General features: G+C 43.8%; 4 protein-coding genes and 1 non-coding gene across 8 annotated transcripts; 2 read left to right on the top strand and 3 right to left on the bottom strand.

Moving 5' to 3' along the window:
• Positions 1–45,153: 45,153 nt before the first annotated feature.
• On the bottom strand, positions 45,154–45,457 carry LOC117974776 (ragulator complex protein LAMTOR5-like). Its single transcript, XM_034931752.2, has one exon. It carries the CDS (start codon positions 45,439–45,441, stop codon positions 45,169–45,171), a length of 273 nt encoding a protein of 90 aa, XP_034787643.1. The 5' UTR covers positions 45,442–45,457; the 3' UTR covers positions 45,154–45,168.
• Positions 45,458–77,113: 31,656 nt separating this feature from the next.
• Positions 77,114–341,762, top strand: MICU1 (mitochondrial calcium uptake 1). Of its 2 annotated transcripts, XM_055092954.1 has the most exons (13): positions 77,123–77,280; positions 136,802–136,963; positions 140,511–140,679; positions 152,283–152,445; positions 172,860–172,903; positions 173,487–173,654; positions 198,374–198,488; positions 229,547–229,629; positions 231,504–231,701; positions 285,372–285,509; positions 301,045–301,153; positions 333,239–333,328; positions 340,746–341,762. In XM_055092954.1, the coding sequence occupies exons 2-13, from the start codon at positions 136,803–136,805 to the stop codon at positions 340,904–340,906; spliced, it is 1,599 nt and encodes a 532-aa protein (XP_054948929.1). In that variant the 5' UTR covers positions 77,123–77,280; position 136,802; the 3' UTR covers positions 340,907–341,762. The 2 variants fall into 2 exon arrangements, with proteins under 2 accessions (XP_003816021.1, XP_054948929.1); XM_003815973.5 differs by lacking the exon at positions 173,487–173,654 and having other exon boundaries at positions 77,114–77,280.
• Positions 317,045–317,150, bottom strand: LOC112441139 (U6 spliceosomal RNA). Its single transcript, XR_003029100.1, has one exon. It is a non-coding gene; the product is annotated as a U6 spliceosomal RNA (small nuclear RNA).
• An 11,124-nt stretch (positions 341,763–352,886) lies between the features above and the next one.
• DNAJB12 (DnaJ heat shock protein family (Hsp40) member B12) lies at positions 352,887–376,216 on the top strand. Of its 3 annotated transcripts, none has more exons than XM_003815976.5 (9): positions 352,887–354,284; positions 363,920–364,097; positions 365,539–365,684; positions 367,861–368,046; positions 368,163–368,242; positions 370,739–370,848; positions 372,360–372,532; positions 373,125–373,222; positions 374,439–376,216. In XM_003815976.5, the coding sequence occupies exons 1-9, from the start codon at positions 354,050–354,052 to the stop codon at positions 374,466–374,468; spliced, it is 1,236 nt and encodes a 411-aa protein (XP_003816024.1). In that variant the 5' UTR covers positions 352,887–354,049; the 3' UTR covers positions 374,469–376,216. The 3 variants fall into 3 exon arrangements, with proteins under 3 accessions (XP_003816024.1, XP_063463794.1, XP_003816023.3); XM_063607724.1 differs by having other exon boundaries at positions 373,125–373,270; XM_003815975.5 differs by having other exon boundaries at positions 373,125–373,276.
• Positions 376,217–430,260: 54,044 nt separating this feature from the next.
• DDIT4 (DNA damage inducible transcript 4) lies at positions 430,261–433,684 on the bottom strand. Its single transcript, XM_003815972.6, has 3 exons — positions 432,233–433,684; positions 431,877–432,141; positions 430,261–431,603 (listed from the first exon to the last, which is right to left on the bottom strand). Exons 2-3 carry the CDS (start codon positions 432,079–432,081, stop codon positions 431,110–431,112), a joined length of 699 nt encoding a protein of 232 aa, XP_003816020.1. The 5' UTR covers positions 432,082–432,141; positions 432,233–433,684; the 3' UTR covers positions 430,261–431,109.
• Between the last annotated feature and the right edge of the window lie 38,232 nt (positions 433,685–471,916).

Below are 471,916 nucleotides of genomic sequence, written 5' to 3'. Positions count from 1 at the left end.
CCTTGGTTTAACCCACCACCAGTATGACCACTGTTACTCACTGATTCACCAAAAATAGGTAAATCTTACTTGCTTTTATTAATTTCTTTTTTTTTTTTTTTTTGAGGGAGGTCTTGGTCTGTCTCCCAGATTGGAGCACAGTGGCATGATCTCAGCTCATTGCAACCTCCACCTCCCAGGTTCAAGCGATCCTTCCACCTCAGCCTCCTAAGTAGCTGGGACCACAGGTGCACACCACCATGCTCAGCTAATTTTTGTATTTTTTTGTAGAAACGGGGGTTTCACCATGTCACCCAGGCTGGTCTTGAACTTTTAGACTCAAGTTATCTCCACACCTTGGCTTCCCAAAATGCTGGGATTATAGGCATGAGCTACCTCACCTGGCCTAATCTTTCCTAAATGCATGTATAGCTCACATTTATTTCAATATTTAATACTGGAAATGTTTTGAGTCTTTTTTTTTTTTTTTTTTTTTTTTTTTTTTTTTTTGAGACTGCATCTTGCTCTGTTGCCCAGGCTGGAGTGCAGTGGTGTGATCTCGGCTCACCACAACCTCCCCCTCCTGGGTTCAAGTGATTCTCCTGCCTCAGCCTCCTGAGCAGCTGGGATTACAAGCACATGCCACCATGCCTAGCTAATTTTTGTGTTTTTAGCAGAGACAGGGTTTCACCATGTTGGCCAGGCTGATCTTGAACTCCTGACCTCAGGTAATCTGCCCACCTTGGTCTCCCCAAGTGTTGGGATTACAGGCGTGAGACACTACGGCCGGCCTGAGTCTTTATTAACAAGTTTGATGATGTTTTTGTGACCAGGAATATGCCATAGGAACTTAACTGTTGTTTATATCAATTAGGCCGTGATAATTTTTTTTTATAGTCAGTTCACCTAAAGTCACGGTTTCCAAGAATCTATCAACAGCATTAAGTGAAAACTTACTATGCACTGAACAATTTGTGACTGACTTGTATCAAGCACATACATCATAACGTTGCTTAGGGACTGCTCTGCCTGCACTCCCGCTGTTGTTACTCTTTTCCCAAAATAGCCATAGAAAATGAAAAGGGAGGCTGGGCGCGGTGGCTCACGCCTGTAATCCCAGCACTTTGGGAGGCCGAGGCGGGCGGATCATGAGTTCAGGAGATCGAGACCATCCTGGCTAACACGGTGAAACCCCATCTCTACTAAAAATACAAAAAAATTAGCCAGGCATGGTGGTGGGCGCCTTGTAGTCCCAGCTACTCGGGAGGCTAAGGAAGGAGAATGGCGTGAACCCGGGAGGCGGAGCTTGCAGTGAGCCCAGATCGCGCCACTGAACTCCAGCCTGGGCGACAGAGCGAGACTCTGTCTCAAAAAAAAAAAAAAAAAAAAAGAAAATGAGAAGGGAACTAATATTCACACTGCCTAGCTGCAGCCCTCACTGAATCTACTGAGCCCCTACTCTGTGCAGTCACCGTGATCACAAAAAAACTCCATGAATTGTATATTCTCATCCCAGTTTTACAGATGAGAAAAATAATGATCCAAAGAGCTTAAGTAGTTTCCCTAAGGCACATAACTAAGAAATCATTCAAAGAGGTTAAGTATTATGTGCTGAGCTGAGTCAAATTGAGGTCTTCTGACTCATGCTTTTCTTGTCTCACTCTACCACGCCCTGTCACCGAAAATTGCTTCCTTGAGTTTGTGCAGTTGCACATTCTCAGTTATGCGAACCCAGTTTACTTCACTGCATTGACCTTCAATGGGCTGATTTATCACAGGTGAGCTGTTGGCTTCTCATTTGTAAGTGGGCCATCTGGCAAGCAGCATATGGAAGCAGACCCTTTAACAAGGTCATAAGAAGGTTAATTAACTCTAGATTTTAAACTATTTTTCTAAAATCTGAAAGAAAGAAATACTGTTTGATATTGAGTACCAGCTGTTAGTAAGGTGTTGTGTTGGGTGCTGTATAGATATTACATTATAACTTCTTGTTTAATCCTCACAATATCCCCGTGAGAAAAATACTACACTAGCCTCCATTTTTCCAGTGAAAAACAAATGTGACATTGAGAAGTAACTTGCCAAAGATCTCCTGAGCCCAGGAATTTGAGGCCAGCCTAGGTAACATGGTGAGACCTCGTTTCTACAAAAAATTATTTTCAAAAAAATTAGTCAGGTGTGGTGGTAGCTCCCCTCTAGTCTCAGCTACTTGGGAGGCTGAAGTGGAAGGATTGCTTGAGCCCAAGAGATTCTCGGCTGCAGTGACCCGAGAATCACACCACTGCACGCCAGCCTAGATGACAGAACAAGAACCTGTCTCAAAAAAAAAAAAAAAAAAAGTTTGTAGCTCAGTGAATTCACTAGTGTCCTTCTCCAGCTTGTTTAGAAAGCATAGGAAATTGTTTATAGCAAGTCAACTCCCAGTTCTAACTTTAGGATTCTACCTGCAACTATCATTTTCAACTTATAGTACCCTTGGTGAATGCCAAACAAATAGGCATATAGTACCCAGACACATTTGAAGAAATGCATTTCTACCTTATTGCAAAAAAAAAAAAAAAAAGACTCACAATCTGATGTCTAATGGTCTAATGTCTATACATTGCTTGGCCATACTGCCCAAGGTAATTTATAGATTCAATGCCATCCCCATTAAGCTACCAATGACTTTCTTCACAGAATTGGAAAAAACCACTTTAAAGTTCATATGGAACCAAAAAAGAGCCCGCATTGCCAAGACAATCCTAAGCCAAAAGAACAAAGCTGGAGGCATCATGCTACCTGACTTCAAACTATACTACAAGGCTACAGTAACCAAAACAGCAAAGTACTGGTACCAAAACAGAAAAGTACTGGTACCAAAACAGAGATATAGACCAATGGAACAGAACAGAGCCCTCAGAAATAATACCACACATCTACAACCATCTGATCTTTGACAAACCTGACAAAAACAAGAAATGGGGAAAGGATTCCCTATTTAATAAATGGTGCTGGGTAAACTGGCTAGCCATATGTAGAAAACTGAAACTGGATCCCTTCCTTGTACCTTATACAAAAATTAATTCAAGATGGATTAAAGACTTAAATGTTAGACCTAAAACCATAAAACCTTAGAAGAAAACCTAGGCAATACCATTCAGGACATAGGCACGGGTAAGGACTTCATGTCTAAAACACCAAAAACAATGGCAACAAAAGCCAAAATTGACAAATGGGATCTAATTAAAGTAAAGAGCTTCTGCACAGCAAAAGAAACTACCATCAGAGTGAGCAGGCAACCTACAGAATGGGAGAAAATCTTTGCAATCTACTCATCTGACAAAGGGCTAATACCCAGAATCTACAAAGAACTCAAATTTACAAGAAAAAAACAAACAACCCCATCAAAAAGTGGGCGAAGGATATGAACAGACACTTCTTAAAAGAAAACATTTATGCAGCCAACAGACACTTAAAAAAATGCTCATCATCACTGGCCATCAGAGAAATGCAAATCAAAACCACAATGAGATACCATCTCACACCAGTTAGAATGGCAATCATTAAAAAGTCAGGAAACAACAGGTACTGGAGAGGATGTGGAGAAATAGGAACACTTTTACACTGTTGGTGGGACTGTAAACTAGTTCAGCCATTGCGGAAGACAGTGTGGCGATTCCTCAAGGATCTAGAACTAGAAATACCATTTGACCCAGCAATCCCATTACTGGGTATATACCCAAAAGATTATAAGTCATGCTACTATAAAAACACATGCACACGTATGTTTATTGTGGCACTATTCACAGTAGCAAAGACTTGGAACCAACCCAAATGGCCATCAATGATAGACTGGATTAAGAAAATGGGGCACATATACACCATGGAATACTATGCAGCCATAAAAAATGATGAGTTCATGTCCTTTGTAGGGACATGGATGAAGCTGGAAACCGTCATTCTCAGCAAACTATTGCAAGGACAAAAAACCAAACACCACATGTTCTCACTCATAGGTGGGAATTGAATGATGAGAACACTTGGACACAGGAAGGGGAATATCACACACCGGAGCCTGTCGTGGGGTGGGGGGAAGGGGGAGGGATAGCATTAGGAGATATACCTAATGTAAATGACGAGTTAATGGGTGCAGCACACCATCATGGCACATGCATACTTATGTAACAAACCTGCACGTTGTGCACACGTACTCTAGAACTTAAAGTGTAATTTAAAAGAAAGAAAGAAAGAAAAAGATGTAAAATAAATATTCTTGCATCCGTTTCTCAAAAACCATCAAGTAGCTTAAAGTTTATCTAGAAATTGCCTCAGGCAGAGTGCAGTGGCTCATGCCTTTAGTCACAGCACTTTGAGAGGCTGAGGCAGGAGGATGTCTTAAGCCCAGAAGTTGGAAACCAACTTGGGCAACGTGGCAAAACCCTGTCTCTCCAAAAAGTACAAAAATTAGCTGGGCATGGTGGCATTCTTTCTCCCATGGTCCCAGCTCCTCGGGAGGCTGAGCTGGGAGGATCACTTGGGCCCAGGAGGTCAAAGTTGCCATGAACCATGATCGTGATACTACACCCCAGCCTGGATGACAGAGCAAGACCCTGTCTCAAAAAAAAAAAAAAAAAGAAAGAAAAATAAATTTCCTCAAAGGTAAAAATAAAAATATTGCCAAAGCCTTCTAAGAAAAGATAGTAGAAAGAATATTGAAAGTGGTTTTGGAGACATAGATTGTAAATCTAGATCTACTACCACGCAATCTCTGTGACCTTTGAAACTGCTACTCAACTTCTGCTTCCCAACCTGTAAAATGAGAATACTCAATTCTCTAGGCTGTTGTAAAGATGTAAAAGAGAAAAAAGAAAAAGATAATGTACATAAAGCTATATGACACCCTAAAAAATGTCAGTTTAATTAAAACAAGAATGTTACACTAAAGATGTTTCTGCATCTTCTAATTTATTGTAAAAAACTAAGAAAGAATTATGAAGAAATGAGATCTTTGTTCATTTGGCTCCTACCTTTCTGGAATTCTGATTTATATGAAAAGTTTCACTGTTGAAGAAGTCTATATGAGTTTTATATCCCTTTAAGCAGTGCAAATGCCTGTGCCCTTGCAAATACCTGTATGCCTGAGGAGGGGACCAAGTGTCAGCTTATATAATGAGAACTCATCTCACTGGCCAGACATAGTGGCTTATTCCTGTAATCCCAGCACTTTGGAAGGCCAATGTGGGAGGTATTGCTTATAGCCAGGAGTTAGAGACTGGCCTGGGCAACAAAGCAAGACCCCCATGTCTACCAAAAAATTTTTTTTAAATTTAAAAAAAAGAACTCATCTCACTGTATTGTATCTCTTAGAATCTTTTTCAAATTAGGTGAAAAGCCTCATGATTTCTGACTGGTCTCTTTTATTCATATTTGTAAGGTTAAGCAACAGATGTTTTAAATGTAGGACAAAAGATGGCCCCCCTCCTTCTCTTCTATTTTCTCCTCTTCTTCCCTGCTCTATTCTCAGAGCTTGAAATGGACCACATTACCTTTCAGACTGACAATAGACTAACCAACACACTGAAAAACTGAGCTTTCCAGCTTGCTGATTCACACCTTCTTTAAGCAAAGAGATGATTGTTTTTAACTCGTAATGTCTTTATTATTTCCTGACTCCTAACAAGCTTCAGTCAACCGAGATCCTTTTGTATCACACAAGTAAATACTGAAATAGAAAAAACAACAATGTCCAAAAAGAATTTCCATTGGAGATTTTTTTTCCCTCAGGTAGGCTAAAAAAATGAATTATTCTGCTCATATATAATGAAAAGTACTAATGCTGGTTAGCCTCTCATAGCATTAGGGTAACACTTTTTGATGAAATTCAGTAATTTAGTCTTGCAGCTTAATGGCAGGATCAATGAGCAAGGAGTTAAAAGCCTTGGACTCTATTTTCAGTTCTATCTCTGGCTCATTATCATCACTCTGCCCTCACCATCTCCTATTATTACTGGGGATCTCAATTATGTTAGCAATGAAATTCAGAAAAAACACTCTGTTAGCTAACAAATAAGAGGATGCAGCAATGTTATTTCTGCAATTGATGTACCATTATGGTCTCAGACAAGAAATTGGCCAATTTGGTACCCCAGTTTATTTATCTATGAAAGAAATGATAAAGCATTTGCTCATCTTCCTTCCTCCTCCCCCACAAAAATGTAGTAATGATCAGGGAATTGGCATCAATGCTATAAAAGATCTTGGATCTCTCTAGAACATCTCTATATAAAGAGGAATGTCCTTTCAATTATTTCTACTGGCACTTTTAGGTACTTAGTACTCTGTGAGTTTGAGCCAGATCAATTCTATTTGGAAAATATTACTATTTATACTGTCATTCTTTGCAGAACATTTGCAGAAATAGAATAAGCTACAGAGAACAGGCTTTAAGAAAACAAAATTATTCCACAAGATTGTTGGCAATTAAAAATTCTTCTGATTCATATTATTATCCCTAACCAAGAAGCAGCTTATTAATTCAGAGCTGTCTATAGCCATGTTGTCTAGGTAACAAACACCAGCTATCAAATAAGGATACTACTCAGTTGATCCTAGCTATTCCAGGATTTTTGCAAAGTGCTTCAGAAAGGTGTGTTGGTAGTGAGGGATCTTAGAATCCAACAACAGTTGATACAGAGCTTAAAATCTGTTTAGTTTTGTGTGTGTGTGTTAAACCTAGGAAATGTAAAGGGGTATTCACCAGTCTCATGTAAATACCAGAAGGGTGGAAGATAATAAGTAATATCCTACCAGTAAAAGGATTATTATCCTTACAATATCCATTATAATTTTTGAAGATTGTGATTATTATGTATTTTGTTATACAATCACATGGTCACATTAACGGGTACTACTAAATGCAAAGCTCAAATGGCGAAGGGAAATATTCTCGGATCAAGATGTGAAGCGCTGTTAATTCAAAGATGAGTCTGAAACAGAAAGATCAATTTATGGGCCAAAAAGAATAGGCCGGGCGCGGTGGCTCACGCTTGTAATTCCAGCACTTTGGGAGGCCGAGGCGGGCGGATCACGAGGTCAGGAGATCGAGACCCTGGTGAAACCCTGTCTCTACTAAAAATACAAAAAATTGGCCGGCCGTGGTAGCGGGCGCCTGTAGTCCCAGCTACTCGGAGAGGCTGAGGCAGGAGAATGGCGTGAACCCGGGAGGCGGAGCTTGCAGTGAGCCCAGATCGCGCCACTGCACTCCAGCCTGGGCGACAGAGCCGCTGTCTCAAAAAAAAAAAAAAAAAAAAAAAAAGAATAGAGGAATATAAGTTCCAAAAAATCCCAACCAAATGAGACCCAAGATATAGGGTTAGGCTGGTAACTGACAGAGCTCCCTGTAGGCAGATCAGAACTGTAGATGCCTGGCAACTAGTATCGGAAATTAGTCACTAGGAAACTGGAGTTAAAAGGTAGAAAATCCAGTGACTTTGGTTACAACGGGTACCCATAGAAAACCTAGAAACTGGCCTGGCGCAGTGGCTCATGCCTGTAACCCCAGCGCTTTGGGAGGTCAAGGAGGGTGGATCACCTGAGGCCAGGAGTTCATGACCAGCCTGGCCAACATGGTGAAACCCTGTCTCTACTAAAAATACAAAAATTAGCTGGGCATGGTGGCACACATCTGTAATCCAAGCTACTCGGGAGGCTGAGGCAGGAGAATCTCTTGGACCCAAGAGGCGGAGGGTGCAGTGAGACGAGATCATGCCACTGCACTCCAGCCTGGGTGACAGAGCAAGACTCTGTCTGAAAACATAAATAAATAAATAACATTAAAAAAAAATAAAACCTATAAACTGCTTGAGAACAGATCTTCATTCATTCATTTAATGTTAGTTTGTTTGTTTTTGAGACAGAGTTTCACTCTTATTGCCCAGACTGGAGCGCAATGGCACCATTTCAGCTCACCACAACCTTTGCCTCCCAGGTTCAAGTGATTCTCCTGCCTCAGCCTCCTGAGTAGCTGGGATTACAGGCATGAGCCACCACACCTGGCTAATTTTGTATTTTTGGTAGAGATGGGATTTCACCATGTTGGTCAGGCTGGTGTCGAACTCCCGACCTCAGGTGATCCTCCCACCTCAGCCTCCCAAAGTGCTGGGATTACAGATGTGAGCCACCATGCCTGGCCTCTTTTTTTTTTTTTTTTGTCTGAAATGGAGCCTCAGTCTGTCGCCCAGGCTGGAGTTCAGTAGCGTGATCTCGGCTCACTGCAACTTCTGCCTCCTGGGTTCAACCGATTCTCCTGTCTCAGCCTCCCAAGTAGCTGGGATTACAGGCACCTGCCACCATACCTAACTAATTTTTTTTGTATTTTTAGAAGAGATGGGGTTTCACCATGTTGGCCAGGAACTCCTGACCTCAGGTGACCCATCTGCCTTGGCCTCCCAAAGTGCTGGGATTGCAGGCGTGAGCCACCGTGCCAGCCCATGCTGTTGAGTTCTCTAGTATTGTCTGAAATATTTCCAATGTCTCAGAGTCTGATGGAAAAATATTTTTTAAGATTTAAAAGTGACAAAAACATCCATGCAAAGTTCTTCTTGGGAAGATATTTTATGAATTGAAAGAAGAAATATTTCTCTTTGAAGCAAATAAATGCAAAGAATATAAAACATAAAGTGATTGAAAATATACATGTACATGCCCTTGAGTATATTATATATTTTGCAATAAACCTTTCATAATGCTCCTGAGACTTAAAGCATTGCGAACAATTGAACAATAGAGCCATGTGTACTTATTGTCTTAATTCACTTTTCATATATATTAATTTGCCTAAGAATCACTTAGAGCCTTTCTTTTTTTCTTTTTGAGACAGAGTCTTGCTCTGTCACCCATGCTGGAGTGCAGTGGAGCAAACTTGGCTCACTGCAACCTCCACCTCCCAGGTTCAAGCAATTCTCCTGTCTCAGCCTCTCGAGTAGCTGGGATTACAGGCTCCCACCACCACGCCTGGCTAATTTTTTGTATTTTTAGTAGAGACAGGGTTTCCCCATGTTGGCCAGGCTGGTCTCAAACTCCTGACCTCAGGTGATCCACCTGCCTCAGCCTCCCAGAGTGCTAGGATTACAGGTGTGAGCCACTGCGCCTGACCTTTTTTTTTTTTTTTGAGATGGAGTCTCACTCTGTCGGCTAGGCTGGAGTGCAGTGGCACAATCTTGGCTCACTGCAACTTCTGCTTCCCAGGTTCAAGCTATTCTCCCGCCTCAGCCTCCTGAGTAGCTGGGATTATAGGTGCCAGCCATGATGCCTGGCTAATTTTTGTGTTTTTGTAGAGACGGAATTTCACCATGTTGGCCAGGCTAGTCTTGAACTCCTGACCTCAGACGATCCACCTGCTTCAGCCTCCCGGAGTGCTGGGATTATGGGCATGAGCTACTGTGCCTGGCCTAGAGCCTCTTAAAGGTTAAAAAAAAAGTTTTTGTTTCTCAAATTTATTTTTTCTTCAAAAATGATCAAATTCTTAGAGAACATATAGAAATTGAGAGCTTCTATAGTCTATGGCAAATATTTCTTGAACTTAAAAAAGTGAAAATAGACCAGGCACAGTGGCTCACACCTGTCATCCCAGTGCTTTGGGAGGCCAAGGTGAGGATTGCTTGAGGTCAGGAGTTTGAGACCAGCCTGGGTAACATAGCCAGATCCCATCTCTAACAACAAAAAAATTAGCTGGATGTGGTGGTGTACATTTGTAGTCCTAGCTACTCAGGAGGCTGAGGTGAGAGGATCATTTGAGCCCAGAAGTTTGAGGTTACAGTGAGCTATGATCATGCTACTGCACTCCAGCCTAGGTGTCAGAGCAAGACCCTATTTCAAAAAAGTAAGAGGAAGGAGAAGAAGAAGGAGGAGGAGAAGAGGAAGAAGAGACAATTAAGAAGAAGGAGAGAAAAAGAAAGAAGGAGGAGGAGGAGAAGGAGGAAATTAAATTCCATTGTCACAGCACAAATTACTAACTTTTTGGCCAGGCTCGGTGGCTTACGCCTGTAATCCCAGCACTTTGGGAGGCCGAAGTGAGTGGATCACCTGAGGTCAGGAGTTCGAGACCAGCCATAGCCAATATGGTGAAACCTCATTTCTACTAAAAATACAAAAATTATCTGGTTGTGGTGGCGGGTGCCTGTAATCCCAGCTACTCTGGAGGCTGAGGCAGGAGAATAGCTTGAACCTGGGAGGCAGACGTTGCAGTGACCTGAGACCATGCCATTGGACTCCAGCCTGGGTGATACAGCAAATCCCATCTCAAAAAAAAAAAAAAAAAGGAAAAAAAATTACTAATCTTTCACACTTTTAGATGGGGCTCTACAGGGCTTCATTGCCATTTTCTCTTTAATAACTCAGATAAAAGGTCAGCAGAAATGTTCAATTTGAAGTAGTTTCCTGGAATTCTATGGCAATGATTTAGAGTCTCATCCACAGTTGTTCCTAACAATGTCTTTACTCCTAACAAGTTTCTTTATTATGGGACAAAGTGTTAGCTCTCCTAAAATAACCAGGAAACAGGACAATAAAAACAGAGCTGTTGTTTGTAAATGGGAAGCATAAAGGGTGAGTGGCAACTCACAGAGAGCAGCTTCATGCTCCCTACATCTCTTTTTGAAAATGATTCTGTCAAAGGTATTTCATTATAGTAATGTAATGGTTTCTATTATAATTGGCTCCCATTTCTTTTTTTTGGATTACAGGCGTGAGCCAGCATGCCAGGCAATTGGCTCCCATTTCAAAAGAAGCCTATCATGTTGGAAAAGAATGTCAAGAGTATCCAAAAGTTATTCATTTACATGTTCTTGTTTGTAATTTATAAAGTCTTTCAAGATATGATTTCATTTTACCATCTTGCTTTTATAACCTGTACTATAGTTTGAGTATTTTTCCCCTTAAAAACTCCTGTTGAAATTTAATCTTTGGGCCAGGCGTGGTGGCTCACGCCTGTAATCCCAGAACTTTAGGAGGTCAAGGTGGGTGGACCACCTGAGTTCGAGACCAGCCTGGCCAACATGGTGAAACCCCTGTCTCTACTAAAAATACAAAAAATTAACTGGGCATGGTGGCGGGCGCCTGTAATCCCAGCTAATTGGGAGGCTGAGGCAGGAGGATCACTTGAACCCAGGAGGCAGAGGTTGCAGTGAGCTGAGATCGCACCATTGTACTCCAGCCTGGGCGACAAGAGAGAAACTCTGTCTCAAAAAAAAAAAAAAGGAATTTAATCTTCAATGTGGCAATATTGAGAGGTGGAGCCTTTTAGAGGTGAGTGGGCCATGAAAATTCTGCTCTCATGAATGGATTAATACATTCATATATTGATAAACTAATGAGTTAATGGATTAATGGGTTATCGGGGGATGCAACTGGTAGCTTTGAAGAAGAGGAGAGGAAACCTGAGCTAGCATTCTCAAGCCCTTGCCAATTTATGCTTGCACTGCCTATGGACTCTGTTAGAGAGTCCCCACCAGCAGGAAGGCTCTCACCAGATGTAACCCCTTGACTTTGGACTTGTCGGCCTCTATAACTACAAGAAGTAAATTCCTTTACTTTATAAAATATCCAATTTCAGGTATTCTGTTATAAGCAACAGAAAATGGACAACCTCCCTCTTACAGATAAAATGTCTATCTTCTGCTTTTGATTATTTTTCTTTAAACTAAATATTTATACATTTTCTTTTTTTTTTTTTTTTTTTTTTTTTGAGACAGGGTCTCACTGTGTCACCCAGGCTGGAGTGCAGTGGTGTGATCTGGGCTCACTATAACCTCCACCTTCCGGGTTCAAGCTATTCTCTTGCCTCAGCCTCCTAAGTAGCTGGAATTACAGATGCCCACCACCATGCCCAGCTAGTTTCTGTATTTTTAGTACAGATAGGGTTTCACCATGTTGGCCAGGCTGGTCTAAATTCCTGACCTCAAATGATCTGCCCCCCTCGACCTCCCAAAGTGCTGGAATTAAAGGTGTGAGCCACCACACCCAGCAATTTATACAATTTCTAGATGTCTGTTATTACTTAATTTCCTGTTGCTGAGCCTTGCTTTGTTATCTTAATAAAGCATAAATAATACCTCCAGTGGAACTGGGTTTACTCTTGTGACTGATTAACCCCACCTTCCTAATTAGAGATTTATTAGTCATTCAGAGAGTAGTACAGTCAGCATCAAAATATTGTGCCACAGGCATATATATAAACACTTTTTAAAATAAATCACTTTAGGAGGCCAAGGCGGGCGGATCATGAGGTTAGGAGTTCGAGACTAGCCTGGCCAACATGGTGAAACCCCGTCTCTACTAAAAATACAAAAAATTAGCCAGGCATGGTGGCACACACCTGTAGTCCCAGCTACTCTGGAGGCAGAGGCAGAAGAATGGCTTGAACCTGGGAGGCGGAGGTTGCAGTGAGCCGAGATTGTGCCACTGTACTGTAGCCTGCGTGACACAGTGACACTCGGTCTCAAAAAAAAAAAAATCTGAAAAAATAGCCAAGAAATTTACCAATCACGATGTCTACTCTTCATCTATATGAGATTAATACACTTAATATTTAGTAAGAAAGTCCTCATAGTTACAAAAGTACTATTTTCTATGTTTTCACCAGCTCACAAAAGTCCTCCTCCTCCTCCCCTACCCAACCAGTAAGCTTCAAATGTTCAAATTATGCAAGGAAAATTTAGAATGAGGGGATTCTCAGGGGAAAGATTTATTGTTTTTCAGAAAACATTTAAGAGCTTTTAAGAGCTATCTGCAACAACAGGGATGGTTAAGTAAACTATAGTGAATATACCCAATGGAATACTATATAGTTTTTGTTTTATATTTTTTCTAGAATACTATATCGTTTTTTAAAATAATGACATAGGGTGGGTGCGGTGGCTCATACCTGTAATCCCAGCACTTTGGGAGGCCAAGGCGGGTGGATCACCTGAGGTCAGGAGTTTGAGACCAGTCTGGCCAATATGGTGAAACCCCGTCTCCCTACAAAAAATACAAAAATTAGCTGGGCGTGGTGGCACTCACATGTAATCTCAGCTACTTGGGAGGCTGAGGCCAGGGAATCACTTGAACCCAGGAGGCGGAGGTTGCAGTAAGCTCAGATTGCACCACTGCACTCTAGCCTGGGCAACAGAACAAGACTCCGTCTCAAAAAAAAAAAAAAAAAAAGACATAAATCTATCTTCATTAATGTGAAAAGATATTTATGATACATAAACTGATAAAAAGGTTATAAAAACATGTTTTGTTGAACATAAAAAAAAAAAAAAGGCCAGGTGCAGTGGCTTACGTCTATAATCCCAGCACTTTGGGAGGCCGAGGCAGGTGGATCACAAGGTCAGGAGCTCAAGAACAGCCTGGCCAACATGGTGAAACCCCATCTCTATTCAAAACACAAAAATGAGCCAGGTGTGGTGGCGTGTGCCTGTAATCCCAGCTGTTCAGGTGGCTGAGGGAGGAGAATGGCTTGAACAAGGGAGGTGGAGGTTGCGGTGAGCCGAGATCCTGCCACTGCACTCCAGCCTGGGTGATAGAGCGAGACTCCGTCTCAAAAAATAATAATAAAATAAAAATATAAAATAAAATAAGAAAGATAGTGTCTTGGTGTTGAACTCAAAATAACTTTAATTTTCTTCATTTTAAAAAATGTTGATATTTTAACAATTAGCATTTTTTATTTTCATAGACAAAACAAAAAATATATTCCTACTTTTAAAAAGGAATAAATATGAGTTGTTTGGTGATGAGAAAACAGTCTCTCTCTCTCTTTCTCTCCCTCCTTCCCTCTCTACCTTTCAATTCTTCTTGCTTCTGATTGGCTTGCTACTACATACAGGTTCTAACCCTAAGGTGGGAAAGATGGCTGCCCCCAGCTCCAGACTCCAAAGTATACCCACAATTAACTCCAGCAGATAGAGATGATCTTCTTTATTAGTTGTAGCAGAAAAGTCACAGGGCAGCTTGACTTGCATCAGGAACTAACAATGTGGTGGGAAGTGAGCGGGGGTAGCTAAGGAATGTAATTTTCTGATGGGATAAGTCTTGCTCACAAGATATCTCCTATAGCCAGGGAGGAGAGGGAGTGAGTCCACACTGAGTTCATTCCCAGTAGGACAGACTAGTTTTGTCATCTTGAAGGAAAGAGGAAGGGTTGCTGAAAAGACTGAAATAATAGATATATATTACAATATTTATTCTAGACTCAATAATAAATTTTAAAAGGAATTTCACACTGGGTTTTTCAGTGTTTGGGAAGTGGAAGGCACTATTCAATATCAAAACCCAATACTTATTCATTCAATAAATATTCATCGATTATCTATTATGTGCCCAGTAGCCTATACACTACTGGGATGGGAAGTAAACAAAAAGCAAACAAGCAAAATATCCCTACTCTCATGGATCATACATGTTCAGACATCAGCAACAACTCTGAAAAATGAGTCTGGAATTGTCCTCTTGCTGGAAATTTTATTGCAGTGGTTGAGATGAAAGAAAATGCACTTTGGCTTTTATGTAATTATTTTTTCACTTGTCTGTGAACACCATAATAAGATCCTATTCTTGAAAGAAACTAAGCTAAGTCATGAGATTTACAGGCAAGTGAGAGGAGTACTGGCTTTTATGCCTTGATATTAATGGAAAATTGCATTATCTAGACACACTCCAAGGTGTTCAGCAGCATCCTTGAGCTTTAAACTTTGTTACTTAACCTGCCCTTACAGTGACACTAGGCAAACCAATCTTGGGTTGCATATTTAATTTCTTTTCTTTTTTTTTTTTTTTTTTTTTTTTTTTTGAGACGGAGTCTCACTCTTTCGCCCAGGCTGGACTGCAGTGGCGCTATCTCGGCTCACTGCCAGCTCCGCCTCCCGGGTTCACGCCATTCTCCTGCCTCAGCCTCCCAAGTAGCTGGGACTACAGGCGCCCGCTACCATGCCCGGCTAATTTTTTGTATTTTTAGTAGGGACGGGATTTCACCATGTTAGCCAGGATGGTCTCGATCTCCTGACCTCGTGATCTGCCCACCTCAGCCTCCCAAAGTGCTGGGATTACAGGCGTGAGCCACGCGCCTGGCCTGCATATTTAATTTCAGGCAAAAATTCTTTTTACAGTTGACTCAGCAAAGAACAAACTTCTTTTTACAAGCCAGTAGGTTAAGGTACATGGATCAGAACAAGATACTCATTTTGTTTCTTGTTAGTGTTTATTCTTGACATAGCAAACACCTAACACTGAATTCAAAAAGCTTTGGAAGGAGAATCTAAAGCAAGTTTTAGCTAACGTATTTTTATGCTTTTTAAAAAAAACTGTTAAGAATGGCCAGGTACAGTGGCACATGCCTGTAATCCCAGCACTTTGGGAGGCCGAGGCAGGTGGATCACAAGGTCAGGAGATCGAGACCATCTTGGCCAACATGGTGAAACCCTGTCTCTACTAAAATACAAATAATTAGCCAGGCGTGGTGGCATGTGCCTGTAATCCCAGCTACTTGGGAGGCTGAGGGTGGGGAATAGCTTGAACCAGGGAGGTGGAGGTTGCAGTGAGCTGAGATCGTACCACTGCACTACAGCCTGGCGACAGAGCAAGAATTCCATCTCAAAAAAAAAAAAAAAAACAAAACCTGTTAAGAACATAGCAATTGTAATTCCCTACCATAGTGAATCTCAACTTCAGCTACACATAAGAATCATCTTTTAAAAACTACTGGAATGGGGGTGGGGCCAGGCACAGTGGCTCACTCCTGTAATCCCAACACTTTGGGAGGGGGAGGTGAGTGGATCACCTGAGGTCAGGAGTTCGAGACAAGCCTGGCCAAAATGGAGAAACCCCCGACTCTACTAAAAATACAAAAAATTAGCTGGATGTGGTGGTGTATGCCTGTAATCTCAGCTACTCTGGAGACTGAGACAGGGGAATCACTTGAACCCGGGAGGCGGAGGCTGCAGTGAGCCAAGATCGCACCACTGCACTCCATCCTGGGCAACAGAGCGATACTCTGTCTCAAAACAAACAAACAAACAAATAAATAGACTACTGGGATGGGGTTGAAGGGTGGGGATTAGACATTGATATCCTTTAAAAAGAGCAGTGTAGGCCAGGTGCGGTGACTCACGCCTGTAATCCCAGCACTTCGGAAAGCCAAGGTGGGTGGAGGTTAGGAGTTCAAGACCAGCCTGACCAACACGGTGACCCCATCTCTACTAAAAATACAAAAAATTAGACGGGGGTGATGGTGCACGCCTGTAATCCCAACTACTCAGGAACCTGAGGCAGAAGAATCACTTGAACCTGGGAGGTGGAGGTTGCAGTGAGCCAAGATCGTGCCATTACGCTCCAGCCGGGGCGACAGAGTGAGACTCCGTCTCAGAAAAAAAAAAAAAGAAAGAAAAGAAAAAGAAAGAGCAGTGTAGGTGATTTTAATTTGCAGCTATGGTTGAGAACTGCCTAAAGAATAAGACAGACCCAATAGAGGACAGAAAATGGTGGACATTTTGAGTCTAGACACACCTTGGTTTCTTTCAAGAATAGGCTCTTACTGTGGTGTTCACAGACAAGTGGAAAAATAATTACATGAAGGCCAAAGTGCATTTTCTTTTATCTCCACTACTGCAATAAAATTTCTAGACAGAGAACAATTCCAGGCTCACTTTTTAGAGTTGTTTCTGATGTCTGAATATGTATGAGCCATGAGGATAGGGATATTTTGCTTGTTTGCTTTTTTTTTTTTTTTTTTTTTTTTGAGGCAGAGTCTTGCCCTATTGCCCATACTGGAGTGCAGTCGCACAATCTCGGCTCACTGCAACCTCTGCCTCCCTGGTTCAAGTGATTCTTGTGCCTCAGCCTCCCTAGTAGCTGGGACTACAGGCGCACACCACCACGCCAAGTTAACTTTTATATTTTTAGTAAAGACAGGGTTTCGCCATGTTGGCCAGGCTGGTCTCGAACTCCTGGCCTCAAGCGATCTGCGCACCTTGGCCTCCCAAAGTGCTAGGATTACAGGTATGAGCCCCTGCACCCAGCCTGTTTTTTGATTACTGCCCACCCCAGATAATACATGGGATAATCGTTCCTTTGCTGGCCTGACACCCTTACCATGTATAAACTTTTATTTTATTATTTATTAATTTTTTTGAGACAGAGTCTCACTCTGTCATCCAGGCTGGAGTGCAGTGGTGGGATCTCGGCTCACTGCAACCTCTGCCTCCCGGGTTCAAGTGATTCTCCCGCCTCAGCCTCCCGAGTAGCTGGGACTACAGGCGACCACCACCACGCCCAGCTAATTTTTTGTATTTTTATTAGAGACGGGATTTCACCATGTTAGCCAGGATGGTCTCAGTCTCCTGACCTTGTGATCCACCCGCCTCAGCCTCCCAAAGTGCTGGGATTACAGGCGTGAGCCACCGCGCCCAGCCGCCTACTTTTAAAAGGTAAATAATTCTTTATTCATTCATCCATCTTCTCTCCTTTCATTCTTTTTCTTTCTCCCTCTTTTCTTTCTAATCCATTCATTCAATCACTCATTCATTAAACAAGCATTTAATGAAGGCAAGTACTATGCTAAGTAATAAGGATACAGACATATAATTCATAACTTCATTCAAGTATTACAGCATTAATAAGGTAGCACATATAAATTAGTCAACTGGAGATTTTCAAGTAAAGTTCAATTTTTAAAAAAATAGCTGCAAAAAATATACACCAATTTTCCCTCTTTTTGTAAAAAATTGTGTTGAAGTTTGAGTTGTTGTGTTAGGTAAACATCAACATTCCTGACCTATTGTGCTATTAATGAATCACATAGTAAGTATCCATCTGTCACAGTAATTTTCAATTTCTCATATATTGAATGCAAGAATGTAAACACCTATAATTCATTAGGTCTCACATAAGAAGAGATTAAAAGATACTACCAACTTTAATTAGGAGTTATCCAAATTTAAGAATCTTTAGATGTCTTTGAGTATTTTGTCAAGTTCTGTTACTTCTGATATACTAAATCTCGCCCAGGGAGGCTAGCAGTATAGATTGATCTTTAGCTATTATAAAATTCCCAAATCAGGTTACTTTGTAGGTAAAGGCAGAACAGAAGATTGCTTGAAAACAAGCAGACACTTTCCTCTTTTTTTTTTTTTTTTTTTTTAATGAGACTGGGTCTCGCTCTGCTACTCAGGCAATGGATTGCATTGGTGTGATCATGACTCACAGCAACCTTGACCTCCTGGGCTCAAGCGATCCTCCCACCTCAACCTCCTGAGCAGCTGGGTTTTTTTTTTTTCTTCTTTTTTGATATAGATGGAGTTTCGCTATATTGCCTGGGCTGGTCTCAAATTCCTGGGCTCAAGCGATCCTCACACCTTGGTCTCCCAAAGTGCTGAGTCACCACGCCTGGCCGACATGTTCATGCTATTTTCTCCCCTTTTTACGCTTCAGGTTGCAGCTTAGCAGCTGGTCAAAAACCTACTTCAATGGCGAACTCCAAGGCTATGGCCGTTAAATCCTCCTGGGGAGCTGGGCATTATCATAGCACAGAAGTAGTTATTGATAATTTTTTTTTTTTTTTTTTTTTTGAGACGAAGTCTTGCTCTGTCGCCCAGGCTGGAGTGCAGTGGCGCAATCTCGGCTCGCTGCAACCTCTGCCTCCCGGGTTCAAGTGATTCTTCTGCTTCAGCCTCCCAAGTAGCTGGGACTACAGGCACGTGCCACCATGCCCAGCTAATTTTTTGTATTTTTAGTAGAGACGAGGTTTCACCATGTTAGCCAGGATGGTCTCTATCTCCTGACCTCATGATCCGCCCACCTTGGCCTCCCAAAGTGCTGGGATTACAGGCGTGAGCCACTGCGCCCGGCCCTTATTGACAAATTTAAAGCTAAGAACAAACACAGGCTCACCTCACCCTCAGAAGTACCACAGTCATTTTTATGCAGTAGTGTATCCACCTAAAACCAGAGAACAAAAGAGAAATATTTTGAAGTAAAATCAACAACAGAAGGAAAACAGCAGGAGGGTAGGAAGAGAGAATAATCTTTCTGTTAAGAACAGATTCAAAGCTAACAGGTTCCAAGAGAGCAAGCCATTTCCATAGCATAAAGCTCCTTGCAACCAAGAATTTTTATATTGCTATCACCACCTAATTGTGTTTATAATGAAGAGTGAATTTGCTCACAGAAAGAAAATATACATTCAGAGGAGAATCAACATGAAGAGAATAAAGTATAGCAGGTTCTCAAATAATGTCATTTTGTTCAGTGTTGTTTCCTTAGAATGAGGAGAAAAAAAAAATTGATTCCCAGCCAGGGCCCCTGACTGTGGAGTTTGCACATTCTCCGCATGTCTGCATGGGTTTTTTCCAGGTATTTCAGTTTCTTCCCATGTCCCAAAGATGTGCACATTAGGTTCAGTGGTGTGTCTACATCGGCTCAGTCTGATTGTGGGTATGTGTTTGTGAGTGCACCCTGATGGAATGGCATATTGTCCAGGGCTAGTTCCTGCCTTGCACCAGAGCTGCCCAGATAGATTCTGGCCACTATAATTGGGTAAATAGTTATCTTACTTGGGTAAGTGTAGTGGCATGCACCTGTGGTCCCAGCTACTTGGGAGGCTGAGGCAGGAGGATCACTTGGGCCTGGGAGTTTGAGGCTGCAGTGAGCTGAGATCACACCACTGCACTCCCACCTGGGCAACAGAGCAAGACCTTGTCTCAAAAAAACAAAACAAAACACAACAAAAAAAACAAAACTTACTTGTTTTTATCAGTCTTTCTTAAATGTATGTGTAGCTCACATTTATTTCAATGTTTAACATTAAAAGTGTTTTAGTCTTTATAAGTTTGGTTGATATTTTTGTGACATCAATTAGCTTATCGTAAAATTGGTTTCATTGTATGTTGAAGTTTTCAAGAACCTGTTGATGATAAGTAAGGACTTACTGTACTTCTAGGTCTAGGGATGCTTACGGTCTAAATGTTTGTGTCCTCCCCAAATTCTTATGTTACCCCTATATCTTCCCATTGTGATGGTATTAGGAGGTGGTGCATTTGGGAGGTAATTAAGATAGATGAAGTTATGAGGATAGAGCCCTCATGAATGGGATTAGAGCCCTTATAAGAGTCCTGGGAGGCCGGGTGAGGTGGCTCACACCTGTAATCCCAGCACTTTGGGAGGCCAAGGCGGGCGGATCACTTGAGGTTGGGAGTTTGAGACCAGCCTGACCAACTTGGAGAAACCCCATCTCTACTAAAAATACAAAATTAGCTGGGCGTGGTGGCACATGCCTGTAATCTAAGCTACTCAGGAGGCTGAGGCAGGAGAATTGCTTGAACCCGGAAGGCAGAGGTTTTAGTGAGCCGAGATTGTGCCATTGCACTCCAGCCTGGGCAACAAGCATGAAAATCCTTCTATAAACAAACAAACAAACAAAAAATTCACCACCCATAACCATAACCTTGGGTTGAACATATTTCAATGATATTTAATTTCCATGCATATAGTGAAAGGTTAAAAAAAATCACTGAATCAGAAAGGAGGAAAATAAGTTTTGGTAATAAGCTTTAGGAGATATAAATATGCAGGTATATAATTTGCTCTGGTAACCTCCAGAAGTTTATGTACACAGGCATTTCTAACAAATATAGATAATTTTTTACACATAGTTATGGGCTGCATACCCTGTAGTGGCCATGATGTCAGAAAATCCATGGTCATATCCCCAAAGTCGATATTGCTGCCTGGTTTCCTAGTTGTAGTTGCAGCATGGTGATGCAGTGATGTTACATCTTAACAGAGGCCTCTAGCAATAGCAAGTGATCTGGTGCAGAGTTTCTCACACTTTGTGGTGCATAAGAACCATCTTATGCACAAGAACACCACAAAGTGTGCATAAGATGGCTTTGGTGTGGTGGGTCATGCCTGTAATCCCAGCACTTTGGGAGGCTGAGGAGGGTGGATTGCTTGAGCCCAGGAGTTTAAGACCAGCCTGGACAACATAGTGAGACTCCCCCCATCTCTACTAAAAATAACAAATTAGCTGGGCATGGTGGTGCACATTTGTAGTCCTAGCTATTCGGGAGGCTGAGGTGGGAGGATCACTTGAGCTTGGGAAGTTGAGGCTATAGTGAGCCATGATCAAGCCAAGACCACACTTTTTTTTTTTTTTTTCCGAGACAGAGCTCTGTCAGCCAGGCTGGAGTGCCGTGGCACTACCTCAGCTCACTGCAACCTCTGCCTCCTGGGTTCAAGCAATTCTCCTACCCCAGCCTCACGAGTAGCTGGGATTACAGGCATGTGCCACCACGCCTGGCTAATTTTTGTATTTTTGGTAGAGACAGGGTTTCACCATGTTGGCCAGGCTGGTCTGGAACTCCTGACCTCATGATCTGCCCTCCTTGACCTCCCAAAGTGCTGGGATTACAGGCATGAGCCACTGCGCCTGGCTTTTTTTTTTTTTTTGACTGAGTTTCCCTCTTTCACTCAGGCTGGAGTGAAGTGGCGCAATCTCGGCTCACTGAAACCTCCGCCCCCCCCCCAGGTTCAAGTGATTCTCCTGCCTCAGCCTCTCGAGTAGCTGGGGTTATAGGTGCCTGCTACCACACCTGGCTAATTTTTGTATGTTTGGCAGAGATGGGGTTTCGCCAGTTGGCCAGGCTGGTCTCGAACTCCTGACCTCAGGTGATCCACCCTCCTTGGCCTCCCAAAGTGCTAGGATTACAGGTGTGAGCCACCGCGCCCAGCCCCAAGACCATATTTGTTTTTTGTTTTTTGTTTTTTTAGACAGAGTCTCACTCTGTCACCCAAGCTGGAGTACAGTGGTGTGATCTCGGCTCACTGGAAACTTTGCCTCCTGGGTTCCAGCAGTTCTCCTGCCTCAGCTTCCTAAGTAGCTGGGATTACAGGCATGCGCCACCACATCTAGCTAATTTTTGTATTTTTAGTAGACACGCGGTTTCACCGTGTTGGTCAGACTGGTCTCGAACTCCTGACCTCGTGATCCGCCCGCCTCGCCCTCCCAAAGTGCTGGGATTACAGGCGTGAGACACTGCGCCCAGCTAAACCACACTTTGAGTAGCCCTGATCTAAAAGTATTTGTAAATTTAAAGTTTCACAAATTCTGAACTTTTATCACATTCCTGTCTGAGCCCATCTGATGGTTGCAGAAGATAAACTCTGCAGAAAATAGAAACTGGCAAAAGGTACATATCCTGTGGCTAGATAGACCCATGATTCTTAGAATAGTGAAAATCGATAAATGTTCAATAGAGTTCCTCTTTGAAACAACTAAGGCTCATTCACTCTATGACGATACTGGGACAATGTATACAGAAATTAATGGGAGTGTTTGATGAATGGGTTTACAGAAATTGGAAAAATAATTCAGCTTGAAGCAAATATCCTAATTCTACGTCCTTCACAGTAGTAATTTGATGTCTCTAGACCAGTGGTTGCTAGACCAGCAGCATCAGCATCACCTAGCATCTGTTAGAACTGAAATCCTTGGGCCCTATCCCAGACCAACTGAATTAGAAATTGGGGTGAAGCCCAGCAACCTGTGTTTTAACAAGCCTTCCAGGTGATTATAATGCATGCTAATGTCTGAGGTCACTGCCAGACTAGTGGTTCTCAAATTTAGTATGCATCAAAATCAGAATTACCTGGGAGAATTAGTTTAGTTTAGTTCGTTTTTTGAGATAGTTTCACTCTGTTGCCCAGGCTGGAGTGCAGTGGTGTGATCTTGGCTCACTGCAAACTCCGCCTCCCGGGTCTAAGCAATTCTTGTGCCTCAGCCTCCAGAGCAGCTGGGATTACAGGCATGCACCACCACACCCAGCTAATTTTTGTATTATTAGTAGAGACGGGGTTCCATCATGTTGTCCAGGCTGGTCTCAAACTCCTGACCTCATGTGATCTGCCTGCCTTGGCCTCCCAAAGTGCTGGGATTACTGGCATGAGCCATTGCACCGGCCGATAATTAGTTTAAAATACAAACTCCTGTTCCTTCCTCACCATAGGACAAACTTTTAAATACTTTTGGGAATTCCAATGTAGGCAACATTTTGAGAAACACTACCTGAAATTAGAGGCTTTCAAACTTTTTTGACCAGGACCAACATTTTACATCAAGACTCACAAAATATAAACATATTTATAATTAAAACAAGAGTTTCACAAAACAATTGTTATTCCTATACATGCAATGCACTCTGTTGTTTTCTGATCTATTTCATTTAAACAATGCTGGTGTCAGAACCACTAGATTGATTTCATGACCCACTAATGGGTTGCAACTGCAACTTGAAAAACACACCCTGGATCAGTGCTTCTCAAATTTTTCAGTAAACTTGAATGACCTGGAGATCTTGTTATAATACAAATTCTAATTCAGTAAGACTGGGGTGGGGCTTGACATTCTGCATTTCTAACGAGCTTCCAAGTGTTACTAATGCCATGTAGTACATATATTACACTTCTAATATTAATAGCAAGGCCTGGACCATAAAGAACGCAAAGAGATGGCAGCAAATTTGATGTCTCTCTCTGTCATGAAACTACCTCCCTTTATGATAGTGAGCTTTAGAAGAAATTGCAACTAGACTAGTGGCATTATTCTGTCCAGATGTGGTAGACCGTGAGCTGTCCTTTAAGATCATTGCCACAGCCTGGCAAGGTGGCTCACGCCTGTTATCCCAGCACTTTGGGAGGCTTAAGGGGACAGATTGCTTGAGCTCAGGAGTTCAAGACCAGCCTGGCCAACATGGCGAAACCCTGTCTCTACCAAAAATACAAAAATTAGCCAGGTGTGGTGGTTTGTGCCTGTAGTCCCACCTACTTGGGAGGCTAATGGCTTGAGCCCAGGAGGCGAAGTTTGCAGTGTGCTGAGATCATGCCACTGCACTCTAGCCTGGATGACAAAGCCAGACCCTGTCTCAAAAAATAAATAAATAAATAAAAATGAAAAAAGGTCATGGCTTCTATTTATGCAATTCTAACTCTCAGTCTACATGGGTGTAAGTAGATGGTGATTCTCAACAGATCATGTCAGATTAGTGCATTCAGGAGAACCCAAAAGATTTTTGTCTTTATCATCTACCTAATTTAATCCCAGAGTAGGATTGCCTTACTTCCACTTGGTGAAATACTAGAATTGAAAAAATAAAACTCTAGGATCATGTGGTTCTAGGACAATAATATGTGTGTCTTATGTCATGTTTTTAAAATATTCCTTCATATGTAGGTGAGGAAGGTCAAAGAAGATAGAGAGGTCAGAGTATTGCCAAATCAAAGTTGGCTGACTGACCTTGCAGGTGGGAACTACTTGGGTGAATTCACAGGCTAAGATCTGGCCCTCAGTCTTGCAGGCTTGGAGGCTTGATATGTCACCCACAGAATGGTGCCAAGTCTCTCAGAGGGCTGACTGACATTAACCTAGCTCACAGACACTAATCTATAAAATATGAATGCTGCATTGTTTACTTTACAATGAGAAATATAACTGCCAAGAGGACTGACACTTGTGTCCTTATATTTGTGTCCTTTCTCTTCTTGTAGGAGGTTTGACATGCAAAGGCAAATTAAATGACAAGGTTGCTGGATGAGCATGGAATCAGGGAAAGAGAAGTTTGTTTAATATTTCAAAGGTTTATTCATCATCTCCATAATAGAGAATTTACCTGCTAAAGGGCATCTTTTCGCTTTACATAGGCCCCACCAGTGTCTGTCTCTGAGAGAATATTTTCTAGACTTCTGCAGCTGAGTGATCCACATTCTGATTGAATCTTTCTTTAACCATATGAGTACATTTAGTCAGTACATTAAGGATTTTAGGCCAGGGGAGGTGACTCATGCCTGTAATCATAGCAGTGTGGGAGGCTGAAGTGGGAGGATTGTTTGACTCCAGGAGTTCGAGGCCAGCCTAGGCAAAAATAGGGAGACCCTACCCCACTCCCCTACTTGTCTCTACAAAAAATAAAAAAATTAGCTGAGGGTGGTAGCAGTACCTGTAGTCCCAGCTACTAGGAAGCTGAGGCTGGAGGATCACTTGAGCCCAGGAGGTGGAGGCTACAGTGTGCAGTGAGCAGTGATGGTGCCACTGCACTCCAGCCTAGGTGACAGAGTGAGACTCTTGTCTCAAAACAAAAACAAACAAACAAAAAAAGGATTTTGAGTTTTTGCATATCTCTGATCTAATTCCTAATTATGTGCTACCTGTGTGGTTTCTCAGAGGGCAATTTATTTATTTTTATTTTTGAGATTGTCTCACTCTGTCACCCAGGCTGGAGTGCAGTGGCACCATCACTGCTCACTGCACACTGCAGTCTCGATCTCCCAGGCTCAAGTGATCCTCCGGCCGCAGCCTCCTGAGTAGTTGGGACCACAGGCACACGCCACAATGCCTAGCTTAATTTTTAATTATTTTTGTAGAGACAGGGTCTCCCTATGTTGCCCAGGCTGGTCTCAAACTCGTAGGCTCAAGGGATCCACCTGCCATGGCCTCCCAAAGTGCTGGGATTATAGGCATGAGCCACTGCACCCGGCTGGCAATTTTTTTTTCTTTTTTTTTGAGACAGAGTCTCGCTCTGTTACCCAGGCTGTAGGGCAATGGTGCGATCTCAGCTCACTGCAGCCTCCACCTCCCAGGTTCAAGTGATTATCCTGCCTCAGCCTCCCAAGTAGCTGGGATTACAGGCGTCTGCCACCATGCTCAGCTAATTTTTGAATTTTTAGTAGAGACAGAGTTTCACCATTTTGGTCAGGCTGGTCTCGAACTCCTGACCTCAAGTGATCTGCCCACCTCGGCCTCTCATAGTGTTGGGATTACAGACGTGAGACACTGTGCCCGGCCTAATTTTATTTTATTTTATTTTACTTATTTTTATTTTTAGATGGAGTCTCACTCTGTCACCCAGGCTGGAGTTCAGTGGCGTGATCTCAGCTCACTTCAACCTCCGCCTCCCAGGTTCAAGGAATTCTCCAGCCTCAGCCCCCCAAGTAGTTGGGATTACAGGCACCCACCACCACACCTGGCTAATTTTTGTATTTTTAGTAGAGACGGGGTTTCTCCATATTAGCCAGGCTGGTCTCAAACTTCTGACCTCAGGTGATCTGCCTGCCTTGGCCTCCCAAAGTGTTGTGATTACAGGGGCACCGCACCCAGCCAATTATTGTTATTTTTTTAAGAACATCTTATTTGCCCCCTTTTATGGTATGAACTACCTAAGTTTAACTATGGGTTATTAGGGTTAAGGAAATATAATTACCTCCCTATTTCAGTCTAAATATTTTCAATCTTTTTAAAAATGTAATTTCTATTAAAGATATACATTAAATAGATTTTTTTTTGAGACGGAGTCTCACCCTGTTGCCCAAGCTGGAGTACAGTGGCGCGATCTTGGCTCACTGCAACCTCCGCCTCCCGGGTTCAAGTGATTCTCCTGCTTCAGCCTCCTGAGTAGCTGGGATTACAGGCGCATGCCACCATGCCTGGCTAATTTTTGTATTTTTAGGAGTTTGAGACCAGCCTCACCATGTTGGTCAGGTGTGACCAACAGCCTCACCATGTTGGTCAGGTGTGACCAACAGCCTCACCATGTTGGTCAGGTGTGACCAACAGCCTCACCATGTTGGTCAGGCGTGAGCCACTGTGCCCGGCCAATGCTAAAACATTATAATAAAAAATATGCAACGCTGCTCCTCCTCTCCCAAACCTATCCCTGCAACCAGCTACCCAGAGGCAGCCATTTTCAACATTTAAAAACTGTTTCTATTGGTGCTAACCTCTATCTGTGTTTCTAAAGAATATCTTTATGCTGTTATTTCTTTAGTTTTCCATTTTAGACATTATTTACTGACTTCCTTCTACGGAAAATAAAGAATTAGAAATCCTATCGTTTCATCGACACATTTACTTGTCCTTCTAAACTGCCTATTTAATTGTAGCACAGTGTTTTATTAGGTCAATAATTAGTGTTTACAGCATTATGATTATATAAATATTATTCATTGCTTAGCCATAAGGTATACTATGAAAGCATTCTTTTTTTTTTTTGTACAATTTCTTGGCTTTCCTGGAGTTTATGATTGCCTTCCCCCACCCCAAACCCTAGTTAGCTCTTTTTTTTTGAGATGGAGTCTCACTCTGTCGCCCAGGCTGGAGTGCAGTGGCACAATCTCAGCTCACTGCAACCTCCGCCTCCCAGGTTCAAGCGATTCTCCTGCCTCAGCCTCCCAAGTAGCTGGGATTACAGGCATGCACCACTGGGTCCGGCTAATTTTTGTATTTTTAGTAGAGACGGGGTTTCACCATGTTAGCCAGGCTTGTCCCGAACTCCTGACCTCAGGTGATCCACCCACCTTGGCCTCCCAAAGTGCTGGGATTACAGGTGTGAGCCACCATGCCCAGCCAGCTCTTTTTAAAACACACACACACACACTATAACTTAAAACAGTTTTAGATTTACAGAAAAATTGTGAAAATAGTACAGAGTTCTCATATACGCCATGCCCAGTTTCTTCTATTATTAACATCTTGCACTGGTATGATACATTTGTTGTAATTAATGAACCAATACTGGTATGTTATTATTCACAAAAGTTCATACTTTATTCAGATTTCCTTAGTTTTTACCTATTCTTCTTCTTCTTTTTTTTTTTTTTTTTTTTGAGACCGAATCTCACTCTGTCACCCAGCACCTAGGCTGGAGTGTAGTGTCACGATCTCGGCTCACTGTAACCTCCACCTCCCAGGTTCAAGCAATTCTCCTGCTTCAGCCTCCTGACTAGCTGGGACACAGGCTTTGCCACCAAGCACATCCAGTTTTTGTAATTTTAGTAGAAATGGGGTTTCACCATGTTGGTGAGACTGGTCTCCAACTCCTGACCTCAGGTGATCCACTCATCTCGGCCTCTCAAAGTGCTGGGATTACAGGCATGAGTCACCTCGCCTGGCCCTAGTCTTCTTTTTTTATTCCAATATCCTCATCCACATTTTTTTTTTTAAAGTTTCCTCAAATTTAATGTTTTAAAGAAGTACAACTGTCATTATTAATACTGCTATAGTTATATATATGTTAAAGTTCCTAGGCTATATATGACTATCAAGTAATATCAGTAAGCATTCCTATCATAATATTCAAGCAAATGAAGTAATGTTGCCTTTTTGAGGGAAAACATATTTTGAAACTTTTACAAGCAGACATAAAGACAGTTGACATTTCCAACCAGGCACACACAATTTATGAAAATCTATTATGTTCCCAATTTAGTACCACATTCTATTTAGTAGCTACATCTTCTTAGTTTCCTCTTTGCTGTAAGACTTCCTCAGCCTTCCCTATACGTTGATATTTTGAAGAGTATGAGTTGGGTATTTTGTAGGATATCCCTCAATTGAAATTTGTCTGATATTCTTCTGATGATAGATTGGGGTTATATGTTTTTTGGGGAAAGACCATGGAGGTAAAGTGCCATTTTCATTGCCTTTCTATATGGTCACTGTATCAGTTTTTTTAAAATTTCCCTCCTGGAGGCATTTCTTCTGGAGCCCTCTGCACTGCTCCAATTTGGATGTGATTTTCTCTCCAGCCCTGCCAACTGTCCTTCTGAGATTTGCCTTCACAATTTTCCTTGAGATTCTCTTTACCTACCTTCTATATTAGATTTCCTATTTCCTGGATCTCTTTTCTTCTTTTTCAGTTTAGTTTTTCATTTGGGTGGAATATATCCTCCAGTAGACGTCTGAGAAAGGGTATTTAGGAGATAAATTTTTTGAGTCCTTGTAGTCTGAAATGACATTATTCTGTTACATTTGATTGATAGTTTTGATTATTTTGTTATCTTATTTGATAATTTCTTCCACTCCAGTTTTTCTGTTCTCTCAGTCATACGTTAGGCCTTCTGTATTGGTACTTTAATTTTCTTATCTTATCTGTGTTACCTTTTAGGAAATTCCCTTAAATCTTTAATTTTATCATATGTTTAATTTACCAGAGTTATTATTCTTTATATGTTCTTTTAAAAAATGATCTTATTTCTAGTTCATGAATGAAATATCTTCTTTTCTCTAAAGACACAAATTTTTAAAGGGTGTGAAGCTGGGCATGGTAGCTTGCACCTGTAATGTAGCTTGCACCTGTAATGTAGCTTGCACATGTAGCCACCATGCCCAGCTTCACACCCTTTAAAAATTAGTGTCTTTAGAGAAAAGACTACATGTACAAATAGTCCTAGCTACTTGGGAGGCTGAGGCAGGAGGATTGCTTGAGCCCAGAAGTCCAAGGCTGCAGTGAACTACGATCATGCCACTGCACCCTAGCCTAGATGAGAGAGCAAGACCTTGTCTCTAAAAAAAAATTTTTTTTTTTTTTAAACAGAGTTTCACTCTTGCTGCCCAGGCTGGAGTGCAATGGCATGATCTCGGCTCACTACAACCTCCACCTCCAGGTTCAAGCAATTCTCCTGCCTCTGCCTCCCAAGTAGTTGGAATTACAGGCATGCGCCACCACGGCTGGCTAATTTTTTGTATTTAATAGAGGCAGAATTTCAACATGTTGGTCAGGCTGGTCTCGAACTCCTGACCTCAGGTGATCCACCCACTTTGGCCTCCCGAAGTGCTGGGATTACAGGCATGAGCCACGGTGCCCGGTCTTTTCTGGTGATTCTTTATTGTCCTTTCATAGTTACGAGTAAGGGCTGAAAAACCTGAATGCAAGTTTATCGTGTATGGGTGAGGCTTGTTGCCTGGTGGGAATTCCTATAAAGGGAGAAGCTGGTGACAGTCTTCTGCCTGGGGCCCATTTGATTGGCTGCCAACATTCTAGGAGCTAAATAAGAAACCATCAATGAGGGTGTCTTACTCCTTTTGTGTTGCTATAAAGGAATACCTGAGGCTGGGTAATTTGTAAAGAAAAGAGGTATCTTTGGCTCATGGTTCTATAGGCTGTACAAGGAGCATGGCACCAACATCTGCTTTTGATGAGGGCCTCAAGCTGCTCCCACTCATGGAGGAAGGCAAAGAGGAGCCAGTGTGTGCAGAGATCACACGGTGAGAGAGGAAATGGCAGGGATGGGGGTTGGGGGTTAGGGGGTGCCAGGCTATTTTTAACTATCAACTCTCATGGGAACGGCCGTGTGGGGTGGCTCATGCTTGTAATCCCAGCACTTTGGGAGGCCAAGGTGGGTAGATTGCTTGAGGCCAGGACTTCAAGACCAGCCTGGCCAACATAGTGAAACCCTGTCTCTACTAAAAATCCAACAATTAGCTAGGCATGGTGGTGTGTACCTGTAGTCCCAGCTACCGGGGAGGCTGAGGCACGAGAATCCCTTGAACCCAGGAGGCAGAGGTTGCAGTGAGCCAAGATTGCACCACTGCACCCCAGTCTGGACGACAGAGTAAAACTCTGTCTCAGAAAACAGAGGAAAACAACAACAACAACGACAAAAAACTCTCATGGGAACCAGAAGAGCAAGAACTCACTCATTGCTGCAAGGACAGCACCAAGCCATTCATGAGGGAACTGCCCCATGACCCAAACACCTACCATTAGTCCCCGTCGCTGACATTTGGATCAAATTTCAACATGAAATTCAGGGGGAAAAAATCCAATCCTATAGCAAGGGTCAGTTTCAGGATTGAGGAAACTTTCAGCTAATGCCCTTTTGACGTTTTAAGCCTCATCCTTGCCCTCTACCTTGCCTAGCTTGAGTAGGAGAGACTCAGCCAGCAGGGTAGAGGGGATCTGTGGTTCTGACACTTTTTGTACATATAAACGATTAACCTACTCACCTGTTTTCAGCTCACTCCACAGCTTCAGATGTACCTAATATCTCCAATTACCGAAATGTTTTGGCTTCTGCAGCATTATCATCTTGCTTCTTGTGCTTCTCCTTTGGCAAGACAGATTTCAATTGCTCTAACTCTCTTTCACCAAGTTGACTACTCTTCCATCCATCTATTTGCATCAACTTCATCTCCTCCCTTTCCATATTTATTCATATCTAATAGAGTGTCAGAACCTTTTTTATTCCACCTCCTAAATATCAATGAAATTCACTCCCCTTTGGCCGGGCGCGGTGGCTCACACCTGTAATCCCAGCACTTTGGGAGGCCGAGGCAGGTGAATCACCTAAGGTCAGGAGTTTGAGACCAGACTGGCCAACATGGTGAAACCCTGTCTCTACTAAAAATACGAAACTTAGCCGGGCATGGTGGCGTGTGTCTGTAATCCCATCTACTCAATAGGCTGAGGCAGGAGAATCGCTTGAACCTGAGAACTGGGGGTTGCAGTGAGCTGAGATCATGCCATTGCACTCCAACCTGGGTGACAAGGGTGAGATTCTGTCTTAAAAAAAAAAAAAAAGAAGAAGGCCAGGCGCACTGGCTCACACCTGTAATCCCAATAGTTCGGGAGGCTGAGGCGGGAGGATCACCTGAGATAAGTAGTTTGAGACCATCCCGGCCAACATGGTGAAACCTTGTCTCTACTGAAGATACAAAAATTAGCTGGGCATGGTGGTGCCTGCCTGTAATCCCAGCTACTCAGGAGGCTGAGGCAGGAGAATCACTTGAACCCAGGAGGTGGAGGTTGCAGTGGGCCAAGATTGCTCCACTGTACTCCAGCCTGGCAACAGAGGGAGACTCTGTCTCCAAAAAAAAAAAAAAAATTCACTCCCCCTGCCCCATCTCTCCATTTCTCCATTCCCATTGTCATTTCTTTAGTTTAGGCTCTTATCATTTCTCCCCTACACATTTGCAACAAAAACCTACTACTTTCCTGTTTTAAATCTTTATCCATTTCCACTGTTTTACCCCCTCCATCTCCCAAAATTTTCTTTCTAAAACATAGTTCTCATTTTTTTCACTTCTGCTTAAAATTCTTTGAAGGGTTTCTTACTATTTACTAGAATAAATTCCAAACTCTTCATACGTGACCCCCCTTCAAAATCTGAGTCCTGCATGCCCTTTCCAGTCTCATTCCTTGCTACCATCTGCAATGCGGTACTCTAGTTACAAAGAAAATTAAACCACTTGTCATTTTCTGACATACTTTTTGGATATTTCATAACTCCTTTCCTCTTCCTAAATGTCCTTCCCTTTTCCACTTTCTGGCAAAGTGTTACTCATCCGTCCAAGCTCAGGTCAAACGTTACCTCCAATAAGCCTTTCCCAATTCCCGAAATGAGTTAGTCATTCCCTCCTCTGTACTCCCATAACCTTCTCACAAACATCTATCATAAACATTTTATATTTGTGCAGTGATTGTTTATGAGTTTATTTCTCACAGAACTTATTCTACTCATCATTGAACCCGCCCTTTCTCTACCCACCTCTTACCCCTCAGCATATAGTAGGATACCTGGAACACAATAACAGGCAGCTAACATCTATCGAGCACTCAGGCACTTAATAAATATTTGTTGAATAAATGAAGGCAACACATGAGAGATTTGAGAAAGTCTAAGGGTTCCTACCCTTAGAATTTCCTGAAATCCTAATTATAGGGGTTTATATAAAACATACTTGCAAGCACGGGTGTGTATCTCCTTTATTGTGTTTAATGACAAGAAAGGCACATAAACTTCAAACAGGCAAGGATATAACCTACACAGACATGACTACAAGGCATTCTGAAACTGGCTACAACGTAGTTACCAGAAAGTGGGAACTTTTATGTCTTTGGGTTTTGTTTGTTTATTTGTTTGTTTGTTTTTGAGATGGAGTTTCCCTATTGTTGCCCAGGCTGGAGTGCAATGGCATGATCTCGGCTCACCGCAATCTCCGCTTCCCGGGTTGAAGTGATTCTCCTGCCTCAGTCTCCTGAGTAGCTGGGACTACAGGCATGCACCACCATGCCCAGCTAATTGTGTATTTTTAGTTGAGATGGGGTTTCTCCATGTTGGTCAGGCTGGTCTCAAACTCCCGACCTCAGGTGATCTGCCGGCCTTGGCCTCCCAAAGTGCTGGGATTATAGGCATGAGCCACGGTGCCCGGCCTGTCTTTGTTTACTATTGTATCCTCAGTACCTGGTACATAGTAAGTGCTTTCATTAGTTAGGGTACCAATAGGAAACAGATGACACACTCAAAATAGGATAATTTGAGGAGAGACCATTCAGAAAGCTATAGGTGGGGTGGAGAGGAACCACAAATTATAGCAAAGTAACTTGGGACTTGTAACAGTGAAAAGCTGTTACCACCACCCTAGGTCTAAAGGGAGAGGTTATGTAGAGTGGGGCTGCCCTGCCTTGAGAAGAACAATGACCATCAGTCAAACACTTGAGTGCCAGGATAGACACCCCCATGAGGGTAACCTCAGTTCAGATTACAGTGATCAAAAAGATGTAGGAAAACTCAGGCTTAAGTGACTGACATTAATGTGTAAGGAATCTAATCTAGCATGGGGATCAAGCAGCAGTAGTCTCTGAGCCAAGGCTGGCAAATGTGTAGCATAAATGCCTCCATTTTTCCCTTCCACATTCCCCAACCTGGCTTCCAAGGCAGATTTTTTTTTTTTTTTTTGAGACAGGGTCTTGCTCTGCTGCCCAGGATGGAGTGCAGTGGCACAGTTATGGCTCACTGTAGACCTGAACTCCTGGGCTCAAGCAATCCTCCTGCCTCAGCCTCCTGAGTAGCTGGGACTAAAGGTGTGCGCCACCATGCCTGGCTAATCTTTAATTTTCTTGAAGAAATGGGGTCTTGCTAGGCATAGGAATCATGTCTTTTTTACTATTCAGCTGATGGTATGGGTGAGCAGATGCTAATACAGCTCAGGCTGGTCTTGAACTCTTGGGCTCAAGTAATACACCTGCCTTGGCCTCCCAAAGTGCTGGGATCACAGGTGTGAGCCACCACACTGCACCTCCCCAAGGCAGACTTAAAAAATATATATATCAAATAGGGTCCTCTTTTCTGGTTCACCCAGAAAAGTCCTTACAATACTTCTCAAAACAGTGCTTCAACCAGTGACTACAAGTAAACGACTGTTACCTGGTATAAAATCTATTTGCCAAACTGATTCTAATCAAATAAGGATACTAATAGGGTTGGTAGGATCCTTCTAGTTTGAAGTAGACCCCTAGGATCAGCTGGGGATACAGACGCTGGGTCAGGTCCCATGGAGAAGGAACTGCCAAGTGCTGGATCAAGTGGATTTTTTTAGCCCCAGACAGCCAGTTTGGGTTCAAGTTAGGATTTTGGCCCCAAGAAAGAAAATAAAAATGCAAATTAGCAAAGTAAAAATACTACAGAATTTACCAGTAAATTCTACAGTAATTTACCAGTAAAAATTCTGGTTAAAAAAATGAGAATTGAAGGAAAGGCATATAGGAGGCATATTGGATATGTTTAACAGAGCAAGATTGACTTCAGGCTCGTGCTGATGGAAATGATGTTTCTAATATACTATTAGACATGGTGTGGATTGCCTCAGAAATTTGGTGACTGAATTCACAAGTCAGATCTTAAGTAGCTGCAGCTAAGCAGAGCAAGACAGGAAAAGGAGTCATAAGCTGCTTTTCTTTTTTTCTTCTCCCATTTATTTTGACTTTCTAAATTAAGCCAAAAGGTTTTGCCGTGCATACTTAGATAATCACACGTGATCATAATAACTACATTTACTCAGTGTCTACTGTGTATTATATTTTAGGTTTGTTCTCATTAATCTACATAATATCTCCATAAGGTAGTAATAATTATACTTTACAGATGAGGAAATAGAAGTTTAAAGTTGTAGCTCTAGGGTTTCAAACCAAGCTTATTCGGCTCTAAAATCTGTATTATATCTTTCTTTTTTTTTTTTTTTTTTTTTTTTGAGACTGAGTCTCACTCTGTCACCCAGGCTGGGGTGCAGTAGTGCGATATGGGCTCACTGCAACCTCTGCCTTCTGGGTTCAAGCGATTCTCCTGCCTCAGCCTCCCAAATAGCTGGGACTACAGGCGCATGCCACCATACCCAGCTAATTTTTGTTTTTTGTTTTTGATACAGAGTCTCACTCTGTTGCCTAGGCTGGAGTGCAATGGCATGATCTCGGCTCACCGCAATCTCTGCCTCCTGGGTTCAAGCAGTTCTCCTGCCTCAGCCTCCTGAGTAAGCTGGGATTACAGGCATGCACCACCATGCCCAGCTAACTTTTGTATTTTTAGTAGAGAGGGGATTTCACCATGTTGGTCAGGCTGGTCTTGAACTCCTGACCTTGTGATCCACCTGCCTCAGCCTCCCACAGTGCTGGGATTACAGGCGTGAGCCACTGCATCAGGCCTAGTTTTTGTATTTTTAGTAGAGATGGAGTTTTGCCATGTTGGCCAGGCTGGTCTCAAACTGCTGACCTCAAGTGATCTGCCTGCCTTGGCCTCCCGAAGTGCTGGGATTACAGGTGTGAACCACTAAAATCTGTATTATTTCTGAAACGTTAACTGCCTATGCTATCCTGTTGAGATCATGATTTCATCCAAACTCAAGTTTTGGATTCTTCAGAGTCCTCATACACGATGAAAAGCAACCTTAAGCAGTACTACCTTACTGCCTTAAATAGTAAGCCCATAGGAGGATACACATTAGTATATTACCAAATATTAGCATGGTTAAGAATAACCAGGCCAGGCCCAGTGGCTCATGCCTGTAGCTCCAGCTACTTGGGAGGCTGAGGGGAGAGAATCACTTGAGGAGTTCGAGGCTGCAGTGAGCTATGATCATGTCACTGTACTCTAGCCTGGGTGACAGAGCAAGAGAGTCTCAAAAAAAAAAAAAGAAGAAGAAGAAGAAGAACTGCTGGAACCTGTTATTCATCTTTAAATTTTTTCATTTAAATTGTTTTTGTTGTTGTTGTTGTTGTTTTGAAACAGAGTTTCACTCTTTTTGCCCAGGCTGGAGTGCAATGGTGCGATCTCGGCTCACTGCAACCTCCGCCTCCTGGGTTCAAGTGATTCTCCTGCCTCAGCCTCCCAAGTAGCTGGGATTACAGGTGCCTGCCACCATGCCTGGCTAATTTTTTGTATATTTAGTAGAGACAGGGTTTCACCATGTTGGCCAGGATGGTCTCGATCTCTTGACCTCTTGATCTGTCCGCCTCGGCCTTCCAAAGTGCTGGGATTACAGGCGTGAGCCACCGCGCCTGGCCTTAAAGATTTTTCTTTTTCCTTTTTTTTTTTTTGAGACTGAGTCTTGCTCTGTTGCCAGGCCGGAGTGCAATGGCACGATCTCGGCTCACTGCAACCTCTGCTTCCCAGGTTCAAGTGGTTCTCGTGCCTCAGCCTCTCGAGTAGCTGGGACTACAGGCACACATCACCATGCCAAGTTAAGTTTTGCTTTTTTGTTTATTTGTTTTTGTTTTTGGTAGACACAGGGTTTCACCATGTTGCCCAGGTGGTCTTGAACTCCTGGGCTCAAGCAATCCACCTGCCTAGGCCTCCAAAGTGCTGGGATTACAGGCATGAGCCACCATGCCTAGCAAGCTGTGAGATTAAAAAAAAAAAAAAAAGAAAAAAGATTAAAAACATATACCTGGGAATGGTGTCACACACCTGTAGTCCCAGCTACTCAGGCGGCTGAGGCGGGAGGATCTTGAGCCCCATGAGTTCAAGGCTGTAGTGCACTGTGGCCGTGCCTGAGAATAGCCTGAGCTGGTACTCCAGCCTGAGCAACATAGTGAGATCTTGTCTCTTTAAAAAAAGGGGGATGGGGCTGGGCACGGTGGCTCACGTCTGTAATCCCAGCACTTTGGGAGGCCAAGGTGGGTGGATCCCCTGAGGTCAGGAGTTCCAGACCAGCCTGGCCAACATGTAGAAACCCTGCCTCTAGTAAAAATACAAAAATTAGCTGGGTGTGGTGGCGGGTGCCTGTAATCCCAGCTACTCAGGAGGCTGAGGCAGGAGAATCGCTCGAACCCGGGAGGCAGAGGTTGCAGTGAGTCTAGATTGTGCCATTGCTCTCCAGCCTAGGCAACAAGAGCAAAACCCCGTCTCAAAAAAAAAAGAGTTGGTCCAAAGGTAGTGAGTTATCTCAACTGATTGTTCATGTCAGTTACAGTTCAAACTCCTTGTTCCGCTCTTTCCTCTCTTCTCACTACTGCCCTTGACTAGTCCCAAAAAAAAGGATATAACTCAGCGTCCTAACAAGAAAAAAATGGCACATGCAAACTAGGATAAATTGAGGAGGGTTTATCTTCAAAGGAACTAATTAAGAATGTGTGGGCAGGGTGTAGGAAAACCACAAAGATAGTGGAGGAACGTGGTCTAGGCATTCCTGGACTTGTAGGGACGAGGCAAGGGAGAGGTTGGAAGGGGAACCCTGTGTAGAGTGAGTTATCTTGAGAGGAGCAATGGCCTTCGGTTGAAGGGTACAGCTGCTTAACATGACCTTCCAGGGAGGGAGCCAGGAGAATAAATATACTGACCTCATTCCGTTAATATAATTCATACAGACCAGGCTTCCAGGAAAGCAAGCACTGTAGAAAAGGGCAAAGAGTGGATCCGTAGGGGTAGACTGAAGATATTCTGGGCATAGCAAAATAACAAGAAATAAAACAATGAATAGAAGGAGGACAACAGAGTAGACATGTGGAGAGGAAAAAGATGCTTTGCAAGAGAAAGAGAACATGCTGCCTGTAACAGAGATTGAAAGAGTAGCTCATTTCTAGAGTTGCCTCAGATCCTGATGACTTTCCAGTCTGAGATCTTGTTCCAGTTATAGTCTCAGTGTAGCTTTACAATAGACCCTCTGCTTTTAAAATAGTCTCTGAGTAATTCTGTTTCTTGCAACTCTAAAAGCCTAATAAAATGCTGGGTACAATGGGAATAATTTATTCCTCTTAAAAATCCTGCAAACAAGGCTGCATGCGGTGGCTGACACCTGTAGTCCCACACTTTGGGAGGCCAAGACGGGTGGATCACCTTAGGTCAGGAGTTCGAGACCAGCCTGGCCAACATGGTGAAACCTCATCTCTATTTAAAAAAAAAAAATCTGCAAACAAAGACATTTGAGACAGGTAGGCCTCTTACTGAGAAAGAATTGTAACACTCTCCTCAGCTTTTTGTAAAGTGTCCAAATTTAAAAATAAAGGTGCCACTGTCATGAAAACCACCTACTGCCAAAATTTCAAAATTATAAAACTGACCTAATTAAATGAGGTCTCTTGGATTATGGAAAACACAGGTCACTCTTTGAACAAATCACAGACTATTCTACAGGAAATTAAGGCAATAGTGCATTTTTTCTTTAATTGCCTTCTCTCACCCCCAGCTTTATTGATTTATTGACACACATATTTAATGTATGTGTACATTTTGATCAGTTTTGACATATGTATCCATCATCACAATCAAAATAACATTTCCATCTGCTCTAAAAGTTTATTCTTACTCCTTGGTAATCCCTGCCTCTGTCTACTTACATCCCCAGGCAACCACTAATCCACTTTTATCACTATAGATTAGTTTAAATTTTCTAGAATTTTATATAAATGGATCAAACAGTATATATTCTTTTTTTTTTTTTTTTTTTTTTTTTTTTTTAGAGGAGTCTGGCTCTGTCACCCAGGCTGGAGGAGTGCAGTGGCATGATCTGGGCTCACTGCAACCTCCGCTTTCTGGGTTCAAGCAATTCTCTTGCCTCAGCCTCCCAAGTATCTGGGATTACAGACATGCACCACCATGCCTAGCTAATTTTTGTATTTTTAGTAGAGACGGGGTTTCTCCATGTTGGCCAGGCTGGTCTCACACCCCTGACCTCAGGTGATCTGTCCGCCTTGGCCTCCCAAAGCACTGGGATTACAAGCGTGAGCCACCACACCTAGCCACAGTATATATTCTTTTTTGCCTGTTTTTCACTCAGCATAATTGTTCTGAGATTAATCTATGATGTTGTGTATATACATAGTTCTCTTTTTTATTGTTGAGTACTATTCCTTGAATGAATTATCTCAATTTGTTTGTTCATTCATATTTAATGGACTTTTGGGTTGTTTCTAGTTTTGGCTATTACTCAACTGTCAGTTTTAAGGTAGGAAAAATATTTTTCTGGATGGCCAAAAGATGTTAGGAGTTGCTTTAGTACATAGAAATTCAAAGCACTACAGCTGGACTCAGAAGATCTGCATTGGTGTCATTTAATTGCTTTGGGGCTTGGGGCCAAAAACTGTAAATTTGCTGAGCCTAGACTCCTCATCTGTAAAAGAAGATTAATAATACTTGCCTCCTAAAATTGTTGTGATGATTAAATAAGACAATTCATACATTTAACCTTTTATTCAAATATTAGCTATTACTACTATGGAAGTAGAGGGGATAGAATAGAGAAGTTAGGGAAGAGCCTGTCTTAGTCAACTTGGGCTGCGATAACAAAATACCATTGCCTGGGTGGCTTAAACAACAGAAAAGTGTTTCTCACAGCTTTGGAGGCAAGTTCAAGAACAGTACAAACATGGTCAGGTTTTAGTGAGGGCTGTCTTCCTGGTTTGCAGATGGATGCCTTCTCACTGTATCCTCACGTGGCAGGAAGAAGGGATTTGCAACCTTGCTTTCTGGTGTTTCTCCTCCTCCTCCTCCTCCCCCTTCCTCTCCCTTCCCTCCCCCAATTCTCCTGCCCTCCTCCTCTTCCTCCTCCTCCTCCTCCTCCTCCTTCTTCTATTCTTTTTTTTTTTTTTTTTTTTTTTGAGATGGAGTCTCACTCTGTTGCTCAGCCTGGAGTGCAGTGGCACAATCTCGGCTCACTGCAACCTCTGCCTCCCCAGTTCAAGCGATTCTCCTGCCTCAGCCTCCCGAGTAGCTGGGATTACAGGTGTGCACCACCATGCCTGGCTAATTTTTGTATTTTTACTTGAGAGAGGGTTTCACCATGTTGGCTAGTCTGGTCTTGAACTCCTGACCTTAGGTGATCCGCCTACCTCTGCCTCCCAAAGTGCTGGGATTACAGGCGTGAGCCACTGCGCCTGGCCCTTCTTCTTTTTCTTTTTTTGAGACAGGGTCTCACTCTGTAACCAAGGATGGAGTGCAGTGCTGCCATCACAGCTCACTGCAACCTTGACCTCTTGGGCTCAAGCAATCCTGCCTCAGCCTCCCAGGTAGGTGGGACTACACGAATGTACCACCATGCCAGGCTAAGTTTTGTATTTTTTATAGAGACAGGGTCTCGCCATCTTGCCCAGGCTGGTCTCAAACTCCCGTACTCAAGTAATCATCTTGCCTTGGCCTCCCAAAATGCTGGGATTACTGGCATATGCCACCATACCAGGCCTGGTGTCTATTCTAATTTTTTTTATATATATCATTTTCTTTGTTGTTTTTTTTTTAGACCGAAACTCGCTCTGTTGCCCAGGCTGGAGTGCAGTGGCGAGATCTCAGCTTGCTACAACCTCCGCCTCGCAGGTTCAAGTGATTCTCCTGCTTCAGCCTCCCGAGTGGCTGGAACTATAGGGGTGTGCCACCACACCAGCTAATTTTTTTTGTATTTTTAGTGGAGATGGGGTTTCACCATGTTAGTCAGGATGCTCTTGACCTCGTGATCTGCCTGCCTCGGCCTCCCAAAGTGCTGGGATTACAGGGGTGAGCCACCGTGCCCAGCCATTTTTTTTTTTAAGATGGAGTCTCACTCTTGCCCAGGCTGGAGTGCAGTGGTGTGATCTCAGCTCACTGTAATCTCTGCCTCATGGGTTCGAGTGATTTTCATGCCTCAGCCTCCCGAGTAGCTGGGACTACAGGCACGTGCCACCGTGCCTTGCTAATTTTTGTATTTTTAGTAGAGATGGGATTTCACCGTGTTGGCCAGGCTCGTCTCGGACTCCTGATCTCATGATCTGCCCACCTCGGCCTCCCAAAGTGCTGGGATTACAGGCATGACCCACCGCACCTGGCTCTGGTGTCTCTTCTTATAAGGGCACAAACCCCTTCGTGAGGGCCCCACCCTCAAGTCCTCACCTAAATCTCATTACTTCCCAAAAGCCTTACCTCCAAATACCATCTCATTGGGGGTTAGGGCTTCAACATATGGATGGTGGGTGGGGGGAAGGATCCAATCCATAGCTGAACCCTTTTAATTTGTCTAGGTTTCCTTATGGGCCTCTATAATGAGGCCCAAAAGACATTGTCAAATATCATGGCTCTGAACAAAAAGATAAAAATATGTTAGTCAATGTCTCTTTCTTTTTGAGGGCAAGCTCCATTTCTTTTTCTCTCCTTTCACATTGTTTAATGTTATTCTTGTATCAGGAACCCTATGAATATTTATTAAGGTAATAGGAAGTACTTGTATAGTACTCTATAGATTACAATGTATTTTCGGATACCTTATCTCATTCTGATCCACAAAGTTCCCCAAGGATAGCAGATAATATTAGCCTCATTATCAAATGGGGGAAACTAAGGCTCAGAGAGGTTAAAAACTGAGAGAATAACCCAGCTCTTCAAATGCCAGCTCAGTCTTCTACTTTGGCACCCTGCCTACCATTATTGTTGACAGGATTCAGGTGTGTGCTTTAGCCTCCAGTTAATACTAATACACAGCATCTTTGCAGGATAAAAGACCAAATTTTATTCTCAGAAAACTAACAGTTGGTGGCACTTTGATACTTACACTGCAATATGTGCTTTTATTTTTAATTACTTTTTTTTGGGGAGCGGGGGGACAGGGTCTTGTTCTGTTGCCCAGGCTGGAATACAGTGACATAATCATAGCTTACTGCAGCCTGAAACTCCCGTCCTCGAATGATCCTCTTGCCTCAGCCTCCCAGAGTGCTGGGACTACAAGCATGAGCCGCCATGCCTGGCCAATATATGCTTTTACAGAAAACCACAAGAAATCTGAATTTTTCAGGATATAGTATTAGGATAGTAATTATTTGCAAAAATGAAATAGAATAGATGCTGGGTGTGGTGACTCATGCCTATAATCCCAGCACTTTGGGAGGCCAAAGTGGGCAGATCCCGAGGTCAGGAGTTCAAGACCAGCCTGGCCAACATAGTGAAACCCCGTCTCTACTAAAAATACAAAAATTAACTGGCTGTGGTGACATGTGCCTGTAATCCCAGCTACTCAGGAGGCTGAGGCAGAAGAATTGCTTGAACCTTGGAGGCAGAGGTTGCAGTGAGCCAAGACTGTGCCATTGCACTCCAGCCTGGGCAACAGAGTGAGACTCCTTCTCAAAAAAAAAAAAAAAGTAAAAAAGAAATAGATACAACTTTTACTTTCCTTCCTCCAAAATGCAATTCTGAGAAAAAAAAATTAAATGTACTACAAATACTCCATACTAGTTACAAGTAATTTCTTTCTTTATTACATATTGTTTCCGATTTAATCAGCACACTAAATATCACCAATGGATTAATTATTTCCCACTTTTCTCTTTTTCTAATCTTACTTAGAACAGTTTTTGGACCTACTGTAAATGTGTAATAATAAACAGTACATAGTACACCTATTTTGCATTTTTATTGGTGTAGAAAGCTCTGTTTTTTTTTCATTTTCTTTTGGGGTAATCTTCCCTTCCTTTGCTCCCTCCTGGAAGAGAAGACTTTTTTTCTGTAGATAAAAGAATAAGAAATAGCTGGTGACTCTTCTTGGATAATCACTCTCATTACAATCGCTTGGTCTTAACTTAGATGTTATCTCATAGGATCTAAATTGGTACTTTTTATGGCTAGCACATGACAAAGGGCTTAGCAAATGCTCCTGGATATGGGATAAGCTGGACTGTGTACTCTTCATAATTAAAGCTCTGGATATTATACGTTCTGATTTTGAAAATACAAGAGCTATTTATTTATAAAGAGGGACTTAATGTATCTGCATTATAATAATTCCAGCTCCTTCTCTAAAAAAATGAATTGTTAAAGAAATAATTATAAGGCCACAAAGATTTTGTTATTGTTCTATTTATTTTCATATAAATGAGATTTCATATTTCATGGAGTCTCATGAAATGAGACTTTGTAACAAGATTTGTAATATTTTAGGTTTTTCTGAAAATCTAGAAATGTTATAAACCTAATGTTAATTTTTGAGTAGTTCAATACTAAATGCTTCATTAATTAAAGAATGCTAGGCCAGGCGCAGTGACTCACGCCTGTAATCCCAGCACTTTGGGAGGCCGAGGCAGATGGATCACCTGAGGTCAGGAGTTCGAGATCAGCCTGGCCAACATGGCTAAATCCCGTTTCTAATAAAAATACAAAAATTAGCCAGGCATGGTGGCGTGTGTCTGTAATCCCAGCTACTAGGGGAGCTGAGGCAGGAGGATCGCTTGAACCTGGGAGACGGAAGTTGCAGTGAGCCGAGATCCTGCCACTGCACTCCAGCTTGGGCAACAGAACATGACTCTGTCTCAAAAAAAAAAAAAAAAAGAATGCTAATAGTATTCAACTCCATAGAATTACTGGTAGTATTTTAAATGCATTAAATAATGCACCTGTCCTGTTCTACAGATTGATAACATTCCTGCAATAGTGTAGCCTGGTGACATTTAAAATGTATCAAACTATAATTGGTAGATTAAGAGAGACCCAAGTATATAATTGAGATGGGGTCTTGCTCTGTTGTCCAAGCTATAGTGCAGTGGCGTGATCATGGCTCACTGCTGCCTTAAACTTCCAGGCCCAAGTGATCTCACCTCAGCCTCTGAAGCAGCTTGGACCACAGGCAAGCATCACCACACTGGCTAATTTATTTTATTTATTTATTTTGAGACAGAGTTTTGCTCTTGTTGCCCAGGCTGGAGTGCAATGGCACGATCTCAGCTCACTACAACCTCCACCTCCCAGGTTCAAGTGATTCTCCTGTCCTCGGCCTCCCAAGTATCTGGGATTACTGCCTCAGCCCTCCTAGTAGCTGGGATTACACGCACCCGCCATCATGCCAGGCTAATTTTTGTATTTTTAGTAGAGACCTAGTTTCACCATGTTGGCCAGGTTGGTCTCGAACTCCTGACCTTAGGTGATCCACCCGCCTCGGCCTCCCAAAGTGCTGGGATTACAGGCATGAGCCACTGTGCCCGGTCCTATTTTTATTTTTTGTAGAAACAGGCTAAGTATATAATTTAAAGTTAACAAAGGTAGCCACTAGAAGAACAAAACAAGAAAAACTGAAGGGAAGAGGTGATAAGAAAAAGTGAGAAGTAATTTAAGAGTACTAAGTGTCATATCTTTCACAAGTAGCTATCAATAGATATTGTTTAAAGTCGATAAATTAAGAAATACAGATACTTTATTTTATACCTTGTAATATTATTTTGAAATGTTAGCCATATGCGTATATTATTTTTATATTAAAATAAAAAAATTAAAACGTATCATAGTACTATGACACCTTAGTCTTATTGTTTTAAAATGAGACTTAGAATTAGCAGGAGCAAGCGTTTTGAGCTCCAATTCTCCATCCTTTAACTGATTCAGGAGGCAGGAAGGCAGCTTCCCAGGGGATATGGCTGTACTTTAATTGCTGCTGAGAATAAAGCATTATCCAGGCTGTGGAGTTATATTCATTACTCCTCACTGGGAAACTAGAGCAAGTGGACTCATCATATCTTATGCTGGTAAGCGGAGGAACAAATGGAGGTGATTTGCCAGCCCCTGGCTAAGTAGTCCTATTCTATTGGAAAATAAATATTTAATGCTCTTGTGAAGAAATAGGGCATGCAAGGGTTGGAGCCTCTATGTGTGTATAGTTAGTATTGTAACTAAATCCTTTAGTATAGAAATAAACCAAGTTTTGAAGAGGCTAGAGCCCTAGGAAAATATTTGGCACATAATGAGCATTTAGTAATTTTCTATTAAATTGAGAGGAATGCATAATGATACACAGTGATACTGATACTAACCCAAAGAATCCAAAATCATGTGGATTGAGAAGCCCGAAAATAAAAGGAGCAGAGGAGAAGCTACAAAACTAGCACCTAATGCTTGTGATTTCTTTTATTTATTTATTTATTTTATTATTTTTTTCCTCCAAACAGATTTATTGAATATAGCAAAATTCTATATACAAAGTGACCTGGACCTGCTGCTTCAAAACATGATCCTTTCTTACTAATATCTAAAGAGTCGGTCCATAGAGTGTTAAAAAGCAATTTAAATAAATAGAAAAGTGCCCAATGCACATTAAATGAATGGCCTAACTACTGGAACTTTAGTAGTTCTGTAAGGTAATTAACATAGGTAGGATCGAGTTCCTGTGACAGGCTGCTGAGGAACAGATACAAGATGTCAAGAGGCCATTTTGTGCACTGCCACTATGCCATCATGTTTCTGGATCATAATGTTCCCATTATCTGATTCTAGACATACCACAGGAATATCAGTGGGGTCAGAGGTTAGCTTAGCTGCTTGCTGGGGTGGAACACATGTCACTCCAGCATGCTCATCTGACAGGGTCCCACGCCAACCCAGATTAAGTCCTTGTGAATCTGTGCACAGGACTCCAACAATGGAGGGATTCTTCATTGTGTCTTCCAAGTGCTGCTCCAAGGTTGCCTCCATCCCACCCACCGTCCACCCCGGCCCTATTTCTTTTATTTTTAATAAAACTTCATTCTGATATGATCTGACCAGCATCCCGGCTATCCTGTAAAGATATTTCCCAAACATCTGAATGAGAGCTCAAGACTCAAGACTAGTGAAGTATGACACATCCATAAGTTGAATCATAATACCATGTCCACCTTTGATCCTAGAGTTATTAATGTAACATCTTGTTGGTGTGTGTTCTTATATGTAAACCTGAGGAGCCCATCATGATTAAACATCTCGTATTTATGAATAAAGGGGTTGAGTTGAGGTGAGGATGCCCTACTACTTAATTGTCATCATTTGGGTTCCCCTATAAGCAAACCTGGAGAAGATGAGAGTGCAAGCAGGTTAACTGGGAGATTCGGGAAATGGAGAAAGTAAGACAGGGAAAGGAAGGTAGTTAATAAAGGAGGCATCATCAACGCAGCTTCTGAGGTAATATGGGAGGGGCACCAACGACAACAGGACTAAATTGCCTACCAGCTTTCAGAATGGGGCTGACTTTAATTTTTTTTTCATACTGAATCTCATTCTTTATGATTTTAATTTTATTTTAAAAACTAATGTATCGTTTCTTGTTTATCCAAGTTCATTGAGTGAGATGCACAACCATTCAGTTTACCATCCTATATTTGATACTTGTTACTATTCTAGACCATTTATGATCCTGGATCATCTTTCAGGGTCATCATCCTACCACGTCAAACAGATTTATGGGAAAATATTTGCATGTGTGTTCTTTTTTTCGCTTTTGCTTTGGGCATTCCTTACTATTATTATTTTTTGCATGATTAAATATATCAAGTATACAGAAAATAATATAACTGACATCTAGATATTCACCATGCAGATTTTATTTGCTTTGGTATTTTTTAATAAATAAAAAGTTCTAGATAAGTTAAAGCCCTGTCCCTTCATCCTTTTTCCTCTTTCTCTTTCTTTCTCATGATAATTTCTAACTTCAAGGTGGTATGTATTCTTTCCACATTTGTTTTTCTACTTCTACTTTATGTATATCCATTAATAAAATAGTATATATTTTTTGTTTTTAAAGTTTATTTAACTGGCATATTACACATTTTGAAATTTACTTTTTAAAACACATATTTTAGTAGAGACTTCTCTATATTGTTACATTTAGTGCTTTATAGATTTCTGTTGTATGAATAAATCACAGTCACTGTTTTCTTCTACTGGTGTATCATTTGTTCCTAATTTTTTTTTCTTTTTTTTTTTGAGACAAGATCTCACTCTGTCACCCAGGCTACAGGGCAGTGGCATGATCTCTATAGCCTCAACTTCCTGGGCTCAGGCAATCCTCCTACCTCAGCCTCCCAAGTTCAGGTACACATCATGCTCAGTGAATTTTAAAATTTTTTTGTAGAGATGGAGCCTTGATTGTTGCCCAGGCTAGCCTCAAACTCCTGGCCTCAAATGGTCCTCCTGCCTCAGCCTCCCAAAGCACTGGAATTACAGGCATGAGCCATCATGTCTGGCCTCCAATTTGTGATATTATAAAAAGTGCTGCAATGAACATATGCTAAATTTTCTCTAGGGTATTGTTTTAGTCCATTTTGTGTTGCATAACAAAATATCACAGGCTAGGCAATTTTTTTTTTTTTTGAGACAAAGTCTCACTCTGTCACCCAGGCTGAAGTGCAGTGGTGCCATTTCAGCTCACTGCAACCTCCACTTCCTGGGCTCAAGAGATTCTTGTGCCTCAGCCTCCTATCTGGGACTACAGGCGTGTGCCACCATGCCCAGCTAATTTTTTGTATTTTTAGTAGAGAAGGGATTTCGCCATGTTGGCCAGGCTGGTCTCAAACTCTTGGCTTCAAGTGATTCACCTGCCTCAGCCTGTCAATTTATAAAATATATATATATATATATATATATATATATATATTTCTCACAGTTCTGGAGGCTGGAAAGTTCAATATCAAGGCACCCACATCTGGCAAGGGCCTTTTCACTGAGTGAATGCTGAGGTTCCACAAGCACCTCTCTAGAAACCTTGCCCTTAAGGTCCTAGGATGCCTCCAAGGTCTCTGAAATACCTTTGGGATCATTCTCCCATTGTATTGATGAATAGAAGTTTGTTTCCTTCTATCCATATTAATCTCTTTAGCAAAAGGTCACACCCTTAGCATTCTCTCCCTAACACTTTTCCATGCCAGGATGAAATTTTTTAACTATTTATTCCCCTTTTAATTATAGATTTCATCTTTAAATCATTTTTCTCTTCTCTCATTTTACTAGAAGCAGCCAAAAGAAGCTATGTGACACTTTGACCACTTTGCTGCTTAGATATGTCTTCTGTCAGATGTCCTAATTCATTGCTCATAAGTTCTGCTTTCCACAAAGTCCCAGAACATGGACACTATTCTGCTAAGTTCTTTGCAATTGTATATCAAAAATAGCCTTTACTCCAGTTTTCAATACTTTGTTCTTCATTTCCATCTGAGACATCATCAAAATGGTCTTTATTGTCCATATTTCTACAAATATTTTGATCGTGATCACTTAAGTAATCTCTAAAAAGTTTCACAGTTTGTCTACATTTCTTATTGTTCCTGGACCAAACTAAGGGTTGGGCTGCTATTTTTTGCAGCCCAGTAACAAGATGCAAATGAACGGGGAGGAAGAGAGTTTTTATTTCTATAACTGAGTACAGGGAGAAGGCCTGGGAATGATCACCAGACCAACTCAAAATTACAAACTTTTTTTTTTTTTTGAGATGGAGTTTCACTCTTATCACCCAGGCTGGAGTGCAACGGCGTGATCCCTGCTCACTGCAACCTCCACCTCCCAGGTTCAAGTGATTCTCCTGCCTCAGCCTCCCAAATAGCTGGGATTACAGTCGCCCGCCACCACGCCCGGCCAATTTTTTTTGTATTTTTAGTGGAGATGGGGTTTCGCCAAGTTGGCAGGCTGGTCTCGAACTCCTGGCCTCAAGTGATCCACCCTCCTCAGCCTGCCAAAGTGCTGGGATTACAAGTGTGAGCCACTGCGCCTGGCCAAAATTACAAAGTTTTTTTAGAGCTTATATACCTTCTAAGCTATATGTCTATGCATAAGGGTGCATTCATCTAAAAAGATAAGTAACTTTTTTTTTTTTTTGAGGCAGAGTTTCGCTCTTGTTGTCCAGACTGGAGTGCAATGGCACAATTTCGGCTCACGGCAACCTCCCACTCCCGGGTTCAACTGATTCTCCTGTCTCAGCCTCCTGAGTAGCTGGGATTATAGGCGCATGCCACCATACCAGGCTAATTTTGTATTTTTAGTAGTGACGGGGTTTCGCCCTGTTGGTCAGGCTGATTTCGAATTCCTGACCTTAGGCGATTCATCCGCCTCAGCCTCTCAAAGTGCTGGGATTACAGATGTGAGCCACCGCGCCTGGCCAAATTACTTCCTTTAATCTATAACTAAGGTCTGAGTCCTGAAGACCTTCTGGAGCCTCAGTAAATTTACTTAATCTAAATGGGTCTAGGTGCTGGGGTGATTACCCTTGTCTTCTGCTAAATCATGGAGGTTTGGGGAGTTCCTTCAGACCTCCAAAAAACTTGTTTGTGGCCGGGCGTCGTGGCTCACGCCTGTAATCTCAGCACTTTGGGAGGTCTAGGCGGGCGGATCACTTGAGGCCAGAAGCTGGAGACCATCCTGGCTAACACGGTAAAACCCCGTCTCTACTAAAAATACAAAAAATTAGCCGGCCATGGTAGCACGTGCCTGTAACCCCAGCTACTCAGGAGGCTGAGGCAGGAGAATCGCTTGGACCCGGGAGGCAGAGATTGCAGTGAGCCCGAGATCGTGCCACTGCACTCCAGCCTGGGTGACAGAGTGAGACTCCGTCTCAAAAAAAGAACCACAAACAAACAAACAAACAAAAAACTTCTTTGTGGAGGCCTGGGGAGTTTCTTCAGACTCCCAGTAAAACTTGTTTAATCCTAAATGGGTCCTGTTAAAAACTCCTTCATTATTTTGTCATGCTTTAAGGCCCAGAAAAAGCCTAGGCAAAACTCTTGGTGGGCTTTTGCTACATTCCAGCCTTTGTATGAGGGCACTGGCTTTTTTTAGCTTTTAATATTTAACTTAACCACTCAGTTATTACTGAAAAGATTGTTATGGAGGCCTGCGTTAGTGAGACCTGGCCTGCCACATTATTTTCTTGTGAGCCTTCACTAGAATTGTCCTTAACACTCTATTCACAGCATTCCAGGCTTTTTCTATTCTGGTCCTCCACATTCTTCCAGCTTCTACCCATTATCTAGTTCCAAAGTCACTTCTTTTTTTTTTTTTTTTCTGAGACTGAGTCTTGCTCTGTTGCCCAGGCTGGAGTGCAGCAGCGTGATCTCGGCTCACTGCAAGCTCCACCTCCCGGGTTCACGCCATTTTCCTGCCTCAGCCTCCCGAGTAGCTGGGACTACAGACGCCCGCCACCACGCCCGGCTAAGTTTTTGTATTTTTAGTAGAGACGGGGTTTCACCGTGTTAGCCAGGATGGTCTTGATCTCCTGACCTCGTGATCCGCCTGCCTCCGCCTCCCAAATTGCTGGGATTACAGACGTGAGCCACCGCTCCCAGCCCCAAGGGCACTTCTATATTTTCAGGTATTTGTTACAGCCACAACTCCACTCTCAGTACCAATTTTCTAGTCCATTTCACGTTGCTATAACAGAATATCACAGACTGGGTAATTTATAAAGAAATTTATTTCTCATAGCTCTGGAGACTGGGAAGTCCAATAACAAGGTGCCTATATCTGGTGAGGGCCTTCTCACTGAGCTATCCCATGGTGGAAGGCAGAAGGGCAAGAGAGCATGCCCATGAGACAGAGCACAAGAGATCAAATTCAAAGCCTCAAGCCTGTCTATTATTGGTATTAATCCATCTATGAGAGTGGAGCCCTTATGACATAAACTCTTCCCATTAAGCCCCACCGCCCAACACTGTTGCATCAGGATTAAATTTCCAACATATGCTTTTTAGTAAACACACTCAAACCATAGCAGGTGTCTACATAGAAATGGTTTGTCCATTCGTGTAGTTTATTTATTTTATTATATTACTTTATTTATTTATTTTTTTGAGATAGAGTCTCACTCTGTCACCTAGGCTGGAGTGCAATGGCACAATCTTGGCTCACTGCAGCCTCCACCTCCTGGGTTCAAGCGATTCTCCTGACTCAGCCTCCCGAGTAGCTGGGATTACAGATGTGCACCACTACGCCCAGCTAATTTTTAAAAAAATTTTTAATAGAGACAGGGTTTCACCATGTTGGCCAGGGTAGTCTCGAACTCCTGACCTCAACAGATCCACCCGCCTTGGCCTCCCAAAGTGCTGGGATTACAGGTATGAGTCACTGTGCCCAGCTCATTCATGTAGTTTATAATAACTTCTTCAGGGTAAAAGTTTTTATTTTATGTCTTTAATATAGTTGGGATTTATTGTTGTGTATACTATGAGACAGGGTCTAATTTTTCTCTTTTTACATATGGAAAAAAATGAACAATTTCTTTTCTACTTTCAATACTTCAGATATATGTCTAACCAATAAAGTCTGTGTAAACCATAACCACAGCCAGGCGCAGTGGCTCATGCCTGTAATCCCAGCACTTTGGGAGCCCGAAGCAGGTGGATTACCTGAGGTCAGGAGTTCGAGACCAGCCTGGCCAACATGGTGAAACCTGTCTCTACTAAAACTACAAAAATTGGCTGGGCGTGGTGGCATGCACCTGTAATCCCAGTTACTCAGGAGGCTGAGGCAGGAGAATCGCTTGAACCTGGGAGGCAGAGGTTGCAGTGAGCCAAGATCACACTACTGCACTCCAGGCTGGGCGACAGTGAGACCCTGTCTCAAAACAAAACAAAACAAAACAAAACAAAAGAAAACACCACAATGGCATTATCACACCTAAAAATTAACATGGATTAATATTATTATTGTTTTTAGAGGGTGTCACTCTGTTGTCCAGGCTAAAGTGCAGTGGCATAATCATAGCTCACTATGACTTTGCATTCCTGGTCTCAAGTGATCCTCCTGCTTCAGCCTCCCAAAGCATTGGAATTACAGGTGTGAGCCACCATGCCTGGCTCAATTCTTTTATATTATTTAATCCCTTATCTGCGTTCAAACTTTCCCAGGTATCTTTTTGCAGTTTATTTCTTTCTTCTTTAAAAACTATTAATTTATTTCATAGAGACAAGGTCTTGCTATGTTGTCCAGGCTAGTCTTGAACTCCTGGGCTCAAGTGATCCTCCCACTTGGCTTCCCAAAGTGCTTGGATTATAGGCATGAACCACTGCACTCAGCCCTGGTTGATTTCTTTAAATCAGGATTCAGGCAAGGTTAACACATTGCATTAGGTTGATATATCTCTTAAGCTCTTACAGTGCCTCCCCTCCTAATTTTTTCATGCCATTTATTTATTTAGGAGACTGGGTCATTTGTAAAAATCCTGCATTCTGGATTCGCTTAATTGCATTCTTGAGGTATTGTTGAAAATAGTCATCTATCCACCACATTTCCTTTATTTATTTATTTATTTATTTATTTTATTTTGAGGCTGAGTTTCACTTTTGTCACCCAGACTGGAGTGCAATGGCTTGATCTCGGCTCACTGCAACCTCTGCCTCCTGGGTTCAAGGGATTCTCCTGATTTGGCCTCTCGAGTAGCTGGGATTACAGGCGCCCCCCACCACACCCAAATTATTGTACTTTTAGTAGAGATGGGGTTTCTCCATGTTGGCCAGGCTGGTCTCAAAGTCCTGACCTCAGGTGATCCACCCTCCTTGGCCTCCCAAAGTGCTGGGATTACAGGTGTGAGCCACTTCGCCCAGCCCACATTTCCTTTAAACTAGTCATTTGATCTAGATGCTTGATTAGATTAAGGGTCAATCTTTTTGACAGGAATATTTCCTATGTGATTCTATGCGCTTCCTATTTCATTAGGAACATAATGTCTAGTTTTCTAACTTTTTAAAATTGATATTTAATTTTTAGAATAATTTTAGATTTACAGGAAAACTGAGTGGATAATACAGAATTCCTGTATTACCCTCCACCCCTACTCGATTATTAACATTTTGCATTAGTGTGGCACATTTGTTATAATTAATGAACCAACAGTGATACATTATACTTAATTAAAGTCCATCATTTATTCAGATTTCCTTCAATTTTACCCAATGTCCTTTTTCTGTTCCAGGGTCTCAACTGGGATACCAGGGCTGTCTTATTTCTGATGATGTTAGTTTTCAGTAATGGGTTCAAGTCTTTTTCAGGTGGATAGGTCCATTATAAAGTTCCCCATTCAGGGGCACAGCAGCATGTGCCTATAATCACAGCTACCCGGGAGGCTGAGCCAGAAGGATTGCTTGAGTCTAGGAGTTCGAGGCCAGCCTGGACAATATAATGAGACCCCTGTCTCTAAAAAAAAAAAAAATCCATTCAAACTTTATCTTAATGGTTTCAGCATTTATTGATAATCACTGTCTAGATCCATTATTTCATTAGGAGTTGCAAAATCATGATTTTAAAAATTCTATTATTTATTCAGCAATTATTAGCTAGAATTATCCTATAAAGAAGAACTTCTCCTTTTCAGCTATTTGGTTACTTTGATATATTGTACAATTTATCTTGCATATATTTTAATGGTTCTAATTGTTAATGATTCTAAAATACTTATGTAGTGTCTGTGAGAAATTCTAATTACTTTTAGGTTTTGAAATTATTTTCACAATAGTATAAAGAAAATTAAGGCCAGGTGCGGTGGCTTATGCCTGTAATCCCAACACTTCGGGAGGCCGAAGCAGGTGGATCACTTGAGATCAGGAGTTCGAACTTAACTCTCTACTAAAAATACAAAAATTAGCTGGGAATGGTGGCGCATGCCTGTAGTCCGAGCTACTTGGGAGGCTGAGACAGGAGAATCACTTGAAGCTGGGAGGCAGAGTTTACAGTGAGCTGAGATTCTGCCATTGCACTCCAGCCTGGGTGACAAAGCGTGACTTCGTCTCAAAAAAAAAAAAAAAAAAAGAAGGAGAAAGAAAATTAAAAAAAAAATATTATCCAGTCTGTTCTGATTAAAACAATGTTTTATGTTGCTAGTCAAAAGTTGTGGCTTTCAGGCATGGTGGCATGTGCCTGCAGTCCCAGCTACTCAGGACCTGAGACATGAGAATCGCTTGAACTCGGGAGGCAGAGGTTGCAGTGAACCAAAATTGCACCACTGCACTCCAGCCTGGGTGACAGAGCAAGACTTTGTTCCCACACCGCCCCCCCCCCGCTAAAAAAAAAAGTTGTGGCTTTCATTTCCCTCTAAGTGATTTCAGCCATTTATGCAGACTGCCCAAAGACATGTTGAAAGGCTAATTTTTTTTTCTTTTTTTTGAGACAGGGTCTTGCTTTGTCACCCAGGCTAGAGTGCAGTGGTGCAAACAGTTCACTGTAGCCTCAACCTTCTGGGCTCAAGGAATCCCCTGGCCTCAGCCTCTTGAGTAGCTGGGTCTACAGGTGCATGCCACCATGCCTGGCTAATTTTTAAATTCTTTGTAGAGACAGAGTCTTGCCATGTTACCCAGGCTGGTCTCGAACTTCTGGGTTCAAGGGTCCTACTGCACCATCCCAAAGTGCTGGGATTACAGGGGTGAGCCATGACACCTGGCCAAAGCTAACTGTTACATGCTTTTTTTTTTTGGAGACAGAGTCTCCCTCTGTCGCCCAGGCCGGAGTGCAGTGGCATGATCTCAGCTCACTCTCACCTCCACCTCCTGGGTTCAAGCGATTCTCCTGCCTCAGCCTCCCAAGCTGGTATTACAGGCACCAGCCACCACGCCCGGCTAATTTTTGTATTTTTAGTAGAGGCGGGGGTGGTTTCTCCATGTTGTCCAGGCTGGTCTCAAACTCCTGACCTCAAGTGCTCCTCCTGCCTCAGCCTCCCAAAGTGCTGGGATTACAGGGACTACACCACACCCGGCCTTAAGTGTTACATTCTTTACCAAAAAAAGCCTATCCAGATGCAGTGGCATGTGCCTACAGAAAACAGAAAAACAAACAAAAAAGAAAGATATTACACCATGTTTGTGTGAGCCAAAAAATTCCAAGCACTCAACTGACATTAACAGTTAGTCCTTTCTGGACACGGTGGCTCATGCCTATAATCCCAGCACTTTGGGAGAACCAGGTGGGCAGATCACTTCAGTCCAGGAGTTCAAAACCAGCCTGGACAACATGGTGAAAGACCTGGTCTCTATAAATTAAACAAACAAACAAATTAACAAAAAACCAGTTTGTCCTCATAGATTTTAAAAACTTAGTTACAATAAATAATATTTCTGTTTAATTTATGACATAATAGTTTATAATTGTGTAATTAAGGAACTGAAATCCAGACAGTTGAAGTAAGTGGCCTGAGGGAACTCAGTAATTTAAATACACAGGCCTATTAAAGAAAATTAGTAATAAGAATATAAGAACCCCTTTTACAAAAGTATGGCAAGTCAGTTGTTTCCCTTCTGAATACAATCTTCTTGTGCAAAGCAGCTTAATTTTCTCTTTTTTAAATGTTATTTTATTTTTTATTTTTTGAGACAGCATCTCGCTCTGTTGCCCAGGCTGGAGTGCAATGGCTTGATCTTGGCTCCTTGCAACCTCTGCCTCCCGGGTTCAAGTGATTCTCCTGCCTCAGCCTCCCAAGTAGCTGGGATTACAGGTGCATGCCACCATGCCTGGCTAATTTTTTTTTTGTATCTTTAGTAGAGACGGGGTTTCACCATGTTGGCCAGGCTGGTCTCGAACTCCTGACCTCAGGTGATCTGCCCACCTTGGCCTCCCAAAGTGCTGGGATTACAGGCATGAGCCACTGTGCCCAGCCAGCAGCTTAATTTTCTAATAGTGAAAAAAAATTACATAATGTTAGAACCATAGAAAAAAGCAAATATCTAGTAATCAGTCAAAAATTCTTTCCAATACAGTGGCCTCTTAGGATCTAGTCAACAAAATATTCCCAGATTCACTATAGTCATTTTGCTCAAAAATATTAAAACCACAATTGTCTAGAAATTAAGAGAGTATGATCCAAATTTGTTTTTCATATATCATTGTATGATATATAATGGGATATATATATAATTATATGATATGTAATGGGATATATATATATCCTTTTTAAAATTTTATTATTATTACACTTTAAGTTTTAGGGTAGATGTGCACAATGACAAACCTGAGAAAAACAAGCAATGGGGAAAGGGTTCCCTATTTAATAAATGTTGCTGGGAAAACTGGCTAGCCATATGTAGAAAGCTGAAACTGGATCCCTTCCTTACACCTTATACAAAAAATTAATTCAAGATGGATTAAAGACTTAAATGTTAGACCTAAAACCATAAAAACCCTAGAAGAAAACCTAGGCATTACCATTCAGGACATAGGCATGGGCAAGGACTTCATGTCTAAAACACAAAAAGCAATGGCAACAAAAGCCAAAATTGACAAATGGGATCTAATTAAACTAAAGAGCTTCTGCACAGCAAAAGAAACTACCATCAGAGTGAACAGGCAACCTACAAAATGGGAGAAGATTTTCGCAACCTACTAATCTGACAAAGGGCTAATATCCAGAATCTACAATGAACTCAAACAAATTTACAAGAAAAAAACAAACAACCCCATCAAAAAGTGGGCGAAGGACATGAACAGACACTTCTCAAATTTTTTAAATAGACATGTAAGATAGGGTCCTTGTCTAGTCCTAGCCCTGGAAGGAACATTTCACATTGTCTTCCTCATGGACATATTATTAGAAAGTATGTCCCTAATATTGGGGCATATACTCAGTTGAACATGCTAGACTTATCTGATTCATGATAATGACCTGCAGAGGTAATAGCTGAGGGTGAGAGAAACTTGGAATGGATAGTGAAGGAGGGAAATGGTGAGTACCAGTTGTTGCCTGAGACAAACTGCAGTATTGGAAAGCTATAGTTCATCCCACTCTTCTCCAAGTTTCCCCTTAGGAAAAGGAGCCCACAAGAGCCATGAAAAAAATCTGCTTCCAGAACATATGTGGGGACATTGATCAGTGCACAAACAAGAGGTGGATTGTGGAAGCCATCGAGGTGCCCCACTCAGATCTCCCTTTAGGATAGCCTGCTACTGGGATCATAGCTTATTGACAATAGTTTCTGGTTTATTAGTATTTTGCTTCTTATGAGCAGTAATACTATAACTTTAGTGTGCTTTCTTTCTGGTGCAAAGCAAAGATAAATGGAAACATCAAACCTTGGGTCTTGCTGAAGCCAACTGATACTAGACCTAATTCACCTACCTCATGTCTCAAATATCATTCTATACCAAGCTGAGAAGGCTCTGGATTCCTTGAGTGGTTTTGTTTTGATTTGCTTTTTTTCTTTTCTTTTTTTTTTTTTTTGAGGCGGGTTCTCACTCTGTCGCGCAGGATGGAGTGCAGTGGGGCGATCTCGGCTCACTGCAACCCCCGCCTCCCGGGTTCAAACAATTCTCTGCCTCAGCCTCCCGAGTAGCTGGGATTACAGGCACCTGCCACCACACCCAGCTAATTTTTGTATTTTTAGTAGAGATGGGGTTTCACCATCTTCGCCAGGCTGGTCTTGAACTTCTGACCTCGTGATCCACCCGCCTCGGCCTCCCAAAGTGCTGGGATTACAGGCATGAGCCACCATGCCCATCCTGTTTTGATTTTCTAAAGGGAAAAAAGAGTCATTTTCACTTGGCTTTAAACAAAGAAAGTGGGATTTGGGAAAAAAGGAACAGTATCATATTTTTCGGGGCATATTTTATCAAAAATAAAATCAGATCAAATTAAAAATTTAGGTTTACTGTGCATAAAAAAGATAGTTTATGAACTTCAAACCAAAAGTGGTAAGAAGCTTGGCTCACAACAATTACAGTACAGCTTATAAGGCATAAACGAGGGAGTGTGTTGAACTTTACTGTGAATGGTTATTGACAGACTCTCTCCTTTGACCAAAACTTCAGTCAGGCTTCTGTGAGTCCTGTGCTTAATTCGGCCAGATTTTGGGTTTACCTCTCTGTCCTCGTAAAATCCAGTTTGAGCAAAAATCCTGCTAAGTCAGTTTAGGGAAAATTCTCCATGCTTGGTATCTGACTACCCTTGATATCTTATCACCCTGGCCTGCCTTCAGCAACAATCCTATCAAGTCAGGTTAGCCAGAAACCCCTTATCCTTGATGTTTCCTCTGAATAATTTTCCATGCACTGATTCCCACCCTGCTCCTTTATTTATTTATTTACATATTGATTTAGTAGAAACAGGTTCTCTTTATGTTGCTCAGGCTGTGCTCAAGTGATCCTCCTCCCATCTCAGCCTCCCAGAGTGCTGGTATTACAGGCATGGGCCACTGTGCCCAGCCAGCTCCATGGTTTTAAATCTCCACTTGTCATTGTTGGAGTTGGAGTTGAGTCCAATCCCTCCTCCCCCACTGTGAGACTCCATTGCAGTGGTCCCTATACCTATCACCATGGCTCTCCTTGAATAAAGTCTGTCTTACCATCTTCAACATGTGTTTAGGTAATTTTTCAGACATTATTATAAATGTTCATTCTTTTTATGGCAAGAAAAGCTGTATAAACTTGTTTGCCTGTAGCTGATTGGTTCTATTTTATTAAAGCATGCTGACAAGAAAGAATGGCTTAAATTTGCTTTATGTTTAGAGCTGGCATTTTGAAGGAAATTAGGATAGCTTAAATTTCTGTTATGTGGCTATGGGCAATTGGCTTAGGGGTATATCCAAACTGTAGCCTCCATTTGAATTTTCTTTAGTAATTCCCCCCTTTTGGTCATTCTTTCAGTTGGATTCAGAGTGAGGCCAGCTATTTAGGATTACTCTCGGTCACCCCATGTTGTTTTTCCTTCCATAGACCTGTGTAGGTTGCAAACTAGAATCTCAGTGGGTTCTTCTGATGATTCTTTTTCATGTAGTTTTTGATGTTCAGTCTTCATGAAGATCATCTGTTGAGTCAGTGGCTGCTAACAAGCGTTTAAGACTCTTAGGAGAATATAAGGTTCAAGGAATATTATGAATATGACTAATAGGAGGGTAACACCTCCTATTTGAGGTTTGAAAAATATCCCAAAGCCAAACTCCCCAAGAGCCAAGATTTAACCAATTAAATACATCAACTGATTGTGCCTCTCCAAAGTGTTGTAATATTTGGGTCTGATCTAAAAGATCAAAATCTCTAAGATTTTGGGCTATAATTCCTGACTTATTAACAGAAAAACAGCATTTTTTTTCTTCGATAAGAGCACAAGCTCCTCCTTGAGCAGTTTGGGTATCACAAACTCTCCTATTCTAGAGTACAGCTAAAGCTAAACTACTCATGGATTCTATTACTTGAAAGTAAATTAAGATATCATTAAAACTTTTTGAGAGTTATAGAAATATTGATAAGTGATTTTTCTAGTTCAGAGACTCGTAGTTGAAGGAAGAGTACTCTAACAAAAGGATGAAATCCAGAGCTCATGTGTATAACTGGATTTCAAAGCTCATAAAAATTTTTTTAGTGGGAGGTTACTTTATGTACAAATGATCCCAAGTTAGTAACTTGACTAGTATTTAAAAAGTCAGCCAGGCGCGGTGGCTCACGCCTGTAATCCCAGCACTTTGGGAGGCTGAGGTGGGTGGATCACGAGGTCAGGAGTTCGAGACCACCCTGGCCAATATGGTGAAACTCCGTCTCTATCAAAAATACAAAAATTAGCTGGGTGTGGTGGGGCAGGCCTGTAGTCCCAGCTGCGTGGGAGGCTGAGGCAGGAGAATCACTTGAACCAGGCAGGTGGAGGTTGCAGTGAGCCAAGACTGCACCACTGTACTCTGGCCTGGGCAACAGAGCAAGACCCTGTCTCAAAAATAAATAAATAAAATAAAATAAAATAAAAAAGTCATATTTGGTTATTTGGGGTGAGAGATATCCTGTACCATAGCATCTAGACCATTTGGGTAGGAAACCTTTGTCCATGTATCTTATTACAACAAAGAACAAATAACGCAGTGTCACTGATGTAAAGTTATGGTGGATCCCATTACCAAAAAACCAGATGTGATACAAAGATCATGATTACTTTTAATCATGTTGGCATCTTTGCATTCCTAGTTTGAATGACCGTGGTTTAAACTAGGATAGGAGAAAAAGACATTTCTATGGCTTGATAAAGTAATCCATGTGTACCATTACCAATTAGGTAAGACTGGTTCTCTTTCTGGATGCGACCTGAATTTTGATCTATCAGTATATAAAACTGTTGGTAACCTTATATAATGGTATTAGAGAGGCATTTAACTTGCCTTTAGAGTTTCTATTAAACCAATGTATAGTTTCAGTGACCTCTTTAATGGTGTGAATGAGGGTGTCATTGCCATTTTCTGTTTTTATATCTGTCTCATTATATATGAGTCCAGCCTCTACCATCTGAATCAAACCGGAGGGTTTGATTACAGGAGTCTGCGAGCTCACCTAAGTCAGGCCCAGCATCATTAAGGATTTCTATGTGTAGAGAGAAGTTACCAGTAACAAATTTTTTAGTACTTATGGGCCATACTTTGGCTTCTAATGTTTCTTTCCAATGCCAAAACAGTTGGCAATTAAGTATTAGTTTAATGATTTGATTTGCTAGCAGAAGGATGCCAAACCTTTTTGCAAAGGCATTTTCCCAAGTTTATCACCCAAGTGTGTATGGGGGCTAGTTCTAGTATTAGCTGAGATTCTTCCCAAGCATTTAAATGGCGATATAACCACCATCACTCTGGTTAGTAAGGAAGGCTATATGCGTAATAGTAGACTTTAGTGAGTGTTCAGCCTGTGCGATGAAGGCCTCTAACAAGGAGTAGGAATATGAGTTTAACCATTTTGTCTTAGTTTGCAAAGTAGCAGGATTACAATAATTATAATGGAAATAGAAAATCTTGACAAAATAAAATAAAATCCAATGGGTTCTTGACCCACGTTCTTTAGTGGAAGCTGTCAACCTCATGTTGACATCTGCTTCTGGGGAAAACATTTCCCTAGATATCCTTAATTTTAAGTCAGCTGTACGTTAACAGGTCCAAGACTTTGTGAGAGTTTTGTTTTTTTTTTTTTCAGATGGTGTTGAGCCAGGCGGGAGTGCAGTGGTACGATCTTGGCTCACTGCAACCTCCACCTCCCAGGTTCAAGAGATTCTCCTGTCTCAACCTCCCGAGTAGCTGGGATTACAGGCACACACCACCATGTGCAGCTAATTGGGAGCTCTTTTTCATCAAGAAACATGAACCCAAGGTTCAATGAATTGCAACTTGCTGTGTGTGAGGCTAAAAGAACCTGATAAGGTCCCTTCCAGGAAGTTTCAAGTGTAGTTTTCTGTTGACTTTTTTTCCCCGAATATCCAGTCACCCGGTTCCAATGTGTGGGGTACAATGTCCTTGAGGGGAAGAATGCCTCTGAAGGCTCCTTGTACCTGGTGGCAATAAGCTTTTGAATACTGCATTAGTGCTTTACAATATTGGATCATATCAGAGTTTACAAGAGTTGATGAACATGGGGTTCTATCATTAAGGGCATAAGTTATCCATTAAGGGCATAAATTATCCAGTGACAATCTCATAAAGGGTTCATTTATGTTTTCCAAAAGGTATAGATCTTATTGTTATAAGAGCTAAGAGAAGTATTTTAGGCCAGGGTAGTCCTGTTTCAGTTAGTTTTGCTAATTTTAAAGCACCATTGGTTCTTTCTTTCTACCTTTCCAGAAGATTGGATGTAATGGGGCAATGGTAATGCTATAATGCTTGAATGGCCTTAAGATTTTGACTTGTTTTATGACTTGTTTAGTGAAGTGTGTTCCTCCATCACTTAAAATTTTGCTGGAAATTCTCCAAAGTGGAAAAATGTTCTCTAGTAACTTTTTGGCTATAGTAATTGCACCAGTGCTTTCAGCAGGGAAAAGCTTCTACTCACGCTGAGGAGATACAGATTATGATAAGTATATACTGGATAACCCATAGAGGTGAGCAACTTACTGAAGTCCATCTGTGGGTATTCAAATGGCCCTGATGGTGGGGCAGTTATTCCAGGGGCCACTTTAATGGTTTTTCCAGGGTTATGGGTTTCATAAGTCAGACATTGATCATAGACTTGTTTGGCTGATTTCGAAAAGTTTCCTCCTCAATGTTTTGTTAGAATCTGAATAATTTTATCCACCTCTTGGTAAGTAAAAAAATTAAATGCTCAGAGGAATGGCACTTTTGAAGGATTTGGGAAGTAATAAGCAGCCATCTGGGCCCTCCCAGAATCTCTTAATTATCTTGCATCCTTTATTTCCCTAATTTTGTTTTTCAGTTTCTGGGGCATTATTCTGTCATTCATATAAATGTTGGATTTCTTTAATGTCTTTTGAATGAATCTCATTCAGAGCATATAACTTACTTTCACTGGGTGGCAGGTTTAGTATGAAAATCAGCCATGGTGGCTGGGTATGGTGGCTCACGCCTGTAATCCCAGCACTTTGGGAGGCCGAGACAGGTGGATCACTTGAGCCCAGTTGTTCAAGACCAGCATGGGCAACATGGCAAAACCTCATCTCTACCAAAAAAAAAAAAAAAAAATTATCTGGATGTGGGGTGTGCACCTGTAGTCTCAGCTACTCAGGAGGCTAAGGTGGAAGGATCACCTGAGTCTGGGATATCAAGGCTGCAGTGAGCCATGATCATGCCACTGCACTGCAGACTGGGTGACAGAGTGAGACCCCGTCTCAAAAAGAAAAGAAAAGAAAATCAACTATGGCATTTCCTTGATATTTAGGGTTGGTTTTAAGAGTATGAGCTTCAATTTTTTTTTTTTTTTTTTTGAGACAGAATCTTATCTGTCTCCCAGCCTGGAGTGCAGTGGCAATCTCATCTCACTGCAACCTCTACCTCCTGGGTTTAAGCGATTCTCATGCCTCAGTCTCTTGAGTAGCTGGGATTACAGGCATGTGCCACCACACCCAGCTAATATTTTGTATTTTTAATAGAGATTGGGTTTCACTATGTTGGCTAGGCTGGTCTTGAACTCCTGGCCTCAAGTGATCTGCCTGGCTCAGCCTCCCAAAGTGCTGGGATTACAGGCGTGAGCCACTATGCCTGACCAATTTTTTTTTTTAAATATAGAGATGGGGTCTCGCCATCTTGCCTATGCTGGTCTTGAACTCCTGGGCTCAAGCGATCCTCCTGCCTTGGCTTCCCAAAGTGCTGGGATTACAAGTGTGAGCCACCACACCTGGCCGAGCTTCAATTTTTATAATAATTGTTGTAATCATAAGGCCATTATAATTGTCAGTTATAATTGTAAGGCCATTAATTTGCCTGATGATTCCTTTTTTGGCCATGCACCAGGGGAGAAAAGAGAGAAGACCCTAAGAACTTTCAGAGAAAAAACATTTAAAAGCTCAAGAAACAAAATTACATTGTACTTCTTGAAACCAACACTGGAAGCTAGAAGACAGTGCTGCAATATCTTGAAAATCTTCAAGGAAAAGTATTTCTAATCTAGAGTTCTATTCCTAGTCATACTATCAGCTAAGCACACAGCTGGACTAAAGACATTTTCAGACATATAAGATCTCAGTCGCCCTGTTGCCCAGGCTGGAGTGCAGTGGCATGATCTCAGTTCACCACAACCTCCGTCTCCCGGGTTCAAACGATTCTCCTGCCTCAGCCTCCCAAGCAGCTGGGACTACAGGCATGCACCACCATGCCCAGCTAATTTTTGTATTTTTAGTAGAGATGGGGTTTCACTACATTGACCAGGCTGGTCTCCAACTCCTGACCTCGTGATCCGCCTGCCTCGGCCTCCCAAAGTGCTGGGATTATAGGCGTAAGCCACCAAGCCCGGGCTATTTATTTGTTTATTTATTTATTTTTTTGAGATGGGGTCTCACTATATTGCCCAAGCTGGTCTCAAACTCCTGGACTCAAGCCATTCTCCTACCTCGGCCTCCCAGAGTGCTGGGATTACAGGCATGAACAACCACGCCTGGCCGAAAGGGGTAGCTTTTCTGATGAGTTTGAACATTTTATAAGAAAATACATTCATTCACAATGAGTACCCACTTTGAGTCACAAACATGGAGCCACTTTCAGGGAGCATTCATTCTAGAAGGGGAAGTGAGATAATAAATAAGCAAACTGTGTAACATATTAGAAGGTGATAAAGGCTGTAAAAAAAAGACAAAGTAAAGCAGGGGAAGGAGGATTAAAACTGCTGTAGATGGGGAGGTGGTAGAGTGTGTATTACAACTTTAAATAGGATAGTCAAGATAGACCTCATTGTGAAGTAACATTTAAGCCAAGACCTGAGGGAAGTTAGGCAATTAGATGTGTGGATATGTGGCAGAACTTTCTAGGAAGACGGAACTGCCAGTAAGGGTGAAGAAGTGTAAGAGGTAGAGATGCAGGAGCAAGAGAAATGAGGTCAGAGAGGTACAGGGTAGGGGGGATATGTCAGATCCTGTGGGCCTTATGGATGACTGTAATAACTTGCTTTGCTTCTGAGGAAAATGGAGAGCTGTTATAGAAGTGAAACAATTGGCATACATTTTTACAAGGTTCACTCTTGCTTCCATTTGAGAATAGTCTATTGGCAGACAAGGGTGGAAACAGAGATAATAAAGAAGCAACTGGATTGCCTAATAAGGAAGCAATTATCCCAATAATTCAGGCGAAAGATGTTGGTAGCACAGACTGCAGTGATACATCTGTTAAAGAGTTGAAGGAAGAATTAGTGATAGACACAGAGAAAACTAAGCAAAGTAAATAAAGGAATCAATTATTAACTGTAGATAAACCAGGAAATGGCATAAAGAAAGGTAATTATAGCAGTCCACATGAATCAGTTGTGAATAACATTTACCTAGTGCTATGGTTTCAATATGCTTTGTTTGTCCCCAGAAAACTCATGTTGAAATTTGATCCCCAACTTGACAGTGCTGGGTGGTGGGGCCTAGTGGGAGGCATGTGCATTATGGGAGCAGATCCTTCATGAAAGACTTGGTGCTATTTGGTCAGGCAGTTAATTTTTGCTCTTGAGAAACTGTATTAATTTTCTCAGGAATGGATTAATTCCTGAGAGAACAGGTTGTTATAAAGTCAGGATGCCCTCAGGTTTCCCCCTCTTCACATGCATCTACTTCCCCTTTAACCGTCTCCACCATGTTGTGAGAAAACCCTCGATAAGGCAGGGAGTGGTGGCTCATGCCTGTAATCCCAGCACTGTGGGAGGCCGAGGTGGGCGGATCACCTGAGGTGAGGAGTTCAAGGCCAGCCTGACCAACATGGTGAAACCCCGTCTCTACTAAAAATACAAAAATTAGCCAAGCGTGGTAGCACCCACTTGTAGTCCCAGCTACTTGGGAGGCTGAGGCAGGAGAATCGCTTGAACCTGGGAGGCAGAGGTTGCAGTGAGCTGAGACCACATCATTGTACTCTAACCTGGGCAACAAGAGTAAAACTCCATCTCAAAAAAAAAAAAAAAAAAGAAAAATTAATACCTCATGGAGATGTCACATTTTTACCTAACCAGATTGGCAAATATACAGAATTTTTATAATACATTATGTTGGGGAGGATAATGGGTAAACAGACATTCTCATACATTGCTTGTGGAGTATAACTTGTCATGTCGTCAACCAGCGTGGTGGCTCACGCCTGTAATCCCAGCACTTTGGGAGGCCGAGGCGGGCGGATCACAAGGTTAGGAGTTTGAGACCAGACTGGCCAATATGGTGAAATCCGATCTCTACTAAAAAAATACAAAAATTAGCCGTGCGTGGTGTGGGCACCTGTAGTCCCAGTTACTCGGGAGGCTGAGGCAGGAGAATTGTTTGAACCCAGGAGGTGGAGGTTGCAGTGAGCCGAGATGGCCTCACTGTACTCCAGCCTGGGGGACAGAGCGAGACTCTGTCTCAAAAAACAAATAAATAAATAAAAATAAATAAAAAATAACTTGTCATGTCAATTTGGTAAAATTATAAAAATTACAAAATGTAGACACCCCTTTCCAGGAAGATCTTTTTGCCCCAGCTGCTAGGAGTTCTGTCAGCGACAGTCTTCATTTGTCAGCCCCTTCAAGTTTTGCCTCAGCAGCAAAGAGCTGTCTCACCCAAGGATATGCTTTTTTGTGGCAACCCACATCCAATGACTGATATAAAGGACTTGCCATTTCCCCCCAGTGCAGGACAACTCTGCTGAGTCATTTCAGCTCCACAGCTTTCCGACGGGGTTATCTTAGGCTGCATGAGTGCATCACAGGCCAGCTTCCGCTTCTGCCAAATTCCGTCTTCCTTCTCCCTTTCATAGCTGTTGAACCCAAGAATACCTCCCAATAAATGTCTGGAACTCTAAATTTCTGTCCCAAAGTCTGCTTCCAAGAGAAATCAGTCTGTGAAACTCACGGCTCCACAGCTTCATTTCCAGGAGTTTACATAGACTCACACATAGACAAAAATGGTGTATATTTAAGGTTATTTATTGCAAAAAAATTTTTTGATGTAGGATCTTACTCTGTAGCCCAGGCAGAATGTGGTGGCATGATCATAACTCACTGCAGCCTCCAATTCTTGACTCCAGTGATCCTGCCGCCTCAGTGTCCCAAGTAGCTGGGACCAAAGGTGCGTGCCATTATGCCTGGCTAATTTATTTTTATTTTTTGTAGAAATGGGGGTCTCTCTGTTGCCCAGGATGGTCTTGAACTCCTGGCCTCAAGCAATCCTCCTGCCTCAGCCTCCCAAAGTGCTGAGATTACAGGTGTGAGTCATGCACATGACTTATTGCAGATTATTTGTAAGAGCAAAAATTGGAAATAAATGTTTGATTACATAAATCAGGTGACTGATTAAATAAAGGCATATGTATACAATGAAATATCATGTCACAATATAAAAAGCAGATAGCTGTTTATATAATGATAGCAAAAGATCTTCAAAATGGAGCAGTGTGAAGAAGAGGCAAGAACGACCCCCAATTGACCAAAGCCTATGCGCCCTGCATCTCTGCAATCAGTGCCTATGTTCCGCCACCATGGTTACCAAGCCCAAGAGAAGGGTTGAAGGGGATGTTAAAGGAGATAAAGCCATGGTGAAGGACAAACCTCAGAGAAGATCTGAAAGGTTGTCTGCTAAACCTGCTCCTCCAAAGCCAGAGCCCAAGACTAAAAGTGCCCTGTAAAGAAGGGAGAGAAGGTACCCAAAGAGAAAAAGGGAAAGGCTGTTGCTGGCAAGGAGGGGAATAAACCTGCGGAAAATAGAGATGCCCAAACAGACCAGGCACAGAAAGCTGAAGGCACTGGAGATGCCAAGTGAAGTGTCTGCAGTTTTGTTTGTTTGTTTGTTTGTTTGTTTTAGGCAAAGTCTCACTCTGTTGCCCAGTCTGGAGTGCATAGGTGTGATCTCGGCTCACTGCAACCTCCGTCTCCTGGGTTCAAACGATTCTCCTGCCTCAGCCTCCCAGGCAGCTGGGACTACAGGCGTGCATCACCATGCCCAGCTAATTTTTGTATTTTTAGTACAGATGGGGTTTCACTATGTTGACCAGGCTGGTCTCCAAATCCTGACTTCGTGATCCACCTGCCTTGGCCTCCCAAAGTGCTGAGATTATAGGTGTAAGCCACCAAGCCCGGCCTATTTATTTATTTGTCTGGAGTGCAGTGGTATGATCTCGGCTCACTGCAACTTCCGCCTCCCAGGTTCAAGCGATTCTCCTGCTTCAGCCTCCTGAGTGGCTGGGACTCCAGGCACCTGCCACCACACCCAGCTAATTTTTTTATTTTTAGTAGAGAAGGGGTTTCACCATGTTGGCCAGGCTGGTCTTGAACTCCTGACCTCAGGTGATCCACCCACCTCGGTCTCCCAAAGTGCTAGGATTACAGGTGTGAGCCTCTGCGTCTGGCCTGCATTTTTTTTTTTTTTTTTTTTTTGAGATGGAGTCTTGCTCTGTCGCCTGGGCTGGAGTGCAGTGGTGCGATCTCGGCTCACTGCAAGCTCTGCCTCCCAGGTTCACGCCATTCTCTTGCCTCTGCCTCCAGAGTAGCTGGGACCACAGGCGCGTGCCACCACGCCCGGCTAAATTTTTTTGTATTTTTTTTAGTAAAGATGGGGTTTCATCGTGTTAGCCAGGATGGTCTCAATCTCCTGACCTTGTGATCCGCCCGCCTCGGCCTCCCCAAGTGCTGGGATTACAGGCATAAGCCACCATGCCCGGCATGGCCTGCATTTTTTATAACTGTGTACTTCTGGTGACTATACAGTTTGAAATACTATTTTTAAGTCCAGGTGCGGTGGCTCACGTCTATAATTCCAACACTTTGGGAGGCTGAGGTGGGAGAATCGCTTGAGCCCTGGAGTTCAAGACCAGCCTGGGCAACATGGTAAAACCCCTGTCTCTCCAAAAAAAAAAAAAAAAATTAGCTGTGTGTGTGTGTGTGTGTGTGTGTGTGTATGGTGGCACATCTCTGTAGTCCCAGCTACTCAGAAGGCTGAGGCAGGAGGATTGCCTGAGCCCAGGAGTTTGAGGGTGCAGTGACCTGTGATTGCACAACTATACTTCAGCTTGGGCAACAGGGTGAGACCCCATCTCTTTAAAAAAAATGTGTGTGTGTGTGTTTGTGTATGAATGAAGGATGCATTAAAACTGTAATTGGTTGCCTATGAGTAGATTTGGGTGTCTCAGGAACAAAGGTGGAAGGGAGGCTTTTCTTTTCTTTTCTTTTCTTTCTTTCTTTTTTTTTTTCTGAGACCAAGTCTCTCTTTGTTGCCCAGGCTGGAGTGCAATGGTGTGATCTTTGGCTCACTGTAACCTCCGCCTCCCAGGTTCAAGTGATTCTTCCTGCCTCAGCCTCCCAAGCAGCTGGGATTACAGGCGCCTGCCACCATGCCCAGCTAATTTGTGTATTTTTAGTAGAGACAGGGTTTCGCCATGTTGGCCAGGCTGGTCTCAAACTCCTGACCTCAGGTGATCTGTCTGCCTTGGCCACCCAAAGTGCTAGGATTACAGGCATGAGCCCCGTGCCCAGCCGAGACTTTTCATAGTATATATATTTGCAGTTTTTGGATTCTACACCATCTGAATGTGTTACATAATCATTAGAAAAAATTTTTGCTTGAATTATCTGAATTTTAAGACTACATATAAAAATTACATATGCACAGCTTTGATAAAATAAAAATTAAGTAAACAAAGACTTATCTGTTAAAAATTAAACACAAGAGCATATTGTAGGCCAGGTGTGGTGGCTCACACCTGTAATCCCAGCACTTTGGTCAGGAGTTCGAGACCAGCCTGGCCAACATGGCGAAACCCCGTCTCTACCAAAAATACAAAAATTAGCCAGGCATGGTGGTGGGCGCCTCTAATCCCAGCTACTCAGGAGGCTGAGACAGGAGAATCTCTTGAACCTGGGAGGTGGAGGTTGCAGTGAGGCAAGAGTATAGAGCCATTGCACTCCAGCCTGGGCAACAACAGTGAGACTCCATCTCAAAAAAAAAAAAAAAAAAAGAACATATTGTATAGAATGAGGGCCAGGCATGGTAGCTCACGCCTGTAATCTCAGCACTTTGGGAGGCTGAGGCAGGAGGATTGCTTGAGGCCAGGAATTTGAGACTAGCAACATAGTGAGACCCTATTTGTATGTATATATATATATATATATATATATATATATATATATATATAATAGCCAGCCAGGTGTTGTGCCACGTGCTACTTGGCAGGAGAATCATTTGAGCCCAGGAGTTCAAGGCTGAAGTGAGCTATGATCTCACCACTGCAATCTAGCCTGGGCAACACAGTGAGACTCTATCTCTAAAATAAAAATAAAAATAATGAAAAAGAACCTATTGTACAGAACTATTCCCATTTAAAAAAATTGTGTAAATAAACAGATACGTACATTGATATAAGCACAAAGAGTTTAGAAGGATACAAAAACTTAATAGTAGTTATCTCTGTGGGTAACATTAGAGTGGAGAGGAGGGCTTACTTTTTATTTCTAATGCTCCTTAATTGTTTGAATTTAAGCGTCTGCATACCTTTGTAATAAAGAAAGTTTAAATTTATAAGAGACAAAATTTAAAAATAGGGAAAAAACCAATTTAGGAATTCTTTTAGAGGAAACTTTAGATGATGCTTACAGGAAGCCAAAAACTAATTGCCTGAAATAAGAAAACTGGAACAAGTATACTAACTTTGCTTTTTCTCCCTTGTTTAACCTTAATTATTCTGGGTAATTGGCTCAACTAATCAATTTCTTAAAACATCTAGAATTAAATTTTAGTTGCAAATGAGAAAAGTTCCTGTAAGAGGGATTGGGAAATGTTTTGGTCTTTTTTAAATTCAGCAGGTTTTCTTCTTATTGGAAGTATATAATCAACTAAAATCATAAAAGATAACTACCACATGACTTTACTAATAAAAGTGGAAATAAAATAATTAAAATCAATTAAAGAGTTGATGATGAATGTTCTGTCCCACTCTGGAATGATGTCTAAGAGAGCAATTATTTTAGAGGAAAGTTTAGATGATGCTTACAGGAAGCTGGGGAGCCGTTAACTTTTTTTTTTTTTTTTTCCTTCTGAGATGGAGTTTCGCTCTTGTTGCCCAGGCTGGAGTGCAGTGATGCAATCTCGGTTCACTGCAACCTCCGCCTCCCGGGTTCAAGTGATTCTCCTGCCTCAGCCTCCCAAGTAGCTGGGATTACAGGCATGCGCCACCATGTGCAGCTAATTTTGCATTTTTATTAGAGACAGGGTTTCTCCATGTTGGTCAGGCTGGTCTCGACCTCCTGACCTCAGGTGATCCACCTACCTAGGCCTCCCAAAGTGCTGGGATTACAGGTGTGAGACACCGCACCTGGCCTAACTTTTTTCTTTACAAAAACTATTTAAATTTATAGAAAAAAGTGCAATAGTAGAGAAATCCTGAATATCATTTCTTTGTATTCACCAATTTCAAACATTTTTTTCCATTTGCTTTATCATTTTCTCCCTTTAGATATTTTGATTTATTTTTTCTGACCCATTTGAGAATCGGTTGCTTACGTCATGCCCCTTTCCTCTTCATACTTTAGTGTATACTTACTAAGAAAAAAGATATTCCTTTTAATAATCACCACAGTTGTCAAATGTAGGAGCTACTTTTATCTAATCTGCGGTCCACATTCCAATTTTGTCAATTGTTCCAATGGATATTTTATAGCATTTGCCCCCTCTGGTATAAGTTCCAATTTAGGATCATGTACTGACTTTTTTTGGTCAAGTCTCCTTAGTCTCTTTTAATATGGAATAGTTAGTTCCTCTGCCATTTTTTTCCTTTCATGATGGTTATTTCACAGAATGCTCCTCAATATGAGTTTGGTTGATATTTCCTCATGATCAGATTCAAGTGATATTGTGTTCTTCTCAGAGTACTATATCATAGGGATCAAAGTGTTGCATAGTTTCTGTTATATAGTTACCATTTCCTTTTGTAAAAAATATAAAATCTGTGGGGAGATGCTTTGAAACATAAAAATATCCTGCTTCTCATAAAACTCCCTGCCCAACCCCTGCCGGATTTAATTGATAATGTTTGCCCCAACCAATCTTTACCACGATAGTTGCAAAATGGTGGTTTTCCCAACTCCACCACTCTCTTTGGATTTATCAGCAAGAAGTCTACTTTAAGGAAAGCCACTGTCTGATTTCCCCATTTCTCTTTCTCTCCTTAATATAGATTGTTGGATTCTTATTTTATTCAGTGGCTGTAACTTACTACTGTTCTTTTTTTTTTTTCTTTTGAGACAGTCTGGCTCTGTTGCCAGCCTGGAGTGTAGTGGTGCGATCTTGGCTCACTGCAACCTCTGCCTCCCGGGTTCAAACGATTCTCCTGCCTCAGCCTCCCGAGTAGCTGGGACTACAGGCACGCACCACCACACTCAGCTAACTTTTGTATTTTTTTAGTAGAGACACGGTTTCACCATGTTGGCCAGGATGGTCTCAATCTCTTAACCTTGTGATATGCCCGCCTCGGCCTCCCAAAGTGCTGGGATTACAGGCATGAGCCATCCCGCCCAGCCACTTATTACTGTTCTTATGCTGGTACTCCAATTATCCCAGATTTGGCCAGTGATGGGCCTTCAAGCTGGCTCCCTTTGACATGTCCTCATTTTATTTTCTGATTGCTTCCTTACTTTTGGACACAACAAGATGTTCCAGGTCATCTTGTACATTCCTGCTGTAGACTTGAAACCAGCCCTGTTTTCAAGAAGACTTAGTTCCTTTTTGTGGAGAAAGGTAGTTCAGAAATCAAGATCTGGGCAGAGATTCTTTAATTTTGAAGTTAGTTTCAATCATAAAATCAAGGAGAATATGTCAATTTTTATAAATCATCATATTTATGCCATCCTCCCACCTCCTAGTGGTAAAAAGCCAGGAAACATTTAAGCTTTTTAAAAATTTTTTTCATATGTATTTGAACATAATTAATTCTGGCTATAAGTATTAGAGAAGAATACTCACTGCAAGAACAACTATGGGGCATAAGTCTCTAGATAGCTACTCAAGTACAATATAACTTCAAAAAGGTTGGGTGTGGTGGCTCACACCTGTAATCTCAGCACTTTGGGAGGCCAAGGTGGGTGGATCTCTTGAGCCAAGGAGTTCGAGACCAGCCCGGGCAACATAGTGACATGTTGTCTCTACAAAAATGACAAAAAATTAGCCAGGGCTGGTGGTTTGCACCTGTAGTCTCAGCTACTCAGGAGGCTGAGGTGGGAGGATCACTTGAGCCTGGGAGGTTGAGGCTGCAGTGAGCTGAGATGGTGCACTGCATTCCAGCCTGGGCGACTGAGTAAGACTCTAAGACTCTCTGTCTCTTTGTTTCTCTGTCTCTGTCTCTGATATATATATTCAAAAGGAGTTTGTGATGGACGACTGCATAGGTTTTGAGATACCATAATCTATGGAACCCTGAAGATAAGTGTAATAAAACAAAGACCATCTCATTGAATTCATTTTAAAGAAACTGAATGAAAGCTTTAGAAAATAAACTTTTTGTAGTCTGATACTTGTTGCAAAAGATGTTTTTGTTTTTTACAGTGGTGTGATATGTTGGAGACTGCTGTGGTAACACATATTATTTTAATGTGATAAAAATAGATGAACTATAAAATGTTTGACATAAGGACACCAATTTCTATTTTTAGTGAATGACATTAAATACTGTCCCTTGATAACACAGATCTTTCAACACAACACACTTTTGAAATACTGAAGATGAAATAAATAAACATTATATTTTGCATATGATAGTATGATAGTCCTGGGGGCAAAGATCGAATCTATTTGTCAAGTATACAGGACTTAGTATTCATTCCCAATCCTATCATTGCAGGGGAATCACCTGGGACTTTTAAAATCCAGATTCCAGAGCATCACCCTGGTTCACTGAAGCAGTGTGTCTCATGATCCAAGAATCTGTATTTTAAAAATGTCCTCAGATAATTCCCAGGCATTTGATCACCAGACTGGTTTGGGAACTACTGAACTTGTTAAAAAATACATTTTTACGGTGGTGCAAGTCTCATTATAGATACAAGTTGCCCAAGGGCAGGAATCGAGCTTATAAATTTTTACAAGCCCAGCACTAGTTGTGAGCATTACATATATTAATATGTAGGTATTCAATATATGTCTGTGAAAGAATTTTCACTTCAAATTTTATTGGTCACCAGAGGAGTCTTATTATTAGTTTCTACAGGAGATATAAACCTTCATTAGTAATATCATACATTTATATGACTCAGAACACATTGCATAGCATCCTGAAAAACAATATTGAATTGATGGACAGATTTCTAATGTAGAATATAGCTGTGTTTGGTTACGACCTTGAATTCTGCTAACTTACCCTATACTCTTGGAAATGAAGAAGGAGCTAGATGCGGTGGCTCACGCCTGTAATCCAAGCATTATGGGAGGCTGAGGCGGGTGGATCACGAGGTCAGGAGTTCGAGACCAGCCTGGCCAAAATGGTGAAACCCTGTCTCTAATAAAAATACAAAAATTAGCTGGGAGCAGTAGCGGGCACCTGTAATCCCAGCTACTCAGGAGGCTGAGGCAGGAGAATCACTTGAACCTGGGAGGTGGAGGTTGCAGTGAGCCAAGATTGTGCCACTGCACTCTAGCCTGGGTGACACAGCAAGACTCCGTCTCAAAAAAAAAAAAAAAAAAGAAATGAAGAAAGAATACTCACATCTCATATTTATTTGTATAAGATTGGCCTAGTCTGTAAATTGTCTCTGTCTTGTTCTCCTTTCCATTAAATGTTCTACTTGATGCCAAAATGACTAGACAAAATATACAATAGCATTTAACATTTGTATGGTTTAAAACAGTGGTTCTCAAAGTGTGGTCAAAGACCACTGGAGGTTTCCTGAAACCCTTTCTAGTAATCTGTAAGGTCAAGACTGTTTTCTTACTAATACACTGTTATTTGCCTTATCGCTCTAATTCTTTCTTGAGTATATAGTAGAGTTTGCCAGAGGCTATATGAAGTGTAAGAGTGCAAACATTTAATGCAGAAAAGATACAAGAATCTGTCTTCTATTAAGCCAGACATTAAAGAAATTTGCAGCCGGGCACAGTGGCTCATGCCTGTAATCCCAGTACTTTGGGAGGACGATGTGGGCGGATCACGAGGTCAGGGGTTTGAGGCCGGCCTGATCAACATGGTGAAACCCCGTCTCTACTAAAAATACAAAAAAATTAGCCGGGCGTGGTGGCATGCGCCTGTAATCCCAGCTACTCAGGACGCTGAGGCAGGAGAATCACTTGAAACCGGGAAGCAGAGGTTGCAGTGAGCCGAGATCGTGCCACTGCACTCCAGCCTGGGCGACACAGTGAGACTCTGTCTCAAAAAAAAAGAAAAGAAATTTGCAATAATGTAAAACCATGCTACTCTGTTTTTTTGAAGTTGTTTTTCTTAAGAATACATTATTTATGTCAACATATAATGGATCTATTATTTTTAAATGACTAAGTACACATTAAAATAATTTCAATTTTAATTTTCTTTCTTTTCTCTTTTTTGTTTTTTGAGACCGAGTCTTGCTCTGTCACTGAGGCCTAGGCTGGAGTGCAGTGGCATGATCCTGGCTCACTGCAACCTCTGTCTCCTGGATTCAGGCGATTCTCCTACCTCAGCCTCCTGAGTAGCTGGGATTACAGGCGTGTGCCACCATGCCTGGCTAATTTTTGTATTTTTAGTAGAGATAGGGTTTCACCATGTTGGCCAAGACGGTCTCGAGCTCATGACCTCAGGTGATCTGCCGCCTCTGCCTCCCAAAGTGCTGGGTGCCATTGTACCCGGCCTCAATTTTAAGTCCTCATATGCTAAATTAAAAAAAGTTTATAGAGACAGGTTCTTGCGCTGTTGCGCAGGCTGGAGTGCAGTGGCATGATCATAGCTCACTGTAGCCTCAAAGTCCTAGCCTCACGTGATCATCCCATCTCAGCCTCTCAAAATGCTGAGATTATAGGTATTAGCCTCTGCCTGGCCGAATATGGTAAATATCGATAGGTATAACACACATAAATAAAAGTTATTTTGAGTCCTCAATAATTTTTAAGTGTATAGGGGTCCTAAGACCAAAACGTTTGAGAAACAATGATTTATGTTTTTAAATGTTATTTAACAGTTAGTTTGACTGATTAGTTTTATATAGACAAATGTTGCCTAAAATTAGAATTGAATTTGAGCAAATCTTTCTTTCTTTTTTTGAGACGGAGTCTCGCTCTGTCGCCCAGGCTGGAGTGCAGTGGCACGATCTTGGCTTACTGCAAGCTCTGCCTCCCGGGTTCCTGCCATTCTCCTGTCTCAGCCTCCCGAGTAGCTGGGACTACTGGCGCCCGCCACCACGCCTGGCTAATTTTTTGTATTTTTAGTAGAGACGGGGTTTCACCGTGTTAGCCAGGATGGTCTGGATCTCCTGACCCGCCCGCCTCAGCCTCCCAAAGTGCTGGGATTACAGGCGTGAGCCACCGCGCCCGGCCTGAATTACATCATTTAAGAGTGGAAGCCTCAGAGGCCTTCAGGTCAGGTCTATGTCCCGCTACTGCATGTACTGCATTACCTAGGGGTGTCAGCCTGCTTCCCTATCTGCAAATGAATAAAACAGTATCCATCCTAGAGTGGTTGTAGACAAGCACTGGGTTGTATGTAAAGCGCTAGCACAGAGCCATGAACACAATCATTTATTGTACTTAGGGTAGTTGGGTCTGAGAAGAAATGGAGAAAACAGAGTTGATTCTGCTTACTTCACAATTTACCCCAGGGATGGTTTTGTTGGCTTTGTTTCCATGGTTGTTGCCTTTTCCACAGCTCTGCTACGTAAATTCTTGAAAAAAAAAAATTATTTGAAAGTTCTCTGGGACCAGCGAGGTGGCTCGCACTTGTTAATCCCAGCACTTTGGGAAGCCGAGACGGGAGGATCGCCCGAGGTCAGGAGTTTGAGACCAGCCTGCCCAACATGGCGAAACCCCGTCTGTACTAAAAATACAAAAATTAGCCGGGCGTGGTGGGGCATGCCTGTAATCTCAGCTACTCGGGAGGCTGAGGCAGAAGAATCACTTGAACCTGGGAGGAGGAGGTTGCAGTGAGCATCACTGCACTCCAACCTGGGCGACAGTGCAAGACTCCGTCTCAAAACAAACGAACAAACAACCAACCAACACCCCCCTGCCCCCCCCCCAAAAAAAAATTCTCTGGTATTATAGTCATATTTCCATCCTATTTCCACAGCAGGGGTGAGGATCCTTTGCCATCCCATTTTTCTGATAAAAACACCTTCTTCAGCCGGGCGCAGTGGCTCACGCCTGTAATCCTCGCACTTTGGGAGGCCGAGGTGGGCGGATCACCTGAGGTCGGGCGTTCCAGACCAGCCTGACCAACATGGAAAAACCCCGTCTCTACCAAAAATACAAATTAGTAGGGCGTGGTGGCGCATGCCTGTAATCCCAGCTACTTGGGAGGCTGAGGCAGGAGAATCGCTTGAACCCAGGAGGCAGAGATTGCAGAGAGCCGAGATCGCTCCATTGCACTCCAGCCTGGGCATCAAGAGTGAAACTCTATCTCAAAACAAACAAACAAACAAACAAACAAACGAAAAACACATTCTTCAAGGGAAAACATGTTTTTTAAGTGGCTTCTAGAGATTATAAACTCTGCAATAATATTAGTCTGCAAATAAAACACCTGACAAACCCATCCAGCAGAGGAAGTGGTGAGGGTTTCTAAATCCAAAAAAGGCTCAAGGTTATGAAACAGGAACATTTAATCTCTGATAAAACCTAAACGGAGTTGGAAAGAAACAATTTCCAACTCACTGTGGTCCAGTTTTCTTTTCACGACCTCCTTTTTGCTATGACCCTTGTGGAGGGGAAAAAAACCAGAAGAAATGCCCGAGAGCTTCTGGGAGCTCTCCAGCTTTCCCGCCTAAACGCTGAGGGGAGTAAGGGGGAGTGACGGGGCTAGGGCGGGGCCCGAGGCTGGGGCGTGGCGCGTTGATTTCCCCGCCCCTCCCCGTTCCTTTTCCTCTGTGCCCCGCCCACACGCCTGTCTCCACGATCCCGACAGGCCCAGCGGCTAGGAGAGTCACGTGAGAGTGGGCGGAGGGGGTGGAGGTTTGTCTCCGCTGTTTCATCTCTATGGCTGTCAGAGGTGGGCGGCTTTGACCGAGAAGCTGCTGGAGCTCGTGTTTGGACGCGTGAGTCTTGGACTCTGGAGGGTATAAGGAGACAGCAATTTAGGGAAGGCGAAGGGGAAGGGGGTTGGCGAGACAGCCTTAGGGAACTGGGCTTCGTGGCTGGCCGTTTGTCCGCCCCGGGCATCCGGCTACTTCTCGGGTCTGGCGGGATACCTGTCTCTCCCTGATGCGCTCAGCTTTTGGAGAGGAGTCCGTAGTCTTGTTGCCTCCCGTCCTCCACTTTCCTTCACCCCAACCCGTCCCTTCTCCCGTCCCGGGAGAACTTCTCCCAGTGCCGGGTTCGCAACTTGGCGCCGACGCCCCCCTCCTCACAGGCGACTGGGACACTCTGGTAGCCTTGACTGGCTCTCCTGGAATTTGTGGATGTGGTTAGAAGTGGGTGCGGGAGTTCACAGATGGATTTCTAATACGGAGAAATATTAACCACTGAATCGAAATAAGTGGAAAATCAGTGAGGACTCAAAGGAGAAATACAAAGTGCAGGCTACTCGGACTGTTCAGTTTTTATCTTTTCCAGCGCCTTCCCGTTTTCATTACGTTCTCCCTGTTTTGTTTTCACCGTCCCATTCTGGCCGGCCATAGGCTGTTTTGAGAAAGAGCTAGATGTTATTGACTCTATGTGAATGTTGGGAGAACAGTTTAAAACAAACTGTTCTTCAAGTTGCCTTCTCTGTAATCTTATGGTTGATGGTTTCTTTACCTTCCAATTTTCCATGTCTTAAAAAATACGGTGGCCATTAGTAAATATAAGTAGAATAACTATCTTATAGCTAAGGGACTAGAGTAAAATATTTTATTTTTCCTGTGGTACCTTAGAAACGCCCATTTTCTTCCTATTTATCAATAAATGTTTCTATCTCACTTGTTTGGGTGGCTTCTTTGATATGCCTTTGTTTATATTAGAACATCCCTTTGGGGCACGTAGGGAAGTGATCGAGCAGTATAAGAAAGGAGTTTGCATTTCATTAGGTGAAACAAGTTCGGTGTGGATAGCTGTAGGAGAGTTTAGGTTTCATTGGACCATATGACAAATAATAAACGTCAGTATCTTGAGACAAAGGTGTTGGCCAGAATGACCCACCTACTGTGTTTCTGGTGTGGACCAGGTAATGAGCTTTTTGAATATTGCCTTATCCTAAAAACTTTAGAACCCATTGCCACTTGTCTGTAGGAAGGTGGCTTTTGCCTCCAGCTACTCTTTGTCCCAATCCTTGGTTTGTCCCTGATTGTCTCTTCCACTTAAGAACATCACTCTGGCTACCTAATATATCAAGCAAGTGTCTCTGACATCTTCTGAGTGTCCTTACTGAGAGCCATAAAACATAATCTTAACAAAAAGTGAATATTCTGGAGTGGCTTGTGTGCCTGAGGAGAAAGGGAAAGAATGATAGAAACTAATAAAAGCTAATAAATGCAAGAGAACAAAAGTGTTTATTGCTGTCTTCCTTTATATTTACTATATTCAGTAGATTGTTTACATTCCTAAGAAGTGCATCTTGAGACTAACTTTCCTGTGTTTAAGAATAAAACAGGCTGGGTGTGGTGTCTCAGGCCCATAATCCCAGCAATTTGGGAGGCCGGGTGGATCCCTTGAATCTAGGAGTTTGAGACCAGCCTGGGCAATATGGCAAGACCATCTCTACAAAACACAAAAATTAGCTGGGCGCATGCCTGTAGTCCTGGCTACTTGGGAGGCTGAGACAGGAGGATGGCTTGAGCCCTCGAGGTTGAGGCTGCAGTGAGCTGTGATCGTACCATTGCACTCCAGCTTGGGCGACAGAGCGATACCCTGTCTCTTAAAACAACAACAAAAGAATAAAACGATATGAAATTTCTCCATAATGCAATATTATGCAAAATAATTATAATTGAAATATTTAACTGACCAACTCCTTCAGATCTTATGCTATTCAGAGTTATAGGACTAATATAATTGATAAAGCTTTTTTAAACCCAATTTTGCCACCTTCAATCTTTAAAGTTAGCTTTATCTCTTGAGCCATTTTTACAATGGCTGCAGCACTTGCTGAACATTAACCATTTTTTCCATATGCAGTTGTTTAGTGTATCCCTTTTAAAATAAGAACCAGTTTTTAATTAATTAATTAAATGGAGATGGGGTTCAGCCATTTTGCCGAGGCTGGTCCTTTTGTTGAGGGGTGGGGACGGAGTCTCATTCTGTTGCCCAGGCTGGAGTGCAGTGGTGTGATCTTGGCTCACTGCAACCTCCGCCTCCCGGGTTCAAGCAATTCTCCTGCTTCAGCCTCCGAAGTAGCTGGAACTACAGGCGTGGCACCACATCTGGCTAATTTTTGTATTTTTAGTAGAGATGGGGTTTTACATGTTGGCCAGGCTAGTCTTGAACTCCTGACGACCTCAGGTGATCCACCTGCCTCGGCCTCCCAAAATGCTGGGATTACAGGCCTGAGCCACCACACCTGGCCTGCCCAGGCTAGTCTTGGAACTCCCAGACTCAAGCGATCCTCCCGCCTTGGCCTCCCAAAGTTGTGGGATTGCAGGTACAAGCCACCATGCCTAGCCACTAGAACCAGTTTTTTTAAAAAGGTTTACTCAACTGTTTTTTCCACACATATTTTCTTTTTCTTTCTTTTCTTTTTTTTCTTTCTTCTCCCTTTCTTTCTCCCTCCCCTCCCCTTCCCTTTTCTTTTCTTGTCTTTTTTTTTTTTTTTTTTTTGAGGCGGAGTCTTGCTCTGTCTTGTCTTTTTGACAGAGTTTCACTCTCGTTGCCAAGGCTACAGTGCAATGGCGCGATTTTGGCTCACTGCAACCTCTGCCTCCGGGGTTCAAGTGATTCTTCTGCCTCATCCTCCTAAGTAGCTGGGATTACAGGAGCGCGCGCCACCACGCCCGGCTAATTTTTGTATTGTTAGTAGAGATGGGGTTTTACTGTGTTGGCCAGGCTGGTCTCGAACCCCTGACCTCAAGTGATCCGCCCGCCTCAGCCTCCCAAATTGCTGGGATTAGAGGTGTGAGCCACTGTACCTGGCCTCCCACTCATAATTTAAAAATGAAAATATTGTAATAGCTTTATTTTGTGTCAGGAGAAGAAGGTGATTGTTTTTAGATGGATATTCTATGTGCTTTGGTAAATTATGAGAAAATTGTTAATACTTTTAAGATATTGAAATATGAATAAGCATGTTTGAGAAGAAAACACGGGCAATATTTTTTTTTTTTTTTTTTTTTTTGAGACGGAGTCTCGCTCTGTCACCCAGGCTGGAGTGCAGTGGCGCGATCTCGGCTCACTGCAAGCTCCGCCTCCCGGGTTCACGCCATTCTCCTGCCTCAGCCTCCCGAGTAGCTGGGACTACAGGCGCCTGCCACCACGCCCGGCTAATTTTTTGTATTTTTAGTAGAGACGGGGTTTCACCGTGTTAGCCAGGATGGTCTCGATCTCCTGACCTCGTGATCCGCCCGCCTCGGCCTCCCAAAGTGCTGGGATGGGCAATATTTTTAAACATTTTAAATTTCCTATTATAAAAGTAATATGCTTATTTTTGGAAAATGGAAACATTATCGAAAATACAATATTGAAAGTCAAAGTCCTAATTTATCTTTTCTCTTACTACCAGGTAACCACTAGTTCCCTTTGCACATTTGGGATTCAGTGTGGAAAAGTAAGGCTTTGGAGTCAGATTCCCTGGGAAAGATTGTAATACCAGCACTAGCCTTACTTCCTTCAACCTCAGAAACCCAAGAAGAAAGAGAATTTCCCTTTCTCTACAGTTCCAGCGCACCACTGTATGGTAGTTTCATTGACCTGACTTGGGTCTTTGCCCATCCTAGAGGCAGTCCCTGTGGCCAGAGTGATGGAATGCTTTGTGTGGCTAGGCTTGGAATTTGTCCCTATCCTGGAGTGGGAAGGAGAGGAATATAGTTTGAAACCATTTGAGTTAAGGGTGGGTGACAGTTCCTAAAGAAAAATTGAGGTGATGCTTTCTGGAGAAGAGCAATTGGTTGCTGGACAGGCAAAAACAACAGATGTTCACTAAAATAATTTTCATGTTTTTTTTTTTTTTTAATTAAGAGAACTTGGGGCCGGGCGCGGTGGCTCACGCTTGTAATCCCAGCACTTTGGGAGGCTGAGGCCGGCAGATCACGAGGTCAGGAGATCGAGACCATCCTGGCTAACATGGTGAAACCCCGTTTCTACTAAAAAAACAAACATACAAAAAATTAGCCAAGTGTGGTGGCAGGCGCCTGTAGTCGCAGCTACTCCGGGGAGGCTGAGGCAGGAGAATGGCGTGAACCTGGGAGGCAGAGCTTGCAGTGAGCTGAGATCGTGCCACTGCACTCCAGCCTGGGCGACAGAGCAAGATTCTGGCTCAATAAATAAATAAATAAATAAATAAGAGAACTTGGTTTCCTTTTGCAATATAAAAAATTGTATTTACAGTTTATGTGTTGATTTTTTTCTATTTTTAATGCCTATTATAATAACTTAACTTGAAAAAATTTACACTCTTCCAGTGTGTGTATCTGTACTGTTATTACATGTTTAGTACCCCTGCTCTGGAATATTCAGGTTTTATAACTTTAAATATATTATGTATTAGCCAGCTTGTTAAAATAAATTCTTGATATTTTTATTGCTTTGGGTGAACTTGATTAGTAACTGCAGTTAATAAATAGTAAATAAAAATGTTTTAAATATTTAAATACATGTTGTGGATATGATTAAATACTTGGTTCTTTTCATTGTTTTATGTTTAAAAATCTGTTAGTATAGAAACCACTTTTTTTTTTTTATTATTATTATTTTTTGAGACGGAGTTTTACACTTGTCGCCCAGGCTGGAGTGCAATGGCGCGTTCTTGGCTCACTGCAACCTCCGCCTCTTGGGTTCAAGCAATTCTCCTGCCTCAGCCTCCCGAGTAGCTGGGATTACAGGCATCTACCACCACGGCTGGCTATTTTTTTTTTGTATTTTAAGTAGAGATGGGGTTTCACCATGTTGGTCAGGCTGGTCTCGAACTCCTGACCTCAGGTGATCTGCCAGCCAAAGTGCTGGGATTATAGGCGTGAGCCACTGCGCCCATCCAAAACCACTTTATTTTGAACGTGGTATGTAAAATAAATTACCATAATTATAACTAATTGCTATTACTGGGTGTTAACTTTAAAATTATAATTAACACTAGTTTTGTATCTTTATGCCTTATTCTGGTGGTTCATCATTAAAACAATTTTTTTTCTGTAGAAACGGGGTCTCACTATGTTGCTCAGGGTGGTCTCAATCTCCTGGGTTCAAGCATTCCGCCTGCCTTGGCCTCCCAAAATATGGGGATTACAGGCATGAGCCACCATGCCTGGCCAGTCGTGCTTTAAGAGCACGATAGAGTGGATACCTGTAGATAAGATACCTGTGGGTAAAACAGGTAACAGAATGTCAGTTGAAAAAGCAAAAAAAGGTAGCTGTGGAATTGGACAACTGTGGGAAGTGATTGACATTAAATATAATTAATAACCTGTCGTTGAAAAGTTAAATATTGCCACATCGTGGGAGAGGTGTTTTAGTTCTGTTTATGAGGCAAGAAATGGCTAGAAGTAGACTCATTTTTTTCCCCCAAACTAACAGGGTGATCAATTTTTTGCAGATCATAAATGTTTCCTAGACTAATATTAAGTTCAAGATGGGTTTTACTATAAGAAAATTGAAACTTTAGTGTAATATTTGAAAAAGATATCCTCAACAGTTAAGGATACAAATAATGCTTGCATTTCTCTTCAAAGTGATTTAATGTTGCTTATTTAAAACTTGAAGTGCTTGGCCAGGTGCAGTGGCTCATGCCTGTAATCCCAGTACTTTGGGAGGCTGAGGCAGGAGAATCACTTGAGGTCAGGAGTTTGAAACCAGCCTGGGCAACGTGGTGAAACCCTGTCTCTACTAAAAATACAAAAAATTAGCCAGGCATGGTAGCACACTCCTGTAATCCCAGCTGCTTGGGAGGCTGAGGCATGAGAATTGCCTGAACCCGGGAGGCGGAGGTTGCAGTGAGCCAAAATGGCACTACTGTACACCAGCCTGGGTGACAGAGTGAGACTCCATCTCAAAAACAACAAAAACTTCAAGTGCCTATTCTAATAACCTTGCTTGGACAGTTAATTTGGATTTGGTGTCTGTTATAAGCAAAAATTTATAATTTAGATTTTGCTTTTTAAAGTTTGTTCTTTGAGTATGGGAATTAGCAAGCTGTTTTTTTCCTTTTTTTAAAAAAAAAGTAAACATGAATACTTTGCCTACCATCCTAATAAGATTGAGTCAGCACTGTAATATAGCACAAAAGGGTATTAGAATCTAGCTCTAATGTATCCTCCTCCCCTTTTTATTCGTTTTCACATGTTCTAGTCAGAATGAGACACTTTTTCCTCCCCATGTTCACCATGTCTTTTTGTGTCTTTATGCCTTTACATGGCTATTTGTTGTACCTGGAATGCCTCTCCACCATTCTGCCATCTCCCAACTGGTGAGCTGCTGTTCATCGTTAAACTAGATTAATGAATTATTGTTCAGTATGTAGAACCTCCCTCTACCCTCAGGTGGTTATTTTCCTTCTTGGTTCTCGTAATTTACTTTCCTTGTTGGTTCTCATAATTTATCTGTTTAAAGTAGTCTTCTCACTTTGTGGAGCAATTGTATGTATTGTCTTAGATTGAGTGATTCTTGATGCCAGAAACTGGGTCTTATTCATCATCATATCCTGAGTACATAACAGAGTCTGTCACAAATATGTAAGCTCAGAGCATGTTTGGTGAATAAATGAGTAAATAAGATATTTTATCTGTTTTATTTATTTATTTATTTTTTTGAGACGGAGTCTTGACCTGTTGCCCAGGCTGGAGTGCAGTGGCACAATCTCGGCTCGCTGCAAACCCCGCCTCCTGGGTTCACACCGTTCTCCTGCCTCAGCCTCCCGAGTAGCTGGGACTACAGGTGCCTGCCACCACGCCTGGCTAATTTTTTTGTATTTTTAGTAGAGACAGGGTTTCACTGTGTTAGCCAGGATGGTCTCAATCTCCTGACCTTGTGATCCACCTGCCTCAGCCTCCCAAAGTGCTGGGATTACAGGTGTGAGCCACCAGGCCTGGCTAATATTTCATTTGTTTTAAAAGTCAGAATAGAAAAAAGATATAATCCAACAAAGTAAGTCTGTACTTTGTAACCTTTATCAGTCTGATATATTTAGAGAATTTATCTGGACACATCTAGAAAATTCCATCCACATATTCTACCACATAGCAACAAACAGGTTTCTAATATGTATCAAGACATTGAAAGGAGAGATGAAAATACATTCTGTTCTTCAAGGACCTTACAGCCTAGTGGGGAAAACAGACAGATGAACTGATAATTACAATTTAAATTTAAGCTCATTAAAAATAAAGAAAACAAAAAATTCAGTTTCTCTTAGTTTTATTAGACATATTTCAGATGCCCAGTACTCACATATGGGTAGTGGCTATTGTATTGAACAGCACAGATACAAAATATTTCTGTCATCACAACATGTTCTACTTGACAAGAGCTGTGATAGAACATTATAATTAAATGAATCTGCATTCTCTAGTTTGAGATGATAGTTTCATTTCAACCAAGTTTCTTGTGCTTTTTCTATTAAAATTCTCTTTTAGATTCGAAAGTTGTATTTCTTAAAATTTTAAGCAGATTTTATTGTAATATATTTCAAATAAAGTAGCATTATTATTTTTTTCAGGTCTTTGACCTGTAATAGCATTTAAATTAAGCAATCTTCGAATTTGATTTTCAATTTAAGCATTGATATTATCTGATATTTTATGCTAATAAGTCGTGAGATGGTATTGAAGCATAATGGTTAAGTGCAATGCCATTGGGAGCTAGGGGCAGTGGCACACACCTGTCATGTCAGCTATTCTGGAGGCTGAGGTGGGAGGATTGCTTGACCCCAGGAATTCAAGACCAGCCTGGGCCACATAGTGAGACCTCATTTCAAAAAAATAATAAAGGTATGCAATTATTTTTAGAAAACAATGTGTTTGTGATCAGAGAAACCTGCCTCTGCCATGCTATAACCTTAGGCAAACTGGTAGTTTTTTTTTTTTTTTTTTGAGACAGAGTCTGGCTCTGTTGACCAGGCTGGAGTGCAGTGGCATGATCTCGGCTCACTGCAGCCTCCACCTCCCAGGCTCAAGTGAATCTCCTGCCTCAGCCTCCCTAGTAGCTGGGATTTACAGGCATGCGCCACCACTCCTGGCTAATTTTTATATTTTTAGTAGAGATGGGGTTTTACCATGTTGGCCAGGCTGGTCTCTCACTCCTGACCTCAAGTAATCTGCCCACCTTGGCCTCCCAAAGTGCAAGGATTACAGGCGTAAGCCACTGCGGCCAGCCTAGGCAAACATTTTAACAGATTCTAGCTTTGCTGGTTTTTTGTTGTTGTTTTGAGTTGGGGTCTCGTGCTGTCACCCAGGCTGGAGTGCAGTAGTGTGACCACAGCTTACTGCACCTTCAAACTCCTGGGCTCAAGCAATCCTTCCATCTCAACCTCCTGAGCAGCTAGGACTATAGGTGTGTGCCACCACACTTGGCTAATTTTTAACTTTTTTGTAGAGACATGGTCTTGATATGTTGCACAGGCTGGTTTCAAACTCCTGGCCTTAAGTGACCCTGCCGCCTTGGCCTCCCAAAGTTCTGGGATTGTATTTTTAGTAGAGACAGGGTTTCTACATTACAGGTGTCAGCCCCCATGCCCAGCAAGCTTTGGTGTTCTTATCAGTGAAATGGGAGTAATAATAATATTTACCCCAAAGGATTACTGAGGACTAAATAAGGTAATGGATATCAGGTACTTAGCATAGTACCCCTCACAGAGTAGTGTTTATTAAATGCTAGCATTAAAAAGAGTTTAAACTATCAGTTCAATTTTTTTTAAACTGAGGAAATTGGAGTATGGACTGGTGTTAGATCATACTAAGGGATGGTTAAATTTGTTGAGTACAACTGACATGATTATGTGGGAAAAAAGTCCATATTTTTGGAGAGACATACCAAAATATATAGCAGTGAAATGATATAATATTTGAGTTGCCTTAAAATAATTCAGAGAAAGAGATGAATAAAAGGGACAAAAAAAACTGGTCTTCCATTTCTGGTGAAGAAGTAGTAACAGGGTTACCTTCTTGCCTGAAACAGCTAAAAAAGCAGACAAAAATGTGTAAAACAGTGGTTGTCTAGATTTTGAACATTGTGCAGCAAAGGAGAGTAATCCCTGAAAGATAGGAAAGAAATGAGATGAGGTCTATGATTGCTCTGGCTTGCTGCCTAGACAGTTTTCCAGCTGCAGAACAGGGACAGGGAACCCAGACAGAGCACAATAGTTTCCCTTAATTGAGGGAGTCTGGGGAGGCCAAAGCATCTGGAGTTTGCAGGGCAGAAAACTGGAAATAGCTGCAGAGAGGGAGAACTTCAGAGAACTACAGAGGATCCCTCTCAAGTATTCTGCTGAGAACTGATCAGTGGATGTATGTGAGGAAACTTTCTGAGGCTAGGAAGATAATCACTTGAAAAGATCAGATAAAACAATACTTGCCGAATTAGGAATAGTGTTTTTTTTTTTTTTCTTCCTACCAACCAGAGTGGAAACCATTATAGGTCATTATGTAGAGTCTTTTTTTTTTTTAAATGGAGTTTTGCTCTTGTTGCCCAGGCTGGAGTGCAATGGTGTGACCTCGGCTCACCACAACCTCTGCCTCCCAGGTTCAAGTGATTCTCCTGCCTCAGCCTCCCAAGTAGCTGGGATTACAGGCATGCACCACCATGCCTGGCTAATTTTGTATTTTTAGTAGAGACAGAGTTTCTGTGTAGAGTCTCTTAAGGGTTTTGCCCTAACAGTGGGTAAATTAGCCTTGAACTAAATGCTTCTCCAGCCCAGGCTGACAAAGCTTAAAAGCAAGACCTGAAAGGGCCAAAACTGTTCCCTACTAATTTAATCATGGCCCAGAAGAAAGCTCAAAAATAATTATAGGAATACAAGAAAGCACACAAGGTAAAATTCACAATGTCTGGCATCCAATCAGAAATTACTAGGCATGCAAAGAAGTAGGAAAACGTGACTCATACTGATGAGAAGAAAATTAGAAACCAAAACAGAAGTGACACAGATGATAGAATTAGTAAAGAGGGATTTAAAACAGTTTTCATAAGCATATTCTATATGCTCAAGAAACTAGCAGAAAGATTGAACATGTTTTTTTTTGTTTTTTTGTTTTTTTGAGACAGAGTCTCGCTCTGTCGCCCAGGCTGGAGTGCAGTGGCACAATCTCGGCTCACTGCAAGCTCCGCCTCCCGGGTTCACGCCATTCTCCTGCCCCAGCCTTCCAAGTAGCTGGGACTACAGGTGCATGCCGCACGCCCGGCTAATTTTTTGTATTTTTAGTAGAGACAGGGTTTCACTGTGTTAGCCAGGATGGTCTCGATCTCCTGACCTTGTGATCCACCCTCCTCGGCCTCCCAAAGTGCTGGGATTACAGGTGTGATGAGCCACCGCGCCTGGCCAAGACTGAACATGTTAAATAGAGACATGGAAGGTATAAAAAAACTCAAACTGAACTTTCGGAGATGGAAACTATAATGTCTGAGATGAAAAATACATTTAATGGGATTAATGGCAGATTAGACATCAGAGAAAAAAGCCTAAGACAAGACTCATGAAATATAGAAAATAATCTATGCAGAATTCTTGCCAAAAATACTTAATTTGACTGTGATCTAACCTTTAGATGTAACTTCCAGTTTACAGGAAAAAAAAAAAAGGAATAGAGAAAGATTTAATACCACAGCACAGTGTGCTGTGGTGCTGTTGCTCACACCTGTAATCCCAGCACTTTGGGAGGCCAAGGCGGGAAGATTGCTTGAGGTCAGGAGTTCAAGACTAGCCTGGCCAAAGTGGTGAAACCCTGTCTGTAGTAAAAATACAAAAATTAGCTGGGCATGGTGGCACATGCCTGTAATTCCAATTACTGGGGAGGCTGACGCACAAGTATCACTTGAGCCCAGGAGGCAGAGGTTGCGGTGAGCCAAGATCATGCCACTGCACTCTAGCCTAGGCAACAGAGTGAGACTGAGACTCCATCTCAAAACAAACAAACAAACACAAAACCACACCACAAGGAAGCAATCAGACAAATCCGCAGTATGAAAAATGCTGCAATATATTTGCCCTTTTCAGAAATTAAGGTTGTGCTGTGATTGTACAACATGGTGAATGTATATGCCACTGAATTGTATGCTTAAAAGTGGTCAAAATCATCAATTTTCTGTTATGTATATTTTAGCACAGCTTAAATATTTACCATTTTAATAATTTTTAATGTACAGTGGCATTAAGTACATTCACATTGTTATGCAACCATCACTAGCATTCATTTCCAAAACTACTTCCCAAACTGAAACCCCATACTCATTAAATGCTCATTCCTCATTTCCCTCTCCCTGAAACCTCTGGCATCCATCATTCTACTTTCTGTCTCTATGATTTGACTATGCTAGGTGCCTCATGTAAGTGAAATCACAAAGTATTTGTCTTTTTTGGATTGGCTTGTTTCCCTTAGCATAGTATCCTTCAGGTTCATCCATGTTGTAGCATATGCTAGAATTTCCTTCCTTTTGAAGGTGAAATGACATGATGAAATTTTGCCATGATTAAGAAAAAATAAAGGCTGAATAATATTCCTTGTATGTATGTGTCACATTTTATCCATTCATCCATCAATGGACACTTGGGTTGCTTCCACCATTTGGCTGTTGTGCACAATGCTGCTTTGAGCATGGCTGTACAAATATCTATTCAGGTTCCTCCTTTAAATTCCTTTGGAAATACACCTAGAAGTGGAATTGCTGGATCATATGGTAATTCTATGTTTAATTTTTTGAGGAGCTGCCATAGTTTTTCTGTAGTGCCTGCACTATTTTATATTCCTATCAGCAGTGTACAAGGGTTTCATTTTCTACACATCCTTGTCAACACCTGTTTTTTTTTTTTAATTTAAGTAATAGCCATTTGAATGAGTATGGGTACATTTTATATTATGTGTTTTTGTTTTATTTTTGGGGACGGAGTTTTGTTCTTGTTGCCCAGGCTGGAGTGCAATGGTGTAATCTCAGCTCACTGCAACCTCTGCCTCCTGGTTCAAGCAATTCTTCTGCCTCAGCCTCCTAAATAGCTGGGACAGGCGCCCGCCACCACGCCCAGCTAATTTTTTTGTATTTTTAATTGAGACGGGGTTTCGCCACATTGGCCAGGCTGGTCTTGAACTCGTGACCTCAGATGATCCCCCCACCTCAGCCTCCCAAAGTGCTGGGATTACAGGTGTGAGCCACTGCACCCAGCTTATTATGTATATTGTAACACAACAAAAACTAGAGTTGTAAGGGGAGAAAAAGGTTATGTATGAGGAACTCTTCTAGATTAAGAGAGACTGTTTAGAGAAAACCAAAGATAGTCTTATTTGTAGGGATCCTGGTTTGAAAAATCAGCTGTAAATTTTGGGGGAGTTTGTATGTGTTCTAGTATTAGAAGATACTAGGTAATTATTAATTTGAATAAATTTGATAATGTAGTTATGTAGGAGAAAATATTGTAGTTGTGTAGGAGAATATTAAAATATGTAGGGGTATAGCCAGGTGTGGTGACTCATGCTCATAATCCCAGAGCTTTAGGAAGCTGAGGTGGGAGGATTGCTTGAGGCCAGGAGTTGGAGACCAGCCTGAACAACATAATGGGACCTGGGCTCTACAAAAAATAAAAAAAAATTAGCCAGGCGTGGTGGCACATCCCTGTAGTTCCTAGCCACTCAGGAGGCTGAGGCAGGAGGACTACTTAAACCTAGGCGTTTGAGGCTGCAGAGTGCTATGCTCATGCCACTGCACTGCAGCCTGGGTGACAGAGCAAAACCCTGTCTCTAAAAAAAAAAAAAAAAAAAAAAAAAAAAAAATTAGGGGTAAAGTGTTTCTCCTAATAATGTCTGTAATTTACTTTGAAATGATTCAACATAAAAAATAGTTTGATGAGTAGCCATATAGATAAATAGATGAAGCAAGTATATCAAAATGTTAATTGTTGAATTTAAGTAATGCACATATGGTGTTGATAATAGTAGTCTTTGAAATTTCCTGCATGTTTGAAAGTTTTAAAATAAGCTATAAAGGTTTGATGTTAATTTTTTTTCTGAAAAAGAGGCCATTTAAACAACTTGCTTTTATTTTTATAAATAATTACTTTTAATCTTTAATATTTCTAGTTTTTCTTTATATTATGGATTTTGTCTTACAGATACTGCATCTTTTCTCTCTCTTTTTTATTCTTTGTATGTCATTTGTATGCATTTTAGGAAGTGAATTTTGTGTTGTCTTTACCAGTGGAGTATGCATTCTTCCTATATATCCCAACTTTTTTTTTTTTGAGACAGGGTCTCACTCTGTCACCCAGGCTAGAGTACAATGGTGCAATCATAGTTCACTGCAGCTTCAAACTCCTAGGCTCAAAGGGTCCTCCTGCCTCAGCCGCCTGAATAGCTATGACTACATGCATGTGCCACCTTGCCTGGCTAATTTTTTAAAATTGTTTTTTGTGAGACAGGGTCTTGCTATCTTGCCCAGAGTGGTTAGGAACTTCTGGCCTCAAGTGATCCTCCTGCTTCAGCCACCCAAAGCTCTGGGATTATAGGCAGGAGCCACTAAGCCTGGCTATATTCCAACCTTTTGAAGGAGCAATTTGACTGTCAAAGCCTTGGCATGACTCCCATTACTCTTTTAGCCTAGAGGTTTTAATTTCATGCTCTATAGGAAAATGGCTCCTAAGTCATTAATAACTTCCTTTTCGACTGCATGTTTTCTTTAGGCTCAGATTAAAGTCTGGTCAGCTCCTGAAATACTTTGTGTACTGTGTTAAGGTTCACAAAGTGTCATTTTTTTTTTGGTTAAGAAAATAGATGGCAGACTCTAGTGTTATTGTGGGAAATCTGGAGTTCTACTGTAAGAAATTAAACATTTTAGCCTAATGAGTCTGGGATTTTATTTATTTCTTTAAGCCTGTTTACTAGTTGATTTTCCCAATATTAAGCACATACACAGATTTCTTTCCGTAGCGTAGTTTGATAGGAAGACAATTAGGAAAGGAGTTACCAAATCTGGTTTCAGTTTCCAATTTCACTATTATCTAGCTTTGTGATTTTTTTTTTTTTTTTTTTTTTTTTTGGTTGGTTGGTTTTTAAGAGATAAGGTCTCACTGTGTTGCTCAGGCAGGAGTGCAGTGGCTATTCACAGTCACTGTGTAGCACTGTAGCTTCAAACTCTTGGCCTCAAGCGATCCATCTGCCTCATTTTCCCAAGCAGCCGAGACTATAGGGACACACCGCAGTGCCCAGATAGCGTTGTGACAGTGATGGAGTTGCTTATCACCTCCCTGGCCTGTTCCCTCTCATACTGAAATTTTGAAAAATGTTAGGGTCTCTTTCAGCTCTAATATTCTAGTATATTACTCCTTTAGTCTGTTATTCTCAGTGTTTGAGAGTATTGGGGCAGACCACGTACCTCTCGTCAAAACTGGGTTTTTTTCTTTCTTTTCACTTTTATCTTAATTCTTAACACAGGGCTTTCTTTTTAGGGTTTTTTCTTTTTCTTTTTTTTGAAATGGAGTCACTGCAATCTCTGCCGCCCGGGTTCAAGCAATTCTCCTGCCTCAGCCTTTCGAGTAGCTGGGATTACAGGCACGCACCACCACACCCAGCTAATTTTTGTAATTTTTGTATTTTTAGTAGAGACAGGGTTTCGCCATGTTGGCCAGGCTGGTCTCCAAGTCCTGACCTCAGGTGATCCGCCCGCCTCGGCCTCCCAAAGTGCTGGGATTACAGATGTGAGCAACTGCTCCCGGCCTTTTTTCTTTTCTTTTCTTTTCTTTTTTTTAAAGGGAGTCTCGCTGTGTCTCCCAGGCTGGAGTGCAGTGGCGCGATCTCTGCTCACTGCAAACTCCGCCTCTCGGGTTCCCGCCATTCTCCTCCCTCAGCCTCCCGAGTAGCTGGGACTACAGGCGCCCGCTACAGCGCCCGGCTAATTTTTTTGTATTTAGTAGACACGGGGTTTCACCGTGTTAGCCAGGATAGTCTCCATCGCCTGACCTCGTGATCCGCCCGCCTCGGCCTCCCAAAGTGCTGGGATTACAGGCGTGAGCCACCGCGCCTGGCCTTGTTTTTTTTTAAACAACAAAAATCTTAGAATTTTAATCCAGTTACTTGCCTACTTTTTTGTGGCAGCAGGAAGTTTTTCTTTGTACTGATAAATATATTTATTACAGTTTTTCCTTTGGCTAGTAAAATAGAAATACAAGGTAAAGTAATGTATCATGTTGTTGTACTACATAGTGTCCATTTGCCCCTCTGTATTCACCTTCTAACCTCCTCCACTCAGCTTTATGCTCCAAGAGGCTGCCTTTTGTAAGCTACATCCATAAGCTCTTTTCCTTTTGTTATCCAATAGGGTTTGGCAAAGAGAGAAGGTGGGAGGACAGTGATGTCTGTGTGTTTATTTCCCTGGCTCCCTCCTTGTCAGTTGGTAATAGTTGTATTCCTCTGCTGAAGGCCACACAACTTCTGTCAGCTGTTTCCCAAAGCTGTAGCTACAGTTGACTGAGTTCTGGTAATTCCAGTACTACCTTCCCTGGCCCACTAAGGCCTACTGTCTTCCCACTGTTTCTTATGTTCAGAGTGCTTTACTATCTCTTGTTCGTTTTTGTTAACTCTGCTTGTGTCTTTGCAAACAGTCTTTTTAGTAAATTCTCTCTAATTAACCATCCTTGGCAGTTTTTGTCTCTTAAAATTTTAAATCTCAGATAAATGATGAATCAGTTGCCATATTCCACATAATTTGGACTAGATATATTTTTTCTTTAAAAAAAGTGTCGTAAAATATATATAACATAAAATTTACTTTTTTACTATTTTTTTTTTTGGAGAGTATGTCACTCTGTCACTTATGCTGGAGTACAGTGGTGTGATCATAGCTCACTGTAGCCTCAAACTCCTGGACTCAAGTGATCCCCCTGCCTCAGCTTCCCGAGTAGCTGGGACTACAGGTGTGTACCACCATGCCAAACCAATTTTTAAAAAATTTTTGTAGGGATGGGGTCTTGCTGTGTTGCCCAAGCTGGTCTTTTTTCTTTTTCTTTTTTTTTTAGACGGAGTCTCGCTCTGTCGCTCAGGCTTGGAGTGCAGTGGTGCGATCTCGGCTCACTGCAACCTCCGCCCCTCCAGGTTTAAGCAACTCTCTGCCTCAGCTTCCGGACTAGCTAGGATTACAGGCGCGCACCACCACACCCAGCTAATTTTTTGTATTTTTAGTAGAGATGGGGTTTCACCATCTTAGCCAGGCTGGTCTTGAACTCCTGACCTCGTGATCCACCCGCCTAGGTCTCCCAAAGTGCTGGAATTACAGACGTGAGCCACCACGCCCGGCCACCATTTTTTTTTTTTTTTTTTTTTGAGACGGGGTCTGGCTCTGTTGCCCAGGCTGGAGTGCAGTGGCGCGATCTCGGCTCACTACAAGCTCCGCCTTCCGGGTTCACACCATTCTCCTGCCTCAGCCTCCCGAGTAGCTGGGACTACAGGTGCCTGCCACCACGCCCGACTAATTTTTTGTATTTTTAGTAGAGACGGGGTTTCACCGTGTTAGCCAGGATGGTCTCGATCTCCTGACCTCGTGATCTGCCCGCCTCAGCCTCCCAAAGTGTTGAGATTGCAGGCGTGAGTCACCGCGCCTGGCCTTCAAGCTGGTCTTAAACTCCTGGCCTCAAGTGATCCTTCCCACCTTGGCCTCCCAAAGCGTGGGGATTATAGATGTGCACCATCATGCCTGGCATGACCACTTTTTAATGTATACTTCATTGTCATTAAGTACATTCAACATGTCATGCAGCTATTGCCACTATTCATTTTCAGAACTTTGTCATCTTCTCAAACAGAAACCCTGAACCCATTAAACAATAAATTCCCATTTTCCCTCTTCCAATCTCTTGATAACCATTAGTCTACTTTCTGTCTCTGAACTTTTACTATTTTAGGTACCTCATATAAGTGGAATCATATGGTATTTGTTGTTTTGAATCTATCCATATTGTAGCATATGCCAGAATTTCCTTCCTTTTAAGTGGCTGAATAATATTCCATTGTGTATATATACTGTTAAAACACTTTACACAAATTAAATTTAACAGAGCTTAATTGAGCAAAGAATGATTTGTAAATTGGCCAGCCCTCAGAACCAGCATGGATTCAGAGCAACTCTAGGGCTGCTTCATGGTCAGATGACATTGATAGAAAACAGGAGTGAGGTCCAGAAATGGCTGGATTGGTTACAGCCAGGAGTTTGCCTTATTTGAACTTGGTTTGAACAGTTGGGTGTCTGTGGTTGGATAAGACTTGGGTACTTGTTACAAGAGTAGGTGTATTTATACATCGTTAGGTTACAGTTAAGTATGGAGAAACATTTAGGCCGATCTTAAAATATGTACGGAGGCAGTTTTAGGCCAAACTTAATTCGACTAACAATAGCTGCATTATTTTACATTCCCACCAACAGTGCACAAAGGTCCCAATTTCTCCACATTTTCTCTGGAAAATATTCTAGTTTTTTATAATAGATACTCTGTTTTGTGTGTGAATAGTACCTCGTTATGGTTTTAATTGGTTTTAATATGCTTTTACCTAATGATTGATGATGTTGAGCATCTTTTCATGTGCTTATTGGCCATTTGTACATCTTTGGAGAAATGTCTATTCAAGTCCTTTCCTCATTTTTTGAAAAGGATTCAAATGGTATTTAGGTTAGACAAAAAGAAGCATTTCGGCCAGGAGAGGTGGCTCACACCTGTAATCCCAGCACTTCGGGCTACCGAGGTGGGTGGATCACTTGAGGCTAGGAGTTTGAGACCAGCCTGGCCAATATGGCAAAACTTTGTCTCTACTAAAAAAAATACAAAAATTAGCGGGGCTTGGTGGCACATGCCTGTAATCCCAGCTACTCAGGAGGCTGAAGCAGGAGAATCGCTTGAATCCAGGAGGTTGAGGTTGCAGTGAGCTGAGATCACACCACTGCACTCCAGCTTGGGTGACACAGTGAGACACCCTGTCTCAAAAAAAAAAAAATTATTTGATTAGAACAGTATAAAGGAAAAAACAATCTGTGTAAGAAAAACAAAATTTTCTTCCTCTCTTTACTCTCACTCATAACACGCAGTAACTCAGCACTTCACTGCCTACACCAGATGTGTGGATTGTTTCCCACCCTAACCAATGTCTGATACTAGTTGAATGTCCTACAATTCAGTTCAATTCTGGTACTAACTAGAGTTAGTGTAGACCCCCCCCACAGGTTAATGGTTGGGTCTCAGTAAACTGTTCCCCCTTAGATGCTAATCACATGCAGTAGGCTCCCAAGTTACCCAGTTCTGTCCAACCTCACTGCGAATTGGAGGTTCCCACAACCTCCTTCTTGGGTTTGGTCATTTGCTACAGCAGCTCACAGGACTCAAGAAAGCACTTTATACTTACTATAACTTGCTTATCTTTTTTTTTTTTTTTTTTTTTTGAGATGGAGTTTCGCTCTTGTTGCCCAGGTTGGAGTGAAATGGTGTGATCTTGGCTCACCTCAACCTCTGCCTCCCAGGTTCAAGCGATTCCCCTGCCTCAGCCTCCTGAGGAGCTGAGACTACAGGCGCACCACCACGCCCACATAATTTTTTGTATTTTAGTAGAGACAGGGTTTCACCATGTTGGCCAGGAAGGTCTCGATCTCCTGGCCTCATGATCCACCTGCCTCAGCCTCCCAAAGTGGTGGGATTACAGGCGTGAGCCACTGCGCCCAGCTCCCTTTTTTTTTTTTTTTTGAAACAGAGTTTCACTCTTGTTGCCCAGGCTGGAGTGTAATGGCGCGATCTCGGCTCACTCCAACCTCCGCCTACCGGGTTCAAGCTATTCTCATGACTCAGCCTCCCGAGTAGCTGGGATTACAGGTTTGCGTCATGACGCCCGGCTAATTTTTGTATTTTTAGAAGAGACAGGGTTTCACCATGTTGGCCAGGCTGGTCTTGAACTCCTGACCTCCTGTGAGCCACCCACCTTGGCCTCCCAAACTATTGGGATTACAGGCGTGAGCCACCGTGACTGGCCTATAACTTGCGTATCTTAAAAGGATAAAACTAAGAAACAGCCAGATGTAAGAGTTGCGTAGGGCAAGGTATAGGGGAAAGGACCTGCCAGGCTCCTTATGCCTTCATGAGTTCACCAGCCTGGAAGCTGTTGGAATGGTCCTTTTAGGTTTTTATGGAGACTTCATTATGTAGGCATGATTGATTAAGTCGTTGGCAAGGATAATGTGCTCAATCTTCAGTCTCCCTCCTTTCCCTGGAGGCCAGGGCTGAAATCCCACCCAGACTGAAAGTACCAACTTTCTAATCACATGGTTGGTTGCACAGGAAACCAGCCCTCTCATTCTGGGACTATTTAGAAGCCCCCAACCCTACCATGAGTCATCTCATTAGGATAGAAAAAGTCACATCACTTCAGAGGTTTCAAAGTTCTTAGGTGCTGCCAGGAAATGGGATGAAGACCAACATATATATATATATATTTCTTATTATAAATCACAGTATTACAAATAGCAAGGATAGATAAGTTCATGATTAAGTCTTACTTAAAAAAAATTTTTTTTTTTTGAGACATCATTTCGCTCTTGTTGCCCAGGCTGGAGTATAATGGCGGGATCTCAGCTCACTGCAACCTCTGCCTCCTGGGTTCAAGAGATTCTCCTGCCTCAGTTCCCGAGTAGCTGGAATTACAGACGTCCACCACCATGCCCGGCTAATTTTTTTGTATTTTCAGTAGAGACAGGGTTTCACTGTGTTGGCCAGGCTGGTCTCGAACTCCGGACCTCAGGTGATCCACCCACCTCAGCCTCCCAGAGTGCTGGGATTACAGGCATGAGCCACCGTGCCCAGCCTTACTTTTTAATTTTAATTAAATATTTGCATTGAAGGGAAGAGATTTAGGTTTACATAGTTATGTAACATTTTAGTGAAATTTCTTTTTTTTTTTTTTTTTTTGAGATGGAGTCTCACTCTGTCATCTAGGCTGGAGTGCAGTGGTGCAATCTTGGCTCACTGCAACCTCCACCTCCCAGGTTCAAGTGATTCTCCTGTCTCAGCCTCCTGAGTAGCTGGGACTACAGGCATGCGCCACCACGCCCAGCCAATTTTTTTATTTTTAGTAGAGATAGGGTTTCACCATGTTGACCAGGCTGGTCTTGAACTCCTGACCTCAGGTGATCCACCCACCTTGGCCTCCTAAAGTTCTGGGATTATAGGCGTGAGTCACCACGCCCAGCCAGTGAAAATTATATTACTTAAATTATACAGTAGTTCCATGATATCTGTGAGGATTGGTTCCAGGGCCCCCTCGGATACCAAAATCCACAGATGCTCAAGTCATTTAGATAAAATTGTGTACTATTTGCGTATAACCTATGCACATCCTCCTGTATACTTTAAATCATCTCTAAACTACTCATATCTACTACAGTGTAACTGTTAGGTAAATAATTTAAATTATTATCACCATCAGCAGCATTCTCTTATATTACCTTTCAAACTATCACAGGGCAAACCCCACAGTTGGGATGCAACCCAGGAGGCCATGTGGATTCTTGGCTTTGCCCAAGAAAGAATTCAAGAGCAAGCATAGAGTAAAGTGAGCAAGTTTATTAAGAAAGTAAAGGGATAAATGGGTGACTACTTCATAGGCAGAGCAGCCCTCATGGGCTGCTGGCTGGCTTTATTCATGATTATTTCTTGATTATATGCTAAATATGGAGTGGATTATTTATGAGTTTTCTAGGGAACTGGGTGGGAAATTCCTGGAATTGAGAATTCTTCCCCATTTCTGACCATATAGGGTAACTTCCAGACATTGTTGTGGCATTCTTAAACTGTCCTGGCGCTGGTGGGAGTTCCTTTTAGCATGCTAATGCATTATAATTAGCGTATAATAAGCAGTGAGGATGGCAGTAGGTTGTTTTCGTTGTCATCTTGGTTTTGGTGGGGTTTGGCTGGCTTCTTTACTGCACCCTGTTTTATTAGCGGGGTCTTTGAGATCTGTATCTTATGAAACCAGTCCTGCCAAACTTCTCAAAACAAGTATTTATTCATAATTTGCTGCATGTTAGGCATTGTACTCAGCATTTTACAAGTGTTATTACATTTAATTCTCATTATGGTCATTGGTAATAGTGTTTTCATCTGTTTATGGAAGCACGGAGTTGCCATGTCAGGAATAAAACACACTTCTGATTGACTGCAAAATTGATGGCCAATAAGATCAAGCTGGTTACGATCTGGTATCTAGAAATGATTAGCTAGGTTACCTAGAGTAAGACACTTAACTTTCTGAGCCTCAGCTTATTGAAACAGAACAAAACAAAATCTAACAACAGCAACACATATTTACCTATATGTTCAGTAGCACTTTCATTTGTGATCTTCTAATTTTGCTTTAAGTCCCAAAGTTTAAGACAACATCTTCAAGTAAGAAAGGGAGATTCTTTTTAAAAAGTACTTGAGCAATTAGAAATTGGAGTAAGGGTTAAAAAAAAAAAAAAGGCACAAGGCCGGGCACGCTGGCTCACGCCTGTAATCCCAGCACTTTGGGAGGCCAAGGTGGGCGGATTGCCTGAGGTCGGGAGTTTGAGACCAGCCTGACCAACGTGGAGAAACCCCATCTCTACTAAAAATACAAAATTAGCTGGGCATGGTGGTGCATACCTGTAATCCCAGCTACTCAGAAGGCTGAGGCAGGAGAATTGCTTGAACCCAGGAGGGGGAGGTTGCAGTGAGCTGAGATCACAACATTGCGCTGCAGCCTGGACAATAAGAGCAAAACTCCGTCTCAAAAAAAAAAAAAAAAAAGGGCAGGAAAGTATCCTGTGAAATACCTAATATTGTTATCAAGCCATGAACCTAGGTTTGTTTCTAGAGAGAATATAAATATAGAGAGATTGTTATAAAAGAGTATCTATAAAGATGTCTGTTGCTTTGAATGCTAAAAAAGTTCCATGGAATTTTTATGTATATAGGAAGAGACTTCCTTTAGCAGATGTGTGTGTGTGTGTGTGTGTGTGTGTGTGTGTGTAAAATCCTTACAGATTGGCCCATACTACTAATTAGTTATTTGCTGTTAAATGAGACTATAACATGTCATCAACTCAGAGTGTTGAATTTCTGCCACAGAACTTAACTCTTTCAACCAATTTCCAATCAGAAAAATTTTAAATCTACCTATAACCTGGAAGCCCCTGCTTTGAGTTGTCCTGCCTTTCCAGATCAAACCAGTGTACACCTTACAGGTGTTTTTTTGTTTGTTTGTTTTGTTTTGTTTTTGAGACAGAGTTTCATTCTTGTTGCCCAGACTGGAGTGCAATGGCATGATTTCAGCTCACCACAACCTCTGCCTCCCAGGTTCAAGTGATTCTTCTGCCTCAGCCTCCCGAGTAGTTGGAATTACAGGCATGTGCCACCACACGCGGCTAATTTTGTATTTTTGGTAGAGACGGGGTTTCTCTATGTTGGTCAGGCTGGTGTCGAACTCCCGACATCAGGTGATCCATCCAAAGTGCTGGGATTATAGGTGTGAGCTACCGTGCCTGGGCGACTTACATGTATTGACTGATGTATTATGTCTCCCTAAAAAGTATAAAAGTGAGCTGTACCCTGATTACCTTGGGCACATATTGTCCAGGCCGCATCCTTAACTTTGGCAAAATAAACTTATTTATTTATGTATTATTTTTTTTTTGAGACAGAGTCTTGCTCTGTTGCCCAGGCTGGATTACAGTGGCGTGATCTCAGCTCACTGCAACCTCCATCTCCCAGGTTCAAGCTATTCTTGTGTCTCAGCCTCCCAAGTAGCTGGGATTACAGGTGTGCAACACCATGCCTGGCTAATTTTTGTGTTTTTAGTAGAGATGGGGTTTTGCCATGTTGACCAGGCTGGTCTCGAACTCCTGACCTCAGGTGATCACCCGCCTTGGCCTTCCAAAGTGCTGGGGATTACAGGCGTGAGCCACTGTTCCCAGCCGGGAACAGAGTCAGTGGCATGATCTCGGCTCACTGCAAGACAGGATCTCATTTGCTCTGACTCCTGGGTTCACGCCATTCTCCTGCCTCAGCCTCCCGAGTAGCTGGGACTACAGGCACCCGCCACCACGCCCGGCTAATTTTTTGTATTTTTTGTATTTTTAGCAGAGGCGGTGTTTCACCATGTTAGCCAGGATGGTCTCAATCTCCTGACCTCGTGATCCGCCTGCCTCGGCCTCCCAAATTGCTGGGATTACAGGTGTGAGCCCCTGTGCCTGGCTGCAAAGTGGCATTCTTAAGTATTGATTCTTTCATTCTGTCTTCATATTTTTATTTCTAAATTACAGTAGGATTTAGAGCTCTTATTTAAAAAAGGAAGTCCATAAGATATGCTGCATGTTCAATGGTATTTATAATGTATTATTGTTGATTACTATTTTATATTTACCTTATTTCTTTAAAATTTTCTCTTAGAGTCAATCTCAGTCTTTGAAGAGCTTGGCTTAGTCGAAACTTTTATTTCCTGTACATTCTTAGGTTAAAGCTTTACAGACAAAGCGTATTGTATCCTAAACAGACATGATTAGCAAATCATAAATGAAGATATTTACATAGGCCATTTAGGTTTATTCGGTTATATGAATTTTTTTTTTTTGAGACAGAATCTCGCTTTGTTGCCCAGGCTGGAGTACAGTGGTATGATGTTGTCTCACTGCAACCTCCCCATCCTGGGTTCAAGCGATTCTTCTGCCTCAGCCTCCCGAGTAGCTGGGATTACAGGCGTGTGCCACCACACTCGGCTAATTTTTGTATTTTTAGTAGAGATGGGGTTTCACCATATTGGCCAGGCTGGTCTTGAACTCCTGACCTGAAGTGATCCACCCACCTCAGCCTCCCAAATTGCTAGGATTTGGGAGAGAGCCACTGTGCCTGGCCTGTTGTATGATTAACTCATCCTAATAACAGCTTTTGTATGGTGGTGTGTCATTAAAGAAATTTAAAATATTACTCCAGGCACGGTGGCTCATGTCTGTAATCCCAGCACTTTGGGAGGCCAAGGTGGGTTGATCACGAGGTCAGGAGTTCGAGACCAGCCTGGCCAATATGGTGAAACCTCATCTCTACCAAAAATACAAAAATTAGCCAGGCATGGTGGCACTCTCCTGTAGTCCCATCTACTCAGGAGGCTGAGGCAGAAGAATCGCTTGAACCTGGGAGGCGGAGGTTGCAGTGAGCTGAGATCATGCTACTGCACTCCACCCTGGGTGACAGAGCAAGACTCTGCCTCAAAAAAAAAAAAAGAAAAAGAAAAAAAGAAATTTAAAATATTTTATATATTGTATACAATTATATTCCTCCACAACTGTCCACTCTTCATCAAATTTGAGCATATTAATACACACGCTTTCTTGTTTCTTCAGCTCCTCATTTCCTTATGAGGACTCCTGTATCACAGAAGAATTACATTAAATAAATTTATATGCTCTTTTGTTGTTAATCTGTCTTTTGTTGTAGGGGCCTCAGCCATGAACCTGGGGTAGACGGGGAAAAGATAATTTCTTTTCCTACACATGCAGAGGGAAGACTACATCAAACATATATATACACTTTTTACTTTTTTCTTTCTTTTTTCATTAATTCTTTTCTTTTTTTTTTTTTTTTTTTTTTTTTAAAGACAGGGTCTCATTTGCTCTGACTCTTAGGCTGGAGAGTAGTGGCGCAAGCATGGTTCACTGAAACCTTGACCTCCTGGACTCAAGGGATCGTCCCACCTCAGCCTCTTGAGTAGCTGAGACCACAAATGCACACCACTGCACCTGGCTAATTTATTTTTAGTTTTTGTAGATACAGGGTCTCCTTATTTTGCCCAGGCTGGTCTTGAATGCATGGGCTCAAGCAAGGTACCCAACCTGGCCTCTCAAAATGTTGGGATTACAGGTCTGAACCACTGCACTCAGCCTGTATGTACACTTAAGGAATAATTATAAAAGTGAACTTTATAGATACCCATCATCCAGGTCCAAAAAGAACATTTTCTTCACACCAGAAGTCCCCTGTGTACCCTTTCCTGATCACAACTTCTTCTTCCCCTGAGGAGATAAATTACCATCCTGACTTTTGGTAATAATCATTATCTGTTATCACCAAACATAATTTAGTTTTGTGTGTTTTTGAACTTGAATAGATGAAATTATGCTGTTTACAGTAGTTCCCCCTTATCTACGGGGGGATATGTTCTAAGACCCTCAGTGGATGCCTGAAACAGCAGATAGTACTGAACCTGATTGCTGTCAATGGAAACATGTTTCTGTTTATGTCTTCTACTCACAAATTTAATGCTTTTCACATTTTAACTAAGCACTTATCATGCATAGTGGCCATAACGTTTGCAGTTTAAGGTGTGACAGCAAAACTAGCATGAATTTCTTTTTCTTTTTTTTTTTTTTTGAGACGGAGTCTCTCTCTGTCACCTAGGCTGGAGTGCAATGGCATGATCTTGGCTCACTGAAACCTCCACCTCCTGGGTTCAAGCAATTCTCCTGCCTCAGCCTCCTGAGTAGCTGGGATTACAGATGTGCATCACCGTGCCCAGCTAATTTTTATATTTTCAGTAGAGATGGGGTTTCATCATGTTGGCCAGGCTGGTCTCGAACTCCCAACCTCAGGTGATCCACTCACCTCGGCCTCCCAAAGTGCTGGGATTGCAGGTGTGAGGCACTGTGCCTGGCCATAAATTTTTCTTTCCTCACAATTCCACAGAAAGAAGACTCATTTTTATTGTAGATCTTTTTTTTTTTTTTGAGATGGAGTTTCACTCTTGTCACCCAGGCTGGAGTGCAATGGCACAATCTTGGCCCACTGCAACCTCCCCATCCCGGATTCAAGCAGTTCTCCTGCCTCAACCCCCAGAGTAGCTGGGACTACAGACGCCCACCATCATGCCCCGCTAATTTTTATATTTTTGGTAGAGACGGGGTTTCACCATGTTGGCCAGACTGGTCTTGAACTCCTGACCTCAGGTGATCCACCGGCCTCAGCCTCCCAAAGTGGTGGGATTACAGGCGTGAGCCACCATGCCTGGCCATGACTTTCTTTTTCTTTCCTCACAATTCCAGAGGGAGAAGATTCATTTTATTGTAGATCTTAGCAGCCTCGGCATATGATTCTTTTTTTCTTATGAAGTCAAAAACTTTTATCTTTCCACTTAAAAGAAGCACTTTAATAAAGTCTAATGAAGTCTACCAGGGCATTGTCACTTTGTTTGAGAGTGTGTGTTTGTGTGCATAGGCGGGTGATAAACTTGGAGAATGAATTTCATACATTGGTATTGTGGTACATAATAGAAGTTGCCAGTGTAAGTAAGAAAGAGGAAGGACGGAAGAAAGAAGGCAGGAAGTAAGGAAGGAAGAAAGAAGGGAGGGAAGGATGGAGGCAGGTTTTGGGTGATGCTGGCTTTACTGTTTCTCTTTAACAAATCTGAATTGCTAGCATCACTACTCTTGGGCTTTAGGGCCTTTATTAAGTAAAATAACATAAGCACTTTGATGCTGAACAGTTGATCTGATAAGCCAGAGGGCTCCTAAGTGACTCTAAGGGGTGTGTAGTGTGTAGAGCATGGATATGCTGGGTAAAGGGATGATTCATGTTCCAGGTGGGATGGAGTTGCATGGTTCAGGGTTTCATCTTGCTACTCAGAACAGCGTCTGATGTAAAACTTATCAATTGTTTATTTCTAGGAATTTACATTTAATATTTTAAATATTAATATTTAAATGTTTGCATTTAATACTTTTTAAATTCTGCATTTAATAATTTGAATTTAAGACTTGTAAGTCTATTGTACTTCATTGTTATACACATTATTGTTCTCTTCTCTCTTTTGGTGTTTAGGAATGCTTTGTGTTAACACAAAGGCCAGGGTGAGAGCTGCAAGCCAGGGAAAGATGAACCGAGGCATTTAGATTACCACCTACATTGGCTTGCCAGACAGAAGCTCTGCCTGGGGATAAAGATGAGGATAAACATAAGGCATTTGGTGTTTCCTTTGTGTCCTGACTTAGAAATCTGACCATGGACAATGGAACGGGAAACTCACATTTTAGGGTGTATTAATAGCTCTCTTTAGTCTTGAGAAATATCAGTGAGGCTGAAAGTGCCTTGGAATGACTTTGCAGGTTTAAGATATGAATGGGAAAAAAAAGAAAAAGGGACGAAAAGGAGTAAGGAGAAAAGAAAAGGAGGGATTAGGGTTACATTTCATGGGGCTGGTAGAATGCTCTGAAATAGTTTTTTCCAGACCCTAATATTTAGGAATAAATTTTAAGGTAGTATTATTTTAATATTTCATTTTTGGGGGTTATTCTTCATTTAGGATCTAGTAAAAATAATCCGGACCTTTTCACATAACCCTTGTCAGGATTTCCTCTTGTAAGTGATTATATGCATCTCAGGAAAACATTAATGGTTATTCTCTTTTTATGGGTATATTTGATTGAGCTAATCTGTAGGGGTTAGCAGAGACAGCTTAAGAATATATTTTGAGGCCCGGCACGGTGGCTGACACCTGTAATCCTAGCACTTTGGAAGGCTGAGGCGGGTGGATCACTTGAGGTCAGGAGTTCAAGACCAGCCTGGCCAACATGGTGAAACCCTGTTTCTACTAAAAATACAAAAATCAGCCAGACGTGGTGGTGGGCGCCTGTAGTCTCAGCTACTTGGGAGGCTGAGGCAAGGGAATTGCTTGAATCCAGGAGGCAGAGGTTGCAGTGAGCCGAGATCATGCCACTGCAATCCAACCTGGGCGACAGGGCAAGGGTCCCATCTCAAAAAAAAAAAAGAATATATTTTAAAAGATGAAGTTTAAGTAGCTCCTCTACCTCTCTTACCTCAGTGATAGATATATTATTTTTGTTTTGTTAATTCCTCTATTCTCTACACAAAATAGGGATGTGATGACTAATAGCATTAGCTACTTTTAATGCTTTTAGTTCTGGTTAGTTTTTCATATCTCTAATACTAATTCTCAACTGGGGTTTCATGTCTGAACCACAGAATGCAGAGAATGATTTCAGTGGTTATTTTCACATTTCTCCTCAGATTGGTACATAACTACAGATTGAGCATCCTTAATCCAAAAATTTGAAATCTGAAATGCTCCCAAATCTGAAACTTTTTGACCACTGACATGATGCTACAAGTGGAAAATGCCACACCTAACCTCATGTGACTGGCTGCAGTCATAACACAGGCGCACAACACACAGTTTATTCAGTGGCCCCAAGGGAAAGGAGACCAATCCAGCCTCCTTCAGCTGCAATATATCTTTTGTGCACAATGTACGCAAACTTTGTTTCATGCAAAAATTACAAAAAATGTTGTATAAAATAACCTTCAGGCTATATGTATAAGGTATATATGAAGCATAAATGAATTTCATGTTTAGATGTGAAATTTTATCTGACTGTACACTTCTGAACCATACACTTAAAAATTATTAACACAATAAATTTAATGATACACATTTCATGTTCTATTCCTAAGATATCTCATTATGTATTTACATATATTCCAAAATGCAAAAAAACCCTAAAAGTCCAAAACACTTATGATCTCAAGCATTTCAGATGAGGGATACTCAGCCTGTAGTACCGTTCTAGATGCATAAGCCCAAGAATGTCTTAAATCTCTCATGGAACTCCTGTTGAGAAAGGCTACAAGATGTCAGTAGCCATTCTTTGCGGCTGACTCTCCACCATAGCTACATAGGGATGACATATACTGAAACAGATGAAAGATTTCAAGTAGGAAGGATTATGGGAATTTTTACCTATTTCGTACTGTTTTGGAGAATAGTGTGAGCAATTGTGGGTGTAATTGAGTATTCCTCAAGGAATATGAAATATGTATATTCATTGTGATAGAATCTGGGTAAATGATGTTTATAAACGGAAAATGCCATATAGTGTGAAATAAAATTTTTTTAAATTAATAGACTTTTGGGGGAGCAGTTCTAGGTTTACAGAAAAAACTGAGCAAAAAGTACAGAGTTCCCACATATGCCTTCATCTCGCCCCCCAATTTCCCCTATTTTTATCTTGCATTAGTGTGATACATTTATTAAAATTGATGAGCCAATATTGAAACATTATTATTAACTAAAGTCCATAGTTTACATCAGGGTTTACTCTTTTTGTTGTTTGTTCTTCATGTTGGTTTTTTTTTTTTTTTTTTTGAGACGGGGTCTTCCTCTGTCACCCAGGCTGGAGTGCAGTGGCGCCATCTCGGCTCATTGCAACCTCTGCCTCCTGGGTTCAAGCAATTCTCCTGCCTCAGCCTCCCGAGTAGCTGGGATTACAGGTGCCCGCCACCATGCCTGGCTAATTTTTGTATTTTTAGTAGAGATAGGGTTTCACCATGTTGGCCAGGGTGGTCCCGAACTCCTGACCTCAAGTTGGTCCACCCACCTTGGCCTCCCAAAGTGCTGGGGATTACAGGTGTGAGCCACTGTACCTGGCCCTGTGTTGGATTTTTGTTTGTTTTTGAATTCTTATTGTGATAAACATATAATATCAAATTTGTTGTCTTAATCATTTTTAAGTGTATGGTTCAGAAGTGTTAAGTATAGCCACATCTTACAGCAGATTTCTAGAACTTAAAAAATCTTTTTTTGAGACAGGGTCTCTCTGTCACTCAGGCTGGAGCACAGTGGCATGATCAGGAGTCCCTGTAGCCTTGACCTCCCGGGCTCAAGCAATCCTCCTGTCTCAGTCTCTTGAGTAGCTGGGATTACAGGTATGTACTACCATGCCTGGCTAATTAAAAAATGTTTCAGCTGGGCAAAGTGGCTCACGCCTGTAATCCCAGCACTTTGGGAGGCTGAGGCGGGCAGACCATGAGGTCAGGAGTTGAAGACCAACACAGTGAAACCCCATCTCTACTAAAAATACAAAAATTAGCTGGGCGTGGTGGTGGGCGCCTGTAATCCCAGCTACTTGGGAGGCTGAGGCGGGAGAATCACTTGAACCTGGAAGGCAGAGGTTGCAGTGAGCCAAGATTGTGCCACTGCACTCCGGCCTGGGCAGCAGAGCAAGACTCTGTCTCAAAAAAAAAAAAAAAAGAAAAAAAATTTTTTATTGTGGAGACAGTCTCCTCACTGTGTTGCCCAGACTAGTTTTGAACAACTGGGCTTAAGCCATCCTTCCTCCTCAGCTTCCCCAAGTGTTGGGATTATAGGTGAGAGCCACTGCACCTGGCCTAGAATGTTTTCATCCAAAAATTTTTAAAAAGCCTCTATGGGAAAGGGAGCTAACCAGTGGTAGCGTGTGAGAAGATAAATCTTTTCTAGAAATTGAGATATCTTCCTTTAGCTTGTCCAGACCTTTGTGGCATGCTTCACAGGTTTACTTAAAGATAGCAAAAAGTTACTGCCTACAATTAGCAGGACCAAGAGCTTTGTTTTTGTGAGGAAAGTAGTCAGAAGTGTGGAAGAAGTGGTTGTTTAGATTGGCATGAATGAAATAGCTATGTTAGCCATTTTTCCAGATTCTCCCTGTATTTCTGCTTATCATTTTGGCATTATTCCTCCAAATACTGCTCTTATCTTTGATGTATATGGTCTTTTTTTTTTTTTCTTTTTTTCTTTTTTTTTTTTTTTTTTGAGACAGAGTCTCTGTCACCCAGGTTGGAGTGCAGTGATGCGATCTTGGCTCACTGCAACCTCCGTCTCCTGAGTTCAAGCGATTCTCCTGGTTCGGTCTCCAGAGTAGCTGGGACTTCGGGCATGTGCCACCCTGCCCGGCTAATTTTTGTATTTGTAGTAGAGACGGGGTTTCTCCATGTTGGCCAGGCTGGTCTCAAACTCCTAACCTTAAGTGATCTGCCTGCCTTGGCCTCCCCAAAGTGCTAAGATTACAGATGTGAGCCACCGCACCCAGCCTGATATATGGTCTTATGACAGGCATGATCATTTCTCCCACTAGGTCTCTATTCTTGGATTTACACGTGGAAAAATACAGAATTTCAGCTCGTTTCTTTATAAGGACAGTGTTCATAAATTTATATGGATCTTCTTGTTGATACTTCAATATGCTTATATAAATGTATCATACCTAAGTCTTGTATTCTATTTTCTTTTTGATGTTTTCTCATTTTTCATTGGTTCATCTTTTTTTTTTTTTTTGATTGTACTTTTTTTGAGACAGGGTCTCACTTTGTCACCCAGGCTGGAATGCAGTAGCACAGTCTTGGCTTACTGCAGCCTCAACCTCCTGGGCTCAAGTGATCGTCCTTCCTTAGCCTCCCCAGTAGCTGGGACTACAGGTGCACCATCATGTCCAGCTAATTAAAGAAAACATTCTAAACATTTTTTGTAGAGACAGGGTCTTGCTATGTTGACCAGGCTGGACTTGAACTCTGGGCCTCAAGCAGTCCTCCTACCTCAGTCCCTGAAAGTGCTGGGATTGCAGATGTGAGCCACCACGCCTGGCTATCTTTTTACTCCATTGATAGTGTCTTTTGATGGATAAATTTTTAAATTTTCATGAAGTCTAATTTGTCTATTTTTTTCTTTTGTTGCCTTTGCCTTTGGAATCATATCCAAAGAAATCATTGCCAAATCTAGTGTCATGAAGCTTTTTCCCTATCTAGGTTTTCTAGGAGTTTTATGATTTTAGGTGTTACATTTAGGCCTTTCATCTATTTTGAGTTAATTTTTGTATGTGGTGTTAAGTAAGGGTTCAACTTTCTCTTTTGCATCTAGATATCCAGTTTGTCCAGCACCATTTATAGTGCTTTCTTTTTATGTGGATCTTCTTGTTGATACTTCAGTATGCTTATATTTGTCCTTTCCCTCATTGAATGATCTTGACACTCTTGTCAGAAATCATGTGACCACGTATGTGAGGGCTTGTTTCTGGACTTTATTCCATTGGTCTATATGTTTGCCCTTCTGCTAGTACTACACTGTTTTGGATTGCTCAAGCTTTGTAATAAGTTCTGAAATCAGGAAGTGTGAGATCCCCTTATTGTTTCTCTTTTTCAAGCTTATTTTGGCTATTCAGTCTCTTGAGATTCTGTATGAATTTTAACATGGGTTTTTCTATTTCTTCAAACAATGTCATTGGGATTTTGATGGGATTGCATTGAATCTGTAGATCACTTTGACTAGTATTGTATCTTAACAGTATTAAGTCTTCCAATCCACGAGCTTGGGGTATGTTTCTACTTATTCCTATCTTTAATTTCTTTCAACAGTGTTTTGTAGTTTTCATTGTACAAGTTTTTTACTTCCTTGGTTAATACCTAAAGATTTTATTATTTTTGGTGCCATTGTAAATGGAATTGTTTTTGTAATTTCCTTTTCCAATTGTTTATTACTAGTGTATAGAAATGCAGTTCAGTTTTGCATATTGACTTTGTATCCTGCAAAACATCTTGCTGAATTCATTTATTAGTTCTAACAGTTTTTTGGTGCAATCTTTAGGATTTTCTACATATAAGATCATGTCGTCTGTGAAGAGATAATTTGATAATTTTACTTCTTCCTTTCCAATTTAGATGCTTTTTGGTTTTTTTTTTTTTTTTGGAGACAGAGTCCGACTGTCACCCAGACTGTAGTACAGTAGCACGATCTTGGCTCACTACAACTTCCATCTCCCAGGTTCAAGCGATTAGAGCCAGGGTTTCGCCATGTTGGCCAGGCTGGTCTTGAACTCCTGACCTCAAGTGATCCGCCTGCGTAAGCCTCCCAAAGTGCTGGGATTACAGGTGTGTGCCACCACGCCTGGCCGCTTTTTGTTTCTTTATTGCCTCCCTAATTGGTCTTGCTAGAACTTAGTACTATGTTGAATAAAAGCAGTGAAAGTAGACATCCTTGCCTTGTTCTTGATCTTAGAGGAAAAGCTTTCAGTTTTTTACCATTGAGTGCGATGTGTGCTCTGGGTTTTCCATATATGGATTATTTTGAGATAGTTTCCTTCTCTTCCTAGTTAAGTGTTTTTATTATGAAAGAGTATGGAATTGTGTGGGCATGGTGTCTCATGCCTGTAATCTCAGCACTTTGGGAGGGTGAAGTGGGTGGATCACCTGAGGTCAGGAGTTCAAGACCAGCCTGGCCAACATGGTGAAACCCCGTCTCTACTAAAAATACAAAAAGAATTAGCCAGGCATGGTGTCAGGTGCCTGTAATTTCAGGTACTTGGGAGGCTGAGGCAGGAGAATCGCTTGAACCCGGGAGGCAGAGGTTGCAGTGAGCTGAGATTGCGCCATTGCTCTCCAGCCTGGGCAACAAGAGTGGAACTCCATCTCAAAAAAAAAAAAAAAAAAGAAAGAAAAGAAAGTGTGTGGAATTTTGGGAAATGCTCTTTCTGCATGAATTGAGATGACCATGTAGATTTTTCTTCATTCTGTTAGTGTTGTATATTGCATTAATTAGTTTTCATCTGTTGAACCATCCTTGGATTCTAGGAATAAATCCCACTCTGTCATGGTGTCTAAGTGTTTTTTTATGCTGCTGCATTTGGTTTGCTGGTATTTTGTTTAGGATTTTTACACCAGTATTCATAAGGGATATTGGTCTATAGTTTTCTTGTAGTGTCTTTGTCTGGCTTTGATATTAGTGTAATGTTGGCCTCAAAGAATGAGTTAGGAAGTGTTTCCTCTTCTTCAATCTTGTGGAAATGTTTTAGTAGGATTGGTGTTAGTTTTTCTTTAAATGTTTAGTAGAATTCACCAGTGAAACCATCTGGACTAGGAATTTTCTTTGTTGGGAGAATTCTTTTTTTTTTCCTTGAAACAGGGTCTCAGGCTGGGCATGGTGGCTCCACACCTGTAATCCCAGCACTTTGGGAGGGTGTGGCAGGCAGATCACAAGGTCAGGAGTTCGAGACCAGCCTGACCAACATGTGAAACCCCGTTTCCACTAAAAATACAAAAATTAGCCAGGCATGATGGCAGGTGCCTGTAATCCCAGCTACTCAGGAGGCTGAGGCAGGAGAATCGCTTGAACCTGGGAGGTGGAGGTTGCAGTGAGCCAGGATCGGGCCACTGCATTCCGGCCTGGATGACAGAGCGAGGCTCTGTCTCAAAAAAAACAAAAAAACAAAAAAACAGGGCCTCACTTTGTCGCCCAGGCTGGAGTCCAGTGTTGAATGTTGGCTCACTGCAACCTCTGCCTCTTGGGTTCAAGCAATCCTCCTGCCTCAGCCTCTCGAGTAGCTGAGATTCCAGGCGCACACACCACACCTGGCTAATGTTTGTATTTTTGGTAGAGATTGGGTTTAGCCACGTTGCTCAGTCTGGTGTGCTCAAGTGATCTGCCTGCCTTGACCTCCCAAAGTGCTGGGATTACAAGCGTGAGCCACCGCACCTGGCCTTTACTGGGAGAATTCTGACTACTGATTTAATCTACTAATTAGAGACCCTTTCATTCTAATTTGGGGTGATTTAATCATGGTAGTTTCTGTGTTTCTAGGAATTGGTCCATCTTATCTAGGTTTCCCAATTTGTTGGTATACAGTTGTTCATAGTACTGTCTTATAATCCCTTTTATTTCTGTAAAATCTGTAGTAATATCCCCACTTTCATTTCTGATTTTGGTCAGCCAAGGCTTCTCTCTTTCTTCTTAGTACATCTAGCTAAAGGTGTGTTGATTTTTTTTATTTTTTTCAAATAACCAGCTTTTGGTTTTATTGATTTTTCTCTATTTTTTTCTCTTTTTCATTCATTTCTGCTCTAATCATTATTATTATCTTCCTTATGCTAACTTTAGATTTAGTTTGTTCTTCTTTTTCTAGTTCCATGAGTTGTAAAGTTAGGTTGTTCAGCTGTGATCTTTCTTGTGCTTTTAATGTACTCATTTTGTACCTTTAAATTTCCCCCTTAGCACTGCTTTTGCTGCATCCCACATGTTTTGTTTTTGTTTCATTCATCTCTAAGTATGTTCTAATTTCTTTTGTGAGTGCTTCTTTGATTCATTGGTTAAGAGTGTATTGTTAATTTTCACAAATTTATGAATTTTCCAGTTTTACTTTTGTTACTGATTTCTAACTTTATCGTGTTGTGGTCAGAGAAGATAATTTATAAGTAATCTATGTTTCAAAATCTATTGAGACTTAATTTGTGGCCTAACTTTTAGCTCATTCTGGTAAATGTTCCACGTACCCTCGAGAAGAATGTGTATGCTGTTGTTGGGTAGAGTGTTCTGTAGGTGTCCATTGTATCTGGTTGGTTTACTGTGTTGTTTGTCTTCTGTTTGTTTTTTTTTTTAATTTTTATTTATTTATTTATTTATTTATTTATTTATTTATTTATTTTATTTTTTGAGACCGTGTCTCACTCTGTCTCCCAGGCTGGAGTGCAGTGGCGTGATCTCAGCTCACTGCAACCTCCGCCTCCCGGGTTCAAGCAATTCTTCTGCCTCAGCCTCCTGAGTAGCTGGGATTACAGGCACACCCCACCATGCATAGCTAATTTTTTGTATTTTTAGTAGAGACGGGGTTTCACCACACTGGCCAGGAGGCTGGTCTCGAACTCCTGACCTCGTGATCCGCCCACCTCGGCCTCCCAAAGTGCTGGGATTACAGGCGTGAGCCACTGCACCCGACCTGTCTTCTGTTTTCTTACTTATTTTCTACGTGGTTGTTCTATCCATTATCGAGAGCAAGGTTTGCAGTCTCTACCTATTATTCTAGAACTGTCTATTTCTACCTTCATTTTTGTCAGTTTTGCTTCATATTTTGATGCCCTGTCATTAAGTGTATAAATGTTTATAATTATTATATCTTTTTGCTGTTTTGAACCTTTTATTGATATATAATGTGCTTTTTTGTCTCTTGTAAACTTTTTTGATTTAAAGTCTATTTGTTTGATATTAGTATAGCCACGCCTGCTCTCTTTTGGTTACCATTTGCATGGAATATCTTTTTCCATCTTTTTATGTTCAGCTTCCTTGTGTCTTTGGATCTAAAGTGAGGCTGTTGTAGACAGTACGTAGTTAAGTCATGTTTAAAAAAAAATCTGTTTTGCCAGTATGTCTTTTGATTGGAGAGCTTGATCCATTTATATTTAAAGTAATTACTGATAAGGAGAGACTTATATGCTGGTAGATTTTTTTTTTCTTTCCAACAGTATCTCACTATGTTGCACAGGCTTGAATGAGGGGCTGTTCACAGGCGTTATAGTGTATTGCAGCCTGAAACCCAAATACAGTGTGATAAACTAATAATTTTTTGGAATGCATTAGTCTTTTAAATTGTGTAGGAAACAAAATATGGCATTAATAAACCAAAATTACAAAAGCACTAGCTTTTAGTCTAATGATCGTTTAAAAATATTAGTTATTAAAAAATCTATCTTTGCTCCTATGGTTTTATCATTTATCAAATTTCTTTATGTATTTCAGTCTATTTCTGGTCTTTCTATTCAGTTCCATTGACCTATTTTTGTATTCATTAATACCATAGTTCCCTACTCTTAATTAGAAGGGCTTTATTATATGTTTTAATGTCTTATAGGGCTATTCCCCACCCCCATTCTCTAAGGGTTTTTTTTTCCTTCAGTATTTTTCTGGCTATTTTTCCATGTTTGTTTTTCGTATGAACTTGTTTAACTCCATAACAAATAAAGCATATTGGTATCTTTACTGAGACTACATTAAATCTATACATTTGCTTAGCAAAAAAGGTTTATGATGTTGAGTTACCTTGTCTAAGTAAAATGTACCCTCCATTTGAGTCTTCAGAAGAAGCATTTCCTCAGTTAGAATTGTTTATTCCTATTTGGTCTAATGTGTTGCTGTTGTAACTGAGATTTCCACTACCATTATGTCCTTTTTTTTTTTTCCCTGAGACGGAGTTTCAGTCAGTCGCCCAGGCTGGAGTGCAGTGACGCAATCTCGGCCCACTGCAACCTCCGCCTCCTGTGTTCAAGCAATTCTCCTGCCTTGGCCTCCTGAGTAGCTGGGATTACAGGCGCCTGCCACCACGCCCAGCTAATTTTTTGTATTTTTAGTAGAGACGGGGTTTTACCATGTTGGCCAGGGTGGTCTCAAACTCCTGACCTCAGGTGATCCACCCACCTCGGCCTCCCAAAGTGCTGGGATTACAGGCGTGAGTCACCGTGCCCAGCCCATTATGTCCTGTAACAGGTTATTGTTTTTATACATGAAGGCTATTGATTTCTCTATGTTAATTTCATTACTTGCCACCTTAGTGGGATTTTTTGTTGTTTGAGTTAGTTTTACAATGAATTCTTTAAGGCATTGGCTCAACCTGGACTGATTTTTCCCCCAAGGGGAGCTTGTTAATGTCTAAAGACATTTTTGGTTGTCATAACTGGGTGGAGATGGTGCTGCTGGCATCTAGCATGTGAAAGCCAGAGGTGGTGCTAAACATCCTACGATGCATAGGACAGCCCTCCACAGCCAAGCATTATCTCGTCAAAATGCCAATAGTGCCATGGTTTGGGAAACTGTGTTTTCCAGGTTTACTATCGTATCATTTTCGAATAGAAATAGTTTTACTTCCTCTTTACCAATTTTTATGTCTAATTGAGTTTTGTTGTCTAATTACACTAACCAATTCCTATTATACTGTGTTGAACAGTGGTGGAAATAGTGACCATACTTGCATTGTTCCTATTCTTAGTGGAAATGCCTTTGGTATTTCTTCATTCAAGAAGGTACTGGCTTTAGAGCTAAAGTATGTGTAATTGGGCAGAAAATGTAAGTTGTTTTTTTCCTTTCCCTCATAGATTCTTAGTTGAGACACTCTCTCTATTAGTCCATTCTTGCACTGCTATAAAAAAAAAAAAACCTCAGACTGGGTAATTTATGAAGAAAAGAGGTTTAATTGACTCACGGTTCTGCAGGCTGTACAGGTAGCATGGCTGGGGAGTTCTCAGGAAACTTTCAATTATGGCAGAAGGTAAAGGGGAAGCAGGCTCGTCTTCACATGGCCAGAGCAGGAGAGAGAGAGGAGGGGGAAGTACTACACAGTTTTAAACAGCCAGATCTCATGAGAACTCACTCACTGTCACAGAACAGCGAGGGGAAAATCTGCCCCCCGTGATCCAGTCACCTCCCATGAGGCAACTCCTCCAACACTGGCAATTACAATTAAACATGAGATTTAGGTGGGGACATAAATCCAAACCATGTCACTCTCCAAAACAAAAATCAGATTAACAAGAAAAAGACAGAAGTTTATTGACCCACGCTCTACCCATCACACAGGAGAAGCCTCAGTTTAAAAGTGTTTTTCTCTCAAAGAAGTGGCTTAGAAACCTTGCTTAAATAGTATTTTATTAAATTAAAATTTTATTTATTTATTTATTTGTTTTATTTATTTATTTATTTATTTATGATAGAGTCTCACTCTGTCACCTAGGCTGGAGTGCAGTGGTGCGATCTCAGCTCACTGCAACCTCCGCCTCCCAGGCTCAAGCCATTCTCATGCCTCAGACACCCAGGTAGCTAGGATTACAGACGTGCACCACCATGTCCAGCTAATTTTGTTGTTGTTGTCGTTGTATATTTAGTAGAGACAGGGTTTCACCATGTTGCTCAGGCTGATCTCGAACTCCTGGCTTCAAGTGATCTGTGTGCTTTGGCCTTCCAAAGTGCTGTGATTACAGGTGTGAGCCACTGCGCCTGGCCTATTTTTTTTTTTTTTTGAGACATGCTGCCACTCTTGTTGTCCAGGCTGGGGTGTAGTGGCATGATTCCTCACTGTAACCTCAAACTCCTGGGCTCAAGAAATCCTCTCACCTTAGCCTCCTGAGTAGCTAGGACTACAGGCACACACCACCATGCCTGGCTAATTTTTTATTTTTTGTAGATGTGGGGTCTTGCTGTATTGGCTAGTCTTATACTCCTGGACTCAAGCAATCCTCTTACCTCAGTCTCCCAAGGCACTGGGATTATAGACACTTTTGATAAAAAGTATTTTCAGAGTTAATGTAGACTTACTTTTACTTGTGATACTTTTCTATTAACCTTAGGCTCTATTGCTAGTTCTCTTCTTTATTCTTCATGACATTTTTCTCAGTCTGCCTTTGCTCACTGCCTTTGCTCAAAGAGCCTTTAGGTGAAAGGTGTAGGGGAGGAGCATGAGAGGTCATGCCCTGAGATTTGGTGCTTTTTCTCTTTCTGCTTAGTATTATTTTGAAGTTTAGGCATCCTGTCTTCAAAACATGCTAGGGATGTGGTTTTCACACAGTGTTATTTTCCCCTTATGGTTTTTGCATTGTTTTTGGAGAAAATAATGGAAGAGAGAGATATAGGCATGTGCCATAGTCTTCAACTACACCTGTTGTCTTTAAAACACACAAATTTCATAGAAAAACCTCAACCAAACAAACTGATTTCATATTTTGGTTTGATGATTAAGATTTAAATTAATATTCCAGGAGCCTTTAGGTCTAGGAAATCCCAAGTGAATAATCAAATACAGTCAGCTATTCATATCTATGGGTTTTTTTTTTTGAGATGGAGTCTCGCTCTGTTGCCCAGGCCGGAGTACAGTGGCACGATCTTGGCTCCCTGCAACCTCCATCTCCTGAGTTCAAGTGATTCTCCTGCCTCAGCCTCCCGAGTAGCTGGGATTACAGGCATGCACCACCATGCCCGGCTAAATTTTTGTATTTTTAGTAGAGATGGGGTTTCACCATGTTGGTCAGGGTGGTCTTGAACTCCTGACCTGAGGTGATCCACCCGCCTTGGCCTCCCAAAGTGCTGGGATTACAGGTGTGAGCCACAGTGCCTGGCCTTTATCCATGGGATCTTCATTCATGGATTCAACCAACCATGGATTAAAAATATTTGATGCTGGGCATGGTGGCTCACAACCGTAATTCCAGAACTTTGGGAGGCTAAGGTGGGAGTGTGGCTTGAGCTCAGGAGTTCGAGACTAGCTTAAGCAACATAGCAAGACCTCATCTCTACTAAAAATAAAAATTAGCTGGGTGTGGTGGTGTGCACCTGTAGTCCAAGCTACTTGGAGGCTGAGTCAGGAGAACTGCTTGAGCCTGGAAGAGAGAGGCTGCAGTGAGCTATGACCATGCCACTGCACTCCAGCCCAGGCAACAGAGCGATACCCTGTCTCAAAAAAAAAAAAAAAAAAAAAGAAAAAGAAAAAGAAAAAAGAAAAACAATACAATGAAAAGTTATACAAATTAAAAATACAATGTATAATAACTATTTACATAGTATTTACATTGTATTAAGTATTATAAGTTATCTAGGGATGGTTTAGAGTATATGACAGGATGTGCATAGTTTGAATGCAAATATTATACCATTTTACATAAGATACTTGAGCATCTGGGATTTTGGTGTCTATGAGGGTCCTGGAACCTATCCCTTGCAGATACTGAGGGATTACTGTATTGGTTAACTGGTTAACAGCACCCTATTGGATTAACCCTATAGTAAGAATTGTTTAAACAGAAACATTTAAAATGAATTTTTTTTTTTTTTTTGAGAAAGAGTCTTGCTCTGTCGCCCAGGCTGGAGTGCACTGGTTCAAGTGATTCTCCTGCCTCAGTCTCCCAAGTAGCTGGGATTACAGGCACACGCCACCATGGCTGGCTAATTTTTGTATTTTTAGTAGAGACAGGGTTTCACCATGTTGGCTAGGCTGGTGTCGAGCTCCTGACCTCAGGTGATCTGCCTGCCTCGGCCTCCCAAAGTGCTGGGATTACAGGTGTGAGCCACCGCGCCTGGCCTAAAATGAAATTTTATGTTATATACTAAGATTCTGTCACTGCTGATGTTGCTACAAGGTATACAAAGTGAGGATAAAATGTTTGAACTCTAAAACAGGGTTTGAAGTTGAAATGTATCTTAGCTTTAGATAAAAAATGAACTTACTAAAAATACAAAAATTAGCTGGGCATGGTGGTGGGCACCTGTAATCCCAGCTGCTCGGGAGGCTGAGGGGTGAGAATCGCTTGAACTGGGAGGTGGAGGTTGCAGTGAGTGAAGATTGCACCACTGCACGCCAGCCTGGGGGACAGAGGGAAACTCTGTCTCAAAAAAAAAAAGAACCTAAAACCAAAGATGTTTGAGAGAGGTGGAGAGTAAAAAATGGTTTTCCACAAATGCTTTCTTCCAGACTATTCCTCTGTCCTTTTGCTTCTACCCACCCTGACCTTTTCCTTGTGCAAGTCAATACTTTCTTGGCTGTAATTTCCTTTGGAGCAGTGTTTAAACTTTCCTTATTGATAGCTCATTTTTTCATCCTGTAGTTTTTTAATGGCTCTTAGGTACATTAAAAAGTATTTATTAGGTCCAGAGTGGTGGCTCACACGTATAATCCCAGCACTTTGGGAGGCTGAGGTAGGCAGATCACTTGAGCTCAGCAGTTCAAGACCACCCTGGGCAACATAGTGAAACCCCAGCGCTTCAAAAAATGGCCAGGTGTGTGGCATGTGCCTGTAGTCCCAGCTTCTCAGAGGCTGAAGTGGGAACATTGCTTGAGCCCAGGAGGTGGAGGCTGCAGTGAGCCATCATTGCACCACTGCACTCCAGCTTGGGCAACAGAGCGAGACACTGTCTCCAAAAAAAAAAAAGTATGTATTAACTATTAAAGCTCTATAGCTACTTAATTTCCGAGACTTGAATTGAAAATCAAATTGGAGATGATATTTTATGGAAATTTTACATATTGAAACCTTATTTATGATCTGAACACAGTAATACATTATAGAGGTTTTAGACATCATTGTTTCTGTAATTACCTGAATGGTTGGTTTTTGCTTTAAATAAGTGTATCTTTGGTTATTTTTTCTTTTTCTTTTCCATATTTTGTTTTTCTGTGCAGTTATTTGGAAGGGCAGATTTTCACCCTTTACTACTACTCCTTCACCAGACGTTAAGTTTCAGGTTTTATTGTTGCAGTAAAAAGGCTGTATGGTGTTTTAAGAAGGTGAACCATGGAGGTTCTTGGTGGATAAAGGACTGTTTCAGAGAGTATCAGAAGGTGAAGTACTGTGGAATGTTGACTTGCTTTTTGATAGCATCTTTCCTTAACAGAACATGTGCAAAGCTTCTGTCTCAAATCTAACATTTCTGTGAGATGATACTTGTTTCTACAATTATCATTTTATACTGTAGAGACTTGTGTAACTTAAATTAACTTTACATTCTCATCCAGATCATTTAAAATAGCTTTCTCTGCTATTGGAAGATACTCACTTCTCAGAACAGGCTTAGCTGAAGTGTGAGCTTTTCTCATTTATTGTGTCACTAATGTCACTTTAAGCTATGAAATGTATCTTTTCTGGACATGAACATTAATCTCTACTGTATTTTGGCAGTCATTCTAGTGTCTTCAATGAAGAACTTGAAATATTCATTTCATCTAAAAAAGCTATAGAGATGTTTAAAAAATGATTTGGCATAATTAAAATCTAATATAGTGTTATGTTTTGAGCAGTCTCTTAGTTGTACAGTACACATTGTATTTCTAGTAGCTTATCCCATTCCTCGAATAATTTCATGTATGTATTATCATCTAGCAATAAAATGTTAGAGGGCTCTAAGATAATGCATTCAGGCCAGGCGAGGTGGCTCACACCTGTAATCATGCCTTGGGAGGCCAAGGCAGGCGGATCACCTGAGGTCAGGAGTTCAAGACCAGCCTGGCCAACATGGTGAAACCCCATCTCTACTAAAAATACAAAAATTAGCCAGGTGTGGTGGTACACAGTTGTAGTCCCAGCTACTTGGGAGACTGAGGCAGGAGAATCGCTTGAACCTGCGAGGCGGAAGTTGCAGTGAGGTAAGATGGCACCACTGCACTCCAGCCTGGGCAACAGAGGAAGACTCTGTCTCAAAAAAAAAAAAAAAAAAAAAAATGCATTCAGCCAAACTATTTTGTGAAGAATAGTTAGCGCTTTCCTATCCTAAGTAAATCTTCCTTGAAGCCTATGTTGAGCCCTTTCCACTTCCCAACCTAATGTAATTGAATCCCTGTTAATATGTTCTTGTAGCCCTTGCTTTTTTTTTTTTTCTGCCTTGTATTATGGCTATTTTTGTTTTTTCTTTTTTGTTAACAGGCAGGGTCTCGCTACATTGCCCAGCCTGGACTGCAGTGCTGTTCACAGGCCCAGTCCCACTACTGGTCAGCATGGGAGTTTTGGCCTGCTCTGTTTCTAACCTGACCTGGTTCACCCCTCCTTAGGCAACCTGTTGGTGTTACCATATTGATATTGAACTTATTGTGGACACTCGATGGTCATGTAGCACACTATAGCCCAGAACTCCTGGGCTCAGATGATCCTCCTGCCTCAGCTTCCTGAGTAGCTGGGACTACAGGCACGTGCCACAATGCCCAGTGGTTCTTTTTTTTTTTTTTTTTTTGAGACAAGGTCTTGCTCTATCACCTAGGCTGGTGTGCAGTGGCATGATCATGGCTCGCTCACTGTAGCTTTGACCTCCTGGGCACAAGTGATCTTCCCACCTCAGACTCCTGACTAGTGGAGAATACAGGCTTGTGCCACCATGCCCAAGTAATTTTTTTAAATTTAATTTTAAAAAACTAAATTTTTTGTAGAGACAAAATTTTGCCATATTGTCCAGGTTGGTCTTGAACCTGACAAGGTTCAAGATTGCTTGAGCTCAAGCAATTCACCCACCTTGGCCTCCCAAAATGCTGGGATTTCAGGCATGAGCCATTGCTCCCAGCCACATTATGGTTATTTGAATAGTTGTTTTATCTTCATTACTAAATTATAAGGTGTTAGTGGGCAAAGACTATGTCTTGTTCATCTTTGTGCCTCTTGCTGTGTCCTCGCAAAATACTTTGCTCAATAAATAATGGTCTGAATGAAATAATGACAACTGGACATTTTAGATTATGATTTGCTTAAATGAATGAGACTAATATAGGATACTGTCTCATTAAAAACCACTCAGGGCTGGGCATGGTGGCTCACACCTGTAATCTCAGCACTTTGGGAGGCTGAGGCAGGCGGGTCATCTGACGTCAGTAGTTCAAGACCAGCCTGACCAACATGGTGAAATCCCATCTCTACTGAAAGTACAAAATTACCCAGGCGTGGTGGCACATGCCTGTAATCCCAGCTACTAGGGAGGCTGAGGCAGGAGAATCACTTGAACCTGCGAGGCAGAGGTTGCAGTGAGCTGAGATCGCGCCATTGCTCTCCAGCCTGGGTAACAAGAGTGAAAACTCCATCTGAAAAACAAAAACCAAAAAACAAAAACACTCAGGATGACCTTGTTTCTCCAAAATGTACAAAGTACCTTTATATTTTATTTTTCTGAAATGAACTCTTAGAACCGGAAAAGGACTTAGAAAGTCTTTTTCTAAGACAAAATAAAAAGATGCACCAGTGCCCTGCATCTTCCAGAATATAGTCTCAGTGAAGAAGGCTTTTACTGGTCAATGGGTGGCTGGTAGTAGAACTAGAATGATAAGCTAAGTTTTTTGTATTTACTCTAGTGTAATTGAGCAGTAACTCTTGTTAGTTCTGTTGGTAGTAACTTCAAATGCATTAATTGACAGAATCTTGCTCTGTCACCCAGGCTGGAGTGCAGTGGTGTGATCTCGGCTCACTGCAACCTCCGCCTTCCAAGTTCAAGCGATTCTCCTGCCTCAGCCCCCTGAGTAGCTGGGATTACCGGCAGGCACCACCATGCCCAGCTAATTTTTGTACTTTAGTAGAGACAGGGTTTCACCATGTTGGCCAGACTGGTCTCAAACTTCTGACCTCAAGTGATCTGCCTGCCTTGGTCTTTCAAAGTGCTGGGATTACAGGTGTGAGCCATTGTGCCTGGCCTCATTAAGTCTTAAATACAGGCATAACAGATGCTAACTTTTTTCATTTTTCTCCTAGGTTCATGGCAGCTATTGTTATCATAGATGGCAAATGTTTTGTGATAATATACGCCCTTTGCAAAAAAGCAGCATTGCACATATCAGTGAAATAAATGCATTTGTTTATGTTTGCACTATTGCCTAGTGTGTATTTAATAAGTTGTTCTAGGTTGCAGTTTTAATAAAATAGATTAAGAAAAAGTGCATCCATCTGTGTTGTGGAGCACTAAGGTAATTATGTCACTACTCCTCAGTTGAATTGGGCATACTGTAATTTTTAGTGTGGAGTTTGGCATCTTGTTTGCTATTATAATTCATTCAGATTTTCTGTTGTCTTTTTTTTTCTGTTTTCAAAGGTAAATGTGGCAGAATAATAATTATGTTTTCCAGTAATTTGTGAAGATGAAACTTCTGGAATATTTTTGAGAACCTTGTTGCTGTTTAGATTAAATCATTGTTTTCCATAAGGAAATTAATGGATAATTTATTCAAGTATTTTGAAAGTATAATCAGCCATTAGAAAGCAAAAGCTTGGCCGGGCACAGTGGTTCACGCCTGTAATCCCAGCACTTTGGGAGGCTGAGGTGGGTGGATCACCTGAGGTCAGGAGTTCAAGACCAACCTGGCCAACATGGTGAAACCCCATCTCTACAAAAAATACAAAAGTTAGCCAGGTGTGGTGGTGCATGCCTGTAGTCCCAGCTACTCAGGAGGCTGAGGCAGGAGAATCACTTGAACCCAGGAGGTGGAGGTTGTGGTGAGCCGAGATCATGCCTTTGCACTCCAGCCTGGGTGACGATGTGAGACTCTGTCTCAAAAAAAAAAAAATTTAAAAAAATAAATAAATAAATAAATTAGCAAAAGCTTGGATGAAAATCTTTCCAGTCAGTAGTGGTACAGCTGAGATTGAATTGGAAAAGTATTGAAATGGTTTAAGTTGAGAATGTTTTAACCTTTTTTGGGTGAGTAGAGTGGGGTGGGGTTGTTTAATAAAAATAACATTCCACTAAAAAATAACATTGGATGGAATAGTGGGTATTAATTACATCATACCTAGACATATTATTTTACATTGAAAACAATGTCCCACTTTTTACAATGAAGAAAAGATGATGCCTCAGGGCTGGGAATAGACTGGAATTAAGTAAAATAAATATAACTTAATATTCCAGTAGCTCTCACAACAACAGTGATAAACTCTTGAAAAATAAAGATTATAAAATTCTCTTACTAAAGCAAATATACAAATTAATTTAGATGGCATTTTTTAAATCTATCATATAAATGAAAAAGATTGATGACACAGGTTGATTATCTTTTATTTGAAATGCTTGGGACCAGAAACATTTAGTTTTTTTTTTTTTTTGATTTTTGAATATTTGGATATACATAATGAGATGTCTTGGGGATAGGACCCAAGTCTAAACACAAAATTCATTTATGTTTCATATGCACCTTATACATATAGCCTGCAGGTAATTTTATACCATATTTTTAATAATTTTTTTGCATGAGACAAAGTTTAAATACACTGAGCCATCAGAAGCATAGGTGTCACCTTGTTATCATGAGATTGCATCCACCTATGTGGACATTCTGTGGTTGTTTGGCATAACCATTGTTGCTGACTCTGAATTTATATGCTACCAATTAGCAATCATCTTATGCCTATTCACACATATGTACTTAATGGTAAAAAAAACATACTATTAATAAAATGAAAAAAATGTGTCAGGTATGAAATTTTCTGCTTGTAACACCATGGCAGCACTCAAAAAGTTTTGGATTTTAGGGCATTTCAGATTTGTGGATTAGGGTTGCTTAACTTGTATCTAATACAGGAACAGGAGTTCACTGATACACTGGTGGAAAGGGTAAATTGTAATGTTGGTATTGAAGGAGATTAGTGCTCTTTAAGAGGTCAAAGGGCGCTGCCTTACCTCTCCCACCAAGTGAGGAAGCCATGAGAAGCCTGTGTCTATGCGGAACAGGCCCTTACTAGACACAGAATCTGCTGGTGCCTTGATCTTGGACTCCTCGGCCTCCAGAACTATAAGCAATAATTTTTTGTTGTTTATGAATTACCCAGTATAAGGTGTATTGTTACAGCAGCCAGAACAGACTAAGACAATGTACAATATTATTTATATGTAAATACATAGAAAAATTTCAGGAAAGATGTTTACTAAACTGCTTTCTGAGGTTACTTCTAGGGAGAGTGATGGTATTTTAGGTATAGGTGTGCCTCATGGCAGGTTTGGTTCCAGACCACTGCCATAAAGCTAATGTCGCAAAATAGCAAGTCATATGAATTTTTTGGTTTCCCAGTGCATATAAAAGTTATGTTTATACTATAGTGTAGTCTATGAAGTGTGCAGTAACATTATATCTAAAAAATAGGCTGGGCGCGGTGACTCACACCTGTAATCCCAGCACTTTGGGAGGCCAAGGCGGACGGATCACAAGGTCAGGAGTTCAAGACCAGCCTGGCCAATATGGTGAAACCCCGTCTCCACTAAAAATGCAAAAATTAGCCGAGTGTGGTGGCAGGTGCCTGTAGTCCCAGCTACTCGGGAGACTGAGGCAGGAGAGTCGCTTGAACCTGGGAGGTGGAGGTTGTAGTGAGCCAAGATTGCACCACTGTACTCCAGCCTGGGTGACAAAGCGAGACTCTGTCTCAAAACAACAACAACAACAGCAAAAAAAATGTGTACATGCCTTAATTAAAAATACTTTATTGGGCCAGCCATGGTGGCTCACACCTGTAATCTCAGTACTTTGGGAAGCTGAGGCAGGCAGATCAACTGAGGTCAGGAATTCGAGGCCAGCCTGGCCAACATGGTGAAACCCCGCCTCTACTAAAAATACAAAAAAAAAAAAAAAAAGCCAGGCATGGTGGCACATGCCTGTAATCCCTGCTACTCTGGAGGCTGAGGCAGCAGAATCACTTGAACCCCAGAGGCAGAGTTTGCTGTGAGCCAAGATCATGCCACTGCACTCCAACTTGGGCGATAGAGTGAGACTCCATCTCAAAAAAAAAATCTTTATTGCTAAAAAATGGTAACAATCATCTGAGCCTTTAGCAAGTGACAATCCTTTTGCTGATAGAGGGTCTTGCCTCCATGTTGATGGCTGCTGACTAATCAGGGGTAGTGGTTGCTGAAGACTGGGGTGGCTGTGGCAATTTCTTAAAAAAAGACAATGACGTTTGCAGCATCAATAGACTTTTTCTTTCACAAAAGATTTCTCTGTAACATAGGACGCCGATTGATAGTGTTTTACCCAGGTAATTTCTTTCAAAATTTTTTCAAAACTTGAGTCAGTTCTCCCAAACCCTGCTGCTGCCTTATCAACAAAGTTTATGGAATATTGTAAATCCTTTATGGTCATTTCAGCAATGTTCACAGCATCTTCACTGGGAGTAGGTTTCATCTCAAGAAACCACTTTATTTGTTCATCCAGAAGAACAAAGTTCATCCATGTTGATGGCTGCTGTATGAACATGGATGAACTCTTCATCCATTCAAGTTTTGCCATGAGATCATAGCAATCCAGTCACATTTTCAGGCTCTACTTTAAAAAAATTTTTTTTAATTGAAATTTACAAAAACAATTTTTTTGACGCTAGCAGGACTGAAACTTGCAACTTTTGAATTAGAATTCCAGTGTGCTATTCAGGCTCCACTTCTAATTCTAGTTCTCTTGCTGTTTCCTCCACATATGCAATGACTTCTTCTACTGATCAGATGAGATTGGGTGCTTTCAGGGTGGTATGGCCGTATACTTTTTTTTTTTTTTTTGAGACGGAGTTTAGCTCTTGTCGCCCAGGCTGGAGTGCAATGATGCAATCTCAGCTCATCACAACTTCCGCCTCCCGGGTTCAAGCAATTCTCCTGCCTCAGCCTTCCTAGTAGCTGGGATTACAGGCATGTGCCACCATGCCTGGCTAATTTTGTATTTTTAGTAGAGACGGAGTTTCTCCATGTTGGTCAGGCTGGTCTCGAACTTCCGACCTCAGGTGATCTGCCCGCCTCGGCCTCCCAAAGTGCTGGGATTACAGACATGAGCCACCATGCCCAGGCTTCAATATGTAGTCTTTTATCCCTCACTCCCCTCCCACCTGTCCCCCCAGAGCCCCCAGAGTCCATTATATCATTATTATGCCTTTGTGCCCTCATAGCTTAGCTCCCACTTATTAGTGAGAACATACAATATTTGGTTTTCCATTCCAGAGATACTTCACTTAGAAGAATGGCCTCCAGCTCCATCCAAGTTGCTGCAAAAGCCATTATTTCATTTTGTTTTATGGCTAAGTAATATTCCATGGTGTATATACGCCACATTTTCTTTATCCACTTGTTGGTTGATGGGCATTTAGGTCAGTTCCATATTTTTTTTGCAATTGCAAATTGTGAGATATAGCATAATTCTTATGGATCCTAAGGATTTTCAGAATGATGAATGAGCGTTGCCTTCAACTTAAAGTCACTAGGTACATTAGCCCCTAACAAGAGAGTCAGCCTGTCCTTTGAAGCTTTGAAGTCAGGCATTGACTTCTCTCTAGCTGTGAAAGTCCTAGATGGCATCTTCTTCCTAGTAAGGCTGTTTTGTCTACACTGAAAATCTCTTGTTTAGTGTAGCCACCTTCATCAAATGATCTTAGCTAGATCTGGATAACTTGCTGCTTCACCTTGCACCTTTTATGTTATGAGGACAACTTCTTTCCTTATACCTCATAAACCTGTGCTAGCTTCAAACTTTTCTTCTGCAGCTTCCTCACTGCTCAGCTTTCATATAATTGAAGAGAGTTAAGGTCTTTCTCTGGATTAGGCCTTGGCTTAAGGGAATGTTGTGGCTGATTTGATCTTCTGTCTAGACCACTAAAATCTGCCTCACATCAGCAGTAAGCCTGATTCACTCTTTTATTCTTATGTTCATTGGAGTAGCACTTTTAATTTTTTTCAAGAACTTTTCCTCTGCATTTGCAGCTTGGCTAACTTTTGACCTATCTTGGCCTTTGGCTTTTGACATGCCTTCCTCATAAGCTTAATCATTCCTAGCTTTTTTTTTTTTTTTTTTTTGGTGTTTTTTTTGAGACGGAGTTTCACTTGTGTTGCCCAGGCTGGAGTGCAGTGGCACGATCTCAGCTCACTGCAACCTCTGCCTCCCAAGTTCAAGAGATTCTCCTGTTTCAGCCTCCCGAATAGCTGGGATTACAGGCTCCCACCACCATGCCCAGCTAATTTTTGTATTTTTAGTAGAGATGGGGTTTTGCCATGTTGGTCAGGCTGATCTGGAACTCCTGACTTCAGGTGATCCACCCGCCTCAGCCTCCCAAAGTGCTGGGATTACAGGCGTGAGCCACCGCGCCCGGCCCACTTCTAGCTTTTGATTGGAAGTGAGATGTGTGAAATTTGTCCTTTCACTTGAACGTTCATTTAGAGGCCCTTGTAAGGTTGGTTGTTAACTGGTCTAATTTTAATATTACTGTGTCTCAGGGAATGAGAAGGCTTGAGGAAAGGGAGAGAGACGGGGAAATGACGGGTGAGTGAAGCAGAACACACACAACAGTTACCAATTACATTTGCCATCTTTGGGCGTGGTTTTTGGTGCCTCAGAACAATTAAAATAGTAACACCAAAGGTCACTGATCCTAGATCATGATAACAAATATAGTAATAATGAAAAAGTTGGAAATATTGCAAGAATTACCAAGATGTGACACAGAAACACAAAGTATGTGTATGCTGTTGGGAAAATGGCACCAATGGACTTGTTTGAAACAGGGTTGCCACAAACCTTCAATTTGTGAAAAATGCAATCTCCATGAAGTGTATCATAAAGTGAGGCACAATAGAATGAGGTATGCCTTTATTTGAAGAAGACTTACTCTTTTTTTGTGCTTCTGTGTAACATTTTAGACAATGAAAATTTATTTTTATATTATTTGTACAATTAAAGCTATTAAAAATGTAAAAAAATACAAATATTTGTGAAAGTTACAGATATTAGGATGAATCACTTTTGTTAGATCCAAACAAAATAGGGCCAGGAAGGCCACAGACAGAGGAGACTGCTGCTTACATGTGTGAGATGAGTGTTTCCAAAAAGTTGGGCATGGTGGCTCACACCTGTAATCCCATGGACTTGGAATGCTGAGGCAGGATGATTGCTTGAGACAAGGAGTTCAAAACTAGCCTTAGCAATACAGCAAGACCCCATCTCCGTAAAAATTGAGAGAGAGAGAAAAGAGAGAACCATTTTCAGGAACTTTCTAAAAATCCCACAAGAAACTCTTTGACATCATCCAGGCATCTCCTATTTTGAGAAGGTTTATTACTAGACATTCTTTACAACTAGTAATAAACCTAGTCCTTTTTTTGAGCGCACTTGTCCAGTGCTCTCAAAAGAACACTTGCCCAGTAATGGCATCTCCACCAGTGAACTAACAACAGCAATGGCTTTGGGCCTCTGGAACAAGTGAACTCTGTTTCTAAGCAGCTTAAGTGAATCTCTGCCTTTTTCCTAATAAAGCTTCCCTTTATCCTTTCCTCACTGGATACGCTGGTGACTTGCCATCCCATGCATTCTAGATTATAATTCTCATTTCTCATTCCCGAATAAATTCAACATATTTGGGGATAATTTTCCTTAGTATCTTTTTTTTAGACTGACATACTCTTCTTGCTTGTGCCACACAAAAACCTGCATAATGTCCAATAAATCATTATTATTATCTCATTATTTCCCCATCTTTATTTTTTATTTTATTTTATTTTTTTGAGATGGAGTTTCACTCTTGCTGCCCAGGCTGGAGTGCAATGGTGCAATCTCAGCTCACTGCAACCTCCGCCTCCTGGGTTCAAGCGATTCTCCTGCCTCAGCCTCCCGAGTAGCTGGGATTACAGGCATGTGCTACCATGTTTGTATTTTTAGTAGAGATGGGATTTCACCATGTTGGTCAGGCTGGTCTTGAACTCCTGAATTCAGGTGATCCACCTACCTCAGCCTCCCAAAGTACTTGAGATTACAGGCGTGAGCCACCACGCCCGGCTGACATTTTATTTAACTGAGTTCTCACTTTAATTGGTGGCCAGATTTGGGTAGATCTCAGATATGTTTCTTGGCCACAGAGTTAGCAGGTGCTGCTTTCAACAACAGTGTCGGGTAATAGTTGGTTAATAGTACAGGAGAGGTTTATTTAGGCCAGTGCAAGGATTGGAAAAGCCAAGCAGTCCTTCTCTAAATGTGCAGTTGTCAGGGGTCAGAAATATAAGGGGGTAAATCAAATATAAAAAGGCAAGCAGAAATTTTAAGTCAGGATAAGGATATGGTCTGGAATTGTAATAGTTTGCTAATTTGTGTAAGAATGTGCCAGTACTCAAAATAAAAGGATATGAGCTTGATTTACATAAAGTTTATCTCACTAGGGAAGCTTGCCATAATGTGCCTTGATTGTTGAGACATTATTGGGCCTGAGCTCAGTGGTGGGGCTGGTAAGTGACAGTTCCTGGCTGAGGGGAATGCAACAACTGCCTTCTGGGCCTGCCTTTATTTTTACTTAAATGAAAAAGTTTAAATAAAATCCCTAGGGGAGCATTAAATTTTATTTGCCTAATTTAAATTTTATTTATAAATAAAAAATTAACCATGTGATTATATATTTTACAAAGTTTAATTGGCATGTGCATATTACCTTATATTCTTCCTTTAAACTTAAATGAAAATGCTAATATGAAATACTGTACATTTGTTTGCATGGATAAATACATAAATTTTGTTTCAAATGAAATAGCATATCATAAAAATCTCTCTGTATGTTATCTTATTTCCAACTCCCACCAGCACCACTACTATTACTTTTTGTGAGTGTGTTGTTACTTAATAAGTACATATGCGTTCTTATTTTCTCCTCTTTTTATGGGAAAGGTGGCATACTGTATGTGGTATTCCATATGTTGCCTTAGTTTTTTTTTTTTTTTTTTTTTTTTGTAGTGATGGGGGTCTCATTATGTTTCCCAGGCTGGTCTCAAACTCCTGGACTCAAGTGACCCTCCCATATTGGCCTTCCAAACTGCTGGGATTACAGGCATGAGCTACTGCGGCAGGCCTATTGCTTTTAAAAAGATAACACTATGAACTTTTTTCATGTTTTTACATAAAGTTTTCTCATTCTCTTTATTGCTATGTGGTATTGCTTTATATAGATTTATCATACTTTAACCAATCTCTCTTGGTGAACATTGGGGTAGTTCTTAGTGTTTTGCTATTATAAACTATGATATAATAATTATGCACCACATACATGTGCATAATTTCACAAGTGTGCAAGTACATCACTAGGGTATATTATTAGAAGTGGAATTTCTAGGCCAGTATATGCAGATTATATGAGTAATTTTAATGCAAATTACCAAATTGCCCTCCATAAATTGTACAGATTTGCATGTTCATCAGTAGTGCCATTCTGCAACATTGTCAACAAATGTGTTTTCAAACTTTTTGATTTTTGCCCGTTTGATGGGTGAAAAGAAGTATCTGAGTATAGGTTTAATTTGCATTATTTTATTATGAGTGAGATTAAGTATCTTTTCACAGTTTTCAGAGCCATTTTTATTTCTTTTCCAACTGTCTTTTTATATCTTTACCCAACTTTCTGTTGGTTTGTGAAGTAATATTTTAATAATATTTAATTATTATCATTTTTAATATTTACATTCCATTCCATTATGTTATTATAGCATCATTTATTTTTCTGTAGTTGGGCATTTGATCTACTTTTAGAGTGTGGCTGTTATATTTTTTCTGCTGAGAACAGTTATTAAACAGGTTTTTCTCATTAAGTTTATTTGGGAGTCAAAAATGCAAGGATCTGTTATAGGTTTTTGTACTAATTAGCTATGAGGAAATCACATAACTTATCTGGGTCTGAGTTGGTGAAACTCAGAACTTTCAAAGTTTAAAATCCCCTAGAGCCATAGCATATAGAAATGGATTGCCCAAACTAATAAATCTTGAATACTTTATATGATCTTAGTCTTTTCTCCTAAATGAAATTAATTAAATTTTGTTATAGTGTTTTCTACCAAAGATATGAGAGTGCTAAAGAGATAAAAGGAACCCTAAGCTCACCTACGCAATTCTTTCATTTTACCAGTGAGTGAGCTTTTTTCCCAAGGAGGAGGGATGAGCTTCTTTAGTATATACAGCTAGCTGTTGAGTAGTACAGTTGAGACCAGATCTTGGATCATTGGATTTCTGCCATACTACTTAGTGTTTGTTTGTTTGTTTTTTTTACCATAGTACTTAGTGTTGTTGTTATTGTTTTATTTCTCCTTTTTATCTTCCATATCTCCTGTGCAATTAGATATTAATATGTGTTTGATACCGATGTCTTTATCATTATTTTTTTTTTAGAGGTGGGGTTTTACCATGTTGCCCATGTTGGACTTAAACTCCTGGGCTCAAGCTATCCTCCCACCTCAGCCTCTTTAAGTAGCTGACGTGTGCCACCATGCCCAACTACATTTTGTTTTTCTTTGGAAATTTTTTGTTTGATTCTGTTTTTTATTTCTACACTTATAATCTAGGCACTTATCACCCAATACCTAGGTTATTAATGCCTTCTGGCTGTACTCATCACTTTCCTGTCAGCTCTCTCTGCCTTTGCTTCTTTGCAGTTTATTCCATGCACTGCTAATAGATAAACTGATAATGCTTTAACCCATGTTTTTACCATGATCTCTTCCTATTAAAGAACTTGAGTGGCTTCCTATTTTACATATGCTCTAAATTCTTGGTCTGGCATTCAAAGGTCCTTCTCAAGTGATTGTGGCTTACTTAGTTGATCATATGTCTAGCTGTTCTCTACATCTGATCAGATGTTGTAAATTTATCTTCCAGGCTTATATACCCCTTGCCTGTTAGAACTTTTGGTTTTTAGAGGTAGGGTCTTACTCTGTCAACCAAGCTGGAGTGCAGTGGTACAATCTCGGCTCACTGCAACCTCCGCCTCCTCGGTTCAAGTGATTCTTTTCCCTCAGCCTCCTGAATAGCTGGAATAACAGGCGCCTGCCACCACGCCCAGCTAATTTTTGTATTTTTAGTAGAGACAGGGTTTCACCATGTTGGCCAGGCTGGTCTCGAACTCCTGACCTCAAGTGATTTGCCCGCCGTGGCCTCCCAAAGTGCTGGGATTACAGGTGTGAGCCACTGCACTCATCCTGTTCCAACTTTTGAATTGGCTGTTATTTATTTTAAACATTGAAAACTTCCAAGTGTCTGTTCTTTCTGTTGTCAGTGATGAATAATGTTTCCTCCAGATATGCATGTTTTAGTTTAGTGCTCATTTTTGCTGTAGCGAAGAGCAGTGCTATTTATGTGAGTGTACATGTGGATTTGAGAAATGTTAATTTTGAAATGAACCAAAAAAAAAAAATCAGAAGTTGCCAGACAGGAAGAAAATATAATGGACAGCCTCCTGGGTGCTGGATTTTGCTAGAGTATGTGCAATAAAATGAGATGATTTCTGGGATTGGGGAAGGATATAAGAATTGTGTTATTAAAGCTTAGGTCATGGAAAATAGGAGAAAAGATTAACAGTTTTTCCATTTTGTCTATATGAGGGCAAGATTTAGGTCCAGTTTCAAAATTGGACCTAGATTGGATGAAGGGAGCTAGGAGCAAAGTTTACATAAGAGATTATAGGTATAGGTCCCAGGGAAGAGTTAATAGTAACCAGCTCATTGATTTTAGGAGATGCCTAAGTAGTCTAACCTGACTTGAATCCAAATAATAGAAGACAGTTTTCTAAGTAAATTAGGAACTTAGAGTATACCTAAATGTTAGGAGCAAGTACCTGTATAGTTTGTACACAGACATGTGAAAGTAAAATGGTTAAGTATTTTAAGCACTAATAATGTAACAAGTCCTGTGCTAGACTATGTGTTTACAACTTGAAAAAAAATAATAATTTGGGCCTTGAGGCAAGGGGAGAAAAAATTACGTATGCCATAGGAAGATATGTACAAAGTGCAAGGTAGTTTAAATTAGGAATCAGTGGGCTGGGCATGGTGGCTCACACCTGTAATCCCAGCACTTTGGGAGGCCAAGGCGGGCAGATCACTTGAGGTCAGGAGTTCGAGACCAGCCTGGCCAATATGGTAAGACCCCGTCTTTACTAAAAATATAAAATTAGCTGGGCATGGTAGCACACTTCTGTAATCCCAGCAACTTGGGAGGCTGACGCAGGAGAATTGGTTGAATCCAGGAGGTAGAGGTTGCAGTGAGCCAAGATCATGCCACTGTACTCCAGCCTTGGTGACAGAGCAAGACTCCATCTCAAAACACACACACACAAATTTAGGAATCAGTGAACTGTGCTTTGAGAAAAATCAAAGGGGGCATGGATTCTTTGTATAATTTGAATGAATTACCTCTACAAAAAAGTGGAACCGTAAAGAAATGCCTCTTCTTCCATCAGCCCATCTGGTGTATTAAAACAGTGAGGTACTATACTGAGCCCTGAAGGTCATAATCTAGAGGGAAAAAAATCATTTACATTAATTCTCTGGATGGAGGTGCCCGAAATGATCTTATGGTTTTGGGGGTGTCTCAACATTTCTCTGACTTAATCAAAATTTTACACCATTCTGAGGCTTAAGACTAAGCAAAAGCTTTTGCTGACTAACCCATTCTCAACTTTATCTTTTTTATTTGTAGTTTTCTGTCATTTCTATCATAATATTTCTATACTTCAAGATATAATTTTAGGCCGGGTGCGGTGGCTCACGCCTGTAATCTCAGCACTTTGGGAAGCCGAGGCAGGTAGATCACCTGAGGTCAGGAGTTTGGGACCAGCCTGACCAACATGATGAAACCCCATCTGTATTAAAAATGCAAAAATTAGCCAGGCATCATGGTATGCGCCTGTAGTCCCAGCTACTCAAGAGGCTGAGACAGGAGAATTGCTTGAATCCGAGAGGCAGAGGTTGCAGTGAACTGAGATCATGCCACCACACTCCAGCTTGGGCAACAGAGTGAGACTCCATCTCAAAAAAAAAAAAAAAAAAATATATATATATATATATATATATATATATATGCATATATATGATTTTAGAAATGTATTGTTTTAAAAGTGTTTTGTATTTATCTTGTTTAATTAGAATGTAGATAGTTTTTGGCTTTCTGGGTCTCACATAGGGATGTATATACAGTATGAATTTAATAAATTTTTGTTGAATAAGAACTTCCCAGCCAGGCACGGTGGCTCATGCCTGTAATCCCGGCACTTTGGGAGGCCGAGGCGGATGGATCACTTGAGGTCAAGAGTTCGAGACCAGCCTGGCCAACATGGTGAAACCCTGTCTCTACTAAAAAACAAAAATTAGCCAGGTGTGGTGTCGTGTGCCTGTAATCCCAGCTACCCAGGAGGCTGAGACAGGAGAATCGCTTGAACCCGGGAGGTGGAGGTTGCAGTGAGCCGAGATTGCGCCACTGTACTCCAGCCTGGGTGATAGGGCAAGACTCAGTCTCAAAAAAAAAAAAAAAAAAAAGAATAAGAACTTCCCAGTAATTATCTTGGATGCTGAATTAGTTGGCTTTTGATGGGGCAACAAACAACACCCAAATCTTTGCGGCTTACAGTTACACACATTTATTTCTCACCAGCATTCTACAGGTCAGCTGTGCTCAGCTGGCTCAGCTGGGCTTGACAGTGGTTTATTCCAGGCTGAAGTCTGTTCATTATGGATGCCAGTTTGAAGGATCAGTGTCTCTTTGGGACATGGTCTTCCCTCGATGGAGTGCAGGAACACAAGAGAACTAACAGCAGCACCTCCTAAAAGCACTTCATGGAACTGGTCCACGTTCCATTGGTTAGAGCAAGACATATGGCAAGACATACGCCAAAAACTTAAAGAGAAGGAAATTTATGACCTGGCATTCATATGCAGAAGGGGAAGAAAAAAGTAGAAAAGTAATTTTGCCTAAGGGATGGGGGATGGAAGAGTAAGTATTTATTGAACAGTAATATGCACTAATACAGATGTTTCAGATTTAAAACAAAACATTAAAAGAATTTTTTTTTAAGTGAAGTTTGAACTATAGAGAATCTGGTAGGGAGGAGGGCTTCCAAGGACCTGGGTGTGAAAAAGATTTAATAAAAACTTCAAAGCAGTGTCAGCATTATAAGGTAGGGGGCAGCAAAGTCTCCCCTCCTAGGTTGAAGTCTCCCTACCTAACTCCGAGACATTGAAGTATGGAGTTAGTCCTCCCTAGGTTCAAATTCTAGATCTATCACTTCCTACCTTTGTACTCTTGAGCAAGTTATATTTTAGATCTGTAAAATATGGGTACCAGTTATCTTTTTTCATTTCAGCTCTAAACACATCTTTCATTGTCCCGTTTGTGATACTGGAAGTTTTTCCCTTGCCAGTTACTGTTAAACTTTGTCAGTAGAGAGACTAGAAGGACCCTGGAGGAGGGGTGTTTCTTGCTGAGTCTAGTGTGCCCTTTGTGGCTTGCTTCTATAGCATGCAGGAACTAGTGGGACACTCAATGGCACCCAACTCCTAAGGAGTTTTAGCAGCAACTCTCATATGCAATTTCCTAGTGAAACTGCCTCCCCATGGGTGGCTTCCCCTGGCATCGCGAAGGTCAGCTTCCCAACAAATTCCGCTGGCATGAGTTGTCCAGTAGATGACTTGTTCTGGCATCACAGAGAGTGGCTTTCTAGTGCATTTTGCTGGCATGGCACCTTAGTAAGTTTCTCTGACATACATAGCTGTGCCCTCTCCACACAGTCTGATCTCTGCCCTGTGAGTGAGAGTAGACCTTTTATAGACTGGTCTTTTCTTGGTGCTCTGTGTCAGATCTAGAATAGTAACTGCTCCCTATATCTGCTATTTCTTTAACTTCTGAGTAGTAAATTTCCTGTTGTAACTAATAATTTTTTATTTTTTATTTATTTTATTCATTTTTTTGAGACAGCATCTTGCTCTGTTGACCATAGCTCACTGTCACCTCAACATCCTGGGCTTAAGTAGTGCTCTCACCTCAGCCCCCTGAATAGCTGGGACTACAAGTGCATGTCACCATGCTTGGCTGATTTTTTTTTGGTAGAGATGGGGTCCTACTATGTTGTCCAGGCCGTTCTTCAACTCCTGGGCTCAAATGATCCTCTCTCTTTGGCCTCCAAAAGTGCTAAGATTACAGGCATGAGCCACATACCTGGCCTTAATAATGTTTTATATTAAAAGTTTCATACTCAAATTATCATGTGGTTTCTGTCTTCTAATTGTACTTTGACTAATATGTCAGGTTTATAAGTAGTACTTTGCTCATAAGATTATTCTGAGGATTAAATGGGATAATATAAGCAAATTGTTTAGAATAGTGCCTGTCATAGAGCAATTACTTTAGTGTTTATTAGAAATGTTGGTAGGATCATCATCATCGTCATCATAACTACCACTAGCTAAGAGTGACATTTCTACTTATTGTCCACAGGATGTTTCGTCTGAACTCACTTTCTGCTTTGGCAGAACTGGCTGTGGGTTCTCGATGGTACCATGGAGGATCACAGCCCATCCAGATCCGGCGAAGACTAATGATGGTGGCTTTCCTGGGAGCATCTGCAGTAACTGCAAGTACTGGTCTTTTGTGGAAGAGGTGAGTGTTATCCAACCATCTTGTTCTTGCGTATACTTTTATTCTTCCAGTCATCTCTGTTGTCAGAAAGGAGTTGATTTCTGGCTTAACTCTGTATCAGAATTTCTTGCTCGGATCATTTGGTATTGTTAATATTCGTCTATGAAATAAGATGTTTCAAAGAATTCAACATGCCAAGGCAATACTTAGGAAACACTGTGCTTCAAGGTCTGCCTGTCTCCTCTGCTGAACATTTTAAATAATGGGATAGGGATAGCAATAGCAGCTTTAGAAAATGAAGGCTTTCTGGCCAGGCGCGGTGGCTTACACCTGTAATCCCAGCACTTTGGGAGCCCAGGGTGGTCGGATCACTTGAAGTCAGGAGTTCGAGACCAGCTTGGCCAACATGGCAAAAACCCATCTCTACAAAAATACAAAAAATAGCCAGACACAGGGCGTGAGCCTATAGTCCCTGCTACTTGGGAGGCTGAGGCAGGAGAATTGTTTGAACCTGAGAGGCAGGTGGAGGTTGCAGTGAGCCAAGATTGTGCCACTGTACTCCAGCCTGGGTGACAGAGAAAAACTGTCTCCAAAAAAAAAAAAAAAAAAAAAGAAAATGAATGCTTTCTGAGACTTCACAATTTGGTGACCCTGTGAAATTAACAAAGGAACCTTGGTACTTTAGTGTCCCTGATAATTTTTTTCACTAGTTATGGAAACTTCCTTGGAAAGAAGAGAAAATGTAGTGAGCCACAGTCTTCTCTTTCTTAAAATACATAGTTACTGTTTTTCTGACTCTGTCACTCTCTGTTTTTTATTTTTGTTTGTTTGTTTTTTTGAGATGGAGTCTTGCTCTGTCGCCCAGGCTGGAGTGTAGTGGCATGATCTCAGCTTACTGCAACCTCTGCCTCTGGGTTCAAGCAATTCTCAAGTAGCTGGGATTACAGGTGTGCACCACCATGCCCGGCTGGGATTACAGGTGTGCACCACCATGCCTGGCTAATTTTTTTTTTTATTATACTTTAAGTTTTAGGGTACATGTGCACAACGTGCAGGTTAGTTACATATGTATACATGTGCCATGTTGGTGTGCTGCACCTAGTAACTCATCATTTAACATTAGGTATATCTCCTAATGCTATCCCTCCCCCCTCCCCCCACCCCACAACAGGCCCCGGCGTGTGATGTTCCCCTTCCTGTGTCCATGTGTTCTCATTGTTTAATTCCCACCTGTGAGTGAGAACATGCAGTGTTTGGTTTTTTGTCCTTGCGATAGTTTGCTGAGAATGATGGTTTCCAGCTTCATCCATGTCCCTACAAAAGACATGAACTCATCATGTTTTATGGCTGCATAGTATTCCATGGTGTATATGTGCCTCATTTTCTTAATCCAGTCTGTCATTGTTGGACATTTGGGTTGGTTCCAAGTCTTTGCTATTGTGAATAGTGCCGCAATAAACATACGTGTGCGTGTGTCTTTATAGCAGCATGACGTATGATCCTTTGGGTAATTTTTTTTTTTTTTTTGTATTTTTAGTAGAGATAGGGTTTCACCATGTTGGTCAGGCTGGTCTCGAACTCCTGGGGTCAAGTGACTTGCCCACCTCAGCCTCCTAAAGTGTTGGGATTACAGGCATGAGCCACCATGCCCAGCCTCTAGAGCTATCTTAGCCCTATTAATATAGCATGATCTTTCTGGGATGTTACTAAATGCCTTGGGTGTTCAGCTTGATTGTTTCCTGCTTGTGAGCTCTGGAAATTGACTGGCCTGTGGCTCCTTGGCAACTACTTTGTGTAGTTTCATCCTAAGAATGCACTGCTGAGTGTTGACTCAATACTCGAGAGTGTTCTGTGTACATTTTTGGAGCTCTTTCTCTGTGTGACTTTTTCCTTTTGAGTCCTCTGCCTCACCAATTCCAGGCACCTCAGGTTTTCCAAACTTTGATCTCTGTCACTTTAATTTAGCAAGATCACTGTATTTGGCTTGGGATCCTCTTTGTGGTCTAGAAAATGTTTCCAGACAGAAATTCTGGGCAATTATAGGCCTCCATTTTTCTTTTCTTTTCTTTTTTTTTTTTTTTTTTTTTCTTTTTGAGATGGAGTCTCACTCTGTCACCCGGGCTGGAGTACATTGGTACAATCTCGGCTCACTGCAACCTCTGCCTCCTGGGTTCAAGACCTTCTCCTGCCTCAGCTTCTCAAGTAGCTGGGACCAGGCAAGCACCACCACACCCGGCTAACTTTTGTATTTTTAGTAGAGATGGTTTTTTGCCATGTTGACCAGGCAGGTCTCGAACTCCTGACCTCAAGTGATCCACCCACCTCGGCCTCCCGAAGTGCTGGGATTACAGGTGTGAGCCACCACGCCTGGCCAGGCCTCCATTTTCTTAGAGAGTTGCATACTGTGCAGTGTCTGAAAGCAGTCATTTGATATATTTTGTTCAATTTTCTGTATTTTTGCCCTGGTAGGAAGTCAGATCTATTATCGTTTGCTCCATTACGGCTGTAAGCAAAAGTCTTCTTTTTGTATTTCATCAGTTCTGTAATATTTAATTAATTTTAGTATTATATCATTGCAGCAATGGCTTCAACTACCAGAAATACTTATATTATTTTTTAAAAAAGAAATACTTATATTATTTTGGTCCCCTATTTCTTCTTTATTTATGTTCCTTTTTATTGTAGTGAAAGGTGCATAACATAAAACTTACATCTTAACCATTTTTTTCTAAAGACCTTGATATTCCACCCTTTCAGTTACAGTTGGGACAAGGGGAGAATGAGAATGGGAAGAGTTGGAGTGAGATGAAGAACAAGGAGGTGCTCTATGGCTGGAAGTCTAGTCCATTTAGTTTTTGTACTGGAAGGGCTCATCGTCTCTGGTTTCAATGGGAAGATGTGTGGATGAGGGCTTCTGTCACATGTCTTCACCATTTTAAAATATGCAGTTCAGTAGTTTAAAGGGTATTCACATCATTGTGAAACAGATCTCCAGAACGTTTTCATCTTGCAAAACTGAAACTCTACTTATTCAAGAGCAACTTCCTTGCTTCCCCTTCCCTCAGCCCCTGGTAACCCCCATTCTACTTTCTGTTTCTGTAAATCTAAATATTCCAGGTAACTCATGTAAGTGAAGTCATACAATATTTGTGGTTTTGTGACTGGTTTATTTCACTTAGCATAACGCCCTCAAGATTCATCCATGTTGTAGCTTGTGACAGGATTTCCTTTCCTTTTAAAGCTGAAAAATATTCCATTATCTGTATATACCACATTTTGTTTATTCATCTGCCAATGGACTTTTGAGTTGTTTCCACCTTTCAGCTATTGTGCATAGTGCTGCTGTGAACATGGATGTGCAAATATTTATTTGAGACCCTTTCATTTCTTTGGGATATATAGCCAGAGATCATGTGGAAGTTCTATTTTATATTTTTTGAGGAACTTCTTCATGTAGAATATTTGACAAATTTCATTGCTGTTGCTCTGCTAAGCTGTATCTGTTTGCTTATTTGTCTAGTATGATGGACGTTCAGGATTAATCTAGATTTCTTTTTTGCATATCCAGGGCCCATGCAGAATCTCCACCATGTGTAGACAACCTAAAAAGTGACATCGGTGATAAAGGGAAGAATAAAGATGAAGGGGATGTTTGTAACCATGAGAAAAAGACTGCAGATCTTGCGCCTCACCCAGAAGAGAAAAAGAAGAAGCGTTCTGGATTCAGAGACAGAAAAGTATGAAACATAGTCTTATAAGTTGATCAGAAGTATATCTTAAAGTAGAATAATGCAGTTCAATCTTTTTAATCATATGTTTCAGATGGTTCATCTTCACTTTCAAGTTATCACTTCTTTGCTATTTTCTATCATGTTCTAAGCCAAAAGTACTCTTGGAATGTGAGGTTAAAGGAGGTAGTTAAAAGGATCTAGGACCAATAACCATGATTAGCATATTTTTTCTTAGTTCTTTCAGTTCAACTGCCTAAGGTGATTCTTTTTTTCTGGATCTTCCTGATGCTAAATGTTATCATATATGTTAAGTTGAGTCTTTGTGGTATTTCTGATATCAGGTTGTAGAGACAGAATAAAATCTCTTTGGAAACATAACTTCTAGAAGACCAAGTAACTTTGAGGACAGCACAAACTTCAAATGACTATCAAGATTTTATGTAATTAGGCCCCGTGTGGTGGCTCATGCCTATAATCCCAGCACTCTGGGAGGCGGAGGTGGGTGGATCACCTGAGGTCAGAAGTTCAAGACCAACCTGGCCAATGTGATGAAACCCTGTCTCTACTAAAAATACAAAAACTAGCCTGGCATGGTGGCATGCACCTGTAGTCCCAGCTACTTAGGAGGCTGAGTCAGGAGAATTGCTTGAACCCGGGAGGTGGAGGTTGCAGTGTTGCAGTGAGCTGAGATTGTGCCACTGCACTTCAGCCTGGGCGGCAAAGCAAGACTGAGTCTCAAAAAAAAAAAAAAAAAAAAAAGATTTTATGTAATTAACACAACCTGCTGTTATGTAGCTTTGCCTCAGCGAAGTTTCAGTTCCACTACAGCAGTTCCTATGATATCAGGTATTTGAGTTCAGCAAACATGAGTGATGAACAATGAAAAGGATGGATTTCTTAGACATTTTGCATGTCAAGGTTAAAATTCAGGGAGTTGCCTTCAATTGCTAAACTATAGCTAATAATGCAACAAGATAATTTGAGTTATTTCTGCGTTTTGTGTGTTTGTGGTTCGTGTTTGCAAGAAGAGTTCTTTGTAAAATCTGGATCTTCTGTCTGGTTTCATATGTTAGATGAAGTTTTTTTTTATTTTTGGAGACAGAGTCTCCCTCTGTTGCCCAGGCTAGAGTGCAATGGCACGATCTTGGCTCACTGTAACCTCCGCCTCCTGGGTTCAAGCGATTCTCCTGCCTCAGCTTCCCAATAGCTGGGATTACAGGCATGCACCACCATGCCCCGCTAATTTTTGTATTTGTAGGAGAGATGGAGTTTCACCATATTGGCTAGGCTGGCCTCGAACTCCTGACTTCAGGTGATCCGTCTGCCTCGGCCTGCCAAAGTGCTGGGTTTATAGGCATGAGCCACCATGCCCAGCCTAGATGAAATTATTAAATGTGTTTTCTCTATACCCAAATCCATTTCTGATAGAGGTGAATTGAACAAAAGTCATGCATCACAAGTCAATTATCAAGTGTCCTTGTTTTTCTGTCAGGATACATGTATTTATTGTTTTGCCCTGAGTGAATTCAAAGAAAGCACAACTTTACTCTGTGCCAGCAGTTTCATCTACAGGCCAGTCACACTTTCCATTTCGTAAAATACAGCTAAAATGTCCCAAATAAACATTTATTTTGAACCTACTTCCATTTTCTACTCCTGCCTTCTGCTCAGCAGATGAGCATGTCTCATACTTCATAGAAAAAATTAAAGCTATCTGTGTGATTTACTCAAATTCCAACCCTTATAGTTACAAAATCTATCTAATCTGTATTTGAAATAATTCTTATTTCTTTCACTGAAGTTTCAGAGGAAGAGCTATCTTTTCCCTGTTCAAGGATAATTGTTTTAATGTCTTTCTGTATCTCTAATAATCTATTTCAACACTTATTCTGTCTTCATTCTGTTTTTTTCAGTCATTCTTTGTATATTCATTCTTTTACATAATCTATATAGACATGTTAAGAATTTATCTATAATTTAAGAAATAATAAACCACATTTTTATGCCATAAGTTTTGTGTTTTGTTTGTTTGTTTTGAGATGGAGTCTCGGTCTGTCACCCAGGCTGGAGTGTAGTGGTGTGATCTAGGCTCACTGCAACCTCTGCCTCCTGGATTCAAACGATTCTCATGCCTCAGCCTCCTGAGTAGTAGCTGGGATTACAGATGCCTGCCACCATGTCTGGCTAACTTTTGCATTTTCAGTAGAAACGGGGTTTCACCATGTTAGCCAGACTGGTCTCGAACTCCTGAGCTCAGGTGATCCGCCCACCTTGGCCTCCCAAAGTGTTGGGATTATAGGCATGAGCCACTGTGCCTGGCTTATGTCATAAGTTTATTTAAAACATATCTATTATCCTATGTAAATTCAAGGGTTTGATTTATTTTTCAGAGACTGCACCTCTTAAAATGCTCTTCATATCTGTTTCATGAATGAATTAAACATCCTTGTTTCTTAAGCAGTTGGTGTCTTACTATAAAGAAATGTGCATAAAATCCAGATCCAAAGTGCAAAGTCATTATAATTAGTAAGCACCACTTATTTTCTACTGAAAATAGCATGTTCTTCCCTTAGCCCTCTTTATAGTGCCTCATGCCTCCTGTAGACCACAGAGGTTGTGAACCTCTGGATGCCCTGTTCCAACGTGGTGCTATTGGAAGTTCAGTGAGAGGTGCATAGACTGAAGGCAGGAGAGATGGCAGCACCACACCAAGTCCTCCTTAAACTGCATTTTTTAATCCCCTTTTTCTTCTCCATTTTGATCATGTATTTTTCTCTTGCTACTTTCCCATTCATTTTTTTCCCTCTGGTCTGGTCCTGTGATGTCTACATCAGCAGTCCCCAACCTTTTTGGCACCAGGGACTGGTTTTGTGGAAGACAGTTTTCCTGCAGACCAGAGTGGGAGGGGATGGTTTGAGGAGAAACTGTTCCACCGCAGATCATCAGGCATTAGATTCTCGTAACGCACACAACCTAAATCCCTTGCATGTGCAGTTCACAATCGGGTTCATGCTCCTATGGGAATCTAATGTTGCCGCAGATCTGACAGGAGGCAGAGCTTAGTCAGTCATGTTCCACTGCTGCTTACCTCCTGCTACGCAGCCTGGTTCCTAACAGGCCCCGGACCAGTACCAGTCCACGGCCCAGGGCTGGGGACCCTTGCTCTACATGTTGTCCTTCACATTCTCACTTTTCTTTTTCCTTTAACTTTTTTCTTTTTAAAAATTTTATTTAAAAAAAAGTTTATTCATTGTAGAGGTCTCAATATTTGCCCAGGATGGTTTCAAATTTGTGAGCTCAAGCAATCCTCCCACCTTGGCCTCCCAAAGTGCTAGGATTACAGGCATGAGCCACTGTGCCCGGCCCTCTCATTTTTCATTTATATTTTTGTTTTTTTATGTTCTCTTAATTTTTATGTAATATTTCAAATATTCAGAGAAAAAATAGAGAATAATATGTTTTTATATTTTATAAAATTATATAGTCTGTAGTTTATAAAATTATATAAATTTTGTAATTTTATAAACACCCAACACTCAGTTTTGTCAAGTTTTAATATTGCATTTACTTCAGATTGTTTTTTAAAAAAGAAATGAGTATTAAAAATATATTGCTTTTATACTCCCCTTCAGTCCCTTTCCTCCCCCATCTTCCATCTTCTTCAGAGGTAAACTGGTATCCTAAATTTGCTTTTTTGTTTTTTATGGGTTTTTTCTTTTTTTTGGAGAGAGAGTCTCGCTCTGTCACAGAGGCTGGAGTGCAGTGGTGCAATCATAGCTCACTGCAGCCTCGCACTCACAGATTTAAGCAATTCTGCTGTCTCAGCCTCCGGAATAGAGAGGACTACAGGTGTGTGCCACCATGCCCAGCTCATTTGAAAAAATAAAATTTGTAGAGTCAGAGTCTTGCTCTGTCACCCAGGCTGGAATGCAATGGCATGATGAAAGCTCACCACAGTCTCGAACTTCTGGGCTCAGGTAGTTCTCCTGCCTCAGCCCTATTAGCCAGGACTACAGGCATGCATCTCCATAACCAGCTAATTTTTTAAAATATTTTTTATAGAATGTGGTTTTGCCCAGGCTAGTCTCAAACTCCTGGCTTCAAGAGATCTTCCTGCCGCTGCCCCTTTTTGTTTTAATATGTTTGTTTTGCTTACTTTTTCCTATTTAGTGCTTGAGTGGCTACTTTCTCTCACTTGCTAGGTTTTTTTGTTCAGAAGTAGGCCTTATATTCATAGCTCTGTGCTTCATTGTATTGAAGATCCAGTCACTGAACCCAACAACAGTTTGGCAAAGGTTCTGGGGCAAAGCTGCGGAAAATGCTCTAAATGAGCATTTTCTCTAGGTAGCAGCTTACTAAAACTTTACCCTCCTTTCATGGTCAAGAGAAGCCCTGCCGTAGCTTCTTCTGGTTTTATTCAATGAATTTAGCTCTGGTTCATGCCTCCTTTTCTGCACACTTACTGCCCTTCATATCCCATATACTATGAGCCCCTAATTGCTTTGCCTGTTTTCAGACTGAAGCCCAGAAGCCTACAACTTCATTTCTTCCTACCACAGTATGTTTCTATGCAGTCTCTGATCCACAGAGATGGTGTCTTGTTTTTTGAACTGGTTATGCCTTTTACATTTTTCTCAGCTTTAGGTTTATCAATGATTTCTGTATTTTTAGAGCACAGGCTCAAAAACCAGAAAATTCTAAGTTTATTGAAATCCCACTGTCGTTTCTGTACTTTTCAGATATAAAATTGCTCTTTGAATTGTGAGATCCGTTTACAGAAAGCGTTGCTGCTTTTTAGACTCTTGCTCAGTAAAGATCTGGTTTGTTATTTTTATATTTCTAATAGCTTTGCCTGCATTGTTGTTTCTGAGCTATTTGTTTGATTGAGACTATGTTTAGTAGCATCTTCATTTTGAAAAGCCAAATTATTTAGTTCAATTTGTTGTAATTTTAAACTGATTGATAGGAAAACACGAATATTAAAAGATGTAAAATGTGCTATATATGCCAAACAAGATGCGAAAGAAAGTAGTCTGCTGCTGGACACTCGACTCAGTTTACTTATTTACAAACAACAGAATGAATAGAAAAATGGAAGGAAACTATTGAGCATTTTCTGTGTGCCATAGTATATATTTATATGCATGCATCTATATATGTATGTATATGTATATTTGTGTGAGTGTGTATGTAGACATTCACTTATATACATATATAGTTTATTGTGTGAAGGAGTTTAGTAGCTTGCCTAAAATCATACAACTAGTTACTCATAGAGGCAGGAATAAAATTTAAGTCTGTCTGACGTAAAAACTCTTGCTCCTTATACTGCATTCTTTTAACATTATGTCTTCTGGTCACAAGACTTTGTTCATGGTTTAACCTTGGTCAGTTATTGTGTCATTTCAGTGATCTTAAGATTTCTAAATGTGATCTTGAGCCTTGGTTTTTCACTGTATCCACTGTGGTGGAGATTGCTAGTTGTCCAGTGAATGGGAGTAATTTGAACCATGTCTAGGCCTGGCTCCTGAGTGATTTGAGCCACTTCTAGGCCTGGCTCCTAAAGCCCCCACAGGGTTTTTCAATGCGCTTTCCCCTTTTCCTGAGAGCTGGAATGGTGATGAACTGAACTGACCTTGGAAGCCATATATGTTGGCTGCCTTGAACTTGAGTACATGAAGGAACTTATCAATTCCTGCCAACTAGGAAGGTACACTGTGGGTTGTATCTTAGTGAGAAAGACAATTTCATTTTATTGGAGATAGTGTATTTTGAGGTGTATTCGTAATAGCATTTTAACCTACCCTAACTAATATGCTTGTTTTAAAAGAAAGGCCAAGAATCAAGGCCATAGAGATTTTTCTTTTTCTTTTTTTTTTGGGATGAAGTCTTGCTCTGTCACCCAGGCTAGAGTGCAGTGGCATGATCTCTGCTCACTGCATCCTCCGCCTCCTGGGTTCAAGTGATTCTCCCTGCCTCAGCCACCCAAGTAGCTGGAGTTACAGACACCCGCCACTACGCCTGGCTAATTTTTGTATTTTTAGTAGAGACTGGGTTTCACCATGTTGGCCAGGCTGGTCTCGAACTCCTGACCTCAGGTGATCCACCTACCTTGCCTCCCAAAGTGCTGGGATTACAGGCGAGAGCTACCACACCTGGCCAGATTTTTTCAACATGGGCAAAATATGTTGGAGAAGAAATTTTTACAGACATGCTTTTACCATCAATAAGATACAGCAAATGAAAAAATATATTATTTAGTAATTTGGGGACTTATTTTGACCAACAGTTAAGAACGTTACTATGGGGCTGGATGCAGTGGCTCACACGTGTAATCCCAGCACTATGGGAGGCCGAGGTGGGTGGATCACCTGAGCTCAGGAGTTTGAGACCAGCCTGACCAACCTGTGAAATCCCATCTCTACTAAAAATACAAAATTAGCTGGGCATGGTAGCACATGCCTGTAATCCTAGCTACTTGGGTGGCTGAGGCATGAGAATCACTTGAACCTGGGAGGTGGAGGTTGCAGTGAGCTGAGACTGTGCCATTATACTGCAGCCTGGGCAACAAGAGTGAAACTCTGTCTCAAAAGAAAAAAAAAGAATGTTAATATTGGAATTTATGTATATTATTACTATTACTGCCAAAAATTAATTTACTTTATGAGACTAGTGTCATAGAACTTGGAATTGCATAGAACCTTAAGAGATCATCCTATGACAGATGCTCATTATTATGGATGGCCAAAAATTGACTAGCAAAAGGAGAGGGAGTCTCGAAAATGGAGGACAACTGTTAGGTTACAGATTAGGTTATGTCACCTCTTGAGAGAGAGTGTGCCGGCCACATGATACATTTACAAAACCTTTCTGCCTGCTACTTTTTCCAGGTGTGGCCTCAGTCTGTATCCCATGCCTATGCATTATTTCTGACATCAGGGTCCACAGGGATTTACTGTCACTTGCATTATCTTGGGCTCAAGACATTATATCCATCGTTTTCCTTGGGCATTCTACCAAAATTAAGCCATAAAACTGGTATCAGGACCAAGGGAAAATATGTCCCTTTTAACAATAGAAAGAGCCCATTCTTCCCCTATCCTCTTCTCTTATTTAATTTGTAACCCAACTGAAACAGACAATTAAATATAGGCCTTTGAAACAGAGGCCTGTGGTGGTGATATGGACTACCATGCAAGTAGAGGCATCAGTTGCTCATCTCATCTAATCTTCCATCCATGGTCAAAAGATAGGTAATCCTTTGCAGGAATGTGGTTGGTGATGGGAGCAGTGTAACTCCTCTTGGACCATCTATTAACTGTGTGTGGTGTCATTCAAAGAGCAAGCCCAGGAGTAGTTTTAAAGCATTGTTTGAGTGAGTGAGGTACTCATCACAGTCAGTACTACCAACTTGGGTAGACTCATTCTTTTTATATTCTGTCCCCCTTGCTTCTGCCGTTAAAAATGGAGGAGTGGTGACATTCACCACTGTCCATATCACTTAAAGTTGTCAAATCACAGAAAAAATTAACATTTTTCTTCCTTAAGTTTTTTTTTTATAGTTATAACAATGTACTTTTCCTTTCTAAAACTCAAGTCTCAAGCTGGGGCTTACTTTTTATTGGTTGGTCTGCTTTTTTGTTTTGTTTGGTGAAGTTAAGTAACAGTAAACTAAAAGATGATAGCATTTTGTAAACACAAGATTTTAAAATGATCCTCATAGCCCCTCTTTCTTAGGGGAAATAATTATGATAATGATCTTCATGTTCTTCTTCATCTTCCCCTTGCTGGGGAATTTTTTGCTTCATTTTGAAATACTCTTACTATTCAGAGTTCTTCCTCACGAGTCTAGTTTTATTGTTCAGCGTCACATAGAATGTCTGTTTTTTGTTTGTTTGTTTTGGGTTTTTTTGTATGTTTTGTTTTGTTTTGAGACAGAGTCTCTCTCTATCACCCAGGCTGGAGTGCAGTGGCACGATTTTGGCTCACTGCAACCTCTGCCTCCCAGGCTCAAGAGATTCTCCTGCCTCAGCCTCCCCAGTAGCTGGGATTACAGGTGTGTACCACCACAACTACCTAATTTTTGTATTTTTAGTAGAGATGGGGTTTCACCATGTTGGCCAGGCTGGTCTCGAACTCCTGACCTCAAGTGATCCACCCGCCTTGGCTTCCCAAAGTGCTGGGATTACAGGCATGAGCCACGGCGCCTGGCCAATGTCTGTATTTGAAAAAAATAATTGTTTTACTGTTGTTTTATACAGATATAGGAAACCTAAAATGATTTTTGTAGTAACCATTTCTTTTTGTTCTTCATAGTTTTTTACTCCAATGTTTATTCCTAGACATATAGTTTAATTTTGCTTATTTTGTTTGGTGATATATCTTTAAAGCCTCTTAATCTACAAGTGACAGAATGCAGGCCATTTAGCCCATAAAGTTTCCTAGAGCCTAGGTTTTACTGATGCTTATTCTCAGTGCAATTCAGCATGTTTCTCTTTTCTCTATATTACCTAAATATTGGCATCTGGATTCTGAGGCTCGATCAGACTCAGGTTTGATCCCTGCAGCAAGATTAGTGGTGGTATTATGTTATTTTATCATAAGACACCTAATGTCTAGTTGCTTTTCTTTTGCAGTATTAACAGCTATTGATGTTCATTGCCTATATCTGTTAATTCATTGAAGTTGCAAAATGATATTCTAATTTTATCAAATCTTTTTCATTTATTAATTGGAATATTTTATAAACAGACACTGTCCCTCATCTGCTATTTGGTTATAAATTCTCTTTGGCTACTCCTTGATGCAGTTCATATAGGAAAAATAATGCCCAAATTTTGATCCAATTAAGTCTAGCAGTGTTATTGAAGACAGATGTCTTAATAATGCTCAAGAAAGTCTTATAAGGTATATGACTGAATGAACCATCGTAATTCTCTTAGTATATCTTTTCTCAGGCTAAACATCCCAAAATCCTTCAACAGATTTCTATTTATCTCTGCTTCCAAGCCTTTGTTATCTTGGATGCTATATTCTGAACTCTTTACATGATAGTTTGTTGTTCCTTTTAACCAGGCTAAGGTACAATGCTAAGTGGAAAAAAAGCAAAATATATACCATATAATAGGTCTATACTAAATTCTACCAATGTGGGAGTATACTAAGTCTGTTACTTTCTTTGACCTATTATTTCAAAAACGAATCTGATTTTGTCTTAAATTCTTGATTTTTAAGTTCTTATTTTTTTACCTTTATGTATATGATTGACTTAACTTTTTTATTCACAAAGTCACAAAGTCCTCATTGCTAGTAACTGCTGCTCATATACCCCAAACATTCCGAATGGTTTGTTTTTTGTTGTTGTTGTTCAGAGGAAGAATAAAAATACAGATGGCCTAAAGAAAGGTATTTCTGGCTGGGCGCAGTGGCTCACGCCTGTAATCCCAGCACTTTGGGAGGCCGAGGCAGGCGGATCATGAGGTCTGGAGATCAAGACCATCCTGGCTAACACGGTGAAACCCCGCCTCTACTAAAAATACAAAAAATTAGCTGGGCGTGGTGGCGGGCACCTGTAGTCCCAGCTACTAGGGAGGCTGAGGCAGGAGAATGGTGTGAACCCGGGAGGTAGAGCTTGCAGTGAGCCAAGATTGTGCCACTGCACTCCAGCCTGGGCAACAGAGCGAGACCCTGTCTCAAAAAAAAAAAAAAAAGAAGAAAGGTATTTCTTCTGTAGCCATTATTTCCCAGCAGACAGTTGTTGTGTAATATAAAATGCCTTCAAAACTTGTAGCTATGTCTCAAGCCTGCTGAGAGGTTGCAAAACTCTTTACTGTGTTTGCCACATGCTCAATCTTTTGATAAAGTCTCCTGTGAAATCTATTCAGATTGTATTACAAGTTAGCATTGAAAAAATTCCTGTCATATGTGGTCACAAATTTGCAGTCTTTTCTCAGTTGCTAAAAGCACATGTGGTAGTGGAATTAAGAGCCTTGTTAAACAGCTGCTGCCAGTGACTTCAAAGTGACATCTAGCCAGGACTGGCAGTTATAGTAATTTCTATGTTAATGTGGCAAATTTAAAATATCAATAAAGGCTGGGCGTGGTGGCTCACGCCTGTAATCCCAGCACTTTGGGAGGCCCAGGCAGGTGGATCACTTGAGGTCAGGCGTTCGAGACCAGCCTGGCTAACATGGTGAAACCATCTCTAGTAAAAATACAAAACATTAGCCGGGCGTGATGGCCGGCACCTGTAATCCAAGCTACTTGGGAGGCTGAGGCAGGAGAATTGATTGAACCCGGAGGCGAAGGTTGCAGTGAGCCGAGATCACAGCATTGCACTCCAGCCTGGGCAACAAGAACAAAACTCCATCTCAAAAAAAAAAATAAATAAATAAAATAAAATAAAACATCAATAAAGTTTTTCTTAATATTGGTAAATTGCTTTATGGACATGGAACTGATGAGATTATAGGTTTTATTGCCTTGACGCATTTTCTAGCCAGTTATTTATAAGATATTATTTATTGTTGACTATTTCAACTGTAAAATTCAGGTATGAGATAAATTTTTTTCACTAAAATATTATGTGGCTGGTGTAGTATTTTGTATGTTCCATGTGCAGAATGGGGGCTTGTATACCAGATAAGGGAATGAACTTTCATATTAACTAGACAGCCTTTTAGTTAAATATATGCCATACTTGATTTTGTTGCTATTCCAACACTTGCTTGTGTGATTCCCAACTTTGCTGCTTTCTAAATATGCCATATGTAAAGGATCTCTGGCAGTTTGTTTAATTTTATAATCAAAAATCTGTTGCTTCAGACCTGTTAATAATTGAGTTTCCATGATACGTAATTTTATTTTTCTGCGCCATCATTGAATGTACTTTGTCTTTGAAGACCTACTAGCTTTTGAAACCTATGAAATCTAAAGTCTGTTTTGTTTTAGGAATTAGGAAATTACATAGAAGTAGAAACTGTAAAATCAATCCCTTTATAAAAACTTGGTATTTAGGCCAGGTGCAATGGCTACTTCCTGTAATCCCAGCACTTTTGGAGGCCATGGCGGAAGGATCACTTGAGCCCAGGAGTTTGAGGCCAGCCTGGACAATGTGGTGAGACCCTCTCACTACAAAAATAAAGATAATTTTTAAAAAAGAGAATGTTAAAAAAATTCTTCTGGGAAGGATTGTAAAAAATAGAAAAAAAGACTTGGTATTTAAGAAGCTATAGGTTGGCATATATATGGCATTGTACCCTATTACTGAAATCTTCTGAAATTTCTTATGACATTTAAAAATTTTGCTAGCCTTCAGTGATTTAAAACATTAGAAAATTCTTCAAAAAAAGTTTTAAACAAAAGTTACATGAGCATTGCCTCAACTGGAATATGAATGGTATATTACAAGAAATAAAAAATTCCAAGAATATTAACAATTTTTGGTATTCATTTGTAATATTAAAAAACTAAGTATAGAAAAAAATGATAGAATTTCTTCCCAAAATAGGATGGAAAATATATGAGAATTGATGAGCAGTGATGATAAGAATATATGAGCATATGAGCATTGCTTAATATAGTAACACTTTCTAAATTTCTAACTTTAGGTGATGGAATATGAGAATAGGATTCGAGCCTACTCCACGCCAGACAAAATCTTCCGATATTTTGCCACCTTGAAAGTCATCAGTGAGCCTGGTGAAGCAGAAGTGTTTATGACGCCAGAAGATTTTGTGCGATCCATAACACCCAATGAAAAACAACCAGAACGTAAGTTGCTAAAGTGAAATATAAGACTGTGATATTTATTTTGTTATAGGCTACTTTGTCTCTTTCTACATAGTACTGAAATCTTACAGGTCCTTGTAATGATGATATGAACAGTGTGTCTATTGAATATCAGGCATTGTGCTAGGCTTTAGGAGTACAAAAGAGAAGCCTGCAGTCTAATGTGGCAATCTGCAACCAGGGTAAGAGGTTGAGGAGATTGTCCCCCTCTGGTTGAGATTCACTACCTGTAATTAGAGTGTTCTCGAAGGCAATACATTACACATATAACTGCTATCAAGTCACTCTTTAGTGAGGAAAACTAGAAAACTTATAAAGTATGAAATTAACACACTTTTAAACAATCAATGGGATCAAATATATAATCACAAAGGAAATTAGAAAATGCTTTCAGTTGAATGAAAAGGAATACAGAACCTCCCAAAACTTATGCAGTACCACAAAAGCAGTGCTCAGAGGGAAATTTATGGTTATAAACACCTATGTTTAAAAAGAAGAATGATCTAATCAATATTCTAACTTTCACACACATAAAACAAAGTTATATATTGATTGGTTATGAAAATGTTGTGACCATAGTCTCAAAGGAGCTTAACCCTGAATTTCCCCAAGAGCAATAGGTTGATATTCACTAATTCATTGTCCACAGTGACTGTATAGAACATAACCACAAATAACAAGAATTGATTGTACCATCATGGGCCACTTAATGATGAGGATATGTTCTGAGTAATGTGTCCTTAGGTGATTTCATTATTGTGCAAACATCATGGAGTACTTAATGCAAATCTAGATGGTATAACCTACTACACATCTAGACTATATAGTATAGCCTATTGTTCCTAGACTATAAACCTGTATGGCATGTTACTGTACTGAATACAGTAGGCAATTTTAAGACAATGGTAAGTAATTGTATATCCAAGCATATCTAAACATAGAAAAGATATAGTAAAAATATGGTATAAAAGATGGAAAATAGTGCACCTGTAGATTTTATAAACGTTGTATACTTAGACTACACTAAATTTATTTTAAAAATAAAATAGTTGTACTATGATGTTATTATTGGTACAAAGTCACTAGGCAATAGGAATTTTTAGCTCAATTATAATCTTATGGGACCGCCACTGTATATTCAGTCCTTTGTTGACCAAAACGTCATTAAGCAGCACATGACTGTATATGGTATAGGAGTAGGATATAAAGAAACTAATTCTCTTTTTTTTTTTTTTTTTTGAGATGGAGTTTCACTCTTGTCACCCAGGCTGGAATACAATGGCGCAATCTCAGCTCACTGCAATCTCCACCTCCTGGGTTCAAGCGATTCTCCAGCCTTGCCTCCTGAGTAGCTGGGATTACAGGCATGTGCCACCATGCCCAGCTAATTTTGTATTTTTTAGTAGAGATGGGGTCTGGCCATGTTGGCCAGGCTGATCTCAAACCCCTGACCTCAGGTGATCCACCTGCCTCAGCCTCCCAAAGTGATGAGATTACAGGCGTGACCCACTGCACCCGGCTAAGAAACCAATTATTTAGAGAGTATATAGGAAGACATTCTAAATGGAGTGCTATTTGAGTTGGGTTTTGAAAAATGAATAATAGCTCATTATATAGAGGAGAAAGAAACGGCATCATTCAGAGTGAGTAAATTGTGTGGTCAATAATACAAACAGATGGGCCAGGCGCTGTGGCTCATGCCTCTAATCCCAACACTTTGGGAAGCTGATGCAGACAGATTATTTGAGCTCAGGAGTTGAGGACCAGCCTGGCCAACATGGCGAAACCCCATCTCTACAAAAAATAAAAAAATTAGCCAGGCACGGTGGTGCGTGCCTGTAGTCCCAGCTACTTGGGAGGCAGAGGTGGGAGGATGGCTTGAGCCTGGGAGGTGGATGTTACAGTGTGCCGAGATGACACCACTGCACCCCAGCCTGGGCAATAGAGCCAGACCCTGTCTCAAAAAAAAAAAAAAAAAAAAAAAACCCAAAAAAACCAGACACATGAAACAACAAAGTGAGCTTAGGGAACCAAAAACATTTATGTCATTTTCTAACCAGAAAGTTCGTAATATTTTGCCCACATTATTAAATTCACATATCTCTAGGTCAAATAAAAACTATATAGAACCATCACCCCTCCAAAATGTATGAAATTTGCTATTTAAAATTTTTGGTTGTTGGCCAGGTGCGGTAGCTCATGTCTGTAATCCCAGCACTTTGGGAGGCTGAGGCAGGCAGATCTCTTGAGGTTAGGCATTAGAGACCAGCCTGGCCAACATGGCAAAACCCTGTCTCTAATAAAAATACAAAAATTAGCTGGGTGTGGTGGTGCACACCTGTAATCCCAGCTACTCAGGAGGCTGAGGCAGGAGAATCACTTGAACCCAGGAGGCGGAGGTTGCAGTGAGCCAAGATTGTGCCACTGCACTCTAGCCTGGGTGACAGAGGGAGACTCTGTCTCAGAAAGAGAGAGAGAGATAAAAATACAATTTTTGGTTGTGGAAATTTTCAAACATGAAAAGTAGAAAATATAATCAACCCATATGTTTACATCACTTAGCTTCAACAATTATAACACATGGCCAATCTTGTTTCATCTATAACCTCTCTTACTTCCTTTCCTCACCCCAGATTGTTTTAAAGCCAATTCAAGACATGTAGTGCAACCTGTAAATACTTTTGCATGTGTCTCTAAAATATAAGAACTTTAAAAACAATAATACTTTTAAAATATTGCAATTAAAAACAGCAGTTATTCCTTAATAGCAAATATCCAGGCACTGTTCAAATTTTCCTATCTAAAAAATAACTGTTACAGTTGGTTTGTTTAAATCAACCTCTACACTGCATTTGATTGATATGTCTCTTCAGTCTTTACTGTTTTTTTTGCTTTCATTTTTTTTATTGCCATTTATGTGAGACATATTTTATGCCTTGTCTCACATTTCTCAGCCCACCTTTTTGCTCAGGTTGCTGCTGCAGCAGTTAGTTGTACAGTGTTGCAGCCTGACAGGATGAAACCTCAGCTATGTTGTGTATCTGTTGCTTTCTCCTATAGGGCATCTCTGCTGCTATAGCATGGGACACCTGTAGGAGCATATTCAACCATGTTGGCACATGCACACATTTGGAGATACAAAGGCATTAACACTTACTGCTGAGAATTGGTGGATACCCTCTTCTCCATTGTCTTGGATGATCAATTCTGATATACAGACTACATGGTTTCTCAGATGGGCCAAGGGGAGTTGAGCTCTGGTTGTCTAGAGTGGTAGTCAACTTAATAACATACCCTTGAATTGGCTTTTTCTGCTGACCTGTTTCACTTTTCTTAGTCCTTCCACACTGGTACCTTGCTTTTAAGGAAACCAAACTAGACACCATTTATTTGTGGAAGAATGTAGGTCATTTGTATTATAGAATTTCCCACATTCTGGATTTTACTGATTGCATCCATAAGGTGTTGTTTAACATGTTTCTCTATCCTTTGTGCTTCACCCATATATAAAATACATAGAAAGAGACTTAAAAATGAATATACCAAAGTATTAACTCTGTGAATGTTGAAATTATCAGAAATCATTTTATTCTTCTTTGTAGGTTTCTTTATTTTCTAATAGACTTTATATATATATACATATGTGTATATATTCATTCAACATGTATTGATTGATGGTGATGAGTTAGAGAACATTCTAGATGCAACAAATACAGTAATTAATAAAATGGACAAAAAGTCCTGCCCTCTTAAATAATCTTTTATAATTAGAAAGAAATGAAAGGTATATAAAACTTCTCATTAATTGCATTGAGCTTTTAATTTAGAGCATTGGCTGGATACTGTGGCTCAAGCCTGCAATCCTAGCACTTTGGGAGGCTATGGCAGGAGGACCGCTTGAGGCCAGGAGTTCAAAACCAGCTTGAGTAACATAGCAAGACCCTGTCTCTATAAAAATAAAAGTAAAAAAATTAGCAGAGGCCGGGCGTGGTGGCTCACACCTGTAATCCCAGCACTTTGGGAGGCCGACACGGACAGATCACGAGGTCAGGAGATCGAGACCATCCTGGCTAACATGGTGAAACCTCGTCTGTACTAAAAATACAAAAAAATTAGCTGGGCATGGTGGCGAGCGCCTGTAGTCCCAGCTACTCGGGAGGCTGAGGCAGGAGACTGGCGTGAACCCAGGAGTTGGAGCTTGCAGTGAGCTGAGATTGCACCACTGCACTCCAGCCTGGGCGACAGAGCGAGACTCCATCTCAAAAAAAAAAAAAAAAATTAGACGAGCGTGGTGGCTTGTGCCTATAGTCTCAGCTACTTGGGAGGCTGAGGTGGAGGGATCACTTGAACCCAGGAGTTTGAGGTTACAGTGGGCTGTGGTCATGCCACTGTACTCCAGCCTGGGCAACAGTGTGAGACCCCGTCTCAATAATAGTAATAATAATAAATTTAGATCCCTTTAAATTAGCTTCAGCACCTTGTTTTGTGATATTGAAGGAAGAAAGTAAAGAAAGCTTGCATGTAGATAAAATCTTGTTTGCGTTAAGAGAAAAACTTTAGATAAATTTAACTGAGTTTAATTGAGCAAAGAGTAATTGGCAAATTAGGCAGTCCCCAAATCAGAATAGGTTCAGAGAGGCTCCAGTGTAGCCACATGGTGGAAGATTTATGGACAGAAAAAGGAAAGTGATGGACAGAAAATGGAAGTAAGATACAGAAGCGGCCAGATTTGTTACAGCTTGGAGTGTCCCTTATTTGAACATCGTTTGAATAATTGGCTACAACTTGATGATTGGCACAAGAGTATGTTACACATACGCAGTTAGGTTACAGTTCACTATGTACAGAGGAAGCTTTAGGCTGAACTTAAAATATATAAGGAGGCAGCTTTAGTCTAAACTTAATTTAACAATTCCCCTCTTTTGGTCATCTCAATGGAGAGATTGACCGAAACTTTAGTCATTGATGTCACTCTGTCATCATTTGCTCAGACAAAGGAAAAAATGGTATAGGTGAAGTTCAGTTAAGACAAGAAAAGTGCACCAGCACTCTGGGAGGCCTAGGCGGGTGATTGAATGGACCCCTCCCCTTAGCCAAAGGGATTCCAAAGATACATGAGAAACTGGTTCAGGCCATGATGGGAAGGGGGTTTGGACATGCCTCATTATACTCTTTGTTGGAACTCAGGCTTAACTAACTAGCACTAACATTAAAACAGATATTTAAGACTGACAAAACAGACTGTTTGTAGCAAGAAGATACCACATTCCAGCCTGACTAGTATAGCATCACATGACAGAGAGCAGGCCCTGAAAGAAATCAAAGTATTTTACTGCAAAATATGTTTCTTTGACACATTTTGAAATGGCCCTGCAAACCTGTCTCTTCTGGGGGAAATTTACATTCTGTAGAGAATCACCTTCCCTTTTTCTGGTCTTTGTCTGGTCCTGAGGAGATAGCTGAGAGTCTAACACCTTTTAGAGGCTTGAGTAGGAAATTATTTGCCATCTTTTGTCTCTAAGGGCAGCCACCTATGAGACTTTATTTACATAATAAGAACCTTGGTTCTCCCCAACCCCTATCTTAACCCACTCCTTTCTATTGACTCCAGATCTTACATAATAATTTAACTCTTTCAACCAATTGCTAGTCAGAAAATCTTTGAATCTGCCTGTAAGCCCTTTCCCTGCTTCAGATTGTCCTGCCTTTCTGGACCAAACCAGTGTATACCTTACATGTGTTAACTGATGTCTTATATCTTCCTAAAATATGTAAAACCAAGTTGTAACCAAACCACCTTTGGTATATATTCTCTGGACCTCCTGAGGCCGTGTCACTGGTTATGGTCCTCACATTTGGCTCAGAATAATCTCTTCAAATATTTTATGGAGTTTGTTTTTTTCATCAACAGTAATCATGAGGAAAGTCTGATATATTGAAATGAGATTCAGTGGGAAATTTGGCTTCGTTTTCATTTGCTCATGAACAGGAATTTCCAGAAATGTTGATGCAGCAGAAGTAAAAGATATATTATTCCTATATGGGTTGAGATAAGGAAAAAAGTGAGGCTGTAGATTTTTTGTAGTTTGAATTTCTATCAGAAATGGCTGGACTCTAGCCAGTAGCTCATATTTCAACTTTATTTTGTTGTATTTTTCACACATACTGTATCCCAGGATACCCAACAGATCTAAATTTGTGAGTTTTACTTTTAGAACAGTTCAAAAATAATCATGAAGCACAGACTACATGAAGCCCTAAAATTAAGCAGTTTTAAAATGAATAGGGAGCAGATGAACTTTAGAGTGCAAGATGAATAAGAATTCTTCTGTACCAAATGTCAAGAAAGTTTGGAGTAATCATACTTGAGTAGGACAGACATTAAAAGGAAAAAAATATTCTGTACGATTTGAATATGTCCCATCTCCCTCTCTGTGAAGTCTGAATGTCATTGCCCTCCTTAGGTATAATGAGATAGATAGTTGCTTCAGGCTCTGGGCTTTGAGTGGTGCTTGCTATTGTAGTAACCAGCTCTGCATAGCTGGCCAATTATTTGAGGAAACAGTGGCATGGGGAGAATTTTTAAAGTTCTATATAGAAAAACATGAGCTTTCTTTAGAGCAAAGCATAGCCTATTGCAAAGAGGATCTCTATTTTCTTTCCACCATATCCAACTGGCTGACCTTATTATCTTGATGTGATTTCATCTTCATTGGAGATGAAAAGGGTGTAAAAGAGGGAAACACAGATCATATTGTGATTTACTTCTCCTGGACTCCATATTATCTCTAGGATGACCCCTTGTAGCAGGACAGGCCGCAGACAAAACCCCTCAGACACCGGGTTAAAGAAGGAAGAGCTTTATTCGGCCGGGAGCTTCGGCAAGACTCACGTCTCCAAAAACCGAGCTCCCTGAGTGAGCAATTCCTGTCCCTTTTAAGGGCTTACAACTCTAAGGGGGTCTGTGTGAGAGGGTCATGATCAATTGAGCAAGCAGCGGGTACGTGACTGGGGGCTGCATGCACCGGTAATCAGAACAGAACAGAACAGGACAGGGATTTTCACAGTGCTTTTCCATACAATGCCTGGAATCTATAGATAACATAACCGTTTAGGTCAGGGGTTGATCTTTAACTACCAGGCCCAGGGCACAGCGCCGAGCTGTCTGCCTGTGGATTTCATTTCTGCCTTTTAGTTTTTACTTCTTCTTTCTTTGTTTTTTTTTGTTTTTGTTTTTGTTTTTTGTTTTTTGTTTTTTGTTTTTTTTTTTCTTTTTTATTGATCATTCTTGGGTGTTTCTCGCAGAGGGGGATTTGGCAGGGTCACAGGACAATAGTGGAGGGAAGGTCAGCAGATAAACAAGTGAACAAAGTTCTCTGGTTTTCCTAGGCAGAGGACCCTGCGGCCTTCCGCAGTGTTTGTGTCCCTGGGTACTTGAGATTAAGGAGTGGTGATGACTCTTAACGAACATGCTGCCTTCAAGCATCTGTTTAACAAAGCACATCTTGCACCGCCCTTAATCCATTCAACCCTGAGTGGATACAGCACATGTTTCAGAGAGCACAGGGTTGGGGGTAAGGTCACAGATCAACAGGATCCCAAGGCAGAAGAATTTTTCTTAGTACAGAACAAAATGAAAAGTCTCCCATGTCTACCTCTTTCTACACAGACACAGCAACCATCCGATTTCTCAGTCTTTTCCCCACCTTTCCCCCCTTTCCATTCCACAAAACCGCCATTGTCTTCATGGCCCGCTCTCAATGAGCTGTTGAGTACACCTCCCAGATGGGGTGGTGGCCGGGCAGAGGAGCTCCTCACTTCCCAGTAGGGGCGGCCGGGCAGAAGTGCCCCTCACCTCCCGGACGGGGCGGCTGGCCGGGCGGGGGGCTGACCCCCCCCACCTCCCTCCCGGACGGGGCGACTGGCCGGGCGGGGGGCTGACCCCCCACCTCCCTCCCGGACAGGGCGGCTGGCCGGGCAGAGGGGCTCCTCACTTCCCAGTAGGGGCGGCCGGGCAGAGGCGCCCCTCACTTCCCCGACGGGGCGGCTGGCCCGGCGGGGGGCTGACCCCCCCACCTCCCTCCCGGAGGGGGCGGCTGGCCGGGCAGAGGGGCTCCTCACTTCCCGGTAGGGGCGGCCGGGCAGAGGCGCCCCTCACTTCCCCGACGGGGCGGCTGGCCCGGCGGGGGGCTGACCCCCCCACCTCCCTCCCGGAGGGGGCGGCTGGCCGGGCAGAGGGGCTCCTCACTTCCCGGTAGGGGCGGCCGGGCAGAGGCGCCCCTCACCTCCCGGACAGGGCGGCTGGCCGGGCGGGGGGCTGATCCCCCCACCTCCCTCCCGGACGGGGCGGCTGGCCGGGCGGGGGGCTGACCCCCCATCTCCCTCCCGGACGGGGCGGCTGGCCGGGCGGGGGGCTGACCCCCCCACCTCCCTCCCGGACGGGGCGGCTGGCCGGGCGGGGGGCTGACCCCCCCCCACCTCCCTCCCGGACGGGGCGGCTGGCCGGGCGGGGGGCTGACCCCCCCCACCTCCCTCCCGGACGGGGCGGCTGGCTGGGCGGGGGGCTGACCCCCCCACCTCCCTCCCGGACGGGGCGGCTGGCCGGGCAGAGGGGCTCCTCACTTCCCAGAAGGGGCGGCCGGGCAGAGGCGCCCCTCACCTCCCGGATGGGGCGGCTGGCCAGGCGGGGGGCTAACCCCCCACCTCCCTCCCGGACGGGGCGGCTGGCCGGGCCGGGGGCTGACCCCCCCACCTCCCTCCCAGACAGAGCGGCTGGCCGGGCAGAGGGGCTCCTCACTTCCCAGTAGGGGCGGCCGGGTAGAGGCGTCCCCCCCACCTCCTGGACAGGGCGGCTGGCCGGGCAGGGGGCTGATCCCCCCACCTCCCTCCCGGACGGGGCGGCTGGCCAGGCGGGGGGCTGATCCCCCCACCTCCCTCCCGGACGGGGCGGCTGGCCGGGCGGGGGGCTGACCCCCCCACCTCCCTCCCGGATGGGGCGGCTGGCCGGGAGGGGGGCTGACCCCCCCACCTCCCTCCCAGACGGGGCGGCTGGCCGGGCAGAGGGGCTCCTCACTTCCCAGTAGGGGCGGCCGGGCAGAGGCACCCCTCGCCTCCCGGACGGGGCGGCTGGCCAGGCGGGGGGCTGACCCCCCCACCTCCCTCCCGGACGAGGCGGCTGGCCGGGCAGAGGGGCTCCTCACTTCCCGGTAGGGGCGGCCGGGCAGAGGTGCCCCTCACCTCCCGGACGGGGCGGCTGGCCGGGCGGGGGGCTGACCCCCCCACCTCCCTCCCAGACGAGGAGGGAGGACGCTCCTCACTTCTCAGACGGGGTAGCTGCCGGGCGGAGGGGCTCCTCACTTCTCAGACGGGGCGGTTGCCAGGCAGAGGGTCTCCTTACTTCTCAGACAGGGCGGCCGGGCAGAGACACTCCTCACATCCCGGATGGGGCGGCAGGGCAGAGGTGCTCCCCACATCTCAGACGATGGGCGGCCGGGCAGAGACGCTCCTCACTTCCCAGATGTGATGGCGGCCGGGAAGAGGCGCTCCTCACTTCCTAGATGGGATGGCGGCCGGGCAGAGACGCTCCTCACTTTCCAGACTGGGCAGCCAGGCAGAGGGGCTCCTCACATCCCAGACGATGGGCAGTCAGGCGGAGACGCTCCTCACTTCCCAGACGGGGTGGCTGCCAGGCAGAGGCTGCAATCTCCGCACTTAGGGAGGCCAAGACAGGCGGCTGGGAGGTGGTTGTAGCGAGCCGAGATCACGCCACTGCACTCCAGCCTGGGCGCCATTGAGCACTGAGTTAACGAGACTCCGTCTGCAATCCCGGCACCTCGGGAGGCCGAGGCTGGCGGATCACTCGCGGTTAGGTTCTGGAGACCAGCCCAGCCGACACATCGAAACCCCGTCTCCACCAAAAAAATACGAAAACCAGTCAGGCGTGGCGGCGCACGCCTGCAATCACAGGCACTCGGCAGGCTGAGGCAGGAGAATCGGGCAGGGAGGTTGCAGTGAGCTGAGATGGCAGCAGTACCGTCCAGCTTCGGCTCGGCATCAGAGGGAGACCGTGGAAAGAGGGGAGAGGGGAGAGGGGGGAGGGGAGAGGGGAGAGGGGAGAGGGGAGAGGGAGCTCTATCTACCACACAGTCCTTCTCCGAGACCAATTTCTTGGGTGCTCTTGTTGTTACTGCAATTCTAGCCCTTCCCCCAGCTCGAGGCACAAGGAGACCTACTTCTTCTTTCTTTGGAGGCAGAAATTAGGTATAAGACAATATGAGGGGTGGTCAGCATAAGACAATATGAGGAGTGGTCTCCTCCCTTACCCTAAGTATCCTTTTTTTTTTTTTTGAGACAGGGTCTCGCTATGTCACCCAGGCTGGAGCGCACTGGTGCGATCTCGGCTCACTGCAAGCTCTGCCTCCCGGGTTCATGCCATTCTCTTGCCTCAGCCTCCAGCTGGGACTACAGGCGCCTGCCACCGTGCCCGGCCAATTTTTTGTATTTTTGGTAGAGATGGGGTTTCACCGTGTTAGCCAGGATGGTCTCGATCTCCTGACCTCGTGATCTGCCCACCTCAGCCTCCCAAAGGACTGGGATTACAGGCGTGAGCCACCACGTTCGTCCCTAAGTATCCTTAATAATAATCTTACATACAGTACTTTATTGATTGATGGATTGATTGATTGATTGAGATGGGGTCTCGCTATGTTGCCCAGGCTGATCTGGAACTCCTGGGCTCACATGATCCTCTTTCTGGGCCTCCCAAAGTGCCAGGATTATAGGTGTGAGCCTATAGGCCCTATAGCCTATTATAGGTGTGAGCCATGCCTGGCCCCTTAGAGCACTTTTAATTTGGTTAATAATTTTTCACATGGTTATATACATGGAATATATTTTAAAAACATTTTTGCACTAATGTTTTTTTCCAAACAAGATAAGTTCCTTCAGTATAGGTCCTCGTGTTCTACTGATAGCAACAAGAGGCAGAAAAATTCTAGGCAGACAGGGCAGGTCCCTGACAAAACCCCACCTTCAAGCCAAAAAGCCTGAAACCTGCAGCCCAAAGTGAGAACTTCTATTCCAGTGGCCTGCTCAAATGTTGCCTTTCCTAAACTACCCATGGCCCACCCCCGTCCTGTGCCTATAAAGACCCCAGACTCAGTCAGAGAAGCAGCTGAACATTGGAGAGAAGTGACTTGACTTCAAGGGAGAGCTTGATGGCTTGACTTTTTGGTGAAGAGTCCAGCCAGAGACAGCTGGACTTGAGAGGAAGATTACCTGCCCATCCCATCCCTTTTCCAGCTCCCCTTCCTGCTGAGAGCCACTTTCATCGTTCAGTAAAATCCTCTGCATTCACCATCTTTCAATTTGTTCGTGCGACCTCAATTTTCCTGGACACCAGACAGGAGCTTGGGAGCCAACAAATGCAGATACCAAAAAAAGGCTGTCACACTGGCCCTTTGCCCTTGCTGGCGGAGGGCAGCTGTCCCACATGATGAGGCAGAGGGCCCGCTGAGCTGTTAACACTTAAGCCATCTGTGGATGGCAGAACTAAAGGAGCACTGTAACCACCCTCTGGGGCTTCAGGAATTGCAGGCACCCCCATCCAGATGCTGCTGCGTGGCCCGTACGGCGTTTGCTCCTGCTGGCACCCAAAAGCAGTTGGCTGATTCCTGCACTTGCTTGCTCTGGTTCCTGCACTTGTTTGCTTGCACACTCCCTCCCGCAACAGGTAGACAGGGGCAGGCTAAGCAAACAAGGCACCCCTGTTGTGAGTCCTGTGAAAGAGTCAAGATAATATCCTGCTCACTCCTTTTGTTTTTAATCCTCTGTAGTGCTGCTTAGTACAGAGCAGGGATTGGCCATCTATAGCCAACTGCCTATTTCTGTATGGCCCATGAGCAGAGAATGGTTTTTACATTTTTTAAATGGGTGAAAAAAAATCACAAGAAGCAGCTTTGTGAAACTTGAAAGTGACGTGAAATTAAAATTTCAGTGTCCATAAAAAGAGTTATCTGCAATCCCATTTCACTCCCATTCTTATTAGAGATAACCACTGTTATTAATTTGGTGTTTATCATTTTTGTTGAAGACTATAACATCATGTATATTCATTGTCCTTCCCTAGGGGATGATTATATTTATTACTGCAGCATGATTACTACATTTCCCTTACTTTTGTATAAGTTTTATAAGTTTCCCTTACTTTTATGTAAAGAACAGGTAGCTGTTCTTTTATTTTCACTGCTATAAGTTGTGGATATTATTTGTATAAATTTATACAAATATGCCAGTATATGATTTATTAGTCAGTTATTGCTATGTAACAACCAACCAGAAAATGTCAGTGGCATAACAAACATTTATTTAGCTCATGCTTCTCTGTAATTGCCTGACAAGTTCTTGTTGCCCACTGCACAGATAGAGCTGATTAACTGATACAGCCGTATTGCCGTAAAGAGAGTTTAATTCATGCAAGGCCAGCCAAGTAGGAGGACAGGAGTTTATTATTCATCAAGTCAGCCTCCCTAAGGACTGAGAGGCTAGGGTTTTTATGGATAGTTTGGTGGGCAGGGGACTAGGGAATGGGTGCTGCAGATTGGTTGAGGATGAAATCACAGGGGTGTGGAAAACAGTCCTCATGCACTGAGGCTGCCTCTATGTTTGGGCCACAGGACAGGTTCAGTCATGAGTCATGGGTCTGGGTGGGGTCATTCAGTTGCCAGAATGCAAAAGTCTGAAAAATATCTCAAAAGATCAGTCTTAGATTCTACAATAGTGATGCTATTTATAGAAGCAGTTAGGGAAGTCACAAGTCTTGTGACCTCCGGGCACATGCCACCTGAGTTGTAAGGGATTAGAGAAACTAAGCCTACATTTTAATGGAATTCAGGCCTCTTCCATAATCCTAATCTTGTGGCCTTTTACTAGTTTTACAAAGGTTGCTTTGGTACCTGAGCAAGGAGTTTTAGGGAGGGACTATTAGCATTCTTGCTTTCAAGTTAAACTATAGTCTAAATTCCTCCAATTCCCGGGCTCTTGCCCAGGAATGAGTAAGGACAGCTAGCCTATGAGACTAGAAGCAAGATGGAGTCAGCCATGCTAGACTTCTCTTTCTGTCATAATCTTTGCAAAGGCACTTTCATCTGCAGATCCCATGAAGTGCTCTCTGCTGCTCTCAGCTGAGCTCTGTAGATAGGCTAGAGGTTGTCTAATTAAGCTAGGATAGCTCTGAAAGTTTGTCAGCAGATTTGTCAGCCTGCTTTATGTGTTTATAACTTTTTAGACCACTGGCCCATCCAGGATATATTTTTCTTATAGATGGCCAAGATATAAGAAAGAAAGCCAACCTCAGAAGTCCATTTTAAGGATGCTTATGTCCCATCTGCTAATATCCCATTGGCTAAAACAAGTTACACAACAAAGCCCAATGGCTTTTCCATAGAGGTCAATGGGAAGGAAGTAAATATTTGAGATCAGTAATCTAATCTACCATGCCAGTTTTTTGTTTTGTTTTGTTTTAGAGACAGGGTCTTGCTCTGTTGCCCAGGCTAGAATGCAGTGGCATGTTCATAGTTCATGTAACCTTGAACTCCTGTGCTCAAGTTATCCCCCACTTTCACTTCCTGAGTAGCTAGGACTACAGGTGTGTACCATCACACCAAGCTAATTAAATTTTTTTTTGTAGAGACAAGTGTCTCACTGTGTTGCCCAGGTTGCTCTCAAACTCTTGGCCTCAAGTGATCTTCCCACCTCAGACTTCCAAACTGCTGGGATTATAAGTGTAAGATACCACATCTGGCTCCATGCCAGTTTTTTTTTTTAATCATTACAAACCATACTGCAGTGAATATTCTCCTATATGTGCCCTGGTGCATATTTGCAGTAAGTTATTTTCTTTCTCTTTTCTTTTTTTTTTTTTTGAGATGGAGTTTCACTCTGGTTGCCCAGGCTGGAGTGCAGTGGCACAATCTCAGCTCACTGCAACCTCCATCTCCTGGGTTCAAGTGATTCCCCTGCCTCAGCCTCCCAAGTAGCTGGGATTACAGGCATGCGCCACCATGCCTAGCTAATTTTGTATTTTTAGTAGAGACGGGGTTTCACCCTGTTGGTCAGATTGGTCTTGAACTCCTGACCTCAGGTGATTCACCTGTCTCGGCCTCCCAAAGTGCTGGGATTACAGGCATGAGTCACCACGCCCAGCCAAGAAGTTATTTTCAGCATATACCTGGAACTGGACTTGCTAGCCCATAGAGTACATTCCTCTTCACATTTGGTAGACATTGCCAAATTGATTTCCAGAGTTGATAGAATAATTTATCTTCTCTCCAAGAATATATGAGTTTCTTCCTCTGCACTGCTGCCAACACTTGGTATTATCAGATTTAAATTTTAACAAACTTATGAAAGTAAATTATTGTCTCTTTGTGCTTTTTCTACTCTCTATCTGCTTGATCTTTATTATTTCCTTCCTCCTACTAATATTTAGTTGAGTTTGTTCTTGTTTTTCTAGTTCCCTAAGATGCAATATTAGGTTGTTTATTTGAGGGCTTTCTTCTTTTTCAGTGTAGTGTTTATTGTTATCAACTTCCCTCTTAGAATTGTTTTTGGTATATTCCATAGCAAAAACATATTGCGTTTCCATTTTTGTTTGTCTCAAGAAATGTTTAAAATTTTCTTTTTAATTTCTTCATTGACCCATTATTCAGGAGCATATTGCTTGATTTCCACATCTTTGTAAAGTTTCCAAAGTTCCTCCTGTTATTTATTTCTAGTTATATATCATTGTGGTCAGAAAAGATACTCGATACAGTTTCAGTCTTCTTAAATTTGTTAAGACTTGTTTTGTGGGCTAACATATGATCTGTCCTGGAGAAGTGTTCATGTACAGGTGAGAAGAATGTGTATTCTGTAGCAGTTGGATGGAATGTTCTGTAAATCTGTCTTAAGTCCATTTGGTCCAGAGTACAGTTTAAATCTGATGTTTCTTTATTGATTTTCTATCTAGATGATCTGCCCGTTACTGAAAGTGGGATGTTGAAGCCCCCTAATATTATTGTATTGCAATCTCTCTCTCTGTTTAGATCTATTAATATTTGCTTTATATTTAGGTGCACTGAGATTGGGTTCATATATATTTACAATTGTCATATCTTCTTAATGAATTGACTCCTTTATTACTAAATAATACCTTCTTTGTCTCTTTTTACAGTTTTTGACTTATACTCTATTTTATCTAGGTATAGCTACTCCTGCTCTCTTTTGGTTTCTATTTCCAAATATCTTTTTCCCTTTACTTACTTTCAGTCTGTTTGTGTCCTTACTGGTGAAATGAGTCTCTTATAGGCATCATATAGTTGGGTCTTTTTAAAAAAAATTTATTCAGCCATTCTATGTTTTTTAATTGGAGAATTTAGACCATTTATAGTCACTGTTATTATTGATATGTAAGGACTTTATTATAGCCATTTTGTTCCTCATTTTCTGGTTGTTTTGTAACCCCTCTCTTCCTTTTTTTCCTTTGTTACTGTCTTCTTTGTCTTCCTTTGTGGTTATTTTCTCTGGTAGTATATTTTAATTCCTTGCCTTTTATTTTTAGAGTATCTATTACAGGATTTTTCTTTGTGGCTACCGTGAGGCTTACAAAAAACATAATTATAACAGATTATTTCAAGCTGATAACAGCTTAACTTTGATCACAGACACACAAAAACTCTACACTTTAAAGTGTTTTAAAGATTTTTCTGGTTTTATTTTGCATTTCACTAATGACAAGTGAGGCTTATCATCTCTGCATGTTATTGACTACTTACATTGCCTTTTCTATGAATTGCCTGTTTATAGTCTCTGTTCATTTTTCCATTTGATTATCCTTTTTAGTAAAAGTAGTTTATATATTCTCACTGAAATCTGTTATATACATTGCAGATCTCCTGTCCTAGTCTGGGGCCTGTCTTTTTATTTTGTTTGTGGTGATTTTTAATGCACAGAAGTTGTCAATACTGATATTTTCAAATGTTTCAGTCTTCTCCTTGATAGTTTGTACTGTTATTTTTAACTGATAATCTGATGATTGTAATAGTGTGGGCATAGTGAGGTAAGGGCCTGAACTAGTGACAACTGAAAGAAAATAACTGAATAATTATGCAAGAAAATAAGTGTAACTGAGTACTAATTTCTCCACCCTCAAAACTCCCACAGCACCCTTTTATTGAACTAATTGTATGCTCCCTTGTAATGTTAATTATTATTCTAATTTGTAGATCTTGAAATGACATATTTGATTCAGTTGCCCTTGTGTCTTTTGACAAAATGAGTTTGACAAAGTCAGTTGCCATTGTCTTTAAACAAGTCTTTTAAATGTTCACTCTGAGGCTTAAACTGAGACTATTCTTAACAGTATGTGTGTACCTTTACACATACTCTACTTTTACATATACTCTACTTTTACACACATATTTATAGTATTTTGGGTGTGGATTCAAGAAAAGAGGCAACTGCCATAATTAGAAGATTATTAGAGTTAAAATTAAAAAACAGTCATTTAACCTTCTGAGCCTTGGCTTTCTTATCAATAAAAAGGCAAAGGTAGTGTTTATAACACACTATGAGCATTAAATTAAATGACTGAAAGTTCTTTGAATAAAAGTTTAAAAACCATAGGAAACATCTCAGTGAAAACAACATAGCTATAGTCTGGTGTTTCTAAGCTGGGACCAAAAGGTTTGGGTAGCAAACTGAAAGGGAAATGTCATATGGAAGTCACCTAAGTATTAGTTTTAAACTACACATGCTATTTTTTCTCCTTTCATTCTCCATGCTCTCCCTGCCCCCAGTAATTGGGCCTATTAGATTTTCTAGAGGAGTAGTTAGGGACAATAGCTTGAATTACTTCATCCATCCACATTCCCCACACTCCACTTCCAAACATTTTAAGAACTGATCTAATCCAACCATCTCCTTCATTTGGCAGGTAAATAAATCAAAACATAACAAAGTGAAATAATCATTTCTTTCAACTTGAAATAATGAAAGTCTTGGCCTACTTCATGTCAGTATTTGCTTATAAAATGACAATAATTCTCAGTGAGTGCCAGGTTGTCCTCCCATGCCCCTTCCCCCTCACCATTTTTTTAATATAATGAAGAGCATAAAATATAAAACATAAATGTGTTCCATCTTCTCCATCTTCACAGTTCATGTCACAGAAGTAACCACCTTTAAAATTTTAAGTTACATTTTGAGTTATTCTGGGTATTGCCCTGATAACCTAAAACCTGTGCTGTCTAATACAGTAGCCAGTAGCCATATTTGGCTACTGAGCACTTGAAATGTGGCAAGTCTGAGTTGAGATGTATTATAATTACAAGATACACCCCGATTTTGAAAATGTAGTATTAAAAAATGTAAAATATCTCAATATTTTCTCTTGATTACTACTTAAAATGATACTATTTGGATATATTCAATTAAATAAAGTATTAAAATTAATTTCACTTGTTTCTTTTTGCCCTTTTAAAATTTTAACGTTATTTTTGTCCGGGCACGGTGGCTCACGCCTTTTATCCCAGCACTTTGGGAGGCTGAGGTGGGCGGATCATGAGGTCAGGAGATCAAGACCATCCTGGCTAACACGGTGAAACCCTGTCTCTACTAAAAATACAAAAAAAAAAATTAGCCGGGCATGGTGGCACGCACCTGTAGTCCCAGCTACTCAGGAGGCTAAGGCAGGAGAATCGCTTGAACCCAGGAGGTGGAGGTTGCAGTGAGCCGAGATCATGCCACTGCACTCCAGCCTGGGGGACAAAGCGAGACTCCATCTCAAAAAAAAAATTAATTAATTAATTAACCTTATTTTTAAATTGACATAATAATTGTACATATTTATGGGGTACATAGTGCTGTTTTGATACATATAATTTATATAGTGATTAGATAAGGGTAATTAGCATATCACCATCAAACATTTATCATTTCTTTGCGTCAGTGCCTTCCTTCTAGATATTTGAAACTGTATAAATATTGTTGTTAACTCTACAATGCTATAGAACACTAGAACTTGTTCTTACTATCTAGGTGTAATTTTGTATCCTTTAACGGATCTTTTCTAGTCCCTCCCATTTCCCCTATCCTTCCCAGCCTCTGGTATACCCTGTTCTACTTTCTACTTATATGAGATCGACTTTTTCTGGCTTCCACGTAGGGATGAGAACATGCGGTGTTTAACTTTCTCTTCCTGCCTTATTTCATTTAACATAATGTCAACCAGTTGCATCCATGTTGCCTCAAATGACAGAATTTCTTCCTTTCTACCTTTTTAAAGATGGCTGTTAGAAAATTTTAAATTACACATGTGACTTGCATTTGTTATTCACACTATATTTCTGTTGGACAGTGCTGATGCAATTAGTAAGCATATATCTGCCTTAGTTGATGTACCAAGTTTTACTTGTGAGACATCTGATTCTATTCTGATTCTCCTGCCTTTGTAAGGAACCAGGAAGATTTTTTCCTGAAAATCTTTAGGATTTTTTAATCCTTGGTATTCTGAAATTTCACAAGCATACACTGAAGTGTGGGTAGTTTTTTTTGTTCAATATGCTTAGAACACTTGGTAAGGTCTTTTAGTCTGTCTCTCTATAGTTATGAGAAAGTTTCTGCTAGTATTTTTTGGATTATTTTCTCCCTGTTTCTGAATGAGAAAGGTCCTGTAGGATACTAAACCTCTTGGATTGAGTCTCTGTTTTCTATAATTCTATCTTATATTTTCTATTTTCTATCCCGCTGTCCTTTGGCAGTAGTTTGGGAGGTTACCTTATCCTCATCTTTTGACAGTATATTAAAAAATAGGGCTGGATGCGGTGGCTTATGCCTGTAATCCCAGCACTTTGGGAGGCTGAGGCGGGTGGATCACCTGAGGTTAGGAGTTCTAGACCTGACCTAGTAGCCTGGCCAACCTGGCAAAACCCCATCTTTACTAAAAATACAAAAATCAGACAGGTATCGTGGCACACACCTGTAATCCCAGCTACTTGGGAGGCTGAGGCAGGAGAATCACTTGAACCCAGGAGGTGGAGGTTGCAGTGAGCCAAGATCGTGCCACTGCACTCCAGCTTGGGTGACAGAGCAAGACTCTGTTTCAAAATAAATAAATAAATAAAATAAAATAAAATAAAATAAAAAATAGAGGGAGATAGGCAATCAAAGTTTTAATTGTCTAGAACTCTTTCTTGTTCTCTGTTCTTTTATCAGAAGCCTGTTCTGATAAATATCAGCCTTTATGACTTACACTCTCTTAAATATCTGTCAGGTTGCAAATTAAAATTGTTTCTAACATTTCTTTCTGTGTCTTAAATTATCTGTTTCTTTTACAGTCAATGGTTCAGTTTGTTTAGGGCTGGCTTCTGGAAGATGAGGCACATTTCAGATAAGAAGAATGTATACCCAAATGTTTAAATTAGAAATGCAAAAAGCTTTTTCTGGGAGCAACGATAATCTGATGATTGTAATAGTGTGGGCATAGTGAGGTAAGGGCCTGAACTAGTGACAACTGAAAGAAAAGAACTGAATAATTATGTAAGAAAATAAGTGTAACTGAGTACTAATTTCTCCACCCTCAAAACTCCCACAGCACCCTTTTATTGAACTAATTGTATGCTCCCTTGTAATGTTAATTATTATATCCGTATGTCTTTCTAACTAAATTGTGACTTTTCAAGGCAAGGACTGTTTCTTATTCATTCATTCTTTTACAGATATTTATTGATCAAGCACTGTTCTAAATGCTGGGGATAAAGCTATGTGCAAAGACAAAACTATCCCTGCCCTCAATGCCACCGAATATAGTCACTTAATTTTTCACAGTGCACAGAATCCAAAGCTAGATATTCCCAAGTAAATTTTTAAATTTAACCTAATTTTAAAAGGTAATGTTAAGATGGTCTGTTTGTGTCTGTTTAGGTGTACTGCAATAGTTTTTTTTTTTTTTTTTGGTGTTTAATTATTTTCTTTGAACTTGATAGAAAAAATTATTATGCATTCAGATTAAACTAATATTCCTTACCTAAATGAAAAGTAATATAGCACCTTGATATAATGAAAAGAGCACCACCTTGGGAGGAGTCCAGAGTTCTAACTGGACTCTACTGTTGAATAGGTTTGCACATTTTTACCTTCTTAGAGCCTTACTTTTCTGATATGTAAAATAAAAGGGTTGGTATCTCTTAGCACTCACACTTTAAATCTGAAAGTGGGGCAAAATATTCATTCCTGTGGCCTTTGAATAAATGTTTTGTACTTTTAATTGAATGACTGGAAACAAAACCAAGAGCTGTCATTTTATATATTTCACTTGAGTTATAATCAGTAGCTAAATGTTTTTTCCTTTTCTTTTACAGACTTGGGTCTGGATCAATATATAATAAAACGCTTTGATGGAAAGGTGAGCAAACTATGACACTTCTATACATATATCCTATCATTTACTAAGAAGATTTTTAAGTTCCTCTATAGTTATGTGTGAGAAATCACTGAATACCTGTTAATCTTACCAAAAGAGCATGCTTAGGTTAGGGGGTCTGTGCCTCTACATACCTCTACAGAAAGAGGCAGAAGGTTCTATATTTTTCCATGTAAGGTAACTCTCATGTATTGCCTCCTGTTTATATTAAGGGCTAATTCAGTGTTTGTTGACTTTTGAATGTTAACTCAATAGTCATCATAAAGATTAATAAGCCCCCCAATACTGTATTGGCATTTATTACAAAACGCTTCCCTGATTTGACCTTTCTCTGACTTTATGATAGTGTCTAGCAATAATCTTAACTAGAAAATTACAAAGGTCCTTGTAGTGCTTTTGTAATAATTATGAAGACTGCTCCAGATTTGCCTATAAGTTTGCACTATACTTATTTTTAATTATTTATACCTGAATAAATAATATAACAAATTATTCTTAGGTATAGAAAATGAGACTTTCAGTTTTATTGCCTCATAAAGCAGTCAAACATGTTTTTTCCTTTCAGGCCAGATTCTCCAAAAAGAAAATATTACACAGGGTCAGAAAGAAAAGTAAAGGGTCAATTTTACAGAGGAGGAAGAAAGCACTGCAGAAAGAAGAAAGAGCCAGGCATGGTTCTACAAAGCACAATGAACAGGAAGTCAGAAGGAAAATCATGGAGTGGCTGGAAAAGGCAGGATCACAAAAGAGGGTCTAGATGGGGAGAGGTCAGGGTTAGTAAAAACTGATTTTGCAGAAATATGCCAATTCCTGCATTATTACATAAAAGTCCATATCCTGGTAAGGTGGAGAGATAAGTGTTGAGCTCTTTTATACAAGTGAAAAGAATGAGTAGCTGCCTTAAGATTTGAGAGAGATCTCAGCTAAGGCCACCTGCCTAAAAGTTACCTTTCCTATTAAGGTGGCACAGTGCCTTAAAATGCCTCCATCTGTGAATATCCTCTTTTTAAAGTCACATATTCTAAAAGAATGATCAAAAAGGAAGAGTGCTGAACTAGATGTTAGGAGACCTCGGCTCAAGGTCCTAACTCTGCTTTGGGACAGCTTCATCTTTTCTCTGATCCTTGGTGTCTCTGCTTTATCTATGGTAAAGTACCCTATCCAATGTGAGGACTTACTGCAACACTTCTGATTTCAGAGTCTTTGGAGGGTCAGGTCCCTATCTTACCTGTTTTTGTGTCACTCAGAGTCCAGCATGGGCCTGGCACACAGGAGGCAACAATAAATGTTTAATGACTTGCAAAAAATTAACTACAGTAGTCAATCACATATTCCTTGGTGGAGGTCTGACTCATTAAGTCAATAATAACTTATAGCAAATTCATTTTAATAAATAACTTTTTTTTTTTGAGATGGAGTCTCGCTCTGTCGCCTGGGCTGGAGTGCAGTGGAGCAATCTCGGCTCACTGCAAGCTCCACCTCCTGGGTTTGCACCATTCTCCTGCCTCAGCCTCTCGAGTAGCTAGGACTACAGGCTCCCGCCACCATGCCCAGCTACTTTTTTTGTATTTTTAGTACAGATGGGGTTTCACTGTGTTAGCCAGGATGGTCTCAATCTCCTGACCTCGTGATCTGCCTGCCTCGGCCTCCCAAAATGCTGTGATTACAGGCGTGAGCCACCACACCAAGCAATAAATAACTTTTTTTGGTTATTTGGAGAATCACTTGAACCCAGGAGGCAGAGGTTGCAGTGAGCCAAGATTGTGCCATTGCGCTCCAGCCTGGGCAACAGAGCGAGACTCCGTCTCAAAAAAAAAAGATAAAGGACTAAAAAAAAAAAAAAAAAAAAAACCTTATGTAATGAATAAATTCATTTATTGTTTGATCAGTTTAAAAGTTTTCCATGTTTTTTTGTTATGTATGAAGTCTTTCGCTTGATAATTGTAACGGTCAGTACTTTCTCAACTGTCAGTCTTTTCATTTTTCTTTCTTTTTTTATTTTTTATTTTTTTTGAGATGGAATCTCGCTCTATCGCCAGGCCGGAGTGCAGTGGCACCATCTCAGCTCACTGCAACCTCCGACTCCCTGGTTCAAGCGATTCTTCTGCCTCAGCCTCTTAAGTAGCTGGGATTACAGGCACACACCACCATGCCCAGCTAATTTTTTTATTTTTAGTAGAGACAGGGTTTCACCATGTTGGCCAGGATGGTCTCGATATCCTGACCTCATGATCCGCCCGCCTCGGCTTCCCAAAGTGCTGGAATTACAGGTGTGAGCCACCATCATTTTTCTTTAGATCTTCATGACTCTTTTGTTCTCTCATCCAGAAAATCTTAATTCTTAAGTAGCTGCTTCTAGAATATATGAATTCTAAGACAATTTTCTGTTAAAAAAACAGATTTGTGTGTAATGATATTATAGTAATTTTATGCATTATAGCCAGAAATGTAGTTAGAAAGCTAAACACCTAAGAGGAATTTCCTTTTAGGCTTGCTTTGATTTTTAAATGGATAATTTTTTTCCCTCTCCCTCTGTTTTTTTTAATTTGGAAGATAAACTATTAAATCTTAGAGAAAGAATTATTTACTCCTATTGTCTTAGCCCCCATTATCTTAACTTTTAGCACACCATTTAACAAAGTCCAAAATTTGACCAGTAACAAACACTAGCTTATTTTATTGCCTTCTAATTGAATTAAACTTCAGCCTTTTTGTCATTGAAAGTAAGAACAAATATAAAAATAATATTTTCCTGGGATGTTTTAAATTTCTACCTGAATAATGGAACCTCCAGATGCAAAATAGGAAAGAGTGGTGCAACTGATATTGACAAATAATTGGATAGTTATTTCTTGTTTTGCTAAAATATTTTTTTCCTGATCTGTTTAATTAACTAGAAGGTTCCCTGTAAGAAGTAAATGAGACATTACTATTTCAACTGATAGTCAGTGAGAACTGAATTTAATTAAGCAGCTTTTGAATTTGTAGTTGAATCTTTTTCCAGAGCCCATTATTACTTTATGTTAATAGACACTAATACTTTTAGAATACTAGAAATTTCCCTTGTAGAAAAGTTATGAAATACATTATTATTGGCACTTGCATAGTCTATTGCATTTCCAAACCATCTACTATCATAGGTCTCGTATAAAGAATGGTAACAGCTATGGTTACCACTGGTTTTAAGAATATGTTTCGTAGATAAGTGATATTATTTTGAAAATATGAGACTAGGTTTAAAAGTTTAAAACTTCAAATCTTGAAAGAGTTCGGATTTTCTCTTAGAAGACATTTGAAAATTATTATAAATAGCTTATTAGCATTATTATAGAGATGGTAATACAAAATATATTCTGGCATTATTATTATTATTATTGTTATTATTATTTTGAGATGGAGTTTCGCTCTTGTCACCCAGGCTGGAGTGCAATGTCGTGATCTCGGCCCACTGCAACCTCTGCCTCCTGGGTTCCCAAGCGATTCTCCTGCCTCAGCCTTCTGAGTAGCTGGGATTACAGGCATCCACCACAACACCCGGCTAAATTTTTTTGTATTTTTAATAGAGACGGGGTTTTACCATGTTGGCCAGGCTGGTCTTGAACTCCTGACCTCAGGTAATCTGCCCACCTTGGCCTCCCGAAGTGTTGAGATTACAGGCGTGAGCCACCATGTCCGGCCAGCTTTTGTTTTAATGTAATATGTCATAGATTCTTTCTAAATGCACCTTCCTGTGTTGAATCCTTCTTGTGAAAAGAAAGAAAAAAGAAAAAAAAAAAAGCACCTTCCCCTAGTATCCATGTATTCTGCTAACAATTTGTCAATACAGTCATTTCATGAATTTGGATTATTTATTTAATGAAAACTATATTTTTTCTTTGTTTCATTTATCATCTTTTATGATTTTACCATCTAGTTGGCATATAAAACAAAGCAATTATTTCTAAGTGGAGGCTTTATTTTACATTATTGTTAAATATTTCTTTCATGTAATCATTTAGTTGCTCTCTTTTATTTGCGTGATTTATTTCAAGTGGTTTGTAGCCTTCTTTATTTTCCCATTTTCTCTTACCCCTTTTTTCCCCTCAGCAGACCAAAGATAGAAATTATATTTTGTATTTCCTGTTTCTATTGCATGTAATAGACAACTGTCTCCACATCAAACATCACCATTTTTTTTATAAAGTCACAGAATAAAATTTCTTGGTATAGATGAAATTGTTCCTTAAACAAGGAATACCAATTTCCGCAACGTTGGATTCAGTCCCCTTATGTCTTCTAAAAGCTATAGTTTATACACTGTTTTCAAGCAATAAAATTGTCTATTGAAACCAATTGTTCATTATCATCATACCACCATGTATTTCTTTTTTAGAGAATAGATTTGTTATTCTTTCCTACCTATTGATTCCCCTTTCCCCCAACCTCTCCCTGAACGTTTCAGAAATAATGCCTCTGAATTGAGTTTTTCCATTATTTGTAACTACAGTCCCCTCAGAACCTTGACAGTCTCTCAAACTTGGAAGAAAAAACTAATGTGTATTTTATTTCCACCTCCTTTATGTTATCTACAAGAATATTTGTTTACATGGAACAAGAAAACATTTTACATCAAATAAAAATGAAATATTATCCACATTTATCTGTAAAGAGATAAAAGTATAGTCAAAACCAAGAAAGGGAAGTATTGATTATAGTGTTTATAACAGACAATATGATTAGTAGAGGAACAGATGGAAGTCATAGTTGAAAATCAAAGCTTTAATATTACTACATTCTCTTTTACTAGGTGAAAGTTCTTTTTGAAAATATTAACAAATTAACTTTAAAATACCATTCCTTTTGGGGGAAATTGTTGGTTCTTCTAAAGAGAATATGAACACATTTTTTCCTATAATGTAATACTTCTTGGTGCTTTATTCGAGTTCTAATTATTTACTCTATTTCTCAGATAAAATAAGACCCTAGAATAAGGTCAAGTGTAGTTTTACTCCTTGACATATATAGTAAGTTGTTAAGAAATTTTCTGTCTTTTAAGAGTTAAATGTTTTGAAGATTGAGGAAATGTAAATTAGGACATAGGGTACTAAAAGTCTCATGGGACAGGGTTTGATGAATTCTCCACATTTATTTGAACTACTCTAGTCAAATTTAGATAACAGGTTATAATATGACATGTAATTCTGCATTGTTAATTAGCCATGTCTTTCCCTCTCTCTCTTGGCTTCCAGAGACCTGAAACCACTCAAGTGGAAATTCTTGGTTAATTAATATATTTATTCAGGTTTTTGGCTAAATATGAATATGTAAATTTAATTTTATTAGTCTTTCTTGTTATCTGTGTTTTCATTTGCCCTATCCCATTTTTAAAGTAGGGTATATCATTTCTGTTTTCTTTTTCTTTATATAGGGAAATTCTTGCTTTAAAAACACTGTAACAGATGCCAAGAGAATAAAAGTATTTCCTTGAAGCCAGAAGTTCCTCACAGATATTTCAAAGTCACATGTTACTTTGGGCATGATGACTGGGCCCTTTTTTAAAACCTCATTTTCACTCATTGGTTGTCAGTGGTTTATTTTTTTGGTTTGAAGTGAAATTTCTGGGCTAGGCCCAGAGGCTCAGGCCTGTAATCGCGGCACTTTGGCAGGCCGAGGCAGGCGGATCACTTGAGGTCAGGAGTTCAAGACCAACCTGGCCAATATGGTGAAACCCCATCTCCACTAAAAATCTAAAAATTAGCTGGGCATGGTGGTGCACACCTGTAATCCCAGCTACCTGGGAGGCTGAGACAGAGAATAGCTTGAACCTGAGAGGTGGAGGTTGCAGTGAGTTGGATTGGCATCACTGCACTCCAGCCGGGCAACAGAGCAAGATTCCGTCTCAAGAAAGAAAAGAAAAGTGAAATTTCTAAATGAAAAATGCTTGACTGTATTTGTCTTGTGGGAATTATCGTCAATAATAAGAAGCTTTTTGAGTGCTTATTATGTTCCAGGCTTATACATAATTACTCATTTAGTGCACACAACCACTATCTTAAGCTGTCTATTTTTATCATCATTTTACGGATTGAGAAAATAGGGGCTGGGCACGGTGGCTCATGCCTGTAATCCCAGTGCTTTAGGAGGCTACTTGAGCTCAGGAGTTCCAGACCACCCTGGGCAACATAGCAATAGCCCTTCTCTACAAAAAATACAAAAGGTTGCCAGGTGTGGTGATGCATGCCTATAGTTTTAGCTACTCAGGAGGATAAGGTCGGGGGACTGCTTGAGCCCAGCAGGTAGAGGCTGCAGATTGCACCACTGCACTTCAGCCTGGGCGACAGAGTGAGACCCTGTCTCAAAAAAAAAAAAAAAAAAAAGAAAAAGAAAAAGTACAGAAAAGATAAGTAGCTAGCTTAAAATCATATAGCTAGGATTCCAAATTCTCTTGAACACTATGTGATACCACCTTCTGAATGTCTAATCCAGTTGTCTATATGACCTTTTATTAAAATTTTACTGCCTTAATACTGTTTGCTCAAAAAAAAACCTTGATGTTTGTTTCTTTTTGCTAAGAGTTGAAGTTAATCTTTTCTGCTTTGATAAAGTACAGCTAGAAATTCATACTAACCTGAGAAACCACATAACACTTCATTTTATAGAAAGAAAATATGGGATATATACATTTTAATACCTGAATTTAAAAATCAGAATATCAATTTTACTGTTATTGGCTCCATTATTGTTTCATATACCATGAGTACCACTTGACATCTTCAGAAGTGCTTTCTTTTCTTTTCTTTTTTTTTTTGAAGCCATTACTCTTAAAGTAAGCACTGTCACCTGTATTTGAAAACTTGGATCTTTGCTGATTATAATCAAGGTTTTTTTTTGAGCAAACAGTATTAGGTAAGGTAGTAAAATTTTTAAGAGGTCGTATACACAACTGGATTAGACATAGGAAAGGTGGTATCATGTAGTATTTAAGATAATTTGGAATCCTGTCTCTATAATTTACTATTATAAACTAAACAATTTATTAACTCTTTCAAATATTGATTAATTATATGTTAAATATAGCATCATTTGAATGCAGCTGCTCATTATAGTCTTTAGACAAGCAAACTTTAGGATGTAATTAATTTACTGGCTGGGCACAGTGGCTCATGCCTGTAATCCCAGCACTTTGGGAGGCCGAGGCAGGCAGATCACTTGAGGTCAGGAGTTCGAGACCAGCCTGACCAACATGGTGAAACCCTAACTCTACTAAAGATACAAAAATTAGCTGGGCTTGGTGGCAGGCGCCTGTAATCCCAGCTACTTGGGAGGCTGAGGCAGGAGATTCACTTGAACCCGGGAGGCGGAGGTGCAGTGAGCCAAGATTGTGCTACTGCACTCCAGCCTGGTCAACAGAGTGAGACTCTGTCTTAAAAAAAAAAGAATGTAATTAATTTACAAAAGTGAATTGAGGAACAAATTCAACATTTCATATCCTTTCACACCTGCTGGAATTTTGTTTTATTTTTAGTTACAGATTTTGCCATCTTCCTTCTTTCCCATCCAAAGTTCTTTAAATTATTTTTAAAACATTTACTCAGTTTTAGCTCCTCTTTCAAATTAGCAACTTTAGTTCTTTTTTATATACCATAACCCTAAAAAAAAAAAATCTGGCTTTGGTATCTGAAATATTTTCCAAGGCATTTCCATTTTGAGTATCTCAGTACTCTGTTTGGCAGCTGTGTGTAAATGGTTAGTAGATGTTATAAAGTATGCTGAATTGGTATGAAAAACATAGTCTTGTGGATTGCTGAACTTCTTTATGTGTAATAGAGTGGGATGAAGAGTGTGGACTTTGGATATAGACAGTCCTGTATTTAAATATAGGCTCTCCCACATAACTGATGGGTAACCTTGAGCAAGAGACCAGTTAACCTCTCTGTCAGTTACATTCTCGGTAAAATTGGGACAATAGGTAAAGTATCTAGCTCTACAAATTATAGCTGTTTTGCATGACTTTGAGCCCTTTACTCAGTTTATGAAAGGAGTTCTCTGCTATCATATATATGATTTTCTTTCTTCGTTTACTTGAAAAGCTGCAGACTAGTATACCCTCTGCGTAATTGTTCTCTCCACAGTCCTTTCCTTCCCAGTTTAATTAGCTATAAAAATCTCCTGTGCTATCTCTGTAATGAGCAACTAGCCCAGGTTAAATACCGAGTCCATTAACTAAAGTGAGGCCTCCAGTTCGATTTCACATGTCTGAGTTGTCCTGTGTTCACAGTGATTCATCTCATTCCTGTGCCGTAAAATCCCTTGGGCTCTGTCACATAAGTTCCAGCTGTAGGCTTGTGAATTGTTAATAGCATCCATTTTTCAGTCAAGAAATTTTACAGTGCTATTCAGTGTGGTTAGAATAGGATGGTAAATATAGGTCAAATTTTATTTCCTGGTCAGTGAAGTTTATTTATTGAAAAAAATCTTTAAAACCATTTGATATTTGAAAATAGTTTGGAGTGGTACCCAGCTAAATTAGCTAACAACAACTGCTTGTCCAAATGCCAGCCTTCAGGATGACTGCTTTTTTTTTTTTAATACCAATGTGGATATCACTTTATTTAATGCAGCATAATTTTGGAGGAGACCTTTTTCTAAGGAGCCATTCTGTACTCTTTCTTAGAGTAGTTACTAATTATCTAAACTCATCCATATTTGATTGCCTATATTAATATGAGTGGCAAAGCAACTATTTGCCATGAAATTAAAAAAATATTATATATAGAAACGGTAATGAGACATCCTTGTTTTGTTTTGTGCCTAGCAGATAATATCTAAAACATTTCTATGTATTCCTCATTTCCTACTTCCAGGTGTTCAGTGATATTATTACAGGTTTTAACTGTTTCTTTGTATATTATGTTTTGTGATATGTATATTTGATTAGTTTGTTCATATAATCAAACAATGTCAATGTTTTTTCTTTTTCTCATCTTCTGATTAGGATTTCTGGCAGGTACTGACTCAGCAGCATGTGCTTTAAATTACTTAATGCTCCAGAATCCATAGTAATGCTTCAGGAACAAAGGTTCAGTGCATGATGCATATGTCCTTGCCCTGCTCCCTTCAGAATGATTTCGTTCCTGTCACTTTAAATTAACATACTTTATCTTTAATATGACAATCCAAGCACTGCACAAGTCCCAGAGAATTTGATACCCAGCATGATTTAAAAGGAAGTTTTAACATTATGTGTTACACAAAAGGTTAAGAAATTTTGTTTTAATCACTCTTGTTAAGCATAAGAGATACTTAATTAATTGAGTCACTTAAATAGTCTTACTTGGAGGCCGGGTCTGGTGGCTCATGCTTGTAATCCCAGCACTTTGAGAGGCAGAGGCAGGAGGATCACTTGAGCAACCGGGAGTTCATGACCAGCCTGAGCAACATAGCAAGACCTCATCTCTATGAAAACATTTAAAAACAGTAGTAGTCCTAGCTACTCAGGAGACTGATGTGGGAAGATCGCTTGATCCCAGGAGTTGGAGGTTGTCGTGAGCTAAGATTGTGACACTACTCCAGCCTGGGTGACAGAGTGAGACCCTGTCTCTAAAACAAAAACAAAAAAGTCTTATTTGGGATATTATGTTCCTACTTGAACTGTAACAGGACTGATGAGACAACAGTAACTTCAAGTTAAAAATTAATCTTTTTTTCTTTTGAAATTTCTTACATAATAAATACAAATAAGCAGTTGCTTGGTTGCACTTTGCTCAGTAAAATGGCTTAAGGGGGAACAAATGGGACACCTAGAAAGACTTTATTATTTTGCTTTTCTGAGCTAATCAATGACTTTAACTTGGAAAAGCAACTAAATATTTGGAGAAAACCATGAAAAGAATATATACTTACAGACTGGCCAAGGAGATCTTCAAGGACACTCCTAAAGGTACTTTTTAAATTGATCTTTGAAGGCTTGGGCTCTTTAATGGTAGTTTATAAATTATTAAAATTTATTCATTAAAATATTACTCTCACATTTCTGGTGGCTGGCAGTCTTAAAAATATAAATTAAACTGAGTTGTAGTAATTGAATATAAATTAAGCTGAATTATAAACATCTTTTGGTTTAAAATAACTAATATAACTAACGAAGACCACAGGGTGCTCTTTATTTTTACAGTACATTTTTTCTATACTTCCTTTGTTTGAAAAATGGGGTGTAATTTTTGGTAGTCCCTCTTACCAAACCCTCAAATTAGGTATCTTATTATTAGTACAATAGATTATCTTCCTAAATACCTTTGTCTTTAACTGCATTCTGAACCAAACCAACAAATACAGTAAAAATTATGTCAGAATAATGTATAGACGATTCCATTATCAATGTTTCTAATCCTGGGAATTCTATTTTAGAACAGCCATGGCACAAACATCATACAGAGTACCGAGTAGATCAGATGAGATACTAACACCTGTGATTGAGGCCAGCCACTTCCGGTTCTCTGATTATGGTAGGACAGTTTGTAGAGGGTAGCTAAAAACTCTTCCTCTCCTTTAATAATTGTATGGCTTACGGCTGGAAGATTTACAATGGCTGGACTTGGATAGGTGTCCTTACTAATTAGGAATAGATTAGAGAGGCAGCAGTTGGTAAGTGCTTAAAAGTCTCTGGAATCTGCAGCATTAAGTAGTCAACCACACTAGGTGACAAAAGAGCACCAGTCTTCTTTAAACTTTCACTATTTAAGGTAATGTCCTTGGTTGATCAGGGATTCAAAATCAAGCTTTTCTGCATTCTTAAGTCTATCTTATGAATAAACTTTTTACATTAAAGAATAATAATAAACCTTTTTCTTAGGTAGTGGGAGAATTGTTTACCTACATTGTGTTCTATGAGTATCACTCATTTTGGTGACACTAGTATGAATCCTTTAAGCTTCCAAAGGTCAATGAACAGTTACTTTGTAGAAGAGGCATTTCTTGCTTGCTTCTTTGCAGTGACTTGTTCTTTGCATGCTAAGTTTCTATTGCCTGTGGAAAGTCTGGGATTGTTTTGTTTTCCTGGTAGCATAGAATGCTGTTCTTCAGATGCAGTTTATTAATGCTGTGAAATACTTAGACTGCTGTGAGGAGTATCCATAATGTCTCTTTCCAGTCTCTGAGTTCCCACCACTACTAAAGTTTGTTAATCTAACCCATGTGTTTGATTATTCAAGTTGAGAAAATTAATAATAATGTAATCATTAAGTGTGCCAAAGGAGGGTGTAGTTTACTTAGTTGTCTCAAATATTCAGACTCCTATTAAAATATCTTTACATCCATTTTTATTTTAGATTATGTTGTGTTTGAATTTGGGATCAATGAACCCATTCGATTTATCATTGTTGATTTGAAAACATAAACATGACTAACCATTGCATTTCTTACACCTTCATCTTTAGCTTTTTCATCATAAAACAAGATTCAAAAATCACTTTGCTATCAGAGAACTTTCTTTAGTTCCAGGCCAACTTCTTTTTTCTTATATTTTAGCACATTCTAGCATGCTTAAGGTCACATAAATAAAGTTCTATAAGAGTATACTAAACAAGTTATTTCTCCTTCTCTTCTGGTAAAATGAGTTCTCAACTTAGCCTGACCATCTATTTATAATCTTTGGTTGTAGAGAATGTGTGAGGATAGTCCTTTATTTGCATATTTGTTTTTGGCATGATGTATTTTTTAAAATTCTAAACTTGAATAAAAAACTTCACCAATTACAGATTAATCTAACATTTATTAATTAAAAATTATAAAGAACATTACACTCTTGAAGTGATGCACATTTCAAAATGATTGAAATATGCATTTGAGTAAGTGAAAGCCTTAAAAAAAAATGTGCACCTGTATCATTGGCTTGGACTTTCCTCTTCAACTTCAAGTTAACTTAGTGGATACAAGCTAAGCCCCAAGGTAAATATTTTATGGTAGTGAACTACTTCAAAAATATTCAGTCCTGATTAACATTTTCCAGAAATTGTGAACAATATAGATACCCAGTGTGTTCCTGTGCAGTTGATACAATGTAACATATAATGATTCATGACATGGGCTCTGGAGTCTCCTGCCACTTAATAGTATTGTCACCTTTGGCTACTTATGTGACTTCTCTAACCCTGAGTGTTCTTATCCATAAAGTGCAGATAATAGTATGCAATAAGGACTTAAAGAGATAATGCAAATATAAAGTACCTAGCACAGTGCCTGGCATTTACTAAAGAGAATAAATCAAATGAGATGCTGACACCTGTAATTGAGGTCAGCCACTTCCAATTCATATACTTCCAGAATATGCGAAGTATAATGCTTAAGTTTTTCATGGTCTTTAATGTTGTCTTTAGTGGTCATTGGTGCTTAAGGGATACCTATAAATGTTTGTTTGCTTTCAAAATTGCTTTTAAAATCCTTCATCAACACGGTTTCTTGGGAGGTGATAGTTACTAAAGCAGTTTAGATCAAGGTTGTGAACGGTGATCCTCAGAGTGAAACTTTAATTTTTGTTCTTATGATACATTTTTTTCTTATACAAATTTTTTTCCAAGTGAAAGAAGGTGAAATCACTATATTGACTTATTTTTCAAGATTTTTACTTGAGATTGTTTTTACATTAAGTGGTAGAGAAACTTTTTATAACCCAAGTGACTAAAAACAACACTGCTGCTGATCTCAGGACTTTCTTTTTAGCATTGATCCATTTGAGTGGCCAAAGTTCAAAATTAAATTCTTAGATTTAGGTAGCAGATAATCAAGTCATAAAACATAGATTCCCCTGCTCAAAGCTGCTTTGAAGCTAGTATGCAGAAATAACATGGTAGAGTTGAAGATTTTCTCCTTCTAGAGTTTTGATAATACCTCGTTCAGATACTGAGGATTAAAACAAACCTTTGCAGTAAAGTTGTATCATTTCCTTAAAGTTAATGCCATTCCAGTAGACTTTTAAAATGTTTTATTATTGCTTTTTAATCAAATCATCTGCCACTGTTTTTTAAAAACATCTTCATTTGTACCATCTTTGAAGCCATCTAGTTAATGAGATAAGAAAACCTTTGCATTCCAGGTATTTGGAATTGTTCTCACAGCTGAGGTGGTTAGAATTGGGACTGAAAAGAGAGTTGCTTTCTGGCATAGTGAAGTTTACAGTATCTTAAGCATTCACCTTCCAGTTTGTTGCACAGTAATTTATGTGTGTTTGCCTCAAATGCGATATTACCTTTGAAAAGCTTAGAAGGAAATTTGAGTCAGAAGGAGGAATCATAAACTACTTCAAATTAGAAACATTTTGATTTCATTGTTATCTGATATATCCCCAAATTCTACCCTTCTGCAAGTTCAGAGATGGGGTGGGGAATAAGAAAAACATATTTTAGCTGTGCAACATTTTTAATTTGATTGGAAATAGTGTGATTGTTTAAGATTGATATTTTACCAAGGCTTTGGCATCAATCCATGCACCAACTAGATAATGAAGTGTAAGCATTAATTGCATGGGAAAATTGCTGAATTTTCTCTTTCTTTCTAACACCCCACCACATACCTTGACCCCAACCTTAGATAGAAATACTATTTGTCATTTGGAAATGATATGCCAAAATTGTATTTTCCAGAAGAAGCATATTATCATTAATTTGTTTTTGATGTACAACCTCAAATATTACTCAAGGGATTTAGGTAGACTTTGAATGTATTTCAGCAATGTAGCAAAATATTAATACTAAAATAACCCAAGGATTTCATCCCCATAAAGGATGACACTTTAATTTAAATAGTAAAGCTGTGTTCTTCATCACATTTTCTATAAGCCAAAGATGTTTTGAATTTCTGGATGATATGTAAGCATTGATTTTGCAGACATAGTCCATCAACTTCTATTAACTAGAAAAAGTTTTTTTAACTTTATAACTTGAAAATTAGATCTTAACTAGAAGAAATAAGTTTCTAGATATGATTTCTCTCTTTGGCTTCATATACTTGAGTCCCAGAAGGCAAAATTACTAACCCTATTTTGATCAACCCTGTAACTAGTTAGGATTTACTGTTTGAGCACACTTAGCGCTCATGAGTCTGGAAATCCCAGTTCCAGTGCCCCTCATGGCACCAGCAACTTTAACCATGTATTTTATAAGTTTATGTGATTGGTCAGAAACTAAAGTGTGAGTGCTTCAGCATAAAGTCATCTGGTACAAAAATCTAGGTTTTTGACTTACTGTGAGGTGTAGCAGTTACACATGTGTAGTGTATAATTTGCTATATAATAAGTTTACTTTCAAGTCTTTCTGCTTATCTAAAAAATGAAAATATCCAGGATATGGTGCAGTTGAGATCAATACCAGAAACCTGTAATAATGTCCATTTGCCTTTACTTGAGATCAGTAATTTGAATGGGTTGGTGATACTGTACCTATAACTACACTTTAAGTTTTGAAATAAGTAAGATCTAAGACTAGGTCATATCAGTGAATAGTAAAACAGTTATATTTTGTTCATTTAAGTTAGTGAGCACATTGCTTTAAAACATTTTGCATAATTTTCTTCTCTAAGAAGAGGTAACATTGGTCAGTAAATTGAATAGAAATGCTATTCTTGTCATTTGACCTGCATTCTGCTTCCATATCCTTAATTTCAGAGATTCAAGTGATTGGAATCAAGTTTGAAATGTAACTTCTAAGCCACATAAAACAACATAATGCTCTGTAAGGTATCTGCAATTACAATCTCTTTTAAGAATATCCAATTCTGGCTGGGAGCAGTGGCTCACGCCTGTAATCCCAACACTTTGGGAGGCCGAGACGGGCAGATCACTTGAGGTCAGGAGTTCAAGACCAGCCTGGACAATATGGTGAAACCCTGTCTTTACTAAAAATACAAAAATTAGCCAGGCATGGTGGCACATGCCTGTAATCCCAGCTACTCGGGAGACTGAAGCAAGAGAATCGCTTGAACCCAGGAGGCAGTTTGCCATGAGCCGAGATCATTCCACTGCACTTCAGCCTGGGCAACAGAGTGAGGCTCCATCTCAAAGAGAAAAAAAAGAATATCCAGTTCTATTTAAATAATTTTCAGCATGTATACTGAAGGATTGGTAGAGTCTTACCTCAGGAACTTGAAGATGAAACAAATTTCTCATAGACCCTTACTAAAATTTTTTTAACTGAACTGATAATTTATTACCTAATCTCACATTATATACCCTTACAATAGAATTGAAGTGTGTTCTATTTCTTTCAACTTTTATATTAAAAAATTTCTTTCTTATAGTTTATTATATTTGAATTTACTACATATATTGAATTAAATATAAATCCTTAGGTTATACTTTCTAGTAAAAATTACATATTAATATAAATGTGTATTAATAACAAAATTTTTTTTAAAAAAGAAAACAGGCCAGGTGCAGTGGCTCACGCCTGTAATCCCAGCAGTTTGGGAGGCCAAGGCAGGAGGATCACTTGAGGTCAGGAGTTTGAGACCAGCCTGGCCAACATGGTGAAACCCTGTCTCTACAAAAAAATACAAAAATTAGCTGGGTGTGGTAGCACATGCTTGTAATCCCAGCTACTCAGGAGGCTGAGGCAGGAGAATCGCTTGAACCTGGGAGGCAGACGTTGTAGTGAGCTGAGATCTCACCATTGCACCCAAGCCTGGCGGACAGAGCAACACTCCATCTCAGGAAAAAAAAAAAAAAGAAGAAGAAAAGAAAACAACAACAACAAAATAACAAAAAATGTAAATAACTACTTCTGGGGCAGTGAGAGAACATTATTACCAGTCTGATAAGATTATATTCTCCTTGGAATATGCCTCCATATCACCCCTGAAGTGTATAAGTGGTGTTTGCTTAGGGGAAAGAATGACTTAAAATTTAGTAAAAGATTAAACACCATCTAAAAGATTAAATGAAGGATCATTTTACTTGACATTTTCTTTCTTTTTTTTTTTAAAAAAAAAAGTTTTATTTCCATAGGTTTTTGGGGAACAGGTGGTATTTGGTTCCATGAGTAAGTTCTTTAGTGGTGATTTGTGAGATTTTTGGTGCACCCATCACCGAGCAGTGTACACTGAACCCAATTTGTAGACTTTTATCCCTCACCCCCTCACCCTTCCCCACACCCCCGAGTCGCCAAAGTCCATTGTATCATTCTTATGCGTTTGCATCTTCATAGCTTAGCTCCCACTTATGAATGAGAACATACAATGTTTAGTTTTCCATTCTTGAGTTACTTCATTTATAATAATAGTTTCCAGTCCTATCCAAGTTGCTGCGAATGCCATTAATTCGTTCCTTTTTATGGCTGAGTAGTATTCCATCGTATGCATATTCCACAGTTTGTTTATCCACTTGTTTATTGATGGGCATTTGGGCTGGTTCCACGTATTTGCAATTGTGAATTGTGCTACTATAAATATGCATATGCAAGTATCTTTTTTGTATAATGACTCCTTTTCCTTTGAGTAAATACCCAGTAGTGGGATTGCTGGATCAAATGGTAGAATCAGGTCTTTGGTTTTAAAACACCAGCTAAGAAGCAGCCATAGGCACAGAATAATCTAAAAGTTTGTTTTCTAGTAACTCCCATTTCCTCCCAAATTTTGACGTATTTATTTGATGTTCTTCCTAGCTTTGAGTAACTTGAGAGATCAAATTTGATGGTTTTATGATAATTTTTGTGTCTGTAATTACTATGTCATGAATTTTGTAAGAATCTTCCTCAGAGTTTTGGATACTCTATAAATTCACTTATAAATTCTTAAGAGTTAGTAAATAGGTACATAATCCTAAATTTACCTGAACCACTCTTTAACAAGAGCATGCCTCTGAAAACATACAAGTAACTTCTCTCCCTCTCTACTTCTTTACCACCCCAACTGCAAAAGCATGGAAGAACAATGTAGACCTTTTTACTAAAGAATTAGAAACAGCACATCACAAAACGACCCATAGACCAATGGAACAGAACAGAGACCTCAGAAATAACACTACACAACTACAATCATCTGATCTTTGCAAAACCTGACAAAAACAAGCAATGGGGAAAGGATTCCCTATTTAATAAATGGTGCTGGGAAACCTGACTAGCCATATGCAGAAAACTGAAATTGGACCCCTTCCTTACACCGTATACAAAAATTAACTCGAGATGGATTAAAGACTTAAATGTAAGACCTAAAACCATAAAAACCCTAGAAGAAAACCTAGGCAATACCATTCAGGACATAGGCATGGACAAAGACTTCATGACTAAAACACCAGAAGCAATGGCAGCAAAAGCCAAAATTGACAAATAGGATCCAATTAAACTAAAGAGCTTCCACACAGCAAAAGAAACTATCATCAGAGTGAACAGGAAACCTACAGAATGGAAGAAAATGTTTGCAATGTATCCATCTGACAAAGGGCTAATATCCAGAATTTACAAGGAACTTAAATAAATTTACAAGAAAAAAATAACCCCAACAAAAAGTGGATGAATGATATGAACAGACACTTCTCAAAAGAAGGCATTTCTGTGGCCAACAAACATATGAAAAAAGCTCGTCATCACTGGTCATTAGAGAAATGCAAATCAAAACCGCAATGAGATACCATCTCGTGCCAGTTAGAATGGCAATCATTAAAAAGTCAGGAAACAACAGATGCTGGAGAGGATGTGGAGAAATAGGAACACTTTTACATTTATTATATATTTTAATTTTGTAATGATCAGAATAAAATACTACTAAGCAATAAAGTGAACTGATGATTACAGTGTGGATGAATCTTCCCCACATTATGCTGAGCCAAAGAAGCAGGACACCAAAGTGTATACTAGTGATACCATTTATATCAATTTCTAAAACAGGCAAAACTCATCTATGGTGAAAATATGGTAGGAATTTATTATGGAGGGGCATAAAAGAACTTTCGGAAGTGATGGAAATGTTCCATATCTTGATAAAGACGTCTATTATACATTAGATTTTTGCTTTTCAACATATGTAGATTTTCCTTAAAAAAGTAACAAATGTTGGACTCTAGATGATATAGATATGTTTGTTTTCTGCAGAGATGGGATTAGCAGTTGTGAAACTACTTTTTGTGTATTCTAAGCTTGAATAAATATATTGATGATAATGGGAACCAGGTTTCTCATTTTTGGAAAAGGTAGTAACAAGTGTGTGAGGGATAAGACCAAATTGTATCCTAGAAAGGAATTATAGGTATCAACATGAATTCATAGTTTGTGATAGCTAGATATGAATCTAATCACAAAGAAACATCAGCCTAATTCAAAATGAGAGATATTCTACAATATAACTCACCTGTGCCTTTTAAAACTGTCAAGAAGTACAAAGAGAGAAAAAATGACACAGCGGGGAACTCCAAAACCACATCCCGCCATTAAACCAAAAATTAAGCTGCCAAAAATTGTCAGTCAACTTGTTCAGATCTCTAGAATCTAATGAAAGACTTAAAACAACCAGGAGAACGCTTTAAAAGAAAGAAGCTGCTAACATTTATTCACAGAACATTGTATTTTAACTTACCTGGTGACCACCCCAAGTCCCCAGTGCAATGGCAGCTGTAAGGATGGCGGCCCATGTTCCTGACAGAGTTTGCTTGTGTCAGAACGAGCAATGTGGATCATGTTCTTGGATGACTCTGGATGTGGGCATCAACCTGTCTGGTGGCTCCCTAAGGAATCCGCTTTGAGGCTTGCCTTTGTTTCACCTGCTTCAGAGCTTTTAGGGGACTGGGGCAGCATTTGTCAGAAAGATTTAAAGGTAAATAATACTGTAGCAGCTGGGACAAGCAGACAAACCAAATAGCCTGGGAAGGAAGAGGCTTTGTAAGGAGATAAATGGGAGAACAAGTGATTTGAAATGCTTCACCATATACAGGGGAGTGTAGAAGGCTTAGGGTTGAATGAATGTTCAGAAGAAACCTTAGAAGATCCTGAGCTTTCATGTCTGGCTGACATTTAAGCCCCATGCAAGCCGGAATCTTAAGGCTAAGAGAGAGTTGTAAATGGTTTTGCTAAGTAAGCATTGAAGAAATGCCCAATACAGAGCCAGTCTGAAAAGATCCGGAGAGTATTTTTACCCCTTTCGCTCCAAGCATTTAAGGAAACCTGTCAAATCACTAGTTGCTCACTAAGGTGAACAGAGACTTGAGTGACGACCTATGACAAAGGTCACAGGTCTTTACAAGAAGAGTTTAATAAAGTCATTAAACAAACAACTACAACCCACAGTAGCAACAACAAACCCTGAGGAAGGGGAAGAATGCGATTTCGAGAGTTACCACATTATAATATACAAAATGTCCAGTTTCAACAAGAAATTATGCATACATAGAAACAATAAATTACAGCCCAATCACAGAAAAAAAAAAAAAAAAAAAGAAATAGGGAGTATCCTTGAGGAGGCACGGACATTATATGTACTACTCAAAGACTTTAGATCAACTGCCTAAAGTATAGTTAAGTAGCTAAAAGGATGATGTATGAACTAACAGAAAATTTCAATAGATACATAGAAATTGTTTAAAAGATACCAAATAGAAGTTCTGGAACTGAAAAGTACAAGAGCTGAGTTGAAAAATTGACTAGAGGGATTCAACCAGCAAACTTGAGCAGGCAGAAGAAAGAATTAGTGAACTTGAAGTATAGGTCAATTGATATTATCTAGTCTGAGGCAGAGAGGAAAAAGAATGAAAAAAAATGCACAGAGCTGAAGAGACTTATGCTTTAAAATGTTTATAGTGGTAAATTTTGTTATATGCATTTTACTGCAATTTTTTTAAATTACAAAAATGTAAATGATGTGGTACTGGCATAAACACAGACAATGGAAGAAAATTGAGAGTCCAGAAATAAACCCACACATCTATGGTTAATTGAATTTCAACAAGCATGTAAGACAGTGGTAAAAGGTCATACCATTTCAACAAATGGTATAAGGTCCACTAGATATTCACATACAAAAGAATGAAGGTGAACCCCCTACTTCACATTATATACAAAATTTAACTCAAAATGGATCAATAACCTAAAAAAAAAGAGCAAATGCTATAAAACCCTTAGTAGAAAAGTAGGGGTAAATCTTCATGACCTTGGATTGGTAATGAAATATTAAATATAACATCAAAAGCACAAATAATAAAATAGATAAATGGGACTTCAGTATTTAAAACTTTTCTGCTTCATAGGACATTATCAAGAGTGAAGGGGCAACACACAGAATAGGAGAAAATATTTGCAGATATGTCTATGATAAGGATCTAATATCCAGAATATATAAAGAACTTAGATTAGAACTCAACAGCCAAATGAGAAATAACAAATTCAAAAATGAGCAAAGGATTTGGATAGACATTTCTCCAAAGAAGATATACAGATGGTCAAAAAGCACATGAAAAGATGCTGAACATCATTAGGTATTAGGGGAATGTAAATCAAAATCACAGTGAGATACCATGTCATATCCATGAGGATAGTTATAATTTTTTAAAGAAGAAGAGGAAGAAGTATTGGTGAGGGTGTGGAGAATGTGGAATCCTCTTACATTGCTTATGGGAATGTAAATGGTGCTGTAATCCCAGTACTTTGGGAGGCTGAGGTGGAAGGATTGCTTATAGCCCAGGAGATCAAGGATGCAGCCCAGATCCATGATTGTGCCACTGCATTTCATCCTGTGCGACAGAGCAACCTCCTCCTGTCTTAAACAAAAAACAACCAGCTGAGTGTGGTGGCTCATGCCTGTAACCCCAGCACTCTGGAGGCTGAGGCACGCAGATTGCTTAACTCCAGGAGTTCAAGACCAACCTGGGCAACATGGCAAAACCCCATCTCTACAAAAAATACAAAAATTACCCGAGCATGGTGACATGTACCTGTAGTCCCAGCTACTGGGGAGGCTGAGATGGGAGGATCACCTGAGCTGAGCCCCAGAGGTCAAGGCTGCGGTGATCCAAGATCATATCGCTGCACTCCAGCCTAGGTGTCAGAGTGAGACACTGTCTCAAAACAAAACAAAACAAACAAAAACCAAAAACATAGAGCTGCCATATGACCCAGCAGTTCCTCTCCTTAGTACATACCAAAAGAATTGACAACAGGTACTCAAACAGATACTCATACATGAATAACCAAAAGGTGGAAATAACCTAAATGTCTTTGAGCATATGAATAGATAAACTGTGGCATATACATACAGTGGGGTTTGGATCATAATCTCAAAAGATACAATCCCAAAAAATCAAAATTCCTTACCTTGTTATCTTTATTTGGGAGTTAAGTATGGCTTAAGGAGCTGTGTATGGGGGCCAGGCATGGTGGCTCACGCCTGTAATCCCAGCACTTTGGGAGGCCAAGGTGGGCAGATCATGAGATTAGGAGATCGAGACCATCTGGCCAATAGGGTGAAACCCGTCTCTACTAAAATACAAAAAATTAGCCAGACGCGGTGGCGGGCACCTGTAATCCCGCTACTTGGGAGGCTGAGGCAGGGGAATTGCTTGAACCTGGGAGGCAGAGATTGCAGTAAGCAGAGATTGTGCCACTGTACTCCAGCCTGGCGACAAAACGAGACTCCGTCTCAAAAAAAAAAAAAAAAAAAAGAAAGAAAGAAAGGAGCTGTGTATGGATGCCAGATTGATAAGGGATGAACTTGTGGACTTAATTTTAGGTATCAGTAATTTTAAATGTCAACTCGACTAGATTAAGGAATACTTAGAAACCTTGTAAAGCATTATTTTGGGTGTTAGGGTGAGGAGACTAGTGTGTGAATCTGAGTGGATTTAGATGGGGACGGTCTGCCCTCAATGTTGATGGGCACCACCCAATCAGCTAGGGATCTGGAGACAGCAAATGGTTCTCTCTGAGAGCTGGGGCAGACTTTTCTGCTGCTGCTTTGGATATCAGAAATTCGACTTCAGGAAAGTGTATTATCACAGCATTTATTGTGTGTAAGCATTGTGCGTTTATGTAAAAACGTTGAAACTTCCTCAGTAAATGAAGAAATGACCTTTTTTGTACTGCATTTGTGAAAGATAAAATTTCTCAAGATCTCAGCTCTTTGGGCAACTGTGTATGCAATAATGACCCATTGTGGTTTTTAACTTACCTCATGAAAAGACTTAGGTTTGTTCTCAGGGTATTTCAGATGACTGCCTTTATAACTGGGGCACATACGATTACTAACTATAGTGATAGGCGTTTATACATTTCCCCTTTGAGCCATTTCTTTATGAACAATGGTTCTTCTGCTCAAAGTGTTCTGTCTCATTCTTATGTTTCTCAAATCTTCTTTAAAAATGTAAGCAAATATTTTTAAATAATTTTTATGTTTTCCAAAATTAGGATTTTAGACTTTAGGGATTTTGATCTTTGGGGATTTCAACATTCGGGATTATGGTGTTCAGTGTGTATTTTGGGGGGATTATGATCAGCATCCCATACAGTGGAATATCATTTGGCAATAAAAAGGAATTAAATATTGATTCATGCTACAACATGGTGAACCTAAAAAACATTATGTTCAGTGAAAGAAGCCAAACCTAAAAGGCCCACGTACTGTGTGGTTAAATGGTAAAAATGGTGAATTTATCACAATCAAAACCAATAAAACTCTACAGGAAAAAATAAGGACAAAGAAAGGCTGTTCCCTATTAATGGAGACTAAAGAGACATGATAACTAAATGCAGTTTATGATTGTGGATTACATCCTTGATCAGGGTGAAAATAGCTATAAAGGAAATTATTGGGACAATTTGCTAAAATTTGAAAATGGACTGGATTTGGCTGGTCGCAGTGGCTTACATCTGTAATCCCAGCACTTTGGGAGGCCAAGGTGGGTGGATTACCTGAGGCCAGGAGTTCAAGACCAGCCTGGCCAACATGGCAAAACCCGTCTCTACTAAAAATACAAAAATTAGATGGGCGTGGTGGTGTGCATCTGTAATCTCAGCTACTCGGGAGGCTGAGGCTTGAACCCGGGAGGCAGAGGTTGCAGTGAGCTGAGATCACGCCACTGCATTCCAGCCTGGGTGACAGAGCGAGACTCCATCTCAAAAAATAAAAATAAAAAAGGACTGAATTAGATAATAGTATGTGTATCAATACTAAATTTCCTGGTTTTATTAAACATACACTGTGCTATAAATTATGTATCAGAATTACATTTTGGGGATTTTAGGCTTTAGAAATTTTGATCTTTGGGGATTTCAACGTTTGGGATTATGGCATTTGGGATTGTGACCATTAGAGAATGTCTTTGTTCCCAGGAAATCTAGGCTGAGGTACTTAAGCATAAAGTGGCATGATGTCTCCAATTTACTTTCAAAGTGGCATGTTGAAAAAATACAAGGCAAATTGTGTAATATGTAAACTGTTGGTGAATTGGTAAAAAATATATAATAGTACTTTATACTAATCTTTCAACTTTTCTGTGAGTTTGAAGTTATGTCAAACTCAAATTTTGTTACCAACAAAATTAGATTTGCCCTTATGTTACCTTCTCAGCGTCAGCATGGCCCGGATGATTGTTAGAAAAATAATGTTAGGTTTGCTTCTTTGGCTTAACTTCCTCCTTTCACTCTATCCTTAGACTTTTGTCTGTTTCTCAACCTGTGGCTTCCACTATGTTATTTATTTTAATTATAGCAATTTCCCCATAAGCTTATTACATCATTATGATTAAGTATTAGCTTCTATACACATTTATTGTTATGGCTGGTAATGGTCAGCCTTTGGGGACCTATTCTCATTTTGTGTATTTTTTCCTGTTCACATAGTTTACCTTTGCAGTATCTTGGGTAACGTAAAAAATGCAAATTTTTTTCTTTTATTTTGAGAAATTTAAATATTAACTTCCTGGTGGAGGGCTTTGCTGTTCTAGTTCTCATCCAGTAGCTTTTTTTGTCTGAAATTTCTGTTCAGTCTCTTGGTAGAAGATCAAGTGTAGTATGAGATCTAACCTTAGTAACATACTGGACTATACTCATTTTTGTTGTCAACTCAAAGAAGTAATCTCTAAATGCTATCAAGCAGGACTATGCCTTCTGTGAGCCGCAAAAGAAGTCAGCAAAGTTCTTCTAAGTAGAAGCGCCATCAAAACCTACTACTGTGTAATTGGTATTCACCTGTGGACTTTAACCTGTCCATAGCTACTGTTTCTTATGAACAAGTAAATATCTAGTAGAGGCTATTTTGAATGAGTTTATTGAGAAGATCATACAAACTGACTTCACGATGATTCGTGTGGTACTTGTATTTTCAGTTGGTTAACCAGTTTTCTTTCCTTTGTGGTTTATGATGGGATCTCCACTAGACAGAGGTAACCCATTGGATAGTTGTGTAACTGGATGCTGGTGTGATGGTGCTTGTTGGTTTAGTTTTCATCATACTCCTCTTGAAGTTATGCCTGCAATGCTGCCTCTTACTTTATGCTTGCATGACATTATTACTTTGATTGTGCTTTATTGGTTTGGGTTTTTAAAATCTATTTTTATACTCAAAATAATTCCTTAAATATTTTTGGTGGTCTAGAACTTGTGGAAATTAGTTTCAAGTCTAACTTTTTGGTGGATCCTTTTCAGTTTTTGAAAATATATTCAATGTCACAACTAAGTTTATGCTTTGGCTAAGAATTCAGAAAACAGAGTAAGTTTGTTTAAACACCCAGGAAGAGACCACTTGCCAGGCAGACAATTACCAAAGCTGAGAACTAACTTTCTTTGTGAGATTTATAGATTAAAGAAGAGAAATATATATTTAGAGTAAAAACTAAGTTTTAGGAGACAGTTTCATCAAATAGCTGACATCTAGGAGCCTCCATTAAAGTAACAGTAGATATGATTAAATTGCCGAAAGTGTGTACGACTGATTTGGCATTATATTTCAGAGATGCTATTCACTCTGCATACTGGTCTGTATTCTGAAGCTAAGATTCTTGGGGCTATCAAGTAAAATTAGTTTTTCAGAAATTGGTTTTCTGAGCATTTGTATAGGCCTTGGAAATAGTTGCTCACTTCTTTCTTTCTAATCACTATCAGTCTAGTTTTTCTTGGACAAAACTGATTTCCTTTTAGTTTTTTCATGTGTTTGTTTATTTGTTTACTACCACGTATACCTCTGTAGAAGAAGGTGGATTGTTTTTCAAACTAAGAAACAAAACCTGTTCTGAAGTGGGCCTGTATATGTGCAATGGCAGAGGGTTCTAACATTGAAATTATTTTCTAATGTTCATATTGAACTAGTGTTGAAATGAAAACATAATTTTTGTCTTAAAATTTTCATCATCTTGAAAACTGTAAAGGATCCATTGATTTTGAATGGCCATGAGAGAAATGCTTATGATAAATAGCATAAAACTGTCAGATAAATGGTGATTCATCTCTTACTATTTATATTCTAATTCACTTATATATTTTTGTCTTTTGGTGGGACCCATACATTCTATAGAAAATTTCCCAGGAACGAGAAAAATTTGCTGATGAAGGCAGTATATTTTACACCCTTGGAGAATGTGGGCTCATATCCTTTTCAGACTACATTTTCCTCACAACTGTTCTTTCCAGTAAGTATAAATGTTTTCTTTTTCCATTTGTAGAGCAGATACAGGACTATAAACATAATTGTTTATATGTTTATAAAACAAGACATATTGGTAGAGTTAATGAATTATAATGAATTATAAGTTACATAAAATTTCATTTGCTTTTAATTTACTATAACTTGTGTATAGAACCACCTGAGAGAGGCAGAAAGAAGAGAAAACTAAAGTATCAAAGTAAAGTTAAAAACAAAACAAAACGGCTGGGCACAGTGGCTCACACTTGTAATTCCACAACTTTGGGAGATCAAGGTGGGCAGATCACTTGAACTCAGGAGTTCAAGACCAGCCTGGGCAACATGGTGAAACCCCATCTCTACAAAAGCATACGTGTAGTCCTAGCTACTTAGGAGGCTGAAGTGGGAGGATAGCCTGAGCCTGGGAGGCGGAGGTTGCAGTGAGCTGAGATGAGGCCACCACACTCCAGCCTGGGCAACAGAGTGACACCCTGTCTCAAAAACAACAGCAGCAAAAAAACTAAGAAGTGACATCTACCTTTAACTGTCTGTCACTCTGTATTCTGTCAAGGTGAGTCATGTATTGCTTACTACTATATCCTTCATTAACTTACTGCTTCTCCAATAACACATATTTTGATCTATCATTTCCTCCACTAAAGAAGAAAATTGGCTTGGTTGACCTAATTGAGTTGAATATTTGTTTTTTAACCTTGGAGGAATACTTCTGAAGACACAAAACTCAATTTTGACTCACTTAGAGCATTGAGGAGTTTCTGATTTTTTAAAACTATCAATAGCTTTGTTGATTAGTATGCTACTCTAAGTGATTTTAAATTTTATTACTTTTTGATGTGACTTTTTTTTAACCATTCAGAAAAACTAAACAAAATGTTATGTTCGTAGCTCTCCATGTGTAGTCTATTAAAATCTACCTAAGGTGAACCAGAGTTCAGATTTGTATGTTTGAAATAAGTGATTTGCAATTTTTTTTTTTTTGGTCTGGGACATATCAAACAAAAATAACCCTCTCTTTTTCACCTTCTCCAAGCCAGCCATCTGTAAACATAAAGCTACTAGAAGATAGTTTTTAATAAGTGGCATATACATGTCCTGCCATGACTGTGACCACTTTCGTTCTTATTCCTCTGTGTAAGTGTGTAAGGATTGACAAGGAAATTATATATATATATGTATATGCCTTGCCACAGCTGACTTTGGGACACCAAAGTGTCTGAATAAATTCATACGGTGGAGCAGTACCCTGGCAATGAAAATACACATTGATTTGTTATGAAAATCCAAAATAACTCCAGCAGCATACAACTTAAGATCATAATGTGCTTTTAAAAGCATCTCTAGTTCAGATCCCAGCCCCACCATTTCTCAGCTTGTGATTTGGGGGAAGACAATAGATTTGTTCTTCTGTTGTGTCTGTAAAATGAAGGGGGCAGTAATATCAAACCCAAATTATTTATTTGAGAATGATGACATCATGAATATAAAGTAGCTATTAATAGTTTAGTGCCTAATATTTAGTGGAAATCTGTCTTGGTTTTTATTTTTTTATTCTGTCACAACATGTTACTTCGTGTCTGATTTTTAAAGATCCATAAACCTTATCTTTTTTAAAAAATGACCCAAACTGGTGGGAATTTTTAAAACATTTTTGTGACTTTGGACAGAATTTATTATACAGCAAATAGCCATGATGTAGCAGAAAGACTATGGCATTAAATGAAGAGACCTGCATTGGTATAAAATGTATACTTGCAAGTAGTTGTAGCAAATGTTTGTTGAGCTGAAATAAGCTTTGAACTTGTGTCCACTGCTTAGTCCTGTTACCTTCATATCTTTCCAAATGTCAGAAGGAACACAGAACAGAACCTTCAGAGTACCTGGTACATCGCATAGCTCCCTTAACCACTTAAAAGCTTGTTTTTAAAAAGTCACAATGACCCTTGGGTTCTAGAAACCCCTCCAAGTAGCTCTGCCATTTCCAGCACATTTACTTTATGGTGCTCAACTCCTAGTTTGAATATGGTGAGTGATTTACAATGAAGTGCTTACTTAGTAAATTACTTTCTATATTTGTCAGGAATGAAGAAAATAGAATCAGGGTATGATTTTAACAGTCTCTTTATCACTAGGTTTTTTTTTTTTTGCTTGCTTGTTTTTTGTTTTTATAATTTCAACTTTTATTTTAGATTCAGAGAGGACACGTACAAGTTTGTTACATGATATTGGGTGATGCTGACGTTTGGGTATGAATGATTTCATCTCCCAGATAGTGAGCATAGTACCCAATAGGTAGGTTTTCAGCCCTTGTCCCCCTCCCGCTCTACCCTCTGTAGTAGTCCCTAGTGTCAGTTGTTCCCATCTTTATGTCCACATGTACCCAGTGTTTAGCTCCCACTTATAAATGAGAGCGTGCGGTATTTGGTTTTCTGTTCCTGTGTTAATTTACTTAGGATGATGGCCTCTGGCTACATCCATGTTGCTGCAGAGGGCATTATTTCATTCTTGTTCATGACTGTGTAGTATTCCATAGTGTTGTGTACCACATTTTCTCTATCCAGTCCACCACTGATGGGCACCTAGGTTGATTCTGTGTCTTTGCTATTATGAATAAATCTGCGATGAACATACAAGTGCATGTGTCTTTTTGGTAGAACGATTTATTTTCCTTTGGGTATGTATCCAGTAATGGGATTACTGGGTTGAATGGTAGTTCTGTTTGTAGTTCTTAGAGAAATCGTCAAACTGGTTTCCACAGTGGCTGAAGTAATTTACATTCCCACCAACAGTGTATGAGGATTCCCTTTTCTCTGCAGCCTCGTCAGCATCTCTTATCTTTTGTGTTTTTAATAATAGCCATTCTAGGCTGGGCATGGTAGCTCATGCCTATAATCCCAGCACTTTGGGAGGCCAAGGCAGGCAGATCACTTGAGGTCAGGAGTTCAAGATCAGCCTGGCCAACATGGTGAAACTCCATCTCTACTAAAAAAAAAAATACAAAAATTAGCCAGGTGTGGTGGTGGGTGCCTGTAATCCCAGCTACTCAGGAGGCTAAGGCAGGAGAATCGCTTGAACCCGGGAGGTGGAGGTTGCAGTGAGCCGAGATCACACTCCACTGCACTCCAGCCTGAGAGACAGTGCAAAACTCCATCTCAAAAATAATAATAATAATAATAATAATAATAATAATAATAATAGCCATTCTGACCGGTGTGAGATGGCATCTCATTGTAGCTTTGATTTGCATTTCTCTGATGATTAGTGATATTGAGCATTTTTTCATGTTTGTTGGCTGCTTATGTGTCTTCTTTTGAGAAGGATCTATCCATGTCCTTTGCCCACTTTTAATGAGGTTATTTGCTTTTTTGCTTGTTGAGTTATTTAAGCTCCTTATAGATTCTGGATGTTAGACCATTGTCAGATGCATAGTTTGTGAATATTTTCCCCCATTCTGTAGTTTGTCTGTTTACTTTGTTGATGGTTTCTTTTGCTATGCAGAGACTCTTTAGTTTAATTAGGTCTCACTTGTCAATTTTTGCCTTTGTTGAAATTGCTTTTGGGGAATAACTCATAAATTTCGCCCCAAAGTTGATGTCTAGAATGGTATTTCCTAGGTTTTCTTCTAGGATTTTTATAGTTTGAGGTCCTACATTTCAATCTTTAATCCATCTTGAGTTAATTTTTGTATATGATGCAAGGTAAGGGTCCAGTTTCATTCTTCTGCATATGGCTAGCTAGTTATCTCTGCACCATTTATTAAATAGGGAGTCTTTTCTCCATTGTTTATTTTTGTCAGCTTAGTTGAAAATAAGATGGTTGTAAGTGTACAGCTTTATTTCTGGGTTTTCTGTTCTATTCCATTGGTCTATGTGTCTGTTTTTGTACCAGGACCATGCTGTTTTGGTTACTGTAGCTTTATAGTATAGTTTGTAATGTGATACCTCTGGGTTTCCTCTTTTCGCTTAGGATTGCTTTGGCTATTCAGGCTCTTTTTTGATTCCATATGAACTTTAGAATAGTTTTTTTCTGATTTTGTGAAAAATGACATTGGTAATTTATTAGTAATAGCATTGAATCTGTAGATTCCTTTGGGCAGTATGGTCATTTTAACAATATTAATTCTGCCAACCCATGAGTATGGCATGTTTTTCCATTTGGTTGTATCATTTCTGATTTCTTTCAGCAGTGTTTTGTAGTTCTCCTTGTAGAGATCTTTCACCTTCTTGGTCATGTATATTCCTAGGGTGTATGTGTGTGTGTGTGTATGTGTGTGTGTCTATTGTAAATGGAATTGAGTTCTTGATTTGGCTCTCAGCTTGAAAGTTATTGGTGTGTAAAAATGCTACTGATTTTTGTACATTGATTTTGTATCCTGAAACTTCAGTAAAGTCATTTTTCAGGTCTAGGAGCCTTTTGGCAGAGTATTTTGGGTTTTCTAGGTATAGAATCATATTGTCAGTGAAGAGATAATGTGGCTTCTTATTTCCCTATTTGGATGCCTTTTATTTTTTTCTCTTGCCTGATATTACTACTGGTTTTAAACATTTGATTATAACATGCCTTTAGGATTTCTCACTCTTAGCACTGTTGATATTTTGGGCAGGATAATTCATTATTGTGAGGGCTGTCCAGTTCACTTTAGGATATTTAGCAACATTCCTGACCTCTACTTGCTAGATGCCAGCAGCACAGCCTACACCCTTCCCCAGCTATGACAAGCAAAACTGTCTCCAGATATTGCTAAATGTCGTCTATGTGCTGGGGGTGGGGAAGAATCATCCCTGTCTGAGAACCACTCGTTTATTTTTGGCACATGTTCTTTTTAATTATGATGTGCCTTGATGCAGTTTTCTTCATGTTTCTTGTCTTTGGGTTCATTGAGCTTTTTAGACCTGTGCCTTTATATGTTTCTTCAAGTACTTTTTCTATGATCTCCCTTCCTCTCCCGCTGAGACTCCAGTGACATATTTTCCTCAAATCAACCCTATAATGTTTATACTATTGTTACTTTCATTTTACAAATGAGGAAATTGAGGCATACAGAGGGTTAAAGAACCTGTCCCTAGACCCACAGTGAGTAAGGAGACAGTTTAGGATTTGAACCCAGGCCAACCCCAGCATCTGGGCTCCTGTCACTTGACATTACTGCTGTGGTCACATATTCAGCAGTGTTAAGCTGTAACTTTAGTGCTGCTTCTTTGTCTAAGGCTGAACTACGGAAAGGCTGGTCATAAACTCTCCTATAGATAGTGGGCAGTTCAAGCATCCTTGCAATCTGAGTTTTGCACACTGCATTGTCTACTTTATCTATTATAACAAGATGGGGAGAAATATGAGAAATGACACTGAGATCAGTTCTTTCCCATGTTCAGATTGCCGCTAGGATGACAGGAAATGAGGCACTCAGTGACTCTCCTTTCTTGTGGGTAACAAGGGATCATTACAGTCTAAATACACTAAATGGTTCCCAAGTCATCTGTGAGAGGGCACCCAATACCCTAAGGAAAATCTTTGCCAGGGAGTGGCTTGGGAATAGGGAAAGCACATTAGCATATGCATTCATCTGTTACTCTGATGGATAGCAGGGCCACAGAAAACCAGCTAGAACAGTGCAAAGGGCATCAGCCAGATGCTGTGGGACCGCCATATTTCTGAGGAGCTGTTTTCATTCAAAGTTAACGGACTAAGGCTGGGCGCGGTGGCTCACACCTGTAATCTCAGCACTTTGGGAGGCTGAGGTGGGTGGATAACTTGAGGTCAGGAGTTCGAGACCAGCCTGGCCAACATGGCGAAACCCCATCTCCACTAAAAAATACAAAAATTCGCCGGGCATGGTGGTACATACCTGTAGTCCCAGCTACTCGGGAGGCTGAGGCAGGAAAATTGCTTAAACCTGGGAAGCAGAGGTTGCAGTGAGCTGAGGTTGCGCCACTGCACTCCAGCCTGGAAGACAGAGCGAGACTGACTCAAAAAAAAAAAAAAAACCAAAAAAAAAACAGCAAAACAAAGTTAATGAACTCACAGGTGTTCAAGAAATCGCCATCATTTTGAAGAATATGAACACTGTGCTCTAATGGATTGAAACTTGAATCCTCAAAGTAGCTTATGAACTACTATGTGGTCTAAAATAAAAGTCAACAACTACATATAGGAAATCATGTGGGTTTTTTTCTTGACTTAAAAATAAAATTAAGAAAGCTGTTTTTCTAAAGAAAGCATGTTATGCAATATAATTTCTTCCATTAGAGTTAATTCTTCTTATTGAAACTTTTTGGAAGTTTGGTTTTTCTAAATAAGAGTTTCTAGGACACGTATCCAGAATAACAATCAATCTGGCAGAAATATCTCGTGCTTACAATAAGCAGTGGCATGAATTTCTTACTCTTCTCTGTATGTGATTCGGGTAATGGGCCTTCCTTGGCCAACCTACACGTTTAAACACCTTTTATTCCATTTCACTCATACAACACACATCTCCTAAACCTCTTTCTTTATTTTTTCTCCTTCGCACATATCACTATTTAACATTCCATATAATTTATTTTTTATACTGTTATTGTCCATTTTCCAATCTAGAATATAAGCTGCATGACTGATTATAAATTTGTAATGATATTCACTACAGACATATCTATATTAAGCATGGTGGCAAGGTAACAGAGCAAGAATATAACATATGTTGTTTTTTTCATTTTATTAAAAAAAAAAAAAAAAACCTTTAGCAAACTTAAGACTCTACTTTGCTGTTGATATCCTAAATTTAGAATAGTCCTTGTAGCTATTGATGTCTTCAGTCTGTAGCCAGTACCAGTGAAATGAGGAAAATGTGTATTTTAATTAATCTATTCCCAAACAAGCTTGCTTTCTTATAATTCAGAATTCATATATTTGTATCCCCTCTTTACTCCTAACTCATACATTCTATTGCTTTAAACCTTATCTCTCTAATCAGCTTTGATGGATTAACTTGAAGAATTTTCAGCATGAGCCATAGCATCCATATTAAATAGAATATTAAGTATTTACTAGATAACTACTCATTAATAAAATGAATTCAGATTCATTCTAGGCAAGATGAAGAGACTGTTAATAATTATTATTAAATAATTTCCAAGGACTGCTGATTCTTAAAGTAAGTTAATAAGAATTGAGTGGGAATAAACAAGCATGGTTATTAGTAGCTTACTTCTCTGCACTAACCAACTGGAACATTACCTGATGGTCTTAAATTTTATACACAGAAGTCAGAGATTTTTCTGCATAACTAGATATAGAGAAGGGTTATCAGAATTTCTTTGGAATGCTAAATATTATTTATTGACTTCGATCATTCTTACTAATGCTAAGATTCACTAGGTAATGGTAATATAACTTAGAATTTGGCCCTTGGCCATTGACAATTATGAAATATTATTGTGTGTTCTTTGTCTTCATATATGTTCAATCTAAAGTTATTAACCCTGTGGGCTAATAACATGAAAACAATTCTAGATAGCTTGATGGGGAGGCAATAATAAAACATTTATAATTGGGCACAGTGGCTCATGCTTGTAATCCCAGCACTTTGGGAGGCTGAGGCAGGAAGATCACTCGAGGTCAGGAGTTGGAGACCAGCCTGGACAACATGGTGAAACCTTGTCTCTACTAAAAATACAAAAATTACCTGGGTATGGTGGTGAGTGCCTGTAATCCCAGCTATTAGGGAGCTGAGAAACAAGAATCGCTTGAACCCGGGAGGCAGAGGTTAGTGATCCGGCAGTGAGCTGAGATCACGCCACTGCACCCTAGCCTGGGCAACAAAGCAAGACTCTGTCTCAAAAAAAAAAAAAAAAAAAAATATATATATATATATATATATATGTGTGTGTATATATATAATAGTTTATCATTAAGCAACTTCCTTACTTTTTACTATTAATCTTTGAAAAGCTACCAGAAAAATCAAAGCAAAAATGTTTGGTACCCAGGGCTTTAAAATTTGGAGGCAGACTTAATGAAAATCTGGCATAATTCATTATGTTCTCATTTTGATTATCTCTTTAGATTTTAGAGAATCAGTGGAGAAATTGAATTAAGTGTTTTCACAGTAGCCAGATTTGATTTACTGAAAATTAAGCTACATCCTCATTATGATGCATCTTTCTCACAAATATACAAGCCTTTTGAGATATTACAATAGCATTCAAGTGAAGTTGTGTAATATCTTATTTCTCTTGCCATGCTGAAGTCAAGAGCAGATCACAAAGTGTATGTGACTTGGAAAGTGTGGTGCTGATCAGTGCCATTCCATCTAATGAAAATGTTGTAAAAGTTTTAGATGAAAATAAGTTTTTCAGGTCGAGTGATGTATTGAAAAATACGGGCAAGGCCTAACAGCTGAGATGTATCAACAGGTATAAAGCAGTTACAAATCCTTCTTACTGGGACATCAGAGTTGGGGAAGTTACACAGAAAATTTGGTTTAGCTATTATCTTCATAATTTCTATGTCTGGAAATTATCTACCATTGCTAAATTGATGTTATGAAGAATAAGATTAAGAAGGTAAAAGGCTAATCTTTTTCAGTGTTATTTTAGCCTATGAGAGGTGCTTAGAATTTCTGAAATACTCATTTGCATATTGTAAGGCCAAAAGTATCACAATGTGTTATTTACCAATAACTTCCTTTTCTGGCATAACCTGTTTTTGTGGTTAATTCATTGGTTTTATGATAATGCAGCTTCTGTCAAAACATTAAAATAATGCTTTGAAATATATCAAGTTATTTATAGATGATGTTGAATTCATTCAAGCAAGAAAGAAGTGGCAATTGTGTTTAATCTCTCAAATCTGCTTGTGACTATTCTAGAATGTTTAAATATTTTTTAATCTGAAAAAGGAAATTTATCCTTTGGGAATAATTGCTTGTGATTTGTTCAAGGCTAAGCAGAGAACAGAGAGGGCAAAGAAGCAAATTGTGGCTTATAAGAAAAACAAGATCTAAATGTATTTTGACTGCATCTTGAGGGCGATTTTATGATTTTTTACCCTTGAGGTTCTCCTTATTAGCCTTTCATACTTGTATTTTATTTGAATCAGTCCAGCCTCATTGTTTTGAAAATAATAATATTCTTATAATGTAATAAAATTCTAATATTCATTTAAAATGTTGTGGAAATACAGTTACAGACACGTGATTTCTGGAGCCCTACCCTTTTAATACAAATAGTCAAGATGGGGCTATGCTCTAAAAAGAAAGGAGTATGGAACAAGGTGGTCAGGAGTATGCTATATGGGCTGATACTGCCACCAGAATTATGTCTGCATAAATTTTGTCCTCTCTTGAATAGCATATGTCGCCCTGTAAAGCTTTCTGTGACTTTTCCATGGAATCAATTCCTTGTGGTATCTGAGGATCAAATGGGAGATATAGAAGAGAGGAGGTTTGCCCTTGGTTCTCCTTCTCTGCTCCTTAGGCTCTCAGAAAGGAAAGCCTAACAGGAAAGCAGGGAGTAAATCCGAAGGCTTCTTTTTTTCTTTCTTTCTTTCTTTTTTGATACAGAGTCTTATTCTGTCACCAAGGCTGGACTGCAGTGGCGCTATCTCAAGTCACTGCAACCTCCGCCTCCTGGGTTCAAGCCATTCTCCTTCCTCAACCTCCCAAGTAGCTGGGACTACAGGCACGCATCACCACACCTGGCTAATTTTTGTACTTTTAATAGAGACGGGGTTTCACCATGTTGGCCAGGCTGGTCTCGACCTCCTGACCTCAGGTGATCCGCCCACCTTGGCCTCCCAAAGTGCTGGGATTACAGGTGTGAGCCACTGTGCCCAGCCCAGGCTTCCTTCTTTCTTAGGCCTCATTTATCAGTGGGAGAAAGTAGATGGAGCAGGAAAAGTAAAACTTCAAAACAGGCTAAATTTTCTGCCTTCTAGAAACTGACCTAACATGTAAAAGTATTCCTTCTTCTCATCTGACTTGTCCAATCAAAATTATCCTTCTCCTAGGATATCTCAACTAGAATTTTATTTTTTGTCATAATTTAAAAGCAATGTTCACATTAAATCATGAATGAATGATGGTGTCCCATAACAGCTACAGAAATATTTACATGAAAGTCCTTGTTAATTCAAAAGAATCTCTAAGTAAGAAGAAAACTTAGGCAGTGGATAGGACATCATTAAATAATATCTTGAAGTGGGAACTATGTCATATGGCTTTGTATTTCCAGAGCACCTGATATTGTATTTAGCTAGTGGTAATTCTAAAAATATTTGAATGAAAGCATATTTGAGATGTGGCTTCTTTGAGTTCTTTCTAGGTAGAAAGGAGACCCAGGCACCCATCTATCACTATACCATTGATTACAGTGTCAAGTGGACCTCAGTGGGCCTTTCTGCCATAGTCTCCCCTTCATTACCCTAGAGCAAACTGTGGAGACTTGCCCTGATCCCAGTTCCTTAGAACTCTTCTCACTTAATCCTATCTTCCTCAGCCTCTGCTCTGTCCTGTTTTTCTTCTACTGATGGTTGGGATGGCTCTGAAGAAATTTAGCCCTCAATAATTGATGATATTTAAAGATGATGTTTGCTTTTGGTCTGTGAGCCCCACATTTTCACATTGTCTGCCTCTTAGAAGTGAGACTGGAATCAAATGTCTCACTTCTAAGAGGCAGACAATGTGAAAATGTGGGGCTCGCAGACCAAAAGCAAACATCATCTTTAAATATCATCAATTATTGAGGGCTAAATTTCTTCAGAGCCATCCCAACCATCAGTAGAAGAAAAACAGGACAGAGCAGAGGCTAAGGAAGATAGGATTAAGTGAGAAGAGTTCTAAGGAACTGGGATCAGGGCAAGTCTGGACCTTTCATTTATTTAAACCCTCAGCTTAATAGTGTTTGATTATGCTTACGTCTTATCATGGTGTTGCTTAACCTGCTCCTGGAACAACTTATAAAGATGCTTATTTGGGCTGGGCGTGGTGGCTCACGCCTGTAATCCCAGCACTTTAGGAGGCTGAGGTGGGTGGATCACAAGGTCAGGAGTTCAAGACAAGCCTGGCCAAGACGGTGAAACGCCATCTCTACTAAAAATACAAAAATTAGCCGGGCGCAGTGGCATGTGCCTGTAATCCCAGCTACTCAGGAGGCTGAGGCAGGAGAATTGCTTGAACCCAGGAGGCAGAGGTAGCAGTGAGCTGAGATGGCGCCACCACACTCCAGCCTGGGCGATGGAGTGAGACTCCATCTCAAAAAAAAAAAAAAAAAAAAGAAAACTCTTATTTGTTTTGTTGGGGAATTTAAAGGGTACACAAAGGGAATCAAGGCAGGAAATAGTGGTTGTCATTGAATGGTTTGCCTGATACTGCCTGTTTTGGAGAAGATATTGATACAGCACATTGTCTGGCATATAGTAAGAATTCCATATATATTTGTTGGCTAAATAAATATCTGAGAATTTTTCTGGCCGGGCACAGTGGCTCACTCCTGTAATCCCAGCACTTTGAGAGGCCAAAGCAGGTGGATCACTTGAACCCAAGAGATCGAGACCAGGCTTGGCAACATAGTGAAACTCTGTCTCTATTAAACATACAAAAATTAGGCCAGGCACGGTGGCTCACGCCTGTAATCCCAGCACTTTGGGAGGCCAAGGTGGGTGGATCACCTGAGGTCAAGTGTTTGAGGCCAGCCTGGCTAACATGGTGAAACCCAGTCTCTACAAAAATTAGCTGGGCAGTCAGGCACGGTGGCCCATGCCTATAATCTCAGCACTTTGGGAGGCCAAGGCAGGTGGATCACTTGAGGTCAGGAGTTCAAGACCAGCCTGGCCAACATAATGAAACCCCATCTCTACTAAAAATACAAAAATTAGCCAGGTGTGGTGGCGCATGCCTGTAATCCCAGCTATTCAGGAGGCTGAGGCAGGAGAATCGCTTGAACCCAGGAGGTGGAGGTTGCAGTGAGCCAAGATCATGCCATTGCACTCCAGCCTGGGCGTCAGAACAAGACTCTGTCTCGGGAAAAAAAAAAAAAAAAAGGAATTAGCCAGGCGTGGTGGCACATGCCTATATTATCCCAGCTGCTCAGGAGGCTGAGGCAGAATAATTGCTTGAACCTGGGAGGTGGCAGTTGCAGTGAACCGAGATTGTGCCACTGCACTCCAGCCTAGGCGACAGAGCAAAACTCCAACTCAAATAAATAAGCCTGGTGTGGTGGTGTGTGCCTGTGGTTCCAGCTAATTGCGAGGCTGAGGTGGGAGGATCGCTTGAGACCAGGAGACAGAGGTTGCAGTGAGCTGATATCACACCACTGCACTCTAGCCTGGGTGACAGAGCAGGACCTTGTCTCAAAAAAAAAAAAAAATTCCAAATGATGACTTAGTATGAATACCATAATTTACCATAATTTTATATTGCTCCAGGCATCCTCAGCATCCCGCCTAGCATTTTTAAATGTCTTAAGGGACCAGTTATTTTCTATGTATGTATACATGATAAAAGCTAGAAAATTAGTTAGACTGTCTAAATTTTTCTGTTTGAACACTAAATTGAAAACAGTTTTTGGGTGAATGCCAAACTTAGTCACATCTAAAGAGTGTCATTAGCATAGGTTAAGTAACAAAAATCTAATTTCTTTATTACGGTAGCTAGTTGTCTTTTTTTTTTTTTTTTTTTTTTTTTTTTGAGACAGAGTTTCACTCTTGTTGCCCAGGCTGGAATACAATGGTACAATCTTGGCTCACTGCAACCTCTGCCTCCCAGGTTCAAGTGATTCTCCTGCCTCAGCTTCCAAGTAGCTGAAATTACAGGCACCCGCCACCACGCTCAGCTAATTTTTGTACTTTTAGTAGAGAGCAGGTTTCACCGTGTTGGCCATGCTAATCTTGAACTCCTGTCTTCAGGTGATCCATCCACCTTGGGCTCCCAAAGTGCTGGGATTACAGGCGTGAGCCACTGCACCCAGCCTAAAGTAGCTAGTTCTAAGCATCTATGCAATAAATTGCATCTTGGCATAAGCCGTCACTTTGGCTATTATTGAGCACATGGTATGGAATAAAAAACCACATGAAATGAAATTCAAGCAGATGTTTTTTTTTTTTTTTAGATCTCTGAAGTTAGGGATGGGGGTCTATTATGCAGACATATGTAATTTGGGCATAAAATAGTAACATGAATTTGAAGAAAATATATTCCTAAAGTAGAAAAGCACTGGCTTGCCTTCTAGAATCTCTCACCCAGGAACTCTTGGAAAATCCAAGCTTTTTGACATCACTGATATTGAATAATCTTTCTATAACACAACTGTCAAATAACAGTGTAAGGAAAACCAGTTTAAATAAAAGACTATTTCTGGCAGCTCTCTGAAAGTCATCTAATAACTGAGGCTGAGATAAAGCTCATAGATAGGCTGTATACTGTGAAGTAGAAACATCAGCTATTTCTTTTCTTTAGATGTGAAATTATACATGGTTTTTTTTTTTTTTAGAATCAGGGCTGAAGTGTATTTTTTGGAAAAAATGTAAATGAAAGAAAAACAGTTGTTAGAAGGAATAAATGCCTGTACAGCCGAAGCCTTGCTGGAGGAATTCAAGAAAAGTCTCACAATCTTCTTAGGAAATTTTAAAACCCTTTTGTTGTTGTTGTTCTTTTTTTTTTTTTTTTTAATTTTATTTTCGGGTTCTTAACATGTAGTATTTCATATTATTTAGGAAAACTTGCCGATTGCCATTAAATAGATCACACTGATAAACGAATAAAGAGCTCTTTTTAGCCATTGCAGAGATAATATGTAATGATAATAAGCTTATAGTAACCATCCTATGTAATTTCATTGTCTTAGGATTTTCAAACACTAGCAAGACTGAGTTCAATATGAATTTTAAGTCTGTTTGGAGAATATACATTACATTTCTAAGTGTTTTTTCTTTATGTTCAGAATTTACTCGAGTAGAAACATGGGTCGCCTGACTAGATTGTCCCTAGAAGTCTGCCAGAAACTGCAGCTTAACTGCCTCCCTCCTATTTTAATGGAGACTAACTACCCTTTGACTGTCTATGGACCAGAAATTCCCAGGGCATGGGCTTGTCTAAGAACTATGCGAAATGCCAGCATTCTGGCTCTACCTTATGTCTTAGGCAGCTTTACCCCCAGGTCGGCCCTAAGGTTAAATTGTCCTAGAGTTGTGCACATTCCCCAAAACTGTATGAGGTAAAGTCTTTCCTAAGCTTAGACCACTCCCAGAGGTCTAAAGAACTCCAAGAAACTGAAATAAAGATTAGGGTTGATTACCTCTTTGAAGAGGCAATTTTCCTCCTCTCGTTTCACTACCAAATTCATAGTGTTCCCAAAACCATTTGTATGCCAGGATTAACTATTGGAATTGACCCTTAAATTTAATTGACTATATAGTATTGGTGAGAGCATAAATTATTGGCAAAACCTTTTCAGAGTCTTGATGGTGTTTACCAGACACTTTCAAATTTTGGTCCAGCAATTCCTTTTCTACATGTTTAGGCTAATAAAATAATCACATGTATAATGATGTTGACGGTCAAAAAATAAACTAGAAAGAACTCAGGCCAGGCATGGTGACTCACACTTGTAATCCTAGCACTTCGGAGACCAAGGCGGGCAGAACGCTTGAGCCCAGTAGTTCAATCAAGACCAGCCTGGGCAACATGGCGAAACCGTGTCTCTACAAAAAATACACAAATTAGTCAGGCATGGTGATGGGCACCCATAGTCCTAGCTACTCAGGAGGCTGAGGTGGGAGAATCACCTGAGCCCAGCAGGTCAAGGCTTTGATAAGCTGTGATTGTGCTACTGCACTCCATCCTGGGTGACAGAGTGATACCCTGTTTCAATAAAATAATAAAATAAAGTAAAATAATTAAAAAACAAATACACACATAAAAATAAATGAGAACTCAAATATCAAACAATGGCTAAACCAGTTAAAATAAATCTATGCAATGACATTTTATATAGTTCTTAATATAATGTATGTAATGCAGAGATTTATTAGCATAGAAAAATATTCATAATGATGACTCAAAACATACCTATTATTCTGTTTTGGAAAGTGGGGGAAAAATTGTGTGTGTGTGTGTGTGTGTGTATACACATGTACATACATACATATACATCTTATTATTTTTTGAAATGGAGTTTTGCTAATTACTGCTATTTCACAATACTAGTTAAGGATGTTTGAGGGGTAAGCAGGCTGGAGTGCAATGGCACAATTTTGGCTCACTGCCACCTCTGCCTCCTGGGTTCAAGTCATTCTCCTGCCTCAGCCTCCCGAGTAGCTGGGATTACAGGCATGCACCACCATGCCCGGCTAATTTTTGTATTTTTAGTAGAGATGGGGTTTCACCATGTTGGCCAGACTGGTCTTGAACTCCTGACCTCAGGTGATCCACCCGCCTCGGCCTCCCAAAGTGTTGGGATTACAGGCGTGAGCCACCACACCTGGCCCATATACATTTTATTTTATTTTATTTTATTTTATTCTATTTTTATTTTATTTATTTTGAGACAGAGTCTTGCTCTGTCGCCCAGGCTGGAGTGCAGTGGCATGATCTCTGCTCACTGAAGCCTCCGCCTCCCGGGTTCAAGCAATTCTCCTGCCTCAGCCTCCCGAGTAGCTGGGATTACAGGCATATGCCACCACACCCAGCTAATTTTTGTATTTTTATTAGAGACAGAGTTTCACCATGTTAGTCAGGCTGGTCTTGAACTCCTGACCTCAGGTGATCCATCCGCCTCAACCTCCCAACGTGCTGGGATTACAGGCAGGAGCCACCACACCCAGCCCATATGCATTTTAAAAATAATCTTAATAATTGTATTTCCAATCTGTCAGCAAAATTGTCAATTCTACCATGAAGTAATCCAGAACCCCACCATTTTTCACTACACTCGCTACTACTACCCATGTCTAAGACATTCTCATATCTCTCGGATTATTTCCGTACCCTCCCGATTGGTTACTGCTTTTTCCCCCTTGCTTTTCTAGTCTACTTGCAATACAGCAGCGAGAATGATCTTGTTAAATTTAAATAAGGTCATTCCACTGCCCAAAAATCCCCCAAAGACTTCCAGTCCGTCTCAGAGTAAAGCCAGTCTTTATTTACAGTGGCCTACAAGGACCCGTCTGTTAGTCTAACCACCATTCCTTTTAAGAAAAATCATATACTGGCGGGCACTAGAATTTACTATGCTGTTTTTCTTTTTTCATGTAAGCACAGTGAAAAGAATAGCTACTCTAATTACTGCTAATTCACAATACTAGTTAAGGATGTTTGGAGGGGGATAAGCATAGTTTATTAAGCCTCTCTAATGGTTTTTTAAACTTTTATATCTTTTTTTAACACCTCATAAAGTTAATTATTTTTTAGTGTTTGCAAAGCCTATCTTGTAGTCACGCCTGTGTTTATGGTACTGTAGAATTCCAAAAGTTCATTTTACTAGTATCTCAGTACGCAGAAATTAAAAAAAAAGGAAAGAATATTAGATTCTTATAATGAAGAAACATAGTGATTTAGAGTTACACTTGAATGTATGTATGTACCTAGAGTACCTCCATGGGCTAAATACTTTGAATGTCTGATCTGTTATATAGGACCAGATTAGTTACATTAACTCTCGAACTCCGGGCCTGAAGTGATCCACCTGCATCAGCATCCCAAAGTGCTGGAATTACAGGTGTGAGCGACCGCACCTGACCCAAGTTACATTAACTCTCTAAGGCCCCTAGACAATTACATAATTAATGTTAGTCTTTCTGTGCTCACTTGTCTGTCACAGAGTTGCTTTTAAGCTGGGTGAATATGAATCCATGGGAGAGAGGATTTTGAGTGCCTCCTTTTAAGAAAAGCAATGGTCCCAAATCCAGATATATGAAGCAGGTAAATTAAAGGGTAATTATTTTTCCACAGACGGAGTCACTGCAGTGTTTTCTTAAATAGTTTCTTTCCAACTCTAGGCTATGTGTAAAGTAATATTAATATTTAACTGTATTTGATTCTAATGAAAAGAAATTGGCTTACAGACTTAGGAGAATAACAAATTATCTATTGGGGCTTATTGCAAAATAAGTGAATCATCCAACTTGTCTCAGCACCCAGAGACGGAACTGTTTAAAGCATTAAGCATTGTTTCATCTTGACCACGTTGGTCTCACAGACAGGGTCATCGGTCTTCTTCTTCTATGGTAAATTGATCAGGAAATCCTCCTTTGGCCTTTTATGGGACTGTCCCGGTTCATAATTCTGTTTGGTGTTTGGCTCCTTAGGCTTTCCAGTGGTGGAACGTCAGTGAAAAACACAGGCTTCCTTTGGGCTCTTTCCACTAGTAGGAGGAAGCCCTCAGATCTGGACAAAGACAAATTGAGGGGAAAAAACAGGTCCTTGGTGAAATGTCAAAGGAGATTAAACTCGCTGCCTCCTAGGCAGTTCTTCATCCAACAAAATTACTTTTTCCCCTTTGTTGTGCAAAGGGCACATGGACACACATACCATTGGTACTATATAGTGTAAACACAATCTAAAATAAGGTCTAGAGGGGAACTCACAGGCAGAAGAGCAGCAAAATTGCCCAACCCCCATCCTCTTGCCATTGTGCAGAAAAGTATGCTTAGTTGAGTCAGACAAGCTGGAACACATCATGGAAAGGACCCCCATAACTCTCTCTGTAATTACAAGGACAGGAGGCAGGAAACATCCAGGAGTCTGTGGAACAAAGGGAACTTTGTGGGTGACAATGTGGTCTTGTTAGAAAAAGGGACCCTCCAAAGCTCCACAGGTAGTATCAGCCTCTTCTTCCATTGAGCTAATTCAGATCTACAGTGCGAACTTTTTGCTGAGGTACCAAAGATACATCTGTATTTATCTCTTCTCACTCTTCCTTCCAGATATTTTTCTTAGTATTATGTGTTACTTGACATCAAAATCTTGTGTCTAAAGGGAAAGTTTTGGAATAAAACTGATTTGTTTTTCCCTTGGTTCTTTCACCTACATCTCGTTCAGCAAGTAATAAATATATGCATACGTACATATACATACATACATAGACATATATATATGTAGAGCAGCTACAGTCTAATGGAGGGAGGAGGCATATAAAATAATGATTGATAGATTTTAAAAGTGCGTCTTAAGTCCTGTGTGTAAATGAGTATTGTCCTTCTCAAAGTAATTTCTTCCTTTCCCACTATTTGGTCCCTCCCTGCAAACACAAGGCATTTAGTCAAGGACTTAAAGGCAGCTTTACATACTAAAAAATACCAACATTCTTCAACTTCCAAAACTGTCTGAACCAATCATTGGTTTCATGTGGTGTTTTTTGTTTCCAAGAAATTTCGGAAAGATGACTTCCCAGTTGTATTTATATACACCATATCTCCCAGATGTGGCTTAAATTTCTCAGTGATTTATCTTCCTATTCTTCAAGCTAATCATTCAAGTATATCTTTTGTGTTGATTGTGGTCATGGCAGTAATCATTTAATTTAACAAGTCCTGGCTTTTTTCTGTTGTTGAGGATTTCACATTTAATTCTGATTATTAGAAAAACATACAGGGTGGAGACCAAATGAAAAATGTACCTGAAAGCAGAACTAGAAATGAGGGGTGGACTGATGGGTTTTAAATATAAAAATGAGTTTTATATTCCAGAGACTTAAGTTTGCAAAGTTGTAAACTATCTAGCCTTATTGTACCCTTTTGTAGCAAAGAATATCCCTTTCTAGTTAATTCAGCCTGTTATGTATGTGTTTCATCCTGGCAGCCATTCATCAGGGCTCTGGATCCATACCACCAAGGTTCATATCCCAGCTCTACCATTTATTGGCCACGTAAATAAACCTTAATTTCCCCATCTGTAGTATTACTACAACTATCTACCTTATAGAGTTGTTATGAGGATTAAATGGATTAAGATATATAAGTTAGTTCCTTTTTTTTTTATTTGTGTGTGTGTGTGTGACAAAGTCTCACTCTGTCACCCAGGCTAGAGTGGTGCAGTGGCACCATCTCAGCTTACTGCAACCTCTGCCTCCCAGGTTTTAAGCGATTCTCGTGCCTCAGCCTCCCAAGTAGCTGGGATTACCCGCATGTGCCACTATACCCAACTAGTTTTTGTATCTTTTAGTAGAGATGGGGTTGGGGTTTTGCTATGTTGGCCACGCTGGTCTTGAACGCCTAACCTCAAGTGATCCACCTGCCTCAGCCTCCCAAAGTGCTGGGATTACAGGCATGAGCTACAGTGCCCGGCCTTGTAAGTTACATCTAAGTAACAGTGCCTGACCCACATGGTGAGCCCTAAGTAATCGTTAGTTATTATTTTTAAATTAATGTAATATTTCTAAGGACCCTAAATGGTTATTGCATGAGGAGAATAGATCTTTTTGTCTGGTATAGTCTTGGGCTTGAACCCATTTCAAATCCTAATTCCTCCGTACTTTCTCAATAACTCCAGACTTACCTTGATCTTGCCTCAAAAAACATTTCATTTTGTCAATAGAAACTATAGGCCAAGAGGGAAGAGGAGTAATTAGGAAGATGCTGGTGCAGCTTGTCAAGTATTTTAGTTTCCCAGTTTAAAATCTGTTAAATCTCCCTTGACTGGAGCAGTGGGGAAAAAAAAATCTGTTACATATGCATTTTATAACTGAACCTGTTATTGCTAGTAGCAATTCTGAAAGCTTTGGTTCATTTCCTTGGATTTTTTAGGAAGACATTTATAGTATCTGCAAATAATGATAATATAATATTTTTCTCTTTTCTAACTTGTGTACTTCATTATATGTTGCTTTGGCTAGAACTTTCAATATAGTAGCAGTAGTAATGACCATACTGACGTGTTAAAATAAATGTGTCTGGCATTTTTCAATTAAGCATATGGTAAATCTTAGTTTCAGATAAATATTCTTTGCCATATTACAGAAGTACTTTTTCAAAAAATATTCTTTTCCATATTACAGAAGTACTTTTTCAAGTTTTTATTAAACTTTTTAATAAAAAGATATACAAGTAGGAACTTATATATATATTCAAATTTTTTTTAAATTTTTTTTTCTTTTTTTCTTTTTGAGATGGAGTTTTGCTCTTGTTGCCCAGGCTGGAGTGCAATGGTGCAATCTCAGCTCACCGCAACCTCTGCCTCCTGGGTTCAAGCAATTCTCCTGCCTCAGCCTCCCGAGTAGCTGGGATTACAGGCGGCATGTGCCACCACGCCTGGCTAATTTTGTATTTTTAGTAGAGACGGGGTTTCTCCATGTTGGGCAGGCTGGTCTCGAACTCCTGACCTCATGTGATCCACCTGCCTTGGCCTCCCAAAGTGCTAGGATTACAGGTGTGAGCCACCACATCCAGACTTTTTTACATTATTAACTGAAGAAAAATAGATGCCCTTTACAGATTTTTTTAAGATTAAGAAACAAAAAGAAGTCAGAAGGAGTAGATCAGGACTGTAAAGTGGACGTCTAATGACTTCCCATTGAAGCTCTCACAAAGTTGCCCTTGTTTGTTGAGGAATAAGCAGGACATTGTTGTGGTAGAGAAGAAATCTGGTGAAGCTTTCCAAAAGGGTATTTTTCTGCTAAAGCTTTGGCTTTCTCAAAACATTCTCACGAGGAGATATTATCATTCTCCTTCAGAAGAGATAACATCTCCTTTGGCCCTTCAGAAAGTCAGCAAGCAAAATGCCTTGAGCATCCCAAAAACTCCTGCCATGACCTTTGCTCTTGACTGACCCACTGGTCTTCGGCTTGACCACTTCCACCTCTTGGTAGCCATTGCTTTGTGCTTTGTCGTCAGGACACACTGGTAAAGCCATGTTTCATCTATGGTTACAGTTATTTGAAGAAATGCTTTAAGAACTTGATCCTGCTTGTTTAAAACTTCCATTGAAACTCTGCTCTTGTCTGTAGCTGATCTGGTTGCAACGGTTTGGCACTCATCAAATGGAAAGTTGGTCAACTTTAATTTTTCTGTCAGAATTGTATATGCTAAACCAATTGAGATATCTGTGGTGTTGGCTGTTGTTTGTGCTGTTAATCATCATTCCTCTTCAGTCAGGGCACCAACAAGATGAATTTTTTCCTTGCAAATTGATATGGATGGTCTGCCACACTGTGGGCTTCACCTTCAACATCGTCTCGTCCCTTCCTAAAACAAGTTTTCCCTTTGTAAACTGCTGATTCCCTTGGGGCATTGTCCCCATAAACTTTTCATAAAGCATCAGTGATTTCACCCAAGCTTCACCATAAATTTGATGTTTGTTCTTGCTTCAATTTTAGCAGAATTTATGTTGCTCTGATAGGGGCTTTTTTCTAACTGATGTCTTACCCTTCTTAGTGCTTCAAATTAGATCCTGTTCAGACATGTTACAAGTTAGTATGAGTTTATTTTGGTGCAATTTTTTTTTTAAATCCACGCATAGGTTTTTCATAATATGCATTTTCCATAAACTTTTTGAAGACCCTTTGTGCACGTGTGTATGTGTATATGAAAAATTAGGCTGTGCTCAGTGGCTCATGCCTGTAATCCCAGCACTTTGGGAGGCCAAGGTGGGCAGATCACTGAGATCAAGAGTTTGGGACCAGCCTGGCCAATATGGCAAAACCCCATCTCTATTAAAAATACAAAAATTAGCCAGATGTGGTGGCTCACACCTGCAATCTCGGCTACTTGAGAGGCTGACTCAGGAGAATCTCTTGAACCCAGGAGGCAGAAGTTTCAGTGAGCCATGATTGCACCACTGCACTCCAGCCTGGGCGACAGAATGAGACTCTGTCTCAAAACAAAACAAAACAAAAAAACAAATTGAACTGTGGTCAGTATTTATAAACTCTCCATGGTCTCATTAAATTTTCTACAAATACGTCAAAAACTGAGATAGTAATGTTAGTCAGTTTGTCCTTTATATCTAACTAATGTTTTGTTGCGTATTTTGATGTATTGTGCTGGTCCTAAAGATACCTATTTGTTCTATTGCCATATTCCTATTGGCAACCAACAATACTGAAAATGGCCTTTGTTCTTATTAATCCTTATGGCTTTAGTTCATTTCCACTTGATGCTTATATTACCACCCTGCTTTCTTTATGTTTTAGTTTTCTTGTATTTCCCTTATTATCTTCTTGCATGTTATTTTTGATATGTTTATTATAAATAACATAATTTGAGCAACTTAGTTTACTTAAATTTGGGGAGATGTATTTGGTCTTCTTTTACCTTATTTTATGTTTTTCATGCTTTCTTGTCACTTTTTTTTTTAGGTCTTTCGCATAATTTATTTATTGGGTTTTTCTCCCTGGTAATTTCAACACTCTATTAATGGTGACCTTTGAATTAAATTCACACATAGGGGGGGTGTGTGTGTGTGTGCATGTGTGTGTGTGTGTGACTGACCTTTTTACCTCGGATGAAGCCGTCCATATCTTTGGATGTCTCCTATTGGAAGTTGAAAATTTTAACTTCCTTTCACTTTCTTCTCCCCACTCAGTTTTTACAATGTCTCAATCTGGCATTTTTTATTCCAAGTTCTCTTTATTTTTAAATAATTTTATATTATATGTGTTCACTTTTAAGAAGTATTTTCCATACTTTATTATTTTATAACCATTTTGGTATAATAGCTAAGAGTGGCTGCTCTAGTGGACTATTTGGATTTGAATTCCAGCTCTATGACCCTGGACATACTCTCTACTTTAGTCTTCTCTCTTTTTTTTTTAACTGGAGACGGATATTAATAGTACCGACGTCACAGAATGGTTGGGAGGATTAAGGGTTATATATATAATCCTGGTTATATATATAATAGGTTAATTATATAATCCTGATTTATAATAAGCATGTCATAAATGTCAGGTGCCATTATTATTATTGTATTAATAATGATTATTTGGCCAGGCAAGATGGCTCACACCTGCAATCCCAGCACTTTGGGTGGTCGAGGAAGGAGGATCACTTGAGCCCAGGAAATCGAGACCAGCCTGGGCAACATAGCAAGCCCCTGTTTAAAACAAAACAAAACAAAACAAAACAAAACGATTATTTAAACTTAAGACTGTTTTATTGATTTTATTGATTTTATTTTATTACCTAATTTATTGCTCACATCTTAATTTACCTCATTTTCCTGTCTTTATTTCTTTATTTTGATTAATTTTTCTTCTTGTTGGCTGAATAATTTTCTCAGTAGGATTGGCAGACTTTTTCTTAAAGGGCCAGATAGCAAATATTTTAGGCTTGTGGGTGATAATGTCTCTGTCACAACTACTCAATTCTGCCCTTGTAACTCAAAGGCAGCTATAGACAATACATAAACAAATAGCTAGCTAGCAGGTTACCAACCATAGTTTACCAACCCTTGTTCCAGACTTTCGTTACTGTTTCTTGTGGAATTTTTATTAGGAAGGTTATGTGGATTATACAATTTCAAAGTCCTTGCATGTCTGAGAATATCTTCTGTTGCTAATGTAGGTAAATGATGACTTCACTTTCGAGGCTGGGACTGGAAGTGGGGAGGTAGAGAGGGTCTCGCTATGTTGCCCAGGCCGGAGCACAGTGACATGATCACAGCTCACCACAGCCTCAACCTCCCCAGGTTCAGGTGATCCTCTGACCTCCTGAGCTCAAGCAGTCTGCTTACCTCAGCCTCCCAAAGTGCTAGGATTGCAGGCATGAGCCACTGCACCTAGCCTGACTTCTCTTTTATGGAATTCTTAGATTACAGTTGTTTTCCCTTAAGACTCTTTGGAACTTGCTCTGTAGTTTTCAAGTGTTGTGGAGAATCATGATACAACGTAATACTTTCTTCTTCCTGATAACTAATTTCTTTTCCTCCTGGATGACTGAGGATTTTTTTTTTTTGTCCTTGGTATTCATCATTTCACCAGGAGAATTTTTTTTTCAATTATATGTTAAAGGAGCAGAGCTAAGAAGAACTAGATTAATGCATTTACATATCATTAATTTTAGCTACTTTAGATTGCCTTATTGTCTTGTTCTCCCACTAAGGAAATTTCTGGATATTGTTATTCTGAAAGTTAGCCATGTAAACTTCTTGCCATTTTATCATTTCAAATTGCACATCATATGGGAAACTAGATATTTTAAATGGCAGAATGCTGTTTTACATTATGTAGTCTGGTCCCCCTGTAGTACAGTTTCATGGGAGTATACAGCTGCACAACCACAGAAAACACATTTAGGAAGTAGTCTAATTTACTCTTGTTTAAGCATGTTAAATCACTAAATGGTTTGAAACTAAAACTTATGGTATAATCAAAACATTGTTAACAGTGTTTTAAATTATAATTCTAGCACAACCAGAAGAAAGAAACTTGACTTTAATTTTATTGAATAACACAGTGTCTTTTGTAATCAATTACAGTCTATGTGGTTTTTTTGTTTTTTGTTGTTTTTCTGAAGCAACAAATCCATAATAGGTGACCTCAGTACTGGGGCTGTGCACAGCAGGATGTGGGGCAATAGCCGAGCAGTAAGCCTCCCAGGGTTCAACTGTACTGCTCCGCTTCCCTGCAGTGGCCTTCTTTGCCTAAATATAGCTCTGTAGGTGACAACCACAGAATCAGAATCCTCTGGGCGAGCGCATGACTGTCCCACCATGCCCATCCTCCTCCTAAGTTCCTGAGCCAGCCCTTTCATGGCCGCCATGCTTCCTCCATGCTTTCTCAGTGGCTGGCTTACTAAGCAATATCAGAATTACACAAAGTCCTGAGTAATCATCTGGATAATGTGGTTGATCTCGTGTTCCAGCTGCTTTTCTGCCTCAGGGCTTGGAGAGCAAGCAGCATTGGGATGAAGCATTCTAGGTGCAGTTGACCTGCAGCCCCCAGACAGTGGCACAGTGGCACCACTAGCAACACAGACAGAAGGCACAGAAGCCACACATTGACCAGAAGCTGGACAACCAGGAGCCAGCCAAGCAAGATGCCTTCCAGCCATCTGGTTCTGGCTATTCAATGGGTTATTGAGGCTATTGCTAGACCCAGCTGGGGTCTCCTAGAAGTGGGGTAGTTTCCTTGTCTTCATGGCTAAAAGGACCCAGTGGCTCCCCGAGATGATTGCCCTCTTTCTGTTTTATTTTAGAATTAGAGAAAAGGGGCCAGGCGTGGTGGTTCATGCCTGTAATCCCAGCACTGTGGGAGGCCAAGGCGGGTGGATCACTTGAGGTCAGGAGTTCGAGACCAGCCTGGGCAACATGGTGAAACCCCGTCTCTACTAAAAATACAAAAATTAGCCAGGCATGGTGGTGCATGCCTGTAATCCCAGCTACTCAGGAGGCTGAGGCAGGAGAATCGCTTGAACACGGGAGGTGGAGGTTGCAGTGAGCCAAAATCACGCCACTGCACTTCAACCTGGGCGACAGAGCAAGACTCTGTAAAAAAAAAAAAAATAAAATAAATAGATAAATAAATATATGTATATATATATATATATATATATATATATATATATATATATAGTGCATTTATGGGGGCATTGACCATTTAAAGTACCCCCCAGACGAGGGCTATTATGATGTTGAGGTTTTGGAAGCAAGTTCTAAGAAGCCTTTTTAGAGACATGATAATAGTTTATATGTATTCAGAGGGCCATCATATAAATGAAGAAGCAGATTTATTTCTCTAGAAGATTAAACTATGACAGTTTTTAGGAGCTACACAGGGTAGATTTGGACTGTGCATGAGGAAAAAAAACAGCTCATTTAATATGGTCAACAATGTTTACACCTCAGAAGTGGTGACCTCTCCCTCAGAAATAATCAGAGGCTGTGTGATCATCCTTACAAATTCAGTGGAAAGCTCATCATTGAATAGAGGAACATTCTGGAAGTTTTTTTCAAAACTCAGATTTCTCTGACATTGCATATCAATTACCTCATTTATCCTCTAGCATTCTAAAACAGGAATGGGACAGGTAAGAATTCTTTGATAGGAGAATCAAACCAATAGAAAATAAGAAACTTGTTTAGAATCTAACCTATTCATTTTTTCATCATTCCATCAGTGCTACCAAAAAATAATGTAAGGCAGCAAATGACTCATTAGGTTATTGGAAAAGCCAGAATTAGAACTTTAGTTCAACCATTCCTACCCGTACCATTCCTTATGCATTTTCTATTAAAGAACAGTGAGAGAAATAGCCATGAAATCAACCAGTGAAAGTCTCAGGACAGCTAGTGTTTATCTGATTATGTGACTCAATACACATAGAAAAAGATGTTTTTTTCTCTTTACTAAAACAAAACAGAAAAAATGTGCTTCAGGAAACAGTGTAGAGTTGTCATTATTATTATCATGATTGTCAATGGTGGAATAATATTATAGAAACAGACTTGTAACCAGAACAGACCTAATGTAGCTCTGTATCCTAGTAGCAAAGATTATTAAGGAAATCTAAGTGAAAGGTGTATAGTAACAAACTTTGTGTAGGGTCTTATTGTTCTAATCAGTTTCAACACTTGTTGAGACCATTTTGGAAATCGTGTAGAGAGTAAATTATGCTGTTTTAGCAGGGGGGAAAGCCTCACTCTTCACTCTAAGTAGCCTAGCATTCAAAAGAATTCCTTTTTCAGGGTGGGCGCCGTGGCTCACGCCTGTAATCCCAACACTTTGGGAGGCCAAGGCGGGTGCATCACTTGAGGTCAGGAGTTCTAGAACAGCCTGGCCAATATGGTGAAACCCCGTCTCTACTAAAAATACAAAAATTAGCTGGGGGTGGTGGTGTGCTCCTGTAATCCCAGCTACTTGGGAGACTGAGGCATGAGAATCACTTAAACCTGGGAGGCAAAGGCTGCAGTGAGCCAAGATCATGCCACTGCACTCCAGCCTGGGCAATAGAGCAAGATTCAGTCTAAAAAAAAAAACAAAAAACAAAACAAAAACCAAAATTCCTCTTTCAGAACCTTTCTATGGAAACAGATTATGAGTTAGAATAAACACAGGATGCCATAAGCTTTCCAAAACAACTAGATTTAAAAATTGCCCTGAAGGCTACATTTGAGAGGAGACAAATAAGTTTACAAGAGAATCACTTGACATCATATACTGTGTAGCATGTTTCACTTAAAGGAAGCTTGTTTTTGGCTTGTTTGTCCCATATGCTTTGACATGATCAGCCAATGAAATTGAATAGGCTGAGAGCTCTTTCTAGAAAGACTGGCCCTGAGAGGCTGGTGAGGCCCAAGTGAGCATGTCCAAGGCTGCAGCCCAGCTTGCCTCAGCAGTGGCCCGAGCACAGGTTCATGGCCTCTGTGGTGTCAGTGCATGTACTTTAACAAGCACTCTCAGTTGCTCCACATAAAGCCAGTACTTTGAAAGGAACTATACCAGGATAAAAAGACAGAGAAACCTCAAGCATTACAGGGTATACTTTGTTTGGTAAAGTGTATTTAACCTTAGTTGTAGGAGGTGATATTAACCATAATATGCTAGAATAACTCATTCAGTCATTTAAATGATCTGGGCACATGCCTTCATGGAACTCACAGGACAGTAAGACTACAAGATCCTGATAAAGCTGAAGTTGTAAGCAGTCTGTGTCACCTCTGTAATTGTGGAGAGAGGGAATGGGGATACTGCTTTAATTCATGTATGGGAGCATATTGACTTGGCTCTTATCAAATGTTTTCCTATTTCTATTAATTTGGGCTGTATTCCTCTGGATATTGTGATGCCGCTTCCTCTGTCACTGCCTCCTTTCCTTTTCGTTGCACTTTAAACATTGGCTTCCACCTGCAATCTACCCTTTTCTTGACCTTCTCGTCACTCCTCAGTTTTGCATGGGCAACTTCCTTTCAGGTTCTTTGCAGCTAGCCACTTGTATGCCCATAAATCCCAGCTTAAACCTCTCTCACTGAGCTTTAGACCCATATTTCCAGCTGTCTCCTGAACATCTTCATCTGCATAAGCTGAGACCCCTTAAATTTAGCAGATCCCGTCTGAAATCATTTTATTTCTCAAACATTTTACATCTATTTGCTCTCTTTCTTCATGCCATGCAAGCTACACAGTAGTCTAAGCCAGTCATGCTGTCATTCCTTTTCACTCTCAACTCATCACAGCTAACTAATCATTAAGTTCTATAATTTCTGCCTTCTTTGGGTATCTCAAATGTGTTCCCTCCTCTCCATTACCACTGCCATCACTGCAGTTCGCATTTTCAACATTTAAAAGGGCTTCTGATCTTCTTTAAAGCTGGCCTTTCTTTTCCAACTCATTCTTCACACAGTAGCTGGAGAAGTCCTTTATAATTGCTTGATTGTGTCACTCTCCTACTTAAAACCTTCAGTGGCTTCATATTTTCTGCCATTGTTACATTCTCAAGTATCTACAGGAATTAGGCAAATAACATATATGAGTGAAGTGGGCCAAGTGTGACAAAATAAGGAAGAATAAGAGAGAACATTTCCACCTGAAGAGATTTATAATCAGAAGTTTAAAAAAACATGACAAACCAGCCGGGTGCTGTGGCTCACACCTATAATCCTAGCACTTTGGGGGGCTGAGGCAGGAGGATCATTTGAGGCCAGGAGTTTAAGACCAGCCTGGGCAATGTAGTGAGACCACATCTCCACAAAACATAGAAAAATTATCCAGGCTTGGTGGCACGCACCTGTAGTCCTAGCTACTCCAGAGGCTGAGGCAGGATTGCTTGAGCCCAGAAGTCTGAGGTTGCATTGAGCTATGACTGTGCCACTGCATTCTAGCCTAGGTGACAGAACAAGACCCTGTCCCAAAAAACAAAAACACATGACAAACCTATCTGAGAGTTTAATGTTGCCTGTGGATCTTCCATTTACTACGGTCAAGCCTAAACTCCTGAGCATAACACAGGCAGTGTTTCTGTGATATTGGTTATCTCCTTGAGATGATCAACTTGGAATGTTCAGCTTTTGCAGAGACTGACATAACCACTGTGTCATGTTTTGTTGCTTAGTTTTTAGGTCAAATCGTGTCAGCATGAAGAGTGTGTGTTTATCATTTTAAGTACCTCTATGTTCACATTAGAGGCCTTGGAACATAAGGAAAGTTTGTAGGCTTTGGAGTCAGTGTTGACTTAAGTTCAATTCCCACTTCTGCCAAAAAGGAGCTGTGTGATTTTTGAGCTAGCCATTTAACTGCTTTGAGCCCCAATATCCTCCTCTGTTTAAACAATAAAGAAATGAAAGTTTTCAAGATTGAGAGTATGAAGTCAAATAATAAACACCTCCAATTATCTAGCTCAATGCCTGCCACATAGTAACTCCTCAGTAAAATGTAACATTCAGACAGGTAGCAAAAATTTGAGAAGTGACAACAAATATACAAAACTAATTCCCCCAGCTGCATCCTTCCCAGCAATTGAAGGCTGGGTCATGGTGGCTCACACTTGTAATCCCAGGACTTTGAGAGGCCAAGGTGGGAGGATCACTTGAGGTCAGGAGTTCAAGACCAGCCTAGCTGACATGTTGAAACCCTGTCTCTGGCCTAAAGGAAAGCAAACCTATTGGAAGTCAATATCAAGTGAAGCAGACAATTGGAAGCTGACACACACATGATTCACCCAGGCAACTAAAAACCAGGAGTTTCCAGCCTAGCTGCCTAACTACCTGAAAATGGAATTTGAGCCCAGAAAGTGTTTCTGTTGACAAATTCATGAGCAGGATGGGAATATGGCCTCTCTAACAATTATGCATAATATACAAAGTTCATTTTACTTTTTTCTCTGCATAAAATCTTAACTTTTTTCATGTAAATGATGTTAACTGAAATTTTAATTCACTAGTATAAGGACACATAGAATATTTATTTTGGTTTATTCTCTAGAGCTGTATAAATTTGAAGCACCAAAGGAAGGAAGTAAACAACTTAGTTTTCTTTATCAGAACATTTAGTATGGGAAGGGAGGAGGGCTATTGAGTTTATGTTTTATTCCAATGCACAGAGTATATTAATGATATTATGACTGATCTAGGAACACTAAAGAAGCCTTGAAAAGCTTTCATCATTAAGGGAAAGTTTTGTCAAGCTTTGCATTTTTTCATTTTGTTATTTAAACTTCAGCTTAATTTTACCATTTAAGTATATTTAGTAATTTGTGTATGCAGCTGACATGATTGAAATAGGGGGCTGAGGCCAGACGCGGTGGCTCACACCTGTAATCCCAGCACTTTGGGAGGCCAAGGCGAGTGGATCACTTGAGGTCAGGAGTTCAAGACCAGCCTGGTCAACATGGTGAAACCCCGTCTCTGCTAAAAATACAAAAATTAGCCAGGCATGGTTGTACATGCCTGTAATCCCAATTACTCGGGTGGCTGAGGCATGAGCATCACTTCAACCCTGGAGGCGGAGGTTGCAGTGAGCCAAGATGGCACTACTGCACTCCAGCTTGGGCAACAGAGTGAAACTGTCTCAAAAAAAAAAAAAAGAAATTAAAATAGGGGGCTGAGTACCTTACAGTATACTTTTCTGCCTTACCATAGAGCTGTAGTGATAATGAATAAACTAATAAAAGAAACCAACTTGAAATTATCCATGTTGGCAGGGTGACATGCCCAGAACTCCTGACTGCACTTACAACAAAGAGACTAGAAAGAACAAAGTAGAAAGCTGGCTTGTTGTGAGGGTAAGACTAAGATGTAGTGTTTCAACTTCTTACTTTGCAGCAATATGTCTCACACTAGACATACTTTCTTGCCCAGATAAGTAATACCATATTGAAGCAACAAAACGTTAATATTACACAGCTAAGAAGATGGTGTCTCTGAAAGCAAAGCTAAACCATTTAAGGCAAAGCATGTTGAAACAAAAAGGTAGACAAGTGCTGTCTTTACTGGCCGTAGTACTACTCTTTTTTGGTTTCAAGGAGTATTCCTAAAAGGGTGATCTCAATAAATGCAGTTTCATTTTCCATTTATTGAGACTTTGACTCAGTCACTTTTATGGTGACTTTGATATTACATTTTAGTGTTTAGCCTTTTGTTTTTCTTTAAAAAGGGATTTATTTTTGGTCAATGCCTTCTAAATATTTTTTTTCTCTCCTCTGCAGCTCCTCAGAGAAATTTTGAAATTGCCTTCAAGATGTTTGATTTGAATGGAGATGGAGAAGTAGATATGGAAGAATTTGAACAGGCAAGTTCTCCTGGAGAGTTCCTCTAAATACATTAATATTTAAAATACATTTTCATGTGCCTTGGAGTTACCTTAGCCTTGGTCAGTATACTCAGAGGCTATTCCAATTTTTGAAGTACCTAAAATGTCATTTCTCAAAATTATTCTTTGAACAGGTGGGTTGGTTTTATTTGTTTGTTTTCACTCTAAATGTAATGAATTATTTGAACATACCGTTAAGGTCACGGTTGCTCCGATTCTCCAACATAAATTGGGTTATAATGCCTCTAACTGGGAAGCTAAATTATGGCAATTCAACATTTACCAAAAAGCTGCTATGTGCTAGGCAGTTCCAGAATACAAGGACTACATATTTTCTTAAAGGATTTCTATAAGAGAAGGAAAAATGGTGCCATACCATTTTTGACTATAGTAGGTGACAATTTCAAAATCCTAGGAATAGATTACATTTCCATAGAACTACTGCCATTGGAGAACCATGGTGCTTCTCCAGATACAGTTATTATGATTGCCAGAAGTGGTCTCAAAACAGAAAAACTGTATGTATAGGAAAAAGCATTTTTTGTATTCTCAAAATGAGGAAAGGGGCAAATATTCCAGGAAGTGGGAGAAAGTATCAGGTACATTATATAAGGTAAGAAACTGGGCTGGACACAATCACTCATGCTTTTAATCCCAGCACTTTGGGAGGCAGAGGCGGTTGGGGGACCACTTGAGGCTAGTTAGCCTGGGCAACATAGTGAGACCCTATCTCTACAGGGGGAAAAAAAATTAGCTGGGATTGGTAGTATGTGCCTGTAGTCCTAGCTACTCCGGAGGCTGTGGTGGGAGGATCACCTGAGCACAGGATTTTGAAGTTGCAGTGAGCTATGATTGTGCCATTGCACCCCAGCCTGTATGACAGGCAAGACCCTGTCTCTTTTTTTTTTTTTTTTTTTTTTTTTGAGATGGAGTCTCGCTCTGTCACCCAGGTTGGAGTATAGTGGCACAATCTTGGCTCACTGCAACCTCCACCTCCCGGGTTCAAGTGATTCTCCTGCCTCAGCCTCCTGAGCAGCTGGGATTATAGGCACCCACCACCACACCCGGCTAATTTTTGTGTTTTTAGTAGAGATGGGGTTTCACCATCTTGGCCAGGCTGGTCTCGAACTCCTGACCGCAGGTGATCCACCCACCTCAGCTTCCCAAAGTGCTGGGATTATAGGCATGAGCCACCACACCTGGTCATGAGAGAGTTTTTGAGTCTCCAAAACAAATGTTCATCCTTTCCTGAACAGAGATTTTCTAAGAGGATCCCAATTATAAAGTTGTCAGGCTGTCTGTGTTAGAACCGTAATTCTGCTACTTGCCAGCCACTTGACCTTGAGCAAGTTATTTAATTCCGTGTGCTTCAATCTTATTTATAAAATAAGGATAATAATAGCACCTATAAGATTATTGTAGGCTGGGCGCGGTGGCTCACGCCTGCAATCCCAGAACTTTGGGAGGCCAAGGTGGGAGGATCACTTGAGGTCAGGAGTTCAAGACCAGCCTGGCCGACCTGGTGAAACCCTGTCTCTATTAAAATACAAAAAATTAGCCAGGCATGATGGTGTGTACCTATAGTCCCAGCTACTCAGGAGGCTGAGGCACGAGAATTGCTTGAACCCGGGAGGTAGAGGTTGCAGTGAGCTGATTTTGTACCACTGCACTCCAGCCTGGGTGACAGACAGAGACTCTGTCTCAAAAAAAAAAAAATTGTTGTAAGCATTAAAAGAGATAATTATAATACAGAGTAGGCAAATAGTAAACAATAGTTATGATTCTTACTTTTCTATGTTTATGTTTTCTCACTTCCTAATATTTTTCTGGATGTGGGTTTGATTCTGTATTAGGTTCAGAGCATCATTCGCTCCCAAACCAGTATGGGTATGCGCCACAGAGATCGTCCAACTACTGGCAACACCCTCAAGTCTGGCTTGTGTTCAGCCCTCACAACCTACTTTTTTGGAGCTGATCTGAAGGGAAAGCTGACAATCAAAAACTTCCTCGAATTTCAGCGTAAACTGCAGCATGATGTTCTGAAGCTTGAGGTAGGTCTTCCTTAGACTCAGTAGATCCATCACATGTGGAGCTGATGGGCAGGAGGGCCTGTACTATAGGCATTCTTTCCGTTTACCTCCAGCTGTGAGAACTGATTGATTTGAAGCTTATCAGTGCTTTATAAACTGACAGCAGATAGGAAACAACATGTTCTGTGAAAATGTCATGAAGTGAAGTATTTCTGGAATCGAAAACCAAAAACCTCTAAATTGAAAAATCTTAGCTGTCTTTGTATGTTCCGTTTGTGGAGAAAGAAACTCAGGGGTCACAGCAGTTCTCAATCTGAGCATATATTCCTGCTTTTTTGTTTATTGTGTGGAAGACACCAGAAGATGGAAATGAAGAAGGATGGATAATTGCAAAGGTAGTAAGAGCTGGAAACACAAAATGTCAGAATAAAAATATGTGTGCTTAATATAAAATATATGTGCTTAACCAGGCACAGTGGCATACACCCATAGTCCCAGCTACCCGGGAGGCTAAGGTGGGAGAATCGCTTGAGCCCAGGAGTTTGAGAGCAGCCTGGGCAACACGGTGAGATCCTGTCTCTTTAATTGTTTAAGGCAATGTTGCTGAGAGTTGCAAAGGTATCTTACTGTGTTTGGGGATTTACAAGTTTACTTTTCCATTTAAAGTTTAGACCATCATGCTATTCTAGCTATTCTGTTCCATTCAAAACATTGATCAAATGCCTTCTATATGTATTTTTGTCTGGAGACAAAAATCTAGTCTCTAATTTCTTGACATTTTTAAAAATTCTCTTACACTGGTGTTTCCCAATCTCTTTTCTTTTTCTTCTTTTTTTTTTTTTTTTGAGACAGTCCTACTCCATCAGCCAGGGTGGAGTGCAGTGGCATGATATGATCTTGGCTCACTGCAACCTCCACCTCCCAGGTTCAAGCGATTCTCCTGCCTCAGCCTCTCGAGTAGCTGAGAGGCATGTGCCACCACACCCGGCTAATTTTGTATTTTTATTAGAGACGCAGTTTCACCATGTTGGCCAGACTGGTCTTGAACTCCTGACCTCATGTGATCCTCCTGCCTCGGCCTCCCATAGTGCTGAGATTATAGGTGTGAGCCACCGCACCCGGCCTCTCTTTTTCTTTTAACACACGCCCTACCTTAATATTATTTGGAATTTCAAAACATTAACTACTATAACTAAAACAGGTGAAAATATTGGAGAAAGGTGCTATGTTGTTTTTAAACTATGTATGTTACTTCTGTATCTGCTTTCCCATGTTTCCCCAAGATTCTTATATATGATTTCACCTTTTCCACCCACTTGGCTCAATTGTGTTGTTTCGTTCAATGTCGTTTTGTTGTAACACTGATGAGCGGGAACAAATTGATTTCCCCCTAGAGCCACTTTCTGTGCGGAGTCCCCTGTCTGTTTGAGTTTTCCCTGAGTACTCCGGTTTCCTCTCATATCCCAAAGATGTACATGTTCGGTGCACTGGAGTGTCTAAATGGTCCCAGTCTAAGTGAGTGGGTGTGTGTGAGTGTGCCCTGAGATGGAGCGGCATCTTGTCTGGGGTGGGTTCCTGCTTTGCACCCAGAGCAGCCGGGATAGTCTCTGATCATCCTCCATCCTGAACTGGAATAAGCATGTTAGAAAATGAAAGAATGCAAATTATTGTGAAATAAACTCATGAAGTAGATGATAAACAACGCAGTGCAAAAGCTCTCAGTGAGACTGCCATATTGGTTATTGTTTATGTTTGAACTTCATGGTAGGAGGAGGTACTTATTACAATTTTCACTTTGCAAACATTTATTTCTTGATTTAACCCACCACCACTATGACCACCGACATCTAATCACTAAAAATTGGGTAAATGACTATCTTACTTGTTTTTATCAATCTTTCTTAGATCTATATATATAGCTCACATTTATTTCAGTGTTTACTATTAGAAGTGTTTTGGGTCTTTATTTAGAAATTTGGTGATGCTTTTGTTTTCATTTTGAGATGGAGTCTTGCTCTGTCTCCTGAGCTGGAGTGCAGTGGCGTGATCTCCACTCACTGCAGCCTCCACCTCCCAGGTTCAAGCGATTCTCCTGCCTCAGCCTCCTGAATAGCTGAGATGACAGGCGTGCCCCACCACGCCCAGCTAATTTTTGTGTTTTTAGTACAGTCAGGGCTTTACCATGTTGGCCAGGCTGGTCTCGAACTCCCAACCTCAGGTGATCTGCCCACCTCGGCCTCCCAAACTGCTGGGATTACAGGTGTGAGCCACCACTCCCAGCCATGCTGATGTTTTTGTGACCAGAAATGTGCCATAGGAAATTAACTCTCATCTTTATCAATTAGCCTATGGTAACATTGGTTTTGTTAAGCATTGTTTCACTTAAAGTCTCAGTTTCCTAGAACCTAGTGAAGACTTACTGTATAGTAAAAGGTCAGTAAGTGTTTGCCATGTTGAAAAGTTTTACAGCTTCCCTATTCCTTTTTTCTTTTTTTTTTTTCTTAACTAAATACTGTATAGGATTTTTTTTTCAATACCTTTACATGAAGCAAACACAGCTTCCCTATTCTAACTTCCTTGCACAGCTGGATAGATAACTTCTCTGTCTAGTGAAAAGCTCAAGGCTAAGTAAGTATCAGGAAAGGTTAAGTGCTTAGACTTCAAAGGGTTTTTTCTTCATCGCATACAGAGGAATGTGACACATCAGCCTAGAAAATCACTTGAAAAGATTTCAACAATAATAGAAGCAAAAGACATTATCTGGTCAGCTCTCAATAAACCAGAAAATTAGTCATAAATTAATCGTAATACCTCAGTTTCTAAATATTCTAGTTAGCGACGTTTTCCTTTTGTCTAGTTGTACGTAGAGGGCTCTATCTTCAGAATAACCACAGTACTCTTGTTTTTTGCCAGTTACCTTGCCACAGTAAACTGTAGCAGATCATGGAGTTCAAAATGTAACTTCACAGAATGAAGAAAATGTATGTCCAATAGCATTTAAGTATTATGCTTCCAGAGCTTTATTTGGAAATGGTAACATTACTATTTTTACCCTATGGAAAACAGATACTTCTGAGGCAGTGAATTTTATTTTGTTCACTGATTTATATTGGGTATTTTTATATATAAAATATACTAGATATGTTACAACAAATACACACACACAGACACACAAAGGCATAGTGCTTACCTTTGTGAAGTTTGCATTCTTATAGGAATGTTCCAATATACTCCTCAGAGTATAGAAGAAAGAAGTAGACCTCATCTAACAATGTTTGTGTGAGAGTTAGTATGTACTAGGGTTCAAGTCATATGCCTTGCCTTCCTAGTATGCATATATACCCAGACTGGTCTTCTTTGGGAGTATTTGTAACATAATCTGGGAATGTAAGTGATTTACCTTATTAATTATGTAATTACAATTAAACAGAGTGTAGGTCCAAAAAATGTAGTTAAAGAAGCACAAACTAGGGTAATACTTTTAGCAAAAACAAAAACAAACAAAGAAATTTAAAAAAAACAATAAAAACAAACAAAAAAACTTTTAGCAAAAACATACAGGGTCAACCAGAGCACTGAGCAGGTGCCAGCCTGACCACAATCTAAACCAACACTTGTTCCTAGAAACACAAATGAGAGCCTAGAGAAACAGAGCATAGGACTTTTGTCTTGCATACTGAGATGCTATAGAGTTGAAAGCCCACTAACATGCTGCGTAGAAGGCCGGGCATGGTGGCTCATGCCTGTAATCCCAGCACTTTGGGAGTCCAAGGCGGGCGGATCACGAAGTCAGGAGATTGAGACCATCCTGTCCGACATGGTGAAACCCCATCTCTACTAACAATACAAAAAACTAGCTGGGCATGGTGGCGCGTGCCTGTAGTCCCAGCTGCTCGGGAGGCTGAGGCAGGGGAATCGCTTGAACCGGGGAGGTGGAGTTTGCAGTAAGCCAAGATTGCGCCACTGCACTCCAGCCTGGTGACAGAGTGAGATTCTGTCTCAAAAAAAAACATATTGTGTAGCATGCCCATGAGGGAAAATATTATAAAGCAGATTAGGGGTTTCATGCATGTGTTCCTACACATAGCCTACACCCAAATGCAGAAGAAAAGAGATGTAAAAGACAGTTGTATCTAAGATACTTACTCTAGAAGGCTCTCTTTTGTTTGACATTCATGTGGAACTATCTGTAGGCTTTGGACCAAGATGTGCTAAGACTGTTCCTTTTGCCAGCCAGCAGTTCCTCATGTGAGGAGACCAATAGACTCTTGTGAAAGAATGCAGCCTAACATGTAGTAAGTGTTCTGTAAGTGGCTAGTAATACTGAATCCATTCTTCCCATATCATGGCATAAGTCTAGTGCTATGGTTTCATTACACACCACCTCACCCCCCCGATCAAAGTTCATGTATTGGAAATTTAATTGCTGTTGTATCACTGTTAAGAGGCAGGGGCTTTAAGAGTCATGAGGGCTCTGCTATCATAAATGCATTAATGTCATTTTCATGGAAGTGTCTATTGCTGTGGTAGTGGGCTCCTGATTAAAGAGTAAGTTTGGCCCCCATTTACCCTCTGTCTTACATGTTTGCTTGCCCATCCACCATGAAAGGACCCCTGCCAGATATTGGTGCCATGCTCTTGGACTTCCCAGCCTCCAAAACCATGAGCCAAATAAACTTCTGTTCTTTATCAATTATCCAATCTGTGGTATTCTTTTATACCAGCAGAAAATGGACGAAGACATCCAGTAGAATAAGTACCTTTTTATTGATGACATCCTTACATAAAATTTCATCAGTCAGTACTGTGTCTTCCCAACTACATTTGTACTTCTTTGAGGAAGCATGACTAGCAGCAAGAGTATAGGCTTTAGTGCTAATGAGGCCTTGGTTAAAATTTTGGTCCCACCACTTACTGGCTATGTGATATTTGATTAGTTAGTTATTCTCTCAGAGCCTGGCTCCTCATTTGTAAAACAGGGCAATGGTTAAGTGAGATGATGTTTGTAGTGGGATGAATTGTGTCCCATCAAAATTCCAAAATTCCTACTTTGATGTCCCAACCCCCAGTATCTCAGAATATGACTTTACTTGGAGATAAGGTCTTTAAAGAGGTGATTGCATTAAATGAGGGATAAGAGTGGGCTCTAATCCAACCTGTCTGGTGTCCATATAAGAAGAAGAGATTTAGGCACAACAAAAAGACCCAAGAGATAATCATGTGAAGAGGCAGCCAGAAGGCAGTCATCTGTAAGCCAAGGAGAGAAGCCTCAGAGGAAACCAACCCTGCTGACCCCTTGAACTTACACTCGTATAGCCTCCAGAACTATGAGAAAAAGTCCTAGTCTGTAGTATTTTGCTATGGGAGCCTTAGCAAACTAATAAAATATTTCATACCTAACACCACTGGGCATGCACTGTGCCTTTAATAAGTGTGTTCACCTTCCCATTTATACCCACTGCCACCTAGTATGGCAACAGGCATATAAATAGGTCATCTCACTTGGATGATTGAAAGGCCTTACTTTCATTTTGAAATAGTTTTCTGATAAAACATCTGGAAAATGGCAGCAATTTTTGTTTTATGAAACACTTTTAATTTCACTTTTCTAAGTTTGGGTAATTTCTCCTTTCATTGAGTATGAAATATAATCTCATCATCACAGCCAAGAGGAAAATAGAAATGATTAGTAGTATCTTAATAACTTTTGTATGGGTTTTATAATTCCACCATTCTTTCTATCCATCTCTCACTAGCTTCATTTCATTACTTACCTACTTTAAAACTTCAGATCCAGGAGATTTATTGTTCCATTTAGTTATTTCTGTCTTTTTCTCATCACAGTAGCTTTGAAAGTGAAGAGAGTGCTATTTATCTGTCAAACTTAATTTCCAGAGGGGTCAGAGAAAAGGGATAAGTTCATGATCATTTATTGAGTACCTACTATGAGCCAGGCACTTTATATACATTACATGCCTTCTTTATTTTAATTCTCAACAACCCTGTCAGGTTTAGTGATGTTTTACCCATGTTCTGGTTGTAGAAACTGAAACACAAAGAGGTAAAAGTCACAGGACTATTATATGGTAGAACTAGGATTCCAACTTGGGTCTACTTCACACTGTCTTTCAGACTGAACTATTTCTGTTCTTTGTCTGATTAAGTTATTACTTTTAGTCTGAAATGGCATTTCTGTACCTGATTTATTTGGGACTCTAAAGAAAAATAAAATTTTCTGAATTTTAGAGACAGAAAAAGACCAAATTTCTGGAATATGTACAGTCTACCTTCTTCAGAATCTTTTACCAATTTCTTTGCCACTCAAGTCTTATGACTGTGGAGAAATACACCGTTCTTTTGTGCTTGCAAGATACTACCTAAACTAGCCATTTAATTATATTTAATCACAAGAATTATTAGCTGCTGGATTTTACAGCTATTTTAATGCTCTTAATTCTGATCTCTTTTTTTTTTTCATTCTACCCTTTTTTCTTTATTTGGGAACTCAAAAAAAAAACAGGTCTAAAAGAATGACTTAAGAACATAAGGTTGGTTTTTAAAATTCTCTTTTAAGGTTATTAAAAATTTCGTCTAAGGCTACTGAGAACTATTGAGTTCCTTGGAGATAGGTGCCAAATCTAATTCCAGTTAATATATTCATTGATTTCTTAATGACTGTAGCAAGTAGGATGTCAGTCAAAACTGAAAGGTATTAGAAAATTATTTGAAAGATTATGGTTAATTTTAATTTGAGAGGGGTAAGGGGGGAAAGGAGCTGTCATATCAAAAAAAAAAAAAAAAAGCAAAAACTAATTTGTAGAAGAAAGAAGCAACCAACTCCAGAATATAAGACAAGGACACTGAAAAGGTATTATCTAATAGAATTCCAGTCTGTAGCATGATCTTGCTTATAAGCTGGGATTCACGTGCTTAGCAAATAACCAATAAAATTGTTACATTTTGGCTGGGCACGATGGCTCATGCCTGTAATCCCAGCACTTTAAGAGGCCAAGGCAGGCAGATAACCTGAGGTCAGGAGTTCGAGACCAGCCTGGTCAACATGGCAATACCCCGTCTCTACTAAAAATACAAAATTAGCCGAATGTAGAGGCCCATGCCTATAATCCCAGCTACTTGGGAGGCTGAGGCAGGAGAATCACTTGAACCCAGGAGGCAGAGGTTGCAGTGAGCCGAGATCATGCCATTGCACTCCAGTCTCATGCCATTGCACTCCAGGGCGACAAGAGCGAAACTCTGTCTCAAAAAAAAAAAAAATTGTTACGTTTTAAGAAGCACGAGTGTCAATTATCTAAAGGTAAATTAGGTATGATTCAGAGGATAACAGTAACTGATTTATATTTCAGTCTTCAAGAAAAAATATTGAGGTTAAACTAGATTTGTTCAATCAGAAAGAAAAAGAGAGATATAAAGAACTATGTTAATTATTCTCATCTGTCAATAAGAATAGAGACAAGGCCGGGTGCAGTGGCTCACGTCTGTAATCCCAGCACCTTGGGAGGATGAGGCAGGTGGATCACCTGAGGTCAGGAGTTCGAAACCAGCCTGGCCAACATGGCGAATCCCCGTTTCTATTAAAAATACAGAAAATTAGGCCGGGAGTGGTGGCTCATGCCTATAATCCCAGCACTTTGGGAGGAAGAGTGGGTGGATCACCTGAGGTCAGGAGTACGAGACTAGGCTGGCCAAGATGGCGAAACCCCATCTATACTAAAAATACAGAAATCAGCCGGGTGTGGTGGCATGTCCCTGTAATCCCAGCTGCTTGGGAAGCTGAGGCATGAGAATTGCTTGAGCCCGGGAGGCGGAAGTTGCAGTGAGCCAAGATTGCACCATTGCACTCCAGTCTGGGCAACAGGGCAAGACTCTGTCTCAAAAAACAAAACAAAACAAAACAAAAAACCAGAAAATTAGTCAGACGTGGTGGCATACTCCTGTAATCCCAGCTACTCGGGAGACTGAGGCACAAGAATCGCCTGGACCCAGGAGGTGGAGGTTGGAGTGAGCCAAGATTGCACTACTGCACTCCAGCCTGGGCAACAGAGTGAGACTTCGTCTCAAAAAAAAAAAAAAGAGTAGAGACGAAAAAAAAAAAAATGAAGGTATTAAGTTAAATATCAAGGAGCTTTTTAAAAAGATTATAACTACAACTAAATGATTAAAAGTACCTAAAGAGATTCTAGAATCACCCACCCTTTAAATCATCAAGTTGACATCTTTCTACCCATCTTTTTAAAGTGCTAAGGTAGAATTAAATCTGTCTGATGCAACAAATGACCGTATCAAGGGACATGCCTCAACTCCTTTCCTGGCCAAAATATTATAGAAAAGGAGACCAGAAGGCAAGAAGGCTTTCAATCCAACACTTGCTGGAACTAGAACACTCTTTGGCAAAGTAGGTTTCTTTTTGCACTGATAGCCCAGTTTTGTTGGTTTTGTTTTCTGGGGAAGTGTAAACTAAATGATGAGACCTGACTCTTGATTTAATTAAATCCAAGAAACAAAATGATATGTTCAATGACATTTCCTTTAGTTTTGTACTTCCGCTTTGCCTCTACAAAGCAGAATGTGGGTAGTTTCTTATTCCATCCTTAGAGGTTTCCAGTTTGACTTTTCCAAAAATTGGAAGAGTTTGTTAAAGAGTACAGTAGTCCTCCCTTATCTGCAATTTCTCTTTCTAAGATTTCAGTTACCTGCCGTCAACTGTAGTTCAAAAATATCAAATGGAAAATTCCAGAAATAAACAGTTCATAAGTTTCAGATTGCATGCCTTTCTGAGTAGTGTGATAAAATCTCATGAGGTCCCACTTGTTCCGTGGGGACATGAATGATCTCTTTGTCAGCATATAGAGGCTGTCTGCACTGCCCACCCCTTAGTCACTTAGTAGTCATCTCTGTTACCAGATCGACTGTTGCAGTGTTGGAGTGCTTGTGTTTAAGTAACCTTTATTTTATTTACTAATGGCCCCAAAGCACAAGAGTAGTGATGCTGGTAATGTAGATGTGCCAGAGAGAAGCTGTAAAGTACTTCCTAAAAGGTTGAAAGTTCTCAACTTAATAAGGAATGGAAAAAAATTGTATGGTGAGGTTGCTAAGATCTATGGTAAGAAAGAATCTCCTAGCTGGGAAATTATGAAGTAGGAAAAAAAATTATGCTAATTTTGCTGTTATATCTCAAACTGCAAAAGTTATAGACACAGTGTGTGATAAGTGCCTAGTTAAGATGGAAAAGGCTTTACATGTAGGAGTGAAAGACCTGAACAAGGGCCAGGCATGGTGGCTCATGTCTGTAATCCCAGTACTTTGGGAGGCCGAGGCAGGCAGATCACCTGAGGTCAGGAGTTTGAGACCAGCATGGCCAACATGGTGTAACCCTGTCTTTACTAAGAATACAAAAATTAGCCAGGTGTGGTGGCAGGTACCTGTAATTCCAGCTGGTAGGGAGGCTGAGACAGGAGAATCACTTGAACCCGGGAGACAGAGGTTGCAGTGAGCCAAGATTGTGCCACTGCACTCCAGCCTGGGTGACAGAGTGAGACTCTATTTCAAAAAAATAATAATAATAAAAGACCTGAACAGAAACATGTTCCATGTGACGGCAAATGGGTTCAGTACTATTCTTGGTTACAGGCTTCCACTGGGTATCTCAGAATGCATCTCCCAGGGATAAGAATGACAGCCATACTTGTTTCTTTTGGGTGTTTATAATTTCAGTGAGCCAAGTATATGTTTAAGGGTTTTTACCAAAAAAAAAAAAAAAAAAAAACTATGGGCTGGACATGGTGGCTCATGCCTATAATCCCAGCACTTTTGGAGGCCAAGGCAGGAGGATCACTTGAGGCCAGGAGTTCAAGCCTGGCCAACATGGCAAAACCCTGTCTCTACTAAAAATACAAAAAAATTAGCCAGGCATAGTGGTGCACACCTGTAATTCCAGCTACTCGGGAGGCTGAGACATGAGAATCATTTGAACCCAGGAGGTGGAGGTTGCAGGGAGCCAAGATCACACCATTGCACTCCAGCCTGGGCGACAGAGCAAGACTCCATCTCAAAAAAAATTTTTTTTCCTCAGGAGCTTTTATGTCAATACCCATGTCTTGATATCAACATTCTTTGAAACTAATTCTATTTTCTCTATATATACACATCATGGGGTAGGTCCAATATCTTGCCCTGATGAGATCAGGTTAGCTCTCAGGGTGAGCCAGTTTAATGAGAAAATGTATAAAATCCAAAGCCGAACTCTGATTTAATTTCTTGCAATTCCCTTTATTCTCTCCAGCTCAAGCTTGCTATCATTTGTGGCTTATAGGTTCTCTGGTTGTAAAGTCAAACTGAAAATACTATATAGTTATGTATTGCTTAATGATAAATTCTGAGAAATGCATTGTTAGATGATCTCATCATTGTGCAAACATCATAGAGTGCATTTACACAAACCTGGATGGTATAGCTATATGGTATATAGGTATACCATAGGCTATATGGTATAGCCTATTGCTCCTACGCTACAAACCTATACAGCATGTTACTGTACTGAAATAATTACTGTATTTTACTAGTACAGTATTTTTAGAAAAACATAAAGCATTTAGTCAACATGTACTGCTTTCTCCTTGCAAAAATCTGGTGAGGAAATGCCACAGCAAGCATTATTTAACCTAATGTGTATACGTATGTGTGTATGTATACGTGTGTGCGCGTGCGAGCACACGTGCATGTGTGTAAAAGAACTATAACGGTTCTTTTTTTTTTTTTTTTTTTTGAGACAGAATCTCACTCTGTCACCCCGGCTAGAGTGCAGTGGTACAATCTCGGCTCACTGCAACCTCTGCCTCTTGGGTTCAAGTGATTCTCCTGCATCAGCCTCCTTAGTAGCTGGGATTACAGGCATGTGCCACCACACTTGGCTAATTTTTGTATTTTTAGTAGAGACGAGGTTTCACTATGTTGGCCAGGCTGGTCTTGAACTCCTGACCTCAGGTGATCCACTCGCCCCAGCCTCCCAAAGTGCTGGGATAACAGGCATAAGCCATTGTGCCTGGCCAACAATTCTTTATAAAACAAGGCAATTGTAAAACAATGGTAAGTATTTGTGTAAGTAAACATATCTAAGCATAGAAAAAGCAGAGTAAAAATATGGTATAAAAGATTTTAAAAAATGGTACATCTGTAAAGGCACTTAACCATGAATGGGGCTTGCAGGACTGGAAATTGGTTTGGTTGAGTCAGTGAGTGAATGATGATGCGTGTGGTCTAAGACATTGCTGTACCTTACTGCAGACTTTATATACACTGTACACTTAGGGTATACTAAATTTATAAAACAAAGTAACTGCATTGCAACCTCACAACATCACTAGGTGATAGGAATTTTTCAGTTCCATGATAATCTTATGGGAACGCCATTATATATGCAGTCTCTCATTGACTGAAATGTCCTTATGCAGCACATGACTGTATATGGTAGAATCTCCATGGTTATGTAAAGCTCCTTTGTAAATGCAACCTTGATAATATCTTGATAATTATTCAGTAAAAGTGTGCCAAAAAGTGCTTTTTTGTTTCATACCTTTTGGAGAATGGAGGAAAAATTTTAAGAGTGACACTTTGTAGCTTAAATATATTATGTGGGCAAAGTTTTTTAAAGGCATTATCACTTCTGAATCTGACCTTTCAGATGGATCATTAAAAGTGCGGCCGGGCGCCATGGCTCATGCCTGTAATCCCAGCACTTTTGGAGGCCGAGGTGGGCAGATCACCTGATGTTGGGAGTTCGAGACCAGCCTGACCAACATGGAGAAACCGCGTCTCTACTAAAAATACAAAATTAGCCAGGTGTGGTAGCACATACCTGTAATCCCAGCTACTCGGGAGGCTGAGGCAGGACAATCGCTTGAACCCGGAAGGCGGAGGTTGCAGTGAGCCGAGATCGTGCCATTGCACTCCAGCCTGGGCAAGAGCGAAACTCCGTCTCAAAAAAAAAAAAAGTGCGGAAGACTCACAGAGATTGATATTTTTCTTTGATTTGCAGATAGCTTTGCAATTCCAAAGTCAATGATATGTTAGTGATGCCTTTGTAATATTTGTCAATCCCCAGGATTTTCCTGTTATCAGATATCTTTAATGTTACATTTTAAGTTCATTTGAAACTGGCCACAAGATAAAAGGAGCTCATAAATAAGTCATGAAGCTTTGATTTTTCTCCATGGAAACTTTTCCTCAATCAGTCTTTCAAATAGTCTTAGCAACATCTTTTTAGTAGAACCCAGGTGCTTCTCAACTTATGAATAAGCTCTATACCAGTGTATAAAAAGTTCTTAGGTCATTTATTTGGAATTCAGAATGCAGGAATAAATTTTTAGTCTCACATACAACAGAATATTCAAGGTACCACAGAAAGGTAATACAGTAAAATGAAAAATAGTATAGAAGAAGGTGATTACGAATTTATAGTTCAGTGTTTCATCTATATATACACTTCTAGCTACAACAGTCCGTGGCTACAGACTTCTGTCAGTCTCGAGCATATGTGTAGCATATATTCAAACAAAAGTTTGAGTACATACTACATAATAAAAATACTAGCTAGCACTTCCTGAGAGCTTACCATGAGTCAGACACTATTCTAAGTGCTTTATGTACAGGTGCTCCTTGACTTATGATGATGTTTCAGTAAATCCATCATAAGTCAGAAATGCCCTTAACCAGCTACTTGGGAGGATAAAGTGGAAGTATTACCTGAGTCCGAGGAGGTCAAGGCTACAGTGAGCTGTGATTGCCCCACTGCACTCCAGCCTGGGTGACAGAGTAAGACCCTGGCTCAAAAAAAAAAAAAGAAAAGAAATACATTTAATACCCCAATAAACCCACCATAAAGTTCAAAAATTGTTAAGTGGGACCATTGTAAGTTGGGGGCTGTCTGTACATTGTTTCATTTGATCTTCACAGTGCTATGAGGTTAGTATTTAATAAATGAGGAAATTGAGGCAATAAGAGGCTAAATAACTTGCTCAAAGTCTCACACATGATAAAGGTGGAGCTGAGATTTGATTCCAGGCAGTCTGGCTCCAGAATCTTTTTGTTGTTGTTGTTTGTTTGAGATGGAGTGTTTCACTCTTGTTGCCCAGGCTGGAGTGCAGTGACATGATCTCGGCTCACTGCAACCTCTGCCTCCCTGATTCAAGCACTTCTCCTGCCTCAGCCTCCCGAGTAACTGGAACTACAGGTGCCCACCACCACACCCGGCTAATTTCATGTATTTTTAGTAGAGACAAGGTTTCACCATGGTGGCCAGGCTGGTCTCAAACTCCTGACCTCAGGTGATCATCCTGCCTTGGCCTCCCAAAGTGCTGGGATTACAGGCATGAGCCACTGTGCCCAGCTCAGAGTCTTTTCTTAACTACTAATAATTTACACTAGTTTTCCAGGAACTGTGCTAAATGCTTAAGATACAAAGATGAGAAAAACATTGTTCTGCTTTCAAGAAGCTTATAAAGGTAGGATAAATGAACAAGAAATACTTGCACAGTACATAAGTAAAGTACAGTTGTAGAGATATGTATATGGTACAATGAGAACATAAATTGGGACATATGAATCAGTCTGTGAAGTAAGAGAGCAGGGGACTGCTCAGTTTTCTCAGAGGTGGCATTATTTGAGTCAATTCTAACTCTGAAATTCATTCTGTCTAAAGATCAGGTAGTGGATTTTCATTTGCTCTTTGTTACAGTTGTGGAATACCCAAGAAGAGGCATTAGAGTACTCGGTAAACTCTGGGACTGGAGCCAAGAGACTGAGAAATGACCTTTCTCATCAAGTTTGTCCCAAGCCAGGCTTAAATTGATAGATCGTCTAGGTTTTCTGATGCTGTTAAAGAGACTCTGTGCCTCAGGGACAGGTCTGCAAAGATCATTAAGAAACAGATTAAAATTAGGGAGCAAGACAAGACAAGAGAAAGTTTCTTTACGTTCTCCCAGACCTCTCTGGGCCTATAGGCAGATCAAATTTGGCCTCTAGATCAGCTTGGACAAAATGATGTCCACGGTATCTGAGTAGGTCTTTTCATTTTTATCCCTCTTGTAGCCATCTTTAGCTGCAGGTGCCTTTTAGAGTTATGGTCTTTGGAACTTAGGGACATTTTAAAATAAAGAATGATTATTGCTCATGATGACTGTGCTAATGAGTGGAAAGAAGCTTGCTTTTTTTTCTTCTTTTAACTAACTTAGCCTCAGTTAACTAGTAAATGTAATTTTTTTTCTTTCTTAGAAGAAAAATATTTTTAAAAAAATAGACCTGGCCTCTGGCTTGCTACCCAGCCTTGGAGGAGTCTAGGAAGTCTAGACAATGTCCTAGGAGCCAGAGCCAGCTCTGCAGTCATTTGTGAATGAATTATGTATCATATGCAGCCTTTTGAATTCATACTTTGAGCAAATACCACTTTAAAGGGTCATAAATTACATCAGATTATTATCCTCTAAATTCATTTAACAGCACAGAAATGAATATTTGTCAAGTCTCTTTTATTTCTCATTATTTTTCTTATTATTGGATGCCTTTTCTCCCTCCCCACCCATAATCTCTGTATCTGTTTTGTATCAATCTACCACACATTAACATGAATGTGTTTTTTTATTAAAGCTACATGACTAATGAAATATAAACTAGTTCAGTCATTTCTAAGCATGAGAGAGCGGGAGAGAGAGAGAGAGAGCTGTGCAAAATAAAAACAAAAGTACATTCTAGGTTACAAGCTATCTTTTTAAATAAATAAAAGTGCATTCTAGGGAAATAGAGCAACCATTGCAAAGAAGGAAGGAAAAAGATGGTGCTTTTGGGAAACAAAAACAAAATGCAGTAGCCAGGTCATGAAGTATTTTGAATGGTGCACCGCGGATATTTGGACACTTTATCCTAAAACCTGTAGGGAACCATTGAAAGGTATAAAGTGAGAAGTGGCATAATCAGATTTGGATTTTTAGAAAGATCACTCTAGCAACACTGTAAAGTATGGATTAACAAAGAGGGAAAATAGGTAGTTATTGCAGTTGTCTAAGGAGAAAATCATAAGGTAGTCTTAGGAAAGGGGAGAGAGAAAAGGGAGTCGATTTGGCAATTGGCAGTTTGGCAATTGGTATGAAAGAGTAGAATTCAGTTAATCCCATTCACTGAGATAGAGAACATAGGAGGAGAAGTAGGTTTGCTTAAAGAAATGTTGAGTTCTCTCTTGGACATTTTGGGTTTGAAGTATTCATGAGACACCTCAATAGCTTTCTCTACAGGCAATTGGATATATGAATTTGGCAATCAGTGATGTGGGTGGAATTAGATATATGGTATTATTAGCATATAGGAGTTGGTTGATACATTGGGAATTGATGAGCTCACTCAAGGACAGTGTATAATTTACTTGAAGCAAAAAAGAAAGTGAGGGACAGAGTGCTATCCTTATATTTAAGTTGTACAGAATAAAGTAAATGAGCCAAGATGGGCCAGAGATCAGAAGGATGGGTCTCAGCCAGATTACCCTCATATCCAGCTAAGGACGTGAAGCACAAGGGTAAAAAAACAGGAAACTGCTGGTATTGGTGAGAAAAGGTTGTAAAGAGACAGCTGTAAAAAATGTTTTCAGGAGTAAGTGCACAATATGTATTTGTCAAAAAACTAATCAATATACAATAAGGTTATTTGGTTTTTTGGTTTTTTGGTTTTGTTTTTGTTTTTGAGATGGAGTCTCGCTCTGCCGCCCAGGCTGGAGTGCAGTGGTGTGATCTCGGCTCACTGCAACCTCCGCCTCCTGGGTTCAAGCAATGCTCCTGCCTCAGCCTCCCAAGTAGTTGAGACTATAGACATGCGCCACCACACCCAGCTAATTTTCGTATTTTTAGTAGAGATGGGGTTTCACCATGTTGGCCAAGCTGGTCTTGAACTCTTGACCTCAAGAGATCCACCTGCCTTGGCTTCCCAAAGTGTTGGGATTACAAGCGTGAGCCACCACACCCAGTCTAGGTTTCTTTTTTAATGAAGGCTAGGTGCAGTGGCTCATGCCTGTAATCCCAGCACTTTGGGAGACCAAGGCGGACAAATCACTTGAGTTCAGGAGTTTGAGACCAGCCTGGGCAACATAGGAAGATAATGTCTCTACAAAAAAAATACAAAAAAAAAAAAAAAAATGGTAGCTGGGTGTAGTGGCATGCACCTGTGGTCCCAGCTACTTGGGAGGCTGAGGTGGTTGGATCAATTGAGTCTGGGAGGTCTGAGGCTGCAGTGAGCCGTGATCGTGACACTGGACTCCAGCCTGGGCAACAGAGTGAGACCCTGTATTTATTTAAAAAAAAAAAAAAAAAAAAACAGGAACCGCATTTGAATTCTTCTGTGACCCTGGGAGCCTTATTAGAAGAGGAGTTAAGGAAGAATCATTGACCTATACTTCCTGGCATCTCTGTCCAGTCTTAATACTGTTTGCAGCTTTCTACCCTTTAAAGTTTGAAAGCCTTCCAGAAAATTGCCAACTTCACAATCATCATGTTGATCAGAGTTTTAATCCCAAAGCAGTGATTTCCAGTATACGCAACTGGAAAAATAAATGAGGCATATATATTAAATTCATTGTGCTGGATTATATTGATCAGTGAGATGTTTTGATAATATTTTCCAAGTTTCCATGTAGATATATTATGGAGCACATGTCAGAAATTAAGGAAGAACCTAAAGTAGTTTCCTTGAATATAGGATATTGGTCATGTTCTCTTTATTGGACATCATATAACATTAATACAGAGTGTTGCAGTCATCATTGCTAAGTGTTAATATGCTGTTATTAATATTATTATGCTATTATTTTCTTTCCAATATAGAAATGCTTTTCTTTTCTTTTTTTTTTTTTTTTTTTTTTGAGACGGATTTTTACTCTTGTTGCCCAGGCTGGAGTGCATGGCATGATCTTGGCTCACTGCAACCTCCGCCTCCCAGGTTCAAGTGACTCTCCTGCCTCAGCCTCATGAGTAGCTGGGATTACAGGCACGTGCCACCACGCCTGGCTAATTTTTATTTTTAGTAGAGACAGGGTTTCACCATGTTGGTCAGGCTGGTCTCGAACTCCTGACCTCAGATGATCCACCCGCCTCGGCTTCCCAAAGTGCTGGGATTACAAGCATGAGCCACTGCGCCTGGCCTAGAAATACTTTTCATGGAATTTCTTTGCTATTAAGGTTGGTCAAACAGCAAACTGAGAAATTTTGGAAGCAGCTTATTTGCTGTAGTGGAATTACTGTACCCATTGGTGTTTTTTTGTTGTGGTGGTGGTGACTATCTCTCTCTCTGTCTCTCTCTCTGTCTCTCTCCCCACTCTTTCTCTCTCTCCCTCTCCCTCCCACCCCTTTTTCTCTGGTAAAATGCTATTTGGGATGAATTAAAGCTAATAGAGTTAATTGAACAGTTGTACTTGTTCAAGATAATGTGGCTCATTCTGTGACCCCAGCTTGGTGTTGGTGTTGCTCCTCCTGCTCAGGCACTAGTGGTTCTTAAAAGTAGGAAGTAAGCCCTGGTGTGATGGCTCATGCCTGTATTCCCAGCACTTTGGGAGGCCAGGGTGGGAGGATCACTTGAGTCTATAGAGTTCGAGACCAGCCTGGGCAACATAGTGAGACCCATCTCTACTACCAAAAAAAAAAAAATGGGCCAAGCACGGTGGCATATAACTATAGTCCCAGCTACTTGGGAGGCTGAGGCAGGAGGATTGCTTAAGCCCAGGAGGTTGAGGCTGCAGTGAGCTGTGATTGCGCCCTGCACTCCACCCTGGGTAACAGAGTAAGTCCCTGTCTCTTTAAAAAAAAAAAAAAAAAAGTAGGAAGTAAGACAGTTTCTAACCCACTCCTTCTAAAATTAGAGCTCTACAACTGTATTAGCAACCTATTATTGCATAAGAAATTACCCTAGGATGGGCATGGTGGCTCATGCCTATAATTCCGTCAATTTGGGAGGCTAAGGCAGAAGGATCGCTTGGGCCCAGGAGCTTGAGACCAACCTGGGCAATATAGTGAGATCTCGTTTCTACCAAAAACAAACAAACAAAACACACACACACACACACACACACACACCCACACACCCACCCCTGGGCAATATAGTGAGATCTCGTTTCTACCAAAAACAAAACACACACACACACACACACACACACAAAAAATGAGCCGGGCATGGTGGTGCATCCCAGCTACTTGGGAAGCTGGGGTGGAAGGATTGCTTGAACCTGGGAGGCTGAAACTGCAGTGAGTTGGGATTGTGCCACTGCATACCAGCCTGAGTGACAGAGCAAGACCCTGTCTCAAAAAAAATAAAAAGAAAGAAATTACCCTAAAACATAGTTTAAAACAGCTAACATTTATTATATCACATAGTTTCTAAGGGACAAGAATCTACAAGCAGCTTAGCTGGGTAATTCTGGCTGTCTCTCATGAGATTTTAGTCCTCTAAAAGCTTGACTAGGCCTCTTCTAAGCTCACTCACATGGCTGTAGGCAGTAGGCTCCAGTTCCTCCCTTAGTGAACCTCTTCATAGGGCTCTCATGACCTGGCAGCTGGCTTCCCACAGCACAGCCAACAGGGAATCCACACTGTCTTGTATAATCTGATCTTAGAAGTGGCATTCCATCACTTCTGCCTTATCCTTTTGGTCACAGCTTCTGGTCCATCGTGGAAGGGGATTACACAAGAGTGAATATTAGGAGTAGGGGAACATTGGGAACATTCATATACAGGCTACCTCCTATACATACTCACCGCCTTCCCCAGATTATAGGATTAGCCTCAGGAGGGCTGTGTCAAAAACAGTTCCAGGATCATAGTGTTAGACTCATTGCAAAGACCATGCCAGCAGTTTATCTTGCTACCCAGTGGTAATTTTATTTCAGACCTCATTGCCTTTCTCAACCCACCGGTGCTGTTCATAGTTGCCACAGTCCTCCCCAACATGATTCATTAGCTTTGAGTCTAGTGAATAGAGAGTTGCAACCTCATTCCCTTCCTTCCCAGAAGACAGTTGCTTCCTAGTAGTATTCCAGCACTGTAGATCAGTAGTTTCTCCCTGTGTCACCAGTGCCCAGCTACATATTCTTATAATCCAGACTATCCAATACTTGCTGTTTTCCAGTCCCAGTCCCTTCCATCTCCAGAGAAATGTGTCCTATGCAGCTTTTGAATTGATGAGGAAAGCTCCTAGGATTGCTTTTTTTTTCAGGATATAGAGGTTTAGTCCCTATTATGTTATGCACCATGGTTTATTGTTGCCATTAGTAGCAGAAGTATTGGACGTTTTAAATGTCATTTTACAGCCAGAAAGATACGTTGTGTTTCATTTCCAGCTTGTAATTTGTTCTCTCAATTTGAGACAAATGTCTATTAATATCACTTGGAAATTTAGTATCCATCATGGCAGTATCTTGTAGCTTATTTTCTGTGATACTTTATAATAAACTTGGGAAATTCCCACTGTGATACATTGATAGTGTGTAGAAAACTTAATAGATTACTTTTTACTCCAGATTCAAGGATTATGTTCTCATGATACATAGAACACATGATAACATATAAAAACACTTGAATAATGTGTCACTTAATGAGAGCCCTCTGGGTGTCTGAAGTTTTTATTTCTTTGGTCTGATGAACTTTGATCTTTTTTTTTTTTTTTTTTTGAGACAGAGTCTTGCTCTTGTTTCCCAGGCTGGAGTGCAGTGGCACCATCTCGGCTCACTGCAACATCCACCTCCCGGGTTCAAGCTTTTCCTGCCTCAGCCTCCTGAGTAGCTGGGATTACAGGCGCCCACCACCACATCTGGCTAATTTTTGTACTTTATCAGTAGAAACGGGGTTTCGCCATGTTGGCCAGGCTGGTCTCCAACTCCTGACCTTAGGTGATCCACCTACCTCGGCCTCCCAAACTGCTGGATTACAGGCCTGAGCCACTGCGCCTGGCCGAACTTCGATCTTTTAATCAGAAACTTGCTACTGTTTGGTTATCTTCTTAGCTAATTTCCAAGTATTCACTTAGGTGCAAACTCTGATCTTACTCATCTGTGATACTAACCAAAGTAATTGGAACAAACTCTGAGATCTATTAGGTATTCCCTTATCAGCTTGTACTGAACTAGGTTTTTCCCAAAACTCCTAGCATTTCTCAGTCAGTAGATGTGTATCAACTTGAATTTGATTGTGACTAGTTTTTATTTTATATATATATATATATTTTTTTTTTTTGAGATGGAGTTTCGCTCTATCACCCAGGCTGGAGTGCAGTGGTGTGATCTCAGCTCACTGCTACCTTTGCCTCCCAAGTTCAAGCAATTCTCCTGCCTCACCCTCCTGGATAGCTGGGACTACAGGGGCACACCACCACGCCTGGCTAATTTTTCTATTTTTAATAGAGACGTGGTTTCACCATGTTGGCCAGGCTGGTCTCAAACTCCTGACCTCAGGTGGTCTACCCACCTTGGCCTCCCAAAGTGCTGGGATTACAGGCATGAGCCACCGTGCCTGGCCCACGACTACAGTTTTTTGTTTTTTTTGTTTTTTTTTTTAAATGTGAGACAGAGTTTCACTCTTGTTGCCCAGGCTGGAGTGCAATGGCATGATCTCAGCTCACCACAACCTCCATCTCCCTGGTTCAAGCAATTCTCCTGCCTCAGCCTCCCGAGTAGCTGGGATTACAGACATGTGCCACCACACCTGGCTAATTTTGTATTTTTAGTAGAGATGGGGTTTCTCCATGTTGATCAGGCTGGTCTCGAACTCCTGACCTCAGGTGATCCGCCCACCTTGGCCTCCCAAAGTGCTGGGATTACAGGCGTGAGCCACCACACCCAGTCAGCATGACTGCTTTTTAAATTTGAATCTAAAGGAATGTTGGGGCCGGGCGGGGTAGCTCACGCCTGTAATCCGAGCACTTTGGGAAGCAGCAGCAGATCACCTGATGTCAGAAGTTTGAGACCAGCCTGGCCAACATGGCGAAATCCCATCTCTACAAAAAATACAAACATTAGCTGGGCGTGGTGGTGTGCACCTGCAATCCCAGCTACTCAGGAGGCTGAGGCAAGAAAATCGCTTGAACCAGGGAGGTGGAGTTTGCGGTGAGCTGAGATCACGCCACTGCACTCCAGCCTGGGTGACAAGAATGAAACTCCATCTCAAGAAAGAATAAAAATAAAGTAGGCCAGGCGCGGTGGCTCACGCCTGTAATCCCAGCACTTTGGGAGGCTGAGGTGGGTGGATCACCTGAGGTTGTGAGTTGGAGACCAGTCTCACCAACATAGTGAAATCCTGTCTCTACTAAAAATACAAAAAATTAGCCCGGCGTGGTGGTGCAAGCCTGTAATCCCAGCTACTTGGGAGGCTGAGGCAGGAGAATCGCTTGAACCTGGGAGGCAGGGGTTGCAGTGAGCCAGGAATATGCCACTGCACTCCAGCCTGGGCAACAAGAGCAAAAGTTTGTCTCAAAAATAAATAAATAAATAAATAAATAAATAAGTAAAATAAAGTAATGTTGGGATTTTTTCCAATGCTGTGGAAATTGTACTGCTTGGTTTACTGATCTTGTCTTATACTGGCTTCAAAGAGCCCGTGAGTCTTTTTTTCTCCACCTGGAAAGGTTAATTAAAACTCTGCTAGTATAATAGCTCCACAGCTTGTCATAAAGAATATCGTGGTATATTCTTGTGCTAACTGTGGATTTGAATTAAGTTTTATAGTTCACTTTTAATATATATCTATCATCCGACAGGGTTATGATAGCTGGGGGAACAATATCTTTGGTTTTCCTCACTTGTGGGTATGTATAACCTCAAAGGTGATGTTAATGTGGTTTTGCGTTCAATTTCTGCCAAAGAAAAATAATAAATTGTGGAGTTGCTTGATCTGGTGAGTAGACTAAACCCATTTATTTGCACATGTAATCATTTATTCCCTAAAGCTAATCACATTTTACACACACTTTGTCAACTGGGCCCAGGAGCCTCCTCTGCCTAGTGAAACATAATTAATTTCAAACTGGCATAATGGGACACACACCCTTCCAGTCTCCTCTAGATCTGCTTTATAGAGGTCATCTGAAAAAGACTCACCTTCCCAGTCAGGTTTTCAGCAGTCACTAGGTCCATCTGTCAGAGGACTCGACGGGGCAGATCCTGAGAGGAGAGTAACAGTTATATGATTTTAGTAAATGAATACTGCCAGGCTATAATTAGTGTATGTCAAACCCTATTTATGAGATAGCTTCAAATACAGTATGCATTGCCTAGCGATGGGGATAGATTCTGAGAAATGCATCATTAGGCGATTTCAGTGTGCAAACATCATAGAGTGAACTTACACAAACCTAGACAGCCTGTTGCTCCAAGGCTACAAACTTGTCAAGTATGTTACTGTACTGAATACCATAGAGGGCAGTTGCAACATAATGGTAGGTAATTGTGTATCTAAACATATACACCATCATCTGTGCAGTCTCAGTGATCAAAACATTGTTATGTGGCACATGACTGTATTTGAAATACCTGCCTCTCTCTGCTGGAATGTGACAGAAGAATATGTCATTTCCTTATTACATTACCATGGTGGCATCATTTTTAGTGTATTCAGTTAGGTAGCTCTGATTTAAAATACTGATTAACTTCCCTGCCTCCAGACTGAAAACAATCTGATATATAATCTTGGCCTCATGTTTATGTGGCAGTCTTCTCTGGTATGGCAAGGCCATAGATAGCGTGTATCCTCCCTAGATGATTTGGGGCTTGTTATTGCCTCCCAGCTTCCTGACAGCTAGAGGAAGAAAAGTGAGTATTCGAATGGTAGTGAAGGGATAGAATTGAAAATAACTAACTGGCCAGGTGCGGTGGCTCATGCTGGTAATCCCAACATTTTGGGAGGCCAAGGTAGGCAGAGCACCTGAGATCAGGAGTTCAAGACCAGCCTGGCCAACATGGTGAAACCCTGTCTCTACTAAAAATACAGAAAAAATTAGCCAGGCATGGTGGCAGGCGCCTGTAATCCCAGATACTCAGGAGGCTGAGGCAAGAGAATGGCTTGAACCCAGGTGGCGGAGGTTTCAGTGAGCAGAGATCGTACCACTGCAGTCCAGCCTGGGTGACAGAGAGAGACTCCATCTCAAAAAAAAAAAGAAAATATCTAACTAATGTTAATATCTTCGGCCAGGCACAGTGGCTCATGTCTGTAGTCCCAGCACTTTAAGAGGCCAAAGCAGGAGGATTCCTTGAAGCCAGGAGTTTAAGACCAGCCTGGGCAACAAAGCGAGACCCTGTCTCTATAAAAAATTTTAAAATTAGCTGAGTACAGTGGCAAGTGCCTATAATCCCAACTACGTGGGAGGCTGAGGTGAGAGGATCCCTTGAGCCCAAGAGTTCAAGGCTGCAGTGAGCTATGATGGTACCATGGACTCCAGCCTGGGTGAGAGTGAGACCCTGTCTCTTAAAAAACAACAAAAAAGATTATCTTCATCTTCTGTGTTACATCTAGTTCTTCAAATCTGATACTCTTGAAGGTAGATCTCTGCTGCCTTTGAGAGCTATGGGAGATTTTGGGAACAGCTTCTTTAATAGTTGCCACTGCCTCTATTGTCTTATATTGGCCATTCACATTGATGCATCAGCTGTTGCAAGCCTATTAGGACCCCAAGAAGAGATGATATTAAAAACAATTTAAAGATTTAGGCCAGGCATGGTGGCTCACACCTGTAATCCCAGCATTTTGGGAGGCTGAGGTAGGCAGATCACAAGGTCAGGAGATCGAGACCATCCTGGCCAACATGGTGAAACCCCATTTCTACTAAAAATACAAAAATTAGCTGGGCATGGTGGCACATGCCCATAATCCCAGCTACTTGGGAGGCTGAGGCAGGAGAATCACTTGAACCAGAAAGGCGGAGGTTGCAGTGAGCTGAGATCATGACACTGTATTCCAGTCTGGCAACAGAGCAAGACTCTGTCTCAAAAAAAAAAAAAAAAAAAAAAAAAGATTTAAGGGACTGGGCGCAGTAGCTCACACCTGTAATCCCAGCACTTTGGCAGGCCAAGGCAGGCAGATCACCTGAGGTCAGGAGTTCAAGACCAGCCTGGCCAACATGGTGAAATCCCATCTCTACAAAAATTAGCCAGATGTGGTGGTGCACACCTGTAATCCCAGCTACTTGGGAGGCTGAAGCGGGAGAATCGCTTGAACCTGAGTGGTGGCGGTTGCAGTGAGCTGAGATTGCACCATTGCACTCCAGCCTGGATGAGAGAGTGAGATCCCATCTCAAAAAAAAAAAAAAAAAAAAAAAAGAATTAAAAAAATAAAGATTTAAGGAAGTATAATTTCAAACATGAGAATATTCTGCTAGCACCAGCAAGAGAAAGACCTGCAAGGCAGAAACGAAGCATGATCTGACTTTGTTTTAGTAAAGATTTAAGATTAGCAGTGAGAAAGCCATGCAACCACAGGCTTTGCAAGTTGTTAGAGTTAGTTCCCCGGAATGTGTATGAAGCAGAAAAGAACCTGTTTGGCACTGATACCTTCAGTCACCTCCATTCACACAATCACTGTCAGAAACATCATCTCATCTGACCACCTCTCTCTGTCTCCACCACCATTCTTGTCTTTTGCTTGGGCTACTTCAGTTGCCGCCTAACTACGTGATTCATCTCATCAATCACTCTTAACTAAGAGCCTTTGCATCGCTATTGATTTCCCTAGAGCTCTCTTCCTTCTCCTTCATCTAGTTACCTTGTTTTTATCGCTCAGAGCTCACTTAAACCTCACTCATATCTTTTCCTGCTTCACCACCTCTCCACCCCAAATTAGATCACATTTTTGTTACACATTTCCAAAGGACTCTGTACTTTTTTTTCAAATCACTTAATTACATAGTCATTTCATTGTTTGTTAAATACCTGTCTCTCTGCAAACACTCCCTGAGAACTTTCACGAGAGTGTTGGGCCCGCCATTATTTCCTTAGTGCTTCCCAGAGACAGAACACAAACCAGATTTTCAGGAAATAGTGTTGAATTAGTAAATATCAGATGTGGACGAAAGCCTGGCAAAGTACACATACATGTTGATGCCCACTCCCTCTCCAGCTCTCTGTGGCACCTATGGTCTAGTATATTAGGCACATTCTGGGGTATCAGCCCCGCTTTCAACAATTCCGTCTTCTCCAGGATTTTGCCCACTCCACTTCCCAAACATATGTGGGAACTCCTAAAAGCCATGTTTGTAAATGTGAAGTTCGATCTAGAGATAGACCAATATACTTAAGCATGAAACATTCCTCATTAGCTGTTTTAAAAATGAAAAAGTACCACAAAATTGAGAAGTATCGTTTATGTTTCTTAAGGTTGCTTTTAAAAAAAAACTAAAGAAAACCTTAATTAACTTGATGACCAGAAAGAAAAAAATAAAAAAACGCTTTACTGCTGCAGGATTTAAAACATAACCTGACTTAATGGTCTGTCTGTGGTACTCTAAGAAACTTACCAGGTGCAGTGGCTCATGCCTTTAATCCCAACACTTTGGGAGGCCAAGGTGGGAGGATTGCTTCAGCCTAGGAGGTCAAGACCAGCCTGGGCAACATAGTGAGACCCTGTCTTTACCAAAAAAAAAATTTTTTTTTTGAGACAGAGTCTTGCTCTGTCACCCAGGCCGGAGTGCAGTGGTGCAATCTAAGCTCAGTGCAACCTCTGCCTCCTGGGTTCAAGCAATTATTGTACCTCAGCCTCCTGAGTGGCTGGGATTACAGGCACCTGCCACCATGCCTTGCTAATTTTTGTATTTTTGGTAGAGACAGGGTTTCACCATGTTGGCCACACTGGTCTCAAACTCCTGACCTCATGTGATCTGCCTGCCTCAGCCTCCCAAAGTGCTGGGATTTCAGGCATGAGTCACCATGCCCAGACTAAAAAATTTTTTAAATTAGCTGGTCATGGTGGCAAATGCCTGTAGTCCCAGCTCCCTGGAGGCTGAGGCAGGAAGATCGCTTGAGCCCAGGAGGTCAAGGCTACGTGAGCCATGATAACACCACTGCACTCCAGCCTGGGTGACGGAGTGAGACCCTATCTAAAACAACCAAAACAAAACGAACAAACAAAGCTTAATTGTCTAGCAAGGGACAGCTAAACTTATAATTAACCAATAGGTTACAGCACTGTAAAAGAAATCTCGCAAATTTTCTCCCTGGCTATTTTTTACAATTGTTATCATTAAAGGACTTCATGGTTTTCCTGTTCTTAAGGGGGAAAATATTTTCTTTTTTTTTCCTTTATGAAAGGAGAATGACAGTGATACAGTGTGGCCCATTAGATCCTTTGCCATTCACCTGCCTGTGTTTGGACTGTTCTCACTTTGTGTATTAAAGCTTCCTTAAGCTACATGTTTCTGAGCCTCAGTCTCCCAATCTTTATTGCATTTTTCCTAATGCTTGTCAGTCAACTTAATCTGAATTGTAATTTCTATATATTGTGTTCCAATCTCTAGCTCTCCTTTTCTAAAAAATGGGCACTTTCCAATGTAATGTTTAGTGTATTAAAAAATATTAACTTGGCCAGGTGCGGTGGCTCACACCTGTAATTGCAGCACTTTGGGAGGCCAAGGTGGGTGGATCACTTGAGGTCAGGAGTTCAAGACCAGCCTGGCCAACATGGTGAAACCCTGTCTCTACTAAAAATACAGAAATTAGCTGGGCATGGTGGTGGGCACCTGTAATCCCAGCTACTCAGGAGGCTGAGTCAGGAGAATCACTTGAACCAGGAGGCGGAGGTTGCAGTGAGCCTCGGCAACAGAGCAAGACTTTGTCTCAAAAAAAAAAAAAAAAAAAAAAAAAAAATATATATATATATATATATATACACATATACACACACACAGACACACACACACACACATATATATAAACTTTTTCCATGGTGCCCAATGTGAATGAGCTCATCACCTATGCAATGGCTTTCTGAATGGTGAGAATTAAAATGGATAAGATTAAGCCAATCAAAGAAGGGGTGGGTCATCAGAAAAAGTGAGATCAACTGGGATTTGAGCTCTGGAGACTGAAGAATAATGTGTTACTAATTTTACAGATGGTGTCCTCAAAATGTAGGTTTTTAGTGTAGGCAGAAATTTGAGAATATGCAACTTCATAATTTAGCTCAGTTCATCCAGGTAAAAGCAGATATAACCTTAACTGTTTTATCGTTCTAATATAATAGACCTCTGTTCCTCTCAGTTAAACTCTCCAGCTTTTGTGGAGCATAGCAAGACTTTTCATGATAGATTCATTGAACATGGCCATTTTCCTAACTGAGGCACAATTGATTTTTTCATATCTTTTTTTTTTAACTTCTGCCTGTACACCAATGATTTTTTTGTATATTGCATCTGTGAAATTGTTCCTATAGAAAACTTCAAGTAGTAACTATTTTTAACAACATTGCCTCCTGGTTATAAACTAGCAGTTTAACATATAATTGCTTACCTAGGTTTTCTTTTTCTTCTTTTTATTAGGAATATATATGTATACTTACAGTCAGTCTGTAATTATGGGCTTGTTAAGTCATTCATAGAAACAGTAATATACAATTTTGTCATGACTATAATCATGCCAATAATATATATCTGTATAGAGTAATTTTAAAACCCTCTAGCCTATATTATGATCTTGGTGTTGTCCTATTATCTCTTCAAATCCCAGGTCCCTCTAGGCAGTAGCTATTATGCCTACTTCAAAGGTTATTATGAGACTCAAATGAGAGAGTGAATCGGAAGCATTTTGTACATTATTATCCCTCAACCTATTTGTGCCCCATACATAGTAACTTCAGGCCTTATAGTTTGTCCCTACTGCTCCTGTTTCTGTAAACCTTTGCAGAAATCTGGTTTTTACGGGGAAAAAGAGGTTATAATTCAACTTTCCATGCTCTAAGCATAGTTCCAGTCTTGCCCATCTCTTTTATTTCTCTTCTTATAAACATGCAAAATGTTCATGTGAAGAGTAGAAAGGAGAGTATTAAGAGAATTACTTACTTACAGTTTTTCTTTCCTTTCTCAATCTTATTTTTTGTTGTCTTTGTAGAAGACAGAAAGTTTATTTCTCTTTAAATAGAGCTAAAGTTAACAGAAGCAAGTGAGACCACAAACTTATTACTTGCAGCTTTTGTTCATTGTTCTCACTATCATTATTAATAGCAGCCAACATTTACTGAGCTCTTAGTATGTGCCAGGCATCCTACTGCCATATTTCATTGAATCTAAAAGAAACATTGGTTTGAGACACTATTATTTTATTAATCACTAAGAAAGAAAAAAATGCTATTGTGCAAACCATGACAAAAATGCTCTACACTAAAAATATTTAGTTAATATCTATTAAAATACTCCATTAGGGCTGGGCCTGGTGGTTCACACCTGTAATCTCACCACTTTGGGAGGCTGAGGCGGGTGGATCACTTGAGGTCAGGAGTTCGAGAGCAGCCTAGCCCAAAAGGCTAGTCTCTACTAGCCCGTCTCTACTAAAAACAAAAATTAGTCAGGCATGGTAGCGGACACCTGTAATCCCAGCTACTAAGGAGGCTGAGGCAGGAAAATCACTGGAACCCGAGAGGTGGAGGTTGCAGTGAGCCGAGATCACACCACTGTGCTCCAGCCTGCTGGGCGACAGAGTGAGTGACACTCCATCTCAAAAAAACAAAACAAAAATACTCCATTAGGCTTAGATTTTTATTTTATGGCATTCTTGTACATACATATAAAGAAAATAAATAAATTGGTCTAAAATTTCTTCATACTCAGGATCCAACTCTTCTGAATTTTTTTTGACTCTGAATCATGGAAGTCTATGTTTTTCCATACAATATTGTCCTCCGAGCCATCAAGAGCATCGGTGGTGCAGCGTTTCTGAAAAGAATAATCCATTTTTAGCTGAGATTTTCTTCCAAGCTACTGACACTCATTCTGCAAGCTCTGACATACTTGTACAGTCAGTGAAAACAGTGCCAACTGCTCCTTAGCCAATAGCAATTTTAAGAAGCATACAGATTTCAGAGATACTAAAATGTGAAGAAAAAAAAAAGTAAATGCATCTTAGGAAAGATGAATTAGGACAACAGTTAGTCCTTAGTTCTTATCTCCTAAAACTGGGGCTTTTATATGGTTTCACATCTATTATCTAACTTTACCCTCACAGTAATCCCAAGAGGGAGGTACTGCTTTTATACCGATTTTATAGATGAGGGAACTGAGGCTTAGAAAGGTTAAAAATTGCCCAGAAGTACACAGTTGATACATAACCAAGGAAAAAACCAAACCCAAGTCTGCCTAACTGCAAATCTTGTATTTTTGCCACTGTACTAGCTTCATTTATATTCCCCAGATAATGAACAGCTTTGATATGGATGCAAGAAGAATCCCCCAATCTTTCCAGAGAGCCAAAACAGGGAATATGTCGTGCTGCAGAAAGTATTTCCCAGAAGCTACCAAGCTACAATTTTAGTGAGTGAAGACTAAATGAAAGGATTCCTACAAATATCAGCTGAGTATGGATCCTTCAATTCAGATTTCTAATTTAGATGAGTGGATCCCTCTGTGTTTTGATCAATATTCTCATTTTCATAATAGGCTAAAGTGTGACTATAATGATTTTCAGACATCTACCCTGATTTGAATTTTATGAAAATTGAAGATACAGTAGAGTGTTCTAAAATCAAGTGACAGAAGAAAGGCAACCTTACCGATAAGATTTTTTGGTTTTCACTTGAATAAATAAATGTACCTACCATTTTTACCTAATTTATCCTTCCAGCATAGTTTCAGACCCTGGGTACAAATTGTTTTGGCCTACAAAGTCAGACGTTGCCTATCCTGCCTGCATGCTTCCTGAGTTACTTACCTGCTTTTGTTCTTTCAGTCTTTTAGATATGAGCTGAATATTATTGAGAACTTTATATATAACTGGACTCAGGCAAAGGAGCAAATGGAGCTTTGTAGCAGAGCCCACAGCCTATCATATCCTTGAAAGTTCAGGAGCAGCTTTAGGATTTTCTTTTCTGGGAATAATTACCAATTCTAATGAAGTATCACAGTCTCTCCGTAGGTATTTAAGAGTGTAGACTGGAAAGTGTGTCTTGTGCTCCTGTTAGATGATTAATACAGAATGGGTAGGTGACTTTCTAACGAAGCAGAGATTTAACCAGTCAACCACAATTATTTATTGAGCAAACGCAGTGTACCCCAGCTCTGTGTGCGACACAGGCACAGTAAACAATGCAAGGCTGCTGGGCATGGTGGCTCACGCCTGTAATCCCAACACTTTGGGAGGCCAAGTTAGGTGGATCACTGAGCACAGGAGTTCAAGACCAGCCTGGCCAACATGGCGAAACCCTGTCTCTACTAAAAATACAAAAATTAGCCAGGCGTGGTGGTGCACGCCTGTAATCCCAGCTACTGGAGAGGCTGAGACAGGAGAATCTCTTGAACCTGGGAGGCGGAGGTTGCAGTGAGCCAAGATTGCACCACTGCACTCCAGCCTGGGGGACAGAAAAACACCCTGTCTCAAAAAAAAAAAAAAAAAAAGGCAAAGACTCTCACATAGAAGTATATAAGGTAAGAAAGAGAAAACTATTTTCTTTTTTTCTTCTTATTATTATTATACTTTAAGTTTTAGGGTACATGTGCACAATGTGCAGGTTAGTTAGATATGTATACATGTGACATGCTGGTGCGCTGCACCCACTAACTCGTCATCTAGCATTAGGTATATCTCCCAATGCTATCCCTCCCCCCTTCCCCCACCCCACAACAGTCCCCAGAGTGTGATGTTCCCCCTCCTGTGTCCATGTGTTCTCATTGTTCAATTCCCACCTATGAGTGAGAATATGCGGTGTTTGGTTTTTTGTTCTTGCGATAGTTTACTGAGAATGATGATTTCCAACTTCATCCATGTCCCTACAAAGGACATGAACTCATCATTTTTTATGGCTGCATAGTATTCCATGGTGTATTTGTGCCACATTTTCTTAATCCAGTCTATCCTTGTTGGACATTTGGGTTGGTTCCAAGTCTTTGCTATTGTGAATAGTGCCGCAATAAACATACATGTGCATGTGTCTTTATAGCAGCATGATTTATAGTCCTTTGGGTATATACCCAGTAATGGGATGGCTGGGTCAAATGGTATTTCTAGTTCTAGATGCCTGAGGAATCGCCACACTGACTTCCACAATGGTTGAACTAGTTTACGGTCCCACCAACAATGTAAAAGTGTTCCTATTTCTCCACATCCTCTCCAGCACCTGTTGTTTCCTGACTTTTTAATGATTGCCATTCTAACTGGTGTGAGATGATATCTCATTGTGGTTTTGATTTGCAGTCAAAGCAATGGGGAAAGGATTCCCTATTTAATAAATGGTGCTGGGAAAACTGGCTAGCCATATGTAGAAGGCTGAAACTGGATCCCTTCCTTATACCTTATACAAAAATCAATTCAAGATGGATTAAAGACTTAAACGTTAGACCTAAAACCATAAAAACCCTAGAAGAAAACCTAGGCATTACCATTCAGGACATAAGCACGGGCAAGGACTTCATGTCTAAAACACCAAAAACAATGGCAACAAAAGCCAAAATTGACAAATGGGATCTAATTAAACTCAAGAGCTTCTGCACAACAAAAGAAACTACCATCAGAGTGAACAGGCAACCCACAAAATGGGAGAAAATTTTCGCAAACTACTCATCTGACAAAGGGCTAATATCCAGAATCTACAATGAACTCAAACAAATTTACAAGGAAAAAACAAACAACCCCATCAAAAACTGGGCGAAGGACATGAACAGACACTTCTCAAAAGAAGACATTTATGCAGCCAAAAAACACATGAAAAATGCTCACCATCACTGGCCATCAGAGAAATGCAAATCAAAACCACAATAAGAAAACTATTTTCAAAAAATAAAGGACAGACCAGGCACTGTGGCTGATGCCTGTAATCCCAGCACTTTGGGAGGCTGAGGCAGGCAGATCACCTGAGGTCAGTAGTTCGAGACCAGCCTGGCCAACATGACGAAACACCATCTCTACCAAAAATACAAAAATTAAACGGGTATGATAGCCCATGCCTGTAGTCCCAGCTACTCAGGAGGCTGAGACAGGAGAATTACTTGAACCCAGGAGGCAGAGTCTGCAGTGAGCCAAGATCACACCACTGCACTCTAGCCTGGGTGACAGAGCAAGACTCCGTCTCAAAAAAATAAAGGACAATATAATGCAAAGCATACTCTTCTGTTAGGTCTAGACCTTACCTACTGTAATAGCACTGAAGACTAAGGAAAGTTTAATATGTTTTGGAAAAATCAGTAAGTAGGGCATTTGTACAAATAGATGAAGGAGAACAACATGCCAGGCAAGGAAAATGGCATAAAGAAAAGCACAAATGCTTAGCATAAAACAAGTCGTCTTTTAGAGCCAAGTCTTGTCCAAACTGATGAAACTTTCCTTTGGAATACATGTATAAAATAGATTGGATTCTCCTTACTGTAGAAGGTCTTATGTTTATATTTTATCGCTATGAAAATTGGCCAGGCGTGGTGGCTCACGCTTGTAATCCTAGCACTTTGGGAGGCTGAGGCGGGTGGGTCACCTGAGGTCAGGAGTTCAAGACCAGCCTGTCCAACATGGTGAAACCCTATCTCTACTAAAAAATACAAAAATTAGCCAGGCATGGTGGTGTGCACCTGCAGTCCCAGCTACTCAGAAGGCTGAGGCACAAGAATTGCTTGAACCTGGGAGGAGGAGGCTGCAGTGAGCCAAGATTGCACCTGGGTGACAGAGTGAGACTCCGTCTCAAAAAAAGAAAAAGAAAAAGCATTAGGCACATGATTACAGTTTATATTGCATGTTTTAGGGAGCTGATGACTAATTTGCTTCATGCTGGAGCCCACTGAAAATGGATACCCTCTTTGCCTCTGTTAGACAGGTTTCGATATTCTAATCATTAGATTGTAGTCTACTGACTTGGAGAGTTTTCTGCTTTTACAAATAAAGGTGACAGATGAAGAAATATTTGCCTCTCTCAAGTTGCTTTTTAAAGATATTGACTTGAGACCGGGCGTGGTGGCTCACGCCTATAATCCTAGCATTCTGGGAGGCCAGGGTGGGCGGATCACTTGAGTACAGGAGTTCAAGTCCAGCCTGGCCAACATGGTGAAACCGCATCTCTACTAAAAATACAAAAAAATAGCTGGGCATAGTGGTGCATGCCTGTAGTCCCAGCTACTTGGGAGGCTGAGGCACAAGAATCACTTGAACCCAGAAGGCAGAGGTTGCAGTGAGCCTAGATCATACCACTGCACTCCAGCCTGGGCAACAGAGTGAGGTTCTGTCTCAAAAAAAAAAAAAAAAGGAAAAGAAATTAAAAATAAGTGAATAAATATATTGCCTTGGTTTTTTATTTTTATTTTTTTTTAAATAATTTAAGTTCTAGAGTACATGTGCACAACGTGCAGGTTTGATACACAGGTATACATGTGCCATGTTGGTTTGCTGCACCCATCAACTCATCATTTACATTAGGTATTTCTCCTAATGCTAACCCTCCCCCAGCCCCCCACCCCCCAACAGGCCCTGGTGTGTGATGTTCCCTGCCCTGTTCAAGTGACCTCATTGTTCAGTTCCTACCTATGAGTGACAAAAACCAAACGTGGTGTTTGGTTTTCTGTCCCTGTGATAGTTTGCTGAGAATGATGGTTTCCAGCTTCATCCATGTCCCTGCAAAGGACATTAACTCATCCTTTTTTGTGGCTGCATAGTATTCCATGGTGTATATGTGCCACATTTTCTTAATCCAGTCTATCATTGATGGACATTTGGGTTGGTTCCAAGTCTTTGCTATTGTGAGTAGTGCTGCGATAAACATACATGTGCATGTGTCTTTATAGTAGCATGATTTATAATCCTTTGGGTATATACCCAGTAATGGGATTGCTGGGTCAAATGGTAATTCTGGTTGTAGATCCTTGAGGAATCACCACACTGTCTTCCACAATGGTTGAACTAATTTACACTCCCACCAACAGTGTAAAAGTGTTCCTATTTCTCCACATCCTCTCCAGAATCTGTTGTTTCCTGACTTTTTAATGATCGCTATTCTAACTGGCATGAGATGGTATCTCATTGTGGTTTTGATTTGCATTTCTCTGATGACCAGTAATGATGAGCATTTTTTCATGTGTCTGCTGGCTGTATAGATGTCTTCTTTTGAGAAGTGTCTGTTCATATCCTTTGCCCACTTTTTGATGGGATTGTTTGTTTTCTTCTTGTAAATTTGTTTAAGTTCTTTGTAGATTCTGGATATTAGCCCTTTGTCAGATGAGTAGATTGCAAAAATTTTCTCCCATTCTGTAGGTTGCCTGTTCACTCTGATGGTAGTTTCTTTTGCCATGCAGAAGCTCTTTAGTTTAATTAGATCCCATTTGTGTATTTTGGCTTTTGTTGCCACTGCTTTTGGTGTTTTAGTCATGAAGTCCTTGCCCATGCCTATGTCCTGAGTGGTATTGCCTAGGTTTTCTTCTAGAGTTTTTGTGGTTTTAGGTCTAACGTTTAAGTCTTTAATCCATCTTGAATTAATTTTTGTATAAGGTATAAGGAAGGGATCCAGTTTCAGCCTTCTACATATGGCTAGCCAGTTTTCCCAGCACCATTTATTAAATAGGGAATCCTTTCCCATTTCTTGTTTTTGTCAGGTTTGTCAAAGATCAGATGGTTGTAGATGTATGGTGTTATTTCTGAGGCCTCTGTTCTGTTCCATTAGTCTATATATCTGTTTTGGTACCAGTACCATGCTGCTTTGGTTACTGTAGCCTTGTAGTATAGTTTGAAGTCAGGTAGCGTGATGCCTCCAGCTTTGTTCTTTTGGCTTAGGATTGTCTCGGCTATGCAGGCTCTTTTTTTTGTTCCATATGAACTTTAAAGTAGTTTTTTCCAGTTCTGTGAAGAAAGTCATTGGTAGCTTGATGGGGATGGCATTGAATCTATAAATTACCTTGGGCAGTATGGCCACTTTCAGGATATTGATTCTTCCTATCCATGAGCATGGAATGTTCTTCCATTTGTTTGTGTCCTCCTTTATTTCATTGAGCAGTGGTTTGCAGTTCTCTTTGAAGAGGTCCTTCACAATCCCTTGTAAGTTGGATTCCTAGGTATTTTATTCTCTTTGTAGCAATTGTGAATGGGAGTTCACTCATGATTTGGCTCTCTGTCTGTTATTGGTGGATAGGAATGCTTGTGATTTTTGCACATTGATTTTGTATCCTGAGACTTTGCTGAAGTTGCTTGTCAGCTTAAGGAGATTTTGGGGTGAGACAGTGGTGTTTTCTAAATATACAATTATGTCATCTGCAAACAGGGACAATTTGACTTCCTCATTTCCTAATTGAATACCCTTTATTTCTTTCTCTTGCTTGATTGCCCTGGCCAGAACTTCCAACACTGTGTTGAATAGGAGTGGTGAGAGAGGGCATCCTTGTCTTGTGCCAGTTTTCAAAGGGAATGCTTCCAGTCTTTGCCCATTCAGTATGATATTGGCTATGGGTTTGTCATAAATAGCTCTTATTATTTTGAGATACGGTCCATCCGTACCTAGTTTATTGAGGGTTTTTAGCCTGAAGGGCTGTTGAATTTTGTCAAAGGCCTTTTCTGCATCTATTGAGATAATCATGTGGTTTTTGTCATTGGTTCTGTTTATGTGATGGATTATGTTTATTGATTTGTGTATGTTGAACCAGCCTTGCATCCCAGGGATGAAGCCAACTTGATCGTGGTGGATAAGCTTTTTGATGTGCTACTGGATTTGGTTTGCTAGTATTTTATTGAGGATTTTTGCATTGATGTTCATCAGGGATATTGGTCTAAAATTCTCTTTTTTTGTTGTGTCTCTGCCAGGCTTTCATATCAGGATGATGTTGGCCTTATAAAATGAGTTAGGGAGGATTCCCTCTTTTTCTATTGATTGGAATAGTTTCAGAAGGAATGGTACCAACTCCTTTTTGTACCTCTGGTAGAACTCACCTGTGAATCCATCTGGTCCTGGACTTTTTTTGGTTGGTAGGCTGTTAATTATTGCCTGAATTTCAGAGCCTGTTATTGGTCTATTCAGAGATTCAGCTTCTTCCTGGTTTAGTCTTGGGAGGGTGTATGTGTCCAGGAATTTATCCATTTCTTCTAGATTTTCTAGTTTATTTGTGTAGAGGTGTTTGTAGTATTCTCTGATGGTAGTTTGTATTTCTGTGGGATCGGTGGTATATCCCCGTTATCATTTTTTACTGTGTCTATTTGATTCTTCTCTCTTTTCTTCTTTATTAGTCTTGCTAGCTGTCTATCAATTTTGTTGATCTTTTCAAAAAACCGGCTCCTAGATTCATTGATTTTTTGAAGGGTTTTTTTTTGTGTCTCTATCTCTTTCAGTTCTGCTCTGATCTTAGTTATTTCTTGCCTTCTGCTAGCTTTTGCATTTGTTTGCTCTTGCTTCTCTAGTTCTTTTAATTGTGATGTTAGCGTATCAATTTTAGATTTTTCCTACTTTCTCTTGAGGGCATTTAGTGCTATAAATTTCCCTCTATACACTGCTTTAAATGTGTCCCAGAGATTCTGGTATGCTGTGTCTTTGTTCTCATTGGTTTCAAAGAACATCTTTATTTCTGCCTTCATTTTGTTATTTACCCAGTAGTCATTCAGGAGCAGGTTGTTCAGTTTCCATGTAGTTGTGCAGTTTTGAGTGAGTTTCTTAATCCTGAGTTCTAATTTGATTGCACTGTGGTCTGAGAGACAGTTTGTTGTGATTTCTGTTCTTTTACATTTGCTGAGGAGTACTTTACTTCCAATTATGTGGTCAGTTTTAGAATAAGTGTGATGTGGTGCTGAGAAGAATGTATATTCTGTTGATTTGGGGTGGAGAGTTCTGTAGATGTCTATTAGGTCCGCTTGTTGCAGAGCTAAGTTCAAATCCTGGATATCCTTGTTAACCTTCTGTCTCGTTGATCTGTCTAATATTGACAGTGGGGTGTTAAAGTCTCCCATTATTATTGTGTGGGAGTCCAGGTCTCTTTGTAGGTCTCTAAGGACTTGCTTTATGAATCTGGGTGCTCCTGTATTGGGTGCTCCTGTATTGGGTGCATATATATTTAGGATAGTTAGCTCTTCTTGTTGAATTGATCCCTTTACCATTATGTAATGGCCTTCTTTGTCTCTTTTGATCTTTGTTGGTTTAAAGTCTGTTTTATCAGAGACTAGGGTTGCAACCACTGCTTTTTTTTGTTTTCCATTTCCTTGGTAGATCTTCCTCCATCCCTTTATTTTGAGCCCATGTGTGTCTTTGCACATGAGATGGGTCTCCTGAATACAGGACACTGATGCGTCTTGACTCTTTATCCAATTTGCCAGTCTGTCTTTTAATTGGGACATTTAGCCCATTTACATTTAATAAGGTTAATATTGTTATGTGTGAATTTGATTCTGTCATTATGATGTTCACTGGTTATTTTGCCCATTAAATTATGCAGTTTCTTCATGCTAATCAATGGTCTTTACAATTTGGCAAGTTTTTGCAGTGGCTGGTACCGGTTGTTCCTTTCTACGTTGAGTGCTTCCTTCAGGAGCTCCTGTAAGTCAGGCCTGGTGGTGACAAAATCTCTTGGCATTTGCTTGTCTGTAAAGGATTTTATTTCTCCTTCACTTATGAAGCTTAGTTTGGCTGGATATGAAATTCTGGGTTAAATTCTTTTCTTTAAGAATGTTGAATATTGGCCCCCACTCTCTTCTGGCTTGTAGGGTTTCTGCCGAGAGATCTGCTGTTAGTCTGATGGGTCTCCCTTTGTGGGTAACTCAGCCTTTCTCTCTGGCTGCCCTTAATGCTTTTTCCTTCATTTCAACCTTGGTGAATCTGACCATTATGAGTCTTGGGGTTGCTCTTCTCGAGGAGTATCTTTGTGGCATTCTCTGTATTTCCTGAATTTGAATGTTGGCCTGCCTTGCTAGGTTGGGGAAGTTCTCCTGGATAATATCCTGAAGAGTGTTTTTCAACTTGCTTCCATTCTCCCCATCACTTTTAGGTACACCAGACAAACGTAGATTTGGTCTTTGCACATAGTCCCATATTTCTTGGAGGCTTTGTTCGTTTTTTTACTCTTTTTTCTCTGACCTTATCTTTTCGTTTTATTTCATTAATTTGATCTTCAATCACTGATACCCTTTCTTCCACTTGATCGAATCGGCTGCTGAAGCTTGTGCATGCGTCACGAAGTTCTCATGCCATGGTTTTCAGCTCCATCAGTTCATTTAAGGTCTTCTCTGCACTGTTTATTCTAATTAGCTATTCATCTCATCTTTTTTCAAGGTTTTTAGCTTCATTGCGATGGGTTCGAACATCCTCCTTTATCTTGGAGAAGTTTGTTATTACCGACCTTCTGAAGCCTACTTCTGTCAACTCGTCAAAGTCATTCTCTGTCTAGCTTTGTTCTGTTGCTGGCAAGGAGCTGCGATCCTTTGGAGAAGATGCGCTCTGATTTTTAGAATTTTTAGCTTTTCTGCTCTGGTTTCTCCCCATCTTTGTGGTTTTATCTACCTTTGGTCTTTGATGTTGGTGATCTACAGATGGGGTTTTGGTGTGGACGTCCTTTTTGTTGATGTTGATGCTATTCCTTTCTGTTTGTTAGTTTTCCTTCTAACAGTCAGGTCCCTCAGCTGCAGGTCTGTTGGAGTTTGCTGGAGGTCCACTCCAGACCCTGTTTGCCTGGGTATCACCAGTGGAGGCTGCAGAACAGCAAATATTGCAGAACAGCAAATATTGCTGCCTGATCCTTCCTCTGGAAGTGTCGTTCCAGAGGGGCAGCCGCCTATATGAGGTGTCTGTCAGCCTCTACTGGGAGGTGTCTCCCAGTTAGGCTACATGGGGGTCAGGGACCCACTTGAAGAGGCATTCTGTCCATTTTCAGAGCTCAAACGCCGTGCTGGGAGAACCACTGCTCTCTTCAGAGCTGTCAGACGGGGACGTTTAAGTCTGAAGAAGTTGTCTGCTGGCTTTTGTTCAGCTATGCCCTGCCCACAGAGGTGGAGTCTAGAGGCAGTAGGCCTTGTTGAGCTGGGGTGGGCTTCGCCCAGTTCAAGCTTCCTGGCCGCTTTGTTTACCTACTCAAGCCTGAGCGATGGTGGACACCTCTCCCCCTGCCCAGCTGCAGCCTCGCAGTTCGATCTCAGACTGCCGCGCTAGCAGTGAGCAAGGCTCCGTGGGCATGGGACGTGCTGAGCCAGGCACCGGAGAGAATCTCCTTGTCTGCCAGTTGCTAACACCTTGGGAAAAGCACAGTATTTGGGCAGGAGTGTCCCGTTTTTCCAGGTAGTCTGTCATGGCTTCCCTTGGCTAGGAAAGGGAAATACCCCAACCCCTTGCGCTTCCCAGGTGAGGTGCCACGCCGCCCTGCTTCAGCTCGTCCTCCGTGGGCTGCCCCCACTATCCAACCAGTCCCAGTGAGATGAACCAGGTACCTCAATTGGAAATGCAGAAATCACTCATCTTCTGCATCGATCATGCTGGTAGCTGCAGACCAGAGCTGTTCCTATTCAGCCATCTTGGAACGCCCCCCACTTTTTTTTTTTTTTTTTTTTGATACAGGGTCTCACTCTGGCCCAGGGTGGAGTGCAGTGGCATGATCATAGCTCACCGCAGCCTTGAACTCCTGGACTCAAGTGATCCTCTCACTTCAGCCTCCCAAGTAGCTGGGACTACAGGCACATGGTACCATGCCCAGCTAATTTTTAAATTTTTGTAGAATCAGGTCTCACTGTGCTGCCCAGGCTGCTCTCGAACTCCTGGCCTCAAGCAGTACTCCCACCTTCCCTCCAAAAGTGCTGGGATCACAGGCATGAGCCACCATACCTGGCCTTTATTTCTTCATTTTTATTTTTATTTATTCAGTTACTCACAATGATGAGGAGATAATCAACTATGGATTACTAAGCCCAAAGTAAATCCTATATCTTAATTATTATCATTACTTCCTAACAGCTTTTCACATTTGTTACTGCTTTCCACAGTTTGCCACATCTTTAGGAAAAATCAGCATATCAAGCCTGGTATAGGGGTCTTTAGGTGTTGAGTATATGAACAAGCTAAATTTCCAACTCTCTTATGAATGCTGATAAGCTGTCAGCAATGCTAGGACAAAAGGAGTGTGGGAATGTGTTGTATTAATATTTTCATCTAAGCAGTAGATCCCAGAGTGCTCTTTGATGGAGTTAGAGGAAAGCAAACTGGCACTCAGGTGAGAGAAAATAGCAGTTTGCTTTCCTACTACAATTAGTCCTTGGTTCTTAACTCCTAAATTTGGAGCTGTTATATTTTGTTCTAACAGACAGTCTCTCTGTTTCCAAAACTCTTACAATCCCATATGAAAAGAAGAACATCTTTGAACTCTGAATAATGTTGGGCCTCCTAAATCTCAGAGAAGTATGTAACACAAGACTAGGGTTTTTCATGTTATTGAAAGCAGAAATTGGATATAAGATCTTCTGCTTGCTGAAGAGTCATCTAAAAGGAAAAATGGCATGAAATTTTTAGCAATTTCATGTGGAAACATGAACTGCATAGATTGGTTGGAATATTAAATAGCAGTTAATTCTGCCAGAGTTTAAGGCTTATTCATATTGATCAAGATCTGAAGGAAAGATAACCAACAAATTTTATGTAATTTAAAATGCTCTGCGAGTTGATGGAAAGCACTTAGTATAGGCTCTGGTACATAATAAGTGCTATGTAAATGTTTGCCGTTATAAATGTTAGAATATGGATTGTTCTTTAACCATCTAGAGAATTTTTCTAAGTAAGGAAGATGGCCCATTTAGGCCTTCTTTGCTTTGGAACTGAATTATTATTTCCCACTTTCTCCATCTCTCCATACCTAATGACATACTTTTAAGCTGGTTAAAAAAAAAAAAAGTTAAGTGAACTGGATTTACTCAAGATTATTCCCTCCACAAGGGGAATGTGATTAAATTAGAGGTAAATGCCCCCATTCTATTCCAAATTCTCAAGCATTCAGAAAAGTTAAAGTCAGTGCTGGAGGACTTTTTAAAACAAACTGAGCTGATGATCTGCTGTTTTGTTCTAAGGATTTAATCATCGTCATTGATTGATATTGAGGAATATGTTTTAATATTTTATGTTTCCTTGTTTAAAATAAAGAAACTGTAGGTCAATATTTAATTACTTTCTTATGTAATGAGGAAAGATTCCCTAGAATATAAGCCAATGAAAGAAGTTGTAGGCTGGGCACAGTGCCTCACGCCTGTAATCCCAGCACTTTCGGAGGCTGAAGCGGGTGGATCACCTGATGTCAGGAGTTTGAGACCAGCCTGACCAACATGGTGAAACGCTGTCTTTACTAAAAATACAAAAAAATTAGCCGGGCGTGGTGGCAGGCGCCTGTAGTCCCAGCTACTCTGGAGGCTGAGGCAGGAGAATGGTGTGAACCTGGGAGGCGGAGCTTGCAGTGAACTGAGATTGCACCATTGCACTCCAGCCTGGGCGACAGAGCAAGACTCCATCTCAAAAAAAAAAAAAAATACAAAAATACAAAAATTAGCTGGGCATGGTGGCATGCACCTGTAATCCCAGCTACTCGAGAGACTGAGGCAGGAGAATCACTTGAACCCAGGAGATAGAGGTTGCAGTGATGAGCTGAGATTGTGCCACTGCACTTCAGCCTGGGCAACAGAGCAAGACTCTGTCTCAAAAAAAAATTGCGAAGAAAAAGCCAGGCACCAGTGGCTCACGCCTGTAATCCCAACACATTGGGAAGCCAAGGCAGGAGGATGACCTGAGGTCAGGAGTTCAAGACCAGCCTGGCCAACATGGTGACCCCTCATCTCTACTAAAAAATACAAAACATTAGCTGGGCATGGTGGTGCAGACCTGTAATCCCAGCTACTCGGGAGGCTGAGGCAGGAGAATCACTTGAACCTGGGAGGCGGAGGTTGCAGTGAGCCGAGATCGTGTCACTGCACTCCAGCCCGGGTGAGACTCCGTCTCAAAAAAAACATAAAGGAGGAAGAAGATCCATGCATTTGCCTACAATAAAGATTTTAAATTTCCACACATAAAACAGACCTAAACAAAATTAACAGATGGGCAAACTGAGTGATGTGGTTTGGATATTCATCCCCTACAAATCTCATGTTGAAATGTGACCCCCCCCAATGTTGGAGGCTGTGACTAGTGGAGGTGTTTGGGTCGTGGGAGTGGATCCCTCATGAATGGCCTGGTGCCGTCCCCATAGTAATGAATGAGTTCTTGCTCTCGTTCACATGAGAGCTGGTTTTTTAAAACAGCCTGGAACCTTCCCCCTCTCTTTTCCTCTTTACTCTTGCCATGTAATATGCCTGCTCCCACTTCAACTTCCACCATGTCTGTTAGCTCCCTGAAGCCTTCACCAGAAGCAGAGGCTGGCACCATGCTTCCCCTACAGCCTGCAGAACCAAAATAAACCTCTTTTCTTTATGAATTACCCAGCTTCAGGTATTCCTTTATAGCAACACAAATGGACTAATACACTGGGCAAAAAAATTGGCAGGCAGGGTGGCTCATGCCTGTAATCCCAGCACACTGGAAGGCCAAAGTGGGAGGATCACTTGAGGCCAGGAGTTTGAGACCATCCTGGGCAACAGAGGAAAACCCCGTCTCTACAAAAAGAAAATTTGGTTTTTATATTTATTTGTATTAAATTTTTTAGAAACATAGCTGGGCATGGTGGCACACGCCTGTAGTCCTAGCTACTCAGGGGGCTGAGGTGGGAGGATTGCTTGAGCCCAGGAAGTTGAGGCTGCATTAAGTGTTGATCACACCACTGTGCTGCAGCCTGGGTGACAGAGTGAGACCCTGCCTCAAATTAAAAAAAAAAAAAAAAAAAAAAGGCAATACATTAACAAAAAGCAAATATTTTTAATCTTAAGCTAATGAGACAAGTATCAGCACTGCTATTTTAAAAAATAGACAACATAAAAAATTCACAGAGGAAGAAATATAAATGACCACTACATATGTTAGAAAAATGGTCAACCTAGCTCCCTCTCCCTCTCCCTCTCCCCACGGTCTCCCTCTCTTTCCATGGTCTCCCTCTCATGCGGAGCCAAAGCTGGACTGTACTGCTGCCATCTCGACTCACTGCAACCTCCCTGCCTGATTCTCCTGCCTCAGCCTGCCGAGTGCCTGCGATTGCAGGCACACGCTGCCACGCCTGACTGGTTTGGGTGGAGACGGGGTTTCGCTGTGTTGGCCGGGCCGGTCTCCAGCCCCTAACCGCGAGTGATCTGCCAGCCTCAGCCTCCCGAGGTGCCGGGATTGCAGACGGAGTCTCGTTCACTCAGTGCTCAATGGTGCCCAGGCTGGAGTGTAGTGGCGTGATCTCGGCTCGCTACAACCTCCACCTCCCAGCCACCTGCCTTGGCCTCCCAAAGTGCCGAGATTGCAGCCTCTGCCCGGCCGCCACCCCGTCTGGGAAGTGAGGAGTGTCTCTGCCTGGCCGCCCATTGTCTGGGATGTGAGGAGCCCCTCTGCCCGGCTGCCCAGTCTGGAAAGTGAGGAGCGTCTCCGCCCGGCCGCCATCCCATCTAGGAAGTGAGGAGCGCCTCTTCCCGGCCGCCATCACATCTAGGAAGTGAGGAGCGTCTCTGCCCGGCCACCCATCGTCTGAGATGTGGGGAGCGCCTCTGCCCCGCCGCCCCATCTGGGATGTGAGGAGCGCCTCTGCCCGGCCGCGACCCCGTCTGGGAGGTGAGGAGCGTCTCTGCCTGGCCGCCCCGTCTGAGAAGTGAGGAGACCCTCTGCCTGGCAACCACCCCGTCTGAGAAGTGAGGAGCCCCTCCGCCCGGCAGCCGCCCCGTCTGAGAAGTGAGGAGCCTCTCCGCCCGGCAGCCACCCCATCTGGGAAGTGAGGAGCGTCTCCGCCCGGCAGCCACCCCGTCCGGGAGGGAGGTGGGGGGGTCAGCCCCCCGCCCGGCCAGCCGCCCCATCCGGGAGGGAGGTTGGGGGGTCAGCCCCCCACCCGGCCAGCCGCCCCGTCTGGGAGGTGAGGGGCCCCTCTGCCTGGCCGCCCTTACTAGGAAGTGAGGAGCCCCTCTGCCCGGCCAGCTGCCACGTCCGGGAGGGAGGTGGGGGGGGGTCAGCCCCCCGCCCGGCCAGCCGCCCCGTCCGGGAGGGAGGTGGGGGGGTCAGCCCCCCGCCCGGCCAGCCACCCCGTCCGGGAGGTGAGGGGTGCCTCTGCCCGGCTGCCCCTACTGGGAAGTGAAGAGCCCCTCTGCCCGGCCAGCCGCCCCGTCCGGGAGGGAGGTGGGGGGGTCAGCCCCCTGCCCGGCCAGCTGCCCCGTCCGGGAGGTGAGGGGCGCCTCTGCCCGGCCGCCCCTACTGGGAAGTGAGGAGCCCCTCTGCCCGGCCACCACCCCGTCTGGGAGGTGTGCCCAACAGCTCATTGAGAACGGGCCAGGATGACAATGGCGGCTTTGTGGAATAGAAAGGCGGGAAAGGTGGGGAAAACATTGAGAAATCAGATGGTTGCCGTGTCTGTGTAGAAAGAAGTAGACATGGGAGACTTTTCATTTTGTTCTGTACTAAGAAAAATTCTTCTGCCTTGGGATCCTGTTGATCTGTGACCTTACCCCCAACCCTGTGCTCTCTGAAACATGTGCTGTGTCCACTCAGGGTTAAATGGATTAAGGGCGGTGCAAGATGTGCTTTGTTAAACAGATGTTTGAAGGCAGCATGCTCGTTAAGAGTCATCACCACTCCCTAATCTCAAGTAACCAGGGACACAAACACTGCGGGAGGCCGCAGGGTCCTCTGCCTAGGAAAACCAGAGACCTTTGTTCACTTGTTTATCTGCTGACCTTCCCTCCACTATTGTCCCATGACCCTGCCAAATCCCCCTCTGTGAGAAACACCCAAGAATTATCAATAAAAAAAAAAAATTTTAAAAAAAAAAAGAAAAAAGAAAAAAAGAAAAATGGTCAACCTAGTAATCAAAGAAATACTAATTAAAATGAGTTGTCACTTTTCCTCTAGCAAAGATTTTTTTATTATGTTTGATTTTGTTAAGGATACTAAGAAATGCATATTCTCATATATACTAGTGGGATTGCAAATTGATACATTTTTCTGGAAATTAATTTGGCAGACTACATTGGGAGCATTAAATAGTTTATCTCTACCATTTTTAGACCGAAGAGAGTGGCAAAAAATAAAAACTGACAATACCAAGTGCTGGTGATGATGCAAAGCAGTGGGCACTCTTATACATAGCTGATAAAAAGTGTTGGTGTGATTATTTTGCAAAATGATTGGGCATTATCTTGAAAGGCCAGCAGTTCCACTTCCAGATATATACCCTAGTCTCAGAACTCTTGTTTTTCTTTCATCAGCACAGTTATCTAAGAATGTTCATAACAGCATTGTTCCTAATAGCAAAAAACTGACAATAATTGAGATGTCCATTTAGAGGAAAGCTGATACGTAAATAGTGGTAGAAGCTGGGCACGATGGCTTACACCTGTTATCCCAGCATTTTGTGAGGCCAAGGTGGGAGGATCACTTGAGGCCAGGAGTTCGAGACCAGCCTGGGCAAGATGGCGAAACCCTGTCTCTACCAAAAATGCAAAAATTAGCTGGCGTGGTAGTGCTCGCCTGCAATCCCTGCTACTCAGGAGGCTGAGGCATGAGAATCACTTGAACCCGGGAGGCAGAGGTTGCAGCGAGCCAAGATCACACCACTGCACTCCAGCCTGGGTGACAGACCAAGACCCTATCTCAGAAAATAGATAGATAGATAGATAGATAGATAGATAGATAGATAGATAGATAGATAGACAGACAGATAGAGGTATATTCAAAGCAGTAGAAATCTGTAACAGTAAAAATGAAAGAAGCACAGTTAAATGTTGTAACATGTAGGAATCCTTGAAATATAATGAGGATTAAAAAAAAACAAATTGCAAAAGAATATATCCACTGTGATACCATTTTAAAAAGTTAGGAAGCAAGTAAAAGTAAACAATATATTGTTTAGGAATACAAGCTTTTGTTTTAAACTATTGAAAATAATAGGCCAGGCGCGGTGGCTCATGCCTGTAATCCCAGCACTTTGGGAGGCTGAGGCTGGCGGATCACCTGAGGTCAGGAGTTCGTGACCAGCCTGCCAATGGAGTGAAACCACGTCTCTACTAAAAATACAAAAATTAGCCAGGCGTGGTGGCGCATGCCTGTAGTCCCAGCTACTCAGGAGGCTGAGGCAGGAGAATTGCTTGAACCTGGAAGGTGGAGGTTGCAGTGAGCCAAGATCACGCCATTGCACTCCAGCCTGGGCAACAGAGCGAGACCCTATCTAAAAAATAATAATATTAATAATGTACTAGAAAAGGGAGGCAGGGCATGGGCTTCAAATGGAGTGCTGATGCTTCCTTTCTCAGGGTAAGTGGGAGGCTCATGGTGTTTGTTTTATTATGCTTCATAACTTGTCTGTTGTATGTATTATTATGTATATGTCAAATATTTCACAATAAAATTTTAAAGATCCCATAATTTATATTTCAGAATTTTGTTTCTAGGGATCAATTCCTAAAATAATGATGAAAAATTAAGTTCAGCAAAAGTTTATCAGAGTGGTACTTATCATAGACAAAAAATGAAACAGCCTAGATGTCCAATACCATTTTTTAAAATCTTGCCTTTTTCAAGAAGGGATTTCAGAAAGTCATAAAAAGTACAGGCAGTGAGATAAAAGTAAAAACTTGCTGAAAAATTAAAGTTAAAAGAAAGAAGAAAGTAAAAGAAAGCCTAACTTTCTTTTAAGAAAAGTTAAGTAAGGTTAGTATGAAAAGTGTAAGTCATAATGTCTCCTATTCTAGAAGAGGCCCACAAACTTGACTATAAGCTTTCCAGTAACCAGGATAAAAAGGCAAACATGATTCACGTTGACTTTAAAATAAGAACATATCAACTGTTCTGATACTGAGACCAGAGAGAAATTTCTCTCCACATTAACTGTGTGGGCAAGTTATTTCACTTTTCTCTGTTTATGAAATAGAATAATACTATTACCTATTATATAGCATTGCGAGAATTAACAAAGGTTAGTTCCTAGGATGGCACCTGGCAAGTATAAGCACTCAGATATGTTACTGATTAGCCAAAATGAATGGCATTCTCAAGACTATCCTTATAGAAATCAGTATCATGGAGGTAGATATTAAGAGATAAACGTAGAGATATTCCTTGCCTTAGATAGGAAACCCTCCCAACAATAGGACAGAAGTGTTGTGAATTTTCTGGTGTTTTGTCTGTGTTCATTCAATACATATTTATTGAGCTCTTTCTTTATGCCAGGTTTTCTGTTTTATAATTATGGCCAGGGTACAGGTTATTAAGTTGGTGTTCTGCTTCAAGCAACTCTAAGTAGTTTAATCTTGAAGTCATTCTAATGTGTTGAATAATAAATAAAATTAATTGCTACATTTGTTGAATTTCTTTTTTTTTTTTTTTTTTTTTTTGAGGCAGGATCTCGCTCTGTCACCCAGGCTGGAGTGCAGTGGCGCGATCTTGGCTCACTGCAACCTCCACCTCCCAGGTTCAACTGATTCCCTTGCCTCAGCCTCCCAAGTAGCTGGGATTACAGGTGCACACCACCAGACCCGGCTAATTTTGATATTTTCAGTAGAGACAGGGTTTTACCATGTTGACCAGGCTGGTCTCAAACTCCTGACCTCAAGTGATCCTCCCACCTTGGCCTCCCAAAATGCTGGGATTACAGGTGTGAGCCACCGCACCCAGCCCATTTATTGAATGTTAACTGGGCCTCAAACTCTGTACTAATTTCTTTACATATATTATCCCATTTAATCTTTACAACAACACTTTGAGGTCACGAATATTATCTCTATTTTTTGGTAAGAAGATTTGAACCCTCGGAACAGGTAAGCCACTTCCTTGAAGTCACAGCCAGCAAGTATGGGTTCAGGCCAGAATTTGGATCCAGGCCTTCCTGATTGTAAAGTCCATATTCTTAGTCACTTCAGTATATTACTTTCTGTGGAATGAAAACAAAACATATCAAACCTTGAAACCTTTTGTTCCAAATCTAAAATATTTTTCCCTGACACCCTCAAATATTTCCTGATTGTTATTATCTTGTAATAAATTCATGCATTAATCTTATTATCTTCGTGGTTTTGGCTGTCAGGCTGGAGGGTTAACCTTTCCCTGGTCTGACTGTTGTGATTGGTACTCATGATTTAGTCAGTTGTTTTGATCACCAACCTGAAATTTTTTCTTAAAAACCATTTTTAAATGGAAGGAGGCCAGGTACAGTGGCTCACGCCTGTAATCCCAGCACTTGAGGCCGAGGCGGGTGGATCACCTGATGTCAGGAGTTCGAGACCAGCCTGGCCAACTTGGTGAAACCCCATCTCTACCAAAAATACAAAAAATTAACCAGGCATGGTGGTGAGCGCCTGTAATCCCAGCCCACTTGGGAGGCTTAGGCAGGAGAATTGCTTGAACCTGGGAGGCAGAGGTTGCAGTGGAGATCGCGCCATTGCACTCCATCCTGGGCAACAAGAGCAAAACTCCATCTCAAAAATAAAATAAAATAGAAGGAATGTTTGGATTGGAAGTAGAAAGCTCTAGCAGTTGAGTTTGGTAATCTATAATCTTATGGACCAAGACTCTAATGACTTGTTTTGGCCCCTGCTGAAGGCACTAAACTGTGTTGCCTCTGTTCCAGATGTGAACCTTCTTCCTCAGTTTGCCAGCTACTCAAAAGACAACCTTGTTAGTGTTTGCAATAAAGCTGCCTCTTTAAAGATCAAGAAAATTCAGACTCCTGGCAGTCTGACCTGGGCTCTTGAGTGTCCCTTGTCAATTGCAGTAACATAGATTTCAATTCAAACTATGAAATGTATATGTCATGCTCACCGGGTAGGTTTACAGTCGAGAACTTTGCTTGTAATCATTTTCCTTTAGATGGGCATAACACAGTTATTCTGAGACTCCTGATAGTGGCAGTGGCATGGTTAGGACCTCAAAAGCCACATACTGTCAGATTCAAAAACACAGATGTGTTCAGCTCAGTGGCTTGAGATCACTATGCAGTCTTGCATTGCACAGTTCAGAAGCCTATCAAGAAATTTATCATTCATATATATATATATATATATATATATATATATATATATATTAGAGATGGGGTCTATGATGCTGAAGCTGGTCTTGAACTCCTGGGCTCAAGCGATCCACCCATGTCAGCCTCCGAAAGTGCTGGGATTACAGGCATGAGGCACTACACCTGGTCCCCAAAATTTATCATTCTGAAAACTTGTATGAGGAGAGGATTTACTCTGGGGGATGGACAGAGTCTCTTGAAAGATAACTGTATGAAAGAGAAGTCTGAAGTTTACATTTGTTGGATACATTAACCTCAAAAGTCTTCAATAAATGAAGACCCACTTGCAGATACTGATTTCTTTTTCCTTTTACTGTGCTTCTATTCTTACTTTTGGCCTTTGTTCATAATATATGTTTTCTTCCTTTCCTGGCTTCCCATTCTTAAGTCATTTCATCTAGATACGTGTAGACCATCTGTCCTTCCAAAACGACAAGGGACGGGTGGGAACAAGAGGCGCAGTGTGAACAGAAAGCCAGGAAAAACCTTGCAGTTTTTTGGCTCCTCCTTGCCTACCCTGCAGCCCCCTGGGGAACAACAGGGAAACAACAGCTTGTATCCATTTGAGAAAGTGGCAATGGCTGCAGAAGGGGAAATGTGAGGCTGTTAAGCTTTCTTCCTAGACACGGAAAAACAATGCAGATGGTGGGTGGCATGCTGGAATACACACATGCTGTGCCTCAGAATCAAACACAGTGGAGGCTTTTAATTTTCATTGAAGTAGAACATCAGAGGTTCCAACATTAGTGGAAAATAGCTTGGGTGAAGTAAAATGCAAGCCTGTAATTTGAATTTCTTCCAAATATGCAATTAGAACTTTTCTACATTATGATAATTTTGTAATAACCTGTGTCTTTCCTCAAAAGATCCTCCCACAACCTTGGGGATCGATTACATGTATATGGCACTCCAGGAGTGCACCCACAGGATTGTCCCAGCTTAAGATAGCGGTTGAGTATCCCTTATCCAAAATGCTTGGGACCAGCAGTTTCAGATTTTGGAACATTTGTGTTATACTTACTGGTTGAGCATCACTAATCCAAAATTCAGGCCAGGTGCTGTGGCTCACGCCTGTAATCCCAGCACTTTGGGAGGCCTGAGGTGGGCAGATAGCTTGAGCTCAAGGGTTTGAGAACAGCCCAGGCAACATAGGGTACCCCCATCTCTACAAAAATGCAAAAATTAGCCAGGCGTGATGGTGCATGCCTATAGTCCCAGCTACTCAGAAGGCTAAGATGGGAAAATCACTTGAGCCCAGGAGGTCGTGGCTGCAGTGAGCCATGATTGTGCCACTGCACTCCAGCCTGGGTGACAGTGCAAGACCCTGTCTGAAAAAAAAAAAAAAAATCCAGAATGCTCCAATAAGCATTTCCTTTTTGCATGATCTTTGAGCAACGTGTTGGTGCTCAAGAAATTTTGGATTTTGGGCCAGGTGCAGTGGCTCACGCCTGTAATCTCAGCACTTTGGGAGGCCAAGGCAGGCGGATCACCTGAGGTCAGGAGTTTGAGACCAGCCTGGCCAACATATAGTGAAACCTTGTCTCTACTAAAACTACAAAAATTATCTGGGCATGGTGGCACATGCCTGTAGTCCCAGCTACTTGGGAAGCTGAGGCAGGAGAATCACTTGAACCCAGAAGGCGGAAGTTGTAGGGAGCCAAGATCATGCCACTGTACTCCAGCCTGGACAACAACAACAAAAAAAGTTGCTCAACAACAACAAAAAAAGTTTTGGATTTTGATGCATTTCAGATTTGGGGTTTTTGGATTAGCAATGCTTAACCCTGCATACACTTGACCCCTGCAGCCACATGATGTCTAGCTATTGCCCTTGAAAATTTAACCCAAATGAAGGTCCTTGAGATACTACCTTCAAAGTTCCCTAGCCTTAGCATAGTGGTCTTCAGTTAATAAATTTTGAACAAATAGGACATTAGTTCAAGTCTGTTTCCATTAGCAGTTTTGCGTGTAAAGAAAAACAGCTCTCCATGGCTCCCTCCAGCCATGTTTAAGACCTCAGAAATAAGGGGGGTCCTGCCTCAGAAAAGCCTAAAAACCTAAAAGGAGAGGTGCTGCCCAAAATCAAATTATAGAACTGAAGTAGTAAGCGTCGAAGTGGCCATACGACTTGGACAAGCAGAAGTTGATTGTTTTTAAGCCCTTTCAGATTCCAGTCACTTAAAAATAATCATAATAGAGCCCATTACCAAAAGACAAGTCTGAGTTTTCAAAGAACATTAGTAAAAATGCTAATCTTGGAATTGCTGCTTGGGCATCTGCACTGGAAATTGACCTTACTGTCTGAAACAAAACAGAGGCGAGGCCTTGTGCCCCTATGAAGAACAGAGAATAAAGGCCTTTTGTAAGCCTTGAGCAAGCTGCAGCTGCTGCCAGTGTTACAAACAAGAAACTTTTCAACCATGAATCTATCTGGTGAGATAAAGCTGAAAATTCATCTAGTTCCAACATATGGGATTGCCCCACAGCTGTGAAACCTCCCAGATAAGGGTAGAATGAACACTCTAAATCATTAAAGTCGGCCCTGGAGAACAGGGAGCACAGCCTTGTTTCACATGCCTTGAAGAAGCCCATAGGTGAACTTTTACCCAGGTTTCAGATTTCACTGAAAATCTGATTTAAACATTGCAAAAAGTATGCCCATTTAGAAAATTTTGTCAGTCCTTCACTTTGTTTCAGGATAGTAAATTGAGTCATAAATCACACTTAAATTGAATCCTGAAAACTTTTGGTATTGTCAAAAATTTATCAGCTCTATAGAATGATGGTGTGACAAACATCAAAAATTGAGTGGCAGTGTTGAAAAAGAGGCTTTCACCTAATATTGATGATGTTGATTTCTTTGGACATAGTTTTGTGTCTCATTTAAATGTGACTAAGCCCCATGGCTGTATAAGTTTATCCAAAACAACACAGTGCTATTGTACAGGAAGCGAATGTGCCACTGCTCAGAAGTAGGAAATGGTGTGGTGTTGAGAGATAGTCTTTGGACCCAGATAAGGCTGAGTTCAAATCCCAGCTCTGTCACATGTAGCTGCATGTTACTTCAGTTTTCTCATCTGCAGAGTGGAGCTAATAGTAGCTGCTCCGTAGGCTGTTATAGTGACTATATGAGGCCAGGCACAGTGACTCACACCTGTAATCCCAGCACTTTAGGAGGCCAAGGCAGGCAGATTGCTTGATCGCAGAAGTTCAAGACCAGCCTGGCAACATAGCAAGACCCCCATCTCTATTTACAAAAAAAAAAAGTAATTAAAAAAAAAGAACATATTGGTGAAGTACGTGGCCCATAGTACATACTCAGTAAATGATCACTGTTAGGCCAGGCATGGTGGTTCATGTCTGTAATCCCAGCACTTTGGGAGGCCGAGGCCAGTGGATCACCTGAGGTCAGGAGTTCAAGACCAGCCTGGCCAACATGGTGAAACCCTATCTCTCCTAAAAATACAAAAATTAGCCAGGCGTGGTGGTGTGCGCCTGTAATCCCATTTACTCGGGAGGCTGAGACAGGAGAATCGCTTGAACCTGGGAGGTAGAGGTTGCAGTGAACCAAGATCGCACCATTGCACTCCAGCCTGGATGATGAGTGAAACTCCGTCTTAAATAAAAAGGAGGAGGGGGGGGAAGTGGTCACTGTTATAGATACAAAAGTAATTGATACAAAATTACAAAATTGTATTAAAATACAGTTCTATGTTTTGCTCATTGACACAGTCCCACTACTAAGGAAACAAATTTAGGTCTCTGTCAACTTACTGAGCTAGCTGAAGAAATGAGAGCTGAAAGAGAAATTCACTCTTAACTTTCTTATTTCGTGTCTCATATGTAAGTCCTATCTCTATCAATGTCCTAACATTTTATTGCTATTTTGGGGAAACTTGAAAATATATTACTCTTCTTTAAAATTATGTTCTCAGACCTTTATGAATTTTTTAGAAGAGTAATCAATATTATTATCTTTAAAGCAAAATTAGGAAAGCTTCCATTCATAAGATATCAGGATATCGGGATATTGCTGAGTCTGGGTCTGATCAGTAAACGTTATCCATCTGTTCCGTTAACCATAAACATCTAGAGGCTAGGAATACCTAACTTCCTGGGAATGCAGCCCAGCAAGTCCCAGCTTCATCTTTCCTAGACCTTACTCAAGATGCTGTTGCTCTGGCTTGACTGTCTCTGACAATAGTAAGTGGCAGATCTGGGATAAGAACCTATATCTTCTGTTTCTTAGTTTTTGCAGATCTTACTGAGAATTGTACCTCAAAAATATAGTCCCAGTCATCAGCTATTTTCTGCCATCAAACACAGCTGATCATTCCGTGTTCCACGTCAAAATACTTTCCATTGACCCTAGGAACATTCTTTCTGTTTCCCTCCCAGTTTGAACGCCATGACCCTGTGGATGGGAGAATTACTGAGAGGCAGTTTGGTGGCATGCTACTTGCCTACAGTGGGGTGCAGTCCAAGAAGCTGACCGCCATGCAGAGGCAGCTCAAGAAGCACTTCAAAGAAGGAAAGGTAGGTAGCTTTGGCTGGAGGAAGAAGAGAAACCGTGGTAATGTATGGTTATTATTTAATATGAAGGTATTAACATAATGATGAGAGTATTTCATGAACCAATGATTACACCTAATTCATTTCTGGTACCTGAGGTCCATAGGGAGAAAAGAAATAAGCAATGGGTGAGGAAGAGGAGAGCGTCCAGAATCATCCCAGGTTTCTTGTTCAGGAAAGGGTGGCACCAACTGAAATTGAGAATTTTAAAGGAGAGACTGGTTTAGATGGGAAAATAAAGAATTCAGTCATGGGCATCTTAAATTTAAGATGCCTGTGGACTATCCAAGTAGAGATGGTCAGCAAGCAGCTGCATATTCACATTACCTTAGAGGTCTGAGATAGATTTGGGAATCATCAACACACGTTAGAATTACAACCATAAGAACAGATGAGATTACCCAAGGAGGGTATTTTACAGAAAAGAACTATGGGCCAAGGACAGAATCCAATGGGACACAAACATTTAAGCAGCTCAGGAAGCAAATCTAGAAGAAATGGTTAGAGAATACCTAAAGAAGCCGGGTGCAGTGGCTCACACCTGTAATCCCAACACTTTGGGAGGCCGAGGCAGGTGGATCACTTGAGGTCAGGAGTTCAAGACCAGCCTGGCCAACATGGTGAAACCCCATCTCTACTAAAAATACAAAAATTAGCTGGACATGATGGCGCGTGCCCATAATCCCAGCTACTCAGAGGCTGAGGCACAAGAATCACTTGAAACCAGGAGGCAGAGGTTGCAGTGAGCCAAGATTATGCCACTGAACTCCAGCCTGGGCAACAGAGTGAGACTTCATCTCAAAAAAAAAAAAAAAAGAATACCTAAAGAGAGTAGTGAAATCAAAGTCAAGGAAATAGAAGGTTCAAGAACTGAGGGGTCTACCATGTCACATATAATAGCGAGGATCCAGTAAGCTAAAGGTGGTAACATCCATTGGTTTTGGTGAAATGGCAGTAATTGGTGACCTTTGAGAGGGCTGTTTCATTAGAGTAGTCTAGTTGGAAGGCATCCCTATTCGATGAAAAGTACAGAAGCAGAGAAAGGAGAGAGATGGAAGAGGAGGCTCTGGAAAGTGGGAAATCACATAGGCAAATTCCAAGACAGTGTATTAGCCTACTGGGGCTACTGTAACAACATACCACAGACTGGGTGGCTTTAACAAGAAAAATTTATTTTCTCACATTCCTGGAGGATAGAATCCTGTGATTAAGGTGCTAGCTGATTTGGTTTCTGATAAGAGCTCTCCTCCTGCCTTGCAGGTAGCTGCCTTTTCAATGTGTCCTCACACAGGCTTTCCTCAGTGTGTGTACATGAAGAGAGGGAGAAATCTCTTTGTGTTTCTTCTTATAAGAACACGAATCCTAGCAGATTAGGGCCCCACCCTTGTGACCTCATTTAGCCTTGTTATTTCCTCTAAGGCCCCATCTCCAAATACAACCACATTGGGCACAGTAGGGGTTAGGGAGGGCTTCAACATATGAATGGGGTAGGGGGTGGGGTCAGTCCATAACAAGCAGGAAAAACAAACCTGGCATGTGTGAAGAACTGAAAAGGGACTAGTTTGTATAGAAGGTTCTGAGCAAAAAGGAGAGTGGCCTGAGCTGAGCTCAGAGAGGGATATGAGGAACAGAACATGCAAGCCTTCATAGGAATGGAGGGAGTTTGGAGTTCACTCACAGTGCAGTGGAACGCCATTAAATAGTTGTGAGTAGTGAAATGACATGGTTGTATGTACGTTTAAAGAGACAACTCTGGCTGTTTTATGGAAGATAGTTTGGAGAAGAGCAAGCATAGAAACAAAAAGACTGATAATAAGCCTATTAGAATTTAGGAGATGAGTTAGAGTTTTTTGAGCAGCCTTGAGGTTGGAGAACATGGATTTGTGGAACACTAGCAACACTGCTCTCTGGTACCCTTCAACACCAGCTGCCCCTGGTACAAGGAAAGAAAAGATGGTGGCTGCGCATGGTGGCTCACGCCTGTAATCCTAACACTTTGGGAGGTCAAGACACGCAGATCACCTGAGGTCAGGAGTTCAAGACCAGCCTGGCCAACATAGCAAAACCCTGTCTCTACTAAAAATACAAAAATTAGCCAGGCGTGGTGGTGGGCGCCTATAATCTCAGCTACTCAGGAGGCTGAGGCAGGAGAATCGCTTGAACCCGGGGAAGGGGGGGTGCAGAGGGAGGCGAAGGTTGCAGTGAACCAAGATCACACCACTTCACTCCAGCCTGGGAGAAAGAGCGAAACTCTATCTCAAAAAAAAAGATAAAGGAAAAAAGAAAGAAAGAAAAGATGATAGGACTGAATCAGCATCTGAGAGAGAGATGAACAAACAGAAGCAGAGACCAGTTAAAAGGTCAGTCCTCATTAGGCATGGTGGCACATACCTGTAATCCCAGCACTTTGAGAGGCCGAGGCAGGAGAATCAAAGTTGAAGACTTGCCGCAATGTAAGACGTGTCTTTTCTTTTTATTTTTCTTTTCTTTTTATCATTATTATTATTATTATTATTATTATTATTATTATTTTGAGACGGAGTTTCGCTCTTGTTGCCCAGGCTGGAATGCAATGGCGTGATCTCGGCTCATCGCAACCTCCGCCTCCTGGGTTCAAGTGATTCTCCTGCCCAGAAGTTCAAGACCAGCTTGGGCAAAGTGGCGAAACCTTGTCTCCACAAAAAATACAAAAACTAGCCAGGCATGGTGGCACGTGCCTGTAGTCGCAGCTACTCAGGAGACTGAAGTGGGAGGATCACCTGAGCCTGGGGAGGTTGAAGCTGCAGTTAGCTATGATCATGCTACTGCACTCCAGCCTGGGTGACAGAGTGAGACCTTGTCTTAAAAAAAAAAAAAAATCCAGGCCTCTAAGAGAACACACACACATAAACACACAAAGCAGTGCTAAGTCTAGAACCCAGATTTTCTCATTCCCAGCCCAGTACTCTTCCCACTGGACAATGGCTACCATCTGACCATGACCAAGAATCTAACCTGGCACTAAAAATGTTCCATGAGAGATTTCCAAGTGTATTAGTCCATTCTCATGCTGCTAATAAAGACATACCGAGACTGGTAATGTATAAAGGAAAGAGGTTTGATTTCACAGTTCCACATGGCTGAGGAGGCCTCACAAGCATGGCGGAAGGCAAAGGAGAAGAAAAGACATGTCTTATGGCTGGGCGCAGTGGCTCACGCCTGTAATCCCAGCACTTTGGGAGGCCGAGGCAGGCAAATCACCTGAGGTTGGGAGTTGGAGACCAGCCTGACCAACATGGAGAAACCCCCTCTCTACTAAAAATACAAAAAGTTAGCCCGGCGTGGTGGTGCATGCCTGTAATCCTAGCTACTCAGGAGGCTGAGGCAGGAGAATGGCTTGAACCCAGGAGGCAGAGGTTGCGGTGAGCCGAGATCGCGCCATTGCACTCCAGCCTGGGCAACAAGAGCGAAACTCCGTCTTAAAAAAAAAGGAAAAGACACGTCTTACGTTGTGGCAGGCAAGAAAGAGAGCATGTGCAGGGGAACTCCTTTTTGTAAAACCATCAGATCTTGTGAGACTTACTATCAAAAGAACAGCACATTAAAGACCTACCCTCATGATTCAATTACCTTTCACCAGGTCCCTTCCACGACACATGTGCATTATGGGAGCTACAATTCGAGATTTGGGTGGGGACACAGCCAAACCATATCACCAAGATAGTATGGCATGGTAGGCATGAAGATGGAAAACTTGAGACTAACTTCTGCCTCAGAGGTTCCCATAGTCATTAGACAAATCACTTAACCTTACTGGCCTCATGAATTGAGAGGCTTATCCTAGATGCTTGCTGTAAGGGCCCTTCTAGCTTTAAAGATTCAATAATTGAAAATAAGATAGAGGATTGCTAGTGCTTGTCCCAGTTTTCCTAGTTAGTCTTTGTGCAAGAAATGTTGCATGCATAGCATTGCCCTAACTTGGTGGAAAACCCTTCTTATCAGCCAGACTTTTTCCTCCTTGTCTTGTATATTGAAAAGTTGAAAGGACCTCTGAACCAGGCTGTGGGCTGCAAATGAGGGCAGGCTGGCTCTGAGAGGAAGTGTCAGCTTCTCTGAACTCAGTCCAGCCTTTTCCCACAGCAGGTGTTCTCTTGGCTGTGGGGAAGACTCATCATTAATGGAAAGTGACAGAGAAAAAACATTTATCTCCCATAGAGCGCTTCTACACTACCCAATACTTAGCTCATATCTGTTGGAAATCGTAATTTCAAAAAACTGATTACGAATGTATAGGTGGATTTTTTACCCCTATGCTGGAAGAATAGTGTTTACATTCAGACATGCTCGTTTATTTAGACCATGCTTATTTTTAAAGGTTGGTCCAGATATTGATTTGACTTTAATTATCTATCATGATAGGTGAATTCATATTTCATTATGAGTTTACACTTAAAAGCAATAAGGGGCATTGGAGGCATCTCCCTTGAAGGAATAGAGTATTTGAGCATTGGCAGGAGTTAATTTAGGATCTGAAGACCTTGCAAAAGAGCTCTAAAATGAAAGGACAAATTTTGTCAGATGATGAAAATCTGCGGTGTTAAATTACTTTTGGCCCAGAATTTCTAGCCTGTGTTAGCAACGAGATTAAGATTGATTGTCCTCTCATGTTGATTAAATAGTTTGTGAACATAGCAATTAACTAAAGTGAGTGTCAAGGAAGGGCCTTTGCTCCTAAGGTTATGAGTCCATCTCTCTAGGACCATTTCCTATAAAAGGGGAATCACCATCTGCTTTCTAATTGCTTCTTTTATTCCATTTTGGATTTGTTAACATGAAAATGTAAGTTTTCATTTGGCTGACATTAATCAGTTTCTGTGTGAGGTTCTGTATCAAGGTATCAAACAAGACCTAAGAGATTGAAGGTCCTAGTGGTGGTATTAAATTTTTGCATATAAATTAATGACCATGCAATGTTTCACAGCCATTTTTCTCTTCCTTTCTAACAGCCTTGTTAGATACTGTGTTTTTGAGAATATAGAGACAGAAAGAGAAGTTAATAACCCATTCAGAGTCTGGTCTAAAGTCCAAGGCTTCCTATTCCAGATCTTGTCTTTTCCATAAGAAAGTGCTGTTTCTCCTAATCATACTCTTCCTGTAAAGCAGTGCTTCTCTACTATAGGATCACTTGAGGAATTTTTAAGGAATGTGGTTGTTTGGGCCCTCTTCAAATCAATTAAATCAGAGGCTCAGTAGGTGGGTCCAGGCATCAGTGTTCTGGGGTTTTCTTAACCCTCTGCATGAGAAGTTCCAGAAGTGTTTCTTAAAGGGTGATATGGTTTGGCTGTGTCCCCACCCAGATCTCATGTTGAATTGTAGTTCCCATAATCCCCATATGTCCTGGGAGGGAACAGGTGGAGATAATTGAATCATGGGGCAGTTTCCCCCATCCTGTTCTCATGACAATGAGTTAGTTCTCATGAGATCTGATGGTTTCATAAAAGGCTTCCCCCTTCACCAGGCACTCATTCTTCTTCCTGCTGCCATGCGAAGAAGGATATGTTTGCTTCCCCTTCTGGCATGACTGTAAGTTTCCTGAGGTGTCCCTAGCCCTGCAAAACTGTGAGTCAATTAAACCTCTTTCCTTTGTAAATTACCCGGTCTCAGGTATGTCTTTATTAACAGCATAAGAACGGACTAATACAAAGGGTCCCCAGGTAAATCTAATGTGCAGCTAGGCTTATGAGCCACTGCCCGAGAGATGCAATGCTCCATCAGTGTCTCTAGCTGTTTTATCCCTAAGTAATAGTTTGAAGAACTGGGGAACCTGCCATGCTTGACAAAAATTACTCTATTGATGCTCTGAAAAACCACCATGTTTTTATTTAACAAAGAGTTTTCTGAGACTTCATAAATGTAATTCACAGTGGTGATCCTCTATGTTTATGAATGCAGAAGCTACTAACTAGTAACTTCTTAAGGATGAAATTGAAAATTATAACTCAGTTCAATGGCAGACATTGCTGTGTGCAAGACACTAAGCCAGGTGCTGTGAAAAAGACCATCCCTTATCCTTACAACTATATTTCTTTTTTTTTTTTTTTTTTTTTTTTGAGACGGAGTCTCGCTCTGTTGTCTAGGCTGGAGTGCAGTGGCCTGATCTCGGCTCACTGCAAGCTCCGCCTCCTGGGTTCATGCCATTCTCCTGCCTCAGCCTCCTGAGTAGCTGGGGCTACAGGTGCCCACTGCCACGCCTGGCTAATTTTTTTGTGTTTTTAGTAGAGACAGGGTTTCACCATGTCAGCCAGGATGGTCTCGATCTCCTGACCTCGTGATCCACCCGCCTTGGCCTCCCAAAGTGCTGGGATTACAGGCGTGAGCCACCACACCCAGCACAACTATATATATTTCTTAAGTCTGTAATAGTCTAGTAAGAGAAAAATATGTATGCAAAGAACTCTGTAATTCTATATTCACATTTACATTCAATATTTATCGAGCAGCCACTATGTGCCAAGCAGTCTTCTAAATACTGGGAATGCAGTAGTGAGCACACCAGTGTCTGCCTCATAGAACTTAGCATTCCTCCTGGAACGAAACAGATTTTAAACAAATATAAAGCAAGGTAACTCACTTAGCTTTGAGCTTCTTGAGAGCAGTGCCTTATTCATCTTTGCATGTCCTCTGTATGGTGGCGGTAAATGCTTATGAAATGCAATGATAAATGTGTTGAGTACTCTATTAAAGGTATGAGATCTTTTTGAAGCACTAAGGAGGAAGATTAGAGCCAGCTGAAGAGACCGAGTAAGATTTCTTAGAGGAAGTACAATTCGAACTTGGCCTTAAACATGGAGTAGGATTTTGACAAGCAGAAGCTTATAAAGACATTTGCTTTTGCTAAGTGTTTCCTGTCGTAGCCCTATCCCCAACAGCCTTCTGTGTGTATGATTGCTTATTAATTCTGCTACTAGCCATTAAGCAGTTAGTACTTATCAAACAGTTCTAATAAAACTATTAGATTGTTGAGTTTTCATATCATCTGTGGATAATATATGCGAGCTCTCCTTTTTCACGTATTCTCAGATATTTGAACCACATTAGTCATCTGTGGAATATCAGATTCTAGAAATTGCTAGCATACCCCTTGAAAACTCATTAACTCCAAATATTAGGTGCCCACCAGTCACTATGTAGTATAGCGTGTGAAATGTGGCCATAAAACTAAAAAGACTAGAACTCTACTTTTTGTTGTTGTTGTTGTTACTAATTAGCTTTGAAACCTGTACTTCCCCCAAAGGAGTACTAAGCTGTGCATTACTATAGGAGATTTAGTTTTATGAGTTTTCCCTCTATTATTTTCCTGTTTTTTCCCCACATGAATTTCATTTACATCAACTTTTCCCCTATTCCCTATCCCTCAAGATCCTACACATTCCAGAGAAGAGAACCTACTTCAGAGCTTAGTAGAATAAATTCATTATCACTAGTTCTGTAGTAATGAGCCTGCCAAATTACTAAGGACTCATATCTACCACTTACTGGGTACTTTCTGTGTACTAGACATTTTACATATCTTGTGTATCTACCTGCTTGGTAGATACTAGGTAGAATTATCATTTTTCAGATGAAAAATAGTCCTCTGAGCCTTAGTTATTAACCTGAGATCAACAATGTCTTAGGAAGGCGGCACCAGGGTTCAAAGCTTTATTCTTATTCCAGAGTCCATAGCCTTCTTACTAATCATCCTGTTTGTTGCCACTCCTTATTCTCCATGGTTTAAATAAGCACAAGTTTTTAGGGAAACAAAACCAGTGTTGCCAGATGCCAGCCTAAGATTCTTAGGAAGATAGCTAGAAAGGTTAATTTATGGAAGCAGATGGTGGAAGACCGTAAATCCCAGGCTAAAAAGTTTGGAGGTTTATCCAGTTGACAGTAGGAAATCATGGACATGTTGTGAGCGGAAGGGATAAAGATATGAAGAAAGTGATGTTTCAGAAAGATTAGATACCTGTGGAAATGTAAGTAACAGAAATGGTATAATTTCCCCTGCTGCCAGGCAACAGTTGAAGAGAAGTCTGGGGTTTGCAATAGGAAGATGCTTTATCAGAGCAAGACAGGCATAGTAATACCTCTGAAAGGTACCCAAGAAATAGGTAACATGGGCCACATGTAGCACAGGGTTCAGAAAGAATTGCTTTGTACCTGGTATAAAAATATTAATTAAAATTGTTTTAAAACTAAGCAGGAGAGGCTGGGCGCAGTGACTCACGCCTGTAATCCCAGCACTTTGGGAGGCCAAGGTAGTTGGATCACCTGAGGTCAGGAGTTCAAGACCAGCCTGGCCAACATGGCGAAAGCACATCTCTACAAAAATACAAAAAATTAGCCGGCCATGGTGACAGGTGTCTGTAATCCCAGCTACTTGGGAAGCTAAGGCAAGAGAATTGCTTGAACTCGGAAGGCGAAGGTTGCAGTGAGCCAAGATTGCTCCATTGCACTCCAGCCTAAGCAACAGAGTGAGACTCTGTCTCAAAAAAAAAAAAAAAAAACTAAGCAGGAGATTGAGCAGAGGATACATGACAAGAATGGTGAGAGGCATGGGATATAAGGAAGGAAGAAGACTGTTTTTTTCAGTGGGCCATAGACAGAACTTGGGCAATTAGATTGGCTTCTGGTAGACGGATTTGCTGTGACTGATTAAAAGGCAGGAAGAGGGAATCATCCATTACAGTGTTTGCACTCATCATGGCCTGTCAGCATTAGATATCTCACTTTACAGCTGACTCCAAAGGAAGCTACATTTTCCTTGTCTCATCTACTCTGACTGCTTCATATTTTTTAACAACTTTTTTTGAGGTATAATTTATATACCATAAATTATCCATTTTAACTGTACAATTCAGTGATTTTTAGTAATTTTAGTGAATTTTAGTAAATTTGCAGTTATGCAATTATTACTGCCATTCAGTTTTAGAACATTTCCATCACCCCAAAAAGATCCCTCCTGCTAGCTTTCAGTCAATCCTCATTTCTACCCTAGCCCCAGGCAACTATAAAACAGCTTTCAGTCTCTATAGACTTGCATTTACTGGACATTTCATATAAATACAATAATAAGGTAGTCTTTTGTGTCTGGCTTCTTTTACTTAGCACAATATTTTTATGTAGATGCTTATATTAATAGTTTATTATTTTCTATTGCAGAAGAGTAAATAGTATTTTATTTACTACATTACATTTTTATGTAGATGCTTATATTAATAGTTTATTATTTTCTATTGCAGAAGAGTAAATAGTATTTTATTGCTTGGATATACTAAATTTTATTTATCCATTCACATTTGGATTGTTTCCAGTTTTGGGCTATTAGGAATAATGTTGCTGTGAACATTGCATACAAGTCCTCCTGCAGACCTGTGTTTTCATTTTTGTTGAAGATTCCTAGGAGTGAAATAGCTGGGTTGTATGGTAAATTTAATGTTTTGAGGAACTGCTAAACCGTTTTCCAAAGTGGTGGAACCATTTCACATCTCCATGTGAATATACGAGAGTTCCAGTTTCTCCACACCCTCATCAACACCTATTATTGTCTGTCTTCTTTATTACAGTCATTCCAATAGGTGTGTAGTGGTATATCATTGTGATTTTAATTTGTATTTTCCTAATGATGCTAAGCATTGTTTCATGTACTTATTAGCCATTCACTTGTCTTGTTTGGTAAACTGTCTATTCAAATCTTTTTTTAAATCAGGTTGTTGGTCTTCCCATATATTGAGTTATAATAGTTGTTTATATAATTCTGGATACAAGTCCTTTTTTTTTTTATTTTTGAGACAGGGTCTCCCTCTGTCGCCCAGGCTGGAGTGCAGTGGCACAATCTCAGCTCACTTGAACCTCTGCCTCCCAGGTTCAAGCAGTTCTCCTGCCTCAGCCTCCTGAGTTGCTGGGATTACAGGTGCCCACCACCACAGCCTGGCTAATTTTTGTACTTTTAGTAAAGATGGGTTTTCACCATATTAGTCAGGCTGGTCTCGAACATCCAACCTCAGGTGATCCACCCGCCTTGGTGTCCCAAAGTGCTGGCATTACAGGTGTGAGCCACTGCACCCGACCTGGATTCAAGTCCGTTACCAACTATATGATTTTCAAGCATTTTCTCCTAGCTTGTGATTTTTCTATTTTCTCATTATTTTGAAGCACAAATTTTTAAAATTTTGATGAAGTCTAACCAATCAGTTTTTTTTCCTTTATGGATTGTGCTTTGGGTGTCATCTAAGAACTCTTGCCTTAGTCAAGGTCATGAAGATTTGCTCCTATGTGGTTTTGTTTTGTTTTGTTTTTGTTTTTGTTTTTTGTCTTTTTTTGAGACAGAGTTTCACTGCTGCCCAGGCTGGAGTGCAGTGGCACGATCTCGGCTCACTACAACCTCCACCTCCTGGATTCATGCAATTCTCATTCCTCAGCCTCCCGAGTAGCTGGGATTACAAGCACATGCCACCATGCCTGGCTAATTTCTGTATTTTTAGTAGAGACAGGGTTTCGCCATGTTGGCCAGGCTGGTCTCAAACTTCTGGGCTCAAGTGATCTGCCCGCCTTGGCCTCCCAAAGTGCTGGGATTACAGGCATGAGCCACTGTGCACTGTGCTCAGCCTCTCCTGTGTTTTCTTCTAAAAGTTTTATCCACTGCTTTTTTTTTTTTTTTTTTCTGGAGACAGAGTTTTGCTCTTGTCGCCCAGGCTGGAGTGCAATGGCGCAATCTTGGCTCACTGCAACCTTTGCCTCCCAGGTTCAAGCAATTCCCCTGCCTCGGCCTCCTGAGTAGCTGGGATTACAGGCATGCGCCACCATGCCCAGATAATTTTGTATTTTTAGTAGAGACGGGGTTTCACCATGTTTGGCCAGGCTGGTCCCGAACTCCTGACCTCAGGTGATCGATCCGCCTCGACCTCCCAAAGTGCTGGGATTACAGGCATGAGCCACCACACCTGGCCCTGCTTTTAGTTTTGAAAGACAATTCTATTCACTTGCTTAACAACTTCCTAATGTTAAATTCATTTTTCAACATCCTAAAGAAATAATCACTGTTGTCTACAAACTATCATTAATCTTATCTTCTTTTTATAGTCACCTAGAGCCCGGTTTATATAAGTCCATCTTTCCAAAGATAGATAGATAACCAGTTTGTTGAACAATTAGTCACAGTAACTCCTCTAAGAGACAGTTCCTTTTGATTATTATGTCTGCAGTTCTAGTCACCTGCCAATAGATTGTTTCATAAGTTGTAGCCTTCTTGTCCAAACAACTCAATTTGCAATAAGTATATCCTTTCTCTTTCCATCTTTCCAGCCACAAAGCTCATGTTATCATCTTACTCTAGCTTTTTTCTAATAGCCCTCTGGATTTTTACCATAGTAGTTACCAAAAAAATAAGAATTTTGTGACTGACATCATCTTCACTTTAAGGAGGCCTATCTAAATAGTAAGCTCCATAAAATCAAGGCCTGTGTCCAATACAATTTCCCTCACTGTTCTTGGCATAATGCTAAGTGATTAGTAAGTGCTCAATAAAATTTTTTATTATATCTTTGTGATAAAAGTATAGTGATGTATATTTAGATTTAATAGTTATATAATGTGATTTGCAGCCCACTGTTTTTCTGAATCACCAAATGAATAGCCATTCAGTTTAGATTGTTCTCTCTCTGTCCTCAGATAATTCTCAGCATAAGCACTCTGGTCTTGAGCTGTAGTATTTGATGTTTCAGAGTGTTAGTTAGAAACTAACAAACTTTAGAGGTTGTTTATCATCAGAGTGGGACACATTTCCTCTACCATGCCCTAACTGTTTTAGGAATTTTATGTTAACCTTTTAGCCTCAAATACCCTTTCAATAACTTAGTCCCCTAACTCTCTAACTCCTACAGGATTTTATACCTTAATAAGAAAAGTAACTGTAATCCCAGCACTTTGGGAGGCCGAGATGGGTGGATCACGAGGTCAGGAGATCGAGACCATCCTGGCTAACACGGTGAAACCCCATCTCTACTAAAAAAAAATACAAAAAATTAGCCGGGTGCAGTGGTGGGCGCCTGTAGTCCCAGCTACCCGGGAGGCTGAGGTAGGAGAATGGCGTGAACCCGGGAGGCGGAACTTGCAGTGAGCCGAGATCGCGCCACTGCACTCCAGCCTGGGCGATAGAGCGAGACTCCGTCTCAAAAAAAAAAAAAAGAAAAGTAAAAGAGCTTTAGCATGTTATGTGTGTATGTGTGTTGTGTGTGGTAAAATACACATCTATTTCCAGAACCCGTTCACCTTCCCAAACCGGAACTCCTTACCATTAAATAATAGCTCCTCATTCTCCTCCTCCCAGCTCCTGACAACCACCATCTTTGACTACTCTCAGTACCTCATTTAAGTGCAGTCATATAGTATTATCTTTTGTCCTTTTGTGGCTAGTTTATTTCACTTGGCATAATGTCTTCGAGGGTCATCATCCTGTAGCTTGTGTTAGAATCTTCTTCCTTTTAAAAGCTAAACAATATTCCATTGTGTGTATATGCCACATTTTGTTTATCCATTCATCCATCAGTAGACTGTTGGGTTGCCTCCACCTTTATGTGTCTTTTGATGGCAGGGAAAGGAAGATTATTAGTGTGTCCATCCACAAGCAATGATATTGTACAACCTGTACTTCTAATCCTATGGGATTCTCTTCTAAATTTGATTCTAGCTAGTGCCTACATTAAATAGCATACTATGGTATGCATAATGAGACCTAACTCTGGGTGCTCTAAGGCAAAGCCAAGAGACTGACCTCAAATTAGGGAAAAAGCATATAATATAGGCCTTCCAGTCCACTACCAAAAATTACAACACTTGGTACATAGTAGGTACTCTATAAATGTTTGTTTTTTGTTTTTTGGTTGTTTTGTTTTGTTTTGAGACAGAGTTTCCCTCTTGTTGCCCAGACTGGAGTGCAGTGGCGTGATCTCAGCTCACTGCAACCTCTGCCTCCCAGGCTCAAGAGATTCTCCTGCCTCAGCCTCCCAAGTAGCTGGGATTGCAGGCATGTGCCAGCATGCCTGGCTAATATTTTTGTATTTTTAGTAGAGACGGGGTTTCTCCGTGTTAGTCAGGCTGGTCTCGAACTCTTGACCTCAGGTGATCTGCCCGCCTCGGCCACCCAAAGTGCTGGGATTACAGGCGTGAGCCACCGTGCCTGGCTAGTACTCTATAAATGTTTGAATAAATGCTAAGTACAGATGCATCACTGTTCATAATTGCCAAAAATTGGAAACAGCCCAAATAAAATGGATAAACAAATTGTGGTATATTCACACAATGAAATACTTTATAGCAATAAAAATGAATGAACTACAGATACACACAAAAACATGAACAAATCTTAAAGAGAGAAGCCATATATAACAGAATGCCTACTGCATGATTCCATTTCTACTGTTCCACAACAGATAAAATTAAGCAACGGTTTTTGTAAGTACGCTATTTACATATAAAAATGCTATTTTTAAAAAAAAGCAAGGAAATGAATTCCCTAAAAGTCAGAATAGTGGTTATTGTCAGTAGGGGTTGGGCAGGGGCTGGAGTTTATGATTAGGAAGGGACATGTTGTGGGGAGAGAGGAGGCTTCTGAGATGCTGATAATAGTCTGTTCCTTGACCTAAATGAAGGTTCTGTGGGTGTTCACTTTGCAAGAGTTTGATAAGTTGTACATTTATATTTTATGCACCTTTCTATATAGTCATCATATTCCACAATAAAGTTTTTTAAGTTCTATGATTCTAAGGAAAAAAATTATAAAAGATCATGTGATATAATCATACAGTCTTTTTTGTTGTGTTTTGTTTTTGAGACAGCGTCTAGCCCTGTCACCCAGGCTGGAGTGCTGTGGCATGATCTCAGCTCCCTGCAACCTCTGCCTCCCAGGCTCAAGCGATCCTCCCACCTCAGCCTCCCAAATAGCTGGTACTATAGGCACATGCCACCACACTCGGCTAACTTTTTAAATATTTTTTGTAGAGATGAGGTTTCGCCATGTTGCCCAGGCTGGTCACTGAGCTCAAGTGATCCTCCTGCCTTGGCCTCCCAAAGTGCTGGGATTACAGGCATGAGTCAGTGCACCCAGCCTAATACAGTCTTTTAGCTTTCAGTTTGATAAGGTGAGAAACATACAATTGACCCAGTTTGGAGAGTACCAGGAAAGAACTGTAGATTGTATTAGGATTTCCTTATTACTGAGTTTCTGATGTGAGTTCCTGGGCTCTGTAGTTTGGGAAAATGAAAATTGCAGGAGGAGCAGCACTAAGTAGAAGCCAGTCTACATCTGCAGCTCTTTAAGGACCTGATGCTTCATTAAAAGGCATTAACATCAGTGTCTGGGATATCTAGGACATTTCCCAGTGTTTTCCCTTCTTAGAAACTGCATTTATTTCCATCACAGCATGATGTGTGGGAAGCGGGGAAAAGGCAAATAGGACAAATCTTCCTCCCTATAAAGGAATTCCCAGTAGCCCCTATTTCTATAACGACTTTTTCTCGATGCATCATAGAAAGTGGAATTAGAGATCAGCAAATCTTTAAACCGTTTTTGAAAAAAAATCTTCATTCACAGAATTTCATTAGATTAAAGTTAAGTGGCAAATTACTTTGTGAGTAGCTTTTAAATTGAGATAATGAACGGCTTCCCCATTACTTGGGTTTTGCTAAATACCAACATTGTTCCCCTGTATATCACTGACTTTGGTGATTCTTCAATTCGCTTAAGCCTCAAAAAGCTCAGCTGGCCTGTGAGCAGACTGTTAAACTGGAAGTCCTGACTCTGATTTTACTTCTTAAGATGTATAACAAGTCAAGTAGCTATAGCCCAATTAGGAAGTGTCATCATTGATAGTGTGTCTAATTGGAGAGCACAGTTAGAAATATTTTCATTAGGCCAGGTGTAGTGGCTCAGACCTGTAATCCCAGCACGTTGGGAGGCTGAGGCAGGTGAATCACTTGAGGTCAGGAGTTCAAGGCCAGTCTGGCCAACATGATGAAACTCTGTTTCTACTAAAAATACAAAAATTAACCGGGCGTGGTGGTGTGCACCTGTAATCCTAGCTACTCAGGAGGCTGAGGCAGGAGAATTGCTTGAACGTAGGAGGCGGAGGTTGCAGTGAGCCGAGATCATGCCATTATGCTCCAGCCTGGGTGACAGAGTGAAACTCCATCTCAAAAAAAAAAGAAGAAATATTTTCATTAAGATATTCAGCCATCACTGTAAGCTTTCTCAGATTTTACGTGTGAGAGGGAAGCAACTAGCCAGTTTGCCTTTCTCAGGGTAGAATTCAAGAGTTTTATTCCCCTGCTATTTATGAATTTGATATTCCTTGACTAATGTATTCAGTTTCTGTTCTAGACATGAGCATGAATTTCTGATTTGCAGATGTGAATCACTGCCTATGCATATCGTGCTGCTTTTTGTTACAGGTCCTGCCTTACCTTGCTGTCTCTCCTCTTTCAGGGTCTGACATTTCAGGAGGTGGAGAACTTCTTTACTTTCCTAAAGAACATTAATGATGTGGACACTGCATTGAGTTTTTACCATATGGCTGGAGCATCTCTTGATAAAGGTAACGAAACTCAAAAAGTGTTTTTTTGAAGGTATGAACATTGGATCTGTAATCTCTTAGGTGACTGCCCCTCCTGAACAGTAAAAGATAAGTTTTTCTTGGCATCCTTGAAATGAATGGTGTTTTGATTTGTTGACATTGTATGAGCCTTGCATTTCACCCTGAGATGCCAAGTTCAGTGAATATATTTTCTTGTGCTAAGGCCGTAGTCTGGGCAGGTGCCTATCTTTAAATGACTAACCTTGAAAATAAGCATCTAAGCTGAGGCACAGGGCATGAAGCTGCAGAACTTCCCCTATCTGAGCCAGAGTCATTATATATACAATGTGAAGCTAAAGTCACTATACAACTTAAGTTGCGTCTTTGATGAGAAGGAATGCTTTAGTTTATTTCTTATATTAAGACTTTTTTTAAGACAATATGACTCTGAGAATAACACCCCGCTCCTTTGGCTTACTTCATAGAAATTCAGTTACAGTTTGTACAAGCAACGTGAGAGCACGGAGGAATTGAAAGCACAATTTTTCCCTCAACATTTCATTATGAAAATTTTTAAACATTCAGCACAGTTGAAATAATTATTTAAATAACATCCACATATTCAGCTCAACTGACATTTTGCTATATTTGCTTGATCGTATGACTATGCATATTTTCATCTCTCTAAGTAATCATTGATCTTATTTGACATGTTCAAAGTAAGTTGCAGACATAAGTATACTTCACTCCCAATTAGTTCAGTATGAATATTAACTAAAGTTCAAGATTCATTTAAAGTTCTTTCAGTCCCCTTCACAGTTTTTGCCCCCACTCACCAAGAGGCAACCTTTGTACTGTATATTTTTCCACCATAGATTAATTTTGCTTTTTCTAGAACTTCATACATTGGAATTATATAAATGTACACTCGTCTAAGGTTTCACTCAATGTTTTTGAGATCCATCTCCGTTGTGTGTCAGTAGTTTAATCCTTTTTTATGATGAGTAGTAACCCATTGTATGAATATAGTCAGGCATGGTGGTTCATGCCTGTAATCCCAACACTTTGGGAGGCTGAGGCAGGTAGATCACCTGAAGTCAGGAGTTTGAGACCAGCCTGGTCAACATGGCGAAACTCCATCTCTACTAAAATTGCAAAAATTAGCCAGGCGTGGTGGTGTATGCCTGTAGTCCCAGCTACTCGGAAGGCTGAGGCAGGAGAATTGCTTGAATCTGGGAGGCAGAGGTTGCAGTGAGCCAAGATTGTGCAGGATTGCTTGAGCCCAGGAGTTTGAGACCAGCCTGGGCAACATAGTGAGACCCCATCTCTCTCTTTTTTTTTTTAAATAAGGAGTATATGAACATATATGAAAGTCCTGAAATGTCAGCTATTGTAAATGCTGCCAACTTGGTCTTCTTTTTCAAGATTACTTTGGATATTCTAGGTCATTTGTATTTCCATATAAATTTTAGAATCAGCTTGTCACTTTCTATGCCAAAAGAAGTGGAATTGTGATTACAGTAACATTGAGTATGTAGATCAATTTGGGAAGAATCAACACCTTAGTGTAATATAGCATCTTATAATTCACGAGCATAATATATCTCCCCATTTTATAAGGTCTCATTTTCTCTCAGCAGTGGTCTTATAGTTTTATTAATACAGGTCTTGCACATATATTTTTAAAATTTGTGCTTAAGTATTTTATGGTTTTCGATCCCATTATAAATGGAATTGGTTTTATTTTATTTTCTAATTGTTTGCTGCTAATATTAAAATATAACTGATTTTTATATATTAACTTTATATTCTGTAATTTTGCTAAATTCACTTATTCTTCTAGTTGTTTTGTAGATTCCTCAGGTTTTTCTATGTAAATAATCCTATCATCTTCAAACAGAGATAGTTTCATCTCCTTTTTTAAAAAAAAATTTATGGCTTTTTTTTTCTTGCTTTATTGCACTTGCTTACCCCACCAATACAATATTGAATAGAAGTGGTGAGAGTGGACATCCTTGGCTTCTTTCTGAACTTTAGAGAAAAGTATTCAATATTGTACCATTAAATTGGATATTAGATTAGATTTTTCATAGTTGCTCGTTGTCAGATTAAGAAAATTATTTTCTGTTATTTGAAAAGGGTTTTTGTCATCAATGGCTCCTGTATTTTGTCAAATTTTTTTCTATATATATTGAAATGGTCATATGGCTTTTCTGCTTTATTCTTTTAATATGGTAGATGACATTGACTATTCCTTATCCTGAAATAAACCTAATTTGTAATGATGTATTAGCTTTTTTAATGTATTGCTAGACTTGATTTCCTAACATTTTGTTAAATATTGACAGATATTGGTCTGTAATTTTATTTTTTTTTTGTAATGTCTTTTCGGGTTTTATATCAGAGTATTTTATCCTCATAAAATGAGTTAGGGACCGGGCACAGTGGCTCACGCCTGTTATCCCAGCACTTTGGGAGGCCGAGGCAGGTGGATCACCTGAGGTCAGGAGTTCGAGACCAGGCTGGCCAACATGGTAAAACTCTGTCTCTACTAGAAATACAAAAAATTAGCTGGGCATGGTGGTAGGTGTCTGTAATCCCAGCTACTCAGGAGGCTGAGGCAGGAGAATCACTGGAACCTGGGAGGTGGAGGTTGCAGTGAGCCGAGATCGCGCCATTGCACTCCATTCTGGGCGACAAGAGCGAAACTCTGTCTCTAAATTAATTAATTAATTAAATTAAATAGGCCAGGCATGGTGGCTCATGCCTGTAATCCTAACACTTTAGGAGGCTGAGACGGGCAGATCACCTGAGATCAGGAGTTCAAGACCAGCCTCGCCAACATGGTGAAACCCCATCTGTAACTAAAAATAACAAAAAGTAGCCGGGCTTGGTGGCACATGCCTGTAGTCCCAGCTACTTGGGAGGCTGAGGCAGGAGAATCACTTGAACCCGGGAGATGGATGTTGCAGTGAGCTGAGATCACGCCACTGCACTCCAGACTGGGTAGCAGAGCAAGACTCCATCTCAAAAATAATAATTAAATAAGTAAATAAATAAAATGAGGGATTTTTCCTTCTCTATTTTCAGAAGTTTCTGTAAGATGAGTATTGTTTCTTTCTGAGCTGTATTTGATAGAATTCATCAGTGGAACTATCTGGACTTGCCAATTTCTTTCTGAAAAGGTTTTGATAATTTAATTTTTTAAGTAAATATGTAAGGTTTGTGTTTTGTATGAATTTTAGGTTATATTTTTGAATAATTTGCCCATGTCATCTATGTTATTGAATTTATTGACATGAAGTTGTTCATAATATTCCATTATTATCCCTTTGATGTCTGTAGAATCTGAAATCCCCTTTTACTCCTACTGTTGGCAAATTATGAATTCTCTTTCTTTTTTAAAAAAATATTTCTTAGTCTACCTAGGGGTTTAGCAATTTTGTTAATCTTTTCAAAGAACCAATTTTTGACTTTGTTAATTTTCTCTATGGTTTGTTGCCTATTGAGTTGATTTCTGCTCATACCTTTGTTACTTATTCCTTCACTTATTTTCAGTATATATTATTTTGTTTTTCTTTTTCTAAGCTTCTTAAGATGAAACCTTACTTACCTTTTCTAAGGTAAGCTTGTGAAGCTATAAATTTCCCTATAAACACTGCTTTAGTCTGGGCGTGGTGGCTCACGCCTGTAATTCCAGCACTTTGGAAGGTGGGTGGATCACTTGAGGCCAGGAGTTCAAGACTAGCCTGGCCAACAGGGTGAAACTCCATCTGTACTAAAAATACAAAAACTAGTCAGGCATGGTGGCACGCACCTGTAATCCCAGCTACTGGGGAGGCTGAGGCAGGAGAATTGCTAGAACCCAGGAGGCAGAGGTTACAGTGAGCTGAGATCTCACCACTCTACTCCAGCTTGAGAGACAGAGGAAGACTGTGTCTCCAAAAAACAAACAAACAAAAAACACCTAACCAAAAAATAAAACACACACACACTGCCGGGTGTGGTGGCTCACGCCTGTAATCCCAGCACTTTGGGAGGCTGAGGTGGGCGGATCACGAGGTCGGGAGATCGAGACCATCCTGGCTAACACAGTGAAACCCCGTCTCTACTAAAAATACAAAAAATTAGCTGGGTGTGGTGATGGGCGCCTGTAGTCCCAACTACTTGGGAGGCTGAGGCAGGAGAATGGCGTGAACCCAGGAGGCAGAGGTTGCAGTGAGCCGAGATCGCACCACTGCACTCCAGCCTGGGCAACAGAGCGAGACTCCGTCTCAAAACACACACACACACACACACACACATACACACACACACATACACAATTTTGGTATGTAATATTTTTTACATCATCCTGTTCAAAATATTTTCTGTTTATTAGGTAAATTTGTGGACTATTTAAAAGTATATTGTTTAACTTCCAAATATTTTGGTTTTAGCTGCATGTGGTGGCTTACACCTATAATCCCAGCACTTTGGTAGGTCAAAGCAGGAGGATCACTTGAGGCCAGGAGTTCAAAGCCAGCCTGGGCAACATAGCAAGACTTTGTCTCTACAAAAAATTTAAAAATTCAAATTAAAAAAAATTTTTTTTTTTTTGAGACAGAGTTTCTCTCTGTCGCCAAGGCTGGAGTGCAGTGGCGCGATCTCGGCTCACTGCAACCCCCACCTCCCGGATTCAAGCAGTTCTCTGCCTCAGCCTCCCAAAAGCTGGGATTACAGGCGCCCACCACCACACCCAGCTAATGGTGACCCGGGTCACCGTCTTGGCCTGGGTGGTCTTGAACTCCTGACCTCATGATCCACCCACCTCGGCCTCCCAAAGTGCTGGGATTACAGGCGTCAGCCACCGCGCCCGGCCCCAGCTCAAGTTTTTATGTAGTATCACTTACCATAAATCTGAAGAACTTCTTTATTTGTTTATTTATGAGACAGGCACCTCGGCTCAAAATGGTGCCATCTTGGCTCACTGCAGCCTCCATGTCCAAGGCTCAAGCAATCCTCTCACATCAGCCTCCTGGTTAGCTGGGACCACAGGCTCATGCCACCACGCCTGGCAAATTTTTTTTATTTTTTATAGATAGTTTCACCATGTTGCCCAGGTTGGTCTCGAATTCCTGGGCTCAAGCAATCTGCCTGTCTCAGCCTCCCACAGTGGCTAAGATTACAGGCATCAGCCACCATGCCGCCCAGCCGAACTTCCGTTATCATTTCCTGTAGTGCAGATCTGCTAGCAGTGAATTCTTTTACTTTTTGGGTTATCTAAAAATGTGTTTATTTCACTGTTGATGACCACAATGTTTGATTTTTCAGTCTCTCCAAAGCACTAAGATTTTATCAATCATTTTTTGTTTTTGTTTTTTGTTTGTTTTTTTGTTTTTTGTTTTTTTAATATACCTAAAGTTTATTTGGGCCAAGTTTGAAGACGGCAACCCAGTAGCATGGATTCAAGTTGCCCTGAATATATACTCCAATTAGCAGCAGTTACAAGTGGGTTTTTAAAGGAAAAGAAGAGATAGTTTCTAATTTGCTTACCAAGAATTTACATTAAAATAACATAAGCTATTGATTGTGTATACATTGTTCTTTGTATCACAGATTCCAGGAACATGAAACTAACAGGTAAGGCAGCTAGTCAGGAACAAAATACCTTTAAACAATTGTGCCTGGCCATGGAATTGGGGACAGGGTTGTGACTGAAGTCCCATACTCCTGTCTCTGTGCTTGATAAATTGTGCACACCTCACATACCTCAGGCTGTTCTGAGTATGTTTCTTTTCTCATTCAGCCACTTTTTTTTTTTTTTATCAGAAATCTTCCCATGGAAGCATTGATCAATCTCAGCTTATGAGACTGATAGACATTCTTCATCCCTGGCACTGGGAAGGCTCATTGCCAGATGGTCCTGTCCTGCTGGGGGCTGGGGAAGATATAGAACAATCTTGCTTATTCAATTTTTTTTTTAGCGGATTCCTTAAGATTTTCTAATACAAGATCATGGTTCTCACTTATATATGGAATCTAAATGGAGTTGAACTCATAGAAGTAGAAAGTAGAATGGTTGTCCCCAGGGGCTACAGGAGGCAGGGAAATGGGGAGTTATTTTGTTCAAAGGGTGCAAAGCTTCAGTTAGGCAGGATGAAATAGTTCTAGAGAGCTAGTTTACACTCTGGTGACTATAATTAGTAATCCTATTGTACACTTGAAATTTGCTGAGATCTTAAGTGTTCCTTACAATATACCTACATAAAAAAGGTAACTATGTGAAGTGATGGAAATGTTTTGTTTTCGTTTTTGTTTTTTTGAGACAGGGTCTCACTCTGTTGCCCAGGCTGTAGTGCAGTGGTACAATGTCTGCTTACTGCAACCTTCGCCTTCCAGGTTCAAACGATTCTCCTGTCCCAGCCTCCCAAGTAGCTGGGACTATAGGCGCATGCCACCACACCTGGCTAATTTTTGTATTTTTAGTAGAGATGAGATTTCGCCATGTTGGCCAGGCAGGTCTCAAACTCCTGACCTCAAGTGATCTGCCCAACTCAGCCTCCCAAAGTGCTGGGATTACAGGCGTGAGCCACCGCACCTGGCCTGAAGTGATGGAAGTCTTAATTAGCTTGATTGTGGTAATTATTTCACAGTATATACATATGTCCAAACATCACATTGTATACTTTAAATATATACAGTTTGTATTTGTCAATTACACCTCAGTAAAGCCAGGAAAAAAATACAAGATCATTCCATCTGCAAATAGGGATCATTTTACTTCTTCCTTTCTCATCTCAATGCCTTTTATTTCATTTTATTAATCCATATAACTTCTTAAAATAGCGTCTGTTTGTTTAAATTAGTACTTCCAAGCTGGGCTCAGTGGCACACACCTGTAGTCCCAGCTACTCAGGAGGCTGAGGCAGGAGGATCTCTTGAGCCCAGGAGTAGTTTAAGGCCAGTCTGTGCAACCTAGCAAGACCTCATCTCTAATAATAATAATAATAATAATAATAATAATAGCATTTCCACTGATCTTTGCAGAATCTTTTGAAAAACAAGTTAATGATATCATATAGGGTGTGTGTGTGTGTGTGTGTGTGTGTGTGTAGCACCACCAGATCATTTCTCTAGAATAGCTTTGGTTTTACTGCTCTTTCACAAAACAAAGTTTGACAGCATCTGCAAATCCAAAGATATAAGATTTGAAGTCTTTATTTATTTATTTTTTAGATGGAGTTTTGCTCTTGTTGCGCAGGTTGGAGTGCAATGGCACGATCTTGGCTCACTGCAACCTCCACCTCCTGGGTTCAAGCGATTCTCCTGCCCCAGCCTCCCAAGTAGCTGGGATTACAGGTGCCTGCCACCACTCCCAGCTACTTTTTGTATTTTTAGTAGAGTTCGGGTTTCACCATGTTGGCCAGGCTAGTCTCAAATTCCTAATCTCAGGTGATCCACCTGCCTTAGCCTCCCAAAGTGCTGGGATTACAGTCATGAGCCACCACGCCCGGCCAGTCATCATTTACTATAAAAACAAAATTAATAAGTTCCTCTTTATTTTTGCATACCTTCTTTTTGAAAAGCCCAACTAAAGACAACGAAAGTTCATTAAAGAACAATTATATAGGATGAATCACTGTCTGTGTTAAAATTATAGGGCGTACAAAATAGAATGATTCAGGGTAGTGTTAGCAAAGGGAAATTGCAACCTAGTGATTAAAAAAAAGAAAGAAAAAATGTTTCTTTCAAATGACTTCAGGCCTTTTGCTGGGATTTGTAGTCTCCATATAGTTCATGTCTCATTATCCTTGCTAATAGAGGCAGTGGTACAAATTGCACAGCCATATCTGACATCCAAAAATACATGTGGCTTTGAGATGTATGTTTGGGGTTTGTTTTTTGTTTTGTTTTATTTTTGGTAAATACATACATACATTTAATTTTGTACCGAGTTGGAAGGGGGAAAAATCTGCCTGTCAATCTTTTTGTTCAATTTATTCCTTTTTGTTTGTTTGTTTTGAGATGGAGTTTTGCTTTGTTGCCCAGGCCGGAGTTCAGCGGCGCAGTTTCAGCTCACTGCAACCTCAGCCTCCTGGGCTCAAGCGATTCTCCTGCCTCAGCCTCCCAAGTAGCTGGGACTACAGGCACCCACCACCCAGCTAATTTTTGTATTTTTACTAGAGATGGGGTTTTACCATGTTGGCCAGGCTGGTCTCAAACTCCTGACCTCAAGTGATCTGCCCGCCTTGGTCTCCCAAAGTGCTGGGATTACAGGCGTGAGCCACTGCACCCGGCCTCAAATTTATTCTTATTTTTTATTTTTTGAGATGGAGTTTCGCTTTGTCACCCAGGCTGGAGTACAGTGGCGCGATCTCAGCCCCCTGCAATCTCTGCCTCCTGGGTGCATGTGATTCTCCTGCCTCAGCTCCCCAAGTAGCTGGGATTACAGGCACGTGCCAACATGTCTGACTAATTTTTGTATTTTTATTTTATTTTATTTATTTATTTATTATACTTCAAGTTCTAGGGTACATGTGCACAACGTGCAGGTTTGAGACATAGGTATATATGTGCCATGGTGGTTTGCTGCACCCATCAACTCATCATTTACATTAGGTATATCTCCTAATGCTATCCCTCCCCCAGCCCCCGACCCTGCAACAGGCCCCAGTGTGTGATGTTCCCCTTCCTGTGTCCAAGTGATCTCATTGTTCAGTTCCCACCTATGAGTGAGAACATGCGGTGTTTGGTTTTCTGTCCTTGTGATAGTTTGCTCAGAATGATGGTTTCCATCTTTATCCATGTCCCTGCAAAGGACATGGTTTGCATATGTTGAACCAGCCTTGCATCCTAGGGATGAAGCTGACTTGATCATGGTGGATAAGCTTTTTGATGTGCTGCTGGATTTGGTTTGCTAGTATTTTATTGAGGATTTTCCCATTGATGTTCATCAGGGATATTGGTCTAAAATTCTCTTTTTTTGTTGTGTCTCTGCCAGGCTTTGGTATCAGGGTGATGTTGGCCTCATAAAATGAGTTAGGGAGGATTCCCTCTTTTTCTATTGATTGGAATAGTTTCAGAAGGAATGGTACCAGCTCCTTTTTGTACCTCTGGTAGAATTTGGCTGTGAATCCGTCTGGTCCTGGACTTTTTTTTGGTTGGTAGGCTGTTAATTATTGCCTGAATTTCAGAGCCTGTTATTGGTCTATTCAGAGATTCAGCTTCTTCCTGGTTTAGTCTTGGGAGGGTGTATGTGTCCAGGAATTTATCCATTTCTTCTAGATTTTCTAGTTTATCTGTGTAGAGGTGTTTGTAGTATTCTCTGATGGTAGTTTGTATTTCTGTGGGATCGGTGGTATATCCCCGTTATCATTTTTTACTGTGTCTATTTGATTCTTCTCTCTTTTCTTCTTTATTAGTCTTGCTAGCTGTCTATCAATTTTGTTGATCTTTTCAAAAAACCGGCTCCTAGATTCATTGATTTTTTGAAGGGTTTTTTTTGTGTCTCTATCTCTTTCAGTTCTGCTCTGATCTTAGTTATTTCTTGCCTTCTGCTAGCTTTTGCATTTGTTTGCTCTTGCTTCTCTAGTTCTTTTAATTGTGATGTTAGCGTATCAATTTTAGATTTTTCCTACTTTCTCTTGAGGGCATTTAGTGCTATAAATTTCCCTCTATACACTGCTTTAAATGTGTCCCAGAGATTCTGGTATGCTGTGTCTTTGTTCTCATTGGTTTCAAAGAACATCTTTATTTCTGCCTTCATTTTGTTATTTACCCAGTAGTCATTCAGGAGCAGGTTGTTCAGTTTCCATGTAGTTGAGTGGTTTTGAGTGAGTTTCTTAATCCTGAGTTCTAATTTGATTGCACTGTGGTCAATCAAATGAGAGACAGTTTGTTGTGATTTCTGTTCTTTTACATTTGCTGAGGAGTACTTTACTTCCAATTATGTGGTCAATTTTAGAAGAAGTGTGATGTGGTGCTGAGAAGAATGTATATTTTGTTGATTTGGGGTGGAGAGTTCTGTAGATGTCTATTAGGTCCACTTGGAACTTAGCTGAGTTCAGGTCCTGGATATCCTTGTTAACCTTCTGTCTCATTGATCTGTCTAGTATTGACAGTGGGGTGTTAAAGTCTCCCGTTATTATTGTGTGGGAGTCCAGGTCTCTTTGTAGGTCTCTAAGGACTTGCTTTATGAATCTGGGTGCTCCTGTATTGGGTGCTCCTGTATTGGGTGCATATATATTTAGGATAGTTAGCTCTTCTTGTTGAATTGATCCCTTTACCATTATGTAATGGCCTTCTTTGTCTCTTTTGATCTTTGTTGGTTTAAAGTCTGTTTTATCAGAGACTAGGGTTGCAACCACTGCTTTTTTTTGTTTTCCATTTCCTTGGTAGATCTTCCTCCATCCCTTTATTTTGAGCCCATGTGTGTCTTTGCACATGAGATGGGTCTCCTGAATACAGCACACTGATGCATCTTGATTCTTTATCCAATTTGCCAGTCTGTATCTTTTAATTGGGGCATTTAGCCCATTTACATTTAAGGTTAATATTGCTATGTGTGAATTTGATTCTGTCATTATGATGTTCGCTGGTTATTTTGCCCATTAATTGATGCAGTTTCTTCATAGCATCGATGGTCTTTGCAATTTGGCCTGTTTTTGCAGTGGCTGGTATCGGTTGTTTCTTTCCATGTTTAGTGCTTCCTTCAGGAGCTCTAATAAGGCAGGCTTGGTGGTGACAAAATCTCTCAGCATTTGCTTGTTTGTAAAGGATTTTATTTCTCCTTCACTTATGAAGCTTAGTTTGGCTGGATATGAAATTCTGGGTTGAAAATTATTTTCTTTAAGAATGTTGAATATTGGCTCCCACTCTCTTCTGGCTTGTAGGGTTTCTGCTGAGACATCTGCTGTTAGTCTGATGGGCTTCCCTTTGTGGGTAACTCGACCTTTCTCTCTGCTGCTCTTAACACTTTTTCCTTCATTTCAACCTTGGTGAATCTGACAACTGTGTCTTGGGGTTGCTCTTCTCAAGGAGTATCTTTGTGGTGTTCTCTGTATTTCCTGAATTTGAATGTTGGCCTGCCTTGCTAGGTTGGGGAAGTTCTCCTGGATAATATCCTGAAGAGTGTTTTCCAGCTTTGTTCCATTCTCCCCATCACTTTCAGGTACATCAATCAAATGTAGATTTGGTCTTTGCACATAGTCCCATATTTCTTGGAGGCTTTGTTCATTTCTTTTAACTCTGTTTTCTCTAACCTTGTCTTCTCGCTTTATTTCATTAATTTGATCTTCAATCACTGATACCCTTTCTTCCACTTGATCGAATCAGCCATTAAAGCTTGTGCATGCATCATGAAGTTCTCATGCCATGGTTTTCAGCTCCATCAGGTTATTTAAGGTCTTCTCTACACTGTTTATTCTAATTAGCCATTCGTCTAATCTTTTTTCAAGGTTTTTAGCTTCCTCGCGATGGGTTTGGACATCCTTTAGCTCAGAGAAGTTTGTTATTACTGACCTTCTGAAGCCTACTTCTGTCAACTCATCAAAGTCATTCTCCGTCTAGCTTTGTTCCGTTGCTGGCGAGGAGCTGCGATCCTTTGGAGGAGAAGAGGCGCTCTGATTTTTAGAATTTTCAGCTTTTCTGCTCTGGTTTCTCCCCATCTTTGTGGTTTCATCTACCTTTGGTCTTTGATGTTGGTGACCTACAGCTGGGGTTTTGGTGTGGACGTCCTTTTTGTTGATGTTGATGCTATTCCTTTCTGTTTGTTAGTTTTCCTTCTAACAGTCAGGTCCCTCAGCTGCAGGTCTGTTGGAGTTTGCTGGAGGTCCACTCCAGACCCTGTTTGCCTGGGTATCACCAGTGGAGGCTGCAGAACAGCAAATATTGCTGCTTGATCCTTCCTCTGGAAGCGTCCTCCCAGAGAGGCAGCCGCCTGTATGAGGTGTCTGTCGGCCCCTACTGGGAGTTGTCTCCCAGTTAGGCTACACAGGGGTCAGGGACCCACTTGAGGAGGCAGTCTGTCTGTTCTCAGAGCTCAGATGCCATCCTGGGAGAACAACTGCTCTCTTCAGAGCTGTCAGACAGGGACATTTCAGTCAGCAGAAATTTCTGCTGGCTTTTGTTCAGCTATGCCCTGCCCATAGAGGTGGAGTCTAGAGGCTATAGGCCTGTTGAGCTGTGGTGGGCTGCACCCAGTTTGAGCTTCCCAGCTGCTTTGTTTACCTAATCAAGCCTCAGCAATGGCAGATGCCCCTCCCCCAGCCAGGCTGCTGTCTTGCAAATCAATCTCAGACTGCTGCGCTAGCAGTGAGCAAGGCTCCGTGGGCATGGGAACCTCCAAGCCAGGCACAGGAGAGAATCACCTTGCCTACTGGTTGCTAAGACCTTGGGAACAACACAGTATTTGGGTGGGAGTGTCCCATTTTTCCAGGTAGTCTGTCATGGCTTCCCTTGGCTAGGAAAGAGAAATCCCCTGACCCCTTGTGCTTCCCAGGTGAGGCGATGCCCCACCCTGCTTCGACTCACTCTCCGTGGGCTGCACCCACTGTCCAACCAGTCCCAATGAGATGAACCAGATACTTCAATTGTAAATGCAGAAATCACCCATCTTCTGTGTCGATCACACTGGGAGCTGCAGACCGGAGCTGTTCCTATTTGGCCATCTTGGAACGCCCCTCTCAATTTTTGTATTTTTTAGTAGAGATGGGGATTCACCATATTGGGCAGATCACAAGGTCAGGAGATCGAGACCATCCTGGCTAACAAGGTGAAACCCCGTCTCTACTGAAAATACAAAAATTTTTGAGATGGAGTCTCACTCTATTGCCCAGGCTGGAGTGTAGTGGCATGATCTTGGCTCACTGCAAGCACCGCCTCCTGGGTTCATGCCATTCTCCTGCCTCAGCCTCCCAAGTAGCTGGGATTACAGGCACCCGCCACCACGCCCAGCTAAATTTTGTATTTTTAGTAGAGATGGGGTTTCACCATGTTAGCCAGGATGGTCTCAATCTCCTGACCTCGTGATCTGCCTGCCTCAACCTCCCAAAGTGCTGGGATTACAGGCGTGAGCCACCATGTCTGGCCAGATAGTTAGGTTTCTAAAAGAAAAAAAATTAGGCTGTTAACAGATAGATACATTTTCTTTTTCTTTTTTACATTTATTGTTTATTTTAAAAAACAGAGATGGGGTCTCACTGTTGACCACGCTGGTCTTGAGCTCCTGGTCTCACAGGATCCTTCTGCCTTGGCCTCCCAAAGTGCTAGGATTATAGTGGTTGGTATTGTCATAGTTAAATTCACATTTTTTGTTTGCTTTTATTTTTGTAGACTACATATGGGTGGGTTTTTTCTTTTTTCTTTTTGAGACAGAGTCTTTGTCACCTAGACTGGAGTGCAGTGATGTGATCTCAGCTCACTGAAACCTCTGCCTCCTGGGTTCCAGTGATTCTCCTGCCCCAGCCTCCCCAGTAGCTGGGATTACAGGCGTGTGCCACGACACCTGGCTAATTTTTGTATATTTAGTAAAGACAGGGTTTTACCACATTGGCCAGGCTGGTTATGAACTCCTGACCTCAAGTGATCCACCTGCCTTAGCCTCCCAAAGTGCTGGGATTACAGGGGCCCAGCCTCATATGGGTAATTTTTAATTCTTGGTTGCTGTAGTGGGTTAAGTGGTGGCCCCCAAAAGGATATGTCTACATCTTAGTCCTCAGAACCTGTGATTGTGACCTTGTTGGACACAGGGTCTTTGCAGATATAATTAAGTTAAGGTCCTTGAGATGAGATCATCCTAGATTATCCAGCTGGGCTCTAAGTCAGGCATGATTACAGGCATGAGCCACTATGCCCAGCCAATAGATGTTTATTAATTGAATTACTCTTCAAATATTCAGGAGCTCAAAAAAATAGGCACTATCAGCTGGGCTCTTTGGCTCACACCTGTAATCCCAGCACTTTGGGAGGCCAAGGTGGGCTGATCTTGAAGTCAGGAGATTGAGACCATCCTGGCCAACATGGTGAAACCCTGTCTCTACTAAAAATACAAAAATTAGCTGGGTGCAGTGGCAGCGGGCACCTGTAATCTCAGCTACTCAGGAGGCTGAGGCAGGAGAATCGCTTGAACCAGGGAGTCGGAGATTGCAGTGAGCCAAGATCACACCACTGCACTCCAGCCTGGTGACAGAGCAAGACTCCATCTCAAAACAAACAAACAAACAAACAAAATAGGTACTTTCCTTGATTCCTTAGTCTCACTCACATATTTACTTCTTCAATAAATCCTTGACTTTACCTCCAGAACATACCCTGCATCTGCCTCCTTTTCTCGCTCTCCTACCACAGCCCTCGCCTCTTTACTGACTGTGGCTTTACACAGGGCTACCTATGCCATGGCCCCTGTATACTCTCTGAGTTCATAAAATATCGTTTTTTTCCCAGTTCACTCCACTCCACATTGTTCTTTTTACATTCCAAATACACCAAGCTTACTGAAGGCCTTAGCTATTGGAGTTAGTTAAGGCCTTTGTATCGGTTGTTTCTACCTCAAGCGCTCTTGCCTGGGATCTCCATGTATTTAGCTCCTTGTAACTTAGGTCTGGTATAAGTCATTTCCTCGGGAAGACCTTTTCATTCTAAAGTAGTTCCATCATCCTGTATCATATTATCCTATTTTTTATAGCATTTATCACTCCCTGATATTTTCTCAGGTTTATGTGTTTGCTTATTATTTGTTGCACCTTACTAGAATGCTTATCTGTCTTGCTCATGGATGTATTCCATGAGCCTAGAACAACACTTGGGATAGAGGAAGAACTCAATAATTATATAATCAACAAATGAATGAGTGAATGAACATATTGATATATCTGAACAAGACATAAACCTCTACCCTTCTACCCTTCCCAGCGGCCCAGGGAACAAACTCATCATGTTCTTCTGTAACCCTCATCCTTGGACTTGACATATGTTTCAACTTCTTCCATGTAAAAGAGGTGATGATAGTAGTAATTTTAACTGTTCACCTGCTGAGGTGTGCACAGAAGACTAGCATGCACTCAGCTAGCCTTTCCAAGTCCTTCCATGCTCCCAGATGTCCCTGTCTCTTACAAGCACTCCTTGGGCTCTGCCCAGGCCTTTGCTTTTAAACCTCCCTCCTCCTGACCCGGACTAGTGATTTTTTCCATTGGTTTGAGTTCTACATGAATGACGGGCCTCTCCTCCTTGCTCCACAGAACAAAGGAATTTTACTGCTGAGATGAATCTTAGAAAAGAGGAAGAAATGTGTAATGGTTAAGAGCAGAGGCTCTGAAGTCAGACTGCCTGAATTTGAATGTCTCCATCATTTACTAGCTGGGTAGCTTTGAGCAGTTTCTGAACTTAGTTTCTGTGTTTATTTTATTTTTATTTTATTTTTTTAATTTTTTTGAGACAGGGTCTCACTCTGTCACCCAGACTGGAGTGCAGTGGTACGATCTTGGCTCACCGCAACCTCTGCTTCCCAGGGTCAAGAGATTCTCCTGCCTCAGCCTCCTGAGTAGCTGGGATTACAGGCACATGCCACCACACCTGGCTAATTTTTGTATTTTTAACAGAGATGGGGGTTTCACTATATTGGCCAGGCTGGTCTTGAACTCCTGACCTCAAATGATCGCCCACCTCAGCTTCCCAAAGTGCTAGGATTACAGGCATGAGCCACTGTGCCTGGCCCTCTGTGTTTTTTAAATAAAGATAAAAATAGTTGTCCCTTGGTATCTTCAGGGGTCTGGTTCCAGGACCGCCTCTACCCCCCGACCCCGCCACACACACACAGAGTTACAAAGTCTTTGGGTGCTCAAGTCCCATATGTGAAATGGTTGCATAGTATTTTTGTATATAACCTACACATATCTTTCCATATACTTTATTTCTTTATTTTTAAATCATCATCAAAATATGGAACACTTCACGAATTTGTGTGTCATCCTTGCACAAGGGCCATGCTAATCTTCTCCAAATCATTCCAGTTTGAGTATATGTGCTGCCGGACGAGCACTAGATGCGGGTGACCCTTGAACAGTGAGGGATTAGCTGTTTTCACCCCACACAGTTGAAAATCCTAGGATAACTTTAGACTCCCCAAAAACTTAACTACTAATAGCCCACTGTTGACCAAAAAAGCCTTACTGATAACATACAGTCAATTAACACATAAACTAGTATCTATATATTTTTTATGTATTCACTACATACATTTTTCCTAATTTTTTTGGTACGTCTATGCTGTGTGGTCCATCTATGAGGTTTTCCAAATAGTCATAAGCCTCCAAAAATTTTTCCAACGTAATTTATTGAAAAAAAATCTGCACGTAAGTGGACCTATGCAGTTCAAGCCTGTGTTGTTCCAGGGCCAACTGTACTTTAAATTATCTCAAGATTACATATAATACCTATTACTATGTAAATGCTAAGTAAATAGTTGTTATGCTGTATTTTTAAATTTGTAATAGTTTATTGCTGTGTTGTTACTTTCTACTGGTTTTCTTTTCTTAAATTTTATTTTATTTATTTATTTATTTTTTGAGATGGAGTTTTGCTCTGTCGACCAGGCTGGGCTGGAGTGCAGTGGCTTGATCTCGACTCACTGCAACCTCTGCCTCCCAGATTCAAGCAATCCTCCTGCCTCAGCCTCCCAAGTAGCTGGGATTACAGGTGCCTGCCACCATGCCCAGCTAATTTTTGTATTTTTAGTAGAGAGAGGATTTCGCCATGTTGGCCAGGCTGGTCTTGAACTCCTGACCTCAGGTGATCCACCCGCCTTGGACTCCCAGTGTTGGGATTACAGGCGTGAGCCACTGCACCCGACATTTTCTTAAATATTTTTGATCTGCAGTTGGTTGAATCCATGGGTGTGGAACCTACACATATGAAGGACCAGCTGGACCCACCTCATAGGGTTGTGAGACTAAATCTACATAAAGCACTTAACTTTGTGGCTGTCATGTGGTGAATGATTAGTCAATGTCAGCTGCTTCTATTATGAAGTTGATAATTTAAACAAAATTTAGTGTGGCTCAAGTATTTATTCACCCAAAAGCAATAGGTACTGTGCTAGACACAGGGTTCCACCCTCAAGAAGCTCAGAGTCTAATGGGGGAGAAAGATAAGTGTAGAAGCAGTTCCAGTTGGGTGTGATAAGTGCTAATTAGAATAAGAGGATCTAGGAGCTTAAAAGTGGAGGCCCTAATTTATACCAGTGGTTGGGAAAGAGTGAGGCCAGAGTAGAGACAGGAATACTTTTTATCTGGCTTCTGCTGTGAGTCTCAGCTGTCTTCATTTTTTCCCAAAAGGTTAGAACCTTCAGAAATTGGCACCTTCTAGGCCCTGGCACTGTCTCTTCCTTGGCTATTTTAGAGGTTACAAACCAGTCTTTAGGCATAATTTAGCACAGAATTTTCCAAACAGCATTGTGAAGAACACTGTATACTGCAATATGATGATGGTTCTGTGGATTTAAAAAGAAAAAAAAAAAGTATTCCGTGGTTCAAATAAGTTTGGAAAATGCCAGAGTTATATAGAATTTCTTCCTGCAGCACTCCTGCTGCCAACTTTTTAATATATGAATGTGCATTATTAATCTCCGGAAGAGGGATATAGTTTCCAAATTTGATTTACTCCAGACCATCTTTTAATAACTTACAGAGTTAATGTTCCTTGGAATAATTTGAAAGATCCAGGCAGGTGGCCACTGCAGATTTACTGTATTAGAACATAGTCCAGTTCCTCCAGAGTAAAAAAATGTCACATTTCTTTTTTTTCTTTTTCTTTTTTTCATTTTTTCTGTTTGCCCCTCCTACCATTTGAAAAAAACATCAAATTTAATTAAGGCTATTTCTTTAGTTCTGCATGACCCATGTGAGAATAACAACCATCAGGTAATAATGAAGTGTTTTCAAGAGTTCTAACCATCTGAAGAAAGAACCTTTCTCCATGAAATACTGTGGTCTCCACTATCAGGCATCTCTTTGTTTAGCACTTAAGAAGAACTGGTTCTATTGCTCATTCGTACACACACTGGGCATAAAATTAGATCTATGACCTCTCAGCGGCTGGCTGATTGATTTAAGTGGTCTGCTGAAGAAGGTAATGGAAAATTGAACATGACTCCTTTCCCAATGGCTTCCTATGATGAAAAAGTTAGAAATTATTTGAGCTGGACCTCTAGAGTGAGCTTCAGCCCATATAACTCAGAATATTCCAATTTCTGCCAGGAGAATATCCAGGTACAATAAAGCTCCACTGTAAAGCACCTCAGGATAGTACAGATGCAGTAAACCTGTGGGTTCAGTTACGTCCTCGGTGTACTTTGAACTATAAAATCAGAAAATAATCACACAAATATAGTCCCTGGTCTTTACTATTCACGCCCCTGCACAATTCTACTTACACTGAAAATTATAATTTATGGCACAGTTGGCCTTGATTCTTTGTAGTTATTCTATACGTGCAGTTTACCTTATTATCTGACAAGCCAAAAGAACAAATAATAAAATCTATGGCATAACTCCCACAGGAACTTTCTGCAACCCCAAGTATTTTTTCTGAAGTTTTAGTCACATCTTCAAATGGTCTCAGTTTCTTTTGTCTCTGGAGGGACAAGGATGGCAGAGATGACCTCTGAGAACCTTTGCAGCTTTCAAATTCTTTGAGTCTAATAATTGGAATGAGTAAGGGAGCCTCAAGTCTTTTGTCATTTAGGCTCTAACTGGATTGTTGGGGAAGTCAGAAATTACTGATGGAGTCAGCAATTTCTAGCACACAACAAACTCTTATATTCTGAACAACTGTCTTTAACAGACAAGCTGCCACCCACTCCTGAACTGTAATAATCCGGTAGCACTGTCCTGTCGAGGACTGTGAGGCCATCACACATCTGGAACACTAACAGCAACTCTCATTTCATAGTAGTTTCTCTGTGCCAGGCACAATGCTTAGTGCTTTATGCATGTTATCGCTTTTAATCTTTAAAACCTGAATTATCCTCATTCATCTTCACTTTATGGATGAGGAAAATATCAAATGAAGCCACTTGATCGTGGTTATCCAGCTTAGTGGTGGAAAAGCCAGGATTCAAGCTCAGGTCTCTCTAATTCCCAGTCTGTGTTCTTTCCACATCGTCGTGTTGCCTCTCAGTATACTCCACAATTCTGTTAGAGTCTGAAAAGCTTTGCTGAAGCACAATCCAGAGGGGACTGTGGCTTTACCATTTCAAACCATGCTTCACAGTAGCATTGGGAAGACAGACTCTGGACTTTTTTTTCCCAGTTGCTTTTGGCTAACAGTTGACCATTCTTAGGGTGAGAATGAAGTCCTTTTGATAAACTATGATGTTTTAGAGATAGTGCCCTTCTCTTGAATATGAAATGTGACCTTTTTTTCCCCTACAATTGTCTGTTCTGTTCAGGTATAGGTTCTACAGCTCAGACACAGACATCCATAGTCCTTACCTTACCATAACAGACTCTTGGAGTTGTCTAATCTAGCTTCTTGTCCTGCATAGGAACGCCTTAGTAGACACATCTGTGATCTTTACCTTTGGAACCATATTACTTTTCACTGAGGAAACCAATACACAAAAGCCTGAAGTCATTTAAATAAAGTCATGTAGCAAGAAAGTTGATATCCTTTTAAGGGATACCACAGACCAGAAAAAGGCATGTATGCTAAGCTGCGCTTTTCTCAACATCAAAATACAGGATATAGATACACCTTCCAATGACCAAGGTGTTCCTCACCACCTCCGCTCATTGGTATACCAGTGCTCTGTTGCACTTTTAGATACTGTTCTAACATCTAGCATTTATTGAGCGTTAACTATATGCAAGAAATTGTGCTGAATATAAATTTTGGTTTTAAGTTCAAACCTGAGTTTGAGTCCCCGCTATTCACTAGTTTTGTGACCTTGAACAAATTCCTTAAGTTCTCAAAGCCTCAGTTTCCAGATCTGTAGAATGGTGGTAGTAGAATACTTGTTTCAGGGTTATTGTGAAAATAAAAAGAGATAATACTATATTAATATACTAGGTTGACATTAAAATTGTACCAAACTGCCTGTTCTGGTTTTCAACCCATAGGTGCTGGCTTTCTTCTGCCTGTTTATCTTATTAGGGGGCTGGAAACAACCTATACCAACATGGCAACATCATAAAAAGTTTTTTTTTTTTAAATCATCCTTAAAAAAAAAAAAAAGCACCAGATAAGGCTTACTCTTTGTTCTCTGAGGAAGTGGAATCTACTGCTTTTTTTTAGTCACTTTTGACATTTTTATTAGCTTAGAAGTTCTAAGTTGTTTATACTCATTAATGAGGATTGAAGCTTCTAGGTTCTCCTAAGTTTCATCATTCATCCAAAAATTATTGGTGTCTCTGCCTTCAGAAGCCTTTATTAAAAAAGTTCTCTGTTCCTAGGAATATCTAACCCCTATTGATATGTCTCATATCTTCAGCATTCAAGGGGGAATTCATTGGACTGTAAATTCTCAAAGACTTGAACCATGTTTTCTACAACTTTGTGTGCTATTCAGAGCCTAGAACAACTCTTTATATAAACATATGTTCGTTTATGTTATGTAAATGAATTAATTCTAGACCTTTCCAGATCCTGCAAAGGATGATGAAATACTCTAGTAAGAGCGTAGGGTGAGGGGAAGAGTGTTAGGACTGTAGCACCTTCCCATGTCATTAATTTCCTTTGACTCCTTGAGCAGGTCACTACTCTGACCCTCAGGTTGGAGTTATAAGTATCTCTAAGGGTTCATGCAGATTTGAAATTGTATGATTATAACTAAAGCAGCTTTTTACTGAATGAAGTAATGTTTTAAGTGACATGTCATAGCCTAAAATTATTTCCAAATCTATTGCCTCACAGGGACTGTTAGCCCAACTTGTTTATGTGAAATCTTTATGAAAGTGAACTGACTTATAATTGTCAGGTACATTTGAAGTAAGAGCAAGACTTGAATTCCCAAAAGAAGTGTGGCAGTTTTAATTTATTTCCTTGTTAGGAAATGTAAAACTTAATTAGACCTTGGCTAGTTTCCCTGTAAGATCTAATTTATGGAGTTTGGTATAGTAGGTAAAACAGAATGATGGTTCTGTAAAGTGCACTCTGTCAAAAAATGAGTGCAGGCCAGGGACAGTGGCACAACCTTGTAATCCCAGCACTTTGGGAGGCTGAGGAGTTCCAGACCAACCTAGGCAACACAGTGGGACTCTGTCTTTACAAAAAATACTTTAAAATTAGCCAGGCATGGTGGCACACACCTCTAGTCCCAACTACTTAGGAGGCAGAGGCAGGAGGATCTCTTGAGCCCAGGAGGTTGAGGGTACAGTGAGCTATGATCATGCTACTGCACTCCAGCCGGGGTGACAGAATGAGACACTGTATCAAAAAAAAAAAAAAAAAAAAAAAAAAAAAAAAAAAAAAAGGTGGCGGGGGATGAGGGATGAGTGCAGCTCTATATAACGTAGAAGTTGAGGAACTTCAAAAAGACAATCCCTTGTCCGGGCACAGTGGCTCACGCCTGTAATCCCAGCACTTTAGGAGGCTAAAGCAGGCAGATCACCTGAGGTCAGGAGTTCAAGACGAGCCTGGCCAACATGGGGAAACCCCGTCTCTACTAAAAATACAAAAATTAGCCTGGTGTGGTGGTGGGCACCTGTAATCCCAGCTACTCAGAAGGCTAAGGTGGGATAATTGTTTGAACCCGGGAGGCAGAGGTTGTAGTGAGCCAAGATCACGCCACTGTACTCCAGCCTGGGTGACTGAGCGAGACTCCGTCCCCCTCCAAAAAAAAAAAAGACATTCCCAATCATAAATGCCTTCCCCACTGGCCAGTTTCTGTGATTCAGAGTGTTGGCACAGCATAGCTGGGTTCTCTGCTTAGGATCTTAACAAGGATGAAATCGCAGTGTTGTTGGGGGGCCTTCATTTTCATCCGGAGTTCAGGGTCCTCTTCAAAGTTCTTTCCTGCTGTTGGCAGAATTCAGGTCCTTTCAGTTGTAGGACCAAGGATTCCTTTTCCTTGCTGGCTGTTGGCCAGTCATTGCTCTCAGCAGGTGACTACAGCTCCTTGCCACCAGGCCCCTCACAGCATGGCAACTCACTTCTTCAGAGCCAGCAACAGAATCTCTCGCCTCAGTCTGCTAAGATGGATTCTTACATAACATAGTTATGGGACTGACTAGCCCATCACCTTTCTCATATACAGTAACCTCATCACAGGATTATCGTAGTCACAGGTTCTGCCCACCTGAGGAGAGGGGATTACACAGGATATGTGGACCAGAGGGTGGAAATACTGGGCGGGGGGCACCTCAGAATTCTGCTCAGCACACCAGCCATCATTTTAGAAACCTGCACCTTTGATTTTATTATTCTGAAGATAGGGACATTTTAACTGATTTAAATTTTAGGGCTGGAAGATAACTTAAAAATCATTTTGTTTAAACCCTTACTTTGTTTTTTGGTTTTTTGTTTGTTTGGTTGGTTTTTTTTGAGACAGTCTTGCTCTGTCACCTAGGCTAGAGTGCAGTGGCATGATCTCAGCTCACTACAACCTCCGCCTCCTGGGTTCTAGTGATTCTCCTGTCTCAGCCTCCCAGGTAGCTGGGATTACAGGCACGCACCACCACACCCAGTTAACTTATATATTTTTAGTAGAGACAGGGTTTTACCATGTTGGCCAGGCTGGTCTTGAACTCCTGACCTCAGGTGATCTGCCCAGCTCGGCCTCCCAAAGTGTTGGATTTATAGACGTGAGCCACTGTGCCCGGCCTGCTTGTTTTTAACATTTATGAAGGGAAATGACTTGCTGAAATCACAGACCAGAAGTTCAGGTTCAGCGACTTCCACACCAGGGTTCTCATTAGTACCCTGGCACCTACTGCTGCTAGAAGGACTTAGAGAATTACATTGAGGACTCAATGCTTTTATGTGATGCCAGAAAGTGGGGCAAATTCACAGCAAGAATGTAGGGAGAGCATCCCCCAGACAGCCAAGACATGGCAGGAAGGCAGGAGTGTCACAAAGACATGTAAGGAAGAGATTACAACAGGAAAAAAGCTCCTATTTTATAAATTCTTTTAAAGTTTGTGGGAGGCAAGCTCTTGCACTTCAGTTCATCATTACATTTGGTAAAAACATTTATATGTGAAGAGGAGTGTTGGCCAGGATTCCATTCATTTAAGACAGAGTCATCAATTTTTAAAGTAAAATTATTCATGATGTAGGCAAGGAAGCTCAAATTCTGAAATAAATGTTTGCTTTATGAGGCATTTTCTCTGCAGAGGCCTGGTTTATTTTCCCAAATTTAAAGTCACTTAGCAATTCTAAAGATTGATTCTGGCTTATGATCACTTTGAATATACTATGATTTAGTAAAATTAGGTAAGTGCCCTAAGGAGGAGGAGGGCTGCTTTAGGGATTCATGATTACCATCATGAATTACATCACAAAGAGAAGAGATGGGGGTAGGATAAACTGTTAAAGCATCCACATAAATAGATAAGGAAAGACAAAATCAGCCAACATTACATCCCACTGAGAAAAAGATCAGAAAAAGAATGGTTACTAGAATTACATCAATATCGGGAAAGTGTAGAGGGAGTATTTATTATAAGCATTGCTTCTTTGGGGGTTTCAAGGTTACTACCTTGAGAAGCCTCAGAAGGTTTAATAAGACACTGTGGCTGGGCCCAGTGGCTCATAGCCTATAATCCCAGCACTTTGGGAGGCCAAGGTGGGTGGTTTGCTTGAGCCCAGGAGTTCAAGACCAGCCTGGGCAACATGGTGAAACCCCGTCTCTACAAAAAAATATAAAAATTAGCCAGGCATGGTGGCGCGAGCCTGTAGTCCCAGCTACTTCCGAGGCTGAGGCGGGAGGATCATTTGAGCCCAGGATGTTGAGGCTGTGGTGAGCTGTGCCCTCACTACTGCACTCCAGCCTGAGCAACAGAGCAAGACCCTGTCTCAATTAAAAAAAAAAAAAAGTTTAATAAAATTGTTTAAAAATGCAAAAACTAGCCAGGTGTGGTAATCCACACCTGTAGTCCCAGTTACTAGGGAGGCTGAGGCGGGAGGATCAGGAGCCCAGGAGGCAGAGGTTGCAGTGAGCCATGATCTTGCCACAGCACTCTAGCCTGAGCAACAGAACCAAGACCCTGTCTCAAAAAAACAAACAAAAAAGACACTTGTAAAGGTGACTATTTAGTCTTTAATTTCAACAAACTGAATTTAAATATATCAGTTACTCTCAGTTTAGCCATCAGAGATTCAGACTCTGTTATAGCTGACCCCCACAGACCACAAAGGAAATAATTTTTTAAAGAGAAGGGGAAAAGGTACCTTCTTCTCAAGATTGAGATAAGAATAAATAAGGAACTGGTTAAATAAACAAGGAAATTATGATCCATCCTGTCAGTGGAATACTATGCAGCTATTGAAGGAAGCTGCTCATGTCCATCTGGAATTATTTCTAAGATATGTTGTTAAGTGAGTAAAGCAAAACAATATTTAGTACACCACCATTTTGTGGGAAAAGGGAAGAAGCGAAGAGTACATATTTGATTTTATATCTACAAAATATTCCTGGGGAAACTAGTGATATTGATTGTCTCTGAATGACTGGGTGACTGGGGTATAAGGTTGGGAGAGAGACTTCACCCCTTTTGTACCATTCAGATTTTGAAGCAGATGACTATATTAGAGAATCAAAAACATCTTTTTTTTTTTTTTTTTGAGACAGGGTCTTGCTCTGTTGCCTAGGTTGGAGTACAGTTGTGCAGTCATGGCTCACTGCAGACTTGAACTCCTGGGCTCAGGTAATCCTCCCACCTCAGTTTCCCAAGTAGCTAGGACTGCAGGAGCGCACCACCGTGCCCAACTAATGTTTTTTAAAATTTTTCGTAGAGATGAGGTCTTCCTCTATTGCCCAGGCTGGTCTCATTCTTGGCCTCCCAAACCACTAGGATTATAAGCATGAGCCACTGCACCTGTCCTAATTAAAAACAACTTTTAAAATAAAGCTAACAGAATGAATATTTAAACAATGTGAGAGGGAAAAGCAAGTTACTGTTGGACGGAGGCTTGCTCTGTTCCCCAGGCTGGAGTGCAGTGGCGTGATCTTGGCTCACTGCAGCCTCCGCCTCCCGGGTTCAAGTGATTCCCTTGCCTCAGCCTCCTGAGTAGCTGGGATTACAGGCATGTGCCACCACGCCTGGCTAATTTTTGTATTTTTAGTAGAGACGGGGTTTCGCCATGTTGGCCAGTCTGGTCTTGAATTCCTAAGCTCGGGTGATCTGCCTGCCTTGGCCTCATAAAGTGCTGGGATTACAGGCGTGAGCCACCACACTTGGCCTGTTTTAAAGACTTTCTTGCAAGGAGACTTGACTAGTCCTCTGTAAGATTTCTCCTAATGTACTCACCCCCTGCACCTTCTGTTCTAACTCTCTAATCAGGCCTTAGCACTCCTTCCTGCTTTTAATACTGTATTCAAACAGAAACCCCCAACCCACATCACTCACTACCATACATGCGCAGTTGGTCTCTTTTCTCCCTTAGAATTCAGATACAGGCCGGGCGCGGTGGCTCATGCCTGTAATCCCAGCACTTTGGGAGGTCAAGGCAGGTGGATCACCTGAGGTCAGGAGTTCGAGACCAGCCTGGCCAACATGGCGAAACCCTGTCTCTACTTAAAAAAAAAAAAATTAGCCGGACGTGGTGGCAGGCACCTGTAATCCCAGCTACTAGGGAGGCTGAGGCAGGAGAATCACTTAAACCCGGGAGGCGAGGTTGCAATGAGCCGAGATCGCACCACTGCACTCCAGCCTGGGCGACAGAGCAAGACTGTCTCAAAAAAAAAAAAGAATTCAGATCCAAAATGTAACTCGTACCAAATACACACTATTCCATTATTTCCCATATGTGTGTATTAATATATCTGATATCTATCTCTTCTACGTGTTTCTCCATCTTAATGTGTGTGTGTGTGTGTGTGTGTGTATAGATATATATATACACAGTCTCCTCCACCAAACTGTGATTGTCCCATGGGTGTGTCAGCTGAAATCATTGACTACCTAATGATGCTTGCAGAAATGCTAGCCCTTTGTGGAAAAGATGTGATGGGGATTTTTAATAAACCCAGATACAATACTAGACAATGGCAATAAATCTTACTGCCAAGTTAGTTTGTACCAAATTAAGCGTGTAAGCCCATTGAAGCCATCATCTGGGATGATGCGCTCAGGCTCAGAAAACAGATCTTCTCCGTGGTGTGTCCTGGAAGTTAGGATCTAGGATTAGCAGCATCACCTCTGACAGTCAGGCAGCCTGAGTACACAGGGGGTCAACGGGCATAGGGCCTAAGAGCACCGTACAGAACAAGGAATTGTTATCATTTCCATTACTCGTAGGCTGCATTGCTCTTGGCTCCTTAAATTGCTAGTTCTCCTAAATGTTGTCATTTCCCCTCCCCTCACCCCAGAACTAGGTTAAAATGTGCATTTGTATTAACAAAAGCTCATGGAAGGAGATACAAAAGACAGGACACATGCTCTTTAAGGAAATATCCTCCCCCTTGTTCCACCCAAAGCCATCTAGGGATGGACTTAAGAAAACAAGACATCTGCATCAGCCTTTCCAGGGCTGAAGCAGAACCATCTCCCCTCACTTAACCTTGGCCGTCACCAGTCAGCTTTTGATTTTCTCCACTGCAGTCCGGTAAGGCAGGAATAGTACATGGCCACACAGCTTAGAGACTGTCAGCCCAACTTGTCATACCACCTTTCCAAACACTTTTGCATTAGGAAGAGGCAGGTAGCTCCTAACTGGGTCATGCTGCCTAAAGCTGTATCTGTGCATCAGAGGCAGCTGTGGAGAAAAACTCCCAGGGCCACATTCGTTACATGTGCTTTTCGTTGGATTGCTGTTGAATACACTTTTTAAGTTGTCCCTAAAATTGTCGGTATGAGTTCCTAGGGAATACTCAGTGTCTTCCACTGTAGGGGGTAGTCAGATCCACGGCCAACCTATAATTAATGCTGGTGCCTCACAACTCCCAGTTATTCAATTATTCATTCATCCCTCACCAAAAGGACTTGAGTATTTCCCATGTGACTTTTCTTTAATCTAAACCCTTTCTCCTTAGGGTGACAGATTCATGGAGGAATTGATATTGTCCATATATGGAAGGGATCATGTGGACCCAGTGTGTATAGGGAAAGGGCACCAGCCAAAATTCGAGACCCAGCTCTGTTACCATCTAGCATTGTGACCCTGGGCAAATTATTTAACGTCACATTTCCTCTGAGGTATCTTCCAGTTCTAAGATTCTCTGATTCCAAGTGGACATTTGGGCTCTCATCACTTCAGAGCTCTTCTGTTTAACTATTGTGGTGAATAGATTTATGTATGTAGTTTCTGATATTATATCACACAAACTCAGGGTTTCTTTTTACTGTTGAAACGGCCAGTCATGAATCATGCTGGAGAGTAAATTGGGGACCTGACACAACTCGGATTCTGCCTGGACTTTGCAAAAAGCCAGATGGTGCCAGATTTTTGAGTACTAGTTGAGCCCACTTCTACAAATTCTCTCCCATCCCAATCTAATAGGAATCACCCAATCGCACTTAAACCCTTTGTTCAGGCAGCTGGGCCAGATTTGTACAAAAATACGTAGTATTTAGAAAGCTAGGCCTTCGCTGGGGTGCCTTCATGCTCCCTGTAGACATCTTTCAGATTGGGAGCTGGAATCCCAACCATCAGTCAGCATCATCAAATAGGGAGGCCAGAATTCCAGTACCAACAACTGGTCTGCATAAAAAAGTTGAGATCTGGAAGGAAAACTTGTTCTGCTTGCTGTGATTATGACTGGATTCAGAGATATTGGAAGCAAATATGAATGAACCAACTCTCAGGACCAGCTGTCAAGCACTTGGCTTGTAATCTGCCGTCATCCCACTCATCCCAGGTGCTCCTAGTTTGACAGCTCACCAGCTATTAAATGTTGGCTTCCTGCACAACTCTGATTCATACCCCAGGGGCCTATAATGAGGATCTTGTACCAGGAAAGGGGACCCCAGCTAGGCTGTTTGCTGGCTAACATCCCAGTGGTTTGGGCTACAATAACTTAGCAGCCCTAGTTCTTCCTCCTATGGTAGGAAGGACACCAGAGCCCTCTCCATGTGAGATGGAACATAATCTATAACTTTCTGTGAAGAGATGGCATCTGTAATGAGGCATTCTTGCTGGAGGCCTCCAGAAGTCCCTATTCTACAACCACTTAATACCAATTTAATGAGCCTCTCATTAGAAATTGTCAAGAGGTCTCACTGACATCCTTGAGTATTTAATTAATGGTTTATTTACAGGAAAGGGCACCATCTTCATGGGGAGAAGATGAGTACTTGAAATATCAAGACAATTGCAGAAGGCTGTGCCCTGAGAGAATGGAAGAACTGGGAAAGAGAAAAGGAAGTCAGAAGCTTAAGGTTGATGTGAAACGCAGAAAAAGGAATGGTTAACAGAAAGTGTTCATGTTTATCTAATACAGAACAGGTTCCGATCCCCTTCTCAGGACACATTTCTGTGGCAGCAAAGAGTAAAGCTGTAGGCAATCACAGTTTAAGCGCTTCCAGTTCCTTCTGATCTCATTCTGTTTTCACTGAGTAATCTTTTGAGGTTAATCTTCTGAGGTGAATGGAGTTTCCTTAGTAGCTTTCCTACTGAGAAGTATAATGACCAGCTGTCATCATTGTAGTTCTCTTAACAGTTACTATTCTTATTGCAAATTGGCCTGATTTCTGTTCCTTCTGTGGACAGTTTAGTTAGCAGGAATAAGTTCTTCCTGAGCCAAATCAAGTATCTAGATTTGTGAGGCTAAATTTCTAAACTCTAGAGCGCTATAGTCTTGTAGATTTCCCAACACACATCTCATGAATATCCACCACAATATCTTATACTTCAGTCTTTTAGTACCAAAGAATGTTAATTTCCTCTTCACCCTAACTCAGATCCTGGGAGAAAAGATGGGATATTTCCACCCCATCCTCACCCTCAGATTCTAGATGACACCAATAAACCCTTCTTTGTGCTAGTAAGCCGCCTCAGCAGTTGTCTGGTGGCATCCTTCCACTTGAACATGAGAAAATTAAATCTAAAGAGATCAAGTGACTCCATCCGGGTCACACAGCACGTTGGTGGTGGGGCCAGAACTGGAGCCCAGGTCCCGTTACTCCAAGCCTTGTTTTCTACCGCATTACCTTGCTCCTCTGCATTGCTCCAGTGTTTGCATCTGCTGATGTTGGGGGCACTGTGGTGATGTATTAATTAATTCTTGCATTGCTATAAAGAACTACCTGAGACTGGGTAATTTATAAAGAAAAGAGGCTTAATTGGCTCACAGTTCCACAGGCTGTAAAGGAAGCATGGCTGAGGAGGCCTCAGGAAACTTACAATCCTGGTGAAAGGTGAAGAGGAAGGAGGCGCGCGTCTCACATGGCCAGAGCAGGAGGAAGAGAGAGAGGTGGGAGGTGCCACACACTTAACAAGATCTCATGAGAACTCGCTTACTATCATGAGAACAGCAAGGGGGGAATCTGCCCCCATGATCCAGTAACCTCCTACCAGGCCCCTCCTCCAACACTGGGGATTACCATTTGTTTTTGGATTTTCAGGGTTTTTTTGTTTTTGTTTTGCTTTTATGAGACAGAGTCTCGCTCTGTAACCGAGGCTGGAGTGCAGTGGCACAGTCTTGGCTCACTGCAACCTCCGCCTCCCAGGTTCAAGTGATTCTCATGTCTCAGCCTCCTGAGTAGCTTGGACTATAGGTGCGCACCACCACGCCCAGCTAATTTTTGTATTTATTTTAGTAGAGACATGGTTTCACCATGTTGGCCAGGCTGGTCTCGAACTCCTGACCTCAGGTGATCCATCAGCCTCGGCCTCCCAAAGTGCTGGGATTACAGGTGTAAGCCACCACGCCTGGCCTGGGAATTACAATTTGACATGAGATTTGGGTGGGGGCACAAATCTAAACCGTATCGGGTAAATATATGGAGGTGATAGAGGCAAAGTGAAAGATCAAATGCAAAAAATGACAAGATGGGCTGATAATAGGAACTGAAATTATAGGAATGCAATAAACAAGGCACAGTGGTTCTAGTTTAAGTTCACTTGGCTTCTGGATGAATCTAATGTGATGATTATAGAGAGCTCTTCATTACCAGCATAAATGGAAATTAATCCTTTTCTTTCCCTCATATTTTACCTCACTTAAGAATGTGTCCAGAAGCAATAACATGATTTATAGGCGTAGCTAGACCAGGTTTGAGGATAAATGAGAGAGAAGGCAGTGGAAATTGCCTCGTCCTTCCTGTCTTGTCTTTCATGAGAACCCAATTCTAACATAATTGCTAGTGTTTGACGGTGAATGTCTGGGAAAGAGAAAACGGCAAGAGAAAAGTGATTTTTTGCTGAGGTCTAAAAATATATATTTTTTAAAAGAAAGATATGCATCCTGAACTATTGGCCGGGCACGCTGAGTGTGGTGGCTCACCCCTGTAATCCCAGCACTTTGAGAGGCCGAGGTGGGCAGATCACCTGAGGTCAGGAGTTCAAGACCACCCTGGCCAACATGGTGAAACCCCATCTCTACTAAAAATATAAAAATTAGCCAGGCGTGATGGCAGGCACCAGTAGTCCCAGCTACTTGGGAGGCTGAAGCAGGAGAATTGTTTGAACCCGGAAGGCAGTGGTTGCAGTGAGCCGAGATCGCGCCACTGCACTCCAGTCTGGTGGACAGAGTAAGACTCTGTCTCAAAAAAAAGAGAAAGATACGCATCCTGAACTGTTAAGACAAGGGCCAGTGCATATACCAATGGGCTCAGTTGGAAGAAGTCTGGTGCAAAACCAGTAGGGAGGAGGGACAGAGTTGGGCAGGGAGGGCTCACTGTGCAGGCACTTAGCTGTCATTCACCCACCAAGGTGTGAAGCCTTAGTGTACTCACACCACAGACAAGCCTCCTTGTTCCCACCACCCATTTATATATTTCTATAAATATATATATAAATATAAAAATATATATGGCATAAAATGTGCCATTATAACCATTTTTAAATATACAAGTCGGTGGAATTACATTAATTACATTCACAATGTTGTACAACCATCATCACTATTTTCAAAATTTTTCCATCACCCCAGACAGAAATTCTGTATACATAAAGCACTAACTCCCCATTCCCCTCAGCCCACAATAACTTCTAATCTACTTTCTGTCTATAAATTGAATATCAGGCACTTTTTATTTTTTGAGACAGTGTCTCACTCTGTTACATAGAGTGTTACTCCAGTACAGTGGCGCCATCTCAGCTCACTGAAACCTCTGCCTCCTGGGCTCAAGCTATCCTCTCACCACAGCCTCCCAAGTAGCTGGTGCACACCACCATGCCGGGCTAATTTTTTGTATTTTTTGTAGAGACAGGGTTTCGCCATGTTGCCTCGGCCTCCCAAAGTGCTGGGATTACAGGTATGAGCCACCGCGCCTGGCCAGCCTAGGCATTCTTAATTAACTATATATACCTCCTAAACTGTAGCAGCAGTAGAAAAGAACAGAACTTGAGGTGAAAAGGAGGGAGGTTATGAATAAAAACTCAATTATCATTTTTTCTTTTTCTTTTTGAAACGGAGTCTCGCTCTCCCAGGCTGGAGAGCAGTGGCGTGATCTCGGCTCACTGCAACCTCCGCCTCTCGGGTTCAAGCAGTTCTCTGCCTCAGCCTCCCGAGTAGCTGGGATTACAGGCACCGGCTAATTTTTTGTATTTTTAGTAGAGACAGGGTTTCACCATCTTGGCCAGGCTGGTCTTGAAGTTCTGGCCTCAGGTGATCAACCCTGCTCGGCCTCCCAAAGTGCTGGAATTACAGGCGTGAGCCACTGTGGCCAGCCTAACTTATCATTTTCTTAAATGTGACTTAAATGCAGTTGAAAACTTGTATTATGACTGAGTCGTTTTATCCCCTGAATCAGAGAAAGCAAAATGAAAATCCCTCTGCTGTGCTAATGCACCTCTTTCTTTTTTCAGTGACCATGCAGCAGGTGGCCAGGACAGTGGCTAAAGTGGAGCTCTCAGACCACGTGTGTGATGTGGTGTTTGCACTCTTTGACTGTGATGGTGAGTGGGGCCCTCTGGAGCCGGGAGGGGAAACAGCCTAGCTGCCCTTAGAGGCCCTGTGTATAATGGAGCCTTGCAGACAGCATCTGTGTACCAGCCCATCCTCTTCAAGCTACCCACCTTTCTCACATTAGCAGCTCAGCCCTTGGCATGATGATACTGAGAAATCGAACCCCTGGCCCTGGCTTCTGTTTTCCATTTCTTCTTCTTATAATTCCAATATGCCTATAGGCCTAAATTAATTTATGACCATAAGCATCTTAAAAATGGAAACAAAAATGTCAGACTCAACTTGCTACTTAGCAGATATGGAGCACTCAGGTATCTGAGTGTCTTTAGAAAGAAGGCAGTACTGATCTCTCCACCACCCAGGGCACATTCCAGCCAGTTGCATTCCATCTCCATAGCATTCCAGCTCCACACAGTGGTCTGTTGTGTCTGTGGCCACTCTGCTCTGTCATTTAGCCCATTCAAGAGATCTGGTTCTGGTTTGACCTTGGCATTATTTTTTAGGTATGGTAGCTGATATACTAATAACAACAATAACAACGGATGCTTACACTTTTTCAATGCTTACTATGAGCCAGAAAGTTAATCTGCTCATTTAATCTTCTGACCTAGGTATTGTTATTGACCACTTTTTACTGATGAGAAAGCTGAGACTCAGAGAGGTTAAGTAGATTTCCTAAGGTCACAAAGATAATAGTATTTGGGAGGCTGAGGCAGGCGGATCACCTGAGGTCAGGAGCTCAACACCAGCCTGGCCAACATGGTGAAACCCTGTCTCTATTAAAAATACAAAAATTAGCCAGGCACAGTGGTGCGTGCCTGAAATCCCAGCTACTCGAGAGGCTGAGGCAAGAGAATCATTTGAACCCGGGAGGCAGCAGGGAGCAGAGATCGTGCCACAACACTCCAGCCTGGGCGACAGAGCGAGACTCTATCTCAAAAAAAAAAAAAAAAAAAAAAAGATAATAGTAGATGGCAAAACCAGGATTTGAACTAAAACTGTACTGCCCCCTCTGTTTTATTTACTATATTACCACCCTCTCTTACCCCACAGCCAGTATTTGTTGTTCATCATCCTCCAGAAAGCTGGGCTAATGGAATTCAAGAACCTGCTCAAAAGCTCCAGCCTATGGAACTTCCCTTTTGGTCCCAGCATAAGAATCACTTCTGGGCTTTTTTATTCCTTAACATGGTTCCCTGAGCTTTTTAAGGGTAGTTGCAAGTCCTTTTCACCTTCCTACCCCCCATAGGACCTTGGATAGTACTTCTCACATAATAGGTGTTCATTAACTTGAATTATTTATGTTATTAAGTTGAACTTGAGTTATTTAAATCTCTAGCCTTGGCCTGGCGTGGTGGCTCATACCTGTAATCCCAGCACTTTAGGAGGCTAAGGCAGGAAGATGGTTTGAGCCCAGGAGTTTGAGACCAGCCTGGGCAATATAGTAAGACCATGTCTCTACAAAAAATTTTAAAAATTAGCCAGGCATGGTAGCACATGTGTGCCTATAGTCCCAGCTACTCAGGAGGCTGAAGTGAGAGGATCACTTGAAGCAGGGAAGTCAAGACTGCAGTGAGCCATGATCACACCACTGCACTCCAGCCTGGGTGACAGAGTGAGACCCTGTCTCAAAAAGTACAATTAAATAAATAAAATAAATCTCCAGCCTATACCCACAAAACCAAGGTTGAACTCAAAGGAAGCCCTAGGGCTAGGTTAAAGAGATGGCCTCACTCTCAGGTAGGGGTGGGTTTATTCTCTAGAGCTGCCCTGTCCACAGTATGATACCACCAAGGCACATGTGGCTATTAGCTACATTTAAATTTAAACTAGCTAGTGGCTACTGTATTGAATAGCACAAATATAAAACATTTCCCACATCTCAGAGAGTTCTAATGCACAGCAGTGCTGTAGACATATATTAACTTTCTCCAGATTTTTGTTTTCACTCCAATCACTTCTAGGTGGTTTAAATTTTTTCCAAAAAACATTTATTTTTATAATTTTTGAAGCCAATATCCAAGACCTGGTCTGTGAAGTAAATATGGGAATAAATGCAACTAGCTTCTCAAGTCCCCCCTTTTCCCTAGAAGTCCTGGAAAATGATGTTTGATTTTCTAGCTTTTTAGAAAGAGGCTCTGTCAATATCTACTTAAGTCACCTTTGGAAAATTATTTAACATCTCTGAGATTTATTTTCTTAATCTAGAAAGAAAAAAGTATACTTAACAAAAAGCCGTTGTTATTTTTACCACTGCAAGATCTTAGGTCAAAATGCCAAAGGAAAGCCTGTAGAGTGGCTCACAACCATAATCCCAGCAACTTGGGAGGCTGAGATGGGAAGATCACTTGAGGCCAGGAGTTCAAGACCAGCTTAGGCAACATAGCGAGATCCCATCTCTACAAAAAATAAGTTTAGCCAAGGTGTGGTAGTGTGTGCATGTAGTTCTAGCTACTGGAAAGCTGAGGTGTGAGGATCACTTGAGCCCAGGAGTTTGAGACTGTAGTGAGGTATGATCCTAGCGCTGCACTCCAGCTTGGGCAACAGAGCAAGACCTCATCTCAAAAAAAAAAAAAAATGAACAAACAAAATAAAGTGCCAGGGGATGGAGAATTTGATTTTCAAATAGACTTCTTCATCACAGATTTTAGAATTGAACTCACAAATCACACATGCATGCAAATAACATACAGTTATAGACCTGGTTCACAGTAACAAAATCCACTCATAGTGGTCATGTGGTCCTTACGGAAGCAGAAGGCAAACCCATAGTAGTTTGAATGAAGTGACTTCATATTTTTTCATTTTCAAGCTTCTTTTTCTTTTTCTTTTTTTTTTTTTTTGAGGCTCACTCTTGTTGCCCAGGCTGGAGTGCAACAGCAACAGCACGATCTTGGTTCACTGCATCCTCTGCCTCCTGGGGTCAAGCTCTTGTTGCCCAGGCTGGAGTGCAATGGCATGATCTCGGCTCACTGCAACCTCTGCCTCCTGGGTTCAAGTGATTCTCCTGCCTCAGCCTCCCAAGTAGCTGGGATCACAGGCGCCCACCATCACACCCAGTTAATTTTTTTTGTATTTTTAGTAGAGACAGGGTTTCACCCTGTTGGCCAGGCTGGTCTTGAACTCCTGACCTCAGGTGATCCACCTGCCTCAGCCTCCCAAAGTGCTGGGATTACAGGCGTGAGCCACCACACCTGGCCTCAAGCTTCTTTTTATACAAAGTGTAAGAATCCTGTTTAGAACTTTCTGTTCTCTTAATTACTTTTTTTTTTTTAAATTTGTTTTTGTTTTTTTAGAGAGAGGTCTCACTATGTTTTCTAGGCTGGCCTCAAACTCCTGACTCAAGTAGTCCTCCCTTTTTGGCCTCCCAAAATGGTGGGGTTATAGGCGTGAGCCACCACACCCGCTCTGTCACCAGGCAGGAGTGTGGTGGTGCGATCATAGCTCACTGTAACCTCAAACTCCTGAGTTCAAGTGATCCCCTCACCTCAACCTCTTGAGTAGCTTCGGAGGCACATGCCACCACACCCAGCTAATTTTTTTGAATTTTTTCGTAGAGAAAGAGTCTTGCGATGTTGCCCAGGCTCGTCTCAAACTTCTGGCCTAAAGCTGTCCTCTTGCTTTGACCTCCTGAGTTGCTGAGATTACAAGCATGAGCCACCACACCTGGCCTACATTTCTTTTTTTTTTTTTTTTTTTTTTTTGAGACAGCATCTTGCTCTGTTGCCCAGGCTGGAGTGCGGGGGCATAATGTTGGCTCACTGCAACTCCCGCCTTTCAGACTCAAGCAATTCTCCCACTTCAGCCTCCAAAGTAGCTGGGCCTACAGGCAGGCACCACCATGCTCAGCTTATTTTTTAACTTTTTGTAGAGACAGGGTCTCACTATATTGCTCATGCTGGTCTTGAACTCCTGGACTCAAATGATACTCCCACCTCAACCTCCCAAAGTGCTGAGATTACAGGTGTGAGCCACCATGCCCCACCTTGGCCTATATATATATTTTTTTTTCTTTGAGATGGAGTTTCACTCTTGTTGCTCAGGCTGGAGTGCAATGGCACAGTCATGGTTCACGGCAACCTCTGCCTCCCGGGGTCAAGCAATTCTCCTGCTTCAGCCTCCCAAGTAGCTGGGATTACAGGTGCCCACCACCACGCCTGGCTAATTTTTCATATTTTTAGTAGAGATGGGGTTTCACCATGTTGGCCAGGCTGGTCTCGAACTTCTGACCTCAGGTTCTCCACCCGTCTTGGCCTCCCAAAGTGCTGGGATTACAGGCGTGAGGCACTGTGCCTGGCCTCAGCCTACATTCTTGATAAGCCAAATTATTCATTACTTTTCAGCCAGGCAAGGCTTTTTTTTTTTTTTTTTTTTGAGACGGAGTCTCGCTGTGTTGCCCAGGCTGGAGTGCAGTGGTGCGATCTCGGCTCACTGCAAGCTCCACCTCCCAAGTTCACGCCATTCTCCTGCCTCAGCCTCCCGAGTAGCTGGGACTACAGGCACCCGCCACCACGCCCAGCTATTTTTTTTTGTATTTTTGGTAGAGACGAGGTTTCACCGTGTTAGCCAGGATGGTCTCGATCTCCTGACCTCGTGATCCGCCCGTCTCGGCCTCCCAAAGTGCTGGGATTATAGGCGTGAGCCACTGCACCCAGCCCAAGCAAGGCTATTTTTTAACTTTTTATTATATTGCAATATAATATACATATGAAAAAGTACAATTTTTTTTTTTTGAGACAGAGTCTCACTCTGTCACCCAGGCTGGAGTGCAGTGACGCCATCTCTGCTCACTGCAACCTCCATCTCCCAGATTCAAATGATTCTCATGCCTCAACCTCCCAAGTAGCTGGAATTACAGGCGCCCATCACCATGCCCAGCTAATTTTTTGTATTTTTAGTAGAGACAGGGTTTTACCATGTTGGCCAGGCTGGTCTTGAACTCCTGGCCTTAAGCAATCTGCCCGCCTTGGCCTCCCAAAGTGCTGTGATTATAAGCGTGACTCACTGTACCCAGCCTAAAGTACAAATATCTTAAGTGTACAGCTTGGTAAATTTTTAAAAAGCTGAACACACTTGTATAACCAGCATTATTTAGAAACATCACATTACCAGGACTACAGAGCCCTACTTGGTACCTCCAGTCACTTCCTTCCCCAAGAGTCACCACTTTTCTGACTTCTAGTAACACAGTTTTACCTTTGTACTTTATATAAATAAGCCAAGTGTTTTTTTGTTTTGGTTTTGGGTTTTGTTTTGTTGGGTTTGGTTTTGGGTTTTGTCTTGCTGTGGGGGGTTTCCTGTCTCTGAGGATGCCCATACTCTCTTCAGCCAGAAAACATGAGCCAGTTTAGGTTTTGGGTACTCTACAGAAGTAAACCATTTATTCCTTCTTACCACACTCTTCCCAGACCAATCATGAGTAGAGGTAGGTTTGTGGGTTTCCTGCTATCTTATCACCACCAGTAATGGGTGTCATTATTTTAATCAACAGTTCCCTGGGTGTCTTGCAAAGGGTGACTGTACCTCTGCTATTACAGTGGTTACTGTTCTGTGTGGCTTGGGTGGTTTCTAATTAAAACAGATGCTCTTGGCCGGGCGCAGTGTCTCACGCCTGTAATCCAGCACTTTGGGAGGCCAAGGTGGGCGGATCACGAGGTCAGGAGATTGAGACCATCCTGGCTAACATGGTGAAACCCATCTCTACTAAAAATACAAAAAAAATTAGCTGGGCATGATGGTGGGTGCCTGTGGTCCCAGCTACTTGGGAGGCTGAGGCAGGAGAATGGCATGAACCTGGGAGGTGGTACTTGCAGTGATCCGAGATCGCACCACTGCACTCCAGCCTGGGTGACAGAGTGAGACTCCGTCTCAAAAATATATATATATACAAAAATTAGCCGGGCATGGTGGCATGCGCCTCTAGTTGCAGCTACTCAGGAGGCTGAGGCAGGAGAATCGCTTGAACCTGGGAGGCGGAGGTTGCAGTGAGCTGAGATCGCGCCACTGCACTCCAGCCTGGGCAACAGAGCAAGACTCCGTCTCAAAACAAACAAACAACAACAACAACAACAACAAAACGGATGCTCTCCAAAGTTTCTTCCAGCCCTCTGACACTGAAGAGGGTGGATTAGGAAACCATGAGAAAATGGGCTCAATCCAAAGCCAAAGTTTGATTTTGGTTTTCACCACGAAACCCCCTCACCATCTCTCCATTACAGCAGAGAGACTATTGCAGCAGTCTCCTAACTGACCCCAATATTCCAGGTGTGCCGCCTTCCAATCCATCCTCACACAACCAGCCAGAAAAATCTGTCCAAAATGGAAATCTGCCTACTTCTTACTCCCCTGCTTCCAGTTTTTTTCTGATGTTCCATTGCCTGGAAGAGAAAGTGCCAGACCTTTAGGAGCAATACAGACCCTGGGGGGACCTGTCTCCTGCCCACCTCTTTTTTTTTTTTTCCAAGAGACATGGTCTCACTGTGTCACCCAGGCTGCAGTGCAGTGGTCATCATAGCACACTGCAGCCTTGAGCTCCTGGTGATTGCCGCAATCACCGGGTGGTAATCAAGCGATCTTCCTGCCTTAGCCTCCCAAGTAGCTGGGACTACAGGTGTCCACCACCATGCCCAGTTAATTTGAAAAAAATTTTTAGAGACAGGGTCTCGCTATATTGTCTAGGCTGGTCTTAAACTCTTGACCTCAAGAGATCCTCCTGCCTCAGCCTCCCAAGTAGCTAGGAAATCAAGCACAAGCCACCACACTCAGCTCCCTGCCTTCCTCCTTAGTTTACTTCCCATGCACCTGCTTCTTTAGTGTCCAGCAATACCTAACTGCCTACTTGCAGTTCCCTGGCAGCCATGCTGTATCCTGCCTGTACTCATGCTTATGCTGCTTCTCCTCCCTGGAATGCCTCCCTCATCTCCCCCTAACTTGGCCAATTGCTGCTAATCCTGTGAGATTCTACTCAGGAGTCACTTCCAGGAAGCCTTTACTATCTGTATTTGCATTACCCTCAGCCAGGGTGGGAGATTCTTCCTCTGTGCCCCCCATAGCATCCTCCGTTTACCCCACACTGTGGTATAATAATTTGTCTCTCCTACAACCTGGAAGTATTTCTAGGGACAAAGCACAAAGCTCTTTTATCTCCTTGTTCTAAACACCTGGCACAAGACCTGGCATATACTGTATTTTCATTCAACTTTTGTCACACTACACTGAACTGTCACTGAGTTGCAGTTGGAAATATCAAGGAAGGAATAAACTAATGAATTCTAGGATAAGAGAATTGAGTTTGGCTGTGGAGAATGTCTGGGCTTTGAAATCCACTTTGTGTGGACAATGGAATTATATCAGTGGTGTTGTTCCAAGGCTAACACTTATCCCTGTTGTTTTTGCCTCTTCCTCTAGGCAATGGTGAACTGAGCAATAAGGAATTTGTTTCCATCATGAAGCAACGGCTGATGAGAGGCCTGGAAAAGCCCAAAGACATGGGTTTCACTCGCCTCATGCAGGCCATGTGGAAATGTGCACAGGAAACTGCCTGGGACTTCACTTTACCCAAACAGTAACCCCACACTGCAAGAGGGGACCCCTCCACCCCCAGTACCCTGGACCCCCTCCGCAGAGTCTCGGCAGAGCCCTTTGTGCTGCTGCTTCTGGAAGTAGTCTCCCTTCCTCCCGGGATGACCTCAGGACTCTGTGGGTTTCCCCTCTTTACCCTTCCCCATCCCCGTGTTCTGCTGGGCTCTGATTCTGCCCAATGAGTATCCCCATAGGTTCTCAAAAACATGAACAAGTCTGTAAAGCTCAGACATTTGTCAGCCTCAACAGCACCACCCATTCAAGCATCCTGTGGATAAAGAATTCAGGGAACCATCCACACACCTGCCAACCCTGGGAAGCATCCAGTTCTCAAATCGTTTTTGCTATGGATTTATACTAACAAGAACATTCCTTGACTTCCCTCCTGCTGGTGTTTTAAAGCCACAAGTAGGGAAGATATCTGGCAGGCAGAAAGAAGTCTGTGATGATAAACAATGATGAGGATGACCTAGGCACCCTACGCTAGTGTGAGAAGCCTGCGCCCCAGGAAGGATCTGTGTTAGTCCCTGGGATGGCTCCAAGGCCTGCTCTAGGAAGGCAGCATGCTCAGTGGGAACACAGCAAGATTCAGAATTTAAAGTAGTTGCTTCATGGCTCTGTGCACTCCCTTTTCTTCCTCGCAGCCTCCCTAAGATGACTCCAGTGTGACCCTGTGCTTAGTGAGCAATAGTGATTGAGCTCATGTTCCCTGTAAGTGCCATTTCCTCTCCAGGATGGGCCTCTAAAGCTGAGGCCTGGCTCAGAGCCTGTTTGCCCTCTGTCTTAAACAATTGTAAAATATCACTTAAATTATAACCATTTGCAATAAACATCCCCAAAGTTCCCTGTCTCCTTTATTTTAGGGTCCTCTAGGCCCTTTTCATTTTATGTCCCCACTGGATTTGAGATCTTGCTAGAAGCAGACCTGTTTTCTTTCTACCAGAGTCTGGTTCTTTCTGATGAAGAGCAGCTTTAGGCACAGACAAAAAGTGAGGGCTTTTGGAGGTTAGTGGTGGCATTGTCCCCGCACAGTTTGGTTAGCATTTCATTCTGGGCCAAGGTACACAGTCCTTGCTTATTCATGCCCCACAGTAAAGAACTAAGATGGGGAGTATGTGAGGAATCATCTAGTATGGTGGACCTAAGTTGTGTGGGGTTTTTTGTTTTTGCTTTTGTTTTGAGACAGGGTCTCGCTCTGCAACCCAGGCTGGAATGCAGTGGCGCAATCCTGGCTCACCACAACCTCTGCCTCCCAGGCTCAAGCCATCCTCCCACCTCGGCCTCCTGAGCAGCTGGGACTATAGGTACACGCGACCACACCTGGCTAATTTTTGTATTTTTTGCAGAGACGAGTTTTGCCACGTTACCCTATGCATTTCACCATAAGGACCTAAGTTTTAAGAACCATAAAAACCGGCCTGGCACAGTGGCTCATGCCTGTAATCCCAGCACTTAGGGAGGCTGAGGCTGGCAGATCATGAGGTCAGGAGTTTAAGACCAGCCTGACCAACATGGTAAAACCCTGTCTCTACTAAAAAGCCAGGCATGGTGGCATGTGCCTGTAATCCCAGCTACTCAGGAGGCTGAGGCAGGAGAATCACTTGGACCTGGGAGGCGGAGGTTGCAGTGAGCCGAGATCGCGCCATTGCACTCCAGCCTGGCGACAGAGCGAGACTCTGCCTCAAAAAAAAAAAAAAAAAAAAAAAAAGAACCATAACAACCAGTGTTGTATGGTGGACCCAATTTTGCCACTAACTCAGTGTGGTCTTGAGCAAGTCATTTCCCACCTGTTTCCTCATCTATAAAATGACAGCTAGGGATGGGCTAAAGGAGCCTTGAGGTTTCTTCCAGGTCCCAAAGCCTCTGCTTCAGCTTTCCTCCAAAATGCCTGCAGCCCCCAGAACCTCCAGGTAATGCTTCCTGGCATGTCTCCTTGGCATGGCCAACATCATAGAACCACCATACCGAAAACTCGGCCCTTCCTGTGAGGCGGCTGCCCTGAATGTGTTAGTAGGGAGTGCTTGTCAGCCAGAGAAGAACAGAGGCCTGGCTCTGCACCTGTGGCTCCACTGGGAAGGTACTAACGCCAGCATTTACAGAGCAGTTTAAGAACCTCCTTTTTTTTTTTTTTTTTTTTTGAGACAGAGTCTTGCTCACTCTGTTACCAAGGCACGATCTTGACTCACTCACTGCAACCTCTGCCTCCTAAATTCAAGTGATTCTCCTGCCTCGGCCTCCTGAGTAGCTAGGATTACAGGTGTGCACCACCACACCCGGCTAACTTTTGTATTTTTAGGAGAGATAGGGTTTCACCATGTTGGCCAAGCTGGTCTCAAAACTCCTGACCTCAAGTGTTCCACCCACCTTGGCCTCCCAAAGTGCTGGGATTACACGTGTGAGCCACCACACCAGGCCACAACCTCACTTTTAACATCCTTTCTGGGATATTAGATTATCTCTCAAAGGAGTTGGCCACTCTCCTATCTTATCTGTCTGCCACCTTTCCCCTTTTGGGGTGTCCCTGGTATCAAAGCAAAGGCTTTGCTCTTCTCATTGCTCCAGGCCTGGGGCATAAGCAAAATGTGAGCTTTTCTTAAATTTGTCCCAGAATCCTAAAATCACTCTTTCCTTTGACCCTCCTTTCTCCAGCCTGAAAGAGGAGTCTCATTCACGGCCTTTGTGGGACATTCATTTCCCTACAAGAGATCTGCTGATTGGCCTGGGTTCGCTAAAGCTGAAAGCTGGAGCATGGCAGGAGAGGGTCAGGACCTCACATGCAACATCTTGAAACCCAGGGTCAAGGGTACCTATCACAGGTACATGGAATTCCAAATGAACTCCACCAGCTCCTAGGAGTGCCTGAGGAAGCAGAGGGTGGTCCAGGTGCTCAAGAAGACATGACAGCCACACTTTGGCACAATAGGTTAAATGTGCAGGTGAGAGGTACAAGCTAAGACCCAGAAGAGACCAAGGTCCCCCAAGGAAAAAGTCCTCAGGCAAGGTGACATGTGAGCAGCCTGAGACGATTTTAGTAGGCAGAGTTTTTGATGAGCTGGGGAGCATATGGGAACACACAGGGTTGATTTCTGCTTCGGTTTTTATTCAGATTGTTTCTTCTAACCTAGATAGAATAAGCCTCCCCTCCTCCAAGACTCAGCTCATCCAGCATGGTGGCTCACATCTGTAATCCCAGCACTATAGGAGGCCGAGGTGGGAGGATCGCTTGAGCCCAGGAGTTTGAGGCGACACAGCAAAACCCCATCTCTACTAAAGATTATAAAAATTGGCCGAGTGTGGTGGCACACACCTGTAGTCCCAGCGGCTGAGGTGGGAGGATCACTTGAACCTGGAGGCAGAAGTTGCAGTGAGCTGAAATCACACCACTGCACTCCAGCTTGGGCGACAGAGTGAGACCCTGTCTCAAAAACAAAGAATGTGTGTACACAATCTTTAAGTGCCCCACCTAGTTTTAGTTCTGGCTAGAGCATATGCTCTATAACCCTGTTGGACTCTTAAGGCAAAGGAGAGGTCCAGGCAATGACTGCATCCAGGCAAGGAAGCAGGCACGGCAGCTTGGGAGCCAGGAGTCAAGCCCCGTGGCGAGGGCATCCGACTGCAAGCCTTAGCACAGCCCAAGCAGGGTTATGTGCTCTCTCAAGAAACGGAACAGGAAGGAGGAGACAGGGTCTGGTTTAGCTTTCAGGCTTCAAGTGCCACCTGCTGGCAAGAAGGCTCCGTGCAAGGGCTCATTGGCCCAGAGCCAGAGAAGGGGAGGCTGCGCGATTCCAGCCTAGACCCAGCCCTACTCCAGAAAATAGGCCTTCCCAGGGACCTGAGTCGCATGGAGTGGAGTGGAATGAACGGCCAGAGACGGATCATAACCATAAAGAGTGACACTATTGGGAGGCCGAGGTGGGCAAATCACAAGGTCAGGAGATCGGGACCATCCTGGCTAGCACAGATTAGCACAGACTCTACTAAACTCTACTAAAAATACAACAAAAATTTGCCGGGCATGGTGGCACATGCCTGTAATCCCAGCTACTCGGGAGGCTGAGTCAGGAGAATTGCTTGAACCCGGGAGGTGGAGGTTGCAGTGAACCGAGATCACGCCACTGCATTCCAGCCTGGCGACAGAGCAATCTCAAAAAAAGAAAAAAGAGTGATACTAGGGATCTGAATGTAATTGCGCAAAGGAAAAGAGCTATTTATGCCCATGATGTATTGTTTGTTCTCTGTGTCCTAAGAATGGGAATTCTTCCTAGGAATTAAGAAGGTATAATTCACTCTCTTCATTCTACAACTCTACTGATCGCCTACCATGGACCCAAGCACTAAGCAAGGTTTTCAAGGAGTTTGCATTCTAGTGAGGAAAACAGAAAATAAGCCATAAAGTTAAGTACAGGCTGCTACAAGAACACTTAGAAGAGCAGGAGCCAGGCGCAGTGGCTCACACCTATAACCCCAGCACTTTGGGAGGCCAAGGCAGGCAGATCACCTGAGGTCAGGAATTCAAGACCAGCCTGGGCAACACAGTGAGACCCCTGTCTCTAAACAACAACAACAAAAAAATTAGCCAGGCATGGTGGCACACGCCTGTAGTCCCACCTACTCAGGAGGCTAAGGCAGGAAGATTGCTTGAGCCAAGGAGGTTGAGGCTGCAGTGAGCCAAGATTGCACCACTGCACACCAGCCAGGGTGACAGAGCAAGACCCTGTCTCAAAGGCCATCTAATGCAGACTTGGGAGTTCAAGGCAGGCTTGCAGAGGAAGTGGCTTGGTTTTGTTTATTTAAAAAAGTGGATGGGCGCGGTGGCTCACGCCTGTAATCCCAGCACTTTGGGAGGCTGAGGCGGGCAGATCACAAGGTCAAGAGATCGAGACCATCCTGGCCAACATGGTGAAACCCCGTCTGTACTAAAAATTAGCCAGGTATGGTGGCATATGCCTGTAGGCTCAGCTACTCAGGAGGCTGAGGCAGGAGAATTGCTTGAACCTGGGAGGCAGAGGTTGCAGTGAGCCAAGATTGTGCCACTGCACTCCAGCCTGGCGACAGAGTGAGACTCCATCTCAAAAAAAAAAAAAGTAATAATACTATGAACTTTATACCAATAAATTTGAAATTGATTGTTTCCTAGAAAATATAATTTACCAAAAAAAACAAGGCAACAAAATCTAAACAGACTTAATAAATTGAATCAGTAGTTAGAAATCTACTTACAACAAAAAGTACCAAACCCAGATGGCTTTATATGAGGGAGAAAAAAAAAAAAAAAAGAATCAGATTCTGTACGGCCCTATAATCCCCAGTGAGGAGTTTGGACTTTAATCTTAATGATCATTAGAAGCCACCGAAGGGCTTTAAGCAGGAAAATGACATAATGAGCTTTGATTTTTAAAATGATGGCTTTGCCTGCATCCAGGTTGGCATGTGATCCAGGCTGGAGATTTATAATCAGTTTTAAAATGCTGAAAGCGGCTAGGTTTGGTGGCTCATGTCTGTAATCCCAGCACTTTGGGAGGCTAAGGCGGGCGGATCACCTGAGGTCAGGAGTTCAAAACCAGCCTGGCCAACATAGCGAAACCCCGTCTCTACTAAAAATACAAAAATTAGCCAGGCGTGGTGGCGGGAGCCTGTAATCCCAGCTACTTGGGAGGGTGAGACAGAAGAATTGCTTGAACTCGGAAGGCGGAGATTGCAGTGAGCCGAGATCGCGCCACTGCACTCCAGCCTGGGTGACAGAGCGAGACTCCATCTCAAAAAGAAACCCCAAAACCTGGGTTCCTTCAATTTCAAGGTCAACTGACCATGAACACACGAAATATCCAGATCATTTTCCCAACTGTAAAATATTAATACCAGCTCCATCTCTTCCCCCAAGGGAAACTGGAAATAGAAATCATCAAAGTGCAAGGACTTTAACCAAAAAGCCTGTACTTGATGGGATATCCAGGAGACAGACCAGGGTCAGTACAGAGGGCTGTGGTTGGCCTGTGCCCTTATCTCTCCAGTGTCCAGCCTCTGGCTCTCCCTAGGTGTAGAAGGCTTCTTCTCCAGGGAGGAGGAGAGAGCAAGGGACTAAAGTGGGGGTCCAGAGGTGCAGTGGGGGAATATTCACATGTTCATTCAACAAATAATTTATTGAAGCTCAAAGTGAAAATCCAATTACCTATCAGTTATTCAGTCTTGGGTGAATTATTTTCATCATCTTCAATGTGAGGTTTAGCTTGGTTGTTTGTTTGTTTACAGTTTTTAATACAGTTTTTAAACAGGTAAACATCCACATAGTTCCAGAATCAAATATTGGGAATCCACCGGTATTTGATTCCAGAATCATCCACTGAGTGCGGAGGCTCATGTCTGTTATCCCAGCATTTCAGGAGATCAAGGAGGAAGGATGGCTTGAGCTCACGAATTCAAGACCAGCCTGGGCAACATGACAAAACCCCATCTCTACTAAAAATACGAAAAAATAACTGGGCATGGTAGCATGTGCCTGTGATCCCAGCTACTTGGGAGGCTGAGGTGGGAGGATCGCTTGAGCCTGGGGAGGTTGAGGCTTTAGTGAGCCTTGATTGTGCTACTGCACTCCAGTGTGGACAACAGAATGAGACCCTGTCTCAAAAAAAAAAAGGTGTCTACGTTGAGGTCTCATTCTCAGCCATCCCCACAGCTGCATGGTATTCCATTATATACCATAGCTTAGTCAAAAGGGTAGTTTATTGAGGGAGAGATTTTGGAGCCTGGAGTTTTTTTTTTTTTTTTATAAAGAGGCCTTGCAGGGTCACATTTGGAGGCAGAAAGAGACACTGGGGAGCCAGGGAGTAAAAGAGCAAAGGCCATGAAGTGGGGCATATTCCATGACTTGGCCATTCTTCCTGAAGCCTTAGGAAGGAATCTAGCCCCCTGACTTGCTCAGGGAAGCTCTGGATAAAATATGTGAGGAGAGAAAAACCTGTCTGTGGGATTAACTTATTCTATTCATTTAACAAATATGTATGAGCCTCTATTAGGTATCAGGCCCTGTGCTCAGACCATGGGGAACACAGGGGCAAGATCTCCAAATTGGTTTAGCTGGAGACAGAATGTAAATAAACTTGCAAGCAAAGGCAGTGAAAGTGGGAGTCCATGGAGGGTCTGGGCTTAATAAGTGCTATGGGAGTTCAAAGCAGGGGGAGTTCCTGAAGAAGCCCCTTTCTCAGCCTCAGACCCTGGCTCAGATGTCATCTCCCACAGGAAACCTTCCCAGTGCTACACACATAACTGATAACTCTGTCTTCTGAGCTGCTGGAGTTTACACAGTCCCATTGTCCTTACCATAGTACCCTGTCATTCTTTCCAATCTGTTTCCCTTACTAGACTGTGAGCTCCCTGATGGCAGGTTCTGTCCTTATTCATGGTGCATCTCTGAATCCCTAAATCTCTGCACAGTGCCTGGCTTTCCATGTAGACATATGACCATTAAATTCTCTCTCACACAGAGGAGATAGGGTTTAAGCCAAGCCCTAAAGAATAAATTAGATTTGGACAGATAGGAAAGAATTAAAGCCAACAGGCATATAGATACGAGTGAGGTGAAGCATTGGCTCAGTAAAGATGGGGAAGGTACAATGGGAAATACAAGCATGTTAAAGGCAGATTGTGAATTCTTGGTATCCCCAGAGGAGAGAAATCTAGAGGCTGGTGGTCACCCAATACAAAGGTGGTTTTAGGTCTAGGAGCAAAATGAGGAGATGCTGAGATTCATTGGTAGATTCCTTTTTCCAGTGACTTCTGGATATCTGTGAAGGTGGCAATGAAAAGTTTTGGTTTTTTGTTTTGTTTTGTTTTGTTTTGGAGACTGTCTCTTCCATTTGTTGCCGAGGCTTGAAAGCAGTGGTGCCACCTCGGCTCAATGCAACCTCTGCCTCCCAGGTTCAAGCAATTCTCGTGCCTCAGTCTCTCAAGTAGCTGGGATTACAGGGTTGAGCCACCATGCCCAGCTAATTTTTGTATTTTTAGTAGAGACAGTGTTTCACCATGTTGGCCAGGGTGGTCTTGAACTCCTGATCTCAAGTGATTTGCCCACCTTTGCCTCCCAACGTGCTAAGATTACAAGCATAAGCCACGGCGCCCAGGCTTTGTCTCTCTTTTTAAGCCTCATCCACCCACAGATACAATGATCCCAGCTAGTCAGAATGGATGTTTCCAGTTTTTTCCCTTAGATCAAAATCATGACATCTTGATTTCAAGGATCATCAAGGAGAGAGTGTAATTTTAAGTCATCCCTAGCATACCAGCTCCAAGACCAGGGACTATAATGTTTAACATGACCTGAGCAGGGCGGGGTGTCTCTCTTTCCTGGCCTTTGGACTGAGAGGGACCAATAAAAAGTCAAATTAGCCTCAGGACCAAAAACAAGACATCCAGTGTGACTCAGATTTGTAAGAAAGGCAGGGGCTCCTTAGACCAGCCTTCAGGGTCAGTTCATAATCCCTTCTGAAACAGCACAGCCTTTCTGAAAACAAACAGCTTAGGGAGGCCCTGTGTGGCGGCTCACACCTATAATCCCAGCACTTTGGGAGGCTGAGCTGGGCATATTACTGGAAGTTAGGAGTTCGAGACCAGCCTGGCCAACATGGTAAAACCCCTACTTTTTGCATTTTGTTAATCTCTACTTTTTGTATTTTGTGAAAATACAAAAATTATCCAGGCATGGAGATGCATGCCTATAATCTGAGCTACTCAGGAGGCTGAGGCATGAGAATCGCTTGAACCTGGGAGGCAGAGGTTGCAGTGAGCTGAGATCATGCCACTGCACTTCAGTCTGGGCAACAGAGTGAGACTCCATCTCAAAAAAAAAAAAAAAAAAAAAAAAAGCAAAAGGAAACAGTGGCCGGGCACAGTGGCTTATGCTTGTAATCCCAGCACTTTGGGAGGCCGAGGCGGGCAGATCACCTGAGGTCAGGAGTTCCAGACCAGCCTGACCAACAAGGTGAAACCCCATCTCTACTAAAAATACAAAAATTAGCCAGGCTTGGTGGCATGTGGCTGTAGTCCCAGCTACTCAGGAGGCTGAGACAGGAGAATTGCTTGAACCTGGGAGGCAGAGGTTGCAGTGAGCCGAGATCGCGCCACTGCACTCCAGCCTGGGCGATGGAGCAAGACTTCGTCTCAAGAAAAAGAAAAAGAAAAAGAAAGAAACAGCTTAGGGACCAAGATGAGCAGCAGAGGGGGGCAAGGGGAAGAATACAAAAATAAGGCATAAAGGGCCCCTACCACAAGCAGCCCGCTTCTCCACATCATTACTGATCTGGACTCTGCCAATCAAGCCAAAGCACTGACCCACAATTTAAATAGGACTTTGTCATTTTATATGAATTGTAGGAAAAGAGAAGGGCTCACCCGTCAGTAGTTGGCCAGTCACAATCCAGTTCCCTAACACAAGAAAATGACAGAATTCTTTTCTACTTGATTGCCTTCTTCACAGTGTGAAGTAGAGTCATGCACCATATCATAACATTTTGGCCAACTACAGACAGCATATATGACAATGATCCCTTAAGATTATAATGGAGCTGAAAAAGTCCTATTGCCTAGTGACATTCATAGCCATCATAAGGTCATAGCACAATGCATTACCTTTTCTATGTTTAGATACACAAATACTTCCCATTGTATTCGGTATGGTAATGTTCTGTACAGGTTTGTAACCTAGAAGCAACAGGTCATACCTTAAACCCTAGGTGTGTAGCAGGCTATACCATCTTAGGTTTGTATAAGGACTCTATGATCGCACAGTGATAAAATCACCTAACAACACTTTTCTCAGAACATATCCCTGTCATTAAGTGACACATGACTGTATCTTGTAGTCAGCAGGAGAAGACAGGCCTCATGATAGGAAATGGAAGAGGATACTTCATGATTCTTAGCAGGAGACAGGAAGATGGAAATTGTTGTGCTAGGTCAACAAACCTCAGAGAGGCTGTTTGAAAAGGATCCCAGCATTTATCCATGGACACATTAGGGACCTATCAATTTGTAGAGAACTTAAATTTCTCCAAGTGTAGGACTGTCTTATCAAGGAGGGTCTGTACCAGGCCAGCATGGAGTCGTAAGGGTTTGCACTGGAAAGGGAAAAATGGGAATGGAAAGGAAGGTTGGATGTGAAAGAATTTTCCAAGGAGCGTGTATAGCTGAGGAGGCCATGGCCTTGCTTCTTTCTTATGTGTGTATTTATTTATTGAGACAGGGTCTGACTCTGTGCCCAGGCTAGAGTGTAGTGGGGCAACCATGGCTCCCTGCAGCCTCGACCTCCCAGGCTCATAATCCTCCTGGGTAGCTGGGAGTACAGGTGCATGCCACCACACCTGGCTAATTTTCGTAATTTTTTTTTAGTAGAGATAGGGTTTCACCATGTTGGCCAGGCTGGTCTTGAACTCCTGACCTCAGGTGATCCACCCACCTCACCCTCCCAAAGTGCTGAGATTACAGGTGTGAGCCACTGCGCCCAGCCACCTTTACTCTCTTGAATCCATTCCTGTTGGGTTTTCACCCCTACCACACACTAAAAGCCATTTTATGGTCAGGCACAGTGGCTCACACCTGTAATCCCAGCACTTTGGGAGGTTGAGGTGAGAGGATCACTTGAGCCCAGAAGTTTGAGACCAGCCTAGGCAACACAGTGAGACCCCATCTCTAAAAAAAAAACTTAAAAAAAAAACTAGCCAGGTGTGGTGGAGCACTCCTGTAGTCCCAGCTATTCAGGAGGCTGAGGTGGGAGGATTGCTTGAGCCCAGAAAGTTGAGGCTGCAGTGAGCCATAACTGTGCCACTGCACTCCAGTCTGGGTAACAGAGTGAGACCCTGTCTCAAAAAAATAAAATGAAATAGATAAAAGCAATTTTGTCAAAGTCAACACTGCCCTCTACACTGCCAAATCCATTGGTCATTTCTCAGGCCTCAGATTGCTTGGCCTCTCCACAGGATATGACGTTTGACCCCCCCTCCCTCCCTCTTTTTCTAAAAAAACTTTTTGTAGAGACCGTGGCGGGGGGCGGTCTCATTATGTTGCCCAGGCTGGTCTTGAACTCCTGGGCTAAAGCGAGCCTCCCACCTCAGCCTCCCCAAGTGCTGGGATTACAGGCATGAGCCACCACACCTGACCTACTCATTTCCTTACAACCTGCTTCTTCACATTCTCCTTTACTGGATTTTCTTCCTCTTCCAGATCTTTAAATGTTGGGATTTCGTGAGGCTCAGTAATCAGACTTCTGCTCTTCTCCATCTACACTCACTTCCTTGGTGCATATATATATATCACAGCTCACTGCAGCCTTGACCTCCCGTGCTCAAGTGATCCTCCCACCTCAGCCTCCTGAGTAGCTGGGACTACAGGCGTGCACTACCACACCCAGCTAATTTTTTATTTTTTTGTAGTGATGGGATCTCACTCTGTTGCCCAGGCTGGTCTCAAACTCCTTGCCTCAAGTGATCCTCCCACCCCTGGCCTCCCAAAATGTTGGGATTATAGGAGTGAGCCACTGTGCCTGGCCCCAAAGTTATATTTCCAGGTCCTTTTTGCCTAAACCCTACGTATGTACAACATCCTAGTCTATATCTCTGCTTGATTCTAAAAAGCATCACAAACTGAATCAAACACTTAATATTCCCCCACCAAACTGCTTTTGTAGTCTTTTCCATTTCCTTGTTTTAGTAAATAGAAATTCTCTTCTTCCAGTTATCAAGCCAAAAACATTGGAATCATCCTTGAATCCTCTTTCTCTCACAGCCCACATCCATTGCGTCATTCTGTCTTCAAAATATATCCAGAATTTTACTACTACTCACCACCTCCGCCATCACCCTTATCCAAGTTACCATTAATTTTCACCTGTATTATAATAGTAGCTTCCTGACTCTCATCCGGATTACTGTAGTAGCCTCTTACCAAATCCTGCCTGAAAGGCCAAGCAATGTAAGGGCTGACAGATGACTAGGGGATTCCGCAACGTGGAGGTCACTGGCAACCTTCACAAGATTGCTTTCACTGGAGTGATAGCCCTCGAAGAACGGGATAATGATAGAACTGGATTACACTCTGTAGTAGAATCTTTTTTTTTTCTTCTTTTTTTTAGATGGCGTTTCACTCTTGTTGCCCAGGCTGGAGTGCAATGGTGTGATCTTGGCTCACCGCAACCTCCACCTCCCAGGTTCAAGCGATTCTCCCGCCTCAGCCTCCCGAGTAGTTGGGATTACAGGCATGTGCCACCATGCCCGGCTAATTTTGTTTTTTTAGTAGAGACGGGGTTTCTCCATGTTGGTCAGGCTGGTCTCGAACTCCTGACCTCAAGTGATCCGCCCGCCTCGGCCTCTCAAAGTGCTAGGATTACAGGCGTGAGCCACTGCGCCCAGCCTGTAGTAGAATCTTTACGCTCCCTAGAGTGTATTCGCCTTCTTGATCCTGTTATAACTCACCAAGAGAATTCCCTTTTCAGAGCCTTTGCACTTGCTGTTCCTTCGGCCTGACCACCCTTCCTCCAGACAGTCACATCTACCTGTTATCGTTCCTGAATTCTGGTACCTGTTAATGACAGCTTCTGAGAGGTTTCTTTTATCGCGCTATTTAAAATAGCGCCTCCCACTCTCTATCCCTGTGTTTTCCATAATTTTTCTTCAGAGCTTTTATCACTATCTGAATCTATCTGGAGCTCCCCCAGCCTACACACACTGGAATGTAAGCTCCATGAGAGCAGGAGCTTTGTTTTGTTCACCCCTGTATCCCCATCATAAAACCATGCCTCACAAACAGTGGGCACTCAATATCTGTTCAGTGAATAAATAACCTTCGTCTGAAACGTATGTAGTTACATTACGTATATAGATCACCACTTAGTAAACCGTCTGGGAATAACAGGCACTCCGAAGGCCCCAGTCTCATCCCGACGGCTACCACGTGACCTTCCTGAGCTTGGGTTTCCTCCTCGGGAAGATTAGAGGGTTGGCGCATACTCAACTCTAAGACCTCCGGAACATGGAATCTGGGCGTGCACCATTATTGACACCTACACCAGCCGTCCCTTTCTTAGAAGACATACGGTAGCACTTCCACCCTCGCTCAAAACTCGGGAAAGGAGGGGCGGAGAGTGGATGTCATCACTCCGCGCCCGGCTGCCCGCGACGCGCCGGCGGGTGGCGCAGCCCTTCGCTCGCCCGGCCTCCCCCTCCCTGGTTCCGCGCTCTGGTTCCGCCATGGAATCCAACAAGGATGAAGCTGAGCGCTGTATCAGCATCGCCCTCAAGGCCATCCAGAGCAACCAGCCCGACCGGGCGCTCCGCTTCCTGGAGAAGGCACAGCGGCTGTATCCGACGCCGCGAGTTCGCGGTGAGTGTGAGGTGCCGGAGAGACTGGGGACATTAGAACTGATGGGGGGAACACGGGAACGGACCGACAGGAGCAGTTGGGGGAGGGGGAGGGGTGGCGAGGCGCGGCTACGCCTGCGCACTGAGGCGCGCGGTGGCTGCTGGGAGGCGTAGTTTTTCCCTCTTGTTCCTCTGCGGGATGCAAGCCGTCTGGAGACTCGGGCGGCCGGGACTTCAGCTTTCGGGGTGCTGGCGGAGCCCGCTGGGGTTTGAGGTCTCCGAGAATGAAACGCGCTGGCAGCCGGGACGAAGGGAACTTACCTGGAAGTGAACTCGAACTACTTTTCCCAAGGGGCCGTTCGGTAACCCAGGCCAGTCGCCGGCCTGGGAAATATTACAGTTCAGGAAAATAAACATAACTCCTTTAAGGGAGAGAATGGGCGCTAGACAGGGAGACATTTCTGTCCTTCGGGCGCCAGGGAAAGGCGCTTCCGTATCTTCACTCCCTCTCACCTCTCGGGCTGAGGGTCAGGGACCACTCTCCCAAAATGCAAGCCGGCCTTTGCACCCACCCCAGTCCGCCGCCTCGGACTGTCCTGAAGCCGGGCCCCTCACTCCTCCCGATGGTGAGATTCGGAGCGGGTGGCCTGGTGGGAGGTGCTGACCTCAGCCACCGCCAGTCCTCCATCGCCCGCAAGAGTCCAGCGGCGGCCAGCCATGTGGACGCCGAGGCTGCTGAGTTGCGCTGGACAGGAGCCTCCTGAGCCAGGGAGGGAAGAGTGAAGCTGGCTTTACAACTCATCACCTCGCTTCACCCGGGAACCCTTTCTTTTTTCTTTAACCTAAGTTTTCCAAGGAATTTTTCTTAATCCACGCTAGAGGGGAGAGAGACACCGGGTGGTGCTTGTGATCACCACTCAGTAAACCGTCTGGGAATAACAGGCACTCCGAAGGGCCCAGTCTCATCCTGACGGCTACCACGTGACCTTCCTGAGCTTGGGTTTCCTCCTCGGGAAGATTAGAGGGTTGGCGCAGATAATGTGATTGGCAATAATACCCATAGGGCTTTGCAGTTTAGGAAGCTCCTTCACCTGTGCCTTCTCACTTGAGCCTGCCAGTCAGGGAGGCAGAGCAAAGATCATTATCTTTATTCTATGGGTGAGGAAAATCTCTGAGGTAAGGGATGCCCAGGATGACACAGCTAGAAAGTAGAATGTTCTGTGATTCTGTAAATGTTTATGAAAGAAAAGAAATGAAATTGAGGAACAGCAGTCAGCCTCCTAACCGGCCCTGCCCGCCTGATGAGATTGAGAAAGCGGAACGCTGGTGGAAGAGGTAGCCTGGACTGCTGAACTTTCCTCCCTCCGGACTCTTGCAGGTTGATCTTTGGCCTGTTTGCCTCCCCTTGGAGAGGGTTTCGGGCTGTATTTGCCAGGACACCTGAGGTAACCTGCTCGAGGAGCCTCCCTGTGAATTAATTCATATTCTGTGGTGGGGTGGTATCCTCCAGCTGTCAGAATTCTGCCTGACACTGATGCTGCTGCGGGCTCAGGAGCAGGCAGCCAAGAAAGGATGGGCCACAGGGCCTCTGGGGATCTTTCTGTCAGCAGGCCCCCTGCACCAGTTCAGGAGCTTGAAGGAGTGTCCTCTCTGGGGCTCAGGCTCTGGAATTTGCTGAGACAGAAGAATCACCTGCATGCATATTTTTCATATTTGTGCTTTTCTGGAAAGACTATGAGACTATACGCCTTATGCATCCGTGTAAACTTTACCATCTGCAGCCCTCCACTGAGCTGACAAAGACCTGGGATTAGTTTAGGTCTGGGACAGGGAAAGATCTTACTTCAAAAATAGAGGGCAGGGCTACCCACTGGGCTACCTGCCTCCCCAGGGGGAGTAATACAGATATATTAGGTGGCGGTCTATTGCTTTGGGTTTAGGCTCATCCCAGATGCTCATTCAATGCAGCAGACTTTTGTTGAAGATCATTTATGTTTTGTTTGCAGAGTCCTCTGCTTGGTGCTAGCAAGATTGGTAAAATGTGATCCCTCACCTCAAAAGAGCTTATAATCTAGTGAAAGAGACAAAACTTACAGAAACAAATATTACAAGACAGAACTGTAATTAAACAAAAAATAAACCCAAGGTTAGATGCTGAGGACTTAAGGACAGGCATGAAAAAATCAGTCCCCATCATCCATGGGTTCACAGTCTGATGGTGGGGAGGAGGTGCGGAGGACAATCTCCTGAACATTAAATTATAAGCAGTTTAGTGAGTGCTGTAGCAAGTGCATAAAAATAATGTTATCTCACAGCGAGGGAATGCTTTGGGGACGACAGGAGTTAGCATTTGAACTGTGCTTTGGAGGACGGTGTGAGACTTGAGGAAAGGCATCCTGGAAGAAGACAAAGGAGCTGAAAGTTGTAACGTTTGGGGGAAGAGATCAAAGTGTAGCAAGATTTAGAGGCAGTGGAGGTGGTAATTCGTATACAGAGAGGATTAAGTTTGGGAAATAAAATGGGGCCAGATCATAGAAATCCTTTTCTACCAGGCCAAGATATTTTCACCTTATTCTGTAGTTAGTGAGGAAACCATTGAGGTTTTTGATAGCAGGAATAAAGTACGGGCACTGTTGTTAAAAGAGAACAGCATGAAAGGTTCATGAGAGGGAAGAGAGCTTCAGGGCAGGAAGCCAATGGGAGAGAATTGCCTTGAGCTGGTTGGATATTCTGAGGGCCTGGGACAAGGCAGTTATGGATAAGGCTAAGGTCCCTGGAAAAGAGGCACCAGGCCTGTGTGAGAGAGAGGTGCAGAGGAGAATCAGATGGGATGCTGGGGAATCAGAATTGAAGCCCCTGTGACCAGGAAGAAACCAGGCTGAAGAACTGGGATGGGAAGAGATGAGCAGAGTGGGAGGTGCCAGTAGGATAGTCCAAAGGAGCTGTCAGCCGGGAACTCAGGAGAGCGCTCCAGGTTACAGGTGAAAGTGTGGTATCGTCTGTTCCCTGGAGCTCACTGGAGTTGTGCATGGCTGAGGTCACTGTGGGAAAGTATAGACCATGGAGAGAAAGTTGCTGCAGGCACAATGGCAGGCAACACCTGCCCTGAGCCCACAGGCAAAGGCAGAGGAAGCAACAGATTGAGATGGAGCAACAGGAAAAGGCAGTCCCCGGAGAGGGCAGTGGCCAGGTAGCCATGGAGAGGTAATGGCAGCAGGTGGTGAGCAGCCCTGTGTGATGCCGCAGGCACTGCATGGGAAAAGGACAAGTTAAGAGTTGAAAAGGGAAGGATCGAGAGCATGGGCAGAGGATGGTCTTGGAGAGGTGGAAGGGCAGAGAGGGGAGAGTCACGAGAGAGGGGAGGCTCAGAGCAACCTTGAAAGGATGAGGGACCTCACACTGTTGGCCTTTGCAGCAAAAAGGAATGTGAGGGGGCTTGAAACTCCTGCTGCAGGAGGTGGGACAAGGAGGCACTGAGTTAAACTGCAAAGCAGTAGCTGGGCCCTAAGCTGGGAGGTCACAGACTAGAGATGGTGGAGCCAGTCAGTCCCTTTCTGGGAGTTTCTGTCCAGTAGCTGGCAGCCTGGTAAGCCATTGGCTTTGACTCAGGCTTTGTAACAAATGTGGAAGGTGCCAGATTTCCCAGGGAGCTCATGAGAGCATTTGTAGGCCTCAGTTTCCCCAGCATACAAAGAGAGGATTGGCTGGGATGATCCTGAGGTTCCTTGCAGCTCAGGCTATCCAATGTTCTGTGAAATGGTTGACTCTGGGCTAAGTCAGGAAGGCCAAGCTGGGAAGGCCAGCCCACAGGAAAAGGAGACGGATTGCTGAGGGATTCTGCTTTCAGAGTCCAGGAGTGAGAGATGTTCTGGTGCTGGCGAGGTCCGGGGTGGGGTTGTTCCCTTCAAGTCAGTCAACCTTCATGAGCCCCACTGTGCACTTAGCCCCCTTCCATTCACTGTATTTCACAGAATCTTATTTACCCCTCAGAGCACTCTTATGAGAGCAGAGATCGTCTCTCCACTCAGGAACCAGCTAACCTGGCAAGGCCACATGGCTAGCCAGCAAAGACCCAGAGCTGTCCATCTCCAATCCCAGGCCCTTTTCTGACTCACTGTGAGCACCGTAGGTACACAGAGCCCAGAAACTCAGCTACTCACTTACTAACAAAGTCACGGTCAGAGACAACACTGTATATTTGCTGGGCATTGGGCTGAGTTTTTTGCCGGCATTCACTCATTTCCTCTTTTAGCCTGTATGATGGAGATAGAGTTTTGCACAGATGAGCTAAGTTACCTTGTCCAAGATGACCCTTCTAGCAAATGGCAGAGCTAGGTTTGAACCCATTGGGCAGTCTTTTTTTTTTTTTTTTTTTTTTTTTTTTGAGACAGGGTCTCACTCTGTTGCCCAGGCTGGAGTGCAGTGGCACAATCACAGCTCACTGCAGCCTCAACCACCCAGGCCCAAGTGATCCTCCCACCTTAGCCTCCCAAACAGCCGGGACCACAGGCATGTGCCACCACACCTGGCTAATTTTTTTATTTTCGTAGAGACAGGGTCTTCCTGTGTTGCCAAGGCTGGTCTCGAACTCCTGGGCTCAATCCATTCTCCTGCCTTGGCCTCCTAAAGTGCTGAGATGACAGGTGTGAGCCACTGCCCGGCCAAATCTAACTCTAGCCTGGGTTCAGTGGCTTTGGCCATAGAAATCCTCTCAGCTCTACCTCAGGTGCCTCTCCACCGCAGCTCTGTTCTCTTCTATCGAATTCCCTTCCTTTTCTAAGTCTGCCAGCTTTACTGAGAAGGTAACATTAAGCTGTTCTGTCTCTTTTTGTGACATTGCCTGTCAGCCTCTGTGCCATGAGGGATGTAAGCATGAAGCTGTCACATCCCCCAGGCCAGAAGAGAGACCCTACTTGCCAGCAACCGGAAATCTTTAATTTCCAGCTCAAGCAGAAAGCTTCTATGTGACCGAGGGCACCCCCATTCTCCTTTGGGCTCTCTTTCTTTACTGTAGGGAAATTAGAGTGGCTGATTCCCTGTAACTGCCCTGAAAAGCTTCCAGAATCTTCTCTGAGAGGTACGAGAGAGAGCCTGTCCCATCTCCTGGCTAGTGCTCCTGCTCATCTCTGGTAGTTGAATAACTGGTTATTTTGCCCTTAGGATCTGCCAGGCTCAGCCTGGGCCACCAGAACTTCCAGAGGAACTGAAATAATAAAGAGCTTCTTGAAAAGCTCTAGGAAACAGCATACTGCCTCCTCCTCCTGCCCCGCCTTGACCAATATCTCTTCATCTTTCGGTTTCTCTTGCCATCCCCTTGGTAGCTGGCATGGACCTGGTATCTGGGATGGCCTGAAATCTCATGGTTACTACTGGTTCCAGAGTCTGCTGAGCGCTGAGTCTTTGCCTTCCTGAGCCTTGGAGCTCCCCGGCTACCCAGCCCTCCTCCTCCCCACCCCCCACCACAGGTTCCCTCACTTCCCTGGCCAGCCCACTTCTGTGGCCAGACACTTCATCAGCCTTGAACCTTCACTCTCTGTCAGACTCGGCACAGGTGCTTACACACATTATCCCATTTCATCCTCCACCACCGTGACGAAACCAGGGTTCAGAGAGATTTCATAGATCAGCCAGGGTCACACTGCTAGGAATGGCAGAGCTGAGATTTGAATTTGGGCCTTTCTGAATTTGATGTCTCTTCTATGCTTTTGCTTGCATCCCTGTCCCCAATCCCCACCCCATCAGACACGTGCAGCCCAGGATAGCAGCATAGTTAAGAGCATGGACCCTGGACTGGAGCTGGACATCCTGGGGTTCGAAGGCCCCTCTGCCTCCTAACCAGCTGTGTGGTCATGGCAGCAGTCTGCCACAGTACCCTCTTCCTACAGTGGGGTGGGGTAGGTAATGAGACCTACCTTCTAAGGCTGCTGTGACAATTAAATGAGCTAATGCAGATCACTGTGAAAGTACCCACCTGACACACATCACTGGGTAAGAAAAATGATTGTTGCTATTGTTCCTCCCCAAGCACCCTCTCAGGGTTTGCTACAGGAGCCCGCCTCCCTTATTCAGAGCAACCCTGGCTGTGAGCTCCTGCGTTTGGATTTCCCAGTTGAAGACTCAGCAAGATCACACAAGCTTGGAGTGCGGCAGCAGTGGCCCAGGGCACAGTGCTCCACTGGAGCCCCATACTCTGTTCCCAGTGAGACTGGCTCTCAGCCTGTTGGGTCAGACCTCAGTGCGTCGCACTGGTGGGTGTGGCACCCAGCATGGCGTCTTCAGGCCAGCAGGCACCTGGCGTGTTTGAAGGAATGTGCTGGGATGTGCTGCTGTCCTTCCTTAGCACAGAGGGATGCTGGGTCCCTGCAGTGATCCAGATGCCTGTTTTCCCAGCTGGTCAGCTTGTCAGAGGCTTTAGGATTTTACTACCCAGGGCGCTGGGGCCCAGGCCTGACTGAGGTTTCGTGCCTGGAATAAATGGACACAGGGACCTGCTGCCAGAGACTTGGGCCCTTCCTCATTTAATATGCAGGAACCACAGGCTTGTTTTTGCTTGCTTTTGTTTTTTTGAGATGGAGTCTTGCTCTGTTGCCCAGGCTGGAGTGCAGTGGCACAATCTCAGTTCACTGCAACCTCTGCCTCCCGGGTTCAACCGATTCTGTGCCTCAGCCTCCCGAGTAGCTGGGATTACAGGCGCCTGCCACCACGCCGGCTAATTTTTGTATTTTTAGTAGAGACGGGGTTTCACCATGCTGGCCAGGCTGGTCTCAAACTCCTGACCTCAGGCGATCTGCCCGCCTCAGCCTCCCACAGTGCTGGGATTACAGGTGTGAGCCACCATGCCTGGTGGGCTTGGTTGTTTTTGTTTTTGTTTTTTTGAGACAGAGTCTCATTCTATTGCCCAGGCTGGAGTGCAATGGCATGATTTCGGCTCACTGCAACCTCCGCCTCCCAGATTCAAGCCATCCTGCTGCCTCAGCCTCCCTAGTAGCTGGGATTACAAGCGCCCACCACCATGTTCGGCTAATTTTTGTATTTTAGTAGAGACGGGGTTTCACCATGTTGGCCAGGCTGGTCTTGAACTCCTGACCTTGTGATTCGCCCGCCTCGGCCTCCCAAAGTGCTGGGATTACAGGCGTGAGCCACCGCGCCCGGCCGGGCTTGGTTTTCAATAACCATGATGCTGCCGAGGGTGATAGTTAATGTCCTGTATAGACTCCAGACATTGAAGAGGACATTTGGCATGGCCAACCACTTGCATTAGAAAAATGTGAAAAATAGCAAGTTGTGAGCACAGCAGATACTTCTTTTGGTCTCATACCATCTGTGTCCCCCTTGGGCAAACTCATTTCCCCCATTCCTCTTTACAGCTAAGCAAAGGCCTCCAGGAAGGCTTCCTGACTGATCCCACCTGAAACAGATGGTCCTGCTAAGCGGGGTCCCCTTTGCAGGGTACTTTTCCCAGCTTGGCACTCAACATGCCAAGTCTGTTAAACTCACTACTTTGAGATCTTAAAAATCTGAAGGGTTGACTGGGCACAGTGGCTCATGCCTGTAATCCCAGCACTTTGGGGAGGCCAAGGCGGGCGGATCACTTGAGGTCAGGAGTTCGAAACCAGCCTGGCCAACATGGTGAAACCTCATCTCTATTAAAAATACAATTAGCCGGCGTGGTGGTGTGCACCTGTAATTCCAGCTACTTAGGAGGCTGAGGCGGGAGAATCGCTTGAACCCGGGAGGCGGAGGTTGCAGTGAGCTGAGATCATGCCATTGCACTCCAGCCTGGGCAACAGAGTGAGACTCCGTCTCAAAAAAGAAAAAAAAAAAAATGGTAAAAATAGGGAGTAGTGTAGTGGACTGAATATTTTACTTATTCAAAATGTGGTGCAATGCAAACATATTTGCAGATTTGAATGAGTTCAGTAGAAAAAAATGGATTCATAAGTTGGATTCATAAAAGCAAAAAGCAGAGTAAAACCAAATACACTGAAAGAAATAGCAATTAAAGTAGTATTAAATGAACTCTAGCAAGGCACGGTGGCTCATGCCTGTAATCCCAGCACTTTGGGAAGCCGAGGGGGGCAGATCACTTGAGGTCAGGAGTTCGAGACCAGCCTGGCCAACATGGTGAAACCCCATCTCTACTAAAAATACAAAAATTAGGCCGGGCACAGTGGCTCACACCTGTAATCCCAGCACTTCAGGAGGCCGAGATGGGTGGATTGCTTGAGGTCAGGAGTTCAAGACCAGTCTGGCCAACGTGTTGATATCCCATCTCTACTAAAATACAAAAATTAGCTGGGCATGGTGCTGGGCGCCTGTAATCCCAGCTACTAGGGAGGCTGAGGCGGGAGAATTGCTTGAACCCAGGAGGCGGAGGTTGCAGTGAGCTAAGATCATGCCACTGCACTCCAGCCTGGGCAACAGAGCAAGACTCCGTGTCAAAAAAAAAAAAAAATTAGCCAGGCGTGGTGGCACGTGCCTGTAGTACCAGCTACTCGGGAGGCTGAGGCAGGAGAATCACTTGAACCTGGGAGGTAGAGGTTGTAGTGAGCTGAGATCGCACCACTGCACTCCAGCCTGGGCAACAGAGTGAGACTCTATCTCAAATAAACAAACAAATAAAAAAAATAGCTCTAAATAAAGTACTATAGGGTTTATTAATAAAACCAAGTGTGCTTTTGGAAGACTATCAGAATATCAGAATTCTGCCTAAATTTATTAAGAAAAGAGATATATGTATAAGTATACTATCTGAAAAATAAAGCAATTACTACAGATTTATCCATGAATTATGTAGAATTTTGTCAATTTTTATTAACAAAATTAATTTTGTTCATGTAAAACGAAAAAGACCTCTATCCTGCCTACTTTTTTTTTTTTTTTTTTTTTTGAGACAGATCTTTGCTCTGTCGCCCAGGCTGGAGTGCAGTGGCACAATCTTGCTAATCTCCACCTCCTGGGTTCAAGCAATTCTCATGCCTCAGCCTCTCAAGTCTCTCGAGTAGCTGGGATTACAGGCGCCCACCACTATCTCCAGCTAAATGTCTTTTGGGGTTTTTTTTTTTGTATTTTTAGTAGAGATGGGGTTTCACCATGTTGGCCAGGCTGGTCACAAACTCCTGATCTCAGGTGATCCGCCCGCCTCAGCCTCCCAAAGTGCTGGGATTACAGGCGTGAGCCACTGTGCCCGGATTTTTTTTTTTTTTTTTTTTTTTGAGACAGGGTCTCACTCTGTCACCCAGGCTGGACTGCAGTGGCGCCATCTTGGCTCACTGCAACCTCTGCCTCCCTAGTAGCTGGAATTACAGGCGCCCGCCACCACATCTGGCTAATTTTTTAATTTTTAGTACAGACGGGATTTCACCACATTGGCCAGGCTGGTCTCAAACTCCTGACCTCAGGTGATCTGCCTGCCTCAGCCTCCCACAATGCTGGGATTACAGGTGTGAACCACCACGTCCGGCCTGTCCTGCCTACTCTTAAGGACTGTGGCTTTCAAGAGAGCAGATGACTGTCCCCCCAGCACCCACAGGCCTAATCAGGGCAGGAGCTGGTGGCTTTGCTGGGAGGGGAAGTGAGTGGGAAGCAGCGGGCCGCTCGGCGAGGCACGCAGCCTGCTGGAGCAGGAGCTCTGAATGGTTTCCTTGCCTTGCACAGCCCTGATTGAGTCCCTCAACCAGAAACCACAGACTGCCGGTGACCAACCCCCACCCACAGACACAACCCATGCCACCCACAGGAAAGCAGGTGGGACTGATGCCCCCTCGGCCAACGGTGAAGCTGGAGGAGAGAGCACCAAAGGCTACACTGCAGAACAGGTTGCAGCTGTGAAAAGGTAGATGGGTGGGCAGGGGCTGGAGCCTGGGGAGACTGGGGAAATCTAGAGGCTTCCTGGAGCATGTCCTCCACCTCCCATCTGCCTGTGGGCTGCACAGGGCCCTGGGAGGGTCTTGGAGGATGGAGAAGGTCCAAGGGTCCAGGCTCACCAGGACCTCTCCTTATTTCCCTCAAGGCCCAGGAATACAGTGTGGGAACTGGGGCTCCACCACCCCTCCCGCCACGACCCACAGCAGAGGCTGGAAAAGCTGACACTACCGGCTTCCTCTGCCGCTGGCCAGGCAGGCCCCAGGCCTCTTTACACAGCTCTGTTTGTCAATAGAGATGGAGCTTTGTCTCCCCCTCCAGATTCTACCCCAACCCACACCCCAGCACCCAACAAAGACCCTTTTAGATCAGAGCCTGTGTGGGGTAGAATGGAGACCAGAGGCAGAGTTATTGCCCCATGGCTGTGAGCAGGCCCCACGCAGAGTAGCTCGCTACCAGGCCAGAGACCACCCAGCCAAGGCTCCTCAGGCTTAGACGTTCCCAGCTCCCATTTCTCCCCAGGTCTCCCAGCAGCTGGCCTTGGGAATCCCCCAGGGTCATGCCACAGCTCCTGGCAAGCTTCAGGACCAAGGCCGCCTGTGTGAGACTGAGCATGACTGCTGTTTGCCATAAAAGTGTAGGCGAGATCTGTACTTCACTGAGTCGGCAAGGTCCATTGTAGGCAATAGAAACTGATGTATGAGGGATTGGGAAGGCCTAGAAACGGCCAAGAACCAGGAGGTCTCCAGGGACGCGGAGAGGAAGAATTGGTGAAAGAGAACCAGGGTCTCTTTAGGCCCTGTGCTTGCGGTGAACGGTCACCTGCCACTTCTGGCCTTCATGTTACCCACTCAAGACTCAGATTGGGCTGAGCATGGTGGCTCATGCCTGTCATCCTAGCACTTTGGGGGGCTGAGACGGGAGGATCCCTTGAGCCCAGGAGTTTGAGACCAGCCTGGGCAATTAGAAGACCCTGTCTCTATCTTTAAATATTTAACATTTTAAAAACTTTTAAAAATTAAAAAAAAAAAAAAAAGACTCAGATTGCCAGGAGAGTCGGTTGGCTGAGCTTGGGACACCACCCTGGGTGATGGAAACCGACAGTCCTCCTGAGCTCTTCCCATGGGGAAGATAGATACTGGCCTGGCGAACCCCACAGATGCCCTCCTAAATCCAAGAATCCAGACGGTGTTCTTCTGTTTCCCGTGGTCCTGCCCAGCTCTGCATCACATTTGGTGCCCACTTGGCTCCCTTGTCCCTGGTGTCACACAGCTGACCCAAGGAGCTGTCAGCCTTGCCCTGTTGGTCCCCCGCAGCCTGCCCAGAGCTGTGCGCCCCACACAGCCTGTTCATCGCCCCCCTCACACAGACCCATGTAGAGCACCCCGTACCCTGGTCTCCTTCTTCCCCAGGGTCAAGCAATGTAAAGATTACTATGAGATCCTGGGGGTGAGCAGAGGGGCCTCGGATGAGGACCTGAAGAAGGCCTACCGCAAACTGGCCCTCAAATTCCACCCAGACAAGAACCACGCACCTGGTGCCACTGAAGCCTTCAAAGGTAAGCCAGCCCTGCTTTCCTAGCATTTTGGTGTGTTCATCTCCTGTCCATGGCAGGGAGTAAGGGACCAAGACAGCTTTCCCAGGAAGCAGGGAGCAGGAGGAAGTGGCCTTGGGCCCAAGTTGCCCAGGCTTGGGAGCTGCTTTTTGGGAAAAAGGTTCTAGTAGCCACCTCTAGCTATGTAGAGTTGGTCAGAGCTCAGATAGCACCATTCCTGCCCCTGCTTCCTCTGCATTTCCTGGGGTTACGTAGTAGAGCTGAGGCAAGAAAGTTCTAGTAGCTTCTCCAAGGATTCTCAGTGATTGAGTGACTCAACGTGTGCGCTTCCCTGTCTTAGAGTCTCATAGCTGCCCACTGGGGTAACTGTTTCCCTGCTGAGGGGCAGGGTAGCCCCAGGTCGGGGGCCTCAGGCCTGGTGGCCACCTCAATACCAGCAGCCACAGCCAGCTCCCCCGCCATACCTATACACCTGGGGCTTGCAGTGGGGACATGGCAGTCTCTGGCTTCAGGGCCCAGTGGCTCAGGATGGGTGCTTCATTTCTGGCTGAAATCGTAAGCTGCCCTTTATTCATTACATTTTCATTTAACCTGTCAGGCGCTCATGTGTACTGACTCTGTGCACTGCAATTTCTCATTGCCCCAAACATCACTGCCTTCTCTCATTCCCACCATGTCTTCCTTCTCTCATTCCCACTTCATCCACCTCCTTGGGAAATAGCATGGTGACTAGGCCAGTGGGGTGTGTGCTGTACTGCACCCACAACCATAGCCAGCTGGAGAGCCTGTGGCAGAGGAGACTCCGAGACCTGGTGTGCAGTGTCCCGGGGCCCTGGAGGAGGAGAGTGGGAGTGGGGGGAAGCAAGGTAGCCCTGTTGAATGTTTCTCCAGCCCCAGCCTCTGCCTGCAGCCTGCTCCGACTGTACAGAGAGGCCAGCTCTGGCCTTGAGGCCTATTCAGAATTGGCGGAGGAGACGATTCCGCGCTCCTTATTCCCAGGGATGGGAATCAGATGTGGCTTGGACCCACTCCTCGGAGTCAGTGGCAGCTTGAGGAGAGGGAGTGAGAGACTGAGGAGGTCAGAGCTGGGGTCCTTCAGGGCACAGCCGTCCCGGCTAGGGGGCCCTGGTGGGAGGCTCCAGGCCCAGATAGGAAATAGCGGTTGGGGCCTGGACCCCAGAGAGTGGGGGACTCACCCCAGCTGCATCACCAGAAGTGGAGGAGTCTCCATAGAGCCCCGAGATTTGGCCCTTCCCCACAGCTCCTGCTGCCTTCCAGTTCACAATAAGGATATTGTGTGTCTGTCTGGCCTGCATGTCAGACTATGACTTCAGGTTTACAGAACCTCCAGAAAGGGATGCCCATCCTATTGGGCACGTCAAGAGAGAATGAGGAAAGAGGTTTTTGGTGGTTTTCATAAAGTCGGAGAGAGAACTTGAAGCAAGAGACACCTGCTTTTGTTTGACTCCCAGCTCTGTAACATATTAAAGCTGTGTAAGCTTAGGCAGTCACTTCTCTGAGCCTCAGTTTTCTCACTGGTGAAATGGAGATAGGGTTGCTCTTAGAGGTAAATGAGTTGACCTGGTGTGGTGGCTTATGTCTATAATCCCAGCACTTTGGGAGGCCAAGGTGGGAGGATCCCTTGAGCCCAGGAGTTTGAGACCAGCCTGGGCAACTTGGCAAGACCTTATCTCTACAAAAAATACAAAAAATTAGCTGAGTGTGGTGGTTCACGCCTGTAGTCCCAGCTACTCAGGAGGCTGAGGTGGGAGGATCGCTTGAGCAAAGGAAGTTGAGACTGCAGTGAGCCACGGTTGCTCCACTGCACTCAGCTTGGGTGACAGAGCGAGGCCCTGCCTCAAAAAATAAAATAAACAAACAAAAAGAAGTAAATGAGGCCACGCTCCTAGGAGGCCTGGCACATTGACAAAGCTTGACCATTGTCTTGAGGAGAACAAGGAGCCTGTGTTACCCTCCACCCAGCCAGGCTGCCCAGATCCACTGAGGGGTCTTCCTGCATGCCCCCTCCTTACACTGGCCAAGCTTCCTGCCCACCCCAAGGACGTCTGCTTCCTAAAGCACTGCTTGAGTACCTGAGAAAAGTGAGCACTCGGCTGCCATGGGAGCCTCCCCCCGCATCCCAGGATCCTCAGGCCTGACCTTTCCTCCTCCTCTCCAGCCATTGGCACAGCATATGCGGTACTCAGCAACCCGGAGAAGAGGAAGCAGTATGACCAGTTCGGCAATGACAAGAGCCAGGCGGCCCGGCACGGCCATGGGCATGGGGATTTCCACCGCGGCTTTGAGGCCGACATCTCCCCTGAAGACCTCTTCAACATGTTCTTTGGCGGTGGCTTCCCTTCTAGTAAGTTCCCCACCCTCCCCACAGCCAGGTATCCCTGGGGTGATGGTGGGAATGGCATGCCAGCCTCTCCCTTTCCCAACAGACCTGGCTCCTGACTCAGCCCCTCTGACCCCCAGGTAACGTCCACGTCTACAGCAACGGCCGCATGCGCTATACCTACCAGCAAAGGCAGGACCGCAGGGACAACCAGGGTGATGTGAGTGAGGAGGGCACCAGGGACAGCGCGGGGAGGGCACCAAATCCACCCCAGGGAGGGGGCTTGGAGGAGGGAGTTCCCTCCCACACTGTCCATTCTGGGACCAGCAGAGTCCCCATAACTCTCAGCCAAGGAGCCCTCTGGGCCTCCCTTGCCATTCTGCTGAGTGACACCAGAGGGTGCCACACGAGGGAGCCGTGCTCCACATTGCCGGCGGGAGCGCGGCTTTGCTGGCCTGGCTGGGGAGTGGAACCAGAAACCCCACCCGCAGCCAGGTTTGAGCGTGAGGCTCCCATGCAGACCGCTCGCTGGTAAGGCCAAAGTGACATCCTCTAAGCAATGGAAAGTTACACTTTGTGAGAGAATTTTATTTTATTTTTCATTTTTTTCATGGGTCTCAGCTATTTTCTCTCAACTTTGTGAGAGAAATTTTTTTTTTTTAATTGAGATGGAGTCTTGCTCTCTCGCCCAGGCTGAGTGCAGTGGCGCGATCTCGGCTCACTGCAACCTCCGCCTCCCGGGTTCAAGCCATTCTCCTGCCTCAGCCTCCCGAGTAACTGGGATTACGGGTGCGTGCCACCACCCCCGGCTAATTTTGTATTTTTAGTAGAGATGGGGTTTCACCATGTTGGCCAGGCTGGTCTTGAACTCCTGACCTCTGGTGATTCACCCGCCTCAGCCTCCCAAAGTGCTGGGATTATGGGCGTGAGCCACTGCGCTCTGCCACTGAGAGAATTTTAAAGGATGACAACATAGGTGCCGACTCTTCTTGCTAAAAAGCCAAAAGATACTTTTAAAAAGATATTTACAAAAATTTGGGAGGCCAAGGTGGGTAGATCACCTGAGGTCAGGAGTTTGAGAGCAGTCTGGCCAACATGGTGAAACCCCGTCTCTACTAAACATACAAAAATTAGCTGGGCGTAGTGGCAGGCGCCTTTAATCCCTACTCGGGAAGCTGAGGCATGAGAATCACTTGAACCCAGGAGGCAGAGGTTGTGTTGAGCCGAGATCGTGCCACTGCACTCCATCCTAGGCAACAGAGCAAGACTCTGTCTCAAAAAAAAAAAAAAAGTATAAAAATTATAACTAGACAGTGCTTCAAACACATTTTGTATGCCACAGATCAAAGAACAGCTAGCTGGCTAAAATTAAAATATTGTGGACAATTGCAAAACATTTTAAATTCTGGCCAGGCGGAAGGGGTTTCCTTTTGCTCTGACAATATTTATTCAAATTTTTTTTTTTTAAATTTTTTGAGATGGAGTCTCGCTCTGTTGCCCATGCCGGAGTGCAGTGGCACAATCTTGGCTCACTGCAACCTCTGCCTCCCAGGTTCAAGTGATTCTCCTGTCTCAGGCTCCTAAGTAGCTGGGAGTACAGGCGCCCACCACCACGCCCAGCTAATTTTTGTATTTTTAGTAGAGACGGGGTTTCACCATGTTGGCCAGGCTGGTCTCGAACTCCTGACCTCGTGATCTGCCTGCCCCTTCCTCCCAAAGTGCTGGGATTACAGGCGTGAGCCACCATGCCGGCCTTTTTTTTTTTTTTTTTTTTTTGAGACAGGGTCTCGTTCTGTCACCCTGGCTAGAGTGCAGGAGCCTCCCCTCCCAGGCAAAGCTCCCACCTCAGGCTCCCCAGTAGCTGGGACCACAGGCCCACACCACCACACCCAGCTAATTTTTTGTATTTTTTGTAGAGATAGGGTCTTACTTTGCTGTTTGAGCCCAGGCTGGTCTCAAACTCTTGGGCTCAAGTGGTCCTCCTGCCTCAGCCTCCCACAGTGCTGGGATTACAGGCATGAGCCATTGCCCCTGATCAAAATTTTTTTATTTTATATCTAACAACAGAAGAGTTTAACATCACAGATTATCACACAGTGAATATATTTGTTAATTTTTATTTCTAATTCTTCTTTTTTTGTTTGTTTGCTTTTTCTGCACCCTAGGACCAGTGCTATTTCTAATTTTAATTGGTAATTTTTATTTTGTTTTAATTATTATTTTTTGTAGAGATGGGGGTGTATGTTGGCCAGACTGGTCTTGAACTCCTGGCCTCACGTGTTCCTCTCATGTTGGTCTCCCAAAGTGTTGGGATTACAGCCATGAGCCGCCACACTGGCCATAATGTTTAAATTGGTAATATATTTGTGTGGTTCACATCTCAAAAACTTGTATATACTGCATGTCTCCTTCCAGCCCTGCCTTCCATTCTCCTGGAGGAAGCAACTTTTGCTGATTTTTTTTTTTTTTTGGCATTCTGTCAAAAGTAAATGCAGACACCTCACTTCCTCCTGTATTTCACACCAGTTGCTGCTTTGTTTTTATCTGGGAAAGCTGGCAGGTGAAGGAGCGTCTGTGTTTTGGAGCCTCGTGGAGGGAATGGCAGAGTGGTGTCATGTCTCCCCAGGCTCCACTATTCTAGGGGAGCTGGTGGTGATTATGGCTGACACCACACCCCACCCAGGTCCAGCAGAGTGACGTTGGCTCTTCCCTCCAGGGCGGGCTAGGGGTGTTTGTGCAGCTGATGCCTATCCTCATCCTGATTCTCGTGTCAGCTCTCAGCCAGCTCATGGTCTCCAGTCCACCCTACAGTCTGAGTCCAAGACCGTGAGTACATGGGTGAGGCCGGGCCATGGGCACACAAGGGGCTTTAAATTCTCAGCCCCATCAGGGGCCTTCTTTCCCATCCTGATCCAGCCAGTGTGCGATCATAATGCAGAAACCTGGCTTCGAATCAAGAAAATATACTTTCTCTATTCAACTAGGACTCTTAAGCTTTTTAGGATTATGGTCCCCTAAGAAATTGCAGCGAGAGCTACAGAACTTTTCCCTAGAACTATGCACACATGTGCACACACACATACACACACACACACGATACACATGTACACATACACACACAATACATGCACACACATAATACACATGCACACATACACGCACACATATACACACAGAGTTTTGCATATAATTTCGGCGGCTTTGTGACTCTTCCCTGCCCATCTCCCCTGCCAACCCTGATGAAGAACCTCTGCTCCTCGGCTCTGGTTGGGCTTCCTGAGGCTGTGGAAAGAACAGGGCACTAGAGTCAGACAGAGCAAGCATGGCTTAGAATCCCAGCTTCTCCACTAAGAAGCCGTGTGACCCTAAACAAGTTATATAACCTTGGTTTCCTCATCTATAAAATGGGAATTATAACATCCACCTGCTGTGGAAATTAATGAGTAATGCATATAAAATGTCTGGCCCACTAGAAATGCTCAACAATATTAGTTTAATGAATGCTTAGTCTCGACTGCCAGGAGTGAACTTGAGGACATTTCATGAGCCGTTAGGGGGTCAGCTCCCCTCACTGATGTCCAGCACCTGGCCCAGGGTCAGCTACACAGTGGGTGCACAGCTTCAGTGGGGTGGGTCCCCCTCTCCCCAAAGGTGGCCACCTCTGGCTGGGAGCTGGCAGGACCCTTCTCAGCCAGCAGGGGGCAGAGTCGGTCCACTGGACCCTGGCCGCCGGCTCAGGCTCCCTGTGGCCAGATGCCAGCCCTTTTCCCTGCAACTGGAGAGATGTGAGGAGCAGAGGACTAGGGCAGGGACTGTTGTCCCCAGAGCACTGGTCCTGTCTGGGTGTCAAGGCTCTTCCCACAGCTGACAGAGCCTGTGATTGGAGCTGGGAGGATAAGGCTCCCTGGAGCCCTTCCTGTCATTTTGTTCCTAAGCCTCTTAACCCTACACTGGGAACTCCTAGATAGGCAGGCAAGCGCTCAGCAACAATTGGCTTAGGGGATGAATGGGGAGATGGAGGCACAGAGGTAGAGCCCAGATTCCCTCCCAGGTCTGCAGTTCCCTAGACCAGGCCTCTCCCCAAAGGCCCCAGGTCAGCAGTGTGGTAAGCAGGGATCTAAAGGCAGGGCGTCCTGCGGTCTGGGCCACGTGTGTGGGAGGACGCTGCCTTTTCCTCAGACTCTCCTTTCAGGGAGTGTGCGGGTCCCTGCTCTGGTTTGAGAGGGAACCAACTACTCCTGTGGTCTGTGCGGCACCTCCTGTCTTGGGGCCCATACCCCTAGAGTGCCCTGGGCATGGGGACCCGCACCCACTTTGAACCTGGTATTTCTGGCCAGGTCCGTGGGCCACATCCACAGGCGAGTCACTGACCACCTGGGTGTCGTCTACTATGTGGGAGACACTTTCTCCGAGGAGTACACAGGCTCCAGCCTCAAAACAGTCGAGCGGAATGTGGAAGATGATTATATCGCCAACCTCCGGAACAACTGCTGGAAGGAGAAGCAGCAGAGTGAGTGTGGGGGGAAGGCGGGGGCTGCATTTGGGAGGTGGCTTGGGATGAAGCTGGAAAGCAGGGGAAGGAGAGAGCCCTGCTCACCCTGTGCTCTGAGGGCCCAGCCCCTGGCACTGCCCTGCACCAGCCACCTCCCAGACAAGAGCTGGTCTCCACTCCTGTGTTTCTCCGGGGCTGGGAGCCAGGGGCCACCTGGTAGTTTCCTCAGGTTCCCGTAAATCACTGCCATCAGCCCAGCATGTTGGCTGCCAGAGGTGAGTGTGTAGAGATGGACTGGAGCGGATGGATCCCTGGCCACCCCCTGACTGTGCTCCTGGATCTGTCTGTGGGATCCTGGGGAGGCCTGACCAGGATGACAGGGTCTCACCTTGGCTGGCCTCACTGCATTCTAGAGAAAGGCGCCTCTGTCACCCTCGCCCACATAAGGACTGTAGTCTCTGCTCCTCCAGGGTCTTCCTAATGGGAGGCCAGCCCTGCCCAAGCCCCGGGCATGTACCAGCTTTCCTCCGCCCTCCACAGCCCTCGCAGGCTTCCTTGCAGGCTTCAGGAGGTACTGGGTGTGCACTAACCCTGTCCCATTGCTTTGCAGAGGAAGGCTTGCTGTACCGGGCACGCTACTTTGGCGACACAGATATGTACCACAAAGCACAGAAGATGGGCACCCCCAGCTGCAGCCGACTGTCAGAGGTGCAGGCCTCCCTGCATGGATAGTCCTGGGCCAGCCACACCACCGAGGTCCAAGTATGAGCCAGGGCTGCCTCCACCCTGCACCTCCTGGCAGCTTTGGCCCTGGTCATGAGCAGAGGAGGGAGGGGGAGAAAGGGAGGAAGCCTGGTGATTGTGGCAAAGACTCCTGTCCCCAGCCTGACCTCCAGCCTCCAGAGACCGAGCAGCTGTGGGGCCTGCTGGGAAACCAAGGTCGGTTTCCGCCCTCTAGCGATGCTGTCCTCCCCACTCCTCCGCTCTGCTGCCTGGCTCCAGGGGTGTGGGGGACCCCAGAACCAGGCAGAGTGGGAACTTGAAACTGTTGCTGAGGGCCACCCGGGGCTTCTTGGTCCACTCCAGCCATCAGTCAGCACAACCCTTTCTCCAGCACAGCAGACTATTGTCCGTGCCCTGGTATTTAGGCCATCACATATGGTGGGGCCCAAGAGAGCCCCATATGCACACTGCCTGCCTGATACCAGGAAGAACCATGTGGGAATAGGTGGGCCAAGAGCCCTCCTCTTTCTCCATCCCTCCAGCTAGGAGGAAATGGAGCAAGATGAACAGGCAGCCACGAGGTGGGTGGGAGCTGGCAGTCTTGGTGGCGGCAGGGGCCGCAGGCCCTGACCACCCCCCTCTGGTGGGATCTGAGGCACTCTCTCGAATGCCGCCACACCTGGCAGCCTGGAAGCCACAGGCATCCGGCCTTGCCCAGGCATCTCGCCTGCGGTCTGAGGAAGAGAACAGAAGGTCACGAGTTCAGGGTCAGACGCAGCCGCTCAGCACAGGAGGGGTGGAGGGGAAATGAGAGTTGCTGGTAGCAGGCTCCCTCCTTCTGCAGCCCGGTGAATGGGGGCGCTGGGCTCTGTTCCCAGCGTTTGCCAGAAGTGGCCACTTCAGCCAAGCCCGGAGAAGTGTGGGCAGAAGCAGTGAAGGTTCTTCTCTGTGTGGGTGCCCTGCCCACCCCCTCCTTTGCCTGTGTCCTCCCGGCCTGGATCCACGGCTGACTCTGCCTGGAGGCCATTTGTGCCTGCCTCTGTGCTGCCGCAGGAGGGCAGGCCGCAAGTGGGGTTGGTGGGGGTCGAGCGGGCAGCACGGTGCAGCGGTGCAGTGGCAAGGGGGGCTACTTGTGTGGCATAAGCTAGAGGAGCCGGTGCCGCCTGAATGCCGAGCTAACTGTTGCCACTCTCCTCCCCAGACTATGAAATCCCTGGAGAATTTTTGGTGACATGCACTGAGCCAAGGTGATGGACTGTATATTTGAGGAAAGACAAACAAAGAAACAAAATTAAAATGGAATTGGAGGCCGAACGCTGCACAGCTGCCCTCTCTCTCACCCAGTAAATGCAGAAAGCTCTTAGGACAGACAGAAAACCTGCCATGGGGCTGCTTCCCTCCCTCCCAGGGCTGGCGGAGGCTCCGCATCGCCTCTCTCCTAGGATACAGAAACCATGGCAACGAAAGTAGAATGTAAAACTCGCAGCAGATATCAGTGGGAAGGGCTGGGGGAGGGGGCGCCCAGCTGCCTTTCCTCCCTCACAGGAGCCACCACCAGCCACCTCTCAGGAGAAGCCAGAGGCCCTGGCCAAAGATAGGAGGAAGAAAGAGAACTCTCCATAGAATGTAATTTATAGATGCGTGTATATGTATATATATCTATTTATATGTAAATAGGCATATATGAAGATATATATATATAGTCTACTTTTTAAACTCTGCAGGGATTTGGTTAAGTTGTTGAGCTGATTTCTTCCATGTTTTAGAAAATGAGGCCTGTTTGGGGAAGGTACCCTGGTGATGTTTTTGCTAGACATTAGCTGTAGCTGACAGCATAAGGAGAGTCGCATCAGAGCTTTTCACAGCCCCCCGAAACCCCAGCCTGGTTTTGATGGCAGCAGTAATCATGATAGTGTGAACCCGCGAAGGCCTCAGGATTATGGTTAACCTGGAGAGGAGCAGGCCGTGGAGGCAGGTGCCAGGTCAGTATTGAGTCACAGTAGAGGCCCCACAAGGACCTGCTTGGGTGAGACCACCCCTCCCCTCTCAGCAGCGCTGGTGGGCTCTTTGTCCTGGTGCCCAGGAGCCCTCCAGCCTCACTGCCCACAGAAGGGAAGGCCTGCAGAGGGGGCCAGGATCTACCTAACCATTTCCCCACCCCTAAGTCCCTCAGTGGGCTTTGCCTTATAGGTGCCACAGGGCACAGCTCCATCATTGCCACCGGTTTTTCCTAAGTCATGCACCAAGGACTTCAGAAAGTTCTTCCTCCGAGTCAGTCAGTGGTGCCGGGACCCCAGGGCAGCCTCCTCGACTCCTGAAGAAAAGTCAGTGCCCGTGTCTGCCTCTGTCTTCACCCGCTGTGGATGTGACCGCCAGGCCTCCTCTCGTACCTTGGACAAAGGATACACCTGAACCAGAATAGTTTTCTTACCCTCACATTGAAATGAGGATTTTGCTTAAAACAGCACTTGCTGCCAGTGGGAGGAGGGAGGTTTTATTCCCACAGTTTCTCCTGGGCCTTCTGGAATGACCATGTTTTCCTGTGGCGGTGGGTGTGTCATTGCGCCCGCCGTCTTCCAAAGCCTTACTTCCCCAAGCTGCCAGCCAGGAGGTGATAACCACCCTCCCAGAGTTTCTCTCGGCTCTTTTTTTAAAAGTCCCCCAACAAATAGGATTCTTGCTGGGAAAGGAAGTTCGGTAAGGAAATGTCAAATCTGGTTTTTAAACAAGGTCCCACCCTGCAATGAAGCAGCCACTTCAGCCCAGAGAGATTATAAGAACTGATGTGGCCAGAGTGCCCACCCACTGTGGCCCTGGTGCTCTGCCCCCACGCCCCGACCATCTGGTCTTGGTAGATGTCCCTAGACGGGCTGAGCCATGTGCAATAAGAACATAGATCCTAAAGGATCCCCTGGAAGCTGTATTTCTTGAATTAGAATTCTCAAATTGTACATCTGTTAATATATGTTTATTATGTGACTGGCCGTGGTGGGTCTGCATTGAGCAGGGAGGCTTAAGGGGTGGGGGGGGAGGGGGCACAAGCCCCTGCTGCTGCTGACACTGTCCAGCCTGTGCCACAAGGAGCTCTAGATGATGAGCCTGAATTTCCCCCGACCCTTGGCCCTGGCTAACAGCCACTTAAGCCACACATGCTGTACCAGAACTAACTCCATCCAGGCAGAGGGGTGCTCAGGTGACTGGGGGGCTGCAGGACCTGAGCAGTCTGGGTCCCTGGGGTCCCCAGCGCCAGTCCTGACTGGGCATCTGGGCCACGACCATCACCCTCTGCTTTTCCCTCTCCCAATCCCCCCCCACACCCTCAGGCCTGCCATGTGCCCGCAGAGCATTTGAAATTCCGGCCCCAGCCTGGAGCTCGATCCCACTCAGGAGCCAGATCCTGGGAAAAGTGTTGCGAGTTTGTTTGCATCGTCCTTCCCACCATCCTCCCCCAAACCGCCCCCACAGCCCGCCCTCCTCTCCAGGAGGTTGAAAAAGTTTAAAATGTGGCAGCCCAAGTCGGGTCGGGCTCCTGTGAATGGAGCGGCAGATCTGCCCAGGCCTCCCAGAGACAGGGCCCGGCAGCCGTGACTGGCGGACCCAGGCCCCTCCCGCGGCTGCGCCAGCCAAAGACAGGCGGGCTGCCCGGTGGTGCCACCATGGCCCGGGAGCTCATTGGCTGCCCCTGCCCAGGGTCACCACTGCCTGCCCTGGTGTGCAAGCCGCCACTTGTTAGCTGCGGTTGGCAGAGGCGTTGCAGGCACCCCCATTCACCCACCTCATCCCCCCTGCCCTCCCTGTGTGGCTTGGCCGTGAGCCAGAGGAGGTGGGATGCACGCTCTGACTGCAGCAAAAAAGGCTTTGACAAGTGTCCCCCACCCACTGTCAGGTGGCAGAACGCGCCACTGCATCCCAGCTCCCTGGCTCCGCTAGCTTATAGCCTTGTCCCTTGCTGCTCCCAGGTCCAGAGAAAAAAAACTGCTCCAGGGACAAGGAGCACACACCCGACCTGCCTGTAACCTCATCCCCACCCCACATTGCCCAGACAAAGTCACCTGGCGTCTGGAGCAGGCACACAGCTGTGCCAAGAATCAGGTAAATAGACTGTTGACATGGTTCAGAAGCAACCCAGCGTCCCTACCAGACATCACGCCATGTGACATGAGCAAGTCAGCTCATTTCCCAGAGCAGGAAACAGGCTTGGGGGAGGAAAGTGGCGCCCAGGGTCTTGAAGAAACTGTGCCTGTCTCTGGGGTCCTTGTAGCAGAGTGGTCATTCTACAAACAGTTGCTGAGCCCAAATTTGCTGCACTCAGGGAAATCAAACCCACTGGTGTCAGGTAGAGTGGGCAGAAGACCCGAGTCCAGGAGGGTGGAAAAGGATGAAAAGGCCACACTGAGGATGGTGGCACTTCATCTGATGGGCTTGGCCTAGGTAGCAGCTGCCCATTCGAGTAGGTGTCTCCTGACAGTGACACGGGCATCCATCTGGCTGCACCAGGAAACGTCATCCCCGGGAGGCAGCCTCGCAGCCCCCATGGGGGCTGAGGCTGGATCTTTGCCATTTACTGACTGGGTGACCTTGGGTGTCCCTGAAGGAGTTCAGGAAATGCCACCCCAAAATCTGCCATTTTGGTGTGCTGATTACTTCAAACTGGGGGCACTTGAGCAACAGCAAGTGCAGGAAGGGCTTTCTCTGAAGTTGCCTCATCTGCCTAAGTTGTCCTGAACTCCCTCCTGGAAATCTTACCTACCAAGGAGGATTGACTCATTGACAACAACTGCCTATTATTCTTGGGGCTGCTCAGACAACTGTTAAGACCTGAGAGACTGACTTTTTTTTTTTTTTTTTTTGAGATGGAATCTCGCTCTGTCACCCAGGCTGGAGTGCAGTGGTGCAATCTCGGCTCACTGCAAGCTCCGCCTCCCGGGTTCACGCCATTCTCCTGCCTCAGCCTCCCGAGTAGCTGGGACTACAGGTGCCCGCCACCACGCCCGGCTAATTTTTTTGTATTTTTAGTAGAGACAGGGTTTCACTGTGTTAGCCAGGATAGTCTCGATCTCCTGACCTCGTGATCCGCCCACCTCAGCCTCCCAAAGTGCTGAGATTACAGGCATGAGCCACCATGCCTGGCCGAGACTGACTTTTTAGCTGCATAATGAGACAACTTTTGCTCACCATGCAGTTCCTCCCCTCACCCTCCCAAACTTGCATTGCCATCACCCACCAGAAGCTCCCAGCCCGTTTTTTTTTTTTTTTTTTTTTTTTGGTTTTTTTTTTTTAAGGTACAAAGGTTATCCTGGACCCCAGTTCCTTTTCCGTAGCTCAAGATGTGATCTTTCTTGAAATCGCATATTTTGTGGGGCTCCCATGCCTATGTACGTAATTAAATATGATTTTTCTCCTGTTAACCACTTTATCTGTCCATGTAATTCCTAGCACAGTCAAAGACCCTAGAAGGGTGGAGGGAGCCAGTTTTTGCTTTCCTGTGTCATTTGACTGCCCTTTGCCTCAGTGTCTTCATCTGCAAAATGGGAGTGATACAAACACCTACCTCATAGGATGGTTGTGAGGAGTAAACAAGTTACCACATATAAAGCACTTAGAACAGTGCCTGGTACATGGCGAGTGCCATTTGGGTGTTTCTTGTTTGTCCTTAGTGGACAAAGATTAGCTGAGCAATGACTGGGTGTCAAGTCCCATTCCAAGCAGTGAAAGCTCCAAGGTGACTGAGACGAGGACTGCCCTTGAGTAGAAACCCTGGGAGCGGAGCAGTTGTGAGGGCTCTAGCCAGGGACTCTTGATAGAGGAACTGGCGTTTGTGAAGGAGGTGGGTGCAGGCAGTACTGGGGTGGGGGTGGAGTGGGTGCTCCAGCATGAGCAGAGGCCCGGAGGCCGGAAAGTGCAGAAGTGAGCGCATTTGGGAGCAATGCCCAGGCCAGGCCCCCAGTCTGTACCTGTCATCATGCCAGGCCCACCCAGTGGCCTTGGGCAGAGAACTTTCCCAGGCATGAATGAGAGACACTGAGCTTCTCCACTCCTGGCTGCACCCTGTCCACTCAGCAATTCACTCAGCAAGCATTTCTGAACCTTTCTTGGTGGCCTGCCTGCCCTTAGGGAGGCTGCAACTAACTCTATAAGCTGAGAGAAGGCCATGTGGTGGAGGGGGTAACAAGGCAGACAGGACTGTCACTCCTGCCCCAGACCCTTGTAAGGAGATATTTCCCTAGGGACAGGGCCTGGACCTCCTGTCACTCTCACAGCCACTTGGGCATGAAATAAAGGTCCAGGGCTCAGGCAGGAAGAGGGGCAGGCGGGCAGGCGCTCTCTAGGACCCCACGGCTAGTCTGCCCAGAGCCCGGGAGTTGGGGCTTTGCTTGGGGAGGGGAGGGCCTGCCACATTTTGTCCACCTTCCCCACCCTCCTACCAATCTGGTCTAAACAAAGTCCCTAGGGAGGGAGGGCAGGGCTGCTCCCTGGCTGGATTTTTCCTTGAGGAGGCAGGGTGCAGCTCCCCACTGGAGCCCGTGCTAGTCAGAGCAGGGATCAGGCTAGGGCCTGCAGGGACCCCAGCTGGCAGTCCCACTACCTCCACTGGATTATTCTCATTTTCCTGATGGACTCAGATGAGGAGGCCTGAGAGACAGGTGCCTGGCAGCACAGGAGGATGCAGCGGGCTCCTTCAGATGGAGAGAGTGGGGCCAGAATGGGGCTGGCCAGGCCCGGCCTCATTCCCTCACACTGACAGCCCAAAACCTCCCCTGCACTCCTCCTGGCCCCACATACTGTGCAGGGCCCTCCCACTCTGACTGCAGCCTGCGGAGCCCCTCCCTCCACCGTGGAGCCCTGCTACCCGGGTTCCCTTCTGCCTGAGGTTCCTCTCACCCCTCAGGGCCCAACCTCCTGCCACCTCCTCAGGGAGGTCTGGCCTGGCCCTTTTGGGCCTCTCACATCCTGTTCTGGAGGTATTTGTGTAGTTCTTAGGCAAAGGCTTCCCTGGAGAAGAGGTTCAGGGCTGTAGCCCCAGGGCCTGGGCACCACAACCTGGGGTCTCCATGGGAGGCTGAGTGAAGGAAGGGCCCATCAGCACTGAGGCACTGTCCCCACCTGCAGCATTCTCAGCCTCACCTACTCCTCTGCCCAGGGTCACCCTAGGGAGCTGCTTTGCAGCCATAAACCCGCGCCCTGGCTCGGGGACACTTCTCCCAGATCTTAGAGGGCTTAGACCCAGGGCCATCAGCCACGGTGTGTGTCCAGCTGGACGGTGGCTGGAGGCAGCAGTCTCTCATGGGACAGGCACTGGGCGGGGGCTTCTTCCTTTTCCTGCCTCCTGGGGGAAGCAGAGTTCTGCTGATCCTGCTGAAAAGGCCCCAGGTCTCCTCTCCCTGCGTAAGGACAAATGTAGCAGGGGCCAAAATGAGAATCACAAACATTGGTCATTGAGAGGAGTGCGGACTCCTGTCCGAAGAGGTCACCACCCCAAGGGGTAGAGGAGGAGGCTCTCTCCAGCACTCAGGCCAGCCACTCCTGGAGTCAGACCCAATTCTGTCCCCGGCCGCCCCAGTGCTGCCCTGGCCACAAGCCCCGGAATCACCTCTGGCAGGCTCTGCCATCTGCTGGCTGCCAGCCCATGGCCTGCGTGCAGAAGGTGGCATCGTGGGCCCTAATTTTGCTTCCAGCCACATGTCAAACAAGCCAGCTACCACCACTGCAGGTGCCACATGGGCAGCAAGTGTGTCCATGGTGTTCAGGCTGTGAGTGACAGGCCTTGGGAGGCCACCACAGGTGCTCAGAGCTGCTTCTCTGTGGATGTCTTTAGTCCTCAGTCTCTCTCTGGTCCCACCTTGGCATGGAAGCACTGAGCCCAAAGATCGGAGTTCCAGCCTCAGCCATGGACACGCTAGGCCAGGAGGCACTTTTCATCTGTATCATGTACTTATAAAATCTTATTATCGGCTGGGTGAGGTGGCTCACGCCTGTAATCCCAGCACTTTTCGAGGCCGAGGCGGGTGGACCAAGAGGTCAAGAGATCGAGATCATCCTGGCCAACATGGTGAAACCCCGTCTCTACTAAAAATACAAAAATTAGCTGGGTGTTGGTGGCACATGCTGGTAGTCCCAGCTACTCAGGAGGTTGAGGCAGGAGAATGGCTTGAACCCAGGAGGCGGAGGTTGCAGTGAGCCGAGATTGTGCCACTGTACTCCAGCCTGGCAACGGAGTGAGACTCCGTCTCAAAAAAAAAAAAAAATCTTATTATAGGCTAGGCGTGGTGACTCACGCCTATAATCCCAGCACTTTGGGAGGCTGAAGCAGGTGGATCACCTGCGGTCAAGAGTTCAAGACCACCCTGACCAACACAGCGAAACCTGTCTCTACTAAAAATACAAAATTACCAGGTGTGGTGGCACACGCCTGTAATCCCAGCTACTCAGGAGGCTGATGCAAGAGAATCACTTGAACCCAGGAGGCGGAGGTTGCAGTGAGCCCACGCCATTGCCCTCCAGCCTGGGCAACAAGATCGAGACTCCGTCTCAAAAAAAAAAAATCTTATTATAATTATCATCCCACAGACCTCATCAGTTCAGTTACTAAGGATGTCAGCCTCTGTCAGCCACTGAGTTTATAGGTGTCAGCCCTGCTAGCCTTGTGTCCGGAATTGGTGGGTTCTTGGTCTCACCGACTTCAAGAATGAAGCCACGGACCCTCGCAGTGAGTGTTACAGCTCTTAAGGTGGCGCGTCTGGAGTTTGTTCCTTCTGATGTTTGGATGTGTCGGGAGTTTCTTCCTTTTGGTGTGTTCGTGGTCTCGCTGGCTCAGGAGTGAAGCTGCAGACCTTTGCGGTGAGTGTTACAGCTCTTAAAGCGGCACATGTGGAGTTGTTCGTTCCTCCCGGTGGGCTTGTGGTCTCGCTGGCTTCACGAGTGAAGCTGCAGACCTTTACAGTGAGTGTTACAGCTCATAAAAGCAGCGTGGACCCAAAAAGTGAGCAGTAGCAAGATTTATTGCAAAGAGCGAAAGAACAAAGCTTCCACAGTGTGGAAGCAGACCCCAGCAAGTTGTCACTGCTGGCTCGGGCAGCCTGCTTTTATTCTCTTGTCTGGCCCCACCCACATCCTGCTGATTGGTAGAGCCGACTGGTCTGTTTTGACAGGGCGCTGATTGGTGCATTTACAATCCCTGAGCTAGACACCAAGGTTCTCCACATCCCCACCAGATTAGTTAGATACAGAGTATGGACACAAAGGTTCTCCAAGGCCCCACCAGAGTAGCTAGATACAGAGTGTCGATTGGTGCATTCACAAACCCTGAGCTAGACACAGGGTGCTGATTGGTGTGTTTACAAACCTTGAGCTAGATACAGAGTGCCGATTGGTGTATTTACAATCCCTAAGCTAGACATAAAGGTTCTCCACGTCCCCATCAGATTGGCTAGATACAGACTGTCGACATAAAGGTTATCGAAGGCCCCACCACAGTAGCTAGATACAGAGTGTCAATTGGTGCACTCACAAACCCTGAGCTAGACAAAGGGTGCTGATTGGTGTGTTTACAAACCTTGAGCTAGATACAGAGTGCTGATTGGTGTATTTACGATCCCTGGGCTAGACATAAAGGTTCTCCAAGGCCCCACCAGAGTAGCTAGATACACAGTGTCCATTGGTGCATTCACAAACCCTGAACTAGATACAGGGTGCTGATTGGTCTATTTACAATCCCTGAGCTAGACATAAAGGTTCTCCACGTCCCCACCAGACTCAGGAGCCCAGCTGGCTTCACTCAGTGGATCCCGCACCAGGGCTGCAGGTGGAGCTGCCTGCCAGTCCCGCGCCGTGGGCCCGCACTCCTCAGCCCTTGGGTGGTCGATGGGACTGGGCGCTGTGGAGCAGGGGGCGGCGCTCATCGGGGAGGCTCCCGCGGCACAGGAGCCCATGGAGGGGGTGGGAGGCTCAGGCATGGCGGGCTGCAGGTCCCGAGCCCTGCCCCTCAGAAAGGCAGCTAAGACCCAGTGAGAAATCGAGAGCAGCGCCGGTGGGCTGGCACTGCTGGGGGACCCAGTACACCCTCCGCAGCCGCTGGCCCGGGTGCTAAGCCCCTCATTCCCCGGGGCGGCAGGGCCGGCGGGCTGCTCCGAGTGCGGGGCCGCCAAGCCCACGCCCACCCGGAACTCTAGCTGGCCCGCAAGCGCCGCGCGCAGCCCGGGTTCCCGCTCGCGCCTCTCCCTCCACACCTCCCTGCAAGCTGAGGGAGCCTGCTCTGACCTTGGCCAGCCCAGAAAGGGGCTCCCACAGTGCAGCGGTGGGCTGCAGGGCTCCTCAAGTGCCACCAAAGTGGGAGCCCAGGCAGAGGAGGCGCCGAGAGCGAGCGAGGGCTGTGAGGACTGCCAGCACGCTGTCACCTCTCAGCTTGACCCATGTCAACTTTGTATAAACACCCCACTAGGGGGGCCGGGGTCCCTCCCGGACCCGGCCTCACCCCAGGATCCCAAGCCCAGGCCTCTGCTTTCAGGACCCTGGGCCCAACATCCACCCACTCCCTGCCAGCCTGGCCGCGGTGGGGTGGTATTGGAGCCTGGAGGATCGAGTTTCATGTCCTACAGCTGCCCATATTATTAGCTCTGGAGGGGCAGCCGGGGCTGTAACACAATTCAAGGAACTGTTGACTTGGCTCGAGTTTCCAGCTCAGCAGCTGGGAGGGACGCGTGGAGTGGGGAGCAGGGACCTCTGGCTCCTCCCAACCCCCAGTGCCTGTTGTGAGAGCTAGAGAAGACTGCTAGATGACCGACTGAGTCCCTCCGGGCGCCATTGATGTCAGTACGGGCACTGGGGACTCTCTCACGGCCCTTGGGCGACCCCAGCCAGCTGCCTGGCTGCTGGCCTCCTCCCATACCTGTTTGTGCAATCTCGGCCTCCTCCTCTACCCACTGCCCCTGGCCGGAAGGTGATGGGGAAATGGGTAGCCCTACTCCTCAGCCTGGAAAAGGACGCCCCAGACCCCCAGCAGAAGAAGGAAAGTCCCCCTCCTCTCCGCCTCCCTCATCGACTCCTGCCTCTTTCTGTTGCTGGTGTCTGCAGGTGCCAGCACCCCCGGAGTAAGCCAGGGAAAACCTGGGCCTGGGCCAGGGCCCCAGACTGTGGCTCCAGGAAAGGACCTGGGCTCCTGGCCAGGCACCCAGCCCTGCATCCACAGGGGTATCAGTAACCAGCCTCCTAAGACCCCTGAGCCCCTCCCTTGTCTGCCAGTGAGAGTCACACCTTCCTGCATGCTGTTGGGGACTGAACATCCTACACACACCTGGAAGTGCCCCACAGGGTTGGCCATTGCATAGAAAGTTTTGGCCCGGTCCCTTCCCTGAGAAGGGACAAGGGACCTGTGGCCCCATTGAACTCTGCATAACAGACCTCACTGTCAGCAGAAACCAGCGATTAAGAATTTGAAGATCTTGGCCGGGCTCGGTGACTCACGCCTGTAATCCCAGCACTTTGGCAGGCCGAGGCGGGTGGATCGCCTGAGGTCAGGAGTTCAAGACCAGCCTGGCCAACATGGCAAAACCCCATCTCTACTAAAAATACAAAAAAAAAAAAAAAAAAAAAAAAATTAGCCAGGCGTGGTGGTGGGCGCCTGTAATCTCAGCTACTTGGGAGGCTGAGGCAGGAGAATTGCTTGAACCCAGGAGGCAGAGGTTGCAGTGAGCCAAGATTGTGCCACTGCACTCCAGCCTGGGCGACAGAGCAAGACTCTGTCTCAAAAAATAATAAGGAAGGAAGGAAAGAGAGAGAAAGAATTTGAAGATTTCAGCACGGAATGGATAGTACCAGAACATGCTGGGCTTGGGGTCTAATTACTGGGCTGCCTGGAGAAGGCAACAAGGACAACATCCTTGTCCTGAAGGCATAAATCACAGAGTGTTAGAGGCAGCAGGCTGCGAAGACGGGTTCTCAAACTGTGTCCCCAGAGCCCTGGGCCCCCAGGGGTGTGGGGTAAGAGTGGGAGGGCCCCCGGGGCTCCAGCCCACCCGTCTCAGTCACCCGCTGTTATCTCTTGTTTAGTGCAGGTGGAATTGTGACTGAAGAAGGGGTTCCATGGCCAAAATAAATATTTAAAAAACAGACCCCTAATCTACCCCCACGATCTCACCACTGAGGAAATCGAGCCCCAGAAAAGAGAAGTGACTTGCCAAGGTCGCCCAGCTCAGCGGTGTCGGAGCTGCTGCCTGGGACACAGACCATCCCCCCGCCCCAACTCTGGGCTGTGGACCGTGGATGAGGAGGACAAAGGTGGGCCGGGGGTGCAGGTTGTCCCCAGCAAGGTCTGGGCCTCAGCCACGGCTCCCCTGACCTAACACCCTAGGGCAGGCCTCAGGGCCAGGAGCTGGGTTGTCCCTGAAGGCAGCCCCAGACCCTGATCTAGGAGGGCAGCGGAGTCCTCTGTCTACTTCTCTGAGCAGCCGAGAGTTCTCCAGGTTGTCACCCTGGCGAGGCCTCTCCAAGTAACCAACAAGCCCCGCCAGCCTGCCAGTTAGCCATCGCCACACTGTCTCCCATTCCTCCTTGCAAGTACCCGACAGTCTGCAGACCTGGGGCCAAGCTTACCTGAGGCACATCCTGGGCTCCTGTCATTATTTCCTGCTGTTCCTGGTTGCCTCCTCCTGCCCTGCCCTATGTGGGTAGGTGCCCTTCCTCTCCCAGCCCCAGCCTCTGCTAACCTGTCCACCCAACCCCATGTTGACAGGCCCCTATCCTCCCTGGCCAAAGTGGCTCACAGGTCTTCCAGCCTGCCCCGGGGCTCTGGGTTCTCACACAGCCCAGCCCAGCCTCTTTCCAGTTGAGATGGACAAGGTGATGCCCTGACCTGAGAGAGCAAGCTGGCCAGGGGCTTGGTCCTGCGGCCCTGACTAGGTGAGACTCCGTCAGGAAACCAAAACAAGCTCCCCACACCTGCCCTCTCGCTAGGATATACCTTGCAATGCAGCACCAGGGTGGCCAACCGTCCTGACTTGCCTAGGACTCTCCTGGTGAGCACTGAGAGTCCCGAGTCCCCAGAAACCCCTCAGATCTGGGCATATTGGGACAGCTGGCCACTCCACTGGGACACACATCCCAAGGGTCATCACACCTTTCCTGTCCCCACTGAACCAGGTATTTTTTCTTTCCATAACACTGGTCACTCACAAAGACAGGGTGGGGCCACAGGCAGTCCCCTTCGCCTGTCTGGCTCCCTCTGACTGGGCTGAGGCCGGCCACAGGCCCACAGTGCTGTCCGAGGCCTGATGAGGTCTGCTGAGTTGAGCAGAGGCTCCACAGCCCATCAGAGACCCAGGCCTGTTAGGTCCTGTGAGATGGAGAATGGAGGAGCCCAAGAAAGGCCCTGGGCTCCATCCCAGCCCTGTGTTGTGCCCAGGTTGGGGCAGGCCTGAGGTGATCCCAGGAAGGCAACCCCAGCGTAGGAACCAGGCCTGCCCGGGGCCCACTGAGGCTGCCTCTACCTGTCTGGGCTTGAGGTGAGTCACTTCCTCCCTCAGCTGGTATGTGATGGGGAGGGGAGGGTTGGGGAGGGGACAGCATCTAAAAATAGCAGGGCCTAGACTGGTGGAAGATGCCCGAAGAGCTTCCCCTTGGACCAGGGAGGACCTGGCTTCCCATGGAACCGCCATCAGCCACAGCCCCCACCAGGCCCTGCGTTAGGCCAGGGAGGGAGATGGCCAAGACCTCCCCCACCCCTGCTTCTCAGGCTCAGAGCCCCCTTGAAGGCTGAGACTCAGGAGCAGCACCGGATGGGGTAGGAGCTTGGAGAGAGAAGGCCTCCAGCAGACAGTACTCGTTCATTCCCCTCCCTGTGCACGCACACAGATGCACGCACACAGAGACACAGGCACGTACCCTCGCCCAGCCCGGCTTCATGAGTCATCTCCCTCATGCCAGGACTCATCTCCCTGGTCAGCAGGGTGGACTGAGGACCCACTGTGTGCTTGAGCCACACCCTGGAAGACAAGGAAGCCATGCTCATGACCGTCCCTGGCCTCGGGGACTCCACATCATAAGAGGCCACTCAGGAAAGAGGAGAACACCCAGGGCAAAAGCAAGAGGCAGGCAGGGGGTGTGTGGTGGATGAGCTGGAGTCCGGAAGACCTGGTTTCAAATCCTGGCACTCACCCTTTCTAGCCATGTGACCAGACAAGCTATTTGACTTCTCCTGCCTCCGCTTCCATCTATATAATGGATGCCACGTATGGCCCTCGTCATATGTCAAATACAATCATGCATATAAAGTCCCCAAGCAAACAGAGCTCTTGCCATCAAAGCTTATGGTATCAGGCTAGAAACCTTGGGGGCGGGGGCACTTTGAATATGTCAGTAGACCTTTCTATCCCAAGGACTTACTGTGACATTCCACCTGGCCCCACCTGTGATAGGGAAAGGGGGAGGGGAGGGGAGGGAGAGGAGCTGCCGCTCACAACAGTGCTGGCCTCTACTGTGAACACTTGATATCGTTCTCATTTTCCCCCAGCCTCACAACAGCTTTACAAAGTAGGCATCGCTATCCCCATTTCACAAGTGGAAAAATGGAGACCCAAAAACATTCAATCACCTGCCCAAGGTCATGCAGCTGGCCTGGGGCAGAAGCCAGACTGGGGCCCAGATCTGAGTGTGATCTCCTTGTGCACTGTGGGATGAGGCGGGGTCTGTCATGCCTGGGGTCGGCTGAGGGTGCAGGGGTCTCTGACTCTTTTGGGAGGAGCCCCTAGAACCCCCTGCCTGAGGTGACTATGGAATATGCTGAGCCTTTGGCCAGGGCTGCCTTCCTCCTGTCTGGTCCCACCTCCCCCACCCGGACCCCCCCTCCCCCCGCCAGCCCTCAGACCCCTCCCAGAAACACGGAAGGGCTCCACTCCCTCTGGGAGTTACCACCTTCACTTCCAACTTCAGCTAGGTGAGGGAGGTACTGCAACCCCTGAGTGACAGAAAAGGCAGCCGGATCAGAGGGGTCAGGAACCTGCTGTCATGCTCGCAGAGCTGGGGAAGCAGAGCCTGGACAGAGCCCCAGCTGCTCAGACTCCTAAGCTGCCAGTCTGGATCCCACACCCCGGCTGTCGGGTGGGGTTGGGGACTTCTCTGCTCCCCCTGCTCCTCACGCTTCCCGGAGCCATCCCTGTTTGTACCGGCTGGGGTTACATGCAAAGTGCAAGCCTTGCATCAGCCAGATGGGCCCCACTCTAGTAAGAGCTGCTTTCTGCCTCTCTGCGCCTTCCCCACCGTTATCTGACTCATCCCCTGACAGTCCCAGGAGACTAGAGAGAGGCCAGGCCTCTTATCCCTATTGCACAGATGGAGGGACTGAGAGAGGAAGTGACCTACTCCAGTGACTCAGGGCAGCAACCCATGCTGAGGAGGCCACAGGTGTAGCTGGTGTGGCCTGGGGAAAGTTCCTGGGTGCCACACAGCCAGATAAGCAGTTTTTAATGCCTCACAGCAGGCACAAATATCAACCGATGTGTGTCAAATGAATGAAGGAATATTGCAGGCCCTGGGTGAAAGATGAGGGGTGATATTGAGGAAAAAATAAATATGATACAGGGAAGGAAAAAAGAAGCTGGAAACCCAGACATGCCCCAGTTGCAGCCTCTGAGCCCAGCTGGCTTTGTAGCTCCCAGTTCCCTTCTCTTTAAGAATCTTCATGGCTATCACTTACTGGGTGAGTGCTAGTGACTCTGATATAACACTTTGTAGCCTTTTTTTTTTTTTGAGACCAGGTCTCACACTGTCGCACAGGCTGGAGTGCAGTGGCGTGATCTTGGCTCACTGCAGCCTTGACTTCCTGGGCTCAAGGGATCCTCCCACCTTGGCCTCCCAAAGTGCTGGTATTACAGGAGTGAGCCACCACACCCGCCCCTATAGCCTCTATCTTATTTCATCCTGACAACAACCCAGTGATGCTATCATCCTCCCCATTTAACAGATGAGTTATCTGAGGCTCAGAGAGGTTACACAGTTCTTGCTCCAGCCGGCACGGGACCACACTCCAGGGGCTGACTTGCAACTGCTCTCCAAACCCGGCAGGGCAGATGTGCCCCTGCGCGTGCGATACCCACGTGGGGCTGCCCAGGTGTGTCTGCGGGTTGGCACCAGCTCCTGGTATCTGTCAGAGCAGTGAGGGGGTGGTGCGACAGGAGCGGAACCGAACGCCAGTGGCCGGGGTGGATAATAAGCCAGGGCGCCTGGGCTGCAAGGGGGCTTGGGCACGCGGGCCTACCCGTGTGCGCAGGCCCTGGGCGCCCCCCGCACCGGGCGCCCTCCCCGAAACCCAGCCACGACTGCGGAACTGGGGGCGGGGCCAATGCTGGAGGCAGGGCCCGCCGGCGCCGGGCTCCCACCCCCCAGCGCCCGCTGACAACCCGCGGCGCGTTGCCAGCGATTGCCCCATCAGGCCGCATCCGCTTTCGCAGCCCTGCACGTTGTGCACACAGCGCGCCGGCCTGGGCGGGGCTGCTTGTCCCCGGCCCCCTGCCCCCCACCCGCGGCCCTGGCCCGGCTGCCTTCTGCCCCGGCTGAGACCCGGGCCAGACTGAGTCCCTAGCGGCCCATTACCCCGCCGGTCTCGTCCCAGACACCTTTGATGGCTGCCCTTTGCCCCGTCTGGTCTGAGCGGACAAACGAGGGAAATTGAGTAAGCCAGCTCAGCAAGACAGGAAACTCCTGGCCGCTTTGTTACTCATGATTTTCAGCAACTTGGGGAGTGGGGGGCAGGGGAGGGGAGTCCTAGGGGAATTTCTGTAGTTCAAGAAGTTTGGGGGCTCCAGGACTGGGAGTGCCCTCGGGGCAGGTCTACCTCCCGGGGCAGGTCTACCTCCCAGGCCAGGTACCGTAGTTGGCACTAGTAAGTAAGTGCTCCACAAATTCGTGTTAACATGCATTTTCAAGAATGCAATTTATTTAATTTTCAAGTCTTCAGTCCCAGCTACTCCGTAGGCTGAGGCGGGAGGACCCCTTTAGCCCAGGAGGTCAAGGCTGCTGTGAGCTACGATCTTGCCACTGCACTCCAGCCTGGGTGACATAGCTAGACTGGTCTCAAAAAAAAAAAAAAAAAAAAAGAAAAGGCATTTTCTCACTTACCTGCTTTGAGTGCCTGCCAGAAAGAATCTCCAGGTGAAAGGGGACAGGTTTAGGGCTGGAGCTGAAGGCTGGCATTTGGGGTTTGAGGTTCTGCGTTTGGCATTGGTTTGCTGTTTCACTTGGGCAAATCTCTTGGCCTCTCTGGGCTGCGTTTCTGTAGGGAATCAGTAATAAGGCAACCTGTCTGGCTCTAAGGCTCAGAGGCACGGGGCAGGCTTTGAATTTCCAGCAAGCAGGAGAAAGAGCCTTTGATTTGAAGCAGAGATTTCCTCTTGAACATTAATATTCTGGGCTTTTCCAGGCTGGAGCCTTAGAACCGCTGTTACTAAACTAAGTGACATGAGTAGCCCCCCGTTGCTTACAGAATTTCTTGGCTTGGCATTTGGGGTTTTCTCACGTTGATTCTACCCTGCCTGTATGGCTTCACCCCCAACTACACCCCTACACTGTAATTAGGAAGAGCCTCAGACTTCCCCACACACCCCACACAATGTTCAGACTTCTGTGCCCTCACTCATGCTGTTCCTTCTGCCCGGAATGCTTTTCCCTACACTCTTCAAATGATTGGCTCTTTCTCATATTGATCCCCACATAAATGTTACTTGAGTAGAGGTCCTGTTATTAACTCTCAGAGCTTCCTGTTTTCTCTCTTTAGCTCTTACTGCAGTTCAGGATTCGAAGTTGCTTTCTCCACCGGGCTGAAAGGTCGATGAGGGAGAGATCATGTCTGTTTTCCTCATCTCCACATACCCAGCACTTACCAAGGTGCCTGGCATATACTAAGAGATCAATAAATATATATGGAAAGGGGCCGGGCGCAGTGGCTTATGCCTGTAATCCCAGCACTTTGGGAGGTCGAGGCAGGCAGATCACCTGAGGTCAGGAGTTGGAGACTAGCCTGGCCAACGTGGTGAAACCCTGTCTCTACTAAAAATACAAAAATTAGCCGGTTGTGGTGACACATGCCTGTAATCCCAGCTACTTGGGAGACTGAGGCAGGAGAATAGCTTGAATCTGGGAGGCGGAGGTTGCAGTGAGCCGAGATCATGCCATTGCACTCCAGCCTGGATGACGAGCAAAACTCCATCTCAAAAAATAATAATAATAAAGGCCAGGCACGGTGGCTCACACCTGTAATCCCAGCACTTTGGGAGGCCAAAGAGGGTGGATCACAAGGTCAGGAGATTGAGAGCATTCTGGCCAACATGATGAAACCCCGTCTCTACTAAAAATACAAAAATTAGCCAGGTGTGGTGGCGCATGCCTGTAATCCCAGCTACTCAGGAGGCTGAGGCAGGATAATCTCTTGAACTCAGGAGGCGGAGGTTGCAGTGAGCCGAGATCACATCATTGCACTCCAGCCCAGGCAACAGAGTGAGACTCCATCTCAAAAAATAATAATAATAATAATTAAATAAATAAATATGGAAAGGAGGAAAGAAAGAATGAGTGATTAGCAAAAACATGAAAACATTTTCTAAAAAGATGGGTGGGCATGCATGTATGTAAATAAAGACATAGATATGTCTGTAAACATAAGAAAAAGTCAAGACGGTATACAACAACCTAATTCCCCGCAAGGAGTAAGATGCAGATTTCTGATGGTTTATTGTATATTCAAGTCTTGCTTAAAGGTCATCTATTCTGTAGGTCTCTGGTCCTGCCTGTGTGCTGGGCTATATCTGAGCATGCTGCCAGGCACCCTGAAGCCAGGCCTGATGCTCCCTCCTGATCCAGTCCTAATAATCCTGCCTGAGGCCAGGCAGAGGGACAGATGGCAGCAGCCCCTCGTGTGCCTGAGTTTGTCCACTGGTGCAGGTGAAAGCAGAGATGGTAAGGACAGTGACAGTGCGGGACTGACACCAGGCCACCCATCCCCACCCAGCAGGTGCCATCGCCGCACGTGGCCTTGGGCTATCAGCAGAGCTTCAATGTGACAGGAAGCCTGGCCTCCTGCAAGGCTGGGCCCAGCTGGCTCACTTCCAGGTTCAAGACAGAGCCTCGGCTGTGGAAGGCACAACAGGCAGCTTTTCACTGCTCTCGGGGTGCCTAGGTGAGGGGCAACCTTTTTTTCTTTTTTTTGAGAGGGAGTCTCATTCTGTCACCCAGGCTAGAGTGCCATGGCGCAATCTCGGCTCACTGCAGCCTCCACCTTCCAGGTTCAAGCGATTCTCCCACCTCGGCCTCCCAAGTAGCTGGGATTACAGGCACGCACCACCATGCCCAGCTAATTTTTGTATTTTTAGTAGAGATGGGGTTTCACCAGGTTAGCCAGATTGGTCTTGAACTCCTGACCTCAGGTGATCCGCCTGCCTTGGCGTCCCAAAGTGCTGGGATTATAGGGGTGAGCCACTGCGCCTGGTCCTCCAGGAACAACCTTGTGTGAACAAAAGTCCTCGTGCCCATTCTGTGTCCCACAGCAGCTCCCGTGAGACCTGGAACAACACGGTTCAGACCAACTGGGCCAGAGGAGAGGAAGGAAGAGTGGCAGAGGGCTCAGGGTCAGATGTCTGAGCTTCTGTTCCCATGGGTGCCTCTCATTATGCTTGTCAGGAAGCAGAAGAGAGTGCAACCTTTGACCTCATCTGAACTAACCCATCTCACCCTGGTTTCTCTTCCCTGACTGTCTCCGAACCTGTTACCCCACTTGGAAAATCAGGGGGTAGTGCAGGGGTGAACCCTCCATTCTGGAATCACCCAGCCTCCAGTGGTTTCAGGTCCACACCCACCAGTTGTGTGACACTGGACAACTGGCTTTGCTCCTGCTCTGCCTCAGTTTCCCCAAAAATTAGTTAATGCATGGAAAGTGTTTAGAAGAGATCTTCATAGACAGTAAGTGTGTCTGTTCCCTGTAGTGTCAGCTACTAACTGTATGGCTAGGAAAATAACAGTAACTCCCTCATCAGCTGTGCTGAGGATTCCATCAGATCATGTATGTAAAGTGGTTGGCATAAGCACACTTAGTGTTCAGTGTTTACTTGTCTTACTAAAGATCACAAAATGGGGCTACAGATCTTGGTCCCTGAAATGCTGGGGCATGAGCACGGTGGCTGCTGGGGGCTTCCTGGGAATGGAACACAGGCCTTCCATGTCCCTGGGAGCCACATTGGTCTGATGGTGTTACTGAGTGTTATGTTGCTGAACTGTCTGCTTAGTCACCTGCCTGCTACCTCAAACACATTTAAACCAACTCCTTCTGGACTGGCTTTCCCAATATACTATCCTGGCACTGTCACAGGCCTAGAGCACTGGGCAAAGTGTCAGACCTGCTGCAAAATACAGTTGGAACTTTATCTGACCCTTGGCTCCTGTCCCAAGCGGAAATATATTGGCAGGAACTTGCAGCAAAGCTGAAGCAAGCCTGGGAGCTGGAGGAGGAAGGTGGCCTGGGATGGCCAACCACATACTCCCCCTACGCCCTCCATCCTTGTTGGCCCCCCTTTTTATTTTTACAGTGTTGCTAATTAATGCCATTCCTAGTTATGAAGCCATGTTACAAACCTAGGGCTTAACTGTGAGCCCTGGATTTGTAGAGAAGGGATGGAAAGAGGGGAAAGAGAACCATTCCCCAAAAACTCAGGGAAGTACACTGCAGCGATTTCCTCTTTCTTCCCTCAGTGTCATTTGGAGCCGACTTTCTGGAGGCCAGGACAATCTTTTGCACAGTGGTGCTGTCCGGAACTCCCCCGAAAGAACCCATGACAATGGCAGCAGGGACAGCCATGCCAGATTGGAACTTGGCCAGCTATGGAGGGGAGAAGTTCTCAGCCTGGGTGTCTCCACCCCAAACCAAGGCCAAGGGCAAAGGCAAACCTCTCTTCCCTCCCGGTTCCATTTGGCAACTCCTGCAGGGAGGTCCCAGGCAAGTCTAGGAGGTCCCAGGCCAGTCTTAACAGGTCTTCCTGCAGGTACTCCTGGAAGGCCATTGTCTTAGAATAAAAGGAATTCCAGGGGCACCTCACCACAAGCACACGTTTGAGCATTCAAAAGAGCTCGAGCTCGTGAGTGAAAGGAAATGAGGGAAAAGAAACAATGTGGCATGACCAGAAAGAGTTCTACATGTTAAGTTGCTTTTTCTTGCTTTCTTTTTTTTTTTTTTGAGACGGAATTTCGCTCTTGTTGACGAGGCTGGAGTGCAGAGGCGTGATCCGTGCTCACTGCAACCTCCCCTTTCCTGGTTCAAGTGATTCTCCTGCCTCAGCCTCCCAAGTAGCTGGGATTACAGGCGACCACCACCACGCTCGGCTAATTTTTGTATTTTTAGTAGAGACAGGGTTTTACCATGTTGGCCAGGCTGGTCTCCAACTCCTGACCTCAGGTGATCCACCCACTTCGGCCTCCTTAAGTGTTGGGATTATAGGCGTGAGCCACTGCGCCTGGCCAAATTGCATTTTCTTTTTTCGTTTTTTCTTAGAGACAGAGTCTCACTGTGTCACCAGGCTGGAATACACTGGTGTGATCAGAGCTCACTGCAGCCTTGATCTCTCATGCTTAAGCGATCCTCCTGCCTCAGCCTCCCTAGTAGCTGGGACTACAGGCATGTGCCACCATGCTCAGCTTATTGATTGATTGGTTGATTGATTGAGACAGGGTCTCGGTCTATCGCCCAGGCTGGAGTACAGTGGCACAGTCTCGCTCGCTGCAACCTTCGCTTCCTGGGCTCAAGTGATCCTCCCACTTCAGCCTCCCAAGTAGATGGGACTACAGGCACTCACCATCATGCTCAGTTAATTTTTAAATCTTTTGTAGAGACGGGGTCTCCCTATATTGCCCAGGGTGGTCTCAAACTCCTGGGCTCAAGTGATTCTCCTGCTTTGGCCTCCCAAAATGCTGGGATTACAGATGTGAGCCACTGTGGCTGGCCCTAAATTACATTTTTTGAAGGTCCAAAATTCCCATAGCACAGGTAATACTGTCAAGGCCTTAAGCTTGGCTGGACGCGGTGGCTCACGCCTGTAATCCCAGCAATTTGGGAGGCCGAGGCAGGTGGATCATGAGTTCAGGAGATGGAGACCATCCTGGCAACATGGTTAAACCCCATCTCTACTAAAAATAAAAAATATTAGCTAGTTGTGGTGGTAGGTGCCTGTAGTCCCAGGCACTCCGAAGGCTGAGGCAGGAGAATCTCTTGAACCCAGGAAGGGGAGGTTGCAGTGGGCCGAGATTGCGCCACTGCACTCCAGCCTGGGGGACAGAGTGAGACTCCATCTCAGAAAAAAAATAAAAATAAATTAAATAAAAAATAAAAAATCTTAAGCTTTACAGATTTGGAATTCATTAGGTTCAGAATGTTTAAAAAATCAGCCTGGTCAAATTTGAGTATAAACTGGATATGAGATGATATTATGGAACCATTGTTAGTTTTCTCCCATGTGAGAATGGCAATGTGATTATGGAGAGCAGCCTATTCCTAGGAAATTCTCAAGTATGTGACTTCTCAAATGGCTCACCAGGAAAATTTTACACAGATCAAGCAAATGTGGCAAAAACTTAACCAGGCTGGGGCACGGTGGGTGGCTCACGCCTGTAATCCCAGCATTTTGGGAGGCTGAGGCGAGCAGATCACCTGAGGTTGGGAGTTCGAGACCAGCCTGACCAACATGGAGAAACCCCGTCTCTACTAAAAATACAAAATTAGCCGGGCGTGGTGGCACATGCCTGTAGTCCCAGCTACTTGGGAGGCTGAGGCAGGAGAACCGCTTGAACGGGGAGGCAGAGGTTGCGGTGAGCCAAGATCATGCCATTGCACTCCAGCCTGGGCAACAGGAGCCTGGGCAATGGGGCGAAACTCCGTCTCAAAAAAAAAAAAAAATCTTACATGGAGAGTAGCTATTTTTACAAAGTTTATTAAGTACTTGTCTGGAAATAATGCTGATCATTGAAAAATCCTTTAAGTTCATGGCCGGGAGAGGACTCGTCTTGGAAACTGGGAGATTTCTACCCTTTTAACTGCTTGGTGTCAGATTTAAACACAAATTAAGAAACACATTTTGAAGACCTACTATGAGCAAAGTTACTCCGAGCAAAGCACTGAAACTTCACAGAATGTGTTTTCCCCATGTCTATCATCTGATAGCGAGTACAAGGTAGACACTTTTTTTTTTCATTGTGGTTGCTACAAGTTGGATAATGTTCCCTCAAAACTATTATGTTGAAGTCCTAATCTCCAATACCTCAGAATATGACCTGATTTGGAAATATTTAGATAGGGTCATTACAGATGTCATTAAGTTAAAACGAAGTCAGTAGGGTAGACCCTAACCCAGCGTAACCAGTGTCCTTAAAAAAAAGTGGGGGAATTGGGGGGCCGGGCGCGGTGGCTGATGCCTGTAATCCCAGCACTTTGGGAGGCCGAGGCAGGGGATCAGGAGGTCAGGAGTTCAAGACCAGCCTGGCCAAGATGTTGAACCCTAATCTTTACTAAAAATACAAAAATCAGCCGGGTGCGGAGGCAGGTGCCTGTAATCCCAGCTACTCAGGAGGCTAAGGCAGGAGAATTGCTTGAACCTGGAGGCAGAGGTTGCAGTGAGCCAAAATCGTGCCACTGCATTCCAGCCTGGGTGACAGAGTGAGACTCCATCTCAATAATAACAATAATAGAAGGAGGAACTTTGGACAGACAGAGAGACACACACACACAGGGAGAGGGCCATGTGAAGATAAAGGCAGAGGCTGGGGTGATGCTTCCACCAGCCAAGTCATGCCAGTGATGGCCAGGAAACCTCCAGAGCCAGACCTAAGACATGGAACAGCTTCTCCCTCCCAGCCCTTGGAAGGAACCAATCCTGCTGACACCTTGATCTTGGACTTCTAGCCTCCAGAGCTGCAAGACAATATATTTCTGCTGGTTAAGCCCCCCAGTTTGCAGTAATTTGTTACAGCAGCCCTAGCAAATCAACACAATGGTATAATAACATATACATAACATGTACATTTTAACCATTCTTAAAGTGTAGCATTCACATTGTTGTACCATCATTTTTTTTTTCCTTTTTCACTGGAGCAAAATCCAGGGCGGTGGGAAACTTGGAAGCCCTAGTTCCAGATCTGCTTCTGCTGAGCTGAGTGACCTGTTTCACGTGTGCAAGGAGGAGACAGGGCGACGGCTTCCTGCGCCGAGGCAGTCACTGCCCATGTGTGGAGAACTTGTAATAGCAGTCATAGCTCTCAACTTACCGAGTGAGTACTGTGTTCCAGGACCATGCTAAGGGCTTTACGTGGCTTATCTCTTTGAGTAACCACAGTAACTTTATCAGGGAGGTATTACTAGTCCCATTTTACAGATGGGGAAATTGAGCCTCAAAGAAGTTAATTGATTTGCTCACTTTTGGCAGGGATTTGAATGCAGGTCTTTTTTTTTTTTTTTTTTTTTTTTTTGAGACAGTCTTGCTCTGTCGCCCAGGTTGGAGTGCAGTGGCGCGATCTCAGCTCACTGCAAGCTCCGCCTCCCGGGTTCACACCATTCTCCTGCCTCAGCCTCCCGAGTAGCTGGAACTACAGGCACCCGCCACCACACCCAGCTAATTTGTTGTATTTTTAGTAGAGACAGGGTTTCACCATGTTAGCCAGGATGGTCTCGATCTCCTGACCTAGTGATCTGCCCACCTCGGCCTCCCAAGGTGCTGGGATTACAGGCGTGAGCCACCACGCCTGGCCTTGAATGCAGGTCTTAATTAAGCTGCTCAACTGCCTTCTGGGTCTTTTGGCCACACGGGCCTAGGACAAAATAAAAAGCATAAAGTATTGATCAGATTGAAACGGTTTGTGTTTTCACCCAATGAGCCAACTGCCTTAAAGCCCCACTGTGCACGTCACACAACTAGGCCCCTCTGTCCCTTGCCCCAGAATTCCAGAGAGGGACTCTGAAGAGTCCAAGAATTCCAGATTCAAACCTGGCTTTCCAGGTTTTTCTGAAATTCAGAGGGGAGGTAGAAGATAGAACTTATTTTATATGACAGCTGATTAAGCTTGGCGTACACATTTTGAATATGTACACACCTGGTGTGTGGTTCTCCATTTGTACTCTTGCCTGGGATCCCAATGATTAGGGGCAACCCATTTACCATGGTGCTCCGGAGCCAGCAGCTCTCCAGTGGCTCCCAGCAGTGGGCAGAGCTTGAAAGTCTCTGCATGTAGGAAAAGGGGAAAGCCACAGTTGCTCAGCACAGACCAGGCCAGGATCTGCCCACCACCCATCTCACAGATTTCCACCAAGAGAAGGAAGTAAGGTGATGCTGCTTAGGGCAATGTCACCCCAGGCACTGGCTCTCCAGCATGGCCTGACTTGGCGCTCCACCCATGCTGGCACTTGCTCCTCAGGGACAGCCAGGGCGCTCTTCCGCTCAGCCCAGATTTTTCTCAATCCTCAAATCACATTTGTGTTCTTTCCCTTCTGCATCCATCTCTCTGTTTCCCAGGATAAAAAAGACCGGAGCAGGTTTGCCGGCCAAGAAGGAGAGACTGAGTTGAAGAGCCAAGACAGAGAAGGGCTGCTGATGGCCAGGGGAAGACGGGGGAGGGCGAGCAAGGGGCAGAGCAGGAGGGGACCGGTTGTTATGCCCATTTCGCTGGTGATACATGAGAAGCAGACAGGTGACATTCCGGGATCAGGGTCAGGCAGCCAGGATGCTGTGAACATGAGGTGAGGCTGACAGCCGGCCTCGGAGAGGAAAACCACGGGCCAGATTCCAGAAAGACTCCAACAATACTCACCCCACCCGCAAGGCTCCCGCTGATTCAGCACTTCCTGGGTGCCTGCTCTCTGTCCTAACCACAGACCCTATGGAAAAGCCCATATAGAATCTAGAAAGCCCTTAGAGAGGCTATGGATAATTATCTTCCATAGGTCATCATTATCCCCATTCTACAATGAGGCATCTGATGCCCAGAGAGGTGAAGTCAATTGCCCAAGGTCACACAGTGGCAAGTGATAGATCCCCAGCCCAGGTCGGAGGGAAGAGTGTGTGCTGGCCTGGTTCACAAGTGTGTGCCTCCACCATGAGCACACACGTACATTGAGAAAAACCCACAGAGAACATGTGTGTCGTGCGGGATGAAGGGCCTGGTTCCAGGCAGCAGGGAACAGCTGTGCTGGCAGGAGCGGGTGAGAATGTGTGTGTGAGCAGGGCTTTGACAGCGGCAAACAGCACGTGGGAGTGTGTTGACGGCAGGGTGTGGGTAGCAGTGCCATCACCATGTGTGTTTCTGCTGGCAGCAGAATGTTCTGGTCTGTGTTGATAAACAACAGTTTGGGCAAGAGAGAGGCTACAGCAGGGACGGAAGGGAAGCAGAAGGGAAGCGGGAGGCACTGGGGGTGTTGAAGGTGGGGGTGGGGGCGTGTGCCCAGGGGTGACCGTGGCCCCAGCCTGTAGCTCCCAGAATGAGGGGGGAGCAGGGTGGTGGGCAAGCTGTTGTTTTCTCAGCTGACCTCACTGGACGCACATGTCTGGGTGTGGAGCACTCTGCAAACCACCTGATGCCGTAAACACGAAAACAGGAGAGGAGACACCCTGTGAGGAAGAAAGTGTTCTTCCTGCATGCCGGTTGCGTGGATGAGGGTGTAATCAACAGCTGAGGGCAGTGCAAACATGGTGTGATTCCCGTGGCCAGGCGGATTCCTCAAAAGTCAGCTTCTTGGAAAAGGTGGCAACTGGGAGCCCGTCATGGCTCCGGACTGTAATCAGAGCCCCCGTGTCTGGCACTCGCCTCCTGGCAGACACAGTGCAAGCCTGCAAGGGCATCTGGACCTGGGAATCACCCCATATGAGATTTCCTGGGACTCGGTCCCCAAACCTCATTCCCCCAGCAGGATCTTCCACCAGAATGCCCCTTCCTGCCGCTTACTCTCCATTAACTGAACTCTATGCTACCTCCAAGACCCCCTGTATTTCTCAACTCCTCCTGTGGAAGCCCTCCAGATCACCTTGGAAGGGCCTCAAAACTGTGTTCTTCAGAACTCCGGCTGCTCTTGTTGTCGGTACCCCTCACATAAACCTCACGGTGTGGATGTTGCCTAAACATCTGCTCTGTGCACCGAATCGGACACAATGGGGAGATACAAAGACCCCTAGAGACCCAGGAGCTGCTCTCAAAGACTTTACAGCTCTGTTGGGGTCCATGGAGGGCAAAAACACGAATGAGTGTGTGCTAAGGGTTGAGTGAGGGCTACATCAATGTGGTGGGATGTCAGCGAGGAAGGGGATCACTCCTGGTTTGGAAGGAGGGATCCAGTTAACACAGTAGCGAAAGGGTGCCCCACCCAGTTAGTTTAAGCTCCTTGAGTTCAAGGTCCTTCTGAAGCCAGCACACAGTATCTGCTAAGCCGATGACTGTGGTTCATGACTCAGAGTCTCCTGACCACCCTCTGAAATCTTTGTTCGGGACCTGGAGGCTCTCCTTGGCCTCCCTTCCCTCTGTGGAGCTGGAGGAAGCAAAGCTTGCCTGAGCCAGGCTGATGGAGGAGGCTGGCCTCACTCTTTCCTGTCTGCTGGCAGCAGCTCCTGCCTTCCTGTCAAGGGCCTGTTCCTCCCCAGGCTGGTTATCTGTTCCTGGCTCACTGCCATGTCCTGGCTCTTTTTGTCCACCAGAGTTTGCAGCTCCTGCTCAACCCAAAGGCCAAGGCCAGAGAGAAACCCCTTAGACTGAGGATCCCGCCAGGAAAATCACAGACACCTCCCCCGGGAAGGGCTGGGGGATCTCTCTCATCTTCCTTGGCTAAGAGACAGATCTCTTGGAGAAGTTTAGCAAAACCATGCCCCTTGCTTCTCCTCTTGAAAGTCCTGTCACAAGACAGACCGGCCTTCCCTCATCCTTGGCCTTCATACATATATATAAAAAGTGATCTGCCCGCCTTGGCCTCCCAAAGTGCTGGGATTATAAGTGTGAGCTACAGCACATGGCCTGGGCTTCATATTTTATTTTTATTTTCTGGGACAGGGTCTTATTCTGTCACCCAGGTTGAAGTGCAGTGGCGTGTGATCACGGCGCTCTGCAGCCTCAAACTCCCAGGCTTAAGCAATCCTCCCACCTCAGTCTCCCAAGTAGCTGGAACTACAGGCACATGCCGCCACACCTGGTTAATTTTTGTATTTTTTGTAGAGATGGGGTTTCGCCATGTTGTCCAGGCTGGTCTCGAACTCCTGGCCTCAATTGATCTGCCTGCCTTGGCCTCCCAAAGTGCTGGGATTACAGGCTGAGCCACCGTGCCTGACCAGCCTTCATATTTTAACAGGACCAACCTTACCACCTCACACAGTGACTGGCTACCTCTGTGTTTTCATGTGAACAATGTCAGACAGGCCCTTACCTCAAAATTTTAGCCACCAGTCCGTCAAGGTTCGAAGTTGCACTAGTAGCCCTAGCTTCGGGAGGCATTTATAAAAATAGAATTTGTACACACTTAAAAATGGTTAAAATGATCAATTTTATGCTATGTATATTTTACCACAAAAAAATCTGGGGGGCCAGATGCAGTGGCTCATGCCTGCAATCCCAGCACTTTGGGAGGCTGGGGCAGGCAAATCACCCAAGGTCGGGAGTCCGAGACCAGCCTGGCTAATATGATGAAATCCCGTCTCTACTAAAAATACAAAAATTAGCCAGATGTTGTGGCAGGCACCTGTAATCCCAGCTACTCAGGAGGCTGAGGCAGGAGAATCACATAAACTCAAGAGGTGGAGGTTGCAGTGAGCCAAGATCATGCCATTGCACTCCAGCCTGGGCAACAAGGGTGAGACTCCATCTCAAAAAAGAAAATTTTTTTTTGAAAGGATGTGCTCCAGAAACAATGCTGTGTTTCCAGATGATAGAATTTGGGGTATTTTATATTTTACTTTCATTTTTATATTTTAAAAATATTATTTAATTTTTAAAAACAACTGGGACTATATTATTTGTTATAATCAGAGAGGAAAATGCCAGGCCGGGCATGATGGTCACGCCTGTAATCCCAGCACTTTGGGAGGCCGAGGCAGGCGGATCACTTGAGGTCAGGAGTTTAAGAGCAGCCTGGCCAACATGGCGAAACCCCGCCTCTACTAAAAATACAAAAACTAGGCCAGGCGCAGTGGCTCACACCTGTAATCCTAGCACTTTGGAAGGCCAAGGCTGGCGGATCACTTGAGGTCAGGGATTCAAGACCAGCCTGTCCAATATAGTAAAACTCTGTCTCTACTAAAAATAAAAAAATTAGCTGGGTGTGGTGGTGGGCACCTGTAATCCCAGCTACTTGGGAGGTTGAGGCAGGAGAATTGTTTAAACCCAGGAGGCAGAGGTTGCGGTGAGCAGAGATGGTGCCACTGCACTCCAGCCTGGGTGAGAGTGAGACTCCATCTCAAAAAAATAAAAAATAAAAAAGGAAAGGAAAATTCCCTTTCTATTTTGAGAAATAAATGCTTTGACTTTTAAACTTTAAAAAAAAAAAAAACCCCACAATTCAGCCCCCAGAGAGGCAACAACTGAAGTCAGCATCTACCTATCTTCCTAGCTCAGAATATTTTGAAAAGAGTCCCCTCGAGAATACTGAAGAAATGCAGGTTTCTCGGCCCAGATGGCCGAGCAGCCTCCAGTGATTCTGAGGGTAGGTAGGTCTTGGAACCCCAGCCTTGGAAACTCGGGGGCAGAGCTGCCAGAGGAGAGGGGAAGGGATGCTCTAGCCCCTCCAAACTGCTTCTGACCCCCCTCACCAGCCACCTGCATCTGTGGCTGTGGTCAACCACTCCCTCTCAGGGTCAGGGGCCAAGACAAGCTTTGTCCCAGTGTCTTTAAGTTGGAGCCTCCTTGCTTAATAGATGCTTTGGGGAGGCCAGGTGTGGCGGCTCATGCCAGTAATCCCAGGACTTTGGGAGGCCAAGGCAGGTGGATCACCTGAGGTCGGGAGTTCAAGACCAGCCTGACCAAACATGGAGAAACCCCGTCTCTACTAAAAATACAAAATTAGCCAGGCGTGGTGGCACATGCCTGTAATCCCAGCTACTCGGGAGGCTGACGCAGGAGAATTGCTTGAATCTGGGAGGTGGAGGTTGTGGTGAGCCAAGATCATGCCATTGCACTCCAGCCTGGGCAACAAGAGGGAAACTCCACCTCAAAAAAAAAAAAAAAAAAAAAGATGCTTTGGGGAAATGGCAAGAATGGCCACCTTGATGTCAGGGTACACCAATCTTGGGGGCTGGAGCAGACCTCTGGAGGTCATTCAGTCCGTTCTCTTGCCTCCAGGCAGCACTGGAATCATCCCAGCTGGACAAGTCTTTATCTTGTTTTGAGCACTTCAGAAGCTGGGCTCTCCACGCCCTTCCTCGGACACTCATTCTGATGTCTAAACATTTCTTGCCAGGAAGTTCTTCTTCAGGTCTAATTCAAACTCCTGATGCTATGAGTTGCCACCCTGTGGCTCTTGTGGTTCTGGCAGGAGTCAGGAAAGTACTGCGTGCTTCTTGCCTTCACCTAGGTCTGGAGTCATCAATGCCTTGAATGTTGATTAAAATCTTAACTTGCTGTGTGATCCTAGGCAAGGCACGACTAACCTTTTAGTCTTAGTTTCCTTGTCTGTAAAGTGAGACCAATGATGCTCATAGTGCAGGAACTGAGAGGATCCAATGAAACCATGAATGTGTGGATGAGGCATAAAGCTCGCTGCTAACCTGAGGCTATCATTACTATTCATAAATAAGCACCACCCTCTCCCTGAACCATCGTATAAGACAGTTTCCAATGTGGTGCTATGCAAGATAATTTTAGGTGATACAAGAGCAAGTATTTCTAATTAAAATTTAATGTGGCTGGGCGCGGTGGCTCATGCCTGTAATCCCAGCACTTTGGGAGGCCGAGGTGGGCAGATTACTTGAGGTCAGGAATTTGAAACCAGCCTGCCTAACTTAGTGAAATGCTGTCTCTACTCAAACAAACAAACAAACAAACAAAAAACATTAGCTGGTGGTGGTGACACGTGCCTGCAATCCCAGCTACTGAGGAGGCTGAGGCAGGATAATCACTTGAACATGGGGGTGCGGGTGGGCGGAGGTTGCAGTGAGCCTGGATCGCACCACTGCACTCCAGCCTGGGCGATAGAGTGAGACTCCATCTCCCCTCCCCCACAAAAAAGCAACCTAACATTGTTTTTTGTTTTTTTTTTGTTTTTCTTTTTTTTAAGACGGAGTCTCGCTCTGTCGCCCAGGCTGGAGTGCAGTGGTGCGATCTCAGCTCACTGCAAGCTCTGCCTCCCAGGTTCACGCCATTCTCCTGCCTCAGCCTCCCCAGCAGCTGGGACTACAGGCGCATGCCGCCATGCCCGGCTAATTTGTTGTATATTTTTAGTAGAGATGGGGTTTCATGGTGTTAGCCAGGATGGTCTCGATCTCCTGACCTTGTGGTCCGCCTGCCTCAGTCTCCCAAAGTGCTGGGATTATAGGCGTGAGCCACTGCGCCCGGCCTCCTAACATTGTTTTAAAGAAAAAATATTTGCCGGGTGCGGTGGCTCACGCCTGTAATCCCAGCACTTTGGGAGGCCGAGGCGGGTGGATCACGAGGTCAGGAGTTCGAGACCAGTCTGGCCAATATAGTGAAACCCCATCTCTACTAAAAATACAAAAAATTAGCTGGGCATGGTGACAGGCACCTGTAATCCCAGCTACTAGGGAGGCTGAGGCAGGAGAATTGCTTGAACCCAGGAGGCAGAGGTTGCAGTGAACCAAGATCACACCATTGCACTCCAGCCTGGGCAACAGTGCAAGACTCCGTCTCAAAAAAAAGAAAAAATATTGAGTGCATAGCCCTCCAGGTAGCTCTGAGACTGGGACAGGAATCATGAAGGTGGCTTGAGAAACGCAGGCAGAGTGGGGATGGCAAAGCTAAAAAACAGGAGGCTGCTTCCCAAGAGTGGGCAAGAGAGGCTGAGTAAGGAATGGGATGAGAGGCAAGGACCCTAGAGGAAGCAGGAAGACAACAGGGCAGTGTGGAGCAGGACTGTAGAGTGGCTGAGCAGGTGCAGCCCTCTCTGGGTTCTGGAACAGTCTGTCGCGTAGAGCTGGGCTGTCTCCAGCTCCAGCAAAGCCAGTGGGCACGCAGTGCTGGGCTTCCTGTTCATATTCATGGCCCCCAAGATTCAGCACCCCTGCTACACTCAGCTCTCCCATGCTGGGGGATTGGACAACTTTAACTCCACCTTGAATTCCCCCTGCCACGTCGCCCATTGGTGGTCTGTCAGCCCAGGTTGAGCAGCTCACCCAGTGACAGGAAACTCACAGAATCCCAAACAGAATCCCTTCTCCTCTCTCAGTGTGGGACTGGGCAAAGAGGCCTGGCAGAAAATGTTCTCTCAGATGCCCTGTGTGCCAGGACCCTTGCTGGACCCCAGGAATACAGGTGAGTGAAGGGGGCACCTGCTTAAGCAGCTCACAGCTGAGCCAGGGAGACCCACGGGGACTCGGGCCAGTCCCTCATGCAACCCTGCCTGTGCTGGAGCTGTGTCTAACACTCAGCGGGGCCCAGGGAAACGGTCACCTCTGCCTCCCAGGATCAGGGACTTCCACTGAGGTTTGTGCCCCAGGAAGAAGCTCCAGGCTCCTCATTTACCCACCAGACCACCTCAGCACTGAGCATTGTAATACTCTCCTTGAGCCAGGGTGTCTCAAACCCTGAGGTCTAAGATGACGGCTTCTCTGAAGTCTGAAAGCTCTCTCTGATATTTTTAAATGCTTGTTTTCATTTTGGAATAGTCTTTTAAAAAATTAATATAGGCCGGGCGCGGTGGCTCACACCTGTAATCTCAGCACTTTGGGAGGCCGAGGCGGGCGGATCACCTGAGGTCAGGAGTTCAAGACATTGGTCAGCATGGCCAATGTTGTGAAACCCCATCTCTACAAAAATACAAAATTAGCCTGGTGTGGTGGCACACCCCTGTAATCCCAGCTACTCGGGAGGTTGAGGCAGGAGAATTGTTTGAACCCTGGAGACGGAGGTTGCAGTGAGCTGAGGTCACGCCACTGCACTCCAGCCTAGACAACAGAGCAAAACTCCATCTCAAAAAAAAATTAATATAAACATATTCCACATCATCTGGATTCTTGGCTTATAGCTGATAATGTGATCGCAGAATTTTAGTGTCTACATATGCACAGATGTTTATGAGAAATAGTTAACTTTTTTTACAAAAATTGAAGCAGAAGCTACGTACAGAAAAACACATGCATCTTAAGTTACAGCTGGATAAATTTTCTTTTTATTTTCTTTTTTTTTGAGATGGAGTCTCAGTCTCACTCTTGCTCAGGCTGGAGTGCAGTGGCGCGATCTCAGCTCACTGCAATCTCTACCTCTTGAGTTTAAGCGAGTCTCCTGTCTCAGCCTCCCAAGTGGCTGGGATTACAGGCAGCCACCACCACGACCAGCTAATTTTTGTATTCTTAGTAGAGACGGGGTTTCACCATGTTGGCCAGGCTGGTCTCGAACTCCTGACCTCAAGTGATCTGCCTGCCTCAGCCTTCCAAAGTAGTGGGATTACAGGTGTGAACCACTACGCCCAGCAACAGCTGGATTAATTTTCACAAAGAGGATGCACCTGCTGGCTGGGAACCGTGGCTCACGCCTGTAATCCCAGGACTTTGGGATGCTGAGGCAGGTGGAACATGAGGTCAGGAGTTTGACACCAGCCTGAACAACAAGGTAAAACCTTGTCTCTACTAAAAATACAAAAATCAGCCAGGTGTGATGGTGCGTGCCTGTAATCCCAGCTACTCAGGAGGCTGAGGCAGGAGAATCGCTTGAACCTGAGAAGCGGAGGTTGCAGTTGAGCTGAGATCACGCCACTGCACTCCAGCCTGGGTGACAGAGCGAGACTCTGTCTCAAAAAAAAAAAAAAAAAAAAAAAAAAGAAGAGAATGCACCTGCAAAGCCAACACTCAGCTCAAGAAACAGACATTATTGCCCCCATCTCCCCGCCCGCCCCGGAGTCTCTCCTCCTGGCAACTTTCCAGTCACCACACTCCAGAAAGGTAACCAGTCCCCTGACCATAGATCACTTTGTCCCAGTTTTGAATTTCATATAACTAGGCCATACAGAATTGTGTCCGGAATTGGTGGGTTCTTGGTCTCACTGACTTCAAGGAACGAAGCCGCGGATCCTCGCGGTGAGTGTTGCAGTTCTTAAAGGCGGTGTGTCCGGAGTTTGTTCCTTCTGATGTTCGGATGTGTTCGGAGTTTCTTTTTTCTAATGGGGTTCGTTGTCTCGCTGGCTCAGGAGTGAAGCTGCGGACCTTCGCGGTGAGTGTTAACAGCTCTTAAGGTGGGGCGCCTGGAGTTGTTCATTTCTCCCCGTGGGTTCCTGGTCTCGCTGGCTCAGGAGTGAAGCTGCAGATCTTCCCAGTGAGTTTTACAGCTCATAAAGGCAGTGTGGACCCAAAGAGTGAGCAGCAGCAAAAAATGTATTGCAAAGAGCAAACGAACAAAGCTTCCACAGTATGGAAGGGGACCCCAGCAGGTTGCCACTGCTGGCTCGGGCAGCCTGCTTTTATTCTCTTATCTGGCCCCACCCACATCCTGCTGATTGGTCCATTTTACAGAGAGCCGAGTGGTCTGTTTTGACAGGGCACTGATTGGTGCGTTTACAATCCCTGAGCTAGACACAAAGGTTCTCCACCTCCCCACTAGATTAGCTAGATACAGAGTGTCCACACAGAGGTTCTCCAAGTCCCCACCAGAGTAGCTACAGTGTCCATTGGTGCATTCGCAAACCCTGAGCTAGACACGGTGCTGATTGGTGTGTTTACAAACCATGAGCTAGATACAGAGTGCCGATTGGTGTATTTACAATCCCTTAGCTAGACATACAGGTTCTCCAAGTCCCCACCAGAGTAGCTAGATACAGAGTGTCCATTGGTGCCTTCACAAACCTTGAGCTAGACACAGGGTGCTGATTGGTGTGCTTACAAACCTTGAGTTAGATACAGAGTGCCGATTTGGTGTATTTACAATCCCCTAGCTAGACATAAAGGTTCTCCAAGTCCCCACCAGCCTCAGGAGCCCAGCTGGCTTCACCCAGTGGATCCCGCACCAGGGCCGCAGGTGGAGCTGCTTGCCAGTCCCGCGCCGTGCGCCCGCACTTCTCAGCCCTTGGGTGGTCGATGGGACTGGGCGCCCTGGAGCAGGGGGCGGCGCTCATCGGGGAGGCTCGGGCCGCACAGGAGCCCACGGAGCGGGGGGAGGCTCAGGCATGGCGGGATGCAGGTCCCGAGCCCTGCCCCGCGGGGAGGCAGCTAAGGCCTGGCAAGAAATCGAGCGCAGTGGGCCGGCACTGCTGGGTGGGCCGGCACTGCTGGGGGACCCAGTACACCCTCCGCAGCCGCTGGCCCGGGTGCTAAGCCCCCCATTGCCCGAGGCCGGCAGGGCCGGCCGGCCGCTCCGAATGCGGGGCCCGCTGAGCCCACGCCCACCGGGAACTCGCGCTGGCCCACAAGCACCGCACGCAGACCCGGTTGCCACCGGCGCCTCTCCCTCCACACCTCCCTGCAAGCTGAGGGAGCCGGCTCTGGCCTTGGCCAGCCCAGAAAGGGGCTCCCACAGTGCAGCGGCAGGCTGAAGGGCTCCTCAAGTGCCGCCAAAGTGGGAGCCCAGGCAGAGGAGGCGCCGAGAGCGAGCGAGGGCTGTGAGGACTGCCAGCACGCTGTCACCTCTCAGAATGACTCTCAGTGTCGGGCCTCATTCTCTCAACGTTACACCTGTGGGAATAATCCATGCAGTTATATGTAGGTGTATTTGACAGTGTTAACTTCCTTTTTTTTTTTTTTTGGAGACAGAGTCTCGCTCTGTCGCCCAGGCTGGAGTACAATGGTACGATCTCAACTCACTGCAACCTCTGCCTCCTGGGTTCAAGTGATTCTCTTGCCTCAGCCTCCCAAGTAGCTGGGATTACAGGCGCCCACCACCACGCTGGACTAAGTTTCATATTTTTAGTAGAGATGGGGTTTCACCATGTTGGCCAGGCTGGTCTCAAATTCCTGATCTCAAGTGATCCGCCTGCCTCAGCCTCCACAAGTGCGGGGATTACAGGCGCACACCACCACGGGCCCAGCTAATTTTTTTTTTTTTTTTGTATTTTTAGTAGAGGCAGGGTTTCGCCACGTTGGCCATGCCGGTCTCGAACTGCTGACCTCGGGTGATCCACCCACCTCAGCCTCCCAAAGTGCTGGGATTACAGATGTAAGCCACTGCGCCCGGCCTTTTTTTTTTTTTTTCGAGACAGAGTCTCCCTCCATCAGCCAGGCTGGAGTGCAGTGGCGTGGTCTTGGCCCACTGCAGCTTCTGCCTAACAGTTGAAGCGATTCTCGTGCCTTGGCCTCCCAAGTAGCTGGGACTACAGGCGTGTGCCACAACGCCCGGCTAATTTTTGGATTTTTAGTAGAGATGGGGTTTTACCATATTGGCCAGGCTGGTCTTGAACTCCTGACCTCAAGAGATCCGCCCTCCTCAGCCTCCCAAAGTGCTGGGATTACAGGCGTGAGCCACTGTGAGCCGGACAGTGTTAACTTCTAATCCAATACTTCTCAAGTGGGGTCCTGAGAAAGGTTCTTGGGGTTCTGTGAATCTGCCAGTTAGAGAAAAGTGTATGTGGGTGCCTGCTGATTCAGAAGGGGGCTGAAAGCACCCAACTGTGGAGCACACAGCCCTGTCTTTGGTATTCACTTTGCAGCCTGGGCCTTGCCTAAAGTTGCAGTCCACACTCCTAGACTTGTTCTTCGGAGCCACTCTCAGGGATGCCTCTTGGCTTTGCAGACAGGTGGCCTCTAGGCCTTTGCTCCCTCTGCCTGGGATGGCGACCGTCCCCTTGCTTGGCTGCCTAGCAAGCACTCTGCGTCTTGTGTTGGGGTTGCCTCCGCTGTGAGGCCTTCCCTGACTTCCCTGGGCCGACTCAGGCACCCCTTCTCCTGTGCTCCCCTGTGCCTTGTCCACGTCACCCCTGCAGCATTTCTCACATCATGTGGTCCCTGTAGGGTCTGTCTCCCCATTAGACTGTGGGCTTCTGGAGGCCACGAGCGTGGGGCAACACTGGACTCCCTCCCAGAGTGACTGAGGAGGGAGTTAGATACATCCCCACCCAGGGCCATCAGAGGCCAGGGCAGGGTTCCGACCCCAGCTCACCTGCCTCGTTAAACATGGGGCTCAGTTGCCCCTGACATCCCTGCACCATCAGCAAGGGTGGGCAACGTCAGAACTGCGGGCTGGGGCTTCCCTGGAAGGGCCCTGCTTGGGCCCAATGCCAGGCCCCACGGCCCAAGGGTGAGCTACTTTAGCAGGCAGGCATCAGTTTTCTCATTTATGAAATGGGGACAATGAACCTGGTCACCTTCCTCTTCCTGGGAAGAATACGAGGTTAATGAATGCTCAAGACCGGACATGACTGTACCTAAGGTGGAGTGCAGGCTGCCTGAGGCAGGGGAATGACCCTGGTGATCCTTAGCTCTCTCTTCCTGCGGGACACTGAAGGACAGTGTGAGACCCACAATTCAGCGCACCTGCTCACCTTGGTTCCCCATCCTGCCCTGGGTGGGTCTTGGCTTGGAAACCCTAATCCGCTTACTAAGCACCGACCCCACTCCGTGCCCTGCCCGTGCCATGTCCACTCCACTGCACTAAACTGGGTTTCTTTGTCCGTTTCAGCAGACCCTCCTCATCGTGTCCCTCTTCCAGGCAGCCTTCTCTTATAAATTTTGGGCATGCTGGGACTTGTCTACACTGTTGGCAATTGTCAAGGCTTTAGGTCCGAGTTGTTCCTCAACTTCTGACCCCCACCTCATGCTAACAGGATTGGGGCCACAGCGCGTGACTGCAATGTGGCCAGTCCTGGGAGAGCGGGCCTCGCCCCGCGGGGAAGCGGGCGGCCCCTCCGTTGCCATGGCAGCCGAGAGCACCCCCACGAGGCTCCTCATTGGCCACCAAGTCGAGGTCCCGCCTCCGCCATCAGAAGGGACCAACCAAGGCAGACCGGGTGCGACCCAGTTGAGGGATTAGCGGGTAACGCATCTCCCCCAGTCCCTCATGGACACCCGCGCGCCCGCGATCCTACGGGCGCAGCCGTGGCCCTGGGTCGGGGTCGCGCTCGCTGGGCGCGCCTCGGGCGGGGCTGGGGAGGTGCGGAGCTGGGGGGCGCCGCGGGAGGAGGCCACTCAGGCCGCTGGGGAGGGCCGGGCTGCGGCTGGGAGGTTTCCGAGGACGGTCAGGCGGAGGCGGAGGCCGTGCAGGAGGCGGAGGAGGAAAACTATTAAGGAAGGGGGTGGAAGGGCCCCGCTGGCTGAAGACCGCTGAGCTCAGGCGGTGGTAGGACCCTGGGCACGGAGTTGCATGGAACCCTGTTCGAATCCTGCTCTGCACCCGCTTGCGCTGTGGCCTCGCGCACGCGAGCCTTCCTGCCCGGGGGGGCGGGAAGGAGGGAGGGGAGCGGCGAACATCTACTTTGTGCCGATCCTTTTGCTGAAAACCCTGGTTTTCTCTCCAGGATTCCCTCAAAACGACCCTGAAATAGGTGGATGCTATCCTTATCCCCATTTTACAGATGAGGAAACAGGTTCAAAGGAGGCTACGTGAGAAAAGCCTCGAGTGAGCTCAGTTCCCAGATGTGAGAATGATGTGGCCGGGTTGGTGGTTATCTGCGGGGGGAAGTAGGAGGTGCCCCGCCCACCCCCACGCGCAGGCATCCTGGCCGGCCCGGAAGGAAGAGTTCGTGCCAACCGTGAGACTCGGTGGTTTCCTGCAGCAAATCTGCGTCAGGCTCTCTCTGGGGGGTTAACCGCCGCAAACTGGTAACAGCGTCAGAAAGGGGAAACCGAGCTTTATCTGCGGAGGTCCCTGGGCCAGGGACAGCAGATTAAAGAACATGGAGGCAGGGCGCGGTGGTTCACGTCTTAAACCCAGCACTTTGGGAGGCCGAGGCCGGAGGATCGCTTGAGACCAGGAGTTTGAGACCAGCCTGGGCAAGATAGGGAGACCTCTATTCTAAAAATAAAAAATAAAGAAGATGGAGCCCGCCCCTCGGGAAGGAGGGAAGGGAGAAAGTGTTTCTAACTCCTTATTGTCCTTTCTTTTCTTTTCTTTTCTTTTCTTTTTTTGAGACGGAGTTTCGCTCTTGTTTCCCAGGCTGGAGTGCAATGGCACGATCTCGGCTTACCGCAACCTCCGCCTCCCGGGTTCAAGCAGTTCTCCTGCCTCAGCCTCCTGAGTAGCTGGGATTACAGGCATGCGCCACCACACCCGGCTAATTTTGTATTTTTAGTAGAGATGGGGTTTCTCCATGTTGGTCAGGCTGGTCTCAAACTACTGACCTCGTGATCCGCCCGCCTCAGCCTCCCAAAGTCCTGGGATTATAGGCGTGAGCCACCGTACCTGGATCCTTGTTATTTCAAAACAGGCTGAGGTTCCCTCTGGAAGCCCCATTTAAGAACAGACCCATGGCCGGGCGCGGTGGCTCACGCCTGTAATCCCAGCACTTTAGGAGGCCGAGGCGAGCAGATCACCTGAGGTCCGGAGTTTGAGACCAGCCTGACCAACATGGAAAAAACCCCGTCTCTACTAAAAATACAAAAGTAGCCGGTCATGGTGGCGCATGCCTATAATCCCAGCTACTCAGGAGGCTGAGGCAGAAGAATCGCTTGAACCCAGGAGAAGGCAGAGGTTGCAGTGAGCCGAGATCGCACCATTGCACTCCAGCCTGGGCAACAAGAGCGAAACTCCATCTCAAAAAAAAAAAAAGAAAAAAAAAGAAAAGAAAATTCACCATATGAATGTCAGACTCTTAATGATGCAAATGCCAGAAAACCTGACTCAAACTGATTTATGCTAAAAAGGGAATCTACTGGCTCAGGAAACTGAGAACCCCAGGCATGACTCGATCTGGCGACACCACGACGTCATGAAGACTCATTTCCCAGAGTCTTTGTACTTGTTTGTACTTTGCCTTTGCTGTCTTGGGAAGTGTTTGGGCTCCATGAGCACCTGCTGCAGCTGCAGGGGCACATCATCCCAAGTTCCAGTTGAGTAGAAAGAGGCTCTGTCCTTGGGAATTGTGACACATGTCCCGGGTTTCACTGTAACTGGACAGTTGGGGTCATGTGACCACACAGATACCAGGGGCAAGGCAGGAATAACCCTGTGTTGATTGGCAAATCTGTTCACAGGCCCCACACCTGCAGCCTCACCTGCTCCAATGGGCTGAAAAGGAAGGAGGGAAGAGGGTTTCTCCAAAGGAGGAACTGAAGAGATATTGAATGGGTGCCCATTGGTAACACCCCAATGCCAGGGCTTCAGAACCCACCTCCTGACCCCCTCTGCACCTTGTACTACAGGTGCCAGTCAGGGGGAAACGGATTGGAAAGTGAGGGTCTTGCCCTGGGAGAGTGCCCACCCCTTCCTCGCTGGTCCCATGTCAGTCGTCCCAAGTCAGTCCTCATCACATCCAGTGCCCATCCCCCTCCCCACCCCCTCACCCTGGCTCCTGTTGCTCCCTGGAGGGTCCTTGAAGCCCTTCTGGTTGCTGTAGCCCGGGCGACTGCCTGCCATGCCTCCGAAGGCCCTCCATGTTTAGCTGGAGTGATGCAGTATTGGGGGGTCCAGTTGCCTCTCGTTTCTCCAGCAGAGGGGAGCTTCCTCAGGGACTGGCACTATGTTCTCCCTTCCTCTGTGTGTGGTCCCTCTCTGGGACCAGGCAGGATTTGTGCAGTGGGCAGCAGGCGTGATTTTGAGGGACCCTAGGAAGGACCTTACCTACCCCTGTATGCCTTACTTTTTAAAATCCCATAATTAGATGGGGTTTCACTCCTTTAATTCCTGTTAAGATTCATATGCCTCTGAGAGACAGTATAGTAGATCATTTCTTTTTTTTTTTGAGACAGAGTTTCACTCTTGTCGCCCAGGCCAGAATGAAGTGGCACAATCACGGCCCACTGCAACCTCCACCCCCTGGGTTCAAGCAGTTCTGCCTCAGCCTCCTGAATAGCTGGGATTACAGGCATGTGCCACCCCACCTGGCTAACTTTTGTATTTTTAGTAGAGACAGAGTTTTGCCATGTTGGCCAGGCTGGTCTCGAACTCCTGACCTCAGGTGATCCACTTGCCTCGGCCTCCCAAAGTGCTAGGATTACAGGCATGAGTGGAGCATAGTAGATCTTATCATTCATTTACACTTTAGTGTGAAGTAGTTCACAGCATCCTTCCTGAGAGCAGGCACATATTAGGCACTTGATCATGGACATCATGCCTAATGTGTGCCCTGCTCTTATTCAAAAGCCTTTCATGCATTATCTCATTTAATCTTCACAACTCTGTGAGGTAGGAACTAGTATAATCCCTGTTTTACAGATGAGAAAACTGAGGTCCAAGGAGTTAAGGACCTTGCCAAAGGTCTCCAAGCAGTGGAGCAGGGATGTGAACACAAGAAGTCTGGTTCCAGAGCCTGCACTGCCTATCCCTCCACTGAGATAATCCCTAACATTCTTTAGTTGACAAATGTATTCATATACATTTTTGGGGTCTCCCTACAATTCAGCGAGGTAGTTGCTATGGTCACTCCCATTTTATAGAGGAGAATATTTAAGTGGCTAAGTTCAGTCAATAGTGAGCAGCAGGTCCAGAGTTTAGACCAGTGCCCCATTTCAAATGGGCTCTTCTCCCTGGACCCCACACAGCACCTGGTAAGAGGAGAGCCTTGAGTCAGTTCCCTGGTGTCCTGGGGACAGAGGGAGAGTGTGGTGCAGATGGAAGCTGGGAGCTTCCAGAACAAACTCAATCCTTCCTTCATTCTTCCTCTTCTCCCTCCTGCCTTCTCTTCCTTCTTTCTACTCATTCATTCATCCACCTGACCACCTGATAAGGGTCAAAGCTGTGGGTATGACCATAACAAGTGTCCCTCAAAGAGCTGACAGGCTAAAAACTGGCGGGGCAAGGTGGCTTATGCCTGTAATCCCAGCACTTTGGGAGACTGAGGTGGGAGGATCACTTGAGCCCAGGAGATCAAGGCTGCAGTGAGCCATGATTGCACTCTAGCCTGGGCTACAGAGTGAGACTGTCTCAAAACAAAACAAAACAAAAACTAACAACACATGCTGTTTGTTGAGTGTTAATGGTGAGTGGGGCTCTGTGCTGAGTGCTGAGCATGCCACACCCTCACAGCCATCTTTTTTAGGTAGGAGACTGGGGCTTAGGAAGGACTGCCCCAGGCCGGGTGCAGTGGCTCAGGCCTGTACTCCCAGCACTTTGGGAGGCCAAGGCGGGCAGATCACCTGAGGTCAGGAGTTCGAGACCAGCCTGGCCAACATGGTGAAACCCCGTCTCTACTAAAAATACAAAAATTAGCTGGGTGTGGTGGTGGGCGCCTGTAGTCCAAGCTACTTGGGAGGCTGAGGCAGGAGAATTGCTTGAACTGGGACCCGAGAGGCAGAGGTTGCAGTGAGCCAAGATCACGCCATTGCACTCCAGCCTGGGCTACAGAGCAAGACTACGTCTCAAAAAAAAAAAAAAGGAAGGACTGCCCCAAGGCCAACTCCAGCCTGACTCCATAGTGGGAGCATCTCACCATCTCACCACTAGGCTGGACTGCCTCCCTCTTGGAGTATAGTGAGGGCCAAGTGGATACTTATGGATAATGAACACACACACACACACACACACACACACACACACACACACCCTCTGGCTCTTTGACTCCAGCTCCCAACACCAGAGGCAGCCATCTCTGCTGTCTTCTAGCACTTGCCTACCACCAGGAGCCAGGCCACCTCAAAGAGAAAGCAGAATGGGGAGGGCCACCTTACACAGCAGGGACAGGCCACACACTTCAGGACCTGTGGATGGTACCTCTCAGGGAGATTGAACGAGAGTGACTTAACCAGAGCTCCTAGAAGGGCTTGCAGGGTGTGGGGGAGGCCTTGACTGGTCTCCCTGGACAGACTTCTAAGCATGACTTCGTTGCGCCTCAGTTTCCTATTCTGTATTTGACCTGCTTACAAGCTGCATCTGAAGGATTAGCCATCAGAAACTTCCTAGAACTGGCTGGATGCTTCATCCGCCCTGCCTGCTGACCTGGTTCTTCATGGCGATGGTTTGCTACTTTACAGATGTGGAAACAGGGCTCAGAGGGGTGGGCCCAAGCCACCTAAGGAGTGTTAGAAATTTAATGTGAGAACCCACCCAGGTCTCAATTTTAATACCCCATCAAGTTTCTACTAAGCACTCACGTATGCCAGAGTCTGAGCTAAGCCCAGGAGATAGAGCAGTGAGCAGGGTAGGTTTTTCCCACCTCTGGGGCACCAATTCTAGGAGGGGTGCCAGACAAAGAAATGATGTAGGACAAAGTGACAAGAGTGAGAAGACTTGGCAGGGCAGAGGACAGTGGGCTGCTCAGGGCTGTGTCAGCTACCATACTTGGGAGGACCCAGCGGAGCAAAGGTTTGGGGACTGTGGAGTTGCTGTGGGGGAGGCTGAGGTCGCAGATCTCAGTATTTCTGTCTTAAGTGGGGTGCTGACTCAGAGGGAGAGAGTTGGAGCTACCTCAGCCTCAAAAATACCCGGACCAAGCCCATTTTCAGCCTCTGCCGCTGCTCTCAGGCCATACTCTGCTTACCTGGAATTTCAAACCCAACAATTTCCTTGTCTTGGGTGGTTTCCAGCCCCACCTGCTTTCCTGGAGCCTAGCTCATCCATCACTCCTGCCAGGCGTGTACTAGTGTCACTCTGAGTAACTCCAGGTACCCAGGGTGACCTCACCTGCTCCTGATTCAGTTTGAGTCATTCTCCCCATTTCTAGAAGATGGCTCTTGGCCATTCTTTTTTTTTCTTTTTTTAGACGGAGTCTTGCTCTTGTTGCCCAGGCTGGAGTCCAAAGGCATGATCTCGGCTCACCGCAACCTCCGCCACTTGGGTTCAAGCGATTCTCCTGCCTCAGCCTTCCTGAGTAGCTGGGATTACAGGCATGCAACACCATGCCTGGCTAATTTTGTATTTTTAGTAGAGACGGGATTTCTCCATGTTGGTCAGGCTGGTCTCAAACTCCGGACCTCAGATGATCCGCCTGCTTTGGCCTCCCAAAGTGCTGGGATTACACGGGCATGAGCCACCAGGCCCGGCCTTTTATGTCAGATTAAATAAAATGTTATTAAAGTTAATGTCACCTGATTCTATATTTTAGTGAGGCTAATGGAAAATTTTAAATTACTTATATGGCTCTTATTATATTTCTTTTTTTTTTTTTTTTTGAGACAGAGTCTTGCTCTATCCCCCATGCTGGAGTGCAGTGGCGTGATCTCAGCTTACTGCAACCTCCACCTCCTGAGTTCAAGCGATTCTCATGCCTCAGCCTCCCGAGTAGCTGGGATTACAGGTGCCTGCTACCACGCCGAGCTAATTTTTGTATTTTTGGTAGAGATGGGGTTTCACGATGTTGGCCAGGCTGATCTTGAACTCCTGACTTCAGCAATCTGCCCGCACTGGCCTCCCAAAGTTCTGGGATTACAGGCATGAGTCACCGCACCCAGCCCTGTATTATATTTCTATTGGACACTGCTAGCCCAGAGGTCAAATGTGGAGGTTCGCCGGGCACGGTGGTTCTTGCCTGTAATCCCAGCACTTTGGGAAGCTGAGGTGGACAGATCACCTTAGGTCAGGAGTTCAAGGCCAGCCTGGCCAATATGGTGAAACCCCATTTCTAATAAAAATACAAAAAAAATTAGCCGGATGTGGTGGTGTGCACCTGTAGTCCCAACTACTAGGGAGGCTGAGGCAGGAGAATTGCTTGAACCTGGGAGGTGGAGGTTGCAGTGAGCCAAGATCAGGCCACTGCACTCCAGCCTAGGCAGTAAAGTGAGACTCTGTCTTAAAAAAAAAAAAACAAGTGGAGGTTTGAATCCTGTCTCTGTGTGTCCTTGAGCAACTTCACAAACCTCTCTTGGCCTCAGTTTCCTCACCTATAAAACAGGTGGCACCTTTCCCATACAGTTGCTCAGAGGAATAAATGAGATAATGTTTGTAAGGCACTTAGCACAGTGCCTGGCATATAGTAGGTGCTCAGAAAAAAAAAAAAATATATATATATATATAGTTATTATAGACTTCCTTTCACCAAGACATTCCAAAGTACAGTTCAGTGAATCTCAGCAATATTTACTGAGGCTGGATGCGGTGGCTCACACCTGCAATCCCAACACTTTGGGAAGCGAAGGTGAGAGGACTGCTTGAACCCAAGAGTTTGAGACCAGCCTGGGCAACAAAGTGAGACTCCCATCTCTACGAATAACAATAAGAACAATAAAACATTAGCTAGGTGTGGTGGTGCATGCCTGTGGTCCCAGCTACTTGGGAGGCTGAGGTGGGAGGATCACTTCAGCCTGGGAGGTTGAGGCTGCAGTGAGCTGTGTTTGTGCCACTGCACTACAGCTTGGGTGACAGAGCGAGAAAAAATAAAAACAAACAAACAAAAATGACTGAGCTAGCTGTGTGCCAAGCCCTTGGGATTTGGTGGAGAACAAGCCCAGCAATACCTCTGCTCTCATGGAACTCCCATCCTGTAGAAGGGAGGTGGCCACTGAACAAAGACACAGGCTAACTTCTGGTGGTGTTAAGGGCTGTGGGGGAAATGTATGCGGAGCTGTGCTAGAGGATGGTTGCTTTTGCAGGGGTGGCCAGGGCATGCTGCCTTGTGGAGCAGGGGACAGTGAGCTAAATCTGATCCTCTAGTAGCTGACCAGGGGATGCTCTGAGGGAAGAGTGGTCCCTGCAGTGGGACAGGCAAGTGCAGAGGCCACAGCACCAGCCCCTGCAACGGCTGCCTGTTTTCTGTATTCCGCAATCGGCTTCACCATACTTTCCATTTCTTGGATCCAACTCTCTCCTGGCCACTGCACTGTCCCTGTGTGCATGACAACCTTTGTAAAGCTGGTCCACATTATTTTCTTCCTCATCTGTTTTTTTTTTTTTTTTTCTGAGGTGGAGTCTTGCTCTGTCACCTCTGTCACCCAGGCTGGGGTGCAGTGACGCTATCTGGGCTCACTGCAACCTCTGCCTCCCGGGTTCAAGTGATTCTCCTGCCTCAGCCTCCCAAGTAGCCGGGATTACAGGTGTGCGCCACCATGCCTAATTTTTATATTCTCAGTAGAGACAGGGTTTCATCGTGTTGGCCAGGCTGGTCTTGAACTCCTGACCTCAGGTGATCCACCTGCCTCAGCCTCCCAAAGTGCTGGGATTACAAACGTGAGCCACTGCGCCCCGCCCCTCATCTGTTCTGCACTCTCCTGCCTGCCTAGCAAGTCTCCACCCTTCTTTGCCCCTCCAACTCTGGTCCCTTATTCTAGGAAGTTGCCCCTGGTTGTTCCTGTTTCCCCTGGTCTCTCTCTGGGGTTCTTCTAGACTGAATGCTTGATTCAGTACCATCCTGCCTCCAGCCCCACTTCATCTTTCTAGATCAGTTGTGGCTCCTCAACAAACTTGCCCCTTTCCTAGGGCAAGAACCAGAACATTCCTCCTAGCACTGAGTTGAGCCATTCAATAAAACCTACGGATTGCCAGAGCTTGGCTCTGGGGAAACCAAGAGGCATGTCTGCCCAGGCAGAATGGAAAATCCCCCGATGCGGGAAGGGCCGTGGAAATTTCTTCTTAACGTTCTCCTTCCAGATTTGGACATGCCCCAGAAAGCAGTCAAGCATTTGCTCAGTGACCTGCAAGAAGGCTCTGTTCTTCCCACCCTGAGCCCCGTGCCCCGCCCCAGGCTTGAACCCAGGGAGGGCGACCGGGTGGGGCTGGAGGAAAACAGCAGCAGTGGCAGCTGGCAGCTGAGCTTTGCCTCATAGAATCTCTCTTAGGTGTCATCCAGTCCCATCCCCTCAGTTCAAAGATGAAGAAACAAGGTCAGTGGAAAAATGAGGCAAAACCACAGGTCTCACCGTTCCCAGTCCAAGCTCTCTCTGTTGCCCCATGTTGCTCGATTTCCTCATCTGTAAAATGGGAATAATAATAGTAGCTATTTTGTAGTCGGTGATAGGTAAAGTGAGTTGAAGATGCGAAAGAGTCCATAAATATGGGCTATTTATCCTCTCCAGTCCTGAGCCTGCCCTTTCTTGCAGCCCCATGGTACAATATGCAGTTCTCAACCCTCTCCTCTGACTTCCTAGAACATCCTAGAATACTAGAAATCCAGAGCTCTCATCTGGCCCCTCACCACTTACCACCTTGTAGGAGTGGGTGCAGCAGGACTTGCCTGTTGAGGTATTTGGAGTGGGACTGGGGTGTAACAGGGCATGAAAGTGCTTGGAAGTATTGTGCACTGGTGGTGGGAATGTAAAATGGTGCAACCGTTATGGAAAATAGTATGGCAGTTTCTCAAACGATGAAAAATCAAATTACCGTATGATCCAACAATTCTACTTCTGAGTCTACACCTAAAAGAAGTGGCAGCAGGGACTTGGCGAGATAACTATACACCCATGTTCATAGCAGCACTCTTCACAATAGCCAAAGGATGGGAGCAACCCAGGTGTCTGTGACAGATGAATGGATAAGCAAAATGTGGTGTGTGCATACAACAGAGTACTATGCAGACCGAGAAAGGAAGGAAATGCTGTCACGTGCTACAACATGCATGAACCATAAGGATATTATGCAAAGTGAAATAGGTCAGTCACAAAAAGACAAATACTACATAGTGGCCAGGCACGGTGGCTCACACCTGTATTCCCAGCACTTTGGGAGGCCGAGGCGAGTGGATCACAAGGTCAGGAGTTCAAGACCAGCCTGGTCAACATAGTGAAACCCCATTTCTACTAAAAAAATACAAAAATTAGCTGGGCATGGTGGCATGTGCCTGTAATCCCAGCTACTCGAGAGGCTGAGGCAGTAGAATTGCTTGAACCCGGGAGGCAGAGGTTGCAGTGAGCCGAGATCATGCCACTGCACTCCAGCCTAGGCAACAGAGCAAGACTCTGTCTCAAAAAAAGAAAAAAAAAAAAGTCACAGCCAGGCACAGTGGCTCATGCCTGTAATCCCAGCGACTTTGGGAGGCCGAAGCTGGTGGATCACTTGAGATCAGGAGTTCAAGACCGGCCTGACCAACATGGTGACTCCTCGTCTCTACTAAAAAATACAAAAATTAGCTGGGTGTGGTGGCGGGCACCTGTAATCCCAGCTACTCGGGAGGCTGAGGCAGGAGAATTGCTTGAACCTGGGAGGCGGAGGTTGCGGTGAGCTAAGATTGTGCCATTGCACTCCAGCCTGGGCAACAAGAGTGAAACTCCATCTCAAAAAATAAAAAATAAAATAAAATAAAAAAGACCAATACTACATAGTTCCACTTATATGAGGTACCTAGAGGAGTCAAATTTCTAGAGACAGAAATTAGAATGGTGGTTGCCACGGGAGGAGGAAATAAGTTGTTTAACGGGTACATAGTTTCAATTGTAGAAGAGGGAAAATGTTCTGGAGATTGGTTGTACAATGATGTAAATATACTTAACACTACTAAATCATATGCTCAAAATGGGTCAGATGGCAAAATTTTTATTATGTGTATTTTACCACAATAGTAGTAATAATAATAATAATAAAGTGCTTGGGCTGGGCGCAGTGGCTCACACCTGTAATTCCAGCACTTTGGGAGGCCGAGGAAGGCAGATCACCTGAGATCAGGAGTTTGAGACCAGCCTGGCCAACATGGTGAAACCCCAACTCTACTAAAAATACAAAAATTAGCCTGGTGTGGTGGCGGGTGCCTGTAACCCCAGCTACTTGGGAGGCTGAGGCAGCAGAATCACTTGAACCCAGGAGGCGGAGGTTGCAGTGAGTCGAGATCATGCCACTGCACTCCAGCCTAGGAGACAAGAGTGAAATTCTGTCTCAAAAAATAATAATAATAATAATAATAATAATAATAAAATGCTTGAAAGTAGCCCAAATGGGCCTCTCCAGGAGATGTTGGACTTGAGCTGTCATGGTCTTTCTTATCCTTCCCACCTTCCACAAGTGTTCTTTTAGCATTTTCTATAAGCCAGACACAAGGCTAGGCACACGAAAATTGACATTCTATTGGCCAAGACAGAGAATAAATAAAATTTGAGCCAAAGTGATCATAGCTTCTTTTTGCTTTCCTTTTCTTGGTGAAATTTTACCATATTTACACTAAACGAAACCATAATTATGGAGCTATAATTTACTTTTTAAACTTCCAGAGCTTTTTTTTTTTTTTTTTTTTTTTTGAGACAGAGTTTCACTCTTGTTGCCCAGGCTGCAGTGCAATGGCCCCATCTTGGCTCACTGCAACCTCTGCCTCCCGGGTTCAAGCAATTCTCCTGCCTCAGCCTCCCGAGTAGCTGGGATTACAGGTGCATGCCACCGTGCCTGGCTAATTTTTGTATTTTTAGTAGAGATGGGGTTTCATCGTATTGGTCAGGCTGGTCTCGAACTCCTGAACTCAGGTGATCCGCCCACCTTGGCCTCCCAAAGTGCTGGGATTACAGGCATGAGCCACTGTGCCCGGCCCAGAGCTTACTTTATATGCTTTTTTGGGAGTGTTAATTTTTTTTTAATTGAGGTATAATTTGCATGTAGCAAAATGCACCCTTTTTTAGATGTACAATTCCATGAATTTTGACAAATGTATATTTAAAAAACTTTATTGATATAATTTACATATCACAAATTTCAGTGGATTTTAGTATGTTCAGACTTCTGCATCCATCACCACAATCTGTCTTAGAATATTTTCATCACCCCAAAAAGTAACTTGAGACCCATTAGCCGTCACCCACTCTTTTCCTCAAACTCCCAGCCCTAGGCAACCACTAACCTACTTTCTGTCTCTATGGATTTTCATATTCTGGACATTTCATATAAATGGAAACATACAATATGTCATCTTTTGTGACATGCATCTTTCATTTAGCGTAATGTTTTGGAAGCTCATCCATGTTGTAGCATGTATCAGAACTGCGTTTCTTTTTATTGCCAAATAATGTTCCATTGTGTGGCTATGCTACACTTTATTTTGTCTGTTGATGGACATTTGGGTTGTTTCCACTTTTTGGCTATTATGAATAATACTGCTATGAACATTTGTGTACAAGTTTTTTTGCGTAGACATACATTTTCATTTATCTTGAATGTATACCTAGAAGTGAAATTGCTAGGTCCTATGGTAACTCTATGGTTAGCATTTTGAGGAACTGCCAAATTGTCTTTTTTTTTTTTTTTTTTTTTGAGACGGAGTCTCGCTTTGTCACCCAGGCTGGAGTACAATGGCAAGATCCCAGCTAACTGCAACCTCCACCTCCCTACAACTTCCACCTACCGGGTTCAAGCAATTATCTTGCCTCAGCTTCCTGAGTAGCTGGGATTACAGGTGCCTGCCTCCACACCGGGCTAATTTTTGTATTTGTATTAGAGACGGGGTTTCACCATGCTGGCCAGGCTGGTCTCCAACTCCCAACCTCAGGCAATCCACCTGCCTCAGCCTCCCAAAGTGCTGGGATTATAGGCGTGAGCCAGCGTGCCTGGTCGCCAAACTGTTTTTCAAAGTGGCTGCATCTGGCCGGTGCAGTGGCTCACGACTGTAATTACAGCACTTTGGGAGGCCAAGGTGGGCAGATCATCTGAGGTCGGGAGTTTGAGAACAACCCGGCCAACATGGTGAAACCCCATCTCTACTAAAAATACAAAAATTAGCCGGGCATAGTGGCTCACACCTGTAATCCCAGCCACTCAGGAGGCTGAGGCAGGAAAATCGCTTGAACCCAGGAGGCGGAGGTTGCAGTGAGCCGAGAACATGCCACTGCACTCCAGCCTGGAGACAGAGCAAGACTCCATCTAAAGTAATAATAATAATAATAATAATTGCCTAATCTGAGATCATGAAGATTTACTCCTATATGTCTTCTAAGAGTTTCATAGTTTAGCTCTTCCATTTAGACTTATGATTCACTTTCCACTTTGAGTTAATTTTTGTGTACATATATATATTTTTAAATTTTTATATTTTAGAGACTGGGTCTCCCCACGTTGCCCAGACTGGCCTTGAACTTCTGGGCTCAAGCAATCCTCCTGCATCAGCCTCCCAAGTAGCTAGGCCTACAGGCACATACCACATACCCAGCTATGTATATATACTTAAAAAAATCAGGTTTATTGATGTATAATTCACGTTAAAAAAAATTATTTTTGGCTGGGCGTGGTGGCTCACGCCTGTAATCCCAGCACTTTGGGAGGCTGAATCGGGCGGATCACAAGGTCAGGAGTTCGAGACCATCCTGACCAACATGGAGAAACCCCGTCTCTCCTAAAAATACAAAAACTAGCCAAGCATGGTGGCACACACCTATAATCCCAGCTACTCAGGAGGCTGAGGCAGAAGAACTGCTTGAAGCCGGGAGGTGGAGGTTGCAGTGAGCCAAGATTGCACCACTGCACCCCAGCCAGGGCGACAGAATGAGACTCTGTCTCAAAAAAAAAAAAAAAAGAAATCTCAAAAATTAGCCGGGTGTGGCAGCATGTGCCTGTAATCCCAGCTACTCCGGAGGCTGAGGCAGGAGAATGGCTTGAACTCAGGAGGCGAGGTTGCAGTAAGCCAAGATCGCGCCACTGTACTCCAGCCTGGGCAACAGGGCTAGACTCTGTCTCAAAAAAAAAAAAAAAAAAATGTTTCTCCTGGAAAATTAGGGATAGGGAGATTTGAGTGTATGCCCATTTTCTCTTCTCCTTATGCCCCACGTTTTACTTATTAAAAGCGTGTGTGATTATGTAGGTGTGTGTGATTATGTATGTACATGTGTGTATGTGTGTGAGAGAGCTTTTTTTTTGAGATGGAGTTTCACTCTTGTTATCTGGGCTGGAGTGCAATGGCGCCACCTCGGCTCTCTGCAACCTCCGCCTCCTGGGTTCAAGCGATTCTCATGCCTCAGCCTCCTGAATAGCTGGGATTACAGGCGCCCACCACCATACCAGCTAATTTTTTGTATTTTTAGTAGAGACAGGGTTTCACTATGTTGGCCAGGCTGGTCTCGAACTCCTGACCTCAGACAATCCACCTGCCTCAGCCTCCCAAAGTGCTGGGATTACAGGTGTGAGCCACTGCGCCTGGCTGAAAGAACATTTTTATATCAGCTTCTTAAGGGTTCCTACTTACTTTGACTTTCTCTTGCAGCCCACATGGACCTGTTAGTTATATAGTATATAGGGTGAATGAATAAATGAGTGACCGAGTGAATGCAGCCCACCAACCTCTACATTCAGAGCCGCCAGCTCCACGTAGCCACAGGCTGCATCTGCTGCCCCAGAAGTTTCCATGAAGCTGCCCATGGCTAGGATCAAGATGGAGGCTTCTCAGCTGGGCCCCTGCATGGACACGTCTAGGTTTAATGGTTTTCTCTCTAATTTGTGAGTCCTTCTTAAAAAGCCCTTCCATTTCGGGATAATTACAGAGTCCTGTAATGGTCTATTAATTGGGCCTGGTTTTTGTGCCCACGTTTCCTCAGCTTCCTCTGGGGTGCCCCAGCAGTACTTGGTTTCCTCCAGCAGCCAAAGTAGGATGTGGCTGACCCAGGCTGCACCTGAGCTGGGAAACTGGGAGGGCTTGAGCGGAAGGCCCTGGAGGTAGGAGACCACACACTGCTCATCTTAGTCCTGCAGACCCCTCACTGAGCTCCTCTGCCCCTTGGCATTTCCTCCTGATCCATGAGGTGGAATTAAAGGAATTTTTCTTTTAAACAGAGTCTCAATCTGTTGCCCAGTGGCGCAATCTTGGCTCACTGCCACCTCCGCCTCCTGGGTTCAAATGATTCTCCTCCCTCAGCCTCCCGAGTACCTGGGACTACAGGCACACACCATCACGCTTGGCAAATTTGTCTATTTTTAGTAGAGACGGGGTTTCACCACGTTGGCCAGGCTGGTCTCGAACTCCTGACCTCAGGTGATCCACCTATCTCAGCCTCCCAAAGTGCTGGGATTACAGGTGTGAGCCACCACGCCCAGCCTAAAGGAACCTTATATGTAATGCTTAATATGTACCAGAATTAGAATAATGCAACTTAGAAGTATAGCTGTCTGAACATATTTCCCCCAAGTGGAGGGTTTGTTTTTCTTTCATGCTTTTTTTTTTGACACCGAGTCTTGCTCTGTCTCCCAGGCTGGAGTGCAGTGGCGCGATCTCAGCTTACTGTAACCTCCGCCTCTGGGTTGAAGCGAGTCTCCTGCCTCAGCCTCTCAAATAGCTGGGTCCACATGCATGTGCCATCACACCCAGCCAATTTTTGTATTTTTAGTAGAGACAGGGTTTCACCATGTTGGCCAGGCTGGTCTCGAATTCCTGACCTCAAGTGATCCACTTGCCTTGGCCTCCTAAAGTGCTGGGATTACAGGCGTGAAGCCACCGTGCCCAGCCTTTTTGTTTGGTTTTTGTTTTTGTTTTTGGTCTTTTTGAGACGGAGTCTTGCTCTGTCACCCAGGCTGGAGTGAGAGCTGGGCTCACTGCAACCTCCGCCTCCCGGGTTCACACGATTCTCCTGCCTCAGCCTCCCAAAGTGCTAGGATTACAGGTGCCCACCCACATGCCCAGCCTTATTTTTCTTTTGAATTTGTTAAGGTCATATGTTGACATGGCTGTTAAATATTTATTTATTTATTTATAGAGTTCTCACTGTGTTGCTCAGGCTGGTCTTGAATTCTTGGGCTCAAGTGATCCTCCCACCTTGGCCTTCCAAAGTGCTGTGATTACAGGCATGAACCACCGGCACCCAGCCAACATGGCTGTTAAGATGGTAACTTTGAAAAGCTGTTAGAGGAACATAAGACCAGAGGGAACAGGAATCAAAGGGTGGTCCCTATTAAAGGCACTTGCTGTGAAACCAGCCCTGCCATGCTTAGGCTGCCATCTCTATCCAGTCATGGGCGTCCTCTGCCCATAGGGGGCCTTAGTAATGTTGTTATATATATCATTTCCTCACTATCATTCCCACTTTACGGATGAGGAAACTGAAGCTTAGAGAGGTAAAGTGACTGGCACCAGGTCATTGGCTAGGAAATGGCTGAGCTGGGATCTGAATCCAGATTTCACTAATGCAAGTGGCTTTAGCCACTAATGACACTACCTCCCTTCCAGGACCTTAGCCTTTAATATTCCTCTAAACTAGGTGGTAGGCTAATGAAAAAAACAAAAAACAAACAAACAAAACAACAACAACAACTCTTTCTAACCCTGCCCTCCTCTCCTCGTAGCCTGAGAGTCTGAGGCTGGTGAGGGAATCTTATGTTCTCTGAGCTTAGAGAGAGGGCATGACCCAAGGCTCGGACAGCCAATGCTTAGTTAACCACTATGTGCCAGGCCTCAGGAGAACCTAGGGGTGTTCTATAGAGCTAGGGGGATACAAAACAAGTGCATACAATGAGATCATTGTATGCCATGTTTTCACACTGCAATTGTGAAAGATGGGGGGAGGGGAAGCAGAAAAGAGCCATAAAAAGGCTGGAACTTGCTCTAGGCCTTAAAGGAAGGACAGGGCTTGCCAGCAAAACTCAGGAAGATATCCTTGGTGGAAGGCACTAGAATGAGCAGAGTCTGCGGCTAGAGAAAAGGGCAGTCCAGATTGACTTGCCCCCAGTTAAGGGGAATGGTGGGAGGTAAGCCTCAGTAGGGAGTATAGGGCCCAACACCAAATGTCCTAAAAGACCAGCAGTGGAATCTGGCAATAGGGAACCATTGCAGGTTCTAGAGCATTGACCCGATGAGGTGGGAAATAGGAATAAGAGAGGGAATCCTGTAGGAAGGGAGGTAATCAGTACATATTTTCCAGGCCAAATAGGGCAATCTTTTTCCTTTCCTTTCCTTTTTCCTTTCCCCTTTCCTTTCCTTTCTTTTTTTTCTTTCCTTCCTTTCTTTATCAGATAGGATCTCACTAAATAGGACAATTTCTGAAAGCATTTACCAAAGTTGATTTTATGTGTAGGTCTTTGTAAGCTTTCTTAGCTTTCCTGCTTAGCAACAAAGAAGCCTGCCCCATTTTTTCTTAGCAAGTCCGGTACCTGGGGCAAAGCTCCCTGCCATGTCTTAGCAGACCTCAGGACCCAGAACTGTCTTGGGCCTCAGCAACCCTCTTCCCTTTACTGTGAGACTCAAGCTCAGGGCTCCCACTTGCGGACCCTTCTGTCCTGCTGCAGGAGGATTTTCAGGCCCTGTGAGAATGAGGGAAGCCAGTTTGGCTCTGGGAGAGGGCATCTCAGCTGAGCTAGCTTGGGAACCCAAGCTTTGATTTGGCCTCGTCTGACTATCTAAGAAAAGGTACGATGCTGGGCTCAGCTGCCTCCTTGGCCTGGAGAAGGGCTAATGCTGACCAATCCATCCAGCTCAGGCCCCCAAATACCAACAAGACTCTGTACTCTGAAGACAATTGTTTCCTTGCTTCTCTTTTGAGACTGGGGAGGCAGGGTCGTGAGCATTGGCACAGATCTCAGTTCCTGGGAAAGTGCCCTTCAGACTCAGCCCAGGTGTCAAGCTTGCTTTACTCCCAGCCCTGAATCTCAAGAGGCTGGGAGTGGACAAAGTCAGCCCTTATCCAAGAAGATGACCATTCCAGGGCTTGGGCCTCCATTTACTAATCTGTAAAACATTAAAAACCCCTGCCGCCACCCACCCCTCACAGGGTGGCTATGAGGAGGATGTGCTAAGAAAATGGGTGTGAGGGCTTTCCTCACACTGGTCTGGGCACCTTCTTCACTGTTCTCACTATCCATTTCCAAATGCACTTCTAATCCAAGTTTATCCATTTTGGGGAACAAATCACTCAGTTCTACCAAAGAGAGATGGGTCTTCCAAGTCATCGTAAAGTTTAGGACCCTCCATGGGAATCCCTGATGTAAATGCAGATTCCTGGGGCCCTGGCCCAGATGCACTGAGAATCTCCAGGAGGGCCCATGTGATCTGATTACACACGCTCAAGTGCAAGAGCCACTGTTTTAGTCTTGAGCAAACAAGGCCTGTCTGGGACCAGGAAGAGAAACAAGGGAGATAAAAACTCTCCAAATGCCAGTTGGTGTGGGTGGATGTAATTCCAGGGAAGAAGGGGGAAAGGCCCTGGGCTTCATCTGGCCCAACTCCAATTTGCCAATTTTTCTGACAAGGAACTTAGGGCCCAGAATGCACAATGCATCTTTTGTTTTTAGAGACAGGGTCTTGCTGTCACCCAGGCTGCAGCCTTGAACTCCTGGACTCAAGCAATCCTCTGGCTTCAGCATCCCAAGTGGCTGGGACAACAGGTCACAGAGGACGTCTGGGTGACCCAAGGTATCGTTAAGGTAGGCCTGCTATTTCCTTGCTCTCTAAGCCCTTAGCACTCCTTCCCTCACCTGTGTGTGTGCAAGGAGTTCTGCACCTGCCTGGTCCAGACTTCCTTCCAGTGGCAGCTCATGCCCCTCTTGGTTCCTTGTCCAGTGAGAGGCATGAGCTAAGTAGCATTTTTCAAACTCCCCCTCTTAGTCTTTTTAAATCCAGAGATAAGATTTGTAATTTTCATGATGGTAGAACAACTGATTTTTTTCTCCCAGAAAGAAAAAAGGTATTTTCTAGTTCTTTCACTGTTTATTAAAGACCTTGGGCTCAGTGGGCCCTCCTGTCTGGGCCTTCTAACCGGGGCAGCCAGGTGAGCTCTCCCTCTGGAGACTCTGGCTCGGTGGGAGGTCTGACTCACCCCCTACCTTCAGGGGTTTCCAGTGTGTTCTCCTAGTAGCTTCAGCCAGCACAGGGCCAAGGGTTCTTGACACAGATGGCACACGGTACACATACCTCTGTCACCAGGCTGGCAGGCAGTCCCGGAAAGGGATGGAGGAACACACAGGTGGACCCCAGGGCCTGATGAGACCTGCCTTTCACTAGCACCCATCTCCCTCCTTTTCACTTCATGGTACTGATGAGAGACTCAACCAACTGTTTTAACAAACATGTTTATTAGAAAAGTAAAAAATATTGCATAGGTCTTAATACTTGAACATCAAGTGTATTCATGAACAGTGAGTATCTTATCTTCATGTAAACAGTTCTAGATGGAAGACCCAGATGGCACTCCTCCCGGGGAGGGGTTCCAGCCCCCACCCTCTCAGCCCCTCCCCTCCCAGCTCAACTCCGCAGTACACGATGGTGGAAGGCTTAAACGCAGCTCCCAGGTGTATTTTTTCCAAGTGTCAAAGATCCCAAGTGATCCCTGACACCCACCCCTTCCTACTCTTACATTCATGCGTCTGTAAGATAGCTGCCTACAACAGGTCAGTAGTGATGCTCCGATCAGAAAAACAAGATACAAAACAAACAACAAACACACTTGGTCCCTTCAGACCAGTAAGATACACAAACCACCTCCACGACCTCCGACCTCCCCCCTCCCTCCGGCTGCTCTGAGGAGCACGTGCCTCTTCCTTCACCCTGGGCCAGGCTGGGGCGGGAGCAGCCCAGCTGCTCTCTGGCTGTCACACCACTGTTAACTGTCAGTAACAAAAATAATAAGGTACATGCTACACACACATCCAGCTGGAAGCCTTGTTGGCCCCTAAGCCTTTGTTTCATGCTACAGTACTGAGGGGTATGTGTCCCCAATGCACAGCCACCCGCACACAACTCAATGAGCTTCCTGGGAAACACTATTCCCCCACCTCCACCTTAGGTGGCTGCCTCAGTTTTCCAACCACAGGAATCAGTCCCTCAGCTCCTGCCTCTAGTCTCCACCCCAAAAGTTCAGTCGTCTCTGCCTTGGGGGGCACTGTCGGCCCCCTCAGGTTGAAGTTCAACACTCCTCAATGAGCAGCTGTTCCGAGCTGTACAGCTTCTTCTTGATGACTCGGAAGCCAGTGCTCAGCGTCAGGGACTGGCTGAAGCCAGGGAGGAAGGGAGAGTTGGCGGAGCTAAACAGCCCCTGGATCTTGGGCCAGAGTCGTGAGTCCAGGCGCAGCACGAGGGTCAGCTGGAAGGTGGGCACCAGGCTGGGGTCGAGTGCCAGCTGGCCCACGCTGTGGCAGCTCTTGCCCTGCTCCACGCAGACGTCCAGCAGCGCCCCCCGCAGGCCGCACGGCTCACTGTAGGCCAGGCGCAGTAGTTCTTTGCCCACCTGGCTTACCAACTGGCTAGGCATCAGCAGGCGCGCAGGGCGTCGAGAGCCCAGCCGCGCCTGGGCCAGGCTCTCCTGCAGCAGCTGCATCAGGTTGGCACACAGGTGTTCATCCTCAGGGTCACTGAGCAGCTCGAAGTCGGGCAACGACACCCCATCCAGGTAAGCCGTGTCTGGAAAGGAGAGCACACAGGAAGGGGTATTAGAGCGGCTTCAAAACGAAACGCACAGGCGGGGGAGGTGCTGTTTCCTTAAGAAACCAACGCTCCTTCCCACTCCGTGCCTCAGTTTCCGCCTCACTCACCTTATACTCCAATTCCCCCTGCCCCCAAGCAATCTGGGTCCCGATGGGATAGGAAGCCAAGGCGGCTCTGACCCCTTCCAGCACCGGGGCTTCCCCACCTTCCCGGCCCCTCGAGTCGGGTCGGCACCCGCCCACCGCTCACCTTCCTCCGGCCCGAAGCCACTGTTGCTGCTGTCCAGGGACTCGCAGTCCGAGCTCTCCAGGCTCGTGGAGCGGTCAAACCCCTCCTCCCGGGCCGCCGACCCCCAGGCTGAGCGCGGCGGCCGATCTGGGGTGGGAGTTCGGGGCAAGGACGAGGGCGAAGAGGAGGTGGACGACGACGAGAAGCGGTCCCAAAGGCTAGGCATGGTGAGGACAGACGCCAGGGCGTTTGCTGATGAACTCAGAGTGCCGGAGCGTAGAAGCCGCTGTAAGACAAGAGGGGGACCGACCGGGCGTCAGTCTGGGGACCAGACCAGACCGCGAGCTCTAGGACCCACACACAGAAGGGACACTCACCAGCTAGCGCGGTCAGCGAGAACTGCTAAGACAAGTGCGTCCTGCCGCTTGAATGGGTGTGCGAACCGGTGCCAACCACCGAGAGCCGCCCAGACCCGTCCCAGCTCTACGCTCGCACCTCCCCCCTTGGCCTGCTGCGCCCTAGCACCAGCGCGGAGCAGCCTATAAGGACTAGCGCGGCGAGGCCACGCCTTCTCTGCGCCACGACCCAATCCAGACCCGGGAGTGTGGCCCGCCTTGGCCAATGGACTCCGGGCGCACGTAAGCAACGTTCTCTCCTGCCCGGTGACAGCGGCCGGGCCCCGCCTCCATTGAGCCCCGGAAAGCTCGCAGTCGAACCCCGACCCACCGCCACGCCCCCTTTCTGGAAAGGATCCGCGGCGGCTGCAGCTGCCAAGGTCCCCGAGGGCGCTCGCGGCAGGGGAGGATCAAGGAAAGACTTGTTTATTATAGGGTTGCATTGCTGGAGGAGGGGACAGCCCGTGACCAGGCTAGGAGGAGAGGCAGGGAAGCGTGAGGGGGCGGCGGGCAAGGAAAATGGTTGCCCCCAGCGTCTTGGATCCTAAAGCTTCGGGAACAACTGGGCACACACGGGGGGATGCCCGTGGGACGGCGGCGCAGGAGCAGACGTTAGCCCGGCCTGCCCTCGCGCCCTTACCCCCTCTATCCCTGCTTTGCAAAGGCTTGGGATATGGGGGTGGGGTCCACAGACTGGGAAGCTCCGGGCACCATGCTACCCCTTCCCCAAGGCCCCACCTGCCCATCCTGGCTGTTACTCTACAGCCCAGGACATAGGTTAATGGGGATCCCTGCCTCCTCCCAAACCCTATCTGCTTCCACTTCCAACTGCTCCCAAGGAGAGGGCTTGAGGAGAGTGGTTAGAGGAGTGTGGATGGGCCCGGGTTCATAGCGCCCAGTGCAGGGATGGAAGCGAGGATTCACAGCAGTCGGACTCACAGACCCATCCGCACGCCCCGCGGACTGCAGGCAGCGCAGCCGGACCTCCCTGCCCGGGCGCCCCCCGGGTCCTAGCGCCCAGCGCTCGCCTAGCGCTTTGTGTAAAAGATCCAGACGGTTGCATCAGGACCGAGGACCGAGATCTCTGGAAAAGCCAGGGAGTGCAATGGCCATCCCGTGTTTCATCATTCAGGCGGGGCCACAGGAAATCTGGCCTGGCAGCAGTGCTCAGAGGCTAACAGTGGTTGCTGAGGGTGGGTGGAGGTTGAGACGGACTCGACCTTTATTGCTCTAAAGGTTTATCAGTCTGGGACAGGAGGACCCTGATGGAAGAGGGAGCCAAACTTACATCAGATGCCCAGGGCCCCGGGGGCGGGCAAGGAACCTAACCAGATAGGCGGGCCTTGCCTCGGGTCAGGCTTGCTTTCGCGTGACAAATGACACTTGCAGGAGATGTCAGGCCACTGCTCTCCGCAACCCCCATCCCCACCCCAACTTAGAAAAAAGAAAAAGTTGACACTTGGGCCAAGACTTAGAACCTGAAAGAACCAGAATCCAAGCTCTGCACCCTACTCTCATTTGACAGGTGGGAGACTCACTTATGGAGACAAATTTATGGATTAAAAAAAGAAATCAGGGGATCCAGGAGACATCTTAAAGACAGCTGCAGAATGGAATAGTTTGTGAGCCACTGGGACTTTCAAGGCCTTCTCTTCCCATTCTTCAAGCTCTGTCGCTTGTTGGAGCCTTAAAGACACCAGATTGCTTAACAATGGGGATATAAAAATTAAAAATAATAAAAAGACACTGGATCAAGGCGGCTAGTTGTTCTTGGAGGGCTGGAGTAGATGACAAACTCTTGAAATCACTCTTACAGAGGTGACCTGCATGGGTGTGTCTTCCTGCTGGCCAGAGAGAAGATCTGAATTAATCCATCAGGAACATTCACATTTCCTCCAGGCTGATTTGGGCGGGACACCTAAACACCCTAAGGAAACAAGAGTTACGATGTTTTTTCTTCTTCTTCTTCTTTTTTTTTTTTTTTTTTTTTTTGAGATGGGGTCTCACTCTTTCACCCAGGCTGGAGTGCAGTGGTGCGATCTTGGCTCACTGCAAGCTCCGCCTCCCGGGTTCACACCATTCTCCTACCTCAGCCTCCGGAGAAGCTGGAACTGCAGGTGCCCACCACCACGTCCGGCTAATCTTTTGTATTTTTAGTAGAGAGAGGGTTTCACCGTGTTAGCCAGGATGGTCTCGATCTCCTGACCTCGTGATCCGCCTGCCTCGGCCTCCCAAAGTGCTAGGATTACAGGCGTGAGCCACCGCGCCCGGCCTAATTTTTGTATTTTTAGTAGAGAGAGGGTTTCACCATGTTGGCCAAGCTGGTCTCAAATTCCTGAACTCAGGTGATCCACCAGCCTGGGCCTCCCAAAGTGCTGGGATTACAGGCGTGAGCCACCACGCCTGGCCTTTTTTTTTTTTTTTTTTTTTGACAGAAAAAAAAATTCAGGAAAATGTGGAACACTGACCTAAAGAAAGCACAGGCTTTTTTTTTTTTTTTCTTTTAAGTAGATATTCATAAGGAAAAGAATCCGGGTCCGGTTTGGAAAGGTCAGTTATTAGGAATCATTTATTCATTCAACAAACACCATCAAGACTGCCCAACAGTGTTACAAGCACCTTTTTTTCATTCACTGTCTCCTTCTGTTAATAAAACAACTTGTCTCAAATGGGAAGGGCTGGTTAATGCGCACTGAGTAATTTTGTTTCTTTTCAAAAGAAATCTATTAGTGTTATTGTCTCATTGTGTTTCTAAAAAGCGATTAAAAAAAAAAAGAAGGCAGTCCTATTGTTGGAAGTGTTTCCTAAAGTAGGAGGGAGTGGGTTCCAGGGTAAAGTCTCCTGCAAGGAGGCCTGGCAGAGGCCTGGGGGAGTTGGGAGTGGTCAGTGTCTTCCCCTGTGACACCTGCTAAAACCCCTGATAGAGAAAAGGCCTGTATGCCAGGAGAATCTCAAAGGTCGGGAGGGGGGTAAAGGGGGGGTTCTTAACTGCTAGCCTCTCCCAGGAGCCAGAGTGCAGGGCCTTGGTCCGTCCTGTCCTGAGGTGGAGGGTAGATTCCCTTCCATCTGGCTGGAGCTGGAAAGACTTTGTAACCACCCTCCCTACACCGAACACCCCCTCACTCCACAGCTCTGCAAATGGGGCCCTTCTGGGCAGGAGGACGCTCCATCTCCTGGCCTCTGAACCAGACCTCATTGGAGCTCTCACAAAACCTAGAAACCCTGCATTTGGTGTCCACCCACCCGCTCCTCCTCCCCTCAGGCCAAGGTGGGCTTGCCTAGACATGCTTCCACCAGCAGCCTTGGCCACCCAACTCTGGCATCCCTTCCTCCAGGAAGCCTCCCCTAGCACCCTCATCCCGACACTCCATCCCTTAGGTGTCTTCCTCAGGGCATCTTTCCAGCCAGTGCATATCTTTGTTGTTAATAATTCTTTCCACTTTGGTCTTCCCACTAGACAGTAAGCTACTTGAGGATGGCGTTCTACTCATCCTAACTTCAAGTAGCCAGCACTGTGCCCAGTACATAGAAAAGGCTCAGCAAATGTTCCTTGGATACATACATGAATGAATGGATGGATGAATGAATGGCTAGATGAGGGAAGAACGTGGCTTCTCTGGCTGTGGCAGCTCACACTTTTAACCCACACACTTTGGAGGTGAGAGGATTACTTGAAGCCAGGAGTTTAGGACCAGCCTAGGCAACATAGTGAGACCCTGTGTCTACAAAAAATTTAAAAATTAGCCAGGCATGGTGGCTGATGCCTGTAACCCCAGCACTTTGGGAGGCTGAGGCGGGCAGATCACTTGAGCTCAGGAGTTTGAGACCACCCTGGGCAACATGGTGAAACCCCGTCTCTACTAAAATACAGAAAATTGGCCAGGCGCAGTGGTTCACGCCAGCGTTTTGGGAGGCTGAGGCAGGTGGATCACGAGGTCAAGAGATCCAGACGATCCTGGCCAACATGGTGAAACCCCATCTCTACTAAAAGTACAAAAATTAGCTGGGCGTGGTGTCGCGTGCCTGTAGTCCCAGCTAGTTGGGAGGCTGAGGCAGGAGAATTGCTTGAACCCGGGAGGCGGAGGTTGCAGTGAGCCGTGATCTTGCCACTGCACTCGAGCCTGGGTGACAGAGCGAGACTCTGTCTCAAATAAATAAATAAATAAATAATAAAAATTAACTGGGCATGGTAGCACACGTCTTTAGTCCCAGGTACTCAGGAAGCTGAAGTAGGAGAATCGCTGGAGCCTGGCCAGGGTTACAGTGAGCTATGATGGTACCACTGCACTATAGCTTGGGTGACATAGTGAGACAAAAACAAAAAGCACATGGCTTTTCCAGAATTGCAGACACCCGCATCTAGATTCCCAGGATCTAGTGGGGCCTATGGGGTGCCTTCAAGAGGACCCTGATGCTACCTTTCCATCCTCTTTATGGCAAGTGCTGCCAAGAGCCTTGGACAGATCTGACCATTTCCCTTCCTCCTCAGCTGGGGTCTGGGAATGGGGCTTCTAAGCCAATCCAGTTCTTCCTCTGGAATATAGTCAGCGACCGACCCCAGGAAACTGGGGAGAGACGTGAAATCTTGCAGAGGGCTGATCTGTTGTAGGGAATTTTTTTTTTTTTTTTTTTTTTTTGAGACGGAGTTTCGCTGTTTCGCTCTTGTTGCCCAGGCTGGAGTGCAATGGCACGATCTCGGCTCACTGCAACCTCCGCTTCCTGGGTTCAAGTGATTCTCCTGCCTCAGCCTCCTCAGTAGCTGGGATTACAGACATGCGCCACCACACCCAGCTTATTTTGTATTTTGAGTAGAGACAGGGTTTCTCCATGTTGGTCAGGCTGGTCTTGAACTCCCAACCTCAGGTGATCCACCCGCCTAGGCCTCCCAAAGTGTTGGGATTATAGGCGTGAGCCACCGCACCTGGCTTTTTTTTTTTTGGAAACAGAGTTTCACTCTTGTTGCCCAGGTCTCAGCCTCCTGAGTAGCTGGGATTACAGGAAGGAAGGAGGGAAGGAAGGAAGGAAGGAAGGAAGGGAGGGAGGGAGGGAGGGAGGGAGGGAAATTAACCATTTCAAAGTGAACAGTTAGTTCAGTGGCATTTAGTACACTCACAACGTTGTGCAACCACTACCTCTATCTGGTTCCAAAACACCTTTCCTAACTCCCATGGAGGTCCTTTACCCATGAAGCAGTCACTCCCCTCAAAATGCTTTGAAGTTGAAGTGTTCCCTTGTTGGTAGAAGTAGGGCTGGGTGTGGTGGCTCATGCCTATAATCCTAGCACTTTGGGAGGACAATGTGGGAGGACTGACTGAAGCCAAGAGTTCAAGACCAACCTGGCCAACATAGTGAGACCCCCATCTCTATTTTTTTTTTTGAGACGGAGTCTTGTTCTGTTGCCAAGCTGGAGTGATCTCAGCTCACTGCAACCTCCGCCTTCCAAGTAGCTGGGACTACAGGTGCACACCACCATGCCCAGATAATTTTTTCATATTTTAGTAGAGATGGGGTTTCACCATTTTGGCCAGGATGGTCTCGATCTCCTGACCTCATGATCCACCCGCCTTGGCCTCCCAAAGTGCTGGGATTACAGGTGTGAGCCACCACACCTGGCTTTTTTTTTTTTAATTAAAAAAAAAAGAAGAAGCAGCAGGGCTGCCTCTTTGCACAACTCCAGAGGATGCTGCTACCATTAGAGTCTGCATGAACATGTGTCTTCTGGAGAGTAGTGCTCCAGGGAGCACTCATCACATAGACACAATGTGCAACACGACAGCCGCAAGACAACCCTGGTGGGGAGACTGGCCGACCTCTGAGCAGGAGTGGGCTGGTGTCATGTCCCAGGTGACTCAGGCCTCTGGAGTTGGTGATCAGGCCCCATGTCCCAGTGTCTGTGGCCAGGGCCCTGACTGTGCATAAACCCTGCCTCTTCCAGGACTGCACTCCATCAGAATAGAGCGCAATGCCGCAACCTGCAATTTAAAGTCAATGAGCACTCACTCCCGGCCACCTGCCCCTCCCCGTTCAGGCGGTTCCGTCTGGAGCACCGGTTCCCAGGGCCTCGGTCTGGCAAGTCACCCTGGTCGGGTTTGGGAAGTTGAACCAGATCTTGGGGTGGGGGTGTGATTCCAAGAACCCCAGAATTCAGGATAGAAACCCCTGAAGGCCAGCCAGCTCGCTCGCATGCCTCTGCTTGGGGCGCCTCTGTAGCCCTTTGGAAATTTCTCATTGCGGCTGGTGGAAGTAGCTGGTGGAGGAGCCCGTGGGTCGAGGCATGAAGGAGAAGGTGGAGCATTGGGAGGAGGTGGAGATGAGAAGCCAGCAGAAGTGTTCCCAGGATTCTGTGGCTTTCTTGAAAAACAACAAACAGCTTGGTCAAAATAGCACGATTATAAATGCACCTGGTTTAGGAGGCTTGTGAAAAGCTGAAGTGAGGGCCTCAAGGAGGATTTTGTCTATCCTACTGGAGGGAGAGTTAAAAACTCAGTGAGGAGTCTTTGCAAATAAGGCTGCTTTTTGAAATGGAAATACTAACAATACAATGTATTGAGCAGTCTTTTTTTTTTTTTTTTTTGAGATGGAGTCTCACTCTGTCACCCAGGTTAGAATGCAGTGGCACGATCTCTGCTCACTGCAACCTCTGCCTCCCAGGTTCAAGTGATTCTCCTGCCTCAGCCTCCTGAGTAGCTGGCACTGCAGGCACGTGCCACCACGCCTGGCTAATTTTTGTATTTTTAGTAGAGACGGGGTTTCACCATGTTGGGCAGGCTGGTCTTGAACTCCTAACATCAAGTGATCCGCCTGCCTCAGCCTCCCAAAGTGCTAGGATTACAGGCATGAGCCACCGGGCCTGGACTGTATTGAGCAGTCTTTCAAAGTAGCTTTTAAAAATCTGTTGTCCAGACCGGGCGCAGTGGCTCATGCCTGTAATCCCAGCACTTTGGGAGGCTGAGGTGGGCGGATCACCTGAGGTCGGGAGTTCGAGACCAGCCTGACCAACATGGAGAAACCCCCATCTCTACTAAAAATAGAAAATTAGCCGGGCGTGGTGGCACATGCCTGTAATCCCAGCTACTAGGGAGGCTGAGGCAGGAGAATCGCTTGAACCTGGGAGGCAGAGGTTGTGGTGAGCCGAGATTGTGCCATTGCACTCGAGCCTGGGCAACAAGAGTGAAACTCCATCTCAAAAAAAAAAAAAAAAAAAAAAAATCTGTTGTCCAAGTATGCCCCAAGGAACAAATATAGTGCCATTCTACAGATGTGGACATTGAGGCTCAAAGTGAGAGTCCCGTAATCCCTCCGTGAACCAGTGGCTTTCATTTCAAGTCTGATTAATAATTAGAATCAGGCTGGGTGTGGTGGCTCATGCCTATAATCCCAGCACTTTGGGAGGCCAAGGCGGTCGGATCACGAGGTCAGGAGTTCAAGACCAGCCTGGCCAACATGGTGAAACCTGATCTCTACTAAAAATACAAAAATTAGCTGGGTGTGGTGGGACACCCCTGTAGCCCCAGCTATTCAGGAGGCTGAGGCAGGAGAATCGCTTGAACCCAGGAAGCGGATGTTACAGTGAGCTGAGATCACGCCATTGCACTCCAGCCTGGGCAACAGAGTGTGACTCCATCTCAAAAAAAAAAAAAAAAAAAAAAAAAAAAAATTGAATCAGCTGAGGAGCTTGTAAAACCGAGATTCTCATCTCCTCAACCCCCATTCTGATTGGGTAGGTCTGGATGGGGTCCTTAGGAGCAAAATTCTCCAGGCGATTCTGATGCTTATCTTTAGTTGGGGTGCTTATTGACCTCTAGGAAAGAAAGATAGGCCTGGTTGGGTTAGGGGTGGGTGAGAGCTTGCAGCTGTGTAGACAGGGCTCACACGTGACAAAGGTGAGCTCACAGACAACCAGTTCTGCCTGGTTCTGCCTGGGGTCCTAGGTTTCCCAAGAAGTCATTTCCTCTGGGGAGAGGGCAGGGCAGTGGGAACCCCACAAAGGGCTAGGTTGATAAACCACCCACGCCAAGGGATAAGGGTTTTGAGAGCTGAGAGAGTAGCCTGAGGATTCTGGCAGACCTCTGTATCCCAGCAGTAGCAAAGACACAGACAGCCTACCAGACTTCATGCAGCCCACCCGTCTCCAGCCCGCGCGGTCAAATGAGTTGTCCTAGGGACCCAGCCAGGCCTGGAACCTCATCCTTCTGACTCCGGCACTGTCTCTTTTCTCCTCATCTGTCCCACTGACTGTCAGGAAGGAATCCCATCCACTTAGAGGCCAGGTTTCTGCCAGCCATTACTAAGATCCCTCTCCAATCCTGGGTTCTGAATCCTTGTGAGGAGAGAAAGCAATGAAGTGCAGGGAGGGCTATGCAACCCCCTCTCTCTAGTGAGTCTCTTAAACCTCGGCTAGCTCAGGCCCTGTGGAGTGAGAGGATAGGAGTCAGCAGACCTTAGTTGCAGGCTGTTTGGCCACTAAGGATGGATCGGAGTCTGGGCTGTGGCCCAGAAGCAGCCCCCAGGAAGCATACCATGTCTTTGAAGCCCAGAATTTTTATTACAAATAACACAATTTTGCATTTTATTATATATTTTATCTGTGTTAATTTCAGTAGCAAATGTTTAGATTACTTACTAGTTAAATTACTTAATTTCTCCCTCCAAAAAAAGAAAAAAACTTTTTTTTTCTTTTTTGAGACAGAGTCTCGCTCTGTCCTCCTGGCTGGAGTGCAGTGCCGATATCTCAGCTCACTGCAACCTCTGCCTCCCAGGTTCAAGAGATTCTCCTGCCGCAGCCTCACGGGTAGCTGGGATTACAGGTATGCGCCACCACGCCTGGCTAATTTTTTTATTTTTAGTAGAGACGGGGTTTTGCCATGTTGGCCAGGCTGGTCTCTAACTCCTAGCCTCAAGTAATCTGCCTGCCTCGGCCTCCCAAAGTGCTGGGATTACAGGCGTGAGTAACCAAGCCCGGCCTTCATACCTCAGTTTTGAAAACACGGAACTAGAGAATCTCAAAGACCTCTTCAACCTCTACAAGGATCATAGCAAAGGAGAAAGATATAATACATTCCATGGAGCTGCTTTCCCCCAAACCCCAGTCCTAGCCCATAGGACTCTCTGCAGGAGGCCTGCCAGAGAAGGTAGAAATAGGCATTTCAGCCATTTCAGTGCTTTTGCCTTTTGAGGGCTTCCAATTGGTTTACAATATGGAAATATTGTTGATATCCATATAACAAAGGGGGAAGCAGGGATGGGGGTTTTTCCACCAGCCTAGGGAGTATATGACAGGGGATGACAGAGATGATCAGGACCTGCCACAGTTGGGAAAGCCCAAACCCAGGCTCATCATTTGTCTGGACAGCAAAATGAGCTCACTCTATTGTTGTTGTTTTTCCTTCTAGAGAAGAAAGGAGACCAGGAGGACCTGTCTAGCCTCTGCGTTTCCCAAAGGGCTGGGGTGAGTAGAGCTAGATCAGCAGAGAGAAGGGTCAGCCTTCTCACTGTCAGGATTCTTCTGTCAGTAGAATGAACCTTAAAATCTTTCTTTTTTTCTTTTCTTTTGAGATGGAGTTTCGCTCTTGTTGCCCAGGCTGGAGTGCAATGGCGCAATCTTGGCTCACCGCAACCTCCGCCTCCCAGGTTCAAGCGATTCTCCTGCCTCAGCCTCCTGAGTAGCTGGGATTACAGGCATGTGCCACCACACCTGGCTAACTTTTTTGTATTTTTAGTAGAGATGGGGTTTTACTATTTTGGCCAGGCTGGTCTCAAACTCCTAACCTCATGATCCGCCTGCCTTGGCCTCCCAAAGTGCTGGGATTACAGGCATGAGCTACCATGCCCGGCTAAAATCTTTTAATGTTAAGATAAGCAGGTCCTAAGAGAGTACTCCTTCCAGCCCCCAACCTCCCCCACTTTATGGACAAGGAACTGACAGGGCAGGGAGCCTTAGGAGGTTCCAGGATCTCCCTCTCTCCTGGCAGTTAGGCCCCACTCAATCCTCTGGAACTTTCTTCTCCCTGGCTTTGGTCTCCTTCATCACCCTTCTGCGATGCCTCTAACCTCACTCAGAAGTGCATTTTATCTCCAGTGGCCTTAATAGTCAAAGGCTTGGGAAACTCAAGTCTAGGCAAAAGGCAGCTGCCCAGGTCTGCATGCTGAGCCTTTCTCTGGAACACCTGGGCTGGCAGGAAATGGAAGCTGCCAGCCCACCTGGCAATTTGCCATCTCTTCACAAAGATCTTTTTTTTTTTTTTTTGAGGTGGAGTCTCACTCTGTCACCCAGGCTGGAGTACAAGTGGTGCAATCTCAGCTTACTGCAACCTCTGCCTCCCGGCTTCAAGGGATTCACCTGCCTCAGCCTCCCGAGTAGCTGAGATTACAGGAATGCACTACCACGCCCGGTTTATTTTTGTATTTTCAACAGAGACGGGGTTTCACTACGTTGGCCAGGCTGGTCTCAAACTCTTGACCTCAGGTGATCTGCCCCCTTCAGCCTCCCAAAGTGCTGGGATTACAGGCATGAACCACCGCACCAGCCTCCTCACAAAGATCATTGACCCTTATGGAACGCTTCAGGATTCTAAAAACACTCGCACAGGCCTGGCACGGTGGCTCACGTCTGTAATCCCAGCACTTTGGGAGGCCAAGGCAGGCGGATCATGAGGTCAGGAGTTTGAGACCAGCCTGGCCAAAATAGTAAAACCCCATCTCTACTAAAAATAGAAAAAGTTAGCCGTGCGTGCTGGCGGGCGCCTGTAATCCCAGCTACTCGGGAGGCTGAGGCAGGAGAATCGCTTGAACCCGGGAGGTAGAGGTTGCAGTGAGCCTAGATCGCGCCACTAGACTCCAGCCTGGGCAACAGTGTGAAATTCCATCTCAAAAAACCCAAAACAAACAAAAAAACACACTTCCATATTTTTTAGGGCTTTCATAACTTTTTTTTTTTAATTTTGAGATGGAGTCTTATGTTGCCCAGGCTGGACTCGATCGTGGCTCACTGCAACCTGTCTCCTGGATTTAAGCGATTCTCCTGCCTCCGCCTCCTAAGTAGCTGGGATTACAGGTGCCCGCCACCATGCCTGGCTAATATTTGTATTTTTAGTAAAGACAGGGTTTCACCATGTTGGCCAGGCTGGTCTTGAACTCCTGACCTCAGGCGATCTGCTCGCCTTGGCCTCCCAAAGTGCTGGGATTACAGGTGTGAGGCACTGCACCCAGCCTTATAACTTTTTGTCTTTTTCCACATGTTCTAAAGGATTTTCATAACTTTGTTAATAAAAATAACAACTGGAGGCTGGGCATGGTGGCTCATGCCTGTAATCTCAGCACTTTGGGAGGCCAAGGTGGGCAGATCACTTGAGTCAAGGAGGTCAAGACCAGCCTGGCCAACATGGTGAAATCCCATCTCTACTAAAGAGACAAAAAGTTAGCTGGACATGGTAGAGTATACCTGTATTCCCAGCTTCTTGGGAGGCTGAGGTGGGAAAATCACTTGAGCCCAGGAGGCTGAGGTTACAGTGAGCTGAGATTGTGCCACTGCACTCCAGCCTGGGTCAAAAAGCAAGACTCTGTCTCAAAAAAAAAAAAAAAAAAAAAAAAAAAGACTTAGGCTAGGCAGTGGCTCACACCTGTAATTCCAGCACATGATTTGGGAAGCTGAGGCGAGTGGATCACTTGAGGCCAGGAGTTTGAGACCAGCATGGCCAACATAGTGAAACCCTGTCTCTACTAAAAATACAAAAATTACCCAGGTTTGGTGGCATGCACCTGTAATCCCAGCTACCTGGGAGGCTGAGGCAGGAGAATCACTTGAACCCGGGAAGCGGAGGTTGCGGTGAGCCAAGATCATTCCACTGCACTCCAGCCTGGGTGATAGAGTGAGACGCTATCTCAAACAAAAACGAAACAAACCAACAAAACAAAAATAAAGGCCTGGTATGGTGGCTCACACCTGTAATCCCAGCATAATACTGGCCTGGTACACTGGCTCACACCTGTAATCCCAGCATTTGGGAGGTGGAGATGGGAGGATTGCTTGAATCCAGGAGTTCAAACCAGCCTGGGGCAAGTGGTGAGACCCCCATCTCTACTAAAAATTAAAAAACAACAACTAATATATGTGTGTAGAGTTTGTAGGCAGGACAGACCTCATCAATGTCACTGCACAGGTGAGAAAACTGAGATTCAGATAGGTGCAGTGAGTCACATAGTGTCAGCAAGGCTGGAGCCAGGACTCTACATCTAGGCTCATTTCCCGATCCCAGGCAACCCATACTCTTAGTTGTAAACTAAAAGGGACTGTAAATGCTGGAAAGCGGGGGGTCAATGTTGTAGGGTGGGGTGTAGAACAGTTGGAGTGATCTTCTGTTATCGCTAAGAAGATGTTGACCCAAGAGACTTTCTCTAGGTCAGCCCTTGTTTTATCTGATCAGGTGCTTCCTCCCCCTGTAGAATTCAGCAGCACCTAGCAGTGCTGACTCAAATGGCAAGTCCGACTGACACTCGAGGGGTTTCCCTTTAGCTGCCACCCTCAATCCCAGAAGTGACAGTGATTCTGTTACCATATCCCCCTCTGGGATCCTCCCCCTGGGAGCTCTGGGGTCCCATAGGAAGGCCACTCTGGGAATTGCTGCCTGTGAAGAGGGGCCCTTCCCCACCCCAGCTGTCCCGTATGTAATCCACAAAGGGCCAGACGCTGACATAGGCACCCAGGAGCCACTGCTGAATTTTTTATACTTAAAAGTAGCCGCACAGAAACACAAAAACTTTCAGACTCTGCTCCGGGAACTGGTGCACGCAAGAGCTTAACTGATTTCGCCGCGGTCTGCGGTGGCTTGTCTGGGGCCAGCGGGATGGGGGAAGGGAAGACCCCCCCCTCAGCTCGCTCTCGCCTCCCTCCACAGCGGAGGTGCGACCTCAAGGGAGCGCTGCCGCCGAGGTGACAGATGCAGAGCAGCTGACTGGGGGAAGGGTCCAATCTCCGTCGACCCCCTACTAGGGGAAGCGGGGGACGTGACTTGGAGAACGTGCGACTGAGGAACGGGAGGGGGATGGAGGGAGAGGGGGAACGGGGAGGAGGGCGGGGCTGGCTCTGGCCCCGCCCACCCTCGGGAGGACGGAGGCTCCTCCCACTGCCCGGGAGGAGGGCAGCCAGGCCACGAAGATGCTGAGCTCAGCATTTGGGGCCCCGGCGGCTGGGTGGGGGCAGGGCGCAGGGTTGGCGCCTTTCTGGTGAGAGCCCTAGAGAGGAGAGAGGGGGAGGGAGGGAGAGGCCGAGGAGGCCCTCACACCCCTGAGGCTGTAACTCTTCTCCAACCGGGTGGGTCGTGCTAACAAAGCGGTCTCTGTTGGGGAGGGGAAGGCTTCCTGGGTGTGCGCAAACCCTAAGGGATAGGGGGAAAGAATGTCTGTGACTCACTACCCTAAACCCTGACTTAGCCCCGAGAACTCACGTCAGAGAGGCCAAGCCTTTGTGCCCTCTGACCCCAGGATTGATTTGGTGGAGGGAGCGCAGGGCTGCCCCTGTAGGGCTGCAGTCCCTACTGCCCTGGCTACCCCAGCTAGTGCAGGAAGGAGTTGTATTTAAGGCAACCTTGAAAAGTGCAGGGGGCATCAGCTTGGGAAGGGAAGCAAGGAAAACCTTTCTACCCACTTGGCACAAAGGGCTACCCAGGCCAGGCGGGTGGGTGGCTATTTTTGAGCTGGCCTACATACCTATTTGCCTCTTTATCTTTTTATTATCACACATGGTTATTATGGGAGCTTTTCTTCAGCACTTAGTGCAGCTGATGCGTTCAATGAGGGCTGCACAATACGGTGTGTTGCCTCCCTCGCCAGGAAGTTTTTAAGAGTGTCTGGGCCAGGAAAGAAGGTCATCAGTAGGCCTGCAGCAGCTTCCCCAAGCTCTTGCCACATGGAACAGGATCCTGACCCTGACACCCCCATCCAGAGCTGGTCGCCCTGGAGGCAGATGATGACATTCAGATTTGACAACAGGATCACTGGGTTTTGCTGGGGCCTGAAGCCCCTCAGCCTCTGAGCCTTGTTGCTTGCAGAGGCTGACTCCATAGTCCTACAGCCCCACACTATGGCTTTCCTGCATAGATGGAGCAAGGGATGCTCATCTGCAGTTGAGTTGTGGGCAGAACTGGTTTGGGATTTACTGCTCTGATTTTTCTTAAGTAGAAGCAAGGAGAGCCTGGAACTTTCTGTTTATTTTACCTCTGTTCAGCCTCACTAGGACCTCCCTCTCCAAACCTTTTAATAGCTCCCCATTGCCTTTAGAGCCAGTCTGGCTGCTTAGTTCAGCCTCGCAAGCCTCGGGGGCAGGCTCTAGATTCATTTCCCACCCACAGCCCAGAAGGGGAAAAACACATATGGTTCTAATTATATCTGAAATGCTCTTAAATTTTCCATAAAGTACAGTATGCATGGCTTTGTGTATACAACTTTGCATAGTAATATGTATGTAGATATGCAAAATATATACAGCCACATAAGGTGGATCATAAAGAGAACATCAACAAAGGATAAGCATATAATTTACAGTATTTTAATCATGCTAAAGACAGACACATAGACCTGGAAGTGAGACTGGCAGAGGTCACAGCAGATTTTTCTCTTCTCTCATCTGGTGCTCCCACTGGGATAGGAAATCTTTGGCCCTGAGAAAAACGGATGCTGGTACTCCTTAACATGCTCTTTTTTTAAAAAAAAAATTTAATTAATTAATTTTTTTGAGGCAGGGTCTTGCTCTGTCCCCCAAGCTGGAGTGCAGTAGTGTGATCTCAGCTCACTGCAACCTCTACCTCCTGGGTTCGCCTCCAAAGTAGCTGGGATTACAGGTGTGTGCCACCCACCCGGCTAATTTTTGTATTTTTAGTAGAGATGTGTTTCACCATGTTGGCCAGGCTGGTCTCAAACTCCTGGCCTCAAGTGATCTGTATGCCTCAGTCTCCCAAAGTGCTGGGATTGCAGGCATGAGCCACCGTGCCCAGCCATAATTTACCTTTCCCAGATTCCCTGTGCCCGGTGAGATGCCATTTCTGTGGGGTCCCAAGTGGCTTCCCTTCCAGCTTGCTCCTACCTTCACACCAATTACTCTTCTTCAATGCGCTTCCCACCTTATAGCTACAGCTCACACTCCCAGCTTGTGTTAAGCTCCAGGTCCTTTGAGAAGCCCTCCTTGAACAGGTTTGGGAACCCTCTTGTTCCCCTGCTGGAGAATTCAGGGTAGCGAGTCCAGCCCAGGCCTGGTGCCTTGGAAGCCTGCGCTCAATCACACAGCTGTGCATGAGTATGAGTTGCTCCCTTCTCCTTCAATAGCTTTTTTTTAGATGGAATCTCACTTTGTCGCCCAGGCTGGAGTGCAGTGGTGCAATCTTGACTTACTGCAGCATCCGCCTCCTGGGTTCAAGTGATTCTTGGGCCTCAACCTCCTGAGTAGCTGGGATTACAGGCACCCGCCACCATGCCCAGCTAATTTTTGTATTTTTAGTAGAGATGGGGTTTCACCATGTTGGCCAGGCTGGTTTCGAACTCCTGACCTCAGGTCATTTGCCCACCTTGGCTTCCCAAAGTGCTGGGATTACAGGCGTGAGCCACCGTGCCCAGCCCAGTAGCTAATATTGAAAGGATCCTATCCTGGGTCCGATGCTCCATCAGATTGTAAACTCTTTCAGAGGTCATATATTTCAAATCTTTTTTTTTTTTTTTTTTTTTTAGACGGAGTTTCGCTCTTGATGCTGAGGTTGAAGTGCAGTGGCTGGATCTCGGCTCACTGCAAACTCCACCTCCTGGGTTCAAACGATTCTCCTGCCTCAGCCTCCAGAGTAGCTGGGATTATAGGCACACACCACCACGCCCAGCTAATTTTTTTATATTTTTAGTAGAGATAGGGTTTCACCATGTTGGCCAGGCTGGTCTCGAACTCCTGATGTCAGATGATCTGCCTGCCTCAGCCTCCCAAAGTGCTGGGATTACAGGTGTGAGCCACCAAGCCTGGCACATATTTTAAATCTTAAAACAAAAAAAAAATTGTTTTTATTTTTAAAATGTTTGGTAGAGACAGGGTCTCACTATGCTGACCAGGCTGGTCTTGAACTCCTGGTCTCAAGCAATCCTCTTGCCTTGGCCTCCCAATATATGTATTGTAAGTCTTTTTTTTTTTTTTTTTTTTTTTTTGAGATGGAGTCTCACTCTATCACCGAGGCTTGAGTGTAGTGGCACAATCTTGACTCACCGCAACTTCCACCTCCCGGGTTCAAGTGATTCTCCTGTCTCAGCATCCCGAGTAGCTGGAATTACAGGCACGTGCCACCATGTCCATCTAATTTTTGTATTTTTAGTAGAGACAGGGGTTTCACCATGTTGGCCAAGCTGGTCTCAAACTCCTGGTCCCTAATAATCCAACTACCTCAGCCTCCCAAAGTGCTGGGATTACAGTCATGAGGCACCGCACCCAGCTGTCTTATATAAATCTTTACCCTCTGCCACCACCACTATAATTCCCCCCAACACACCCACACACACCCCTGTCCCAGTGTTGGGATATATACAGTATATACTCAACAAGTGTTTGACCCAGAATTGAATGGAACTGGAGCCCACATGTGACTCAAGGTCAATGTAGAATCAGCAAGAAATCTCCCTGACCCCTCCCAGGCGGTGGGGAACTCTACTCCCTCTGAACTCGGCCAGCACTTATTATTGTCACAGAAAGTTAAAACTGAAAGGGGGATTCCCCTTCTTGTACATTTGAGGAGAATAAAGGGGAAGTGTCCAGAATCTGGTTCCAGTGTGGGAACCAGATCCCACAGTCTGCTGGTATCTCTCCACTGCAGCTTGTTACCTCTTCAGAGGGGGCTTCCCCGGTTGCCTGCAATCCCTTCTTCTCCCCTGCTGTTTCCTTTCAAACCACTAATTCCCTTTGTAATCATTCATTCATCTATCTCTGTGCATGTCCAATGCCTGACTTTCCCAATACACTGCAAGCTCTAAGAGGCCAGGGTCTGTATCTATTTTGTCCTGGATCTCCTGGTGCCCTGCACAAAAAGCCCAGCCCACAGAGTTTCCAATAATAATATATGAAAAAAAAAAAAAAAAAGAATGAGGCCAGGCGTGGTGGCTCACACCTGTAATCCCAGCACTTTGGGAGGCAGAGGTGGGTGAATCACCTGAGGTCAGGAGTTCAAGACCAGCCTGGCCAACATGGCAAAACCCTGTCTCTACTAAAGAAATACAAAAATTATCTGGGCGTGGTGGTGCACACCTGTAATCCCAGTTACTTGGGAGGCTGAGGCAGGAGAATCACTTCAACCTGGGAGGCAGAGGTTGCAGTGAGCCAAGATCGTTCCACTGCACTCCAGCCTGGGTGAGAGAGTGAGACTGTGTCTCAAAAAAAAAAAAAAAAAAAAAAAAGAATGAGTATCCGTATGGCCTGCGAACCTCCATACATTTCCCCAGGGCAGTGCTGAGACTGGCTCAGAAAGTGCTGAGTTGATGTGTCTGGAGAGTTCCTTGCCAGGAGCTCCAAGGCAACACCTGGTCTTGAGCAGCTTAAGGTATATGGGGGCGATAGACACCTAGTGAATAACCCTACCACCAGGAAGAGGTTTATACTGGGGATGACAAATCAGATTGGGGATTGGAATCTAGCAGTGGTGTGGAGGGCAGATTGGAGGTTGGAGACCTAAGGCAGGGAAACAATTAGGTCATGATTGCAAAAACTGAAAACCACCTAAGTGTCTCTGGTAGGAAAACAGTTAAATAAATTACAGTACATCCCAATCATGGGAAATTATGTGGGTGTTAAAAAGAGGGAGGTAGATTTTGGAAAGATGTCCAAGATCTGCTGTGAGGTGACAGGAACAGGTTGCAGAACAATTTGTACAGTATAATCCCAGGCTGAGGGGAGACAAAAGAGGACACTCCTCTGCAGATACACACTTTTAAACATGCTGAGAAAACATCTAGAAGGATGCTGGAGAAGCTGTTGAAGAGGGATGAAAAAGTTTTTTCTTTTTCTTTTTTTTTTTTTTTTTTGAGACAGAGAGAGTCTCACTCTATTGCCCAGGTTGGAGTGCAGTGGCGTGATCTCGGCTCACTGCAACCTCCGCCTCCTGGGTTCAAGCGATTCACCTGCCTCAGCCTCCCAAGTAGCTGGAATTACAGGCTTGTGCCACCACACCCGGCTAATTTTTGTATTTTTAGTAGAGATGGGGTTTTGCCATGTTGGCTAGGCTAGTCTCGAACCCCTGACCTCAGGTGATCTGCCCACCTCAGCCTCCCCAAGTGCTAGGATTATGGGCGAGAGACACCGTGCCCAGCCTACTTTTTCTTTCTACACCTTTTGCACTGGTAGATTTTTACCATGAGCTTATATTCTTTTCACAAGAATTTTTTTTTTTTTTTTTTGGCTATGGCAGGATTGGGGGTGATGGGTAAGGAGGTGGGGTGGGGGCTGGACAACTGAGACCCAGTGAGCAGTGCCAGGGAAGGAGGCCTATTGACAGATGGACAGGACTGGAACCAGGGAGGAGGCTGCAGGGCCATGGCACCTGGGGGGTGGACCGGGGGAAGCACAGTGCCGTGTAGGGGGCCTCACTCAAGGTGATTGATCTCCACAGTGCCAGTGACCCTAGGCAAGGGACAACAAGCCCATGGCCAGGAAACCCTGAATTTGGGGAACAAGGGCAAGGAAAGGAAGTAGGTCGAACTTTAGGACCCTACGGATTCCTTGGCCGTTAGCACCATCCTTCGGGTACAGACCGTTCTGGCTGCAGCAGGGAAACAAACAGATGAAGGAGGGGCCAAACCCCAGCCTCCGCGGGAGGAGGTCAGCTTGCTACCAGCCCTGGTGTTCCTGGGAGCGTGCCCTGGTTCTCTGCTGGCTCTTTTGGGCTGCCCGCTAGCAGGCCAGGCTAACTTCCAGGCCTAGGGTGAGAGGCCAGGGCATCTGGCCCCTTCTGGAGGCCAAGCCCCTTCCCAGGACCCAGAGCAGAGGAAGCTAGAACAATGCTGTTCATGGAGAGATTGCAGGGGAGAGAGAGCTGGGTGGGGGCGGAGAAGGTTCTTGGCTCTTAGAAGCCAGTGAAAGCCTGCAGAAGGTCAAAGGTAGAGGAGTGCTCTGTGATTCTGAGACGGCACCTCATTTATCTCATAAACACTTGCTCTGAGCCCAAGTCCAGTGGTAATGCCCCTATGCAAAGCTGGATAAGTCGCTCAGAGGGACTCTGCCTGGGTCTTGTCTACAGGGCCTCTCTGCAAAAGCCCCTGTGTGCCAGGAGCAGCTGAGGCCTTTTCATAGGTGTCTATTTATTATACACTAGAACCTTCTAGAAGAGGTATTCTGGGTTTTTTTTTTTTTTTTTTTTTTTGACAGTCTTGCTCTGTCACCCACGCTGAAGTGCAGTGGCATGATCATAGCTTACTGCAGCCTCAAACTCCTGGACTGAAGTGATCCTTTGCCTCAGTCTCCTGAGTAGCTGCGACTACAGGCATGTGCCACCATGCCTAGCTAAATTTTAAAATTTTTCTTTTGTACAGATGGGGTCTCTCTATGTTGACCAGGCTGGTTTTGAACTCCTCCTGCCTTGGTCTCCCAAACAGTTGGGATTACAGGCATGAGCCTCCATGCCTGGGCTAAAGGAGGTGTTTTTTTTTGTTTTTTGTTTTTGTTTTTGTTTTGTTTTTTTACAAAGCAAGAAACTGAGGCTGGTGCCTTGCGCATGATCACATCGTTAGGAAGTGATAATACTGGGATTCGAGGCCGGGTGCGGTGGCTCATGCCTGTAATTGCAGCACTTTGGGAGGCCAAGGCGGGCAGATCAACTGAGGTCAGGAGTTCGAGACCAGCCTGGCCAACATGGTGAAACCCTGTTTCTGCTAAAAATACTAAACCCTGTCTCTACTAAAAAAATACAAAAATTAGCTGGACATGGTGGCACACGCCTGTAATCCCAGCTACTTGAGAGGCTGAGGCAGGGAAATCGCTTGAACCTGGGAGACAGAGGTTACAGCAAGCCAAATTTGCACCACTGCACTCCAACCTGGGTGACAAGAGTGAAACGCTATCTCAAAAACAAAACAAAACAAACGAACAAAAAAAACTGGGATTCGAGCCTGGGTGTGCCTATGTCCCGCTTATAATTTGGTTGCTTGGAGCTCAGAACACATTTTCCCATAGAAATTATGCTGTGAGTGGTGGTTTGGCTGCCATAATGGCCTAGCTCACCCAGGGTATAGCCGGAATTAATTCTATGTTTCGGTACGGTTGTGGATGAATCAGGCTTCTGCGGACTAGCCTGGAAACCCACGAGAGAGGGAAAATGTGTTGAGGGTTTGCCCAGCTGGGAACTCTTGCCCTTCCTATAGCCACCTGGCTCAGGGCAAGTAGGCAGTATGGTGGATCAGGGAGCATTTGCCCATTTCAGAGCTCTGCCAGCAGACCATGGTGAGTTTTAGTTGTTTACAGGAGTGGGACAGAACATCTGGCAGGTTTGAATTTGGGGAGACAGAAAGTGCAAAATGAGATATGTGTTAATTTTCAGATTGAAACTCTTAGTCTTTTTCTTTCTTGTACTACCTCTCAACTCCATACAGAGTCATCTTAGATCTTTTTCCTCTAGGATAGAGCACTAAAGGCATGAGCCAGGGTTTACCTTCATGAAACCTGGCATCTGCCTTGGAGTGGGTGAGTGACAATAACTGCACAGGGCTAGGAGTGCTGGAGATCAGAGCAGCTGTTGAGAAAAGTAAGGAAGGATCACAGCTCTTATAGTGACTTCAGGGGAAACACTCATTCGTTCAACAAACATTTGCTGTGGGTGTGCTGGGCACTGTGCTGGTTCCTTTCATGGTGCTTCTGTTGCTCAAAGAGTCCTGGGCAGGGATGACTGTGGCTCTCAGATCCAGAATCTTAGCATTGCAAGGAATCTTTTTACAAATGGGAACTGCAGCCGTTCATTAATTCAAAAAAGCTGGAGTATTGGACGTTGTGCTAAATGCCGAGGATCCATGAAGCATGAAAATTGGGATCTAGAGAGAGGTGGGAAGTGATTTGCCCAGGGTCTTAATCCAGGATTCCAGCATCTGGACCAGAAGCTACCTTCTCAACCACACCCATGGCATTCTTGCCTCAGTGTGCCCCAGCCATTTTTGAGGATTCCTTCTGTTTCCCAGGACCGGGGTTTGGGGCCTGGGGAAAGGCCATAAAAAAGCAGTAGATTCCTTTCTATCTGGTAACAACAATGCCTGGGGTCTCCCCTAGAGTGAGGGTTGGAAGATCGTCCTGTTGGCTGGAGTTCAGAAGGCTTAGGAAACTTCTGTCAGTTCTTTCTTTTTTTTTTTTTTTTTTTGAGATGGAGTCTCGGTCTGTCACCCAGGCTGGAGTGCAATGGTGTGATCTCAGCTCACTGCAACCTCCGCCTCCTGGGTTCAAGTGAGTCTCCTGCCTCAGCCTCCCGAATAGCTGGGATTACAGGTGCCTGCCACTACGCCCAGCTAATTTTTGTATTTTTAGTAGATACTGGGTTTCACTATGTTAGTCAGGCTGGTCTCGAACTCCTGACCTCAGGTGATCTGCCCGCCTCGGCCTCCCAAAGTGTTGGGATTACAGGCATGAGCCACCTCACCCGGCCCTGTGAGTTCTTTAAATGAGCCACGTGCTCTCTAAATTCTGGGTCTTCACAAACACTGTTAGTTCTGCCCAAACCGCTTTTCCCAGTCTCCTTCATCTGGCAGATTTATCTCCCTCCCCTTTGGGTCTCAGCTTAAAAATCTGTCTCTTCTTCAAGGAAATGTTCCTGGACCCTCAGCCTTGGATCCCCCTGCTCTGCGGTCACCTATGGTACCTGGCATAAGCCTCCATGCCTGGCCTAAAGGAGGTGTTTTTTTTTACAAAGCAAGAAACTGAGGCTGGTGCCTTGCCCACGACCACATCATTAGGAAGTGTTAGGAAGTGTTAAAACTGGGCACGTTGAGCCCAGGAGTTCAATACCAGCCTGGGCAACACAGTGAGACCCTATCTCTATAAAAAAAAAATAATAATAAGAAGAAGAAAATTGGCTGGGTACGGTGGCTCACGCCTGTAATCCCAACACTTTGGGAGGCTGAGGCGGGCAGATCACAAGGTCCCCTGAGATAATCATGAGCCCTCAGGACTGCTCCTACTTACTATATGTCTTTGTTTCCACTGGACTGTGATCTCTAGGAGGGGCAGAGACTCTGTGTATTTGTTTTTGGCAATTGTGTGCCCATTATCTCAGCCAGTGCTTAGTATACAGTAGGTGTTCATTGTGTAGTTATTGAGTGACCATGAGCTGTAGCTGGGGGAAAGGCCATCTAGTGAGTGGCTTTAATTCAAGTCATTCAATGACTGTGGATCAAGGACTCCACACACACAAGGCAAAGGGTGTGACTGGACGGGATACAAAGATGACTTGGAAAAAGAGATTTGCAATCTGGTAGGGAGGGTATAATCTAGAACTTAGTTCAAAAATTGCAAAGATGGGCTGGGAGCAGTGGCTCATGCCTGTAATCCCAGCACCTTGGGAGGCCAAGGCAGGCAGATCACCTGAGGTCAGGAGTTTGAGACCAGCCTGGCCAACATGGCAAAACCCCATCTCCACTAAAAATACAAAAAAAATTAGCAGGGCGTGGTGGCATACACCTGTAATCCCAGCTACTCGGGAAGCTGAGGCAGGAGAATTGCTTGAACCCGGAAGGCAGAGGTTGTGGTGAGCCAAGATCGCACCACTGCACTCCAGCCTGGGCGACAGAGTGACTCCATCAAAAAAAAAAAAAAATTTTTCAAAGATGGCCAGGCACAGTGGCTCACGCGTGTAATCCTAGCACTTTGGGAGGCCGAGGTGGGAGGATCACTTGAGCTTAGGAGTTTGAGACCAGCCTGGGCAACATAGTGAGATCTTGTCTTTATTATTTAAAAAAAAAAAAAAAACAAAGAAAGAAACAAACAAAAAAACCCAAAGAATTGCAAAGATCTAACTGGAGAGCCTCCATCCCCCTCCTAAGTCCCCTCTCCTCTGCTGGCCCACTGATCCTTGGCTATGGGACCCAGCATATGCCTCTGAGTTCCAGGACCTTACACAGCACAGAAGAATCCAGAGGCTGATGTGGCTGCTGCATAGAGGCTTATGGCAGCAGATCAGCAGTTGAGGGAGTTCATGCAGAGGGCAGACTCTCCTGGCTCTGAGCAGGCCAGGGCGGGACTCAGGCTCAGGCTCCTCTGGACAGCTCTGGGCCCACCTGCCTGAGCTTTTATCTATTTCAGAGAATCATTAAGAAAGTACCAACCAGGTGTGGTGGCTCACGCCTTGTAATCCCAGCACTTTGGGAGGCTGAGGTGGGAGGAAGGCTTGAGCCCAGGAGTTCAATACCAGCCTGGGCAACACAGTGAGATCTGTCTCTACAACAATAACAACAACAAAATAAGAGAATTGGCTGCGCATGGTGGCTTATGCCTGTAATCCTAACACTTTGGGAGGCTAAGGCGGGCAGATCACAAGGTGAGGAGTTCGAGACCAGCCTGGCCAATATGGTGAAACCCCCGTCTCTACTAAAAATACAAAAATTAGCCAGGCGTAGTGACGCATGCCTGTAGTCTCACCTACTCGGGAGGCTGAGGCAGAAGAACTGCTTGAGCCCAGGAGGCGGAGGTTGCAGTGAGCCGAGATTGCACCACTGCACTCCAGCCTGGGCGACAGAAAGAGACTCCGTCTCAAAAAAAAAAAAAAAAATTAGCGGGGCTTGGTGGTGCAAACCTGTAGTCCCAGCTACTCAGGAGGATGAGGCAGGAGGATCAATTGATCCGGGGAGGTTGAAGCTGCAATGAGCCAAGATCACGCCACTGCACACTCCAGCCTGGGCGACAGAATGAGACCCTGTCTCAAGCAAACAAAAAATAAAAAAGAGAAAGCATCTATTCTCAAAATCACCTGGAGAGAAACTTTGAGAGAAAATGCTCACATTCATTGCAAGAGTTTGAAATAATGCCTCAAAATCAGTTATCCTGAAGTGACATGAGACCTGCATCCAAGAACCTTTAATAAATAGTGGCAGCCAGGCATGGTGGCTCACACCTGTCATCTCAGCACTTTGGGAGGCTGAGGCAGGTGGATCACCTGAGGTCAGGTGTTCAAGATCAGCCTGGCCAACATGGTGAAACCCTGTCTCTACTAAAAATACAAAAATTAGCCCGGTGTGGTGGTGGGTGCCTATAATCCCAGCTACTAGGGAGGCTAAAGCAGGAGAACTGCTTAAACCCGGGAGGCAGAGGTTGCGGTGAGCCGAGATCATGCCACTGCACTCCAGCCTGGGCAACAAGAGCAAAACTCCGTTTCAAAAATAAATAAATAAATAAATAAATACTGGCATAGGCCAGGCACATAGTGGCTTATGTCTTAATCCCAACATTTTGGGTAGCCGAGGCAGGAGGGTTGCTTGAGCCCAGGAGTTCGAGACCAGCCTGGGCAACATAACGAGACCCTGTCTCTACAAAAAATACAAAAATGAGCCAGGGGTGGTGGTGCGTGCCTGTAGTCCCAGCTGCTCAGGAGGCTGAGGTTCACTTGAGGTCCGGAGTTGGAAGCTGCAGTGAGCTATGATCGCACCACTGCATTCCAACCTGGGTGGAAGTGAAACCCCCCTTTCTAAAATAAATAAATAAAAATAAATACTGATGTTGGTTGTTCCTCTCAGTTTCCCTGAACCTCAGTTTTGTCATCTGAAGGATGTTTTGTTATGAGGGATATGAAACGCGACTGTGTGATGGCACCCGGCACGCTGAAGATGCTTTGGAAATGCGGGATGGGTCAGAATCTTAAGTGCTCGGAGTCTGGTGGCCGGGGGCCTCACCCAGCAGGAGGACACAATGGAGACAGCCTCCCTGGGTCATACAGTGGGCTGCACGCAGGTGCAGGCAGGGGAGCCAGGCCTGAGGCTAGGCAAGAGGCAGCACTAGGACCCAGGGGCCATGTATGCAGCAGGCTCCGCCGGATAAGTTCTCAGCCAGAACACAATGTTCTCAGTGTACCCACAGGAAACCCTGAAGAAGAGAACTGCACATGGCCTCTGCTGGGTGTGTTCTGGTCACAGCCTTTTATTCTTTTTCCTAACCTCAGTCCCCACTTTCACATCCTGTAACCTGCATTGCTGCCCCACCCCACCCTGCTGGGCTGGTCCCAGGTCCCAGGAGAGCAATCAATGCAGGAAGTCCAAGGCCTGGCCAGGTTTTACCATTTTCAAATAAGACCCGTTTGCCTCTAACCCTGGTTTCCTGAATCGCAACCCTTTGTGATGGAAACTTACTTTTTACAGTGCAGAAGGCAGACACTGGGGACAAAGTTGTATTTCTGCCATGGCAAGGATCTTGGCCCACAGGCAAAGGAAACAGCTGATGCCTCATACCACCACCTCCCTTCCTCTCTGAAGGCCGGGTCCCACCTGGGACAGGGGAGGGCCTCCGTCGCTGCTGCCTGAATCAGAGGGAACTTGGAGCTGCCTGGGGGATCAGCGCCAAGTTTGGAGCAGAACATCCTATGATGTGGTTCCTAGTTTTTATTTCCACGAATGCTATAATATGTTGTCCCACCGAGCTATTTTTATTGAATGGAAAAAAAAAAAAAAAAAGCAAACCTCTGCAAAACCAGCAGTCCTCTGTTAGACGGAAGGACAAGGTGAACTTTTCACTTCCTTCCCTGCAGCCTATCAACTCAGTCCGTGGTTTGGTGTCACCCACACTCTGTGCTATATTCAATCTCAATTTTTGCCTCCTTGTTTTTGAAGCTGCAGGAGCAAGGCTCTAAACCTATGTTTCTCCTGCTAGTTGCATGAGGCTTTTAGAAGTGCCTTTTTGGTGAATTCTCACAACAGCAAAATAGAGATCTATCAGCTGCTTGCCAGCTGCAGGCAAAGGTGGGTCTGAAGAGAGTGAACAAGGAGGGGAACCTTGAGAAACCCAGCACAATCCCAGCCAACTTCTGGCAAACTGCACTGTTGGGAGCTCCGCACAGGCTGCATTCCTGCCACGTTAATGAGAGGCCTGGCCATTGAAAATAAGACCCAAGCCGGACGGGGTGGCTCATGCCTGTAATCCCAGCACTTTGGGAGGCTGAGGCAGGCGGAGGACCTGATGTCGGGAGTTTGAGACCAGCCTGACCAACATAGAGAAACCCCATCTCTACTAAAAAAATGCAAAAATTAGCTGGGCATGGTGGTGCATGCCCGTAATCCCAGCTACTCGGGAGGCTGAGGCAGGAAAATCGCTTGAACCCGGGAGGCGGAGGTTGCAGTGAGCCGAGATCACACCACTGCCCTCCAGCCTGGGCAAGAAGAGTGAAACTCCGTCTCAAAGAAAATAAGACCCAGTGCCTCTATGAAGCTCCATGAATAAGGCTCCTTCTACCCTGGCATTGCAGAGTCCCTTTCCAGATGTTGGTTGGTAAAAGGGTTTTCATGTGTCCTAGGCCTGTAGATTCAACTGGGTGCTTCCTAGACTGGCCCAAGCTCAGGGATTCCCTTCTTGGGGAAGAGGTTTCCAAAAGCAGGCAATACTGCTACTCCTGGGGAAGTCTGCTGAAGGCTGGGGGCCCCAAAAGACCTGTGTTCCAATCTTGGTTTTGTCAACTTGATGGAGCCTGTGCAAATCACTTTCCCACTCAAATATTTTCATAACTTTGTCAATAAAAATAACAGCTGGAGGCTGAGCATGGTGGCTTACACCTGTAATCCCAGCATTTTGGTAGACTGAGGAGGGGGGATTACTTGAGGTCAGGAGTTCGAGACCAGTCTGGCCAACATGGTGAAACCCCATCTCTACTAAAAACACAAAAATTAGCCAGGTGTGGTGACACACACCTGTAGTCCCAGCTACTTGGGAGGCTGAGGCAGGAGAATTACTTGAACCTGGGAGGCAGAGGTTGTAGTAGGCTGAGGTAACGCCCCTGGACTCCAGCCTGGGCGACAGAGCGAGACTCCATCTCAAAAAATAAATAGCTGAGTGCAGTGGCTCACGCCTGTAATCCCAGCACTTTGGGAGGCCGAGGCGAGTGGATCACCTGAGGTTGGGAGTTGGAGCCCAGCCTGACCAATATGGTGAAACCCTGTCTCTACTAAAAATACAAAATTAGGTGGGCATGTTGGTGCATGCCTGTAATCCTAGCTACTCAGGAGGCTGAGGCAGGAGAATCACTTGAACCCAGGAGGTGGAGGTTGCGGTGAGCCAAGATTGCACCATTGCACTCAGCCTGGGCAACAAGAGCGAGACTCCATCTCAAAAATAAATAAATAAATAAAAATAAATAAATAAAATAAAGAGAGGGCTGGGTTAGAGATTGTTGTTGCACGTTGAATTGTGTTGTCCCCACTCCAATTTGTATTTTGAAGTCCTAACCCCAGTATCTCAGAATGTGACCTTATTTGGAGATGGGTCTTGAAAGAGGTCATCAAGCTGAAATGAGATCAGTAGGGTAGGCCCTAACCCAGTGGGACTGGTGTCCTTATAAAAAGGGGACATTTGGACAGAGACATGCATAGAGGAAAGACTAAGTAAAGAGACATTGGGAGAAGATGGCCAAAGAGACAAGCCTGGAACAGACTTTTTCCTTCACAGCCCTCAGAAGAAACCAATCTTGCCGGCAGCTTGATCTTGGACTTCTAGCTTCCAGAACTGCAAGACAATAAGCTTCTGTTGTTTAAGCCACTCAGTCTGTGGTATTTTGTTATGGCAGCCCTGTCAAATGAATATAATAGCCAAGGACCCTGTAGTCTTAGGCTGTAGGATTTTCTCCTGCCATCCCTGCCATAACTTGGTGGCTTCCTCCCATCCCACATGGTCTTTTCGTAAATGACATCGTGCGTGGGGAGTGCTTGGCACAATGCCCCACATATAGTAACCCTTCACTCACCATGTGTTAACCATGATGAATGTTCCCAGGGTTCCCAGTGCCTGGGTGCTACTTCTACCTACCCTGAGACACTGGGTACAGAATGAGAGGTGTGAATTCTGAGCCCAGGCCCTCCTGATCACTCCTACCTTTGTTATTGAAGACTTTCCATCCCCCTCAGCAGCTTCCAATTAGGCTCCTTCTAGGAGCCTACCTTTTTGTTTTGAGACGGAGTCTCACTCTGTCGCCCAGGCTGGAGTGCAGTGGTGCGATCTCAGCTCACTGCAACATCTGCTTCCTGGGTTCAAGCGATTCTTGTGCCTTAGACTCCTGAGTAGCTGGGACTATAGGCGCGTGCCACTATGCCCGTCTAATTTTTGTATTTTTAGTAGAAGCAGCCTTTCTTTTTTTTTTCCTTTTTTTTTTTTTCAGACAGAGTCTCGCTCTGTCGCCCAGGCTGGAGTGCAATGGCGTGATCTCAGCTCACTGCAACCTCCGCCTCCCGGGTTCAAGCAATTCTCTGCCTCAGCCTCCCCAGTAGCTGGGATTACAGGCACCCACCACCACGCCCAGATAATTTTTTTGTATTTTTAGTAGAGACGGGGTTTCACCATATTGGCCAGGCTGGTCTTGAACTTCTGACCTCGTGATCTACCAGCCTCAGCCTCCCAAAGTGCTGGGATTACAGGTGTGAGCCACCGCGCCTGGCAGAGGCAGGGTTTCACCATGTTGACCAGGCTGGTCTTGAACCTCTGACCTCAAGTGATCTGCCCGCCTCAGCCTCCCAAAGTGCGGGGATTATACACCTGGCCTGGCCTAACTCTTTTAAGTGGAAAGTGCACTGTGGCCACAGAGTCAGCAGGGTAGAAAAAGAGACTGCAATAACTCAGAATGGGAGATTGCTTATCTGCAAGAAATTCCCCTTTGCAGTTGGAGGAGGAGTTGATCCCCAGGGTCAAGTGAAGCTGCAGACCTTTGGGACTCAGCCTCTGTTTTCCTATTTGCCTAATGAGGACACTCCTTGGCTGGCAGGGTACCAGATAAGGCTTAACTACAGGTGGTGTCAGGGCCCTGTGCTTTCAGATAGCAAGGCTGCCTTTCTCCTTGATCCTTCATTCTCCTCTTCCAGAATCTCTTCTAGCCCTCGGGATGGATACCTCTCTGTGTTGAGAGATGCCTTGGGGACAATGTTCTGCCTTCTTCCCGGCTCCTGAGTCAGGTTTCTGGAGGCCATGGAGTCTTATACTCCAGCTGTGGTCTTGGGCTGCTCCTGAGAGTCTGATTTTCCTTTTCATTATCAGGAGTGCAGGCAAAAAGCATTCTCTAGCCTTGAGCATTGGAGCAGGATTACAGAATGAGCCCTGAGTCCTTTCTGGGGAATGACATTGGCCTGGGATGGCAAAGTCCTAGGTTGTCCTCCGATCATTGTGTGTTTATTTTGAAAGCTAAGTCACTCTGACTTTGTAAGATATTACAGGTTGACTCTATTTTGGAGACTGCAGAAAGTTAAGTGGGTAGAGTGTGACTTGAACAGCCCCCCAAACGTAACCTTTCGGTTTGCTAAACAAATGAAATGTCTGTGTTTGTTGGTTTATCTTCAAATATATGTCTGGAGATTTCTGAGAACAGAGAGGGAGAGAAAGGGTGTGGGAGTCTACTTCAGGCTTTTAGGGCCCAGGGCAAAAGGGAGGAGAAGCCATATGGGGGAAAAACATCTTTCCACAATGTCCATATACTTTAAATGTGATACTTCAGGCTGTCTGTTATCCTGGTTTTGGCTCAGAGCCCAGAAGGAAGGCTCCTTCGATAATTCTTTGTGTGTTTAGGACATATGCCTCTCCCTTAAAGTAAATAAATAACTAAAAATCTGTGAATGCTGTCTGCAGTCACAGCAAAAATACTGCTCACCACCTAGTGGTCTGCAAAGATCACATTTGCTGCATTATACCAGCCGATGGGTCTAACCCTTCCAGGCCCAGCCGAGCCTGCTTTCTAAGTTATTTATTGTGCAAGTTGGGATTCTTGGCCTCTTAGGCGTCCCTGGCTCTTTCTGAAAAATGTGCTTTGGATGGAAAGTGGAGTGCGGTGAACAAGGCTCAGACAATCTGGTTCTTGCTTCCTTCTCCTGAGACTTCTCACCACACCCCCGTTTATGTGCTGTGCTCCAGCCACACCAAATGAGCTGCAGTTCCACATGCGTGTTCCAAGGGACCTGGAGTTCCTGACTTTGCACATGCTGTTCCCTGTGCGTGGAACGCTTCTTTGGCATCTTTCCCTTTGTGTGTGGCGCGCTGTCTCTCATCATCATGTTCAAGAGCAGGCTCGCCTTCTCTAGGAAAGGCTCCTTGTCATCTCCTCGGCATTCCCACTCCCAAGTCCTCTTGGCTTCCATGGCAGCCTGTACAGACCAGGGCCATGGCCTTATCCCACGGTATATATTGCACGCGTCTGTTTACTCCTCTGCCTCTTCTATGGGTCCAAGAGGCTTCCAGATCTGACTACATAACAGTCATGTGCAACCCCCCTTTCCCTTAGACCTACTAGACCCCAGGAATGAAGCCAGGATTCTGCATTTTTAATTTTTTTCAGCTTAATTCTGAAGAATGCCAGGTTTGGAAACTATTGCCCTTTTTTTTTTGAGACGGAGTCTCGCTCTTTCGCCCAGGCTGGAGTGCAACAGTGCGATCTCAGCTCATTACAACCTCCGCGTCCCGGGTTCAAGCAATTCTTCTGCCTCAGCCTCCCAAGTAGCTGGGACGACAAGCGTGCGTCACCATACCCGGCTAATTTTTGTATTTTTAGTAGAGACGGGGTTTCACCATGTTGGCCAGGCTCATCTTGAACTCCTGACCTCGGGTGATCCATCCACCTCGGCCTCCCAAAGTGCTGGGATTACAGGCGTGAGCCACCGTGCCCGGCCTGCCATACCTTTTTATTTCTCTTTCCCTACACATTGCCTGTGTCATAGTAGACCCTCAATAAGTGGTTGACCCTGTTAGTTTCTCTCTGGGGGCCTCTTTTTGTTTTCACTTCCCTCCCTCTCCAGCCTGGTCCAACAATTTGCTTAGCCCCTTACCCCTACCATGCAAGACTTCAACCACCAACTGCTCATTTTTTCCATTCCTCCTGCCAGGCTGCTGGGAGCTGCTTGTGGACTTCCCCAAAGAGTGGTGCTACTGTAAATTCAAGGCCTCTCACTGCAACAGGCCCCTGAATAGGTTTGGCAAGCCTTCTGACCCTGGGACACAGGCAGTAGGCCAACTTGCCTCTCCTTTACTGAGAAAAGAGAGGCCACTGGATGGGAATGCCCCCTCTTCCTGCTGCCTCTCCTACACATTTACCCACAGCAGCACATCCTGTTCTCCCGCCTCACGCCAGCCAGGCTCTGGCTCTCACCTCCTCCCACTTCCTCAGGGATCCGTCCATCAATTATCCCCTTTTTCTTTTCTTTCTTTTTTTTTTTTTTTGAGACGGAGTTTCACTCTTGTTGCCCAGGCTGGAGTGCAATGGCGCGATCTCAGCTCACCGCAACCTCCACCTCCCAGGTTCAAGCGATTCTCCTGTCTCAGCCTCCCGAGTATCTGGGATTACAGGCACCTGCCACCATGCCTGGCTAATTTTTGTACTTTTAGTAGAGATGGGGTTTCGCCATGTTGGCCAGGCTGGTCTCGAACTCCTGACCTCAGGTGATCCACCTGCCTCGGCCTCCCAAAGTGCTTGGATTACAGGTGTAAGCCACCGTGCCTGGCCAATTATCCCCTTTTTCTTTGACCTCTCCCATTGTAAAAGAAAAAAACAAGCTCTTTGCTATGCATTCTTCTTTAACTGTCCCCCTCTCAGTCCTTCATTTTTGCTTCCCCTTCCCGTTGAACTTCTGGAAAGTGTTGCCTGGATTTAGCCCCACTTTCCCCCCCTCCCCTCACTCTTCCCCCACAGCATTCTGGCTCTGTCTCTGCTACCCAGAGATGGCTGCTCTTAAGACAAGGTCACCAGCCAGGCATGGTGACCTTGTAATCTCAACACTTTGGGAGGCCGGGGAGGGAGGATTGCTTGAGCTCAGGAGTCTGAGACCATCCTGGGCAACATGGCAAAACCGTGTCTCTACTAAAAACACAAAATTAGCCAGGTGTGGTGGCATGCACCTGTAGTCTCAGCTAATCAGGAGACTGAGATGGGAGGATTGCTTGAGCCTGGGAGGGCGAGGTTACAGTGAGCTGTGATCTCATGCCACTGCACTCCAACCTGGGTGGCAGAGTGAGATGTTGTCTCCAAAAAAAAAAAAAAAAAGTCACCAACAGTCTCCATGGTAAGATCCCAACAGCAGGCAGGGAGTGGTGGCTCACATCTATAATCCCAGCACTTTGGGAAGCCAAGACGGGTGGATCACCCGAGGTAAGGAGTTAGAGACTAGCCTGGCCAACATGGCGAAACTCCGTCTCTACTAAAAACACAAAAATTAGCTGGGCATGGTGGCGGGCGCCTGTAGTCTCAGCTACTCAGGAGGCTGAAGCAGGAGAATTGCTTGAACCCAGGAGGCGGAGGTTGCAGTAAGCCTTCTCCATCCCTTGTCTCAATTGCTTCGCTGCACCATATACTGCTGTTTGCAGCCTTCTTCTCAAAATGTGCTTTCCCCTTGGTTTCTGTGACGCCGTATTCCTTGTTCCATGTCTCTCTGGGGACTTCCTGCCAGTTGCTTTCCTGGATCTTCCTACTTTGCCTGTCCCTTATATGTCTGCATGCCCTGAGGATCCCTCCCTGGTGTGATTCTCTCCTCACTCCATGGGCTGTCTCCCTGGACAATCTATCCACTCTCCACCTTTGTCTTAACACCTCCAGGCTGCTGAGTCTCAAATCTAACTCCAGCCCAGCTCACTCTCTAGACTATAGACCGGTGGAGTCACTTGCCTTTTGAACAACTCTGTAGCCTGCTTCCCTCTCTGTACCCCATCTCAGTGAATGGTACCACTAGTCCCTCAGCTCCTGACACAAGAAAACTTGGGTGTCCTCTCTGAGTTATCCAAGTTCCACCAGTCACTGAATCCTGTATATGACTTTTTTTTTTTTTTTTTTTGAGTCTCGCTCTGGCCCAGGCTGGAGTGCAATGGTGCAATCTCGGCTCACTGCAACCTCTGACTCCCGGGTTCAAGCGATTTTCCTGCCTCAGCCTCCTGAATAGCTGGGAGTATAGGTGCCCACCACCATGCCCGGCTAATTTTTCTCTTTTTTGTAGATATGGGGTTTCACCATGTTGGCCAGGCTGGTCTCGAACTTCCTGGTCTCATGTGATTTGCCCCCCTTCATCTCCCAAAGTGCTGGGATTACAGGCATAAGCCATGATGCCGGCCTTTTTTTTTTTTTTGAGACAGGGTCTCGCTCTGTCACCCAGGCAATAGCACGATCGTAACTTACCGCAGCCTTGAGCTCCTGGGCTCAAGCACTCCTCCTGCCTTGGTCTCTGGAGTAGCTAGAACTACAGGTGTGTGCCAACATGCATGGCCAATCTGTAATTTTTTTGTAGAGTTGGGGGTCTTGCTATGTTGGCCAGGCTGGTCTTAACTCCTGGCCTCAAGCGATCCTCCCACTTGGGCCTCCCAAAGTGTGGGATTACACGTGTGAGCCACTACCCGCTGCCACTTCTCAAATCAAGTCCATCCTCTGTCTCCACATCTTTTTTTTTTTTTTTTTGAGACAGAGTCTCACTCTGTCGCCCAGGCTGGAGTGCAATGGCATGATCTTGGCTCACTGCAACCTCTGCCTCCTGGGTTCAAGTGATTCTCCTGCCTCAGCCTCCTGGGTAGCTGGGATTACAGGCACCCACCATCATGCCCGGCTAATTTTTGTATTTTTGTAGAGATGGAGTTTCAACATGTTGGCCAGGCTGGTCTCAAATTCCTGACCTCAGGTGATCTGCCCACCTTGGCCTCCCAAAGTACTGGGATTACAGGCATGAGCCACTGCGCCCAGCCGTATCCACACCTTTAATTTGGCCTCTAGTCATCTCACCTGGATGACCTCAAAGGCTTCCTAAGGAATCTGGCTCTCGCCACCACCAATTCTCCACTATTCCCTCCAAGTAAATTATCTGAAGTATAACCAGATCTTGTCATGCTCCTGCCTCAAGCTCATCAGTGGTTCCCCACTGTCCTCTGGTTGAAGTTCAGATTCCTTAGCAAAGCCCACGAGTCCTACCCTCTGCCTTATTCTTGCCCTTATCACCTATGAATCAATCATAACGAACCACCCGCAGCCCCACAAAAGCAAGATGCCCTTTCCCACCCTTGGGCCTCTGCAAATTGTATTCCCTCCACCTATAAAGTTCTTCCTTCCCACCCCACTTACTTTTTCTTCAGGTCTCAGCCTAAACCTCATCCTTCATTAAAGCCTTCTCTGACGCCTGGCCCAGCTGGATTAGTTGTCTCTGCTATGGGATTGTCCAGCACCTCATGCTTTCCCCATCAGAGCAATTATTACACTTAAAATGAACTTTCTGTTCCTCTTAATATTTATTTATAAACTTCTTGAGGTTGATGACTGGGTCTTGTTTTACAGCATATCCTTAGCATCTAGCAGACACTAGACACACAGTGCTAGCGTCTGCTGAAAGAATGACAGACATTTGGAAAGGAACATCCTCTCTATTGCTGTAACAAATTGTATGTTGTTTCATTACCTGCTCTAAACAGGTTTTTTTGGTTTTCTTTTGTTTTTTTTTTGAGATGGAGTCTCACTGTCACCCAGGTTGGAATGCAGTGGTGCGGTCTTGGCTCGCTGCAACCTCCACCTCCCAGGTTCTAGAGATTCTCCTGCCTCAGCCTCCTGGGTAGTTGGGATTACAGGCGTGTGCCACTGCACCCAGCTATTTTTTTTTTTTTTTTTTTTCTGAGACAGTGTCTTACTCTGTTGCGCAGGCTGGAGTGCAGTGGCATGATCTTGGCTCACTGCAACCTCTGTTTCCTGGGTTCTAGAGATTCTCCCACCTCAGCCTCCCGAGTAGTTGGGATTACAGGCGTGCACCACCACACCAGCTAATTTTTGTACTTTTACTAGAAACAGGGTTTTGCCATGTTGGCCAGGCTGGTCTCCTGACCTCAGGTGATCTGCCCACCTCGGCCTCCCAAAGTGCTGGGGTTATGGGCGTGAGCCACCGCACCTGGCCCCACCTAATTTTTGTATTTTTATTAGGGATGGGGTTTCACTATGTTGGCTAGGCTGGCCTGGAACTCCTGACCTCAGGTGATCTGCCCGCCTTGGCCTCCCAAAGTGCTGGGATTACAGGTGTGAGCCACTGTGCCTGGCCTCTAAACAGCTTATATTACAAAAAGAAACAGGCTGATTTGGGAAAACAACTCCTCCTTGGGAAACTTGACAGACACGAGAAATTAGAGTAACTATGAGGTGAGACTAGCTCGTGGTTGCTGACATGTGAACCTACCACCAGGCCCACGGCAGGAGCCCATGAGGACGGCAGGGAACCACCAGTGCCTTTTGCCTTGGCTCATCGCGTAGATGGGATCACATGAGATATGACTGCTTTGGAACGGCTTCCATTTGTTCCACAGCCTCCACCTGTCAGGGTGACATTATAGGAGCTCTGGGCTGAGATCTGGGTGATAGTCTTGGCTCTGCCCATTAACTATCTGAATTACCTCAGGGATTACTCCACTATGGATTTTGCCCTAGAAATAGCTAGTAGTTTCTTTTATTTATTCATTTATTTTGAGACAGAGTCTCACTCTGTCACCCAGGCTTGAGTGCAGTGGCGCGATCTTGGCTCACTGCAATCTCCCTCCCAGGTTCAAGCCATTCTCCTGCCTCAGCTTCCCATGAGGCTGGGATTACAGGTACCACCACCACACCTGGCTAATTTTTGTATTTTTAGTAGAGACAGGGTTTTCCCATGTTGGCCAGGCTGGTCTTGAACTCCTGACCTCAGGTGATCCTCCAGCCTCACCCTCCCAAAGTGCTGGGATTACAGGCGTGAGCCACGGCGCCTGGTTTTGAAATAGCTAGTAGTTTCTAAAACAAAGGTAACACACAAATTCCTATGTCATTCACTCAGGAGAGACCTATGATATACCTACTACATGCCAAGTAGTATCCTAGGTACTGACGATGCAGCAGTAAACCAGACAGACAACGTCCCAACTTCCTATATGTAAATGAGGGGTGAACTAGATGACTATATGTAAATGAGGGGTGAACTAGATGACCTCTAAGGTCTCTTTCAGCTCTGCAATTCTGAGACCCTCTCTTTGACCAGATGCTAATAAATTTATGCACAGAAGGCTAGTGGCAAAGCATCAGCCTCCTTTGACGCAATCTCCATCCCAAACTTAGCTCTGGGAAAACAGGAAAAGATCTGGTATCACTACAGTCTGCCTGTAGCCCAAGCTTTTAACTCTCCCAAGTACCTGTTATTTAAGACTTTTATCTCCTTTGTGAAATGAAAGGCTTGGTTTTGGTTGAACTTTAGGCAATTAAAAGGCCTGGCAAGATATTTTCGGGAAAGTTAGGTGCTTTGGCAAAAGGACAGGGAAAGGCAAAGCAGCCTCCTCTAAGTGTAGTATTTCTTTTCTTTTCTTTTCTTTTTGAGACGGAGTTTCGCTCTTATTGCCCAGGCTGGAGTGCAATGGCGCCATCTCAGCTCACCGCAACCTCTGCCTCCTGGGTTCAAGCGATTCTCCTGCCTCAGCCTCCTAAGTAGCTGGGATTAGAGGTGTGCGCCACCATGCCCAGCTAATTTTGTATTTATAGTAGAGATGGGGGTTTCTCTGTGTTGGTCAGGCTGGTCTTGAACTCCCGACCTCAGGTGATCTGGCCGCCTTGGCCTCCCAAAGTGCTGGGCTTACAGGCGTGAGCTACCACGCCTGGCCTTAAGTGTAGCATTTCTTACACTTGCCCAAAAGGGTGCCAGCTTCTTGAGCAGCTTCCTCCTCTTCCTCTGGATGATAGGAATCTCCCAGCTCTGGCCCCTTCCCTTTACAGAGGTGAAAGTCCTAGCCTTAAGGCCCAAAGTTTCTACCACTTCTGTATCTGGTACTCTGACTGGGAACAGCAGATTCCAGGACTCCCAGCCATGTTGGGGAAGGGGAGCCACAGGCTGCAGGTAAATGGGCAGATAGAGAGAGATCCTTGGGTCAGGAACTTGATTTAGTTTCCAGACACTGTCATTCCGGTGTGTCAGCTATGGGATGGCACTAATCAATAACATGTTTGTGTATCAGTGAAAACTCTGGACTTTAAAGCTGATGCTGGATAATTGTGAAGTCAAAATGGGAAATTTTTGTACGACTGTGTAAAACTAGCTATTTTACTGTTGATATCTCATTACGAGACAAAACAGTTATATAGAATTATGTGTCAGATTGATATGAACAATTTTATTTTTGAGGCACAGTCTCGCTCTGTCGTCCAGGCTAGAGTGCAGTGGCTCGATCTTGGCTCACTGCAACCTCTGCCTCCTGGGTTCAAGTGATTCTCCTGCCTCAGCCTCCCGAGTAGCTGGGATTACAGGCATGTGCCACCATGCCCGGCTAATTTTGTATTTTTAGTGGAGATGGGGTTTTTCCACGTTGGTCAGGCTGGTCTCGAACTCTTGACCTCAGGTGACCCGCCTGCCTCAGCCTCCCAAAGTGCTGAGATTACAGGCGTGAGCCACTGTGTCCTGCCCCATACTGAATCTTAAGAGGGTATGCAGAAGCCAACATACAGCTAATTCCTGTTTCTGAAGAAGCTGTTCCTTCCTCATGCTCAAGATCTCTTTTTGCCAAGCCCTGGGAGGGAGGACGGAAGGTAGCGGAAGCCTTATTTTCTCCAGGTAGTTACTTCATTTTACCATTTAATCAAAAGTTTTAGGATTTTTCCTAATACAATGTGCTGGGTTGGGTTTGGTGGGATGTGGCATAGTGAATCTAAAAGAAGCTGCTTTGGATTCTGGCCGAGTTGAACTTAAATCCAGATTTGGCCATTGACTTAGCTGTGCAGCCTTGGCAAGTGACACTTGCTCTGAGCTTCAAGTTCCTTTTCTATATTAGGGGGTATTACGTATCTTGCTGTGTTATTCAGAGGATTATAATTCATGCCTGTGAGTGACTGGCACAAGAGAAGACAGATGACAGATCAGCAACTGGGACCATCTTTGAGACCAAAGCATAGTAACAGGCGTTGTGGACGATGCAACATAATGACTGACAGAAAGGTACAGAGAGGGAGGTACTCTCTTTAAAAAATTGTGAGAGTCTTATTCTTGGTAAGACTAAAATAGCAGCTAAGTGATCAATGAGAAAGGTGCTTCAAAAAGCATTTTTGTTTAATGCTAAGATCACTTCAGTTTCCAAGGTCATATAAAGAAACATCCAATTTAGAGAAAAAACTCTGTAATAAGTTCAAATACCAAAGCGTAAAGATGATGTAACACAGTGCCTATGCTGCATGGTTACACAAATGAAACGAGAAAGGTAGTGATTGCTTCTAAATTCTCACTGAAAATCCGATTTAAAGGTTTATTGCAGTCTAGGTATTTTTAATTTTTCCCTTGGTGATTATCAAGATGGTTGATGCTAATAAGTACTATTAAAAAACTAAAATGCTGTCGAATATGGAACTTCTTTTAGTTAAGAATTATTAATATGGAAAATGTGAGTTGGTGGACTGGTACTTCTTGTGCTCTGATTTTTATTTTTATTTATTTATTTATTTATTTATTTATTTTCTTCTTTTTTTTTGAGACAGTTTCGCTCTTGTTGCTCAGGCTGGAGCACACAGGCACGATCTCCACTCACTGCAACCTCCGCCTCCCGGGTTCAAACGATTCTCCTGCCTCAGCCTCCTGAGTAGCTGGGATTACAGGCGCCCGCCACCACGCCTGGCTAATTTTTTTTTGTAGTTTTAGTAGAGACAAGGTTTCACCATGTTGGTCAGGCTGGTCTCGAACTCCCGATCTCAGGCAATCCGCATGCCTCAGCCTCCCAAAGTGCCGGGATTACAGGCGTGAGCCACCACGCCCGGCTTTATTTTTTTTTTTTTTTGAGACAGAGTCTCGCTCTGTCACCCAGACTAGAGTGCAATGGTGTGATCTCAGCTCACTGCAACCTCCGCCTCCTGGGTTTAAGCGATTCTCATGCCTCAGCCTCCTGAGTAGCTGGGATTACAAGTGTGTGCCACCACACTGGGCTAATTTTTGTATTTTCAATAGAGACTGAGTTTCACCATGTCGGCCAGACTGGTCTTGAACTCCTGACCTCTAGTGATCCACTCACCTCAGCCTCCCCAGGTGCTGGGATTAAAGGTGGGAGCCACTGTGCCCAGTCTCCAATTTGCTTTAGAGGCAATAATGAGATGAATTATCAGGCAACTGGGATCTATTCCAAGTCTGAGATTTTCTTCTGCCTGGGCTATGTGACCATGAGCAGGTGTTTAACTTCACAGGGCTCAGGCTCTTAACCGACTGAATGAGGTCACCACCTCCCGTCAGGTAGAATGTGTTAAACATTTTGAACTCTTGAGATTAAGGCTAAATGCTACTGGGATTATATTTACTTATAATTAAGCAACTCTAAGCAGATCAGGTGTAAGTTATTAATAAGGAACCAGACAAATGTTGTCTAAGGCAAAATTTGCATACAACGTAATAAATGATTATACCAGTTGTTTACTGTGGAAAGTGGGGTCCCATGAAGGAAAAACAGCACATCTCTTAGCCTTCCAGGTTTTCCCCTATCATGGTATAAAAACTTACTTGAGGCCAGGCGCGGTGGCTCATGCCTGTAATCCC

This window comes from Pan paniscus, chromosome 8 (assembly GCF_029289425.2).
Source record: "Pan paniscus chromosome 8, NHGRI_mPanPan1-v2.0_pri, whole genome shotgun sequence".
Classification (NCBI taxonomy): Eukaryota; Metazoa; Chordata; class Mammalia; order Primates; family Hominidae; genus Pan; species Pan paniscus.
This window is presented reverse-complemented; position numbering and strand designations above follow the sequence as displayed.

Coding starts and splice junctions, on each gene's coding strand:
- LOC117974776 (XM_034931752.2), bottom strand. CDS start 45,441: ATGGAGGCAACCTTGGAGCAGCACTTGGAAGACACAATGAAGAATCCC.
- MICU1 (XM_055092954.1), top strand. CDS start 136,803: ATGTTTCGTCTGAACTCACTTTCTGCTTTGGCAGAACTGGCTGTGGGT. Junction 285,510..301,044: donor AGCACTTCAAAGAAGGAAAG/GTAGGTAGCTTT, acceptor CTCCTCTTTCAG/GGTCTGACATTTCAGGAGGT. Junction 301,154..333,238: donor TGGAGCATCTCTTGATAAAG/GTAACGAAACTC, acceptor TTCTTTTTTCAG/TGACCATGCAGCAGGTGGCC.
- DNAJB12 (XM_003815976.5), top strand. CDS start 354,050: ATGTCATCACTCCGCGCCCGGCTGCCCGCGACGCGCCGGCGGGTGGCG. Junction 354,285..363,919: donor TCCGACGCCGCGAGTTCGCG/GTGAGTGTGAGG, acceptor TGCCTTGCACAG/CCCTGATTGAGTCCCTCAAC. Junction 372,533..373,124: donor CTGGAAGGAGAAGCAGCAGA/GTGAGTGTGGGG, acceptor ATTGCTTTGCAG/AGGAAGGCTTGCTGTACCGG.
- DDIT4 (XM_003815972.6), bottom strand. CDS start 432,081: ATGCCTAGCCTTTGGGACCGCTTCTCGTCGTCGTCCACCTCCTCTTCG. Junction 431,604..431,876: donor TGGCTTCGGGCCGGAGGAAG/GTGAGCGGTGGG, acceptor TCTCCTTTCCAG/ACACGGCTTACCTGGATGGG.